Source organism: Xyrauchen texanus, chromosome 18 (assembly GCF_025860055.1).
Source record: "Xyrauchen texanus isolate HMW12.3.18 chromosome 18, RBS_HiC_50CHRs, whole genome shotgun sequence".
Taxonomy (NCBI): Eukaryota; Metazoa; Chordata; class Actinopteri; order Cypriniformes; family Catostomidae; genus Xyrauchen; species Xyrauchen texanus.
Window position 1 is genome coordinate 16,844,508 of NC_068293.1, and position 576,716 is coordinate 17,421,223.

Here is a 576,716-nt window from a genome sequence, read left to right on the forward strand (position 1 = left end):
GTGGCCCAATGGTGACATTGAAGCTGAAGGCCCTTTTGCGTTACTGGTGTGTGGCAGGGCGGGGGCCGGGTCGTGATTCTATAGAACCGCTGCCAGGGGCGGGGGAGACCCCTTCTGTTCCCCGAGAATGCAGCAGGGCATTCCGTACACCAGGGGCTGGAGGACTGCCTCCGATCCGCCCAGAGAGGCACGGCTGTCATCCATTGGTGAGTGGAGGAGTGGCCGAGGAACAAGCTACGGCGTATCGGAGAACTGGCGAGTAAGTGTTTTTTTTTTTCATCTCTCTCTCCTCTCTCTCTCTCTCTTTCACTGCCGCTCCACGTTGGCCTTTTTACTCTCGTTTAAATTTTACAGTGTTTTTTTGGGGGGTGTACTACACTGTTACAGGAAGTACCCCCCATTTTTATTATTTCTGTTTCGCTCCCCTTGTCCCCTCCCTCATCCAGGTGGAGGGGGATGACCTGCCGGCAGACGCGGCTATGGGCACGCCCTCCCCCAGGTAAAGGGGGGGGGTGTACGTCATGCCGGGGGCTCCCCTGCCTGAGAGAACGAGGGAGGAATGTGGCAGGGCGGAGGGCGGGGCCGGGTCGTGATTCTACACACCCAGTCCCTTATCAGGCTAATCAAGCCTCCGAAAGGGATAAAGGCAGACTGCGGAGGATTGTGCGGGAGAGAGAGATCGTTTATGGACATGTCCATCGTGTGTGTGTTTGTTTTTGTTTAAGTTAATCATTAAAATATTATTTATATCGTCAAGCTGGTTCTCGCCTCCTCCTTTCCATTGACTACTTTACATGGTGGTTTCAAGCTTGTGAAATGGATCAGCAACAGTTGTGTCAATCTTGTTTCTGTTTCAGTGGAAGAGAGAGCCAAGGATACAAATGGACTTGATCTTGATCGCTCCCTGTGGAACGAGTCCTGGGCATGCATTGTTACATAGAGTCAGACAGTTTTTTCTTTAAGACCAATCCAAAACACAAACCTGTCAGCAGAAGAGGAATTCTATCCATGATTAATTCTGTGTACAATCCTCTTGGAGTCTTGGCACCATTTATGCTTTCAAGTAAAATGTTCCTTCAGGAATTATGCAGAGCAAATTGTGGATGGGATGAAAAAAATCCCCAATGTCTTTTCTGAAAATTGGTGAAAAGCTCATAACAAATGAGCTTACTTTTTAAAGTAATGACTATTCCAAGACTGGAACTCGCTGCAGCTGTACTTGCTGCCTGGATGGACCAAATGCTAAAGAAAGAGCTTGAACTATCCCTTCTGGACTCTGTCTTTTGGACAGATAGTACTTCTGTTCTAAAATGCATCTACAATGACACAAGTAGATATCAGACCTATGTGGCTAACAGAGTTTCTACTATTCATGATCTATCAGAAAAGAAGCAGTGGAATTATGTGAGAACTGCACTCAACCAAGCAGATTGCGAATCAAGAGATTTCAAAGCTGAGTCTTATCTGAATGATGATAAATGGCTGAATAGCCCAGACTTTTTGAAACAGCCTGATGCAGATTGGCCTACATTGCCACATGTCTATTACGCTTTCTACAACAGTTTCTCATAATCAGTTTTATGGAACATATTTCGTCATGGGATACTCTTATAAAAAGGGCATCTTGGCTTTAAAAAATTAAAAACTTTGTGCAAAACCCCAATCTAACAGAGAAAAGCTAAATTTAGGCAGTCACTTACTGTAGATGATCTTGCATATGCAGAAGAAGCATTAGTGACTTATGTTCAATAGCATTACTTTGAAGAGGAAATGGCATTCCTGTAAATGGGCCAAGCTGTGAAGAAAACCAGTAAGCTTTATAAGATGGATCCAACTATACAAGATGGAATTCTGAGAGCGGGAGGTAGACTGAGTAAATCTGACATGCCGGAAGAAACAAAGCATCCAGTAATTCATCACAATGACTGCCACCTCTCTTGATTACTTATGAGTTACATAAATTTGACAATGGGTCATTGTGTTAGACACCATATGCTTTCAAAGCTTCGTACATGATGCTGGATTATCAAGTCCAACTGCTCAGCTAGAAAGATTATTTTAGATTGCCTACTCTGCAGACGATGGCATGCTTCGGCTGACCTACCTCAAACTCGAATAACACCTGATTTACCACCTTTTACCCATGTAGGTATACAGTAGAATACTTTGGCCTATTTGAAGTCAAGAAAGGTCAGAGCACAATTAAAAGAAATTGAGTTATATTTACCTGCCTTGCACACAGCTGTGCATTTGAGATGGCATTTTCAAAAAATAAAGATTCCTGTATTTCTTCAGTAAGGAGATGTATTTGCAGAAGAGGCCAAGTAAAAGAAATAATGACAGATAATGGGACAAACTTTGTGGAAAGTGAGCGTGAATTGAGAGAAGCACTAATGCACTGCAACCTCAACAAAGTTCAACAAATCATGATCACTTAAAGTATAAAGTGAAGGTCTTCAAACTGCTTTCTGTGAAGTGGAAGCAATCTTAAATGACCATCCCATCATGGCTGTATCCAATGATGTGTAGGACCTTGAAGCTTTTACACCCAATTACCTACTTCAGCAGAAGGGTCAACCTATTATTATATTTCATTGCTCTTTATGGATAAAAATAAATGCCATTTAATAGACAGTTGTCTATAGACTCTGTTGTCAGTTTAATAGACTCGTCCCATCATTTCCAGTAGTACTTGTGTGTTTTTGGATTATCTATACTGACACCTGTCATCCTGGATACTGAGAGCTTGTTTACTAAGTGCTGCTGCTTCTGTTTTGTTACTTTTAATCTGCATTTTTATCCGTCTCATAACACACACATCCCTATTATGGAGATTCTTGTATACAGTGCAAAACATTTTCACTAATGTTTTCATGCTGAACCATGACCGTGCAGGCGCTCTCTCATGGCTGTAGACCACAGTGTACTCACGATCGCCGTTTGATGTTGCGCCGTTTATCCATGATATGATCCGGCACACCATGAGAGCTGCGGGACATAGTAGTTTGTTTCATGACTCCCTCTTGTTTGGACAATTTATCTTTTCACATGCACTCATTCTGTTCAGACTGTCTGTTGGATCACACTCCTGCTGATACATCACTCTGGACTATACTGTTGACTCTGGCTCCGTTATTGTTTGTAGTATGTATATTGTGTTTGTTATGGTATATTGTTTGGTTTGCTTCTTTTGTTTAAATGTACTTTTAAGTTTGAGCATTGACTGAAAGCATTATATAATGTAAACATGTTATAATTATTGTCATTATAATGTAGTAACTCAACTGTCAATTGCAACACACTATCATATGCTGTAAACATCGCAGTGCCCACGAGGGGGTGACCTGCTCTATGTAAAATTAAACAGCATTATTTAATTACTGATATGAATGGAGTCTTCATCTAATGTGAGTGAACATCATTTTCACCATGTTTCTAAATATGCTATTCATGTGGGGCCTGGGTAGCTCAGCGAGAATTGATGCTGACAACCACCCCTGGAGTCGCGAGTTCGAATCCAGGGTATGCTGAGTGATTCAGGGCCACCAAACTGCTAGGGAGGGTAGGGTCACATGGGGTAACCTCCTCGTGGTCACTATAATGTGTGGTTCTCGTTCTCGGTGGGGCACATGGTGAGTTGTGCATGGATGTTGCAGAGAATAGCGTGAAGCCTCCACATGCACAACGTTTCCACTGTAACACGCTCAACAAGCCAGGTGATAAGATGTGTGGATTGATGGTCTTAGATGCGGAGGCAACTGAGATTCGTCCTCCACCACAATGCTATTTATGTCTTTATATATGACACTTTTTTAATAAGGAAAAACCTTTAACCAGGACCTTTAAATCAGGCCCCTTGGGCTTGAGCTGCTTTGAAAAAGTGCATATTTTGACAAATGGTGTGATGCATTCTACAAGTCTAGACTTTTCCATGAATTTCAATCAAACCATTTAAATATCTCTTGAGATTAATGTGGAATTTGTGTAAATAAATGAATACACCATTCAGTGCAATTTACCACTGATTAATTTTTGTTTATGGTCTTTTGGCAGGTTGGGTTCAGGTGATGCAGAGTGAGACCCCTCAGCTAGTGTTATTTTATGATAGAATAAACATTTAGTATAGGCTAACACTGCGTAGTCGTAGAAAAACTGGGAATTCAGACAGTGTGCGTTTGTGTTCTTTCAAAATCCTTCCATCTTCAATCTAAATCTACACTTTTCCTGAAAGACAATGTGGCAATGTGTTTTGCTGTCCCCTTCAGGTTATCTTGGCCCCCTTCATCATATCATGGCAGCCGGCCCACCTGGAAAAGTTCTGGTTCTCCCAATGACCAGTCCACATCTGGGTAGCTGGTAGTTCAAGTTCAATTTATTTTTTGAGGGGGGCGAGTTTTGTTGTCATTAGTGTCATTCTCGCTAAGATGATCACCTGTAACCATGGTTACACCGGTACTCCTCAAACCATCAGATTCAGAAGAGCAGAGGCAAAGCCCAACTGACGTATTCACCAAAAGAGTGTTCCTCTGCAGGTAACTTGCAGTTTTATGCTTCAACCTCTAGAGAACCAAAAGTTATGAAGTGTATGTAACTTTCTACAACCATGCTGCAGCCTCAATTAAACGGTAGACTAATACAGTATTTCCTTTCTGCAGCCCTTCAGTACATCAATATCACACTGGAAACTGAGTTTTGATTTAGCATTTCTTAACACTATTTGCTCAAAAAGGCAATACAAGATGTAGGTCCTCTAACTGTCAAGTGCACTGCTTTTGTGTTATCATTTACTATTACAAATGACTTTAAGAGGTTTTAGGAGTGTTCTATTCTTACTTTGCTTCTCTCTATCATCATGGTGACACATCATAAAAACATTCAAGTCATTTAACAAATGTAAAAGCCTAATGTAGACCAATAGTCGATGTACAATTAAATATGAATATTTATGAAACTATATTAATGAAGTTTTAAACTATTAGAATATGTTTTCACATCTGTAATATTAGAAAATGTAATATTTGTTAATGTTATTTATGAAAGTTATTATTAAGCATTACCTCATGTTAAATTATTTAATTATCAGAAAAAGTATTTTAAATTAAAGCATTAGATCTTTACTGCTTGCAAAATTATACAAGAAATTATGAAGACAAATTTGGACTCCAATCAAAAATGTATTTAACCAGCAGATGGCGTTGTTGTCTGCTAATGCCACCCGTGAGTGTTTTCTTAAGTGCTATATGGTATAACACTACACAGCACAGTCCATGTGTTTGGGGACAGGGTCGTGCTGAATGCTGTGACACTGCCAGAATCAACAGACGGATCCCTGACTCTCAAATAATGCGGCTCATGAAAGGCCAAACCCCTGTGATAAATCCATTACACACAACTCCTGTTGCCATTGTCCCACCTCTCAGCGGCCTCCCAAAATAAACCCTAAAATCTTCCTCTCCCAGGGCTGGGAAACTCACTCGGACGTCCGATCAGCCGGAGAAATGTTCAACGCTTCATTTCATGGCAAATGTATAAATACGTTTATAAGATCATCACTTGGTGTCCTGTGGTCTTTTATGACACCACTGAATGACAAAGTGAGGGTAAGAGACACAGTGAGCAGATTCCTGCACCCCAGGCCCATTTATAAGCACGTCTGAAGTACCAGATTGACATGGAACGCACATGAAGCAGAACCACGTGTGTCCAGAAGTAGGTCATCTGCAAGGAATCATGATGGCATTTTGATTAAACTCTCATGTAGTGTAAGGGAAACATTATTCAGATGTTATTGTACACATACCCAATTTAAAATAGTACAACAGTGGGTTGTTTAGCTGAGACCTGGGCTAGTAAATGAAGGTTGATGGTTCAAACCCCACAAGGGGTCATCATATTAACATTTTATGCCCTTGAGCAGGACACTTAACCCTACAGTAGTTTACTGTACTGTAGGTTACTTTTGGGAAAAAAGCCTCAGCTAAATGCTAAATTAGCAGAGCTTTTATCCACTTTCCTATAAGCAAAATAGACTAGCATCCACTAATGTGGAAAGCTTGTCTAAAAGACGAAGCCAAACTAAATTAAGACACCAGTTGCATCTTAAGATACAGTGTTCACATCACTTATCTCCTGCTGCACAGGAAATAGCGTCAAGGTTCTGCATTTCTGTCGACAGGTGGTAGAACCAACCACTGTGCCATGCTAGCCTCACTCTGGGTTCTCTCACTGCCACAGAGTACTTTAGACACCTGGTATAAAATCAACAGTGTATGTTGAAAGGCCACAACAGCAGCCTGTTCCATGCTTGCTGATGATGTTACCTGAGCCTGCCATAGTGCAACACTATGCCTTCTCAAATTCACGAGAGAAAACCACAAAGAAGCATACCCTTTGGATGTGACGAGGCCGTTTTGTTTTCCTTCTGGGAAATGGAGATTGTGTGCCGGGGGGCAGTTTTCAGATTACACCTACAGCCAAGTTTTAATGGTATGATAAACAAAGAGAAATCGTTAGAGCTCATTAAAAGCACAGCCCTTAACTTGGATATGACTAAGGTTTACGAGAAAGAGGCAAATCCTCTCCTTTATAAAAGCTAAGAACAAGAGGCCCCATATACAGTTTATATATTATTTTACAATTTATACAGTGCACTAATGCAGAGAAACAGCAACCTTGTAAACACTTTTCATTAAGCATCATTAAAGCCGTGGCAGCTAGAATTAGAATAAACTTTCAGGACAGAGAAGCCATACTTTAAGGTTATAAAACCAGCGTGTATAGGATATTAAATAAGGCTCTGAAAAGTTTCATCAAGTGCCATTGAAAGCAGTCTGTTTATTGACAAAAAACACTTGCTCTGTTAAGTATGAGCACCATGCATGGGACTATTAGCAAGGTTAGATTTCTTAATGATTCTCCAACAGAGGGCAACACAGGATCCCATATCAAGTGGCAGAACACAAAGTGTATGTGTAAACCTGCATCATATGCCCATAAATGAGGAGTATGTCCCTACAAAGCCATGAAGTTATTCTGCTCTTTTTGATCACATCAAAAAGGTTACATCAAAGATGCTTGATAAACATCACAATATAGGCCTGGTCCCTTCCAAAACATGATTCTTGTCAAGTGCACAATATTAAACAAACCAAATAATTTCAGCATCTGTTCTCATTAAGCCTAAAAGGAGAGAATTTGTTTTATTATTTAAAAAATGTGGTGATGGAGTTCTCAGCTACTGCTAATGTGGCTGTTGTTATTTCAGAGGAACCTAGAGGAGTATTTAGGCAGCTGTTGAGGCCTCCATCCCAGCCCTGGTATCAACCCCCATCAGGCGCTCCTTGAAGTGGTTTTATAAGACATGACGAGGGAGCTTGGGCCGAAAGTGATCAGCCGACGACGCACATCTGAAACTCATTTCCCGCAATTAAAGGGGAGAGACTATCAGCTCTAAACATCGCCTGTTTCCACGGTATTGGTTCAAACATTTGCCTCACACACACATTCCCATAAACAGTGACAGAACATTTCCAAATATATTTGTTTAGAGAAAAAGCAGAGTGACCATTCCAGCTGGGCCTTAGAAGAGGGTCTATGGATAAATAAAGGTCTGGCTTTTGAATGTGTGAAAGAGTTCCCAGCATCCAAACCTGGGATGGAATGGCTCTCGATGTGGAGCAGTGTGAGTGTGCGTCTTAAAAAATGTTCAGCTCAAGAAGTGCTCTCCCCTTCGATTCCTTCACTGACCATTCCCTCTCTATTTGCATGCTTATCAGACTTCAAACACAATAAAATAAATACCAGACATGCAGCTAGTGGTATGGCAGACCTGATTGCTATCAGAAACTTCAATCAAGCCAATTCCACTTGAAAATGCATTGTTATAATTCCAACAGTCAAAAAGATAGTAAATTACTTTGACTTCTTTTGTTCGGTTCACTGTTCCTCGCGCTGAACTCTAAAAATGCTTTGGCTGATAGCATATTAACTTCTGAGATATAGAATTGTCCAATGGTTTGCTGAAGATCACTGCAATTGTAAAGCTTTTGAGACTTTAGAAATTAGCATTACTGTGCTGTCAATATCAAAGTTAAGAGAGTTTTTTACACAGACTGAGACAAGTCAGTCATCTCTTTGATACAGTTGTATTCAATCTTCAGTGTGTTTGGCCTTTATAAATGTGTTTGTATTTGTGTGAGGGTGTAAGGATTATGTGCCATTAGGTGCTGAGAGAAGGAGGGAAGTTTAGGCCCCACATTACATGAAAGGTTAATTATGTATTAGAGCAGAAACTGTTTTTTAGGGCAAAAACAGAGAAACTCCCCAAAAAAGCTCTTTGTGCATGTTAGAACAAAACATCAACAGAGTTGCGTTCTGTGACCTTTTGTATCTTGGCAGCATTTGAAAAGCAGCTTCACCTTTCCACTAAAAAACAAGACTGATTTGATATAGTTTCATGCCAAGATTCAGTTGTTTAAACTCATAATCAGTTTATCTGATCAAATCTGTGGTTAAAAACATAAAACATGATCTAAACCAATCTAAAATGTTAATCATAGAAGACAATTTAGTAACACTTTAAAATAAGGTTCTATTCATTAACACTAGGTAGTTCTATTCATTAAAATTTTTACAGCATTTATTCATCTTGGTTAATGCTGATTTATAAATATAATCTTTTTATTGGTAGTTAATATTTGTTCACAATGCATTAAAGTGTTAGTTCACCCAAACAATTATCTCATCGTTTACTCACCCTCATGCCATCCCAGATGTGTATGACTTTATTTCTCCTGCTGAACACAGTCAAAGATTTGTAGAAGTTTTTCTCAGCACCTTAGGTTAATTCAATGCAAGTGAATGGGTGCCAAAATTTTTAAGCTCCAAAATCCACATAAGGGCAAAATAAAAGCACTTCAGAGGAATCAATATCTTCTGAAGCAAACAAAATTCTCCTCCCTGCTCAGTCAATCTCCACTTTACAGGTGAAACTCGAAAAATTAGAATATCGTGCAAAAGTTCATTAATTTCAGTAATTCAACTTAAAAGGTGAAACTAATATATTATATAGACTCATTACAAGCAAAGTAAGATATTTCAAGCCTTTATTTGATATAATTTTGATGATTATGGCTTACAGCTTATGAAAACCCCAAATTCAGAATCTCAGAAAATTAGAATATTACATGAAATCAATAAAAAAAGGATTTTAAATACAGAAATGTCGGCCCTCTGAAAAGTATAATCATGCATATGTACTCAGTACTTGGTTTGGGCCCCTTTTGCATTAATTACTGCCTCAATGCGGCGTGGCATGGATGCTATCAGCCTGTGGCACTGCTGAGGTGTTATGGAAGACCAAGATGCTTCAATAGCGGCCTTCAGCTCTTCTGCATTATTTGGTCTCATGTCTCTCATCTTTCTCTTGGCAATGCCCCATAGATTCTCTATGGGGTTCAGGTCAAGCGAGTTTGCTGGCCAATCAAGCACAGTAATACCATGGTCATTGAACCAGGTTTTGGTACTTTTGGCAGTGTGGGCAGGTGCCAAGTCCTGCTGGAAAATGAAGTCAGCATCTCCATAAAGCTTGTCTGCTGAAGGAAGCATGAAGTGCTCTAAAATATCCCGGTAGAGCGGCTGCGTTGACTCTGGACTTAATAAAGCACAGTGGACCAACACCAGCCGATGACATGGCTCCCCAAACCAACACAGACTGTGGAAACTTCACACTGGACTTCAAGCATCTTGGATTGTGTGCCTCTCCATTCTTCCTCCAGACTCTGGGACCTTGGTTTCCAAATGAGATGCAAAATTTGCTCTCATCAGAAAAGAGGACTTTGGACCACTGAGCAACAGACCAGTTCTTTTTTCTTTAGCCCAGGTAAGACGTTTGACATTTGAAGCCCATGTCCAGGACCCGTCTGTGTGTGGTGGCTCTTGATGCAGTAACTCCAGCCTCAGTCCACTCCTTGTGAAGCTCCCCACACATTTGAATGGCCTTTTCCTGACAATCCTCTCCAGGCTACGGTCATCCCTGCTGCTTGTGCACCTTTTTCTTCCACACTTTTCCCTTCCACTTAACTTTCTATTAATGTGCTTTGATACAGCACTTTGAGAACATCCAACTTCTTTTGCAATTACCTTTTGAGGCTTTCCCTCCTTGTGGAGGGTGTCAATGATGGTTTTCTGCACAACTGTCAGGTCAGCAGTCTTCCCCATGATTGTGAATTCAACTGAACCAGACTGAGAGACCATTTAAAGGCTCAGGAACCCTTTGCAGGTGTTTAGCTGATTAGAGTGTGACACTTTGAGCCTACAATACTGAACCTTTTCACAATATTCTAATTTTCTGAGATTCTGAATTTGGGGTTTTCATAAGCTGTAAGCCATAATCATCAAAATTATATCAAATAAAGGCTTGAAATATCTTACTTTGCTTGTAATGAGTCTATATAATATATTAGTTTCACCTTTTAAGTTGAATTACTGAAATTAATGAACTTTTGCACGATATTCTAATTTTTCGAGTTTCACCTGTACTTTCACTTTCTAATTTACCTTCTTCTGTTTTTGGTGATTCACATCCTTTTTGCATATCACCCCTAATGGACAGGGAGGATAATTTATGACAAAAAATGACTTAAAAAGTGATCACACCACACAATTGATCATATCATGTCAGAACACATGGATATAACCACTGGAGTCATATTGATTACTTTTAATAATACATCCTTACATTTATATAGCACTTTTTTAGGCACTCAAACACAACATAGTATAGGGGGAATCTCCTAAACCACTACCAGTGTGCAGCGTCCACCTGGATGATGCAACAACAGCCATAGTGTGCCAGTACACTCACCACACAGCAGCTATTGGTGGAGAGGAGAGAGTAGAGATATAGAGCCAGTTAATGGATAGGGACTATTAGAAGGCCATGATTGAGAATTCAGGAGTCAGGACCTCAGTTTTAAATCTCATCCAAACAACAGAGCCATTTTATAGTATAGTGTCCCCATCACTATACTGGGGCATTACACAGACCACAGGGAGACCCCTGCTGGCCTCCCTAATATCTTTTCCAGCAGCAACCTTAGTTTCCCCAGGAGGTGTCCCATCCAGGCACTGGCCAGGCTCAAACCTGCTTTGCTATAGTGGGCAACCAGGCAAGAGCTGCAGGGTGATATGGCTGCTGGCAGGTTTTATCTTCCCTCTATATGAATTTTGGAGTCAAAATTGTGGCACCCATTCACTTGCATTTTGAGGAAATACATGGCTGAAATATTCTTCTAAATCTCTTAATTTGTGTTCTGCAGAAGATATAAATACACATCTGAGATGGCATGAGTGTGAGAAATTCATGAGAGAATTTTCATTTTTTGGGTGAACTATCCCTTTAACTAACATTAGATAATGCATTAGGTATCATGAACTAATAACTGAACAATAAAACATTACAGCATTTATCTTGATTAATGTTAGTTTACACTGTTTTATGAGATAAGGGAAAAACAGGATTTAAATCTTAGTTTTTAATATTTAATACTTAATTCATTTTAAATGGATATATTTGTAGGCAAATGTCTCAACTAACGAAGAGATGTAAGAGAACAGCATTTTATAAAAAACTATTTTTTCCCTGAAATTTGACATTTATTCACTTCATAATAACATCTTACAAAATTGTTGACAAAAATGTTGACAAAGTGTAATATATTTGTCAAAATGTTTCTCAGTTGAAGCTGCCTCTACAACCTAAACTAAAATGCCCAAATTATATTACAATTATTTTCTATTTATTTATTTATTTATTCCCCCCACCTTTTCTCCCAATTTGGCATGCCCAATTCCCAATGTGCTTGTTTTTTTTAAGTCCTCATGGTCACGTAGTGATTCACCTCAATCTGGGTGGCGGAGGACAAATCCCAGCTGCCTCCGCGTCTGAGACCGTCAATCTGTGCATCTAATCATGTGGCTTGTTGAGCGCGTTGCCACAGAGACATACCGCAGCATTCACGCCCAACTCACCACATTATAGCGTTCACGAGGAGTTTACTTCATGTGATTCTAACCTCCCTAGCAACCAGGCCAATTTGGTTGCTTAGGAGACCTGGCTGGAGTCACTCAGCACGCTCTGGGATTCAAACTAGCAAACTCCAGGGGTGGTATTCAGCGTCTTTTCCAATGATGCCCCCCTATTTTACAATTCTTAATAAAAATTGGAGTTAACATGTTGAAGCTGTGACCACAGAGACTTAAACATTGTTTGTTTAAAATATATAAAAATATGAAATTTACCAGACCATGTGTCCTACTGTTGCATCCACCATGAGCAGGAAGAGGGAAAGGGGTATTCAGAGTTATAGCTGACTGTGACATTGTCTGATTTATTCAGGATTATATAAATAATCTGACGGAGCTGATGCAAAGTGAGGACACAACTTTGATAGGCAGTGTTTTATGGAAAATATTATTTAAAGTTTACTTAATGTATTGTCTTACAGATCCCTCCTGTGGCAGGGCAGAGGGCGGGGCCAGTTCCTGATCATACACCCCTGGTCCCTTATCAGGATAATCAAGCCTCCGAGAGGGATAAAGGCCGACTGCGGAGGATTGTGCAGGAGAGAGAGATAGTTTACGGACATGTCAGTCATGTGTATTTGTGTCTGTTTAAGTTTTATATTAAAACTATTTATATTGAAAAGCCGGTTCTCGCCTCCTCCTTTCTATTGACTGCTTTACACTGGTGCCGAAATCCAGGAAGGAGGATGGATATGCCGTAGTAGAGTTCTCGCCACTACTGTCCACCCCAATGGAGCAGCCGTGGCCATCTGCGGGGGATGAGGAGCCCGGCTGCCTGGAAGCGGACGACGTCCGCTGAACACGAGGGGAGAAGGGGCTCCTAATCGACCACCTGGAGCGATAAGGGCCGCTGCCAGGGGTGGAGGAGTGCCCTACCAGCCGCTGAAACATGGCAGGGTCAGAGACCGCCGACCGCGAGCGGGGAGGGGCTTGCTGCCGATAGCCTGGAGCGGGAGAACCGCTGCCAGGGGTGGGGGAGACCCCTTCTGTTCCCCCAAGAATGCGGCGGGGTGTTCCGTCTGCCAGGGGCTGGAGGTCTGCCTCCGATCCGCCTGGAGAGGCGCAGCTGTCATCCGTATGAGGGTGGAGGAGTGGCCGAGGAACAAGCTACGGCGTATTGGAGAACTGGCAAGTAAGTGTTTTTTTTAATCTCTCTTGGCCTTTTCCCTCTCATTTAAATTTGACAGTGTTTTTTTGGGGGGTACTACACTGTTACAGGAAGTACCGCCACTATTTAATTATTTCTGTTTCCCTCCCCTTGTCCCCTCTCTCGTCCAGGTAGACGGGGATGACCTGCCGGCAGATGGGGCAAAATGCACGCCCCTCCCCAGGGAAAGGGGGGTGGGGGGTGTACGTCATGCCGGGGGATCCCCTGCCTGAGAGAACGAGGGAGGATTGTAGCAGGGCGGAGGGCGGGGCCGGGTTGTGACCATACCCCCCGGTCCCTTATCAGGCTAATCACCTTATCCCCGAGAGGGATAAAGGCCGACTGCAGAGGATTGTGCTGGAGAGAAAGATCGTTTACGGACACGTCCGTCATGTTTATTTGTGTCTGTTTAAGTTTTATATTAAAGCTATTATTTATATTGAAAAGCCGGTTCTCGCATCCTCCTTTCCATTTACTGCTTTACACCTCCCTTTCATTTTATATTCATATTTATGAATTTGTTGCATTTTTACACACTGGCAGTTTAACATTGTGACCCCTTGCTGAGGACAGGTTAAGTTACATGCGCTTCCAAGTATAGAGCATGCATTTAAAAACAAATTGAATTTGATTTACACCAAAAAATTTATGAATTTTAGATTTAACTTTTTCTGTATATTTCTTATCATGAATTTCTTTCTTTTTAACATATAGAGGACTTTTTTGGGTTTTGTCCCTTATCTGAAGAATCAGTGTTGAACCCCCCCCCCCCTAAAATTATGCATTTTTAGTTAATGTTATTTCATAAACCGCATCATCTACATACAGATGGTGTTTCTCTAAACTAGTATAAATCTGGCCTGGCCAGTGACTTCCAGGAAAGGCTGGATGACAACCGAGAAGAGAGTGGTGACGACTGGAGAGACAGTGGACAGCGCGGAGAGACGGCAACTGGGGCAATGAGGGTTAGCAACCGCAGTTCCCATGAGGGAGCACCCACACTAAGCTACAGAAAATTCCTTGGAAAGATACCCCCGGGGTGCCCGAGAGGGGGGGAGGATGAGCACCCCACACGGACGGATTTTATGGCAAAGATCATGAGCAATGGATTATCGACGACGAGCGTGACCTGTTTATGCGGCAAGATCTTTAAGAACCTGAGATGTCTGAGGATCCACCAGACCGAGATGGGCTGCACAAGGAGGAAGCAAGTTGAGCAGCGCTCAGAGGCAGTGTGTACCACTGTCCCTGGTGAGACGGAGGAGGAGCAGGACCCAGAGCCACTGGTATTGTTTATTGCTACTAAATGTTTTACCAAAAATGTGAATTCATCCTCATTGTATCAATTATTTTGAATTTATGTTAAACTTATTTGAAACTTTAAGACATTTAAGATTATAAAATTGAGCACTGCCAGAATATTAGGGTGAAATAAATTGTTGAGGATTGTTTGGGTCTGGAGATTGGGTCTGCAAGAGGCTTTAGCTCAGTCATATGAAACAGATTTCCCTGTGGTCAGACATGCTGTCCTGTGGGGAGGGCAGATGTATCTGTGGACTCAACCACTTGACAGAGAGAGACAGAAATGTCAAAGCAAAAATGACATAGGCGGATGATCCTGGTTCATTTTTGAGCAAACTTTGCTTAAGCTCATTAGAAATATTATACAGGAGCATTCCTTGTCTACCTAGGCTTATCTATAGACACGGTGATGAGCATGAAATACAGAAAGGATTTCAAGCTGCACACGGTTGCAAAATATCACCAGTTATCACCAGTTCACCTATATACAACATTAAACTAAACTTTCTTTGTAAAGTTGTCATGTATGATGTCCTGTAATGAATGGAGGCTGAAAAAAAATCTGAAATGTGTACATCCATACAGAAATGTAGGACAGAAATTTAGATACAGTGGCACCAAACATAATCACATTTGAAAATATCTGAATTGCCATTGAATTAGATACCAAATACCACAGCAAGTTGCATGTGCAAACAAATTATGCTAGACCTTTTCTCAGACATAACTTCACCATTCTGAGCCATTTTTTGCAATTACTTTTAACCAACTGGTCTTTAAAGTGATTTTTAGTGGATGAATGATGTCAGTTCAGAGTAACCAGGAGTAGTTCATAACGTAAACTATGGACATGTTCAACATGTTTCAAAGTGTGTCAACCAGAAAGTGTCATACTACTTTTTGTCGTAATTTTGAACAATACAAAAAAGAAATATAATTTGAAAACAAAACTTATTTTTGAGAAATTATTTGCTTAAAAAGTGTGTTTGTAGTGTATTTAAAAAAAATATATATATTCTGGCTAGAACTATGATAACATCAAACCTAATTGGTTTGTGCCTGCCTTGTTGCCAAATGTCATGACGTAATGATACAAGAGGTTTGATGTTATCAACATAGCCTTATTGAATTTCATGGCAGTTTATGGACATTATTAATGATTTAATTTGACCAGAAAGTGCATAATGACTTAAATTTTGTTTTTTGGGTGAACTGTTCCTTCAAGACCTAAAGTTAAAACAAGTTTCTTTTAACTGGACATTCAATCAGTGGGTTCACATTATCAACTGCTCCTATATGTCTACATTCCTGTGATTATGTTCACACCTAAATGACTCAATAAGACATTGTTGAAGTTTGTGAAGAGCTGCAGTATGTGCCAGTATGAGCCTATAAAATGACCAGCAGTGAGGCCTCTGGTCGCTGTAAGGCAATATGAGCATCTCAGTGAGAGCCTGCTAGACTCATTTATCTCTGTCCTCCAGCATTGTCTGCCTGCTGGCTGGAGCTGCATCTGGTGTCACTGTCTCTGGGAGAGTCTGCCTGTAGCCCCATAAACAGACTATTCATTAACACAGCCTGCTTTAGCCAAGAGTGCTGCAATCCCACAGCTGCTCAAAGCACTAAAGATAGACATAAATCTGTTCGTGGAAAGCTGAGCAGAGGACACGCTCCCCGATAGGCACTGGGAAACCCAGCATTTTTTTAGGAGAGTGTTGCTGTTGGGAGTGCTGCTGTTACTAAGCTGTGGTTGCTGATGGGAACAAAGGTAACATTTTGGACTAGGAAGAGGGTTAGGTACCTTGTTAGGCCATCTGGTTTCATCTGTTTATGCTTACATTAAACTTTCCAATGAGTTACCATGCCTATCTGTTCCAGATCAAAAACTTTGAATGATACATGTCGTTAAAATACACGCAGATGCTCCAGATGTTGATTATTTTTGTGCAGGACTCAACTATGAAAAATGGGTCAAGGGTAATGCAGCATTTTGCCCCACTGAGAACTACTTGACTCTTTCCCATTATTTAGTGTAATTGTTTTCCATATTTTCATAACTCAGTGCCATCCTATGCCTTGCTTGCTTGGCAGCCAATACCAACCACTATTATACAATAACACTCTGACACATATATCAGGAAATCATTACTTGCTGGAGGAATGCAGAAAAATTAATCGATCAAAGGTGATCAGCTTACACGTTTCTACAGGCATCAGAAGGCAAGAAGGCCAACAACATATTGCGAGTCTTCAGTACAACATCAGTGGGATGCATAGTGTCTCTGAGGTGTCCAAGAAGCTCTCGTTATAGAAGAAAATATAAACTATACTGACAATTACACTTAATAATCTTTCAATTAATTTTATTCTCCTGTTCAGACTCTCCTTCGCAGCTCAATGTTATTTTTATATTATTTTTTTTAAACGCACAGTGAATAACTAAGTTCTAATTTGTGCCACCGACTGTAAAATCAGGAACAAAAATATTTACAGAAACTAAGTAATCTTAAAGAGAGTCAGCTAGTGATGCACAATTTCTTCTAAAAGACCAACTGTGTCCAGGCAACAGGTTTTGAGGATGTAATGCTCTTTATATCCTGTAGAGGGTGTACACCTTAAAACAATTCTCTAGGCGCACACAAATGATGCTGATACCCACCTGCTTGCCATATGTCATTATGCTTGCCCTTCATGACTCATATAACTTTTTTATTCTCTTTCTGACCTAACCACTGATGGTATTTGTCTTGCCATGATATGTGTTTACAGTAGCGTATTAACCTTGAAGATGGTGAGGTGAAGGAAACCACACCTGATGACAGGATGACTTTGGGGAATCCCAGTTATGCCACCTTGCTGAAACTACATGGTTATGGTATTTCAAGCTCTCAACACCTAGTTTTAGGCACACATATGTCTCTGGCACATACTTATGTTAAGACTAACTGATTGCTGTGATTGTAAGGTTTTCATAGAGATCCTGCTGTCTATAATGTCCACATAGTATTTTCTGTTAGAAACATCGGTAAGCCTCGCTACTCTTGGCTTTTTCAGGTGAAAAACTGTTTTGTTCTAGTTGGTTGAAACACAAAGCACAAGCTCAGAGTAATTATTTCCTGTGTTCTGATAGAGGCAGCTCCCATGTACACCAATTGTGAAGGGAAGCAGGGTAGGCTAAACCTCAGAATTCTAGCTACAAGGCAGAGTGTTATAGAGTAAACTTGTATAATTGCTTGCTTACTGTCAAGGAAACATTCCAAAAACAAAGCTAAGTTGATTACCTGTGTTATGAAGTCAATACAAGTTAATTGAACTTCACTGTATGAATGTGCAATATACACTGCACTGACCTACTGTTTGGCAACTTGAATATGAAAAACTCACAAGAGCCAGAAGTATAATGCTGATTATATTTATATATATATATATTGATGTTTTCATCAAGGAGCACCAATTAAAAACATAGGCAGCTGACTTGCCCGACAGTGTTTTAATGAATGGAACTCTTAAAAAAACTGGTCTCAGCACAGTTTAAAAAAAACACCTTATTTCAATCCTGCCTCCATAAACAGTATCTGAAGGCAGCATTTTCCAATTTTCGGATGCAGTCCTCCTGTATGTATGGCAACTAATACCAGTATTTGGCTGCCTATGATGTCTTCCACAGCACGCAACTACGTGCTAAAAAACGCAACTATGCAACTTGCATATATTTCATATAGGGAGGACTGGCACTGGGACAATGTCAGCACTTTTAGCAAATCAAATCAGAAAGCAATTTATACAGCATTTATGAACAAGTATGCAAATGCAAATTTTTGGTGTGAGACAAAAGTAGGAAAAAACGCAGAGCATGGCCAGTGAAAGTATTTCTGCAGCTGGTAAACAGAACATGTGCATGTTTTCTTGTGTATTTTGAGATTTCACTAGATTCTCAGATATTAAATATTCAAATGAATGAGTTGCTAGCAGTTTTATTTATGCAACCACAAACTGGCAGGGCTAGAAGGAGCAGTCTTGTCCCTATGAAAGGGACGGTCTTTAATATTTGTTGAGAAAGCCGCAGCGAGGGTGTTCCACCCAGATCGGTGGCCAGCTGTGGTGGCTGGAGCCCATAGGCCGTTTGATCCCTGAGCTGGATTCCCTGGTAAAGCTGAACTTCCCTCTGCCATCTGAGTTCAGCTGCTCCGGGTCGCCTGCTGGAAACGTTACGGTTCTGTCAGCAGCGGGGCAGCCCAGCTGCTCGAGGGCCACCGCACCAGAACCACGCCAGATACTCAACATGTGTCATAGCCACAATTTACTGAGAGCAGTGTTGTGTAACAGATATATGATACCACACTACTTATACAGTTATTTTTAACATGGTCAGTGTCCTGCCAGCAGCAATTAGGAACATCACATCTATGGGAAGCCCAAAGAGCCACAGAGGCTGATAGGATTGCTGTCAGCTGAAATAGGATGTTTTTGAGGGCTCTGAAGACCTCTGTTTTCATTGTGGGATGGACAAATATTTTTCCTCGCCATCCCCCCGTTACCCTCAAGTAAACAAATGATTGGATTTGATCCACACTCCTTACCCATGGCCCTTTTTCCATTCAGTAATCCTGTGAAATGCAATGCATTATTTTCTTTGTCAACAAATAGTATGTCTGCTACTTTTCAGTTTGTCTTTGGTATATTCAGATCTTGTTCTAAAGATCCAGGAAACATGCAGAGGACCAGCAAATGCCTGCCCTCAAGGCTGAAATGTGTTCATTATACATGGAGAATAAACATGGTCCATAATTCCCCACAAAATGAAGACAAGCTGCAGCAGGGGTTTCTGCACAGGATTTACAAGTCCAAGGATTAAGCAAAACAACAATGGAAGAAATGAAAGAGATTTAGAAAATGGAAAAAAGGTATATATCACTACACAAAACATTTACAAACTAACAAACTAAGTGTGGTTTGTTGGCTGTAAAACTACGCACTACTTGTACAGATGGAGTTGTGCTTACTGCCTCCTTTTGATTGCGACTCGCAAAAATAAAGTTGCTACTTTAATTGCTCCGTTGCAAAACTCTTTATTATGTCATTTACGTTTGGCCAGGAATCATGATTAATTTATATTTTTTTAACACACAATTTTTATATAATTAATTGCACTGAATTAACATGTTCAGTTGACATTCTTAGTTTTAACTGGCTTTGAGAATGCACACTTGGCATTCTTAATCAAATATTTTGTTGCAAATGTTCTCATGTGAGAGCGCATCTTTAGTGAGAGTGAGCATACGTAAGAACAAAGGTATGTGTTTAAGCATCTATTATGAATTCAACAGCAATTTTGCATGAGAAAATGATGCAACTAAGGAGGTTAGCGAAAGAGGCTTGGCCGTCAGCACACAGGCTGACTGGGAAGTTAATCATCCCCTAGAAACCACAGAGTATCTCACACTGATGAGTGTATGTACACTCACCTAAAGGATTATTAGGAACACCATACTAATACTGTGTTTGACCCCCTTTCGCCTTCAGAACTGCCTTAATTCTACGTGGCATTGATTCAACAAGGTGCTGAAAGCATTCTTTAGAAATGTTGGCCCATATTGATAGGATAGCATCTTGCAGTTGATGGAGATTTGTGGGATGCACATCCAGGGCACGAAGCTCCCGTTCCACCACATCCCAAAGATGCTCTATTGGGTTGAGATCTGGTGACTGTGGGGGCCATTTTAGTACAGTGAACTCATTGTCATGTTCAAGAAACCAATTTGAAATGATTCGAGCTTTGTGACATGGTGCATTATCCTGCTGGAAGTAGCCATCAGAGGATGGGTACATGGTGGCCATAAAGGGATGGACCTGGTCAGAAACAATGCTCAGGTAGGCCGTGGCATTTAAACGATGCCCAATTGGCACTAAGGGGCCTAAAGTGTGCCAAGAAAACATCCCTCACACCGTTACACCACCACCACCAGCCTGCACAGTGGTAACAAGGCATGATGGATCCATGTTCTCATTCTGTTTACGCCAAATTCTGACTCTACCATCTGAATGTCTCAACAGAAATCGAGACTCATCAGACCAGGCAACATTTTTCCAGTCTTCAACTGTCCAATTTTGGTGAGCTCTTGCAAATTGTAGCCTCTTTTTCCTATTTGTAGTGGAGATGAGTGGTACCGGTGGGGTCTTCTGCTGTTGTAGCCCATCCGCCTCAAGGTTGTGCATGTTGTGGCTTCACAAATGCTTTGCTGCATACCTCGGTTGTAACGAGTGGTTATTTCAGGCAAATTTGCTCTTCTATCAGCTTGAATCAGTCGGCCCATTCTCCTCTGACCTCTAGCATCAACAAGGCATTTTCAGCCCACAGGACTGCCGCATACTGGATGTTTTTCCTTTTCACACCATTCTTTGTAAACCCTAGAAATGGTTGTGTGGGAAAATCCCAGTAACTGAGCAGATTGTGAAATACTCAGACCGGCCCGTCTGGCACCAACAACCATGCCACGCTCAAAATTGCTTAAATCACCTTTCTTTCCCATTCTGACATTCAGTTTGGAGTTCAGGAGATTGTCTTGACCAGGACCACACCCCTAAATGCATTGAAGCAACTGCCATGTGATTGGTTGATTAGATAATTGCATTAATGAGAAATTGAACAGGTGTTCCTAATAATCCTTTAGGTGAGTGTATATGCCAGCTCCTAGTGTTGGGTTCGAGTCCACCTTAGTCGAGACCAAGTCTTTAAACAGTCGAGCCGAGTCGAGTCCTCCCTGGCCTGAGGCAATGCTGGGAGGAGTGTAGAGTGGAGGAGGGCGGGGCCGGGCTGGAACGACGCATGCCCGGTCCAAATCAGCCTGATGGGGCACGCAAGGTATGTGTTTATGTTTGTGTGTTTTTTTGTTCAAGTATATCATTAAACTTTATTTATATTGTCAAGCCGGTTCTCGCCTCCTCCTTGTCCATCTTAACCCCTTTACACATGGACATGAATGTTAATTTGCGGAAAACATGGGGCAGTTCTAAAACACAGATGCATCTGCGTGTTACCGTTTAAAAAACAAGAGGTATTATAAATATTTATTGAGTACTTCCTTGAAGAAGTCTTTATATTCCACAAGACAAAATAGTAACTGAATTTAAACAAATTATCCAGTTCAAAAGTTTACATATCCTTGGTTCTGAAAGGATTAGTTACCCTAAAATGAAAATTCAGTCATTATTTACTCACCCCTGTGTTGTTATAACAACATATGATTTTCTTTCTTTTTCTTAACACTAATGGATAAATTGTGATTTTTTTTTTATAAAAATGTGCTCAGTGATGTCACACAATGGCAGTTTATGGTGATCACTTCAAGATTCATTATAAAAGTATAATTAAAATGTCTAATAAATTATTGAATGTGACTTGTCTTGTTCTGAAGGAATATGATAACGTTTGGTGAGAAACAAATCAAAATCTGATGTATTATTAAGTGAAACTCTTCACCAACCGTTGATATCCTGTGCATGTTCATGAGACAGACTGCACGTGAGCTTTAGAGCGCCTGGCACAAGAGTAAACCCTTTAATATGGTGTGTTGCTTTCTCTATGATTAATGACTGTTTGTGTAACAATTGTTCATGAGTCCCTTCTTTGTCCTGAGCTGTGAAGCTGCCAACCTTTCTTTAGAAAAATACTGTACATTCTTTGGTTTCCCAGCATCTTCTGCACATTTGAGTTCTTCCCAACAGTGGCTAAATGATATAGACTTCCAGCTTTTGACACTTCGAATGGACACATTCAAAACTATTACAAAAGAATGCAAACATTCACTGATGCTCAAGGCAACATAAGAACCAAGGGGATGCAAACTTTTGAACAGGATGATTTGTGTAATTTACAGTACATTTTGTGTACTGTGTAGCTTTTGAAGGGCAGTACTACATAAAATATATAATCTTTTATCTCTTATATTTGCATACATTCCGAAAGGGGAAAGAAAACGTATACAGTAGGCCTAAAACAAAAGGGCTATGCAAACTTCTGCAATATATAGTTTGTGAAAATTTAGATTTTATTTGACATTTTGTTTTTCACTGTTTAACCACATTTTAGCTTGTTTAAATTTACAAATTCCACGTAGCTATTCTATCCATATAATTTCAAATTGCACGTGCAATTATGAGTAGACTTGTCATGTCAGGTACACATTTTAACACATAATTCACAACATTGGAACCTAAAATTCATAATACAGTCCCCACATCTCAACATTTAAAGGAATTTTCTGGGTTCAATACAAGTTTAGCGCACTCAACAGCATGTGTGGCATAATACTGATTATCACAAAAATTGATTTAGACCTGTCTCTCCTTTTCGTTAAAAATGCAAAAATCGAGGGTACAGTGAGACAATTATGGAAGAGAATGGGGAAAATGGAAGTGAATATGAGCAATTCTTTGAGGGTTTTAAGGCAGAAAAGCTTATCATTTTATAAAAGCACTTACATAAATGATTTTGCTAAAACTCATATATTATTTGAGCTGTAAAGTAAATAGTAATTTTTGCGGTCGTTTTATTGTTTGTTGACATTACATCGTCATGGCAAAGAAGTTGTAAAATTGGCTATAACTATACACAGATGCAGTTAGATTTACATTTACGCATTTGGCAGATGCTTTTATCCAAAGCGACTTACAGTGCACGTATTACAGGGACAATCCCCCCAGAGTAACCTGGAGTTAAATGTCTTGCTCAAGGACACAATGGTGGTGGCTGTGGGGTTCGAACCGACAACCTTCTGCTTAACAGTTTAGTGCTTTAGCCCACTACACCACCACCACTCCAGTTAGTAAGCATTTATAACCAGATATATTTCAGCTTATTTGCTGAAGACTAGAATGAATGTGTAATGAATTATCTACTCTGCAAACAATAACAGAGACAATAGCGAATAGGACAATGAAGAGATTTAATTTAAGAAGAAAAAAATCAGTTACCCTACCAAAAACCTGGACTGTTCCCTGTAATAAACCGGGATGTCTGGTCACCCAATCTATAATTAAATTAAAAGCAAAACACTTTTCTACCCAAAATAACTTCATATTTCATTGTACACATTTTTTAAGCAGCTCGTCAATGCTTATAAAATAGAAAAACAATAAATAGGTGCTGTTTATCTGTTTTTCAGAGTTGCAGTCTGCTTTAGCAATAATCCCCCCCCCAACTATTTAAAAAGTTGCAGTTAATTCATTAAGGACCTGTTTAAGTTGACAACACTGCATGGACCATAAGAGACTACAGAAGCCTACATGTGTGGATATATTACGCCTGAAAAAAAAAAATATTTCAGAATTTTTATTTTTACATGTTATTTTTGTAAACTGTGACAGCCATGATGTGGGTGACTTGACTTAATGAAGTTCTTAACCACGATGAAACCACGATATGAGCACCGTCTTGGCTGCACAATGGCACGTGCGATTATACCAGTTGTCAGGTTTCGTGCCGTGCGAAACTGCCTTGCAGTTTCTAATACATTGTCTACTTACCTTTCTTTATGTGTTCGTCGTGCCAGTAATCAATGTTATACAGTAGTCTCCGTAGTAACATTCAAGCGTATTGGTTGACTGAGTGTGCCTCTCTGCAGGTGTGTTTGCTCAACAAGGTGAAAAAACTCTTGCTCCATTTACGATATCAGGGGGTGCTACAACTGCTTGCGGAGTCTCCATTTATTTAATTTTCATTATTTGTATTTATTTATTTTGTTCATTCCATCACAAATCAAATGCCATGGACTAGGTTGGACTTTGAAAAAGATCCCGAATCCCAAAGGCTTGAGTCTGAGTCAAGTCAGAGTAAAAATGCATCCGAGTCTTTGACAAGTCCATATCCATTAAAATTGGACTTGTGACTCTCAAGTACCCCAACACTACCAGCCCCCTTGTTTTCCAACCAAGTGACCCTCATACACTCTGCCCATAGACGTGTGCAAAGCCTTGTGCCACCACATCAGTCTTGGGAGAATTAAGCCTGCTCCCCTGAGGCACACATGTACACATACACAAACACAAATGGAAGCTAGATGCCCCACCTAGCTAAAGACCAGAGGCAGTGTTCAGATCCAAACAGAACTGCAATATGTTGCATGCTCTCATACAGAGTTAGAAAAAGATGCATCAACATGCAGGCTTGTTTGCTGCTAATTATAGAGTGTCTGCCTGTAAAATAACATAACTGATTGCAAGGTGATATCCAGTCTGACAAATACTATTGAGAAGCACTTGATGTATTATCATGATTGTGTAACACAGCTGCATGAAAGCATGGCGACAACCTGAGATGCCATCTAGCAATGTGTTAGAAAGAGCCACCACAGTCTTGTTGCCTAATTCCCCGGGTGATAGTAAACAACAGATCACGAATCACTGCATGTTAAGAGGTATTCTGATGTAAGAGAGTGCACATCTTCAGTACAGAATGTCTTAAACACTTCATTGTAATGTACAGTACTTGATTGTTATTGGTATTCTTGAGTTTTCAATTTGTTTTTAGAGTGATGCACATTACATAATCAATACATTTTATTTCGGGAAGGATGTCAATTCTTTCCAAAAATCTAAATTAATTTTCTAATAATTTCTTCATATTTTCTGTACAGCTGTTCACACAGTTTGCTGCAACATCATTTTAATAATATTGTACTTTGTTTCATACTGCTTTATTATCATCAATTTCATATTTACCTGCCTCTTAAACATCACATAAATAAAAAATGTTTTACATGTCACTCAGACAGCCCCTTCCTGTCCAAGTGCAGTACTTGAGCAGAATACACAACAAAGTTGAGCAAATTTATGCCAATAGTCAAAGTTGGGCTATGAGTCATATTTTAGGTAGACATAGAATATATATAAGATACACAAGCCCTTTGAGGTTAGTTGAACTAAGGCAACAGGAGTGTATAAATCTGCTTATCTGACATGAAAAATCTCCAGAGAATGAAAGTAGTTCAAAGAACAGTCAGAGGACATTGCTATATTGGGGGGAAATGTGTGTGTTAGTGTGTGTGTGTGTGTGTGTGTGTGTGTGTGTTTTGAAAGAGACTGTCAATTAAATGAACTGCTGAAGAATGATGAACCTCCCTTGAACTCTTGACGAACAATGGAATTGTTTTTAAAATAGTTCTGGCAGATTTGTAGTTAGTAATTAAAGTTATATATTACCAGCTCAGTCCAGCTAAGTGTTAATAGGTATTTTATGAAGCAATAACTTGCAGGTGTGCTCTCTGGAGTTGGACACAATGACACTCTCTTATAGACTTCTCTCTCTCAACTCTTCTCTCTTTATACTTCTGCATGGAGACCTGCCAGCAACAAGATGGGATACTGAACTGTGAATAATCAGCAGAGAGGCTGTAAATCCAAACTTAATTAACATTAACGTGACAGTCAATCAATTAAATAGAAGAATACATCAGGCAAAAAGCAGAGGCACCACCATTGTTTGCTTTCTCTAAGTCTTCTAACCTCTCTTGATCTGAGACTTTCCTTCATGCGAACAGGTCTGCCCGTAAACGTCCTGCTCAGAGCACAAAGCGCTGCCTTCATTTGATCTTTCTCCACTTCAGACATGACAAAGGAGCTGTATGGTTGTAATTAGTGAGAGGAGGAGAGGACACACCTCCCTCACTCTCTCGCTCCCCCCAACTGCCGTCCAGGAGCTCAGATGAAAGGCTGGAATTAGTTATTCATATCTAAGTAATGTGGTCCAAAGCAGCAGCAGCAGCAGCAGCAACAGCAGGTTCACATGCTGGCCCCAGAAATTGGCACCAAAGTGCACATGGAGCATAGCGCTGACTGATGAGTTATAAAAGGGGCCAGCTTATCATCTGGATACAATTGTGTCATTACAGCTTACTGCTGTCTATGAGTGGCAAAGATATATATCCAGTAGATAACAGTCAGAGAATGGACTTCCTCCAACCACCCAGACGAGAGGGGGCAAGATTTTGAATCTGCACTATATTCTGCTTGTTGGGAAACTGGTCTACACTGTAAATTCCACTCCCTCGTTCCCATCTTCTGCTAATTTAAACTAAGGAAGTCATTCCGTTTGGGCAATGATTGAAAACTGAGCAGGAGATGGATCACAGCTGGAATCACACAATAATATTTGCTAACATATGACAAATCTGGAGGTCTGAGAAAGGACTGATATATATATATATATATATATATATATATATATATATATATATATATATATTGATTACAGCTAGAAAAAAAAGTACAAATTCTCACCCATTTAAAGCATCTGTGGGTTCTTAAAGGGATAGTTCACCCAAAAATGAACGTTTGGTCAGTATATATTCACCACAATGTTGCTTTCTTTATTCCATGGAACACAGAAGGAAAAGTTTTCCAATTATTTTGCCATTCAATGAAAGTGAATTAGAAGTGAATAAAAGATAAATAATAATAATAAAAAAACACAATAAAACTACAGTAAATGTAATCGATTTAACCCGAGTACTAATCACTACTCCAAGTTTTCGAAAGCCATACAAACACTTTGTGGGTTGAACAGACCAAAATGTTGTTATTAAGTTGTAAATCATTCTTAAATAAAATCTTTGATAGACTCCCAACGTCAGTGCCCATATAAAATGGTGACTGTGGCACAAACCGGAAGTCAATAACTTGTGTGCTAAAAGCAAGTTTAATATTCTCCCAAAAAGATTAGTTTTTAAAAAGTTAATGCTCTATGGATATTTAAATGAAAAACCTACCTCCCTAACCTTAAACTGAAACAATAGTGTAATAAAAACCAAATGTGAGATGATCGTTTTTCTATTGCTGCCCTAACTGCTACATCTAAGCCCAACCAATAGTGTCATAAAAGAAAATGTGAGGTGAAAAAACAGACATCCTTACCCTTAACCCTGCACATAAACCAAACCAATAGTGTCATAAAAGCAAATATGAGATGAAAAGCACAATAACTAAAGCAGCCACATAATTTTGTTGCACCAATAAGGGGACATCAAAACTGCTTGAAAAAGCTTGTGCTTGGTTATTTAATGCTGTACCATCTTTCAAATCATGGGTTATTGTGAAAGTCTTTTTACATAATAAGAAAGTATTATCTGGGTTACAGAGTGAAAAATATCTGTTTATAAAGTGTTAATCTGCCATGTTATTTGTGATTTGTGTGAAAGTGAACAAACTTGTTGATGCAGCACCTCTAGTGTTTATTTCACCAGAAAATTGCAGTGATACGTAGAACTCACGTAAAACTCATTTTGCAATTTTTGTTTTTTAATTTTTGTTCTACGGAAGAGAAAGATTTGAAATGACATGATCACATTCATGTAAATAAGGACATCATTTTTATTTTTGGGTGAACAATTCCTTTAACTTGGGCTTGTGGTCAAAGGATATAGACTTACATTTATATAAATGTATAATTTAAATTTATTAGAATTGTATTACTCTAATATCATCGTATATGCAGTGGTGGAGTGGTGGTGGCGTAGTGGGCTAAAGCACATAACTGTTAAAGCACATAACTGTTAAAGCACATAACAAAGTTACTTCACCTCAGAATACTCATTCTTTCATCTAAAACAATGTCAACATGAGTCATTTACCTACCCACCTTCCCCTACTACACTGGTTTGAAAACGATGTATTCATTTGTACCCAGCCTATCATTTAGACATCAAATTGTCTCTCTAAACTGACCAACCTCAATTTAATCTAAGAAGCTATTTTATTTAGGTTGTGGTCGTCGTTTAGCTTAAAATCAAAGGCTTAGGCTAAAGTGTTTGACATCTTACCATTGGAAGTCTCAGTGTGTGTCCCAAACCACACACTTCTGCACTATTTTATGCCATTTTGTAGTGTAAGTAGTGTGAGTAGTACATTTACACTGAAAAAGTAGCAAAAAGAAGTGTACTTTATGTACCCGGATGATGAATGATGATTTCATTTGGGACGATACTACACTTTGAAAATTCATACACTACATGGCTGCACCATATTATATTTGTGCAGTGTATAGTGTGTCATTTATGACACAGCTTCTGACTAGTAATTTTCAGTCTTTTTAGTTTAATTCTCTCAAAGCACTCTTTTATTTGAGGTCATGAATGTTAGAGGAAGTCTGTGATAGGTGCAGGCATATTGAAGTTTAGCGAGACAATGATTGTTCAAATTGTGTGGTCTGATTGTTTTTCACTGCCTACTGACCAGCGTTTAGTCATAGTAAAGATGATGTCTTTAGTTGTTATGTTTAAACAGACCATAACTTTTTTTTGCAGGAATTCTATGTGGTCAGGCATGTATAATTCTGTTCTAAACCAACTCACCAACCTATTGTTGTGCTTTAATTAGCCAAAAGTGCTTGCATTTTTGATGACCGGTAAAATGTTGATCCAAAGCAATTTACAGTACACTACAGTACAGTACAATAGACAGGGATAGTCCCCTTTGTGGACAATACCCTACTGTTATTTGCCCAAATCTTAAACCACTATAATATACTACAGCTAACATTACCGCTTACAGTACTGTATTAAAATACTACAATAATTAAAGGGGTCATGACATGAGAAACCAAATTTGCCTTGATCTTTTGGTATATAAGAGGTCTTTGTATCATTAAAACGTCCTGCAAGTTTAATATTTTAAGACGTCCTCCCCATTCTAAACGAATCATTTATTTAATCAAGCTCAAAATACAGCTCGTTCTGGATTCATGGTAAGAAGTGACGTGTCGGTTAGAAGTGACGTAACAGCGTTTGCATATGACCGCCTCCAGCACAACATAACTACGCTATAAGCGCCAAGACAACTCACGCTCATTTCAGTATCGCCGTGCGCCTCACAAGTGTTCAGTCTTTGGACAGCGAGCTCTGACAGAGACTACTTGTGCACAGGAAAATTACGATGCCACACAGATGTGCTGTTCCTGGCTGTGGTCAAACAAAACCTCTGAATAAGCTGCCGAAAGATCCAGGCGTCAGGGAAAAATGGATGCAGTTTATTTTTGCGGACGACCCAGTCACGGCAGTGTTAACTTAAGCGTTTGTTCTGTACATTTTAAGGATGACTGTTTTGAGAACAAATCTCAATATGATGCTGGCTTTGCCAGAAAACAGTTGCTCAAAGATAAGTCCGTGCGAATATTCTGGGAACAACGACGGCGCAAACTGTAAGTAATCTATTTTAAACTTTAAACTACTTTTTAAAGCGCAATTTCATTCATTATGAATAATCACAGTGTTTTTACTTAGTTTACTTGCATATTGTTCTGGCTGGGGCGTCAATAATTGATACATAGGCACTGACGTTAGCCAATCATAACAGTGGGCGTTAACACTGAAGTCTTAAATGGAAAACGCCCCCAAAACAGACTGTTTGAATCAGAGGATGAGAAACAGGGTGGGAAAAGGTCATAAATCACTAGATTTTAAAAGTTTTTCTTAAAAAAAAATATATTAATACTATAATTGCACCTAAGGGAACATAATAATACAATAAAAAAAACCATGTCATGACCCCTTTAAGACCGTCAAATACTACAATTACCACCTATGTGTGGCAGAGTTCAAGACACAATTTAAAGTGCCATAGTGTGACTGAACATTTAGATTTATTCCTTTGTCAGTTACTAACTGTGATGACTTGTTTATTTTTTGTTGTCATGTCATGCATTTACATGGCACATTGAATTGGTAGATGCTTTTATCTAAAGCCACTTATTGTGCATTCAAGCAATACATTTTATTAGTATGCATTCCCTTGGAACCAAACCCATGACTATGCAGGAACAAAATCCATCAAGCTTTGATGGATAAAAGCGGTCATTCCTTAAAAAATTTTTTTTCGAGTTTGTTGTATTAGATCTTCATCAGTGTGTCCTTTGACATGTTAATAGCACTGAAAGATCATTCAATAAGTCACAAAGTTCTGTTTTTCGAGAAGGTTACATTCGTAAGATTGTTTTAATTACCTATGTCTTGCTGCTGTTTTTGGTATTGTTTGTATTGTTGTACACTGGAAGCTTCTGTCACAAAGACAAATACCTTGTATGTGTAAGCATACTTGGCAATAAAGCTGATTCTGATTCTGATTCTGGTAAACACTGCACATTTACATTTGCTTTACAGGTTGATGACGATACATTTATTTTAACATCCTGTCCAGTACAATAGAGTATATACAGGTGCTGGTCATATAATTAGAATATCATCAAAAAGTTGATTTATTTCAGTAATTCCATTCAAAAAGTGAAACTTGGATAATGTATACATTCATTCCACACAGACTGATATATTTCAAGTGTTCATTCCTTTTAATTTTGATGATTATAACTGACAACTAATGAAAAACCCCAAAATCAGTACCTCAGAAAATTAGAATATTGTGAAAAGGTTCAATATTGAAGACACCGGGTGCCACACTCTAATCAGCTAATTAACTCAAAACACCTGCAAAGGCCTTTAAATGGTCTCTCAGTCTAGTTATGTAGGCTACACAATCATGGGGAAGACTGCTGACTTGACAGCTGTCCAAAAGATGACCATTGACACCTTGCACAAGGAGGGCAAGACACAAAAGGTCATTGCTAAGGAGGCTGGCTGTTCACAGAGCTCTGTGTCCAAGCACATTAATAGAGAGGCGAAGGGAAGGAAAAGATGTGGTAGAAAAAAGTGTACAAGCAATAGGGATAACCGCACCCTGGAGAGGATTGTGAAACAAAACCAATAAAAAATGTTTTACCTGGACTGTTGTTGAGTGGTCCAAAGTTATGTTCTCTGATAAAAGTAAATTTAGCATTTCCTTTGGAAATAAAGGTCCCAGAGTCTGGAGGAAGAGAGGAGAGGCACAGAATCCACGTTGCTTGAAGTCCAGTGTAAAGTTTCCACAGTCATTGATGGTTTGGGGTGCCATGTCATCTGCTGGTGTTGGTCCACTGTGTTTTCTGAGGTCCAAGGTCAACGCAGCTGTCTACCAGGAAGTTTTAGAGCACTTCATGCTTCCTGCTGCTGACCAACTTTATGGAGATGCAGATTTCATTTTCCAACAGGACTTGGCACCTGCACACAGTGCCAAAGCTACCAGTACCTGGTTTAAGGACCATGGTATCCCTGTTCTTAATTGGCCAGAAAACTCGCCTGACCTTAACCCTATAGAAAATCTATGGGGTATTGTGAAGCGGAAAATGCGATACGCCAGACCCAACAATGCAGAAGAGCTGAAGGCCACTATCAGAGCAACCTGGGCTCTCATAACACCCGAGCAGTGCCACAGACTGATCGACTCCATGCCACGCCGCATTGCTGCAGTAATTCAGGCAAAAAGAGCCCCAACTAAGTATTGAGTGCTGTACATGCCCATACTTTTCATGTTCATAATTGTCAGTTAGCCAACATTTCTAAAAATCCTTTTTTTTGTATTGGTCTTAAGTAATATTTTAATTTTCGGGGAGACTGAATTTGGGATTTTCATTAGTTGTCAGTTTTAATCATCACAATTAAATGAAATAAACATTTGAAATATATCAGTCTGTGTATAATGAATGAATATAATATCCAAGTTTCACTTTTTGAATGGAATTACTGAAATAAATCAACTTTTTGATGATATTCTAATTATATGACCAGCACCTGTACAAATAGACTTAAGTCAGTACATCTAAATTACCCTGTACCTCAACCATATCTTCAAATGTGCAGGAGAACACGTGCTGCCTGCTAATTGGCTTGGAGTAGAGTGACTCTAAACCTGGCTGGATGTGAGTATGAGACCACATAGGGACCACAGCGCTCTCTCCGAGGCTGTACATTCATCACCATGGAGTCTCTGGATGTGAAGGGATGGGTGACCTCAAGAGCAGATGTGCCGTCAGCCCAGCTGTGGTCACCCATATTGATGAGCACATCTGTAACCAGCCTTTTATTGCTTTATTTAGACCTGTGTGAATCTGAGTCCCTACTGAGTCTGGATATGTCCTAAATCTGATCAGAGATCTGATCAGAGATGTGACACATGATTTAAGATCAAAGATTGTTTTGCAAGTCATTCATCCATTGAGGTTTAAGTCAAATCTCAATTAATGATGAATACAATTCCAGAATTTAGACTTCAAAGTCTTCAAGTCTTGATAATAAATTATAAATTAACTACGTAACATTTTGACCTAACCTAAAGCCTAGTTTCAACCTTACACTGAGGAATTCTTTTTTTGTTTTGCTTGTTGAAAAGTGATAAAATGACAAGCAAACAATATCACATCTATAGACTTGTAAAACAGGGATTAAATTGGAATTTTGGAGGCTTAAAAAGGATAATAAATTTTTATAAAAATAATAACAATAACAATGACAACAATAATTATAAATATTCTTCAGTATATATTAGCAGGTAAATTGTAAAAATAACATATGGTAATTCTATAAATACAAATACATGTACTCAAATTGTTATGCTTGTAGTATAATTTGTAATGAATTTAATTATAAATAAACTGTAAAAGCAGAGTGAAACAAAACAGAAGAATTCTTACTATCGAATTGGATTTTTGCTAAAAGCAATGTATACAAGAAAACAAACATTAATTTCCAAAAAAATATAATAAAATAAAAGAAATGTTCAGTCAAAATTGTAATGTTGCTGGAAACAGGTAGACGAAGAGAAGCTCATGAAGTGCAGTTTATTTTCCATACATGGAATCCCAAAACCCTGATTACAAAGTGTACTTAACATAAACATGAACTAGGTATGACTAGAACTAGACTTGACAAAACTTGACTTGACTTGGCTTGGCTTGACTAGACTAGACATAAACAAAACAACAAAGTTTCATTAACAATACCTGAAAAAGGACAATGGCAAACATGAGGGCTTAAATATAAGGACATGGTTAACAAGTAAACAATACAACCAATCACAAGACTAAACTATAAACAAGATAGCAAGACTAAATGAACTTAAACTTATAAAAAGACAAGACTTATAACGAAGTAATCAACCAATGAACCAATGAAAACAAGACACATGAACAGGGGAAACACATGACAAGATCACATGACTTAAAACAGGAACTAGATTTTCTAAATAAAAGACATGAAAACATGAATAAACAGAATAAACATGACATAAATATTAGTACACACATGTTTTATTGCTAAATATATAAATAACAGTGAAACCTTTTCAGTGTGTTGGTCCAGTGGTAAGATTTTTGCTATTAATGTGAGAGGTCCTATATTCAAAACCCCTTGCTCAAGGTGTACAGGTTTTGCAACATTTAAAAGTAAATTTGTAGATGTCAGAAATGGCGGTGGTTGGCCATATATTTTCTAGAATCTATGATACAGATCAACCCTTTATCACGAGAGTTCATCACAATAGTACGAGGTCGCAAATTTGTAATAATTCGGACAAGTTCATTTGTATGAAATCTAACCAGTTATACACAAACTCATGAGAGATGCTACCCTTTTGTCCTTGTAGTTCCCAATGAGGCATTTGCTCCATGTTAATCAAAAACTGTGTTTTCGTAACTTTAACCCCTAAACTAAACCCCATTACTAATAGGATAGAAACCTTACCCTACTATATTTGTGAAGCACGTGTAATTGTGAAGCATGTGATTGATTTATTAGTCATATGTTTTTGTACAATTGAAGTCATACAAATTAGTACGAATTTGCCACCTCATAGTATGGTATTTCTCATGAGACATTGTTGGAACAGATAGCGGAATGTGGAGCAATAGAAAAGTGGAATATGTGTTTTTATGCAGGGGCGCCCACTCCCATGTTTTTTTTATATTTGCCAAGTGAAGTGATACATCCTCAAAATCGTGATTCATTTCAGACATAAGTCAAAGACAAATTTTGTCTTATTACTTTTTTGCACAACTTTATCTCAGTGTAATCTCTATTTACATTATTATTGGTCAATATAAAGGGGCCATACCGTACATACATTTTTTGCCCCGAGGTCCACTCATAATACTAATAAAGTATTAAACACAATAGCTCACTTATTTCCACAACACACTCACGACAGTGATGGTTGAACATCAAAATATTAGCGGAAACAAAAGCAAAAGAGTTTTTGGCCACTTTGTTGTAGATCAATCATGTGACAATTTATGCATATACATCACATTTTGGGATGTTGTTTCAACTTTCATTTTTTTAAACTGGAATAATGTAATGGCTTAAAATAACAAAAAATTACCACTTCTCCATAATGAGTGCTATAATAGTTTTCATCGATGTGCCATGTGTACATAACTGTTAACATCTCAAAAAACTTGTTTTGGGTTTTCATGTTCCTTTAAGATTTGAAATTTGCAGTATTTTTCATAGTACACTGAGCTCTTTTTTCTAATAAATAAATAAATGAAAATTTGAAAACCCTTTAATTATTAGTGAATGTGTTGATTGATCTCATAATTTATTTCAAATAAAACTAGAAAAAAAAGTTTGTCGAGACAAACTTTAAGTTGGCTTGTGAAAGTTTGGACCAGAAAGTTTGAAGAAGTTTAAAGTAGTTTAAATTAGTTTAAAGTAGTTTACAGTTTAAATTAGTTTAAAGTTTAAATTAGTTTGTAGTTTAAATTAGTTTAAAGTTTAAAGTAGTTTGTAGTTTAAAGTAGTTTAAAGTTTAACTTAGTTGCTAGATAGATAGATAGATGGATAGATAGACACGTTTTTAGCATGATTTAGCACTTTGCTAGGCAATGCTAGCATGTGTTATCATGATGCTAGCACATTTTTAACACGTTTTAGCACTTCGCTAGGCGATGCTAGCATGTGTTAGCATGATGCTAGCACATTTTTAGAATTTTTTAGCACTTTGCTAGGTGATGCTAGCATGTGTTAGCATGATTCTAACACATTTTTAGCATGTTTTAACACTTCGCTAGGCGATGCTAGCATGTGTTAGCATGATGCTAGCACGTTTTTAGCATGTATTAGCACTTCGCTAGGTGATGCTCGCACGTGTTAGCATGATGCTAGCACATTTTTAGCATTTTTAGCACTTTGCTAGGTGATGCTAGCATGTGTTAGCATGATGCTAGCACGTTTTTAGCATGTTTTAGCACTTCGCTAGGCGATGCTAGCATGTGTTATCATGATTTTAGCATGTTTTTAGCATTTTTTAGCACTTCACTAGGCGATGCTAGCACGTTTTTAGCATGATGCTAGCACGTTTTTAGCATGTTTTAGCACTTCGCTAGTCAATGCTAGCATGTGTTAACATGATGCTAGCACGTTTTTAGCATGTTTTAGCGTGTGGTTATGAAGATTTTAGGTCATTACTTTTTGGCTGCTTGATAAAAGAAATCCTCTGAGGGAGAAAGAGAGGGAGAGTTGCAGGGCTGACAGGCCCTTTTTGTCTGTGTGTGTGAAAATGTCAGTTTGGATTTAAATTTCTGAACATTCCGCAATGTTAAGTCAATGGGAGTTTTTTCGGAGTTTGATCGTCATTTTTAGGAAAACGTAAGTCCGATCAGTTAGAAAAGATATAGCACACTATTCGGGATTAGTCTGAAGGTCTGTGCCGAGTTTGGTGCCTGTAGCTTAAAAGCTCTAGGAGGAGTTAGATACCGAAATTTCACCGCTAAGAAGAATCGGAATAATAACTAGATGGGTACATTTCCTGAAGAAAATGTGAGTGGTGCTTGCCATGGCGAAACTCGTCAAACAGCATGCTGTAACTCGCGTCTTACAGAGCCTGCCAGCCTCTTCAAATGTAGCAAATCACACGTTTCTGCGAAATCCTCGCTCGGAGCTGTGATGCATCAAAGTTTGTCGCAATGTTAAGTCTATGGGATTTTTCGGCCGCTTTTTTGCCCCTGGGGCAAACACCGTACCCGATAAGCTTATAAAAGTCATAGCACACGTGTCCTCAATAGGCCGTTCGATTTGACACCTCATTACGTGGGTCTCACTAAGCGGTCTTGGGACGAGTTAGGTGGCGAAGTTTTGTACGGAGATATAAAAATAAAAATAAAAATAAAAACTAGAATGTACATTTCCTGAAGAAAATGTGAGTGGTGCTTGCCGTGGCAAAACTCATGAAATAGCATGTTATAACTTGAAAAGAACAAAAATTATGGTCATAAATAAATCAACCCAGAAGTCTGTACGATTTTCTGGTGCAGAAATATGTGATTTGTTATTCGGTTGCTAGGGTAAGGCCATGTGGTTGCTATGCAGTTACCAAGGTAATACAATACATGGCTCATTTCCATCCTGAGTGAAATAAGTCAACCCGGAAGTCTGTACTATTTTCTGGTGCTAAGATATGTGATTTGTTACTCGGTTACTAGGGTAACCCCGTCTAGTTGCTAGGCAGTTACCATAGTGATACTAATCAAGTCTCCTTGCCATTCTGATTGAAATAAATCAACCCAGAACTCTGTACTATTTTCTGGTGCAGAGATATGTGATTTGTTACTCGGTTGCTAGGGTAACCCCATCTGGTTGCTATGCAGTTACCAAGGTAATACAATACATGGCTCCTTTACATCCTGAGTGAAATAAGTCAACCCGGAAGTCTCTATGAGTGATATAAACCAACTCCCATGCCTCTGTGAGAGCCTGCCAGCCTCTTCAAATGTAGCAAATCACACGTTTCTGCGAAATCCTCGCTCGGAGCTGTGATGCGTCAAAGTTTCTCGCAATGTTAAGTCTATGGGATTTTGCGGCCGCTTTTTTGCCCCTGGGGCAAATACCGTACCCGATAAACACAAAAGTCATAGCACACGTGTCCTCAATAGGCCGTTCGATTTGATACCTCATTACGTGGGTCTACGCCAAGCGGTCGTGGGACGAGTTAGGTGCCGAACTTCTGTACGGAGATATAAAAATAAAACTAAAAATAAAAATAATAAGTATGTGAGATTACAATAGTGATGCTTTGCAAGCACCACTAATAATAATAATAATAATAATAATAATAATAATAAGTATGGCGAATAACAATAGTGATGCCTTGCCTTTGGCAAGCACCACTAATAAGTTTAAATAGGATTTCAGTAAGTTGGCTCTCACAAGCCAACGTAATAAGTATGTTAGATTACAATAGTGATGCTTTGCAAGCACCACTAATAAAAATAAAAATAATAAGTATGTGAGATTACAATAGTGATGCTTTGCAAGCACCACTAATAATAATAATAATAAGTATGTGAGATTACAATAGTGATGCTTTGCAAGCACCACTAATAAGTTTAAGTAGGATTTCAGTAAGTTGGCTCTCACAAGCCAACTTAATGAGCAGAATAATGTGTCGTTAGTCATAAATGAATTCCTAACCTCAAATCACTTTTTCTCAACCGCACTGTTATTTCTGCCTGTGGTAATATGGGGAAATACTTGAGTCACCAACCGCCTCTCCCTGAAAACCCTGATAAGAATCTAACAGCAAGAGAATAGAGAGAGAGAGAGAGAGAGAGAGAGAGAGAGAGAGAGAGAGAGGGAACACCCTAATCACTTTCTTTACGTGGAAAATGAAACCAAATGCTGGTGAAATACTGATATTCTGAGGTATGATCAGCACCAGGGGCAGTTCTATAGTGTCACTGAATATTCAGGGGTGTGAATACTTATAGGGTTGATGAAATATCAGAACATAAACACTTTATAATAAATGTTTTCATGTTACATCTGTAGATTATCATTTATAGTAAATCTATTTACAGACTGATCTCATGGAAAAATCAGTGATGAGAAGTTGATAGTTTTGTCTACTAAAATTGGTCTATACTTTTTGAAATTCTGGACTGCCCCCGGTGGCCGAAGCTAGAACTACAGCTGTTCGTATGTGCACCATTACTGAGACCAAAAATGCATTCTTCACTTTCTTTGAATGGATGTGACATGCAAGGCACAGCATGTCATTTTTTAATTTTTTCCAACATTTTTATAGCAATTATATTAAAGGAATATTCCAGGTAAGGAACAAGTTAAGCTGAAACGACAGCATTTGTGAGATAATGTTTGTTACCACAAAAATTATATTTCAACATGTCCCTTCTTTTCTTTAAAAAATGCAAAAATCGAGGTTGCAATGAGGCACTTACAATGGAAGGGAATGGGCCCAATTTTTGGTTATAGTTTTTAGAGGTTTATAATAGTCAACTTTTTTCTTTTCCACAGGTGACAAACAGTACAAGAATGCAGCAGGTTATAGTTTAATATGTATCAGACAATAGTAGACAATATATCTGTATGTTCATGTAAATCTTTCAACTGAAAGCAATTAGAGATGCCACTGATAAGAAAAGCTCTCCAAGGCATTCTAGAAGTTTCACTTTAAAAACGGTTGGTATCTCTCACACAGATCACCTCATTGCATATTTTACACATTTTGCTTATTTTAAACAATGTAACTAAACAAAGCAAGTTTTTTCACAATATAATTTAATATAATTGTATTTATAGACCTCTGTATATACTAAAGTATGATGTTCTTCATTCCCCTCCTCTAAGTTATAAGAACTTGGCCTGGAGCGAGATATGTATGAGTCATTAAACTTGTGAATGCTCCATCGCTGCTATTGTTACATGATACACTCCATTTCATAATCACAAAACATTAAATGTGCATGGCCAATCAGCTGCCTGTCATCCTTTTCCTTTAGAAAGATCATAATTTGTCTCAGTAGCAGCTCTCATGAGCTGTTGGAATGTCAGCGCGTGTGCTGTACTGTCGTGAGATGTGTTTACAATACGCCACTGAAACGTAACAGGGCATGTCAGGAGGCCCTCGTTTTTGTTGAAACTTTTATTAAAATGTTTGCTTTCTCTCTTTCTTTCTCTTTCTCCCTTTTGCTCTCTCTTTTCTTTACTTTTCCACAGTTTTTTCAACCCCAACACTCTGTGACTTGTCTGTCTCTCTTTCAGTCTTATTCTCTCTCTCATTCTCTCTTTGGTGGAAAGTCCCCTGTGCATTGGGAGTGATGGGGTCAATGCACGCCACTTGCAGCTGTGTGACCACATGAGAGAGAGAGAGCAGAGTGGAGGAGTGAGGAGATAATGAGAACCTCTGTGCTGAAGATGCAGCCAGCGGCTGCAGCCCGATTAAAGACCAGCTTACAGCTTTCCACACTGATCCGTACTTTACACTGCTAGCCCGTTTGCTCGCTCGCTCACTCACTCACTCTTTTACCAATGCAATCATTCGCTCGCACACTCGCTCATTCATTTATTCATGTACCGATTCACCAACTCATTCAGATACTCTATCACTCAGATATTCCCTCACTGATTCACTCATTCATTGCTCACTCTTTCATAGTAATTCATGCACATTTTCACTTATTATCTCATGGACTCACTCATGCTCTTCCACTAAATGAGTCATTCACTGACCCACTACCTCATTCATTCAATCACTTTAAAGCCCGCACCATGGTACAATAATTACACTCATGCTTTCCAGAGAGCAGCTTGTAAAATGGAGCACAAGTTGAAGAATACAAAATTAGATGTATTTCATGGTGCATGGAAGGAGCATAGTGTCTGTAGCTACGGACAGGAACTAAAAGCTGCCAGGTCAGCATATTTTAGCAAACTCATAGAAAATAACCACAACATCCAAGGTGTTTATTCAGAACTTTGGCTAAATTTGTTAGGAATAAAGCCTTGACTGAACCAGATATTCTGTTGCAGCACAATAGTAATGACTAATAATGACTTTATTTCATCAGAAATAAAATTTTAACTATGCAATTGTCTGTCACAGTACAGGTAGTGGTACCAGAAGAGGTCATGAAAACAGTGTCTCATAATTTACCTTACGAGCAACTTCAATGCTCTGCTGGCAAAGGTCATGAATAGCTAACCAAACTTATCAAAACATCAAAAGCCACAATATGTATGTTAGATTCAATACCAACAATGCTCTTAAAAGAGATATTCCCTGTAATCTCAGAACCTCTTCTTAATATTATTAACTCCTTGCTACCCTTTAAAATGGAAAGTTATCAAACAACCTATTAAGAAGCCACAGCTTTATCCTGGAGAATTGGCCAATTATAGACTGATTTCAAATCTCCCATTTATGTTGAAAATACTAGAAAATGTAGTGTCCTCCCAACTATGTGCATTTCTATGGATAAATAGTATATATGAACAATTTCAGTCAGGATATAGGCCCCATCACAGTACTGAGGTTGCACTTATCGGAGTTACAAATGACTTGCTCTTATAATCTGATCGCTGCATTTCTCTTCTAGTGTTTTAGATCTTAGTGGTGCCTTTGACACCATAGATCATGATATTCTCTTGAATAGGCTTGAAAATTATGTTGACATTTATAGACATTCATTAGCATGGTTTAGGTCCTATTTAGCATACCACTACCACTTTGTCTGTGTAAACGTGGAATTGTCAAATTAATGAAAAGAAAAGTATGGAGTGCCACAGGGATCAGTTTCAGGGCCTCTGCTTTTCTCCTTATATATGCTTCCCCTGGGAAATATTATCAATAAATTGTGGAATAAGTTTCCACTGCTATGCCGACGATACCCAACTATATGTTTCTTTGAAACACGATGGAATTTTACAGTTCTCCAAATTAGTGTATCAATTAAATCAAATCAAATATTTTATGGCCAGAAATGTCCTTTTACTGAATTCTGACATAACTGAGGGACTAATTATTGGACAAAAACCTTTAAAAATAAGCCGCTAATATGAAATTTGACTCTTGATGTATGTACTGCTACGTCATCTTCTACAGTGAAAGAAATACGTGAAATATTTGATACCAATCTGTCCTTTGAAAATCATGTTTCCAATGTTGGTAGAATAGCATTCTTCCACCTCAGAAATACTGCTAAGTTACGACACATGCTCACTGTTACTGATGCTGAAAAAATTATTAATACGTTGATGACCTCAATACTAGATTATTGTAACGCATTACTGGGAGATATCCAAAAGTTCAATAAATAAACTTAAATTGGTTCAAAATGCAGCAGCCAGAGTGCTGACTAGAACCAAGAAATATGATCATTTTAGCATCGTTATATTGGCTATCTATTACATTTCTTTTAAAATGTTGTTAACAACTTACAAAGCATTGAATGGTCTAGCTCTACAGTAGTGAGGTAGATCCTTTTCCTATTTGGCTCCTAAACTATGAAACAGTCTCCCTAACTCTGTTTAGGATGCAGACACACTCACTCAATTTAAGTCTAGATTAAAGACTCATCTATTTAGCCATGCATACACCTAATTTATCCATCAACTCACAATTAGGCTGCTTTATTTAGGTCTGCTGGAACCAGAAACATTTCTCATGATCTATAACTCCGCAAAAAAGTTGAATGGCATCTATGCTAATATTATTCTATTTGTTTCCCTGTCTCAAAATTGGGATTCATATAATAAGTCATGGGATTCTTCATATGCCACTGGCTAAACCTAGGATTTAGGACAGACCTCACCGAAATCACCTGCCAGTTGAACTGCAATGCACCTCACTGATCTCTGCCTGCATCACCTTGCTCAAATGATGGACTAGACTCATAAAATTGAATACATAGACTATCAACTAATTGCCAACAAAAGCCTTCATCAGCCAACTAACAAAGTATAATTCATTATGGAAACTTCTACAATTAATCCAGGATGAACATCCTGGTTACGTCGGTAACCTCCGTTCCCTAATGGAGGGAACAAGATGTTTTGTCGATGACTCTTGGGAGCCCGAGACACCTCTAATCTTTCGGGTCGTGAACAGGTCTACCTGTGCATACCCAAATTGACTCAAGCTGGACCACCTGACAGCAGAGTCTCCATTCTCCCCTGCGAGTAACCTGTTGTGACAGCGCGTCCGCTGTAGTGTTGAGCTCGCCCGGGATGTGAGTGTCTCACAGAAACTCGAGGTGCTGCTGACTCCAGAGGAGCATATACAACAGGAGCGTAAGCCACCTTGATGTTTGATGTATGCCACCGTTGTCGTGTTGTCTGTTTGAACCAACATGTGCTTGCCTTGGATCAATGGCCAGAACCTCTGCAGGGAAAGCAGTATTGCCAACAACTCGAGGCAGTTGATGTGCCAAACGTAGCAGTGGGACCATCCAGGAGCCGGCGGCTGCATGCCCATTGCATACAGCGCCCCAGCTGTCTTGGAGGTGTTGGCCGTAATCACGACATGCCTGGAGACCTGCTCTAGGGGAACACCAGCCCGTAGAAATGTGAGGTTGGTCTAAAGGCTGAAGAGGTGGCGACAGACAGGCATGATGGCCACTCGATGTGTCCCATGGTGCCATGCCCATCTCGGGACGCGAGTCTGGAGCCAGTGCTGAAGCGGTCTCATATGCATCAACCCGAGCAGTGTGGCCGTCCCTGAGGATGCCATATGCCACAGGAGCCTCTGAAACTATTTTAGTGGAACCGCTGTTTTCTGTCTGAATGCCTTCAAACAGGTCAGCACTGACTGTGCATGCTCTGAGAGATGCTCTGAGCTTGCTCTATTCCCAGTTGACCTGAAGCCATAGTCGGCTGAGGTGCATTAGCACCAGGTCCCTGTGTGCACACAACACATCCCGAGAGTGAGCTGGAATTAGACAGTCATCGAGATAGTTGAGGATGCGAATGCCCACTTCCCTTATCAGGACAAGGGCTACCTCTGCAGCCCTTTTGAAGATGCTGGGGCGGGCTGTAGGAGCGGGCTGCGGTGGAGCCGGTGCAGTCGCTGCAGGATCTTGAGCCGTGCTGGGGCAGGATGTGTTGGACGGCCTCCGTCACTGCCGAGAACTGATGGGCAAAGTCTTCGACGGTGTCGCCGAATAGGCCAGCCTGGGAAATGGGGGCGTCAAGGAACCGTGCCTTGTCAGCCTCTCTCATCTCGACCAGGTTTAGTCAAAGGTGGTGCTCCTGGACCAACAAGGTGGACATCGCCTGCCTGAGAGACCGCACCGTGGTTGGTCGCCGTGCGCAGTTCCTGCATTAATCCCAGAGTGGAACTACCCTTGTGCAGCTCTTTTAGCACCATGGCTTGGTGGACTTGCTGAAGAGCCATAGCGTGCAGGTCGGAGGTGGCTTGTCCAGCAACATTTTAGGCCTTGCCCATCAGGGATGACATAAACCTACAGGCCCTGAACGGGAGCTTAGGGTGCCCGCGCCAGGTGCGGCACTCTGCAGGTATAGGTGCACCATGAGCACCTTATCCACTGGGGGAATCACACCATCGAGGGTAGTGAGGGCAAGGGAGCTGAAAGATCGGGACCGGGCAGTAAAAGGTGCCTCCCACGACCTTGTCAGCTCTTCGTGCAATTCCGGGAAAAAAGGAACTGGGGCGGTGTGTGGCTGTGAGCGGCACCATGGGCCCAGGAACCAATCATCAAGAGTTCAAGGGAGAACGGAGGGTTCCACTCTAGCCCGATGCTCGTGGCTGCCCAGGAAATAATATGCATAATTTCGGTGTCAGATTGTGACTGGGCGACCGTCCCTGAGGGGGAAAGCCCAGCCGAAGCTTCTGCATCCGACTGGACGAGCCCGCTCTCCAATGCTGCGCTCGAGAGCTCATCACCTTCGCAGGCCCCGAACAAGAGGTTGAACTCGCCCTGAGACGAGCCGGCGCACTCATCCGGAAGCCTGATCAGGGCAAATGAGCATGCTGGGGAATGGGAATGGGAATGGGAGAGGTGGTCCCATTGAGGCCCCCAAATCGCCCCCAGTGCTAGCCGCGCTGGCCTCGCTGGTAGAAGGACCGAGGCGGGGAGATGCTGGGGTGGCTTTCTTTCTTACGAACGCAAGTCATGACAGTAAAGTCACCATGGTCATCTTCTTGCAGTGAGGACATGACCCATCCACGAATGATGTCTCCGTGTGAGCAGCACCCAGACACGAAAGACAGCGACCGTGGCCGTCGGAAGGCAAGAGATAACGACTGCAACCAGGAATAACACACAAGTGGAAAGGCATCTTTAAAAAGACTTGTATTTAAAATGATGTTATAACAAACTCGTACTTCTAGGAGTAAAGTTTACTATAAATCTGAAAGTCATTTGGGGAGGGATCTGCATACCAACTTATCACAGTCATTAAACTGGTTGATGTAAAAAAAAAACAATAGGACAGAAAACTGCTTTTCTTCGTAGAAATATATTATGAAAAAAGAACAATAGTGAAATGCACAATAATAAACCCAAAACAAATTAACATACCATAATCCAATGTGTAATGTTGGATGCAACGAATGTGGTAATACTTGTATGCGACATTCCATAGGTGAAAGAAGAACCCTTCTGGATGATGTAGATGTATATAGTTATTGAATCTTTGGTAATAGTCCAGACCAGATTCAATACTCCACACAGCAAATCCAGACACAAGTAGAAAACAGTTCTTATCCTCTTGATTAATATCACGTTTCGATGACCCAAGGCCAATGAGATATTATACAGGTAGATTACTCCTTTCTATTCCCCAACATGTACCATATAGTAGGAAAAAGCATCATTGGTACAAAAAAAAGGTAGGTAAAAGGAGTCCTTTTTGATTGAGCAGAAAAAAACGGTAAGTTTCCCAATCAGGACATCAGTAAAGGTAAGGTTACCAGAGGGAAGCCATGCTTTCCTCTTAACAAACAGCACTCCCTACCAGTATTTAACTAAACATAAAGGAACAATGGTGTCCCCTAATGGTGGGTAGTAGAATAACACCATAAGTAACATTTAACTGTTACATACCCCCTGATCATAAAGAGACTTGTCATAACCATAACAAGTTTTCAAATTAGGCACATGATGAGTCTCAACATTTTCAGAATCATTAAGGAAAGAAACAGAATAGTTGACAGGACCAAGACATTTGTCAATCTTAGCTGGACCCTTCCACTGTGGCTAATTTAGCCATAAAGCCTTCTTCAGCTCTGGATAAAGGGTGAGATCGGACCCAGACTACATCTCCCACCTGAAATTTACAATACTTGCGTCGCAGGTCATGGTAGTATTTTTGTCTATGTTGAGCTCGTTCCACATTTTTCTTCACAAGGTCAATGAGGTGTTCTTGTCTTTCCAACATACTATAGGCAGGACTACAAGGAGCCGGAGGTCGATGTAAAGCCCTCTCTAATGGTCCCTTTAATTTCCGTCCCAGAGCTACTTCGACTGGTGTGAATCCTGTGCTCTCCTGGAAAGTAGTATTGATAGCAAACCTAAATTCAGGAAACCACTGATCCTACTGGCGATGCTGAACAGAAGTCAACGATAACTAAGAGATGTTTATTTTGCTTAACACTCTTTGGGAAGGGACCCATCAGATCAACTCCAAGCATATAACCGGGTTCGACTACTGGTGTGTACTGTAGGTATCCAGATAACTTGGTTAACACAGGCTTATACTTTTGACATGGTTGACACTCTTTACAATACTTCTACACATCAGTTCTCACATTTGGCCAATAGGCTATGTCCAGAAGTCGAAGAAGGGTTTTTAATCTTCCAAGATGACCACTTAATGGGTTATCTTGTACATATTGCAAGAACTCTTTACGAAAACACATTGGTATGACGAGCTGTAGTTTCTGTCCCTTATTTCCATCAGGTACACTGCGAAACAGTACTCCATTCTCGAGCAATTAATGTACTCTTGAAAGGTCCTGAGAAGTTTTTGAGCTAGCCTTTTTACATAGCTCCTCGATCTCCAAATCATTTTGTTGTACAGAAGTGATCTGATCAAGATATACAGGTAAATTTGTTGGAAAAGCAGTCGACTTGGTAGCTTTAACTACAGCCAGCAGCTCTGATGATCCTGGATGTTCTTGGTTTCTAGACAACACATCGGCTACGACATTACATATACCTTTTCTGTATTTAATTGTGAACTGAAAGCCTTGCAGACGTATAGTCCACCGTGTGAGAAGAGAGTTTGGTTTGGGATGCTGAAAAACCCATGTGAGAGCTGCATGATCTGTGACGACTTCAAAAGGTTGGCCTTCCAAGTAATGTCTCCATTTCTCAACAGCCCACACGACAGCCAAACACTCTTTCTCTGAAACTGAATAAGCTTTTTCTGCTCCTCTTAATAGCCTAGAAGCATAGGCTACCACATGTTCCTCTCCTTCTGTTTCCTGGGCTAATACAGCCCCCAATCCAGTCTCACTAGCATCGGTCTGTACCTTGAATGTCTTACTGAAATCTGGAGGGGTTAGTACTGGTGTTTGGGTAAGGTATTTCTTTATTATCTCCAAGGCACACTGACATTGATCAGTCCAAATCCATGAAGCTTTCTTTTGTTTAAGAGCATGTAAAGGTGCAGCTTTTGTTGAGAAATTTGGGATAAAACGGGGGTACCACCCTGCCAAACCCAAAAAACGCTGAACATCCTTAATCGATTGGGGTGTCGGAAAATCCTGGACAGCAGCTTCCTTCGCTGGATCAGTTTTTACTCCTTTTGCAGAAACAATGTGACCAAGAAAAGTCAGTTCTCTTTGGATGAAGTTGCATTTTTTTAGATTTAGAGTGAGGCCAGCATCCTGTAGACACTTGAAGACCTGGATTAAATGTTGAAGATGCTCCATTTCGTTCCGAGAATACATCACCACATCGTCTATGTATACCAGACAACATTTTCCTCTTAACTCCCTGAGCACGTGTTCCATTAATCTTTGGAATGAAGCGGCAGAGTTTTTCAATCCAAAAGGAAGGCGTAAGAATTCAAATAACCCTGATGACGTCACAAATGCTGTTTTCTGGATACTATCTGCTTCCATCTCCATTTGCCAATAGCCACTTTTAAGGTTGAGTGTGGTAAACACAGCAGCTCCATGTAGTGACCCTAAAATGTCCGGAATTTGTGGCATGGGATAAGCATCAAGATGTGTCTTCATATTCAGTCCTCGATAGTCAATACAGAATATTGATCCACCGTCCTTCTTTGGAACGATTACCACCGGAGAAGCCCTAGGAGAGATTGAAGGACGTCTGATTTCTTGGGCTAACAACTCTTTGATTTCAGTACCTATGAACTGCTGCTTATCCCTAGAAACTTTGTAGGCTCTTTTCCTGACTGGTATTTCATCTGTGGTAATAATGCGGTGCTTTATCAGGTTTGTATGTCCAATGTCGTGGATACAAACGGTTGGCCAGTCTAACATAACTTTTTCTAGATTCCTTTTAATCCAGGGTTGTGTGTCAGCATTTTGAACAAGTTGCTGAATAGTCTGCAAGGTGCCATCAGTAACTGGAAGATTGGGTATAGCAAGATAAAAATGCACTGTGGAACAGACATCATTGCTCAAAAATTGAAAAAAAAAAAGATCTGGCTTAGCTCCTATGGCAGAAGGCAACGCGTACTGAGCTTTTTGGAAGTCTAACACGATTCCCGTCATCAGTAGAAAATCCATGCCTAAAATGATTGGCACGGTCAAATCAGTATCCCTCATAATGAACAAAGTCAGATCCACTTGCGATCCTTGAATTTTACCTCTCCAATTTACCTTTCCCAAAGCTGTCTGCCTCCATTAGCTAGCATGAAGGACTGTCCTTGGCACTGCTGGTATGGTTCTGCTTTACACAATTGTTTCCAACAGGATTCCTGGATAAGGGATAAAGTGCTACCAGTATCCACCATGGCTGAAAAATATCTGTCTCTGATAACTATGGGAATATAGACAGGTTTAATGTCTGGTCGTGTTGAATTTTGAGTGGATTGCATGACTCTGGTATAAGCTATATGAGGTTTTCGTTGATATTCACGAGGGGTTTGTGTCCTCTTTTGTTCTTCCCCATTCACCTGACTCCAGTATCTTCTAGACTCCTCAAAATCTCGCTCTATCTGTGTGCCAATTCTTACCAATTCGCCCACATCTCTCACAGTTCCTCTCATCAGACTCGCTAACCGTGGATTACAATTCCGTAGTATAGCTTGTACTACTTCTCTTTCAGTCATCTCCTTTTTCCATCTCATGCACAAAGCACGGTAGTGAAATGCAAAGTCTCGAATATTTTCTTTGACTCCTTGTTTCCTTTCTAATAACTTTCTTGCAGCCACTTCTTCATAATTTTCACTCAGAAATGAGAGTAAGAAAGCTTCCTTAAACTGCTTCCAATTTCTGACATTCCTTCTTTCAGCCATCCACCAATCTTTAGCTGTTCCTTTCAATACAGTCATTAAGGCAGCCAGTATCTCAGAGCCAGAAAGAGGACGAACAGCAAAATACTCTTTACATCTTTCAATAAACTCTACGGGATCTTCATCTTGAGTATTGCTAAAGTCAGGAAAGTCGATTTTTACAGGAGGGTTGTATTGCATTGAAGACTTGTATCCTGTTACGGGACTAGTGAGCTGCACATCAAAAGTTTGATCTCTTCCATTCTTGACTGGAGTGGGTAATGAGGAACTTAGATGGGGCTGTTTGGGAGTAGACATGTTTGACATAAGAGCTTTGAATTTTTGATAAATCTGGATATCTCTTCTTTTTAGACAGTCTACCATAGATCTTCCTAAATCTTGTATGGTAAATTCCAGCTGTTTTTCAACTCTGTCACATTCACGTTCTACAAAATAATGCAATCTTGCTTCGATGGCTTTACATTTGTTTTCCATCTCATCCTGAGAGACACATTCATCCATTCTCTGATGACAGTCTTCAACTTGGCCTTCAAGTGATGTTACTCTTCCATCCAGTCTTTCATTAAAAGGTGTAACAGAGGGGATTGACTGTCCTAGTTCTCTATCATCTTCAAGTGGAGGAGGGGGTGGTAAAGGAAAATTGTAATGCGGCTTCAGATATCCAGCAGGGGTGAATGGGAAGCCGTGGGAATTCAGCTCAATGAACATCGACTGCTCAGCTCCGAAGAGAAAATATGAATGAGCAGTTTACACACCAGCTCCTTTATACCTGTATGTTCAGGGCATGCAAATTCCCATTGGCGTTTTATCAAAGATCAGAGGTGTCTCTGGCTCCCAAGAGTGAACCCTAGTGTAACTTCATCGACACAACGTTGAGTGAGTGGCAAATAGGGAACTTCAAAAACATTACTCATTAATCGTACAGTTCACATAAAATCTTTTTTTAAACACTGACCCTTAACACTTAGTTTACTAATGATAAAGAAAGACTTGCACCGCATATAACTAACTAATATTGGCATTATATTCATGGTGTTTAGCCAGAGGGGAACTGGCCCCCACAGTGAGCCTGGTTTCTCCCAAAGTTTTTTTCTTATGGAGTTTTGTTCCTTGCCAAAGTCATCTTCAGCTTGCTCACAGGGGTTCTAAATACAATTACTATTTAATTGTTTATTTTTATACACAATTTATAATCTTATCTATTTAAACTACACAATGACGACTCTAAGAATTTATATAAATTACAGTTTAATTTCCTGTTAATGCATGATTTTCTGTTAAGCTTCTTTGAAATGATGTGTGTTGTGAAAAGCAATATACAAATAAAAATGACTTCACTCACTCACTCACTCACTCACTCAGTGGGGGCGGCTGTGGCTCAGGTGGTAGAGCAGGTCGGCTACAAATTGCAGGGTTGGTGGTTTGATTCCCGGCCCACATGCCGAAGTGTCCTTAAAGTGCTTTGAATACCGTTAAAGTTAAAAAGGTGCTATATAAGTGCAGACCATTTACTTATGCATTCTCTCACAAATGCACATACTCACCAACTCATATACTGTCACTCAATCTTTCAGTTTCTCATTATTGTAATTTCCTCACTCAGTTACATTCATTCATTCATCTAGCTGATATAATTCACATTGCTCCATCCACACATACTTGCAGTAATTTGGCATTTCCCTCACTGAATCATGCTTTACTTCCAGTGTGGGAAACCCCACTCATCCATCCCACACTTCATTACTGTAGACCCTCACACTGCTCTCAAATGTCTGTTTTAAGACATGCTGCAAGCTTTCAGTGAAACAATATTTAAAACATGCCTATAAAATTTTTCCTTTTGCATTAAGTGGCACATTGAGTCATCTGCAATTTTCAGAAAGAAATCTGAATGCTAGAATTTGTCATGTTTTGTGGGATAATTTGATTTCCTTGCAAGTCATTTTCCAATATGTTAACTACTGATTAAAATCTTCAAAGGGCAGCTCCACTGTCCTCTCTTCATTATGTTTCACACAGACCATTTTTATCAACCGCTCCCCATGTTTTCTTTGTTTTGGACTTATTACGCTCTCATGCAGGAAGCATGTCATTACTGTCTGTTTCTTACTGAACATCTAAAGAATGCACAGTGACACACCTGTGTTCATGTTCAACCACCAATCTGGAACAGGAGAAGAGAGAGAGAGAGAGAGAGAGAGAGAGAGAGAGAGAGAGAGAGAGAGAGAGAGAGAGAGAGAGAGAGAGAGAGAGAGAGAGAGAGAGAGAGAGAGAGAGATTAGACAATTAGTCATCATTGGAAGGCAATTGCTCTGTAATGGTTTCGGGGGTGGAAAGGCTTACCATTTTTTACCTCATCATCTGAACTGTTAATAACAGTCATTTCCATGTGTCCAGATAATAAAACTTGCAGTAGTACTCAACAAACAGAAGGGGAATTTCTCTTTTAAAAATCCATTGTAATAAAATACCACAGGTGACTTCACTGACTTGCCCTCAAGTCAAAATACAAAAATGTCAATTAAGACTAAGCATATCCAATCAGTCAAAAGGACATGGGGATATCTGTGTGCTCAGTTGTGGTTGACACCTGAGGATGAAGCGTATACCTGTGTCATAGCCTGTTTGTAACGCCTTCAAGCTAACTTTTTCAGCTTCTTTTTAGCTCAGTTTATCTCTGTAAAAGAATACCCTGATGTCATAACCCTTATAGTTGCAGCTGGCCCTCATAAATTGTTTCAAAAAGCACAGCTCATCTATTTGGCAACTGTTGCAAGAAAGAGTCATATACATTTGTATAGTGCTTTTCACAACATGCATTGTTTCAAAGCAGCTTTACAGGAAATCATGCATTAAAAAATTAAACTGTAATATCCATAGAGTCTTAGAGTGATTATTGTGTAGTTTGATTAAATATGATTTTAAATTGTATAGAAATTAAATAATCATATAATAATTGTATTTAGAACCCCTGTGAGCAAACTGAAGGTGTCTGTGGCAAGGAACACAAAACTCCACAAGATGTTTGTTAATGAAGAAAAATAACCTTGGGAGAAACCAGACTCACTGTGGGGGCCAGTTCCCCTCTGGCTAAACAGCATGAATTTAATGCCAGTATTAGTGATTATGAGCAGTGCAAGTCATGGTTTTACATTTGTAAATTAAGCGTTAAGGTCCAAATAATAATAATATATATATGTATAATTTATTTCTTTTACTTTTTAACTTTAAGATTAATGACTAATGTCTTTGAAGTCCATTCTGGATTAACTGCAGTATTTCACATAGAAGCATTGTCCTTTGTTAGTTGGCTCACGAAGGCTTTTGTTGGCAATTAAATTATAGTCTATGTATTCAATTTCAAGAGTGTAGTCCATCAATAGACAAAGGTAATACAGGCAGATATAAATGATTAGGTGCATCACAGTTCATCCTGCAGGTCATTTCGGTGAGGTTCAGTGGGTTCCATCCTAAATCCAAGGTTAAGACAGTGGCATATGAATTTTCCGATTTTTTCTGACAGTTGGAGTTGACATCAGTTCATCCTCTGAAGTCAAAAGACTGAAGTGATGTCTGGCTGGCACCGGCAGCAGTTTGTCATCACCTTTCAGTGACACGTAGCAGTGGAGTCCGACAACAAGCAGGAACGGAGCTGGATCTGGCTGGCTCTGGTAACCTCGGATATGAATCCCAAGGTTGAGACATGGAAACAAAAAATGTTATATTAGCGTAGATGTCATTCAATTTTATGCAGAGTCATAGATCATGATGGATGTTTCTGGTTCTGGCAGACGTAACTAAAGCAGCCTAATTGAGAGTTGAGGGAGATAAATTAGGTGTATGCCTGTCTAAATAGATGTCTAGACTTAAACTAAGTGAATGTGTCTGCATCCCGAACAGTATTAGACTATTCCATAGTTTAGGAGCCAAGTATGAAAAGGATCTACCTCCTTTTGTGGATTTTAATATTCATGTTATTAACAATCCAGAATTTTGTGATCATTACAAACGTGATGGAATATAGCATGTCAGGTCACTTAAGTACTGTTGAGCTAGACCATTCAAAGCTTTGTATATCGTAAACAGAATTTTTAATTAATATGAAATGTAACAGGTATCCAATGTAACGATGATATAATGAGGCTAATATGATCATATTTATTGGTTAAAGTCAGCACACTGGCAGCTGCATTTTGAACCAATTCAATTTATTTATTGAACTTGCTGGACATCCCAGTAATGCATTACAATAATCTAGTCTTGAGGTCATGAATGCATTAATTAATTTTTCGGCTTCAGAAACAGAGAGCATGTGTCATAATCTAGCAATATTTCTCAGGTGGAAGAATGCTGTTCTACAAACATTGGTAATTGGATTTTCAAAGACAGATTGGTATCAACACCTAAGTTCTTTGCTATAGAAGACGATGTAACAGTACATCCATCGAAATTCTAATTATATTTTAGCGACTTATTTTTAAAGGTTTTTGTCCAATAATTAGTACATCTGTTTTGTCGGAATTGAGTGGAAGGACATTTCTGGCCATCTAATCTTTGATTTCATTGATACACTATGCTAATTTGGAGAATTGTGAATTTTTCTTGGGTTTAGAAGAAATATAAAGTTGGGTATTGTTGGCATATCAGTGGAAACTTATTACATGTTTCCTGATAATAACTCCCAGGGGAAGCATATACAAGGAGAAAAGCAGAGGTCCTAGAAAGAGGGAGACAGAGTCAGTAAAAGAGAAATAAGAGGTCACACCCATGAAGCAATTTATTTATTTATCATTTAGGACTATATGTGCTAAAACAAACAATATTCCTCAAAGAAAGCCTGAACCTGACACGGCTAATTCCGAAATAAAGAACATCTAAGGAAGAGTTAAAAAATATGAATATTGCTTAAAAAACCTTAAGTCATTCCAAACCACTATTACTTTCTTTATGCTGTGAAATGCAAAAAGGAGAATTTGTAAAGATTTCTGTCTTTTATATATTTATATTAATGACTTTGCAGGCTTTCAAGCTTCAAAAAGGAGGCAAAAGCACCATATAAGTATCATGAGAGTAGACCGTGTGACCTATGCACTATATTTCAAATCTTCTGAACACAGAAGAAAGCTTTCAGTGAGGAACAGACCAAAATTTTAAGTTGTTATTAATAGAAAATATTTGCATTCCCCTAGCTTTCCTTGGGTCATAAATTATCTTTTCAATTAATTGGTTTATTCAGTTCATAGAACCAGTCTGAATGATTCTTTCATGAGTTCTTGAGTTCAACTCATTGATTCAATGATCTGTTTGCAATGGTTAGCTATCTGCATTATCAGTGAGTATGTTTATCTTCCTGAGATCTGAGCATGAATGCTGTGTCCATTTTCAATTTCACTTTTTGATATGTAACTACTGTAGTAGCCCCAAATAAACATGCAAAAACAACAACAACAACAAAAACAAAAAACAGCGCAGCTGTTCTAACATGACATTGTGTCTTTTAAAAGCTGTGCGAGATGCATGATAGTAGCCATTGATGTCTTGCTGAGAGGCAGTCGTATGCAGATATATTTGGTCCTTTTGATGTCACAAGTTCCACACATTTTGGAACTTGGTTTAAAAAAATAAATGCTATTTTTCTATTAAGGAGGAAGTTTTCAGTTCTGAAACGTTCAGTATGATTTTATAGAGTGACCTCTTATATGCCAAAAGATCAAGTAAAATTTGTACCCTTTAATGAGGTTTCTTACCAGATTCCGTTTTTCCCAAAGACAAACTCTGCTGCGATCGGTGCCATGTTGATTTGTCATATGACTGGAATTGTCATGTGTGTCGAAAGTTGAACCATTTAATGATCGTTAAGAGTGTCCTAAACTGAGATCAGTTAGTTTAAATGAAATTGAATTATGAATAGCATATTCCTAGAATTTGATTGGCCACCCAAGGTGCCACCCAAAATTCAAAACTATGATTGGTCATTCCCAAGTCCGTGGTGGACCTTCAATAAAACAATGAAGAACCTTGTTAGTTTAAATCAGAGCAGGGAGCAGTGTCAAGAAATTACAGTTGATCGAGTGAACTTGGGGGGAACATTGCATTCAGTCATCCGAATTTAAATATGGCTTGAACACAAACTGAAGATCATGCTGCATTACACATACGCGAGATCACGACAATGAAGCACACCCATGAAACGGGCTTGACAAAATCAGGTGATGGACCATTTTATTTCAAACAAGGGTTCTATTAACTGCAAACACCATACAATGATGATCATCTATCCCATCACCAGTGCTTAAAGTGAACAAGCCAGTACTCTCTTTTATCCAAACTAGACAAAAACTGTAATGCTATAATCTTCTGCATATTTCCTCATATTATCCTGGCCAGGAACCGTTCATTCAGATATGAAATGTCAGACTGACATGTTAAACAGGCATCAAACATGCAGGGATTTCTTGTTTACATGCAACTATTGCACTACGTGTGTGTATGTATGAAGGTGAGTGTATGTACGTATACGTATAATTATTTATTTTGTATTCTTTTTTGTTTTAATTACCTATGTCTTGCTGCTGTTTTGGTATTTTTTGTATTGTTGTACACTGGAAGCTCCTGTCACCAAGACACATTCCTTGTATGTGTAAGCATACTTGGCAATAAAGCCGATTCTGAACTATCTGCCTCAAACAAAGTTTTTAAATATCTTTAAAAGATAAGATTCCAAGAACCTTGTAAACTTTGACAGATTCTTGATCATAATCATGTTGCGTTAACAAAATTAATAGGCCTATTATGTTTTTTTTTTTTTCCAGAAATGTTCATATTTTGAAATAGAAAATAAGCACAATTACATATTAAAAATCATTGTAAAATTCAAAAAATTGGACATCTTTTTATATCAAATTAAGTAAATTAGGCAAGTTTTTTTTAAACAACATTTATCTAAATAATCAAATTACCTTTGGCAGTCTCAATATAAGGCTATTGATACCAAACTGAAATCCATGCACAATCTTATGACTAAGAAATATATTAAATATATTCTTTATTGCCTCAAAATAAAACAATAGCTTACTTGACAGTATTATGTCACGTCACGGAAGCTTCATCTCTCCAAAACTCCTCAAAACTGCAGAGAACGTCTCGGTTACCTACGTAACCTCGGTTCTCTCTAGATGAGGGAACGAGTATTGCGTAAGCTAGCTTACGCTACGGGAAAGATTCATCTTTTCTGAGATATTGAAGCCAAAAAATTATCCTTAATTTTGTATCATTTGTCAACGCAGTGCAGCAACTGCAGACCTTGAGCGGGCTAGCTACCGAGCTCATTGGTTACTCTGCGGCAACTGCTGCAGCCTATAGACGAACTTGCGTGAACTCGCGCCCAATGAGAGGCGCCCGCGCGCTCCGCTCCGAACGAAACGAAAAACTGCTCAGCGCGTCTGAAAGAGGCGGAGCGCGCAGTATACAATCTCAGTGCTCTGACTGGGCAAAGGAGATTTGTGTTGCGTTCGCTATTGGATGCTGGCAGAGCCGATAGGGAAATAATCTGTGCTCTGAAAGGAGTACCGATCACCTTGGGGACATAGCCGTGTCTAGGCTTTAAAATGACCTTGAAGTCTCTTGGTCCAAACTCCATACACGCAGCGCTGACAGACAGCGCGTGAAGGTCTCCCACACGTTTAACTGATGACAGGGCAGTCAGAAAAAACGGTTTTGAGTGAAAGGTATTTCAAATCCACGGATTCAAGCGGGGGGCTTTCATAGCTTCGAGAACTACAGAAAGATCCAAGATAGGAACCGATGGGGGGTGCGGGGGGTTCATCCTTCTAGCTCCCCTGAGGAAGGGGATGACCAGCTCGTTTTTTCCCCGTGACTGGCCGTGCAGGGGTTCGGCGAACGCCGCGACGGCTGCCACGTACACTTTGAGCGTGGATGGGGATCTGCCCTTATCCAACAGCTCTTGTAAAAACACGAGCAGTGACGACACCCCACATGTCCGTGGGTCCAGGTCTCTGTCGGTGCACCATTTTGAAAACACCGACCATTTGGACGCATAGAGTCTTCTCGTGGAAGGGGCTCTAGCGTGTATGATAGTGTTCATTACTCCTTCTGGCAAAGCGACGGGTAGTCGTTGATCACCCACGCGTGCAGCGCCCAGCGCTCTGGGTGGGGATGCCAGATCATGCCGCGAGCTTGAGAGAGGTGATCTGCTCTCACTGGGATGGGCCACGGGGCTGTCAGTGACAGCTGCGTAAGCTCAGGGAACCATGTCTGATTCTCCCAGCGCGGGGCTATGAGGAGCACTGAGTGACGCATTTCCCTGATCCTCTGCATTACCTGTGGCAATAGCGAGACGGGAGGGAAGGCGTAAAGCGGGCAGTTGGGTCAGTCCTGGGCCAGCGCGTCCTCGCTTTTTGAGAAAAATACTGGGCAGTGAGAGTTCTCTTCTGATGCGAAGAGGTCTATCTCTGCTCTGCCGAATATTTGCCATAATTTCTGGACTGTTTGAGCGTGCAGGGACCATTCCCCTGGGGGAACATTGTCTCTGGACAGTCTGTCTGGGCCGTCGTTCAGGTGGCCTGGCACGTGCGTCGCCCTCAGCGAGCGCAGGTGGCCCTGGGACCAACTTAGTATGCGTTTTGTCAGATGGAAGAGGTTCCTGGATCTGACACCGCCCTGACGGTTTAGATAGGATACCACAGATCTGTTGTCCGAACGGACCAGGACGTGGTGACCCTGAATGACCGGCCCTGACTCCGCAGGGGTGCGAGCGCCGCATCCATGCACTTCGTGAAAGTACGGGGTGCTAAGGACAGGCCGAACGGAAGGACGGTGTATTGATAAACCTGACCGTCAAAGGCAAATCTCAAGAATGGCCTGTGACGGGGATTTATCTGAATCTGAAAATAGGCATCTTTCAGATCGAGAGAAATAAACCAGTCCCCCTGGCGCACATGCGCGAGGAGTTTCCTGATTGTAAGCATTTTGAATGGTCTTTTTGCAAGCACCTTGTTCAAAACCCTGAGATCTAATATTGGTCTGAGGCCGCCGTCTTTCTTGGGGACAAGAAAATAACGGCTGTAAAACCCCGACTCGCTCAGTGAAGGCGGCACTTTCTCTATGGCCCTTTTGCACAGAAGGTTTGCTATTTCTGAACGAAGCATGCAGGCTGCTTCCGTGTTCACAGTAGTTTCGAGCCGCCCTGAAGCGGGAGGGCGGCGATCGAACTGTAGCAAATAGCCCTGTTTTATTGTGCTTAACACCCATTTGCATATCCCTGGGATAGCTTCCCACGCTTTGAAGCGTAACGCTAGAGGGTGAATGGCCGAGTCGCCCTGATTGCCGTACACAGCGGGCTGAACAGAATGTGTGAGCGCGCTTATTGTGCTTATGCATGACTGCTCGCAGACAGAGGGTGAACGCGATGCTCGAGGGAGAATGTCCGGCGAGACAGTCGCTTCTAAACCCGGTTCCGGCAGCCTTTGGGAGCGGCGCTTCTTCCGGCGCGGCGAAACAGAAGGCGGCGCGGCGGCTTCGGTCCTGAGCGCTTCGATTGGAGCCCGCAGGGTCGACATCAGAAGCTCCTCGCAGAAGTCGCATCCGCCGTCAGCGAAGGCGAGCTCTGCATGCCCCAGTCCCAGGCAGAGAGCGCAGATGATGTGGCGGTCTAGGCGCTGAGAGGGGTGCAGCATGAACCGCAGGTGCGAGGCATCTTTAAAAAGACGCTCGTGCTCTTTTGTGAAGTTCACTGAGGAACTAGTTTGCTTTAAAAAGGATACATCGCCGGATGGCGTAGCTCGCAGGATGGCTGAAGGTGGCGGCGGCCGGCTTCTTCGAGCGCTGTCCAAGCTTGCTTGATGCCCCTCGAACGGCGACGCGGCTTCTTGCAGTTTCAGAGATGCGAAGAGCTTCGCTGAAGAGATGAAAATCAGGGTTCCAGCCTACGAACTGCGCTTATATGCACCCTAGCCACGCCCATTCTGGCGGAGCAACCAATGAGCTCGCTAGCTAGCCCGCTCAAGGTCTGCAGTTGCTGCACTGCGTTGACAAATGATACAAAATTAAGGATAATTTTTTTGGCTTCAATATCTCAGAAAAGATGAATCTTTCCCGTAGCGTAAGCTAGCTTACGCAATACGAGAGAACCTCTCGTAAGAGAACTACCTTGTGTTCAATGATACACGATGCACTGTTCTTAAAGAGACAGTAACCACATTAGCTGTGTCCATAACACATTTGCAGCTTTAAGAAACACTACAGTACATACTGTACATAAGAATTATAATGAAAAACAAAACAAAACAAAAAACATACTAATTGGAGTCTTCTGTGTTTTGCAGTTTTAACATTTAATACTGATTAATAAATTAAAGCTGAAGTATGTAACTTTTTCCATTATAAAACGTTCTCCTAATCCAGTTTAATATGCAGAGACAACAATTAGAAAGCCATTCATAGGTTAATTTTCTTGAAAACTATAAGGTCTTTTTTCATCTGTAGCGCTATTAATATTTTTCTGTTTATTTTCAGCAACCCACATAGACCCACCCCAACAACATTACACAACCAATGGTGTGAGGTGGTACTATCTCTTTGTTTGACCAATGGCAGATGGGGTGCATATTCAGAAAGCTGTTTTGATTACAAAGTTATTTTTGCAATTCCGTTTGTTGGTTCTTCGTCCTTCAGCTTTAACTAAACATTTGTCTATTGAAATTCCTGAAAACATGCATACTGTATATTATTATAATTATTATTGTTATTATTATTATTATTTTATTAATACCAGGGACATTGAGATATGGTTCATACCACCCTAGTAAAAAAGTCTGCACACAAAGCTAAAATATGGCTTCAGAAGTCTTGTGTGGCAGAGTGCGGAGAGAGGGAGAGAAAGTAAAAGAGAGAGGGGGAAACACCAGCAGGGGGAAATGCTAATGCTAATCTCCATTAAGAAATACCAATAGGAAAGCTGACTATGCCACCCTGTTATTATGCACAGGGAAATAATGTCCCAATCAGAACAAACAAAAGGACACACAGGTTTTAATTTTCAAACAAAAAGGGTCAAGAGAAAATAGTAAAATAGTCAAAAATAGTTCATTTTACCAACAGATGAATCAGAAAGGCACTGGACACTCATTCATTTAAATGTGCATTAAAAACACAATGAGCACAGGTAATCTGCTGTATGGTTCACAAAAGGGTCAAAACCATAATATATTTGCTGTACCACAGAGAGGGCGGAGGATTACCAGGAGCAGGTAGGCTAATAAAGAGACTTCACCACACTCTCACTTACACTTTCACAAATGTGATATCAGTTGTGAATACACAGCTCTTAGCATTTGACAGGGGCACCACCACCATAAACAGGGAATGGCTAGCCTCTACACAGGGTCCTCAGCTCCTGAGAGAAACAGAAAAGAAAATTAGTAAAAACAATAGCAATAGTGAACATTACATAATTAACTAACAAAACGACAAAAATCTGGCCACCATTAAGAGGAAACAGAGCTAACAAACTCAAAAAGGGTCTGAAGCCACACAAAAATCAAATAAAAAAGTGTGAAGTGCAGGGGAGTGAGAGGCTGATGACAAGTCACCCTGCTAAAAATCTACTTCACACAAACAACAACAAAGAAAAAAGTCCCATTAGGAACAACATAACTCAGTTTCCTAACCCAAGACGATCTCACTGGCTCCGAACATATACATTCAGAGAGATAATGATCACAACTCTCTCTGCGAGTCTCAGAACAGCATTTTTCCGAGCCAGTGGCTTTAAAGCGGTCTGCAGGGATTTAAAAGGAAACCAGCAACATACCAAAACCAAAAATGAAACTAAATGTAAAAAAAAATAAAACAAAAAAAATAATCCAATAAAAGCGGACGTTTCTTGTTTTGCTGAGATTAGTTGCCCTAATATACCCTCTAAGTGCACACTGATAGGCTACCAAAACCCACCTAATCCTAAAGGGTCTTGGTATAATATAACAGACAGAGGCACGGAGCTCAGATAAACATAGATCTCATTTGAGTTAGAGTTGAGTGTATAAAATGATAGTCACCAATATAAACACAAATAATAAAAAAGGGAATAATAAAGAAAAACAGCTGTCTATCCCACTACACTTGGAATATAGTGCATAACTACTTTTATGGAGTTTTAACATCATTTTTGAAGCTTGAATTCATTTTGAATTCACCCCATTCATTGTATTCACATGGAAAAACAACTGGTACAATTGTTAAAAATTTCCCCTTTTGTGTACAATAGAAGAGAGAACATCATACAGGTTTGGAAAGACATAAGGGTGAGTAAATTATGACAGAATTTTCAATTTTAGGTAAGCTAATCCTTTAAAATATTTATGCAAATATGCTTTCTAATCAGTTGAGGTCATTAATAATCATTGTAATGCTGGTTCTGCATCTGAAGCCTAAGATGGCACATGTGGTGCTTATGTTACTAGTACATACTGCATTACTTTTTGATGTAAGGAGAAACATTTAACATCAGGCAGGTTATAACATTAAAGAAAAGAGAGGCACTGGCACTCACCCAAAGACATGTTCCAATTTGCACTCTACTCACTCTCTCTTGTTCTCACTATCATTGTTTTTCTTCAATGTCTTCTCTTTTATTTTTCCTCTCTTACTCCCCTTTTGAAGCACCAGCTAAAGAAAGGGTCTGATGTGATACACACATGGTAATGTAGTGCCACAGTAAATCAGGGTTCAAATGAGAGACTTGACTGAGGAGGGAAAGTTATGAACATTTCTTTGTAACCCACCTGCAGGTAAAGATAGGTGTAGCTAATGTTTGTGGCCAATTTGCTAATGTCAAAAATGCAGTTTCAAAAATATGTTCCTCACATTCTTTCATTCTCCTTCATTAAATATCTATCTCTCTTTGACTTTCAGAGATTGTCAGTTGCCAGAAGTACTGTGTGAAATAAAGTTCTTCTCTATTTGATTTCATACTTATACTGAGAGCAGTACATAGATTTCAGGCAGGCTCAGAAAAGAGGAGGAAAAATGCCAGGAATGATCCTCATACTCAGTGCGGCAGGTCTGTGCATGGCATGCTGAACTCCTGTTTGCTGGAGCAAAACTGGTCGCCAGCTCTTTGTCATTTCTCTTAACAAAGTGCTGATTAGTGTGTATAAAATCTGCACTATCTGTAGTTATAAAAACTAGGGCTGTCGATTTAATGCTTTAATATAGTGCGATTAATGTTATTTAAAATAATGCCTTAAAAAAAATTTATGCAATTAATCGCAATGCCGCCGGATTGTAATAAGGAAGATTCCTGAGAAATACAAGCTTGTAGTACCATCTGTTTACTCCAGAGGGCAGTAATTGGCAAAGTGTAGTTTATACAGTGAAAAAAAAAAAAAAAAAGACAGCCATTTGTTACGTTCTTGCATTCAAAACATTTGATGGAGCGCAAATGCGAACTAAGGACCTAAAAATTTTATGTTTATGATGCAGCACACGAGACGCTACATAAGCATGTCTGACACTTGTTGAAATTGATGGGTCCTTAAACAAGCCCTCATAATACATCTCAAACTGATTGACAAATTCACTTGTGAAATGGATTGCTGTGAACTGTATGGCAATGATTGACTTATGATCAATAATATGGTAGTAAACAATATATTGTATTCTAAAGCTGTTTTTTGTATTGTCTTATCAATGATTAACTCTTCTGCCACAAGAATGTTATGCATTTTAATTATCTGATTATATATATATATATTTATTTGTATAAGTGATTAATCATGATTAATTAATCGGGACATCATGTAATTAATTCAATTAAAACTTTAATTGACAGCCCTAATAAAAACATATGACATTTATAAAGTTGTTCATTTTGGTTATATCATCATCTGTGGTGGAAAGAATACTGTAAAAGTACTGCTACTGAAGAAGTAGAAGTACTGAGAAATATTAAGAGTAAATAAGTAGTTTGCTGAAAAACAACAAGTAGTTATATTACTACTTATATATAATTATATTATATATAGTATATACACTTCCATTTTTAGAACACAAAGAAATTTTTGTTCTTGAAAAATCATTAATTGCAAATTATTACGGTTTAAAATAAAAATGTTCTTTACCCGTGATGGCAAACACATAATGTGTCACCTATTTTTTAAAGTCTAAATCTATTCCTTACAAAAGCATTCTATATTGTTAATTTGGTACTCAAGAAAGGTTTCTTAGAATTAGAACAAATGAAAATGGTTGCGCTGCCATGCGGAAATCACAATACATAGATCCCCCCCCCATTTGCTGAGGTATTGAGTTCTTTCAATTTGCTTTACACTTGCAAGTCAAAATGTTGTTTTTAAAAATAGGCAAAAAGAAACATATTCCTCCAAAAGTCTATTGTTTTAGAGAGATGAAGGCAACAAAAAAGACAAGTAAATCATAGTCTCTAGTTTGAGAAACAGACTCCTCACAGGTCCTAAACTTGCTGCTTCTAAATACCAAATACCACAAACAGAAAATGTTAATAATGCAACATTTATTTAAATAGAAATAGCCATTTGTAACATTCTAAATGTTTCTAAATCATCTCTAAACTACATATTTTGCATTGTGATTGAAACACATTCCTATTTCAGGTTTATTCTCATTCACATATCTCCAAGTATTATGGCTAGTAAGTTAATATACTGAACAAAACTAATATAATGCAGTATTATAGAGGAAATGTATCCTCTATGATATTGCAGCAAGTATCCAGATATGGAATAAGTTTATTAACCAAACTGTTATCAACTCATACATGCCAACTGAATAAAATAAGGCAAAAATAAACATATCACACAGTGTTTAGTGAGAGATATTATTAAAACACTAAAAGTGGTTGTTCTGTATATGTATAATTGCATTATAGTTGTAATAATAAAGTATTAATGTGTCTGTGTCCTTATGTTTTATGTTGTTATGTTGTTTTAAGTTAATTTAAATCATTAAATGTATGTTTACTGTTCAGCTGGATCCCACCTCCTCCTTTATCTTCGTTATGCAGTTACACTGATGCCTACTTGCTATTGCAGGGTAGTCAAAAGCATTGCTGAAGCCATCCCTAAATATTGAGAAATAGGAAGAAAAGTGGGAACAATAAACAAACAGCTCAATACCAAGACAGAGACACTAGTAGCAATGTCGGGTAGTGCTCTGATGACTTTGATGAACATGTCTTCCTGGTTAGAAGGAAGGAAATAGAGTGATCGCTTGGCCAAGGGCTATGGCACAGTGTAGTGAAACATTGCATACATGCAGTCACACCAGTGGGTATAGAGAGACCAAGTTTTTATTCTAACACTGATATTAACCAATTGGTCTATCTGGAAAGAGAAGGAAGATACATTCTGATTATAAAATTTAACAAAATAGTTAGGGTAATGTTTTGCTGACTGGGCACCAACACTCTTTGTCCCAGCTGCTCCAAATGCATGAGCAACAGATCCCTGTGCTTGCAGGCCTGCACCTATGATTGAGCTAGCAACAGCCAATCATCAATGTATTTCAATACATGGATGCCACTCAGCTTCAGCAGAGCCAGTGTCGCATTTCGTGAATGTGTGAGATGCCAGGGACAACCCGAAGGGTAGAACCTTGAACTGGTATGCTGTCCCCTTGAAGGGGAATCTCATGAATGACCTGTCATGACACAATCTGAACATGAAAGTATGCATCTTTCAGGTAGATTGATATAAACCAGTCCAGAGGGCAAACAGACAAAATCTTTCCCTGAGTCAACATCTTGAATAAAGACTTCTTGTGTGTTAGATATAAAGAGATCCAATACTCTTTTTGGTGATCAGAAATCAGAAGCCTTTATGTCCTTCACCTGTCGTACACTCTTTATTGCATACTTGGTGAAGATAATCTGTACCTCTGACTGTAGAATTATCCACCCCGCACCGGTAATGTGGAGGAAACAACACTGTTGAATTATAGCAGCCACTTTCTGACCAGAAGCACATATCTGGATTGTGCTCAGTACCAATCTGGAAATACCCGGAAGACTATGCCATGCATTTAGATAGCAAATCAGAAGACACAAAAGTTGGTCTGTGACCACTGGGGTCTGAATCATTCTTGCCCTCAGGGGGCAGCCATTTAGAAAAATCAGGTTGGTTAAAGCAGAAAATTAGCCTGTTTTTATGAAGTTGTTTCTGCCTCGACCAACTGCAGCAAAATTGGGCATGGAGCCCACAAATACGATCCGGCATATAGATGTGTCTATAAGCCAGTTATTCCTTCTTAGCTGATTGAAACCTTGTGGTGAAAGCATCACCAAAGAGCTGACACACAAGGAAATCAAGAAGGATGGCTTTGTCTCTGTCACTCAGATCTGACAAATTTAGCCTGTTTTGGTATTCAGCAGAAACCAGGCTACACATAGATCTGCCAATAACCTGGAAAGTGGTCTTGGTAGTCCAGAGTGCCAAATTTGTGGTGTGAAGCAGCTCTTGGAGGGACTTGGTGTCTGGTCCATTCTCTTCCATGTCCTTCAGCAGATCTACCCGGTAGGCCTACAACACCGCCACACCAGCAGAAGTGTAGGCCTTGCCCAATAGGGTGAATGTGTAGATTTACATGCCAGTGTAGGAGAGGAGGGGCATAAATGGGCCACTACTGTCCCTTCAACTGGGGGAAGCTGTGTAAATCCTCTAAGCTTGGTACAGTCTAAGGATGTGAAGACTTCTACACCTGAGAATATTCCTCACCGAGTACATGTAAATGTTTATATATATATTATATATATATATATCCCGCTGAACTCACTAGATGGAGGGGGCCTACAGAAAGGCTGTTCCATATTATATAGCGACCATTTCTATCCCCTAACCCAACCTCCAAACCTAACCCTCACAGAAACATTTTTGCAATTTTACATAAAAAACAAAATATAGTTAATTAATAAGCCATTTCCCTCTTGGGGACTGCTGGTTGGGCCCCACAAGGTAGGTGGTCACAGGTTTTACTCTCCTTGTGGGAACATTTGGAAATGTAGTACACACACACACACACACACACGATGACAGCATTTCCTCTCCTGTCAAAGTATATAATAGTGAAGTAACGTCCAAGGATCTACTATCTTAGTGTTGCATAGAGAGCGGGTCTCCCACGCAATGTTTTAATGCAAATATATTTGACTTTTATATGCCCAGCCTAAAGGTCTAAATGTCTCTTAGAGAGAGTTCAAAAACGCTATTGTCGAATAATAGATATCACGACTTCTTTTCTCCCATCACTGAGTGAGAGGCGTGATGAGGCCACCAAACATACCCTCACAAACATACTCAAGGACAGTTCATCACCATTGAAAAGTTTCCTGCCTGTGGCCCCAACATCCCATTATTCACTTCGTCAACATAGGGAATATGTTATGCCCAGGAGTAAAACTAAAAGACATGGACTTTCTTTTATTCCTTGCACTCTAAAACATTTTTATAAGTGACATATGCTTCCGTGCAAAGGCAAAGGCCGTAACTTTGTTTTTGGTCGAAAATGCGTTTTTTTTTATATTTTTGAGACTTTCAAGAACTCCTTTATCAAATGGATAAGTATCTATTCATACGGTAATGTGCTGAGGTGATCAATGCAAATGGTAAATGCCACTGAGGCAAGTTTTATATACATATATATATAGCCACACACACACACACACACACACACACACAGACACACACACACACACACACACACACACACACACACATGTTGTGTTTCCATGTTTCAACGGCAGCGGGTGCAGTTTTGCCGGGTAGCCCCCCGCGAACCTCCCGTTCCCCGACACGCTCGCTGGTCCCCGTCCACGCTCGCGCCGATAGCGGCTCGCCTCACGGCCTGGCTGTCTATCCTCCCGAGCCCGAAGCAGATGAGCTCGCCGCTGCATCGGAGAGTGTGATGTCTGATGCCGAGGACTCCCCTGGACTGCCGCCTTCGGGCCAGCAGGCCCAGGCTGAGGCCGGCAGCTCAGATGTCTGACATGCTTTCCGGGCCGCCGTGGCGTGGGGTTGGATTGGAACCCTCCATCCTCCCCACAGTCTTCACGGTTGGATGACTGGTTCCTGGGGGCAGCGCCGTTCAGCGGCCTCGCATCCCCGATCCCGTTTTTCCCGGAGGTGCATGACGAGCTGACGTCTACGTGGAGAGCCCCGCTCTCCGCCCGTCTAGGTGCCACCCGCTCCACTCTCACCACCCTCGACGGCGGAGAGCACCATGGATACGGGCGATTCCCAAGGTCGATAGGGCAGTTGCGTACCATCTATGCCCCGGTAGCCCTACCTCCTGGCATGGCCGCCCCGTACTCCCATCCAAGCCCTGTAGGACAACATCCTCGCTCAACGCGAAGGCCTACAGTGCGGCTGGATGCGCTGCCTCCGCCCTGCATGCCATGGCCCTCCTGCAAGTCCACCAGGCCAAAGCACTCATGCACGGGGGTGGACGTGATCCTGATGTGCTGCAGGAACTGCGGTCAGCGACCGACCTCGCCCTGAGAGCGACGAAGGCCACAGCGCAGGCACTCAGACAGGCGATGGCCACCCTAGTGGTCCAGGAACGCCATCTTTGGCTCAATCTGGTCGAGATGCATGAGGCTGACAAGAACCGCCTCCTGGACGCACCTGTCTCTCAGATTGGCCTTTTCGGCAACACCGTCGAGGACTTCGCCCAACAGTTCTCTACGGTGAAGAAGCAGACGGAGGCCATCTCTCAAGCATCATGCCCCGCCGCAGACCTGCCACTACGGGCCCTGCCCCGTCTGCCCGCCTAGGGCGTCCCCCTGCGAAAAAACCAGCTCCTGCTCCGCCTCAACCCGGGCCCAGCTCTCAGCCCCAGCGTCGAGCACCCCGCAGACGGCGCACGCCCCCTGTCTCACGAACCCCCTCTAGGACCTGGAAAGCTCCCAAGCATTCCTGAGACAGCCGACGACGTTAGCTCCGGAGGTGGTAAGACCGCTCCGTCCCCCGGTGGAGGGCCGGGAGGAGAATCCTTTGTTTTTTCATTTGCCACACCCCTTGACGGGGGCTGTGGTACCCACATTCTCAATAAGAGCTATTTCCTTTGCCTCTTGGTCACCTGGCCTGCAAATGCCGTTCTCACGGCAATCTGCTTTCAGATTACGACAGTCCCGGTACACCGGATGCGGCGATCCCGCCTTCCGCCTGCCCACGACTGTCTCCCGGCCGGCCGGTTCAGACGAGTCCAGAGGACGCTGACATCAGACCTCCTCCTCAGTCACGAACCCGCCCCCTACCGGGCGCGCGGAGCAAGGTAAGTGCTTTGAGTCTATTCTCAGCACCTCAGCCTCAGGCCGCAAGGAAGCCGCCCGACGCTGCATTACCTGTTCCGCCCCGCTGCGAGGCCCCACCGGGTACGTCCAAAATACTCGTCCCTTTGGTGCCCCTAGCGCAGAGCTGGGAAGCGTGGCTTTCGCTTCCCAATGCATCACACTGGCTGCACCGGACCATTCGACTCGGTTACACAATTTAGTTTGCCCGGCTCCCGCCCCCTTTCAGGGGCGTCTGCTTTTCCGCAGTACACGGCGAGCATGCTAGTTCCTTGCGCACGGAAATAGCAACCCTCTTAGCCAAGGGCGTGGTAGAGCCTGTCCCTCCAACCGAAATGAGGAAGGGTTTCTACAGCCCTTACTTCATTGTACCCAAGAAAGGCGGCGGCTTATGACCAATCCTGGACCTGCGAGTTTTCAATCGGGCCTTGTTAAAACTCCCGTTCAAAATGCTCACGCAGAGAAATATTCTGGCTGGCGTTCAGCATCTAGATTGGTTCGCAGCGGTAGACCTGAAGGACGTGTACTTCCAGTCCAGCTGGGGTTGATGCATATGAGACCACCCCAGCACTGGCTCCAGACTCGAGTCCCGAGACAAGCATGGCACCACGGCACGCATCGGGTAAGGATCACCCCCGCCTGCCTCAAAACACTCCGACCCTGGACAGACCTCTGCTTTTTACGGGCAGGAGTGCCCCTGCAGCAGGTGTCCCAATGCGTTCTGGTCACAACCCGGAGCCTCCCGGTCCGGGTGCGGTGCCGTGTGCAGTGGGCACGCAGCAGCGGGCCGTTGGAAAGGGGCCCCGCTGCGTTGGCACATCAATTGCTGACCGTCCTTCTTGCTCTCAGGAAGTTCCTCCCGTTAGTTCGGGACAAACATGTCCTCGTGAGATCGGACAGCACCACGGTGGTGGCGTACATAAATCGCCATGTCACAACTCGCCCGCCGTCTCCTCCTATGGAGCCACAAGCGACTCAAGTCGCTGCGTGCCACTCACATCCCCGGCAAGCTCAACGTCGTAGCGGACGCGCTATCACGACAACGCCTGCCCGGCGGGGAGTGGAGGCTTCACCCCCAGTCGGTCCAGCTGAGTTGGGAACGGTTTGGCAGCCCAGGTAGACCTGTTTGCCTCCCAGGAAACCTCCCACTGCCCGCTCTGGTATGCCCTAACAGAGGCTCCCCTCGGGACAGATGCGCTGGCACACAGCTGGCCCTCGGGGCTGCGCAAGTACGCATTTCCCCCAGTGAGCCTTCTTGCACCGGTGCTGTGCAAGGTCAGGGAGGATGAGGAGCAAGTCACGTTAGTGGCCCCCTACTGGCCCACTCGGACTTGGTTCTCGGAACTCAGGCTTCTCGCGACAGCTCCTCCCTGGCGAATTCCCCTGAGAAAGGACCTCCTCTCTCAGGGACGGGGCACGCTCTGGCACCCGCGGCCAGACCTCTGGAACCTCCACGTCTGGTCCCTGGACGGGATGCGGAAGAGCTAGCCGGCTTACAATCAACCAAGCCAGAGCCCCCTCTACCAGGCACCTTTACGCCCTAAAGTGGCGCTTGTTCGCAGATTGGTGTTCTTCCCGAACTGAAGACCCGCAGAGATGTGCGATCAAGTCAGTGCTCCTGTTCCTACAGGAGAGGCTGAACAGGAGGCTGTCCCCGTCCACCCTCAAGGTGTATGTTGCCGCCAATGCCGCCCACCACGATCCTGTAGACGGCAAGTCTTTGGGTAAGCACGACTTGACCCTCAGGTTCCTGAGAGGCGCCCGGAGGTTGAATCCCTCCCGGCCAGGCCTAGTTCCCTCCTGGGATTTCTCGGTAGTCTTGGCAGGACTCCAGAGACCTCTCTTCGAGCCACTTGAATCAATTGGACTCAGGGCCCTCTCTCTTAAGACGGCCCTGCTGATCGCACTTGCCTCTATCAAAAGGGTCGGGGTTCCTGCAAGCGTTCTCTGTCAGCGACACTTGCCTGGAGTTCGGTCCGGCAGATACATCTGTGATCCTAAGACTGCGACCGGCTATGTGCCCAAGGTTCCTACCACACCCTTCCGAGATCAGGTAGTGAACCTGCAAGCGCTGCCCCGGGAGGAGGCAGACCCAGCCCTTTCGTTGCTGTGTCCAGTTCGCACCCTGCGCATTTACCTGGACCGCACACAGAGCACCAGATGCTCTGAGCAGCTCTTTGTCTGCTTTGGGGGTTGGCAGAAAGGGAATGCCGTCTCCAAACAGAGGCTCGGCCACTGGGTTGTCGATGCCATCACACTGGCTTATCACACACAGGCCGTGCCCCTACCCTTGCGGGTCCGAGCTCACTCAACAAGGGGTGTTGCGTCCTCGTGGGCACTGGCCGTGGGCACTGGCCGTGGGCACTGGCCGTGGGCACTGGCCGTGGGCACTGGCCAAGGGCACCTCCCTAGCAGACATCTTTAGAGCCGCGGGTTGGCCAACACCCAACACCTTCGCGAGGTTTTACAACCTCCGCGTTGAGTCGGTTGCGTCTCGTGTTTTCTCAGGTCCGAGCCCGTAGAACTCGGTAACACGTAGACCGACCGGCTGGGTGGATCGCTTGCGCCCAGCGCCCTTTTCCTGACATCAAGGTAAAGTAGTGCGCCTTCTTCCCAGGGCGCCCCACCCCGAGTCGGGACCCTGGTCGATTCCTCCCCAGCCCTCCGGGTCCGCGGTTCAGCGGAGGAACCCGCCGACCCAAGCCACTGCGGGTACCCTGATGGCTAACCTGTACTTGTATAGGTGCTCCACAGGTAAAGCCTCCTGCTCGGACTCCCCCTGTGTGTAATTCCACGGTTCTGTCCCCTTACGAGCGGACCCCCATGTCTCCCTTAGGCAGTTACAGCTGCCCCGGTCGCCATGCTGTAGCAACTCCCCCCTTTCGAGGCTGGATCTACCACCGCACCATACTTTCCACACGAGCCCTAAGACGGCCGTGTGACGTGTCTACCACTTTTCCTCCCCAAGAAAAAAGGGCAGGTGTGGTCTCCGCAGGGTCTGGGTAAGATCCCCTTCCCTATATGCGTGTAAGGGCCCCGGCCGTGATTGCTCTATGCGAGAAACATAGAGAGAAAAGAGGCCCAGCCAGGCTGGCCCATTCCCATGTTGGCAAACATCGCCTTGTTCCCCTCCCAGGGTAACTAGAAGGATTCTGATGTTCTTATGGGGCATTGGTGAAGGGTACGTGCAGCCAGGTACAGACGATGCGCGGCACTGGATGAAATCCCTGCCCGCCTCTGTATCGGCGGTTCACGTACACGGTTCAGCGCATGGCAAGATTGGAATGGGTCCCCTAGTGTCGCTTCTCCGACACAATGTGGAGAGAGCGACAGAAGGGGAACGTTTGGTTTGTAACCTCCGTTCCCCGAGGGAGGGAACGACACGTTGTGTCTTTCCTCCGCCATGTCGCTGAACCGAGCCACTGTTGTGGCCGGACCATTTCCGGCTCCTCAGAAAAATCCTGAATGAACTCCCGTATTTGCGCCGCTTAAATACCCGTATGTCCGGGGGCGGGACATGCAAATACTGGCTGCCAACTCTCATTGGCCTTTTTTCATAGATCAGAGGTGGATATCGGCGCTCAAGAGAGACCCCTAGTGTCGCTTCTCCGACACAACGTGTCGTTCCCTCCCTCGGGGAACGGAGGTTACATACGTAACCAAAACGATTTCCAGTGTCCTACCTTCAATACATTTGGCTGGACAACTAAAAAATGTAAAGTAATTTTTCGCAGTTCCACACTCTAGCGAATTAAGGTCTTTTGCCTTTGTAGGGCAGTATGGTACTTAATAACTTGACTGGGAGACGTTTTAATGCATTTTAGGTTGTGCTTGTCAATAGAAAAGTTAATTGGTCTTTTATTTTATGTGCATTTGAAATGTTTTATGAATGGCCTAGTTATGATTATGTTTGACGCATTTCAGGTTGTGCTGCTAAAAGGAAATGTAACTGTTTCTGTTCTTTTTTTTGTGCTGCAATATGCTGTCGTCAAATTTTAAATTAAACGTATTAATGAATTAATCAAAATAAATAACAAATACAGTACAGCAGACATAACCCATTTGTTCATGTTTACTTTATTAAAGTATTTTTTTTATAATGACAAGAAATAAAAAAATAGAAAAAAAAATACTTGTCTATACTCAGCCCCCTCTACCGGCTGTGCACTGCCATGTGCAAAAATAACTCACTCCAGTGGGTTATGAAAAGATTAAGCAATACCATTTACTGCTGTGCATGGAAATCAACAAATACTACAAAAAAATATGACAAAACGCTGCTACACAATTAAACCGCATGGCATGAGAGCAGAGCAGGGCTGGCCTTCACGCACAATGCATCATTGGCTGCCATGCGAGTGCCCAGCGGGACCAACCCTCCCACGCAGCACATCCACTGGCCACAGCGTGAGATGTGAACTGGACTGGCCCTCCTGCACAACGCTTCTACTGGCCACAATGCGAGGGCTGAGCGGGACCAGTACTCATACACTGTGCTGATGATATGTCTTGGTTAAGTGGAACGTAACACTGGTTCCTTGAGTGGGAACTAGATACTGCATATTCGCTATGGGACACCACCTGAGTGTCATGTGGTCTGAAGCCCTTACACAATAATGGCAATTTACTGGCTGAGGGCAATTAAGCGATGCCCCTATGGACCTATGTCACTGGATCCATAAAGGCGCTCGCTTTTACGCCATCAATTCAGATTTTCTGCAGGAAAGCACAAGCCTATGCAGCTGCTAGAGAGTATGGCCAGCCACAGTATGTAGCATCTCGTTCCCACTCAGGGAAACAGGGTTACATTTCATGTAACCGAGACGTTCTCTTTCATAGGAATTTGAGCTGCGTATTCGCTACGAGAACGATATCAACTCAGCAAAAAAAAGAAACGTCCTATCACTTTCAACTGCTTTTATTTTCAACAAACATGTGTAAATATTTGTATGAACATAAAAAGATTCAACAACTAAGACATAAACTGAACAAGTTTCACAGACATGTGACTAACAGAAATGGAATAATGTGTCTCTGAACAAGGGGGGTCAAAAGTAACAGTCAGTATCTGGTGTGGCCACCAGCTGCATTAAGTACTGCATTTACATTTATGCATTTGGCAGACGCTTTTATCCAATGCGACACAGTGCACTTATTACAGGGCCAATTCCCCTGGAGCAACCTGGAGTTAAGTGTCTTGCTCAAGGACACAATGGTGGTGGCTGTGGAGATCGAACCAGCAACCTTCTGATTAACAGTTATGTGGTTTAGCCCACCACTGCAGTGCATCACCTCATGCACTGCACCAGATTTGCCCGTTCTTACTGTTAGATATTACCCCACTATTTTACAAAGGCACTTGCAATTTCCCAGACATTTCTGGGGGGAAAGCACAAGCCTGCATTAAGTACTGCATTTACAAGCCCTCAGTCCAGCCTATCTCAGCCTATTGTGGACAGTCTGAGCACTGATGGAGGGATGCTGCATTCTGGTGTAACTCAGGCAGTTGTTGCTGCCATCCTGTACCTGTCCCGCAGGTGTGATATTTGGATGTACCGATCCTGTGCAGGTGTTGTTACACCTTGTCTGCCACTGCGAGGATGATCAGCTGTCCTTCCTGTCTTCATGTAGCGCTGTCTTAGGCATCTCACAGTTCGAACATTGCAATTTATTGCCCTGGCCACCTCTGCAGTCCTCATGCCTCCATGCAGCATACCTAAGGCACATTCACGCAGATGAGCAGGGACTCTGGGCATCTTTCTTTTGTATTTTTCAGAGTCAGTAGAAAAGTCTCTTTAGTGTCCTAAGTTTTTATAGCTGTGAATTGAACTGCCTACCATCTGTAAGCTATTAGTGTCTTATCAATCGTTCCAGAAGTGCATGTTCATTAATTGTTTATGGTTCATTGAACAAGCATGGAAAACTTTGTATAACCCTCTGTGGTCGACGGACGCACCGGCACGTCGTCATTACAGCGTAAACAACATAAAATTCGCTGTCATTATTGGGCATACAGATAAGTGTAAGACATCATTAGAGACTTAAAGGGTCTACTTGTATTTGTGTACTCACAATAACAACAACACCTTGTCCTTTTGTAAAATAAAGAAAATAAAAAGGGTGAGCTGTAAGCAGTCTCTGGGTTTGCGAGCATATATCTGAAACGGGTCACAAAAATTAACTGAAACTCCACGAATACTTATCACACAAACATGAAACATGTCTAAAGAAAGCTTAAAATGTCTACTTTTAAATAAACAATTCAAATTTAAAACAAATATTCTCCTGCAAAGTTATCTGTATGAAACAAAGTGATGTACAGTTTCTCCTGGCTCAGCGAATTATCTCTAATGTAATCACACCCACCAGCAGAGCGCGCTTTTGATACTGATGTGCTGAGACGATCAAATCAAATGGTAATGGCCACCGACTGTGCCTTAAAAACAAAGTTCATTCACTTTTCTGCGCATATGAAAGACAGCATGATACACAATTGAGAAAACTCCTGAATAGTGATGAAGTTACAATTTTCCTCAGAAGAAGAGCGTGACTCCGATGAACTTTGTATTTTGAAGAGATACTTGATCCAGCCGAGCATACAATTTCAGATGGCTAAGTCATTTAGTTTGAATTAGTTGAAATGCTATTTTATGTACATATTTTACTAGTGGGACTGTTTCCAGACTTCCAGCCAGGATTCAGAGTATTGAAATATGTCCTAATACGAAAGTTTTAGTTACATTTAAATGCTGTTTCGGCTAAAGCAGGTATTTAAATTGTATGCTGTATGATATAAATATGATATGTGATATGATATAAAAATAATATGAATGTTTAGATTATATTTTAACTAGTGTTTATGCTGCCTCATTATCTTCAACAAAGCTTGTGTTTGCAAGTATGTGTTCAGGTTAAATTAGTAAAATGCACTTTAAATATGTCCATATTAGAAAATCTGCATATTATAATGATTTCTGAAGGATCATGTGAAACTGAAGACTGCAGTAATGATGCTGAAAATTCAGCTTTGATCACAAATTGCATTTTACAATATATTCAAATAGAAAACGGTTCTTTTAAATTGTAAAAAGAGTTCAAAATATCACTGTTTTTACTGTATTTTGGATCAAATAAATGCAGTCTTGGTGAGCAGAAGATACTTTTAAACGGTAGTGTAGGTCTAAAATTAAGAATAGTCTTTATGTAAAGAAAATGTATAGTCAGATTACTCCTTTTAACTTAAAACTTGATTTTGATCATTAAGTCTCCTCACATTCCCAGGGGAGGGGTCTTTTTTTCTCCTCAGGTATGAATTACAATCAATATTCATTATAGTTCACGCCTCCTCGCATATGTCCTTTATACACTAAAAGTGTCTTATAAAAAGGTCCAATTACTATATTGTTCCCTTTACAAAAAGCATCACTATGATGGTGCGCTTTTGCTAAGCGCTATGGGGAACAATCCTAGTTGTGACCGAGCTGAAATAATGTGTGTAACATGTCAGTGAACATTGACCGGAATTTATAGCCTCGGCTAATGTAATCATAGGCCAGGCTATAAATGGATACGTCACCAGGTATCGTCAGAAACTCTTTTTTCAGAGCGATTCGGTGTCTGTGTGTTTTAAAAACCCTGTCAAAACGAATCGGTTACCTAACGTAACCTCGGTTCTCTCTAGACGAGGGAATGAGTATTGCATAAGCTAGCTTAAGCTACGGGAAAGATTCATCTTTTCTGAGATATTGAAGCCAAAAAATTATCCTTAATTTTGTATCATTTGTCAACGCAGTGCAGCAACTGCAGACCTTGAGCAGGCTAGCTAGCGAGCTCATTGGTTGCTCTGCGGCAACTGCTGCAGCCTATAGACGAACTTGGGCAAACTCGCGTCCAATGAGAGGTGTCTGCGCGCTTACTGCATCAAAGCCCACCAAAATGGGCATGGCTAGAGTGCATATAAGCGTAGTTCATAGGTTGGAACCCTGGTTTTCATTGAATGAAGCGAAAGTCGCTCGTTGCGCGTGCACGGCCGGCTACGCAATACTCGTTCCCTCGTCTAGAGAGAACCGAGGTTACGTTAGGTAACCGATTCGTTCTCTTACGAGAGGTTCTCTCGTATTGCGTAAGCTAGCTTACGCTACGGGAACCCATTGTCAACGCCATGCGCGCCAAGCATCCACTGCATGAGCCCCGGGGGTGGGGGGACCCGGGGGAGCCCTTGTGAGTGGGGAAATAATATTTGGCCGGCAAGAGTGCGGGTCAGTGTGTGTGTGTAATACATAAGCACATTGTGGGAAAGGAACGACAGAGCGGCGGTGCCGGTCTGTGTGGAATGAGTCCCATCAGTGCAGCTCACCAGGGGAGCTATAGCGTATTAAACCGCTAGTAGTTTTGCCTGCAGGGCGGGCACTTCCAGATTGTAAAATCTGACAAAGGTGGAGGGGGAAGCCCAGCCCGCTGCCACACATATGTCGTGAATGGAAATCCCGCTGGACCATGCTCACGATGAGGCCATGCCTCTAGTGGAGTGAGCCCTAAGGCCGAACGGGAATGGCAGGTCTTTTGACGCGTATGCGGCAGCAATAGCGTCCACTATCCATCTAGACAGTGTCTGTTTCAAGGCGGCGAGACCTTTGGTGCGCCCTCCGAACTAAACGAAAAGCTGCTCAGAGCGTCTGAAAGAGGCGGAGCGCGCAGTATACGATCTCAGTGCTCTGACTGGGCAAAGGAGATTGGCGTCGCGTTCGCTATCGGATGCTGGCAGCGCCGATAGGGAAATGACCTGTGCTCTGAAAGGAGTACCGATCACCTTGGGAATATAGCCGTGTCTAGGCTTTAAAATGACCTTGGAGTCACTTGGTCCAAACTCAAGACACGCAGCGCTGACAGATAGCGCGTGAAGGTCTCCCACACGTTTGACTGATGACAGGGCAGTCAGAAAAACGGTTTTGAGTGAAAGGTATTTCAAATCCACGGATTGAAGCGGTTCGAAAGGGGGGGCTTTCATAGTTTCGAGAACTATAGAAAGATCCCAGATAGGAACCGATGGGGGGCGCGGGGGGTTCATCCTTCTAGCTCCCCTGAGGAAGCGGATGACCAGCTCGTTTTTTTCCCAGTGACTGGCCGTGCAGGGGTTCAGCGAACGCCGCGACAGCCGCCACATACACTTTGAGCGTGGATGGGGATCTGCCCTTATCCAGCAGCTCTTTGTAAAAACACGAGCAGCGACGACACCCCACGTGTCCGTGGGTCCAGGTCTCTGTCGGTGCACCATTTTGAAAACACAGACCATTTTGACGCATAGTCTTCTCGTGGAAGGGGCTCTAGCGTGTATGATGGTGTTTATTACCCCTTCTGGCAGAGCGACGGGTAGTCGTTGATCACCCACGCGTGCAGCGCCCAGCGCTCTGGGTGGGGATGCCAGATCGTGCCGCGAGCTTGAGAGAGGAGATCTGCTCTCACTGGGATGGTCCACGGCGCTGTCAGTGACAGCTGCGTAAGCTCCGGGAACCATGTCTGATTCTCCCAACGCGGGCTATGAGGAGCACCGAGTGACGCTGCTTCCTGATCCTCTGCATTACCTGTGGCAATAGCGAGACGGGAGGGAAGGCGTAAAGCGGGCAGTTGGGCCAGTCCTGGGCCAGCGCGTCCTCGCTTTTCGAGAAAAATATTGGGCAGTGAGAGTTCTCTTCTGACGCAAAAAGGTCTATCTCTGCCGAATATGCGCCATAACTTCTGGACTGTTTGAGCGTGCAGGGACCATTCCCCTGGGGGAATATTGTCTCTGGACAGTCTGTCTGGGCCGTCGTTCAGGTGGCCTGGCACGTGCGTCGCCCTCAGCGAGCGCAGGTGGCACTGGGACCAACTCAGTATGCGTTTCGTCAGATGGAAGAGGTTCCTGGATCTGACACCACCCTGACGGTTTAGGTAGGATACCACAGATCTGTTGTCCGAACGGACCAGGACGTGGTGACCCTGAGTGACCGGGAGAAAGCGCACGCCGCACTCGACCGCTATCATTTCCAGACAATTTATGTGAAGGAGCTTTTCCTGAACTGACCATAGGCCAAAAAACCGGAGAGCCCTCGCGAGACCGCTGCCCCAACCCGTGTTGGATGCGCCTGTCCAGATGACTTTTCGGCGAGATACAGCTCCCATCGTCACTCCCCGCTGATACCATTCGCCACTGTCCAGGGCTGCAGAGCTGAAATACAGGTCTGAGTCACCTTGATCGGCTGGCGGCCTGTGGCCCAAGCCCGGCGAGACGCGCGGGTGTTTAGCCAATGCTGAAGCGGGCGCATGCGCAGTAAACCCAGCTGAAGTACTGCTGCGGCTGAGGCCATGTAACCTAGCACTCTCTGAAATGTTTTCAGAGGCGTGAGGCTGTTCATCTGAAAGGAAGCGGCTAGTCGCTGAAAACGGCGCGCGCGCTGTGTAGATAAGCGAGCCGTCATTGCCACGGAGTCTAGTTCTATTCCAAGGAAGGAAATTTCCTGACTGGGCTGTAGTGAGTTCTTGGTCCAATTGACTGCAAGACCCAAACTGTTCAGATGGCTGAGGAGAACTGTTCTGTGAGACAGAAGCTCCGTATGTGATTGTGCCATAATCAGCCAGTCGTCCAAATAGTTCAGAATTCGCAAGCCCTGACTCCACAGGGGTGCGAGCGCCGCATCCATGCACTTCGTGAAAGTACGGGGTGCTAAAGACAGGCCGAACGGAAGGACGGTGTATTGATAAACCTGGCCGTCGAAGGCGAATCTCAAGAATGGCCTGTGACGGGGATTTATCTGAATCTGAAAATAGGCATCTTTCAGATCGAGAGAGATAAACCAGTCCCCCTGGCGTGTATGCGCGAGGAGTTTCCTGATTGTAAGCATTTTGAACGGTCTTTTTGCAAGCACCTTGTTCAAAACCCTGAGATCTAATATTGGTCTGAGGCCGCCGTCTTTCTTGGGAACAAGAAAATAACGGCTGTAAAACCCTGACTCGCTCAGCGAAGGCGGCACTTTCTCTATGGCCCTTTTGCACAGAAGGTTTGCTATTTCTGAACGAAGCATGCAGGCTGCTTCCGTGTTCACAATAGTTTCGAGCTGCGATCTGAAGCGGGGAGGGCGGCGATCGAACTGTAGCAAATAGCCCTGTTTTATTGTGCTTAACACCCATTTGGATATCCTGGAATAGCTTCCCATGCTTTGAAGCGTAACGCTAGAGGGTGAATGGCCAAATCGCTCTGATTGCCGCACACAGCGTGCTGAACAGAATGTGTGAGCGCGCTTACTGTGCTTATGCATGACTGCTCGCAGACAGCAGGGACAGGCTGTTCTGTGAGTGACTTCCCAATTGAGGTCGACGCTGAAAAGTCTGGCTTTGCTGAGCTGGGCACTGTGAAGAGGCTCGTGCAAGAGGCTGGTCACGTGGGCGGCCTGCAGAGGAGCTAGCGCGACGAGGCAGGAAGAGATTCATGGCTTGGGTGGCTTTCTGGACTTCCGTGAAACGGTCAACAATGCCACTCACCGCGGAACCGAAGAGACCGGACGGAGAGAGCGGCGCGTTGTCCGTCGAACTCCTTAGATCTGAAACCGCCTTTCTCATCCCATTCGCATGAGCCGCAGGAAGTGTGAGGCATCTTTAAAAAGATGCTCGATACTCTTTTTGTGAAATTCGCTGAGGAACTTAGCTTGCTCTAAAAAAGGATACGTCGCCGGATGGCGTAGCTCGCAGGATGGCTGAAGGTGGCGAAGACGGCCGGCTTCTTCGAGCGCTGTCCAAGCTTGCTAGATGCCCCTCGAACGGCGACGCGGCTTCCAGTTCAGAGATGCGAAGAGCTTCGCTGAAGAGATGAAAATCAGGGTTCCAGCCTACGAACTACGCTTATATGCACTCTAGCCACGGCCATTTTGGCGGGCTTTGATGCAGTAAGCGCGCGGACGCCTCTCATTGGAAGCGAGTTCGCCCAATTTCGTCTATAGGCTGCAGCAGTTGCCGCAGAGCAACCAATGAGCTCGCTAACTAGCCCGCTCAAGGTCTGCAGTTGCTGCACTGCGTTGACAAATGATACAAAATTAAGGATAATTTTTTGGCTTCAATATCTCAGAAAAGATGAATCTTTCCCGTAGCGTAAGCTAGCTAACGCAATACGAGAGAACCTCTCGTAAGAGAACTTTCTTTCCTCTGTTAGGAGTTAGAATTTGTTAGGCAGTGTGCAGTGAACCTTTTTCTCTTCCGTTTAGAAATATATATATATATATATTTTTTTTTTCTAAAAAATATATAGCTGAAGAGGGCACGCATCAGTTTTTGCTGTTTGGGGGAAGAGCACGCTGCTCTCACGTTGCAGCAGGGCAGGTGCGAGCCCTGTGATTTGCTTTAACAGGCAAAGTGCTTCAGGCTCGCCTCGCTTGCTTCCGGGAGTCAGCACTCACAAAGAAAAAAATAAATAAATAACAACCACATTGCATTTCCTTGCGTGGAGATGTGTTGCTTGGTTCTTTGGCTCACTGACGAAAATTAGTTCCGTCGTTGATTTGTACCTCTGTTAGATCGTTGATAGTTGTTGTCTCGATGGATGATGAGGTGGACTTTGAAGCGAGGCCTTCCGCAAGGAAGACTTGCAACTCTTGTTGGGTGTGTGAACCATAGAGCAGAGAGTGAGAGGCTTCTTTGGGGCTTTGTCCCAAGTTTTCCTTGGACTCAACATGGCACGGATAATCTTGAAGGAACAAGTGACGGATCCGAATAGAGAGGGATAAATAGCAAAGGGAAGAGAGATAAAGTTCTTCCTTGGGTAGGAACATTTTGAATTGAAATTGGCCGCACCCCAAAGGTGTCCTGAGACAATCAGAAGTGACTTCCTGGAGTTACATGGTCGACTGGGCTGTCCTTTTCAAAAGTTGATTTATGTTCCTTTGTGGAGGATTCTTACAAACTCCCACTCAAAATAGTGCATGTTTAATCATGAACATTTATATCTTGAAAACGGTACAAGAGACAATATATTCATTGTCATCAATATTCTCTACGTAAACAAGCAAGCATTTACATACTAAATATGACATTCTTTCATGAATATTATACATGGAAGTAACAAAACAAATCATACTGGTTAATTGATTGGTTTTACAACATGGATAAAACATTACACGTAATGAGAAACCTGATTGTCGGGGTATATTATCAAGTTAAGCCTTAAAGTTACCATATAAGATTAAAGATTATAATCATCGATTTGATAGTTAGAAGTGATTACAAATCACTATACATATTGTAAAAGATATAGCAGCTATATTCATTACTTTGTCAGTTATAAAAGTGATCACAGGCCATGGAGTCATTTTCAGATAAGAGAGAATGTCCTTGGAATGTGCAGAGTGGGAGAAACAGATGTACCTGTTTTAGATCCATGTTGATTTCGGGCCTTGGGACTGACTTCACGAGTCTCTGTTTCCTGATATGACTGTGGATTTATAAATTTATGGTCACAAGGTGTTACTTGGCCATTTGGTCTTACCGAGGGTTTAAATTTGTGGAACAAAGAAGGATCTTCTTTATTGGTCAGCTATGTCATTACAAACCCTAATTTGAGATTAAACAGGCATGGGAGAGATGGTCACCTTCAGCAATTTAGGAGCCAAATATGAATTTTTATGACTCTCTAATGGCTTGGTGGGGTATCACTCTGATCTGTGGAATGTGGTGTTGTGTTCATTTGATGGCTTTGTTCGTGGATAACCCTACAAGTATAATACAATTAAAACAGAATTATTATTTTTATTAGTAGAAAAATCATGCAACCCATGTCAGTGACTAGGTCAGTTTAATTATAAGTATTTTATATTTATAAATATCTCTTAAGTATTAATAGCAAAATAATGTAGATTAAAGTGAATTTATACTATATTATAAATTTAAATCTAGAAAAGGAAATAGGCCAAAGCAAGTTTTGATTGGGTGAGGTCGGAGATTAGTCCTACCTCCGGGAAGAGAGTTAACGAGGAGAGCGTGAAGGAACAGAATGAGAGGAGCAGAGAGTGTGACAGAGAAGAAAGAGACACAGGGTGATGTGAGACAGTGTATTCATGTTTATAGCTCTTAAAGAGAGAATTTAAATAATCTAAAAATAGAATAAAGTGAGAAATATCTTTAGAATTCCATGCACAAGGGAAATAGAAGCTGATGTAAGAAGACATGTTAAGGAATGGGAAAACCTAGAAATGCACGTGAAAAAAGATGAAAACTAACTGGAATAAGGCCAAATCAAAGGAATACTTTATATTATTTTATTCTTTTACTTACCTTTTTCCATGGTGAGTACCATTTTCATTATGATACATGTATTAATTGGTTTGGAAATATGGAGTTATTATTTGAAACATAACATAAGAAATGTATCTGAAAATGGTAATCTAATGTGTATTTTCCTAATAACTATGTGACTAATGTGGTTAAGTGTTCAGAATAAGTATATTTGTTGAATTATTTATTTTCTTTATGAAAAAAACTTGTTGCATGTGACACTAGCTTTGCTAGATATGTACATAGGTTTCAATGTACTATGTGTGAACATGTGGTTGATTAGCATGTGTGACGCAAGTAGTACAGGTTTCAGAAAAGGAATTTCGACTACGCCACCCATGGGAATTTCACCCAGGGAAATATGAATGATACCTAAAAATTTAGGTCACACAGGTCCGACTCTCTTAAGGAAACGTAGGTATTATAAAAAATACAAAATTGTATTAATACAAAATTACATTTAAAGAAAGAAGAAAAATAAAATTACATTAAAATAGTATCAGTTGTAACAGGCAGTGTATGACGGCTTGTTAGAGGTGCATGGCTGACATCAGTTTCAAAAACAAATAACAAACACAACACTTTACATAACTAATATTTGCACAACTCACAAAACTTACAGGGCTGAGGTTCACCACAGGAGAAGTGATCACGTAACCATTTAGGCAACAGCGCACACACGCACGCGCACGCACGCACGCACGCACGCACGCACGCACGCACGCACGCACGCACGCACACGGCAACCGTTGTAGGAGCACCACCACCACAAGAGACCCTTCACCCGTGGGACCCCAGCGACTGTCAAAGAAATAAAAAAAATTAAATAAAAATTAAAAACATAATTACAATAATCACAGTTTGATTATATCATGGAGCAGACAATAATAAAATAACAAATCGAATACCAAACAATATACAAATATTATTACGCTAAACAAAGAAAGAAACTAACTCAATTCAGACAATTGGGGAGACAGGCTTGCACGGAGCAAACACGTCGTTCTGTGCTCCTTGTTCCAAAAATCAGTGAGCGTCAACCCCGGAGTACAATAAACTATAATTTAATGAAACCAGACAGCAACAATCTCCTTGATTAGTTGGACGATACGGCGTTCTCGCATTATGGCAGCAGAGAAACGACAGGGCTGTAACTATAGCGACAGCAACAAACAGATCGCCATGAACGAGAGGGAGAATCCAAAAACAAAGAGAAAAACACCATTACTAAAATATATGCATCACCTGCTAAGATGCTCAGCACATAACTACGTGCACAACGACACTTACGGAAAAGGACAATGTGCTCTATTTTCCCTTCACAGGCACGGGCACACGGTATTCATATAAACCGCCATTTAGCTGAGATACATTGATACTGCACATAACTCAAATCATCAGCCAGCCCCAAACGAAGCTAAACAATCTGCTTTCCATCGAACAGTTTGCACATACCTGAGAGGTGAGCAGTCTTAGAATCCACTTAAAACAAGCCGAAGGAACCAGGGAGGGGAAACGACAAGCTAGAATGCAACAATGAATCATTAATGCCACACATACAGCAATTAAAAGCAGAACTTGCTACATGCTAATGGCACATACCAGTAGCTACTGTCAACAACAGAAAAGTGGAAGAGCCAGACGTGACGCATCACGGGCCATAGCCAACCAGCTCTTAAATAGGAAGAACTCCTTGCTGATAGGTGCTCACAAATGTCAATCACCACCACTCATCTCATTCATTCGGTTACACATGTATGGGAAATTGAGTAATGAGACAGACAATTTATCTAATTTGAACCAGTTTATTGAACAGTTCAATAATGATTATTTTTGTCTTTCTTATTTGTTATATTTCATCTTAGCCTTTGCCCCATGGAATTTTGGTCTGTCCCTGCCATGGATGCTCTGTCTGTGGTTTGGACATGGTGAGCCACTTATCCAACTGATTGTACCTGGAAGTAAAAAGAACAATGATTTTTCTGAACTAGTAGGATAAAACATACCCACCTTGAACTGTGTAAAAAAAATACACATGTGATTCAAGGACCTGAAAACCCTGCCAAGCACAGCACACTGGTAAAGTCACCTTACCAGCTGAGGAGCCCTGATGGTAGTGTTGCTGAAACTATGTCCCTGGACATGCATACTAGTGCTCTGAATCCTCCAGGTATTCAGCAAGTAGTGATGGAGCATGTAGTGAAAACCAGTGATGATGTGTCATCTTCTCATGCTGCTTTTCATCTTAAAGCTTTCTCAGGAAGACATCCGAGACCAAACACTGAACCAGACTTTGATGCTTGGTGGGCCAGTATTGATTTTTTACTAAACAACCAGTCTCTCTCTGACTTGCACAAAACCCAAAGAATTCTTGACAGTCAGCTGCCCCCAACCTCATATGTTGTCAGGCATGTTGGTCTGGATGCTTTCCCAGCACAGTGTATGGCTCAGTGGAGGATGGAGATGAGCTACCAGTGGCTGAACGTTGTCTTCTCAAACTGTTCTGCCGAGATTGCTGGGACAACAGCTTGATTGCCTACCTGCAGCTAGAAGGAAGGAAAATGTCACCCCTTCTTTTGCTGAGCTTGTAGTACTCATCCATACTACAGAAGATAAGCAGTATCTAAAAGAGGAAAAGATGAGGAAACATCTCAGATTAAAAAAGAATGCTTCTGTTCCAGTCAAGTTCCGGACAACCACTCACCAACAGTCTGTCTACTGCAGTGATGTATCTGACAAGCCCAAGGATGAAGTGCATAATCACCCAAGTCGAAAGCAGAAGTCAGCCAAGCCTAAAACCAATGCTGATAAGTCTGAAGTAGATACACTTAAGGAGGAATTCACAAAGCTTCAAGCCAAGATTGATCCTGTTAGAAAAGAGAAGATTCGTCCTGATGAGAATTAACTTTATGAATTGAAGCAACAAGTTGTGGAGCTCCAAGCTCATATTGTTTCAAGAGTGCAAGGGAAGTATTCAGAGAGACACGCACCTGGAGTTCATCCAACAGAACCCGTCCTGGCTATTGCTTTCGGTGTGGAAAGGATGGACATCTTGCTGTCAATTGTGAGAATGATACAAACCCTCACAGAGTTGAAGAAAAGTGCAGTAAGCTGAGGGACCGACAAGCCACTTGGGATTTATTTAAAATGAGATCAGTCTCTGTCATGGGGTGGACAGAGGCTGGAAAAAGAGAACAATGCCCAAAGAAGCATGGCCGTCTGTACAACCAGAATATTTATGACATTCCATGTAATGAGTTACCTGCAGGATTGGTAGGAACCTGGTGCACTGCCAGGATACAAATTGAAGGAAGAAAAGTCAAAAGAAGTCTTATAGATACTGGATCACAGGTAACCACCATTCCTAAGTCCTACTATGAAAGGTATTTATCCAGATATACTGTGAAGTTATTGGAGCAAATACTAGAAGTTGAAGGAGCCAATGGCCAGGCTGTACCTTATTTGGGTTATGTGGAGCTCAGTCTGAAGTTTCCAAAATATTTCCTTGGTATGGAAGCTGAATTCCCTACCCTGGCATTGATAGTTCATGATTTGACGATCTCACCACAAATTCTCATTGGAAAAAATTTACTTGATGTGCTATATGCCAATTGCACTAAAGGAGAAACATCTACTTCTTCCATACCTGGCAGTCTTCTATTGGCAAGTGGTCTGCCCAGTCTACCTGCAAGACAATGTATTCCACAGTTACCTGTGGTAATGAAAAATTAAACTCAAATTGACCTAATGATTCCTGCATGGGCTGTCATCACTGAAATTCATGCGGTCCAGAAAGTAATGGAGAAAGAGTTTTGCAAAGAGGATGCTGATAATGAGAAGATGGAGTTAAATCAGTGCAAGATCCCTATTGATTTAGGAAATTCCCCTCTATCACCAGAGTAGAAGAATAGGATAACATCCTTATTAAACACCATGCCTGATGTCTACACACTGAATGACTTGGACTATGGTCACACTGATAAAGTGAAGCACAGGATAAAGCTTAGTGATGAAACACCATTCATGCATCGAGCTTGTCCTATTCACCCCCAAGATGTGGACACAGTCAAGAAGCATCTGCAAGTGCTTCTGGAAGTAGGTGTCCTCAGGGAGTCAGCATCTCCATTTTCATCTCCAATAGTTGTTGTGTGGAAGAAGAATAACTCTGTGCGCCTATGCATTGACTTCTGGAAATCCCAGACAATAAAGGATTTCTATGCCCTTTCTAATCTGGCTTTTTGGTTTGGTTTAAAATGGTTCATAGTACTTGACTTGAAGTCAGGCTATTATCAAATTGAGATGGAAGAGTCTGATAAGCAGAAAACAGCCTTCGTATGGCCACTAGGTTTCTGGGAATTTAACCGGATGCCACAAAGAGTCTCAAATGCTTCAATGGTTAATGGAATGTTGTATGGGAAACGTAAACTGGAAGGAAGTCCTTCTGTTTATTGACAACCTCAAAGTTTTCTCAGGAACTTTGGAGGAATATGAAACAAGATTGATGCAAGTGCTCAAAAGACTCAGAGAATTTGTATTAAAGCTTTCACCGGAAAAGTGTAAATTCTGTCAAACATCTGGCAGATACTTGGGCCACATTGTATATCTAAAAATGGAGTGGAAACTGAGCCCTCAAAAGTAGAGGCCCTTAAAACCTGGCCAAGACCAAAGAATCTGAAGGAGTTAAGATCTTTCCTCGGATTATCAGATTACTACAAGAGGTTTGTACCAGATTATGCAAAGATTGTGAAGACTCTTAATGATCTTACTACTAGATATCCTCCACTGCAAAAAGATTGCAGAAAGAAGATGGATGACACTAAGTGGTACTTCAACCCAAATTAACAATTTCAAGAGAGATGGTCCAAAGATTGTCAGCAAGCATGACTGTCATTAAAAAAATGTACATCTGCTCCAGTGTTAAGATTTGCCAACCCCAAGCTGCCATATATGTTGTACACTGATGCTAGGACCACTGGCCTTGGTGTAGTACTATATCAAAGACAAGATGGATAGATGAGAGTCATTGCTTTCACAAGCCAAGGACTTACCAAGAGTGAAGCAAAATACCCATCACGCAAGTTAGAATTTTGGCGTTGAAGTGGGCTGTTACTGCCAAATTCAACGAGTACTTGTATGGCGCTGACTTCACCATGGTAAGTGACAGCAAACTGCTGACATTTATCTTAACCTCCGCAAAACTCAATGCGACCAGCTACAGGTGGTTGTTGTGCCTGTCGACCTTTACTTTCAAGATTCAATACAGAGCTGGAAGTAGAAATCAGGATGCGGATGGATTATCAAGACGCCCGCAAGAGAAAGTTCCAGGTGATTTAGAAATGAGAAAGGAGAGGTAAAGAATCAGTCAATTTGCTTACATCACTTGACAGACACCCAACACACAGTTGTTTCATCAGAAGCAATACAAGCTATCTGTGAGCATCATCAAGTTTGTCAGCATTGTGATGAACCCTGATCCCTTGTACCAACCAGTGACTCTATTGGAATCTCTTGCTGTTGGAGTGGATGCCCTACCTCAAGCGTTCCAGCAGGAAGATACTTGCTGATCTGGAGAAGTTTCCCACTTGTTTGAACAAGAATTGAGGAGAAGACAGAGAGCAGATCCATAAATTATTCTAGTAGTTATTTTTAGTAGTTATCAAGCAGCTGGAATCAAAAGAAAAGAGTTGACTTTCTTAATTTGCACCTGCAGAATTAACTCTGTAGTTTAAAGAGTGGAATCAGTTGGAGCTGAAAAACAGTTAGCACTACCTGCTGATCTTTGTAATATGGTCATGAAGGAACTATACGATGAAATGTGTCACTTAGGCAACGTACAAACTCTTGATCTGGTTCAATCCAGATTCTTCTTGCCTAAGATGTCTTTGGTGGTAGAACAGAATGTAAAAACCTGTGAGTGTTGTGTCAGATGGAAAACTCTGCCAGAGAAAGCTACTTCTTCAGTGAATATCAAAACCAGCAGACCGCTGGAGACAGTTTGTATGGATTTCCTGGTGCTTGAGTCAGACTGAAGTAACACCAAGGACATGCTGGTGATAATGGACCATTTTACAAAGTATGTTGTGACTGTACCAACAAGAAATCAGAAAGACTGTCGCCAAGTGTCTGGGATAATTTTCTGGTGCACTATGGGTTTCCAGAAAAACTCCATAGTGACCAAGGTCCAGACTTTGAGTCTTGCACAATAAAATAGCTGTGTAAAGATAAGAAGTACTCCATACACTCCAAGAGGTAATACTGTAGAACAGTTCAATCTGACTGTGTTGCAAATGCTGGGAACTTTGAGTACTAAGGAGAAGTCAAACTTAAAGGATTTTGTCAAGCCTCTAGTGAATGCGTACTACTGCACAAGGAATGATGTGACTGGATTCTCACCCTACGAACTGATGTTCGGGAGACAACCCAGATTACCATTGGATATGGCTTTTGGGATACCTGTCAACAGTCAACTTGAATCCCACTCAAAATATGTGCAAAACCTCAAAAAATGACTGGAGGAGAGCTGATAAATGTGTTGTTGCCCCTGTCTTAGATGTGGATGACCGTGTGCTTGTGAGAATTGTCAGAATAAGGGAAAAGCACAAGCTAGCAGATAAATGGGAACCTGATGTGTACGTTGTAACTAAGAAGGCTGGTAACTTTCCCGCATATAGGGTCAAACTTGAAGGAAAGGAGGGACCCCTTTGAACGTTACATCAGGATTTGTTGCTGCCATGTGGATTCCTGCAGATGAACAGGCCTGAAGAACCAGTTACCAAAGAAGTACCTCGGAAACCCAAAACCAGCACCAGTTCTGTGAACTGTGAACTTACCTGGTTTGGAACCTGTGTCGGAGCAGGATGCAGAATATCCTATCTGGCAAGAACCTGTTAATGACACAAACTTACCTGAACCTGTGGAAAGAAATTTACTGAACTTACCGGAAGCTTAAGTTTTTGATGAAGACTTGGAAGATGAATCTGAAAGAGAAATTGAAGGAGAGAATAATCAAGGGGAATCCACTGGATGAAAGAATGATCAAGAGGAATCCACTGGTGATCATAATAAATCAACTGAATAATCAAATGGGGAAGATGGAAGGGATAACGTTTCTTTACCAAAAGAAAGAGCTATTTATGGAAATCCTAAAATGGATCAGAATGAAGAAACTGAAACTGTGGGAGGTCTAATACATACCCAGAGATCCCATGAACCTATTCCTGGTTGGGAAATCCTTTCAGTATGGTGATTCAATCTTTGTTGTCAAGCCTGAGTAAGGCATTTACTAATTCGCTTGAGGACATGGAACCTCCTAGCAGTTCACATGCCACTGTGACTGTTCAACCTCAAATGCAGAGAGACCTGCATACATTCAGAATGTAAGTGTAAGAATGTACCCCAGGTCACTGACTAGGTCACTATTAATTCTAAGTATTTTATTTTTATTAATATCTCTTTAGTATTAATAGGAAAAGGAAGAGGGGAAGAGAGTTAACGAGGAGAGCACAAAGGAACAGAACCAGAGAGTGTGATGGAGAAGAAAGAGACGCAGGACAACGCAAGACAGTATATTCGTGTTTATAGTTCTTAAAGAGAGAATTTAAATGAATAAAAAATAGATTATTAAAGTGAGAAATATCCTTAGAAGTTCACTCACAAGGAAAATAGAAGACGATGGAAGAAGATATATAAATGAACGGGAAAAGCTAGAAATGCACATGAAAGAAGATGAAAACTAACTGGAATAAGGACAAATCAAAGGAATAATTTATTTTATTTTATTCTTCCACTTACATTTTTCCTTGGTTAGTACCACTGTCGTATTATATATATGTTAATTGGTTTGGAAATATGGAGAGCTATTATTTGAAAGGTAATGTGTAAGAAATGTATCTGAAAATTGTGAAAATTAAAATGTATCTAATGTGTATTTTCCTAATAATTGTGTTAATAATGTGGTTAAGTGTTCAGAATATGTATATTTGTTGAATTAGTTATTTTCTTTATGAAGAAATTCGTTGCATGTTTTGTTTTTTTGTCTGTGGCAGCTGGGGCGTGGTCAAGCGCCTGTCCGGGAGAGGAAAGCGGTAAGGGCGCTTACACCTGAGCTAAATTATGCCTAACACCTATCTCTAATTCCAGTGAGCACGAGGAGAGTGGCATAAATGCAGACTCCGAGCCTCCAGTCGAGAGAGAGAGCCCAAAAAGCAACTCAGTGTGCTGTATGTGTTGTGTGCTATTTGAAAAACGGCAATTAAAAGCCTAACTTCTGTTGTTGAACCCCGTTTCCTGTGTCCTCCTTGACCATCCTTCCCGTAACTTTGTTACACTGGTGCCGAAACCCGGGAAAATTACGTTCCAAGCATGGAGCAAAGTCGCCCCATAGAGTCCTCCCAGCTGGCAGAAGTCCTCCAGTCCCTCGCGACGCTGCATCAAGGCCACCAGCAATCCCTGCTTGAGCTCCGGCAGGACCAAGATCGCCGGTTTTTCGAGATCATGCGGGCTCAGGCAGAGGACCGGCTCGCCATCCGGAGCCTCCTCATCCAGGAGATGGAGCCGGCCACAGCCGCGACCCCGGACACCTGCGCTACTTTACCTCCGCCCACGTTACAGAAGATGGGGACACTTGTCCTCGACTTGTTTCGAGCGGACGGCAGAAATCTGGGGCTGGCCGCCCGAACAGTGGGCAGCCCGCCTAATTCCTCTCCTGTCCGGGGAAGCTCAACTACTGCCGGCGACAAACCTCCTGGCTTACTCTGACCTGAAGAGGGCCATTCTGCAACGGGTCGGTCGGAGCCCGGAAGAGAATCGCCAGCTCTTCCTGGGCATGAAGTTAGAGAAGTCCGATCGGCCGTTCGCGTTTGCTCAACGGCTCCGGGACGCCTGTCGGTGGTGGCTGCTCGCGGGGGACCGCGACGTCGAGGGAGTCATCTATCAGGTGGTGCTGGAACGATTCGCGCAACGGCTGCCCAGGAGAACGGCGGAGTGGGTCCAGTGCCACCGCCCGGCGTCGCTGGAGGAAGCTGTTCGGCTGGCGGAGGACCATTTGGCAGCGATCCTGAGGGCGGACGAGCCTTCTTCTTCTCTCTCTCTCGCCCCTTCCCTTGTGTCTCCACCCCCCACCCCCTCCCCTGTGTTTTCCCGTTCTGTTTTCTCCCCAGGGCCCGTTCCTGCCCCGCGCAGGCGTGGAGGGTATGTGCGACCTGCTTCCCGGCCTTGGGAGAATGCTCCTTCCCCTTCCCCGTCCTTCAGCCGCTCTCCTCCTCAGGTGGGGGTGCCCGCCAGCACAAGTGCGGGCGTAACGCCTGGGCCGGTCTGTTGGAGGTGCGGGGACCCGGACCACTTCCGGGATCAGTGTCTGCTGATGGAGGTGGGGACGGTGGTGCGGGTCTCTGACATCCCGCAGGCTGCCCCCGATCGGGCTGGAGCATACCGGATTCCGGTAAGGATCAGGGGGGGTATTTACCAAGCTTTGCTGGATACCGGCTGCAATCAGACCACCATCCACCAACGCTTGGTTCAACCCGGGGCTTTGGGTATAGCTAAAGTGGTGAGGGTGAGGTGTATGCATGGGGATGTTCACAAGTATCCCATGGTGACTTTGGCGATTAAATTCAAGTGAAGAAACCATAGTGTGGAGGCAGCGGTTAGTTCCCGCCTCACTCATCCACTAATCTAGGGTACTGATTGGCCGGATTTTAGAGGGATTTTAGAGGGTATTGCGCGGATGGGTCCTGCATAAAGAGGTGTGTGGTGTGCGATGCTTTGGCAGGGGAGACGGAGCCGGGGCCATCCTCGGCTGCTCTGAATGACGAGGGAAGGGGCGAGGTGGCCGCCCCTCCTCTCAGGGAATTCCCTGAGGGGGACTTTCCTCTGGAGCAGTCGCGGGACGAAACCCTTAAACATGCTCTTGACCAAGTGAGAGTAATTGATGGTCAACAGCTCCGGCCGGGTGTCGCCATTTCATACCCATATTTTGCCTTGATTAAAGATCGGCTATATAGAGTGACGCAGGACGCTCAAACAAAAGAGGATGTGACACAGTTATTGATTCCACGGAGCCGCCGGGAAATGAATTTCCAGGCGGCACACTATAATCCTATGGCCGGTCACCTAGGGGAATGAAAAACACTTCGTCTAATAGCCCATTTCTATTGGCTGGGCATTGGCGGTGACGTCCGCAGGTGGTGTGCGACGTGCCGCAAATGTCAGCTGGTAAACCCACCGGCTACCCCAAAAGCGCCATTGCGCCCCCTTCCATTAATCGAGGTCCCCTTCGAAAGAATTGGAATGGACCTCGTCAGGCCATTAGAACGGACAGCACGCGGACATCGCTTTGTGTTAGTCCTGGTGGATTATGCAACGCGATATCCGGAAGCAGTGCCTCTGAGCAACATCTCAGCACGTAGTGTTGCAGGGGCACTTTTCAAGATAATCTCTTGGGTGGGGATTCCGAAATTAATCCTCACCGATCAAGGCACGACTTTTATGTCACGTACACTTCGCAAACTTTACGAACTGTTGGGCATTAAGTCGATTCGCACGAGCATTTACCATCCCCAGACAGATGGACTAGTGGAACAATTTAATAAAACGCTCAAAAATATGATTCGTAAATTCATGCACGAAGATGCTAGGAATTGGGATAAGTGGTTGGACCCCCTGATGTTTGCAGTACGAGAGGTTCCGCAAGCCTCCACAGGGTTTTCCCCATTTGAGCTGCTGTATGGGCGACGCCCACGCGGGGTCCTTGACGTCATCCGTGAAGCTTGGGAGGAGGGACCTTCGAATAGCAAAAACGAAATTCAGTACGTTCTTGATCTTAAAGCAAAACTCCACACACTGGGGCAATTAACACAGGAGAATTTGCTCCAGGCTCAAGAACGCCAACGCCGGCTGTATGACGGGTGCTCGGCTACGGGAATTTGCACCGGGAGATAAGGTGCTTGTATTGCTCCCAACATCGAGCTCTAAATGACTCGCCAAGTGGCAAGGACCCTTTGAGGTCACACGACGAGTAGGGTATCTCGATTATGAGGTTAAACGTACCGATAGAGTGGGCGCATGCCAAATATATCACCTCAACCTCCTCAAATTGTGGAGAGAAGAGGCGGCCTCTGTGACATTGGCAACGGTAGTTCCGGAGAAGGCGGAGCTCGGTCCGGAGGTAAACAAAGCTCGCAATCTCAACACCCCGGTTACTTGTGGAGACCACCTCTCACTGCGCCAACTCACCGAGGTTTCCGAGTTACAAAAGGAATTTGCAGATGTGTTTTCTCCGCTACCGGGCCGTACGAACATCATACAACACCACATCGAGACCGAGCCGGGGGTGGTGGTACCCTATCGCCTGCCCGAACACAAAAAGAAAATAGTTCGGGAAGAATTGGATGCGATGCTTGAGATGGGAGTAATAGAAGAATCCCACAGCGATTGGTCCAGCCCGGTTGTTCTTGTTCCCAAGAGCGATGGGTCTGTACGATTCTGTGTGGACTATAGAAAAGTCAATGTGGTGTCTAAATTTGACGCGTACCCAATGCCCCGTGTTGATGAACTGCTCGATCGGTTAGATACTGCTCGATTTTATTCGACCTTGGATTTAACAAAGGGTTATTGGCAGATCCCCTTGACACCAATGTCCCGTGAGAAAACAGCCTTCACTACGCCGTTTGGATTACACCAATTTGTGACGCTTCCTTTCGGTTTGTTTGGGGCTCCGGCCACGTTTCAGCGGCTCATGGATCGGATCCTCAGACCTCACACCGCTTACGCCGCTGCCTATTTAGATGATATTATAATTTATAGCAATGATTGGCAGCAGCACATGCAACATCTGAGGGCCGTCCTGAGATCGCTGCGGCGGGCGGGGCTCACGGCAAACCCTAAGAAGTGTGCGATTGGGCGTGTGGAGGTACAGTATCTGGGGTTCCACTTGGGTCATGGCCAGGTGCGTCCCCAAATTGATAAGACCGCGGTGATTGCGACTTGCCCTAGACCTAAGACCAAAAAGGGGGGTGAGGCAGTTCCTGGGGCTGGCTGGCTATTATAGAAGGTTTGTGCCTAATTATTCGGACGTCACCAGCCCGCTGACTGACCTCACTAAAAAGGGGGCTCCAGATCCGGTTCAATGGTCGGAGCAGTGTCAACAGGCGTTTACGCGGGTTAAAGCCGCACTTTGTGGGGGGCCGCTTCTTCATGCACCTGACCTCTCTCCCTTTTATTTTGCAGACGGACACTTCAGACAGAGGGCTGGGGGCCATGCTCTCGCAGGTGGTGGAGGGGGAGGAGCGCCCAGTGCTGTACATTAGCCGGAAGCTCTCTTTGAGGGAGACTAAGTACAGCACCGTGGAAAAGGAGTGTTTGGCCATCAAGTGGGCGGTCCTCACCCTCCGGTATTACCTGCTGGGGTGGGCCTTCACCCTCTGCTCGGATCACGCCCCACTCCAGTGGCTTCACCGCATGAAGGATAATAATGCCCGGATCACCCGTTGGTATCTGGCTCTCCAGCCCTTTAAATTCAAGGTGGTCCACAGACCGGGGGTGCAGATGGCTGTCGCCGACTTTCTCTCCAGAAATGGGGGGGAGTGGTAGACAGGCCGGATGGCGCCCCGGCCTGAGTCGGGCGGTGGGGGTATGTGGCAGCGGGGGTGTGGTCAAGCGCCTGTCCGGGAGAGGAAAGCGGTAAGGGTGCTTACACCTGAGCTAAATTATGCCTAACACCTGTCTCTAATTCCAGTGAGCACGAGGAGAGCGGCATAAATGCAGACTCCGAGCCTCCAGTCGAGAGAGAGAGCCCAAAAAGCAACTCAGTGTGCTGTATGTGTTGTGTGCTATTTGAAAAACGGCAATTAAAAGCCTACCTTCTGTTGTTGAACCCCGTTTCCTGTGTCCTCCTTGACCATACTTCCCGTAACTTTGTTACATTGTCATTCTTGTTTTTTCTTTTCTATTTCTTATTTCATCTGAGCCATTGCCCTACGGAATCCTGGTCTGCCATGGATGCTCTGTCTGTAGTTTGGACATGGCAATCCAACTGATTGTACCTGGATGTAAAAATAACAATCATTTTGCTGAACTAGTAGGATAAAACATACCCACCTTGAACTATGCTATTTTTTTTTTTTCTCTCTCAGATTTTCTTGTGATCACTCGTTGAGTCTCTACTATTGAACTGAAACTGAACTAAAATATTGAACAAAATCTGGACATTGAATCTGAATTCTGAATTTAAAAAAAAAATTGTTTTACTATGGACACAGATTTTTGAACTGCGAAATCTGCTTTTGGAATGTGATATTCTCTGATTTTGAAATCTAAATCATTAAATTAAACTGAAGTGTTAATTGTGAACTGAATTATTGTGTTTATTATTGTTGTTTATTTGGGTTTTATTTCTATTGTTTTATTCATCAAAAGATTCAAAGTTATTCAACTCACTCATAATACATTTTCGTTTCCTATTAATTAACAGTAACCCATGAGTCTGAGTTGCTTCTTTAATTAGTTTCTGTTATCACTTACCTATGCTCCAGCGAGTTGAACCCATCTTCTGTAATCTGGACCTAGACATAAATAGATCACATGTACTGTAGTTATTATGGCATAAACAGGTAGCTGCAGGTTACAAGTAGTATTGCAGTAATATTTAATATTAAATAATTTTAGTAGTGATATATTTCTGCCATACTTTTTTCCCTATAAGTTTATCATTAATTTTTTTTAATTTTAAGAGTTTTTATTTTAAAGTGTTTCTGTGTTGTTTTGACTTCTGATGGATGACATCAGCTTTACACTTCCCACTTCCTGCAATAAAATTACACTTTATTGCAGTTCAATAATCCCAATAAGGGATTATTGAACTGCAAAAGGATACTATTTAATTAAATTAAAGTATATACTCTGTATGTGCCTTGCACTACAATGTGAATTTGCACTCGGTTTACTGTTATCTGCTACAAACAGAGTGTGAAATGCTCATGGCAGTGTTTTCCCTGTATAAACCAAGGAGTAGCTTTAAAATGTACATGCTACCAGCGTCAGAACAACACTGTCTCCACACATTCACAAGTGCTCACATTTTAATGACATGCAAACTACATATTTATCAAATTAAATCACAGCTTTTGTGGTTAAATAATGATATAACGTGATTTTAATTTGTGTGCTGAATTTTTACGTAATGACATTCATATGTCAGATGGTATCTGTATTTTTGGTATTGGAAGATTTTTACGAGTAGCAATACACGAGCAACATTCCTAATTTTAAGCAAAAAAAATAAATAAAAAATACTCCTCACAAACAACACTTTTAAATTTTTCGCTGTAATCCTGTGACAGAGTAGGGTTATTCAATACATTTATGAATATTGTAATGAAAATATATAATAGTCAATATATTATACATTGCAAATATAATATTTACTTAAAATATGTGAATGTAAGTAGCCTAGTGGTGGGAGAGTCGTGACATGGTTGAAACAAGACAATATTGGGTAATTAAAATGGGAACACAAATAAAAATCATTGTATTGTTTACTGAGCACAGCTTGACATGTTAAGGTCTAGCACAAAAGGTTGGGGGTTTTAGTATAATTCAAAACATTTCTAACAAAAAGAATGAGACCACAGACACAGAATTTGTAAATTTGTAGCTTCATCACATAAAACAAGAAAACTGTCACAAATGTTATATTTGTATTAATTAAATTGAGGGACACTTGAGCAGTATGTAGATGTTTATTTTATAACAAAAATTGTGTAGAATCATTTTCAAACCACTTTCATTATGTCTGTGATGGGGTTGAGAATAAAGGTGTCCAAAAAAGTTTGGGTTTCTTTCAGAAACAAAGAAACAATAAAAGTGCTTTGATGTCTGAGGTGGAAAAATATGTTATGATGGAGGTTTAATATGTGTGTAATGTTGTGGAGTATTAAGAAAATGAATCAAATGTAGTTGATTCAACAAAAAAAATTCCAAGTTGAAATATTACAGAATCCCAGGAATGACCGAGCTACCATTTTAACACCACAGCACACCAGGCAACATATTCAACGTTCTAAGAAAGAGACGAAAACCTCAGACCTGGAGACAAAACAGTTTGGGTCTCTGTCAGATCGCAGCTCTCTTGCTATGAGCCCGAAGAACGTGATGTTCTTTTAGATGAGCAACAAGTGACTTAAGAAGCCAATTTGAAACAGAGCTCATGCAGTATTCACTAAGGCTTAATACAGAGGGCATATTAACATAAAGTCCAGATTTGCTGTAACGACAGGCGGGGGAGTCGAGCAGAAAGATTGGGCAGACTGTGAGCTAAAGGTTTTACGCAGGGGACTTCATCGCTTTCTGGTTGAAGTCCATTTATAGCACAAGCAACTGGGAAATATTTAACCCTGTTGATCAATATTTTAAAGAATGGCTTCCAGTGTCATTCCCCATCTCTGCTCTTGTGAGGCAGCTGTCACAGAGCCTAATCTAGAGTAAAGTTGAAGAGTCGCTGGGGAAAGCGCCACTTCACATCTTCCCCGCCTGAAAATGTAAGTGAATTCACTGGCTGTGTTGCCTAAGGTCACCCCAAACATGCTGCAAATGTTGTTAAAAGCATGTATTTGCTGGCCTGATCTCAATATTTTATAAATACTGTGAACAAATTATCTCTCTTGCTGCCTCAAACTCTCTGCCTTGCTCATGTTCCCTATTAAAATAATCATAAGGATCAAACTGTGATGTTAGTACAGATCAAGTATTTGTAACAAAGCTGACAGAATGAGGTATGATGCCTCTTGGGAAGAGCTGCATGTGGCGCAGATGTATGTTTAAAATTATAAAGTTTTTGCTTTATACTTCATCTATCTAAAAGCTGGAGTAACTAGCTTTGCCTAGAATGTCTAAAAAATGACTTATTCTGATGTTATTCTGAATCATAGTTAAAAACAAGAGGCACAAAGAGAAGGTATTTTTAGGTGATTATTGGTATATTTTAACTTTTATTGGATAGACACACATTATAGCCAGAATACGAAGGGATGTGTAGAAGAGGGGACAACGGTACTGGGAAATGTTGCAAGCTGAATTAGAACTTGCATTGCCCACATGAGCTCCAAATGCTCAATTGTGTCAGAGTACATGCACTAATACCTAAGCCTTTTAGGTTTTCTAAGATCAACTTCAGAGAGAAATTAGCAGATATCTTAAAATTTCGGGATTATGCAGGCTCAAGCAGAACTAAATACAGAATGGTGTACCTGAAAAGTCTTTGGGCCATATTAAAGCATACTCAATTATTACAATGTGATTTTGAAGTATAAGTCAGGGCTTAAGACGATTAAAAATGCTGGTCTGTGTGAGTCTTCTTCTGATCATGGCATTAAGGCTCAATAAGTGCTGACTGTGGCTTACCTTTAGAGCTAATCATCCAAACATGTACTTTTCTAATCACCTTTAACTGGATCAGGAGCTTTTTTTTTTGCGGTAGTACATTACCAAGACACTGACAGCTCAATTACTGACTTTAAATTAATTTTGATATTTTTTGTAGGGCTTGAATATAGAAATGTCTAGTTGGTTAACCCATCTTGAGAGTCTAATAAATACATTGTTGAGTATAATCTTTCACTTTTATTGTTTTATTTTTATTTAAAAAGAGTAAAGCAGTTTTGCTTGTGGACTAGCAAATGTTGTCTTTGCAAATAAACTGTAATTGAAAGATAAAACTTTCAAACCTCACAAGAGACATGTAAGTAACCAGTTTCATTAATGAGTTTGTGGAGGTGAGGGTGTGGTTAAGCGCTCATTTGGGGAGAGAGAAAGTGGTAAGGACATCCACCTGAGATGCATTGCTACTAATTAACTTTATATGATCTCAGTGAGAGACAGGGGAGATAAAAGGTGACCCAATCCAAGATGCGTCTGGCGCATGCGTTAGCTGCGACGGCACTGTCGGTGCGTTTGTCTGTATGTGTTGTTTGAGTTTATTATTATTTTTTTGTTAATTCTGAGAGTGTACTACGGCAAAAACATCATGGGAAATTGGACAAGTTGGTTTTTGACTATCCTTATAATTATATGGATTGTAACTGACTCCGTGGTATGGACTATTCAATTAGATGATATCGGAGCAGGGAATGGACTCACCTATTCCCGGGATGAACTTCTATCTCTGCGCAGTTCTATCCACTGCCAACTGTTTCCATCTACGATCATGCCCCCTGAGCTAATTTCAACATCAAGCTTAAAGAGGAAAAGAGGAAGGCGAGGAGGGGTGCGGTGCAGACTTAGAAGACGTCCTTTTAAACCTCCGCTACCTTCATTAATTCTCTCAAATGTTCGTTCATTGAGAAATAAAATGGACTTGTTGCATGCTAAATGTCTCACGGATGCATCGTTCAGAGAGGCATGTGTTTTTGCTTTGACTGAGTCTTGGCTAGATGAGTCTGTCCCGGACACCGAGGTTAGCCTGGATGGCTTTGAGATCTTTCGGGCGGACAGAAACAGTAACTCTGGGAAAGAGCGTGGAGGTGGGGTGTGTATGTACATCAACTCGGCTGGTGCACTAACATCAAAGTACACGAGAAGATCTGTAATCCAAACCTGGAGCTGCTCACCCTGTCCGCTCGTGCTTTCTATCTCCCTAGGGAATTTCCGACTGTTGTGCTTAGTTGTGTATATGTTCCACCAAGCGCTAATGTCAAGGCAGCGGCTGAGCAGATAGCGCAAAATACACAGGCTATGCTCAGCAAATACCCGGATGCTCCAGTGCTACTTCTTGGTGACTTTAACAGCTGTCGGCTTGACTACTCATTGCCAGCCTTCAATCAACATGTGGATGTACCAACAAGATTCAATAAAACTATAGATGTGTGTTACAGTAACATTCCGGAAGCCTTTAAAGCCAATACTCTCCCACCGTTAGGGTTAGCGGATCACAATGTTATTCATTTACTTCCTGTTTACAAACAACGCCTGAAACAACGCAAACCGGTAATACGCAGCATCCCCCAGTGGTCGGAAGATGCTATTGCATGCCTTCAAGGCTGTTTTGCATGTACAGACTGGGAAGTCTTTGAGGGAGACCTGGATGAACAGGTTTCAGTTATTACAGATTACATCAAATTCTGTATGGATCTTTGTATACCGGTAAAGACTATCAGAGCATATTCCAACTCAAAACCATGGATTAATCCACAGATAAAATATATTTTCAAGAAGAGGAAACTTGCCTTTAGGCAAAAGGACTCCGCTGGTCTCAAAAAAATAAATCAGGATAACAAAAATTGTGTAGAAACATTTTCAAACCACTTTCATTATGTCTGTGATGGGGTTGAGAATAAAGGTGTCCAAAAAAGTTTGGGTTTCTTTCAGAAACAAAGAAACAATAAAAGTGCTTTGATGTCTGAGGTGGAAAAATATGTTATGATGGAGGTTTAATATGTGTGTAATGTTGTGGAGTATTAAGAAAATGAATCAAATGTAGTTGATTCAACAAAAAAAATTCCAAGTTGAAATATTACAGAATCCCAGGAATGACCGAGCTACCATTTTAACACCACAGCACACCAGGCAACATATTCAAAGTTCTAAGAAAGAGACGAAAACCTCAGACCTGGAGACAAAACAGTTTGGGTCTCTGTCAGATCGCAGCTCTCTCGCTATGAGCCCGAAGAACGTGATGTTCTTTTAGATGAGCAACAAGTGACTTAAGAAGCCAATTTGAAACAGAGCTCATGCAGTATTCACTAAGGCTTAATACAGAGGGCATATTAACATAAAGTCCAGATTTGCTGTAACGACAGGCGGGGGAGTCGAGCAGAAAGATTGGGCAGACTGTGAGCTAAAGGTTTTACGCAGGGGACTTCATCGCTTTCTGGCTGAAGTCCATTTATAGCACAAGCAACTGGGAAGTCTTTGAGGTAGACCTGGATGAACAGGTTTCAGTTATTACAGATTACATCAAATTCTGTATGGATCTTTGTATACCGGTAAAGACTATCAGAGCATATTCCAACTCAAAACCATGGATTAATCCACAGATAAAATATATTTTCAAGAAGAGGAAACTTGCCTTTAGGCAAAAGGACTCCGCTGGTCTCAAAAAAATAAATCAGGATATCAAAAATGAGATCTTTAAAGCGAAAAATAATTATAAAAACAAATTGGAGCAGGACTTTGCAAATATGAACACCAAGCAGGCATTCCAGCGTGTTAGGACTCTTACTGGACAAGCCTTTAAACAGACTACTTGTGCATCAGATCCCACCACCTTTGCAAGTAATCTTAATAAGTTTTATGCCCGTTTTGACACATCTGACTTTTCAGAGTGTGATAGCCTTTTGGATTCTTTGCCCCTTCAAGTGTTGAACTATGAGTCCCTTCTAACCAGGCAGGATGTCTATTCCCAGCTCATTAAGTGCAAACCGAATAAGGCTCCTGGGCCGGATGGTATTCAGGGCCGGGTCTTGAAAAGCTGTGCCCTGGAATTAACCCCTATTCTCCATTCACTCTTCCTCCGTTCACTCTGTACTTCAACAATACCTGTCAAATGGAAATCATCAATTGTTATTCCTGTTCCAAAAGCACGCATCCATCTGAGTTAAATCACTACAGGCCTGTATCATTAACCTTTATTATAATGAAATGTTTTGAGAAAATCATCAAAAACATTATGCTTCCATATGTTATACCATCTCTAGATTGTCTACAATTTGCATATAAGCAGAAGAGAGGCACAGATGATGCAGTGGTCTGTCTCTTACATTGTCTACTTCAACACCTGGACATTTCGGGGAATTATGCCAGACTTCTCTTTATTGACTTTAGTTCCGCTTTTAATTCGATTCAGCGTCACCAGGTGATAAAGAAACTACAGAGAATGCAAGTCCCATCATCCCTAATATATTGGATCCATAATTTTCTTTCCAATAGACCCCAAGTGGTTAAGGTGGGCAGTGCATCATCATCAACCATTGTCCTAAGATCCTTGCCATTTTTGGGGATTTCCGCCTGGATTTGGCCTACCCAAATTAAAAAGCTTCCCATTCCCACATACTTTGGCCTAAATACACAGTTTTGGTGTCATTTTACAGGAAACCCTTTGAAGTTGCATAAAACACTGCTAAAAATTAAAACAAATTAAATATATGTTGTCTGAACAGTAATAACCCTCCTAAAAAAAGAGGCGCTTTTTGATTTTTTTTATATAAATTCATTTTTGAAAGTGTATAACTCAAGCCCTGTAAACCCTAGCAGCAAGCAGACAGTTTTGGCTGTTTCCACTAGATGTCAGCAAATACCTGAAAAAGGAATTTTGTCTGTATCATGTTTTATTTAATATATATTTCAATTTATTTGAAGGGAGGAATATTACCTTTTTTTGGTGTACTTTCCGCCTACCCAAATCTAAAGTCTCCCCATATCCATATACAGTGCTATAAATGCAAAATCCCAGTGTAAATTTACAGAAAACCCTTTGTCATTACATAAAACACTGTTGAAAGTGGTAAATATGCGCTCTGGTGTCTGGTGAGACAGCGTCTGTGTGTTTTGCGACGTAACCTACCTAGTGATCACTTCACAGTCTGGATGCAATATCACAGCCCCTGATTGGTCTATTTGATCTTGAGAGACATTGCCGGAAAGCGGAGGGTCTAAGCTTTACGGCAATATATGCTTTATCCGGATCGGATGTTTACATATTTTCCTGGATTGATGAATATCATATAACATTACTTTGTGGTGTTTCTGCACTCGAGGGATTACTTGGGCACACAACCACAGAAAACACTGAAAAACGGCTCATTTTGCAGAGAATAACCTAAGGTAAAGGATTATGTAGCATTTGTGGCTAACTGTGCTGTCTAGTGCGAGTAGCACGGCAAATATTCAATAATTTCACTTGTATGTTTACAAATGTTGATTGTATACTTCATGATTCATTCGAAGTGTATTAGATATGTGATTATACCTCAATAAAAAGACTTATTGTAACTTCTTACTGGCAATGAGAGCTTTCATTTGATACATGGTTTGTACATGTGCGTCATATTTGAGCGATATGAGAAATATGCGTATTCAAAAACGCACATAATTATGACACGACTTTTGATGGATGGAACTATGTAATTTATTGTAAATAAGTTACTTAGTGTAAAACAAATGCCAAAGTGATGCATATCTCAAGAAAGTAGACATTCTAAGCTTTCAGATGGTACAAGATATGAGCTTATAACTCCTCCGCATACATTTAAAATTGGAAGTACATTATTACTGACGTAATTTTAAATCCCGGATCCGGGATCGTGGATTTTACCGGCGCCCCTCAGGGGTGTGTACTTAGCCCATTCCTTTTTATTCTCTACACAAATGACTGTCAGAGTCCTTTTACAACGACTCATTATTTTAAATATGCAGATGATACAGCCATTCTTGCTCTGCTTAATGAGGACAAGGACTCTTTTTTGGACTATCAACGTTCTACAGCACATTTTAGAAAGTGGTGTGAGGATAACTTTCTGCACCTCAATATTTTAAAGACTAAGGAAGTCTTTAGCACCTCAAAAACACAGATCCATGCTTCTAGCATTATCATTGATGGAGAGATAGTTGAGAGAGTAGAGCATTTCAAATATCTTGGCATTATTTTGGACCAAAATCTCAATTTTAACCAGCATACTCTAGGGGTTTACAAATGCTGTCAACAAAGACTGACAGCTATTCATAAACTTAGGCACTTGTCTGTTCAGCCACGTCTCCTTCTGCTTCTGCTTCTGTATCGTAGTATTATTGAACTGGTCCTTACTTATGGGGCCATTTGTTTTTTTCATATGCTTACAGTTACCAACAAGAACAAATTCTTAAAAATAACTCATTTAGCAAGTAAAATTATTGGTATCCCTACTCCCAATTTATCGGATAGTGTCTCGACATTCACGTTGCGAAAGGCACAAAAAATCTTAAATGACTCAGAACACCCACTTTACAAGTATTTTATCCTTCTGCCTTCTGGCCGCAGGTATAGGTTACCGATGTGTAGGAAGGCCAAGTTCAGTAAGAGTTTTGTTCCTGTATCTATACGAGCTCTAAATACATAGGAAATCAGCATTTGATACGTCAGGTATGCTCTCTGTCTCTGTTTTTTTTTTTTTTTTTTTTTTGTAGATGTTTATATGTTGATGTTTCTAATATGTTATACATGTGTGTCTGTATTATGTACGCACCTATGGTGGAAACAAATTTCCTCTCGAGGACAAATAAATCAATCAATCAATCAATCAATCAATCAATCAATCAATCAATCAATCAATCAATCAATCCACATACCAAGCCTTGGTGGATTCAGGTTGTAACCAAACCTCTATTCATCAATGCTTGGTTCAAAATAGGTTATTGAATACAAATAATCGGGTGAAGGTGAGAGATGTGCACAGGGATATTTACAATTATCCTGCAGTGACCTTCACTCTTTTATTTCGGGGTCAAAAGCGTAAATAATAAGTGTAAATAATTGATGGTCAACGCCTTCAGCCACACATTGCACTCACATCCACATTTCTCAATTATTAAAGATTGGTTGTATCGTGTGACACAGGATGCTCAGACAAAACAAGATACAACCCAGCTGTTAGTACTAAGGAGCCGTCGGGAAATGTTGTTCCAGCCAGCTCATCATAGTCTGATGGTGGGTCACTTGGGACAGGGGGAAACACTATGCCATCTCATGGCTAGTTTCAATTGGCCAGACATTGGTCAGCTGGAGAATCCGTTGGCCACTCAAAGCGCCAATGCACCCTCTTCCGTTGATCAAGGTTCCTTTTGACAGAGTTGGCATGGACCTTGTCGGGATGTTAGAATGGTCAACATGCTGGCATTGCTTTGTGTTGGTTCTAGTGGACTATGCAATGCGATACCTGGAAGCAGTGCCTCTTCACAACATCTCAGCACGTAGTGTTGTGGAGGCACTCTTCAGTATAATTTCCCAAGTGGGGATTCTGAAATAATTCCTTACTGATCATTGCACTACTTTCATGTCATGTACACTACGCGAGCTGTACGAATGATTAGGTATTAAATCGATTCTGACAAGTGTGTATGTGACGGGGGGTAACATCTGTCTCTCATTATAGTGATGGTGGAGGGAGACCGGATAAGGCTCACCAGAGTGACAGAGGAGAGGGAGAGATAGAGAGAGAGTCTGTGTGTTTGCCACAGAAAAGTACATGTTTACCCTGTGTTTTCAAGTTGGCTACTGAAAGCCAGTTAACAGTTCAAATTGTGTGTGTTTCAAGAAAGAGTAAATAAATACTCACCCAAACTGTTTGGTGTCTCCTGACTCCTCAAATGCCCACAAACTTAACCTTTTCACAGTTTACCATCCACTAACGGACAGCTTGGTCGAACATTTTATTAAAACCTTAATAAATATGATTCGGAAGTTTGTGCACGAAGATGTTCGTAAATGGGATAGGTGTCTCAAACACTGTTATTTGCAGTACCAGAGGTCCCGCAAGCCTCCATGGGGTTTTCCCCATTTTAATTATTATACGGGCATAAGCCCCGTGGCGTGTTAGACGTAATTAAGGAAAATTGGGAGGAGGGACCTTCGCAGAGCAAAAATGAAATTCAATAGGTTATTGACTTGAGACCACACTGGGACATCTATCACAGAAGAATTTGCTACAGGCGCATGAATGTCAGTCCCGGCTGTATAACAGGGGAGCTCAGACATGGGAGTTGCTCAGAGAGATAAAGTACTTGTATTGCTGTCCACATACAGCTTGAAATTACTCACAAATTTGCAAGGGCCTATTGAGATCACACGGCGAGTTGGGGAAGTCAACTATGAGGTAGTGCATAACGATAGGAGCGAGGCTCGTTAAATTTACCATCTCAACCTACTAAAACCATGGAGAGAGTCTGTCCCCGTATCCTTGGTGATGACCGTTCTGGAGAGGGAGGAGCTCGGTCCAGAGGTAAGTCTAAAAGCCAATCAGTCCTGTGTGGAGACCTCCTCTCACCATCACAACGTATGGAGGTATCCAGATTGCAAAAATGTTTCTCTGACGTGTTCTCGCATCTCCCCGGCCACACTAACCTCATCGAACACCACATTGAGACAACAACCGGGGTAGTGGTACGTTGTTGTCCCTACCGCTTACCCGAACACAAGAAACAGGTAGTACGGGAAGAATTTAAGGCCATGCTCAATATGGGGGTAATAGAAGAATCCCACAGTGATTGGGCCAGCACAGTTGTTCTGGTACCTAAGAGCGATGGCTTGGTCCGCTTCTTGTGTGGAATATAGAAAAGTCTTGAAATTTGTGGTTTCAAAATTTGACGTGCATCCAATGACTCGTATTGATGAACTGCTCGATTAGTTGGGCATGGCTCGCTTTTACTTGACACTGAACTTAACAAAGGGTTATATAGGCAGATCCCCTTAACGCCGATGTCCTGTGAGAAAACGGCTGTCTCCACACCGTTTGGATCACACCAATTTGTGACCATTCCATTCGGTTTGTTTGGGGCCCGGCTACATTTCAGCATCTTATGGATCGAGTCCTCAGACCGCATGCTGTGTATGCCGCTGCTTATTTATTATATCATTATTTACAGTAATGATTGACAGCAGCACATGCAGCATCTGGGGGCCGTTCTGAGGTCTCTGCAATGAGCAGGACACATGGCAATCCCGAAGAAGTGCACAATTGGATGGGTGGAGGTACGGTATCTGGGGTTCCACTTGGGGCATTGGAAGGTGTGAACCCAAATTGATACAACTGCAGCCATTGCAACCTGCTCGAGTCCTAAGACAAAAAAGGTGAGACAGCTCTTGGGGCTGGCTGGCTATAATCGAAGGTTTGTGCCTAATTATTCAGACGTCACCAGTCTGACTGATCTCACTAAAAAGGGAGCTCCAGACCCAGTCCAGTGGGTGGAGCTATGCCAATGGGCATTCACACAGGTGAAAACTGCACTTTGTGGCAAGCCGCTTCTGCATTCCCCTGATTTCTCTGTCCCCTTTTTTTTTAACAGACAGACGCATCGACAGGGGGCTGGGTGCTGTTCTGTCCCAGGTGGTGGAAGGGGAGCAAAGTCTGGTGCAGTACATTAGTCGAAAACTCTCTATGAGAGAGACGAAGTACAGTACCATAGAGAAGGAGTGTTTGGCCATCAAGTGGGCAGTCCTCACTCTCAACTACTATTTGTTGGGACGAGCTTTCACCCTCTGTTCGGACCATGCCCCGCTCCGATGCCTCCACCACATGAAGGATACCAAAATTTGGATCACCCGTTGGTACCTGGCACTCCAGCCATTTAAGTTCAGGGTGGTCCACAGACCGGGGGCACAGATGGCTGTCGCGGACTTCCTCTCCAGAGAAGGGTGGTGGAGTAGGCAGTCGGGAGGTGGGGGTATGTGGAGGTGAGGGTATGGTTAAGTGCCCATCTGGGGAGAGAGAAAGCAGTAAGGACATCCACCTGAGATGAATAGCCACTAATTACCATTTCTATGTTCTCAGTCAGAGATGGGGGAGATAAAATGCAACCCAGTCTACAGTGAGAGCAGAGGGAGTTGCACACCAGAGACTGCATTTCTGTATTATAGACTGCTGTTCTGAAAAGATGATCTGTCTTACCATTTTATGCTGTAAAGTAGACTTTTTTTTATATGTGTGAGCTGTAAAGCCATTTCTGTTATTTTGTTAATAAAACCTGACTCACGTGGAATGTGAAAACCGGCTCCCACTTCCTCTTTATTTACCCCACAAATGAACCTGAAGTCTTTTATCTGTTGATCACTGTTTGATATTTACTCCCTGATAGCACCTAAAAAACGTAAAATGTAAAAATTACTCAAAAGCATGTCAAAAAATTTACTAATGAAAAAATTGTTTTATAAGTGCAAGTAACCTTAATAACTGGCCTAAATAAATAACAAAGCTTCATACATTTTCTGTAATTTTTTCCAGCAGAAGTGCTTGGCATGGCAAGTAGGTCTTGGGAAGATGCAGTTTGTGTTGATTTTCAAGAAGAAATAGCACTATACTTCTGTAGTGACTGATTAGTCAATTACTTGATAAGAGTTCTATCATTTGCATTTATTCAGTGGAGCGATATGAACATGATTGATAAAATCTTGTTTAGATGATGGGCCGGTGTGTAGGACACATCAATACAATGGAAAAGAAAATGCCCCGCATACTGTCGTACCTTGCTAATCATTTATTAATTTAAAACGTTTGAGTCAAAGACTTTGTTCAGGCATTCTATTCCTTTTTCTGAAGCTTTTATAGTTGCTAGTGAGGTAGCCTATATATACATAGAAATTACATCAGAAATGACAGAGAACTTTCATCAGTTGTGCTGGCGATTCGTTGATTTGAGTCTAATAAGGATAAAGGCAGAAACATACTCTACACCAGTACATGAACGCAAGCTCGATTTCACACATCGCTGCATTCTGAAATGTGTAGGACCGCAATTCATAGCCCAATGCAAGTATGCATTGCATTCTCAGCGTTGCTACAAGGGATGCTATAGCTATTTTAGTGTGAACTGTCCGCTTCAAGCCAACTACTGTCATGGCGGAGCAACAGTTTGAAGAGAATTTAGCTGAGCAAGTAAGGTAAAGTCAATATGTTTCAGCCATGCCAACTGTCTGAAAGATTTAGCATGTGAATGTGGGTATGAAATATTGATAGGATATTGGTCTTAGCGGGCTAAATCTGCTACGCTGCTGCTGCAGGGCAAGTATGAATATTTGCTACTGCTTGAAAAACATATACATAGGGAGCTAGCATGTGGACATGTTGCTGCTGCACAATGAGACAAAATGCAAGAGCATGTGTTACATGCTGCTGCTCACATAGACATAAACAATCCCTGTGCAGCGAATCTAGGCTTGTGGAAGCTGGGGTGGAGGGGGGTTTCGGAGAAAACTCACAGCGTGCTGTAGAGAAACCAGTTTAACTGAAAAATTTTGCCATTTTAATAAAACATAATGAGAGAGAGACGCAAGATGATTGGCTACCCGATAACAAGTCAGAGAACTACTCAGCTTATGCCACATAGTGTTGCATGGCTGAACTTTGGTCATTTCAGTCATGAAAATCTCTGAAAGATTTTGTAGTTGAATGTGGGTGTGACATATTGATGGGATATTGGTCTTGGTGGACTAGATGTGCTACGCTTTTGCTGCTGCTGATGAACCAGAGCAAGTACGGAGACTTGTTACTGCAAGATAAACAAATACATATACAGTTAGCATGTGGACATGCTGCTGCACAATGACACAAAACACAAGACTTGCTGCATCAAGCATGTGTTCATTTCTGCTTCACACGTACAGTAGACATTAACAATACCCCGATAAAGCAGGGAAGCTGCACAATCTCATAACACATAAACACAAATTACAAACTCTCCAACCCCAAACAAGCATATATGTCACCAAGACATATGTACTGCTGCTGCTCTAAAGAGCCATGTGCACCAAGTGTATGCAAGCTACAGTAGGAGTGCCTAGGATGCAGGCCAAATGGCGAAACGCTAATTAACTAAATTTCTGCTAAACCTGCTTGGCCGAATAGCTTGAAGCTAGTGACCTAATTCTAAATGTCTACCTGAGCTAGGAAAGCCCAAAGATTTTTAGAAGTTACTCTTAACTAGCTATTTGTGGATTTATTTAATCTAATGACCTAAGATAGCGATGTGTGCCAGCAACATAAGACACTGTAAAGCATTTCAATGGAAAGGAGGAGGCAAGAACCGGCTTGGCAATATAAATAATAGTTTAATGAAAAACTGAACCAAAATCACACAGACATAAACAGAGCAGCTGCCTGTAATTCTCTCTCTCTCTTGAACTGTCATTACCGGCCGCCTTTATCCCTTACGCACCCCCATCAGGCTGATTGGGGTCCGGGCGTGCGTTTTTCCAGCCCGGCCCTGCCCTCCTCCACTCTACACACCTCCCGGCGTTGCCTCAGGCCGGGAAACACCCAGCATGACGTACACCCCCCTCCATCTGCTGGGGGGGCGTGCCTTGCGTCCCATCTGACGGCGGGTCATCCCCGCCTCGACCTGGGAGGAGGTAGGAGGGTAAAAACAACAGCAACAAACAAAATAGATAAGGGACAAAGGCCAACATGGAGTGACAGAGAGAGAGAGAGAGGAAAGAGAGAGGGAGTCAAGTCAAGTCAAGTGGTTTTATTGTCGTTTCAACCATATACAGTTAGTACAGTACACAGCAAAACGAGACAACGTTCCTCCAGGACCATGGTGCTACATAAAAACAACAAAGGACCAACACAGGACCACATGAGACAACACAACGAAAAATAAAATACCTATATAAAATACCTATATAAAGTGCACGTGCAAACGTGCAAAATACGGGACAGTACAACAAATTACTGACAATGAACAGGACAATAGACACAGTGCAGCGCCGACCAGTACTCAGTAGTGCAAAAAGATGACAGTTTCTAAAAACGTAAACATAACATACTATGAGATAGTGTTCTATGCACATAGCAGTTATTGAGGTAGCAGATGGTTATAAAGTGACAGTAATTAAAGTGCAACTCAGGACACGTGTGTGTGTGTGTGTGTCAAACCAGTCTCTGAGTATTGAGGAGTCTGATGGCTTGGGGGAAGAAGCTGTTACACAGTCTGGCCGTGAGGGCCCGAATGCTTCGGTACCTCTTGCCAGACGGCAGGAGGGTAAAGAGTTTGTGTGAGGGGTGTGTGGAGTCGTCCACAATGCTGGTTGCTTTGCGGATACAGTGATTTCCTCAGCCTTCGAAGAAAGTAGAGACGCTGCTGGGCTTTCTTGGTGATAGAGCTGTGTTGAGGGACCAGGTGAGATTCTCCGCCAGGTGAACACCAAGGAATTTGGTGCTCTTGATGATCTCCACAGAGGAGCCGTCGATGTTCAGCGGAGTGTGTTCACCTTGTGCTCTCCTAAAGTCAATAACCATCTCTTTTGTTTTGTCGACATTCAGGGACAAGTTGTTGGCTCTACACCAGTTCGTCAGCCGCTGCACCTCCTCTTTGTATGCTGACTCGTCGTTCTTGCTGATGAGACCCACCACGGTCGTGTCATCGGCGAACTTGACAATGTGGTTCGAGCTGTACATTGCTGCACAGTCGTGAGTCAGCAGAGTGAACAGCAGTGGACTGAGCACACAGCCCTAGGAGGCCCCAGTGCTCAGTGTGGTGGTGGTGGAGATGCTGTTCCCGATCCGGACTGACTGAGGTCTCCCAGTCAGGAAGTCCAGTATCCAGTTGCAGAGGGAGGTGTCCAGGCCCAGCAGGTTCAGCTTTCCAATCAGGTGCTGGGGAATGATTGTGTTGAATGCTGAGCTGAAATCTATGAACAGCATTCGAACGTATGAGTCCTTATTGTCTAGGTGGGTGAGGGCCAGATGGAGGGTTGTGGCAATGGCATTGTCCGTTGAACGGTTTGGACGATACGCAAACTGTATTGTGTCTAGTGAGGGGGACAGCTGGGTCTTAATGTGCCTCATGACGAGCCTCTCGAAGCACTTCATGATGATGGGTGTAAGTGCAACGGGACGGTAGTCGTTGAGGCAGGACACTGAAGACTTCTTTGGCATGGGGACGACGGCGCTGCTCAGAGAGATGTTGAAGATGTCGGTAAGAACATCTGCTAGCTGGTCTGCACATCCTCTGAGCACTCTGCCAGGAATGTTGTCTGGTCCAGCAGCCTTCTGTGGGTTGACTCTACGTAGAGTTTTCCTCACATCTGCCGTGGTAAGACAGAGCAACTTGACAGAGTGACAGAGAGAGAGAAAGAGAGAGGAAAAAAACTCACTCACCGGTTCTCTGATGCACAGTCACATCACTCCTCCACCCTCTCAGGTGGATGGCAGCCGCGCCTCCATGGGCGGACCAGAGTCAGACCTGCGACCCCCGGTGGACAGAATGCCCCTCCGAGTTCCCGGCAACCCATGGGGACTCTCCTCCGCTCCAGGCAGCGGCCCTACCACTCCAGGTGGTCGGGGAATCGCTTCCCTCCTCCCTTCGCAGACTGTGTTCTTCTTTTGACCCGTCCGTGTTTCTGGGGGATGGCAGGGCACTCCTCTGCCCCTGGCAGTGGCTCCATCGCTCCAGGCGGTCGGGGAGTCCAGTCTCCACTCACCTCGCAGACGGAAGCTGTTCCCCACGGTCGGGCTTCTCCGTCCCCTGGCAAATGACAGCGGTGCCCCCCTGGGTGGATGGCCATGTCGAGGACTCCGCGACGGGCATCTCTCCTCCTTCCCGGGTTTCGGCACCAATGTAAAGCAGTTCAAGGAAAAGGAGGAGGCGAGAACCGGCTTGGCAATATAAATAATAGTTTAATGAAAAACTGAACCAAAAACACACAAACATAAACACAGAGCAGCTGCCTGTAATTCTCTCTCTCTCTCGAACCGTTGTCACCGGCCGCCTTTATCCCTTGTGTGCCATCAGGCTGATTGGGAACCAAGGTTGTTCCCAATCAGGTTGTACCAACCTGGCCCCGACCTGCTCCGCTCTACAGACACGCTTCTATGTGATATGGCCAAAGCAGACCTTACCATACAAGCTGATAGAAAAAAGTTCCACCTGAACAAATATAATTTGAATCATATGAAATAATGCATTTACCCGACCTAAAGGCGTCGTGAAAATGCATTAAGCCAATTCACGCATCTCAATCTCATCAGTCATGGAATAAAACAAGAGCTTGCAGAGAATTTTACAAATAAAATCAAGCTTTATAAACAAGTATAAAGACACTAGCACAAAGTTTGCTGCTAGAGCATATCAACTCAGATCTTGCTCCTGAATTAGTCCTGAATAAATGACTAACATAAGAGGTGGCTGCAAAATAATTATTTAAGCGAGCTGCAGTGAAATATTAAAACAAGCTTTCTGCAATCAATAATTAGAACACAAAATCAATGCAATTTACATAAAACCACAGATCTACAGGAGATGTCATAAAGAATAGACACAAGTTGTCTAGAACATGAATTAAAACAAGAGCTGCAAGAAAATAAGATCATAAAGTTTGCTGCGTTTAGATTCAAAGGTGCAAGTCTCTCAGCAGCCTTGTGTTTGGCATAATCCCTGGCTTTTTCATGAGCTTCTTTCAATCTGTCTAGGTGAATCATTAACAAATCATGTTCCCTTACGAGGGAACTCGCGATGCGTCGATGACGCTTTGGGAACGCCTTTGCGTGTTTACCCCTGAAGCACGTATGTCAACTAGTCAATGGAATGAATGAACGCCACGGGCGGGTGACGTCATGACCAGGAAAGGATATAAGCACATCCGGTGCGTTACTCGCGTTAGCTTTTGTGCCTCAGCAAAGCGCTCTGTGTCAAAACTGTCTGTCTTATTTATTGTTGTCTGTCTCTCTTTATATTGGATATTATGGCGAAACAACTATTTAAAGCCTGTGCTTCTCCTTGCCCTCGTTATATCACGGGTGGAGATACACATGAGCTTTGTGTAGTTTGTTTGGGAGTGGAGCATGCGATGTCAGCCTTCGAGAGGTCTGACTGTCAGCATTGTGAGCGTCTGCTGCTCCGCGTGCTCCGCTCCCGTCTGTCCGCATTTGAGGATGATGGACAGGCTCGCGAACCTCAGGGTTCTGGACTCGGCAGCCGCGGAGAAAACTCACTTGGGGATCGCAAATGGATCTCTCGGCGGGGTTGGATGCGGGCTCTGCCTTATCTCCTCCTTTACCCGAGGGATCCATTGCTCTCTTGCCGGTGTCGGAAGCCCGCGCTGCGGCTCCTTCCGCCTGGGAAGAGAGCCCGACGCTTCGGTGCTCTAGCTCTGAGGAGGTAGAGTTACTGAGCATTTATGAGAGTGACACAAACACTAACACAATAAGGGGAGAGGATTCGCCATCCCTCTCCCCAGCATATGAGGAGCTTATTGAGGTGATAACTCATGCTGTTAATAAATTAAATATTTACTGGCCAGCAGAAAAAAGAGATACTCGTCCTAAAAGCAAATTATACGAGCGTTTTCTCACATCTAATGTTTCATCTCAACCACGGGCCCTTCCATTTTTTCCTGATCTACATAGTGAGCTATGTAGATCATGGAATAAACCATATTCGTCATTTAGTCCCCATGTTCACACATATTCAAATATAAAGGGGCTGAAAGATTTTGGTTATGGGTCGATGCCCCCAGCGGAACAGACGCTCGCGAGCTATCTGTCTCCTGGGTCAGCATCGTCCCTGAAGGATCCCGTGTTGCCGAATAAACCACTAAAAACCACATCCAATTTAGTGGGTAAGGCTTATACGGTATTGGGCGGTCTATGGCAGCCCTCGTAGCTACTGAGAGACATCTTTGGTTAAATCTTGCAGAGATTAAAGATAAAGAGCGGGCTTTTCTTTTAGATGCCCCTATGTCTCCCTCTGGTCTTTTCGGTGACTCGGTGAATATGGTTGTTGAAAGGTTTCAAGAAAGTTTTTAAAAAAATTCCTTCCTCGCCGAGTCCATCCCCCTGGGGATGCTGGGCGTGACGCTATGCACGTCAGACCATCGAGGACAGCCCCAACCGGGGTGGAGCGGAGTACACCTCAGAATACGGTGCCCGCTCCACTTTGGGGTCCTCATGGGACCGGTCTGCCAACCCAGCCACCCTTGGTGCTTCGGGGTGCAGTGGTATCCAGCGAAAGTTCGGCGCAATGTCGACTCAACGTTGCATCGGACGTGAGCCCTCTGAGGGGGGTTCAAAAACAGTCAGTTCGGTCGTTTCCTGCCAATATGCTTCAGGTCGCCGAAGTGGCTGTTCCTTTAACACCAGAGGCCAGTCTCGAGAGACTGGTACCCTTAGTAGATTTTCTGACAGAGTGGAAGAATCTGACGAATATATCTCCTTGGGTCCTGCAGGTAATAGAGGAAGGTTACAGTATCCAATTCGGTTCTCCTCCGCCTCGTTACAACGGGGTGTTACTCACGGTAGAAGTAGAGTCTCTCACGGACTCTACTTCTTACTACTAAGAAGTAGAGTCTCTCTTAGCAAAGGGAGCTATAGAACAGGTGTACTCCCCCGACAGAGAATCAGGGTTTTACAGCCGATACTTCATTGTTCCAAAAAAGGATGGGGGGTTGCGTCCAATTTTAGATCTCCGTTTGCTGAATCGTGCAGTCATGAAATTGAAATTCAAGATGCTCACACTCAAACAGATAGTGAGTCAAATCAGATCCGAGGACTGGTTTGTCACGATAGATTTGAAGGAGGCTTACTTCCATGTCTCCATCCTCCCTCAACACAGGAAGTTCCTGAGGTTTTCTTTCGGGGGCAAAGAATACCAATATCGGGTGCTTCCATTCGGTCTAGCTCTGTCACCCCGCACGTTCACGAAGTGCGTAGATGCATCTCTGGCCCCGCTCAGGCTGCAGGGCATACGCATTCTGAACTACATCGACGACTGGCTGATTCTGGCGGAATCGGAGCAGTCAGCGGGTTGGCATCGAGATGTCGTTCTCGCTCATATGAAGAAATTGGGGTTGAGACTCAATGCCAAGAAGAGTGTGCTTTCTCCATTACAGAGAACCACTTTCCTTGGTGTGGTATGCGATTCAGTCACGATGCGGGCCACCCTATCGCCCGTTCCTGGAGCTGCTATCATCACAGCCACAAAAGAGTTGAAGCTAGGCCAGTCACGCACTGTGAAACAGTTCGAGAGACTGTTAGGCCTCATGGCAGCAGCGTCCAATGTGATCCCCTTTGGCCTGCTGTATATGAGACCTTTGCAGTGGTGGCTCAGGACCAGAGGGTTCTCCCCGAGAGGGAACCCACTTCGTACGATCAAGATCACGCGACGTTGCATCCGCGCCTTGATTATATGGAGGAAACTTTGGTTCCTGTCCCAGAGTCCGGTGTTGGGAGCTCTTTGCCATTGAGTTGCTATCTCGACAGACGCTCCTCTCACCGGCTGGGGAGCGGTAATGGAAGGCTGCTCAGCTCAGGATCTGTGCAGGAACCATCATCTCTCTTGGCACATAAATTGCCTGGAGATGATGGCCGTCTTCAATGCGTTGAGACATTTCCTCTCAGATCTGAGGGGCCATCATGTGCTTGTCCGTACAGACAACACATCGGTGGTCTCTTATTTAAATCGACAGGGGGGTCTGCGCTCGCGTCCACTCTGTAAACTGGCGCACCAGATCCTCTTGTAGAGAGAAAAAAAAAAAGGGGAACCCACTTCGTATGATCAAGATCACGCGGCGGTGCATCCGTGCCTTGATTATATGGAGGAAACATTGGTCCCTGTCCCAGGGTCCGGTGTTGGGAGCTCTTTGCCATCGAGTTGCTATCTCGACAGACGCTCCTCTCACCGGCTGGGGAGCGGTAATGGAAGGCTGCTCAGCTCAGGATCTGTGCAGGAACCATCATCTCTCTTGGCACATAAATTGCCTGGGGATGATGGCCGTCTTCAATGCATTGAGACATTTCCTCCCAGATCTGAGGGCCCATCATGTGCTTGTCCGTACAGAGAACACATCGGTGGTCTCTTATTTAAATCGACAGGGGGGTCTGCGCTCACGCCCACTCTGCAACTGGCGCACCATATCCTCTTGTGGTCCCTGGGGAAAATACTCTCCCTGAGGGCAGTGTAAATCCCAGGGTACCAGAATATAGGAGCAGACACCCTGTCGAGGCAGGTGCTGAGGCCAGGGGAATGGAGACTCCACCCCGAGGCGGTGGAGCTCATTTGGGAATTTTACGGCCAAGCAGAAGTGGATCTGTTTGCGTCTCAGCCTACGACGCACTGTCCACTTTGGTTCTCCCTCACGCAACCAGCCCCCTTGGGGTTGGACGCTATGGTACAGACGTGGCCGAGGCTACGTCTGTACGCATTTCCCCCTGTTGCTCTGCTCCCAGGAGTTCTGGAGAGAGTCCGCCAGGACGGAGTAAGTCTATTATTAGTAGCTCCATGCTGGCCGAGTCGAATTTGGTTTACGGACCTAATTCATCTCCTCGACGGCCCTCCTTTCGAGGTACCTGTCAGGAGAGACCTTCTGTCTCAGGCAGGGGGCACAATATTTCACCCCCGACCGGAGATTTGGAACTTATGGGTTTGGCCTCTGAGGGGGCCCAACTTTTACAGAGTGGTCTCTTGACTGAGGTCGTTGAGACCATTCTTAGCTCCAGAGCTCCAGCCGTGAGGAAATTATATACACTTAAGTGGAAAGTTTTCACGTCTTGGTGTCACCAGCATCAGCGAGATCCAGTTAACTGTTCAGTCACACAGTACTTGAGTTTCTCCAGTATCGTTTTACATCAGGTTCATGTCCTTCTACCTTAAAGGTTTACGTGGCGGCCATTGCGGCTTTCCGTGCCCCTGTGGGTAGTACATCTTTGGGTCAAGACCCCCTGGTTATTCGTTTCCTTCGTGGCACCTTGAGGCTGAGGCCTGTGGTTCAAACTAGGGTCCCGGCATAACCAATATTCCAAGGCCTATTGTTCTGCAGGCATTCTGTCCTCCTCCGTTTACATCTTATTCCGTTCACACTTATGTCCACAGTGCTGCCCCGTGGAGGAGATCTGATCAGTTGTTTGTCTGTTTTGGTTCACCTAAGAAAGGTCTTCCTGCTTCTAAACAGACAATCAGTAAGTGGATAGTTGAGGCTATTTCTCTTGCATTTGAGTCCTCTGGCCAGCCGTGCCCTTTGGTGGTCAGAGCTCACTCTACTCGAAATATGGCGGCCTCTAAAGCCCTCCAGGAGGTGTGTGATGCGGCAGGTTGGTCCTCGCCGCTAACTTTTGTGAGGTTTTATAGCCTGGACCTGGAAGCTGCCCCAGGATCCCAGGTGCTTTTTACTTAATTTGCTGACAGTTTTTATCATCTGGCATTTTTAAATGATGGTGGATTGGGTATTATTGTTCCCAAAGCGTCATCGACGCATCGCGAGTTCCCTCGTAAGACTGTAACCCTAGTTCCCTGAGAAGGGAACGAGACGATGCGTCGCCCTGCCATACTTCCTGCATCCCTGTGATCGACTTTGCTTCGGCTCTGAACGCTAACGCGAGTAACGCACCGGATGTGCTTATATCCTTTCCTGGTCATGACGTCACCCGCCCATGGTGTTCATTCATTCCATTGACTAGTTGACATACGTGCTTCAGGGGTAAACACGCAAAGGCGTTCCCAAAGCGTCATCGACGCATCGTCTCGTTCCCTTCTCAGGGAACTAGGGTTACAGTCGTAACCTGAGACGTTTTCTGTCAACAGTTTGCTCTTGACCGTGCAGTTCATCTACCGTAAGATGCAGGTTGAATCCAAACTGCAAGTAATGTGGTGAGTATCCAGTGTTTGCATGTGGTGTTACATTATAAGCATAAACCAACTCAGTAAGGTATTCCGGCCAATGCTTTTTCTTTTCAGGGGAAAGTGTATGTAATAGATCATGGTGTGTTCTGTTAAAGTGCTCACACTGAGCATTACCCTGAGGCAGATAGTGTGTGGTGATCAATTGTTCAGGCACACCATATTTCATGAACCACTCTTTCATAAAGATCTTGGTAGTGGTATCAGCCCTCTGATCCTTGGTTGGAAACGCCTGGGTGAAAACATCTGTCACAATTAACACGTTCTCACAGCAGGTTCAAGCACAGTAAAATCTACTGGCAGAGTAAGTGTACTTCCTTGAGGGTTACTGCCTTCCTCTACTCCACACTCTATAGCACAAATCTTTCTAATCTACAGAACTTACCCTGCCTACAGAACTTTTCACCAGCTATCATTAAGTCAGGCTCTAAGGCTGTTCCTTTTTTTTAAAAAGTTGCAGGCTCCCATGATGATGGCTGCCTAGATAGGGCATCAGCAGCTGAATTATGCCATGCTGTGCTTCGTTTCCTAAAAGCATTCTAAGCTTAAGTTGATTGTAGAGACCATTGCGATGCTTTTTGGGAAAACAAGCCCAGGGCAGTATTTTACCTCAAAATCAAAGACGGTTAATTGAGAGATACACCTTTGCTCAATTGCTCCATGCTTGGCCATTTAAAGATGGCACAGAGGGTTGCTATCTGAGATTATCAAATTGGAACCCAGCAGGTAACCACAGATATTTCAGATACAGCCCACTTGAGGGCCAGTGGTGGAAGCTTCATTCTACTGTAATTTCTGTCATTCCTTTCTGCTTTATGAAATATCTTACTGACATAAGCTATGACTCTCCTATACTCACCTTAGTATAAGCACCCGGGCCTTCACTGCTCGCATCAGTCTTCATTGTGAAAGGAAGATTGAAATCTGCATACCTTAACACAGGAGCAGAAGTAAGCTTCACCTTCAGTAGCTAAAATGCTAATTTACACTCTGATGTTCACAAAGCACTAAACTCTCTCTTTGTGGTGCCAATCTGCTTGATTCACAAGTTCACTTAATCATGGAGAGGGTTCTCCAATTCTAGAAAAACCCTCAATGAACATTCCATAGTAACTACAGAACCCCAAGAACGAGAGTAATTCCTTAACTGTACTGGGCATTTTCCATTGCTTGACTGCTTCAAATTTACCTGGATCAGTACCAATACCTCAAGCAGAGATCTGATGACCTAAGAAAGTTACTTCTTGCTGCAAGAAATGATACTTTTGAGACTTAACTTTGAGACCTGTTTCTTTTAGTCTGTAAAAAACTACTTCCAGTCTCTGAAAGTGCTCAGGGAAAGTGGGCGAGTACACTAGTATGTCATCAAGGCACACTAGCATGATCTGAAAAATTAGATAACCCATTGAAGCCTGAATAAGACATGGAAACATTGAATGTCCATTGAAAACCACAAAGGGCATCCTAGAATACTCAAATATCCCTAATCGAATCGTAAATGAAGTCTCATGTCTCCCACATGGACAGCAACATGATGATATCCACTAGCTAAATCAAAGAAAATAACTTTGCTCCTTCTATTGCATCAAATCTGTCATCTATCCCAGGCAGCAGAAACACATTTCAGTTGGTCTTAGAGTTCAGCTGCCTGTGTTTGACAAAAAGCCTGAGACTGCCATCGGTTTTCCTAACTAGCATTATAGATGAAACATAAGCACTAGTGCTTTCTTGGATCACTCCTTTCTTACGGAGCTTGGTAAAATGTTCTCTGACTTCCCTATGCTGAGTGGGTGGGATACGCCTATAAGGTTGGGCCACCGGCACATCATCCATCACGTGAATCTCATGTTGCACTTTGTCTTTAAAACTGAGGTCCTTATCCTCGAGAGCAAAAACATCAGAGTACTTCATCAACAAATCACTCAGCTCTGCCTGCTGTTCAGGAGTACCACCAATGTGTAGCTTGTTAAGAAACTCTTTGAATCTGTCCTCCAATAACTGATTGTATTTTGTGTTTGCATTTATTTCTTCGGTATCATCTGAAATTCATTAAAATCTCACTTCACACATCTTAATAGACTTTATACACAGTACCAAGTCTGATTCAACCAGATATCTTCTGGGGAGAGGTTCACAACCTCTACAGGAAACAACAGTTTCTCTGAAGACACAAGAGAGAGAACAACAATCAGTCCACCAGGTGACAGTGTGTTTGCTGGTTCAAACAGGAAGTCCCGTGAATCATCATTTAACATACTCTTTGTCCCTTGACCTTTACATTGTACTTGATGAAGTATGTACTGTATGTGCACCATGTTTTATCCAGATTCCTGGACTATGCTTCACTTCTCTAGATTGCTGGCACTCTGCATCTGCTGAAATGCCTCCCTCCAATCAGACTGCAACTCTCCACAGGGTAGTATCAAAATCTGGATGAACCAGCTGTCTGCATCTGCTAATGATGTTCAAGCTAATGAGGGCTGGTACAGCAGAAGAATTTTGTGAGTCTCTGACTACTAGAAAAACTAAAGCTCTGCAACATACATAGGTACACAAAGCACGCACCGGACACAGCAACAACAAGGCTAGGTCTGCCTCCTCCCGGGGAAGTGCTTGCATGTTCACAGAGAGTCAAGAGAGTCATACCTTGGGCATATAGCCCGGTTGCGGTCTTATGATGACATGGGTGTCTGCCGGACCAAACTCCAGGCAGGTGTCACTGACAGAGAACGCTTGCAGATCCCCAACCCTCTTGATGGAAGAGAGCACGATCAGGAGGGCCGTCTTCAAGGAGAGGGCTTTGAGCTTGACTGATTCTAGCGGCTCGAAGGGGGGTCTCTCTGAAGGCATGAAAGGACCATGGAGAGATCCCATGAGGGGAGCAGGCATGGCCTGGGAGGGTTCAGCATCCAGGTGCCTCTAAGGAACCTGATAATCAGATTGTGCTTCCCTAGGGACTTACCGTCCACTGCATCTTAGTGAGCCGATATGGCGGCTACATAAACATTTTAGGTGGAGGGGGACAACCTCCCCTCCAACCTCTCTTGCAGAAATGAGAGCACTGACCCAACTACGCAACTCTGCAGGTCTTCAGATCGGGAAGAACACCAATTTGTGAACAAGCACCACTTTTGAGCATAAAGTTGCCTGGTAGAGGGAGCTCTGGCTTGGTTGATTGTGTCTACAATCAATCGTCCAGTGGCCAGACGTGGAAATTCCAGAGGTCTGGGTGCAGATGCCAGAGGGTGCCCCTTCCCTGAGAAAGAAGTTCCTTCCTCAGGGGAATTCGCCAGGGATGGGCTGTCGTAAGGAGCGTGAGATCCGAGAACCAAGTCCTTGTGGGCCAGTAGGGGTCCACCAGAGTGACTTGTTCCTCATGCACAGCACCGGTGAAAGTAGGCTCACTGGGGAAAATGCAGATTTGCGCAGCCCCCGAGGCCTGCGTGTCTGTCCCGAGGGGAGCCTCCACTAGGCAGTACCAGAGGAAGCTCTCATGGGAAGCGAACAGGTCTATCTGTGCTTTGCCGAACTGCTCCCAAATCAGCTGGACAGCCTGGGGGTGGAGCCTCCACTCTCCGCTGAGCATACCTTGTCGTGACAGCACCCACGCTGCCGTGTTGAGGTTGCCCGGGATGTGAGTGGCGCGCAATGACCTGAGTAGTTGCTGGCTTCAAAGGAGGAGATGGCAGGCAAGTTGTGATATATAATGAGAGCGCACGCCACCTTGGTGTGCTTGCCCTGTATTAGTGGGAGAAACTCCACAGGGCAAGGATTACAGCCAGCAAATCTAGGCAGTTGATGTGCTAACCCAGCCGGTGCCCCTTCCAGGAGCCGGCGGCTGCGTGCCCGTAGCACATGGCACCCCAACCCTGTTTGGTGGCATCTGTGGTGACCAGAACGAATCAGGATTCGAGGCTGAAGCGGTCTCATATGCATCATTCCCTGTGGCTCGACCACCACTGAGGATGCCATATGCCCCAGGAGCCTCTGGAATTGTTTTAGAGGGACCGCTGTGCCTGGCTTGAATAAAGTGAAGCATTTCAGCACCGACTGAGTGCGCTCGTTGGTGAGTCGCACTGTCATTGAGACTTAGTCTAACTCCATGCAGAGAAACGAGATGCTCTGAACCGGGGTGAGCTTGCTCTTTTCCCAGTTGACCTTAAGCCCTAGATGGCTGAGGTACCTGAGCACCTGGTCCCTGTGGGCGCATAGTGACTCTCTCGGGCTAGGATGAGCCAGTCGTCAAGGTAGTTGAGCATGCGGATACCCACTTCCTTTACCAGGGTAAGGGCTGCCTCTGTGACCTTCATGAAGACGCGAGGGGACAGGGACATGCTGAAGAGGAGGACTTTGTACTGATATGCCTAGGAAGGGTCAGTGTCGAGGCAAGATGGAGACGTGGAAGTACGCATCCTTTTGGTCTACCGCTGTAAACCAATCTTGAAGCTGGACGCAAGTTAGAGTGCATCTTTACGTGATAATTTGGAACGGGAGTTTGTGTAAGGCCCAGTTGAAAACTCGCAAGTCTATGAGTGGTCGTAAGCCACCGCCTTTCTTGGGTACGATGAAGTAAGGGCTGTAGAAACCCTTCTTCATCTCGGCTGGAGGGACAGGCTCTATCGCGTCTTTGAGTAAAAGGATCTCCGCACGCAGTGTGTTGGTGTCTTTGCCGTGCACCGTGTTAAATTGGATGCCGTGGAAAGGGGGCGGGGGCCTGGCGAACTGAATCACGTAGCTGAGTCAGATGGTTCTGGCCAACCAGCGCGATGGGTTGGGAAGTGAGAGCACTAAGGGGACGATCGTTTTTGACGTACCTGGCGAGACTTTGCAGCGGGGCGGAGCAGGTAGTGTGGCATCGGGAGGCAAAAGCGCATCCTGAGGCTTTGGTGCTGAGAGAAGACTCGAAGCACTTACCTTGCTCAACACACCCGGCAGGGGGCGGGTTAGTGACTGAGGAGGAGGACCCTAGTAGACATCTGCTGGACCTGAGGCGAGAGGTCGGCATCCGTGGAGCTGAGATGGCTGGAGTGTGGCACCGGATTGTAGAGAGAATGGCATTTGTGGGCCAGGTGACCCAGGGAAAGAGGAAATTGCTCTATTATTGAGAATATATGACCCGAAGGCGGCAATCCAGTCGAGTCTTCCGCGTCAGATGACGGAACGCTCTCCGATGCAGCAGCGAACTTATCATCCAGCTCGGGGGGCGCTAGGGAGTAAACAGACTGGCCATGAGACGAGGCGCTCTCTCCTCGAGTTAGGACGGAAGTCAACGAGCTGCAGGGGGGCTGGTGGTTCGTGGGGATCTAGCCTGCTGACATCCCCAAATCGCCTCCATTGCTAGCCGGGTTGTCCTCAATTTAACATGCACGTTACCTGGCACGAAACATTTTTTTATCAAGAAAATTCACGTTGGATAATAATATTTTTTTTTCTTGTAAGACCTTTGATATTAGGGCAAAAATCATATTCTTGATAATATTTCTTGTATTGTTTTCCTGTAAAAATATCTACAAATCCTTAAAACAAGATACATTTTATTAATCTTGTTTTAGAAACAACACTGCATAAGATATTTAGGTTTTTCAGATAATGTATTTTTAACATGTGTATTTTGTCTTATTGTACTGGCAGAGTTTTTATAGTCAAACCTACCAGTGCTGAAGAAGTAATCCAAAGTATTTAGAATACATTACTGACCTTGAGTAATCTAACTGAATATGTTATAAATTACATTTTACAACATGCATTCAGTAATTTGTATTGGAATACACTTAAAATGTAACCCACCCAACCCTGTCCATATGCATCCCAATAATTATCAAACGATGAACAAAACCGTGAGCTCTGTTTTGCAATACATGTTCTCACGTTATAATCAGCTCACATGTGTGTAACCAGAGAGAGTGCAAGAAAGCTGGAGTCACAAAACGCTGGTTATTAAAGGGGCCATGTCCAGTTTATGACTAGAGTTAAATTACATGATGATGTAGTGGTCAAAAGCACATAACTGGTAATCAGAACGTCGCTGGTTTGAGCCCCACAGCCACCACCATTGTGTCCTTGAGCAAGGCACTTAACTCCAGGTTGCTCTGGGGGGGATTGTACCTGTAATAAGGGCTCTGTAAGTCGCTTTGGATAAAAGCATCTGCCAAATGCATAAATGTAAATTTAAGTCAGAGAACCAATAAGCTTATGCCATGTGAACTGATTGGCTTATAAATTCAAATGTGAGTGAGCCGATTAGCTAACAGATAACAAGTCAAAGAACCTATCAGCTTGTGCAACATGGAATTGCATGGCTGAACTTTGGTAATTTACTGCAACTTACCAAAATAATAACACATTCAGTTTAATTGTACAAACTTTTGAAGATAATTCTGTCGCCCCCTTGACTTGCCTGCTAAGGCTTGTTCAAGAACGCACGTTAAGCAGTAGAGTATGTTTTGGCCTTTATAGATTTGGACATCCTCCTGCTGGCGTGAACTTGTCCATTTTATACACTTGAGTGCATGTCAAAAAAATGTCTTGACCCCTTTGATAAAAGAATCTGTGATGACAGCGAGAACAGTAGATTTCTTACTTTCTGACACAAATGTGTTTGCTTAAACACATTTTTGTGAAATGCCTTTAATTTTAAAACCTCTTTTATTGTTGTTCTGCATAGATGTTGAAAGCTTTCTATTGTAACCGCATGTACTAGCAAGTCGAGTGCCTTCTTACATGGCATCATAATGGGCGTGGATTATGATAAATGTGAATGAGCGTGTACATGCGCCCTATTTACAGATGTATGGAATTCACTATCATTCACATTAGACAAATCTGAGGGGTTCGCAGCATTTGTGAATCTGGAGGAAAGTTTTAAGGATGTACATTTTACGTGCAAATTACTTCTAGATTACTCATATATTTATGATTGTATCATTAATGAGGTACATTGACCTCAGAGAAAATGATAAAATAAGACAAAAATATATGTAATAAATGAACATGTAATGTTAAAAAAAATGTCATCATAATTTCTGGACTCGTCGGAACTGGCCGGCCAGGGTTGTGAATGTTGTACAGTCATGGGTGTGTAGGTGAAGTTTCCATGTCCAGAGTTCCACTTTTCTCTGTAAAGGTTTGATGCCAGGGCGCTGTGAGAACGCCGTTTGCAGGCACCTGCTAGGTGACCCAAGGGATGAGGAAATCGCTCTCTTATTGAAAATGTGGATACCCGCAAATGAAAATAAGGAAACCATGGATTCTCCTCCTAGCCCTCCACCGGGGGAAGGATTGGTCTGGCTACCAGATCCTGCTCGAACATCTCGTACTCTGAGCGGTCCATCTCAGGAACGCTTGGGAGCTTTACGGGTCATCAATGAAGTTCATGAGACGCCGGGGTCCGCCTCCTATGGGTAGCTCTACGCTGGGGCTGAGAGCTGGGCCCTGGTTGAGGCGGAGCTACCTGCTGGTTCCTTGATGCCGCTGACAGGCGAGCAGACAGGGCTCAGCGAGGTGTAGTCCAGTGCCGAAGAAAGATGTGTTGGATGGCCTCCATCTGGTTTTTCATTGCTGAAAACTGCTGGATGAAATCTTCAGTGGTGTCACCAAAAAAAACCGAGCTGGGAGATGGGGGAGTTGAGAAAGTGGGCTTTGTCAGTTTCCCGCATCTTGATCAAGTTCAACCATAGATGACGTTCCTGGACCACAAGGGTGGCCATCGCCTGTCCGAGTGCCCATGCTGTGAACTTTGTGGTCCTGAGGGTGAGGTCGGTAGCTGAGCGCAGTTCCTAGTGCACATCAGGATCAGGACTACCCAAGTGCAGATCTTTTAGTACCTTGGCCTGTTGAACTTGCATGAGGGCCATGGCATGCAGGGCTGAGGCAGCCTGTCCAGAGGCTCTATAGGATTTTGCTGTCAACGATGACATTGACTGCCCTGCAGTCGAGGGTAGTGAGAGCAGACGAGTAAGGAGGTCGGGTCAGGGCAGTGAAAGGTGTGTGCCTCGTTAACTCATCGTGCACCTCCGGTAAAAAAGGGGGGGCGCCCTGACCTGAGGAACCAGTCGTCTAGCCACGAGAGTTGAGGGGCGGACGGAGGGTTCCAGTCCAGCCCCACGCTCACAGTAGCCCGGGCAAGCAAATCGGACATCTGGGCATCAGCCTTAGACTGCGCAGGCAATAAGGTGGCAGCCCAGTCGAGTCCTCCGCACCAGGTGCCGCGATGCTCTCTGATGCAGCAGCGACATCATCATCATCCTGCTCCATGGCCCCAACAGAGACATCAGACTGGCCATGAGGTGAGCCAGTCTCACGTCGAGCCAGGACGGAAGCAATCGAGCGTGCTGGGGGGTGGGTGGTTCATGGGGATTTACCCGGCAAAACCGTGCCCACTGAACACGCCAAATCACCTCCATCGCCAGCCGGGTCGTCCTCAGTCCCGTGTGAAGAAGGAGCAACGCGGGGGTGGCTGGAGTGGCGTTTCCTTCGGAATGGAAAGTCACGACTGCAACGATGCTATGGTCAGGTTCTCGCAATGAGTACATGAACCATCCACAAATGTTGCCTCGGTGTGATTGCGACCCAGACACACAAGGCAGTGCATATGTCTGTCAGAAGCGGAGAGATATCTGCCACATCCAGACACAACGCAAAGGCAGAAGGGCATCTTGATAAAGACGTTCAACGCCAATTCGCAACACTTTTAGAGAAAGATTGCTCTTTTAGAGGAGTTGTTTGCTCTTTTAAAAGTCTGGCGTGCAGAGAAGGGAGAAAGCCGCTGGCAATTCGCCATAGATCCAACTGGAAAGCTGGGAGAGTGGAACAGAAGTGAGGTTTTTCAGCTCGCTGAACACACACAACCGCTCGGCTCCGAAGAAAGAATCTAACTAAATAGTGGCACATCCAGCCTTTTATACCTTTTATACCGTATGTCCGGGGACGGGACATGCAAATTCTGTTCTCCAATTTGGCATTGGCCTTTTTCATATTCAGAGGTATCCGAGGCTCCCGAAAGAAGCCCCTTGTGTCACTACAATCGACACGTTGAGTGAGTGACAGAAGGGGAGAATTTAATTGTGCATATGCACAATTTTCATTATTGTAATTAATTAAATAATTTATTCAGGACCAGTTTGTGCTCAGTCTTTTATTGTCATGTATGAAACAGAAGTGCTCTACAAGATGCCCTTTGTTTTTGCAACTAAGTTTGCAAAGTTTTGCAATACTTGAGTCTTTAAAATACTACGAATATTAAAAGTAAATAATATGTATATATTAATATAATAATATCATACTTACATATTAATATATATTGTAATATATTAATACTGCACTGTAAGTGTTGGGTCTGTATGAGCCATCTACTGACAGCTGCCAAAACACAATCAGAAAAGTACTCTTGATGTATGTAATTAGCAATAATCATGATGTCAACATCAAATCATTGCACTGATAACTGAAGTTATTACATGCTGTGTCATTGGCTTACAAATAGTCAGTGTGCCTCTGTATTCTATAAAAAAAAAAAAAAAAGGTCATATGTGTGATTCAACAATGCTCATTTGTTTACATAGGTTTTACATTTTTCAGCTGGTAAAACACAGATAAGCTGATTCCATCATGCAGTCTTAGATCATTCATCCCAATGGACAGATCTTTTCATGCTGAACTCCTTGTACTCCAGCAAACCAATACCTATTTGTGGCAGGGCGGAGGGCGGGGCCGGGTTGTGATTCTACACACCTGGTCCCTTATCAGGCTAATCAAGCCTCCGAAAGGGATAAAGGCAGACTGCGGAGGATTGTACGGGAGAGACAGATCGTTTACTGACATGTCCGTCATGTGTGTGTTTGTCTTTTAATTTTCTCATTAAAATATTATTTACATCGTCAAGCAGGTTCTCGCCCCCTCCTTTCCATCGAAATACGTTACACTATTTAAACATTCTTGTGGGGTTTCCAAGTAAATAAGGAGGTCATAGTTTACCTGTTTGCAAACAATTTTATGAGCCTTTAACACTCAACTACCTTACTAACATTCAAGTGGATCATAATTGCATTAGCATGGTCAAACAAATGTGGCCAAATAGTGTATAGGTCTCAATGCACACGGCATGTTCACTGCCTCTCTCATGTCATGCTTTTGATTCAGAAAATAATAATTTCTTATTAAGAAATTAAGAACTTATCTCTTGCTGTAATCAAAACTGTCATTGGGAGCTTTGCATGGTGTGTACAGTCTCTCTGTGCTTGTAGAGACTGGCCCATCACATCAGCTTGACGTGATCCACCCTTGGGGAAAAACACAAAACCTTTATTTCACATCAGGCATTGGCACTGATGTGCTTGTTTTCCATCGCCTGCTTTCCCCAACTTTATGAGGGTTGACCTCTTTTTCTTAGTGTCTCCTTAAACCTCACTGTCCGTTTCTTCATTTATTAGGGTGTCAGATGGGTCCTTATCAAAACCAGAGAGAATACAACATTCTCGTGATTGATATACAGGATAGAATACATGCAAATATGCCTTTTCTTGTAAGTCAGACTGGGAAGAAGGTGACAATGCAAATATATAGTAAATATGGTAGCTTCATATTTTTTATTATTATTTTGAATCTCTGGAGTTTTTGTTTTTTTTGCCAGTTAAATATATAAAACCTACTGTAAATGTGTACTTTTGTTTTCCCTCAAATCATTGCAACAATATTGAAAAAACAAAACAAAACTTTATTAGAGACTTATGGATAATTTGTTAGAAACGAAAGCATATGTAAGGATGAACTTTTATAAACAAATCAAATTTTGCATGTCGTCTTATTGTTATGATTTATTATTTAATTTATTTTCATTATTTCACTACATTGTATACTGTTACTCAAAGACAAGCAGTACTGAAGACACCATGGAGCACCACATCTAATACATGTGGGATAAAAATCTCACTGGATCCTTTCATCTGATGTGACATCAGAATTAGAAGGTGGGGCCGGAACTGATGTCATTGTTGTTTTCATGCTGCCCACCAGTCTGGACAAGCATCAAATGCTTCTTACTAGAATCAACAGCACATTCTCATAAAGTCTGAGATTCTTCAGAACTTTTTATGTTTAGCTTCCACATTTTGGAAAACAACATATTGATGTATTTTGATAGAACCTTTTGCAGATAATATGCTGTAATTCCCTCCTCTGACCTTTTTGTATTGGCCTGATATTACTGTGTGCTTGTCTGTTTAATAGACTTAACTGAGTACGAGATCACAATTATGCTGTTCCGGCCCCCCTGCATAACAATTATGCACAATTAACATGTTTTCTATTCTGCAGAATATAGAACATCATACGGTTTTGGAAAGACATGTGGGCAAGTGAATTATGACAGAATATTCATTTCTGGGTGATCTGTTCCTTTAACTTACAGTATCTCTCACGGAACTGGGCTTTATTGTGTTCTTTATGTATGACAATTAATGATTTAAAAAGCTACATGACTAGTAAGTTAATTTATGCTGTAACATGTTTATATAAAGGCAGAGATGATAAGTTTGGCTGCTGTATAAATGGCAGACTGTCGACTGACTGAAGCCTTGAGGGCATCTCTCTGCAGGCTGCAACAACATACTGTTCCTCCTGTTCAAGCAGTTCTCAGTGGAAAAAAGTACTTTACTTTTGCCAGGGAACAGAAAAGCATTATTTTGTTCTCTCTTCTTGTGTAGGTTTAGATACGAATATTTTTTATCAATTAAATTAAAAGATACATAAAAGGATAAATTGGTCTTAATGCATATGTGTCATTCTTTCAAGCACCACACTAGCTGATTTTTTCAGTGATTTTCAGGTGTGAGCTTCATTAAGATAATCGCCGGCCTTGTGGAGGGAGACGAAGCGAGCATTAGCATCTGCCAGCAGGAGATTGTTAATCACTTGTCTTTCGGGACTACCTGTTGAGTAAATGGCTTCAAAAACTGAAAAAGTACATCCGACTTGCTTGAAAAATATTCCTGTCGCTCTTGTGTTCTCATCAAGTGAGCTTCTTCTTTTACTGAAGAACTGACAAGATCTCAAGCTACATATCATCACAAATGCAATAGTTATCCACAGTGATTCTGTCACCAAGCATTTTTCCGAGGGGTGTTTTCACACCTGGCTCGTTTGGATTAGTTTTGGAACCTGGTGTTTTCTCCCTTTGCCATGTTCATATATGCCTATATGAAATGAACCATCACACTTTGCTCTGCACCAAAACAAGAAACCTCCTGGAAGAAGAAGAAATCTGTAGGTCAGCATATACAGTAACTTTAATTGATCATCAAAATATGGATATAGCTTTTTGGTGGCTATATTAGAAATAGGTCATGCTTCACGATTGCTTCTCTCTTTTGGATAGTGGCAGGACAGACACAGGGATGACGCCGTCTCTTTGATACTCTTGAGCAACTCTTTGATAGATAAAAATGTTTCTTCCCTCTTTCTGTGTGTATGTGTGTGTGCAAGTGTGTGGTCAAGTCAGGGAGAGAGAGCGAGCTCCATGACCACGAGAAGAGGTACTTTCAATGCAGAAATAATGCAAAAGCAAGTAATGACAGATTAAAAAAAATACTAATAAAACTATTTATTTGTGTGTCGTATAATGTTTATTTGCAGGAACACATTCTGTACCATGCCTCAAAGTTTTGCATAACCTTGACAATACTAACAATACCGAATATTTGTACCCATTGACACATTTTTCACAGGTATATTGTTTTACCCGGTAGGCTATATCGATATATGAGCTAAATCCCAGAAATATTCTCACCAACGAGGGACAGTTTGCTCACATTTGACTTTTATTAACACAGTTTTGGCCCGTTTTGAAATATTACCTTGTGAAAGTGAACCGAATCATGGAAATAATGTCATATAATAATTATGTTTCGGAACTAATCAAGCAAGCTACAGGTCTGAAAATGCCCTTATCACCCTATTGCAATTGTGTATGATCATGCGTAATCCTGTTGTTATTGCGGTGAGCTCCATATGACAATCAAAGTTTTGGTATGTTTGTCACCATTCCAACATTTTTTATTGGCAAGTGTGTCATACCTTCAACTGAAGAGAATGAGATCTCAGCAAAACAGTCGGCATGTGTGACACCCTCAGCAAAAATCCAGTTGTTTGGAGTCTGCTAGCACGGTGCCAACTTTACATAACTTGGTAATTATGATCCATTTCAATCTGGTTTTCCTCAAATTCAAAGCACTGAGACAGCTCTGTTAAGGGTTACTAATGACTTTCTCATTTCTTGTTACTCTGGGTCTCTTACTGTCCTGATTTTTCCATCTCAGCTGCATAGCACGTCTCCGCCCAATTCTTAGCCAGACTGATGCTGAAACATTAGTCCACGCCTTCATAACCTCACGTCTTGATTATCGCAATGCTCTTTTCATTAGCTTACCCACCAAAAGCATTGCTAGGTTATGATATATCCAAAATTCAGCTGCTAGTTCTCACTTTCTCCAAGTGGTCAGCACACATTATCCTCATCCTGTTTGATCTTCGCTGGTTCACTGGTTCTTATCTCGCATTCAATTCAAAGTACTTCATGGTCTTGCTCTGTACTATCTATATGAACTACTTCTCCCCTACACTCCTATGCGTACACTCTAGTCCTTTGATGCTAGACTGATTTATATCCCCAGATGTCAACTCTCCTCTATAGGTGGCAGGGCATTTAATGTTATAGCTCCTTAACTTTGGAACTCACTTCCACCTAAACTCTGTAATGTTACCTCTATTTCCTCCTTCAAATTTCAATTAAATATTTATTACATCATTACAACTCCCATAATTAACTGCTAAATTATTATATATTTTTTTCTGTTTATGTATTGTCCATACATGTACTTTTGCTGTTAAGTGATCTTGAGCTCTTTGAAAGGCGCTATATAAATAAAACATATTATTACTATTATTACTGTACATTTCAGTGCTGTGTAATCTGAAGTGTGGTTTACTTCCTTTCTGCTGCACATGCAAAGAGGGTGAAATGGAATGTCAACATAACTCTTCAGCCAATTATAATGAAGGTCTTTATTGTTTTACAAATATTAAGTTACCCACAAAATAAAATAACTTATATGTTCAAACTTAAAAAAATCGATACAATAAAAAAATGCATATTATCGTGTTCGCCCCACACAATATTTCATGTCAGTCCTTTCTCAAGGATAAAGTTCAAAATGTGCAAACAATCAAATTGAATGAAACTTTTGTCTCTAAAACAAAGAACAACAGAAACTCTGAAAAAAAAAACTATTAAATGACAACTCTAAATTAAATTGACTGCATTTTTTATATTTTGTCATATATTTGAACATTGTGAGAAAATGACACAAATAAATAAATACAAAAAGAAAACAGAAATAACAGAATAGAAACTTGTCACATTAAAACAGACAACAAATGCTATATTCTTCTTTCATTATAGGACTAAAATAACTGTATGAAAAATAGTTTGGACTTCCCTTTAAAATCTATTGACAGGTGAATGCTGATTACATCAAAAACTAAAGAAGTGTTCAAAAGCTTAGATATGGTTTTTATTGGTTAAAATTATGTGTAACTTTTTCAGAAATGTTATCCACACAAGTGCAGCAAAACTATATAGAATTATCTATATAACGTTTTGCTCATGTGATTGGTATCCTTAGAAAAGAAGACACCTTGAAATGTACTGTGTATACGTTTTTTACACTGGCCATGAAAAGTTCTTTTCATAAAATATCTACTGATATTTTAGTACTTTTAAATATCTTACCAATTAATGATGGAACAGAGTTCACTTCCTTTTTATGTAAGGATATGAGCAATCTGAAAAGATGCTATAACTTAGAAGTGACGCTTCAATTTTGAATGGTCATGTAGAACAGTTAGCGGTGTCTCCTATAGTTGGAGATGTGGGATGAGCTGGCAGAAGTCGAGATTTACTAAAAAGCTTGGTGTTTAGGGAACCTATTGCTACCACATTATGGGTGTGGTGATCAGGATGTGATTATACATTTGTCTAAATACCTAGTGACAATAAAAGCTCTGGTGAATTTATTCCTGTTTAAATGAACAGAGGCACAGCCAACAGTTTGCAGGGAATCCTCATGCACACAAGTATCTGTAGAGGTTTAGTCCAGCTTCTTCTATAGGTTCAGTTTTATGATGTATTTTAATGCCTTTGTCCAATGTAAATATCCACATCCATGTGGTCCATAAAAGTGATGTCCTGGTCACCAGACAATTCCAAAAGGACTGATCCACAGTTGCACATGACTGAAATCCATTCATTTTACTGTGCTCTGCTCAAAAAGTGTAACTTGACAGGGCAAACAAGCCTTTAAAGACCAGTCAGCACTTTTACCAGCATTAAAGTGGTTATATATATATACAATCACTGGAAATATAAACAGACATGCTGGCCTTTTTTATTCAATATTCATTGGTATATGATACCGTTCATTAACTCAGAGTTTGTTTGGTAAACTCTTCTGACAAATGGCTCTGTGCAAAGGTATATGAAACATAATTCCTCTTCTTTAAGTACCGGAATTCCATGCAGCTGCTTGGTGCTATCATACAGGACTACGAGCCACTGATTTCTTTGAAAACCAAAATAAAACAAACAAAACACTGTGTCAATGAGTGCTCTGTTGGCAGCATACTCCACAATATATTCCTATTCTTTAATTTATTTAAATTAAAAATACTTACTGAAATTATATGCAGTGCAAGTCCTAAATTAGTCTGAAATATTGTGCTTGGACCCATGCAGTGTGCAGGGACGCACACACTTATCTAGCACTGAATTCATTTTAGTCCACATTTGTGCTTTCCATTCTTATCACGGAAATGGCTGTTCATTGCAAAAGGGAGGGGTTTATCAGTCTTTCCCTATGTTTAACGTTCACGTTAACACAGTTAATAGATTATTGCTTATTTCATTTGCAGACGCTGACCCATTCTGTTATCCGGCACTCCTCGCACACGACATAACAGCACCAATGGAACTTGCAATTGCAACGTTCGCTGCGAGTTTGCTGTAAGATGTTGTGGCCCCGCCCACAGCACAGGCTCTCACAGTTATCCATGCCCTGGCTGGTCTTGTTACAGATCCGCCCCTGTGTCCCTGCAGAGTCTGACCTTGGGTCCCTCTCACAGAAATCCGGCGACTTTTCAAAGTAGATCAGATCATTTGCATTGGCTCTTCGTCGATGTGTGGGGTTGGCATGCTCCATCTGACCTGTGTTTCTGTTATGTGCTTTGATTAATGTGGCAATATTAAAGTGTTCCTTCAGCAATGAGCCCACCGTTCTGAACTCTGGAGTCACCTGCCAGCAGGTTTTGAGCTGACAACTTCCCGATGTCCCGTGGCATTTACATTTCCTCCTCATGTGGTCCACCACAACCTGCACACAAGCAAAACAGAGGAGCAAACTGTTAATTTATGGAAAGTGCAGCACATCTGGCACCTGCCAATCTCTGGCTTGCAACTCAATGATTTTAGGCTGGATTACACAACACTTTAACACTGATTTAAGCCCTATTTGCATAGTGCCGAGATTTCAAATAAAATTGTGTAGCATATGATGGGTAAAGATTCCATCATGTCAAACATGCTTGATATTTTAGAGCTGACCAGGGAGTAAATCTAGTAGTGTATGATGCTCCATGATTCAAATCTGAAGTCATATGGTGACCAGCCAATAGAAATTGAACATGTGGGCCACAAAGCTCAAGAAATTAGATGCTGAACAAGCACTAACTAGCTAACTTTTATTCACTCACCTTCAAATCGCATTGCAGTCTCTAGACTCCATATGACTGCCACACTAGGTTTGCAAGGTCATACTGGCTGCAGCACACAAATGTGCTTGGCCCGTCTCTTTCGTAACACTGGGGGCCCTATTTAAGCGCTATGCAATATGTAATTTGCAGAGTCAGTGTCAGTGGACAGTGTCAGACTTTGTCAGTGGACATGGCCATGAAGTTTTTATATTTTCGTGCAAGCATGTGCTAAAGTCTAGGAGCAAGTGTGTTGGCAAAATTGTGGCCACAAAGTGCTAATGGGCCAGGTCAAGTTTAATTTAATTCTGGGGATCTCCTTTTGTTGCACCATATGCATCCTATTATATATTTCATTCCCTGTGAAGCACCAGTTATATATAAATGAAGACAGCACATTCATAAGAAGCTGGTAGTGTAAATGGGCTGCATGCAATGCATTAGAAGAATAGAAATATGGACCAAGGTTTTTATGTGTTTTATCTTGATATCTCTATGATAGTGATATACTCCTTATATTCACATGTAAAATGTGCTGCTCTTCAAAACAAATTGGATGTAAACTTTGCTAACTTATAGAGAAATTAAGTATAATGAATCATATTGATCTTCTGACACGAAAATCATGGCTAGTCTTAACAGTGATTTTCAGGGACATAAATTGATGTTACACCCACAGTTTGCAAACATATTTTTTTTGCTAAGACGCAGTGCGCGGTCGTTGCGTGCAGAGATGTGCCTAGCACGGTCATGAAAATCAAGCCCAGAGTAGCAACAACAACAATGGCAATTAGGCAATCTGATCGACTTGACAGTCATGTAGTATGTGATAATATTTTTTCAGTTATCTCCGTTTTCAGTGGAGAAAAATATGATCGAGTGTATTGCAAATACAATTTCTTTTTTAATGAACAATCAGCTGAGCTTGTTCTTATTAGATAAATCATTAATTTGTGATAAAAGGTAAACTATGACTGCAAATGTACTAATACTAGTAGATTAATGTATTTACTAGTATTACTAATGAAAGTACATTACATGGCCAAGAGAATGTGGACACCCAAATAATATGTCCTTTTTGAATATTTAATTTCAAAACGATGGGTATTAATAGGGGATGATCCTCCCTAACAGTTTCCACTCTTCAATCAATGCTTTACACTACATGTTGGAAAAGACTGTAGGGCTTCACACCCATTCAGACACACAAGCACCAGTGAAGTCAAGCACTGATGTTGGGTGACTGACCCTGGCAGTTGGGATCCAATTCATTCCAAAGGTGTTCAGTGGGTTTCAGGTCTGGACTTTAAGTAGACTAGTCAAGTTCATCCACACCAGACTCAAGACACCATTTCTTTACAGACCTTGCTTTGTGCATAGAGGCATTGCAATGCTGGGAAAGAAAAGATCTCACCCCAAACTATTGCCACAATGCTGAAAGTACACCATTTTTAGAATATCAGTGTATGGCGAGGCATTCAAATTAGTCTTCATTGGAATTAGGACACAATTAGGCCAAACCTGTATATTAGAATGGGGTGTTCTCATACTTATGACCATGTAGTGTATTACCTAAAACAGCATTTTGTATTGTGTGAGCCTTTGACAGGATTGTGTAGAGCTTGTCAGAGTTTAGTTGCAGATGAGGATGCCCTGCTCACAAGCTCAGACCTCCCATTCTCTCAACAATGCACTCGTCTGTCAGCCCCGGTTATAAACTTTTAGATCCAATTACCGAGAGGAAGAGGGGCCACCCTCACTACTGACAGATGCTCCAGCACCCACCCATATCAACAACACAAGCACAAACATTAAGGCTTAGCAGTCCCACATTTCACACTCTCTCTGGCTTCCTCACGCTCAAAGCAGGACAAAACACAGTATGAACATCTTTAGAGATAAGTCAAGTTTTGTCTGTCAAAACTCATTGGATTAGGTTTCACTGTAAAAGCAGTCATTGCTAAACAAGACGAAACTGTGCTATTGCATGTCACTCAGTCATGGCTTGCCTCATGCTTTTTTTTTCTTCTTCTTCTTTCTGTTTTTCCCCTCCAGTGCAGTGGTATAATGGGAGAGGATCCATAACAGTGTTTTTTTTTTTTACTGAAATAAGTCAAAACTACTTTTAAATGATCAAGGGCTGCAGTCTGATGAAACTGGTTGTTTTTATTATCTACGGACAACAGTTGCTGTTCACCTCAAGAACTAAGTCACTTTCAGCACTTGTCAAAATCAGCCATCTAACATCCATGAAAATCATAAATTGTACAAACTATAGTGTGCATGCAGGTGGTTTCTATTTCAAGTGCTTACCCAACTAGGTGCTCATGCAAATGCAGGAGGTCTCCTTTATATGAATGGGCTCAAAGTGAAGAGAGACAGAAATAAAACAGATATCGTACCCTAAACTAGGCCAAAGATAACAACTATCAATCATAACATTACACCCACAATGGCAAATCGGGTACTACAAAATCTTCACTGGTTTTGCAAACATAAACATAAGACTGTCAGCTTCTGAATGACACCAATTTTATAAAATAATCTTGTTATTATTATTAATAATAATATTATTATTTAGAATAATAATCACAATGAGTCATAGTGAGTTTTTAACAATTTTAAACAACACATCAATTTGATCAGATAAATTGTGTGAGGGGTGATTAGGCCAAATCAGTTCTGGCCCCTGAGGGCTGATGTGATGCTGGGTTCAGACATATAAGGATATTCAAATCCTTTCACTTTGAGGACCTGATGGCTATTTAAATCTTTCACCTCCAGCAGTTAGGAATTGCACCTGCTTGCTCTTGGCATATGTAGCACAAGCTGAGGGAGCTACAGTGATGAGATGAAAGATTGCAGGGCCTGATTGTTCTCCTTCCTCCTCTGCCTGGGCTTGGTAGCACCTAAGGGCAGTAGTGGGTGTGTGGCAGTGGAGGAAGTGAGGAAGAGACAGGAAATGCTCTCTTGGAAGCTGCCGCCCAGCATAAGTGCAACAGGATAATCTATCGAGTGTGCTCTGTCTGACTTAAGCCTGGCAGGCTGTCTTGCCCAAAGAGCTACGGGTGATGTGCAGGAAGCAGAGATCATTCCTGTATCTGCCATGAACAGATTAACATCTTTAAACGTGAAGCCTGTCAACTGTCTCTACTGTCTTGCTTGCACAGGATGAGATTCAATAAAACAGGCTTTATCAGCACAATAGTTTCATTCAATGTACCCTACAGTTTCTGTAGGAATTAAAGCTAATAAATGTAGTAACTGAGAAACATTAGTTTAGAGTGTGAAGTCAACAGCATGAAATCATATTTCAACCCTTAATTGAATAGGGATGGGCACTTCAAGTACTTGGGAATGACAGCAATGATCAATGATGAAAACATGATATTTATTGTATATATATATATATGTGTGTGTGTGTGTGTGTGTGTGTGTGTGTGTGTGTGTGTGTGTGTGTGTTTACTATATCGCACTCTGAGATTATATAATCCAGTGATTATATATATATATATATATATATATATATATATATATATGATATATTGATATTAATACTCCAGAAATTCTTTCTGCACTTGTCCAATCTGGCAAACAGCCTAGGACTAGTTAAAAAAATGTGGCTTTGCAAACAGCAAACTGGCAGAAAATCTAGTGAACAATCTACCAAAAAAGATTCAGTATGACTCAAGGAATCATCAATATTCAAGGACTAATTTTGTATCTAGGCCTTACGGTACAAAAGTTACTGCCCAAAATGTTTTATTTTCTTGATTTATTCCCTGTAGATCCCCCCATTGGCTGATCAGGATGAGCCCTTGCACCTGAGGAACACTCCTCTTTTTCTATAACTCTGCTTTAAAGTGAATGGCATCTACAATAATATTATTATCTCTGTTTCCCTGTATCAACCTTGGGACACATATCCAAGGTTACCAGAGTCTGCCAGATATAGCTTTGATCGAGACTGATGTCCCACTCCCACCACTATGTGCCGCTGAGTATGACTACTAATTGTAGCCTGTGCCAACCAGACAGCAAGGGGCACTTCAATGATCACTGACTGCATCATTTCAGTCTTAAGTGATGGACTTCACAGAGGATGAACTGCAACCAACTCTAACAGTAAGAGCTGAGATGCTTCACTATCCACTGCCTGTACCTTGGGCTTAGGATGGACTGTACCGGAATGAACCGCCAAGCTTTAAGGCGGACTACGAGACACACCTCGCTGACCTCCGCCAGCATCATCTTGGTCATGGGATGGACGACAGTCTCTAATATTAGAATACACAGATTATTACCAACTAAAGCCTTAATCTGCCAAATAACTGGATGCTCAATCTTGTGCACTTCTGTAAACAGTTTGGGATGGAATATATAGACACAATCAATAATTTTAGAGTTCATACAAAATCCTTTTAGTTTAAATATTGCCCACCCACATCTACTCAGTTACATAAACAAGACTTGTAATATACATATATAAGTAATATTGGCATTATATTAATTCTGTGTAACCAGAGGGAAACTACCCCACCCCTCTGCTGCTTTGAAATAATGTGTGTTGCGAAAACTATTCAAATGTATATGACTTGACTTGACTGCAGTAATACCATTCCACAAAGTTTCATGTCTCTAGGCCTTACGGTTTAGTCTCCATGATCTGTGTTAGCATTGAATAACAATAATAAAAACTAAACCCTACAATTACAATAGGGTTTCAGCACCTTATGCTTGAACCTCTAATAAAAATAGTCCAAACTGCTGCAATGGGGTTTTTAATACAGCTGCTGAGGAAGTGATGGCAAATTGGCATCTTTCTCTCTGATTTGAGTCGGGGTTCTGATCACACTTTCAGGGATTATTGTGCAATAACAACCGGCTGATTGTACATTATCGCTTACAAATTCTCCTTTTGCATTCGAAACCCAGAAAAGTAAAGAGGGTCCACTGCGTGACATTTTATAATTCTTTTTTTTTTACAACTTCAAAACATTTCATAATTGGTTATAATGGCATTATGGGTGGTTCCTCACAGTCTGATTGGGATAACAACTGTACACAGATACTGCCCAGAGGAAAATTGCATTGCTCAGAGGTTGCCCTTTAATAGTTTAGGAGATTTAATGGAGTTCTCAATTATGTTTAATTTTAGTATCAATTTGTCTCTTATAGTTTTTCCTAAAATTCCTTCAAATAGACACAAATAAGAAATCACATAAAGAAAGAGTATAGTACAATTAATGTGGATAGCATAACAAATCATTTTGGAATTTTATGTGAAATTACTTGATGGTTGTACACAATGACTTTCAGTCCCAGGAAATTACAACACTCAACAACAATCTGTTTGGAGAGTATTAGGAGGCATACACACACAGGACGTGGCAACTCAATAAAAGCAATAAAACTGAATGCAGAAGTTTAGAGACGTGTGTTTTAAAAGTTTAGCCATTTTTAACTTGGTACACTGTGTTAAAACTGTGGCATGCATGGTGCGAAATTCAATTAGATTTTATGCACAAAATATTTTTACAATAAAAATGTAATTGCGATAATAATAATGTTAAATTAGGAAATTATTATAGAAATATATATATGCATTGCTATGTAGTCTGATTCAAGCCCTAAGCCTTTATTTAGGCGGAAACTTCTATTTTGGCAGAATACTGAAGGACTGAAGAAATGTAAGAAATGTTGAGTCCCGTCCTGCATGGGGGTAGGCTCCTCGCCCCTGCCTCCTATTTCAAGATATGATAGTTCCGCCAGATGGGGCCTACGCCAAAGAGAGACATTACTTTTCTGTTTTATATTCATCAAATAAATGTCATCTTGAATTTAACTCAAGTCTGCAATTTTACCTGATAGAACTGACATTCCTGTTGTTTGTCATTGAGTTGTCAACAGCTTTTAACTCAGTGAAATGCTCTTATCTCCTTTTCTTTCCACAAAAACCCGGTGTCATGGGGATATTTTAGATTTATTTAGTAAATTGTAGTGACCAAATATTTAGTAATGTGAATTTACACAAATGTGCAATTAAAGTAAATCTGGAGCGCTTTAAATATAATGCTCTCAGTGCATTAGCACACCAAACAAAACTCAGAACACATCAGTCACTCAGGGCACCCGAACACATCAGTCACTCAGGGCACCTGATAGATATAACTTGTTGTTATCATGACTTCATTTTGATTTCTCATTTAGCCCTACAATATATAATGTATGTACGGCAACATGTGCAGGTCTAAAAGCTACAGTATCACAGCAGAAGCCACTATAAATGGGCCTGCAAGCAAGACTTACTGTATAAGAACCTATAAATGTGCACATTTTCTTTTCAGACATGCAGTGGATGTGAATGTTTTGAAGGCTGTGCTGTAATTTCATTGGTGCAGAGCAAATTGAGAGGCACATCTGGGCCACTTTAATTGAAGAAAAGTGAGACAGACTTTCCCATAATCTGGCACCAGACTGAGATCAAGCAAAACACATTGGTAGCACATTTGCAGAAAACGGCAACAAACACAGTTGTAGATGTACAGCCCCTTTAGATACTTACTGTTTAATGCTTTTTCCTCCACTACATCAACAAATTAAAACTAATATTTTACTAAACTGTAACTTTACCTTTACATCTAATAATTTGGAATCAATCAATGATTGATACAACTGAGCAATCAATAGCCATCAATACTGTTAACACTTCCTGTTCTCTGAAACTAAAATTGTATCTACTCAAGAATACAAATAGAGACAAAATAAAACTGCATTCACAATCAAACAGATTATTCAATGATGGTAAGTGGGGACTAATAATTATCTAGGTAGGGACCTTACTTTATACATTGGGATTTCATTTGGTGAAACATGTTAGGCTTTGATATCACTATTTAATTTTACTTTTCCTCAACTGTGATGCTGAGTTACATCAGCAGAAAGTTAAGAAAGACCATTTTGATGAAAGAAAGTGAAAACAGCTATTTTATTTTTCTTTAGAATCACACAAATTTAGAGTTGCTGCTCAAATTCACAGGGCCCGGGACATAATTTAATGGTATAGCTCCATCTCCCACTCTACCCAATGAGTAGGCTACCCCATAGGCTCTTAGTGGACCCCCCTCATCAAAGGGCCCAGGACAACGTTACCGGTTGATGATAATTTGTGGAACGCTTTAATCTGCAGTAGTTAGACTGTAATACACTGTTATGGTATAAGTGAAGAGTCCACATAAGGTCTGGACAGAATGATGACAGGGTGGCTGACAACATGATCCTCCATCTAATAGCTCTTGATGAATTGCTGAATGAGAATTGCTCAGTTCCTTTGATGTTACAGAGGAGGCGTTCCATCAAAACTTGAATGTCCCAACACACATTTTCATTAAAGTTTGATAGGTGTGTGATCAGACTGTAATCTGTTTTCAATGTAATATGTTTATAACAAATTGATATCTATTATATATAACATAGAAGAGGAGAAGAATTAGTGTTACTAATATTTTAAGGTTAAAACACTGTGCTTCTGTACTTTCCCTTGCCCTTTTCTTGCCTTGCTCTAAAAGTAGAAACCTTGCCTGGCTTTCCAACCAGTCTTCATTGAGTAGAAGGAGCTCCAATGAAAACATGCAAAAAATAATTTACAACCCTACTAGACGTTGCCATGTAATCGGCAACTACTGCAAACATAAAAACATGCCCTGATCTTTATGCCCTGCCTGTCCGCATTATGTGCCCAGCAGCAGTGTATGGGGAATACTTAACAATACAATTAAATCAATTCTCTAAATGCTTTTTTCCAGTGTTGCCCTCACCAGTGACAGACAGTATAAAACTTGTATTTGGGGAAGGAAGGGCGAATGTCTTTCTACTTCCCGCTCTGTTTGATGTCTAAAATCTTTTGCTGGCTTTAAACATCTGTTTCCAAATAGCCAGCAGCCACTAATTAGAGCTTTTAACAAGACTGAACGTCGTGAGAACCAGAGGGTGGGCATGAGGCGACATGTACATCGCAATAAAGTCACTACATTCCTCCCAGGGATTGAGGCAGGAGGTGAGCTAGTATTGGGTCTCATCCTCAGAATGCACCATAAGAGTTTTTGGTCTGGCAAATAAAATTTTGGCCATATATAGCCAGGATCACTGTTGCATCACTTAGCTGCCTATAAAAGGGACCCAAGACAATAGGGTAAAGGACACAAAAATGCATAATTTTATTTCAGATCCCAATTCTTTAGCAAGACAGTGAGTTTAATTAAAAATGGAATATGAATAATATGCCGTTGTCATTCATATCTCACTGAAACAAACTTGAAAAACATGCCAACACTAACATATTTCGGTAGCTGCAAGGTTTCTTTAAAAAAAAATATATTCTGAAAATCAGGTTCAGATACCAAATAGGCTTATTGTTAGAAGCAGAATAAATATTACTGAACAATGACCTCTCTCTACATCACACCCTTCACTGGCAGCTTGATCAAATACCACATCTCCTAATTGAACTTCCAACATTTTTTATTTATCATCCAATATAAATTACAATTAATCTGTTAAACACTAATAACAATACAGATCCTTTGAAGTGTTCCAAAGTCCACAAATGTGTGGCTTTTGCCAATTACTTTTAAAACTGTACTACTAATTAAAAAAAAAAAAAAAAGAAACTGTGACAGTTTTGATCAACAACAAGGAATAAAGAAATATACCAAATGTACAGTCTCTAGAACAACATCAAAGCGGCTTTCAGTGTGCTCCAGAGTTTTATGCTCCACTAAACAATGTGGCAAACCTATTCCTACTTGATCTAACCTATAAAACATTTTTTTCATTGGTGTAACCTACTGTAGTCAGGTTGATTCAGCCAGGAGTAATTATATTTTGGACTTAATTTTGGACCAGTTAATTTAAATGTTACCACATGAAGCACTTTTATTAGGTTATCTAACAGAACATTTCACAGTGTACCCTGAAAAACTGTCAAAATGTCTTTCATGTGGTAACATCTAAATTAACTGATTTGATTAAAGTCAAAAATATTATATAACATGAATGAATCAACCTGAATACATTAAGTTTCACCAAACAAAATTACTTTAATGGTTACATCAGGTCAAAATAGCTCCATATGTTAACAATTGTGGGTTACCAGCATAGACTGTAAAAAAAAGATGGACGACGCCCCTTCGCTCCTTTCCATTGGTGAGAACTGAAGTGCCCGATATGGCGCAGACATCTTGGGACTTGAGTCTGCGCAGTTGCGATTTCAGGACCAGACCTGCGCAGTAGTGAGCAGAAAGTAAAGCCGCAAAATCAAGGCCCCACCCTCACTCTCGCTGAATCAATCGCAAAAAAATAATTGAAATAATTAATTATAGAAATTTAGATATTAAATTTAAAGCTCCAATCTCCTTAGTCCTCCGAAGATCCCGAAAAAAAGTCAGTTGGTGCTTCAGTGACTACTTCGCTCAGAGAACCTGTCAATCATGATGTCACAGTACCGTTTTTATAGCATCAAATAACTAACAAAAAACAAACTTATTTTGAAAACAAACACTTGAAATTACATCAATGTGATAGAAACTACAGTAAATGACAGAAACTATCTTTGGAAAAAAAAATATGTGAAGTGGAATTTAATTGTTTAGTTGGTCTCACGTCCCGTTGAATAACATGGGGAGGCGGGGTTTATGACCTATACTAGGACCAGTCACCGGGGGGCGATCGAGACGTTTTGGCTTCACTTTTGAGGGCTTGTGCGGCACACTTGGTTACCATGTTTTACAGTGTAGAGCAAGCAAAAGATAGGTAGCTGAACATGAGAATTATAAGAAGCACTTTAGATGGCAAACATCAAATGCTACTTTGGGACTGACAAAGTTTATTTTGTCTGAATAATGAAGAGAACCAGAAATAAACCAATGGACTGATACAGTGACAAATTGGAGAAGAGGAAGTAGCAAACAATGAACAATATGCAACCCTGCTTATGTGAACCAGCCATTGATGGGCCATCTGAGCTTATCATAGTCATTTACACTTTAGCTCTGTACCATCCTGATAAAGAGTGACAACAGATAAATCCACAATGATAGCTTACCACCAAGGTATAAAACACACAGCTGTTGAGCTGTGATCATGTGAGGAGCAGAAATATATTAAAAGAAGGTCAAAGGGTTCAGATTGGTGCCATAATCCATTGTGAAGTTCTTAAACAGTAGTCAGAATGATCACACAGGAATTCAACATGCTCTTTCAGAAAGTTCCAGAACCCTAGGATCAGCAACAGTATACCGACTCACTGACATGCCCTATCTCCCATCTGACATATTTGGAACTACTCAATCACAATTATTTTCCCTCATGGCATGACTGGTAGCGCAGTGTGTCAGTTTCGCGGGAGACCATAATTCAATCCCCATTCAAACAAGGAAGTAATCACGTTTGTACAAACAATCACGAGCGGGATAAGGAGGTTGCATTTTTATCCCTAACATTGCATTTTGTCTCTACTAACGGTTATTGTTAGATTATGGTTTTTGGTTGGGGGTTAGATTAAATAAAATAACATTTCTCTTCACTGTTTTACACCCTGTTCAGCTGAAAACAATTATTTTAACATCTGGCTTCTGGCAACATGTCATGGATAGAAATGGATGTCACACTTGTTTATATGCTCTAAAACACTTACCGCTTTAGCCTCTAGAGGCAGTGTTTTCAAATTCGGTCAACGTATACCGATTTCGGCTAAGGAAAAATCAGCACACACTTGACGATTTTTATGTGAGATCAGGCTGACAGCAGTAGGCATAAGAACAGAAGTAGTACATAAGAATAGCAAAAGGAGTAAAAATACTACATAATATTAAGAGAAATTTTTACAATTAGAGAAGTGAAGGAGGGTTATGATTATATCACAACAACTGATGGTGTCATCATAAACAAAGATATGAATATATACACATAGTACCAGTCAAAATATACAGTATATTCTGACTGAATATACAGTATGTTTCTCATGATCTTAAAGATTATTCTTTACTGCTTGAAATTCATTTAGTAGACAAATATAAATTGTGCCTTTTGTATGAATTTCTTTAAAAATTATATTGTATACACAAATGCTTTTGAAATGGGTGACTTTGACCAAAGAATGAAGCAAATGCAGCCAAAAAGTCTAGTTAAAGATAATTAATGCATTTTTTCCAGTTTTCCACAATATAGTGATTAAAAAAAAAAAATATATATATATATATATATATATATATATATATATATATATATATATATAACTACATATATTTCTAAAAAAATTTTTTTTAATGAACAGGGTGTGCAAAACCTACTACACTCACTAACATTTTGGAAGTCTGTTTTTATTTACTGTTATTATAACCTAACAATTATTTATTGTTGTCATTGTAATTTGATAAAGTATTATTATTACTTTGAAGATTTGTTGTAAACAATTAGAGTCTTATTTAATTTACTTTCACCAGGAGCTTATATCCCGACACCGCAGTGTATTGGTCACCATGTTGCAACAGGCTGAATTTTATGTAAGCATTGTAGGCAACATTCGTTACGGTATTGTAACAGTAAACATAAAAGGCACAGTGGCCCCTAAGCACATAAGAGCAGAAGGAAAAAAATGGAATGGACAATCCACTGTGTGTTTACATAGGAAAACAATGGAAAAACAGAGCAGATGCAGGCAAAAAACATGTTCAGTATGAACGGCTCATAACTCATCTGTGAGTGAGAGATAGCTTTGCTTTGTTTAAAAAAGTTTGTACCATTTATATTTATATTGACTTTACTATTATTCTTGTATGCGTAGCTGCATCCAAACTATTGGCTTTTACTCATATTACAAGTTACTAAACATTTATAGAGTAATGTGTAAAATACATTTTGTATAACACTGGTGCAAAATTTTATTCTTTATGAAAGACAAGCAACAAGTAATGACTCAGAAAGTTCATTCAGTACGTCACATCTGACATGTCCCAATATTTTCCTTAACTACTCTACAGTTTCACTAATCTGCCACTCATTATCCAATTAGTCAAACAAAGGCAAAGAAACAGCATCCCTACACCTTCCATTACACAGTGCCATCAGGAGGGACTCACTGATCAAAGACAACACCAGGGAAGGCATATTTTGATAAAGCTTAAATGCCTTTTAAACATTCCCAAATCCAAAGATAACACGTTTCAAAGAAGCACATGTTTGCATTTGCTCGAGCTGAGTTATTGCTCATTTAAGTGTTTTTCTGTTGGTAGGTGGTTCAGGGGGTAGATGCTGTTGCCTGGAGAACAGAAATGATTCATTATTCAATGTAATTGAGCATAGATGGGACACCAACACATGCATTTCTGCGCAGGCAGGAGCTTGGGCAAAAAGTTCAATAAACCTCTCATGATGCCAAGGCCTCTCTTTTTAAAAACCGACAATCACACAAACACAGCAAATGTACAAACAAAAATGTTAAGCTTGGCAATGCTTTCAGGGACGAAGCTTTCAAGAGTGCAGCTGCAACATGAAGCGTCCCTTTAAGTTTAGCCGCTGCTCAGACAAAATCTGTTTCTTCTAGGTACATCAAAAGGAGGGCTGCTATTGTCTTCTTTAGTACATATGACACGGTTATAGTATCTTGGTGAAAAAGAAGTGCTCATCTTTGAATGGCACTTTTTAACACACCTCAAAAGGGAGAGTAAGATGATCTGCTCTGCACTCTCTGGAAATGTAATCCAACACTCTGCTGATTCACTCGGGCTTAGTGTCACCCACCCAATTCACATCACACAGCGGACATAACGCCATCTCTCACCTGCCTGCCAATTTTGTTGTTATGAAGTCTCATCCTGGAGTGAATGTCCCTGTACATCTCGCGGGAGTCCAGGAACTCCTTGGAGAAGCGTTCCCCAAATTCCACATTGGGACTGCAGCCGCCCCATTCCCAGGAGTCCTGGGGGCCAAGAGCATCGGCGGGGAAGTGTTCCATCACCCCATGGACCATCCCTTTTCCCCGGTTGATGGCCTCCAGCTGCAGACGGTTAAGTTTCACTCTGAATGCCTCCTCATCCCCTCGCCGTTTCTCATCACAGCCACAGGCCTTCAGTTTGCCCATGGCGCAGGCGTTGGACACAGCATGCACCACGCCAGCCGCCGCGATGGCGTAAGCAAATGCGCTTTCTCTAAAACCTGCCAATGAGACAATACAAGGTATTATTCATAAATCTTGTCTATCCACTGCCACTTTGCCCCCAATTTCTTCTCTCTCTGCTTTGTCCAGTAGATCGCTATCATACTCAACACAAAAGAAAACAAGTGCCCTGATGTTCATACGGCATTGACAGCAGTACCATTGAGCCTGGTCTCAAGCAATTTACATGAGCATTGCAACGTTTTTGCAAAACTGACATTACGTGCTTTGTTACGCGCTTGGCTGCAGCTATGTCCAGCGGGGGGTGCAAAAGCGGGGGGTAACTGGGTGAAAAATAACTTTTTATCAAATCAATATCAGCAATTGCACTTGTGTGACAATGATTAAAGCACACAGTGCCTCAAGTGTTCATTTCACCTGGAAACTGCAGTGAAATGTATAAAGCGGCACAGAAGTCAGTTTCCAAAAATGTATATAGAGTAACGTTCATTCTATGAGACCAGGTTGAGTATATTACTTAACATAACAATCAGAGATAGAGAGACCTCACGGGCACTAAAAAAAAAAAACAATTCTGAACACCAAACTGAGATTAGGCATCTACCCAACCCTGCTGAAAAGACCAGTTTAAGCAGAAATCAGTTCCCTTGGTCTAGGCTGGTTTATGCTGGTTTGGTACTGGTCTAGCTGGTGAACCAGCATAGCCATGAAAAACTTGGTTAACCATGGTTGTGTTTCCCAAAATCATTGTTTGCTACAAATTCAACAATTTGGTGTTTCTTGAAACCATTTTAAAATTAATATTTATTAAAAAGTAGGCATTTGCAAAGTTGTTAGTTTGGAACTATAGCTCTCCACGTGTGGTTACAAGCATAACATTCTTGTTAGTTTCCATTTTTTTTGTGAAATCTGCCAAGACTTTTTTCTTGCCAGTATTTGTAACAGTATTTTTTACTTTTGAGAATAACTGTTGTTTATGATTTTCTACTACCTCCAATAGCATTTGCAGTGCAGTCTTTGAAAATTGTGTTGTCCATGTAATTTTTAGCCACGTGATGAGTCTTTAACACATGACTTGTATGACAAGTGGACTAGAGATTACTCTTGAACAAAATATGCAACAGGTGCATAACAATAAATCTGTCACCCACACCGCTTTTTTATTTAAATAATTTTTTCATGCTAATTGTGTATGGACATTCACTTTGATACCAGAAAAGGGCACCATTGTACTCTACTGGGCAGTACATTCTACTGTAAATCTCATTTCATTACAGAGTCAAGACTTTGACATCAATCTAATCTCCGCTAAAGTTATTACTCCACCACCTAAGAAATGTAATTAACGACATTGTTGAATGTCAAAGTGGTTCGAACAACAGATGTGCTGATTTGCGTCCTCATTACTCAGGTTTTGGGAAACAGTTGTGACTAGATAGCTAGTTTTCAGTGAGCTACATTGTTGTAAAGTTTTGTTCTGCTAATACTGTTTAACAGATGAAGACTTGCTGGTTAAGATAGTAAAAAACATTGTTTGAACACCAACATTGCATGTGGTGGAAAAGCATTCAAAACATAAAATACAGTATGCTGCTGACCAGCTAAGCTAGTTTTTTTTTAGCAAGAAAAGCATGTACATGCAGGAACAATGAGGAAGGTGTGGACAGCTCTGGCTAACGTGGTTGAGCACAGACATGCCCATCTGTAAACAGGCTCTGCGCTGAGCTCTAAAACGTGGGTGCCATTAACCTGGCTACCATTAGCAGCCATTTGATCTGCGCTAATCACATGCTGCTCAGCTCCACTCATCTGGATTTCAGTTCTCATCCACCCCACTCTTTATTGGAAGTGAAGTGTGGCAAAGTCAAACTAAGGCATTCCGACAAGATTTAAGAAATTCTTTGGCAAATAGATTTGAACACATGAGAGCCACATGTAGACTAACAGTAGTGAGTTATGTTGTTCTATAAGAATATTTAATTACTATGGGGTGTTTTTTTTTTTGTAACTTTCCAGGCTTTCCAGGGTAAAGATGTTTACCAGAGGTGCCTGCATGTGCCATAGCCAGCGTTGTTGAGAGCTAATGGCCTCAAATAATAATAAAGGGTCTCATAAAAGCCGGCTCCCCTGAATCACTTTTAGGGACAGATGTGGATTAAAGAAGTCCATGCTTAGCAACATGAAAGAGCCCACTAAAGGCTAAATAGCTTATAGTTTCTTGTGCCTACTATCAAAGGGCTTTACTTCAGCATGAAAACAATCTTGCAAAGTATACATATAAAATTCCTATTTTGCCAGTTAAAACATCCCAAACATCCTGAAAGTTTAAAAGGCTGATAAATTAAAAAGATATACAGTATGAAAACATAAAATAAATAAATAATGAAATCCTGTGACTTCTGCATCATTGACTGTCTGCATTCTTATGTATCACTGAAGACCTTTGGTTAATTGTAACTGATACCTCAAGTGAAACACAAAATTCCAAGTTTGAACAAGTTTTAAACTGGCCATGACCCCTTGTCTTACACTTAAAAAGCGTGTTTATTGTGTACTTGGCTTGTCTTATTAGGTCTGTAAACGCTGCTTTGCCTCATCCTATGTGTTCTGTTTTGTCCAGCATTAGCTTTTACAAATGACTAATAAGCCCATAATACTTAAATCAGGTGTGAACCAGTCAGTGTCTGGAGTTTGTAGCGTTTCACAAAAATGCTTGCTGGTAGAGTTGGCCTTGGGGGTTGGAGCAAAAGATCTGAGATAGCTTTATGATGTTCAATTGATCGTTTCAAAACACACAGGAACTCATACCTATTAACCCAGCCACTTACCCACCCACCCACAATGACACACACACTTGACACACACACTCAAGTAGAGGGGACTTACATGGAGAAACACACATAAGAGCACACAAACACAACCCTAGCTGATTTTTTTTTTTTTTTTTGCTATCCTCTCATGATTCTATGGGGGGCAAACAGCACTTAGGCACAGCCAGAAGACACTGACATGGAAATGCTGTTTTAGATTTTCTTCCAAGCCAATGAAAGACCTGGAACAAATCAATCTAACAAATAATTTAAAGTGGAGGCATGTCCGGCTGCGCTGATGGTGGAGAAAGTGGGAAAATGAATTAAAAATTTAAGGAAACTGTCACTTTGGGTTACAGAAACTAACTAAACTGGTTTATGGTTTTGCCACTGAGGGTTGGGAAAATGCTGAAAGCAAATTCACAGCACTTGCACAAAGTAAAAAAACATAGCTTAGGGAATCCCTCATGCAGGATACTTTCATTCAGTCTTTAAGAGCTATGTCAATGGCTGATAGATATTTCCTGCTATAAAACATGTATTTGTGTTTGCTCTACACAAACTTGATTTATTTACCAATTGCAGTGTCTGCCTTACACACTACCAATCAAGCCAATTTAGCAATTACGTAGTTAATCTGAAACCAATTTTACTGCTTCTGCACCTTGGCCCCAAGAAAAGCATGGGCCACAATAAGTCTTCAAAAAACACCTTCACATCTCCCAAAAGGGTAACACAGAAATTCCATTTGGTTACCTCTCGTTAAACTTAGTTTAGGTGGATTTTTTTCTTCTTCTTACCCCTGCTGAAGACAACACTCTCGTAGGGGATCTTGTTCCTGGTCTCCAGGCTGGAACAGTTCCAACGATGTCCTCTGAACTGATGCTGGCACTCATGGATGGCAATCTGGATCCCCTGTATGGCAGAGGCTGTCACATCTGGATGTCTCATACACACATCCAGCTGTTTCTTTGTCAGTCCGGGCAGAGTCAAGCACACTGTGTTGGCGTTGAGAATAGGGTCAAAGGGGATCTTTAGTCCCAGGATCTCATTTGAATCTGCCCTAGAAGAGAAAACAGAACCTTATCAATGTCCAACCCTAATTAATCTGCAAATATGCTGAAGAAGGTTCTAAATTATACAGACTATGTGTTTCATTATATGTTTTTTCTAATATTGTACTGTATGAGGGCATTAACATAACAAGACTTTATCTTTAAACAAAAATATTTCTCATTACTGTGTCAGGAAAAACTGCGGTGACACACATTAGAATAACAGAAGATGTACAGCTCTCATGAGTTAATGGCTAATATAATATACACCATGTGCTGGATATATATATTATAGAGCATCAAAAATCTGTGCAGTAAAGATTTTTTAATTATTTATTTATTTGAGATACAATTAGTTTACTTGACAAATAGCAAATAAAACGTTTCCAAAACAGCTATAGTGAAACTATATGGTTGGGTAAAGTAAACAAACAAAAATTACAAGCTGTAAAGAGTTATAGTAGCCCACAATATACACAGAAACATTTTTAATTAAATAAAGTGCTTCATGCTGTAACATCTAAATTGGATTGGATTTATTCAATTTTAGTTAACATCACTGAGCCAACCTTTGTACATAGACTATACCAACAAAACGTATTTTAAGGATTAGATCAGGTAGAAATAGATCCTTAACAATTGTAGGTTACCACTTTATACAGTAATTAATAGTAGGCTACAAATGAAAGGAAAATGCATACAAACTATAACAGAGTGCTCAATAATACCTTTAATGAAGCCATCATTACATATGATAAAATTAAAATCTATTATAACTGAATAAAGTAGTCCATCTCACTTCTAAGTACTTTAGGAAATGTATAAATTATTTTCTTAGAACATAACTTCACTTTACACCGCTTTTTCCAAAGATGTCAAAAACAATACCATGAACTGTTTCTAAAGTGCGTTTTAATAGAACAAATAAAAGCAGAATGCCATATCACACAAGGACTAGCCAACATGCAATCCGGAATTATATTTACTGCGCATTGCACGCAAAATCATGCAACGTGGTGAAAAGTTGCACATTTTCACAATAAACATAACAGACATAACAACAAGTTCTTACCTTTGAACTAGAAGCGGCGACAAAGCCAAAGAACAGAAGAGTCGAAATAAAAAGTAATCCATGGTGCTGCTGCTCTTCTGTAAAACTCTATCACAACTCTTCCGCTTTTAGAGAAGATCCGTCCAGTGTGTGCACAGCTGTACAGCTGCGATCCGGCTCAGTTCCTCCAAATCTGATGGAAAATAAAATGAGGCTAAAGAGTGCAGAGCGATGCGTGATCCCTCATTCATGAAACGCAGCCTATAGTTTCAGTCAGGTGCTTCAGACGCTGCTCGGAACACTTTACAACTCTTCTGATGGTGCTTTCAGTTTGAAGAGGAATGAATGAACATCTGCAGTGACGCTGGCAAGATCCGCTGAGGTCTCATCCGACAAAGGACAAATATGTATACATCAGCACTCAGACTGAACAATCTGCCGTCTTCAAGACTTCTGATTTTTGATGGCACTTAGACTACTCCACTTTACTCTCTGCCAGCCCACCTCTACGTCAGCACACAATCACACACAGCAGACTGCCATGCAGGACAAGTGCCTCATTAGAGTAATCTAGATTTTGAACAGATAAAGAGGGAAGTTAGGACAGTAGCCTTTATTAAGATGTGTGGGGTTCTTAGACACAGTGAATATCATGGCTAGGTAGAATGGAAGTAATCTGATAAGGCGAAAGTGTATGTCCAATGTCGTTCATGATATGAATAATAAAAAAATAATATATATATACATATAAATATACTCTAGATCTATCTATCTATCTATCTATCTATCTATCTATCTATCTATCTATCTATCTATCTATCTATCTATCTGTCTGTCTGTCTGTCTGTCTGTCTGTCTGTCTGTCTGTCTGTCTGTCTGTCTGTCTGTCTGTCTGTCAGAGAGAGAGAGAGAGAAGTGCTTTGATATTTTAAAATTAACTTAATAATTTCTGTACAATTTATACTACTACAGTACTATCTAGACTGAATTCCTAGTCTTTTTTCTCAGTGTTTGTGTTACCTGGAAAGGAAATTATGTTTACATAAAAATGTATAACAAGTGAAAGATTCAACCACAGCTTACATGCGGAGAAAAGAGCCAAAAGCCCATTAAAGCTGAAACCTTCCCACAGCTTTTGTATTGTTTGAATTCCTTTTGCACCTTTATAATTCTTCATTTTAGTACTTTTAAAGAAGAGTGTGTGCATAGTGGTATCAAACAAGCAAATCACAGAGCTTTACATCAATGTGGCAGAGATAATTTTTAGTCATAGCGAAGTCACTGGAGGGAGCTGCTATGGTTTAAAACGGCAGACTTGTATGAGGGCGAATGACCCGCTCTGACTCCAAATGACTTGATAACATCTCTGTCTTCAATTAGGCAACCATCACAACTCAGCTTTATTGCTAGTTCATGACAAGTTAAAAACTTTACAATGGACATATTTCCACTCAAGGAAGATGTCACAACCTTCAGGAAAACAAAATTCTGCTTCCTTCTGGTGTGAAACCTTGCCAAGAGATCTGTGGTCAAGAATTTAGCCCATGCTGATTTTAATTGTGTCCAAGTGTTAACCGGGGAACCTGTTTTGCTATGATCCGTTTACATTTACATTTACTCACAGCCAAATAACCCTCCTGATCATTAAATAAATTGCTGCTAAAGGACATAATTGAGTAAAAACACAAAATCATTACAGTAATTTTACATTGATTAATCATTAAATAATTTCTGCCTTGTGATGTAATGACTCATATGAGTTTCATCATTGATTGTACTGATTACCAGAAGAGCCCCAAGGCAAAAGATAATGTTGTATTGGAATTTCCCACGATAGAGAGGTGTGTTGAGAGTAGCGTGCACTTTTCCTTGGCGAAATGGTACATGGTAATAGCTCTTGTCCTTGTCCGGATGGCCCCACAAGGGACATTTGAATTAGTCATGTTCTGCTAGGTTTCAGAACATCTCCAAGAAAGTATTCACGGATGATTCAGTGCAGGCAGTGAGGACACAGAAAGCAATTTGTCACAAAAATGATGGAAGAAATGTACAAATATGCACCCAGACTGTTTAATCCCTCTCTACTCAGAAAGTGTTTTCCAATCAAGAACATCAATCATCCGAATTAGAAAATCATCCAAAGAAGAAAAACTCTTATTTTAATTTATTTCAGCTTTTTGCCATAGTATTCACATTTGCTCACATATTCTGGAGAACATAGAGAAATGATGGACTGAATTAGAATGTTAACAAATCACCAGTTTTACAGCATACATGAGTGGGCAAAAAATGTGAAGCTACAGGAGAAACAGAATAGAGGGTAAAAAGATCAACACTGCAATAACCAGGGCTCCCACAGGACATGTCTTAGGAAGAAGATTTTTAAAAGAATTAAAAAATTCAACTCCATACTGTGGAGAAATTACACATTTGTGGAGAAATGCATTTCTGCAGGAAACATTTTCCATTTTAGAGTAAAATAAAGATGAGCATTAGTTTCCCCAAAAGTAATGATTGTCCCTTTTTAGTCGTTAAGCCATGAAAGCATGATGGGAAAAGGACTTTTTGATTGGTCTAATGGTGTAGGTATTGGCTCATTTGACAGAAAGTGAGAGCTGCAAGAATAAGAAAATAAGCATTGCATGAACCAGCACAGCATGTGCAGCTCCCAAGAACCGTTGCCCTCTGATCTGCTTGTTGATATGTGGAGACGGAAATGGTTGTAATCAATTAAATGTCCATTGTTTTGGATCAAAACGTTTGGCAGATTAGAGAATTTTTGTTATTGACTGTCTTAGCAACCCAAACAAAGAGTGTCTTGTGCTGTTTAAGAGATGCCTTAAATTGGCAGCAAAAGACCTTTATAGGCCATGGAGTGATTTGGTCTGTTTTGATCGTAGTTACGTTTGTGAAACTGTTCACTGGCATTGTGGTATTAGTGGTTATTTATAATGTACACTAGCTGTTTGACTCAATGACACGCTAATTCACTTTGAAAAAGCACAACAGGAAGTCTTCTCTTTGATGGAAACCTGTAGCTAATTAAGAAAGATTAAAATATTAATTTCAAAGGCTGGACATTATTCCGCAATAATAAACATAAATAGTTCAGTGATTAGGTTACCGGTCATGGTTTATACATAGTTTACTGATAATTCAAATATTTATTTGTTTAATACAGTTGTAAAAATGTGTGTCTTATTTAACCAAAATGAACTCCATGCCATTTATTTAATATTTTTTTTTCCATTTAAAAATCCTGATATTGTAGGATTTGTTTTTTTGCCTACACCCCTGAGCAACATGGATATAAAACGTTTTTCAGTGTTTGGCGGGGACAATTCAGCAGTTTTTTACCTAAGGAATAAAAGCACATTATAAGTGAGGATAAAGAATGCAGAATGGTTGCAACATCACCTGTCTATGTATATTGATAAAGTATACAAATAATGTACTACACTAAGTAAATAATGCCTGAGTAAGTGAAACTGTGACAGTTTAAAAGTGGTATCTGAAGCTCCCCCTGCTGGTCACAGGAGCCTCTTAGCATCTTCTCCTCGGAGAGCAGAGTACAACAGCTTCTTCCACAGCTTTTGTGAGTCACCATTTTCAATTTGTACTGATTTTCAGAGATTCCTGCCATTGGATACTTGTTCAAATGCTGAATCATGACTATTTAAAAACAGTTGAGATTGCTTGTTTTCTGTATTGCTTGAGTTACAGGTGGGTATCACTAATTGAGCAGAATAAAGCCTGTATAAATAAAGCTTGCTTTTCATGGTACTGTGAACTTGTTTGGGTTACTGCTGCAGATGATATGACTATAGAGGTATGTGATGCAGTCCAATGTATTAGAGATAAGAGAAAGTTTTTGCTATTTGTCAGAAATATGTTTGGGTGGCTGTGCCACTATTTTGTATATAGAAAAACTGTCATTCTTTATAGTACTTACAGATAGGGGTCCAAAAGTCTGAGATCACTATTGAAAATGCTTTTGTGATGCATTTGAAATGATAATATCATCATAACAATTAGTTTAAAAGTTTAATTGAAACATTAAGATGGGTTTGAGAATCATTCGTATTTGGTGTCCCCCCCCTTTTTCTTTAATGTAATATCACCAATGTCACAAAATTGTTTATATTATTAGTGACCTTGAAATAGAATGTTAAATGTTTTTTGAATTACATTATTTTATTTTTTCACCCTAAACTTTATTTCAGGGTTTAAATTGGATTTTGATTCCCAGATTTGCATTATGGAATTTTGGACCATACTGTATACAGTATGTAACATTCACACACATATAGCAGAAAACAACAGTGTGCAAAGTATGGTAAACATAACCATTTCACAACTTATTCTTTCACTTGTCTGTGAGGCCTTCAAATCGGATTTCATCTTATGCTCAGGCACAGATCCCTGCTTCTGTTATACATTCACGAGCAAACCGTTTATCCAGAAAATATGAAAGCTTCATCCGAAATGAGTTCTGCATGCTGGTGGTTTCTGATTTGGAGAAGGAAAAAAGATCACCAGGCTAAAACAGGAAAAAAATAATCAGGAAAAAACAATGATAGACAAAGAAAGAAAGAGACGGGGAATTTAAACTTCAAGAGTATAAAACTGATATTCTTTACCTGTGAATTGTGGTCATCAAATAGAATGTTCACCCAAATGTAAACATTTATAATCATTTACTCATCACCATAATGTTGTTCCAAATCATATGACTTTCTTTTTTTTGTAGACCACAAAAGTAGATGTTAGACAAAATATTAACCTCACAATTCACTTTTACTTTCATAGCACCTGTTCCCCTTCTGTTGCTCTCTACACGTTGTGTCGGAGAAGCGACACTAGGGGTCTCTCTTGAGCGCCGATATTCACCTCTGACCTATTGAAAAGGGCCAATGAGAGTTGGTAGTCAGTATTTGCATACCCCGCCCCCGTATACGGGTATTTAAGCAGGGCAAATATGACGTTTAGTCAGAAAATTTCTTCGGAGCCGATGGTCTGTCTGCAGTTTGCTGCGAGTTACACACCACATTAAAACGTTCCTGTTTCCTCTGACGATCTGCATGCTGTTGGATCTTGACGGCGCATAACAGCGGCTTTCTCCTTTACATTGCACGGCGTGCATTGTTGCCCCTGAGCGCTTCGACGGCGCAGACACACACACACACTGTGTATTAAAAGAGTAAATTCCTATTAAAAGAGTAATTTCTCTAAAAGAGCAAAACACAGCGGCGTTGAACGTTCTTTTCAGAATGCGTCTTTTTCAAGATGCCCTTCTGCCCCTGTGTTGTTCCTGGATGCGGTAGAGTGCTCTCCGCTTCAGACGGCCACAGGCGCTGTCTCGTGTGTTTGGGCCGCGATCACACCGAGACGGCGTTTGTGGATGGTTCATGTTCTCACTGCGAGAACATGACCATGACCATGTTGCGGTCGCGGCTTGCTTTCAACAGAAAGCAAGCCACCCCAGCTGCACCCCGCATTGCTCCTTCTTTCCACGGGATTGAGGACGATGCGGTTGGCGCTAGGGGCGATTTGGGGGCGGCAGCGGGTGCGGTTTCGCCGGGTAGCCCCCCGCGAACCTCCCGTTCCCCGACACGCTCGCTGGTCCCCGTTCACGCTCGCGGCGATAGCGGCTCGCCTCACGGCCCGGCTGTCTATCCTCCCGAGCCCGATGCAGATGAGCTCGCCGCTGCATCGGAGAGTGTGATGTCTGATGCCGAGGACTCCCTGGACTGCCGCCTTCGGGCCAGCAGGCCCAATCTGAGGCCGACGCTCAGATGTCTGACATGCTTTCCCGGGCCGCCGTAAGCGTGGGGTTGGACTGGAACCCTCCATCCTCCTCACAGCCTTTACGGTTGGATGACTGGTTCCTGGGGGCAGCGCGCCGTTCGCGGCCTCGCATCCCCCGGTCCCGTTTTTCCCGGAGGTGCATGACGAGCTGACGTCTACGTGGACAGCCCCGCTCTCCGCCTGTCTAGGTGCCACCCGCTCCACTCTCACCACCCTCGACGGCGGAGAGCGCCACGGATACGGGGCCATTCCCCAGGTCGATAGGGCAGTTGCGTACCATCTATGCCCCGGTAGCCCTACCTCCTGGCGTGGCCGCCCCGTACTCCCATCCAAGCCCTGTAGGACAACATCCTCGCTCAACGCGAAGGCCTACAGTGCGGCTGGACGCGCTGCCTCCGCCCTGCATGCGATGGCCCTCCTGCAAGTCCACCAGGCCAAAGCACTCAGAAACATGCACGGGGGTGGACCTGATCCTGATGTGCTGCAGGAACTGTGCTCAGCGACCGACCTCGCCCTGAGAGCGACGAAGGCCACAGCGCAGGCACTCGGACAGGCGATGGCCATCCTAGTGGTCCAGGAACGGCATCTTTGGCTCAGTCTGGTCGAGATGCATGAGGCCGAAAAGAACCGCCTCCTGGACGCACCTGTCTCTCAGACTGGCCTTTTCGGCGACACCGTCGAGGACTTCGCCCAACAGTTCTCCGCGGTGAAGAAGCAGACGGAGGCCATCTCTCAAGCATCATGCCCCGCCGCAGACCTGCCGCTACGGGCCCTGCCCCGTCTGCCCGCCGAGGGTGTCCCCCTGCGAAAAAACCAGCTCCTGCTCCGCCTCAACCCGGGCCCAGCTCTCAGCCCCAGCGTCGAGCACCCCGCAGGTGGCGCACGGCCCCTGTCTCACGAACCCCCTCTAGGACCCGGAAGGCTCCCAAGCGTTCCTGAGACAGCCGACCCAGAGCCGAAGACGTTAGCTCCGGAGGTGGTAAGACCGCTCCGTCCCCCGTGGGGGGCCGGGAGGAGAATCCTTTGTTTCTCCTCGACTGTCCCCCGGCCGGCCGGTTCAGACGAGTCCAGAGGACGCCAGCATCAGACCTCCTCCTCAGTCACGAACCCCCCCTGCCGGGTGCGCGGAGCAAGGTAAGTGCTTTGAGTCTATTCTCAGCACCTCAGCCTCAGGCCGCGACGAAGCTGCCCGACGCTGCATTACCTGTTCCGCTCCGCTGCGAGGCCCCGCCAGGTACGTCCAAAATACTCGTCCCTTTGGTGCCCCTAGCGCAGAGCTGGGAAGCGTGGCTTGCGCTTCCCAATGCATCACGCTGGCTGCACCGGACCATTCGACTCGGTTACGCAATCCAGTTTGCCCGGCTCCCGCCCCCCTTCAGGGGCGTCCGCTTTTCCGCAGTACACGGCAAGCATGCCAGTTCCCTGCACACGGAAATCACGACCCTCTTAGCCAAGGGCACGGTAGAGCCCGTCCCTCCAACTGAAATGAGGAAGGGTTTCTACAGCCCTTACTTCATTGTACCCAAGAAAGGCGGCGGCTTACGTCCAATTCTGGACCTGCAAGTTTTCGATCAGGCCTTGTTAAAACTCCCGTTCAAAATGCTCACGCAGAGAAATATTCTGGCTGGTGTTCAGCATCTAGATTGGTTCGCAGCGGTAGACCTGAAGGACGCGTACTTCCACGTCTCAATTCTGCCACGACACCGACCCTTCTTACGGTTCGCGTTCGACGACCAGGCGTTTCAGTACAAAGTCCTCCCCTTCGGCCTGTCTCTGTCCCCTCGCGCCTTCACGAAGTTCGCAGAGGCGGCCCTTGCCCCGCTACGAGTAGCCGGCATCCGCATTCTCAACTACCTCGACGACTGGCTCATCCTAGCACACTCTCAAGAGTTACTATGCACACACAGAGACCAGGTGCTACGGCACCTCAGCCGCTTGGGGCTTCAGGTCAACTGGGAATAGAGCAAGCTCACTCCGGTTCAGAGCATCTCTTTACTCGGGCTGGAGTTAGACTCAGTCTCAATGACAGCACGTCTCACGAGCTTCCTTCAAGCCAGGCACAGTGGTCCCTCTAAAACTTTTCCAGAGGCTCCTGGGGCATATGGCGTCCTCCGCGGCGGTCGCGCCGCTGGGGTTGATGTATATGAGACCACTCCAGCACTGGCTCCAGACTCGAGTCCCGAGACAAGCATGGCACCATGGCACGCATCGGGTAAGGATCACCCCCGCCTGCCTCAAAACACTCCGACCCTGGACAGACCTCTGCTTTTTACGAGCAGGAGTGCCCCTGCAGCAGGTGTCCCGACGCGTTCTGGTCACAACCAACGCCTCCCGGTCCAGGTGGGGTGCTGTGTGCAGCGGGCACGCAGCAGCGGGCCGTTGGAAAGGGGCCCCGCTGCGTTGGCACATCAACTGCCTGGAGTTGCTGACCGTCCTTCTTTCTCTCAGGAAGTTCCTCCCGTTAGTTCGGGACAAACACGTCCTCGTGAGATCGGACAGCACCATGGTGGTGGCGTACATAAATCGCCAAGGCGGCGTACGCTCCCGCCACATGTCACAACTCGCCCGTCGTCTCCTCCTATGGAGCTAGCAGTGACTCAAGTCGCTGCGTGCCACTCACATCCCCGGCAAGCTCAACGTCGTAGCGGACGCGCTATCACGACAACGCCTGCACTCAACAAGGGGTGTTGCATCCTCATGGGCACTGGCCAAGGGCACCTCCCTAGCAGACATCTGTAGAGCCGCGGGTTGGGCAACACCCAACACCTTCGCGAGGTTTTACAACCTCCGCGTTGAGTCGGTTGCGTCTCGTGTTTTGTCAGGTCCGAGCCCGTAGAACTCGGTAACGCGTCTGACCGGCTGGGTGGATCGCTTGCGCCCAGCGCCCTTTTCCTGACGTCAAGGTTAAGTAGTGCGCCTTTTTTCCCAGGGCGCCCCACTCCGAGTCGGGACCCTGGTTGATTCCTCCCCAGCCCTCCGGGTCCGCGGTTCAGCGGAGGATCTTGCCCACCCAAGCCACTGCGGGTACCCTGATGGCTACCCTGTACTGGTATAGGTGCTCCGCAGGTAAGGCCTCCTGCTCGGACTCCCCCTGTGTGTATTTCCACGGTTCTGTCCCCTTACGAGCGGACCCCCGTGTCTCCCTTAGGCAGTTACAGCTGCCCCGGTCGCCGTGCTGTAGCAACTCCCCCCTTTCGAGCCTGGATCTACCACCGCACCATACTTTCCACACGAGCCCTAAGATGGCCGTGTGACGTGTCTACCACTTTTTCCCCCCAAGAAAAAGGGCAGGTGTGGTCTCCGCAGGGTCTGGGTAAGACCCCCTTCCCTATATGCGTGATTGCTCTATGCGAGAAACATAGAGAGAAAGAGGCCCAGCCAGGCTGGCCCGTTCCCATGTTGGCAAACATCGCCTTGTTCCCCTCTCAGGGTAACTAGAAGGATCCCGATGTTCGTATGGGGCATTGGGGAAGGGTACGTGCAGCCAGGTACAGACGATGCGCGGCACTGGATGAATCCCTGCCTGCCTCTGTATCGGCAGTTCACGTACACGGTTCAGCACATGGCAAGATTGGAATGGGTCCCCTAGTGTCGCTTCTCCGACACAACGTGGAGAGAGCGACAGAAGGGGAACGTTTGGTTACGTATGTAACCTCCGTTCCCCGAGGGAGGGAACGACACATTGTGTCTTTCCTCCGCCATGTCGCTGAACCGAGCCACTGTTGTGGCCGGACCATTTCCGGCTCCTCAGAAAAATCCTGACTAAACTTCCGTATTTGCTTAAATACCCGTATGCGGGGGCGGGGTATGCAAATACTGACTGCCAACTCTCATTGGCCCTTTTCAATAGGTCAGAGGTGAATATCGGCGCTCAAGAGAGACCCCTAGTGTCGCTTCTCCGACACAACGTGTCGTTCCCTCCCTCGGGGAACGGAGGTTACATACGTAACCAAACGTTTTCCATACTATGAAAGTGAATGGTCACTGAGGCAAACATTCTGCATAGCATCTCCTTTTGTGCGACATGAAAGAAAGTAATATATTTCTCACAACATGAGGGTAAGTAAATGATAACAGAATTTTCATTATTGTGCTAAATATCCTTTTGAAATGATTGTGAAGATAACAGAAGTAAGAGTTACTCGGAGGACATTCACAAAGAACAGCTGGAGACAGTGAACAGTTCTGACCTTGCAGAAGGTCTACTGTACATCAATATTCTATGAGTAAACCTCCCAAGATGTTCTGCGCTCAACAAACACACTTTAACCATCTAAAAGGACTTAAAAAGGTGCCAAATCAAACATTCAAAAGTCCAGCACAGACTATACATCCTCAAACAAATGAAGAGCTCATTTAAGGAATAAAAAAGAAGCTTCAGATCTACTTGTGTACAGACATCATCCAAAGTGCCCTGATATCATTTATAACTGTCTGGCACTGTAATGCTGATGTTAAAATGAAACAAGTCACTAAGCATAAAAAAATGCCAGATTCTGGCTTCCATTTGTACATTCCCTCTACAATAGAAAAAACATGCACCCTGGGACACCAAAATAATCTGATTCCTCTTATCCCTCTGTACATCATTTCTTCCAGCTTTTCTCCAGGAGTGTGCTACAAATTCTTATCCGCAAAGTCCACCAGCCTTAAGAGGAGTTTCTTCCACACCTCTGCCAAGCTCTTAATGGAATAGTTTACCCAAAAATGAAATTTCTCTCATCATTTACGCAACCTTATGCCATCACAGATGTGTATGATTTTCTTTCATCTGCTGAACTCAAAATAAGATATTTAGAAGAATTTCTCAGCTCTTTTGTTCCATACAATGCAAGTGAAAGGGTGCCAAAACCTTTAAGCTCCCAAATGCACACAAGTCAGCATAAAAGTAATCCATGAGACTCCAGTGGTTAAATCTATATCTTCAGAAGTGATACAATTGGTGTGTGGGTGAGAAACAGATCACTTTTACATTCTTCTCCTTGTGATTTTGGTGATTCACATTCCTCATGCGTATCGCACCCTACTGGGCAGGGAGAAGAATTTCAAGCAAAAATTGTTCTCACCCTTACCTATCATATCACTTCTGAAAATATGGATTAAAACACTGGAGTTGTGTGGATTACTTTTATGATGACTTTATGTGCTTTTTGGAGTGTCAAAATGTTGGCATCCATTCACTTGCATTGTATGGACCTACAGGGATGAAATATTCTTCTAAAAATCATAATTGGTGTTTTGCAGAAGAAAAAACTCATAAACATCTGTGATGGCATGAGAGTGAGTAAATGATGAGAGAATTTTAATTTTTGGGTGAACCATTCCTTTAACCCTCACTACTAATCCCATATGACTGTCTAAGAGCTGATGCTGATGTGTGCTACCAAACAACAGCATAGCTAAACAACTTCATCCTTTCTGCCCAGTAAGAACTCATCTGCTGTATGTACTGCACTGATTGGAATGCTGTCTCACATTACACTTTATCATATTTCTGCATAATTGGCTCTCTGTAATTACTGTGAAAAGAATGTGCTACATTGCACAATGATTGTACGTTTTGGTAACACTTTTCAAAAAGGTTCCATTTGTTAATATTAGTTAGTGCCTCAGTTATCATGAACAATACATTTTTTTACAGTATTTATTAATCTTTGTTAATGCTAGTTAATAAAATAGAGTTGTTAATTGTAAGTTCATTTTATTTCATAGTGTATTAACTTAAGTAAACAAATGCAACATGATTTAAACATGTATTAGAATATGTTGAAATTAACATTTACCAAGATTTATAAGGGCTGTGAAAGCATTATTCATTGTTAGTTCATGTTAGCTAATGTTGTTAAATAATGTTAACAAATAGAACCTTATTGTAAAGTGCTACCTACTTTTTGTTCTGTGTGTGGATAGTTGATATAAATCCTATGCTCTGAAATGCTATACTCCAACTAAAATTGCTAATTCTTTTATAACTATTATGCATGCAGCTTTTATGACCTCATATTAGACTTCATGGAGCATTATTTCAAATATTCATTTGTCCCACCACAGTATAATTAAAATGAACAAGTGTTGTTTGAGGAAATGTAAGAGTAGCGTAGTTCTAGCTGGAAGACTAGCAGCTGTACATCATCGCACCATTAGCTGGATAATTCCCACCCAATCACATGTAAGCCGTTGCTTTATAAGTCTGCTCACAATCTATCAGATTGCTGTTTCAGTGTGCTAACAAGGCAACCTCCACCACCCCACCACCACAAGTTGAGTCCCGTTCTGCACGGGGGTAGGCTCCTCACATCTGCCTCCTATCTCCGGCAGAATATGATGGTTCCGAGTACAACTTCTTCGCACCGCCAGACAGGGCCTACGCCAAAGAGAGACATTCATTTTCTGTTTTATATTCATCAAATAAATTTCACTAAAATCTGCAAGTCTTCCTGATATAACTTAAAAGAAATGGTAACAGGGCCTAATACCCTTTCCTTACCTATTGTACTTATATTTTCATATAAATGTTAACCTAAAATATTGATGCTCATTAAAAAGTCCATTGACCCATCATGCATCAGCTATCTATTTGAATTCTTTTGGTTCTCTTTTTAAGCAATGCACGCTACTCATAGTTGTCATCAACTTGGTTGTGTGACAGTACAGAATACTGATGTTTAGGTAGTTTTCTATCAGTGAGGCTAGACTGCCTTTCCATTGGTGTTGATCAAGGGCACACAACAGCATAATCTGAAGAGTTAAAGCATGCTGTTATGACACGAGATCTCCCTGTTCAAATACTATAGCTCCATCTTGTGTTAAGTGGCAGGAAGTGTGTAGAGAAAGAGCATTTAAATGAGTGTGAAAGTGTGTATGTGCATGCAGGGGCTGGCATCATCCTTTGAGACCATAAGCCTGCAAATCACAAACCCATAAACACTTTATTGCAGGCCCGTTTTGGAATGAGCCATTCCGGATCTAACTGAGGATAGAGGCTCAACTTCCATCTGGCAATTCCAGTGTATATGCACGCAAACAATATTGTTTATTGACACAGACTTGGTACGTTGCTCTGGTCTCTTTACGTTTTTTAGGGATTACTGAAGTCCTGCCAAAAAGAGACAAAAAAGGGTAACAACAGTATGAGTAAGCATTCTTCTGGAGATATTATCAGCACTTAAAACCCTGACAGGAGAGGTTAACAACCCACTGAGAGCACTAAAATCTATTTATCCACAAAAAGAAATGGAACAAGTAACTGTGTTATTTACCAAGCTCTGCTGCTGCCACTAACTGTTGAACTTTTATGCCTTGTAGCAAGACGCATAAATATCACTCTTCCATTCTATCATGAACCACACAGACTCACAGAGTAGAGCCTGATGTAGCCTTAGTTGTAATTATACTGATTACCTCCAGATAAAATCTCAAGCAAGGCTTCAGAGCCTTTATTCACAGGTAGACATTTATGAGTGTGTCTTCCTAAAGTAAGCATCTATATTTAGATAAAGACTGGTTGTCAGAACAAGAGGGGATGCATGGTAGTATTACATTACCAGTAACATTTTATTTGCTCCGGCTATCTACCACACACATGCACCTGTGTACACATGCACACACATAAACAATTTGCTGTCTGCACTTTCCTACCAGCATTCCACTACAGGATACTTGTAGTTCACATTAAAGCGATAGTTCACTGAAAAATGAAAATTCTGTCATCTTTTAGGCCTACTCAACCCTAATGTCTACAAACCCAAAATGACATTCTTCCGTGGACCACGACAGAGATATTAGGCAGTATGTTAGTCTCAGTCATCTTAATGTGTACTTTTGGGTGTCCCTTTGAATATCCCTTTAAAGGAATATTCATGGTTCAATACCATGTACATTCAAAGTACAAAGTACAAGTTGAGCTCAAGCAACAGCATCTCTGGCATAATATTGATTTCCACAAAAAATTATTTTGACTTGTTTATTTATATAAAAACATTGCAGTTGCAGTAAGGTACTTAAAATAGAAGTAAAAGGAGCCAGTCTAAAAAAATTTAAATACATTTTGTTTTTTTTAAATAGCCACAAGACATAAACATTATACGTGTTTACATGATATTAGTGTGATAAAATCGTTTGCCAGGATAACAGAGTTTATTTGGGTTATGTTGTCATGATGACAAAGTCATGATCACACTGATATAAATTCTTCAAAAAATTCTTAAGGGCAAAAACATTGAAACATAAATTTACTGTCTGAACTCATTACTGGCTGATATCAGCTCAGATGATCACCACCTGTACACTTGCATCTGGAGCTCACTGTCTCTTGTCTCTAATGTCTTTACACTGCATTGTCTGAGTGATTAGAGGATATGAGTGTGTATCCCATCACACTGTGTATCCACCCACAGTGGCAGGCCTTCATTAGTGCCCTGTGTTTTACTATCATTAGGCAAAGACAAAACAATCCACTCATCCTGTGCATTTCAGTGTGTGTGTTAAAGTGCACCTCACCATTCAAACACAGCAGCCACATTAATAGCTCCACTTCTATAAATCTAATGGCTGTCTGTGGTATGATTCTCCTGATGTTGTCCTGCTCTGGGCTGTCTATCGTAGTGTTTCTCATTCTCTCATGCTCCTGGCACATTCCCGCTCTCCATCGTTCCCTCTATCTTCAACCCTGCTGGCTCCGCAGCGCAAATTCCTTTTTGAACTTGAACTTGTGTCGACTTGCAGAACTCATACTAATACAAAAGGAGTCTTTTCCAACTGTGTAAATAACTTAAAAAACAACACTTTTTTTTCTGCTGAGTAGCAAAACGATACAATTGAAGCTGAGGTGTTAAAGTAATCTTTCAAATTGCCCTATAGAGACAGTGAGAAGCATCAAGCTCTCAAACCCCATGTGAAGTAAGGCAGTTAGAACAACATAAGTCATATGATTAGTTTCAAGTACATGAAAAGAAAGTGAGACAAAAGCTTCATTATGCCATCTATATAAATATATCATCCTGAAATTATACAACATTTAACCTACAATTCTTTGGAAACCTTTTCCATCAGTCCAAATACAGTACATTCAAATTCGACAAAGGTACAAAAGATTAGTCTCTAAATTTGTACATTTTAAGTTACAAAATTGATTTAGTAAATTAGAAGCACTTCAATGCAATGTTTAATTGATTTGTAACAAATTTCATAATACTTTGTAATAACTATATGTTATCTCTAATAACTAGAGAGAGAAAAAACAGGAAATCATGATAAACATGGCAGAATAAGACTACTTTTTTTTTTTATGTATTTGAGAAAATAAAAATACAATTACAAAGAAAAACAGACAGGATTGTTTTTGTGTATTTTATTCAATGATGAGCAGCTATGAGTACGGTTTTTAGTTTCATTCTCTAGTTTTTTTTTGTATCTGAATTATCCTCCTTTCGTAGAAATTATGATTAAATATGCGAAATATACAATTCTAAAATGATTAATGCAAGACGACTTTATAAACAGTTGTTTTGAAGAGCAGTAGATATCATTCCACCACATTTCTCATATATCAGGTTAAGATATGTTTAACGTGTAGAACAGTCCACAGATAAAGCTGATTACTGTGGTTTCAAGTATTTTACATTTACTGGACATGCCATCACTTTTTACAATCTCAAATCCATTATATTTATTATGCTACTATTGCAAATGCATGTGAAAATTGTATTTGTCTATGGTCAGTGGCACACAAGATACGAACACAAGGAGAAAACTCCAGATGATACCTTCATTAAGGTATTTCAAAATAAAATGCAATACATTCCAAACAAAGGAAGTGGTGCTTGAGATTAACACTCGATGAAAGTCTTATGGCTGACCCTTTAAATATCTAGTGAAATTCTGCATTATTTAGGTCTGTTTCTTAACATTGCTGTTTATGATCTCATTAACGACACACACAGCAGAAATATTGTATTTCAAATATAATACATTTGTTTGACACTAAATATGGTGCTGAAAAGTCCAGAATTTGCCTTTTATGAAAATGCAGCATTTAGATGACCTACAGATACCACTGACAAATCAGAAGGGAGACATGGACAGCTCTGTGAAGAGTTGTCATCACCATGGAAACCACATCACAAACAATGGAAATGAATTTCTCATACACTCCTGTGATCAATGTCGTTAACCATCAGTTCTGATCAGTTTAGATAAGGGAATAGTACTAATAGGCATATGCAAGATCAACAATATGCAAGCACTCTTATTCTTAAAGGGTTAGTTATTCATAAATAAAAAACTCACGCTCATCTCATTCCAAACACATATGACTTTATATCTTCCATGGAACTAAACAGGAGATGTTGGGCAGAATGTTAGGGACTGACAGCCTCAGTCACATCTACCTTCACTGTATGGAAAAAGGTGCAATGAAAGTCAATGGTGTCTGAGGCTAACTTTCTGCCAAACATCTCCTTTTAAGTTCCACATAAGATAGAAAGTCATGCAGGGTTGGAACAACATAAGGGTGAGTATATCATGAGGGAATTTGCATTTTTGAAGGAACTATCCCTTAAAAAAAAAAAACTGAAACAAACCACTAAAAATGTGTTATACCTGGGGGCAAATAAATGTAACAAGAGTGATCAGTACCAGTAAAAGTGCACTAAAAGCCCATAAGACTAAATATTATACACAAAAATGGAAAGAAAGGGGGTTTGCTTTTTACCATTGAAAGAACTGATTTAAAAGTGAAATGACATGCTACTTTTCGTTTCAATGTTTTCCTGTTCAAAGTGCTTTTAAAAGAAGTTTACAGGGTATATTAGTCAATTCACTACAAGTAGTCATGTTAGACATTATAAATAAGATTATTTACTTTGTGTCCAGGCGATGCCCATTTTACAGAGTGCTGTGCCAAATATCCTTTACTTGATGTGCCTCTTACTTCAGACAGTACAGAGCAAGAGCAGCCTTTGCCATTGCACTGACATCATGCATAATGTTGCTGTGCTTCTGTTTTCTCAAACCATGGCTGCAATGCTGTCCCTGTGTGCATGTAGGTGTTCTCTCAAGACAGTAATGTGGAAGTGCTTCCATTCATTGACTCAACAAAGGATATAACCACTTCAATCAAACCAATGGACAAAATAAACAGGGCTAATCTAAAAGAAAAGATAGGCTTAAGCTCTCTTCACTTTGCTGATAAGGATTTCTGAATGTCTTGACTTCACAGCTGAAGAACCCCTCCTAAATCTTGAGTATTAAATGAGACTAGTAGTTCTACAGGTATGCTGTAGGGTGCATTATGAGTGAGACACTCCTCTAATGTTTTCCAAAACCTTAGGGTCTGAAATGTGCATACACATTTTTCAGTACATTCTACAGTAAATCTGGAATGTTCTAGATTCTTTGCAACAGAGCTTGTTTTGAGTGTTCTAGCATGACTTCCAATGGATTTTGCATTCTGAAGCACTCTTCTCAATTTCTACATGAAGAAAAGTTTGGTTAGTGACACAAACTGAGTTCTTTCCTAACAGAACACTTTTTACACTGGACTATGCAACACCAGTGGAAACGGCAGAGACAGTTTTCCTCCAGGACCACCGTCTCGTCCCAGTGTCCCCGCTCACAACACAGAAGGTCGCATCCACTCACATCCAGTGCCGTGCTGTTGCATATTCGGCCCCGTGTGCCCAGGGAACCCGTCTTCCTGTTGGGTAGGCAGAAGTCTGGTGACTCTGCCGAATAGATGAGATCCTGCTTGTCCGGTGGTTTGATGTTTTGGCCCACTGGGATGAGAGTCTTACCGTCATTCCCACCCATCACTTTGGATGCCCCGTTGAAGCGCTCAAGCAGACGGTCACCCACTTCACGGAAGTGAGGCATTTTCTTCCAGCAAGTCCGCAGAGTGCAAGAGCCAGACAGCCCGTGACATTTACATTCAGTTCTCATATAATTCTTCACCGCCTGCAGTTCAAGACACAAAGATAGTTCAGTGAGATAAAAGGAGAAGCTATTTAGAAGGAATTTACCCTCGTCTCTCCCCTCCCTCTCTCCTTTGTAGCTTCCAGCAACCCAAAAGCCAATCTGAGTGGCTGGATACATTTATTCTTAAAGTTCTATACCTGTTGAAATGAACATCTGATAAATGCTGCATTAACATTTTTTCTCTCATTAATTCCAAACAAGTCACTGCGAGACTTTATAAAAGAGTCCTCTTTTCACATAATCATTAACTGTAAAACATTGGTATCTGCCAAACACGTATATGTGCCCCCACCTCGCTCTTTAATGCCTATTTACCTGCAACTGACCCCATGCTAACAAGACCTGAGGCTATGAGGCAGTGACCCCTGTAAGATGAAGCACTACTGACACTGCTGAATAGCTGTTGTGAGGATTTGGCCAGTGGCCGATTTAGACGTGTAATTACTATTGGTGATTGCTTGAAGAAAACCATAAATCAGACTAATGAATTATATGGCTACTGAATAATAGATAGTAATATAAAATAAAATACAATTAGAAAAGAGCTTCTGCATGTTTCAAGAGTTTTTCAAAAACAAATATTCAAAGTTTTAATTGTACAGTATTATAAAAATAGCTATAATGCTGACTTTATGGCGGTAATAAATAGAATAGCAAAAATGATGATTTTCAAACACTTATCCTTCAAATGGTTTATTTATAGCTGTCTGTGCAAATAAAAATGGGATAGAAAAAAGTTATTTTATATAAAAAAAAATGACACTTCTCATGTAAGTTTCACAGTGACATTTTTTCTCATGTTACAGTACAACAATTATCTATCTTAATATAGAATAGACAACTATAACTAAGCCTTTGGTAATACGATTTCCTTGAAAAGTGTGAAAAAAGTAAAAAAAAAACTCTTACTATTACTATTAGTACTCTTACTATTACTCTTATATATTACTATACCATAGCTACTGTATATAAGGTAGAAATAGTAAGAATAGTTTGGTAGTAGTAGTATGCCATTCCAAAATCAGCTTCTGGGTCTGTGGTGCAACTTTGTCTTAACCAATTATGTGAGTTTGAGGTGGGACAATTTGTTTGTCCCACAAACAATAGGCATGTGAAATGTTCGGGGAAACAGTCAGTCAGTTTATGACTATTAAGCAGTCATTACTGGTGATACTAGTAGTACTGAAATTATACAATTCACCTTTAACTTTTTCATTCATTTAGATGGAATTACAATCAATGAGGGAAAGGTACAATAGGACTCAAAGAGAGCGGTGGTGTTTGTGAACTAGTCTAAACTCAGTTCAGTGCGTCTTCTCCAGCCTTTGCCAAGTATAGTTCCAAAACATTTCCAAGTTCTCCAATGCTTGGGCTTTTGAAGTGTGCCATCTGCTCATTTGAGCTTGACTATCTCTGAAGGGTTGTACAGGCAAAACAGCACACGACTGTGCTTGTAACACCTATGCACTGATGCATAGGAACATAAAAAACAATAATCTACTTCAAACCTGCATTCAAACATAAGGGCAACAAGTACTGATTGAAGTTGCTGTTAGCAAAGCAAGAAAGTAAATAAAAGCTACTTCAGTCATCATCACAATGAACATTTTTGTGTATTGTCGATTTGTGAACCAAGTCACAGGTCTATTCTGACATGGACAGCATTAACAAAACATTGCTAAAGGCAAATAATAAAATGTAACTAAGCATGCATTAGCCATGCATGTCAAATAAGAAACTATATACTTTAGGCTTATCAGCTTTTCAAATGGAGAAAAAATACTTTCTAAAAATGATCTTTCTATTTATATCTGTGCATCCAGTAAACTTAACAATCTTTCAACAACCTGTCTCTTGGTAGAAGCTAGCCATACCAAAATGGACAGCTTTCTCTCATCCTCAGAGATCACTTGCAAAACACAAGGTAAAGAAAATATGACCCAGACTACATTCAATTCAGGTTTGTTGGGTCACCATGGCCAATGTTAAATTCTAAAGGCAAAACCAATTGATAACCACAGGATAAGTTGATGTGATTTTTTTTTATTTGGCCAAATAGACCTGTTACCAATTTTTTCCCATCTTTGTTTTCCTACTCTTAATCATTTCTATGAAAAGCCTTTAATATTAAATGTGCTAGTCCTATACGTATATCGTCGCTTTCCAATGAAAAACACATATTTCCACGTTTGCCAATTTTGACTTTTTACCATAGACTGAATGTGCCAAATTACCTCTTCCTACTATTTGAATTGTGCATTGAAATGACAAGCGAAAAGAGTTCAATCAGGCTGTCTGTTTAACAAGTATCTTGTAAGATTATTTATGAGAAAATGAGTTTTTCCATGCTCTTGAAAAATGTGTTTTTTGCAGTTATGTGTTTTTCATCAGGCAGCGATGATATACAGTATAAAACTGTCTTGCCTTGCCAACATTATATAACATTATTGGTATTTATAGCTATTTTTGACAAAACAAAGGTGAAATAACCTACCAGCCTCCCGGCCTCGTTATTATGAAGGTCTATCAGTGTGCGAATGTCACTCTTGCCCTTTCTTCGTCTGGCATCCATGAACTGCTTGGACTTCTCATAGCCGAACTCCACGTCGTCCCCGCAGCCCCCCCACTCCCACTTCACTCCCTCAGTTGGGCCCATACTGCCTAAACGTGGAGGCGGCCCTCGGCTCCGCGTGGCCTCACAGCCACACTGCAGCAACTCCCCCATGCTGCAGGCCTGGGTAACTGCATGCGTCACTCCCGCTGCTGTGATGGCATACACAAATGCTGTCTCTCGGATATCTGTGAACACACACACAAACACTAATAACATCAAAGAATGAACTTCTGATTGTTGACAGCCATGCTGGGTTACATCGTACTCTGATAGTCATGCCACTTTAGATATCCTAAAGCTGCATGGACTATTTCCGCAGTGAGTTATACAGCTCACCAACAATGAGAGTACTACTGAGGCACAACCAGGGGGTCAGGAATTTGCTGGTTAGCATGTCCTCGATAGCTTCAGCTGGTAGATGCCAGAACTGCATCATCTGGTGCCAAAAAGCATGTTTCCCCAATTAACAGACATTGTGTTCAGTTATATGAGTATTGAATTATATTAAAGATATTTTATCAGTGACAGATTGTTTTAGAAGGGCTCCTAATGGTGTGAAATGGGCTTATATTTTTCCCATGTGATCAGTCACATGACAGCGAATTCTCGAGGTATATTAGAACTCCTTTGGTGCAACAACAACAGCCATTGCCATTTTTATGGTCCTTTACGATTGTTCCCTGTCAGACAGTAACATATGATCCTGGTGAGGTCTTGTATCAAAGCCATGGCACACTGTGTGGCATTTTGTCAGACTGTACGATACACATCAAGATTTTGGTCCCAATCATCCCGACTGGCAGCGCTGATGGGGTGTTTCATCTCGTCGTAGGAGCAGTCACACTGCAAAACTGTGACACAAAATTTCTGACACTGCCAGAACTTCGTTGCAGGCTAAGATTTAAAGTAAAAGCAATTAGTAAGTCGTCAGTGAATATGTCACACTAAGCGATCAAAGACTGCCAATTTTGCACTATGACCAGAGACATCTTTAGCATCTCTGACATTTGTATTAGATGGCAAAATCATGGCCAAAATTGCAGTGTGAACTTGGCTTAACCATTTTTCTGTAAAACTTCAATGTGTTCAGTCATATTTAACACTCTAATATTTGGGTCCCCAATAGGGAAGTGGTACTGCAGGGGGTCCGAATTATTCTTTGATCTAAAACTAAAAATATGCATTATACAAAAATACAATTGCAGCTAACTTCAGATAAAGCTAGTTAAGAAGCTAATGTTTTGCTAAATGTGTCATTGTCCTTACCACGTTAAAATGTATTATGTATCTACATCAACAGTGATTATTTTAATTGATTTGGAATGAAATCATCATCACATCAAAGTATGAAAACACATTAATAATATATAACTATATACATGTTATTATTATTATTTTAGGAAAGGCTTAAAATGCAACTCTCTATTGTGTACCGTATGTAACAGCTCTGTCTCTCTATTCATAGACCCCTGCTCAAAACCACTAATTCAAGCGCTCTTTAATTGAAACATACATCAACATGGATCTAAGAAGAGAACAGAGGAGAGCAGAGAAGTTGGAAAGGAAAGATGCATTTAACAACTCGTAGTAAGGGAGTTGAAAAGAATGACTTTTATCTGGTGTAAATGCTGGACGCAGTGAGCGTGCATTCACTCGGCAGCCCAGTGCCAATTCTATATCGCATAACTCAGTGAATGGGATTCATTAAAGCCAGTAAAATGGAATCAGGGCTCTGCAAGAGCAGCACACACAGAAACACACAGACACAAACGCACGCACGCACGCACGCACGCACGCACGCACGCACGCACACACAGATATTAATCCCAGCTGTCCATTCACATGCCTGCTGTCTTCTTCATACTGTGAGGCATTGTGTGTTTGTGTGTGTGTGTATGTGTGTGTGTCACTGTGTTCCTAAAACTGTGTGTGGGATGTGTTCTGATAAATGTGTGGGCATTTTGTCAGCACTCCACCTGAAAACACCAGTAGGTTTCTGGTGCACAAAACACCAACAATATATAAACAGAACGCTGTTCACTGGATTATTTTCCAAACATGCAGTGTCCTCTCAGAGTAAAAAGAGAACCAGCCTTCTTGGGTCATATATACATTAGGTGTAGATCCTCAGGTTCTGTGGATACTGACCAAAAAAAAATAAAAATCACAAAAAAGGCAATCTTCATAACCCCTACATGAAGCTCTCAGCTTACTGATGGTATATGGGTTGTCAGCCTGTTGTGCATTACTAGACAGTGCAGTATCTGGTTTCTGTTGATGATGCTATAAACCACCTGCATGTGTGTGGCAAGAATCAATGTCACTGACTGCTCATGTACTGTACGATATTTAATCTTTCTGTCTTAATGCAGGCCGATGTTTCTGAATGATGCAATAAATAACACACTAAGTTTGTTTTATTTTTAATTTTTTAATAACTTCATACAGTAAGAACAGGTATCATCTGCTATGCCACATCTTCATTTAAAATGTGTCCTAAGCAGTTATGACACAGCCAGTTTACAGCGACTTGTCTGTCCACAATAAAAGCAACAATTCTGCAATGTGGCAAAATCACAGCTAATAAGAATATGTTTGATGTATAATGGTGAAGTATGTTAAGCTGCACAAAAAAAATTACTGTTTTCAAACACGCAGGGGTGCAACTACCCATTTACAGGGGTACATGCAATATCAATGTTGGCATCCCGTTGAATTTTTCACTGTCCAGCACATTCAGGGAAAAAGGGATTTGGCACCCACTTTGTGTGGTGCCACCGGTGTTGCATACAATGGATAAGTCATTTTTGCACCCCTGCAAACAGATTTCCTGAATCTTCCATTGTTTGGACAAAAACATAAACTCTCCCAAAACCATAGATTGATGTGCATGCTGATATGTCAGGCTGGTCGCGATGCTCAAAAAACAGCAAAGTTTTGATAGCACCACAATGTTAACACTGTCAGGGGAAGTCAAACAACCAATGGATTACTTATAGTTCTTTCTGCAAATTAGGCTGGAATAGGAAAAAACATTTTAATATAGAAAAACTACACATTTCACCAACAGAATAATATACAGATATGTAGGAATGTCATAATATATTGATGCATTGATTATTGATAAGTTATTTTCTCAGTACCTTTTTCAATCTTCGATATATTAATATTAGCAGACTTTTAAATTAGAAGCCTAATTTTATGTGCTTTCCATTTCATTGTTAGTTGGCTTTCTGTTGTTTGGCGTAATAGCTTTGGGAGCTTAAGGGGGTGATATAACAACTACTGAAGCTGGTCGGACAGGTATCACACACAGGATGCGTCGATGTGGTGCAGACACAGTACAAAATTGTTACGAAGGTTTCGTAATTAAGAATGAAAAAAGTGACATTGATGAGGGTGCAGGTTAGTCTATGAAACTGGTGTAACTCCACAAACTTAACAATTAGAAATCTGGACTTTATTATGCAGATACATATATATATATATATATATATTATATATAGAGCAGAAGAGCAATGAGTCAGGAAACTTGTGTTTCTTCAAGAAAAATAAAAGCAAAGTACAAATAAACAAGGAAAGCCGAGCTTCCACAAAACAGAGAAACAAAAATAGGCACAAGGGTATAATAAGAATACGATTAGCTAGAGAACTGGTCACTGGAGCCACATGGTACATAGGCTCAAGACTGAACACGAAAGCGGGAAACAAACAGACTTATAAAGGCCTAGACACAGGTGAAGGGAATGAGGATTAACGAGCAGAGAGTTGAACAGGCTTAGGGGCGTTGGTGCCATCTTCCGGAGTGGAGAGAACAGAGCTCAAGGTATAAGTGCCATCTGCAGGCCTGGAAGGAGCATGGCATGGAAGGCTCAAGGAAAGCATTCCCTCCTGGTCTGGAGGGGAACAGCAACCCAAAGAGGAGATCCTTTACAATTTCTGTTTCCTGCATGTGTGCATAGCATATACAGCTGTCACGTGACAAAAGAATGAACGACTCGGATCAAAAGAGTTGAAAGGTGAACTAATAATGTCTGTATTCAGACTGAATGTTCCCACAAACGAAGCGACCAACAGACCAACTCTGAGGTTCTATTTTGAGAGTGAAAGTAAAGCTCTCCTTTCACTTTAATTAAATTTATAAAGTAATGGCTAATGATTTGGGTTCATTAAAATATGCAGTGCTAATGACATGTAGGAGGAAACGCCCACTTTATTTATGTTGAGAAACGTAGTCATAGAAACTTGTTTCGTTTTCCTCCATGTGGAATAAGGGTTCATGGGTTTAACTGGAGACTTTAATGTGAAAGCTAAGAATTTAGGACAGAAATGTATTACTATTGCATAATATTAATATAATAGATTAGAATAGAATTATCTGGGTCATAGGCACTTGCAGGATTTATTCTGAGGGTATGCACAAAAATCTGCCTAATTGAAATTGTTGCAAAAACAACAAATCATTAAATTGTAGTGACTTTGAGAATAAGTTCAAATAAGAATTTGAGTATAAGTAGCATTCATGTAACTATTGGCTAAAGAATTTCTTCCAGTACCCATTCAGAACAAACTATTCTCACACTATAAAAAGCAAAACACCACTGGGAATAGAACTGAACGCAGGTGTCTCAAGACGCGTTTTTATCAGTTGAAGAAGTTTTTTTTCATTAGCGCTCCTGTGAGAGATGCTAAAAACACATTGAAACGTGAAGCAGTTGTCAAAAGACATCTATCTAGCGAATGTTTACATGGAAAATGATTGAAAAACAGCACGAGTGGATGCAAAAACATGTTTAGTTTGAACAGCCCCTTGTTCACATGACACTCCACTAGCTGAAGTGTCTTAAAGTTACCTCTCAAAAAGCCTTTTGTCTCAGCTGTTTGTAGGGACATTTCCACTGTATCCATCTCTGTTTGTTCTCTGTATTCGTAAATATCCCTATATTGTTTTACTGTGTGAAATACCGCTCCAAGTGATTCAGTGAGAGAGTGCTCTGAACGAATTGTACTGAATCACGAATCGATTCAGACATTTTGCAAGCCTGTTTGGCCAATTCACTGAAAAAAACTATTTGCAAAACGTCTAGGTTACGGGCTCAGCGACATGGCCGGGAAGACACAACGTCTCATTCCCTCCATCAGGGAACGGAGGTTACATCCGTAACCTAGACGTTCCCCGTCTGTCGCTCTCTCCACGTTGTGTCGGAGAAGCGACACTAGGGGTCCAATTTAACACGCACTGAGGGAAGGGGTCTTACCCAATTCCCATTCTTCCAGGGGGGAAAAGACCCTGCGGAGACCACCCCTGCCCAACTGGGGAGGTACGGTGGTGAATACATCACATGTGTTTTTAGGCGACACGTGGAAGTGGCGCGGTGGCAGATCCAGCCTCAGCGAGGGTGGAGTTGCTACACATGGCGACCGGGGGGCAGCCGAAACTTACCCAAGGAAAACGCGGGTCTGCTGAGCACCTATTCCAGTACAGTGTAGATCTGAGTCCCCGCAGTGGATTGGGTCGGCAAGTTCCTATGCCGAACTGCGGACCCATGAGGGCTAGGGAGGAATCGACCAGGGATTTGCGTTGAGTGAAGTCTCCTAGGAAAAAAGATGCACTGTTTTACCTCAAGCGAGGGAAAGGGCGTATAGGCAAGCAATTCACCCGGCCAGCCAATCAGCGTGTTACCGAGTTCTACTGGCTCGGACCTGAGAAAACACGGGATGAAACTGACTCAACCCTGAGATTGTAGTCTCTCGTAAATGTGTTGGGTGTCACCCAACCCGCTGCTCTACAAATGTCTGCCAGGGAGGTATCCTTGGCCAGTGCCCACGAGGACGCAACACTCCTTGTCAAGTGAGCTCGGACCCGCGGGTGGGGGGGGGTGGTTGGGGGCACGGCCTGGGTGTGATAAGCCAACGAAATGGCATCTACAACCCAGTGGGAAAGCCTCTGTTTGGAGACAGCGTTTCCTTTCTGCTGTCCCCCAAAGCATACAAAGAGCTGCTCAGAGCGTCTAAAGCTCTGCGTGCGGTCCAGGTAGGTATGCAAAGCACGTACCGGACACAGCAATGAAGGGGCTGGGTCTGCCTCCTCCCGGGGCAGCGCTTGCAGTTTCACTACCTGGTCTCTGAAGGGCGTGGTAGGAACCTTGGGCACATAACCCGGTCGCGGTCTTAGGATCACATGAGTGTCTGCCGGACCGAACTCCAGGCAAGTGTCACTAACAGAGAACGCTTGCAGGTCCCCGACCCTAATGATGTGAGCGCGATCAGCAGGGCAGTCTTAAGAGAGAGGGCCCTGAGTCCAATTGATTCTAGCAGCTCGAAGGGAGGTCTCTGGAGGCCCGCAAGGACTACCGAGAGGTCCCATGAGGGGAACAGGCTTGGCCAGGAGGGATTTAACCTCCGGGCACCTCTTAGGAACCTGATGATTAAGTCGTGCTTACCAAGGGACTTGCCGTCTACTGCATTGTGGTGAGCCGCGATAGCAGCGACATACACCTTTAGGGTGGAAGGGGACAGCCTCTCTTGCAGGAATAAGAGCACCAACCTAACTGCGCACCTCTGTGGGTCTTCCACCATGGAAGAACACCAATCTGTGAACAAGCACCACTTCTGGGCGTAAAGCTGCCTGGTTGAAGGGGCTCAGGCTTGGTTGATCGTGTCTACGACAGTAGGTGGTAGACCAGCTAGATCTTCCGCGTCCCGTCCAGGGACCAGACGTGGAGTTTCCAAAGGTCTGGATGCGGATGCTAGAGCGTGCCCTGCCCCTGAGAAGGAAGGTCCTTCGTTTTTCGGCAGGCGGGGGTGATTGTCACACGGTGCGTGCCGTGGTGCCATGCTCGTCTTGGGACTCGAGTCTGAAGCCAGTGCTGAATCGGTCTCATATGCATCAACCCCAGCGGCGTAGTCGTGGCGGAGGATGCTATATGCCCCAGGAGCCTCTGGAAGATTTTTAGAGGGACCGTCGTTCCTGGCCTGAATTTGGCAAGGCATTTCAGCACCGACTGTGCACGCTCGTTGGTGAGACGTGCGGACATTGAGACTGAGTCTAACTCCATGCTGAGAAAGGAGATGCTCTGGACCGGGGTGAGCTTGCTCTTTTCTTGGTTGACCTGAAGCCCCAAGCGGCTGAGGTGCCTGAGCACCTGGTCTCTGTGAGCACATAGTAACTCTCGGGAGTGGGCCAGTATGAGCCAGTCTTCGAGGTAATTGAGTATGCGGATGCCGGCTTCTCGGAGCGGGGCAAGAGCTTCCTCTGCAACCTTCGTGAAGATGCGAGAGGACAGAGACATGCCGAAGGGGAGGACTTTGTACTGGAATGCCTGGCCGTCGAACGCGAACCGTAGAAAACGTCGGTGTCGCGGCAAAATTGAGACGTGGAAGTACGCGTCCTTCAGGTCTACCGCTGCAAACCAATCTAGGTGCTGGACGCTTGTCAAGATACACTTTGTGTGTGAGCATTTTGAACGGGAGTTTGAACAGTGCTCGATTGAAAACTCGCAGGTCCAAGATTGGTCGTAAGCCGCCGCCTTTCTTGGGTACAATGAAGTAAGGGCTGTAGAAACCCTTCTTCATTTCGGTTGGAGGGACAGGCTCTATCGCGTCTTTGAGTAGAAGAGTAGCGATCTCCGCGCGCAGGAGTTTGGCATGTTGGCCGTGCACTGCGGTAAAGCGGACGCCCGTGAAGGGGGGCGGGGGCCTGGAAAACTGAATTGCGTAACCGAATTAGATGGTCCGGGCCAGCCAGCGAGACGGGTTGGGAAGTGAAAGCCATGCATCCAATCTCCGTGCTAGGGGCACCAAGGGGGCGGTTATTTTTGACGTACCTGGCGGGGCTTCGCAGCGGGTTGGAGCAGGTAGTACGCCGTCAGGAGGCACGGACACGTCCCGAGGCTCTCGTGCTGAGAAAAGACTCAAAGCACTTACCTTGCTCCGCACATCCGGCAGGGGGCGGGTTGATGACTGAGGAGGAGGTCCCGTAGTGGCGTCCTCTGGACTCGTCAGAACCGGCCGGCCGGGGAACAGTCGTGGGGCTAAAGGCGGATCTGGGGCCGCGTTCAGCGTGCCAGGACTGTTGAAGCCTGGCGGCAGAGTGCCGTGAGAATGGCATTTGTGGGCCAGGTGACCCAGAGACAAAAAAGGAAATAGCTCTATTATAGAGAATGTGAGTATCGCAGCCCCCGTTAGGGGGTGTGGCAAATGAAATTAATTCAACAAAAGATTCTCCTCCCCGACCGCAATGCTGCCACAGCTATGTTCTCGCACTGAGAACATAACCTTATTGGAAAGAAAACGCTCATCCCGAGCTCGGACGGAAGCCAGCAAGCGTACCGGGGAGGCGGGAGGCTCGCGGGGATTTACCCGGCGAACACAGCCCGTCTTTATCCCCAAATCCCCTTCATCGCCCGCGGCGCCTGCCCCAATCCCGTAGGAAAGAGGCGAGGTGCGGGGGGCGGCTGAAGTGGCTTTCTCCCATGACAAAAGAAAGCCTACGACCGCAATGTTGTCATGGCTATGTTCTCGCACTGAAAACATAGACCATTCATAAAAACGCTGCCTGCGTGTAATCGCAACCCAGGTACGCCAGGCAGCTTTTATGACCGTAGGAGGTGGGGAGAAATTGACCGCATCCAGAAACTACACAGAGGCGGAAACACGTCTTTAAAAAGACGCATCCTGAAAAGGACGTTCAACGCCGCTCTGTATTGCTCTTTTAGAGAAAATCACTCTCTTAAACAACTCTCTTAGAGTTTGGGTTTCTGCACTGTCGAAGTGCCCAGGGGCAATTGCACTGCCGTGCAAGAAGGAGAAATCGCTGCTGTAATGCGCCCTCAATCCAACAGCATGCAGAATGTCAGAGGAATACTGGAACTGGTGTGATCTCACGCGAACAGCATGCACAACCATCGGCTCCAAAGAAAATTTCTGAATGAACTCTAGTATTTGCCTCGCCTTTGTACCCGTATGTCCGGGGGCGGGGTATGCAAATACTGACTGCCAACTTCTCATTGGGCTTTTTTCAATGGATCAGAGGTATATTCGGTGCTCAAGAGAGACCCCTAGTGTCGCTTCTCCGACACAACGTGGAGAGAGCAACAGACGGGGAACAGCCAACATAAATACGGGACACACTTTATGATTGGTTAAATATTCTGAGAGTTTCTCAGGTCAGTAGTAGCGTTTATGGAACACACACACAGCTTTAGGCGCCACTGGTCTGGGTTATATTATAAACTGTGTAAATGTAGAGCTGACCAAAATAAAGAGGGACATGTTTTAAGTATTTGGAAATATTTTAAAATTGAAAATATAATTTTTCATGTCATTCTAACCCTGTGCAATATTTTAAGTGGTTAAAGCCTTAAAGGAAATTATATAGCCCTATTATGTGATTCTAATATATATACACAGTACATTACTACTTAAGCTGAAATTTGCCCCTTTTACATCCCATTCCAAACTAATCCAATACTTTCGTAATACCGAGGCTGTCCTAACAGACACAAGGTAAAAATCACTTGATTTTACCTCCCTCTCTTATTTTTTTCCTTCAAGACACAAATTCCAAACAAATTTTGTGCAGCTGTCTATGCCCAGGCCTGCCTGGGAAAGAGAGTGAGAACTTAATGCCAGAAGGGGCTTCTGTAAGAATTAGCAAATATTTTTTAATACTCAATCTTTGAGTCAGTGAAGCATGGGGCTGCAGGATGAAAAGATATGAGGAGAAGGCAGGGCCCCTCCAGTGGCTCCACCAGCTCTGACAGGTGGGAATAATTTTGATTGATTTATTTTGCCACCATGTGCTGCCTGCATGCAGAGTGGGTTGAGACAATCTCTAATGCTGCACAGATCTTGTTGCATACTTGCGATCCAATTTTATCAACTGAAGGCAACCTCACAAACACACATATGCTCGAGGATAGAGTGAGTAATTCTCAAATTATGTACAACATAGTTACTCTTGCAAGCACAAGAGATCCATTACGGCAGGGCTGACTGTCCCTTTAAATAATAACACATATTCATGCAGTCCTTCACGCTGTGTACACTGGCCTCTGGCCTGTTTGAACAGTGGGGTTGGAAATAGAACCTTCTGGAACAGGACTTAAGAATGCCATACTACAGTGTGTGATTTTTTTGTGGTGTTAGGCTTGTAGCACATATATTATGGGCGTGAAACAGGATTAAAGGAAGAAAAAAAAATAAGAGAGCTTATTATCTTTATACTTGCAAAAATGGTCTGCCTCCAGGCTTGAAGATGTACTGCATTTTGTTATCTGATACAAGCTTACCATTTTATCTTTCTCGCTTTCATCCCCTCTCTATCCCTATTTCCTTCTATCAAACACACACATACTTACACACTAACTGTGTTCTTTTTTATTTCATTTTTTTGATTTTCTCCCCAATTTGGAATGCCCAATTCCCAATGCACCCAAGTCCTTGTGGTGGCGTAGTGACTCACCTCAATCCGGGTAGCAGAGGACAAATCTCAGTTGTCTCTGTGTCTGAGACCATCAATCCGCACATCTTATTATGTGGCTTATTGAGTGCGTTACAGCGGAGACATAGTGCATGTGGAGGCCCATGCTATTCTCTGTGGCATCCATGCACAGCTCACCACTGCCCCACTGAGAGCAGGAACCACACATTATAGCGACCATGAGGAGGTTACACCATGTGACTTTACCCTCCCTAGCAACTGGGTCAATTTGGTTGCTAGGGAGACCTGGCTGGAGTCACTCAGCACGCCCTGGATTCGAACTAGCGACTCCAGGGGTGGTAGTCAGTGTCAATACTCGCTGAGCTACCCAGGCCCCCATACTAGCTCTGTTCTAATATGTAGTGAGCGGTCTATGGAGGCATCATACTCTAGCCGTGCAACAGACAAAGTCTAAGCAAAAGCTAAGCAGCTTAAAGTGATATTTCACCCCAAAATGAAAATCCTTTCATTTACTCACCCCTCATGCCAAAACACAAGAAGAAGAATTAGAAAGTGAAAGTTAGTGGAGATTGACTGAGCAGAGAGGAAAATTGATAGAAAAACAGGACTTAAATATTGATCTTTTTCGCACCCACGCCTATAATATAGCTTCTGAAGATGCTTATTTAACCACTGGAGTCTTATGAAATACTTTAAAGCTGACTTTTGTGATTTATGAAGCTTAAACATTTTGGCACCCATTCACATACATTGCATGGACAAAAAGAGCTGAACAATTATTCTAAAAATCTTAGTTCAGCAGATGAAAGAAATTCATACAAATCTGGGATGGCATAAGGGTGAGAAAATTAGTAAAGATTTTCTTTTTTGGGTGAACTATCCCTTTAATTATGCAGACTCCTGAGATACCTTGAAGGTAATTTCGCACATATACTTTGCAGAGAATTCGAAGACAAAGCAATGCCATGAGCTCATGAAAAAAATAAATCCAAGATGTTGGATGAAGCGAGATAAATGTTGATTATAAATATCATGTAATATAATATAATATCATGTACATTTAATTTAGTATGGAAAGATATTAATACAAATACAGTTCAGTGTAATTAAAATTGTTGCCCAATGTTTGTGTGGACTATGCATTTTTATGCTTATAAGACTAATGTGCTGTTAGCCTAGCAACATGCTAGTGTCAAACTATATTGAAGTCCATTGTAAGAATCAAATCATGCAAAGTCCTATTTGTGTGGCAAGTATAGAGCATTTAGAATTCGAACCATGATGGTTATGGTAATGCAAGAGGCCAAATCCACACTAATCTGGTTTATGGTTTGAAAACTTTGTTTTTAGTTTCCTATCATCATCTTTTTCCAAATTATACAATATTAGAGAGCATTTTTGAAAATCTCCATTTTCGGTTGAGGAAAATGTCATTCCAAAGTAGATGTGAGGTGTAAACGTAGCAAAATAAATGCGTTTTTAATCAAAAATGTATTAGTGTGGGCATAACTATAGAATGCAGCTGTATGTAGGCAGTAGCCAGTGAGGCCACTTACTATGTTTTGGAAAAGAGCTACTGAGTTCAAATGTGAGGTCACAATCACTACTACCAGAATACTCAAGATACCAAACACATCTGCTGAACAAATGTGAAGAAACAAGGTTATTTCTGACAGTAACAGGTGAGGGAACTACTGATTTTCATTACAGAATTTACACTCTGATTTATTCATGAAGACCCAACATGTCAGTGATTGATTGGTTATTATGAATTTAGTGACACCACACAATAATTCGAATTTCAACTTGTGTACAGATACATGCTTGTTGACATTCCGATACCTGAACCCGAGGAAAAACGTCAGTGACCTTTTTACTCCAGACAATGCACGATCACCCAACACTGATCGACACAGACTGAAACAAGAGGTCTTGACAGCAAAAATAATGTGGCACATTCCTTAGGTGACAGGGCAAATTGCACACACACTGCATCCTAATAATTTCTGTAGTTTCTAATTGGAACCAGATATTGTCTCTGAACGGTTTTAAGGACTTCATTGCAACCTCAGATACAACATGTAAGAGCTGCCGGCAGCATTTCCAGCAAATCTTGGCATTTGAAGGCCGCTCCCTTGGGCCAAGAAAACAAGCTTTGGTTTACATGTTTGAATAGAGCAAGAAAATAGCCCCCAGTTATTTAGCAATGAAAGAAATATGTGACATGTTTTGTACAACCCTATTGCACAGTGCAGGAAGTAAACCTGCCTTAGCAGAGCTCTCTGCTCTGACACGTGATCATTACAGCCGGGTCTCATGGTAATTGTGGTAAATGCTTGAAAACAGAAGAACACTTAAGCCTCACATATAGACACACAAGAATTTATGATTAATTTCCATTTTGTGAGGCATTCTCCTGTGCTCAGTCTGAGCTGGGTAGACAGAGAGGAATCATGTTGCGATCCGTGTGTGAACACGTCCACACTGGAGGCCAAATCATGAACTCAGTCAGCTCCAGACCTGGATATGACAAGCCTACATCTCTCTACATCACTTTGATAAGGGCATACAAAAACTATGGGCATACAAAAACTAGATTAAGCACATAAAGAACTTGTAAAATTAGGCACAACTTTTTAGTGACCATCTCAATGTCTTCCTCTAGTGGCATAGTACAGAGTATGGGGAGAAAAAATAGTGCCCTCTTCTGGTGCCAACCAATAAAACAATGTTTGATACAGCAAAGCATGTCAGTATATTCAGAAAGGAATACTGGCTTCCTATTATTGAATTCCAAAGTATACCTTGTATAATGCACACAATTGTTTTTTAATAGTGAGGTAAACAATAGGCATGATAAACATTTCAAACAGTGCTTTGCTACATTGTTATCACATGACCTCACTTTGCTTGTCACATGACCTCATCTTGTTGCACTATTATGTGTGTTCAACTTCACGCAGCTCTGCGCAGACCAATCAGACAAACATGCAATGCATGCAGGTTAGAAATTTTCACTGCGCCCAAACATCCATACCTCCTTATTATATAGAATGCCCAAAACAGTGTGCCAATGGAGTATGTCAGATTCTTCAGTATTCATAAAACAATACGTGAGAAATACCCAGATGACCTACTATTTCTGGTGAGATTCTGAAGGGCGGATCGACTGGACACTTTACCATCCTATAATCCTCTGGGAACTGAGGCTACGTCACATTCAAATTGTTAGATTTAATAGTAAGGTGGTGAACCGCCAGTTGGATGGCTCATCTCAATTGTAAGTGATGTATATGTAACCGGTCTTGCATGACCCACTTCGTACCGGATCCGAACCGGCATGTCCGGCATGGGAGGCAGGCGCACTAACATGGAGGCTAAAGGCTATGGCCTCTAGTGTCAGTCGCAAGTGCATCTATTGAGGGTAGGGGAGTAAGGTTTACAAACAGCAGATACCAGCTGGCTACCATTACACTCACCCCCTTAAGCTCACTTCCTTCTGGGTCAAGGCACTACTGTAACCAATCCCACTCACTTCGCACCATCGAGTCAGATTTTCTGCATGAAGGCACGAGCCTATGCAGCTACTAGAGAGTATGGCCAGCTTATGCAGCATCTCGTTCCGAGGCATTCCCTTTTGTAGGAACTCAAGCTGTGTAGTCATATTGGGAATGATATACAGTACATTCACGCCATGCGAACAGTAGCTGCCAACTGTCAACACCCATGTGGCAAGCATATAGAAGGGCACAATTGAGCTAAATCATCTGAATAAAACAGAGGGAATTATGAGTTTATTCCTGTTCCAACAGAGATAACCTGGGAAGAAGGAGTCAAACCATCGTCCAGAATATGAAATATAACAAATGTATGCAGAGAGAACCATCCAAATGTCCTCCAAGGATGCACCTTTAGCCAAAGCCCATGAGGATGCCATGCTCATTGTAAAATGAGCTTGAATACCTGAAGGCGAAGGTAAACCGCATGCTTCGTAAGCACATGAAATTGCATCAACTAGCCAATGAGACAGTCTTTGCTTGGACATGTAAACACCCCTGTTGCGGCCACCAAATCACACTAAAAACTGCTCTGATTTATGCCACTGGCTAGTATTGTCAACATAATCTCACAGTGCCACACTGGGCAAAGCATATGCAAACTTTGATGCTCCTCTGACTCAAATGGGGGAGGATAGAAAGCCTGAAAATGAATAGCCTGGTGGCAAAATGATGTAGAAACGGCCTTGGGCAAATAGCCTAAACAAAGTCTTAACACCACCCTTGAACACCAAGCGCAAAATCTATATGTAAGGGATTAACCGACAGGGCATGCACATCACTAACCCTTTTAGATGACGCCAATGCCACCAGCAGGGCCGTTTTAAGAGTCAGAAGCTTATCAGCAACTGTTGCCAAGGGCTCAAACAGAGCACCCAAGAGTGCCTCCAAAACAGATAAATCCCATAAAGGAACAAGGACGGGATGAAAAGATTTGGGTAGTGTTGGGTTTGAGTCCACCTTAGTCGAGTCAGAGTCATGTCCGAGTCTTTAAACAATCGAGTCAGAGTTGAGTCCGACTCCAAAAGGAGTAGAGTCGGACCTAAGTCCATAACAGGCCGTGTCCGAGTCCGAATGAATCTGTTAATGAATCTGAATTAAAATTGTAACCGTAAACTTAACATCAATATTTTAAGCTTATTTTAAACTTAACAGCTAAGAAAAAAAATTGTCAATATAAATGTAACAAAAACACGTCTGTTGTGTTTCATATATACATTTTATGATTAGTATCCTGCTGAACAGACTTCAAAGTGGTTTCAGAATGAAAGCATATGCTATAGGTTTATGAATACTGTCCGTCAACACACTTCTTATTGCATTCTGTTGATATTTCAATTATTTGTTGTTCTTCCATCCACTCAAACACAGACTAAAGAAAGCGAAATCTGCGTTAATCATTAAAACCAAAGTTATAATGTTTTGAATTTTAATTTAGTTTTTATTTGTACTTAATTTTCAATTTGTCAATTCAATTTAATTTTATTTTATTTAAAATTATCCCAATCTAAAAAAATAATAGTCTATACTGAAATTTCTTTCTGAATCTTTTTTCTCTATCTGCCAACTGATTTGGGAAAATATAGTACATCAAATTAGTCAACACAGTAGTTATTAGCACACGCTGAGAAGTTATGTCTCAATATTTGACTACAAATGCTACATCCAAAAACATTGGAAAAACCTACTGATAATATTAGGGCCATGTCATCACAGATGTGATTTTCTAGTTAATTTGCGGGAAACCACACAATACAGGGCAGTTCTGCATGCTGCTCGTGTACCTAAATCCCTGATGCATCCATGTGCATCTCGCAGCAACTGCCACAAAAGATACAAAATAATAATAATTGATATTTGCTTGACCGGCAGCCATGCTGTTCTGCAACCAGTCTGAAATCTTTAAATACCAACCAAAGAAAATTGCCTGGGTTGCGGAACCCACGTTGTCAAGAAAAGAGCAGTCACCTCTCCCCTCAGGTTAGATCACCGTTGCTCCCGGTCTCTGTCCCTGCGGCCACCGATCACTGGCCGATTATAGCCCCGGCATCACAAACCCTCCTGGACAGGACCTCACCTGCATTGGCACATCAACTGCCTCGAGTTGCTGGTGGTACTGCTCGCCCTGCGGAGCCTACGGCTGTTGATTCAGGGCAAGCACGTGTTGGTCTGGACGGATCACCAAGGCGGTTTACTCTCCCGTCTCATGTCACAACTCGTGACTCCTCTGGAGTCAGCGACAGCTCAGGTCACTGCGCACCACTCACATTCCGGGCGACCTCAACATCACAGCAGATGCTCTGTCATGGCAGGTAACGCTCAGAGGAGAGTGGAGACTCCACTCCAGCCGGTCCAGCTGATTTGGAGTTGATTCGGCAGGGCACATATAGACCTGTTTGCCTCCCAAGAATCCTCGCACTTCCCACTCTGGTATGCCTTGATGGGAGCTCCCCTTGGCACAAATGCGCTGGCACACAGCTGGCCCCGAGGGCTGCACAAATATGCATTCCCCCCAGTGAGCCTACTTGCACAGGCTCTGTGCAAGGTCAAAGAGGACGAGGAGCAGGTCACCCTTGTGTCAGAACTGGTTCTCAGACCTCACACTCCTCACGACAGCTCCTCCCTGGCAAGTTCCCTTGAGGAAGGACCTTCTTTCTCAGGGATGGGGCACCCTCTGATACCCATGCCCTGACCTCTGGAATCTCCATGTCTGGTCCCTGGATGGGACATGGTGGCCCTAACTGATCTACCGCCCGCTGTGGTTAACACGATCACTCAGGCCAGAGCCCCTTCTTCAAGGCAGCTCTACTCCTTAAAGTGCTGAATCTTGAAAACCCCCAGAGCTGCACAGTCGGGTCAGTGCTTGCCTTCCTGCAAGAGAAGTTGGATGGGCAGCTGTCCCCCTCAACTCTCAAGGTCTAAGTAGCTGCTATAGCAGCACACCATGACGTGGTTCTAGGTAAGTCCCTCGGTAAGCACGACCTGGTCATCAGGTTCCTGAGAGGCACCAGGAGGCTTAACCCTCATAGACCGCACCTATTTCCCTCGTGGGATCTCTCCATGGTCCTCTCAGACCTATGGTTAAAAGGCAGTCTCTCTGAAGACTAACCTCCTGATCGCGCTCGCTTCCATCAAGAGGGTCGGGGACCTGCAAGCGTTCTTTGTCAGCGAAGAGTGCCTAGAATTCGGTCAAGAGGACCTCACGTGATCCTGGACCCCGACCGGGCTATGTGCCTAAGGTTCCCACGACCCCCTTTAGGGATCAAGTGATGAGCCTACAAGCGCTGCTCCCAGAGGAGCCAGACCCAGCCTTATCGTTACTGTGTCTGGTACGCACTTTGAGCATATATGTGGATTGCACGAAGAGCTTTAGATGCTCTGAGCAGATCCTTGTCAGCTTTGGTGGACAGCGGAAAGGGAACGCTGTCCCCAAACAGAGGCTTTCCCACTGGATCATGGATGCCACAGCGATGGCCTTCGTTGGCCTGCCCCCTTGTGGGTTCAAGCACACTCCACGAGGAGTGTAGCATCCTCCTGGGCACTTGCCAATGGCACCTCTCTAGCAGACATATGTAGGGCAGCGGGCTGGGCAACAACCAATACCTTTGCAAGGATTTACAATCTCCGGGTTGAGGCGGTCTCGTCTCGTGTTCTTTCAGGTGTGAGCAGGTAAGTATGTTTCGTTACACGGACAGCTGGCCAGGTGTACTGCTTGTGCATATGCGCCTTTCCCCTCCAAGAAGGTGAAGCTGCGCGCTCTTCTCTCCCATGAGTGTTCACAAATTGTGAACCCTGTATGTTCTTCCTCCTAGCCCTCTGACTCACGAATTCTGTGGAGGAGTTCATGGTCAGACCCAGTATTTTGTGTTGCATGCCCTGTACTGGGGTAAGGTTTTCGGTTCCCTTGTTAACCTCCCGGCACAATCTCCCACTTCTTTGTGTAGAATCGCGTCTCCCTTGGCAGAGCCCTCTCTGCCCCGGTCGCTGTGTTATAGAATCTCGCCCCCTACGAAGGTCAGGACTTACCACCGCGCCTCTCCCATATCTGGCCATTGGGCCTGTATGGTGTATTTGCCACCCTCTACCCTCCCCTCCTCTTCGGGTCAAGGCATGGCTTCCACGGGGTCTTTCCCCCCTGAAAGAATAGGAACAGAAAAGTACGCCTTCCCCAGCGCGTTCTATTAGCATTTGTTTGGCACCAGCTGAATCTATTTTTCTACGGAGAGAAAACTTAGAGAGAAAACCCATCAGGGTTATGGGGAAGCACACAACGTCTTGGGGCATTTGGGAAGGCTATGTGCATCTGTTCTTATGCTCATAATAGCTTTCCTACACCTGCATCGGCAGTTCACATGACCAGTTCAGTCATTGTGGTGTTTCGTATATGGGACAACTAGTGTCGATCCCCTAGAAGGGGAACGTCTCGGTGTCTGTCGAAACCTCCGTTCCCTGATGGAGGGAACAAGACGTTTTGTCCCTCTTGCCAGAGAGATCTTTACCGCTGTAACTCCGGGACCTTGTCTTGGCTCCTCAGTACAAAACCTGAATGAACTTGCCTGCTGGCCTCCCTTTTATACCCATATGTCAGGGGGAGTGGCATGCAAATTCAACTCGTCAATTCTCATTGGCCTTTCCTCAAAGATCTGAAGGTGTTTTGGGCTCTCAAGATCGATCCCTAGTGTCACTTCATCGACACAACGTCTCGTTCCCTCCATCAGGGAACGGAGGTTACAACAGTAACCGAGACGTTTAGCGTCATACACAAACTCTGTAATCGAATAATACATTTATTTTAAAATCTATAATTAAATTATAAACAAAACATTTCACTGGCCAACATATCCTAATATTTTATTGTGCATGTTACACAATTACACAATAATAAACAGGTGCTGTTTATCTGTATAGAGTTGCTGTCTGCTTTAGCAATAACACTTTTTCCCCAACTATTTAAAAGTTACACAGTTAATTTATCAAGCTATAATGGACCAGCTCAAGCTGACAACACTGCGTGTACCACAAGAGACTACAGAAGCCTACACATGTGTAGATACATTATGCCTAAATTACTTAATATCCAATTTCTTATATATATTTTTATTTTGAAATGTTGTTTTTAGTAACTATACTAAACTATTAACTGTAAGAGACATCATGCGGGTGACTTGGCTCAATGAAGTTACGTTTTCAAGTTTTTAACTACGATGAAACTGCAATGTGAGCACTGTCTTGGCTGCACAAACGCCACACACAATTTTACCAGTTGTCAGGTCCCATGTTGTGTGAAACTGCCTTGTTTAGCTTCTATTACATTGTCAAGTCAAGTCAAGTCAAGTGGTTTTTATTGTCGTTTCAACCATATACAGTTAATACAGTACACAGCAAAACGAGACAGTATTCCTCCAGGACCATGGTGCTGGAGGAACGTTGTCTCGTTTTGCTGTGTACTGTACTAACTGTATATGGTTGAAACGACAATAAAAAAAAAATATGTACATTGGATACATATCCGTCTTTATGTTTTTGTCTTTGTTTTTGTGGGGGATAACCCATTGTAGCACTCTTGGGTCTGAATGGAGGAGTCAGGAGACAACGAAGCAGTGTAGGCAATACTTTTTTATTTGTCACGTTTCTACTACAGTCTGTTCACGTAGATTTGATTACATAACAAAATAAATGGTTTACACACTGAGTCCGATCCTAACTCAGCATGTGTTGTGTATGTGTTCTCTCTCTCCCCCTCTGGGTACTCTGCGTTCTTTTTAGGTCTCTCTCCACATCACTATAACAAGACACAGGTGTTATTGTTGATTATAAACCAGGTGACAAGCCTTACCGCTCTCTCTCTCTCTCCCGCAGACCGACACACGACCACGCCCCCACGCCACACCCATCATTCAAAATAGTGCCCCATTGAGGGGCCATACCAAAACTTCCACAAGTTTGTGTTACATCTCGGCTGAAGCTAACAGAACCACTTCCGCTCTGCCAAACCTTCTCCAGATTTGTTCCATAATCTGAGGATGTAATGCCCACTCTCTGGGCATCAAGCCCTGTCTGGACAGGAGATTCAAATTAAAACGGCCAAGAAAATGCATGGCTCATAGAGACCACACATTGTCCCGTGCCCACAGAAGAATATCCAGACCCCTTAGACAACCCTTGTGTACAACACCCTAACCCTTGGAGGAGGCATCTGTCATTATAACTTTGCAGTGACACACATCTGAAGGCGGGTCCGTTTCCATGGTAACAGAGTTTGGTAGCACTCACGAGTCACTTTGAAGTGACGGGACGCTTGTGTCAGTGGTTGAGGTCCCTTTGTGGAGTTCATCCAGCACTGAAAAGGTCTTGCATGCAACATGCCCAGGGGAATGATAGTGGAAGCCACGATCATGAGCCCTAGAAGCCTGTGAAATGTTCTTGCAGGGAGAATGCATCTTACAGCGAACATCGCTACACAATCGCAGAATGACAGAACGTGAGCTGGAGACAGACACGCCTGCATCGGCCGCAAATCTAGCTCCAATCCTAGAAACAGAGTTTGTTGCCTTGGCAACAGGACCCTCTTGTCTAGGTTTACACATAGCCCTAGATTTCTCAGATGGCTGAGAATGACATTTCGATGTTGGGCAGCAAAGTCTCCGATTGGGCTAGCGCCAACCATTCGTCGAGATAATTCAAAACGCCTTGCAGCGCAACCTGTAACCACTAGATGCCGAGCTAGGTTACTTTTGCCGACTGCCCCCGAAACCAATGGTACAGCGAAGGGATGCCTTTGCTCCTCTACTACTGAGGCTGGTTAAAGGGAATTTGATAATGTTTTTGCCTTTTTTCTACTCAGGCATGATGTACACAAAGATGAGCGCTCTGAAATGCCATTGCCGTAGGAATGCTTACAGAATAAACTTTTTCCCTGGTATTTTGAACGGAGAAAAATTTATGCAACCAGCATTCTTTATGGAAGGGACAACGTATGGTGCTTATGTTCACTGTGCGCAGTGCAAGCTGCGGGGGGAAACTGAACTATATTTTGGCTGTCCGGTGTTCGAAGCATGAACAACAGCAAACTCAACCCGATACTGTCCAAAGGGCAAACAGGAACAACACAGATACGTTTCTACGATATGATTTCATTCACTGAATGGGGGCTCACCCTTCGATTCACTGCAAGGAATCGAAGGGTGGTTTCCCGCCGGCCATTTAAAAGGGGCTGGTCTAACATCCAAATGCCTACATGGAAGAATGAACAAGGACCCCAATCACTCTGAGGGGGTGCAAAACTCATGTCCGGCACTTATGCATCTCTCTTGTGGGATGCTGCGAAGACACCGAACGTGAACACACCGGAGCTGTGGCGGGCTTTTGTCTATCTCTACGAGGAAGCATTGCACAGTGTGCTGTCTCAAAGCGCTGAATGTTTCCACCACTGACTGGACTGCATCACCGAACAGTCTGGATTGTGACACAGGGGTGTTCATTAGAAAGGCCTTGTCCTTGTCATGAATATATGTGAGTGTAAGTAACAGATGGCGTTTGAATACTACAAGGCCTTGGTAGCCCTTAGCGCCAAATCAGAAGCTTGGCGCAGTTCTTTGACAGCCTCAGCATCCAGTTCAGTTCCCTTGTCCAAATCCCTCATTAAATTTGCCTGGTAGGCTTGCAAAACTGCCAGCATGTGCAAAACCGAAACCGCCTGGCCTGAAGCCTGGTAGGCTTTGCTCAACATGGATGATGTAACTTTGCATGGCTTCAAGGGAAGAGTAGGACTCGATTTCCATGTGGTCATCGAAGAAAGAGAAAGATGGGCAGCCAGCATCTCTTCCATTGCCGGGATCGAAGTATATCCGTGGTCTGAAGCTCAACACACATTAGAAAACTCAGAGGCTGATTGATTTGTAATCCTGGCCAAATAAAGCTGACCCCCAGGATATCGGAATCTCGTAATGGAGGTCCAGGGAAAAACGGAGCGGCCTGCGAGGCATAGCTGCGCACTGGCCCACCAAAACACAGTCATCTAAGATAAATGTACGATTATCCAACAGGTCATCATCCGGCCAGTCCAGGTACTAATTTTCCACTGCACGTGTAATAACCTCCAGCAATTCCATGTAAGTTGCCGAAGGTCTGGAAATCCGACTGTTAGAAGGCAAGACTTCACGAGATCCTCTGCCAACATAGTTCCGCTAAACTCTCACAAATCTATATTTTATAATAGTTCAATTCTCTTTTAATGAAATTGTATGTATTATGTTTATTCATAAAAACAATTCAAATTGATTCAGAAATATTGACTTTTTTATTGGTATTAAATTATTTTAGGCTTTTACCAGACTTTCTACTTGTAAACACAGTCACTGTATTAACTGTTATGTAACCTCTTCAGCTGAATATTGTTTCTGGTTATTACAAGTTAAAAATGTGTAATGCAGGCCAAAAATCATGTGAGAAGAGGCAATGTTTTTACTTTGATTTGATTGGGTTATTACTCTGTTATTCTGTCAATTTGATAAAGGCTCCCTATCATGCTAAAAACAGGACTGCGCAGATTGCCATGATGGTGAAAGGGAAATGACCAATTACAGAGTACACAACTTACAGACATAGACAACATCACTTTAGCCAAAATTATCTTGAAATGAGTTAACCAATTTATAGTGAGCACTCATTGTTAAAGGCACACCACCATGTCATCATGACTTCTGCAGTGTTAACAGAGGACTAAGGATCAGAAAATAAGGTGACTATTAAAAACAATAGCTGAACAGATATGTAATGAATTGGCCATGGTGACGGTGTTAGGATCCATGAGCAGGAAATTTATTATGAACACAAGCATAATAAACCAAAAGGCAAACAAAACAAAGGGGTATCCTAAAGGCAGTGAATCCAGGAAAACAGGCAATGCTCATAACATGGAAACAATCAGCAATGGCAATGGAAAAACGCTTGGTGAGGCAGGGTAAACTGGCAATACTTCGCAAAGTCAAAAAGAGGGCTCCCTCTGGCAGTTGGTAGTAGGGGTAACAACCTCGGATGTTGCAAGATAAAAGATACACAAAATATGCATGTTACTGTATTATTTTATTTATTTATTTTAAACTATTTAAAAATATATAATATTAAATTGCATAAATCATGATAAGTCTTTGATTTAACTTGGTTGCATTAAATAGTCTGTTAATATGAACATATAAAAATATTATAGTATTGTATGCTTGTTAATAGTGTAAATTAAAGGTGCTGTAATTTATTTTTTATTTTTTTTTGTAATGACACACATAAAACATCCCTTTTAAGTCTGTGCCACACTAGCCGATTTTTCCAGTGATTTTCAGGTGTGAGCTTCATAGATAATCATAAATAATTGCCGGCTAGGTGGAGGGAGACGAAGTGCACATTAGCATCTCTCAGTAGGAGGTCATTAATCACTTGACTGTTGGGACTACCTGCTGAGTTAATGGTTTTAAAAACTGTAAAAACACATCCGGCTTGCTTAAAAAAATCTTCTGTCACCAGAGTCTTGTGTTCTTGTCAAGTGACCAATGAGCATTTCTTTTACTGAAGAAATGACAAGACGTCAAGCTGATCTAAATGTTTTCACACTCAGCTGCATATCATCACAAACACTGATTGTAATCCATAGTGATTCTGTCACCAAGCGTTTTTCCTACACAAAAATTACATCAGAAATTGGAGCCACAAAAGTCTGTTTTTATTTAACTTAATTTCTTAAAGCTGAATAGGGATAAACACATTCTACGGAAAAGCAAGCTGCTATATGATAGCTGTGCAGTGTGTAAACCTCAACCTTGTTGCTTTAAGAGATGCATTAGCAACCATGGCTAGAGGTCCCGGGGATCGCTGGTTTGAATCTTGCTCGGGGTGGCTCGAGAAGGACCAGTGACACTTACATTTATATAGCATTTTTCTAGGCACTCAACATGTTTTACATAGTAAATATACACTCACACACTTCCACAAGGTTTCACAAGTTACTCAATGAATCACTTCCTAAGGGTGTTTTCACACCTGGCTCGTTTGAAGTATTTATTTTTCGGAACCTGGTGCATTTTCTCCCTTGATTCAGTTTGAATAGGTAGTTGAAAATGGCAATTGGGGGGTCAAGAGAGATAGATCGACATGCCCGATTGTGCTACACCCCTGCTACGACATCCGCAGATCAGCCACCAGAGATTGTGTGCAAATTGTCCGCGACAAGTACCGGCACGCGCGCACCACTCCCAAACCTAAATCTTGTAAATGAAGATTTGGAACATTGTAACCATTTTAGCCCCTGTTTCAGAACAATTCAATCAAAATACAGGTCTTAAAATGCCCTAAATCACTTTATTTCAATTGTTTATGCTCAACGGTACACCTGTTGTTATTTCGGCAAGCTCCACATGATTTAGAATCAGAGAGAGAGAGAGAGAGAGTTGCGGTGAGTTGGTATGTTTGTCACTACTTCATAATTTTGCATCGGCATGTGTGTCATACCTCTGACTGATGAGAGCGATCTCAGCAAAACCGCCTTGCATGTGTGACACTTTCGACCAAAATTAAGGTGTTTGGAGTCTGCAAGTGTGGCACTGGCTTTACATGTCAGATATGAAATATCACTCCTGTCTCTGTAGCAGCGCTAGGCTCTGTAAACCGCTGGATAAAAATGACTGTGGAGACCACGGTCAGATTATTTGTTTAGCAAGTTAGAAGACATTGAATCACTTTCTGCCTGTTAATCATTCTGAGCAATCACAGGGCAGCCTCTATAAGCTATAGGCAAAAGATTGATGAGAGTGCCATTTTGAGAGTTATCCGTGTGTCACGTGAGAAATCTATTTTGCTACCACTGCTGTTGACAACTAGTGTCCTAGAAACTGCACAAGGTCAGTGTACTGTTTGGGTTTCCTAACATCTAAATGCATATTTTTTTCCTACCTGTGAAATTGAGATGCTCTCCTGCTCCATCTCTGATAATAACAGTCTCCATGTGAATATGTGTGTCTTTAGAAAGAGGGGGCACATCTAATTCAGCACCTAAGTCCTCTGGAGGTAACAGCTAACATCGCTTCCAGCACTTTTAAAGGGGATTCTGTATGCTTTCCCATACATAATACTGATATATATCCATTAACATAAAATGCTCATATATTTGGGAATATATGTACATACAGAATTGAAATTTCACTGTGATTATGGAAAAATGAATTTACATTGGATTAAACAAAAATTATTAATAAAAAAAGAACCCTGAGAAAGCACTCTGCCACCTCATTTCAAAATACCACCACATGCCACAGCTGTGTACAGTATATATAATATAAACTGCATCAATAGTAAAAGCAGTATAGGGTGCTATTCCAAACATAGCCAGTGTTTAATACAGAGAAGCAGGAATAGCATACAGCACAAACGAATTATCCATCAACCTCTAGAATTCTCTTTGTGTATTCAAATTTAACCTGTAAGCCTTAGAGCCTGTCAAACAAACAATGCTGACTTCAATTCACTACAAAATCATCTAAAATTATTTTCCAGTGTATTCCATAGAAAGCTGATTGTTAAACAGTATTAAGAATGTTGGGCGTTTTAATGCAATATGAATCTTTGGGTAATTTGTCATATCTTTAGAAGAAAAATGTTTGCAAAATATTACATAATGACAGCCATTTTAGCACTAACAACACTGGGGTAAAATAATAGCCTCTACTGAACTAGATTTTTCAGTCGTGGGAGGGGGTGAACTTTGAACAGCCTAATAACTGAAGAGGCTACATTAGTTTATTACTCTTCAAAGGGCTGAAAAATGTGGCAGATCAATGATTATGCAAGGCAATTTGGGGAGAATTTTTAGAGAGCAATTTAACACAGAAGAAAGGCACTGAAGTAAAAAAAAAAAAAAATCAATCTCAGATACAACAGCTGTCCTTGTTCTCTCTTGAACTTGGATCAAATATGTCGAAATAAGGGCTCAGGTCTCTAGGTCTCAGGGCCAGAGTTCATGCCCTCAAAGAGACACTGTTGACCCATAATCGAGACACAGATTGATTAAGTTTGTTTAGGCAGAGGTGAGTTCTTTCACTCTGTGAGAACATATACTCACCTTGCTGGAGGATTTTGCCAAAGTACTTGTTCTGGCTAGTACAGTTCCAGCGTCGAAAGCGAAACTGGAATTGGCATTCTCGGACACCCAGCTTTGCACCTTTGGCGACTTCGTTGACGATCTCCGGCTGTGTCTGGCATAGCTCGGCCTGCTTGCCTGCTAGACGTTTTGTCTTCCTGCAGATGCTATTTGGGTCCATGACCAACGGACTCCCCACTGCCCTAAAACGGACAAAACGAAATGCTTAATCAGATGACTTATCTAGTCATGAACTACACAAGGTATCACAAGATAAAGTGTGGTTATCTTTTAAAACTGCACAGCACACAAACCACTTTAAATGATGTAGAGCATTATACAATTAATGCTCCATTTCTTTACTGCAAGGTTCATGTTAAGGTCTCAGCCAATCCTCATTCATTTAGGGGTTTTTTATGGTTTTAGGCGCACTCATTGTTCCTTGCAGATGACAAAGAATATATACAGAAAAAAGACAACTACTAGAGTCAGACACACTATAATGTCAGTGGTAATCGTATTACCCCTTTGAACATAAACATATAACTTATAAAGGAAAAAAACTACAACTCAATTGCTGGGTTTTATCAAATGCGATGATAGACATGTGTTTACACTGAATAAATAGTTTATTTCAACTGCTAATGGGAGAAGAGGCCTCAGGTCCAAAGCGTGGAGTCTGCTGCCAGAGTTTCCCATGACAGCCGCTATGACGTAATGTCCGAATGCCACAATCCTCCAGTTCTTTCGATTTAATAACTCTGACTGTATCGAAGTGGAGTTCAGCGGCTGTGATCCGTGCAGCTGAAGTCAGTTTTTATCATTACATTGCCGTCTGGGGGAGCACAGCCCTGTGAGAATACCTCATTGCTTTTCATTCACCCCTGTCAAGGCTAATCTTTCAGACTAATAACATTCATCTGCCATGCAGAATGTTATTGTTTTAAAAAGTCAAACCAACGCTCTTACTAGTCACCTTCCATGGCGGTCCGATAAGAAATATGAGAGGGGAGATAACAGGCTTTACATGTAATGCATCCCATCTTCATAGACCTAATATCTCATTTACAAACTACCACTCAACAGAGGTCTGTGAGCAGAGTGTTTTGGTGTGATATATGCTTACACCTGCTAAAGGAGATACAGATGATTGACATATCGTATCGTAAACATTTTGCATGGGCAGAAGATTATGGAACTTTATCTATTAATACAGGTAATTTAAAGGAATTCCAATCCTGTATCACTTTCTTTCTTATGCAAAACACAAAATTAGATGTTTTATTGAATAATGTATTTTCAAAACAAGGGCAGTGGATAGTGACTCCTTTGAAAGTAAAATAAACCTTCATAAAAGTATTCAATACAATTCCTACATTAAATTTAAAGTCTTCTGAAGGCATGAGATGGAACCCCTAATTTATGTAATTTTGTAGTCAAAATCTTGATGTCCGTTGTGCGTTCAGGTTAAGCTCATTCACATTGGTGTATGAATGTGTTTGTGAATGGGTGATTGGGAAACAGTGTAAAGCGCTTTGGTAACCTCTAAGGTTAAAAAAAGCGCTATATAAGTGCAGACCATTTACCATTTACCATTGACATGCATGTTCACATGAAAACTTGCGTAATTTATGTCTAAAACAGCCCTGGACATATGCCCATCCAACACAAACCATTGACAGCTGTAATATTTAGTTCATATACTGTATTACTTTACACTGTGTTTCGATGTGTATAGAATAGCTGTTTTTAAATGGCAAAGGCAGCACAAATAAATTGAACAATAATAAATCTCTACTAATACAAAATACTGAGGTAGTAAAATGGAGTATATAACTCAATGCAATCATAGAGACAAACATACAAATCCTGCATAATTAAACTTATATTTTTCAATAAAATAGATATTTAAAATTACTAACTTGATTAAATTGACCTGTAATGGACTGGACTGTACTGACCAACCATACCCCACCATCTTTGGCTTCTAGTGGGTAAAGAGATAGCAGCGGAAGTGGAATGAAGGGAATGAGGGAAGTGTAGCAAAGTTTAGTATGGGAAGCTTCTTGGAAAAGTCTGGTTGGTGTACCTATGACTGTCTATGTCACCTATGCCAGGATACTGCATGTTGATATGGGCAAGTCTGACACTGTCAGAACTTTTTATCCCTTTTAAAATCTTTATATTTACGTTGGATCTAAATATGGTTTCACAGCCAGCCCACAAGTTGGACGACCCACCATGCAAAGTCCTGATGCTCCCTATGACCAGTCCACCGTGATTGTCAAGGTTTACATGGTGTTCTATTAATGCCTCTATTACTAAATCAGAAATGTATCTAATATCTACAAAATCATATGTGGTTAAGACGTGCAGATACAACGTTCTGTGGTCGCCCAGCTCTCCTAAATTCTCGGATTATCTGAAAACCTCTGGCTTCTCAGCGCCAGGATCACCACTCAAATAATGGAACCACATTTTACAGCAGGAGGTGTAGACCTATAAAATAGCAGACTGTGTCTGCTCTTTCCAAGTCCTGTTTCACTGTCAAAAGCGGTGAAGCGAAGGACTGGTTTTTAAAAGGAAAGCTTGAATATCACAAAAGTGGCTGTGGGATGTGTGGTCATACTATGGTTTGGGTGATATAGAGATGAAGATATGTGTGTCTGTCTAATGATGCATCCTTTCCCTGGCTCTAATTGAAACCAGCCAAAGACATAACAAAAGACAAAGGAACAAGTCTTCAGTATTGATCTGGAGATGATTCTGACTACTCTAAGATAATATTTGCCATTTCTTATTCAATGATTCATGGTGGGATTTTGGTAGGGGACACTGTATCTAAGCAGGCGACTACACAAAGAGCAGACCAAATGCCCTAGATCAACCATTATCCACATGGCTTTATTTAAAGCCACTCTTTCCTCCTTCATCTGGTGAGACTCCTGGATGTGATAAGTGAGAGATGGGGCCTAATCATAACATTGAAAAGGATGTACCCAAATCATACAATCAGGAATATCCAAAAACAGCCACTTGCATGATGTATGAGAGATAATACAGAAAGGGAACAAAGGGGGAATCTGTGATTAAGAGAAGTTATCCAAAAATCAGCACAAACATACACAGGCACATTTATCTCTTTTTAGACATGTCATCTTCTGTGCCTGTAGAGACCTCAGGTTACATTATGAATTTCATGGTTACAGATAAGTCTCTTCTTTTTACTTTGTTAAAGAGCCCTAGTTAATCCTCCAAGTATGCTGGATATTAAGTCAGTCACGACAGGGCTTGAACAGCACAGGGTCTCGGGTTTGATCCAAGCAATTGAACCAAGTGTGAAAAAACAAGAGCACAATGCTAAATCAAGAATGTGGAACCTCAGCGCTGCATAATTCCATCACAACGATGCTGTCTGTCACATGTAGACCGAGCCATAAGTGGGACAGTCCTTAGAAATGGCACAAAAAACCTCTCAATGAACGTCTGCAGACCGGCAGAGGCAGACACATGCTCGGAGGTGAAACACTATAAGTGTGGCCGGACGGGCTAAGCAGCTTTCATCTAATCGTTATCTGATCCATCTCTCAAGGCAGCTTGATTGGAGATCTCTCCATTATCCTAATGAGATTTGCTTCTCCCAGACTCTGTGTGAATATCTGACACTGTGTAGTGTGGGACACACTCACTTGCACTGGTTGGGTTGAACACAGGTCAGGCATAGCAAGCATATAAACCACTACACACAAATAAAGTGGGTATATTTTCAGAGTAAGCTTTCTACCGCCACAATCACCACGTGAATGAGTCATTGGCAGCTCATTAGCAGCTTTAAACCGCTAAGGGGCACTATAACCATAGAATTTCAACAGGCCAGAGCTGAATGCCTCAGGCGGTAAGGACCATTTATACTTGTTTTGCAAACCGGCATAAAAAAGAAAAAAATAGAAGAGCAACAAAAAAAAAAAACCTCAACATTTATGGAGCAATGGAGACGCATGATAAAAACTTAACTTCACAAGGATGTCTGCACATTGGAGTGTTATTTGCTTGCATTTATTAAGAGAATTATCATTTGTGAGTATTTTTATACATATGCACAGATGTTATGAGTGAACATCAATTATATCTTCCAAAAACTGTTAAGACTCTAAACCTGTGCTTTCTTTTAACTCTTGTGCATCAATAAAAAAAAGATACTGAGAGGTCATTAGAAGACAAAAATATCGGTGTCAAAAAACTGCCATAATAATATTTAATAGTAAAAACGTTTAACCAACATCAGTCCTGATAATAATTACCAAATATTTATAAATTTTCAGGATTTTAACACTTTAATTGCCAGTTTGTTTACATAATGCCACTATTGTTTTTCACAGAAAATAAGAAAAAAAACATGTATTTGCTCCATAGGCTAAACATGAGAAAAAGTGTGCCATCTTGTGGAGAAAAAAAAAAAATAAATAATAAAAAAAAATATATATATATATATTTAAAACAATTTAAGCCAGGGTTCCGGAATGAAATCATAGTATCATAGAATTTGTGATATTATGCGTTAATGGCAATGGGATGAAATACTGCCACTTTAATGGGTTTCAGTGGGGACGTTTTTGTCCTGAAAGTCCTGAGTGTAACTATTTTATGTACACAGTGTATTATCAATGTATTTTAGGAACTGAGTGTAAAGCAGTTCAATGGGAAGGAGGAGGTGAGAACCGGCTTTTCAAAATAAATAATATTTTAATGAGACACAAACACACTTGACGGACATGTCCGTAAACTATCTCTCTCTCCCGCACAATCCTCCGCAGTCGGCCTCTATCCCTCTCGAAGGCTTGATTAGCCTGATAAGGGACCGGGTGTGTATGATCACGACCCGGCCCCGCCCTCTGCCCTGCCACATTGAGGTTGAAATATAAAAATTCCCTAAAAATACACACCTTTGGCAAAAGTTATGCCACTGGCAATAGCACAGCCAAAAGGATCGAAAAAATGAAAAAGACAAAAGTGTCCCGACGGTCGCACAATGGTTGTCGATAATATGCCGATAGGGTATCCCATATTTTCTATTTTTAAACATGTTCATCAAATGTGAAATTAGTCATATGTAAACCATTGTGTCATATTATGATAAGTAGAATAAAATATTTGAAAAAGAATCACAATTTTCCATTACATGAATTAAGCAGGAATTATTGTGACCTTCTTTTCTGTATAATATTTGTCTCAATACTTGTGATAGGAGTTGTATGCTACTAATAACCAGAAATGCTAGGCAGTTCAAACCTGTAGGTTAAGAGCTTTGTTGTTCATTATCTGTTGTAGTATTTTAATAGTAGGTAATATGTGCTATTAACCAATGTTGCCCCAATGCTTCTTAATATTGATTATTTGTCGGGATATTTGTTTTCAAATGTAACCCCAGTATAGAAATACTATAAAGTTTGTTGACATTGCTGTTCCAGTGGCGTGGAGCGTAACGTCAATGTGCCAGAGTCTGTACGACCAGGGTTTGGTTCTGCATTTGGCGTATTTTGTTTCTTGACTCCACTCTTAATATTTTTTTATTACTATTTATAATAAATAAAAAATAAAATAAAGGTATTTGTACTATAGTAATCTTTTAGTAACCATGATTTTTTTTGTGGAAAACATAGATTTGATGATATTAACAATGGTGTTACTACAGTGATATGGTGTTAATATAGTAACCATGTCTAATTTTGTGGTTACAATTATTTTACTACAAAGTACCATGGTTATACTATGGTTATGTTATCTGTGGAGGACATAAGGACTGAATTCGTGTTCCAATCAGTTTAGTGAATTATTTAGGACTTTAGAACCCTTTTAACATTTTTATTGAGATTTTCAAGAAAGTTTCTTAACAAACATCCGCTTTAAACACTCAGCGCTTCCACGATACACACCTTAACTCGAGGAGGTGTTTAAATCTTTTGTTTGAGCTGAAAAAGGTGCAGTGGGGACTCAACTATAGCCAGGCAAGAATATGATCGATTATTACATTAGCAAAATAGAGTACATTGGAAAAATATATTTACACTAATAACTAACATACTCAGTACAGGCTTTATTAATTCAGGCAGTTTGTTGTTCATTAGATTACTGATTGATATTATAATGTTACATAATATTTGGGAGCAGCATTTAGACGAGAAAAAGACATTTGGATTTCATACAATGTCATAATCTGACAAGACCATCATATTGTGAACGTTCACATTGCTTGATAATGTACACATTTCACAAAGAAACCTTATTTGAACATAAAGATGCTCCAAACTGTTATTGCTGCCTAATAGTTCAAACTGATTACACTATGTACATTTCATATTTCATATCATATTTTTTTTTAACCAGATCGAATCTCCTGTCTTGGTAAATGTTCTGTTTTTTTTTTTTTTTGTATCATTCTGTCGTTTGAGCTAATTAAACCACTTATTTTAATCTGTACAAGGATGCTAACATTAAGTAGTAAGTTTATTCAGAACTCTGTTAAACGTAACACTAGACGTAACACTATTATGTAGAGGGAACCCATACAATAATGTGAACTACACTCATGCTATTGTAGGCTACTGTATAATGTAATTAAGTTGAATAATAATCTTTATCATGTAGTAATGAACGCTGCCACCCTATGTGACTGTATTGACAATAATTTTACCTTTAAAACACAATTGTGGTGAAAAATACAAGTTAAATACCATGTCAAATGTATACAGTATAATATGAACTGCATATTATATTGAAAATTAAAATGACCAGCATTGATCTTACAGAACACAGTGTCAGTAGCAGCCACAGCTCAAAATGTATTTTTGTGAATCTGCTGAATGTAGTTTACTTTCTACATGTATCCAGTCAAACAATAAGATAAGTATAGCTAGTCTTGAACCCGCGATTAGCAGGAAAATACAGTAACATGTGATGTGTGTGCATAGCCACATGTGACTATAAAAAGTTCAGCTTTTAACTACAACACACCAACCACTGTAACTTTATAGATTACTATTTAAAAATAACAAAATAAACACATACTGTATATATATTTGATCACGTTTATGAGCTGGTCTAACACTGCTGAATAGCTGGGTCATTAATAAGATGGGTTATCTCCATTAATTAAATGCATTGTTGTTGTTTTTTCATTAAGGCTAACAAATGAAATTATGAATGTTCACAATGTATTTTCATTTTGTTTTTCAGGAATATAATTAAATAGTTAATATCTATGAGGCGCCGGTTTTAATTTGTTGAAAAATGCTCGAATGCATATCAATCCATGATCTAACTAAGCTATAACTTTAATGCTGCCATTGATTTTGCATTGTTAGATCATCTTCTACACATCAAAATACAATCCAATAAATACAATATAAAAAAATACAATAATATTAACAATTTAATCATAATAACTCTTACTTTCTTCACACTTCTAAACGATGGTGACAAAAGTGTCCCTCTGCGCCTCCCAGCAGTAATTTTGCAAACGAGTTTCACATGTGAGAATTAAAGGTTTTCACGTGGCGTTACACCCCACGGTAGACTCAATCTGGTTGCTTACCCACTGTACACACATAAAATCTTACCCACTGTACACAGTGGGTAATTTCTGCACCACTGGTGTCACCAGACAGAATTGTTAATTAAAACATTTTTTAATTCCACTGGTCGGTCAAACAGATAGTCATGCCTTAAACTTACATCATTGATTTGCAATTTTTTGATCCCACTTGTCAGGAAAATCAACCTTTAATAGTTTACTTATAGTTGTCACTGCATATTAACCCTTCTGTTCTAAATGAAAAAAAAAAAAAAAATCTTGAAAAGATTCCATCAAGTTTAGGTGGTTTTACAAAATTTGTCTGACCGTAGAAATCAATGGGGAAATCAGTGGGTGAGACCAGAACACTGAGACAACACACACACACACAAACTCACACACACACATGCACACACACACACAAACAAACACACACACACACACAGAAATTAATTGATGGGACTACAATATTGCCACAGTGCAGAACACACACCCACACACCATCACACACATCATCACACACATATACATACACTTACAGAACTAAACGTCTGACCCCACTTTGAGAAGAGTTTACCCTTCCAGACAAAAAATTTTTTTTTGTTTTTTTGGAAACACTTACATTTCCTTTCAAAACCATTTTCAAGCTTATTGAATGATTTTATCTAACGATATTTGTTCATAAATTGTAGATAAAAATACTTTCACTAAGTCTTCTATTTGTAACACAATGGTCAGGTTTGATTGTACATTGAGCTCTACATGTGGTACTATTGCAAAAACTGAATATTCAGAGCAAGTGGTTTAAAAACATAGCTACAACTTTACAAATAATTGTCTTTCATAACGCCTAAATATATATCCAAATGTATAACTTGTGATGATATCTATAAAATAAGTTACAGCATTGGGTTCAGGGGTTGCGTTAACTGAAAATACTTATTTTATAGATTTTTTTAAAACACTGATGAATAATTTCAAATGCTGTCCATCATTTTGACAGATAGAAAAATATTTTAATCTCTGACAACTTTTTCACACACTCCTGCTGTGTATTAATATGTGTATTAACAGGCGCCATCAACATTAACACCTGGTAATATGAGTCTCTTTTGACCAGTTGTGTTTGATTTCGAGGAGCGGGTCTGTGAATGAATGAGTGCATATATTAGTCATTACGTTTGTGTGTTATTGCATGCTTAGTGTGATAATTTTTTATACTAAAGCATAAAAAATAAATAATAACAAAATGAAAGTGTGAAAAAAGTGGTGTATTGTTTCTGCCAATTACCTGAAATTAATCTATGTGCAGACATTAGAGCAGAATGATCAGTTATTTTAGAGTCCCTGCATTAGAGATTCTGAGATGTGTGCTTCTCATCTGTGACACATTATTTTGATATCTGTCATATTGAAAAAGTTCCATGAACTTGTGCACGTATCTATGCACATTTTAAACCTTTCCGATCAGTTTGCATTTCCTTTTTAAGCTGCACGTAACTGGTAAAGTTTAAAAATCATATTTTTGCACAGTGGTGTACTTGCCATATATTGTATATTATAAACTGTATAATGGATGTTATGCCCATGAATGAAGTAGGCTGCATATACAATTAAAAGAAATATGATGGATAAAAATAAACCATTACAGAAATTTTACAACTCAGTCTGTAAGAATGATGGATAAAAATACTAATAATTCTAGCTCAACCTCTGATCGGGTTACAAAGACCATTCAACAATAAGGGGATCACCGAGGCCACCTAAAGGCTATACTTGACACTGCTATAAAATTGTCCAATTTTTGTCATGTTTTTTTTTTCTTCCTGAAGATGGAAGCAGATACATAATGCATGACACATAGGAGCCTTTCCACTTTGCTTTTTACTGAATTGAAGGTAGCAGACATTTGCTTATTTTATATACAATTTTTTTGTTGTTGAGCTAATTGAATTCTAAATCAATAATCACACACATCAGATTTGATGCAGGTGAATTTTAGATACACTGAGGTAATTCAGACATCACACACATGCATCTCAGTGTAAAATTGTAAAGCTTGACACAAGGATTGTTGGGTAAAGGATATAGTTTGATTAGAGTGGAAAGGACATGCAGAATTGACACAAAAATGCCCACACACACATAAAAGTGAGAGCGTATGGCGCGTGCACAGGCACACCTGTCCAACAGACTCCTGGCAGGCTGCCAGCACATGACCCCAAAGACTCCAGAGGAGGTGAGCCCTCCCGTTGCTTCCTCAAGCACTCAGCTCTCAGCCCAGCAGATCAGAGCACAATCAGAGTGCTGAGAGCCAGTTTATCTGCCTCTGTTTCATCTCCTCTCAGCCTCAGCATGTGAATGGCACGCTGTCTGTCAGAGACCCTCGGCACAGCCCAGCACCAGACGAGAGGTTTGTGATGGCATGCTTCGGCCCCCAAAGAAAGCATCATTGTCTTTTCGAATTTTGCTTGATGCAGGTGTATAAGTTTTAGTGTGTTGGTGTGTGTGTAAGAAGTGTAAGGAGAGCTTCTGACCTTGACGTGGATACAAATAAGTTGGACATTTGAAAATTACAGAAGTTAAACAACACCCTAGTTAAATTTAAAGTGCCTCTTTTTATGTAAAAATGCTCCCTCTTGTCAAACACGTACATTTCAGAGTGTTAGGCAAATAAGTCGTTTATAATGACCTCCACAGCCTGGAGGTCCACCTAAAATTCCAAATCTGACCCCCAATGTCCCTACCTCTAAAACAGACAATAGTTTAACCCTTAGCAAACCTCCTATAATGGAAGCCATTAATAACTTTCACATCTTGTTTGGTTTCACAGCAAACTTGTCTGCATAGTTTTCAAATTGAGGAAGTTTAGAAGCGTATTAATATGACTTATTTTTATTTATAGAATTAATTTGAAAGTATAAATAAAGTCTTTGCAAAAAGATTGAAATCTTCAAATATGTTATAGAATATAATCTGTGTAATTATTACTGTAACTGATTTTAAATTAAAAGTACAGTTGATAGTGATCATTCAAAGTTCATACATTAGTTTTGTCGGATGAAGTGTAAGGCTTTGTGCGCAGTTATCGGATGCCACATTATTATTGCTAATATCATTTGGAATCATTTTTATTTTACGTTTCTTGGCTAATCACCAAAAATGCATCACATGCCCAAACATTACTCCAAACGAGCGAATTGTGCGACAACCCGGAACGTGTTTTGTCAGATTTTCCAAAGCGATCATCATTACACTATCATGCTGAAGTGTTCATCTGATAAAACTGAACGAACTTAAATATTGAGGTTGCCGGACATATAGGCTACTCACCACCAGAGTCCAATAATGTTGACTGGACAAAGCAGAATAAAGAAGAGGGCAAGTTGTGTTCTGGAAAGTGGAATCGTCATGGTGAGATATCCTTAGTGCAGGCTTGATGCTAGTCCAGGGATGACAGAGGCTTGTCCTGTGTGAAAGTTTGATAATTTCTGTGAAGATTCAGCGCCCCTGAAAAACGCACTTTCAAGAAGCACATCATCTGCGGAAGGCGATCGCAAAATCTTCATGGACAGAGGTCAGCATCTTCATTCTCATTTCTTCGAGATCTTCACCCAACAAAACCAGATGAAAAAAAAAAAAAAATCCAATAACGCGGCGATTACAATCTAGGAGAAGTAGGCTATAGATCTTAAAGTTAATGGAATGCGGTCAAACCTCCTGAACAACTTAAACGCTAAAACTTTTAAAAATGTTTCTGTTTGGAATGTTACATATTCCGTTTCGCATATTAACCGCAAAGCTATTGATCTGAGTGTCATGTGTTAAACCAGTGCGCGCGCCCCTCTGCAAGTGCTCCAGATCTCATCATGATCCTAACAGGTAGAAGTCTAGAAGGCATTGCATGCTCCAATCGTCACGCTTTCCCCCTGCCTTCAGCTGGGGACCTTTTTCTCCTGGTGGAAGAAAAACAGAGCTCATCACCCACTCAGTGACGTCGCCCGAGGCTTAAGAAACCTTGTCATACAGGAAATAAGGGTCTGATCAACAGGTTCTGGGTGATCAGGTAGTACACAACGAATGTATTCCAGTGCTGGTAAGCTGTTTATTTGTGATAATGATAATGGTCTTTTAATAGAGCAGGCTGCTTTGGAGATTTAGACCAGTGCATTGAGAAGATAATGCATTTGTGGAAGTAATGAGACTACATCAATACACTCTTGAAAATAAAATGTTTACGGTTTAAAATTCCATGTTTTTTTCTCACTAAGTATTTATTTTATTATTATTGGGCATTTTTTTGTAAAGTTGCATAACAATGAATGTGATAACATATTTAGTTCCAGATTCTTTAAGGAACCCAGAAAAAAAATAAGCTGATCTAAAGAACCTGTCTAGAAGAATAACATGAATATGTTTTATTTATTTAAAATAAGTACAGACAACTCAACCGATTAATCGAAATATAATTCCTGATAAGAAAATGGTTCTTTTGTAAATAGGTCAGGCTAATATCCATTTAAGAACCGTAACTTTTATTAACTTAACCAAAGAGTTTGATATTTCAGTCTGCTTAGCCAGCCAGTTGAACCTGTATCATTTTACACAAACCTGCTGTATGAAAATAAAATAAAACAAAATGCAATTTTTAACATTCCCTTTATATCTGTTTGAGAAACAAATGTCACTATATCTCACTGTAAAACTTAGTATGCTTATTTTTCTACAATAACTAAGTTAAATATGATATACCTGTATCCCTAAGAAGGAGATCCTTGCATTCAGTTATGCAATCCAGACTATGTAAGCAATGGTGACACATTTTGATTAACTCTCTTGTGCTCGAGTATTCTCCAATACACACCCGGTAACTTAACTGAAAATGCCAATCTTGCTGTTTCAGAACCATTATCAAATATTTTAAGACATGTTTTTTTATATATATAAATGCAACCCATATAGTGAGGTCAAATTCCATTCAACATGTGTTTTTGCGTTTCAATTTTCTATTGTTTAAGTAATGATTTATTAACTTATCAAATCATCAAAACACACACTTGCAGTTAGCCTGCGGTGCTTTTAAAACAAAGCTATAAATCTCACACATATGGCCCCTAACAGCTGTCCTCTCATCGATCATTGGCCAATGTCTGCATTATCACCCTCATTAAGTGTCCTCCCAATGTAATTTGTGGCTCTCAAGACAGTTCTATATTCTGATGATGTCTTCAATCGCTGCTCATGCTCTACCTCATCTTTTAGATGGGTAGATGTTCCAGAATTGAAATCCAAGACCTCCCTGCTCTTTTGAAGTCTCTTACTCGTTTTCTATTGGATTCTGATACAGTGATGCAATCAGTCACTTTATAGGCAGAAGCATAAACTTAAAATCAGAGATGTTTCTGTTGTCAGACAGTATCTTGTCTGTGATAGCTAGGAGCAGAAAGGAGATATGATAGGCTGTGTATCTGCTATCTTAGGATCAGGTCTCTTTGATTTTCACCCTTTCTTTTGCCTCCAGCTTCAAAGCAGCAAATATAAAACAGTTTTGTCTGAGCTGCAGGTGTGTTGCAGAAGTAATTCTTCAATGTAGTATTACGTATAAGAGAGGAGATTACCAGCCTGGCTTCTGGGATAGTGTAATTGCAGAATAACAGCAATGATATGGTCCAAATGATTTATTATCCAGGGTATGAATAGTTAAAGATAGCATACATGTATAATTCTAGACCTGATTCCACATGTTGAACAAAACACTTTGATTCTGGTATGCCAAAAAAAATCACTCTTTTATTCAATAAATACCATCTAATTGCACAAAAGGCAGTGGTGTTACTGTTTCTCCTGGAGTTAGGAAAGATGAAGAGGCCTCTTTATATTAAAAGAAAACTTCTTATCATCTTATCATATCCCATCTATATATAACTGCTGCATAATTGCAAACATGGCTTGGACAAAACAGGGTCTCTTTCCATCTCCCTTTCTCTCTTCATACATATGTGTGCCTTTGTGGGTGTGTGCATGTGTGTTTTGTTTGGGAAGAGCGATTCTTCATACTTGGCTTAAACTTTATGGACAATAAAGATCCCATTTCAAAGTACAGCAGGGTGTTGAGCCTGGGGTCTTGGCTGAGCATTCCTGGGAACAGCCCTCTGAAGACCAGGAGAATATCTTCAGCTGACACACAGTGCTGTAAAGTCTCTGCGCTGAAGTTGTCTGTCCACCAAAGTGGAATGCAAGCATTTATTTAGTGCTAAATCAATCTGTCAGGTAAAACAGGGTCCACTCATGCTACTAAAATCAAGATCCATTATCACAAAAAGCTATTAATTATAATCTCCCTCCTTTTCTCCTATTGTTTAAAATTCTGATGTCAAACAGGGAGGGAGACAACTCCCTATTATGTTAGCATCCAGTACGATTTGAAATCCCATTGCGCACAATATTTTTTAAGCATAGTTAGAAATTAAGGCTAAATCAAAACCACATGATGCTTCTGTGCCATAACCTTTATAAACAAGCCACAGTCATTTCTGAAATCCCCATGACGAGTCAAGTTCATGAAATTCCTTCACAACTGGCAGTAGAGTTTATGTTATAAAACGTCAATATTGCCACACGCTTCTGTGTGTCTGTGAGCAGGCTGCTCAGTATGGAGAGAGGATAGTGTCAAGTCATAAAATGACCTAAACAACAGAGAATGGGAGGGGATTCGGTAGGCATGCTGTTTCTTGGAACTTGCATTAGATGAGTGAGATATTGTCTCTTCAGAACATGAGGGCAGAGTAAAACATTTATAATCACAGCATACTTCTTAATGATCTATTTTGCACTCACTCGTGGCATTATAATTTATTCCAATAATAAACAAAACTGTTGCTCACCACAAGATTAAATCAGTCCAATCAGTGTTTTCTGTGGAAGGCAGAATGTATTTACATATTTATTTATTTTTGCTCACTCAGTACTTGTGCACTTTTGACTGCGGACTTTCCTGAGCATTTTTACAGATCATGAGCTAACTCCTTCAGCAGCATCTAGTGTTTTTTTGCTCAGAACCAAGCCAAGTGATTGGAATAATTAATTCTAGCAGAAGCCACAGTATACAACTGCTTCTTTTTTTTAATACTCCATAATAGCATCATTTGTGAATTGTTTTTTAATTACCTTAGATTCAGCCTAATGTCAGTGAATAGGGAAGAGAGACCTACTCTACTGGGTGTCACTTAGCACATGAGTACAGTGTGGAGTGTCATATTGGCCATCTTCATAAATTAACACCAACTTGAGGAATGTCTCAAATACACTGATTCATTTATATGCTTCACCACAAAAATGTGCTGTGATGGAACATTTAAGATCATCTTGTATGATAAAAAAGGCTGAGACCTAATATGTCTAAATTACTGTACAACATTATTTTGATTTTATTTTATTATTAATAGTAATAAAGCAAATTATAATAGACAACTATTCATTATCTTTATTTTTAAGTATTAATGGCTTAATACTTACCAAACAACTAATTAGCCAAAACATGATTTGCCATTCAAATTAGTCATTGTTATATTGGAATGGTGCAGCAGGGAAAAATGTAGTTGCACTGTCAAAAGTCAGGCATTCTGGTGAGATACACATTTGCAAGGAGATGAGCTGAGAAGATAACACACACTAATTATTGGTGTGATAAACTCTCTGCAAATTAGAATCAACACCTTTTTTTCCACGCTGTGTGAGTTGCTTTTCATCCAGTTCTCTTCTCTTATGTTTACTCAGCTTATAAACGGGGGGGAAAAAATAAAAGTTTAGGAATGTTTAAAAGAAAGGAAAGCTTAAGAAACTATTTTAACTATTTTGAACTTCTTGGTAGTGATAAATATGAAGATAAAACAGATGTTTTCCTGAAACATCCCATTTATTTTGTGGGCATATGGTTGAAGCAAAATTGTACAGTTGGATATGATTTTCATAAAGCTATAAATTTCATGGGGGAATTTGGAACACTCAATATGTGAGTATGTAGCGCCACCATGTGTTATGACAGATGTATTTTGTTATGACATGATTTATCTATTTATTTAATTTTTCAGCTTGTTGGAATAAATTTAGGTACAATTTCAGAGAAACAGATTATAGATGGGTGTGCTGAAAATGGACATTGTGTTAATTTAGTGTAGTTCAAATCAATTAGTAGTAGCTCATTGATTTTGACATGCCAGCAAAACAAACATACTTGTTTTAATCACAGCTGTTTCCAGTGCATTTGAACATTTCCAAGAGTAACGTCAATCAGATTTAGCCAAGATGCCTGTTGAAAGAAAATGTCAGACCTTTCACACATGCAGTGATCCAACAGCTTACTATGAATATGTTCTTATGAGAGATCATGACTGTAGCTTGACTTCTGAATAACACCTTGTACTTCCCCAATAATTTAAGTTTCCCAAAAAGCTGCAGTTTTACTTAATTTTCACTTAACATTTGAGAAACAAAGACAGAACAAAACTGTTAAACAGTAAATCGCATACATTTAAAATACAATTTAAACACTTTAATTGGAATTTCAAACTTAAGTCTATCCTTCTGTAGAAATGATCATGCAATACAAATCAAGCACAGCATTACATTCCCCTTCAAAGTTCCATAGAAACAAGAGTAGAATAGCCAACATGTCCCAACAGAGACTTGATAAATTTAATCTGGGACTAGGCTGATCATGTTTCTCACTCAGATCAGCAGAACTAGGTGAGGCGCTGTGATTTCCAACGAAAGGGCTTCTGCTGTGATGTGTCATACTTAGGCAAACATGCAAATATGCTTGATAATATCCAGAACAGAGAGCTCAGTGAAGGAAAGGTACCCTCAAGGGTTTTCAAGGCTTATAATGAAATTGCTTCTACTCATTGTGTGTTTGTGTGTCAGAGTGATTTAGGTGGGTCATGTACAAATTCACTCATGTTATGTTACTGTATTATATAAGACTGAAATCATGGCATTTTTAAATGTAAATAAAATTGTGAACTTCACAATGATTACGAAAAAAAAGGTGAGATTCTCAGGCAAAGCTTTTTTTTTGTTATTATTTTTGTTATTATTTATTCTGCAGTTTGCACTCCCTGAATCAATTACATGACAAATCACAGTAAATAGAAAAAAATCAAAACTCACAAATATGCTGTTGAACATTTGCATTATAGTATGTTGATGTTCTCCTAAAAGCCATACAATGATTTGCATGGCTGATGGCTTATAATTAAAATTGACCCATTTTCTCCTCAAATTCCTCTTGACCTGCAGTCAATACAGGCAGTTGTTTATCTTGATGCATGGTTGCCTCATACAATCATAAAGCAGTCCTGTCATTGGTGATGGTGCATTTTGGTCAAGGGAAATGATGATGGGGTAAAGTTTCTGGGACAGACAGAACTTATTATTTTATTTATTATTATTAACAAAAGTTATGAAGGATTACAGTTCCAATGTGGAACCTCAAATGAGATATTGATGAAAATAAAAGCTATGAAAATGCTATGAAACTTGTTTCAGACTTGTTTAATAGTAATTATATTCGTTGTTGCTTTAAACGGAGCTAATAATTACTCGTTATCGGAAAGTCAGTCCCCTCAGATGAGTTCTTATATTGGTCAGTAATCATTAGTCCACTTCGCCCTATAGTGAGAAAATTATATAGTTCACGTAGTAGACTAAGTTTTACAGTTGAGCTTCAAGTCAGAGAGTTCATGTGAGAAAATGTTTTGGAAAGAGTGGAACATTTGTTCAGTGTTTAATAAAAGAGCATTTTGAGATTCAACTGACTGCTCCACCCACTAGAACTGGCGTCATCACGAAAAGACAGCAACGTCATATTTCATTGGAATTCGCCCACCGATCAAAAGCTCCACCCTTTGAGGGTATACCGCGATTCCCTGTAATGACGTTTATTCAGATGGGCGGGGCGCTAGGCAACCAGGGGAGGAACGACAAAGCGACTGGCACGTACGAATGCCTCTATCATTTCGAGGATGGTGATGGAATGTTGCAATTAGACAGGAATACATTCATTCAACGCGTTTCCCGTTAGTATTTGAACCGTTTTCTTAATGTGTGGTACTCCGTTCAAAAGATCGCGCTTAAAGGAGGTGTGTTACACACCAGTAGTCGGAGTACAATGAGGTTTTCCATGTTGATCAGTCTGTTGAGGCCGATCGGGCCGGTTGTTATCGGGATCTCTCTGGGATTTACACTTAGTTTGTTGAGTGTGTGTTGGGTAGAGAAGAGTTGTGATATTACCACCGTTGGAGAGGATGAAGGGATGATTTCATCCCAGGATGGTAACCTGAAAGGAGCCCGGACACCAAACTCCATTTACACTGGGAATGATGGCGAGGAGGATTTCCAACCGAGAATTGTATCATATAAGCCAGTGAAACAGACTAAGCCCAAGAAACTTTTCAGGTAGACAACCCATTCTGTCTGTCAGCCCCAAAAACAATTACTATAATATTTATGTGTGTGAGAGTGTTATATAACGGCATTGCCGTAATATATATCTAGATGAGTCATTTTTACATTAGAATGACTTAACCCGCTGTTTTCATGAATATCATGATTTCCAGCCATATTGTTTACAAATGTCTTCAAAGAAATGTCCAAAGTTCAATACAAGAACAGCATTTGACTCGGCCCTTACAACCGGAGTCCAGTCTAATAGTATAACCATAAGACTTAATCAATATACAGTACGTGTTAAAGGTATAATATTCAGGGTTATAATATTCATAATAGTCAGGGTTCAGGATTACAATCAATCAAACAAATCAATCAATCTCGTCTCTTTAAAAAAGCAAAAATCTAGGTTACAGTGAGACACTTACAGTGGAAGTGAATGGGGGCCAATATGTAAACGTTAAAATACAAACTTTTTCTAATAATAGCCGAACGACATAAACAATATGTGTGCTAACTTGATTGTAGTGTGGTAAATCACTTCCAAACCTTTTCTGTGAGTTATAGTCAATTTTACTACTTAATTGCCACGACAATGTGTTATAATGTTTATATTGCTTAAACCACTGAAGTAATGACGATTTATCGTCAAGTTTTAACAGAAGAATTAATGCAAGAGCTTTTATAAAATTATGTGCTTCACATACTGCCTTTAAACCCTCCAAATTTGGACCCATTCACTTCCATTGTAAGTGCCTCACTATAATCCAGATATTTATTTTCTTTTTTTTTTTTTTTAAGGAGGGATGAGTTCAAATAATTTTTTGTGGGAATCAACATTATGTCACAAATTCTGTCGGGTGAGCTTAACTTGTATTGAACCAGATACCCAGGATATTCCTTTATGGGGGTGTATGGGTCAAATATCTCACGGTTCAGTTTGTAATCCAATATTAGGGTCACAGTTTCAGAACGGTTATAGATAAATTATATATATTAGGGCTGTCGATTTAATGCGTTAATTCAGTGTGATTAATTTGATTAAAAATAACGGTTCAACAGGTGTGCTCATAAAAAACAATCACTGTTTTACAACAGTAACAATAGTTTAACCATGGCATTTGTAGTAAAATCATAGTAACCACAATATAAACATGGTTACTGTCATGGTTACAATATATAGGATAATCATGGTTACTATATAGAAACCCAAAAACCATTTTCGGCAGGGTCCTTTACATTTTTTCTCTAATTAATAAATCAACATTTTAACTTAATACCTTCACTATTACGCTACATGCATCAACATAATACAAATTAATCTCAACATATATTCAGTATTCGGAAGCTGTGTATTCCTATAAAAGGAATAACCTTGCTATTAAAATGCATGACAAGGGATGTTGTGAAAATGCTGCTCGAGTATTTTAATCATATACGTGGAAATCCCACATGAACACCCCAATCACTTTAGTTATTTATTTCATGTCTGTCCGAATTAGCACGGTGTATCTGCTTAAAATAGTAGAGAGTGTGTGCAGTTTCAGCTCAGCTACAGTTCTTTCTCTGGTGATGTTGGCGTAAATGTTTAATCTTATGTCATTGTATTACTATAACGGCATCTTAATGCCATTAATCAAAGCGCATAATTGACCCTTAAGATTGATTACAGCTGTGCAAGGAAACAAGAAGAACTTGCGTGCGCATTTTAAATAAACACTCTTGCGCATTATTGACATGTATTACCAGTATATGACACACTTTATCTGCAAACAGTGCCTGTTTTGTAAATGTCTTTTGACCATCGACTGCAAAAAGAAAATGTTCCCAAAAAGGAGAAATGCAGGGGGCTTCTCTATCAGCATCTTGTTTTTTCCACTTGCCCTTTTCAAATACAATGCTTGCAGAACTGTGATATCATCAAGTTGACCCACGTGAAACACAGGTGGAGAATATCTATCTACAGATCCATTTAGGTGCATTAGTGGAAGTTGTAACTGTACCTGTTTGACGCTTGGCTTTCTTAACCAAAACTTGTGCTCCAGATGTGTCAATAAACATGAGGTGAACCGACCTCTGTGCCAATGCTTCCCGAACCATGGGTGGTCACCATACGGTTATTTAAATTATTTTTATTTTTTTTACAGAGAACCGTTACACTCCTATTCCTGCCACATTCCTCCCCCGTTCTCTTAGGCATGACGTAACCCCCCCCTTCCCATCTGCTGGAAGGTCATCCGTCTACCTGATCAGGGGAAGGGACAAGGGGAGGGAAACAAACAAAAACATGCCGTAATGGCGATCATGACAAATTAACGAAACGTTTAAAAAGAGAGGGAAAAGACCAACACGGAGCGGCAGTGGGCCCCTACCATTCGTTTTTGGTGAATGGTAAGGGTCTCTTCTGCCCCTGGCAGCGGTAACCGTTCCACAACCGTCCCCTCATCCCCTCGCGGTCGGCAGCCGTTCCTCCGCTTCCAGTCGGCCGGGGTTCCTCCACCAGATGGCCACGGCTGCTCCTTTGGGGTGGATGTAGCGGCGCATCCCTCCTCCTTCCTGTTTTTTTGGCACCAGTGTAAAAGGTTCTATATATATATATAAATAAATATAAATATAAATAACTGAGCAAAAAATAAAATGTCCTCTACGTTCAATGGCTTTTATTTTCAGCAAACTTAACATGTGTAAATATATGTATAAAGATTCAACAACTAAGACATAAACTGAACAAGTTTCACAGACATGTGACTAACAGAAATGGAATAATGTATCCCTGAACAAAGGGGGTCAAAATCAAAAGTAACAGTCAGTATCTGGTGTGGCCACCAGCTACATTAAGTACTGCAGTGCATCTCCTCCTCATGGACTGCAACAGATTTGCCAGTTCTTGCTGTGAGATGTTACCCCAATCTTCCACCAAGGCACTTGCAAGTTCTTGGATATTTCTGGGGGGAATGGCCCTAGCCATCACCCTCCAATCCAACAGGTCCCAGACATGGTCAATGGGATTGAGATCCGGGCTCTTCGCTGGCCATAGCAGAAAACTGACATTCCTGTCTTGCAGGAAATCACACACAGAATGAGCAGAATGGCTGGAGGGTCATGTCAGGATGAGGATGTCTTCCCTGTAACACACAGCGTTGATATTGAGCTTGTTGTCATTGCAGGCAGTCTGATAATGCTGTGAAACACCGCCTCAGACCATGATGGACCCTCCAACTCCAAATCGATCCCGCTCCAGAGTACAGGCCTCGGTGTAACGCTCATTCCTTCGATGATAAAATGCGAGTCCGACCATCACCCCTGGTGAGACAAAACCGTGACCGATCACTGATGGAGGGATTGTGCATTCTGGTGTAACTCGGGTAGTTGTTGTTGCCATCCTGTACCTGTGATATTCGGATGTACCGATCCTGTGCAGGTGTTGTCTGCCACTGTGAGGATGATCAGCTATCCTGTGGTGCTGTCTTAGGCGTCTCACAGTATGGACATTGCATTTTATTGCCCTGGCCACATCTGCAGTCCTCATGCCTCCATGCAGCATGACATAGGCAGTGTTGGGCAAGTTACTTCCAAAATGTAATACATTATATATTACTACTGTCATTTGAGAGTAATTAGTTATATTACAATATTACTGTATCTGAATTGTAATGCTTTACTCTACTTTTGCATTACTTTTGAGTTACTTTCACCAAAATAACCACGGAAGTATGACTTGGCATTTTAAAATGCCAAAATTGAGTTTATTGAAGCTCATTATAAATCAAGTGGAGGGCAATGTGGTATAGCATAATGACTGTAGGCTCCTAAGGTTTCTAACAACTTAATATTATGTGAAGTGAAGTCTGATGGCGCAATTCAATAAGTAACGATCACTGTCAGAATCACAAAAGCAGACAAAGGATCAAAGTCTGGTAAATTATTATAGAGAAATTGTAAATATTTATAGTCTAGGCCTATTCATATGAAACACAACAGAGCTAGAATCCACTATTATGTAACATATCACCTAATGACATGACAAGATGCACAATCTTTTTTTTTTTTCATTTCTATTCTTTTATTCTCTTTTAATTCAAGTTCAAAGCACAACGTTGGCATGCATTGGACAGACATAGCTTATCCTTTATCAAGAATCAAAAAGTGCTCATGGAGAATTAGGCCTCCAGGAATATGACTAATTTCAGTCCAACTTCACATTTAACATGTAGGCTAAACATAGCCTACAACTGCTAAGAAAAAAAAAACGCAGGCCAAACAGAGGAACCCTGCTATTTGCAATCACTAGCCATCACTTCTAGCTAGACCTATAGCTAATGGCTCTGTGAGACTAGCCACATTTTGCAAGAATACAAAAAAATAAAGTAAAAGTGCTTGGGCCTATTACACCTCATAAGAAATACAGCTCAGTTATATTTAAGTCCAACGTCACAAAAAAATGTAAACATAGCTAAACACTTTTAACACTTTTAAAATAAAAAGATAAAGTCTAAACAGGAAACCTGTTACTGCCAAATATACAACAGCGGTCGCATGCAGCCAAACAAGGCAGGTACAATAAATATAACTATTATATTTGCCCTAGACCTATATAGCCTACTTATGGTTCTATGGTGGTGGGACTAGCCTATTCCACTACCCATTTGACAGAAATATCTGTTGAAGCGCATCAGGAGAAGGCGCTGAAAGCGTCCATCACCAAGACGGTTGCGTTTTGGGGTGAGCTCAAGATTCCCGAGACTGAAAAGTCTTTCTACTGGTGCACTGGATGGAGTTGGGGCATTATAGCGGAGTGCGATATTTTTTTTTATTTATTTATTTATTTATTTATTTTTATTCTTGGAAACTGGTGCAGGCTTTCCATCACAGGGGCAGAACTGAAATAAGACATTACCTCCATTTCCACTGACATGGGCGCACCAGCTGTGGCATTGGGCAGTGCGTCAAAGGAGCTGGAGTCGACAGCGGCAGGTTGAGGGTCATCAGGGTTGCAGGCTCTTCTGTTGTTAGGCAGCGGCAATCCGTCGTGAGGAGGAACGTGATGTGGTCTCTTCTGGCTTCTTCCTATACCCAGCGCAGCTTGAACTTGGGCAGTGAGACGGCGGCCAATAGCGCATCCTTGGAGTCAATTGTTGCGGCAAATCAAGTTTTAATTGCTCCCACAATAACCTCAGGCAGCCCAGTGGTCATTTGCGATAGACCATTTTTCGTTGCTAAGGTTTTGGCCATTAGAACGTCTAGCGTTGGTTGAAGCGTTCCATAAAAACAAGTGTCCTCACCCTGTAGGATGTCCAGTGCTACTGTGAAAGGCTTCATAATGGAACAGTATTCCTTGAGAAACTGGTATTCCCTATCGTTCATAAATTTAATCTGAAGCTGTGTGTCATCATCTCAAATATCGAATTACGGCAACAGGAAATAACGTTACTCTTTTACTCACTGATTTTTTTTCTCTGGTGCCGAAATGTTTCGCGGTGTTGGTGAATTCTTAAAAAACAAAACACCACTTAATATCAAGTTAAAATACATTGTAACAGGCGTTACTGAGATTGTAGCGGGTATAATATTACCAAAATTGTATTAGTAATGCGTTATATTACTGCGTTACTGCAAAAAGTTATACATTATTGTAATTGCGTTACTTTTGTAACTTGTTACTCCCAACACTGGACATAGGCATGTTCACGCAGATGATAGGGACCCTGGGCATATTTATTTTGGTGTTTTTCATAGTCAGTAGAAAGGTCTCTTTAGTGTCCTAAGTTTTTATAACTGTGACCTTAATTGCCTACCATCTGTAAGCTGTTAGTGTCTTTACAACCATTCCACAGGTTTATGTTCATTAATTGTTCATGGCTCATTGAACAAACATGGAAAACGTCTCAGGTTACGACTGTAACCCTAGTTCCCTGAGAAGGGAATGAGACGATGCGTCGATGACGCTTTGGGAACGCCTTTGCGTGATTACCTCTGAAGCACGTATGTCAACTAGTCAATGGAATGAATGAACACCACGGGCGGGTGACGTCATGACCAGGAAAGGATATAAGCACATCCGGTGCGTTACTCGCGTTAGCTTTTAGAGCCGAAGCAAAGTCGATCGCAGGGATGCAGGAAGTATGGCAGGGCGACGCATCGTCTCGTTCCCTTCTCAGGGAACTAGGGTTTCAGTCGTAACCTGAGACATTCCCTTACGAGGGAACTCGCGATGCGTCGATGACGCTTTGGGAACGATAATACCCAATCCGCCATAATTTAAAAATGCCAGATGATAAAAACTGTCGGGAAATTAAGTAAAAAGCACCTGGGATTCTGGGGCAGCTTCCAGGTCCAGGCTATAAAACCTCACAAAAGTTAGCGGCGAGGACCAACCTGCCGCATCACAAACCTCCTGGAGGGAAACTCCTGATAAGAGGGCTTTAGAGGCCGCCATACTTTGAGTAGAGTGAGCTCTGACCACCAAAGGGCACGGCTGGCCAGAGGACTCATATGCAAGAGAAATAGCCTCAACTATCCACTTACTGATTGTCTGTTTAGAAGCAGGAAGACCTTTCTTAGGTGAACCAAAACAGACAAACAACTGATCAGATCTTCTCCACGGGGCAGCCCTGTGGACATAAGTGTCCAGTTCCTGGTCCGAAGATGTAAACGGAGGAGGACAGAATGCCTGCAGTACAATAGGCCTTGGAATATTGGTTGGCACCTTAGGGACGTAACCCTGCTTAGGGTATAAGAACGCCTTAACTATACCGGGTGCAAATTCCAAACAGGTGGGAGACACCGAAAGAGCCTGAAGGTCTCCGACTCTTTTTAGGGACGAAATGGCTAACAGAAAGATAGTCTTGAACGTCAGAAATTTTTCTGAAACTAACTCTAGGGGCTCGAAGGGAGCCCCAGTCAAGCCTTCCAAAACTATCGCCAAATCCCATGCCGGCACCCTAGTTCGAACCGCAGGCCTCAGCCTCAAGGTGCCACGAAGGAAACGAATAATCAGGGGGTCTCGACCCAAAGATGTACTACCCACAGGGGCGTGGAAAGCCGCGATGGCCGCCACGTAAACCTTTAAGGTACAAGGACATGAACCTCATGCAAAACGATACTGGAGAAACTCAAGTACTGTGTTGACTGAACAGTTAACTGGATCTCGCTGATGCTGGTGACACCAAGACATGAAAACTTTCCACTTAAGTGTATATAATTTCCTTGTGGCTGGAGCTCTGGAGCTAAGAATGGTCTTAACGACCTCAGTCGACCTCAGAGGCCAAACCCATAGGTTCCAAATCTCCGGTCGGGGGTGAAAGATTGTGCCCCCTGCCTGAGACAGAAGGTCTCTCCTGACAGGTACCTCGAAAGGAGGGCCGTCGAGGAGATGAATTAGGTCCGCAAACCAAATTCGACTCGGCCAGCGTGGAGCTAGTAATAATAGACTTACTCCGTCCTGGCGGACTCTCTCCAGAACTCCTGGGAGCAGTGCAACAGGGGGAAATGCGTACAGACATAGTCTCGGCCACGTCTGTACCATAGCGTCCAACCCCAAGGGGGCTGGTTGCGAGAGGGAGAACCAAAGTGCACAGTGCGTCGTAAGCTGAGACGCAAACAGATCCACTTCTGCTTGGCCGTAAAATTCCCAAATGAGCTCCACCGCCTCGGGGTGGAGTCTCCATTCCCCTGGCCTCAGCACCTGCCTCGACAGGGTGTCTGCTCCTATATTCTGGTACCCTGGGAGATACACTGCCCTCAGGGAGAGTATTTTCCCCAGGGACCACAAGAGGATCTGGTGCGCCAGTTTGCAGAGTGGACGCGAGCGCAGACCCCCCTGTCGATTTAAATAAGAGACCACCGATGTGTTGTCTGTACGGACAAGCACATGATGGCCCCTCAAATCTGGGAGGAAATGTCTCAATGCATTGAAGACGGCCATCATCTCCAGGCAATTTATGTGCCAAGAGAGATAATGGTTCCTCCACAGACCCTGAGCTGAGCGGCCTTCCATTACCGCTCCACAGCCGGTGAGAGAAGCGTCTGTCGAGATAGCAACTCGATAGCAAAGAGCTCCCAACACCGGACCCTGGGACAGGAACCAAAGTTTCCTCCATATAATCAAGGCGCGGATGCACCGCCGCGTGATCTTGATCATACGAAGTGGGTTCCCTCTCGGGGAGAACCCTCTGGTCCTGAGCCACCACTGCAAAGGTCTCATATACAGCAGGCCAAAGGGGATCACATTGGACGCTGCTGCCATGAGGCCTAACAGTCTCTCGAACTGTTTCACGGTGCGTGACTGGCCTAGCTTCAACTCTTTTGTGGCTGTGATGATAGCAGCTACACGAACGGGCGATAGGGTGGCCCGCATCGTGACTGAATCCCATACCACACCAAGGAAAGTGGTTCTCTGTAATGGAGAAAGCACACTCTTCTTGGCATTGAGTCTCAACCCCAATTTCTTCATATGAGCGAGAACAACATCTCGATGCCGACCCGCTGACTGCTCTGATTCCGCCAGAATCAGCCAGTCGTCGATGTAGTTCAGAATGCGTATGCCCTGCAGCCTGAGCGGGGCCAGAGCTGCATCTACGCACTTCGTGAACGTGCGGGGTGACAGAGCTAGACCGAATGGAAGCACCCGATATTGGTATTCTTTGCCCCCGAAAGAAAACCTCAGTAACTTCCTGTGTTGAGGGAGGATGGAGACATGGAAGTAAGCGTCCTTCAAATCTATCGTGACAAACCAGTCCTCGGATCTGATTTGAGTCATTATCTGTTTGAGTGTGAGCATCTTGAATTTCAATTTCATGACTGCACGATTCAGCAAATGGAGATCTAAAATTGGACGCAACCCCCCATCCTTTTTTGGAACAATTAAGTATCGGCTGTAAAACCCCGATTCTCTGTCGGGGGAGTACACCTGTTCTATAGCTCCCTTTGCTAAGAGAGACTCTACTTCTTGCTCCATTACCAGAGCCTGCTCGGGATGTACTACCGTGAGTAACACCCCGTTTTAACGAGGCGGAGGAGAACCGAATTGGATTCTGTAACCTTTCTCTATTATCTGCAGCCCCCAAGGAGATATATTCGTCAGATTCTTCCACTCTGTCAGAAAATCTACTAAGGGTACCAGTTTCTCGAGACTGGCCTCTGGTGTTAAAGGAACAGCCGCTTCGGCGACCTGAAGCATATTGGCAGGAAACAACCAAACTGACTGTTTTTGAACCCCCCTCAGAGGGCTCACGTCCGACGCAACGTCGAGTCGACATTGCGCCGAACTTTCGCTGGATACCACTGTGCCCCGAAGCACCAAGGGTGGCGGGGTTGTCAGACTGGTCCCATGAGGACCCCGAAGTGGAGCGGGCACCGTATTCTGAGGTGTACACTGCTCCACCCCGGTTGGGGCTGTCCTCGATGGTCTGACGTGCATAGCGTCAGGACCTTTTCTGAGCCGAAGCCTTCTTAGCCGTAAGTACGGTCCTCAGATCCGGCATAGACTTAGCCGACTTCGGCTGAAAGCGTTTGCTCGGTCCCCAAGATTTATTCGGGGGAGCACGAGTCGCAACACTTATTTTCTGTTGCACGCGGTGCGAGGAACTTGGCTGGGGATGCTCACGCCCAGCATCCCCAGGGGGATGGACTCGGCGAGGAAGGAATTTTTTGAAAGCCTCAGATTGTTTTTTATTTTCTTGAAACCTTTCAACAATCGTATTCACCGAGTCACTGAAAAGACCAGAGGGAGACATAGGGGCATCTAAAAGAAAAGCCCGCTCTTTATCTTTAATCTCTGCAAGATTTAACCAAAGATGTCTCTCAGTAGCTACGAGGGCTGCCATAGACCGCCCAATAGCACAGGCGGTCTCCTTCGTAGCTCTGAGAGAAAGATCTGTAGCCCGACGAAGTTCTCGAATTTCGTCGGGACTAACTCCCTCACTCCTATCGATATCCCCCAGCAGATCTGCCTGATAGGCTTGGAGCACTGCCATCGTGTGCAGACAGGCTCCAGCTTGACCTGCTGCCGTAAAAGCCTTACTCACTAAATTGGATGTGGTTTTTAGTGGTTTATTCGGCAACACGGGATCCTTCAGGGACGATGCTGACCCAGGAGACAGATAGCTCGCGAGCGTCTGTTCCGCTGGGGGCATCGACCCATAACCAAAATCTTTCAGCCCCTTTATATTTGAATATGTGTGAACATGGGGACTAAAAAGATGTGACGAATATGGTTTATTCCATGATCTACATAGCTCACTATGTAGATCAGGAAATAATGGAAGGGCCCGTGGTTGAGATGAAACATTAGATGTGAGAAAACGCTCGTCTAATTTGCTTTTAGGACGAGTATCTCTTTTTTCTGCTGGCCAGTCAATATTTAATTTATTAACAGCACGAGTTATCACCTCAATAAGCTCCTCATATGCTGGGGAGAGGGATGGCGAATCCTCTACCTTGTGTTAGTGTTTGTGTCACTCTCACAAATGCTCAGTAACTCTACCTCCTCAGAGCTAGAGCACCGAAGCGTCAGGCTCTCTTCCCGGGCAGAAGAAGCCGCAGCGCGGGCTTCCGACACCGGCAAGAGAGCAATGGATCTCTCGGGTAAAGGAGGAGATAAGGCAGAGCCCGTCTCCAACCCTGCCGAGAGATCCATTTGCGAACCCCAGGTGAGACTTCTCCGGGCTGCCTCGGCAGCCGCGGGTCCAGAACCCTGAGGTTCGCGAGCCTGTCCATCATCCTCAAATGTGGACAGACGGGAGCGGAGCATGCGGAGCGGCAGACACTCACAATGCTGACAGTCAGTCTCCTCAAAGGCTGACATCGCATGCTCCACTCCCAAACAAACTACACAAAGCTCATGTGTATCTCCACCCGTGATATAACTAGGGCAAGGAGAAGCACAGGCTTTAAATAGTTGTTTCGCCATAATATCCTTTTATAATGAGAGACAGACAACAATAAATATGACAGACAGTTTTGACACAGAGCGCTTTGCTGAGGCACAAAAGCTAATGCAAGTAACGCACCGGATGTGCTTATATCCTTTCCTGGTCATGACGTCACCCGCCTGTGGCGTTCATTCATTCCATTGACTAGTTGACATACGTGCTTCAGAGGTAATCACGCAAAGGCGTTCCCAAAGCGTCATCGACACATCGCGAGTTCCCTCGTAAGGTGTTTAAACCCTTTACAATAAAGATCTGTAGAGTTATTTGGATTTTTACAAAATTATTTTAAAATACAATGTCCTAAAAAAGGGACGTTTTTTTTGTTGTTGCTGAGTTTATACATATCACAATATCCGATTACATCAGCAACCCCCGGGCTGAGGGAACGATGACTATTCTTGCTTTAGTGATTCTGAATTGAAAATTTAATTAATTTATTTAAAAAAGGAAACATTTAAATCAAATACATTTTTTACTTGAAGTTGAACTCCAAAAGAAACAAAAAAGCAATTAAAATAGTTTCATTAAAATAAAATTGTACCACCTAAGTATTCATCTAAAATTGCAGGTGGAACTTGACTTACACAAATGAAGACATAAAAACAATTATAAATGTAAAAATAATACATTATGAATGATGATAATAATCACTGAAAAATAGATCATGTTGAAGCTAAATGTGTTTTTGTATTATTTTATGTTTTAATCACAGATGTATAGGCTGCAGAGTTGTGGTCACAATTAACCACTCTGTGGAAATAAAGCGAACTGAACTCAAAGCACCTCCTAACCTGAGATGTCTTGATGTCATTTGCTGCACTCATAGACAATACTGTTCTTGCAAAAAAAAACTAAACAAAATGTAGTAGACAGAAACAAAGAAAGAGTGAGAACCTTTTACATGCGTGTGTTCACGAGACTGCACGCCTCTGCACAAACATACATGTGCATAGATGGCTTTTCTGTCATCTGTTCTTAATAATATAATAAAGTGCATTTCTTCAAGCAGGTGTCTGTGTGCCACGGGGCAAATTATTTGTAATATTAATTTGATAATAATAATATTAGTCTAGTTATAATAATAATATGAATTAAATACATTAATGGGAAAATAAGCCGAATATCGTCTTGACGTCATCAAAGACTTCCGCTATTGGCGATCACTCTGAGCATCGTCGATCCCAGAGATCGTCTATCAGCACAACCCTAATACACAGAGGTGTTCTCATAGCGGAGTACTTTGGTTACACCTTCAATTATGTTACACCTAAAGTCCCTATGAAGTTACCAAGTTACGGTGCTGTACAGTCATGCGTTATTAATAGTAATCAAATTACTAACCAGGAACCTGTCTGTTCCAACAGGGCAAAATACATCAGCACAGAGCTGGGAATCCGAGATCGTCTTTTTGTGGGAATACTCACCTCCAAATACACCATCAACACTCTGGGAGTGGCTGTCAACCGCACCATCTGCCATCATCTGGACAATGTCTTGTTCTTCACTGGTTCGCGGAGCCGCAAGGTACCCCATGGCATGTCTGTGGTCACCCACAGTGACGAGCGCCTCATCTGGAACATGTTCCAGACCATCAAGTACATATTAGAACACTTCATAACAGAGTACAACTGGTTCTACCTTACTCAGGACGACACCTACACGCACGCAGATCGTATCAAGGCTCTGGTGGAGCACTTGAGTATGGACCGGGTGCTGTACATGGGCAGCCCTGAAGAGTTTATCGGTGGTGACATGCAGGGGCGGTATTGCTATGGGGGTTTTGGATATCTGCTGTCTCGCAGTCTTTTGTTAAGACTTCAGCCCTTCCTGGAGAACTGCCGGAACGACATCCTCAGCGCCAGACATGACGAGTGGCTGGGGCGATGCATCATTAACTATGCTGATACCAACTGTGTGGAGGAATTTGAGGTGAGACATTTGTTTTTCAGGTGAAGTGTACACTATATGGGATGTGGTGGTGTTAAGGATAATAATGTATAATTAGGCTCCATTATGTTCACGTGACCCCGATTAGACACATTTCAGAGGGCTATACGGACACTATGTGTAGCACTTCAACATGGTAACTAACTAATATCCAAATAAAATATAAGCTAAATAATCATAACATCTTATTGCACAAAAATAAATAAGAAAGACTCAGAGCGGCACAAAATCGCTTATGCGCATCCTGAGCTCAGAATGACTGGCTTCAATGACCAGAGCACTTGGGAGTCTCAGGCTGATCATTACTGCACATTCAAAAGTGCAAAACTAATGATGTGGGTACACACTTAGTTCACAACATCAAACAGTTTAAAATGATTGTACTGCAATTATTTAAGCAGTGCCAGACAGAATCAACAAAAAACTGAAATCTCTCCAAAGCACCTCACAAATGTGGGAACATTACTCACAGCAGAGGATTTAACATCCGACAGTGATTGTCTTGCAGTGTATTGTTGTTGCAGTGCTTTGATGGTTGAAACAGGATCATAAATGAATAAATCCAGCATAAATTGACTAAACAAAGAATTAAAGAGACAAAACTTCTTGTTGGTTTTGGGAGCCATGTCATCGGCTGGTGTTGGTCCACTGTGCTTTATTAAGTCCAGAGTCAACGGAGCCGTCTACCGGGACATTTTAGAACACTTCATGCTTCCTTCAGCAGACAAGCTTTATGGAGATTCTGACTTCATTTTCCAGCAGGACTTGGCACCTGCCCACACTGCCAAAAGTACCAAAACCTGGTTCAATGACCATGGTATTACTGTGCTTGATTGGCCAGCAAACTCGCCTGACCTGAACCCCATAGAGAATCTATGGGGCATTGCCAAGAGAAAGATGAGAGACATGAGACCAAACAATGCAGAAGAGCTGAAGGCCGCTATTGAAGCATCTTGGGCTTCCATAACACCTCAGCAGTGCCACAGGCTGATAGCATCCATGCCACGCCGCATTGAGGCAGTAATTAATGCAAAAGGGGCCCAAACCAAGTACTGAGTACATATGCATGATTATACTTTTCAGAGGGCCGACATTTCTGTATTTAAAATCCTTTTTTTTTATTGATTTCATGTAATATTCTAATTTTCTGAGATTCTGAATTTGGGGTTTTCATAAGCTGTAAGCCATAATCATCAAAATTATATCAAATAAAGGCTTGAAATATCTTACTTTGCTTGTAATGAGTCTATATAATATATTAGTTTCACCTTTTAAGTTGAATTACTGAAATTAATGAACTTTTGCACGATATTGTAATTTTTCGAGTTTCACCTGTATGTGTTATATGGCCTTATTTCAATGACTTAAATTATTTTATTTTTTTCAAAAAGCATGCATAAACGTTATTTTCTCACAAATTATTTGCTCACATATTATTGTAGCCCAGTTTGTGCTAAATACAGTGTTATCAGACTTTAGCCATGAATGTGTTTTTAAGCAACTGAAAAAAGCACAAATGTCAAGGCATGTCAAAACTTCTCCAGGTTTTAATGACTTCAACATAAGTGTATGTTAACGTCTCACTTCAGCTGTGGATACTTGTCTACCTGTTTCCTCTAGCATCTTCACAAGGTCCTTTGATATTTGTCTGGGATTAATTTGCACTTTTCGCACCAAACTAAGTTAATCTCTAGGAGACAGAATGCACTTCCTTCCGGAGCGGTATGATGGCTGCGTGGTCCCATGGTGTTTATACTTGCGTACAATTGTTTGTACAGATGAACGTGGTACCTTCAAGCTTTTAAAAATTAATCCAAAAGATGTACCAGACTTGTGGAGGTCCACAATATTTTTCTGAGGTCTTGGCTTATTTCTTTAGATTTTCCCATGATGTCAAGCAAAGAGGCAATTCATTTGAAGGTAGTTCTTAAAATACACCCACAGTTACACCTCCAATTGACTCCAATTAGCTAATTAGACAATCTAACTGGCTAATTGCCTAAAGGCTTGACATCATTTTCTGGAATTTTCCAAGATGCTTAAAGGCACAGTTAACTAGTGTAAACTTCTGATTCAGCTGTAGTTCTGAAAACCTATTATTTTTCCTTCTGTTTAATCCTTTTATTTAGCTTGTATACAATTTGCATGGGAATTAATCAAAGACAACTTTAACCAAAAAAAATTAACCAAAGTCACAACCATACACATTTCAGACTCATACTCGTAATACATTTCCCTGAAAACTTTATTTTCAAACCTTTGTTGTCATTCAACTAAGAATAACAATTTAAGATAGCAAATTAACATTAAGAATTTCACCTTTTTATTTAAAAAAAATGATTTAATCTCACCTTTTGAGACTAAACCACATGTCATACTTTTTTGTTTTTGTTTGGAGAGTTCTGGGGTCCTTTTGGTTAATCTTTTCTTGAAGCAAGATGGAGCATTAGATGTCTGAAAGAGTCTGTGTATCAGACTCACTAGACTTGATGTACTGTCTCCATTTTGGCATTTTATCCAGTTATAAATCCACCTCTGCCATTACGGTCAAAACACCTATTTTATTTCAACACATCATTTAAGTGTCTCCCACATCCTTTGGAACAGTGCTCCTGCAGGGCTAAAAGTGGAATTTTTAATTTGCTGAAACATCGTTTGTTACAACGTGGAACATAATTTGTTGTGACCAATGTTCAGCAGAAATCAGTGAAGAAATCCAAGTGTTTCCCCTTATACATAATTATTGAAAATTGTTTTGCAGTGGGGTCAACAGACCAGTAGTTTAGCATTTTTCTGATGTAATGCTTTTTTTATTTATTTATTTTCAAGATTTGTATTAATTTCAAATGATATAATCACCATAACAATTTGAGATGTTGAATTGAAAAATTAACATGAATTTAGGAATTTTCTTGCATTCATGACAGCCCGCACTCGAGCTGGCATAGACTCCAAAATAACTGATGATCCATGTTACCCAGCATGATTTGAGTATCTTTTATGCTTCGACAGACACAAGGAAATCTGATCGTTCATACAAAGGGGTTAACATAAATAAGGACAATAACTCACTAGCCTTACTTTTTTGTTGTGGTTGTTTCTTTCTCTTTTTACAGGGGCAGAAGTATTATTATTATGAAATGGGAAAAAATTCTGACCCCAGTAAAGATAATAATATCCCATTTAAGGATGCACTGACCGTCCACCCAGTATCTGATCCTGAGCAGATGTACAGACTACACAAACACTTTACTGAGATTGAACTGCAGAAGACATATGAGGAAATTGAAAAACTGCAGGTAACCTCTTGTTAAACATATTTTGACTTTTAGCATTGCCGTACTGAGAGGAAATGGTGGTTCCTCCTGACCTTTTGAGTGCTATAAGCATAATTTTTTTGTTGCTGTTCATTTTGACATTTCTAAGTATAAATATTAAACTTTCTTAATATTCAAAGTGCCCTGGTTGTTATGCAGATATATGGATTTTCAGATGCATCTAATATCCTCCTCATCAAAATTCTTCTATAATTGGGTTGGGGAAAAGCTTAAAAATCATAATTTGCTCACCCTCATTTAGCATGGAGCACAGAAGTGTGTATGGGGAAAAGATGCAATGAAGGTGAATGGGGACTGAGGCTGTCATTCTACCTGACATCTCCTTAATGATGACAGATTTTTTTTTTTTTTAATCCTTTAATTGTATAACACATCTTGTTCTCTACTTTTCAACAGGCAGAGATAAAAAATGTGAGTGCTGTGGCTTTCGAAGGCAACCATAGTGCCCTGTGGCCAGTTGGTATCAATCCACCATTTGAGCCCAAAACACGTTTCGAGGTCCTACGGTGGGATTACTTCACAGAGGATCACGTGTATTCCTGCATCGATGGCTCACCGAAGTGCGAGCTGCGTGGAATTGATAAGCTGGACGTAGCTGATGTCATTGAGATGGCTATGATGGAGCTGAACAAGAAGTATAAGCCCATTCTGCACCTGAAGAAGCAGCAGCTGATTAATGGGTACAGGCGCTTTGACCCCACGAGAGGGATGGAGTACACCCTTGATCTACAGTTGAAGGTGGTTAACCAGAAAGAACACAGTCACTCCATCACCAAGAGAGTCCATCTGGTGAGGCCTCTCAGTCGCATTGAGATCATCCCCATGCCTTATGTTACTGAGGCAACCAGAGTCCAAATCATCTTACCGGTCACTCTTCAAGACAAAGAGCATATTCGCCAATTTTTGGAAGTGTACACCACGAATGTGTTTGAGACCAGTGACAATGCCATCTTGACATTTTTCTTAATCTACGATCCCATCGAGGCTCAGCAAGTGAACCAGAATGACATCTTTGCCAGTGTAAAAGAACAAATCAATGCCTACGAGCACAGGTACCCTATGGTCAAAATCCCTTGGATCAGCGTTAAAAGCGAAAGTACTTCTCAAATAAAATGTATGGACATCATATCCAAGAAGCTCCCAGTTGACACATTGTTCTTCATTGCTACTGTGAAAACTAGCATCAACTCGGAGTTCCTCAATCGCTGTCGGATGAACTCCATAAACAACTGGCAGGTGTTCTTTCCCATTCACTTCCAATACTACAATTCTGACATCGCTTATCACAACCAGCCCCTTCCCAAAACTGCCGATATGGTCAACGAGGCTGGCCTCTTTGATCGCAGTTCCTTTAACGAGGCATGTTTCTACAACTCAGACTACATGGAGGCACGGACGCACATGTCCTCAGATGTCCAGGAGAATGAAGAGATTCTGGAGAACCTGGACATATATGAAATGTTTGTGAAGTATTCTAGTCTTCATGTTTTCCGAGCAGTGGAGCCGGCCTTGCATCAGAAATATAGCTACCAGCCTTGTAATCCTCGCCTAAGTGAAGATATATACCGGAGGTGTTTACAGAGCACCTTGGACAGCCTCGGATCACGCTCTCAGCTCGCCATGCTGCTGTTTGAACAAGACCAGGGCAACAGTACTTAAAACCAAATCCGAAAGATTGAGAAATGACTGAGAGGTGATAAATCCTTCTCCCTTCATTGGGCTGATGTTTTACTAGTATGTGTCTGTGAAATCAAAATGCTGAACAATCAAAAATCCTGTTGGTACCAAAAAAAAGTGACTAAAGACATCAAAAATATGTATTATTTTTTGTGGTTACAGGGGCTTTATGATTTTCTTTGGTGTTTTTTTTTTTTTATCTTTCTCTTATGAGCAACATGGTTTCTGTTGGCTTTTAGACCAAACAGCTGTCAGCTGTAAAAACTATCACTACCGTAACATATCCAAATGACTGTGCCTTCAAAACAATGCTGCCCTTTCACAATACCTTTGTGTAGTTCCTGTCAAAATAAATGATAAACTTTTGCTCAAGTCAATTTAAGCAGTTTGTTTATAAAACTTTCCTTTCCCTGCATATTTAATAGAACAGTTTTAAAATTGTTTTAATAAGTCAGAAGGCACTATAGCCTGATTCTACCTGATTCACTGATTTTAGCAGTGTTTTTTTTTTGCCTCTACAAAGGCTGCAGTCATACGTCACACGCATTTCTAACACAGTAGAGCTGTTCAGGTTGTATTCCACAAACCCAGAAGAGAATTCGCCATTCCCTCGGTTTTTATAATGGGAGTTTTGGATTTATGAGTAAAATAAGGTCTGTGGTAAACTACTTGACGATACATGGCTGCTCTACAACATATATTACACACTTTCATAACTCAAATGTGAATCTTATTTTACTCATAAATTGAAAAACCCCATAGGAAAATCCAGAGGAAACCCATGGGGAATTAGACTTCCGGGTTCGACTACAAATTGGCGTCATGGCTGAACAACTCTACCCAGTGCATAACTGTAAAAAATACTCACAATGTGATTTTTAAGGTAATTTTAAGACCATTTTAAGGTAAAATCATTCTTCGTGCCAAAGAACAAACATTAACACACATTTCCAAAAGTTTCAAACACTATTTTGTCCAAGACATTTCATCCAGGATAGCCACATAAAGTATGAAATTAATGTTTGTATCCTGAACAGAACACCAAGTATACCATGCCTGTGCATGTAAATATGTTTACCCTGTGTGACTCAAATATTCCTCAAAGAGATTGCGCTGATAAAAGTCTTGAACTAATAATTTCATTTGAAATCTGCCTTGCACGTGAGTCTCACAATACTTGCATCAAAGCATTTCATTGTTACTGTCCAGTGGGCTATTTTTTTACATGACAAAAAAATTAATAATGCCCCCTCTCAGAAAGATTGTTGGTTGAGTTACTCTGTTCTAGTTTGTGCTGATTAATCATCTTCTAGAGTGGGATGCAAAACTATTGCAATACTTTTCAGATTTATTGTGTACTCCATTGAGTCTGCTTAGAGCCTGTTGATGAAAACACTCCAGATGAGTTTAGCACATATAATTCTACACAATTTATTCAAATACTTTTTCAGGAAATGTCCAGTTATTTTTTAAGATGCACTTTAGAGACCCTATATATGTATGATTGTAAACATTTCATGAAAAACAACATGTCTGCATGGCAACACATTGAGCTATAAGATTAAGAGATTTTATGTTCATTTGTTTTTTAAAGTGAGTGTACAAAGCATGTATGTATTTTTGTTGGTCTCGTTTTTGTCCTTCTCTTGGTACCTGGGTTTTCTCGATTTATCTAGTGATTTGTTAAGAAGATTGTATTTTTTTATTATTATTATTATTTAATTCAGCCAATAGCTTAAAAAATTTAGTACACTGTCAAACATTGTTCAAAAACTTGTGTAATACAATATAATGATGCTGGGTAGCAAAACGTTTTTGCATATAAGAGCTGTGAAAAAGGTTTTTCAACTTGAAGAGTTGTATCTTTTAAATGACACAGAATGAGCAGATTAAAGCAGCCACTGGCCTTTAGGGGTCAGCAGAGGAGCGTTGGATTACGACTGCTCTCAGATATGTATACTTTCACAAGACTGTTTATAAACCTCACTTTTGTTGAATATTTCTTTATAAATATTCTCTACAAATATATTGTATTTTATTTTATTTTTATATTGTTGTACAAAATGTTTAATAAAGAGTTTTTTAGGGCTCAGATAAAGGTAGCCGCATGGTTTTTCTCCTTTTTTTAGTCACTTCTTTGCCTACAGTAGTTCATTTATGCAGGGCGACAAATATCCCATGCAGTCTCTTAAAAAAAAAAATTATAATAACAAAAATAGCAAAATGTTGTTTAAAATAGTTTGAAATTCAGTATAGCATGTCACACCACAGGACATGTTAACTTCCCAAAATTATTTCATGTCAACTACTCATGTTGCTTTTGTATTGATATTTAATTTCAGGCAGATGCTGTCTTACTAAAGCAACCCCATATATTTGGTTCTGACCATTACTGCAGCATGAATCAAAGGTTACAAATCAAAATCCAGTAAGGTCCAGATTAAACCTCAAGCTTAATGAGAAGCTGTAAATTTTGAGGCATTTCATTAATTCACCTTGCTGTTTGTTCACCTCTATTTTAATGCCCTCTCTTTTAGAGCCCTTAATCACATATGCTGCATATTGAGGACACAGTGAACCCATATAAGTACCAGGCAGCTGAAGTCAGCAGTATCTAATTATATGGCACTCATTTTACTTTGTTGGAGTTTCGCTCCATCTGGACATTTCCTAGAAGATCACCCAGTTATCTCCTAAACAGCTCCGATAACATAATTTACATCATTCTATTACTTTATTTTATATATTTTTTTCAGTTAACAAACTTCGGACATTTATTGTATTTTTAACTAAAAATGCCTAAAAGGCAAAAATTATTATTTTTGGAGAATGTATTCAAATTTATGACCACCAAATATAATGAAACATGACCACCATCATGAGGATATTCAAACAATTATGTAATGTCATACTCCTATCTTTTTGGTTTTAATATTTTGCCTTTGTCAAGGCCTTTGGGGGCAGTTTAAAAACAGAAATGTGCACTTGCTAAAGCAATTATATGATTTGTTCCATAAATGTTTTATTGGAGTTGTAAAGCTATAGCGTCTTTGTTTTATGCAGACGTTAAAGTGTTTACTGGCTTTACATGGTCATGACAAGAGCTGAAATATTGAATATAAATTTGCATGGAACTGGTTAGATATTTCAGTCTCATGATAACACATAAAATGATTGTCTTATGTCACAGAGAGATGTGTCCATGATATTTCCTTTGGTAATTGACCTGTCAATAACTTGTAATGAACCTGGAACATTTCTCTAAGATGTCTTCAAAACAATCAAAGGATCTTTATAAAGATATAGTTCACCCAAAAATGAAAACTCTCTCATGACTTACTCACCCTCCTGGCATCACTGCAGAACACAAATTAAGATTTGTAAATAATATTTCAGCTCTGTAGGTCCTCACAATGCATGTGAATTGGTGCCAAAAATGTGAAGCTCCAAAATCCACATAAAGGGAGTACAAAAGTAATCCATATGACTCTAGTGGTTAAATCCTTGTCTTCAGAAGTGATATGGTATGTGTGGGTGAGAAACAGCTCATTCAAGAAATGTTTTATCACAAATTCTCCCTGCCCATGAGTGATATGTAAGGAGAATGTGAATCACCAAAAACAGAAGACGAATGGGAAAGTAAAACTGAAGTGGAGATTGAGTGAGCAGGGAGGAGAATGTATAGTAAAAAAAGACTTAAATATTATCACCCATACCTATCATATCGCTTCAGAAGGTTTTGATTTAAAGACCAGAGTCCTCTGAAGTACTTTTATGTTGCCCTTATATGGATTTTGGAGCTTCAAAATGTTGGCACCCATTCACTTACATTGTATGAACCCACAGAACTGAGAAATACTTAAAAAAAATCTTTGTTTGTGTTCACCAGATGAAAAAAGACATATACATCTGGGATGGCATGAGGGTGAGTAAATTACCTTTTGGGTGAAGTAACCCTTTTTTACATCTTTAAAGATTTTAAAATCTCATTACTGAAGTGAGCAAAAACAAAGCAATTAATATATCAAGATTTTATTACTGGACTGTAGTACGTACCATTACATTTATAAAATGTGTTCTAACAGAAACCACGGTCATAACAGCAGACCTTTGTACAAACTGTTTTTTGTGTTCTCTGTGGTCTGGTGTACAGTCCATTAGGTTCTGGAGCATAATGGGTAATTAGCCTGATTAGTCTTGATGGCTTTAATCGTGTGGAAATCTCAACAGTCTGCGCTATATGCTGCTTCGGTGCCTCATTTTATGGCCCCCTCATGGAGCTAAATGGTGGTCCAGCAGCTAAACGCGGGTGGAAAGAAGCAGCATATCAGAGTTAAAGCTGCATAACCCCATTTAAACACACACACAAACACACACAGAACTGAACATTACCCCTCATCAGATGGAGATGAAATAATATCAGAAGATGAATGCATATTAATTGAAACTGAAATTACTAATGAAAATCACTGTAAGAGCAAAACCTTAAATAGTACTTCTGATTTTGTGAAGTAGTGCAAATTTCAAGACCAGTATCTTCATACTCCTTTTAATGTAGATCTGCCCACCAAATCACAGAAAAGCCCTGTCATTTGCTCTATTGAAAACACAGTTTTCACAGTAATGTCAAGGAAAATGAAAGATAGGACTGTGAGATCTGCAGATGTAATTGCATCTGAGCAATTGATGAAATCCCTTCTGCACTTGTAAGATAGGTCACAAATGCAGAAATATACAGCTGTACAAAAGCATGAGGTTGACAGATAATGCCAAATAAAATCTGAGTGATTTGTTCCAGCGCAATTTTTGGACATGCACTGGTTTGTCAGGTCTTCTGCTTTCACTGCTGAGAGCAAAGTTATTTATGACAGTAAACTGCATTATTATGCATAACCGGCTCAGGGAGCCATCAAGACTCTGACTGGAAACCTTTAAAAATGTCACTGTGATACAGTTTTATGAATATTAAAAGCCCACATTAGCAATGATTACTTTTATATTAATGGACTATGCACTGCATGTTTTCAACATGATATCCTAAAATGAGATACATTCCAAAGAATGTTTCGGACTATTAAACAAAAACTGTGAATATCAATCTGCAAAATCTTCCTTGTTGATGGGATATACCCAATACAGCATCTAATCTACAGTGGATACACAGCTCTGTGTGCCACTTAAGTTTATAAGAGAATTTTGTTGTGCCCCATTTCCCAAGTGAAATATAAGAATTTAACTGAACAGGGTTAAATAGTAAAGTAAATGTGCAGGAGAAAATGATAAAAAAAAAAACATTTAGCTAAACTGATTACTGATTTCAATTTAATAGGACAAGTTTTAAATCATGAAGCCTTATATCATAATAATGAATGGTTAAATTATAACCTAATAACCAGACATTAATCAGACAAATAAATTATTTTGCCAGAACTGCACTTCTAGTGGCTGTGTTAAAGTAATGCACTGCCAAAGATCCAAAGAAATTACAAGGGGTGCTAGTGCTACACCGTTGACACTATAATATTAGCCATATTTGGAATTTCAAATGATAAAATGGGAAAGAAAAAGCTAAAAATAGAAAAGGTTGTCTTAGAATTATATCAATGCTTGCTTAAAGGAATAATTCACCCCAAATTGAAAATTCTGTCAAAATTGACTCACCCTCATGTCATTACAAACCCATATGACTTTCTTGATTTTATTAAATATTCTGACCTGTCTTTATACAGTTCATAAAGACTCACCAAAAGTACCAATGTACTGTAGCTGTGTGTCATTTTCAAAGTCTTGATTTTTCTGTAAAATTCTTGATGTCCATTGCACGTTCATGAGCTTTATTAGAGAATGCTTTGTTTTTAAGGCTAAAAACGGACATGTAGATTTTCACATGACTTCCATTTTGGGTTGTTTCTCATATGCATTTAGAAGACTTGCAATATGATGTATGAGCCGCATGGACTACAATTATGATAATTTTGGGTGCCTTTTTAAGCCTTAATCATTGCATTAAGAAAACGTACCAGTATATTCATTAAATGTTTTCCTTTTATGTTCTGCTTAAGAAATAAATGTATATTGGTTTGGAATAACTTGAGTAAATTATGACAGCATTTTAATTTCTGAATTAACTATTACTTTATTTTCACACTCTGAAAAAAAAAAAAAATTTTTTATTGAAATGGTTTGCATGTCTCTCTCTCTCTCTCTCTCTTTGTTTTGGTCAAATAAACACAACTAGATATTCCACAGCGACTAACCCTTAGTGAAACTCATCAAGTAATTTTTGCATTTCTAGACATAATCTGTAGAATATCAGATTATTCATAGTTCGCAAGTGTGCCGATCATTCTCTGTGGGGCCATTGTACTCAGGTTCAAAAGTGAAACTAGGAACATATGGTCAGTTTTATTAAACACTATGGGAAGGTCTGTGAATGTGAATCCATCAACTGATAGAGTTTCCATATGATACCACAATGTTATCTTCTGGTTTCTGTGGGTTTACTGTACACATAATTTTGTTCTCGAATGGGAAGTTACCTCACAAGATGATTATGGTAATGACACCCATTACCACTGACACGTTACATCTCTATAAATAACATTACAAAATTAGTGAACTATTCTATATACTTTAAGTTAAATTAACCATAAACCATTTTAGATAAATAAAACATTTACCTGATATATCCAGTAGAGGTGGATACACATTACTTTTCTGAAACACTTAAACTATTCTACACCTTTCCCATGATTTAATTTAAAGAGTTTTCCAGAGGAAAGAGAAATATATTTATCTTACTCTCTGGATTCTAAGGGTTGATAGCCATGATTCAAATACATAATTTACATTTGTAGATTAATCTGAATTATATTATGAGAACTCACTGAATAAAACTCTAAGTTGAGAAAATATAAATGAAGACATGTAATGCTTCAAAAAGAATCTGGAGGATTAAGTGGATCTGGATTTCATGCAGTATATGCTTGGATATTATAGAGGTCCAGAACCAAAATATTCAGTGTACATTTAGAAACTGTAGAGTTGCCAGAGATGTTGCTTCCAGTGAGAGGAATGGGGGAAAAAAGGGAAGTCGGAGCATCTCCCGCTGGACCACACAATGTGGTGTCCGATCTGTGCCTGCGTTTCAGTCAGAAGCAAGGGTTTAGAGTTTGACTTTGGCTGTAGCTTTAACTGGTGACATCAAGAGAGATTAGCACTGAGATCTGAGGGTCTATCATTGAGCCCAAACTCAGCACAGAGAGAACTCTTTCGGTAGTTATCAACAGCACTAGAACTGCCAAGCATGTTCCTAGCAGGCAAAGTCTTCAAACACTCGATGGTGAGTACGGTGGTGGTGATGATGATTTGGGAGGATGGTGTTTGCGTAATCTCCCTCAGAGTGGCTCCGACTTATCTCACCAGAGTCCTGACAGGAACAAAGAATGTCAGACAGCTTATTATTTTTAGGATTCTTTAACTCCCACATCTTGCACATAATTCCATTGTGAATAAAACTAAAAATATGACTTACACTGTGACTTATTGTGACTTATGGTCTTAAATTATGATAAGGCAAAAATGCCATACAATGATACAATCACGTTACAATGATTCTACCACAGTTTACCTGTGATAAACGCACAGCCTTAAGTTGCTCATTCCTTCCATAAAAAAGTTGGAACAACAATATTATTAAAAACACCAATGTTTTAATTAATTTATAATATTATAATAAAAAAGACAGGCAGAGAGTGTTTCTGACTCACACAAAAAAGCATGGGATGCTCCTCTGACACTTTGTTGATGTTTACAGAGCCTAGCGCTGTCATAGAGACAGATTTGATTTCTTATGACACCTATTTCATACTATTAAAAGTTAAACTGTGCAGCTAGTGTATTTCTACCTGATCTGACCCTTAAAAAGTTTTGTTGTGTAGTCAAATTTATTTATCAGTATAAATAATATGTTGACTTAAATTATTTTAGTTCAGTGATATCTGTCAGGTAGTAGGACATTGTATGAATGGTATATGGAATATGTGTTGGAATATATATGGAAAATGCTTACAGCACATTTTGCCAGACCACATTTTTCTTACCCCACTGGCAAATCGTGTTTTCTTGTTTTAAGCATAAACATCACTAAATATACTGTAGTTAGGCTTTTCTGAAAACAAGACAAAATATTTTATGCCATTTGCTTGTAAAGTAAATGTATCTTGTTTAAGAAAGTTTGTTCCAGTGTACTACAAATGTTGTTAATAATTGACACATTCATGTCAATTATGTCAACTGATCGCAAGTGTGCTATTTTACAACAACTTCTGCATAATTCATATTTAAGAGCTGAAACTATCTATTTGTATAAATATTGAATAATCTTGAGTCAGGACTTATAGGTCATGTGCTAATTCAAATAAGATTTAGGATGATACTCCATTTCTCAGTCAATCAGTTTTAGTGAAGAAGATTTGATTTGACAGACATCCTGTTATCCAGATCATGGCTCAATATCCTGCAGCAGATATCTTATTTCCCATTGGGCTTTGTTCCTATTCATAGAGTTGATATGTGCTGCATCCTAACACTGTTATAGGCTAGCCGCTAGCACTTCAGAGAGTAGCATGTTGCTCACCATTACAGGATGGGTGTTATTGCTTATTGTCTTTCCAATCCAATATCAAGTACTATGAATGCCAGTATTTCAGATATTTCAGATATATTCAGATCGTATCCTGATTAGTTTTTGATTGTCTGGACAGCAAAAAAACACATGAAATCAGATTTTTTCCAAATCTGATTCAAACCGCATCCGGAGGTTGTTTCAATTGGGACTGAAATCAAATTTCAGTCAAATGGTCTTTTGTGTCACTCTTAACGCAACACACAAGGATGACGTAAAATATCGGTGACAGCAGCATGGAACATCACAATATTACCAGACTCCTCCATCACTGAGTTTTTCTTGTGCGACGGAGGAGTTCTGCACCGTGACAGGACAGGGCACTTTTTTGGAGAGCGAGATGATGCACCTCCATTTTTCCCGCATCTGCTTTGAAAGCATCGTCACGTGGGTACCCCTACGTAGTTACCAATGCAACACATGCAGATAGGTTGTTTATGTCTGAATGCACAAATCTGATTTAATCTCTTCAATTAATAGTGCGGACAGTCTGACTGAAAAGATCTGATTTGAGAAAAACAATCTGATTTGCCTGCAGTCTGAACATAGCCTATGTTCTGCAAACAGAAGATGTTTGTATCTTCTGTTTTGTTACTTTTAGTCTTAGTTTTTATCCATCTCATAATACACACAACTCTATAATGTACATTCTTGCATCAAATCCAAACAAATTTTCAAATGTTGTCGCATACTTGACTGTGACTGTGCAGCCACAGCTCACAAGCTCTCTGTCCTGACTGAAAACCACTGTGCTTCCACTTGCCGTTTGATGTTGTACCGTTTATCCGTGATCTGCAGTGTGAGAGCTGCAGGTCATAGAGGTTTGTTTCACGACTCAAGCAGAGACTTCTTGTTTGTACATTTTATCTTTCTACTTGCACTAAATATGGACTGTCTGGTGGATTACATTCCTCTTTATCAATACCACACCATCACTCTGTAGTCTATACAGTTGACTTGGGCTCAGTTGTTGTCTTTAGTAAGCAGACAGTATATTTGTTGTTTTATTGTTTGGTTTGCTTGTTTTGTTACATTTGAGCATTGGCTGAAAGCGCTGTATAAATGACACATGTATTCATGTACTGTCAACATGGCAGTGCCCATGAGAGGGTGACCGGCTCCATGTAAAATTAAACAGCTTTTATTTGGTGACTGATCTGACTGAACTCTTCATCTAATGTGAGTGTACATCATTTTCAATGTATTTCCCCCAAAAATTAAAATGATATTCATATGTTTATGTGTAAAACTTTTTTAATTTGCAAAAATGTCATGGTTACTGTCGTTACTTCCATTCCCTGATGGAGGGAACGAGAGGTTGTGTTGATGTAGTAACACTAGGGGTCTCTCTTGAAAGCCTCGGTTACCTCTATCTTTGAGAAAAGGCCAATGACAATTTGCGTGCGACATATGTGTATAAAAGGAGGGAAGTGTGCGTCTGTTCAGACAGGGTTTGAGCTGAGGAGGCAAGAGTAAGGTCCCGGCCATTTCAGCAGCTTAGTACAGTGTTGTCGCAAGAGGAACACAACGTCTCGTTCCCTCCATCAGGGAATGGAGTTATGACAGTAACCGAGACATTCCCCTTCTGTCACTCACTCCACGTTGTGTCGATGTAGTGACACTAGGGGTCCCTATCTAAAAGCACCACAACACTGAACGTGTTACGTGGGCTGATGATGGAGGTGCAAGCAAGCTGCTGCGTGTGAAAATAGCAGGCGCATCAGACTGCACGTAACCTTTCCCAACGCCCCAAGACACATCATATAGTTACCCACATCCCTGAGGGATGGAAGCAACGTAACTAGCCTTGGAGCAGGCCGCGCCAGCTGCTGCCTTTTCTCTCTCTATGTTTTCTCTCCATAGAGTTTTAGATATGTGTGACAGGGCGTAGGGCGGGGCCGGGTCGTGATCATACACACCCGCTCCCGTATTAGGCTAATCAAGCCTCTGAGGTTTAAAGGTCGACTGCAGAGTATCGTGGGGGAGAGAGAGATCGTTAGCGGACATGTCCGTCATGTGTGTGTTTGTGTCTTCTTTTAAGTTTATCATTAAACTATTATTTATATTGAAAAGCCGGTTCTCGCCTCCTCCTTTCCATTGAATATGTTACAATATGGTTGGAGAAATCTAACGCTATAGGCTAACACAAATCGGGGAAGGCGTTCTTTTCCAATCCTATTCTTTCAGGGGGAAAAGACCCCACGGAGACCACATCCTGCCCAACAGGGGAGGTTAACATGTGGTAAATACGTCACATGGGCTTATCAGCCACACATGGAAGTGGCGCGGTGGTAGGTCCTGCTTTGACGGGGAGGAGCTCTACAAACACAGCGACTGGGGGGCAGAGGGAGCTCTCCCCAAGGGAGATTGGGTCTGCTGACAGGGGGACCATACCATGGAAAATACATCACAGGAGATATAGGAATAATCAGAACCTGTGGAGCACCTATTCCAGCACAGGCAAGTCAGGCTGCGAACTTCCTCCGCTGAGTTCGGAGACAGAGTGCTAGGGAGGAAGGACACCCAGGGTCCGTGACTTGTGGACTCGACTGGGGGAGTAGTGTGCACATCTTCACCTCAGTGGAGGGGAAAGGCGCTATGTGCAAGCGATACACCCGGCCAGCAGTTGTCACCATATTACCAAATTCTACATGTTCGGACCAGTCAAACATGGGATGAAACCGGCTCAACCCAGAGATTGTAAGATCTTGTGAATGTATTGGGTGTTGCCCTGCCTGCTCTCTCTGCAGATATCTGCTGGAGAGGTGTCATGGCCAGTGCCCACGAGGATGCCACACTCCTTGTAGAGTGTGCTTGAACAAAGAAGGCATGACCCGGGTCTGGAAGGCCAACACAATGGTGTCCACGATCCCGTGGGCAAGCCTCAGGTGGAGACAGCGTTCCCTTTCCACTGTCCACCAAGCAGACAAAGAGTGTGCCATCCAAGTAGGTGCGTAAAGCACACACCGGATATAGCAATGCTAAGGCTGGGTCTGCCTCCTGGGGCAGCACTTGTGGGTTCACTACCTGTACCCTAAACAAAGGGGTCGTAGGAACCTTGGGCATGTTGGTGTCTCAGGATGATGTGAAAGTTTTCTGGACCGGGCTCCATGCAAGGGTCGCTGACAGAGAAAGCTTGCAGGTCCCCAACCCTCTTGATGGAATTGAGCACAATCAGGAGGGCCGTCTTCAAGGAAAGGCATGGCCTAGGAGCGTTCAGCATCCAGGCGCCTCTAAGGAACCTGATGATCAGGTCGTGCTACCTGAACGACTTACCGTCCACTGCATCATGGTGGAGCCACTATGGTAGCTATATAGACCTTCAAGGTGGAGGGGTACAGCCGCCCCTCCAGCCTCTCCTGCAGGAAAGAGATCACAAACTGACTGCTCACCTCTGCAGGTCTTCAGATCGGGAAGAACACCCATTTGCGAATAAGTGCAGCTTTAAGTCATAAAGCCTGGTAGAGGAAGTTCTGGGTTGAGTGATCGTGTCTACGACGGCTGGAGGTAGACCGTTTTAGACCTTACGCATCCCGTCCAAGGGCCAGACGTGGAGGTTCCAGTGGTCTGGGTGCGGATGCCTAAGGGTGCCACGTCCCTGAGAAAGAAGGTCCTTCCTCAGGGAATTTGCCATGGTGGTGCTGTAGCAAGGAGTGTGAGATCCGAGAACCAAGTCTGAGTAGGCCAATAGGGGGCCATGAGAATGACTTGTTCCTCATCCTCCTTGACCTCACACAGGACTTGTGCAAGTAGGCTCACTGGGGGAAATGTGTACTTGTTCGCATTTAAGGGGACTCCTGCCTGTAGAAAACAGAGGTCTGTCCAAGGGCTGAATAAGTGACAGTAGGAAGGGGTGAGGGTCACACGGTATGTGCGGCGCCATGCCCAACTCGGGACTCGAGTCTGTTCAAGCCAATGCTGAAGCGGTCTCGTATGCATCAACCTGAGTGGCGTGACCGTTGCTTAGGATGTCATATGCCCCAAGAGCCTCTGAAATTGTTTCAGTGGGACCGCTGTGCCCGGTCTGAACATACTCAGGTAGTTCAGCACCGACTGCGCGCTCGCTTGTGAGGTGTGCTGTCATTGATACTGAGTCTAACTCCTTGCAGAGAAAAGAGATGCTCTGAACCGGGGAGAGCTTGCTCTTTGCCCAGTTGACCCGAAGCCCTAAACAGCTGAGATGCGTGAGCACCAGGTCCCTGTGTGCACAGAGCAAGTGTTGAGAGTGTGCTAAGATTAGCCAGTCGTTGAGGTCGTTGACTATATGAATGCCCACTTCCCTTAACGGGGCAAGAGCTGCCTCTGCGACTTTCGCGAAGACTCGAGGGGACAGGGGCAGACCGAAGGGGAGGACCTTGTACTGATATGTCTGGCTGTCGAAAGCGAACCATAGAAAGAGTCTATGATGGGGTGATATTGAGACATGAAAGTACGCATCCTTCGGGTCTACTGCTGCGACCTGTCCGAATACGTTCCTGCATCAGCATCTTAAACAGGAGTCTGTGTAAGGCCCGGTTCAGAACTCGCAGGTCAAAAATTGGCCGCAACCCACCGCCTTTCTTTGGTACGATGAAGTAATGGCTGTAGAAACCCTTCTCCATCTCGGCTGGAGGGACAGGCGCTATCGCGTCCTTGTGCAGAAGTTTTGAGATCTCCGCACACAGGGTGGAGGGTTGGAGGGTTGCGTGGCTGTGAGCAGCGCCCTGTGCCCAAGAACCAATCGTCTAGCTGCGAGGGCTGAGGGGAGGACGGAGGTTTCCAGTCTAGCCCAACACTCGCGGCGGCCCAGGCAAGCATAGCAGACAGCTCGACGTTGGCCTCAGACTGGGCGGGTACGAGTCCTCAGCGTCGGAGTCCGCCATGATGCTCTCCGATGCAGCGGCGAAACTCTCATCCAGCTCGGGGGATCTGAAAGAGACATCAGACTGGCCGTAAGCGAGCCAGGCTCATCTCGGAAGCAGATGAGCATGCTGGGGTATGGGTGGTCTGCAGGGATTCACCCGGTGAAACCATGCCCGTTTAACTCTTGAAATTGCCAGCCACGCCAGCCCTATACCCGTGAGTAGAAGGTGCGACGTGGGGGGTGGCTGGAGTGGCTTTCTCTCAGAAGAAGGAAAGCTGTGACTGCAACGTTACCATGGTCATGTTCTCACAATGAGAACATGATCCATCCACAAACACTGCCTCAGTGTATTTTCTGCCCAGACACGTGAGGCAGCGCCCTTGGCCATCTGAAGCGGAGAGGTAACGAACGCATCCAGGAATAGTACATGGACGGAAGGGCGTCTTGACAAAGACTCGTCTTTAAAAAGAAGTTCAACGTCCAAGTGCTTTGGTCTTTTAGAGAAAAAACACTTTTAGGTGGCTGTCGAAGTGCCCAAGGGTGTAGTCTGCACTGGGGTGCAGAGAAGAGAAAAGCCGCTGATTTGCGCCGTATTTCCAACAGCATATGCTCTTGTTAGAGGTGAGTGGAACAGCAGTGGATTTATTCAGCTCGTTGAAACACAACCGCTCAGTGTCTGAACAGACACATGCTTCCGTTCTTTTATACCCGTATGTCCTCGGGAGGGGCATGCAAATTCTGTTTGCCAATTCTCATTGGCCTTTTCTCAAAGATAGAGGTAACTGAGGCCCTCAGGAGAGACCCCTAGTGTCACTACATTGACAGAATGTCGAGTGAGTGACAGAAGGGGAACTTACTTAGTGCACCTTTAACATATATAGGCCTAAACTGCAAATTCCTGCAAACTGTCTTATTAATTTTAGTTTAAAATAATATTAAACACCCCAAAAATATTTAATAGATGCAACATTTAGCTTGATTGAGATTTAGTGGAGGGAAACAACTCCTGGTTTTACTGTCATTACTCTGTCTGCTCTATCTGTTTGAATAAATTATATAAATGAGCACTGTGTGTGTCTTTCAGCATTTCAGCTCAAGTTCAGTTTTTTGTCAGTTTTGAGGCTATTATATGCATTAATTCCAAGCAAAATAAACAATAAAATAATTTGTATGAAACAAAAACACTTAGGATTGTTTTTTTTTATTATGGGCAGATCGCTCATTTTAAAACATAATTTTGGAAAGTCAGTGCTTATGCTGCCTTCATTATTGGAAATATGAGTTTCCTACTTGAAAGTTGCACATGAACGACCCCTCAAGTCGTAATTATGACTGGGAAAGTCAGATATAAATTTGACACCCGAGTTTCCCAGATTGGAGGAGTCCTAAACTTTCAACATGGTGGAGGAGACTATGGTCTCTGTAGTGAATGACAGGTTTTATAAATTTTTCTAAATTCAGCTAATTGTTAACACTTGCAGTTCTGGTCATATTAACTTATGTGTATCAGCAAACATTTGATGCATTTTGTAAATTTGTACATCATGAAAATAGCTTGTATTTGACCAAAATTCCATTATCATCAGGCTAACTGAGTAATGTGTTATGCTGTCAAAAAAAGGTTCATAAACAATATGACTAAATGAACCCGACGCCATCTATGTTTCCTGTTCTTTCCGACAACAAAGCACTTGAATGCGACATATTCGTAATTACCACTTCAGAAGTGGGAAGTAGGATTATTCTGATAGCACATTCATTTGTGCCAGAACAACCCAGATGTGGATCTGGCACTTTTAAAATTGGATGTGGCACCTAGTATAGTGGATAACACACACTTTTGAAAGAAATTTATACTGTGACCTGTGAATATGTTGGGCAGAAAACATTATTATTAAATTATAGGGTAATAGAATTTGCAATCTGTAAGAATCATTAAAAAACTTAAAACAGTAAAACAAAAGCAGGTATGTCATTGTTTTGTTCATATTTATAATCTACAATATGTTAAGTTTGATCACATATGCTACTGGATCCATCACCAGTCATTTACCGGGGCTCTTATAATTTACAAATTAAGTGCCGTGCAATGTACTGATATTTGTAGTATCAATCCGCCCATCCCTACTCACTTTAGCTTTCATTTCCTCAAGGTTTACTGTGGCGACTGTGCTGGCTTGTTGCTGCTGTTGGGTTTGCTTCTTGTCTTCTCTTTGTGGCCTGAAAAAGCGCTCCAGTCTGTGTTTGATCACCTAAGAAAGCGAGGGAGAGTGATGGTGAAAAGGGCAGAAGAAAAGAAGGACAATTTAAGGTGTGCATACACGGTGTGATTTTCAACTGCCGTGCAAGCTCCTGACTGATTTTTTTTCCAGTCAGGAGAGAAAATGTTGGTGCTCGTGTGGTTGCGGCTCACATCGTGTGAGAGGAATTACGAGTAGAGCCAAGTGGCTTACGAGCAGCTCACGACCTCCCAATAATTTTAAAAACTGTCTAAAAAAGGTGTCCGCTGTCGGCTTGAATTCGTGTGGTGTATGCTGTTGAATGATCTGATTTGGCGATCTACCTAAAGTTGACCAATAGTAGAATAGTACAAAGTGTTACAACTCACACAATCAATGAAAACTGAGTGTTCATGAAGCTTTTACAAATTTGGAGAAAATGGTTGTGTTAAAATTGTGTTTTTCCCATATTATTCACAACTACATCATGGGAAAACTGGATTGCGCTAGAAAACAGTCTTCATTCTGGTGGGAAAATGTGTGAAATGTCCATCATGGTATATTTTTATTCATCATACTTACATTCGTTTCAGTTCTACAGTGACATTTAGGGGGGTAAAGCATCCGTTATGATTGTACACAATAGTGGATATGTGAGAGATATTTATGAACTACCCAAGAGCGAGTCTGGTGAAACCAAGGACTTCTAGGTTGAAAGTTCTACCTATCAATCAACTGCTGCGCTAAAACAAGATTTTTAAACTTTGCTACGTGCAACTTTAAAGCCCATTTACATGGATGCAAGCACTGACAGTGTGACACAGATGAGAAGGACGTAACCTACATCTAAAGCTGAATAATACAGATAGCCTACTCCACTAAAATAACTCAGAATTATGTACTAAACGTCATCTGAACTTAATCTGAATCTGTCAAATGTTGGTCAGCATTTGTAATATATATATATATATATATATATATATATATATATATATATATATATATATTTTTTTTTTTTATTTTATTTTTTTTTATTTTATACCTTTGTAACGCAGTTCAATGGAAAGGAGGAGGCAAGAACCGGCTTGACGACATAAATAATATTTTAATGATTAACTTAAACAAAAGACAAACACACACACGACGGACATGTCCGTAAACGATCTCTCTCTCCTGCACCATCCTCCGCAGTCGGCCTTTATCCCTAAGCCTGATAAGGGACCAGGTGTGTAGAATCATGACCCGGCCCCGCCCTCCGCCCTGCCACATTCCTTCCTCGTTCTCTCAGGCTGGGGAGCCCCCGGCATGCCGTACATCCCCTCACCTCTTTCCCTGGGGAGGGGCGTGCCTTTCGCCCCGTCTGCCGGCAGGTCATCCCCATCTACCTGGATGAGGGAGGGGACAAGGGGAGGAAAACAGAAATACTAAAAATGGGGGGGTACTTCCTGTAACAGTGTACCCCCCCCCCCCCAAAAAAAAACACTGTACAATTTAAACGAGAGGGAAAAAGCCTACGCAGAGCGGCAGTGAGAGAGAGAGAGGAGAGAGCGATAAAAAATTTAAAAATCACTTACTCGCAAGTTCTCCGATACGACATAGTATGTTCCTCGGCCACTCCTCCACCCTCTAACGGACGACAGCCACACCTCTCCAGGCGGATCGGCACCTGGCGGATGGAATGCCCCGCCGCGTTCTCGGGGAACAGAAGGGTTCTCCCGCTCCAGGCGGTCAGCAGCGAGCCCCTCCCCGCTCGGCGTTTCAGCGGCTGGTAGGGGACTCCTCCGCCACTGGCAGCGGTCGGTTAGGAGCCCCTTCTCCCCTCGCGGTCGGCGGCCGTTCCTCCAATTCCAGGCGGCCGGGCTCCTTGTCCCCCAGCAGATGGCCGTGACTGCTCCATTGGGGTGGACGGTAGTGGCGAGAACTCTACTACGATGTATCCCTCCTCCTTCCCGGGTTTCTGCACCAGCTTAACGCAGCTCAATGGAAAGGAGGAGGCGAGAACCGGCTTGACGACATAAATAATATTTTAATGATTAACTTAAACAAAAGACAGACACACACACGATGGACATATCCGTAAACGATCTCTCTCTCCCGCACCATCCTCCGCACTCAGCCTTAATCCCTCTCGGAGGCTTGATTAGCCTGATAAGGGACCGGGTATGTAGAATCACGACCCCGGCCCCGCCCTCCGCCCTGCCACAATCTTCTTTAAATCGGCAGATGAGTTTTCAGCTAATGCAGCCTCTGGGCATACGAAAGCTACAATGAATGAAAGCAATATCCTCCTCTGGCTTTATGCCTTATAATGAAAAATAGCGCAAGGATTTGTGCGATTGCTACAGAATTCGCCAGGTCGTTAAGTCGTGTCGTGTACCACTGCATCTATTCGATTATCAGATAAACTGACTCTTAACAAGTGCAGGGGCTCAAGACCATCAGAGTGTCAGAACTCGCACCATGTACACCCAGCTTAGGGGTTGTAAACAGAGTTTTGCAACATCAGCTATTCTGCTACTGAGCTCAGAGGTCTCGTCTTATCTGCTCTTATAGGTCCAGAAACACTCTTTAGAATGTAGAGAGAGAGAGAGAGAGAGAGAGAGAGAGAGAGAGAGAGAGAGAGAGAGAGAGAGAGATGAAAGACACTGCAGGATTATCTGCAAGGGCACAGCTTTTGGTTAAAAATGAATGGAGGCAGAATACACACAGAGGGCCATAACAAAACATGGTTACCTCATATACATAGTCCAGAATCTCCAAGATGGTAAGAACACTGGCCCCTATGAAAAGACCCATCTGCCCACCAATGTCGCCTGAAAGCAAAAAAAAGTAAAAGAAAAAAAGGCAGATGATAACAACATAGATCTCTAGAATTCAGATTGTGCCGCAAAAATGTTTTTAAAGGTATGCTCAGTATTATAACTCAGTATTTATAAAATAAAGTTTTACCTCTACAGAAATATACATATTTTTTACATTGATTTTGTTTTAAATCATGTGCATTCACATTATATGAAGACTCCAATCTTATCGGTAGTCTTCTAAAAGCTGTAATATTTTATATGGACCAGTTCACCCTCATGGGGGCCACCATGTTGAGAACACATGTTGAACACAAACTGTTAATTTTTTATCTCAGTAACCCCATATTATTGTACACTTTGCTCAAGGAATAAATTACTCATGACTAACTCCACACCAATTGGTGTCAGAATAAGTACAAGACAACTGCCATGTCAGCCAGCATACCATAAACAAACAAAATTACTGAGAGCACATTTAAGCCCAGAAATGCTGTTCCAGTTCAAGTGGATTGAAACTTGCAATTGGTAAACTGAAGCATATGAGACCCACCTAACAATCCTGCAACGTCATATGCTTTTTTCTGTTCTATTGTTTCATAATTTAGAGCTTCAAAGAATACGTCCAATACCAGGAAGTTGTCTCTTAAATAAAAGGAGAAAACATTATAAAGCAGAAAAATCTTCATATTAAACTATTTGTGTGGATATCATATATCTGTATGATCAGTATATAAGATTTGATATTTTTAGTGCAAGTGTAAGATTTTGATATATTGATAAAATTTTAATGAAGGTGGAAAGGCTGGCACACCTTATGTACTCTTCTGACTTGTCGTATTTTCTTGATAGGTAGCGAGCAGAGCCTTTGCTGGGGATTTTTACCATGGAAAGCTCCTTACCATAACGTGTCAGGTTGCAGGGAGTTTCACAGAAGCATGCGTCACTTGAACTTTTCTGTAACAATGCTAAAATACACAGAGAACAGGACACAGAATGTTAGTTCAGGGCAGTAGAGCCAGAAGAAGCTGTATGCGAATGGGTTACACAAGTGTGTGTGTGTGTGTGTGTGTGTGTGTGTGTGTGTGTGTGTGTGTGTGTGTGTGTGTGTGTGTGAGTGCAGGTGTTCGTGCCCACTCCTGCTAACCCATTCTTCATTCATCAAAGTAATGTGGAGTTAACACCAACTGCTAAATGATCATTCATAAGATGCTTAAAAAACACACTCAGCATGTTGTTCAGATATAATTTGGTTTCTGAAGGGCATCCAGAAGAGAGAGCTTGCCCATCTCACACACACACACACACACACACACACACATACACACGCACAGCTTTCCTGAGAGTAACTATCATACTTTTGAATTTGGAAACACAAGATACTTCAAACATTTACTTGAAATTCTCTCCTTTTAGAATACAATAAAAAATTATGTAAACATGCCACCACACTTCTATATGATTTACATATTTATATGCAGATTTGTTAAACCATATTATTCCGTGTGTTTTCTTTATTTCCATATTTCCACGTGTCCTGGATTTAGGTGACAAAAAAAAACCATCCACCATACAATGCAAATAAAGACATACATTTCAATTAAAGTTAACTATCGAAAGTAGAGAATTTAGTCTGAATATCTGAATAGCTCAACACTGAATGTAAGTAGTCCTTTCTTCTAAGATACTGTATATCTGGATTTAGCTCAGCTACCCATTAAATGGGGTCAGGATTCCTTTTGACTGGGGAGATAATTAAATGTCTGGCTTATTAGATAAGGACCATAATAATTGTACTGATACATCTCTCATCATCAACTTTTCATGAGCCGCTCCATTTATGAGCATAATAAAATCAGTGGAACGAGACGCCTTCAGTGAACGATAACGCTCTGAGGATATTAGAGTCTAAAGCGCTGCAGGGATCTCTCCAATTTATGATGCTGTGTAAAGGATGTAGAGTGCTATGAGGGTACAGGGCACAAACTTCTTTCTCAGTCTACAGCTCTCATGAAACACAAATAATCACAAGAGTAATCCTGAGTTCCCCACCCCAGCTAACCAACACACCACACCAAGCAAATGTTTGTTTATGAGGCATTTAATGATTTGTAGCCTCTAACTCCAGAGACATTACACTCCAGGGGAGTTGCAAAAATGAAAAATGCTTGCTTACCAAGTGCTTTGTCCACACATTTGATTTTGCTGGGAGTACAGATATCGGCATCCCCTGAGAGAGAAAAAAATACATAATGACTCGGATCAATCAAAAGCTAAATAATTGCTGTTATTTAACTGCCAGAGAAGAAAAAGCATGAGAGGCCAAGAAAGAGGCAGCACATTGAAATCGCAGATCCGCTTTATTATCCATCCTAAAAGATGTAGGACAGCATGTGACTGAGGGAGATTCCATTTGCCCATATCTCCATCATAAGCATCTGTCTAGGCCTAATTGCAGCCAGAATGGGCCAATCCAGACCCTCCCCAAAGGCACATTTATAAAGTCTTTAAAAAGCAAACCCCATTGACACAAAATGCCACAGGAGGTCCAGTTCACCACCCAAATCCATCAACACAGCAACCAATCTGGAGAAATATGTATGTCACCTACTGTAAAAGAAAAATGGGCTTTGAGGTAATGCTTTTGGAACAGTTACTCTATTCAATTTGCATTATAGGAGATTGATTTGGGAGCATAGAAAGTAGAAAGGCAGAGGAGCAGAGCCTCTGTTAGGGCCCAGCCACCACCAGTCAAACACTCCCTAAAAAGCCACACTGATAACAAGTCAGGTGTGGTGGAGTTAATTCGAAAAGTGGTTTCTGGGTTTCCGAATGCCCCTTAGTCCATAAGTTGTCGGTTTTCTCAGAGAGGGCTTCAAAAGAGAAAATAAGTACTCGTATTTGTTTTTGTGGTTAGTGAGCCAGCTCATGTGGAACATAAGAAATTAGCCGTGCTGGCTTCATCATATCTTTCCTCGAGGGATGTCTGTCAGATTGTGATTATCTTAATTTTCCCTCCAATCACTGAATGAGCAAACAGAGCTCCTTGTATTGACGGTAAGTTAATTTAGATTCTAGCATTAAGCTTTCAGCTCCACTGCCTGAAGTAAATTAGATAAGACGAGTTTATTTATTTAGTATTTTAGCAATTAGCTAAATACATTAGCACACTGAGTAGGCTGAGTAGGAAACGTTTGTGGTGGTGTAGTGTTACCCGGCATGTGCACCATCCTGCATTTGCACTCACGCAGCACCTCAAGAGTCTCACAACGCAGGTGGCATGCGCTGATGCTGTAGGTATCGTAACCCGGGATCATCTGCTCACTGGTGGAGCGGCAGTTCCCCCAAGGCTGGGGCAGGTAGGTCAACTACAAACAGAGAGAGAGAAAGAAGAAAGAAAGATATATATATATATATATATATATATATATATATATATATAAAGGTTATGGGAGCGAATGGAAACAGTACAGTGAAAAAGGATTTGATTTTATTACTTATATTTTTGTGTATTTTTCATATTAAATTGTTTTAGATTTTCAAATGAGATATAACATAAAACAAAGGCAACCTGAGTAAATGCAAAATAAGTGTTTCATATATATATATATATATATATATATATATATATATATATATATATATATATATATATATATATATATTATTGAAGCAAAAAGTTATCCAACACCTATATCACCCATGCGAAAATCTAACTGCCCCCTTAATCTTAAACAGCAACAACTGCAACCAAACTCTTCCAGATCAGTCTTTCACAATGCTGTGGTGGAATATTGGCCCACTCTTCTGTGCAAAACTGCTTTAGTTCAGCCACATTTGAGTGCTTTTGAGCATGAACTGCCCATTTAAGGTCCTGCCACAGCATCTCAATCGGGTTCAAGTCAGGACTTTGACACTTCAAAACTTTAATTTTGCTACTTTTGAGCAATTCAGAGGTGGACTTACTCTTATGCTTAGGATCATTGTCTTGCTGCATATCCAGTTGCGCTTGAGCTTCAACTCACGGACAGATGACCAGAAGTTCAGCTTTAGGATTTTCTGGTAAAGAGTAGAATTCATGTTTCCCTCAATTATTGCAATTTGCCCTGGCCCTGAAGCAGCAAAGCATCCCCATACCATCACACAACCACCACCATGCTTGACCATAGGTATTATGTTCTTTTTGTGGAATTCTGTGTTTGATTTTTGCCAGATGTTACGGGACCCCTGTCTTCCAAACATTTCCACTTTTGACTAATCAGTCCACAGAACATTCTCCCAAAAATTTTGGAGGATCATCAAGGTGTTTTTTGGCGAAATTCAGATAAGCGTTAATGTTTGTCTGGGTTAGCAATGGGTTTCACCTCATCACTCTTCCATGGTTGGCATTTTTGGTTAGTGTCTTTCTGATAGTGGAGTCATGAATAGTGACCTTTATTGATGCGAGAGAGGATTTCAGTTCCTTTGATGCTGTCGTTGGCTTTTTTGTGACTTCCTGGATGAGTCGTTGTTGTGCTCTTGGAGGAATTTTAGAATACATTTTGCACTTGAGTTAAAGTACTGATAACCTGATGAAATATTACTCCAGTTAATGTATGAGTGCTCCATTTAAATTAGCTTTTGAGTAAAAGTACCTACTTTTGATTGTACAGTACTTTATTTATTTATTTGATTTAACCTTTATTTAACCAAGAAGTCCCTTGAGATTTAATCTCCTTTTCGAGGGAGACCTGGCCAAGAAAGGACACCATTACAAAATAACAAAATTATAAAATCAAGCACAACAAAAACAGAAATAGGACAAAAATGAAAACACATTAATACAAACAAAGTCTTCTAACTCTTCAGTTAAACAGTTTTTTTTTTAATCAAAGTTTTGAACTCTCTCAAGGAGACAAAATGATTAAGCTGTAGTGTTCTGAAGGTTATTCCATGACCGCAACATTAGAGAAAGCTGTTCTACCAAGTTCTGAGTAAATCCTGGGTACCCTGTGAAGAAGCCATCTAGAGGATCAAGAATCATAACAGCTATTGATAAGTAATAGAAGTTTACCCAGTATGGCTTTGTAAATAAAAATATACCAATGCTGTCTCCTTAATGTTAATGAAGGCCAAGAGACCAAATCATAAAGTACACAATTATGGGTACTAGGCTACTAATTGGTAATAAAACATACAGAACTATGATACACAGACTCTAGACAGTGAAGTATAGAGGAGGCAGCATACATGTAAAAAATATCCCCATAGTCTAGAGCACTTAAGAATATAACCTGTACAAGTGTTTTCCTAACTACAAAATTAAGGCAGGCAATTTTTTGATAATACAAACCCAGCCTAATCCTCAGCTTCTTCACTAGGTGCTCAATATGCACTCTATGTGAGTTCCCTCCTAAAGTATGAATGCCAACAATATCTGTGGTCTGAAAGTGAGCTCTGGAGAAGATCATGAATTTGGTTTGCTTAGTATTAAGTACCAACTTAAGATCATACAATGAGACTTGGAGCTCATCAACTGTCTCGCTCAGAGAAGAGGCAACTGAATAGACTATAGTACCATCTGCATAAAATGCACTTTAGCTGTAGGCATGTCCTTCCCAATGTTATTTTCAAAAATAGAAAATAAGACAGGGGCTAAAACTGAACCTTGGGGGACTCCCATAGAGATCTTGAAAAAGCTTGACTTATATCCATCTGTATATACACAATGAGTTCTATCTGCATGGTAGTTCTTGAACCAATCTAAAGCCTTGACACTCAACAATATCACGGAGTCTGCCTAACAGCAGCTCATGGTCAACAGAATTAAATGCCTGAGACAGATCAACAAACAGAGCAGCACAATGCTGCTTTCTGTCCAAGGCATTGATAATATAATTTGTTACCAACATTGTAAAAGTCATATGCCGGTCACAGGGTAAATTAATATTTTTCTCTTGGTGTTGTATTAATCCCTGCCATCAGGAGTCACTGTTAGTACCCTGGGTGTATATACAGAGGAAGCAGAAGAGTAAGAGGCAGATCAATTTGTATTCCTCATGGTGTATTATGGTCCCACACCTAAATCATTGATTGAGAAACTCAAATAAGTGCTGTTTTATTTCATGATTGTTAATGTTTCTCTTTTATGTTAGATTTTGTGTTGAAGAGCCTTTGTTTGTTGAATATGTTTGTTAGGTTTTGTATTCCAGAAGTTCTACTTAATTGATCCTGAATGGAAACTTTGTTTCTTTTATAGAGAATTTATTTTCTGAGAATGACATAACACCAAAAAAACAAAAAAAGTTAATGGGAGGAGCAGCACACTATGGAAACAGCAGTCCAAGAAAGCACAGGGGCGGATGGCCAGGAGACCAGAGCAGATCAGGCGGATGGCCAGGAGACCAAGGAAACCAGAGCAGATCAGATCAGGCAAATGGCCAGGAGACCAAGGAGGAGCCTGCAGACAATCAGGAGGACAATCCAGAACCGATGGAGGAGAAGTCTCTGGGAAGGTGTATGGAACTGCTGGAGGAGGAGTATCTGGGAAGGCGGATGGAACAGATGGAGAAGGAGTCTCTGAGAGAGCGTACAGAGTCATTGAAGACTCTGAGGGCAGAGTCACCATAGTCAGGAGCGTTGGAAGCAACTGGGAAATGACCTCCGTGGTCGTGAGCACAGGCTGTGACAGGGGAACGGCCTCCATTGTCGTGGGCACAGGCAGTGACAGGGGAATGGCCACCTTGGTCGTGAGCATGGGCAGCGACAGGGGAATGGCCACCTTGGTCGTGAGCACGGGCAGCGACAGGGGAATGGCCACCTTGGTCGTGAGCACGGGCAGCGACAGGGGAATGGCCACCTTGGTCGTGAGCACGGGCAGTGACAGGGGAATGGCCACCTTGGTCGTGAGCACGGGCAGCGACAGAGGAATGGCCACCTTGGTCGTGAGCACGGGCAGCGACAGGGGAATGGCCACCTTGGTTGTGAGCACGGGCAGCGACAGGGGAATGGCCACCTTGGTCGTGAGCACGGGCAGCGACAGGGGAACGGCCACCGTGGTCATGAACACGGGCAGTGACAGGGGAGTAGGAGCCCTACTTCTCTTCCGCTACGGACGGGAATGAGCACAGCTGTGAGAGACTCGGAAGGTGGAGCTGTGGGAGGCTTGATGAAGGAAGGCAGAGAATTGGGAGGCTCAAAAGGCGGGGCCATGGGAGGATCGAAGGATGGAGTCATGGGAGGCTTGAATGGCGGAGCCATGGAAATTCTACTAGGGCAGAAACGGGCGTGAACACTGACTCTGGAACGGACGAGGCTGGCAACGCCGGCTCTGGGACGGAAGAGGCTTCAAGAACAGGTTTGTTGGCCATGGCAGGCATGGGCTTTGGCTCGTTGGCTGTGGCAGGTGTGGGCGCCGGTAGCGACACGGTGTTCCCTCCATACCCCAGAGTGTAAAGAGAGAATGTGAACTTCAAAGCAAGGTCAATAAACTCTACTAAAGAGAGTTCACAACTGCCTCTAGACATGCAGGACTTCACCGGCTCATTGAGTCCAAGGCGATAGATGTCCTTAAAAACAAAGCTCTCCCCAATCAAAATCCTGGGTGAGACTGCAGAAACACTCCATGTACTGCTCTGTGATTAGGTCTCTCTGTTTGAGATGCAGCAGTTGCAAAGACGCTAGATACATGGTTGCAGGTCAGTTGCTCTGTAACGAATGCAGGAAGTCAAGAGAGCAGGATCTAAGTGCAGCTTTACTTTAATAATAAAATGAGTCCAGATACAAAACTTGGAAAACATAGAAAAAAACTAAACTAAACTAAAACTCAGGAACAGAACACACATCACATGGGGGTAACAGGAAACAACAACTGACCAAGACTAAGCAAACACAAGGACATTAAATACATTGGGGCAAACAAGGTAAACACAAAACAGCTGGGAACAATCAGGGCAGGAACCAGGAACAGAGACACAAGAAGGGAAACACAACATTTTAAACTAAAAGTCTCTTAAACACCTAGCAACCTCTGGTGGCCACTTGGGCAAAAGTCTCAGGTGTGACAGGTACCATGACCTAATCTAAAACCAGACTGTCTTTCACTTAAGATATTATTGTCAGCCAAGCATTTTTTTCAAAAAATGAGCAAAAGTAGAAAGTTAGGATATAGGGTGATTGTTGTTTAAATCAGAAGGGTCCCCACCATTTGGTAAAGGGAGAACATAGGCTGCTTTCCAAATTTTAGGGATGGTATTAGTCTGGAGACTAAAAACATATAAGCAATATGCTCTGCAATAAAATCAGCTGCAAGCTTTAGGAGATAGGGATCCAGATTCTCGGGTCCAGGCGTAAATACAAAGGGATCCCTATGTAAGTCTGTACATGATAAAGATATCATAAATTTAGAATTATAGCTCCCCAAATCTACTACATATGTATTAAAATAGACCCTGCTTATATAAAATGTTTCTTAAAATGCCCAACAACATCATATTTCCTCTTACTTTCAGTTGAGTTAACCAAAATGTGCTCAAGGAGGCCTAAAGTGGAATTGGAGCATGACAATGAGTTTATCTGTTTCCAGAATTGATTACATTTTCCTAAATAGATTTTAACTAATATTCTGACTTAGATGTTCTAGTCTGACTTGTGCATTTATATTTCAGAGCTCTAAAAGCAAGAGACTTATTGGATCTAGCATTGGCCCAGAAGGCGATCCTTTCCCTGATCAGGTTAGATAATTTAACTGTGAACAAAGGGTTGTCCCTCCCAGGGATAATAATAATTTCGAATAATTCCTAATTTCTTTACATGGGCATCCTTATTGCAAATCGACATGAAATAATTATACAAATGTTCCCATGCACACTCCACATCATGAATTAAACATACTCAATATCAACATTGTACAGATCATGCAGAAATGCTTGTCCTTCAAATCTTTTACCTTTTAAAAACATAAACTTGGGTAATTAAATTTATTTTGTTATTTGGGGTTGAGCCTAGTAGAAGCATTTATAAATTGCATGAGATTTAGAGAATCACACAATACCTTAATGCAATCTGATGCAGATTAAAGCAAATCCCAAATTAGATAAATCAAGAGAATTAATTCAGAATCATTTAGACTGTGTAAGGCATCAGAAAGAGAGGAGAAGGCTTCTTTTGAAGCTGACAACAGTCTATAACAGCCAGTGATAGTAAAGTGAAAATATTTGGATATATTCACCTTAACAGTGAGCAGTTTATACTGTCTAGTTTTAGTCATAGACTGTGACATGGTGCTACAAATTTTGGATTTAACATAAATCGCAACTCCACCACCTTTACCAACTCGATTGGATCTATAAACATTGTAACCATCAATTAGAGTCAAATTGTCAGGTATTTTTTTTTTTTAACCAAGTTTCTGATAAAACCATAATATCCATGTCCATTGTGACAGTCCAGAGCTTTATCATTTAACATTAAAATGCACACGGCCAAGTCTGGATCTACTTTTAAAGTCTGCTGGTGTGAGTATATTTTGCATAGGGCTGGGTTTGTTTGCAAATTCCCAGATAACAACAGCAGCAGCAAAATAACACACTTTAATTTCCCAGTACATTTATTGATAATATATTCAGCGTCTCTGGAAATAAAGTGCAGGGAGTCCTTTTGCACAATGAGAACGTCATTCAGAGCATTCAGAGATTGTAGGTACGGCAGAATGCTCACTTGTGTCTGGGAGTTATAATACATTTGCTGTTGCATGGGGCGAATTTATTTATGATGATTAAATGAGTCTCTGTCAGAGAGTTTATAAGACTTGATGCATAAGGCAAGAGTCGTTTTCTATATTTTATATTTTTGCTTATTTATATTATGCTTGATATCAACTATAATCAGAAGCTATGCAATCATATTCATATATTCACATATATGTACTCAGTTTTATTTTCTTTCATATCATCACTGTAATGTTATCATTATATTCATGCTTTATGCCTTATGTATCCAATGTTCCCTTGAGATACACATGTGAGACCAAATGTATTCATTTGGTTCTTTAATATAGGAGTTTGTTACCCTTTTGACCTGCCTGTTACCATTTTGACCTCATGAGGCTTCAGAGCTGGAATGAGAGAGCATAGTTTATGACTGTTATTGCAGACATAGTACAGACATAGACCTAGTACACAACTGGATATGTATACGAAACACCTGTCCTCGTATCTCGCTGAAATAGGTACATTTACGAGTCGTTTGCATAAATAAATATACGAGTGGGGCTGTAGTCTGTCTTTCCACTTAAACCACAATTTTCACACTTCTATAGGTCATAACAGCCTGACCTGACATTTAGGGTTATTACATCATTGTGCAGAAGTTTCTGTACCTAATAAGGAAGTGCCTACTGGCTTACGAATATTTGTCTAAAACTAACCACTCCTGCTCTCTAGCTCTCCGCATCTAATCTCCAACTTTGAGGGCACATCTCAGCTCATCTCTGTACTTTTACCATTTACTTACATAGTTAATTAGATAAAGACAAGACTTTGTGTTGTTAGGTTTATTCCTTGGGCATATCCTTAGGATATATCTTCTTTATATTTATAATCAAACTGTATTTTCTGTATTATCGCATTTATTCTCAGTATTCCTTATTTCATTTTTATTAATTGATTAATTTTTACAAATTAAAGTTGCTATTCATTCTACAAATCATCTGATTTATTGAAGTCACTTCCATCTGCTGGATCATGCTGCATCAAGACTTAAAGAGTGAGATGATGAATATCCACTCACTATAGTCCAGCAAGACCAAGGAGACACATATTATGGAATAAATAAGCCAACACATACATGATGCCTGCGTAAAGAAACGCAGAGAATAAAGTAAGAGATGCTCAGATGGCTTTGTTGTAGCGAGGAGTTGGCTTCAGGATTGTGAGTTGTTGAGAAAGCACATGGAGTAGCAATGCAGAATCCACTGAGTCAGCCGCATGGGTCTAGGTGGGCGCGCACAGCACAGTAGAATATCCAGGAATATCCAGTTACACTCAACCATATGTGGTCACTAATGAACAAATAGCAGACCAGCAGGCAGGTTAGGTAATTACATCAGGCCTCCACCAGCTCACATAGGTCTTCTAAAACCCAGCAGCAATAATCACTTTTGGATTGTTGAAAAAAGCCAGAAGAGAGTTCACTATGCACCTCTCTTGAGTAGATGTAAAAAGTCACTATCCTTAGCTGGATTGTCAGTATAAAACACAGAAAAACAAATAAAATTTAGAGCTCATATGCAAGCACACAAACAAAGGACTGGACTGGCGGCCATCTTGGACTTCAAACTTAAGTATCAAATGTAAAAGTAATGGTTTTTATGGACTCTATATTTTTTTAACTGTTGCAATTCAATATGCTTGTATTTAATAATTTAAGCAGAGAGGGGCCTAATGTTCAGGCACCCCATTTGTGTGGGACAGCAGTTTTCTGGAATGAGTCAAAATTAAGATATTATGCATTTGAATGTAGTGGAGTAAAATTATAATGTTCAAAAAAGGATAGTTCACACAAAAATGGAAATTATCTCATAATTTACTCACCCTCAAGCCATCCCAGATGTGTATGACCTTTTCTCCAAAAAGCACATAAAGGCATCATAAACGTTATCCATACGACTCCAGTGTTTTAATCCATATCTTCTGAATTGATATGACAGGTGTGGGTGAGAAACTGGTCAATATTTAAGTCCTTTTGAGCTAGAAATTCTTCTCCCTTCCCAGAAGGGGGTGATATGCATGATGAATTAGAATAACCAAAAACACAAGAAGAATAAAGTGAAAGTTAAAGTGGAGATTGACTGAGCGGTGGCGAGAATGTTTGTTTGTATGTTTGTTTTTCACCCACACCTTTCATATCACTTCTGAAGACATTGATTTAACAGCTGAAGTCACATGGATTAATTTAATGCTGACTTATGTGATTTTTGGAGCTTAAAATATTTGGCACCTATTCACTTGCATTGTATGGACCAAAAGTGATGAGAAATTTTTCAAAAAATCTTCATTTGAGTTCAGCAAATGAAAGAAAGTCTGGGGTGGCATAAGGGTTAGTAAATTATGAGAGAAATTACATTTTTGGGTGAACTATTCCTTTATCAAATTAAAAATACTTTGTTACTCTACCATACGTGAACCCTGAAAGAGTCTTTCAATAAATCTTAAAAAGGGACTGATGATGATAAATAACTAAATTTAGTGAAGTTTATTCTTTCTTTCTTTTTTGTTTATTTATTGCAGTGTAGGAGGGACATTGTTGTGACTTGTAACTAGGTATTTGGATTGTCTGATCTGCTCACAGGACACACTTGACCTTTAAAGTTTGAGAAGCACTGATCTAAAGAAATGGTCATACTCTTTGCTCTTGACAGGAAACGAAGGTCTGGAATCCTGGAGAGACTCCAAAGCCCAGCTGATGGATGTAGGGTGGTTCTTCCTGACTGTGGATCTGAACACGGATTCCTGCCTCTAAAGATGTCTCATCTGCAAAATAAATAAATAAAATGATGAGAAAGAAAAAGAGTAAGAGAGCAGAACAGGGCAGAGAACACAAAGATAAGCCTCACAAATCCTTCTATAAAAATGAGAAAAACAACTAATAAAACTGGAATTTGAAATTCTGAACTGAAACTGAAAATGTTGATCTACAGATTGTGCAGACACACCTCTGAGAACCAGAAAATATAGGATGACTTTGGAACTTAATTAAATTGCACAATTAATGTAAGTAAAAAAAATGCTATGGCAGAAGTAACCCATTCACTCTTTAAATCACATCTTCTACAGATCATTTGCTTCAACTCAACATAGTCTCACTCTCATCATCTACCCACCTTCATGCCACTCCAAGCTTTTAAACATATTGACAAGTCCTCTTGCATACAAAGTAAATACTCTACCAGCAGACTTACACACCTTATATTTGTTTAAAGAACTACTTAATTGTACATACTAGTGCCCCCACAGATAAAAAAAAAAAATAGATGCACTGGGGGAAATCACCTCAGTATGTCATTAAAACTCACTTGTCTCCTTCCAGATTGGCAGATATTCATCCTGTTGAATGTCCAACATGATCTCCAGCCCGTTTCCCATCCCTCCTTGCTTCGTCTTCCTGGAGGTTGTTTTGTTTCCATTGAAAGTGTAGCATTTCCCGTATCTTGTATAAACCTATGAAAAAAAAAAAAAAAAAAAAAACATGAATCATTAAAAATGTCAGAGTCTGGCATTGGGGAGGCCAAAACAACAAATATGCTGGAACATTTGGGAGACATAATCTTTGTTTATCCAGGGTTTAATATCTTAAGGATGAACCTTTTGATCCCTCAAAGCGATGCCTTTTGAAGGTGTTTATGATTCAAGTGGGAAAAGGTCACTTTAAACATCCAAAGTTTTGAGGCATTCAAATCTTTACAGAAGACTTAGAAGAATGTTTTCCAGCTTTCAGTAAATGAAAGGAGAAATAAAATACATTATCCCTGTCAGTGGGTATTTGTATTCTGTGGGAAAGCAAACAATGTTTTTTCTATCTCAATCCTGTCATATTCATTTTGACAAGAGATTGAGACAGTCCATACTACATTAACATGCAATGTGTTTGTTCCTCAAAGAAGAGAAATACGAATAGTCCACATCCTCAGGAAAACAAATTCTCCTCCAAAGTGAACTGATCACATCAAAATAATTGCTCCATATGGGTAAAATAGATAAGAGTAGACACAATCAATATCAATAAACGTTTGAAGCTGGACATAATAACCTTTCCCTAAACCACAGCCACCAAATAAAAAAAAGAAGAAAAAAAAAGCACACCATTTGATGTTTATAGTTCTTTTCTCCCTTCAAGTAAAAGTGACAAAAAGAATATTATTCAGAGTCCTGTAATGAAATTTTCAAGAATCAAAGACAAAAACACTGACAAATAAATGCCAGGAGGGAATAGATCAACAAAAAGGACAGATAGTTGACACAGTAATAACAAGAACTCTAAATGGGTTTCCAATGCCTCAGAATACAGAACAACAACAAGCAATAAAATCAACCACTGTCAAAGAAAGTTCTAGAGATGATAGAGCTTTTAACTTTAGTCCTGGGGACCTGGAAACCCATTTGTTCTGACATTTTCTGACCAGAACGTTTTTGGTTCCAACCTTTAGCATGAACAGCATGGCTATGGTTATTATCCTGCTAGACCAGCATAAGCAGCCTGGAATATCTTAGAAATTCATACTGGTCTAAGATGGTCTTTTCAGCAGGGTGATTGACTTTAAAAATCATTGTTATAAATCAGCCACATTTCTGTGATGGCAGTGCTTGTTCTGATGAGGAGTGACATTAAGGGGCCACACTTGCATGTAACACATGACTGTTCATTCAGCATCCTGCGTGTGGAGTCTGATCTCAGCTGGCTCTGTGCCGAATCAAAGCGAGCCTCTCTGAGCGGTATGTGCCTGCAGTAATTGCCAGCTGCAGCTGTGGACACAGTTCCTCATACAGCTGCAGTTAAAGCTGGTGACAGACACTGATTTTACAAGCAGACGGTGGTAAAACTGGATAAAAGAACACAGATATAAACATAATTTAATTCAATCAGACTACATACAGACAGACAATATATAAACACATAGGCATATTTAAGCAATAAGGTTTGAGGAGCTGTGTTATATTGTGAATATATGGTTGAAGACAACAAATAATAAAACAAATAATAAATACAAAAACAAAAAACAAACATATTTTTTCTTGTTGTCCTCTAATTTCTGTCTTGGATAGTATTTTTCTGATGCAATTGAAACTTTGTAATGCAGCACTTTTGTACTAATGTCTCCTGAAGATGAATTGCTTATGCTGTTATCCCACAGTTTTGCTTTAAAACTTCAACTTTCAGGGGAGAGTGAGCTTTGTGTTCTCAAATGATGTTTTAGGAGGGCAATGGAAGCTTTCCCATCATGCAGCAGTGGAAACGGCTTCTGGCACAGTCTCTTCTGCCTCATTTCACTGCTTTAGAGCCCAGTGCCCAGAGCACCACTGATTGATGGACCATTTTCTCTGGTAACATCTCGCCCAAAGTCAGCAAAGGTAAACAGTCAACTTTTGCCTGTTCCCAGAAACAGCCACCCAGCTGTAGTTTGCTCCTAAAACCCCCAGTGCACAGCTGTCTCTGTTTGATAAATTATGGGCATTTAAATTTTTATCTAAATCTTTTTATCTAAAGTGCATCTACATTTACATATTTGACAATGATATTATCCAAATCAAATAACAGTGCACTGAAAACATACACATTTTATCAGTATGTACAGTGTATGCTCAAGGAGAGTTAAAACCATGACCTTGGTGCTACTAGCGCCATGCTCTACCAGTTGAGCTACAGCAAATAGATCTGGATCTAACACTGGTTCTGTATCTGTATCTGTATGTATATTAGATTGAAAAGCATTTCTTCTCTCCATATGTTAATATGCCATCAAAAATCTGTACATTTCAGTGTTACACCTGGGGAAAAATATAGAACGCCCTTTTTGGATAAATATTTCTATTCCATTGCAACATCATCAGCAAAAGTTAACCTGAATTTAATGAATTAGAAATTACAGTAATTTAGCAGCCTGGAGGAGGAGAGAATAATTTTATTCTTGCAAATACAATATTTGCTTACCTTTGAAAATGTTAGTAGAAAAACTACTAAAATGCGAGCTTTCAGCAGCAACCCCTTTAAAAGACTGACTGAAAAGCATTTGCATAAATCTTTCCTTTCCACTAAGACTTACTTAATTGAGCTTAATATCTGGCCATTAGCTGTCCTCAGACAGTATTTTCCCATCCAAATTACTTTGTTTTTCTCCTATTACTTGCTCTTCCTTGCTGCACTGAATTTCCACACCAAAATGAAGCACAACCAAAAGCCTCTCATTTATGGCAGCCAGATGGATTCCACAGCTCGTTGTTCTTAAATTATCCAGGGAAGCTACACGAGAACTTCAGTTTCTTAACATGCTGTATGTGAGTTGGCCTAAAGTATCTGTGAATAAAAGTGGGTTTAAATTCAGCACTCGTGTTTTAAGGATTTGATATAAGGATCATATACATTTTTAGAATCAGGGTTGTTGAGAGTGTAAAATATCCTAAAAATTGTGTTGTATGGTCAGATGTGGTGCTTTAATTGATGGGATGTTGAATCAAACATCTTGTTTTATCCAAGAGGCATGCCTGATGGGTATTGGGGAAAACACATTTGAGCTTTTTCTGTATCATATACACATACACATACGTAGTGCAAATTTAAATACAAATCTGTTATATACAATGCAAGAGAATAAAATGGCAGAAGAAGTTGGATGTGTTGGATAAATATAAAGAGACTAAGCTTTATATTGCACGTAATTATTGCTCAATGGGGCAGTTTTAACTGTTCATGAGATGGATAGCCTGAGGGGAAAAACTGTTCCTTTGCCTGAAATTTCTGGTGCTCAGAGCTCTGAAGCATCGGCCAGAAGGCAACAGTTAAAAAAGGTAGAGGGCTGGGTGTGTGGGGCCCAGAGTGATTTTACCAGCCCTTTCCCTCACTCTGGAAGTGTACAGTTCTTGAAGAGAGGGCAGGGGGCAACCAATAATCCTCTCAGCAGTCCGAACTGTCCTTTGTAGTCTTCTGATATCCAATTTCATAGATGCACCAAACCAGACAGCTATTGAAGTGCAGAGGACAGACTCAATGACTGCTGAGTAGGACTGTATCAGCAGTGCCTGTGGCAGGTTGAACTTTGTCAACTGGCGAAGGAAGTACAACCTCTGCTGTGCCTTTTTCACAGTGGAGTCAATGTAGGTCTCCCACTTCAGGTCCTGTGAGATGGTAGAGCCCAGGAACCTGAATGACTCCACTGCTTCCACAGTGCTGTTAGAATTGTGAGGGGGGTCAATGTTTGGGTGTCCACAATCAGTTACACAGGTCATTTACTCAATTACTCTAACCTTTTTTTTCTATCCAGAAATTCATGTTACAAGACATGTGGAATATGTCATGTATTAAGCCACCAAAGTGTTACTGACACATCACAAGCACGTACCACTCCTGACTAGAAGCATTATTTTGAGTTTAAAAAAGTACTTAAATATTTATATTTTTCATGCCAAATATGATTGTGTTGATTTAGAAGACATTAATTTAACAGCTGGTGTCATATGGATGATGTTTATGCTGACTGTCTGTGATCTTTGGAGCTTCAAAAGAGAAATCTCCATTCACTTGCATTTTAAGGACCTACTGAGCTAAAATATTTTCTATTTTTCTTCAAATGTGTTCTGGTTAAGAAAGAAAGTCATACACACCTAAATCATGAGGGTGAGTAAATAATGAGAGAATTGTCATTATTTAGTGTGGGGGTACGTGAGGTGACAATGGGGGTACGTGAATAACATTCTGAGATTTACCATTCTTTCAATTTCATCACAGTCTATAATAACGTTCAAACCCAGTTCATGTATTTCTCACTGGCAAAAAGTATTTTGTGTGCCCTCTAGTGTAGAAACAACAAAATGGTTGTCATAAAGGTCAGAAAAATATACAATGAAATAACCCTATCATTTGCGGTAAAACAAAAAAAATGCATTGATTCATTCGTCGTGCATCACACATGTATCTTTTTTCGCCAGCCCAGCACACTGCTAGTAGGTGATGTAGCTTAGTCATTGCAATTCAAATACTTCACTGTTTTAACAGACTCGCACATGTCAGTCATCCACGATTTTAGTTTAGTCTTTTTTAAAACGCCATTTGTATTTAAGGTTAGATGCATAGGGAGTTTTGATTATGATGGTATAAGTTCATAAGCTTTGATGACAGGTGTCAAACATTCAGCAGCACCAAATAGTTTTCCACATTTACACGCAGTAATTTTCAATCAAATTTGCTTGCAAGGTAGACACCTGTTTTTACATTGTTGCATGATGTTTTTTCAGCAAAAAACACCATGCAACTATCAGTGTCAAATGTAACACAAAAAGCACCTTGAGCTGACTGCGCAATTGTACAGTTATTTACCCGCAATGCTTGAATTTGGCAGGCAATGACATACCTGAAATGATGCACAATTCCAGTCACAGAACCGAACGCTATTCTTGCATACCATGATGAGGGGGGACTTTTCAAGTTATGCAGCTATATCATATCTAACATTCCCATCTCAATCAGTAAACCATTTATTCAGTATGTGTATGATTAATATAACATGTTTAATTTAAGGGAGTTGTTTTAAACAGACTTTACTCTAAAATCTTTAGAGTAAATGCTGGAAACATTTAAACAGTCAGACTAAACTGTTTAGTTGGAAAGTAAGTGCCGCACAATGCTACGCTCCATTAGTTCAGCTCTCGTGGGCAGCCGCTCAACTCTGTATCTGTGGTGTCTCTTTGGCAGAGTATCAAACACATTACATTTATTGTATCAATTCTAAATTTAATTAAACAACTAACTTACAGTATCTTTTCTTAAGTAGCTTATTCATCATGCATAACATGCAGAGAAATCACACCATCTTACACTTGTACACAGAGGATTATCAGAGTTCTTTATCACCCTACATTAAGCTGAGATGGAGACGCTCGCAGATCTGACACTCAGACAGGATGTATCAGTAAAAAAGTATGACCCTCACTGGTAAATAGAGTCCCTCTATTGTGACTGTTCATAAGTGGAACAATACAATGAAAAATACATCAAGTAATCACAGGACAGAAGACTCTAAGTCAAATGTTTCAAAGTCTAAGGGAGCATGAGAGAGTGATAAAAATATAATGGAAAAATACTTTCAATATAACATCAAAGCTTTACACTTTTCATTTTGCCATTGTGGCTCATAGGAAAAATCATGGATGTTGAGGTCACAAAAATAATGGTCCTCCTAGGACCTTGAAAATAGTAAAGGTGCTAAATGTAATTATTTTCTGAATAAAGACTTTAAATGACACTGTCTTTGCCACAACCTAAAAACACAATTGTAACCACAAGTCGTATGGACTACTTTTATGATACTGCACCTTTACTAGTCTTACAGTGTTCTAGTTCTAATCTGAGGGTGATAATGCTCTACTTTATACTTTATAGATCATTTTCTAAGACAATTTCAAAATAATTTTCTAAAAGACTACTTCAAAAGCTTGCCAGGTAACCACATTAATTAAATTATTTTACAATATATACACATTCACTCTTTGTCTTAAGCCTGATATGCTTGTCTTAATTGTCATTGTAATAGTGTGACTACTGTTACAGATGAATGTACTGTTCTTCTTATGCATTACAGACATAAGTCCTGTTGGTGATTTTTCTCTTTCTAGTATCCTTGCATGCACAGACTCATGTGAAAAGTACCAGACTGATCTCACTGTTTAATTGGCAAAAATTGGAACTACTGCCCCCAGTGGCCGAATCTTGAAGTCTTAATCAAAGTATGGGCATGACTGAGCACCAGTTTCTGTATTAAATGGGGGTCCAAAAACAAGCAATTTTTAGTTGTAAATTATGTATTACAGTAAACAGGAATATATATTTCATTAACCCTACAACAAACCCAAACCACAACCCTAAACAAAATCATCAGTGATGTAAAAATTTAATTTTAGAGGGAAAATGCAACCTACGAATCACACTCAATGTTCATGTGAACACAATTACTTTCTGGATCCCACAGGACCTGATCCCATGTCTCATAGGCTGCTCACACAATGCTCTATCAGTAGCACCACAGTAAAAGGTAAACACATTTGATTGCACCTTTTCACATGTGAGTTTCTCCTGTACTGACGGATCTCCCAGCATGAGTTCTTTAATGTGCACTTTAATTAAATCTTACCTTACACTTCACAGCAGTTGCACTGGAGGACAGATTATATCACAGTGGGTGCACTAAAAGTCAGATGATATATTATCAAACATATAATGTGTTTTTTAGATGTTTATAATGATTGATTATGATATATAAGATGCAATCGCGAATGCACTTGCCGGCTATGCGCACTGCCATATTTTTGTTGCTGTGCAAGATGGGATTCTGAGTTTGTATCATCATAGAAGCATACAAAGGAGGAGCATAGAAGTTTCTAAAAACCTAGCCCTGTCTCTGAAGATTTTAGAATGAGTGACTGATGAATGGATAAGCTTGAGTGGACTGACTAGTATGTATATTATTTGTTGTCAGAAAACATGGCCCCAGCACTGCATCTAAACAGTACGCCCCGATGGTAACAGCTTTATACTTTTATTTAGTGACTGTTTTGAAGTTTGAAACATATAAAAATAAAGATGTTGTGATGTTTAAAAGACTATTTGAGGAGCTGGTTCATTATGACAACTGCTTCAGTGATTATGACAACTGATTTAGCTGGTAAACAGATCACATTCAGATCACACCGGTTTGATCATGCGCGTTTGAGCCCAGCCTAGTGTAATCACACCGGTTTGATTGTACATGCAAAAAGGTTAATTCAATAATGTTGAATGGGAGACTACTTATCAGTAAATCAGCAGAATGGGGTCAATTTCAGGATACCAGAACATTAGGTAGCAACATGTTAAGTTCCTGTGTGGTTTGGCGTTTTTACATGGTCATCACAGGAGCTGAAAGTCTGGAAATATCTTTCCACAAACAAGGTTAGTTACTGAGTTTATCAAACTAATCATATGTTGCCTTGCCCCTATATATATATATATATATATATATATATATATATATATATATATATATATATATATATATATATATATATATATATTGTAAGTTTATTACTGTAAAGAAGATTTTAGCAAACTTGGGAATGTGCTGATATTACTGTCTAAATGAATCGATACCATGCCAGAGGTGCTGTTGATTGATCCTAAATAGTTTTGAAGGTAGAACATGTATGACAAAATGCATGACACATTTTAAACATCAGTGCATAAACCTTTCATGAAGCATTCCCCATGTTTTCTCATTCTTGATGATTTCATGTAAATGTCTGTGTTTTATGGTCCACAGCGGGCAGATATGCCCACTATACACAGGATTTAAATGTGAAGAAGTGTTGTGTGCTCTCCTTGCTTGACTCTTGCTCTCTGCTTCAAGGTGGGATGTCACCATGGCTTAATCTCAAACTGTCACTGTCTTCCTCAGCACTCTTGCTCAGGCCTCCAGAGAGAGTGAAAAAAAAACCCACAGAAGCCATCCCACCTTAGAGCCATCCCATTAAAAGGCTCATATCGATAATCTCAAGATTATCAATTTAAAAATCAAGAAATTATTTTGCTCTAAACAAAAGGAGTTACTGATTTAAAATATTTTGATGTCTTAGCACCGTTCAAATATTACAGGCTAAGAATATTTAAAGGAATAGGTAAAACACACTTAAATACTCTCATCATTTTCTCACCCTCATGCCATCCCAGATGTGTATGACTTTCTTTCATCTGCAGATCAGAAGAATATTTGGTAACAATTTCTATGAAGCCCATATTTATAATGCATTGTAAAGGCATTAAAAACTCATTCCATTAGTTGAGCTAATATTGCTATGTCTGGCTCGTTGGGATGCTCAAACAAACAGAGAAATGTTTTGATGGTGCCACAGAGTTTACACTTTTGTCTCCGCACATTAAATTGGGACAGGATTAAGCATTTAAATGTTCCAAAAATTACACACTTTAGCTAAGAATTCCTTTTTGAGTCACCATCTGGACTGTTGTAAGCTTCTGGACTAGTTTGTCCCCTTTTCTTCTTGTTTGCACTTTGGCACTCAGTATTTGGTGACCGTGTCTGTTAATAAGATGCTCTGGCTGCTGCAACAAACCCTGTCACCTTAATTTTGTGGCACAGTTTCTTTCCTTTGGTTTTAATTAAGGTGTCATTCTTTTTAACTTAAGCCTATTTCCCCTGCTTTCAATCTTCTCTTTTGAATTTAGAATTCACTGTGTGGTTCTATGATACCTGTGATAGCTGAGATATAATATATATACAAAAAGCATATAACATTTTGTTGATAATAATTTCCTCATATGCTATCAGCACTACACCATATCCTAATTAAATCTGTGGGATAAAAAAATTGTGAATTAAGTACCCTGTTGTGCTTTGATTGCCCTTGGAATCAGAAAGCAAAACAAGCTCTAGATAGTTGTTGCATACAGTGTTTCGGAAGTGCTCAGCCTAAAGTGTGTGTAAGTAAGACATGCAGCACTTTATTTATTCACAAGATGGTGCAATAGCTACAATTACATAGGGAAAAAATTGTTTGAGGAAAGTTTCAAAAATTGAGTACAGGTCAAAAGATAATCAAGCATAACAGTTGGAAAAGTTGAAAGTCTGATTGCATATGACTAAGTTAATTTATTTTTTTAAAAAGCTTTCACAATTCCACATACAGAAGAACCTGTACACTTTTCTCACTCTTATAAGTGGAGAGAAGTATCTAGAACTGCTGCTGTGTTATTAGTTGAGTGGAGCAGGGCCATCGTCACAGATGTTTGGCATGTGACTCCATGCTAGCCAAATTGGGATCATGAGACTGTAGGGTACTCCAGAAAGGCCACTCATACTTGCTAACATCAAGGCCAAGCGGATGGTCAATACTCACAAAGTTTCACACTGCTGACTTGCAGCTGCTAGATTTGCAAGTTTATCTGGCAAACATTTCTTAAATAGTTTTTCTCCTCCCCTGCAGAATGAGTGACATATTTTCTATGGATTTGTTATATGGGAAACTAACAAGATAGAGACAGACATCTGCAGAACTGAATGTCAGAATCAGAATCAGAATCAGAATGAGCTTTATTGCCAAGTATGCCTACATATACAAGGAATTATCTTGGTGACAGAAGCTTACAGTGCACAAACAATACATAAACAAGACAGAGATAATAATACATTTCACTTTACACTTAGTTATTAAATCCACATTTTTAACCACTCCACAGATTTTAAACTATAGTTTTGGCAAGTCATTTAGGACAGGGGTTCTCAACCTTTTGCAAGCTGGGCCCCCCCAAAGCTGGTTCATTGCAGTTGGGGCCCCAGTGCCCCCAGCCCCGCCCCATGCTTTATTGTTGTTATTATTATTATTATTATTATTATTATTATTATTATAATTGGCAGTAGCACCAGACTTCTAATGTGAGCTTGCAGGCATTATTATTATTATTATGAGTAGTAGTAGGCCTATTATCATTACTAGGCTATTGCTATAATTGGGAATTGGCACCAGACCTCTGATATTAATTTATGCTTTATTATTGTTATTATTACTAGGCCTAATAGTAGGCATCATCTGCATTTTTACAGAAGCTTGCTGGTAGGTGATGTTAATGTGAGACCTGAGCCTGCTTTGCCTTGCAAAGATCCTCAATTCTTGGCTCAATGTTTGATAAACATAGCCTCAAATCATCCTCGATTTGTGCACGATTGCGGTATTTCGTTTTGAGTGCAGTCATTTTTGAGAATCCTGCCTCACACAAATATGTCGACGCGAAAGGAAGGAGAATCTTCAAGGCGACGTCACAGAGTTCAGGGTATTCCTGCATCAATGCTGCCCAGAATGACGAAAGAGGGCAGGAGCTAAAGAGTTCCTTCAGTCTACTGTCACTCTTCAGCTCAATAAGCTGTTCCTGCATATCAATTGATAGCTCGTTTGCTGTGCACACAAGCGGATCTCGAACCCACGCAAAAGAGCAATAATCCTCTTTAAAGTACGTCACAAATTGTTTTCTCAATGCTGACAGGTGCTCAGACGCTGATTGAAATAGGGAGGAGAAATCGTGTGACGTGCCTGCATCAGTGATAAAGTCTGCAAGGCTGGGGAACATTTCGCAGTTCCCTCGACTGATGCGGCCATGCCAGAGGTCTAGTTTTTGTGTGAAGGTGTGCACTTTGTCTGCAAGGAGCAAAATATGAGTTTCGCGGCCTTGCAAAGACAGGTTGAGGCCATTCAAGCGATCAAATATATCGACCAAATAAGACAGAGACGCAAGCCACATAGTGTCATCCAGATGCTTCGCCAGATCTGATTTGATTTCTGTCAAAAACCACTTCACCTCCTCTCGCAGCTCATACAACCGCTGTAACACCTGCCCCCTGGAGAGCCAGCGAACTTCAGTGTGCAGAAGCAGCTGTTCGTGCCCTGACCCCATCTCCTGGCAGAGGACCCCAAACAAGCGAGAGTTTAGCGGCCGTGATTTGATGAGATTTATTATTTTCATGGATTGGTTCAGGTTTTTTTAGCAGCTAGTGCTTCGCTATGGACCATGCATGTCGTGTGGGTAGTTTTAGCTAAGTGTAGCTACTGCCTAGCAGTTAAAAAAAAATACTGGCTAGGGCTGAGATTTGATCTAATCTTAAAAAAGAATGTTTGTGGGTTTAGTCTTAAAAAAGACTGTTGGGGTTTTGTAGTAAAGGCCTATGTAAATCGAGATTGATAAGACTAGCGAGAGCTGGCACGAGCGAACTTGGCAAGAGACTAGACTAGAGTGAATGGAAAGCTATGTCGTGAGTCAATTTAAATGCAGTGATTTATTTTTGTGTGAGAGTGAGTGAACATTTACATTTATACCCCGCTCTGTAAGCCAGGGCAGGAACGGCGGCGGCCATGCGCATGCACGATTCATTTCCAGCCTGGACGCGGAGGGGTGTGTGTCTCCTCTCTGCTCTGACTGCTGCGCGAGGCTACTGAGAGACTGACCGCCTGTGAGTGCTTTTGGACGGGCAAGGGTGCCGCCAGAAATTCTGGGCCCTATGGAAACCAAAATTTCTGGGCCCCCTAAATTTTTTACAGATAAAATTTAACCCAATAAACATGCCCAGTATACTTTAAAAAAGATACTTAGCACATTCCTATTTAGTTTTCTTAATATAAAATATTAAAATATCTATTTTGTAAACTCCTTACAGCCAATGGTTACTACAGACACGTTTTATTCAGTTTTATATAATTTTTTCTGGGGCATTTTATTCACATTAAGAAACGTCAAGTTTGACAGCAGCAGCACTGTCACTTCACAGAACACACGACACACACACACGGCAAACTGATTTTGTAATTTTTGAAGCGTGTAGATTACTTTTTGTTTTGTAAAGTTATCATCATGTGGCGAACACAGTAGATAAGACGTGTTTAGAGGCTTCAATCTTCGTGAAGTTTCGCGCTCAGGCTCATCTTGTTCGGCTGAGACGGGGACGGGGGACGTGGGGGAAGGAGGACGTGGGTGTGCAGCAGCTGCTGAATCTGTGTCTACAAGACATATTAACCCTGGAGACAGCAGAGATGTTATTATTGTTGGGTATAAATCATAATTCAGTAATTATTTTACTAAGCTAGCTAGATAAAAGCAGGTCATGTAGCAACAAAAATAAGTAACTCTGAAAGTTTTGGAATACAGGAATAGGGCAAGCTACCTTTCTTTTTGAAAAACTGTGTGACATACTGTCGACTTCGCCGTTCTCTGTCTTCTCTTTCCTTCTTTGCTTTCCGTTTTTGATGCCTTGACATTTGATGTGACATGCCTGCGTGTCATTGTCTGCACTGCATCATAGCAAGTGCAATAAGCAAGAGACGCTACACTAGCAATCGTAGCTCGGACAGCGCAGGTGGAATGAACCATTGTGAGGGGGAGGGGTGTGACTGAAACAGTAAATAAATTATTTGTTTTTTAAATATTAAATCTATGGTCAAAACGGACAAAATACACATTTAGTGAATGAGGGGCCCTAGCACATTTAATGTATGTATAAAAAAGAGAAAAGAAATAAGAAAAGAAAAAGGGGGTCTGCTCTTCTGGGCCCTAAATCAGCCTGGGCCCTTAGAATCGTCCTAACCTTCCACCCCTTTACGGCGCCCTTGTGGACGGGAGAGGGGCTCACGGCAGCACCCGCTGTTCGTTGAGCACAGTAGGACTAACTGCAGAGTGATTCGTGCTTTCGAGTCTCCAAACACCACAAAAGTCTCCAAAAACACCAGTAAAAGTCGCTGGATTTGTCGCTTTTGACAAAAAAAAAAAAAGCCGCCAGAAGGATGATTTGTTTGTGTTATAATCAGTGCTTGAAGTGGGGGAAAAGGTGGCGGCACTCTCTTTGCGTTGGCAAATCATGACATTTTTACAGTGAAAAACAAAACTTGGAGATATTGCTGTTACAACAATGTATTGTTATTTATTTAGCATAGCGCATCTCACAGCAATACTCAATCGTGTTTTGAATGATTCAGTGTTGTGAACGAATCGGTTGAGTCAAAGATTCAATGACCCATTCACAAACATCTGTCTCATTCTTGATGAATTGGCCGTTTGAACGAATCGTTTGAATGAACGACTCAATGACTCGCTTAATGAAACCGCTGATGCTTATCACCTGCATTTGCGCTCACTATCGACAAACCAATCAAATTTGTTCAAAACTTTTTTTTTAAATCAGTCCAAACACATTTTAATTTTTATTCAGGAGTTATGTATTGTTATGTATACCTTGTCTTGTTTCACTGTTGCCCTTTTGTTTGCCATTTTTGTCACTTTTGCACTCCTTAGTTTTCACTTTTGTCCCTTGTTTAACTCCATAGTCTCCTTGTTAGCGTTTGTGTTCTCTGTCATTGTTTTCACCTGCCCTTGTTAATTTGCCTTTGGTTTCTGTTAATCACCTTGTCATCTAGTTTGTGTTCTGTTTGTTCATTGGCCCCTTTGTCCCATGTTTTTGTATTTAAACCCTGTCTGTTTGTTCAGTCTCTGTCAGTCGTTGAATGTTTGTGAATGTTGTTACCCTGGTCTGTGTTCCCTGGCCGAGTTCTCTATTTATGTTTATTTCCCCACTGAGGGTTTTCCTTTTTGTTTTTGTTCACAATAAAGTAAGCTGCATTTGGATCCTCAACCTTCGTCTGCCTTCATTGCCTTACATTCGTGACAGAACGACTGACCACCATGGATCCAGCGGTTTTACGTGCCAGATACCACCTGCTCTGCCTGAGGCAAGAGGACCGTCCGAGGCCCACGTCCGCGACTTCCTTGGTCTTGCGGCTGTTGCGGACTTCCCGGACACCTCCCTTGTGGTCTTCTTCAGGGAAAATCTGAGTGGCTGGCTGAAGGAGCGGCTGCCGCCGGCATCACGCGGCTGGACTCTCCGCGACTTCCTGGAGTTGACCTTATTGTTGTGCGGCTCCCCGTTCACCGTGGGCCATGCTGGGAAGGACCCTACCTCCCCACCTACTGTGGAGTCTCTTCAGCCGTCCCAGGCTCTCCCTGTTACGCCTGCCCCGGTCTGCGAGCCAGAGCCCACGCCTGCCCCGGTCTGCGAGCCAGAGCCCACGCATGTCACGGTGAGCGAGCCGGAGCCCTTGCCAGCCATGGCCAGCGAACCTGAAGCCACGCTGACCAGGAACAGCGTCCCAGCTTCGCCAGTCGCATCAGCCCGGAGGAAGAGGAGAAGGGGAAAGGTCTCTGCTCTCCAGCCTCCGCCTGCCGCAGCCCCGTGCCCTAAACCCCTCTTGGCTCTGCCCTCTGCGCCCAGCGAACCCAAGCCGGCTCATACCACGGTAACCCAGCCAGAGCCTGTCGCCTTAGAGGTCAGTGAGCCAGTGCCTGTCGCCTCAGAGGTCAGTGAGCCGGCGCCTGTAGCCTCGACCGTCCCTGAGCCAGCGCCTGTAGCCTCGACCATCCCTGAGCCAGCGCCTGTAGCCTCGACCGTCCCTGAGCCAGCGCCAGTAGCCAGGACCGTCCAAGAGCCAGCGCCAGTAGCCACGACTGTCCAAGAGCCAGCGCCAGTAGCCACGACCGTCCAAAGGCCAGCGCCAGTGGTCGCGCTCGTCCAAGAGTCAGCTCCTCTCGAGCTTCCCAGGGCTCCGCCTTCCGAGCTTCCCAGTGCTCCGCCTTCCGAGCTTCCTAGTGCTCCGCCTTCCGAGCTTCCCAGAGCTCCGCCTTCCAAGCTTCCCAGTGCCCTGCCTTCCGAGCTTCCCAGTGCCCTGCCTTCCGAGCTTCCTAGTACTCTGCCTTCCGAGCTTTCCAGAGCTCCGCCTTCCGAGCTTCCTAGTACTCTGCCTTTCGAGCCTTCCGAGCTTTCCAGAGCTCCGCCTTCCGAGCTTCCTAGTACTCTGCCTTCCGAGCTTCCCGAGTTTTCCAGAGCTCCGCCTCACGAGCCTCCTAGGGCTCCGCCTCTCAAGTCTCTCGAGTCTTCCAGGGCTCCTCCTCCCGAGCCTTCCAGGGCTCCGTCTCTCAAGTCTCTTGAGTCTTCCAGGGCTCCTCCTCCCGAGCCTCCTAGGGCTCCGCCTCTCAAGTCTCTCGAGTCTTCCAGGGCTCCTCCTCCCGAGCCTCCCAGGGCTCCATCTCTCAAGTCTCTCGAGTCTTCCAGAGCTCCTCCTCCCGAGCCTCGTGGGGCTCCGCCTCTCAAGCCCCTCGAGCCTTCCAGTGCTCTGCCTCTCAAGTCTCTCGAGCCTCCCAGGGCTCCGCCTCCCAAGTCCCGTGAGTCTTCTAGGGCTCCGCCCCTCAAGCTTCTCGAGCCTACCAGGGCCCCGCCCCTCGGGCCTCTCGAGTCTTCCAGGGCTCCGCCTCCTATGGCTCAGCCTCCTACAGCTCCGCCTCCTGAGCCTCCCACAGCTCCGCCTCCTAGGGCTCCGCCTCCTATGGCTCAGCCTCCTACAGCTCCGCCTGCCGAGCCTCCTACGGCTCCGCCTCCTGCGGCTCTGCCTCCCGAGCTTCTGCCTCCCGAGCCTCCTACGGCTCCGCCACCCGAGCCTCCTACAGCTCCGCCTCCTGCAGCTCCGCCTCCCACGGCCCCGCCGCAAGAGCCACTCCCGGCTCCGCCTCCTCAGCCTCCCTCAGCCTCGCCTCCGACGCCTCCTAGTTCCTTCCTGGCTCCGCCTCTCCCGGCTCCGCCTCCTGGGCCTCCCTCGGCCCCGCCTCCTGGGCCCCCCACGGTCCTGCCTACGCCTCCTTCGGCGCCGCCTCCCAAGTCTTCTTTTTGTTTCCCCTTCCATCGTAGCCTACTCGCGGGAGAGTGTCCAGAAGGGGCGTGCCCCACCGGTTGAGAACCACTGATTTAGGACATCTACTTAGTGCATGACACAAGTAATCTTTCCAACAATTGTTTCCAGACAGATTGTTTCACTTTTAATTGACTATATCACAATTCCAGTGGTCAGAAGTTTTCATTCATTTAACTGTACCTTTTAAGCAGCTTAGACGACTATTTCTAAAACGAGAGACTTTTGTTTAGTTGTATATGGGCCTTCCACATCTCTTTCTGTCATTGTTAGAGCCAGTAGTCCTTTGTCTTTGAAGCCTGTAGTTACACCTTTGTATGAAATCTCAAAACAATGATTGACTGATGAGTTTCTAGAGAAAGCAGTTTCTTTTTTGCCATTTTTGACCTAATATTGACCTTAAGACATGCCAGTCTATTGCATACTGTGGCAACTCAAAAACAAACACAAAGACAAAGTTAAGCTTAATTTAACAAACCAAATAGCTTTCAGCAGTGTTTGATATAATGGCAAGTGATTTTCTAGTACCAAATTAGCAATTTAACATGATTACTCAAGGATAAAGTCTTGGAGTGATGGCTTCTGGAAATGGGGCCTGTCTAGATTTGATCAAAAATTACTTATATATAAATAGTGATGGTGTAGTTTTTTACATCAGTAATGTCCTGACTACACTTTGTGATCAGTTGAATGCCACTTTAGTGAATTAAATTACCAATGTCCTTCCGAAACAGCAAAATCTGTACATTATATCTGTGTATATGTATGTACAAATACAAATCTGTTATATACAGATGCAAGGGAATGTATGGAAGAAGAGGTATGGATAAATATAAATAGACTAAGTCGCAGAAAAGCGGGGTCTATATTTTCTCCCTCACCTACTGCTGCCTTACAACATATTTTTGTGAAATGCCATGCAGGTGATATCCAGCTTGACTGAAATTAAATTAATTCTCAAAATAAATGTAAACAGAATAAACATTTTTGTAGATTTTATAACTTTGTTCTTGTGTCCTTAAAAATAGAAAGAAAAAAGAGAGGCTTATTTCCTCTCTTAACAATGTGAAAACGTATCCTTCCCTTCCAGTCAAACTCACATTTTATTAACATTGCAATAGTGCTGAACTATTGGGTGTCAAATAATGGGCATCTGAATAAATTGCCTGTTGCTTTCCATTTGCATTTAGCACAAACATAATTAGAATTTTTCATTTTGTAAAGGTTCCTTTTGATTTTGCATTTGCAATCGCAATGACAAATTAATTTCCTTCTGCTTAGCCCTGATTCTGCCTGTGTCCTGTGTTGTCTGAAGTGGCTGCAATGACACCATTGCCATCACTGATAACATAAACACCAACCTTGAAATTTATTTATGTATTTAAAAGAGAAATAAAGGACAAGTTAAATGATTGATTCACCTGATGGGCTAAGTGAGCTGAGTGACATGCTTCAAAATCCACCCTTTTATCTACACCTAATGAAGTTAATATTTTCTAAATTTATCTGATGCGCCTCTCTATTCATAACGGAGCTGTGAACTCTGAATAGGGCGAGAGCCCGAGTTATGTTAAATTTCATAGAGTTTGATCTTGTTTTGATTATTTTTTCCATCAAATTTCAAGGTCGTGAAAAGAGGAGACAGGAGAAATGGAAATGTATCTGCTGGGGACCACTATAGTGGGTGACAGATTTTCACTCTACCTATTCAAACACCTGAACCTAATCTCAGCAGAATACAAAGTATTGCATTTCATCACTGAAAGCATTAAGAATTCCCAATAATATGTATTTTATATGTAAACAGCTCAGCATGCTGGTGGTGAGATAAGAAAAAGCTGCGAGTTAATGCTTTGAGATTATAATCTTGAAACACAGGTTTATTATATGTTAATGTTTTACATTTTTACATTTAAAATACACAAATGTATTAAAATTTAAAAAATGTAACTGTATCGGTAACACTTTACACCATGGATTAATCTTAGTTAATGTAAATTTATCAAAATGCTATTTTTTATAGTTTGTTAGGTCATATTTTATTTATGTTTACATATACATATATATATTTTTACACTAACAGTTGTATAAATAAGTGTGGCAGGGCGGAGGGCGGGGCCGGGTCGGGATCCTACACACCCGGTCCCGTATTAGGCTAATTAAGCCTCAGAGGGATCTCTCTCTCCCGCACGATCCCCTGCAGTCAACCTTTATCCCTTGGATGCTTAATTAGCCTAATACGGGACCGGGTGTGTAGGATCACGACTCGGCCCCGCCCTCCGCCCTGCCACAATAAGCATTAACCAAGATTAATAAATGCGGTACAATATAGTTCATTGTTAGTTCATGTTAACCATTCCTTAACTAGCTAATGTTATATCTTATTGTAAAGTGCTACGACTGTATCAATTAGTCTCTGGTGAATTTCCTTCCAGTAATAACCTAAATCTGTTTTGACTGGTGAATAAACATAGGACAGAGGTCTGGATATCCATAAAAATTTTATTTAGAGAGCAAGACAATTACCAAGTTGTCAGACAGATGCAATCTCTCTCTCTCGGTCTCTCTTGGTCTCTCTCTCTCTCACTAGATGTGGACATGATATAAAGTAAAAGGGGAGCTGGCAGAAATGTATTTTACTACTTGGTCCCCGAGATGAAGGAACAAAATTAATCACAGACCTGGGTTCTAGTATAGCATAAAATCTTCTGAGCATGTCCATAAGAAATGTATGTTGCATGTTTTAACCTGTTTGTAAACTCAAAGTGATCAATGTATCCCCCTATATTATTATTGCTTTATTGTAATTTTTATAAGGTGTAGAATGAAAAAAATCCAAATTCATAGATGAAAGGCTCAAAATAGTGTACATTTCAAATTCTCCATTGCAAACATTAGGCTGTTATTGCATAAATGAAGGGTGGGAAAATGTTTTGGTCCAACCAATGGAAAATGGGGAGAGGGGTTTTTGGGCATCTTGTTTGGAAACAGAGGTTCTGTGGTTCTGGACCCCCCCTAAGGCCAAAATAATGTAACTTGTGGGGGTCGCCTGGTGTTTCATCAAAAGTAGAATACTAGAAACTTTAAACTAGATTTATTTTTTTAATGTTTGCCTGTGACGAGCGGCCCTCCCTCAAAATCTCTAAATATGCACTCCAAGAATATAAACGATAGTGATAACATAAAAAATAAAAAAATAAAAATAATTCAAAAATGCATTCGCTAATGTACAAGTATGAGCTTTGTCTTATTTATAGCTCTTCCACACTAAGTATCGCAGCAACAGTGACCACTATTTAGGTTAGAAAAAACGAACCTATGTCTATGGAGAGTACTCATAATGATAGCTGCACCAACACCTTCCTAAAGGTTAAAGTCAGACATCTGATACTGATGTCCAGGAGTTTGTTCTGAGCCCAGGAATACATGTGCAGGAGTGATGCTAAATGTTTACTATAGCAGGCATGTCCACCTCTTCCTAGTTTTCCATCAGCAGCTGCCCTCAGATTTGCTTGATGGGTAATTTTTAAACACAGCGAGGCCCAAAAAAACACTGGCAAGACTGCTGATCTCCCATCCATCATTCTCACACTCCTTAGTTTAGCTATAAATCTTAAACCTTGTCTCATGACACTTTAAAGTGTATCTTAATTACCAGTTATCTGCTACCACTACATCTGTTACAATAATAAACTTTTTTTTGTTCTTTTCTGATTCTAAATTAAATGGATAATATGTAAAGTTAAAGGACTACTAGACATATTGCAAGATTCAAACTCAATAAATGTGTGACAGCATGCAAGAAGTATAATTTGCTTTTACTGTTGCTTACTTTAAGGATTTTTGTACATTTAAAAATACAAGATCAGACATAGGTTTGTACACAGCTCACTGAATTTATGTTTCTCATGATGTTGAAAACCATGATTTAAAGGCTTATGCTACTGGACATGATTGAAATTAGAGTTGTTGACAAACATCAATTGTGCCTGAATGTATTTCTTTACAAAATCACAATGGAATGATAGTTTTCAGTTGTTTAGCAGCTTTGGGTCATTGCATGATTACACATTTGTGTTATGTAGTTTTGATGACTTATTATTATTTTAAAAAGTGGAAAGTAGTAAAAATAAAGAAAGATTGGATGTGTCATTGTAAACATTCTTCTATTTCTATTTTTGTTTTACAAAGGATCTTCATAAATATTATAAGCTGCAAAAGTTGCATCAGTCTTTCTCAAAATTCCCAAGAAAGTTTGACCATTCTAGGGAAACCTTTAAGCACAATATTTACTTTGAAAAGAGGAAGCAAAGGTGTGTGCCCATGATTGGACATGCTGTTTCCTCTTTTAAAATTTTCAATGAGATATCAAAGAATATAAATAAATTCACAAGTTTGGCTATCTGTAGAATATTTGAGAGATAAAGTATAAACTTATGTCTCTTACTGTTTGCAATGGTGGGGCTTGAGGAAGAGGCTATAGAGCAGGAACACTTAGAAGATTGATGTTGCAGATAGGGAGGTGGAAGGATGCCGGAAAGACAGTCAGTAGAAAGAGGTAAGCAATGGCTTATATACTCTGTAGCCTGCAGGTTGATTGGCAATTTAGATGAGCAAGCTCCAACCAAACTTTTATTTAAGACTCCATTTGTGTAAGAGATAATGGACAGCTTGAACCTTTGTGAGTATTTGTCTCATTTGCAATTCTCATTATCATCAGTTCATAACTTATATAAGATTATTTAAACCACATGCATCACCCTATTTTGTATAAATTCCTTTCCAGCCCACAAAGAATGTGCACTGTACATGTGTGTTCTAGTGTGATGTTCATTTCCCTGTGACCTAAGACCCTTCCTATTAGTTTTAAGTGTGTGATAAAAAAAGCATTTCTAGAAACTCAAAAAAGCATTTCTAGAAACTCAACCCTGACCCCTTCAAAATCCCAGTTTAATTAAAACCCAGTCTGTCATGCAGTGATTCAAGGTCTCCTTTATTAAAAAATGTAATAATTTAAAACATGTAAAAGTGTCCTCTCCAGAGAGTCCTCCAGTCAGCTGTGAAATGTTTGCAACGATACAGCTTAATTTCCCTTGAGATCTTGGGCAAAGAAAGTATTTAACAATACGCCCACAGTGTGTCAGCACAAGGTAAGGACTTTATCCACCCCTGTCACTTGATAGCCATCTCAGCACATCTACTGTGGGATTGCACTTTCAATGACACCTCACTATTAAACGTGCTTTTGCACAATATCAGCCTTGTCCCAATTCTGATCTAATAGGACTTGATTGTGCTGGAACACAGAATACATAATCAATCTGTTTTGCCTTCTAAAACATGCGCAGTTTGCAAATAGCTAATTTATTCATGTAATTACCAACTGTGCTCAAGACCAATCCCTGGGTGGTCAGTGTAAAATGTGACTTGGGTTAGGGGAAACAGGTTTCTTTTTGAAAACATACAGAAGAGTATGCAGAAAAGCTTTGGAGCACTTGCACAATGGATTGATTGAAGAACTTTGCAGTCAGAGCCTGACTGAGATTCGGAGAAGAGGGAATAAACTGTTCACCTATGCAAGCCTAGCCTAGGTGCCTTTGTATTCAATGGATCTAGGCTTTTCCGGAATAATTGCTCTTCGGTATGGAGATCTCTGGGTTTTTCTCCTGGTAATTCTTCAAGCTGGGACTTCACAGTCTTGAGAGCCACAGTCAACATTTGAATACCTTGAATTTGACTTGCCACTTTCTAGCTCTTCCTTCATTTCTGGTATTCTCCAGTTCGCTGTCTGTTGCTCACTTTGACGTTGTGTCTGTTTCATTCAGAAATTTTCTTCGGAGCTGACTGGTTGTGTATGCAGCAAGCTGCGAGTCACACACTGTTCCTCCCATCTCTGAATAGCGATTGCTGTTGGATCTACGGTGCATATCAGCGGCTTTCTCCCTTCTCTGCACGGCAGTGCAGCTTTGCTCCTGGGCGCTTCGACAGCGCTGTAAAATAGTTTTTTTCTCCAAATGAGTTATTTTCTCTAAAAGAGCATATACACAGCTGGCGTTGCATGTCCTTTTCAGGACAAGTCTTCATAAAGATGTCCTTCCACCCCTGTGCAGTTCCTGGATGCGGTAGAGTGCTCTCCGCTCCTGACGGCCACAGGTGCTGTCTCATGTGTCTGGGCAGCGATCACACCGAGGCAGCGTTTGTGGATGGCTCATGTTCTCACTGCGAGAACATGACCATCGCAACGTTGCGGTCGCGGCTTTCCTTCCTCAGAAGGAATGCAACTCCATCCACTCCTTGACTTCCGTCCGGGCACTTCCGGGAAGTGCATGATGAGCTGATGAGTTCGTGGAGGACACCATTCTCCACCAGTCACAAAGCCACTTGCTCATCCACTCTCACTACCCTCGACGGTGGAGCGGCCCACGGGTACACGCCGGTTCCCCAGGTGGACAGAGCAGTTGCAATACACCTGTGCCCCAAGAACGACGCAACCTGGCGGGGTCGCCCTGTGTCTTCATTGACCACCAAAGCCTACAGCGCCACCAGACAGGCCGCTTCCGCCCTGCATGCCATGGCCCTCCTGCAAGTCCACCAGGCCAAGGCACTTAAAAATCTGCACTTGGGTAGTCCTGATCCTGACGTGCTGCAGGAACTGCGCTCATCAGGAACGGAGGTTACATCCATAACCTAGACAATTCTCATACAACTTTTACTTGATGTTACTCTCATTTAGGACTGCCTCTTCTATTACCATCTGCATTTCTTGATCCTTGTCACAATTTTGGGTCGGTTTTCTTGCACAGTTCTTGGGTCTTTGTGGTGTTGTAGACGACTGCACTATTGAGCTTGTGCTGCATGCTTGTTCTCACATGTGGTGAGTACTGCCTCTGTGCTTTCTCAGATCGGCAATTTCTATTGGGATTTCCCAGTGTCAATCACCTCTGATATCTAGGTCTTGTCATGGCACATCCTGTTCTTCCACCTTCTTAAGATTCCAAAGTAAATTTTCATGCTTGCCAAATTACTGAATAGATATAGTATACAAATTTCTCCAATGAGACATACAGTACATTGAGATTTGAATATGTATCCATGGAAAGTCCCCTTGAGGAAGATAACATTGGGTCTTAATGACCAGGGGCACAAAAGAGTCTTAATTTGGTCCTAGCCTGCACAATGGCAATAAAGAGATTGAATCTTGAATGCATTCTACTGTGAGAGGAAAATTAATTAATATACATTGGAAGGGAGGTGATTTAGGTTTTATGCTCAGATTTGAAATGTCTTAATTAAACTAGAAGAACATCTGGTCAGATGGAATACCAAGCTGTGTGCAATATTGGCTCTTCAGAAGAACTGTTGTTTTAATCAGAGCGGCTATTGATGCATCTATTTCATGAAGAGTGTTTAATTCCTTTGGGCATCCTCTTGCTTTACTCTGCTTCTGTTCAATAGAGTGGTTATTTTTGAAGGCCGGTGCATTTGTTATTAATGTGCATGAGCAAATATCACACTAAATCGATCCTAAGACCTGTGTCATATGCATGGGATTTTGAGGGCTGTGTTGTGAGAATGATATGTATACAAGCTGAAATTCATGCAATTCACAGAGGAAAGCTTAGCTGCTTCAAATCTTTGCTTTTCATGTACCAGCTTGTGTTCTGACTCAGGCTTTCTATTCTCTCTATCGATGAACAGCATAAAAAGCAGATTTCATGCAATTCACCCACTCAGTATGGATCTTTTTGAGGAGATCAGGGGATTAGAGTTGTAGAAATATCTGTTCAAAAATAAATAAATAAATTAGGGCTGTCGATTTAACGTGTTAATAACGTGCGATTAATTTTACAAAACATAATGCGTTAAAAATATGAACGCATTTAATCGCAATGCTTTCCTGAGAAATTCCTGAGAAATGCTAGCTTGTAGTACCACCTGTTTACTCCAGAGGGCAGTAAGTGAAATTTCAGCTGTGTGAGCAACACACAGTTTATTACAGTGAACAAAACATTAACAACCCTTCAGAGGACACACAACACAAATGTGCGATACGTTCTTGCGTTCAAAACACTTGATGGAGCGCAAATGCGAACCAAGGGATCACAAGATGTGTTTATAGATTGAGTATTAAACTATATTTAACTTGACACAGTGACCTAAACATTTTACTTTTATGACATAACACACCCGAGACGCAACACAAGCATGTCTGATGCTGGTTGTATGGTCTTTACCTCACAAATATTTAATTACCAACAAGGTTTAGGAGGTGTCCTTTAAACTGTTACACCGTTTTTACCCAGTCAGTCTTTATTTAAGAAACATGCTCCCTGAAATAGATCCACTTTGCTCCTTCTGTAATGCTGTAGATGAATCTGCCCCTCACCTTTTTTGGGAACGTGTCCACACTTTAGTATTTGAAAAATGTTTGTTTGTTTGTACGTAGGCTACCTCTATTTTAACTAGATTTCTTTGCTTTATAAAGACGTTTTATTTGGTTATCACAGTTTTGATAACTTAAGTTAATATTTTCTGATTAATCTGTTTATTTTCTTGCCAAGTTTTTTTTATACATAAGTTTAAATTGATGTCTATAAAGCCCCTATTGGCACTTTTTTGCAAAGACTTAAAATATTATTTAAATACTCTTTGTAACTCCAACAACTCCAAAGCATAGAAAACCATTGCACTATGTAATAAATATTATCTCTTGGCATTATTGTAAAATATATCTGTAGTATTGTGTACTATGTATACCTCAGGCTTGTTTAAAAAAAAAATAATATGTCTGACGCAGGTGTACATTGACGGGTCCTTAAACAAGCCCTCATAATAAATCTCCAACTGATTGACAAATTCACTTGTGAAATGGATTGCTGTAAACTGTATGGCAATGATTGACTTATGATCAATAATATGGTAGTAAACAATATATTGTATTCTAAAGCCCCTTTTGCATTGTCTTATCAATGATTAACTCTTCTGCCACAATAATGTAATGCATTTTAATTATCTGAATATTTTTTTATTTTATATATATATATATATTAATATTTAAAGATAACTATGTATAATTATTTCATCATTATTGAATTATTGTTATATGATGATCTTTCTCAGCAAATATTTGTATATGCGATTAATCACAATTAATTAATCGGGACACCATGCAATTAATTAGATTAAAAATGTAATTGATTGACAGCCCTAAAATAAATACATTTCAGGATGATCTTACAAAATATTTATTACATTTGTGAATGCATGATTCTTTCACTTGAATAAGGAAAATAATGTTCCTCTTTGAATTTATACATAGAATATACTCTAGGTAATGGTTGTGGTTGTTCCACAAAAAAGCAGCCTGGCATTTTAGATGAGCAGGTAAGGGTAAAAATTTTTTATGAAATATTAACCCTAATGATATTTAAGAGTATTCATTGAATTAGGGATTAGGTGCTTATATTGTATTGTTGTGTATTCTATATATGCTTTATTTTCTATTTTAAAAAAATGATTCAATTTGTATTTATTTTTTATTTTATTACTATGTCTGCCTTGTTGCTTTATTGTATTGTTGTGCACTGGAACCTCCTGTCACCAAGACAAATTCCATGTATGTGTAAGCATACCTGGCAATAAAGCTGATTCTGATTCTGATTAACCACGAGTAACAATATCACGGTTAATTTAACCATACAATTTTGAATCCATGGTTAGAAACCATGAAATGTTTTATTTACTCTTTGCAAAATAATATATATAATGTATAAATATACATCATAAGATTTTGTAAGCCTAAAATGTGAAAACTCTATGTGGGTCAGGTACAGATTAAGACTTGATGGGGGTGTTCGTTGTTCATGCCCATAAGGCATTTTAGAGTGTGGGGATCACCAAACTACATTGCACAAACTTAAAGCCCAGGGCCCTCTCGGGCATTCAAGGGCCCCCTGGTAGTCAAGGGCTCCTGGGCACTGGCCCCATTGGCCCGTTCAATAATCCGTCCATGGTGTGAGTACTGGAGCTGTTGCTATGGTTATAGACGGTGGCTGCATGTTGCTTTAAGGGCCAGGTGTCATGGACTGAATGTGAACTTTCAATTCACGTGAAACTGAAGATTAAACACACAAATTTCGAAAATATAACAGAGGAACTCGATCTACCATACTCTTATCCATCAAAAAAGCAACTTAAATCGGCTGTTTGGCAGCATTTAAATAACTGACTGAAGATGACGGATGTAAAACAAGCACACAGAAGTCCTAGCAAGAAACACATTCTACAAATGGGAAAGGATGCTCCACTAGCCGTCCAACAACAAACTAGTAAGTTTAATATTTTTAGCTGAGTTGATTTTAAAGTGATGGATTAAAGATGCCACTTTGTATGCTGACAGTGTGCATGTAGTTACTATCAGCGAGTATCTTAAATCGTCCTCATTATTTAAAGCATTGCTTCTGCACAATATCACCGCATTCAACTTTTAGTCATGATCGAACTTTAAACTGCCTGCTTTAAACAGTTCAAATGTTCTTTATTGTCTGACAGTCATTGGTTGCTTTAATAAACTGATGCAGAAGAAAAACTGTTTAATGCAGTTAACTACATGTTGCGCACCCACAATAATCTTATATTTATGCACTTTTGAAGCACTCTGTTTACACTTAAGCACATCACTAATCTCGGGATGTGCTTAATAGGTGTCGTGCCCTAGATTGGAGTGTCTCTTCCTCCTTTTGTGTGTGTGTGTGTGTGTATTTATCAGTTTTCTTATTATAGGGCTTCCCTTAGCATCCACATTTCCCACAGAAATACGTCCACTTAGATATTTAGACAGTTGTTATGTGAAATGCATTTTTTTGCATCAATGCAGTTGCATAATACGAAAATTTGCAAATAATTGTAAAACCAGTTAGCCTCAATTTTTTTCTCACACTGTAATCTAACCTTCAAAAACTCACACCGCATCATCGATTCACATCCCTACATTGAATATACTTTTTTACTTTTTTAACACTTCCCAAACGAAATACCCCCCATCCCACATTTGGTCCCCCTCAATTTTCAAACCAAATCTATGCCATTGTTTGTGACAAAATTGCATACAAGCAAACCAACAGTGGATGACAAGAGGAGGGCACAATTTTAGCAATTTGAAGTTGTACTTCATAAAGAGCAAAGCAATGTAGTTCCAAATAACACTGAATCTGCTCTGGGTAACTTCATGGTTTTGAATTACAAATTTGTACTATAATATTGTGTTTGTTTATTGTGAGACAAAAGTTTGCATGCTGAAATTTGTTTGTTTGTTTGCTTGTTCCATTTTCCTGTTCACCTTAATTCATGACAAAAATCTGGTGGAGGATTTGAAAAACAGTGAAAGCTAAGCAGCTGTCTTTAATTCTTTAAGTATGTTATTGTCTTTAATAAGTGGAGCTAACATCTATACCTTTAGCTTTGCTAGTCAAACCATCTACACCGCTGTGTTATGTTTAACTTGACAATTAGTATGCGGCTTCCATGAAAACCTTATACCTGTTTTGAGAAAAGGGATTTAAAATGTTATCCCATTTTTACATAAAATTTCTCCTAATATTACAGTGTAATTAGAAATTATGTAATTAATTTGTCTTGCAGCTTGTTAATTATATAACATGAACACTGCGGCATACTCTGGTCCTTAAAATGTTTGCAGTATCACAGAAGATAATGAACTAATTTCATTACATAAGGAATCATGTGCAGTCTGCCAGCTGTATCACAAAATAAACCCCGAAAGGGAGATCAGGACTTGTATCTTGTATCACCCTGAAGGGGTTTATTTTGCAACAACAAAAGGCTGACTGTACATTATCTAATTTTTACACGGCTACTAACCAAATAAATTAAAACATTAACATAAAATATTGATTTGTATTAAAATTATGTAAATATGTTACAATAAAGAAATCTATGAACCGCTGAAATCCAACTCTGGTTTGCATTAGAGTTCTGTTGGTGTTTATTTTGTGAAAATGACTGTCTGACCCTTCATTATTCAGCCTATTACAAGACTACATGCCAAATAAACAAATAGGTGCACATGAAATTTGGGTTTAAATTATTTTATTAGTTTACTTTTAGAGAATGCAAAGTGATCCAAAGAGCAGGAAAGATGGTTGTGATATCCAAATGAGCAGTCTGATATGTTGATGTGCTGTTGTTACTGAGAAATATCAGACCACTAGATGACCTGTCAGAGCCAAGTATTCCAGAGAGCCGTGTTATAATGTACCAGTAATGCTCAACATGCAGCATGATTATTGTACATCCCTTGTTAAAGCGCTCAACAATTTGGATTTTACTCCTTTAAAAAGTGAGTGTTTTAAATAAAAACTATGGGTGGGGGTAGGGTTCCATTTTTGGAGAGAAATATATAAAAATGTGTCTAAAAATGTAATTTCTCTGAGTGTATTCAGTAATGGACAGTGGATGATGAAAAGGTTGGCATTTCCTAGATGGATATAGCTTGAGTTGGGCATTAAACCCCACTCAGTTTGCATCAGTAATACTCTTAGGAGCACTTATGCCACATTAGCCCTGTTTTCAGCCCAGGAAACCCAGCCTACCAGCACCTCCATTTCTCTTCTAATTTAGGAAACCCAAAATGGGTTGAAAAATAAGAGCATGAGTGACTTTAAATTATTTCTCTTGCCGAACACTGAGTGAGTGTACCAGGGCTGTGTGTTGTGACTCAACAGACTACTTACTGCAGATCTGAGGAAAGGAATGGCGTATAATTTAATTGAAAAGCACAAAGCCTCTGCAGATCACATTGAAAAACTACTCAGTGCCTGAAAATCACAACCCCGCCAAGTTCTAAGTGTTATTCTACGTCAAATCCTGCTTGCCTGTTTGTGTGTCTCTCTGTCACAAGCAATCCAAATTCTCCCATCAGCTGGGTGGCAGATGACACGATCCCTAACAACTATTCACATCAGACAGGGATTAAGGGAGAGGGGTTTACGCTGGTCTTGCCAAAATCAGGGATACAATTTTTTGATTCAGCAATTTAAACTAATTTCAAGGCTGGCTTCGCAGCAATTTTCTGGATCAATGGAATGTCATAGTTGCTTGATCACTGGCCCTCTTATCGCAGGTGATTTCAAGAGAGCGTGCCTATGCTAATAGCTGACGTTGGGATGTTGGAATGTGGTGTACTTAGCGTTGCACAAACTGCCCTGATTCGAAGGAGCAGAGAAGTCTGAATTGTATGTTTTTTATAAATTATGTTGGGAAAAAAAAAAATACTTAAGAGTTTATTTCAGAGTTTATTTATGAGTCCCCAAAATGTGTGAAAAAGGCAAACCTATACTATTAAATATTAAACCTAAAATAACAAAAAAAATATTTATAAATTCACATTTCAGCATCATGTTGAAAAATTACCGCAAGTTGTTTAAGTGGTTAGCATGCTCAATAAGCTGCTCAAAAATGTGGAGGAAATGTATTGTTTGAAGCATTCCAGTAGCTAACAGCGTCACTATTGCTTTAATATGTCTATATACAGTATATATAGAATATATATAAACATATATATTTGCCAGTCTTTTCTTCTTATTATTATTAACAGTTTTATTTTAAAATATTATTAATATTTAAAAAAACTTTTGTCCACAAAACCAAAGTCATGTGGTGTTACCAACATGTAAGTAGAAATATTGTTGTTATGTGACAACACAAAAATCATAAAAGGTTTTGTTCAAGTCATTTGTTGCAACCATGAAAAACGTATTGATATTCTTTACTTAAACAATGATATTTTTATCTTTTTCATCTTAAAACATAGCCTGTTTGAAAACCTTTTGAAATGAATGATTCAAGGTGCAAGGAAACTATTTTAATACATTTTACTTAATTATTGTGCCACATTACATTTGTAAAGTCATTAAATATAATTTTATTTATTTATTTTTTTACAAAATCTTATATATTTTTTTCCAATAAATTGTAAAAACAGCATGAACTCAAATTTTACATGTCTACGAACTTGAGCATGCTGCTTAACTCTTTATGGAAACAGCACAGACCACCTAAGGCTACATCATAAACTGAACTATCTAAATAACAATAACTTCATTTGAGTGAATTCCTTTCAGATAACATTTTACATAGCAGACATGAGAGTGAATATAACAAAAGAAAGAAAAAAAAGGTCAGTCAGATTCTTTAGTTGAGGGTATCTTGGAGGGCCTTGAGGCAGTAAAATAAATAAATATCTACAAATCATTTCAACTGAGTGGCTTCAGGGTGGTACAGCTGAGGACAGTGTTATAGCATTCTCAATTTACTGGAGCTGCCGGGACCTTCATTACTTCAAACATGAATAACAGAATCCTCAAAGTTATTGCATTCTGTGAATATGGGAAAAATAGATATCATTCTATTGTAATTTGGTAAATGTGTCATTTTAGACACATCAAATGTCCAGTACTTCTGCTTTGTCAATTTTTCCTTCCTAGATGTTTGAAAGTTTGCTTAAAAAATTAAGAATTGCTCACTTAATACAGATAGTAATTTATGTTACTGATCTTGAGTAATCTAACTGAACACGTTACAAATTACATTTTACAGCATGTATTCTATAATCTGTAGTGGAAAATATTTAAAAGTAACCCTCCCAACCCTGTATATGTGTATATATATATATATATATATATATATATATATATATATATAGATAGATAGATAGATAGATAGATAGATAGATAGATAGATAGATAGATAGATAGATAGATAGATAGATAGATATTTAAGCAATATCACACGAGCAAGAGTGCGATATGGCCCTACATCAATACTGCTGTGATTAGCAGTAGATAATCACAGCAGTGCTGATTTAGGGCCATATAGTATGATTGCAAGTGAGATACTGCTTATATACAACAGTTCAATGAAGAAGTAAATAAAAAAAATTAGGAAAAACTGAGTACGTTAAAAAAAACGCTTTCAAAATCTGCCATTGCTGGTTCAAACCAAATGATGCGTCCAAGCCTCCATTAGTAATTAAAAAAATTTCACTTCAGAAATAGTATCATGGCTTGTGCTATTTCGAACAAGTTATTGAATAAACAAGAATGGATGTGTGTGTGCGTGTGTGTGTGCGTTTGTATGTGCGTTTGTGTGTAAGTATGTGAGTGAGCAGGGCTGGACTGAGAAGAGAAATCGGCCGGGGATTTTACATAGCAACTGGGGTGTTTGCTGTCCATTTCTGCTTATTGCGGCGCCGTTTTGTGGTCCGTTTGCATAATGCGGCAGCTCATTTTAGCTTGTTGCGTCCCGTTTTGCGGCCGACCCACTGGCCCGCTTGGTTCTCTCGATGGCCAGTCCGCCCCTGATCGGCCCCAAAGTACGTCGGCCCACTGGGAAAATGCCCAGTATGACAGATTACCAGTCCAGCCCTGTGAGTGAGAGAGAGAGAGAGAGAGAGAGAGAGAGAGAGAGAGACGGAGTGTGTGCGATCACCTGTTGCCACACCCAAGCAGAGGTGAAGGTCAGCTTTCTCAGTGGAAAAATAGCGTCCAAGTGGGGTATTTCTACTATTTCGTGGTAGCCAGTGCGCAAGAGTCGATCACTATAGAAACCGGAATGTCCTCCGCTGTTTTAAACAGCACCAATTGTGTAATTAATCAGTCTGTTGTGTCTCTCAGCTGTGATGAGCCGTAAAGCTGAAGTTGTTTGCTTAAAGCTATTTAAAGCTATTTCCCAGCTTTAGTAGTATAGTAAGCGATCACGAAGAGCTGTTGTATGTAAATGGCTGACGCAGATTCACTTCACGTCACCTAACTGGCTCATATTATACACAAATACGATCTTTTGCCAGCACCTGCTGGCTAACATATGTCATGTAAAAAAAAAAAGACAAACTATAACTCTTAACATATCTGCACAGCTCTTACACTTTAGTTTAAAATGCCACGAACACAAGCGGAGTGACACACACAGTGAAGCGTCGGAGTGCTGATGGTGTCAGACCATCAGTGCTCATGGAACCGTCTCTCGTCCAATCAGATTTGAGGACCGTAACTGTTGTGTATATATATATATATATATATATATATATATATATATATATATATATATATATATATTGTATATCTGGCCTTCCACATCTCTTTCTGTCTTTGTTAGAGCCAGTTGTCCTTTGTCTTTGTATTGTATAACCTTCATTCCTCAAAACATTAATTGACTGATGAGTTTCTAGAGAAATCTGTTACTTTTTTTTGCCATTTTTGACCTAATATTGACCTAAAGACAAGCCAGTCTATTGCTTAATGTGGCAACTAAAAAACAAACACAAAGACAATGTTAAGCTTCATTTAACAAACCAAATAGCTTTCAGCTGTGTTTGATATAATGGCAAGTGATTTTCTAGTACAAAATTAGCAATTTAGCATGATTACTCAAGGATAAGGTGTTGGAGTGATGGCTTCTGGAAATGGGGCCAGTCTAGATTTGATAAAAAAATTACTTTTCAAATAGTGATGGTGCTGTTTTTTTTTACATCAATAATGTCCTGATGTGATCAGTTGAATCTTACTTTTGTGAATTAAAATACCAATTTCCTTCCTAAATCTGGCTAAATCTTTACAGTACATTGTTCCAAACTTTTGGCCACCAGTGTATATATATATATATATATATACCATGTTCAGAATCTGAGTTGTACTTGCTTAAAAAGCATCATTATGCTATTCATGACATCTGTTCAAATGTATGGTGGTAAATGTCGGTGGAGACGAAGAGGTGGGGGCCAGATAAGGACTGATGGAGGAAAGAGAGTTTAATCCCCCTGTTTAAACTGTGAGGGTATGGGAAGCCCTTATCTCCCTCTTTTTGTTGCAGACACACGCTTTCCGCTCACTGATGCTGACTGACTGAGATCACTCAGTGGAGGGGTAGGGGAGGCCTGGTTGGCATCCCTCATGATAGTCCCTCCGCCTTAGCCAGGCCCCAGACCCCATCATGAACAACCGCACCACTGATGCTATCGGCTGCCCTGAGGGCTAAAATCATAATGTTTCTCCCACTCTCTGTTTATTTTTTTAGGGAATGCTGAAGCAGTATCTCTGGAGGCTTTAGACTTTCCATCAGCTCACACACTGGCTCCAACAGACAGCAATCAGAGTGAAGAAAAATAAGCCGGTGCATGATAATGGGGCCAAGAGCCTTTCCAAGACAGAAATGTTTTGCTTGTCAATTTAAAGCATTCAGAATGTTAATTTCAGCTCATCCTTTTAGAGGTGTTTTTTGGTCTCTAATGAACTCTCCTGCTCAAAGTGTTAATGGCAATGTCAACAAAGGGTTCTTCAGTTTTCATTCCTGGAAGGTGAGAGGATGAATGCATCCATCTCCCCAATGAGATAAAAACAAGTTTGTGTTGGAAAAGAAAAAGTGGGTAGGTGGGAAAATAAGCTCCAACGCACTGTGTACCTGTTCATTTGTTTTCATCCAAGAAAAGCATTCCAAACTGACATTAACAGTACAACTCTGATTAGAGGATGAGCATGAAATATGAGCACAGCGGTGAGGGAGGCTGAGGGAAAGTAGGTTTGGAAGAAGAAAAATTGGATGGAATAAGAAATAAAGAGAGTGCGTGTGCTTGGTTCGCTCATCAGGTTAATGTTGTGGATTGTCCAAGGAAGAAATGTCACATCAGCTCCCTTTTGAAAAGCCCACAGCATCAGCGCTTTGCCAAGGACAATGAATGAATGATTTTCAAAATCTTCTTTGTTTGTGTCTTTCACTTGACCTTATGTTGAGAAATAATGGTTTAAATGCCAACAGATAGCACATAAATGGACTCTGAACTGGAAATGGACATTGCTCAATGAACAAGTGCTATAAACATCACAGCAAACAAACATGAATGGACATGGGGGAAAAAATGATGGTTTTTGAAATAGGTGCTCTTATACTTTTCACAGTGAGTGCCAAACAAGCCACCTGTTTTATGAAAATGCAAACAGTGCAAAAATTCGGTTTGAATTTGGTTGGATGCTAATTAATTTTGATAATAAATTACCGGCTATGCTTTACAGCTGTTAACACATCCAAAAAGGCTAATGACTTACATATTAAGTGATTACAAGCTTTTAATGACCATTTAGTCTCAAATACTTGGAGAGATCATCTTAAAATAAGTAGCTGAAAATGGCCTGAACAGCTGTCATCTTGCCAATCTGAGAGACAGCAATGAACTATGACCAACACTTTGCAGATTATTTATAATGTTTTTATATAATAGAAATGTGAAATTATATAATTAATTTTCTTAAATTAAAGGCACAAACATAACGGTCAATTAGCTTTACAGTGGGCATTGAGAAAGAAATACTTACATTTCATGTGGTTTTTAAAATTTCACTTGACAGTATAGTTCTTGTAGTTTTGGAGATTGTGCTAAACAATAGATGCTGCCAAACTAAAAATGATGCAACAGAGAAAATCATTAGTGTTAAGAAATGAGTTGGGATTTACGGTGGCTGTAAACATGCAAGCACTTGTTCCTCTCTAATCTTGAGACAGAGAACTCTTCCTGCAACTCAAAGGGGTTGATATGATAAAGTATGTATATATGCCCAGATGAAGATATTCAAACAGATCACAAAGCCACATAGTGTTTGTTCAGCAACCACTGCCGAGAGCTCTGAAGATTACTGCCTCTGAGTGACCACGTTTACATACACTTAAGAAAACTGAAATGTTATGTAAACTAGAACGCTGATTGCCTCACGGCACTTAAAGGATTGTGAGAAAGCATTTTAACACACCTAGGTTTCTCTCGGAGAATGCAGCTAAATGTGGTCATGTAAACGCAGAAGTGCCATTCTGATGGGTGTTTGAAGAGTCTATGTGTGTAGGACAGACTGGGATAACAAATGCCATTGGATGGAGTCCAACAGCAAGTCAACAAAGCAGAAATAATTCAACATTTCTGGGAGTACAGTGGGAAAAATCACATACATAATTAAACTATACCTATTTATACAAACATATGTAAAATATCGACTCTCCCTCACGTTCATGTATATGCGCTCGTACATTAGGGAAATTCCAGAGTTTTACTTAAGAGGGAAACACCACGATTGCATCGCAATTCTGCTATAGGTCATAAATTCACAATAGAAAGTTAAGAAAACAAACACAGCAACAACTCTGGAATATCTGGAAATAAAGTGAAGCAACAGAGAATAAAATAGCAAAAAGTCTTCCTTGGATTCCCTGTTTTTTATTTACACAAGCAGTGTTGGTTGTAATGCATTACTAAGTAATTCATTACTGTAATTAAATACGTTTTATTGAAAAAAGTTAAGGGATTACTATACATTTTTCAGTAATTTAATTACAGTTACTTCTGATGAAATTGTGTTAAATACTGTATAGACCAGGGGTCGGCAACCTTTTTGACATGGAGTGCAATTTTGTTATTTTCTTGGTCAATGGCTGTGCCGACAGTCAGTGTTATGAGTTAACAAAGTTAATTTCACAAATGTGCTTATTTGATGACTGATCACAAAATTGTGTGGAATCTTAAATATTTCTTATATTATGTCACTGTAATCATTTAATCACTAGCACGCAAACAACAGCGAAAGAGAACAGGCTATTTTATTTTATTTTATCGTTTTTCACACCTGCATTCCAATCTACATCTTGATGCAATCCTTCCTCATGATCACACAGCGTCTTTTCATCAGCTGAATGGGAAACTAAACACTATTAAAGTGTGACGAGACTCGTGCTGTGCATGCAAGACATTCGTCCATCACAAGCTATTAGCACTTTTCTGAGAATATCATCTGCAAAATCCTAAAATATTATTTCCAGGATTAATTTATACTTTGAATAGACTTGAACCCCACCATGTGGTTTTATGTTTTCTCTTTTAATCATTTAATGTAATTTTGAATGTTCAAGTTTTAAGGAGGGTGTACCTGGATGCTGGGTTGGAAATATCAAGATTAATAGTGGTGTTTTTGTTATTGCATTATGTGTTGTTCTGAAAGCAAACAACAAACAAATAATACACGGAATGGAATGTAGTCTGTCATCCTCGCACTCTGACCGAAGCAAAACAGACACGTTTATTTGTGCGATTGACAGAAATGTAAGTGCTACCTGCTCGTGACATACAAATGGCTTGTGTGCGCTTACAAGAGTCTGTTGGGTATACTGCAGTCTCATCACATTTTGACTTTTTGTTTAGCCTCCCATTCACCTCATAAAAACATGCTGTGTGATAATGAGGGTGGATTACATCAAGATGTAGACTGGAATGCAAGTGTGGAATTTAAAATAAATAAACACTACTCCTCTCTCGCCGTTGCTGGTGAGCCAGTGATTACCCCTCCATGTGCTAATGCTGGCACGAGTTCCATAGATTGCCGAACCCTGGTATAGACTATAGAACAATTCTATATAAAACAAAAGTGAATTTAAAAATCGAAATTTAACGTCTAATGTTAAAATGTATGTTTTCTAATTTAAATTCTTTGGCCAGTTCATGCATAATTTATTAGATTTTTATATAATTTATTTGAAAGACTTAAAAGAACAATTTCATACCTATCCTTATTTCCCTCTCTGTCACTCACTTGACGTTGTGTCAATGTAGTGACTCTTGGGGTCACTCTTGAGAGCCCGAGACACCTCTGATCTATGATTAAGTGATTGATGCAGGAGCTGCGCTCGGCGACCGACCTTGCCCTCCGGGCAATGCAGGTCACGACGCAGTCTCCCAGGTGGACGATGTCCACTTTGTTGGTCCAGGAGCACCATCTGAGGCTTGACCTGGTCGAAATGCACGAGGCCGACAAGACACGCTTCTTGAACGCCCCCATTTCCCAGGCTGGCCTATTCGGCGACACTGTCGGGGACTTTGCCCATCAGTTCTCAGCAGTGGAGCAGCAGACGGAGGCTATTCAGCACATCCTGCCCCGGTGTGGCTCAAGATCCTGCACCCCGTCTGCTCGTCGCCAATGGCATCTCCCTGCGGCGGCTGCACCAGCTCCGCCTCAGCCCGCCCCTGCGGCCTCGCCCCGGCGTCGAGCCACCCATCTCACGGCCGCCCGGTATGAAGAGAACTTCGAAGCACCCCTGAGACGGGCGACCAAGGGACATGAGGATCCACTGCCTTGGAGCTGGTAAGCAGACCACTCCATCCCCGGTGGAGGGCCAGGAGGAGGAATCTTTTGTTTCCTTTTCACTTTGTTTTGCCGCATGCTCCAGTAGCTGTGGTACCCAAATATTCAAAAGAGCAGTTTCCTCAGTCCCTGGGTCACATAACCAATGTGTTCGGCCGTCAACCCGACCACCATCTTTTATCTCTCTCGGGCAGGTCCAGTGCCCCGGCGGAATTTTCCGTGCCCCTGCACACCAAGCTGTAGCACAAACATACTCAAACCCGGAAGCTTTCGACAGTTACACTCCCCTCACATGTGATGTATTTCCACTTGATATCCCCCCCCCTCTCTGGGCATGGTGTGGTCTCCGTGGTGTCTTCCCCTTGGGATCGATACCCCCCCCAACATGGACACTGGCGTCCCGGTCGGTTTGCAAATCCTCTCTTTATCTGGGGAGAAAATTTAAAGAGAGAAAAGAGGCACGACTAGGACAAGCCTGTCCCCATCCTTTGGGTAGTCGACTTGTCCCCAAAAGGGCTGTTCACTCATACATCATACACTCATACATTTAGCAGCCAGTGCACAGAAGTCATCTCACACTGCCGATCTATGTAACCCAGTTCAGATTGTTGTGGTGTTTTTGTAGGGGACCCCTAGTGTCACTACATCGACACAACGTGGAGTGAGTGACCGATAGGGAATGTCCTGGTTACTTCCGTAACCTCCGTTCCCTGATGGAGGGAACATGACATTGTTTCCCTCCTACCACAACGCAGAATTGCCCGCTGAAATGGCCAGGACCTTATACTTGGCTCCTCAGCATAAAACCTGAATGAGCAGTATGCATGTCCCCCTCCTTTATTACCGTATATCCGGGGTAGGGGCATGCAAATACCACTCGTCAATTCCCATTGGCCTTTTATCAAAGATCAGAGGTATCTCTGGCCCTCAAGAGTGACCCCTAGTGTCACTACATAGACACAACATCTCGTTCCCTCCATCAGGGAACGGAGGTTAAAGAAGTAAGTCGAGGTTGATAAGGGTTTTAGAAAGCATTTAGTAATAAGTAATGCAATTACTTTTCAGACAGAGTAATTAGTACAATAATCTAATTACACTGTAGAAGATGTAATTAGTAGTTATTAATTCATTACGTTTTCAGAGTAATTTACCCAACACTGCACAAGCATCATGGGGAAGTTATGTTGCTGTGGAAAAAGCTGCTTACTGGCAGAGCTGCATGTACTGTATAGGATTAAAGAGAACGCTGCTTATATAGTTCTTGTAAACAGAATGCTGTTTTCTCACAATAACCCACTTTCTCACAATAAGCCGCATTCCTGTGTCCATATTAACGTAGTCAGTGATGACTACCTATAACACAATTCTATAATGAGACTGTAAGAGTAAAACATATTTGCAATTATTCAGAAGTGACAATGAGTGCTCCTATAGCGCTTTGCATTCACAAAGCACCTCTTTTTTTATATGATTGGTTGTCTAGTAAAAATGAATAGTCATGTAACAACATGATCACATGGCAAGTCGGCCAGTTGTTTCCAAGAGTTCGGTAACCTAGGATCAGCTAAAATATGCCAACTCATTGATAGGGCATCTCCTATCAGACTATGTTGCATCAGCTCCTGCATGTTTACCTTCCCCATGGTGTGACCGAAAGTACGACGAGTCAGCAGGTTGGAAGACCCGGGTTCAGAACCCCGTGTTGAAATCAGGCAGTGATCGTGTTCGAATAATCAGTGATGACACAATTCAGAGGTTGCATTTTTCCCTCCAACATTCCATTTTACTTCACTGATGGTTAGGTTTAGGTTTGCTGTTTTGGTTGGGGTTTACAGTTTATAAAGTATGCAATGTATAAAAGCCTGTGCAGCTGAAAACAGCTCACTTTTGGCACCCCTCCATGGACAATACACACACAAAATGGATTTCACATGTGCCCATACACCCAACAACACTCAAATCTTTGGCCACTGGGGGCAGTGTTTTGCTTTTCAGTAAGTACAGAAGGATTTAAACTAAAGAAAATTTGATCACTGTGAGATCAGTCTGCAAGGCCTAGTAGGAGTTGCACTTGCACATGTAGAACTAAAATTGGTTAAGCTGTTTGCTGTCAGGTGGACAAGACACAAACTGGTCTTCTATCAGCAACAATAAATGTTTTTCTGACTAATTTGCTACTAGTAGCTGTTGGTAAGACCTGCTCCAAAAAGGCAAACTTTCTAAACTGGCAGGGTATCTTAATTGACTTTCTCCAGATAGAAACAGTAGTGAAGCCATGCAAACAGACATACGAGAAGCACACCTAGTGACTTTCAGCTCTCAATATGCTTACTTTCCTAGATCAATTAATTCCTTTTTTCTTGGTCACTTCACACATTTCATCAAGCCTCATTTTAAATGCCAGTGGTTGCACTGATTTCCAATAGGGTGACTCATGTCTCTCAGCCAGAACCGTGGCTGGTAAATTTTAACATTCACTCAAAACACTCAATTTCTCTCAGACAGTGTTGCCACAGCTGTACACAGCCCTACCGAGAGGTTTCAAAATGTGTCTGATATAAAAGACACAAGCCAGCTAAAAAAAAATCAAACAGTAAAGTGTGAAGCAGGTTCAACCTTCTTGGTGTTCTAACGTTTTTCTGTCAATTAATTCTTGCCCTTCAACCACTCAGAGCTGTCGGGATGGAGTGGAAACCATAAGAAATGTAGACTGCAGGGTCAGTCTCTTGATGGGTGCTCGACATAGAAGCACAGTCAACAGCACTCAGAGTGGAGGCCCTGTCCAGGGCACATACTTGGTTGTCACATCGTATCACATCATAGGAAGTTAGAGAAGGTCAGTCAATGAGAGAGTTCCTGAATCTGAAGTCTCCAAGCTAATGGGAGCAGGGGATTCTGCGATTGGTCTAAGCCAAAACAATCAGTGCCTTGATGATTAGAGAGTGTGAAAATAGCCTGCAGATCACACCCTGAATCAATCAGACCCTTAGTGAGAAGACTTTGTGCCGCTGCTTCTATGAGACAGACAAAGCTGCCCACACCATTAGTGTAATTTTCAGATTGAGAGCTTTACCGTGATTGTCCGGCTGGCTACTAATTTGCAAGGGAGTCATCAGAGCTGCGGATTAATGTGTTATGGTCAAATGTCACTATGGATGATGAACATATGAAACACGGTCTTGATGCTGTCTCCATGGCAACTCACAAATGTTAATATGATCCATCTCTTTGTCTGGTCTTTGTGCACTTAAGTTCACTCATAGCCAGTTTGAAAAGTTGCATTTAACGAAGCAAAGTTAAGTTCCAATCAGTTCCAATCACTATAGACCATTTCAAGGATGTAAACAAAAACAAAGGAATTAAAACACTACTGAACTTGAAGCATTTCCACTATCATTACCAGATCCTTTAAACGAGGCTCTGATTTAACCTATTTTCTCAAAGAACTTCAAACATGTATCTGAAGTGACTTATCCAGACATGTTGTTCATAATTAGTGTCTACGCGAGAGATGCGATTAAAAAATATTAAATTATTGTTGACTTTGTTACAGATTGCTTGTTATGTTCCTCATTTGTAAGTTGTTTGATGAAAGCGTCAGTTAAATGACTAAATGTAAAAGTAAATGACTTGCGCGGCTTCAATCTTTATAACGGGATGGATTTATAGTCACTTTTAAAGCTCTACCTTTCAAACTTAATACATTTTGTTCAACTATAGAGATCTCTAAACTATGATCACATCCTTAGGACACATCCTTAAACCGATGAATAGTCCTTGAAATGGTCTACACAATGCTATTGTTGAAATCAATGTTATTTAGATCATAAAGAATAAAATGTGACAAATGAAATGTAATCATCTTTAAAGGGTAATTCACACTTAGCGAGCAAACACCAACAAGGTTGAAACGTCTAGGTTACGTACATAACTTCTGTTCACCGATGGAGGGAACGAGACTTTGTGTCGAAGAAGCGACACTAGGGGTCTCTCTTGAGCGCCGAATATGCCTCTGAACTATGAAAAAAGGCCATGACAGTTTTTGCATACCCCGCCATACGGGTATTTAAGGGGGCAAATACGATGAGTTCATTCAGGATTTTTCTGAGGAGCCAGAAATGGTCCGGCCACAACAGTGGCTAGGCTCAGCGACGTGGCAGGGAGGACACAGCGTCACGTTCCTTCCATCGGGGAACGGAGGTTACATACGTAACCTAGACGTTCCTCGTCTGTCGCTCACTTCAACGTTGTGTCAAAGAAGCGACACTACGGGTCCCAATTAAATCTTGCCATGCGCTGAGCCGAACTGCTGATACAGAATTCTCACGTGCAAACGTGACCAGCTGTATCAGACTGCACGTACCCTTCCCCAATGCCCCATAAAGCCATCAGAATCTTTCTGGGTACCCTAACAAGGGGAACAAGGTGACGTTTGCCAACCTGGAAACGGGCAAAGCCTGGCTGGGCCTCTTTCTCTCTATGTTTCTCCGCATAGAGCAGAACAGCCGGGGAGCCCTTACACGCATTGATGGAAGGGGGTCTTATAGAGGAAGATCCTGTGGAGACCACACCTGCCCGGCAGGGGAGGTAAAGGTGGTGAATACATCACATGGGTTTTTAGGCGACATGTGGAAAGTGCCGCAGAGGTAGATTCCGCCTCAAAGAGGGGGGAGATGCTACAACACGGTGACCGGAGGGCAGTTGGGACTGCCTAAGGGAGACGTGGGTCCACTTTTGTAAGGGGACCATACAGCGGATAATACACACAGGAGGAGTCTGTGTAGGAGTCCTTGACCTGTGGAGCACCTATTCCAGTACAGGGTAGATTAAGTACCCGCAGTGGATTGGGTCGGCAAGTTACTCCGCTGAACTGCGGACCTACAAGGGCTAGGGAGGAATCATCCAGGGATCTGAGAGATGGGATCTCCTGGGAGAAAAAGGCACACGGTTTTACCTCAGCTGAGGGAAAGGGCGCTAGGTGCAAGCGATTCACCCGGCCAGTTCGTCAGTGTGTTACCAACTTCTACGGGCTCGGACCTGAGAGAACACGGGATGATACTGACTCAAGATTGTAAAATCTCACAAAGGTATTAGGTGTTGCCCAACCCGCTGCTCTACAAATGTCTGCCAGGGAGGTGCCCCTGGCAAGTGCCCACATGGACACAACGTTTCTGGTTGAGTGCGCTTGGACACGCAACGGCCTAGACGTGATAAGCCAATGAAATGGCATCAACGACCCAGTGGGCGAGCCTCTGTTTGGAGACAGCGTTCCCTTTCCGCTGTCCCCCCAAGCAGACAAAGAGCTGCTCAGAACGTCTAGAGCTCCGCGTGCGGTCCAAATAGGTACGCAAAGCACATACGGGACACAGCAACGGAAAGGGCTTGGTCACAGTGCTTGCAGGTTCACTACCTGGTCTCTAAAGGGCGTGGTAGGAACCTTGGGCACGTAGTTCGGCCACAGTCTTAGGATCACATATGTGTCTGCCGGACCGAAATCCAGGCAAGTGTCGCTGACAGAGAACGCTTGCAGCTCCCCGACCATCTTGATGGAGGCGAGCGCGATCAGCAGGGCCGTTTTAAGAGAGATGGCCCGGAGTCCAGCTGATTCTGGCATCTCGAAGGGAGGTCTCTGGAGGCCCGTGAGGACCACTGAGAGATCCCAGGAGGGGAACAGGCTTGGCCGGGAGGGATTTAACCTCCGGATGCCTTTTAGGAACCTGATAATTAAGTCATGCTTATCCAGAGACTTGCCGTCTACTGCATCGTGGTGGCCCACGATGGCGGCGACATATACCTTTAGGGTGGAAGGGGACAGCCTCCCCTCCAACCTCTCTGGCAGAAATAAAAGCACTGACCTAACTGCGCACCTCTGTGGGTCTTCAGCCCGGGAAGAACACCAATTCGCAAACAGGCGCCACTAGGGCGTGAAGGTGCCTGGTGGAAGGGGCTCTGTCTTGGTTGATCGAGTCTATGACAGCAGGTTTTAGACCGGCTAGATCTTCCGCGTCCCGTCCAGGGGCCAGACGTGAAGGTTCCAAAGGTCTGGGTGCGGATGCCAGAGCATGCCCCGTCCCTAAGAAAGAAGGTCCTTCCTCAGGGGAATTCGCCAGGGAGGGGCTGTCGCGAGAAGCGTAAGGTCCGAGAACCAAGTCCGAGTGGGCCAGTACGGAGCCACTAGGGTGATTTGCTCGTCCTCCCTGACCTTGCACAGCACCTGTTCAAGAAGGCTCAGTGGGGGAAATGCGTACTTGCGGAGCCCCGTGGCCCAGCTGTGTGCCAGTGCGTCTGCCCTGAGGGGAGCCTCTGTTCAGGCATACCAAAACAGCAGTGGGAGGTTTCTCGGGAGGCAACAGGTCTACCTGGGGCTTGCCGAATCGTTCCCAAATCAGCTGTACCGACTGGGAGTGAAGCCTCCACTCTCCACTTGGCAAGCGTTGTCGTGACAGCGCGTCCGCTATCACATTGAGGTTGCCGGGGATGTGAGTGGCACGCAGTGACCGTAGTCACTGCTGGCTCCAAAGGAGGAGACGACGGGCAAGTTGTGACATGTGGCAGGAGCGTACGCCGCCTTGGGGATTTATGTACGCTACTACCGCTGTGCTGTCTGACCTGACTAGGACATGTTTGTCCCGAACTAACAGGAGAAATGTCCTCAGGGCAAGGAAAACATTGTTGATGTGCCAGCGCAGCAGGGGCCCTTTCCAACGGCCCACAGCTTTGTGCCCGTTGCACACAGCGCCCCAACCCGATCTGGAGGTGTTGGTCGTGACCAGGATGCGTCGGGACACCTGCTGCAAGGGTATTCCTGCCCGTAAAAAGCAGAGGTCTGTCCAGAGTTTGAATGTCTGGCAGCAGGTGGGGGTGATCATCACACGGTGCGTGCCGTGGCACCATGCTCGTCTCGGGACTCAAGTCTGAAGCCAGTGCTGAAGTGGTCTCATATGCATCAACCCCAGCTGCGCGACCGTCATGGAGGATGCCATATGCCCCAGGAGCCTTTGGAAAATGTTTAAAGGGACAATTGTGCCTGGCTTGAAGGAAGCGAGGCATTTCAGCACTGACTGCGCATGCTTGTTGGTGAGATGTGCTGTCATTGGGACTGAGTCTAACTCCATGGGTGAGCTTGCTCTTTTCCCAGTTGACCTGAAGCCCCAAACGGCTGAGGTGCCTGAGCACCTGGTCTCATAGTAGCTCTCGCGAGTGGGACAAGATGAGTCATTCATCGAGGTAATTGAGTATGCGAATGCTGGCTTCTCGGAGCTGCCTCTGTGACTTTCTTGAAGACACGAGGGGACAGAGACAGGCCGAAGGGGAGGACTTTGTACTGATACGCCTGACCGTCGAACACGAACCATAGAAAGGGTCGGTGTCGAGGCAGAATCGAGATGTGGAAGTACACGTCCTTCAGGTCTACCGCTGCGAACCAATCTAGATGCCGGACGCAAGTCAAGATCGGTCATAAGCCGTCGCCTTCCTTGAGTACAATGAAGTAAGGGCTGTAGAAACCCTTTTTCATTCGCGTCTTTGAGTATAAGGGTAGCGATTTCCGTGTGCAGGGGTAGACCTGAAGGACGTGTACTTCCACGTCCTTCAGGTCTAGTGGAAGTACACATCCACTAGACCTGCGGCTGGAGTGGCTTGCTTTCTATTGAAAGCAAGCCGTGACCACAACGTTGCCATGGTCATGCTCTCGAAGTGAGAGCATGAACCATCCACAAACACAAGCCTCGGTGTGATTGCTGCCCAGACACACGAGACATAGCCTGTGGCCGTCTGAAGTGGAGAGCACTCTACCGCATCCAGGAACAACACAGGGGCAGAAAGGCATCTTTACAAAGACGCGTCCTGAAAAGGATGTTCAACGCTGTTGTGTTTTGCTCTTTTAGAGGAAATACTCTTTTACAAAGAAAATCACTCTTTTAATAACTCTTTCGTGTTTTTCTCTGCGCTGTAGAAGCGCCAAGGGGCAGAATGCACATTCATGCAAGAAGGAGAAAGCCGCTGTTCAATCCAACAGCATGCAGAGCATCAGAGGGAAAAGCAGGAACTGGTGTGTGTGACTCGCAGCAGACTGCATGCACTACCATCGGCTCCGAAAGAAAATTTCGGAATGAACTCATCGTATTTGCCCACTTAAATACCCGTAGGGGGCGGGGTATGCAAATCTGCCAACTTCTCATTGGCCTTTTTTCATAGTTCAGAGGCATATTCGGTGCTCAAGAGAGACCCCTAGTGTCATTTCCTCGGCACACCGTCAAAGTGAGTGACAGACGGGGAAGTATAGTTCACCCAAAAATGAAAATTGTCAAATTTTACTCATATTGTATGAGTTTTTTCCTTATGTGAAAAACATACAGGTTTGGAAAGTAATTCCAAAGTGAGTTAATTACAAGATAATTTAAATGTTTCCATTAACTATTCATTTATCAAACTGTTCCAACAAACATGCTTTCTGTTTGCTGGGGCAATGCGAATTAGCCTTAAGAACAAAACCTCTAACAAAGTACATCTGGCTTAAGAAAAAAGAAAACAACAACAACAATTACTCACTCCGACTTCATGAGAAAACCTAATGGCTCTAGAGGGGGCTAATATGATATACTGTAACTCAATACAGAGATGTATGGCAGTCACAAGGCAATATCACTGCAAAATAAGCCAATAAACACATTTCATTGAACTCAGGACTTCAGCTACAACCATAAATTAAATATTAATCTCCCTTATTGTTAATTTAATCTTCTTATATTAAGCAAAAAAAAAGTAAAATAAGGCATGCAATGCACAACATAAATTATATATTCCAAGTACGAACATAAGTAAGCCTGTAGAATTATGTAGATGTTCGAACTGAAGACATCAAATGTGCTGACTGATAGATTATGCAATTTTAGCTACAACAAAGCACCTGTTATGTCAGTGAGAAATTCCCCATTGACAGTTTTAGCTTACCTATGCAACAGCTCTGACCACTCAAGTGACACTGATGACGCCCTCAAGGTGTGGAGATCAACCTTGTCATGGATTCGCCTGATAAAGCAATGGCATAAATGGCACCTTGTCAGCAGGAACCAACAAATTCTAACAAAAGGCTAGGTAAACCAACATTTTGAAGCAAGATGGAAAGCAAGCTTAATACGGACCATGCCCTTCTCTCAGAGTCAGCTGGTTCATGATCTGACATGCTATGGGAATAAGTTTGTGAGGTAAAGACTAAGAGTTGATGAATAAGTGTTGCTGCTGCAGCTGGTAAAGTATTATTTATTTTAAAATCATAAACAGCAGTATTCTACAAAAATGTCTAGGTTACTGTTGTAACCTCTGTTCCCTGTTGGAGGGTACGAGACATTGTGTCGAGTGAAGCGACACTAGGGGACTTTCTTGAAGGCCTCGGTTACCTCTGAACTTGAGAAAAGGCTAATGAAAATTTGGCAGACAGAATTTGCATGTCCCTCCCCCGGACATATGTGTATAAAGGGAGGAAATCATGCATCTGTTCATTCAGGTTTTGCACTGAGGAGCCGAGAATAAGGTTTGGCCGTTACAGTGGCTAGGTTCAGTCTCGTGGCCGGGGGAATACAATGTCTCATTCCCTCCAACAGGGAATGGAGGTTACAACAGAAACCTAGATGTTCCCCATCTGGCACTCACTTCGACGTTGTGTCGAGTGAAGAGACACTAGGGGTCCCTATTCAATCACAGCCTCCCCTCCAGCCTCTCCTGCAGAAATGAGAGAACTGACCCGACTGCGCATCTCTGCGGGTCTTCAGTTTGGGAAGAACACCAATTCACGAACAAGCGCCACTTCAGGGTGTAAAGTTGCCTGGTAGATCGTGTCTACGACAGCAGATGGTAGGCCACTTTGATCTTCCACATCCTATCCAAGGGCCAGACATGGAGCATCCAGAGGTCTGGGCGTGGATGCCAGAGGGTGCTGATTTATGTACGCTATCATGGCGATGCTGTCTGAGCGAATCAAGACACGCTTGCCCCGAAGTAGCGGGAGAAACCTCCGCAAGGCAAGGATTACAGCCAGCAACTCTATTCAGTTGATGTGCCAACCCAGCCGAGGTCCCGTCCAGGAGTGTCCCAACCCTGTTTTGAGGCGTCTGTGTTGACCAGAATGCGTCAGGACGCCTGCTGTAGGGGGACGCCTGTTGACAGAAAACAGAGGTCTGTCCAGGGTTGAAAGTTTGGCGGCAGGCAGTGGTGATGAAAACACAGTATGTGCCGCGGCGCCATGTCCATCTCAGGACTCAAGTCTGAAGCCAGTGCTGAAGCAGTCTCATATGCATCAACCCCAGTGGCATGACCACCACGGAGGATGCCATATACCCCAGGAGTCTCTGGAAATATTTTAGAGGAACTACTGTGCCTGGCTTGAATAAGGTGAGGCATTTCTGCACCGACTGCGTGCGCTCGTTGGTGAGGTGTCTAACTCCATGCTGAGAAAAGAGATGCTCTGAACCGGGGCGAGCTTGTTCTTTTCCCAGTTGACCTGATGCCCTATACGGCTGAGGTGCCTGGTGTAGCGAATCAGCTCTATATTCTTCCACCATTAGGTAGCTAATCAGCTCTATGAAATATTAATAATCAATCATAACTTGTTATAATCAATTATGAATATTTGGATCAGTTAATCGGGTTAACTTGATGTAGCTACATTAACATTACAACCAAATACTCGGTTCATCCCGTGAACACTCAATTTTGGTTATTAATTAATTAATTAATAGAAATGTACATTTCGGGGCAAGGAAAATGTCTTTCTTACTAAGTATTAAGAGCAAGTAGTCAAAATCTATGATTAGTGACTTTAGATATGAGCTTGAGACACAGACAACTTTACGTGTGACATGAACAAGACTTTATTAACTAGACTAAACATTTAAACTACTCTAACATACATATACACACATGCATACAGTTTACCAAGGGAAAGAGGGCTCAAGCAGAATACAGGAAGGCAAGAAGTTATAGCATTGTTTGAAGTTCAGCAGATCAACAGCCTGAGCAAACCATCATATTAGTTCTGACACGCCCTTTTTAGAAAGGGGTTAAGGATACTTAATGTATCAAATAATGAGACTAAGTTTGATACTTGCATGTCCCATTTGAATTAAACTGTCCTGATGCAATTTGTTGAGGCTCCAGTTGATCTTTGATGATGTTGTCTTGATGAGAGAGAGAACCAGTGGGAGTCAGAGACAAGGCCGTAGCCTGGCACACGCTTGGGAGTCCTTGGGGCCTTCTAGTTTGGCATCATTCAGCGAGAGAGTGAGAGAGCACAAGGCTCAGAGGGCAAGAGAGGCAGGAAGCAAGAGAGGCTAAGAGAGCGAAGATAAGAGAGAGGGCTAAGAGCTAAGAGAGAGCGAGGAAGTGGGCGCAGCAATTTTATACCCTCAGGAAACAGGTCCCACCTCTCATTGGCTCGATCAATAAGAAGGGTTTGAGTTCTAGGCGGGAATTTGGTTTATTGCTCTTTGTTGTAAAATTGCCCATTGCATGTGCAAGAAAGAAAATAGGAAATATACTTGTAATACTAATATGTTGTTGTTATCGACATATCATGTACACAGTCATTTCAATCTTCAAAATACCAAGTTATAGAGACCAAATATGCCACACATATGATTTTGGTTAACCATAGTATGCAAAGTCTGAAACATTAACCCATTAGTTTGCAAGAAAACATAGATCAAGCACATTTAAGGGAAAATGTGAGATGGCACATTAGATACATGTCAATATTTATCACATGGATATATAGAATATATATATAGGATTAACAGGGTTCATTTCTCTTTCTCAGTAAGAGAATGAAGTGAGGGTCAACACTTCTCTGAACATTCCTTTGGAGGTCGTAAAATTCTCCTTCCATTGGGACGGGAGAATGATTCCTTTGTCAAGGCTCATTTGCATGTTTATGACAGTAAGAGATTTTGGGCTGAATGACTCAAAAGATAGTAAAACATCGCGTAATATCATTCTACAGAGATCTTATATTCGAATTCAGCTCGGACAAATCGTAAGGTTTAATTTGATACCAAGAAAGGTATATTTGGTACCTTTAAAAGTGGGTTTAACATTCTTACACTCAGGCTATTAAATATAAAGCCTCTTATTAAATATAATGAGTTCTCCTACACTACTAAACAATTCTACTAATTTTGATCTACACCAAAATACATAGCACACAGGGATTACAACATATTTCATTAAAACTAAGCCCTTTTAGGCTTTATAAGAAAGACACACATTTTTACGTTCAAAAGTCCCCCCTTCCTTTCCACACGATAAGCACGTGGTGAGCATGCGGATGTCACATGCGGTTCTCTGTCAATAGTTCATTGTCTCTTTGTCAATACATTTATTGTGCTTGTGGAGACTGGTTGGTGCTATTTCAGTAATTAGGGGAGTTTTTAACAGTAAGTTCTTGTTTGTTCGTGAATCTGCTAAGCCACTGATCCTCCGCCATACCTTACAGTCCCCCTTTTTCGCCAGGTGGTGTCCCTGTTGGAGACATCATCGGACGACAATCATCACAATGGCGGATGGCAGGTGAATCATGAGGGTTTTGTAGCAGGTGGTTGTTCCACGGTGGGTGATGTAGACAGTAGCCAAATCCAGGTCTCTGCAGCAGGTGCAGAGGCAGCAGGTGCTTTGACAGTGTGTCACCTGTCATTATGAAGTCAGTTCGTTTGAGGCAGGTGCTTGTTTGTGGCTGCAGGGAGTGGTTATGGGCATTGTGTAGTGTGGAGAGAGTACCTAGTACTGGTAGCAAAAGGGCAGCAGTTGGCCGTTCGCCCTTGGTTCGGCACCCAGTCACCAGGTGTCTGAAGTCTGCAGTGTTACTCTGCTCTGGCAGCAGTGCTGACTTGAGCTTGCCTGAGTGGTGTTGGGCAAGAGTCAGAGGTTTGTTCTTCCAAGTACTCCTCAGGGGAGTTCTGTTCCAGGAGCTCTTTTGCTAGTGCTAGCAGCTCTTGTAACTCAGAAACAGGCGTTTCTAGCTGTCTTTGTGCAGCCTCTGTTTGGCACCTGTTTGAAAGGTGTACAGGAGGATGTTGTTGTAGACTGCTGTGGGACGTCCTGTGGTGTTTGCTGGGTGAGGATGTTCTTTTCCATGGCTTCTCCCAGCGGTTGGTCTTGTGTCTAGATCTATGGCCATGGTGACGGTTCTGCCCTCTGCTGGCTAGTAGCGTTTCGTTGAAGGCTCTTGCATTGTGGCAATGCTGGGTGCCTTCTGGTACCAACTTTGGATTCTGGATTTTGCAGTTCAGAATCACTGGGGTCTTACAAACTCTTTTTGAGGAGGCCTTGTGTTTGTTAAAGGCCTTCTGTGTCATGATCACGCAGTTGTTGGATAGGCATTGTGTGGGGGCAGGCCATAATGCCTAAATGGTGACTTACCATAGGATGGAGGTTTCGGAGGAAAAGGCACTTGAAGCTGGTGTCCTCCTCCATCCCAGGTTTGTTCGCGAGCTCGAGTAAGCTCGTCTGAGTCTGTGGTAGTAAACATAGGGAGTTTCATGCCGACCCTGTTTGGTGTCTAGGGCAGCGATCAGTCCGTTTTTAGACTCTGAGAATTCCCTTATGATGGCTTGTTTCAGCTGCTGGTAGTTAGACTGGATGTTTTCTGGCTGTCGAGCCAGAAAGCGTCGCAACTCTGGGCTGGATGTGATCCAGATCAGATGAAGTCTATCTTGATGGTTCACACTCATCAAAGACTGCAGGTGAAAGTCAATGTCTCGCAGGTAAGCGTGGACGTCGTGGTCTCCTGCAAGCTCTGGTGTAAATGCAGGGATATGTCTAGCCATTCGGTTGAGGTCTTTGAGTGTCACTGCACGTGTCGTTTCAAGATTCGTCTGAATCAATCCTTTTCCGTCCGCGGCTGCAGAAGCTTTAAGGAAACTGTCCGATGACGTGTTAAGCAGTGGGGTTTGTCTCCCCCCTTTGTAAATCTGTGCTTGGCTGGGGGAGGTTTCTCTGCTGATTGCAAGTGGGGGAGTGAGATGTCTCTTCTGCTGTGGTTCCTTTTGCAGCAGGTAAGAGTGTCTCAGTTCTCGTTGGACCATGTCAAGTTCATCTTTGGTGTTTTCCAGCTGCTGAGTCAGCACTTTAACTTCAGCTCTGGACACATTCAGTTGACCTTCACAGGCCATGATTCTGGCATCTTTGTCCAAGAGTTCAGAATTTGCTGTTTTTAACAGTGAATCTTTGTGAAAAAGTACCTTTTCCAGGTGCTCTCTGGCTGTCTTTTCCAACTGCTCTTGTTGTTTAGCAGCTGTCAGAGCCGTTTGAAGTCTGTGGATTACCTCCTGTGACTCCCTTCTGCCAGGGTCCTTGTGTCTGTCCTGAGCCTCCATCTCTAGCTGGTCTATGCGGTTTTTAGCATGTGTCAGCTCCGTTTGGGACTCAGTGATCTGGCGTTTGAGGTTGTTTACCTCCTGTTTCAAACCTGTGAGGTTGTGGGCCAGGACGATAACCTCAGTCAGATATATGTGCTCATACCTCTGGTTTGAGTCGTCTGTCATTAGTTCTTTTCCCTCTTTTTCCAGTTGCTTTTTGTTCTGTTGCTGAAGGTCGTCAGCAGCCATGGATAAAAGGTTGTTCCTCAAAACACCTAGCCAGTCCTTTTGGCCTGCCATCTGGGCAGTTAGGCTGAGCATCTGCAACATTTTGGCACACTTCTGGTGAGAGTAAGGGCAAGAGACTAATGCAAGATCAAACAGAATTTGGAGCTAAAGGCAAAGTGAGACAGCAAGGTGTATAATGTACAGCTAGGTTTTGCTAGGTGTGGTTAACAAGTGAAATGTGTTCCTGATTATTACTATCTTAGCTGCAAATAGCAGGATGCTCAGATTTGTGTGGATCTGAGTGGCTTTGCTAAAAGAGCGTAAGCCTAGATTTAATAAATGACTTAAGATGTTTCTTTGGGTCAAATTATTTATCAACACTTACTGATAGCATACAACAGGCTTGATCTTTGAACACATGAAGAAGAGAAAGAAAGAGGAAGAAAAGAGCTTTCCTATTAGATTGTGTCTATTAGTGGTGCTCAAAATTATGCCATAGAAATCGTCTAGATTACTAGTGTAGCTGGCTCATAAAATTTAAGCAACTTGTTGCAAATAAACACAAAATCGAGAAGAAAAGTATGTCTAGTTACTTTTGCAGTTTTATGGGGAAATAAAACCACACTAGACCAAGAGGGTTAAATGGGAAAATAAATAGCTGACTTCTATTATTAGTAAAAATAATAAAAAGACTTGAAGAAGTGATTAAAATAGCAGAATAACCTTGTATTGGGAATAATCAATAGCACTTATGATCAACAATTAGATTTGCTTTGGACATCATTCTATAGTTGGTCACAGCTGTTGCGTGTTCAAGACCACACAATGTGTTTGTCCCTCTATAAAGTTTAGTCAACGTGCCATTGAAAGTTCCCAATAACTATAAAATTATTCTCTATCTAAACAGTTTACATGTAATTAAGTTTTTAGATTTAATTAACAAAGTAACTGCAAATTTAGCTGAACAGCGTTCAGTAAGGGATGCACCTGAAAGGTGCAGGTGAAGTTAGATGAGAAGAATTAAAGTTAAGGAAAGAGAAAGTGAGAATTCAGAAACCAGAAATGGGGTTAAAGGAAAATGGTTTAGATCACTTCACTCTGCATGCACACAAGCTGTAGATAAAGGCTTCATGTAAATTATGCTAGCAGCTAACTGTTGAAGCTATTAGTTAGCTTAGCCTAAGCTAAGGGGCTGCTAAGTTGGGTTAGCTTAGCCACCTAGGCTGGTTTGTTTACAAAATGGCGTCGGAAGGAAACACATGTGCTATCTGGAGTGAGCACTTCCTGTGACAAGTCGTTGTCATGGGAACCAATGCACTTCAGAGTTTCAGTGAGTGAAACACAGTTTTGATCACCAGGAAGCTAAGCTTTTAGACGCACACATAAGGTTTAGATGAAGGACATCAATCTAACTATAATTTGTAAGGCCTTTATACTGTGAAAAGGGAGCATCGCCCAAATCTACATTTATATAACACTGTACTGAGATTTCTTCCTCAGAAACAGGTTAAGCAATCAATTCTGGTACAGTTTACATGCCGCTGAGCTGAGATTCCTTCATCAAAACAGACTTACACTTTAATACTGAAATTAGGGTTTCTTCGCTAAAATCATATTACTCGTACACTGATACCTTTTGAAAATATGCTTAAATGTGTTAAGACTCTTTCAATTACAGTAGAGATGTCAATTCAAGTCATCACTTTATCCGCATCCAAACAAGCCAGCAACTAGTGAAGCAAATGCCGTTTCGCATGTCATGTCCTATTCTGACCGGAATTATTCAATGCACACTTTTAAGTTGACAGTGGTTAAAGCTCATAACCTTTGTTTAATCATGCCCGCACATTCTCCACCATTATGTAGCGAATCAGCTCTATATTCTTCCACCATTAGGTAGCGAATCAGCTCTATGAAATATTAATAATCAATCATAACTTGTTATAATCAATTATGAATATTTGGATCAGTTAATCGGGTTAACTTGATGTAGCTACATTAACATTACAACCAAATACTCGGTTCATCCCGTGAACACTCAATTTTGGTTATTAATTAATTAATTAATAGAAATGTACATTTCGGGGCAAGGGAAATGTCTTTCTTACTAAGTATTAAGAGCAAGTAGTCAAAATCTATGATTAGTGACTTTAGATATGAGCTTGAGACACAGACAACTTTACGTGTGACATGAACAAGACTTTATTAACTAGACTAAACATTTAAACTACTCTAACATACATATACACACATGCATACAGTTTACCAAGGGAAAGAGGGCTGAAGCAGAATACAGGAAGGCAAGAAGTTATAGCATTGTTTGAAGTTCAGCAGATCAACAGCCTGAGCAAACCATCATATTAGTTCTGACACGCCCTTTTTAGAAAGGGGTTAAGGATACTTAATGTATCAAATAATGAGACTAAGTTTGATACTTGCATGTCCCATTTGAATTAAACTGTCCTGATGCAATTTGTTGAGGCTCCAGTTGATCTTTGATGATGTTGTCTTGATGAGAGAGAGAACCAGTGGGAGTCAGAGACAAGGCCGTAGCCTGGCACATGCTTGGGAGTCCTTGGGGCCTTCTAGTTTGGCATCATTCAGCGAGAGAGTGAGAGAGCACAAGGCTCAGAGGGCAAGAGAGGCAGGAAGCAAGAGAGGCTAAGAGAGCGAAGATAAGAGAGAGGGCTAAGAGCTAAGAGAGAGCGAGGAAGTGGGCGCAGCAATTTTATACCCTCAGGAAACAGGTCCCACCTCTCATTGGCTCGACCAATAAGAAGGGTTTGAGTTCTAGGCGGGAATTTGGTTTATTGCTCTTTGTTGTAAAATTGCCCATTGCATGTGCAAGAAAGAAAATAGGAAATATACTTGTAATACTAATATGTTGTTGTTATCGACATATCATGTACACAGTCATTTCAATCTTCAAAATACCAAGTTATAGAGACCAAATATGCCACACATATGATTTTGGTTAACCATAGTATGCAAAGTCTGAAACATTAACCCATTAGTTTGCAAGAAAACATAGATCAAGCACATTTAAGGGAAAATGTGAGATGGCACATTAGATACATGTCAATATTTATCACATGGATATATAGAATATATATATAGGATTAACAGGGTTCATTTCTCTTTCTCAGTAAGAGAATGAAGTGAGGGTCAGCACTTCTCTGAACATTCCTTTGGAGGTCGTAAAATTCTCCTTCCATTGGGACAGGAGAATGATTCCTTTGTCAAGGCTCATTTGCATGTTTATGACAGTAAGAGATTTTGGGCTGAATGACTCAAAAGATAGTAAAACATCACGTAATATCATTCTACAGAGATCTTATATTCGAATTCAGCTCGGACAAATCGTAAGGTTTAATTTGATACCAAGAAAGGTATATTTGGTACCTTTAAAAGTGGGTTTAACATTCTTACACTCAGGCTATTAAATATAAAGCCTCTTATTAAATATAATGAGTTCTCCTACACTACTAAACAATTCTACTAATTTTGATCTACACCAAAATACATAGCACACAGGGATTACAACATATTTCATTAAAACTAAGCCCTTTTAGGCTTTATAAGAAAGACACACATTTTTACGTTCAAAAGTCCCCCTTCCCTTTCACACGATAAGCACGTGGTGAGCATTGCGGATGTCACATGCGGTTCTCTGTCAATAGTTCATTGTCTCTTTGTCAATACATTTATTGTGCTTGTGGAGACTGGTTGGCGCTATTTCAGTAATTAGGGGAGTTTTTAACAGTAAGTTCTTGCTTGTTCGTGAATCTGCTAAGCCACTGATCCTCCGCCATACCTTACACTGGGCACCTGTTCCCTGTGGGCGCACAGTGACTCTTGAGAGTGGGCTAGGATGAACCAGTCATCGAGGTAATTGAGAATATGATTGCCCCGCTAAGGAAGTGGGCATTCATATTCTCAATTACCTCGATGACTGGTTCATGACACGAGGGGACAGGGACATGCCAAAAGGTATGCCTGGCCGGCGAACGTGAACCGTTGGAAGGATCTCGAGGCAAGATAGAGATGTGGAAGTACTCCTCCTTCAGGTCTACCGCTGCAAACCAATCTTGATGCCGTACGCAAGTTAGAATGTGTTTTTGTGTGAGCATTTTGAATGGGAGTTTGTGCAAGGCCCGGTTGAAAACTCGCAAATCCAAGATCAGTCGTAAGCCACCGCCTTTCTTGGGTACTATGAAGTAAGGGCTATAGAAACACTTCTTCATCTCAGCTGAAGGGACAGGCTCTATCGCATCTTTGAGTAAGAGGGTCGCGATCTCTGCACTTAGGGCGTTGGCATCTTCGCCGTGCACCGAGGTAAAGCAGACGCCGCTGAAAGGGGGCGGGACCTGGCGAACTGAATCGCGTAGCCAAGTCGGATAGTCCTGGCCAGCCAGCGCGATGGGTTGTGAAGTGAAAGGCACGAGTCCAAGCTCTGAGCGAGGGGCGCAAAAGGGACGATCACTTTTGACGTACCTGGCGAGGCTTCGCAGCGGGGCGGAGCAGGTAGTGTCGATTCCGGAGGCAAAAGTGCGACCCGAGGCTTTGGTGCTGAGAGAAGACTCGAAGCACTTACCATGCTCCACGCACCCATCAGGGGGCAGCTTAGTGACTGAGGAGGAGGTGCCGTGTAGGCGTCCTCTAGACTCGTCAGAACCGGCCGGCCAGTGGGGCAGCAGTCGTGGGTCCGGAGGAGAGGGGTCTGTCCATGGTGCCGGGACTGCCGGAGTGTGGCACCGGGATGCCGTGAGAACGGCATTTGCGGGCCATATGACCCAGGGAATGAGGAAATTGCTCTTTTATTGAGAATGTAGGTACTGCAGCCCGAAGGGGGTGCGGCAAAGTAAATAAGGTCAAAAAAAGATTCTCCTCCCAGACGGAGTGGTCTGCTTACCAGCTCCGGTGAAATGTCTCGTTCTCTGGCACGTCCATCTCAGGAAAGCTTGGGAGCCTTTTGGGTCCTCGAGGATGTTCTTGAGACGGATGGCGTGCGCTTTCTATGGGGGCGCTCGACGCTGGGGCTGAGAGCTGGGCCCAGGTTGAGGCGGATCTGCCTGTTGTTTAGGAGCCGCAGGGGCACGGCCTGCAAAATGCTCTCCTGAGGAGATTTTTTAAAACCGAGTATACACTATTTTATTTATGCGGCATGCATACATACAATCATATGATCCGCAGTGTGAACTCAATCTAAAAGGAACTTGTAACAGTTAAAGGTTGGGCAAGGAGGAGACGGGAACAGGCTGAACAGTAAACATCAAGTTTTAATCAAACTAAAATTAAAACAAACCTAAGCAAACATATGCAACATGGCTGCGTGTGTCTCTCTCAGGTACTGGCATGTTTGGCTCCCCTTTATCTCACTCTCACGCTGATCAGCTGATTCAGCGCCAAACGTGCTCTATGACACCACACCCTCCTCCTCGTTGCAGTTGATAAATTTCCAGTGCAATGTTGAGAAAGCATTTTGAACATGCTTTTCCATTCACACAACGAGTTAAACAATCTTACCCCAAATGACTAAGGTTTAATGATTAGGTTTAAGTAAGAATATACTTTATTAAATTATTTTAAAATATCATCATCAGAGTAACAATGGTGTTCAAATGTACAAAAACTTAAATAAGGGTTATTAGACTGTTGAACTTTGCAGGATATAGTTCAAGCCTGCATGTGGGCTCCATTTGAAATAAAATACTATAAGAATCAGCTTACATTTACATAAGGAAAGAGAGAATATATATATTTTCAGATGAAGCAGCTGGTCAATGTTACACACTTAGGGAGAAAATAGAAAGGGGGGTAGGGAGCTTGGTGATGCTGTTTGCGGTTGTACTCACAAGGCATTTCAATGGCTTCTTCATTGTTCACAGATCCTCTGACCAAACACCAGCTAGTGGAAGCAAATGTTAATTAGCACTTGTCAACAGAGCCCTGCCTTTAAAAGGGGCCATGGAAAAGGTCAATGTATTACATTATTATTTCTTCTGCTTTGTGACACAGGAACTTTCCTCCCAAGTTTACAAGTTAGTAATGATCTGGTGAGCCACACCAGATTTTCACTGTCCAATTAAATAAACTCACTGAACTGTATGGCATCTGGCTATTAAAGCCTTACAGACTGAAGTCCTTTACATGATCTCCCTGTGTTGAGAGTTTTGAATCTTCAATTATGTCTTAGTTTAGAAATTTGGCACCACAAGATATTTCTGAGAATAAATAAAATGGACAAATCAACTTCTACTTTTAGTTGACCTTTGAAAGTCTCTCTTGTGGGCTGAAAATCTAAAGTGTGTTGTGCTACAATCAGCCTCAGTAATCTCTGTGTATATGGGTGTATGCATGGGTGTGATATCCTCAGATCCATTAAGATAAGATCTCTCTTTCCAGCTGTATTTGAGTAAAACTAAATTTAGATCCATGAGAAACAGGTGTTGAAAATCAACACAGTGACTATCAGATTGATGAGAAAACATGTGCCTTGATGCATTACTGTTTTACAAAGCAGTATCTGTCTTAATGCTTCCAAATCGCTACATTTACAAGACTCCATAGCTGTCAAAGGAGATTTAAACTTTCAGTCCCCCTTTTCATTTCAAGTTTATAAAACCGTTACGTCTTTTAAAGTCCTCTGGCATGTAAGGAACAGTAGCTACTGCCAGGGCTACATCCCGAATCAGAAACCTAAAAGTGTCTAAAATTCAGAAAGTGTGCTTAACTACACTGTGCATCTGGATTAGAGGTCTGCAACCCGACCTGAGCAGGATTCGGGCTGAATTCGGGTTCGTTTTTTAAGTATGACTTCGGACTTGTTTCAGGTTTTTAGCTAATGAAACATTAAATCGGCCTATCTTGTTTCACGCATGTACGGTCACAACATGTGCGAATGGACGAGCCATTGGAGCATAGTAAGGGGAGTGGGTGTTTTCAATTAATTCCTTTGGGAGCCAAGTGCCACTCTCACGAGGCGGATTGTGAAAGTGTCAAAAAGTTGAAAAATGTTCAAGTTTATTCAGATGAGGGGCAAAAAAAGCCAGGCGCCAGCCAATCACAATGACATGAAAGCAGTGGCGTCTGTCATAAGCTCTTCAAAATCTGACAATAATGATGAAGTTTTTGCTGGAGCGCTTTAAACTCACTATAACGTGTTTAATTCAGACTTTAAACAGGGTTCAAATGATGATTGCACACTGTGTATGTTAGCTCTTGCTATACTGTTAGAAATGTTGTCTACAATGCTTACATACATCCTATTATTTTGAGAAGAAATTGTAATGAGCAGTGTATATTCAACCCTTGTGAATTTTTTGTAAAAAAACGGCAGGGTGTGTGTATTCCTTACACCCTGCCGAAGACATTTCTTAATCCACGGAGTCGCATGGATTACTTTTATGATGGCTATTTTTGCTTTTTGGAGCATCAACAATTTGGCACCCATTCACATTGTATGGACCTACAGAGCTGAAATATTCTTCCAAAAATCTCCATTTGTGTTTTGCTGAAGAAAGAAAGTCATACACATCTGGGATAGCATACTGGTGAGCAAATGGTGAGAGAATTTTCATTTTTGGTAAGTGCAAGTAGAAATATTGCAGCTCTGCCCATTTAGTGCCTCATTATTAAACTGGATTGTGTGTACTTTGTGAATAAGATGCAGGTTTTTGCACTTTAATATCATAAGCAAAAGTAGCACAACTGTTCTGTGAATTCGCCCCTGCCTCTTTCGTCAGAGAAAACATCCTGAGCAAGGTGCAAGTCTTTACCCCGAGCTGGTCATTAATCAGGTATCACTCTCGTTCAACGCCAGGCAAACAGGAGGGCAGATATTATGCAATACTGTTGTCTCCACCTTCATCATCATGACATTTGTTACGCCTCACCAAAGAGGGGCAAATATTTCTCTGATGTGATGCAATGTTTCAAAATATTCTTGGTTAAAGAGACAAAGGCTCAGATGCCATTGAGGGGCAGCAGGCTCAGAGTTGTGGAAGTGCTGTTTAAAGATGCCTGTCCAATGAGAGACGTGGGGGTGGTGGTGGTTTATTACCATGTCAATGGAAGCCAAAACAGCCATGCTTTATATTCACTGCGTCCACTCTGCCTCACTTCCTCACTCTCTTTAACCGGTATGCACACTGGCACAATCATGGGCCACATATCCACAAAAATCACATTTCTAATCTGCTGCCTCAAGCCAGGTGGGGTGATCTAGAGCAGTGTACATCATGAGCTTCAAAAATAAGACTTGTTCATATTTTATGAACATTATAATACAGAGACACATGTGCACTCTTCTGATGAATAATCTCTGTTTTAGAAGTATCTCGCTGTTGTAATTACAACATTTATAGAAGTAGTTTTTTTTTTTTTTTTTTTTTTGTAGAATCAACACACCCTCATACAGAAATATCACTCTAGCAAACTTTATGCTGCACCACGAAAATGTCACTATTCAATTCATTTGGATATCTTTAGTTTATCCAAGGCTAAAGTTTAAAAAAAACTTTTGTCATCATTATGATTTTCTGTCTTACGTGGAACACTAAAAAACTTTTGTTGTTGTTTTGTTAAATATTTCCATAAAATAAAACTTACAGGCTTCAAAAGCACCATACCTTTGTCAGAAAAATACTAACATTTAAGTGAAAAGTGAAAGTATTACGCTCTCCTTCCGTCAAAGCACTCAAATCCAGACCATTCTCATGTAAATTCTGTGACTGTGGCAACTTTTTTGCAATATGTAATTGTGTGGTTCATTAAATGTATCACTGCAGAAATGTCCACTGAGAGGAGCTAAAAGCAACTTTAATGTTCTCACGATAAGATGAGGTTTTTAAGGTTAATTCTATGGAGTCAATGAACAAATCTTCTCCCTTATCTAAACCTTAAACGTAAACATAAACAATAGGGTAATCAAAAGAAAATATGAAATGATAGAGCAATAAACCTCATCTGTTTTAGTAGTTTTAAATAAACAAAACTGACATCCCTACCCAAAACCCTATACCTAAACCTTACTGATAGTGTCATAAAAACAAATGTGAGATGAAAAACACAATAGCTGAAGCAACCACATAATTTCATGGTGCTTCTATGACACTTTCATAGAAGTGTCGACATAAATCTTTATGATCCTTTCATATCTTTATAATTTTACTATATAAAATGTTTTGTTTATTACAAGTGAAATGAGTTCTATATTTATAAATATAAATACTACATCACATTGATTTTCTGTGCAACAATGTTGAATTATTAGTATCCCATACTAGTGTGTACGCATACATATTAACATTGTATGTCTTATTCAATGTTGTTTAAGTGATTGACCTGATATACATTTGACATTGCTATTTGCTGAATAAACAACGTACGTACTGCTGAAATTATGTTAAGTTTTGCATCTATATAGACTCAAGAGGAAATACATATCTGTAACTTATGTGTAATTTATGTGTAGCTAATGTGTATCTTATGTGTAGCTCAATATGTTTTTGACAGCCAATTTTGTCTGAAATTTAATTGCACTAGTTTTTGTCAATCCAAATAAATTCAATCTGATTGCAGATTCCGAATATACTGTTTATATGCCCCTAAACTTTGCAATACGATACAAATATTTGTTTACATGTGCATTACGTGTATTTCGAACAAAACTGCTTGCAAAGCTCGTCAGTCGTTGCATTCTGAAGAAGCGGAGAAAGGCTGAGAAAGTGAGAATGGCACCAAAGTACGTAATTGGCATTGTTGCTTTGTTGAGATATCTAAAAGATATGACAGAACATATGTTTTCATATGTTACTCACACTACTCTGCAAACAGAGAATTAGAAGCTGCGTCTAATACCCTGTGTGACTTAACCATGTATTTGCCTCATACCTATTCCTCCTCCAATCTAACCACAGGCATCTCTGGATGCGAGTATGAAGTAAAGACAGGTTGGTAAGAGTTAACCTTAAAGAGGTTTACAACAGCTGCAGATGGGACACTATGCAAAAATCACTAAGCAATAATTTTTTTTTTGAGCTATTTAAAACAGCAAGAGAAGGGATACTTGAGTGTTAAATAACCACCAGAAGAAGAGTTTTACTCTTGTATGATATAAATAGCCTACATCTAAAACCTAGATATTATTATAAATAGTCTAATTATATTTTATTCAGAGCCTATAACGTGTGTAATTTAATATATGTTTTAAGGAGGATGTTTAGGCTATTTACTTTGTTCAATTTGCATCAACTCTTGTAAAACATATTCAAACATTTACTTTCTTAATCTGTCACATACTATCTACTGTCTCTATGGCAAAGAAGAAATGCTTTAGAAATTATGGTAACAATGTCAAGAAGTGAGTGAAGTCACATACATTCAATGGAACACAGAACGCCGTAACCGCACCTGCTGCTTCAAGTCAATATTATGAATGGCAAAACTTTTTTTGCTTATGTGATATCATGAAAGAAAATAAATGCCCAGCAGAATATTCATTGCGAGACTGCATACCCTTAATAATGTGTTTTGTTATTTGATTGAGCTATCAGATGGATTATAAATTGAATATTTGGTTGCATGTAAAGTAGCTATTGTTTTTATAGTGCCTTTAGTGTTCATTTCACCAGATAACTTATAATTATAGTAAAGTGATTTCATGAGACCAGGTTGCTCAAATCTCATTCACACTCATTAAAACATTCAAAACTTGAGACATCAAGACACATTGCACCAGGTTTGACTATGAATGTCAACGTCCAATGCTGTGTCTTGTGACCGTTTTCGACAAGCCAAGTTTGAATGTACCTTTTTGAATTAGTTATGTTCCCAATATGAGACATACAACTTAGCCAAATACATACTCAGTTTTTCAAAATCTTTGACTTTTAAATGTAGAAAACATTCCTTGTCTTAGGTCAGTTAGGATCACTACTTTTTAAAGAATGTTAAATGTCTATAATAGAAGAGAGAATTATTTATTTCAGCTTTTATTTCTTTCAATACATTCCCAGTGGGTCAGAAGTTTTCATAAACTTTGTTAGTATTTGGTAGCATTGGCTTTAAATTGTTTAACTTGGGTCAAACATTTTGGGTAGCCTTCCACAAGCTTCTTTTTGGCCCATTCCTCCTGATAGAATTGGTGTAACGGAGTCAGGTTTGTAGGCCTCCTTATATGCATACGCTTTTTCAGTTCTACCCACAATTTTTCTATCAGACTGAGGCCAGGGCTTTGTGATGGCCACTCCAATACATTGACTTTGTTGTCCTTAAGCCCTTTTGTCACAACTTTGGAGGTATGCTTGGGGTCATTGTCCACCCGAAAGACCCTTTTGCGACTGAGCTTTAACTTTCTGGATGATGTCTTGTTTGTGGGAATATATCCACATAGTTTTCCTTCCTCATGATTCCATCTATTTTGTGAAGTGCACCAGTCCCTCCAGCAGCAAAGCACCCCCACAACATGATGCTGCCACCCCCATGCTTCATGGTTGGGATGGTGTTTTTTGGCTTGCAAGCTTCACACTTTTTCCTTCAAACATAATGATGGTCAATATGCCAAACAATTACATTTTTGTTTCATCAGACAAAAGGACATTTCTCCAGAAAGTAAGATTTGTGTCCCCATGTGCACTTGCAAACTGTAGTCTTGCTTTTTATGGCAGTTTATGGCAGTGGATTTTTCCTTGCTGAGCAGACTTTCAGGTTATGTCAATATAGGACTTAGATAGATACTTGTCTACCAGTTTTCACTAGCATTCTCACAAGGTTATTTTCTGTTTTTCTGGGATTGATGTGCACTTTTCACACCAAAATATGTTCATCTCTAGGAGACAGAAAGCATCTCCTTCCTGAGCGGTATGATTGGCTTCGTGGTCCCATGGTGTTTATACTTGCGTACTATTGTTTGTACGGATGAACGTGGTACGTGGTGTTTTGAAATTGCTCCCAAAGATGAATCAGACTTGTGGAGGTCCACAATGTTTTTTTCTAAAGTCTTGGCTGATTTCTTTAGATTTTACCATGATGTCAAGCAAAGAGGCACTAACTTTGAAGGTAGGCCTTAAAATACATACACAGGTACACCTCCAATTCATTACACCTCCTATCAGAAGCTAGTTCATTTTGTTCATTTTGTGTATGTAAACTTCTGACCCACTAGAATTGTGATAGTCAATTAAAAGTTTAAAGTTTAAAAGAAAATCTGTCTGTAAAAAATTGTTGGAAAAATTACTCATGTCGTGCACAAAGTAGATGTCCTAAACGACTTGCCAAAACTATAGTTTGCTAATATGAAATCTGAGTGTTTAAAAAATGAGATTTGATGACTTCAACCTAAGTGTATGTAAATTTCTGACTTCAATGGATTGTATGTATATATTTCATGAATTTAATCAGAACAAGTATTGTAAAACAAGAAAACAAACATGCACTGCTTTTTATTTATAATCAGGTAAAAAGAATTATAATATGAAGATCATGAAATTGAATTCTATTGATACATTTTAATCTTACTCTGGAAACAATGTGCCATGCCATGCCATGCATTTATTTTTTTATGATTTATCTGTTTTTATATATATATATATATATATATATATATATATATATATATATATATATATACCTGAGAAGGAGTGAAATAATAGTAATAGCTTGCACACTTTGCGTCAGTTAATTTAAATTTTCTTTGACAGGGTTCAAGCCTATTCATTATTTTAGTCTGAAATGTTTAATCAACCTTGTTAGCCTTAATTGAATAATTACATATATGCATGAATGAACAACAAGGTATTGCTTTAACGGACCACACCAACTCATTAGTATTACAGAGGGCATGAGACTTTGCTGTGACTGGAAAGCCTTATCTTATTCAGTTGTTTTCTTTTTCATTTCTTTTCTTTTTTTAACTTGTAATAAATGGATCTAATCTATTATGTTGAAGCCGCAGCCTAATGTTTAGTGTATATGCTCTGACATGATGAGCTGTGATGCTCATGTGGGCAATGCAAGTTCAATCCTTGTTGGTTGGTTAGCTCCGGCTTGCAACATTTGCCAATCCTGTGCCCCCTCTTTCTCTCCATGTAATTTCCTATCGTCTCTATACTATAGTCCAGTGGTTCTCCAACTTTTAAGAATTGGTCAACCAAAATATTGCTAAGCCCGATGAAATTGCCCATATTCTAACTATTTTAATTATCAGCATCAGCCGATAAATTGTCCTGTTTGGCCGATTTGTTATCAATAAAAATTATCAATAAAACTACTATCTGCAAAAAATGCACATATCTCGTTTATACAGATATAATAAACGAACCTCACTAAAGTTGAGCAGATCCAGCATTCTGTTGAGCGCTCTTATTTACCTCTTAAGCACAAATTCTATCAGCCTCTCCTCAGCAGTTCCCTTCCAGTTTACCTTGTCTAATTATAATAGGCAAATTTCAATAAAACTTCTATTATATACCATTGATGATTCACTATGTCGGAATGGAAAGCTTTCACCGCTAAGAAGAATTTCCAATGAATTGATGTGCCACACTCGTTTCGCACCTGTCCAAGTGCCGAAAGCCAGAAGTCCATCGCACATTGCACCCCAACCTGTGTTGGATGCATCCGTGGTCACCATATATATATATATGAAAAGATACAGCTCCTGCCTGAATGCTGCAGGAAGCGGGCAGATGTCTCACTGAGCAATGAACCTTATCCGGCCACGAGGCGGAGAGACTTCTTCGCCGGAACACTAGAGGGGGTGGGTGATCCTTGCTGCAGGCACTGAGAGACAGGTGAAGAACATCCTGATGAATCTGCAGGGAATCCCTTTAACTGATGGGTGTCCATCGACGGCGAAGAGAGGGCTGATCCAGGTGCGTAGTCAAGATGAGTCTTGAAGGAATAAAATTCTTAAGAAATAGTGTGTGAGCACCCGCTTATATAGGGCAAATGCACGCCTTAAAGGGCGGGGCTAAAACACCATTGACAATAATAAGATTAGCATTATGATACAAAGGCATCAACTAGGTCATGGAAAAGGAATTCCCCAAAGTGTTCAGCAATGTCTCATGAACTAAATCGACAGGGAACCGATCAGCATTCAGGACTGGAACTGTTTCATAATGTGCTTTAAAAAACAAACTGCTAAAGTTGCTAATTAAGGACAAAAGTTTCAAAGTTTATCTAATTCTTCAGACACGTAAACTCACATCCTTGTTGTAGTTGTAGTCCTTTTATACAGTAGGAACTTGTTAGCCACTGTACCACAGTTTGATAACTACTGGTGTAGTCTATATACAGGAAGCACTACTCAATATTTAATGTTCTCTACCTTTGAGCACACTGGACGCCTTTTCTGCCAGTGAGCAGATGGCTAATTTAGAAACTTTAGGTTTTTAGAGGATGTCATGAACTACGTTTCTATCCAAGGATTTTTTGCAGAAAAAGTTTTAGCGCATCAAAATAAAGCTGATTGTAACGCAAATTATGGCTAAAATTTCACGTCAACATAATATTTTTCTTATTATGTCGATACATAAAATGTTGTGAAAAACTGGTTTGGAAATACTTTTTGTCGAGAAAATGGTCATTAAAGCTGAATGTTGTGTCACATGACAGAATTTGCCACAATCACTAGCATACCTGTCAACACTCCCTCCTGGGAGTTTTTCACACCCATCTCCCGCCCCCCTCCCGTTTTGTTATTTCTCCTGTGAAACTCCCTTAATTTGTATGGCCCAAACCTTGTTATATGAATAATCACATCAATATATTATTCCAAGGTTGTCCAGTTGCCAGATCTTGTAACGCATCCTACTCACACAATCTACACATCATACACATTTCAACCCATTTGTGACCTCAACCTGGCTACCTACAACCCATTTGCGCTTTGATATTTGTGCAGGTAGTAGATGCGAGAAGTTGAATCAAGCATCACTGGTAGATGGGAAGAGAAGACTATGATGGTGCTCCGATGAAAAAAAACAAAATATACATGTAAATTTAACAACAGCTGGACGGAAGAATTTAATTTCATATCTCGAAGCCATATAGACAATGCCCACGCCTTTTGCAACATGTGTCGCACTGATTTTAATATCGGACATGGTGGGGAAAATGCCGTTACTCAGCATATTAAATCAAAATGGCACAATTTGTATGTATTTACCCCATCCCCCACCCCCTGCTCAGAGGTCTCCTGGATTTTGATTCTTAAATGTTGACAGGTATGATCGCTAGCCTGTGTTAATCATGATGACAAGGTATAAATCCCTAAAAGCCAATTTATTGTACGTGATTATGGATTGATCTTAATGGCATATAGATCCGATACTGCAAACATGACATTCCAGGAGTATCAACACAAATATCTCATATCTTTCACATCAACAAGTGCAAGGAGAACAAATGAATGGCCACTGTTTGTGATTAATTTAATAACATTTTCCACACCATTCAAAATGATAGACAGCAGTTTTGGAAATAGCCCACAATCCATACAAAGATGTTTTAAATTAAAATACATTTTCAGAAAAGCGTTAGTGTGCTTTTGTTTTGTTTTGTTTTTTTGGAACACTTACAGCCCAATTCTATAAAATTTCTGTTTAGTTTACTTTTGAAAAAATGCCGTCAAAATTCCCTATATCAAATTAAATAAATTATCAAACGAAAAAAGCATTTCATTAAAAAAATTAATTACAAACACATTTTTTTCTTTTTAGACCTATATATGCCTTTCCTTTACGCAAATTTAAATTAGCTTTAACCTGTTCTGTAGATGAAAAAATTACTATTTGTGAAAACTATTTGTCCAATGAGTTCATTTTCAGAAAATGAGTTTTGATAATTTTAAAACATTTAAATATTTTAAATCTAACATTCTTTACCTCAGATCTCATTTGCTGAGCTTTTTCAGAAAAGATAAATTGCATTATGGTGCTAAAATAAATTTTATATGATAATAAAGTTCAGTTGGTCATTAAAAGTTGCTGGACAAATATGCGGGACATCACGCAGTTGTGATGGCGATGCTTTAGATTAGATGATTGTTCAAAATAGCCTGTTGAATATCAGGAATGTATCATATATGTAAACCCTGATATTACACTGCATCATTTTTTTGTTTAATAGTTGTGCACACAGCATATATACATCGATTGATGGTCTTTATACTAAGACCGAAAGTTCCCCTGCTACTTTGTGCAGATTGCCAGCTTGAACATGGCCGTGACGATTCGCTTTCGGGTTGGAACTGGTGGCAACCTGGGATAGGCGCAACATCAGGACCAGGGCTGGACTGGGAAGAGAAATCGGCCCGACACTGTCCTTTTCTGCATATCGTGGCACCATTTTGTAGTCCGTTCTGCATAACGCGGCGGCACATTTCAGCTTATCGTGGCCCATTCAGACTGTTTCGCGGCCGACCCACCATTGGTGATGGCCAGTCTGCACCTTATTGGCCCCAAAGTGCGTCGGCCCACTGGGAAAATGCCTGGTATGCCAGATTACCAGTCCAGCCCTGATCAGGAACAATATTACAGTCCTATCAGAAAGGCAACTGTTCCTTTTTGATTGAAATTCCTCCAATTCTGATTGCTTTTATTTGTGAAATTACTGTAAATGACAGTAAGATGGCTAATTCCAAAGAATTGTCTCAATAATCTCCCCATTTTAGCAAAACTAAGCAAAGAAATTAGGGACATCTGGGAGATGAATTAGCGATAAACACATTTTTGTATGGAAACAGCTGAAGGGCAGATTTCTTTTGCGATAATCCAAAACTTATGAGACAAAGTGTTTTTTTTATAGGAATGATGTAATCACGCACACCAATTTTACTGATAAAATGCCATTTGAATGGAAACATGCAGAAGACGGCTCATTTCGCAAAAAACTTTTTACACATTTTCACTTTGTTGATAACAAAATAGCGCAAAATGTGGATGGAAACTAGGCTATGGATCATGTGTAGGCCCTACATGTACAAGATCAAGAGAATGACTGTGGTGGTTCCAGCTCATGCTGTTACATACTTGAGGCATACTTGAAACAGTGAGTGGGCCAATTTTTGGAGAAAATACTGAAAAACTCTCATCATTTACTCACCCTCATGCCATCCCTGATGTGTATGACTTTCTTTCTTCAGCAGAACACAAACAAGGATTTTTGGAAGAATGTTGCAGCTCTGTAGGTACATAGAGTGCAAATGAATGGGTGACACATTTTTTAAACTCCAAAAAAGCACATATAGCCATCATAAAATAATCTATTTGACTCCAGTGTCATTATTGTTTTCTGAAGCGAAATGCTAGGTGTGTGTAAGAAATACATTAATATTTACAACTTTTTTTACAAAAAATTTTTGCACATTCACGAGGGTGTTGTTAAAATTGCCTCTCACGTGACATAAGCACATTAGCATGTCAATATTGTCGGATCCTTCGGCTGGTGAAATCATTTTCACTGCACATTGGGTGTATTGAGTCAGCGAGCAGCCAAAGCTTCAGTCACTCAGGATAATTGATAGGGAATCTGAGAAAAGTTCCGATTTTCTCAGTTCAAACATTTCTCAGTAGATTGAGGCATCCAGGATAAGCACACACAAACACAATTTTGAAAAAGAAACAGATACAAATACAAATCTATAGCAAAACCAATTCAGCTTCTGTGTAATATTCCTCATCCTCTCTTGTAATCAACACCGCACTTCCATATTTTTCATATTTCACGCATATTTCATCAGTTCTCGTGTGAATTTGCCAACGTGCTTTATATATATATATAAAGCTTGACCTTATATATATATATATATATATATATATATATATATATATATATATATATATAAGGTCAAGATTTTAACCCGGGTCCCTTTGCATGCAAAACAAAAATTTACCCCTAAACTAACACATCTTGCATGTACAGTATGAAAAGAACTTCTTGTTAACACAGCCATTGGTGCCCCCTCAAAAATAAAATAAGTGTATGACACCCCTGACTCTAAGCAACTTACAAAAAACCCCAGGAATATCTGGATGGACCGGAATCCACATCATCCAATATAAATCGGGCAGGAGAGAACATCTACTTAGAAAGCAGCTGTGGTAAAGTGGCTATCAGGGTGCCAAGGCACATGTGATTGTGGCAGGCTGGCAGTACGTGGAGGTTGTGTTACATACAGTTAAAGTAAGCAGCGGTGATCTGTTCTAGTCCACCAGTAAATATCAGGTGTGTCTGTGATGTGCTCTTTATCTGTCTCACAGGCCGGCTTTTCTTAAATTACCTCATTAGGTTCATGACAATATCAAGTGCGCCCAGGAGCCCCATGTTCTGTAGTACAGATGATGTTGGTACCTTGCTTATGCATAGTCACACTCTCCCGCCTGCTGTGCATTACAGCCGATAAGAGAGCTGGTTCACGGGGCCTTGTGACCTACAATACACAGCACCATGAGTGCCTAACAATCTCTGCCATTTTCATGAACCCTATTTAAATTCACAGGGATGTGTTAATAAGACAGTATATACCAAGAGCAGAAAGGTTATAAGACTGTGTTAAACTTCAAAAAGTATCATTTTAAATATGTACACATTTATGACTAAACAGCAGTAGAACAATTTTGAATAATAAATTATGTAAATTGTGAAGAATGCAGAAGCATAGAGGAGAATTGATACTTTATTGTGTCTTTCCATTCAGTACCTTTTTTATTGCATTGTACAATCCCTTAACATTCCTTTTATAAAACCATTATTTTCACTTTTTCTTTTTTGTGTTAATATTAGCCCCAACACCAATACACTTTTCAAATTAAATAAATAAACAACCAATTAATAATTAAGCAAATAAGTCAATGTATACAGTATGTCCAAAAGTTAACTTGCATGTGCATACTTATATCATAAACCTATACACTTAATAATAATTGAACATAATACATAAAAATAGTATAGAAACACATATATAAAAATAAATAAATACATCTTTAAAAGGGGAGCTGTATGAAAAGCTGTATGAAAAGAATTTTCATATTTACTATATTCCTAATTGTTAATTAATTTGAATAAGTGCGGAGGGCGGGGCCTTATTGGGCTGATTAGCACAAGAACGATAAGGGCCAACTGGAGACGGGAGTGCACCATACAGAGACCTCTTCGTGTGTTTGTCTTTTGGTTCAGTTCTTCATTAAAATATTTTTTATATTGTCAACCCGGTTCTCGCCTCCTACTTTCCACAAATCTCTTTACACTATATTTTTTTTTTCAGAAATCATTATTTTAACATTAATTTCATATGTCATCATCTCCATAAACTTTAAAAACGAACTCCAGCCAATCTTTTAAGACAGGGGATTCTAGTCTTCTCCAAAGTCTTGTTAATGCTTTAAGTGCTGTCATTCTCAATATTCTAAATAACTCATCTCTATTAAGAACCTTAGGACATATACCTAAAACTACATTTTGCACTTTTATTATATTTTATTTCTTAAAAGTTTGTTCTGTTGTGACTTCTGTGCAGAATACTTGTATTTTTTTGCAAGAATAAAATAAATTGTATGATGAGCCTTGAGTTCACTACACCCTTTTCAATATCCTGATGTTAACTGGTTGTATTTAGATGATATTTCTTATGTTATAAAATATCTCATGTTCATTTTCCAACCATATTCTTGCCAGAATGGAGATTGCGTAGTTATATTTCTTTAAAACTTTGTTTCCAGTCCCCATCTGTTATTTTTTGTACCATTTCCCATTTTACTTTAATTTTATGTAATGTCATTCATTTTTTGAAATATTTTATATATTTGACAATTACATTTTTTAATGTGTTAGTTTTACTTGCTTTAATCATGGTCCGCAAAAGGGGTGAATATCGTCTAATTTTTCTTTATTTTGAATTCATCTTTCATATAGCTTTTTATTTGTATCTATAAAATATTTTTCTAGATAATGCATATATTTGTACTATGTTCTCAAATATCTGTATTCCCTTTTAATCATAGATTTGTCAAAATTTTACAAGTCCTTTACTAGCCCAAACCTTAAAAACATCAAAGTAATTTGGTGCAAAGTCTGGATCTTGTGCAATTTCTCTTAAGCAAACCATCTCTTGATCCTTAATATGCATTACAAATTCTTATCAACATTTAATGTTCATCGTCAACTATATTACCCAAATTTTAAATTTTCCAATAAAATGTCAATGTACTAATTACATCAACTGACCCAGTCTCCATACACTTCCACTTTGAATTGCTATCATTAAAGCTTAATCTGTGATGCATAATATTAATTCACAAAATTGGGTATCGCAAATCTACCCATTTCTTTTCTTTGTTGTAAGATCTTATATTTTACTCCCAATTTTACCCCGTTTTATGGTTTCCCATCATGCCAAACAAACTTTCTAAAGAGACTATGCCAATTTTCAATTTAAACTGTTAAAATTGATATATACGGGTATATTTTGAAATTAAAAATAAGAACATTCATTTTAATTGTATTTATTTTCTCAAATAAGGACAAGGATAATATTTTCCACCTTTTAAAACCTTGTCTTATTGTATTTTCTAATATGCCATAATTACACTTATATAAATTATTTAAATAGTTTGGAATGATCACTCCCAAGTATCTTATTACTGTTTGATTCCACTTAAAGCTAGGGGGTGTAATCCAGGGAGGCTAGCAGTTAGCCAGCTAGCTTTGAAAGCATAGAGCCTGCCCTCGTTTAAGAGGTGTCTCCAAATCCATGCCTCCTCTATCACACACGGAAGTTCGTCCTTCGTTTTCGAAGAAGACCAGCTTTCGTCACCATCGCAGGGTAGGGGAGGGGAAGGGAAGGTATGTAGTCCATGCCTCCTCTATCTCACACACACACACACACACACACACACACACACACAGAGCAGAGTCTAAGCGACACGAAGAGAGATGTATTGGTGCAAAGGTTTCAGATTACCTCATATCTCATTCACAGGTTAGACATTAGAATAATAACGAACGGAATTCTCGCACTTGCTCTACACAGCATCAAGGAACCCGCGCTGATGGTGTGTGATTGTCTGCGTGAACAAGTTGCATGGCAATATGCAAATATAGACTGACAGACAGGAAGACATCCTATAATTTCATTTGGACTGAATACAATGATTGGTCGATGATTTTTACGATATTGTTTTTTACATTTAGACCACTTAAATTATAGATTGCTATCAGGATGTGAAGAGACTTTCAAACAGTATAACAAAAAACATTTCTGGAAAAGATCGCACTCCCTAGCTTTAATATTATATATATTTTTAAAACCCTTTTGCAATTTGTCCTCTATTTTCATAGCTTCTGTCTTATTCAAGTTTAATTTATATCCAGAGAAAGCTCCATACAGATCTATCTCCTTTAACACTGCGGGTAGTGAAGTTTCTACTTCTGTTAAAAACATTATGACATCATTTGCATACAGTGCAAGTTTATGTTCTTCATCCTCAACTTTAAGACCTTTCACTCCAGAATTATTTAGTCAGAACTTTCTTACTGATCAAAACCAAATGCTTTGCACATTTCAAAAATTAAGGGCCATAACACCCTGTCAAATGCCTTTTCAGCATCTAAAGTCATTATTAGCATTTGTTGTTTAGTTTTTGTTGCATAATCGATAAGATTATATGTTTGTTGCACATTATCAAACAATACATTTTTTTCACAAATCCAGTTTGGTCTAAATCAATTATTGTTGGTATTATGTTAGCAATTATTGTAGCTTTTATTGATGTAAACAACTTTTGATCTACATTTACAAGATATGTTGGTCTGTTGGAGGAAATTTTGTGGGATCTCTTCCTTCTTTTGGTATTACTGATTGTGATCTCTTGCTCTCTTTATTAAGGAGGACCCAGGTGCCGATAAACAATCCAATGTGAGTCTTTTTATTTACCACACTCTTTTAGTGTAAGATGCAAACTAATGGCTTTTCAGCAAAATCAGAATCACACACACAGTCAGCTTTGAGCCTTTCGTGGATGTTTTCGTTTCCCATCGTGGATGTTTTAGTTGTTCCTGTGTTTACCCGTTATTTTGTACTTGTTTATTACTGTTCATTAAACTCTTTTGCCACACCGAGAACCAGCTCCTGAACTTCCTTTCTATTCGTTACAGAACAACTGACCAAAAATGGATCTAGCGGTGTACTTCACAGAACTAAGCCAGGCGGGTTCTTGTCCACCATAACCATCCACACCGGTCTTGATGACACTACCATGAAAGAAGTCTATCGGACTACCAACACGCCTGTGGAGGGAATTGCCGAAGACCGGAGATTATACATGGAGGGAGTATGTGGGGCTAGTTTTGGAAACATTCGCTGCAGAGGAACCACCTCTCTCAATCCCAGTTTCAGCTTCTGAGCATTCCACGCCTGCCACGGCCAACGAGTCAACGCCCACGCCTGCCACGGTCAACAAGCTAGAAGTGTCTTCCATCCCAGAGCCAGCGTTACCAGCCTTGACCATCCCAGAGCCAGCGTTCACAGCCTCATCTGCCCGGAGGAGGAGGAGAAGAAGAAGAAGAAGAAGAAGAAGAAGAAGAAGAAAGGCTTCTGTTTCCCAGTCTCCTGCATCCACGGCTCTGCCTTCCACGGCTCCACCTCCAGAGCCTTCCATGGCTCCGCCTACCACGGCTCCGCCCCTGAAGTCCTCCTTGGCTCCGCCTTCCCCGGCTCCGCCACCTCAGTCATCCATGGCTCCGCCCCCGGAGCTCTCCATGGCTCCACCTTCCACGGCTCCGTGCCCGGAGCTCTCCATGGCTCTGCCTTCCATGGCTTTGCCACCTGAGTCTTCCACGGCTCTGCCTTCCACTGCTCCGCCCTCGGAGTTCTCCATGGCTGTGGTCCTGTGGCCACCTCCCGGGCCTCCTAACCCAGTCCCTGTCCTGTGGCCACCTCCTGACCCAGTCCTTGTCCTGTGGCTGCCTCCCAGGCCTCCTGACCCTGCCCCCGTCCTGTGGCTTCCTCCCAGGCCCCCTGACTCAGTCCCCTTCCTGTGGCCGCCTCCCAGGCCTCCTGACTCGGTCCCCGTCCTGTGGACACCTCCCAGGCCTCCAGACCCAGTCCCTGTCCTGTGGCCTCCTCCCAGGCCTCCAGACCCAGCCCCCGTCCTGTGGCCGCCTCCCAGGCCTCCAGACCCAGCCCCTGCCCTGTGGCCGCCTCCCAGGCCTCCAGACCCAGCCCCCACCATCCCCTTGGTCTCCAGGCCGTCCCCCAGATCTACTCGAGTCCCCTTGGCCTTCTGGCCACCTGCCGGATCTGCTCTGGTCACCTTGGTCTCCTAGCCATCCGCCTGACCTGCTCTAGTCTCCCTGGTCCCCGGCTCCATCTTGGCCCTGCCTCCCTGTCTTTGTCCCGTTCCCCTCATCCCCTTGCCTCTAGTGCTCCCTTGAACTGCCTGTTTTTTTTTCTTTTTTTTTTCTGCACACCCCATGGACAATTTTTTTGTTTTTGTCTGTTTTTGGGAGCGTCTAGAATCCGCTCCTTAAAGGGGGGGCTATGTCACGATTCACTGTTGTCTGCCCTGTGTTTTGCCTCTGTCATCTGTTCCCCATGGACTACACATCCCATAATTCCGTGCCCTCATCACTGCCAGCTGTCTTCTATTGTCCTCACCTGTGTTTCATTTACTTAGTCTTTTTGTATATAATGCCCTGTTGGTTGCTTGTTCTTTGTCAGTTGTTGAATGTACCTGAATGTGTTTTGCCCTACCGTGTTTTGCCCGTGCCCTTCTTGGATGATTTCTCCTGTTTATATTTTTGTTTCCCATCGTGGATGTTTTATTTGTTCCTGTGTTTACCCGTTATTTTGTACTTGTTTATTTCTGTTCATTAAACTCTTTTGCCACACCTAGATCCAGCTCCTGAACTTCCATCCTATTCATTACAATGAGCTTCGGAGTAATAGGTGAAATATTTAACCTGCGGTTGTATTAAACGCCACACATCTGTCAAACCCAACTCATCTCGCACTTGGCACAGAAGTGTGGCCCCTTTTGTTGATTTATGTTTTCTAGTACTCTTGAGTATCCAATTTTTTATTTATAACCAGATTAAAATCACCCCCCATAACAGTAGAGGAAGCATAGAGGATAATTTAATGTGCTACCGGCAATATGTGTGAATATTGTTTCAAAAAATAAATTGACGCACTTTAAACCAAATTAAATGTGCATTAGAAGTCTGAGTAATAGCATACAATGTGAAAAATCGAATTAACTTGCATTTTTATGGCACACAACAAACTAAAGGTTATGCAAATCACTGTGTGGTATAACAACATTAAAATATAAAATCATAGCAGGCAACCAGCTACCAGATTTTCCTAGTTGGGCATTACTTGCATTGCTATGGCATTTATTTCCCCAACTGTCCTGCTCTAAGATAAATGGATACAGAGCCTGACCTATGATATCTGAGTCAATTCAACAGCTCAAAATGTGAAGCACCCTCTGAAAGTTAACACAAGGTTAAAAAATATCAATACAGACGTCACTGATTTTTTTTTTCTTGTGAAAAATAGGTTCAATTACTTCTGATGCAATTCAAGATTATTGTGTTTGCAGCCATGTGCGCTTGCAGGGTTTAATCTGAGGGCACACACAGAAATCTGCCTAGAGTTCTGCATGGGCCTTAAAATTAAACCCAAACCCGAGACCATATGATACCTTCAGATTTTAAGCCTGAACCTTACCCGAAATCGCTTGGTATCAAATTTTTTTCTCCTATTATCTTCTAGTATAGCTGTATTTTATGTTAGCATACAGATATATTCGTAACAGTATTATCCCAGGCCTCCAGATAAATCTTAAACAGTAAACATACACAGTTTTAATACGGCACTGCAGCCCATTAGTACACAAGAGCAGAAGGGGAAAAAATAATTGAATTACTGTTTATTTTCTGAAAATTCACCTGATGCAGAACAATCTGGAATTATTTGAAACAATGCAACAGTCCCCTCCATGCAGCCTGAACTTGATCAGATTGTTGACACCTCAAGATGCATCGCAAAGAATGAAACTGAGTACAGGTCTCAACATTTTGAAAATGTGAAGTTCTTTTTAATTTGACATGGTGTTTAAACAGTGCCGGTCCTGCGCGAGACGCTGACGAAAAAGCTAGACATTGTGAAAATGTCAAAGACATTTCTCCAGCAAGTGTTTAAACAACAGGATAATAGAACAGATGTGCGCAAAAACACATTCGGTGTTAACGGCCCCTAACTCCTACGTTCTCGCGTGTCAGAGAGAGCGCATGCTTGAAACAAGATCAGTAGGCCTGTTTATTTTAATTATTATTTAATTATATTAATTACAAACCTGAACCCAATCCGAAACCTGTCGAGTTCTCGGGTATTGTCGGACCTGTAGGGTTGCGGACATCTGAATCTACCTAATAAATGAGATTTGTTTTTGCAAATCACAACACCAAAGCATTCAATTCTGGTACCTTTGAGAAATATTCCGATACGGTTTTACTGTGTGAGAAACCGCTCCAAATCATTCAGTGAGAGAGTACTTTGAACAAATTTGACTGAATCACAAACTGCAAGCCTGTTTGACCAATTAACTGAAATGAACCGACTCAAAATAATTATTAATTTGCAAACTGGGCATTGCTGGTTCTTTTAAACAGTCATCAAAAATATGTGACAAACTTCATGGTTGATTAAATATTCTGACAGTAAATATTTCTCTGGTCAGTCGGAGCACACAGCCGTACAGCTGCAGGCACCACTGTTTTCAGTCAGGTTTTATGCCTAAAGAGGTGAACAACAAAGATGATCTTGACCTATGCAAACACAAAGAGATCATTCAACAAACATAGAGAATGATTGCTAATTACTAGGTGCAACATTCCAGACCACAGTTCACCAAAATCATATCAGTGAGCGATGATAACTACCCCAAGCACTCATCCAATGATTAACCTCTCCATGACCCCATTCAGCACCACAATCCAGGGGATTCTGAGGGATTAACAACATATTTGCATAATTAGGGTCAGAAATCGACAAAAAGCTCTCACATAAAAATGTAATATATCGAAAGCTACTAGGGCCAGTTATGATTTCACATTGATTTTACTGCACTGGTTAAAAAAAATATATGTATATTTGGGTCAATCCTATTAAACGTAGTGCAGCGTAGTTCTAGCGGGAAGACTAGCAGCTGTACATCATCACTTCATTAGCGGGGTAATTCCTAGCCAATCACATGTAAGCCATTGCTTTATAAGTCTGCTCACAATCTATCACATTGCTATTTCAGTGCGCTAAAACACAGGCAACCTCCACCACCCCACCACCGCCAGCTGAGCCCTGTCCCGTGCGGGGGTAGGCTCCTTGCCCCTGCCTCCTATCTCCGGCAGGATATGACGGTTCCGGGCACAACTCCCTCGGACCGCCGGACGGGGCCTACGCCAAAGAGAGAGACATTACTTTGTTTTACATTTATCAAATAAATGGCATCTTAAACTTCACTCAAGCCTGCGTGTCTTCCCGATAGAATTAATGTCCTTTTGTTGCGATGATGACTAGTGATGATTCAGCATCACGGAAGAGCAAAAATCCTCAGTTACTGAAATGCACTATTTGCTAAATGCACTATTCACAGCTAAATATGATTAACATATTTCACAAGTGAAAGTGACAATTACAGGAGATTTCAACAGGTCATGTGATCTCAATATGCTGGTGCTCATTAATGTGTGTCCAGCACCATACATGGAATAAAGCAACACTTTCTCTGAAATAGATATTGAATTACTGTACTAGTGTTTTCATCAGTCAAGTGTACACCATTTGGCACACATTTTTCAAAAATACTATCCATTTCTCTGTTTAAAAGTTTAGCACACACACAAAATAGCAAGAACTAGCAACAATAGCATCAGTGAAAACAAATGCAAGCTACCACCACAGTATGCAAAAAATTATAATATTTTACAGTATAATGGCAAAAATCATTCAGCAGCTAATACGTAGCAGTTTCATATGTATTCTGATTATGAAACCAGACAACTCATCAACACCTACAAGAGGTATTAATCTCACACCACCAATCTATCAGTCTTTTTCTCAACACACGTCATTAAACAACACCCACTGCCAGATCATATACATAATTATGAACACATATATCAAAACAAGAACAGAACAAACGTTCTGGACTTTGATTGCTTTAAGACTTTTTCTCTACTTTTAAAATACCCGACTGAGAGAGAGATTTTATGTATTTTATCTGTTTTAGGAGGGGAGTTACTTTTATGACTGATAACATTTGAAGAATAGTTTTGAGAATTTATTTTATTATTTTTTTAATACAAATATGGAATATTTCACAAGAAAAATAACAGTAACATTGATTTACAGATACTGACATAGAATATGTCAATAAGAGTAAATGTAAATCATTGGTTCTTGTCATGGGGATGACAAGCAAAACAGTATGGAGTGGTAGGCAAAACCTGCAGTCACACTGAACATGTTTTACTGTTACTGCTTTACAGTTGCCAGTAATAACCATCTCACAAGAAAGTAGCACATCCAGTGTTTAAGATAATTATTTTGGGGGCTTCCACACTAGTCATTTTAGTGCACACCTGAGTTCGAATGACATCAAATTTCTATTTGTTTGGGTGGTGTTATGAACTCGGGAGTTATGAACTCGGGTGTGTACCTCACCTGGTCTGGGGTACGGTTCATGTGAACTCCAATGCAGTTTGCTGCTAATATGAACACAATCGTACCAAATCGGGGTAGTGAATCGCTATCGATAACATATAATTAGCATCTTTGCAATTATTCCTGATAGCAATTATTATGGTGTAATTAATTTCTTATACCAGCTAGTGACCAAATAAATCACCTTCAGAGAGCAGCTCACATTCCTCACAACTCTTGCCACCCATCTGTGGGCTTATGGCAGACAAACCCATTATTGTTCACATCACTGCACATTCAATGCATTCGTTGCAGACAAACATAATTTTGTGCATGTAAAATTTGGTGGTAAATCCAAAATTAATACTTTAATAACACAGCAAAGCTAATGTTTTCTTGAGTTGTTGCCTAGTTACAGTAGTAAACAGCTGCCGCATGTACTCACATTGATTACATAATCGGACCGCGGTTGGGACCCCAAAAATATTATGTGAACAGAGACTAGCAGTGACAGGGGGAGGAAACAAAATCAGGATCGGTCCAAGCAATCGAACCAAGTTAAAGCACCCTTTGTTGCCATCTCTCTGTGTTGAGGGGCTATATACAGTTTTGTCACCATTATTTCGAGACCTTTATGATTTTATACATGACAATAGCAATTTAGTTGTTTGTACAGTGAAAATTGCATTTTGTTTTTCTTATAGTCTCAATTTCTTCTGTTGATTCCATGGACCATAAAAAAGGCTACAAATAAAAGCTAAAAACAAGACTGCTGTGGATTCTTTTTTTTTTTACCATGATCCAATATTGCTGTTAACTGCAGAAAAATGTCATAAAGTAGAGGCATCAGAACAAACTTCTATATACTCTTGGTATCTTTATATACATCCAAACTGTACCACAATCAATGTCAACAAAGCTTTTTTTTTTTTCCCCCAAACCAATATAATAGAGAGTGAATATCATGACCCTGTGGTAGTGTGATTAACAGCAATAGTAAGTATCCAACCTGGTATCATGGAGCCATGCTACTATACCTACACTTTTGCTAAATCATTTTTATGTGGCTTATTGTAAGTATTGCAGCAGTTTTTTTTTTTTTTTTTTTTATGTGGTGAAATTAACACTAAATGTGTTACTACAACAATGACTTATACACTTTCACACAAATCACTAGTAAAATGGCAGATTATCAATTCTTTACACTTTTTGTTCTATTCCTTACAAAATGCTATTTTATGATATCTAAACATGTCTTCTAAACTTATATTTTAACATTTGCATTGCATAATCAACTAAATGTACAAACTTGTTCTACAATGATAAAATTGTGCAGTAGCTCAACCAGCAAAGGACCGGGACACCTAAAGAGCATGTGCGTCGAAAGTGTCATTGAAGCTACATAAAATGAAATTCATCCCAAATTTAATTTTAGGACAATATTGGTTAGCTTTAGGGAATGTCAATCCATTTGCTCATTGGATTATCGGTTCAACAAATATATTTTTTTCCCTAGATTATTCGGTAGAATGTGTTAATCATTTTCGTACCTTTACAATTAATGTATTCGGCTTCAGGCACATGCCTAGTGTGGAGGTCGGTTGTGTTGATTTAAAACTTGATAGACCATTAACCTTAAAGAGGTCATGACATGGCTTTTTTATTATTTTGAGTTGTTCCTTGAGGGTTACTTCTTATATTAGTAACTTTTTTGCACAAAAACAATAATATATAAAAAAATAAATAAAAAAGAATTAATAGTTTTGGTGCTGCTTCTCATTTAAGACTTGACAGTAAATGCCCACTATTATGATTGGCTTATTGCTCTTGACTCACCTGCTCTTTTCTTGCCATCTCACTGCTACTGGGAGGGGCTACGGAATTGATAAGTTAAAGTAGGCATTGATGTGTTGTTATGGAGGCGGTCAAATGCAAATGTCTACTAGGCTACAGTGTGACATAGCAATGTGGAGGAAGTAGAGACTGAGTAATTTTGGCTGCTTAGTTTCAACAAATTCTATTTTTTGCAGTGAGGAGGAAGTTTTGAGTTCTTAAATTTACAGTGTGTTTTTTATATTACAATGACCTTAAATGTGGAAAGATCAAGGAAAATATAATTTCTCATGTCATGGCCCCTTTAAAAACTTTGTATATTCGGGAGAAAATGTACTTGCTTTTAATGCCACTCAGTGGACATTTTAACTCGGAACTGATGCAAAATGTCTAAGGAACCAATTAATGTCATTTTGCAAAAATGTTGCTAAAGTCAATCCATTTTCATGAGATCAAGCCAGAAGTTTCTACAAATTGTTGAGGGTGGTGGGGTTGGGAAATGTCATACAGCAAATAGTTGAAATAGTTCCAAACAAAGCCAAAGCAGGATCAGCCATTGTGTATCGCAGTCCAATACATGGCCTGGCAGTTTGACTGGACAGGCAAGTAAAGTGTTACAAACAGTAAGGTGAACCTGAACTAACTGATGCTAATGTAGTTCAGGAAATGTTGTGCTCTTTACCATGCTGCACCTTGACACCCAAATAGTCATGTGTAGAGAATGGCATCAAGTGCAGGTGAACAGGTCAGGCTGCCTCGCCTCATTGTTTGATATACTATAGTTGAGAGTGACAACGTAAGTGACAGAGTAAGTATATACATTAGACGCAGTAGTTAAAGTTGCCTCCTGACCGTATGCAATGACTGAGAGTATAATGACAAGATCCAAAGTGAGCCTTCATCACTCTGGGCACACACATAAACACTTGTCACCCCCAAGCTGCACTTTGAATTGCTAATTAATTTACCAAAATAGTAAAGCGATGAGACGTGTTTGGAGAGGGAGAACCGTCACTTTACACGGCTCCCATCTTCAGACTTCCTACAATGTCATCAGTTTGGGTTGTTTTGTGCTGTCCTGCTGCTGGCAGGCGGAGTGGACAGTATTTCATTTGCAGTGGCTTTGATAAGCCTCAGTGAATCTCTGTCGGGATGTGAGAGGAGAAATGATCAGTTGGTGATGCTAAATCTAGGTGTACTGCAGAGAGATTTTGATTGACTTTCCACTAGGTACAAACTGTCTTTGCCCCCCCACCTGTCAATTCAAACTTGGAAACACAAACCAAAGTTGTAATATCACACTGATTCGTTTATAAGAATATTGGTCTTGAAGACAAAATGCCACCGCATTCGCAAAGCATTTAAATTTTGTAATGTGCTGTATTTCTGAATTAAATGAAATGTTTCAGTAGAAATAATGTTAGGGTGGGACTTGATTTTATTCATAAAGATTTTTTGGTCTTTTAAGGGGTGAAACATGTTGGGGCATGATACTGATAAAAAATATTTAATATGTATTAATTAAATAAAATACAAATGAAAACATAATTAAATACATCACAAATTGGTATAAACTGAATCTAGCAAAACATTAATAAAAACAATGTTGGGAAGAAACATGGTATGGCTTCTTAAGTAGGCATCATATATATAGGAATAAACTTTATGTAAAGTGCACGTAAACCAAACTAAGTGGTCAAAGAAAAAAAGAAAAAGCTAAGGTGCACTGCCCTAAAGATCATAGCACATTGTACAGAACATTTCACAGAATTATTTTTTGTAGGATTTCATCATTGCTGGGGGTGTGGGGCCCATCACATACACAATCTATTGTACCATGATATTGTAGGGAGGTCTGGAGGCATGGACCCTGGGACATTTGTTTGTATTCATTTATAAATGTATTATTATTATTATTTATTCATTTATTTATTCACTTATTTATTTAGCAACAACGCATTCATGTCTGGTGATTTTAGGAGCATCATTTAAACATTTTATTTAGCAGCTAAATATATTGTGTAGCATTAATGAAACTATGGACTAAAACATATTAACACCTTTTCACATTACACAGCACAAGATGAAGTTTATCAAATTGACCTTTCTCAAAAGCCTGCTGTTTTAGTGTCATGATACAGTGTTGATACAATATGGTAAAACCTTGTTTTTTATATAATTATTGTATTTATATGGTAGGCCACTCCAAAGAACATGTCCAATAAACAGGCATGTGCACACATAGACATCAGAGGGGCTTGAGCACCTGGCTGAAAAGTGCCCTTTTTTCTATATATATATATATATATATATATATATATATAATCACAGTTAGTTCCGGTCCTTGCCAAATAAGTAAGCAATTTGTATGTCGATACTACCCAAAAGCGTAAAACGTCTCGGGTTACATGTGTAACCCTTGTTCCCTGAAAAAAGCAGAACGAGACGCTGCGCTTTGCTAAGCACTGTTGGGAACAATCGTGCATTGTGACCAGCTGTGAATATGTGTGTGACACGTCAATGAACATTTTGAAATTATAGCCTCGGCTGGTGAGATCATTAGATGCACCTGTGGCCAGGCTATAAATAGACGCGTCACCAGTGTGTCGTCAAATATCTTTTTCTGAAGAGCAGTCCTGGGACGTCCCAGTGCGGCAAAGAAGCGCAGCATCTCGTTCTGCTTTTTTCAGGGAACAAGGGTTACACATGTAACCCGAGACATTCCCTTTACAAAAAGCTTCACTATGATGCTGCACTTTGCTAAGCGCTTTTGGGAACACAATACCCACGCCGCCGCACTGGGGCTATCCGGACCCCTACGGTTGTGAAGTGTGCTCACAAGAACGCGAGAGGTCTCAGACATGAGCTTGAGATGTCGACTCAAGGACGTAAGAGCCCAGAGTAGCATAAACATTTAAACCATAAAATTTGACAAATGTGTGTGGACAGGACCAGCCTGCCGCATCACAAACTTGTTCAGACATGAGCTTGAGATGTCGACTCAAGGACGTAAGAGTCCGAAGTAGCAAAAACATCTAACCCATAAAGTTCGATGAATGTGTGCGGTGAGGACCAGCCTGCCGCATCATGAACTTGTTAAAGCATGCGCCTGCCATAAAAACTGCTGAATGTGTGCAGAGAGGACCAGCCTGCCATGTCACAAACTTGTTCAGGCATGAGCTTGAGATGTCGACTCAAGGACGTAAGAGCCAGGAGTAGCATGAACATCCTAACTATAAAATCTGATGAATGTGTGCGGAGAGGACCAGCCTGCCGCATCACAAACCTGCTGCAGAGGGACCCCTCTAGCCAAGGCTTTACAGGAGGCGACCCCTCTGGTGGAGTGAGCCCTGACACCTACTGGCGAAGCTTGACCGTGCGCCTCATAGGCCAGGGCAATAGCATCCCTTACCCAATGTGACAGTCTGCTTTGTAGCGGCCACCCCCCTGTTGCGGCCCCATAGCAGACAAATAATTGCCCTGACTTACGCCACTGGCATGTGCGGTGGACATAAGTCTGAAGGGTACGGACTGGGCAGAGTCCGTGAAGTCTTTCCTGCTCCGGCGTTAAAAATGGCGGGGAGCAGAAGGCTTCCAGAGTGACAGGACGTAGTGTCGAAAAAGGCACCTTAGGAAGGTAGTCAGGATGAGGATGCAGAATAGCTTTGGCCATACCTGGGGCAAATTCTAAACAGGCCGGCAAAACAGACAGAGCCTGTAGATCCCCCAATCCTCTTAAGAGAGGTAATCACCATAAGAAAGATCATCTTGAGGGTCAGAAGTCTGTCAGACGCTGACTCTAGAGGTTCAAAAGGGGGTCTCTCCTATCCCCTTGAGCTGGACAACCACTTAAGACCGCTACCCAGCCTGTCAGGGAGGCATCTGTCGTTAGCAGCCTGCGACGACGAGACACACCTAGAGTGGGACCCAAGGTAAGAAACCGGGGTCTGAACCACATAGCAGGGGAATGAAGCACGCGGCGCGTAACCCTTATTAGCCCTAGGGGACTTGGGGACTGGCCCTTGGATGAAATCCCCTGGCTTTTAGCCACAGCTGAAACGGTCTCATATGGAGCAGGCCCAAATGGATCACTGTGGACACAGAAGCCATGAGACCTAGTATTTGTTGATACTGGTGAACAGTGCAACTTTGACCTAGCCTGAGTTTGCTCAGGGTGTTCTGAATGGACATGATACAAGCGGGAGACAACTGTGCCCGCATTGTGATCGAATTACATATAACCCCCAGATAGGTGATTCCCCGGGTGGGAGAGAGAACGCTCTTTGACGTTGAGTCTCAGACCAGAGAAACCAGATGAGCCCCGAAAGCGAACCTCAGGAACTTCCTGTGCTGTGGCAGAATTCCAATATGGAAATATGCGTCCATGAGATCGATCGTGATCAGCCAATCGTAATGTTGGATCTGAGACACGACCATCTTGACAGTTATCTTGAACTTGAACACCCTGACCGAGCAGTTCAAGCCTCAAAGATCTAAAATCGGATGCAACCCCCCTACTTGGGGACCAAGAAGTATCTGCTGTAATAGCCTGACTCTTTCTCTGGAAGGGGAACACGTTCATGGCCCCTTTGACCAAGAGATTTTGCAGCTCTTTCCACAGTAGACATGTCTGCTCCGGTTTCACGGTAGTGGGAACCACGCCGTTGAAACGCAGAGGGCGGAAAGCTAATTGAATTCTGTGACCTCTTTCTACTGTGTTCAGAACCCACATAGAAATGCCTGGCGGAAGTTTCCATGCTGCCAGGTTCTCTGAGATGGGTATCAATTTCGACACCTGTTGAGGGGATGTCGAGTGTTCCGCATCCTGGATAAAGGCAGGAAGCAACGGTACACCCAACTCTTTGTTGGAAGCCTCTGTCACCTGAAATACCAAAGGCGGCGGGAGTGAAGAGGTTTCGTGAGGGTATCGGGAGGGCCGAAGTGGATGGTACACGCACCCTGTCCCGAGAGGAACCACCCCCACAAGGCTGGGTACAAGACCGTCAGGGTTTCTTTCTTTTACAAATCACGACCCTGAGGTCCTGCTTCAGGGGCTGCTGAGGGCGACTGTCCCCAGTCTTTACGAGGGGCAGCACGACTCGCCATACTCTGCCTAGCAGAGTCGGGGCAGGACTGGGTGGTTGACGGCCCCGCCCCCCTGAGTGCGGCGAGGAAAAAACTGCCCGAAGGCTTCCTCTTGGCTTTTTCGCCTCCTGGAATCTGGAGATAACCGTATTCATGGTGTCTCCGAAGAGACCGGAAGGCGAAACTGGGGCATCGAGTAGGAAAACTCTGTCCTTATCCTTGATGCCTGAAACGTTAAGCCATAAATGCCACTCCGTGCTGACTAAAGTGGACATAGACCGACCAATGGCACGGGCTGTCTGCTTGGTCGTACGGAGAGATAAATCTGTGGCCTGACGAAGTTCAGAAAAAGCTTCTTCGTTGAGCGTTGCACCCGCACTCAGGTCTTTCAGTAGGTCAGCCTGGTACGCCTGTAACACGGCCATGGTGTGCAGCGCAGAACCAGCCTGACCTGCCGCTTGATAAGCCCTCCCCACTAGCATGGAGTTAGTCCTGCATGGCTTAGTGGGGAGAGCGGTTTCTTGAGTGATGATGCCGAACCCGGTGAGAGATAGCCCGCAAGCGTCTCTTCGACCGGCGGCATCATTAAATACCCCCATGTCTCAGCACCCACAATATTCGAGTATAAAGACGTTGAGGATACGTGAACACGGGAATTATATGGGTTCCTCCATGAGTGAGAAAGCTCGTCATGGAGGTCATCAAAGAAAGGAAGGGACTAATATAGCGTTCCCTTTTTCTTTTTTTACTTTTTTTATTATTATTTTATTATTATTTTGTATTTTTTTTTTTGGCCACCAGACAGAAATCTGTCTTATAGTTTGGGGGGGGGGGGTCTCTTGTTCGCATGGCCAGTCTAGCTGTAGTCTGGCCACAGCCCGAGTAACCACCTCGAGTAATTTCTCAGCCGCTTTATTATTATGCGTGAAAAGTACCGAGGTTCAGCGCCCCCCTCGTGAAACGAAGAGGGATCGAGGTGCGCTTCAGATTACGAGAAGGATCAGCTAGATCTGGGGAGAGAGCAAGCGATAGGGACGGACCCGTCTCTGGAGCGCGAAGCATTTCGCCCGAAGGTAGGTCGCAATGCGGCCACTCGCCCTGCCCCAACGTGAGAGCAGCATGCTCTTCCCCCAAACAAACAAAACAAAATTGATGCATGTCCCTGACAGTCATAGAACGTTGACAGGGAAACACGCATCGTTTGCTTTGCTTCTCCAACATTTTTCCACCTTTTTCTATTGTATTTTTTATATATATATATATATATATATAGAAAGAGGGAAAGGAGAAAAGGTTCACTGCGCACTGCCTAACAAATTCTAAATCCTAGCAGAGGAAAGAAAGTTTCTGACAGGCTTGTGAGACACACAGCACAGTTTGCTATGAAGAAAACGGATCTGACGACACGCTGGTGACGCGTCTATTCATAGCCTGGCCACAGGTGCATCTAATGATCTCACCAGCCGAGGCTATAAATTCCGGTCAATGTTCATTGACGTGTAATACACATATTCACAGCTGGTCACAATGCAGGATTGTTCCGAAAAGCGCTTAGCAAAGCGCAGCGTCATAGTGAAACTTTTTGTAAAGGGAACTGTGGCTTTGTAGTGCTATCAAAACATAAAAAGTATCCCGTTCAGCCAGACACAGGAAAACTGGCTCAAAATCTTCTTTTTTACTTTTCTTTTTTAGACTAAAAAGCACTGATTAATTGTGCAATAGAAATTCATTGCATGCAGAGAGAGCATTCTACCAGTATGTTCTTTCCTGCTTGTGTTGCACACGTTAACATATGCTGAAACAAATGATTAGGTTACTCTTTATATTAGGTATAACTACTATGTAGTTATAACTACATAGTAGGCCATAACTACTATGTACTAACATTAAATACATACAAGACTAAGTATTTACTGTGTAACTACATTTTGTTCTGCAAAATGCCCACATTTGCTGCTACTGAGGTTGAAGTATGGTAGGTTTAGAAGTAAGGGTAGGGTTACGATTAATGATTAGAGATAGGTTTTGGGGTCCCCCGCCTTTCGCCCAATGTTAGCTGGGATAGGCTCCAGCCCCCCGCGACCCTGTACACAGGATAAGCGGTTGACGATGGATGGATGGATGGGATAGGTTTTGGGGTAAGGGTTGGTTTAGGGGTAAAATTAACAGTGTAATTAAAATCGTATTAAATGTAAGTATTTTAAATGTAATTACTATGCAACAACAAGTATATACATACTAAGTACATTGTATCAAATGGTTAAGTATATAGTAGTTAAGTCACCTAATATAACGTGGGTTAAAATTTATAATTGATGTGATACCTATGTGGATACGTTCTGCAACAGATGGGTTCCACCAGGTCTGAAATAGATCAAATTAGCCAGAGAGCAACCTCCTCCTTTATAGAGAGATCTTTGTGTTCTGGCCAAAGCTCTGTCTGGGGACTTCTGCCTTGGCTAGTGGGTCTAACAGATGGGTTTCCCCATCTGATCTGTGTGCATATAGCACTGGCTCGTATAATTCCATTCATATTTTAAACAAATTTGGTGAAAAATAAATTTCAGACAATTCAATAACAAAATGGTTGGGTTAGAAAATGAAGATATGAAGTGGTTGTTAATTTGCTGAAATGCCTTTTGTACAGCACATCAATAGCATACAGCATAAACTTCATCAAATAGCAAGCATGCTAGTGTGCTCTGCATTAGAGGCCTTGGCTTTTTGTATATGAACTTCATCAAAATCCCCATCTATTCAACAAACTGGTTTTACCATATGGAACATTCCAGGCTTGTGTTTGAGTCTATCAAGAAGATATCTCAGTTGAGCAGCACATCTTTTAGATTTGCTCTCTATTGTGGGTCCCTCTTGTGCTGTGGAACATGGAATGTTAATGCATAAATTACAAAAAATAGACAAGACAGCAGTTAATGAAGAAATAAAGCATTGTGTGAAACATTGCATTTCACATCTACCTCTAAATACCAAACTGTTCAGAAAATGGTGTGTTCCCAAGAATGATGGTAGAAGATATATCTATTTTCATTGCATTGATTAAAGGCTTCCAGTGCATTTGTCCATTTTCTATAGAAAACACTCACTAATAGTCACTGGAAAGCATGGTACAGCTTGGGAAACGTGCCCTATAGAAACATTATACAGCTTCTCAGAAATCACACATGGTCATACACAGTCATGTATGGGTAAAAGCATCTGAGGTAACCTGTGAAGTAAAACTCAACATTAAAGAGACTCTGACAGGCTTTAAAGCCATTAAAAGCAATTCCAGGCACTGTTTGAGATCCTACAGAGAATGCAAAATGATCAACCCTGCACACACTCCATAATCTCCATGGCTCTCCACACTAAACCTGATAAATTGTATTAGATTTAGCTTTAATACACAGGGCTAGGGCCGAGCCAGCCTCTGAAGTTTGGGCACATATATTTTTCCCCACACAGAATGTCTGAGGTGACATGAGGAATTTAACTCAAACTCAGATGGGAACACACCAATCAGGTAGATATATCACAGGCCTGAATTGATCAACTGATTCCACACTTTACTCACAGGGAGCCAACTCCACATCCAATTTTTATTTATATAATTAATTACTTTATTTTTAAACTTGATGTTCTCCCTTAAATAACTAGATCATCCAAATCTCACAGTGAAATCAGAAACAGTAGCTTGACTTTTCTAAAATCAATCTGTGATTACCAAAATTCTAAACACTGCCCCCAGTGGCCAACATAGTAAGTGTTGTTGGGTGTGAGGATGTGAGCACCATTGTCTGTGTGTAATGTGTGTGGTGGTGGGGGGGTTGTTCTTTGACCAAAGCAAAAATAACTTAAATAACTATCTGTTCATCATAAGCGGTAAAAAGTCATTTTTACCTTAAGGAGCTACCTGATCTAAACCTTATAATTAGTTTTGTTGTTGCAACCTAATGTAGTTACTGCAGGTTGATTCCGACATGTTAATATTTTTAGGTTAACATTTTGCTTTATAATGTGTTAGAGTAAGTCCCTATGTACTGCCATTGTATTGAATTCATTCAACAGGACTGAACACCTTTTGTGTTCCACAAAGGAAAGTCATACAGGCTTGGAACGTCATGAGGTTAAGGAAATTATTTTCAATGCATTTTCATTTTTGGTTGATCTATTTCTTTAAACCTTTGGATGAAAGAACACCTTTTGTGTTGCTACTCAATATTTTTGAGTAGCTACCTTCTGAGCTACAAAAATATTTTGTATGGAAAAGATTTATGATGATTCCACAAGCAAAGTCTACACTTCAGTACAGAACAAAAGGTACAATGGAAGCCACAACATTCATATAGCCTCTTGCAAGAGCATCAACATCCAGTAACAGGTAAGTTGATGGAATTCAAAGCAGGTTCTAGCATGGAATCAGTCGAGGCACTGCTTAACATTCAAATCATGAGGGCTTCTGGCTAGTTTTAAAAAAGAAATGTCAGGTCATTATAGATTGCAATTTTTGCCTGAGTAAAATTAATGCATGAAATCTTTATTACCCACCAGACACAGAGGAGGGGTGTAGCGACAGGTTTGGAATAACACTGATTCTATTCTCTCCTGTCTTCCCTGGGCACATCAGAGAAAGTTTTCCTTCCCCCCACTCATGATTAGAGAGGGTCACTCTCTAATCACGAAAGGGCTTGATCAAAGCACCAGGAGTGAGGAAGGGATCACAGAGCCTAATTTCTCAGAGGGCAGGAATTATTACAACTCCCCTGTCAGCCAAAATCCTCGGCCTGCCCTCTCTTACCACTTCCAGCCTCCCCACTGTCTCACTGGCACTGATGGCTCTTGCACCTGTTGCAATAAGGACGATTAAGAATATAATGAGAATCCCGAATATAAACTCTTAGCAGATAGATGATAGAGCAGATAATGGATAGAGGCTAGCCTGTCCTCCGTGTGTCTCTAAGGAAACTTATTAATAGGGTCCTGAAGTTCCTCCAGATCCCTACATCAATATGTTACAGAGAAAAGTTCATGGTTACTGTTGTAACCTCTGTTCCCCGAGGGAGGGAACGAGACATGTGTCGAATGAAGTGACACAAGGGGTCTTCCTTGGATGCCGAATCGTACCTCTGAACCTGAGAAAAGGCCGATGTCAAGTTGGCAGACAGAATTTGCATGCCCCGCCCCGGACATACAGGTATAAAGGGAAGCGGGTCAGCGAATGCCAGTCAGTATTTTGCACTGAGGAGCCGAAAATGAAGCATGGCCATTTACGTGTTACGTGAACTGTCGAGACAGGTGCAAGCAGGCTACTGCGTGCTAGAGGCACCTGTGCTGGCTACACGTAGCCCTTCGCAACGCCCCCAACCCGTTGCATACAATGTATGCATTTTTTTGCATACAAATCTTAGGTTTCCCACACCCCATAGGGGGGAAAAAGGTGTTACATGCCTAGCATGAGAGCAAGCCCTGCAGCCATGGCCTTCTCTCTCACTATGTATCTCACATAGGACGTAAAGCGGGGAAGTCTTAAGTCGGGGAAGGCGCTCTTTCCCCGGGGGGGAGCAGGATATAGCATGTCGGGATCTTTTAGGATGTCCCGAGGCTAGGGTGCTGAGAGAAGACTCAAAGCCCTCCAGCAGGAGCCGGATTTGGAGACTGAGGAAGGGGCCTTAGGGGGCATCTTCAGAACTTGTCAGCGCTGGCATGCCGGGGCTGTAGGCGAGGCCAGAGGCAAGGTAGCTGTCTGGTCTGCAAATTTCTTATTCTTTCAGGAGGGAAAGACCCTGCAGAGGCCACACCCTGCCCAGTTTTTTAGGGGGAGGTACTCCGTGGTAAATAAACCACGAGGGTTGTGAAGCCGGACGTGGTATATGGCGTGGTGGTAGATCAAGCCTAATGAGGGGGGACTCTACAAGCATGGCAGCTGGGGCAGCAGGACTGCCCGGGGGAAACGCGGGTCCGCTGACAAGGGGGACTGTACCGCGGAAAATACATCACAGGGAGTTAGTCTGAAGAGGGAACTATGCCCGTGGAGCCCGACCCCAATACAGCGTATTAAGACTCGTAGTGGGTCTGGCCACGAATTGCTCCACTGAATTCGCGGGCCAGAGGGCTAGGGAGGAGAAACATCCAGGCAGCGACGCTCAGTGGCTGACCTGGGACTGAAGGCGCACTGGATCAACTTGGTGAAGGGTGCTAGGTCCAAGCGCAACACCCGGTTGGTTGTGCCGCATTACGAGTTCTACAGGCTCGGACCTGACAAAACACGGGATGAGACCGACTCAACCCTCAGATTGTAAAACCTGGCAAAGGTATTGTGTGTAGCCCAGCCCACTGCTCTGCAGATGTCTGCTAGGGAAGTGCCATGGCTTAGTGCCCACGAGTATGCCACACTTCTAGTAGAGTGTGCTTGAACCTGCAAGGGGGTGGGCATGGCCTGGGTGTGATAGGCTAAGGCAATAGCATCAATGACCCAGTGGGCTAACCTCTGTTTGGAGATGGTGTTCCCTTTCTGCCATCTGCCAAAGCAGACAAAGAGCTGCTCAAAACATCTAAAGCTCTGCGTGTCGTCCAAATAGGTACGCAAAGCACACACCGGACACAGCAACGAAAGGGCTGGGTTTGCCTCCTCCCGAGGCAGCGCTTGCAGGTTCATGACCTGGTCCCTGAAAGGGGTCTTAGGAACCTTGGCACGTAGCCCGGTCTGAGTCTCAGGATAACGTGAGAAAGCGCCGGACCGAACTCCAGGTAGGTGTCGCTGACAGAGAATGCTTGCAGGTCTCCAACCCTCTTGATGGAGGCTAACGCGATCAGGTGGGCTGTCTTCAAGGAGAGGTCCTTGAGCTCGACTGAATCAAATGGGGGGTCTCTGAAGACCCGAGAGGACCACTGGGAGATCCCAGTCTGGGTACGGATGCCAGAGGGTGCCCCGTCCCTGAGAAAGAAGGTCCTTCCTCAGGTGAATTTTTTGGGTACGATGAACTAAGGGCTGTAGAAACCCTTCTTCATCTCGGCTGGAGGGACGGGGTCTATCGCATCTTTGAGGAGCAGGGTGGAGATCTCTGCTCGTAAGGCACTGGCTTGTCGGCCGCACACAAGAGTGGAGTGAATACCGCTGAAACGAGGCAGGAGCCGGGAGAACTGATTCGAGTAGCCGAGTCGGATAGTCCTGGCCAACCAGCGTGACGGATTGGGAAGTGAGAGCCATGCATCCAAATAGTTTTTGACGTACCGGGCGGGGCTTCACGGCAGGGGGGAGCAGGTAATAATGCGTCGGGAGGCAAAAGAGCGTCCCGAGGCTTGGGTAGGGGCAGGGGCGTGAACTGCACAGCGTGCAGAGAGACATCAACTGAAAATGCGCCATGCGGATCCAACAGCAATGCTTCTCGCTGGTAGAGGTGAGTGGAACAGGAGTGAAACTTAGCTGCTTGCTGCACAACTATTCAGCTTCGGAGAAAAATTCTGACTGGTATTCGCTGCCCCGCTCCCCTTTATACCCGTATGTCCGGGGTGGAGCATGCAAATTCTATCTGCCAACTTGACATTGGCCTTTTCTCAGGTTCAGAGGTATGATTTGGCATCAAAGAAAGACCCCTTGTGTCCCTTCATTTGACACAACGTCAAGTGAGTGACAGAAGGGGAACTCTTTTATCTTGTCTTGTATGTTCGGGAATGAGAATGATTGTCATTGTTGAGAAAGCTTTGTGGAAACCAGCCAGGCATTACAAACAGAACTGTTAACTGGTCAATTAAGGTAATTCTCAGTAAACGACTAGAAAAACATAACAATAATTGGACACTGAAGTGAAAGCAAAATCTAGCCATACAAAGCATGTAAACAGCAGAAAACATCAAAAAGTTTTAATTATCGACTTGTTTCTTACATAAACTCATTGATTTGCTTCAGAAGACATTCATTGATCAACTGGAATCGCATGGATTACATCTGCCTAAATGTGATTTTTGGACTGCCAAAGAGCTGGCACCTGTGTACTTGCATTATAAGGACCTGACAGAGCTCTATCTTCTTCTAAAATATTTGTGTTTTAAAGCATGTAAACAGCAGAAACATCAAGACATACATTTTTTTTTTCAGTGAATGTCTTCTGAAGCAAATCGATACGTTTGTGTAAAAAATTATTTTACAAACAATTATAATGTTATTAAGTTTTAAAAAGCACTTCCTGCCAGCAGTTGACACATCACTTCAGTGCATTGGTGAGTTCACGTGAGAATGTGGAACTTATAACTTATAACACAAGAACGAACATCACGTGAGAGTTCCGCCATTACAAGCAGCATCAGAGCCCTGGACGGAAGTGCCAATTTAAAGTTAAAAATGTTTTAATTATCGACTTGTTTCTTACATAAACTCATTGATTTGCTTCAGAAGACATTCATTGATCAACTGGAATCGCATGGATTACATCTGCCTAAATGTGATTTTTGGACTGTCAAAGAGCTGGCACCTGTGTACTTGCATTATAAGGACCTGACAGAGCTCTATCTTCTTCTAAAATATTTGTGTTTTGGTGAAGATAGACTGTCAAACACATCTCAGATGGCATCAGGGTAAGTGAATAATGAGAGAATTTTCATTTTTGGGTGAACTATTCCTTTACTTAAACAACACTAGAAAATACATAAAAGTAGGTAAACTCTCTTAGAGCCCAAATACAATGTCTACAATGAGCCATGATGCAATCATAACAGTAAGGCAAACAACTACAGAAATATGCAAAACTGAAATGTGTTTAAAAATGAATTGAAAAACTTTCTATATAGAAGAAAATATATCAAAGCTGCTATATGTTGCTATCTATTCTACATGTGATCATGTGTGCTATTGATATAAATAGGAGGATGCTGATGTAACCACCAGGCTGCCTAACTACTTTAAATGTCAAGATTTTCCCCATAAGTCTTCTTTTTGTGGTAACCAACAGCACATATCAAATCTGAGCAAATTTTTACCCTCATCTGAAAGTTCAAATAGTTCTTTTTCTCAGTGAAACGTGTGCAATGATTTTTAATAAGACTTGAAAAACAGGAAAATAACCATTGGCACCCATTGGTTTTTCAAGAGATGTGGTACACATCTCACACCTCAAGGAAATTGTTTTGGCTAACAAGAAGTTTTGTTTCATTTAAAAAAATACTTGAGTGTTTGTAGCATCATCTATGATTACTGCGTAATTTCACAGCAGTATCATTTGTTTTCAGAGATTATCCAGCCAAAAGCTGGACCAATCTAAGGTTCACGTTTACACCCCTGAATGCCTAGGTGAAGCCTCTCAATATAGCCTCAATTGGAGGGCATACCATAACACGAGAACCACTCGAAGTCGAAGGTGGATGGGAGCGAACATTCTCTTTATCCAGGGAAACAGAACAAATCTGACCAGATGTAGAAAGCATGAACAAATTGTCACAGAATCCGCTTATCTGATGGTTGACTCCAATATGAGGATCTGTACCTAATGATGGGCAGGTTATTGGGTTCTTGCGATTGTACATGCCCCCACAGTCATCAAGCCCCTTGACTCTTTTCGTTTGCTGCTCCGATGAACAGGCACACTTATCTGTGAGAAATGAAATCGAGGGTAATTGCATGTTCGTGCCACCGAAACCAACTCTACCAAACAGCGGGAGTCTCCTTCCTTTCACCAAATTATCCCACTAAAAGTCTGCTTCCAGCTTGCTCTGTTAAATATCTTCTAGAAAATACATTTCTCACTCTGTCTGTACAATATCCTACAAAGCTTGCTCTTGTTCAATCTCTCACTTTTCCTTCTCTCTTTCTGTCTTATATCAGGATGATCTCAATATTATTTGTAGATATTTGTATGTAAACAAACATTTTGCTTGAACAGACACTAAAAAATATCAACATATTATCAGCATCTACAACTGTTATGTTCAGCTTTAGAGATGTTTTTTTATAAATCCTCGGACAACTGGTTGGAACAGAAATTCACAGAACCTTTCTTCTCATTTTGATTTAAAAACAAAATGGATTCAAAATTGATTTGCTTAATCTGTGACCCTAATCTTACTGTGCGCAATTCATCAGTGCTTTTTAGACAAGTGTGCAAAATTGTATGTATAATAGAACCACACTACTGCATACCAATACCTAAAAACATTAATGAGATCATGTTGATGATGTATACATAGTGTACACTAATACAGACACCCAAAATTCCACTTCAACAGGCTATGTACAGAACATAGCCATTACAATAATAAATATCATGAAGAAAATGTAAAATTAATAAATAAGCCAATCTTAACACGCTTGTGATATGAAGTTCATTTCAGTCAGATTTAAAACCATGTGAATATCCCTAAATGTACATGAGTTTGTGTTTCTATTCAGCAGGGGTGAACTGGGAAGAGAAATTGGCCAGGGAGTTTATATAGAAACTGGCCCAAAAGCACCATTTTGTGGTCCATTCTGCATAACGGGAAAAGTCCCGGATCTCCCGATGGCTAGTGCCTCAGCCGTTACTATGACCGGCCGTTCAGGAAATCTCCCGATTCTCCCGACGGCCAGTCAGACCCTGCTTTTCAGTGTAAGGTAAAGATACTGCATGTTTAATTCATGGTGAGTTTTTCAAACTAGTGTCCACAGGCTATTACATATTTCACGTTTCACACCTTTTGTTTGCAAACCAGCACTCTCACATTTTAATAAAATGCTAATCCCAGGCAAGATATTCAACTGTTTGTTTTGGAAATGCCTTTACTTATGCAACGTCCAAGTACATTTTCTGTCTACAGAGTTCAACCCACACTCAAAGAGCTGCAATAAAATACAAGAGAAAGAGAAAGAAAGGGAATAGGAAGATAGAGAGAGAGTGAAGGAGAGAAAAAGTTAACCTCTCTGTGAGCTTCGCCTGGCTCCAACACCTGCTGTGTTGTTGCCTTTTCATTTATAATCTAAACCTTTTCCACTCAGTTTCACTGACATATTTCAATATGGTTTCATTCAAAGTTGTGAAAGAAGCATGCAGTGGTTCCATTACATGTAAAAGCACAATTTTCTTCTTTGCCTGAGCAATTTGCCTTGGCAAATTGTCCATAATAAATGTGTGCCTGACATCAGCCTCAGGCGCATCTGATTCATAGAGGTCACACAAGAAGATTTTGTGATCAACACTGATTGTTAATCGTGGATGGGGTAAAAGTGTTCAATGATCAATGAGAATGTTTTCACACTTGAGTCCTCCGCAAAAGAACCAAACTCAGACTCAGACTTTAAAATGGACCAAAAGTGAAAAATAACAACTTTACATACGTTGCCTACACTGGCAGTAAAAAAGAACTCAGATCTAATTTTGGTCCATTTTATGTTTGATAGGGTCACGGTTTACTTTTGATTTAAGCTGTTTTTTGGAAGCTTCAATGTTTTATTAATAACATTTTGTCTTCTTATTCATCTTCTTAATTATTATATGATTATTATTATTAAAATTATTATTATTTTGTCATATTACTCATTATGATTTTCTTCATCTTTGTCTTTTAAATAATATTAATAATAACTAGATTGGGGAAGGGGGGCGGGGGGGTAGCTCAGCAATTATTGACACTGACTACCACCCCTGGATTCACAACTTCAAATCCAGGGTGTGCTGAGTGACTCCAGCCAGGTCTCCTAAGCAACCAAATTGGCCCGGTTGCTAGGGAGGGAAGAGTCACATGGATTAACCTCCCTCGTGGTCGTGATTAGTGGTTCTTGTTCTCAATGGGGTGCATGATAAGTTGTCCATGGATGGCAGAGAGTAGCATGAGCCTCCACATGTGGAGTCCCCACAGTGTCATGCACAACGAGCCACGTGATAAGATGTGTGGACTGACGGTCTCAGAAGCAGAGGCAACTGAGACTTGTCCCCCACCAGCCGGATTGAGGTGAGTAACCGTGCCACTACGAGGACCTATTAAGTAGAGAGAATTGGGCATTCCAAATTGGAAGTAAAGGGGATAAAAAATTATAATAATAACTAGATTGGTATAATTTCTATTGAAAATGTGAGTAGTGCTTTTTGTGGCAAAAATCCCACCCAGTTCAAGTCAAAAGAGCCAGTCTCTATGTCTCAAAAATGTGTGATGAGAAATGGCTGAAGGCCCCCAGGGGTCTTCAAGGGCCTCATGGAGCCCACATAGGACCTCAGTATATTTCCTTAAGTCAAACAAGCACACCCTCATGTATCTACAATATTCTGGAACCGAGATATGACAGGGGCTCTCAAGAGCCTCATGCAGTGAAAAAAAGGCATTTTTACATGGCCCCAAGTAAAATAAAACACTCCAATGTCTATCCGATATTCTGTAGCTGAGACATTGCAGGGGCCCATACAAAGAGTCCACTGCCACATCTCTAAACTTGTCTTACTACCCCAAGTGACAAGAGGGTACACATATTTTCTGTTCAAGAGAAATTAGCCCTCTTCTCCCTTTTCAATGTTAAGTCTGGGGTTTATCACAAAAAAACATTTGCCCACCAGGCGATTGATAATAAAAGTCATAACACACCTCTCCTCAATAAGTTGGTCGATAATTATAATAATAATTCCTTACATTTATATAGTGCTTTTCTAGGCACTCAAAGCACTTCACATAGTATTGGGGGAATTTCCTCAACCACCAGCAGTGTGCAGCATCCACCTGGCTGATGTGACAGCAGCCATAGTGCGCCAGAATGCCCACCACACACCAGCCACTGGTGGGATGGAGATTCAGGGATGGAGATTATTAGGGGGCCATGATAGAAATTTGGCGTTACACCCCTACTCTTTACAAGAAGTGCCCTGGGATTTCTAATGACCACAGAGAATCAGGACCACCGTTTAGCATCTCATACGAAAGACGGTGCCTTTTTACAGTATAGTGCCCCTGTCACTATACTGGGGCATTAGGACCCACACAAACCACAAGGTGAGCACCCTGTGCTGGCCTGTCTAATACCACTTCCAGCAGCAAACTTTTCCCCAGGAGATCTCCCATCCAGGAACTGGCCAGGCTCAAACCTGCTTAGTTTTAGTGGGCAACCAGGCAAGAGCTGCAGGGTGATATGGCTGCTGACAATGTTGCTTTTTCCCCACAGATATTTCCTAGATAAATCTTCTTTTTGTGGTAACCAACAGCACATATCAAACCTGAGCTCATTTTTAAGTTCATCTGAGTTCAAATGTTTCTGGTTCTCGGTATAGTGTCTACATGTCAGGGTTCAGCCACATCTGTTGGTTTTGTTTATTTCTTTTTGTGGCTGAATTCTGACACATATTTTATGTCATTTTGTGTGAATACATGGCTTTGTTTGGTTTTCTATGCCATGTGTTCTTGTGTCTTGTCATTTGTTGTGTGAGTGTACTTGGCTTTGTGTTTTCTCATTGTCATGTGCACTCAACAGTCGTTCAGTCTTGAGTTATACCCCACCCCCCTTGTTCACTTGTTATTAGTTAATTTGCCACCTCATTGTATTTTCTGTCCCATGCTAGTTCTTTGTTGTTGTTCACCCTGTTAGGTGTGAGTCCTGTCGATCGGTTCCAGTCCGGTCCAGTCCTGTCCTATCCTGCCTAATCCAGTCCTGTCCTGCAAGTCTTTTCACTCCCTGTCCTGGTACTGTTTTTCCACCCTTCGGGTTAGTTTTTGTTTATTTTTGTATTAATAAAGCCGATTCTACAGTGCTTTTTTAATCCTCGCCCTCTCTCTCCAACCCACCCCTGACAGAATGAACTGCCCAGAAATAAGAAAACAGAGATAGGCATGTTCCTTTTCCCATCTTCCACCCACTGGGACTCTGTTAAAGAGCAAATGGTCCAGCTCCTCTTCCTCCATCAAGGGGAGGCAGACCTCAGGGATTTTACCTGCAAATTCCTCTTTGCAGTTGATGAGCTGGACTATAGCATTGACATTGATCTCAAAGAGGCCTTCCTTTAGCTTCCTCCCTGACCGCTGGACCCCACCCCCTTCCTCAAGCCAAAGAAGCAAAATGCCAAAGAAACCCAACAGCAAGGGTTCCTCTACATTACTGTGGCTGTCAAGCCTGGATGGCAAGAAACTAATGTATAACTCACATTGTAAAAGGGACGGCAGTACTATGATATCACCTTCAGACGACAAGCATTTGCTCTATACTTGGCAAATAGGATTCTGTGCTCCTTTCAAGGGGCTTATGCACATAAATTGTTCTAACATGTTATTGATTTTAATTTTAATAATAAGAACAGGACATGAAATGAGAGAGAGGAAAAAATTGCACTGTGATTTGTGACTGAACAGCTGTGACATTTATTCCTGGTCTTAACTGATCCTTCCTGAGGTGCTCAATTAGCTGTTTTTTAATCCCAATGAGAATGTCAAGGGCAATTGTAAACATGAGCAGGAGATATATCCCTCATTAAAGACATATTTACTCTAAATAATACCCTTATCAAACACTGCATAATGAAACTGATGAAAATACAAATGCAGCATGAAGCATCATTTCACTTTTCCATCTCTCAATGGCACACACCAGAAAAGCTATTTTCTAATGAATGTCAACAATAAATATGAAGTACACACACACACACACACACACCTGGGAAGTGCATTTACGAAATGTGCAACATGGCTAATGCATCCATTTTGCCCACTTTATGTTACCAAGCATGCAAAGTTGACATATTGTTAATGCTCTGATAGTGCATCTCTGTCAAAATGGCCACCAAGGTAAAACATCTTGGAGTGGAATAATGCAGCTAATTTGAAATGAATTGTTAAGGACTAAAATTATTTTTGTTCTGAATGATTTCCCATTTTAAACTTAACAGGTGCACTTTGCTTGAAACAACTAAGAACATTGAAATCAATCCATTTGTTCTTTTCTTGCTACAGAAATAGCAGAGAGACCTGATATACTGCTTTCCAGAGACAATCAAGTGTTTGCACACCTTTACATTTTATATAAAGCTCATAAATGGAACTCATTTTTCTGGGAAAAGCCAAGGACATCGCACAATATAAACAGCCCAGTATCTCTCTCTCTCTTCCTCCCTCTCCCGGGACAGAAGTGTTAATCGGAGCCATCAGGTCCTTTCCTGCTGGATCAATGTCAGCACAAATTTCAGATTGCTTTCCTGATGCATGCCAACTTATCTGTGATTCAACTTTAATAGGTTATTGAACGACATAAACATTTAGGGAGCAGGGCCGTATTTCAAGTTATTGACAATCAAATCCACATAACTTTCTCATTACCATACATTAGGACAAACAGAATTAATCTAAGGGGGCACTGTCAGATGAAACAACAGTACTATGATTGAAAGAGGTCAAAGCCTGGACTGAAGGAAAATTAATGGCTAACCTTCAATATCCAGTGTGGTATGATAATACATTCCCACACTCTGATGAAACACTGTCCTGTATTTTACCAAAAATAACAATATCACTTCTGTGACTGTATCTTTACAAACATATTTTAAAGTGCAATGTTTAAGCATGACACAATGTTTAAGTAGGGGAGACCAGGAGCCATATTTTTTTTATTCCAGTGAATATTCCTCAGGGTTGGTTTATTTTTTTAATAAAATGTCTGTATAGGCAAATACCTTAAAGTCTTTGCCATAAAGAAGCTTTGAAAATTTCCACCATTAGTGCCCAGAAAAAATATACAGTTCATTGAACACACTTTGACCATTTTATGGGGTAAGGGATATGTTGTCACAATAAAATCTGCCATTACACCAGACACATTTAAATAGTCTATTTGAACAATTATTAAAATAGAATGACTATTTGCCCTAGGTGTAGCAGTGTGACTATTTGAACTTAAATAGTCTGGTGGAAACAATTAAATTAAAGACAAACTGCTCCCCTATGTGTGCTCTAATGGTGTGGTATGTAAAGACGCTGTGGATGTGTTTTTCTTGTATGGACGACCCTGGTTCACGTCCTCGTTTTTTCACTCTTAATATTTCCTTTAATACTACTTACAATAATGAACACAAATTTATATAAAGGTTGATTTTCTTGTAGTGATTTGGTCATGGTGACAGTCCAGGAAATGAAAGAAAGATTTGCACTGGGTAAAATTAACCATGCTTTTACTTTAGTAATATTGTAGTAAGCATGCTTTTTACAAAAGCCAGTCTTAGCACGGTTATATGGTGTTAATATAGCAAACATGTTTAATTTTGTGGTTACTGTGACTTTACTACAAAATACCATGGTGGTACTATAATTACTGCAGTAAAACCATGTTTTTTGTTTGTTTGTTTGTTTTATAAGGGAAGGTTAGACATAGGGGTTGGAGTAAGATGCCTGTGGGACTCTAAATAAACACAACAAACACGCTGTAGTGATGCCCCTATACTATATGTTAGTATTTAATTACTGCAGGGGTGAAAATAGAATCTGCCACTATTTTCACTATGGTGCAGATAGCATCTAACACTAGAAGATGCTTTTGGTGTGCTTTTATAGCCTCATAACTCATGAATCAACAAAAATGAAAAATGTAATATCCAAAAAATATCAATCCATTTTTCTGGACAAAAATATTGTATCTACTTGTAGCCAAGTGGAGAAATTTCATATAATATAACTCAAATCATAAACTCTTTGAGCCCTTTTAAGAATATTGTGACACCGCTTTAAGATACTCTCTCGTGTTACACACATGCGCTGGTTAGATCATGAGAACATGTATCGCACAAGAGACCTGCCAGTTTTGTTAATTGCTTGAAAATGACTTGGGTAAATATAAAAATTTACACAAAATGCTTATAAATTGCTTTAAATATGTGTTCAGAAGAGTTATAGGTTAAATTTAATGAATACATATGGATTGCATGTGTGGAGTTGGACCACATTCTGTGCACACATGTGAAAACTTGGTATGTAAATTTAGTATTAATCACATCTTATTAAATTATTTATATTGAGTGTTTTACAGTTTAGTCAATAAGTGTAATGCATGTTATATTAGAAAATATAAGAATTCTATTTTTTTTAAACTGTTGTATATGTCCTTAAAACCTGCTTAAAAATGTATAAAATGCTTTGAGTGATTTAAGCATGTGTTAAATGCTTAAAATACTGTGAGTGCTAAATACATTGAATGCTTTCAGCGATTTAAGCAAGTACTTAATATATAAAATGCTGTGAATGATATAGGCATGCATTAAGATGATGAATGCCGAAGCATATGGGTAGGCTAATATCCTGTTTGTGTTTTCATTTAACATTAGCCTCTACCTTATTCCATTACGCATTTCATTTTTCATTTCATTTGACCGCTGTATTTTTTCTTCTTTTTTATAACAGCCGTCATAATAAAACCACAAAGGATATTGTTTATCCTGTTTTGTTACTTTACAACCACCAGCTACAGCTTATTTTCTAGTATGTGACAACCTGTCCTGACCTGAAATTTAGGAAATAATCTTGTCCTAAGAACACAATTCAACCCTTTCAGTTAAAATCTACCTTCATTATATAGTTGACTCTTGCCTGAATGTATGATAATTCGATTTTGTTGTGTTTGCTAGTTTACATAACAGCTATTACAATAATACAGTTATTTAATTAAAATGTTTTTTTCCACAATTCTAATTTAAGAGGGTTTTGAACTGGGTGTTTGACAACAACATACAAAATCACTACTAGAAAAGCACATTTGTATTATTGGACCTTTGACTCAAAAACCCATAGTTTCTGAGATATAGCCCTTGTGACAACTTCCCAGTGTGAAACTATTCCCAGTCTCCAAGATGTAAACCATGTGTTTATGGAAGAGGATAACTGAATATCAAATTCAGTCAAAGCAATTCTGAACAGAGAAAAACGCTCTCTTTGTTGGTTTTAAACATGTCAAACAAACTGGGAGGCTGTTTAGGAGGTCCCAGCTGCTGCAAGCAGCTCTTACACTTCAAATGTCCGCCATGGCCTTGAATCACACAGAACAAATTTCACAGCAAGCATCAGACTTCAGACACAGGCGCTCAACTGGAGGTACTCTTCAGCTGTTAGGGAGAATGTGGAAAGCCATTTTATTTTTTAAAACAACAACGAGATACATAAAGCAGGAAAGTCCACACTCTGTATGGCAGTAAAAAATGCTTAACAATAAATATATTTAAAAAAAATAATTCAAGCAAGCTAATTTGAGTGAATACTGCGGAAAAAAAATGTTTCACATAGTAGGTGTCCACAATTAAAACACATAGTTCACCCACATAAATAAACATAGCATTTTAATTTACTCATTCCAAACCTGCAAGACTTTCTTTCTTATGAGCACAAAATTAGACATTTCCGTCATATTCGTTCCATGTTCATGAGTGCATGAGAGAAGCCCATTCACAATGGCATGCGTATTCACATGAGAACTTTCATTATTTTTAGTGCAAAACAATGTGAACACACAAACCATTGTATACGACTTTCTCTTATGGTCTTATGAACGATCAAAAGATGTCAAGATTTTCATTGTAAAATGACTTTTTTCTCCATATTTTATAAGAGAATGCTGTCTGAGACTGGGGATGCTACAGAGCCCCTCTTACATGCCCACTTTCAAGGGAGCTACAGAGCTACTATATTTTTATATTTGATAACTTCATCTCTATATGTGCTACTGTCAGTCATGAGATATTGTAAGTTAGTGGAGAAGTACAACAATCAGCGCTGGTAAAAGTCTGACTGGGTGGTCTAGTGGTAATTCATTCTGCCATTGCATAAAAGATTTAGGTTTCAAATCTGCCCATATGAAAATTTATATTTTAATTAACAATGATTTCTTGAATATCTTCAAGAACATTTATTAAAATGCACATTTGTTTGCATTTTTCAATGGGATTTGATTGGAAAAGAGTGCAAACTGTGGAACTCGTAGCATCGTGGATTTCTCACCGTCCATTCTGGATTCCTCAAGTTGGCCCATGGGCCAAATGACCTTTGATTTGGCCTGCCTTGAAGTATATGAGAAGAGTGAAAAAAAAAATGCTATTGATGCAGCTTTTCATTGCATTAATTTAGCAGATTCCAGAGTAATGCAGAGTTTTTGTATAATTCAATTATACAAGAGGGAACCTAGGGCAACTTAAAAATATTTTAATATAAAACAGTTTGCAGAGCCTGAAATTCAGTGCAGAGTTGTGGCTATTGGGCACAATTTTAATAATTCCTGCAATTTCCACTTTCATACTGTGGGAAATTCCCACACACTATTATTCACTTTACAGTGCAGCTGCACATTAGTTTCTATATTAGTAAACCAATAGATAGAGATGAACAAATTAAATTAATAAACTTTTGTATCTAACTGTAATTCCAGAAGCTGAGTGAGTAAACCTGCTCTGTCTATCTTTCGCTTATGTGCAGCTGTCAGCAGTGTCAAAAGTGTGAGCGCACGAAGTGAAAAACTGCTTCGTTGCATAGATACTGAACTTAACCCTCTGGGGTCGACGAACGTGCCGACGTGACATGCTGGATTTTTTTCATCATTACAGTGGAAACAACATAAAATTCTCCATCATTTTGGGGCATACAGATAAGTGTAAGACATTATTAGAGTCTATAAAGGGTCTACATTATTTGTGTACCCTCACAATAACAACAAAACCTTCCGTTTTGTAAAATAAAGAAAATAAAAAGGGTGTGCTTACAGCAGTCTTTGTGTTCACAAGCATATTTCTGAAATGCTTCACGGAGTTTCAGTTAATTTTTGTGAATACTTATCACACAAACATGAAATATATGTCTAAAGAAAGCTTAAAATGTCTACTTTTAAATAAAACAATTCAAATTTAAAACAAATATTCTTCTGCAATGTAATCTGTATGAAACTAAGCGAAGTACAGTTTCTCCTGGCTCAGCTAATTATCACTAATGTTATCACACCCACTGGCAGAGGGCTCTGAGTCGATCAATGCAAATGGTAAACACCCCTGACTGTGCCTTAAAAACATCTAGTTCATTCACTTTTCTGTGCGTTTGAAAGATAGCACAATACACAGGCGAGCAAACTCCTGGATAGTGACGAAGAGTTAACATTTTCCTCAGAAGAAGAGCGGGACTCCGATGAACGTTTGTATTTTGAAGAGAGACTTGATCAAGCCAAGGATGCAATTTCAGATGAGTAAGACTCATTTTACTTACATTAGTTGACATGCTATTTTATATAAACATGTACATATTTTACTAGAGGTACTGTTTCCAGACTTGCCAGCCAGGATTCAGAGTATTGAAATTTGAAATATGTCCTAATTTGCAATTTCTAGTTACATTAAAATGCTGTTTCGGCTAAAGCAGGTATTTAAATTGTACACTGTTTGATATGTCAAATATGATATGTTATATTATATAAAAAATAATATGAATGTTTTGAATATATTTTAACTAGTGTTTATGCTGCCTCATTATCATCAACAAAGCTTGTGCTTGCAAATATCTGTTCAGGTGTAAATGAGTAAAGTATTTATGTAAAGAACATATATAGTCACATTACTTCTTTAACTTAAAACTTCATTTTCATCAAGTCTTTCTGTCACATTCCTCATTGATAGGCCCAGGGGAGGGGTCTACGTCTCCTCAGGTGTTAGATACATCCATATTCATGTTAATTCATGCCTCCTCGCATATGACCTTTATAACATTAAAAGTGTCTTACAAAAGTTAAATTACTATATTGTTTTGTATGAATGAGGATGGTTTTCACATAATTTTGTAGCAAAAACTCTAGGCTACAAGATCCAGTTATCAAAGGTATTGTGGACGAATGTTTAGTATGTGTTATATGGCCTTATTTAAATTACTTAAAATATTATTGTTTTCAAAAACGAGGCATAAACTTTATTTTCTCAAAAATACAAACATTTACACACATGTTGCTCACATATTGTTGTAGCCCAGTTTGTGCTGAATACAGTGTTATCAGACAGTGTTATTAGTGTTAATAGCCATTAATGTTTTTTTAAGCACCTGAAATAAGCACAAATGTCAAGGCATGTCAAAACTTCTCCAGGGCCCAAAACACCATTGAACCCCAGAGGGTTAAGACGTTACAGATGCATAAACCTTTCTAAACCTGTTAATTCGACATGCAAATGGTTATATCACATCTCTGTAAGCGAGCGATGTGATAAAACTATATTGTTCCTGTTTATAAATCAACAAAGCTGTAAACATTGCAAGAGCATGATGGCATATGCCTTTTATGTCTTGGCGCTCTCTCATTTTTCATAATGCAGCACATTTGCAAGAAAGGCAGAAATAGCAAAAATATTTTGTGTAATGTAACAGCTGCATGATAAAGAGGGACACTTAAACACCTGTTACATCTCTCATCTCCATCTCTAGTTCCATCCAAGGTCGGGAATTAATGGAGGCTCTGGAGTAAGAAATCCCCCTGCAATCTTATATAGTTCCAAATTAATATATCCATCACAATCTTCATTCGCATTTTCGCGGAACATTATTTGTTTCATGCTGTCTTTTGTGCAGATGGTGCCGAGGCAGTGGTGGATGCTCGCACATAAACGTGCACAGACGGGCATTCCGCTTCTCATGCTTTGCATCAGTTCAGTGTCATACTCGCGCTAAAATGATCAAATGTTAAAATGCCGTTATTAATAATAATATGAACAACAATAATATCTGGATGTGTTAAATAGCTGTTATGATTTGTGGAAGTAGGAGAAGGCAGACGGGAGTGTGGATCCAAATGCGGGCTTTATTGGGACAAATAACAGAATAAACAAAACACAGGAACAAAAGAAAGTCCACGATGGGAAAAAGGCAAACTAATACAAGAGGAAACGGAGGGCAGAGAACGACAGGGTAACCTTGGACGGACAGATAACGGGGTAACCATGAACGGGCTGAAAGACAGGCAGGCAGGCAGGGAACACGAAGCACGAGTCAAACAATACACAAGTGGAGACATGGAACATCAACGAACGACAATGGGAAGGGGAGAAAGCGGGGTTTAAATAAACAGACAAGGTAATGACAAAATAACAGACAGGTGCGGACAATAACACAGTGATCAGGGCAGGGAGCGTGATCCGGGAATTGTGGGAAGTGCAGTTTCACACACGGACAGTGAGACTCAGGGCGGACAACAGGGAAAACGTGACATGGAACGGGATCGGTGATGGGTGAAATGGAAAACACGGAGCGGACAACAAGGAAACGTGACATAAACGTGATTAGTGAAACAGAGAACATAGGGCAGACAAACACAGGAACGTGACATAGCCCCCCCTCAAAAGGACCGGATTCCAGACGGTCCTAAAAATAATAGAAAAAAATAAGCAAATGTTCAAGGGAAGAGGGGCTAGAAAAGGGGGAAAACAGACAGACCAAAGGGGCCACAAGGGACACAAAGACAGACTAAGGAGGCACAAGGGACACAGGGACAGACCAAGGAGGCACAAGGGACAATTAGGCAATCCATGGGGGCAATTAGGCAGTCCACGGGGGCACAAGGGGCAGTTAGGCAGTCCACGGGGGCATACAGGGCAGACAGGAAGTCGGGGGGGCACAGAGGGCAAAAGGGTAGTCCAAGGGGCAGGGACAGGTTCAAGAGGCCTGGGAGGCGGCCACAAGACAGGGCAGACAGGAAGTCCGGGGGGCACAGAGGGCAAGAGGGTTGTCCAAGGGGCAGGGACAGGTTCAAGAGGCCTGGGAGGCGGCCACAAGACAGGGACAGGTCTAGGAGGCCTGGGAGGTGGCCACAAGACAGGGACGGTCTAGGAGGTCTGGGAGGCGGCCACCGGACAGGGATAGGTCCCGGAGGCGGAGCTGAGAGGGCCTCTGGAGACGAGGCTGAGGGAGGCTCTGAAGGCTCAGGAGGCGGAGCTGAGGGGGGCGTTGGAGGCTCTGGAGGCGGAGCTGAGGAAGGCGGAGCCGAGGATGGCTCGGGAGGCCCAGGAGGCGGAGCCGAGAGAGACCCAGGAGGTGGAGCCAAGGGAGGCGGAACCATGGAAAGCTCTGGGGGCTCAGGAGGTGGAGCCGAGGCAGGCTCAAGAGACGGAGCCGAGGGAGGCTCAGGAGGTGGAGCTGAGGAAGTCTCAGGCGGCGGAACCGAGGAAGGTGGCGCCGTAGGAGGCTCTAGAGATTGAGACCTGGAAGGTTCTGGAGGTGGAGCCGAGGGAGGCCCTGGAAGCCGGGCCGAGGCAGGCCCAGGAGGTGGAGCCGAGGAAGGCTCTGGAGGTGGAGACGAGGAAGTCTCAGGAGGCGGAGCCGAGGAAGGTGGCGCCGTAGGAGGCTTTAGAGGCGGAGCTCTAGAAGGTTCTAGAGTCTCTGGGAGCAGAGCCGTAGGAGGCTCTGGGGGCGGAGCCGAAGGAGGCTCTGGAGTCTCTAGGGGCAGAGCCGTAGGAGGCTCGGGAGGCGGAGCCGTAGGTGGCTCAGGAGGCGGAGCCATAGGGGGCTCGGGGAGAAGAACCGTAGGACGCTCTAGAGGTGGAGCCCTAGAAGGCTCTGGGGTCTCTGAGAGCAGAGCCGTAGGAGGCTCGGGAGACGGAGCCGTAGGAGGCTCGGGGGGCGGAGCCCGGGAAGGCTCAGGAGGCGGAGCCCTGGGCGGCTCGAGAGGCGGAGTCCTGGAAGGCTCGAGAGGCTTGAGGGGCAGAGCCCTGGAAGGCTTGGGAGGAGGAGCCCTGGAAGACTCGAGAGACTGGAGAGGCGGAGCCCTAGGAGGCTAGGGAGGAGGAGCCCTGGAAGACTCGAGAGACTGGAGAGGCGGAGCCCTAGGAGGCTCGGGAGACTTGAGAGACGGAGCCCTGGAAGACTCGGGAGGAGGAGCCCTGGAAGACTTGAGAGACTTGAGAGGTGGAGCCCTGGGAGGCTCGAGAGGAGGAGCCCTGGAAGACTCGAGAGACTTGAGAGGCGGAGCCCTAGTAGGCTTGGGAGGAGGACCCCTGGAAGACTCGAGAGACTGGAGAGGCGGAGCCCTAGGAGGCTTGAGGGAAGGAGCCCTGGAAGGCTCGAGAGACTTGAGAGGCGGAGCCCTGGGGGGCTCGAGAGGCGGTGGCTCTTGGATGGTCATGGCTACTGGCGCTGGCTCTTGGACGGTCATGGCTACTGGCGCTGGCTCTTGGACGGTCATGGCTACTGGTGCCGGCTCAAGGACGGTCGAGGCTACAGGCGCTGGCTCAGGGATGGTCGAGGCTACAGGCGCTGGCTCATTGACATCGGGGGCTAAGGGCTCTGGCTGGTTGACCGTGGCTGACGAGGGCTCAGGTTCGCTGACCGTGGCTGACGAGGGCTCAGGCTCGCTGACTGGGGCAGGCGTGTGCTCTGGCTCGCTGACCGGGGCAGGCGTGGGCTCTGGCTCGCAGACCGGGGCAGGCGTGGGCTCTGGCTCGCAGACCGGGGCAGGCGTGGGCTCTGGCTCGCTGAACGGGGCAGGCGTGGACTGGGAGGCGGAAGCCTGTCTTCTCTTCCTCCTCCGGGCAGATGAAGTGGACCGTGCAGGCTCAAGGGAATCTACTGGTGTGGGGGTTTGTTCGCTGACTGGTGGAACAGGCGTGATGGGAATAGCCATGGGCGAGTTGAAGGTCGCCACCGCGGGAGGTGAGGTAGGGTCCTCCTCTGCCACGCCCACAGTGAGTGGCGAGCCGCTGACCAGCAGAGCCTCTTCCACCATCTCCTGCAAAGTCCAGCCGAGCGTCGCCGGTGGTAAGCGCTCTTTCAGCGACGCGTCGAAATTGCCCCTGAAGAAAACCACCAGGGTTGACTCCGGGAAGTCCAACAAGTGTGCCAGCTCCAGGAAGTCCCGGATGTGGTCTTCCACTGGTCGGTCCCCTTGCCTCAAACCAAGCAGCCGGTAGTTGGCCTGCTGGACCGCTGGATCCATTGTTTGGTCGTTCGTTCTGTTATGATTTGTGGAAGTAGGAGAAGGCAGACGGGAGTGTGGATCCAAATGCGGGCTTTATTGGGACAAAGAACAGAATAAACAAAACACAGGAACAAAAGAAAGTCCATGATGGGAAAAAGGCAAACTAATACAAGAGGAAACGGAGGGCGGAGAACGACAGGGTAACCTTGGACAGACAGATAACGGGGTAACCATGAACGGGCTGACAGACAGGCAGGCAGGCAGGGAACACGAAGCGCGAGTCAAACAATACACAAGCAGAGACATGGAACATCAACGAACGACAACGGGAAGGGGAGAAAGCGGGGTTTAAATAAACAGACAAGGTAATGACAAAATAACAGACAGGTGCGGACAATAACACAGTGATCAGGGCAGGGAGCGTGATCCGGGAATTGTGGGAAGTGCAGTTTCACACACGGACAGTGAGACTCAGGGCAGACAACAGGGAAAACGTGACATGGAACGGGATCAGTGACGGGTGAAACAGAAAACACGGAGCAGACAACAAGGAAACGTGACAATAGCCTTGATTATAAATTAAACATTATTAATGCTTCAATGATAATTTTACAGAACATTAACCACTTCATCTCTCTGACTGGCATTCATTGTTGTATTAAATTGGCTTGAAGGAGTAGCTAAGTTTTTTAAAAAGCTCCTCATTCCAAATCCGGAGAAATGCTGTCATCTAAACTCATCTAAAAAATGAAACATCCCTTTTCAGGACACTGTATTTTAAAACTATTTAAAAAAAAAAAATCCAAATAACTTTACAGATCTTTATTGTAAAGGGTTTAAACAATATTGTCTATGCTTGTTCAGTGAACCATAATTAATAAACATGCACCTGTGGAACGGTCATTAAGACTAACAGCTTACAGATGGTAAACAATTAAGGTCACAGTTGTAAAAACTCAGGACACTAAAGAGACCTTTCTACTCTGAAAAACACAAGAATAAAGATGCCCAGGGTCCATGCTCATCTGTGTGAATGTGCCTTAGGCATGCTGCATGGAGGCATGAGGACTGCAGATGTGGTTAGGGCAATAAATTGCAATGTCCGTACTGTGAGATGTCCAAGACAGCACTACAGGGAGACAGGAAGGACAACTGATCGTCCTTGCAGTGGCAGAACACATGTAACAACACCTACGTACACCGGATCGGTACATCCGAATTTCACACCTGCGTGACAGGTACAGGATGGCAACAACAACTGCCCAATTTACACCAGGAACACACAATCCCTCCATCAGTGCTCAGACTGTCCGCAATAGGCTGAGAGAGGCTGGACTGAGAGCTTATAGGCCTAGGGCAGGGACTTACCAGACATCACCGGCAACAACGTTGGCTATGGCCACAAACCCACCTTCGCTGGATCAGACAGGACTGACAAAAAGTGCTCTGCACTGACGAGTCATGGTTTTTTTCTCACCAGGAGTGATGGTCGGACTTGCGTTTATCATCAAAGGAATGAGCTTTACACCGAGGTCTATTCTCTGGAGCAAGATTGATTTGGAGGTGGAGGCTCCGTCATGGTCTGGGGCGGTGTGTCACAGCCATACTGCTCGTTCTGTGCATGTTTCGTTTTTTGCTCAGATTACATCTATTTGTGTCTTTGCATTTGTTTTGTAGGTTATTCATTTAATAGCCAAAATATTAGGAAATATGTGAATGAGAAAAAATATTTTTCAGAAATAAATTTGGGCCCTAAGATTATTATAATGCAGTGTTCTCTTTTGGCCCACAGCCCTCAATCAAGATAGATTTTTAGCCCTCCATAGGAAAACCTTTGGGCACCTCTGCTCAAGTATGTCACTGTGGAACATATGTTGATATCTTCTTAATACTTATGTTGTTTACCAGAGTGGTGGCGGCGTAGTGGGCTTAATCACAAAACTGTTAATCAGAAGGTCTCTGGTTCGATCCCCACAGCCACCACCATTGTTTCCTTGAGCACTTAACTCCAGGTTGCTTGGGGGGATTGTCCCTGTAATAAGTGCACTGTAAGATGCTTTGGATAAAAGTGTCTGCCAAATGCAAAAAAAGTAAATGTAAAAATGTTTAAAAATGCAGTTCATGAGCATGCCCTTGTTATTTTGCTAGCCATCTTAAAGAGATCTTTAACTTTATATGTCGTTCTTTTGATCAACATACTTAACTGATGAAAGTAGTAACACATACTTAGACTATACATACCATATGAAAGAGGGATCCCTTCTAGACATGACCTGCAAAATCCTGGAGGGAATGAGAAGTGGTATTTTGGGAATCATTCACCTATGGAGCTTGGCTGTCCTCTATTGGGCATTTCTGGTACTGCGTCTGAACAAGTTAATTGCCACTCATAACTGGGTTAGAGATTTGGCTTTGATTTTCAAGTATTTTCACATTTTAATTAAATTTTATTTATATAAAAAATAAAAAGTTTGTGCAGTACATTTTCATTACAATAAACTTAGACTTCTATAGCTTTTTTATTTCACTTTAAAAACTGCTTTCACTTGCAATGGCAAAAGTATATAAGATATCAAAATTCCCTTCACAACTTTACATCAGCAATGTCTTGGAATAATATTGCCTACGTTTGGTGGCAGTCACATGAATATCCTAGGAGGAGTATTCAAAAGTTTACGGCCTGCAATAAAAAAAAAAACTTCCTGTTGGGTGGAGCTATTGACTGTATTTGTGGAAGTTGTCTGGCTTGATGAGAACAATAAATGTAGCAAGCTTGGTTACTGTAGAAGAAACTGATCCCACCATTTGTGTCAAAAGGTGGCACTACAGAGCTCCCCAGCCACACCCTTGTGTTAACTTTTGCCCAGGACTAATGTCCGACAACTCTTATGTGTGTGAAAATATCATGAAAATTCAAGCATGCCAAGTACCTCAGAAACATGCAAATATACATTAAAAGGAATAATTGCATTTAATGTGTTGACATGGCAACAGTATTTGAGGTATCGAGAATTCAGAATTTTTAAATCTGCACAATCTTGAAATCATTAAAAAAACCCTGAAACAATTCAGGTAAGCATAAGAGGGATGGCCCTTTGGTCCTAATAATAATCCTTATAAGAACAATAGGGCTTCTGCACTTTCAGTGCTTGAGCCCTAATAATAATAATCCTTAGAAGAAAAATTAGGGCCTCTGCACTTTCAGTGCTTGGGCCCCAATTATATTACCTCACTCCCCTAATGTAGCCTATGACAAATGTAATAGAGCTTAAGTGATATAATATTTATAATCGATCTATTTCAGCTTAAAGTACAGATAGTGTTACTATAGTAAATTCAAGGGTGGTGATGTTGAATTCTGTAACAAATTCAAATGGTTTCCGCTTCTCGCACCTAGCGTCTCACTGCTTCTCGCAAAGCTGCATGTTTAAGAGCTCAAGCTTTAAGAGCTTTGTGCTCACGCTGCTTTCCATTGAGCCGGAATCATCTACAGAGCCATACAGGTGCATAAGCTGAGGTTGTGCCTGTGCCTTTGGCTAAACCAGATATTTCAGATGTGTCGCTAGACTTCAAAATCAGATGAAATGCAGTACAAATGTGTACCAACCCATATAATTGAGAGCCAACTGATATATTCAAAGTTTAGATAAAGTTTTAATTCAAAGAGGAACTTGACGATAGATTTGATTATTATGACTGATAAATGAATCCTATTTGTAGCATATCGCCCCCCTCTCTACTAATTTTCTCTCAGTGCCCCCAGGCATCCTTTGAACACCCCCGTTTGAGAACCCCTGCCGAAGAGCAAACCACAGTGAAATCCTGCCTGCTGGCTGCTAACTTGCCTGAAATTTTCCTCAAGGTCTTTTACATGAACAGTTGCTTTAAAAACAGAAATCATAGCTTACAGCAAAAATGAACTCCAACTGCACATATAAAAAGTAGCAGTTTAAGAGTTTGCACATCTGATTTACTCATTTTTGTTTGTTCTGGTAAATTACAAAATAATTATACTCAATAAGGGTGAGGGACAGAGCTCATTTTCAATGCATAGTCATGCATTTTTCATACGATGGGCCTTTAAAAAAATACTGCTGAATAAATAGCTGCTGCATCACATTTCACTCTGCTGCATGATGCAAAGTAATTTTGTCCTTTCTAGTGGCTTCATTACAGTCTAATGTGTTATTCAGGACACTTCATAACTAAAATGTTCTTGGATGGGAAAATGAGGGGTGGCGAATCAAGCAGAGCTTGATGAATTAGATGACATTTCCATGCATCTGAAGGTCGAGTGGTTTGTCAACATCAGCGAAACCTTGAGATGAATGACTGCCTGATGTGCTGCATACCTTGCCGCGGTTCAAGTGGATGCCATTTTTACAACATTGTCATCAGGAAGATGATGACCACCATCATATGGGTGAAACTGAGGGGTATGGGATTATTTATTCATGATGCTGATGTTGATATAGTTAATATAATACACTGTAAAAAAATAAGCTTGAAATTGTTTCCTTAAGGAGCTATTTGTATCCGATGTGCTGTGAACCTTAAAGTTAGTTTTGTTGGTGTAGCCTAATGTTTTCAGGCTGATTCAGTGATGCTAAATACTATTTTAGACTTTAATAAAAGCAGTTAATTTAGAAATTACCACATAAAGCACATTTTGTTGTTTTACAATTTTTTTCAGTGCATACATTACCTTAATACATGCTTATATCATTTTATGCATTTAACACATGCTTAACACACTCACATCATTTTACTTATTTTTAAACAGGCTTTAAGGACATGCATTGCAGATTAAAACAATCAAATTCACAGTAAACATTCTCATTAAACATGTGTTCACATATAACACAGAGTACAGTTATTCACTAAACTGGAAAAAACTCTGGGCCATAAATCATTCAATGAGAAATGATTAATACTAAAGTTGCATACCCAGTAATCACATGTGTGCAGAAAATGTGGCCTAACACCACACATGCAATCCATTTGCATCCTTCAAAAATAACCCATAACACTACATTTAACATATGACTCTTCTGAACACATATTTAATGCAATTCATCAACATTTTAAGCAGAAATATATATTTACCCAAGGAACTCTCAAATGATAAACAAAACGGGGAGCTCTGTTCTCCAGCACATGTTCTGACTTCTAATACAAGAGAGCACTGGAGTCGCAAACCATCTTGAACTCTAGTCTTAAAGGGACCACATCCAATTTATGACTAAAGTTAAATCACAGGAAATTTCTCCACTTGGCTACATTCTCTCCTGCTGAATGTCATTGTCTCTGATGACTTAATATATTTTTTTAATTCTTTAATAGCTTGTCTAAATCCAGGCTTGTTTACCTGAGAGTAGACTTCATGACTAAGTGAAACAGCATTGCATGCTGATTTTGGCTCATAAAATGGGTTTTAGTGTACGCCAGCATTGGCTCTTTTAGTTCTTCTTGGTTCTGGAACAAGCCTTTTCATCTCTGGTTTAGACAGCGTAGGAGCCATCCCTCTCCAGACCAGACACTCCAGGAACTGTGTCATTGCTAGACTCAACTCTCTCCGTTACCGAACATTGTTGTTCAATGTTCCCTGAAATCAGTAAAGGTTCACCTATAAGCAGGTTTGGGGAATAACGAAATACATCTAACGGGAATACGTATTTAAAATACAAAATATAAGTAACTTTTTTCCACTACAGTTACAATTTAAATCATTGGTATTTAGAATAAAGTTACCTTCAAAAAGTATTTTGATTACTGAAGAGATTACTTTGCATTTTATTGTCATTTGTTTAATTTATTATTTATTCCTTTCAGATGGAACATTTTTATACATATATATGATGAGATCCAAAGTGCGTTTGAACAGCGGTGAAACGCTTTCTTATGATTCATATGAGCAGACAGAGAAGTAAGATCGAAGTAAGTTTGGAGTAGAAGAAATATAAATAAACCTTGTGTAAATTATCAGCTTTACACTAAGTTAAGTGTATTTCTAGCCATTTTATATGCACGTTACCAGGCACGATAATATTTTTTTATCAAGAAAATTAATGATGGATCATAATTTCTTTTTTCTAGTAAGACCTTTGATATTAGGGCAAAATTTGTATTCTTTATAATAATGTTTTTATTGTTTTCCTGTAAAAATTAGATCAATTAGAAATTTCATGTGTATTTTGTCTTACTGTACTGGCAGAATTTTTATAGTCAAAGCAATGAAAAAAATCTACCAGTACTTGTAAATCTACAAATAATCCAAAGTATTTAGAATACGTTACTGACATTGAGTAATCTAATGAAAAATTTTACAAATTACATTTTACAGCATGTATTCTGTAATCTGTAGTGGAATACATTTCAAAAGTAACCGTCCCAACCCTGCCAATAAGGGCTTCAACAGCTGACACAAGGTTCTCTAGGTTCACATCCTCTGTCTCTTGCAGACTAGGGCATGTGACCTCTTCTAACACAACAATATCATGATCAGAATGCACAACCTCAATCTGCTCAGAAACAGATTCTCTGCTCGATTGTGGTGTTGTTGGAGAAGGGGTTTCAGTTACATCTGACTATCAGGAATATAGATAACACAAGTGTGCATGTCAACTCTATAGACTCTCTTGATAGGACCACCCTCAAGAGGATCAATAGTATGTTTGGTACCGTGCACATGTATGACCCTGTATAAAGTAGGACCCCATGAATCCTGTATTTTGTTCCTACCCAAATGTCTGTGACACAAATATGCCTGCTGACCCACATCTATAACAGGGCAAAAAACCTTGTCATTTAAAAGGGCAAGTATCTCAGCAGTCTTGTGTTTACCATATTCCCTGATATTTTTCATGAGCTTCTGTCAATCTATTTTGGTGAATCACTAACCAATCATGTTTTCTGTCTACAGTTTTCACTTGACCTAGCAGTGTATCTACTGGAAGATGTGGGTTGACTCCAAACAGCAAGTAATGTGGTGAGTATCCAGTGATTGCATGTGGTGTTACATTATAAGCATAAACCAACTCAGGAAGGTATTCTGGCCAACAATTTTTTTCTTTTCAGGGGGAAGTGTATGTAGTACGTAATAGATAATGCAGCATTCTGTTGCAGCGCTCACACTGAGCGTTGCCCTGAGGCTCATAAGGTGTGGTGCAGGTTGTTTTTACACCATACTGTACATACATACTACTTAAATAGCTCATCAATAACTTCGCTTTCAAACATTATGCCCTGATCAGAATGCAATTGTTCAGGCACAGAAAATTTCATGAACCACTCTTTCAAAAGGATCTTTGCAGTGGTATCAGCCCTCTGATCCTTGGTCGGAAATGTCTGAGTGAACTTTTTGAAAACAACAGTCATATTAACACATTCTCATGGCCATCGGATGCAGTTTCAAGCAGAGTAAAATCCACTGCCACTAATTCAAGGGGCCTTAAAGCAAGAAAGGGCTTCATAGGAGATGCATCCTTGGGTGTGGCAACTTGGTTAACCCTTTCACATGTACGATCAAAATGGTGTGATTACACTAGAGTGGGCTCAGACACGTACGATCAAACCGGTGTCATCTGCATTCATGCTGCTGTTCACCAGCAAAATTGGTTGTCATAATGACTGAAGCTGTTGTCATAATGAACCAGCAGCTCAAATAGTATTTTCAGCATCAAAATGTCTTTATTTATATATGTTACAAACTTTAAAACAATCAAAAGTATAAAGTATAAAAAAAGTATAAAGTTGTTACCGTCAGAGTGCACTGTTTAGATGCAGCACTGCGGCCATGTTTTCTGACGTCAAATAATATAAAAACTAGTCAGTCCACTCAAGCCTTCTCCCATTCCATCTGTCACAACCACTTCCGAGACAGGGCTAGTTTTTCAGAACCTTCTATGCTCCTCTTGTATGTTTCTATGACAGTAGAGACTCAAAATCCCATCTTACATTGCAATAAAATATGGCAGCATGCATAGCCAGCAAGAGCATTCGCAATCACATCTTATCTATCATAATCAATCATTATAAACATCTAAAAACCACATTATATGCTTGATAATATATCATCTGACCTTCAGTGCACCCACTATGATATAATCTGTCCTCCAGTGCAACTGCTGTGAAGTGACAGGTAAGATTTATTATAATTAATGTGTGCATTATAGAACTCACACTGGGAGATCCGTCAGTACAGGAGAACCTCAAGTTCGCAAAGTTTAAGAAGCACCTTTGTCACTTTTTGATCCTCTGCACCACATCATTCTACATGCCAACCCAGCAGCATTGTTACGTCAACAGGTTTAGTGTGCACTCAAGATCCCATAATGTCATGAACACTTTCAGGCACCTACTCTTTTAGACATGAGGGTAAGAGCAGCTGTTGACATTCAACACAAAGTTGGTCATTCACAATGCAATAAAGCAAGCCAGCCAGCTCTCTAACACACTTCCACTGCTTTATCAGTGACTGTACAGACTTTGATTGACCAGATCTCTCACGAGTGGTGGACTTTTGTTTACATTCCCAAAAGGTTCTGAAAGAACTGAGAGTAGGATATTTCATTTGAAAATGCTTCAGTTAAGCTGTTGTATTACCTCCTTGAGTGTTACTGCCTTCCTCTACTCCACACTCTAAAGCACAAATCTGTCTAACCCTACAGCACCATTCACCAGTCATCACTAAATTAGGTTCTAAGGCTGTTCCTTTGTTTATTATATTTCAGATGGCAATACAGTCATCATACTGCATCTAAGGAGTGGCAGGCTCCCCTGCTGATGGCTGCCTAGAGACGGCATCATCAGCTGCATTATGCTATCCTGGGTGGTATTTCACCTCAACCATCTTTGCTCAATTGCACCAAGCTTGGCTGTTTTTAGATGGTACAGAGGGTTGTTTTCTGCGATGAACCCAAACTTGGAAACCAGCTGATAACCATGGTATGTTTCAGAGATAGACCACTTCAAGGCCAATATCTCAAGCTTCATGCTACTGTAATTTCTATAATTTCTATCTACTTTACGAAGTCTGCTACTGGCATAAGCTATGACTCTCCTACCCTTAACCTGCTGCTGTTATACGACAGCACACAGGCCTTCACTGCTTGCATCAGTCTCCAATGTGAAAGGAATATTGAAATCTGCATACCCTAACACAGGACAGAAGTAAGCTTTTCCTTAAGCAGCTCAAACGCTGATTGGCACTCCATTGACCACAAAGCACTAAATTCTCTCTTTGAGGTGCAAAACAAATTGATACACAGGTTCACTCCATCATGAAGGTGGCTGGAAATTCTACAAAACACTCAATTAACTTTCTGTAATAACTACAGAACCCTAAGCATGAGCGTAATTCCTTACCTGTACTGCAAATTCTAAATTGCGTGACTTTACCTCGATCAGTACAAATACCTCGAGCTGAGATCTGATAACCTAAGAAAGTTACTTCTTACTGCAAGAAATGACATTTTCCATGCTTAATTTTGTGAATTGTTTCTTTTCATACGTTAAAGATTACTTAATGTCTCTGCAAGTGCTCAGGGAAAGTGGGCGAGTACACTAGTATGTCATCAAGGTACACTAGCATAATCTGAAAAATGTGATCACCCATGGAAGCCTGCATAAGACATTGAAACATAAAAGGTCCATTGCAAACACCAAAGGACATCCGAGAATACTCAAGCATCCCAAATGGAGTCATAAATGTCTCACTCATGGACAGAAACCTGATGATATCCACTTGCTAAATCAATGGAAGAAAATAACTTTGCCCCTTGAAGTACATCAAAGCTTTCATCTGTCCTAAGCTGAGGAAATGCGTCACGTTTGGCCTGAGACTTCCATCAGTTTTCCTAACTAGCACGATAGTTGAAGCATAAGCACTAGTGCTGATATGTTCTCTGACTTCCCTATACTGAGTGAGTGGGATACACATATAAGGCTGGACCACCGGTACCGTCATCCACTACGTAAATCTCATGTTGCGCTTTGTCTGTAAAACCGAGGTCTTCATCCACGGGAGCAAAAACATCAAAGTACGTCATCAACAAATCACTCAGCTCTGCCTGCTGTTCAGGAGTACCACCAATGTATAGCTTGTTGAGAAACTCTGACCTCCAATAACTGACCAATTTGGAACTGACCTCCAATAACTGACTGGCTTTTGTGTTTACCCTGATCTCTTCAATATCAGAATAAATTCACTGAAATCTCACCTCACTTGTCTCATTGGACTTCACACTCTCGACACAAGACAGAGTACAGAGTCTGGTTCTGGCCTGTAATCAGATATCTTCTGTGGAGAGGTTCACAACCTGTACAGGAAAAACGGTTTCTCTGAAGACACGAGAGGGAACAACATTCATACCACCAGGTAAGGGTGTGTTCGCTGGTTCTAACAGGAAGTCACACAAACCATCATTTAACATACTCTTTGCTCCCTTGACCATTACCGTCGTAATTGATGAAGCAGGTATGCATACCATGTCTTTTCAAGCTACTCTGACTATGCTTCACATCTCTAGACTGCTGAAATGCCTCCCTCCAATCAGACTGCAACTCTCCACCTGAGGTAGTATCAAACTATGGATGAGCCAGTTGTCTACATCTGCTAATTATCTGCTAGTTGTCTTCATGCCAATGAGTGCTGGTACAGCAGAAGAGTTATGTGAGTCTCTGACTACTATAAAACAACACTATGGTAGGGTAATACCTATGATTTTAACCTCCAACACAAGATAGCATAAGTAAGGTATGTCTAAACTGTTGGAAGCAGTAATCTTCAGCTAACCTGCTGTGGACAGCATATCTTCATCCTCACCAGACAGATGTTCTGTGAAGAAACTCTCAAAAAGAGTACTGATTTGGCTTCCTGTATTAAGTAAAGAAGAGGCCATTACTCCACTAATCTTTAGATTAGCGACAGGATATTTTCCCACTGCACGTTTGAGTAGTCGGTCACAATAAGTATCAATATTGGCTGAGCCTATGGACTGCCTTCGCACTGCCTGGCACATAGCAAGCGAGGGTGCAAGTTTCCCTGTTGCACTGACGATTTAGTATTCCCTATGAGAGTCTTTTTGTTCCCTTTACAAAAAGCTTCACTAGGATGTTGCGCTGAGAAAAGCGCTTTGGGAACAATCCTACATGTTTGTGACCAGCTGAAATATGTGTGTAACATGTCAATGAACATTGACCAGAAATGTATAGCCTCGGTTGGTGTAATCATTGGATGCACCTGTGAACGGGCTATAAATGGACGCGCCACCAGCGTGTCGTCAGATCCTTTTCTCAGAGCATTCACTGTGTGTGTGTCTCACAAGCCTGTCAGAAACTTTCTTTCCTCTGCTAGGATTTAGAATTTGTTAGGCAGTGTGCGGTGAACCTTTTCTCCTTTCCATATATATATATATATATATATAAAAGAAAAGAAAAAGGTGGAAAAATGTCGGAGAAGCAAAGCAAACGATGCGTGTTTCCCTGTCAATGTTCTATGACTGTTAGGGACACACATCAGTTTTGTTTTGTTTGTTTGGGGGAAGAGCATGCTGCTCTCGTGTTGGGGCAGGGCAGGTGCGCGCATTGTGACCTACGTTTGCTTTGCGCTCGCCTTGCTTCCGAGAGCCGGCACCCAAACTTCATCCATGGGGCTCTGGTATGGATCTGGTTGAGGAGCGAGAGATGGGTTCGTCCCTTTCACTTGCTCTCTCCCCAGAGCCGGCTGGTCCTTCCCATGATCTTGAAGCCTCTTCAGTTCATGAGGGGGACCGTGATTCTCTTGAGTCTGCGGACTTTGAGTTACCCACATCCGAGCACTCCAAACACGACTCAAAATCTTCTGAGGAGTTACTCGATATGGTTACTCGTGCGGTGGCCATACTAAAGTTAGACTGGCCGCGCGATCAAGAGACCCAACAACAAGTGGAGGTCAATAAAGAGTGGAGCGCTCTCTCGCGTTTACGTGCCCTGTCAAGACGGTCGTGTCTCAGATCCAACATTACGATTGGCTGATCACGATCGATCTCATGGACGCATATTTCCATATTGGAATTCTGCCACAGCACACGAAGTTCCTGAGGTTCGATTTCGGGGACGAAGCCTTCCAGTATTGGGTTCTTCCATTCGGCCTAGCCCTATCACCCTGCACATTCACGAAATGCATGGATGCAGCACTGGCTCCTTTGTGACTCCAGGGCATCCACATTCTGAATTACATAGACGACTGGCTGATCATAGCACAGTCTCAAGAACTGGCAGTTCAGCACAGGAATATTGTCTTGGCTCATCTGGGTTCTCTGGGTCTGAGACTCAACGTCAAGAAGAGCGTTCTTTCTCCTACCCAGGGAATTACTGATCTGGGGGTTATATGTAATTCGTTCACGATGCAGGCACAGTTGTCTCCCGCTCGTATCATATCCATTCAGAACTCGCTGAGCAAACTCAAGCTAGGTCAAGGTTGCACTGTTCACCGGTACCAACGAATTCTAGGTCTCATGGCATCTGCGTCCACGGTGATTCCTTTGGGCCTGCTCCATACGAGACCGTTTTAGCTGTGGCTAAAAGCCAGGGGATTTCATCCAAGGGCCAGTCCCCTAAGGCAAATAAGGGTTACGTGCCAAGCGCTTCATTCCCTTTCTATGTGGTTCAGACCCCGGTTTACCTTGGGTCCATGTTGTCACAGAATGCTAACAACAGATGCCTCTCTGACGGGCTGGGGTGCGGTCTTGAGTGGTTGTCCAGCCCAAGGGAATGGGAGGGTCACAAGCTCAGTTGGCACATCAACTGCCTCGAGCTGATGGCGGTATTTCTGGCCCTGAAATACTTCCTCTGACATCTGGGAGGCTGCCATGTCCTTGTGTGGGTGGACAACACAGCAGCAGTCTCCAACATAAATCATCAAGGAGGTCTACGTTCTCGCCACCTGAATCTGCTGGCACATCGGATTCTCCTTTGGGCCCAGGGCATGTTCCTGTCACTCAGGGCAATTTATATCCCTGGACGCCTAAATGTGGGAGCAGATTTGCTGTCCAGACAAAAGATACCGACGGGGGAGTGGAAACTCCACCCCGAGATAGTACAACAAATCTGGGTGAAATTTTACAGGGCAGAAGTGGACCTCTTCGCCTCTCTAGAGACAGCGCTATGTCCCCTCTACTTCTCTCTGAGTCACCCAGCCCCCCTGGGTCTGGACGCGATGGTGCATACATGGCCAAGAATGCCCCTGTATGCGTTTTCCCCGGTTTCTCTGCTCCCGGGAGTCTTGGCTAGAGTTCGCCAGCAAGGGTCTTGCCTCATACTGATAGCGCCGCGCTGGCCGAACAGGGTATGGATCTCGGAGCTAATATCTCTCCTCGACGGCTCGCCTTGGGCAATTCCGGACAGGAGAGACCTTCTGCCTCAGGCACAGGGGACAATATTTCATCCCCGGCCCGGATTGTGGAAACTTCATGTTTGGCCCCTGAAGGGTACCAACTGAGGGACACAGGGCTTTCACCTGAAGTTATCGAGACCATTCTAAGTGCTAGGTCTCCCTCCACTAGAAGAATATATGCCAATAAGTGGCGTGTCTTTGAAAGATGGTGCAGTTCACATGATGCAGATCCCGTTAACTGCAAGATTGTCACTGGGTGAGGGATGCCATTTCCCTGGTCTATGAGTCGCGTGGTCAAGCTTCGCCAGTAGGTATCAGGGCTCACTCCACCAGAGGGGTCGCCTCCTCTAAAGCCTTGGCTAGAGGGTTCTGTCTGGAGAAAGTTTGTGATGCGGCAGGCTGGTCCTCTCCGCACACATTCATCAGATTTTATAGTTTGGATGTTCATGCTACTCCGGGCTCTTATGTCCTTGAGTCGACATCTCAAGCTCTTGTCTGACACCTCTCGCATTCTTGTGAGCACACTTCACAACCGTAGGGGTCCGGACAGCCTCAGTGCGGTGGCGTGGGTATTCTCGTTCCCAAAGTGCTTTTCTCAGCGCAGCATCCTAGTGAAGCTTTTTGTAAAGGGAACGTCTCGGGTTACATGTTGTAACCCTTGTTCCCTGAAAAAAGCGGAACGAGATGCTGTGCTTCTTTGCCACACTGGGATGCCCCAGGACTGCTCTTCAGAAAAAATATCTGACGACAAGCTGGTGGCGTGTCCATTTATAGCCCAGTCCAATGATTACACCAACCGAGGCTATACATTTCCGGTCAATGTTCATTGACGTGTTTCACACATATTTCAGCTGGTAACAAACATGTAGGATTGTTCCCAAAGCGCTTTTCTCAGCGCAGCATCTCGTTCCGTTTTTTAAAACACGTAACCCGAGACTTTTTTATTAACACACCTATTACCTATGTCTCCTATACCATTACACTGGAAACATATTGGCTGTCCATCATCTGTAAACCTTGGCTGCATCTTGGGTTTACAATGAGCCACAGGTTCTGACTTAATGCACTGCAAAGTGAGTTTCTCAACAGCTTTTGTTAGCTCTCTTATAGCTTTTCCTGTTCTGCTACAATTTTTAAAACTTCTTAAGAATAGCAGGGATTTTCTCAGGTACTATATACCAAGAGCAGTGCACTGAGCGTCTGATGTCTCAGAGACAACACTTCTGAGTCATTTTGTGATGCAAGGATCTTCTAGAGACCACATAAGGGCTTCATCTCACACTTCAATGAGTGCTGATTGTGGCTTGTCTCTCACAAGCTTACGAAGCTCCCTTCTAAGGCTTGGGTCCCTAATCCCCTCAATGAATTGATCTCGGATGGCCAAATTCACATTTGATATTGCATTTGATGATTGCTTCAGGATAGAACTCAGAGTTTGAGACAAAGCATGAGAGTATGTACGAACATCCTCGCCTTCCATTTGTTTACAACTATATACTGTTTGTAATAACTGAGACACACTGAGCTCTTCACGAAAAGCTTCTCTCTGGTACACAAAGAGGTCACATGGTCGCTTTCGTTCATTCCCCTTCAGTAAACTGACCTCTTCTAAGGCTGCACCCTTTAACAGGGAGAGTATGTGGTCTAACTGGTCCTCTGTGGTCTGATTTCTTGCATGTAACCCCTTATCTACTTCTTCAATAAACTCATCAACATATCTCCCACCTTTACTGAAATGTTCACTAAATTTCTGAATGTGAGGTCTCTTGGCACATGTACATAAGACATGGTTGGCTCTCTACTCAAATTGTTGATTGCTGCCATAGTCTCGTCATACTTTCTGTTGAGTTCTTGAATCTGTCCCTGAACATCATACATATTACTACCTGAACCATGTTCATAATCAGTGTTTTTAATACTGGACTATAATCAACATCAATTGTGACATTTTGAAAGGTTCAAATTATCTAAATTTGACTGACACAAATCTGTGTCAGTTTACTTGTGGGCAAAAAGTCTCTTAATCAGTCCGTAATAATTTATTAGATTTCTTTCTTCTGGAGCAAAAGGATATGTTGCCAAATGTCTGTATAATACTTCTATGTTCTCTTGTAGGCAGTCACTGGATAGGTGTCTTATCAAACAGTACCCCTGTGGAATCAGCGGAAATCAGGTACTCTTTCTCTCTCGTCTAGCAGTCTCTTCACCTTGCCATGTAACCACTGGCCGACGTTTGTTCACTGGATCACTGCACCAAGGAAGCTGTCACTCTGTGCCCCACTGGCACCTATCATAACCTCTAAAGTATTTCAAAAAGAACAAAAAATATACCTATTGGCTCCAAAAAGTCAGATACCACAGTCCTAGTACCAAAAATGTAGCATGTGGGCTGCAAATATCCACATAAGACACAAAACAATTTTTGGAGAGTCTAATCTGATCTCAGTGGTCGATGGGGCCATAATATTTTGTATTTTTTAAATTAAACAAAATACAGTAGAGGCTAATGTCAAAAGAAAACAAAAATAGAGCATTAGCCTACCCCTATGCTTCAGCATACATCACCTTAATACATGCTTATATCATTCACAGAATTGTATGCATTTAGCACATGCTTAAACAGCATTTTACTTATTTTTAAACAGGCATTATACTTATACTTTACTTTATTGTCCAGTCTGTTTTCACAGAGTGGAAATTTTTCTTTGACACTGTAACATAAGACAAATCACATATCAACAACACAAATACAAAAAATAATATAGTTAAACACTGTAAAAAAGAAAAATTTTAAAATATTAGCAGTCGCTCTATTGTTTCAATTAAAACACTGTACGATTTAAGATAATCACTGCCATAGGAAGAAACGATCTTTTGTAGAGATTTTTTCTAGCCAAGGGTATTTTTAGTCTGCGTCCAGATGGGAGCAATTCAAAAGCAGAGTGAAGAGGGTGAGTGTTATCTTTAAAAATTGCAATTGCCATTTTTCCCATAAAATTATCAAACAAGCTCTGTAGTGGCTGTTGTTTTTGTCCAGTAATCTTGTTTGCTTGATTGATTATTTGTGAGAGTTTGTTCTTTTGTTTCAGTGTTAGATTTCTGTACCATAAAATAATGTTATATGTGAGAATACTCTCAATCATTGATCGATACAACATAGTTAGGGTCTGCTGACTAACATTGAAGCTTCTCAGTTTCCTAAGGAGACCCAGGCGTTGTCGTGCTTTTTTATGAATATACTCCACATTACTTTCAAAATTAAGTTTCTCATCTATAACTGTACCCAAATATTTGAAATTCGAGACTTGCTCTACAGTTTTTTCTTTTATGACAACTGGTTTATATTCAGATGCAGTATCTACTCTTCTTGATTGATTTCTCAAACATAACTCTTTTGTCTTTTCGATATTAAGATGTAAAGAACTACTCTCAAACCAACGGATGATACTGTCGATGTACTCAAAATATGAGGTGCAGTTCATTTCTTTCTGACATGAGACCAATGCTATATCATCGGCATATTTTATAAGGGTAAGGTTATCGTCATTGCACTTCAGTTCATTAATGTATGCGGAAAAAAGTATTGGAGACAGTACGCATCCCTGCGGTACCCCAGTATCTAGAACCAAGCAATCTGACATAACATTATTATTAACACAAACTCGCTGAGGGCGACCTTTTAAAAACTCCTTAATCCATAAAATCATCCAACTGCTAGCACCTAACTCATAGAGGCGCTTTAGAAGAAGATAAGGTTGGACAGTATTAAAAGCGGATGAGAAATCCATAAAGAGTATTCGAACATAGGAATTTGAGTTGTCTAGATGATTTTGAACCTTATTTAAAAGAGTAAGGGAGGCATCCACAGTGCTCCTATTGGCCCGATAGGCAAATTGCAGGGGGTCTATGCATGTCTCAATTTGGGATAACAATTCCTTGGTTAAGGACAAGTATTGCAGTTTAAAACAATATAATTCACATTACACATGTTCTCATTACACGTATTTCAGTTATTCACTAAACTGGAGAACAGTTTGAGCTATAAATCATTAAAGAAGAGATGCTGCTTTCTGCATCAGTCTCCAGGGGGAAGGATTTGTTGCTCAAAATAGAGATGAACACATTCACTCTTTGTTTTACTACGGAATATATAGATGCATTGTGCAAGCATAAAAATAGGGATGAAAATACTTGCTATTTGTTTGACTTCGGAAGATTATATAGGATTTCAGCTATTTGATGATTTTTAATGAACATACTCAGAATGTGTTCAAAGTTATATTGCTGTTTTCCATCATAATGGAGATAGCTATGGTTCAACAGCAGCAGTTACCTGTCAGAACCAATTTCCAGAAACCTCAGGTAGTAGAAATATATAAGTATTAAAACAACTAAATACATTTCAAAATTCTCTCATTGCACAAATGAACAATTAGAATTAGACAAATAGAATATTATGAGGTCTGAGGTGAGATTTGAGTGGCAAAAATCAGACGTGAAACACATTCGCTCATTTGGTACACTCAAAAAAATATTTTAGCCTATTTTCAAGATGTGTCCATTTCAATTTAATAACAAATTTCCATCAAATTGAATTGAATAGTCTTGAAGAAAATGTAATAAATAAAACTTTTAAGATTTGTAAATTTTATTTTGTTGAAGAAATTCAATTAGATGAATTAGATGTGGCAATTCAATTAGATGAAAATTTGTTATTTAATTGAAATGGATACATCTTGAAAATAGGCTAAAATATTTTTTTGAGTGTATTTGATTTAGACCTGACTGCACAAGGAGCTCTCAACATAAATTTTATGAAATAGTACACTGATCTCCGTAATGCATGAATGTGTACAAACAAACCTTAAGGATCAGCAAAAGGCAGTACCAAGTGTGTGACATTCGACATAATTCAGAGCATGGGGTTAATCATCCAACCGAGCAGACATGCCTGCCCTTCATGCTCTGCTAGCCCGCAGACCCGAATACACTGAGTGACATTTATGTTATTTTAGTCTCTGCTTTTATGTTGCCTTACCCTCTTCACACTGACATTTTCATGCGCTAAGCAGAACAAAGATGTTCACTTGTGAGATCCATTTGATATTTAAGCATATGCTTCTTTTTCACACAGTAATTAAACTGTGGCAGCTAAGACAGAGGAGAAATGCACATCCATTACCCGACCCGGTCCATCAGCGAGGCCTGATAATTTTTTTTATGTGTATTTGTATTGATGTATTCGCTGTGCGGCTCGAAAACCGGTCAAAGAATATCAGCGGGCCCCTGATTAAAATACAGTCAGATACTAAATACGGACGACTGCTGCGCTCCACTTCGGGGCTTATCAATTTCTTACTGCCTCTAAGCCACGGGAAGAGGGAGTTCTGCATGAAAAATAAGCTTGAACAAAATTTTTTGCGGCATATGTAAACAGAGTGCCAAACAGTTTCATCTTGTGCTATTTCATCGTATTAGAAAGCTTATTTTGTTGGTGAGCATAAATTCAGCTATATAAAGCAATGGAAATATATCCATATGGATGGCTTTTGCCTCATTATCAAACACAGCAGCCTTCCCGCCAAAAACAGAGGAACAAGATAATTAGTCATGCTAGGCTAGGGCCTGGGAAGCAATCTGACAGAGGAATATATTGATTTAGGGGGAGGGTGAAATAAACAGCCGAAGTTAGGGGTTACTATCAATCTTTTCCTCCAAGTCTATAAGAATCTGATGAAGCATGCATGTGCGCTCACTCACATACACTCCTTCCAACAACTTGCCGGACAGCTTGTCAGAGAGAGACAAATGTAAGAGGGAAATAATGTGAGTTAGTTTACAGCCTCGAAAAATTAGGGCAGTTTCTTTCTTTCTTTTTTTTTTGTGAGTTTAAAGCTATCCATTGAGCTGTAGAATTTCCTGATGTAGTTGGCTGGCTAAATCTGAGGATGATGAGAGGAATGGTAACACAGCAAAAGTGAAACATCCGCCTCTGCATTCATAATACAGCAATCAGTCTCAGGTGTGAGTTGTCTTATGGAACGGTGCTGATATGTTTAGTGTAAAGAGTGCTGATCTATTTGCTAGGGATTCAAATAGCCCCAGTATGATTGGTTGTGGGTTTGTGTGTGTTTCCTCTGTCCTTGTCTCCTTCACACAAACATAAACACTCACAATAGTGTCTTCGTCCCCTAAAAGCAGCAATGGTTTGAGGATAAGTATGTTTACAGCTATGCTTCTCACATGCAATTGTGTCTCCGTGCATCAGCAGGCATGATAAAGGAGAGATAAACTGTTATGCGGATTGACAGCATGGCTGAAGGCTGAGAATATGAGCTTAGTATTTTAATGTATCAGTAGTACAGCGGTTCAATAATCTGTGGAGACCTGCAACAGCCGAACTGGGCGACTAATTGATGGGCTGTTTGGACAGAGCTGTGGGAATGCAGTCACTTTCACGGTCCCTCACTCCTCTGTTTCTGTCAGCAAGATGGAAGGAGCGGAGAGAACGCGGAGAGGAGCCAGACGTTGAGCCCGCAGGGGGACCTGATGTCACTCACAAAGCACTGAGCTCTCAGGCAGCTCTCGGAGAGAGAGAGACATCCTACCACAGGAGTGAAGAGTGCCAGTTTCCTCTAACACAATGTGAAACTTCTGTTACTGCCAAAAGCTCTCACATGTCTCTTACCTCAAGCAGACACAAGACCACTCACTCTACAGAACTTTTGACTGCTTCTGAGTTTACCAAACTCAAATAAATTACTATTGCAGAACAACTGAACAAAGAATATTTTTTATGTATATATATATATATATATATATATATATATATATATATATATATTCTGAATGTTTATTAAGCTTGGTATAACAGTGTTTTAGTTCCACGTTAAAATAAAATGAGAAATTATGAGATTAAAGCAAAACAATTTTGCAGTAATATTCTGAGCATAATGTAAAAATACTATAAAGTCAGCATTGTGAGATTAAAGTACAAGCACTATGAGATTAAAGTCATAATGTTATAAGAATAATGTTGTTAGGAAAGTGACATCAAAGTGATGTGGTGGAGAACAGCAGAGTATAGCAGATGTAGATGTAACTATTGATTAGGAATGTGCCCAAAGCCAAATATATTATTCGGAAAGGCACGAATAATGAATTCAAAACAAATAACAAATTCTACTGAATAAAATAAAATAATATTTGTGGACTAATAATTCAACAGGCATAAGGAAAACAATATTTTAAATAAATATCTAAAATAACAATGAAATGAGTCTATGAAGCCAATATGACTGTAGCAGAAGAAATAGCTCTTTTTCCTCTATTGAGTGGTGGTGCTTCAGTGCATCTGTGCTAATTGTCATCACCTTGATTGCAAAGGCAATATAAGCACATTACAAATAGTTGCCTGTGTGCAATGCTGGTGTGTGGCGCCCCAAAGTCACTCCTGGCATTCCCAGAATAGTGGATATTTGTGTCTTGTAGCCCAGGTTTGCCTCAACAGCCAATTTCTATTCTGATAATCATTGACAAAATTATTTTTTTTTCTTATGTATTCATGCAATATTATGCTCATAAGCTCATAATTATTAACATTACGTTACTTTATTCTCAAAACATTACGACTTTATTCTTTAAGCTTTTTTTCATGTGGCACGAAAATGCTGTCATACATTTCACCATTGTATTAAGAGAGAAAGTAGAGAGATGACAAGTACTGATGGTGTGAAAAGGTGAAATGGGATCAGGATGTGAAGCATATAACCATATTCAAACTCACATCTCTTGTATTAACACCACATTCCAATGTGCCTGGAGCATGTGTGCTAATTACTGGGTCAGCTCTGACCAAAAGAAAGAAAGATTACATTTGAGGAGAGTTACTACCACTACTGAAATACTAGCAATACTGGTCACCAATATATTTTGGTGACCAGCATCAGATACTAGTGTCTCCATCAGGCTACAATCCTGGTCAACCAGCATCTGACCTTTTTATTTAATGAACAGCCAGTCTAGACCAGCGCCAAATCAGCACTCACCATTTTAAACCACCTTGTACCAGCATGGAAATCCACACTTGTCTAAGCTTGACATTTCCGTAAGGGAAATATGAGAGATAAAAGGAAAAGGATAGGGAGAAGAGAGGGGAATGCGATAGGGATACCCCGCATGCCAGATTTAAACCCACGTCTCTTGCATGAGCACCACAGCTCAGTTTGTCTGGAGCTTGCGTGCTAACCACTAGGTCACAGCTCAAGCAAAACAAAGGAAGATGGCTTTTGAGGAAAGTTTGTACATACAGTACCTGATAAAAACCTTTTTGACATTTTGAAAATTATGAAGTGAGTTGTTTTATTAGAGGCATGCCACTATACCCCCAGGAGCCATTCGCTCACATATTCAATTATCTATTAAACTGATTCTCAACACTCCTGTTCCTTTCTGACATGAAAAATGCTAACAGGGGCCCTATAATAATGTCTGTCCTCACCCTGTGCCTTACTGTAGATCAATCTAGGTCAGTGTCACTCAGTTTGCCAAAGGAATATATACACAAGGGAGCTGTCCTTGCTTAAAACAAAATCAGATAATGCATCAGCAAACATAGCAAGCAGGCAAGTAAACACCCAAAGTGCAGCAAGCTTACAGAAACAAAGACTTCCACGTACCTGCTGGACTGAGCTAAATCACCCTCAATCTCTTTCACCACCAGAAAATGACAGACAGTTAGGTTGAAAGGGAAAAGAAAAGCACAGCTATTTATATTAAATTATATCTAAACATCTTATTATGATATCTATTGTGAGTAATTACCATGAGTCAATAACAGCTGAGTGTTTAAATTACACCCCATGTTGAGGGGAACAGGAAGCAAACAGTGCTGCAAATTGAACACGCACGCACGCACACACACACACACACACACACACACACATCCAGTTCACAGTACCCAGTTAACCTCTTACAATGGCAATATAATAAAGAGCTATTCATTTATAAATAAAATGTATTTCAAGAATTTCAACAAGTTTCATGAACACTTTTTAATTAAAATGTTATTATGAGTAACACTTTACAATTTGGTTCTATTTGTTAAGTAGATGCATTAGGTATCATGAAGTAACAGTAAACATTATTTTTCCAACATTTATAAAATCTTGGCTAATGTTGATGGTTGAAAATGCAATAGTTCATTGTTAGTTAATTTTTGTTCATGATGCAGTAACTAATGTTAACGTAAGCAACTTTTAATTTGAAAAATGTATTAGAATATAATCATGAAATTAACTGTAACCAAGATTATTAAGTGGAGTAAGTGTTGTTGATTGGTAAACAACTAAAGTTGTGAACTAATGTTTTATAAAGTGTCACTGTGTTGTATAGGCCACCACCTACATCTGTTGCAGTCTTTTGAGGTAGAGGACAAGCTTGTGTAATTTAGTGAAAAAACAATGCTTCAAGGTGATTTTAAGTTGTCCAAATAAGTAATTTACTTCTTTGAGGCAAAATTGAGATGTTTGTTAACATCAACATAAACCAATGACCAAAAACTAAACATTGCTTAGAAAGTGCTTTGGCATGAATGAATAGCAATTAGCCATATTAGTTTTGTTTTATAGTCATGCAGAATGTTAGAAATTAGGTCTTTTAGCTTAAATATTGGCATAGCAATTAGACAGTATTTAGCCATGAATAATCTCAAAGTGAGACTCATCCCATTTTATATTTTCTCTCTCTCTCTCTCTCTCTCTCTCTCTCTGCATGTTGCATGTTGGGAGTGTGGGTGAGGAGGACTGAGTGTGTTTCTGAGAGTGACTGAAAGGAAAAAACTTATTTTCTCTTAGGCCTATATGTTTCTTTTCCTTTTCGTGTTTTTTCTTTTTTCTTTTTCCTTTCCCCTCGTTTTTTTCGACTTAAGTTAAAATAAGGATACGTTTCCATCGTGTGCCCGTGGAATTTTAGACGCCGAGATGGCGTCAATTCCTGGGCAAACGCCACCTAATCTATCACCCCGAAATGGGTGCAGGGCACCAGAGCTCGGCGTGACAATAGAGGATCTGCTTGTAGTTGTAGGGGAGCAAGTAGGTTTTGAAAATATAGTTTCAGCTTCACGCATGAACAAAGCGGTTGTTGTTTTTTTGAGATCTGAAATGTTGATTAATCAGTTGACTGTGAGCGGAATATGGGTTAAGGAAACATTTGTTCCGGTTACCCCACTATCCGCTCCAGCAACAAAAATCACGATTTCGAATGTTCCACCTTTTATTAGTAATGAAGTCATTGCGAAAGAGTTGCTAAGATTCGGAAAGATAGCAAGTCCAGTGAGAATGATTCCTTTAGGCTGTAAAAACATCGCGCTTAAGCATGTCACTTCTTTTCACCGCCAAGTTTTTATGTTTTTGGCTTCGCCTGAGCGCACATTGGAGGTTTCGTTCCGAGTTAAACAAGGAGAGAACTCGTATATGATTTACGCAAGTACTGAAAGTCTGAAGTGCTTTGAATGTGGTGACCTAGGACATAAACGCTTCACATGCCCACATAAAGACGATCAGCGGCCGTCTACATCGCGTGGAGATGACAACAATGCAAACCAATATCAACAGAATATAGAACAGAGAACTGAGACACAGGAGAAAGCAGCCTCAGAAGAGGTGAGTGATGTTAATTTACATGCTGGAGGTAGTGAGCAGTTGGTTGGCGTTGTTGAGACTGTGACTGATGTAACTGATGACAGTGAAACTCAGGGAGGTGATGAAGGACTGCTTAAAGAAACACCAGCAGGAGTTTCTGAAGAAAATATGACTGATGAGTTAGATGGAATGTCCCAATGTACTGATGCTAGTTTGAGAAATGAAGAGCAGTGGTCTGATGCATCTGATATTGCAAGAGTGGCTGAAAAAGATATATATACTCTTGAACAGATCAACTCTTTTTTTAGGTGAATCAAAAGGAAAAACAGGTGTAGAAGTCAGTGATTTTTTTCCGGATCTTGAAAAGTTTATAACCTCTGTTACATGGGCAAGGAAAACAAATAGCCTTGAAGAGCTCTCACAGCAGAAGAGGTTTCGGTTAAAAAAGCACATAACTGGTATTAGACAAGGAAAACAAATAGGGAAAGAACGTATGACGAGGGGAAAGGCAAGGGAAAAACGCAATAATAATGATGAATGTTAATTCTTTTATTTTCTGTACTCTTTTTTTCCTTCTCTCCCTCTTTCTCATGGAAGTCTTGCGGGTGGGATCTCTAAATATTAATGGGATGAGAGATAGGAAAAAGAGTAGACTACTTTCAGAGATTACTCGTTTGAAAGATATAGGAGTGGTTTTGTTACAAGAGACTCACAGTGATCAAAGCAATGAGGCTGATTGGGGCCTATGGTGGGAGGGAGAGACAGTCCTTATTCATGGGTCCAATTTGAGTGCTGGAGTGGCAGTAATTTTCTCCCCTATTTTTAAAGTTAAAATTTTGTCAAAAAATGAAGTTGATCCAGGGAGATTGCTGATCGTGAGAGCAGAAATTGACAATCTTATTTTTCTTTTTGTGAATATCTATGCTCCAAACATAGGTGTAGAGAGAATACGTTTGTTCACTAAATTAGAAGATTTTTTAAGACAACAAAATGAAGGAGACCTCATTATCTTAGGGGGAGATTTCAATTGTACTTTGGATTTTACACAGGATAGGAATGGTGAAGAACCTCATATACAGAGTGCTTTGTGTTTAAGCAATGTGATTAAAAATCTAAACCTATCTGATGTATGGAGAGAGCATAATTTGTATACACGGCAGTATACATGGGTGAAGATTAGAAATGAGATAGTTTCTGCTGCACGGTTGGATAGACTCTATACGTCACGTAATATGAGGAATAGAGTTATAAATTCAAATATTTTTCCCACATCAATGTCTGATCACAAATTCGTTACTATTGAGTGTACTTTATTAAAAAGAATGCATAAAAGTCAATATTGGCATTTTAATGCAAAATTATTAGAAGATAATTTTTTTTTGGAAAATTTCAAATTTTTTTGGGAGTCTTGGAAGAGTGAGAAGAGTTGTTATGAAAATTGCATTCAATGGTGGGGAAGGTACAAATAAAGAATTTTTGTCAACAATATTTATCACATTCTTCATTCTGTATAAAAAAATCTTTGGAATGTCTGGAAAAGGAAATTATTGGTATCGAGCAGTGTATGATTGCAAATGACACTGTAAACTTTAAAGATCTGTGGACTGAAAAGACTAATATGTTGAGCTCAATTTTAAATGAAAGAGTGAAGGGAGCTCTTGTAAGGAGTCGTTTTTCAACAGTAAGGGATATGGATGCTCCTACTTCTTTCTTTTTTAATCTAGAGCGGAAGAAAGGACAGGAGAAAGTGATGTATTGTTTAAAAGACTGTAATGGTCGAGACACTTCTGATCAAATGGAGATGCGTAAAATGGCTGTGGAATTTTATTCAAGTTTATACACCTCTGAAAAATCAGATGAACAATGTAGAAATTAATTGCTTCATGATCTTCCGGCTTTAACTCCAGAGCACAGACTTTTTATGGAGACTGAACTTACCTATGAAGAAGTCACGGCTGCTGTTATGGGACTCTCTGCAGGTCGTGCACCTGGAATAGATGGACTAACTGCCGAATTTTATAAGGCTTTCTGGACTGTTATTGGACATGATTACTTTGAAGTCCTTCAAAAAAGTGTCACTGAAAGAATACTTCCTAAGAGCTTCCAGCGTGCAGTGCTAACATTACTCCCTAAGAAGGGGGATTTAACACTCTTAAAGAACTGGAGACCTGTGGCTGTGTTGTGTTCGGATTACAAAATAATTTTCAAATGTTTGGCCACCAGATTAAATAATGTTTTGCATGAAATCATTCATAAAGATCAATCTTACTGCATTAAGGATAGGTCTATTGTAGATAATCTACATTTAGTGAGAGATGTGTATGACTATGCTTTTGATGATAAGATTGAAGTGGGGTTTTTATCATTGGACCAAGAGAAGGCTTTCGATCGGGTGGATCACATTTTTCTCTTTGATGCTCTAAAAGCCTTTGGGTTTGGTGATCAATTTATTTCAATGATACGTTTATTGTACACTGAAGCAAAAAAATGGCTGGTGGCTGGTAAAAATGGCTGGTGGCCTAAGTACCTCTGTGAAAGTTCAGAGGGGAATTAGACAGGGCTGTCCCCTTTCGGGCCAACTTTACAGTATAACTATTGAGCCCTTGCTATGTAAATTAAGGAAAGACCTAGCAGGTCTGCATATTTATTCTCTAAAATTCCAGGAATCTGTTAAACTATCTGCATATGCGGATGATGTAACGGTTTTAATCAGAGGAGATAGAGATGTTAATGTGGTAAAGCATGCTCTAGAGTGTTATGGAAAGGCATCATCTGCCAAAGTTAACTGGGGTAAAAGCGATGCTGTGTGGTGTGGCCAAGTTGAAAAGAGTCCATTACTTCCTGGTGGTTTACAATGGAGAAGGGCAGGTTTCAAATATCTGGGAGTTTTTTTGGGGACATCTGAGTACAGAAAACAAAATTGGGAGGGCCTGTTGGAGAAAGTACGTGTGCGGTTGTCTCATTGGAAATGGTTGCTGCCCCAGCTGTCCTATAGGGGACAGGTGCTGATATGTAAAAACCTCATAGCATCTTCCATTTGGCATAGAATGATGATCCTTGAACCTCCAGAAGACCTGGTGAGACAAATTCAGAGATGTCTGGTGGATTTCTTCTGGTCAGGACAGCATTGGCTAAAGGCTCCAGTGCTATTTCTACCCAGACAGGAAGGAGGACAAGGCCTAGTGGACATCAGATCCAGAGTAAAGACCTTCAGGCTTAAAGTGGCTCAGAGACTTCTCTATGGGAAGGATGTGAGCTGGGCTGGGATAGCATGTACTCTATTGAGGAAAGCAGGGAATATGGGATTAGATCGTCACCTGTTCCTGATGGATATAAACAAGTTGGATCTTGGAGGATTAACATTGTTTTATAGATCAGTTTTAAAAGCATGGACACTTGTCAAGATTTCTCGGGAGTCAAACAATGCCCAAAGTTTGTGGCAGAGAGAAGAACCGCTGCTTTTCAACTCTGCATTGAATCTGGACATTTTCAAAGACATTTCATTCAGGAAAAGTCTATGGGCTGCAAAAATCACAACAATTGGACACTTAATACCTAAAGGTGAATGGATATCAGCTGAGACTATTGCTGGAAATTTGGGAATAAGATCAGTTCGAGTGGCAACGAAAATTTTGACTCAGATAGTTGAGTTTTTGCCACAGAATTATAGACTTTCCTTAGAAACTGATAATGGAGAGCTGAACATTTGTGATTTCCCAGAATTAAACGTTGCAGCTGAGACTGAAAACTGGGAAGAAACTGAGGGTGGAATTTTATCTTTTAAGACACCTCAGTTAGGAGTTTTCAGCAATGCAGGGAAAAAGTTGTTGTACACATTGTGTGTGAAGATACTGCATCTTCATGCTCTTACAAACATGAAAGAGTCTAAATGGCAAGAGGTGTTTGGATTAGGTGTTTCCCCTAAGGGCAGCTGGAGGACCTTGTACAAACCTCCTATTGAAAAACGATCTGGAGGTCTTCAATGGAGGATAGTGCATGGTATCCTTCTGTGGGATATCAGAAACTGTCTTTCATTTATTTTTAGATTGTACTAGATTACAACAGTTGTTCCCAACAATAGATGGGTGGTGTCAGACCTTGGGAGAAGTTTGCTCACCTATGTATTTCATATATGGACCTAAGTATAAAAAGAGTAAAAAGGAGTCCCATGGTTTAATGAATTTTTTACTTGGACAAGTTAAAATGGCTATTTGGATGTCACGTAAAGAAAAACTGAGTGGTAATGAGTCCTGTGATGTTGAATCAGTCCTAAAGGGCTTAATAAGGTCACGATTAAAAATTGAGTACACTTATTATAAATTGGTCTTTTAAATCTAAATGGGGTGTGAACCAGTGTATTTGTGATGTTGATTACAATGGAAATGTAATTTTTTTTTAAAAGGTTTTTTTTTTTTTTTTTGTAATGTGATGTTTTAAAATGTGATATTTCATTGTATTTATGAAAAAATTTATATATATATTTTTTAGAATAAAGTGATTGTTAAAGTCAAAGTCTCTCTCTCTCTCTCTCTCTCTCTCTCTCTCTCTCTCTCTCTCTCAATTCAATTCAATTCAAATGAGCTTTATTGGCATGACTTGTACAGTATTGCCAAAGCATTGTCCATTACATAGGCAATGAACAAATAATCAATAAAATTAATCAGTGAACAAATGCATGAATACATTTATATATATAAAAAAAAAAAAAGAAAAAACATTTGAAACTTTTGAACCAACATTCAGACCTTAGTTTTTCTCTCTCTATCTCTCTCTCTTTTGAAAAGAAAACAGTGTGATTATCTATGATCCAGACATTCAAATATAACTCTATTCTTTTGAGATCATTATTATTGTTGCAGTGTTTGTGAATTAATTGCTCAATGAGAGAAGAACTCTAGGTCATGTGGGAATGAAAAATAAATAGCTGATATTACGAGAGCAATTGCTGATAGTGTTGGGGCTAGATGCCAGGGTTGTGATTGATAGAAAATATAAAAATGTCCCTACTCATGTAGTCATTAAACAAACACAGCATCTGGAGTAGGCTAGATATGAGTGTGCTGTGTGCTATTTTCCCTCAAGCTAGTGATCCACAAGCACCCAGATGCCAGCCAGCACAGCTAAGGTCATCTATCACACTTAATGCTAAAAATATCAGTCAGATTGTTGTTAGTACAAGGCTTCTGGGCTAGTCACCGTGATCCTGATTACTCTTACATCTAAAATCTAATTGCCCTGGAAATGCTATGAGATGGTTCTCAAAATTGGTCCACGTTTCCCGCCTGCATGGGTTAAGTGGCCTGTGGGACAGAGGAACCATCTCTTCATGCATGGAGACAACAAGATGTCTGTAACCAATCTAACTGACAGCATTTCAGACACAGATCACAGTGCTGATGGGAGAGAACAGTGGAACAGCGAACTTTCCAAGCAGATTAAGCCATAAAGAAGTCCTTTGGCAGATTGAAAGGGGCCCATGCTTTTTAGCTTGTCCTGAAAAAGGACAGCCCATCCCAGGTCTTCTGAAACAACTCCTTATTGATATTTGATGGTGATAACTGGTGCCACACCAGATGTTGGCAGTGACTGACTGTTTTCTTTTTTTCAATTCTTAAATGTTAAAATTCCACGGCTAAGCAAATAACTCCAAATAACTCAAAATTTACCTGTCACATCTATTACTGTCTGTTTTATCCTCAGTTTTGCCTTTATCATTCTTCAAAAGCATAACCTTTTCCCTGCCATGACCAACACAGAGAGAGACCAAAAAGAATGGTTGAAAGAGAGTGAACGAGAGTGGGGGAGAAAGAGAGAAGCTGAGGTAGAGCTTCTAATGTCAATTCTAATTTCTTGTATCATATGAATGTTACCGAAGATCAAATATACATCAACCTGCAAGATAATTATCTGGTTAGTTAAGACTAAAGCTGTGCTCTTTTGTTTCTATGGTACATCAAATGAGAACTTATGTAATCATACTGATCAGGCAGATGATTTACCCATCTCCTAGGAAGTCTATGTCCAACCCATGCTATAACTGTAAGACTTGACAAATGGGCTTAGTCATTACCAAAACAATATCCCTTCATCCATCAGTACACATAGCTTTAATAAATATGGCATGATAAACACATATAAGATCTTGCAGAATGGATTTGGTTGGCTTAAGGAAATTTAGTTTTAACCAATCTAGTTAATGCAAAAATCATGTATGTCAGACTCTAAATTTTTTTATATTTCAACAGCGACAGGATTGAAATACAACTCTGAAGGAAACAACTCCTGACACAGGAGGCATAACAAGTAAGAGAGACCGCAGTGCTAGAGAGAGAGAAAGACTATGATGGAGTTTTATAAAAAGCAATAATGTTGCCATGCACTCTTTCAGTGCTGATACTTGTGGCAGTTTAAAACAACAGATCTCTTGAAAAAGTAAATATAAAAATGCACCCTGCTCTTCTCCCATGGGAAGAACAGTAAAAGCCCCTGCAGCTGTTGATACAATATGAGCAATCATGAGCACAGGGAAACAGGACCACTCCTGTTAACACAATGAGAATTCAGAGTCTGGTCTGTGTCCTATTTTCAAAACTATGTCCAAATTAATAGTCACCACAGCATCCAGGGGAAACGAGAATGGAGCATATCTATCCACCTCATTGCTGGCAGACCCTTCATTCTCTTGTATTTGCAACACTTGCAGACATCTCTATTTCAACTAAAAACAGAATATTTTCTCACCATAAGGCAGTCCTTACCGTGATTGTAAAAAAAACGTATGTTACTATTTACTATTCTTTATGTCATTCCAAATCTGTATGACACACTCTCTTCAGTGGAACAAAAAATTAGCCAGGCATATTACTTAGTCTCAGTCACTATTCACTTTCATTGTTTCATTAAACAGTGGATGAGGCTAACATTATGCCTAGCATCTTCCGTTCCACTGAGAAAATAATGTCAAACTTGTTTGTTACAAGGGGTGAGTAAATTATGTTTTGGTTGAACAATCCCTTAAAAAACTGTAGTTAAACTTTAACAACTCAAACAAATAATACATCAATATAAACACCCACTGTCTGTGTTGTTGCTGCGGTTTTAAGTATCACCTTTCTCTCAAACTTCTTTGAAATAATTAAAGTGTTTACAATAGAGTTGTCTTTTTCTCTCACAATTTTCACTAGTCCTCTGCCTCTGAAGTGATCCTTCTTAAATTAAGAGTGAAGTCATAACAAAGCTCTGGCAATTTTCAAAGGCTTTAAAAAACTTTACTGAAACTTACCACAGAGAAATCTTCAGCTGAGCAGTTTTGCCCACTGAAGTTGCAGCTCTTCAGCATCTCTTCCAGCTGATGACCTGTTCGGTTGAAGATGTCCTGCATGTCTGGTGCCGGATACTCCAAATCAGTTGGCTTGTGGCCATCCTTATTTTTGGGGGGCAAGCCAGTCAGGTTTGCCAGGTGGTAGATGTCGGCATCGGTAAGAGCGGAAAAGCGGAAGCGGTTGATGTTGCAGATGGTAACGGCAGGGAACACCATTTCCGGGGTGGCCTCCTCGTTTAGCGCTGTGACATGAGGATGCTCCAGGTAGGAGATGGCACACTTTGCCGCCTGGTAAAGAAAAAGTGCCAGGGACACCAAGAATACCAGAGCCCAGAGCGTCTGTCTGATTCCCAGCCGGCCTGAGACAAATATATGGTTAATTCCATGGAGCGAGCAGGCATTGGCAAAGCCGGCCAGGTCCTTGGCTGGTGGACTGCAGCTCTCCTCAATCAGGCTCTCCTTGTCCCCATCCTGGTTGCCTTTTTGCTTCTCATCCTCCTCTGCAAATTTGATTTTGCAAACAAATTCGATCGGCATGTGGGCAGCCAGGTCTGCGTTTGGGATGCTTGGATAGCAGCTTTCAGCCCTTAATCCACTCACTCGTACCTCTGCCTGCGCTCCGATGAACAAGATCTCAACTCTAGAAAAAAAAGGAAGGGAAAAAAGCAGGCACGGTGAGAGAGAGAGTGTATGTGTGTGTGTGGCTGTTGCTGTCGCTTGTAGTTGAGGTGACTGCCTCTGTCTCAGTTCCAGCTCTGTAGTGCTGCTGCTCCTGGTATTAGGCTCAGACTACTCATCTGAGCACTTGTTCAGCACATGGAGTACTGCTCACCAGCAGTAATACACCTTTTAAAAAAAGGGGGAAAAAACAACAACCCTCCTCTATGCTTTACAGCCACAGATGAAAATGCAGCATTATGACTCAAGCTAAAAGAGGCTGGGGGCTTCTTAATAATTCATGAGGAAGCAACACTCTGATTATATCCTCCTCACCGGCACAAGCAGCAACTCAAACACCCCCCACGCTCTCCGTTCTCACGCTTTCTCTCTGAGTGTCCTTCTCTCTCTCTTTCTCTCTCTCTCTCACACACACACACACACACACACACACACACACACACACACACACATACACACATATGCGTATTTATACACTCACATTCCTCTCTCCCCAGCCAGTGCTCACTTAATCCATTTGTTTGAGATGCTTTCTGAACACTTGACCACAATAAGTTGTCATCAAAGACTACTTTACTGAACATCCAGGAGTAGATGAGAATGGTAGGGAGTCAGTGGATTTAATTTTCCCCTCCATCGCTTCAGTACCAGAAGACATCCTAATTGTAACAATAATGAGAAGTGTGAGGAGTGATATAAACACCTCAGAACTCGGAACGATCAATCTGCTCTTAAGCAAAAAACAAGAATAAAGGGGAATAAAGAGAAAAAGGTTATTGATCATTGAGAAGCATCAGTCAAAGATTAAGGACGCCATTACAACAGTCCTTTCTTATCAGGAATTAATGGTAGCATCATTGAGCTCCAGCACAAATTTAAATTAGTGGCTGATCTAGCACCGGATGACACCAGTGATGTAGAAATAATGTATTGATCTTGACCCTACTTTCACACTTCTTATCTTTGATCAGCAAGCGCCTTGTGTTGTTAATGGCTCTTTTCCGGGTTGCCAAACAAAATTATGTAAGTGTGAAATGCATCTACCCAATGGATAGTTTTCTTCAATAAATACGATTAGCAATACAGGTTACATCTCTGTGTGGAATGAGACCTTTGGAGAAAAGCTGTATTGTAAGGCAAGTCAAAAGGTCTTTGATATCAAAGGCAGCCCCATGCGCAGCAGGGTGTGCTGTGACACGTTCCTCTCATAACCATCATTCAAATGTTCTGTGACTTGTGCTACAGTATACCTTCTGTCAGGTCTATATCAGCAGAACCGGCGTCAAGGGTGTACAACAAACTCGAGTTTGTGACTCAGACTTGAGTCGCACTTAAGCCGCAAAAGATTGACTCACGACTCGACTTGGACTTGTAAACAATTGACTTGAGCAATAAATGGAATACTGTAAGTAAAACATGTGGGATGAATAAAGACATAAACACAACAACATTAAAATTCATCAGGCTTTCATGCTGTGGAAACAAATGTTTTTCTGTCTATGCAATCGTAAACAAAATGATCCGTCAAACATCATAATCTCTTATATTGCTTGTTCTTATCCCAACTGCATTTTTCTGCACTGTTTACAGGGTTCACACAAGGTGCTTTAAGTGCTTAAAAAAGTTCTTTTTTAAGAATTTAGCTTTTATAAATTTCTCCACTTTCACTGAATAATGTGATCACAAATAGTACAGATGTGCTAAAAAACAGTTACTTCTCTCTCATTAATGAATGAACCACAACACCTGTGCGAGTCTGTGAGATGCACGCAACTCTTATGGGACTCAGTTCCCTCTGCCACTCACATGACGTAAGCACGTTGGCATGTTCATGTGAGACCTGATGCCATACAACCGAAAGCGAGAGGCGGAGGGAACCGAGTCCCTTTGTGGAGAGGCATCAGAGAGCGACCAGAAGTAAACAACTATAGTGAGAAAGACTTATATACAGGTGAAACTCGAAAAATTAGAATATCATGCAAAAGTTCATTAATTTCAGTAATTCAACTTAAAAGGTGAAACTAATATATTATATAGACTCATTACAAGCAAAGTAAGATATTTCAAGCCTTTATTTGATATAATTTTGATGATTATGTCTTACAGCTTATGAAAACCCCAAATTCAGAATCTCAGAAAATTAGAATATTGTGAAAAGGTTCAGTATTGTAGGCTCAAAGTGTCACACTCTAATCAGCTAAACACCTGCAAAGGGTTCCTGAGCCTTTAAACGGTCTTTCAGTCTGGTTCAGTTGAATTCACAATCATGGAGAAGACTGCTGGGACCTCTTCCTCAGTGGAGCCTCCGGTGGAGCCAAAAAGCCAGCACTTTACGGGCTTTACTTTGCACAGACTCCTGTACAAAATGCTCACGCAGAAACACATTCATACCTCCGTTCGACAGCTAGATTGGTTCGCAGCGTTAGACCTGAAGAACACGTACTTCCACACCTCCATCTTGCCTCGAGACCAACTCTCCCTACGGTTTGTGTTCGACGGCCAGGCGTATCAGTACAAGGTCCTCCCCTTGGGCCTGTCCCTGTCCCCTCGTATCTTCACGAAGGTCGCAGAGGCAGCTCTTGCCCCGCTAAGGGAAGTGGGCATCCGCATACTCAACTACCTCGATGACTGGCTCTTCCTGGCTCACTCTCGAGAGTTACTAAGTGCTCACAGGGACCAGGTGCTCAGGCACCTCAGCCGTCTAGGGCTTCAGGTCAACTGGGAAAAGAGCAAGCTTGCCCCAGTTCAGAGCATCTCTTTTCTCGGCATGGAGTTAGACTCAGTCTCAACAACAGCGTGCCTCACCAACGAGCGCGCTCAGTCAGTGCTCAGGTACCTCACTCTCTTCGAGCCCAGCACAGTGGTTCCTCTAAAACAATTCCAGAGGCCCCTGGGCATATGGCATCCTCAGCCGTGGCCGTGCTCTCGGGTTGATGCATATAAGACCGCAACATCGAGTGAGTGACAGATGGGGAACGTCATGGTTACTGTTGGTAACCTCCATTCCCCGAGGGAGGGAATGAGACGTTGTGTCCCAACTGCCGCAGCACTAGACCTACCACTGTTATTTTCGGTTCCTCAGTGCAAAATCCTGACTGACACTTGCTGCCCCACTTCCTTTTATACCCGTGTATCTGGGGCAGGGCAAGCAAATTCTGTCTGCCAACTTGACTTTGGCCTTTTCCCAAATTCAGAGGTACGTTTGGCATCCCAGGAAGACCCCTTGTGTCACTTCATTCGACACAACCTCTCGTTCCCTCCCTTGGGGAACGGAGGTTACAACAGTAACATGACGATCTGTTTCTCACCCAAAGCGATTGTATCTGTAATGACTAGTGGAAGTAGAAGAAGGCAGACAGGTGTGTGGATCCAAATGCGGGCTTTATTGAAACAAAGAACTGAATAAACAAAACACAGGAGCAAAAGAAAGTCCTCGATGGGAAAAAGGCAAACTAAATACAAGAGGAAACGGAGGGCGGAGAACGACAGGGTAACCTTGGACGGACAGTGAACGGGGTAACCATGAACGGGCTGACAGACAGGCAGGCAGGCTGGGAACACGAAGCACGAGTCAAACAATACATGAGGGGAGACATGGAACATCAACGATCGACAGGGGAAGGAGAAAACAGTGGGGTTTAAATGGACAGACACGGTGATAACAAAATGATGAACAGGTGCGGACAATAAAGCTGTGACAGCGCCGGGAAAGACGGGAAGTGAAGTTTACACACGGACAGTGAGACTCAGGGTGGACAACAGGGAAAACGTGACATAGAACAGGATCAGTGCTGGGTGAAACAGAAAACACGGTGCGGATGACACGAAACATGGTGCGGACGACACGAGACCGTGACATAATCCCCCCTCAAAAGGACCGGATACCAGATGGTCCTAACACAAACAACAAAAAAATAAAAAAGACTGAAGAACCCAGGAGAGAGGGGGGTAGACTCGGGAGAGAACAGACAGACCAGGGGGGAAACAAGGGGCACAGAGACAGACCACGGGGGCACAAGGGGCATAGAAACAGGCCATGGAGGTACAAAGGGCAGATAGGCAGACCAGGAAGGCCAAGAGGGCAGGCAGGCAGACTGGGGAGGCTGAGTGGGCAGGCAAGCAGTCTATGGGGGTGTGAGACAGGGCCAGGGTCAAGTGGCCTGGGGAGCCTCCACTGGGTAGGAACAGGTTTAGGAGGTCTGGGAGGTGGCCACAGGACAGGGATAGGCCTGGGGGGCTCGGGAGCTGGCCACAAGGCGAGCACCAGATTAGGAGGTCTGGGAGCGGGCCATGGGGTAGGAGCTGGTTTGGGTGGCCTGGGAGCTGGCCTCTGGGCAGGGGCCGGTACAGGACACCTGGGAGGTGGCGGAGCCGTGTGAGGCGGAGACAAGGAGGACTTCGGAGGCGGAGCCGTAGAAGACTTGGGAGGCGGTGCCAAAGGAAGCGTAGGCAGGGCCGTGGGAGGCTCAGGAGGCGGAGCCGAGGGAGGCTCAGGAGGCGGAGCCGAGGGAGGCTCAGGAGGCGGAGCAGGCCCAGGAAGCGGAGCCGAGGGGGGCACAGGAGGTGGAGCCGTGGTAGGCGGGGCTAAGGAGGACTTCGAAGGCGGAGCCGTAGAAGACTTGTGAGGCGGCGCCAAGGACTGCTCAGGGGGCGACGCCGAGGATGGCTCAGGAGGCAAGGATGAGGGAGGCTTCAGAGGTGGAGCCGGGACGGGCGCCAGAGGAGAGGCTGAGGGAAGCTCTGGAGGCGGAGCCGAGGGTGGCTCTAACGGCGGAGCCAAGGGAGGTGGCGCCGTAGGAGGCTCTTAAGGCGGTGAGCTGGAAGGCTTCGGAGGCGGAGCTGAGGAAGGTGGTGACATAGGGGCCTCTAGAGGCGAGGCCTTAGGAGGCTCTGGAGGCGGTGCCGTGGGAGGCTCGGGAGGTGGAGCTGCAAGAGGCTGAGCCGTAGGAGGTGGAGCCATGGGAGGCTCGGGAGGCGGAGCCGCGGGAGGCTGAACCGTAGGAGGCGGAGCCGTGGGAGGCTCGGGAGGCGGAGCCGTAGGAGGCTGAGCCATAGGAGGCGGAGCCGTAGGAGGCTCGAGAGACTTGGGAGGCGGAGTCCTGGAAGCCTCGAGAGACTTGGGAGGCGGAGCCCTGGAAGGCTCGAGAGGAGGAGCCCTAGGAGGCGCGAGAGACTTGAGAGGCGGAGCCCTGGAAGGCTCGAGAGGCTTGAGAGGCGGAGCCCTGGAAGGCTCGATAGGCTTGAGAGGCGGAGCCCTGGATGGCTCGAGAGGCGGAGCCCTGGGAGGCTCGAGAGGAGCCCTGGGAGGCTCGAGAGACTTGAGAGGCGGAGCCCTGGGAGGCTTGAGAGGCGGAGCCCTGGAAGGCTCGAGAGGCTTGAGAGGCGGAGCCCTGGAAGGCTCGAGAGACTTGAGAGGCAGAGCCCTGGAAGACTCGAGAGACTGGAGAGGCGGAGCCCTAGGAGGCCCGGGAGGAGGAGCCCTGGAAGACTCGAGAGACGGAGCCCTAGGAGGCCTGGGAGGAGGAGCCCTGGAAGAGTCGAGAGATGGAGCCCTAGGAGGCTCGAGAGGAGGAGCCCTGGAAGGCTTGAGAGACTTGAGAGGCGGAGCCCTGGGAGGCTCGGGAGGAGGAGCCCTGGAAGACTCGAGAGACTGAGAGGCGGAGCCCTAGGAGGCTCGGGAGGAGGAGCCCTGGAAGACTTGAGTGGCGGAGCCCTGGGAGGCTCGAGAGGAGGAGCTCTGGAAGACTCAAGGGGAGGAGCCCTGGAAGACTCCAGGGGAGGAGCCCTGGAAGACTCGATAGGAGGAGCCCTGGGAGGCTCGAGAGACTTGAGAGGCGGGGCCTCTTGGACGGTCATGGCTACTGGCGCTGGCTCTTGGACGGTCGAGGCTACTGGCGCTGGCTCTTGGACGGTCGAGGCTACTGGCGCTGGCTCAGGGAAGGTCGAGGCTACAGGCGCTGGCTCAGGGACATCGGGGGCTAAGGGCTCAGGCTCGCTGACCGTGGCTGACGAGGGCTCAGGCTCGTTGACCGTGGCTGACGAGGGCTCAGGCTCGCTGACTGTGGCTGACGAGGGCTCAGGCTCGCAGACCGGGGCAGGCGTGGGCTCTGGCTCGCAGACCGGGGCAGGCGTGGGCTCTGGCTCGCAGACCGGGGCAGGCGTGGGCTCTGACTCGCAGACCGGGGCTGGTGTGGGCTCTGGCTCGAAGACCGGGGCAGGCGTGGGCTCTGAGGCGGAAGCCCGTCTTCTCTTCCTCCTCTGGTCGGACGAAGTTGACCATGCAGGTTCAAGGGAAGCAACTGGCGTGGGGGGTTGCTCGTTGACAGGTGGGGCTGGTGTGACACAGAGCTCCAGGGATGGCTGAGGGGTCTCCACTGGGGCAGGCGTGGGCTGTGGCTCGCAGACCGGGGCAGGCGTGGGCTCTGGCTCGAAGACCGGGGCAGGCGTGGGCTCTGAGGCGGAAGCTTGTCTTCTCTTCCTCCTCTGGTCGGATGAAGTTGACCATGCAGGTTCAAGGGAAGCAACTGGCATGGGGGGTTGCTCGCTGACAGGTGGGGCTGGTGTGACAGGGAGCTCCAGGGATGGCTGAGGGGTCTCCACTGTGGGTGGTGAGGTAGGAACCTCCTCAGCGACTCCCACAGTGAGCGGTGAGCCGCACACTAGTAGGGTCGCCTCCAGGAAGTCGCAGAGTCCAGCTGTGCGTTGCCTGTGGCAACCGCTCCCTCAGCGAGGGGTTCAAGTTGTCCCTGAAGAAGACCACCAATGCTGAGTCCGGGAAGTCTGTAAAGTTCGCCAGATGGAGAAAGTCGCGAACGTGGTCCTCTATTGGGCGGTCTTCTTGCTTCAAACAGAGGAGCTGGTAACTTGCACGTAATGCCGCTGGATCCATTTTTGGGTCGATCGTTCTGTAATGACTAGTGGAAGTAGAAGAAGACAGACGGGTGTGGATCCAAATGCGGGCTTTATTGAAACAAAGAACTGAACAAACAAAACACAGGAACAAAGAAAGTCCTCGATGGGAAAAAGGCAAACTAAATACAAGAGGAAACGGAGGGCGGAGAACGACAGGGTAACCTTGGACGGACAGAGAACGGGGTAACCATGAACGGGCTGACAGACAGGCAGGCAGGCTGGGAACACGAAGCGCGAGTCAAACAATACATGAGGGGAGACATGGAACATCAACGATCGACAGGGGAAGGAGAAAACAGCGGGGTTTAAATGGACAGACACGGTGATAACAAAATGAGGAACAGGTGCCGGACAATAAAGCTGTGACAGCGCCGGGAAAGACGGGAAGTGAAGTTTACACACGGACAGTGAGACTCAGGGCGGACAACAGGGAAATACATTAATTACTGTTAATATGATTGTCTGTGCCTTTTGGAGCTTTAAATTGCTAATCACCATCCACTTGCATTATATGGACCTACAGAGCTAAAATATTATTCTAAAAACCTTTGTTTGTGTTCTGCTGAAGAAAAAAAGTTAAATATATCTGGGATGGCATGAGGGTGAGTAAGTTATGAAAATTTTAATTTTTGGATGAACTATCCTTTTAAAGTCATACAAATACTCATACTGCAAAAACCTCACTAAAACACAATTATCGTATCATTATCCAAAATGTTCATAGAAAAATGGATGTAAGATCCTCTACATCATACAGTTTTTACTTGTCTATGGAACACTTTACACAACAATTTCTTGATAGCAGTAGTGGAAAGAGTACTGATTTATTTTTATATTTTATTTTTACTTAAGTAAAAGTAATGCTACTGAATAAATAATTATCTTGAGTAGAAGTAGAAATACTGAGAAATAGTAGTTTGTTGAAAAGCTACTCAAAAAATTAAGTTACTTTATGTAAATTATATTATACATATAATATATACTCCTAAGTTTCTTGAAAGAAATCGATGCTTCCATTCACCAAGTATGCATTAAACTGATTAAAAATAATTAATTGCAACTTATTATTATGGTTTGAAATAACAGTTTTAAGCGGTATTTATTCAATATTTTTTCTTTACTGTGTCACCTGTTCCTTTAAAAAGCATACTAAAGTGCTAAATTGGTACTCAATAAATGTTTTGTGTAATTGGAACAAGTGAAAATGTTTTCACTACCATGCAGAAATCACAATACAGTGTTTTTTCGTATGTATTGAGTTCTTACAAGTTGCTTTACACTTGCAAGTCAAATTTTGGTTTAAAAAATAGGCAAAAAGAAACATTTCTCCTGAAATTCTGTTTTCTCCTAAAGTCTATTGTTTTAGAGAGATGAAGGCTATTCCATGCATTCCTATTTTGAAAAAAAATAATCTCTATCCAGGATAGAGAGGGAAGGTTGTGGATGGCCCAAATGCACAACAAAAAGACAAGTAAATCACAGTCTCTAGTTTGAGAAACAGACTCCTCACAGGTCCTAAATGCCAAAGACCAGCACTGCTGCAAGAGGATTCTTGGACAAACAGCAAATGTTAAGAATTCAACAGTTATTTAAATTGAAATAGACATTTGTAACATTCTAAATGTCTCTAAGTCATCTTTAAATTACACAATGTGCATTGTGACTAAAACACATTCATATTTCAGGTTTATTCTCATTCACATACATCCAAGTATTTTGGCTATTAAGTTAACATAATGAACAAATATAATTCAATATTATACTACAGGGCTGTTGAATGCTTGATTCTGATTGGTTGAGAACATTCTAAGGTGTGCAATTATTTTCAGGGAAACGCACGGCTAAAGTAGTTCCAGGCAGGTCTTGACCGCATTACAGTTCCATATCACTTCGCGTAGTCAACTGTAATAACGGAAAATAGGATACAATTCATAACAAGAATTGACAGCGACAAATCCACTTCAACTTCAAGAGGAAAAAAATGACAGACTATTTTGATTTTCCGAAGTAAATTTTAATATTTATGGTGAACATAAACATTTTAACAACTGGGCGACCGCAGTATTGGATAGCTCAGATGAAAAAACAAATAAACGGAAGAGGACATCAAAGGCAGCCGGCAACAACAAAAGACATAAAACAACCAGCGAAGAACAGCTAGACCGACTCGAGGGCGAAAAACATGAAGAAAACACAAAAAAAAACAACAGCTTGGGCTGTCAATGTGTTTAACGTGCAGTTTAATTTTAATAAATAAATTCGTTCGAATTAACGAATGAATTATAACGTATGAATTAATAAATAAATTAAATAATATGACGCACATGATTTTCTGTCTCATTATTGCAACCTCTGTCTCTCTAATAACTACACTAATAACTGCATTAGTCTGCTGTCAGTGGCTCAAACCTCCGTTACTAACTCTAAAATGACGTTTTGGAATTAGCAACGGAGGCATGGGATTAGATGCGTAAGAAATTAGTCCTACATACAAGAGCGTTTTAATGACAAAAACTTGACAAGCGTCTAGAATCACATCATCTGAACAATGTTTCGAGGTGTGGTAACTGTAGTATAAGCGGAATAATTGACTCCGGGCCGTTGAATTATTAGAAAAATAATGCACACCCGAGGTGTAACGGCCACTCCGCTTCACGTCGTGACCGCATTACCACCCCGGGTGTGCATTATTTTTCTAATAATTCAATGGCCCGTCGTCAATTATTCCTTACTTATAGAGGGGGAAATGTATCATCAATGATATCGCAGCAATCATCCAGATATGGAATGTGATTATTAAGCAAACTGTTATCAACATCTACATGCCAACTGAATAAAATAAGGCAAAATTAAAAATTTCACACAGTGTTTAGTGAGAGATATGATTGATTCAGACACTAAATGTGGTTGTTCTGTAGATGTATTATTGTAATACAATTGTAATAATAAAGTCTTAATTAACGTTATGGTTATTTAACATATTGAGACATTATTATTAAATTAATTGCAGCATTTGGTTACATTATGTTTTGTGATTTCTCATACCTTCTTTATATAACAGCGGGTGAGGCTCTTCAGACAGACAAACAGCAGCACAGGGCAGACAAGTACAGTACAGCGTAGTGAGTGATAGTGTTACCTGCTAAGACAGTTTATTTTGAACAAGAGGGGCAAACGATTATGGAATTTAACAGGAGTACAATACCGAACTGATGCAGATTGATAGAAGTGGAGGAACTCTCTGTGCACGCAATGATGTGAGGAACGGACAGTGGGAAAAAATTTATGTTCAGTGAAAAGTCAAAAGAAGATCGCAATGTATGTAATTGTAACTATATCAGATTATTACCCCATTAATTTCTGACACTATTGGCATTGTATTTTGGTAAAGTATTTAAAAAGTTTGTTTTAGACATATAGTAGCAAGTAAACTAGATATCCCCACATATATGTCAAACTACATTGTGTTAATGTTTGACAAAGTTAAAACATTGACTACTTCAAAAACAAGTGAAGTTTGATCAGTGGTTAAACGTGTTCAGACGGTTCCCTTGTTCCTGAATAAACGGCTCCTTTCCAGAATAAAATTAAATATGCAGAAGATCACTGTATAGTGACAGCGCAGAAAGTGTAAACAGATTTAGTGCTTATAACCTGCCGATTTCTTCCCAAAAAATATCCCAAAAATTCATTATTCATATTTTTGTAGGAAATGTGCCATTATTTATTTATACTTCTGATAAATGTACTCAAGTACTTTAACAAGAGTAGTTGTAATTTGTTACTTTATACCTCTGCTTGGTAGCCTCCAGGGCTTGCTGAAGGCTTTGGGATTCTCTTTCCCTCTCTAAAGCTAATAATGTTCTCTATTTGCAAATAATCCACTATAAAAGCAAATAAAAAAAATGTTGCTGCATCTATCAGCCTCTTAAGGCTAGAGTCAGACAAGCATGGGAAGCTCACAGTTAAATGTCAAATGTACTGTAAATTCACAAACTCAAGACACAATATTACATTTGATTAACTTAATGTCTGAGCTTAAGTCCAGAAATTGTTTTCTTTAAAATGTCTCTACTGACAGAGACAGAGTTTTCATTCACATGTTGGAGACAAAATGGGGATTCATAAAGTATTTCTGAAGGATGAGTTGCAGGGAGAGGGAAGACAGGGTGAGGGATGAATCCTAACCTTGTTCCAGTGATATGAGACAGCAACATGCTCTGAAGACACATCTGACTTATGGCATAGGAAATCTCTTTAACAACGTTATACTGACTTCAGTTACAAAGCATGGACATGGGCCTGAGATGCCTGTGAGAAATGTTGACTTGATGTTCAAAATATTTGCAGTTATTAATTAACATACACAGCATCCCCAAAATCATGTATATAAAAAAGATTTTCCTCAAAATGTTGAGAAAAAAAAAAAAGAGCATAAAATTAAATAAATGACAGATATCTGCTTGAATATAGAGGTGGCTAATTATAACTAAAAGTTATGAAATAATAATACATATTAATAATAGTTTACGAAACAAAAAAATAGCAATGCATATTGCAAAATCTTCCCTCCTAAATAAATAAAAAGAAAGAAAGAAAGTTAGTGTGCTGAATATACTGAACTCAAATTGAATTTTATTTTATGTTCAAATGCAGTTATCTCTTCTCTACTTTTGATGTAATGAAGTGGATATGGAAGATTTGAGAGTAACATCAGTTCACTTCAAGTATGCACACATTCTGCTCTGGTACTCTAACCTTGCATGATCTTCTGAGGTTTCAATGCATAATAAGAGCTTTCATTGACAGGCTAAGCTCGTTTCCACATCAAGTATATGGAAACTCACTTAATACTGTGTGTAAATGCATTGCCTTGAAGAGTACTGAGAGCTTCAGCAGACTGACAGAAGGACTCATACTGCAAACTTCAGTGTAAGGGTCAAGGTTATTTTTTTCTCCAAGGACCTTTCTGGCCCTAACAAAAATGTGTTATTGAAGTGTACAGAAACCACCCAATATATCAAAATATGATTAGTGATTCATGATTCAAGACGGTCCAGAACAACTCAATTTGGTTCTGTCACGCTTCCTAACTCATTTGATTTGTGATGGCTGAGAGGTGAGGGGTCATTCAATGGGCAAAGCCTGGAAATGAAATATGGCTAAGGATTGTATAATTATCTCACTGACAGACATGTACTAGACTGGAGTAAAGAGGGTGTAGAGGAAATTGTACCCCTGTAATGGAAACAGCTTGTTCAAAATTGATTAACAAGGAGCCATGATGGGCCTATCAGCAAAGAATATTGAAAATTCCTGGGGAGACACTCAATGTTCTCAAGAGACATATTAGAGACTTATTTCCAGTATGTCAAGCAATAAGCAATTCCACTACTATAAAACTACTATGCTGATAGCAGCAGTGATTAAACCAATAAAATTAACTCTAATAATACATTTAAACACTTAAATGTCCATTAAAACTAAATCTTGTGACATTTTCCCAAAGTCATCTAGTCCACCTCCACCAAAGTTTGTTATATCACTGACTGACCAAAAGTATTCTGACAACAATTAATAAAAGATGTCTCTGCTTTGACCTACAATACTTTGGATGATCAAGTGTCCTAATTTAAACAAGGATACTGCAAGAGAAAATACAATTTAAGAGTAACTTTTCTTTCTCTGCCTTTCAATAGTATGAATTATAATTTTTTTCCCCTTTGTATCATTTTATTTCACTTTGTCCTTCCAAGACCCCGAATTTCAAAGAAAAGCACTCTCAAGTGGATCAAAGCCTAAATGTCAAAGGCTTATTTTTTATTTAGTTTTTAAAGCTGCACTATGTAACTTTTTGCACTCAAGCGACATCTGTGGTTGAAATTAAAATTACTAGCAATTAGCAGAAGAATACATTACGTCAGTCGTGTTCTAGCATTGCTCTTCTTGAGGACGAATCTCCCAATTTGAGCGTACATGGACATCGTATGTGATCATGACTGGATCCGGAGCCATAACGTGCTATTTTCATGTTGATATTAAGTTATACGATTAAATGTTTGAAAAATAAATATTACTTGCTTTGATGAAGATAAACAACACTCTTATATACACATTTGAATGAATCTTACACTTAAATCATTTTTCTGACACTACACTCAAAGCATAAATAGAGATAAGGGGACTCTCCTCAGCCACCACTAGTATATCTTAATATGTTCAAGTGTTTCTATCTATTCTACTTCTATCTACTATACGTTTTTGATTGTACTAAAATGTTCAATTTAAGAGGATAAACTCATGATTTGACTGAAACAAGATCAATAGAGGACTTTATAATTTGTATACTTTATTGTCCACCCTATATTACTACAGTAGCATGTCTATGCAATGCACACAATAACACTCTAAAGTAAACAACATAAAACAAGGATTCAGTAATGATGGGTATAAAATATACTTTATTTAACATAAAAATATTATGCTTAAATATGCAATATAACAATTACAAGAAGTCATTTCAGAAGTCATACTTGTTTATTTTTTTATCCCCTATTCTCCCAATTTGGAATGCCCAATTCCCACTAATTCATTGTGGCGCGGTTACTCAACTCAATCCGGGAGGACAAGTCTCAGTCACCTCTGAGACAGTCAGTCTGCACATCTTATCATGTTACTCGTTGTGCATGACACCACGTAGACTCCGCATGTGGAGACTCAAGCTACTCTCCACGATCCACGCACAAATTACCATGCGCCCCATTGAGAGCGAGAACAACTAATCGCGACAACGAGGAGGTTGCCCCATGTGACTCTACCCTCCCTAGCAACTGGGCAATTTTGTTGCTTTGGAGACCTGGCTTGAGTCACTCAGCACACCCTGGATTCAAACTCATGACTCCAGAGAAGTCATACTTATTAAACATGTCACAGTAACTTCACCAGACAAGAGAGATACATCAAGATTGGTTAACACATGAGAAATGTTCGATTCATAAAAGCATGGCAAGCAATATAAATTCCAACAACCCTACCAAACAACATATCCAAACATTATAGCAGGTAAACAACTTCGCCAAACAGATAACAGATAAACATCCATCCAGAATGCAACGATTCTGTCCTGATCTGTGTGAGTGTTACTGAACTGAGCTGAACAGCATAGTAAGTTTCTCCAGCCGAAACATGAGACAGCCGGTTCTTCTTTCATGTGTGTGAGTGCTTGACTTAATGATGCAAGGATGAACACCATGAGCCAGCGATTTCACGCCAAATCGAACCCTCTCAAAATTCAAATAATTTGCATAGGCTTACCGTAGTAAATCAGGGTAAGGTAAGAACATTGTTTTGAACACTGATTGTTTAGGTACTCAAACAATAATGGCAATTTGTTCATTTTTAACCAAACATTAATACATAGTGCAGCTTTTAAGAAAGAGAAAACTCATTCATGCATGTTTTTGCAACACACAGCTGCCCTTAAATACCAAATGCACTTCTCTTCTTGACCGTTTCAGAATAAAAAGTATTTTCCATCCAGGGTTCACTGGAAATCATTTTGGCACAGTATGAACTGAAGTGGCTGTGCCCCATGTCCCTCTGTGAGAGAGGCCAGGGTCCTTTGTTTGTGTCCCTTTACTTCACCTCCTGTGGCAATTATATCAGTCCTTCTCCAACCAGGCAGGACAAAACAAAGGCAACACCACAAACAAACAGGTCACATCCATTCAATAAATTTTAACATGTTTTATTCAGTCAATAATATATTTACAAAACCACTAAAATGCAAGTATTTATGCAAATATCAGTACGAAGCTAACAGAGATGTGGTGATTCAGTTTGATTACAGTGTGCATTAAGAGACACAGTAACTCAAAAAATCTTCTTCAAAATGGCTAATTTCAGATGAAAATCTTTTCCCCCAGCTCAATTTTCTATGTGTTTGATGTCTTGATGCAGAGTGTGTGTTCATTATCGGACAGCTGCTGTGTTGCTCTAGCACTCACTGGCTGTCAATGTCTTGACAGATGGGTTTGCAGACTGCAGCCTGGGAGAAAGAACTGACCCTCTGCATCGACAGCATAAGCACCCCCACCCACAAATCTCAGAGCATTGGAGTCACATTAGGGCTACAACTAATCAATAAAATGATAATAATAGATAATAAAAGTAAGCGACAAATTGCATTGGCCTACAAAGCTAAATAAATACAGTACAGTAATTACAGTACACCAACACTGAAAGTGAGACATTTTTTTTATTATTTATTATTTTATAAAATAAAAGTCTGCAACAGAGAGCAGCTGTTGTATGTCCTGATGAAAGAACAGTGCTGATCAGAAGGTACTGCCCAACACATTGGTCAATAATGCCAGACACTATAAACAGCTGTTCTTTGAAAGGCATTAGAACTTATGTATGAGATATGAACTTTGAATTTGGAGACAACAACAAATCATCGATTTTATTATATGTAGGTGCTACCTGTAAATTGTATGCACATAACTTATTACGTTGTGAATAAATCAGTGCATTTCAAAGGCTTGGTCATATGTAGACATCACAGGCACACATTAGCCTAAATGAAATGTACAGCCTCTGCCTCGTGATGACTAAAAATGTAGAGTTTGCACTTTATAATGATCCTCTGATATCCTGAATGATGAAAGAACTGCATACATATGAAACAGTGTCCCGTGAGATTGACCTGCCTTTAGATATTAAGACTTAAATAAATCATGTTATGTTGCTGTATCATCTCTGTCCAGATCAGTCTTGCCAGATCAATAATTCTGTCTCAACTAAAGATATGCTAGAGACAGGAGCATAGGCACTTGGAACACATTAACATTAGAGAGTGAGTGAAGAATTGTGTGGCCTGCGGCACTACAGGAGCACAATGTACTCAGGGATGTTGTGAATTAGATGAAATGAGCTTTCAGGGGGGTCATGAAAAAACAGATCAGTACTTCTTTACATTAAAGTATCCCTGTTATGCATATAATATGTATTGTAAATATGATTAACCCTTTGACATATACAATCAAACTGGTGAGATCACTCTAGACTGGTCCTTAGGTTGTACAATCAAAATGGTGTGTGTGTGTCATTGCTTGCGCTGCAGCCAAACCAGAGAGAGGTGCTGGTTGAGCGGTTGCCATTTATACAGGGCTGTCAACTTGAATAAAATGATGATGACATGGGCAGAATCATTCACACACGCATTATTGATAGTAGACCTACCATCTTCAATTTGTAACACCAAACACATCATTGTCAAACCCTACAATGTAAATAATTATACATATTTGTGTTCACTTCCGCCAACTAACCTGGCATTGACAATTTCAAAACACTATAAAGCTTTTCGTGAATTAGTCCTGAATATTTTTCCTGAATTAGTATTTAGCCATATATCATTAAGGATCTTTATGAGTGTTGTCTCTGTGTTATGATGCGGTTGGAAACCAGACTGGAAATTGCCCAAGTTTCCATTCGAGATTAAGAATTTGTTCAGTGAATTGAAAACAACCTTTTCAATGATTTTGCCTGAAAAGAAGATTTGAAAATGGTCTGTAGTTGTTCAATATTGAGTTATCTAGATTGCTCTTTTTAAGAAAGGGCTTGACAACTGCAGTTTCCAGGGACTTCAGAAATATGGCTGAAAGGAGTGACGCATTTACTATTTCTAACAGATCTTTTTCCAGACAGTTAAACACATTTTTGATAAATTATGTTGGTAGTGTGTCAAGACAGCAGGTTGATGTTTTAAGATGCTATATTATTTCTTCCAGGTTTTTGCCATCAATTGCCTCAAAATCAGACATAGTGACTCGTTTATTACGTTTTTGTGTTGGGTTCTGTCTGACCTCGGTGCAACATGAGGAGCAGCTGATTGCCATTCTAATATCATTGAACTTCTTCGTGAATAATGATGCAAACTCATTGCATTTGCTGTCAGAGAGCATTTCACAGGGCATCTGTGTTGGGGGGTTTGTTAGTCTCTCTACAGTAGCAAAAAGAGTGCGGGTGTTGTTTATATTGCTTTTAATAATGTTTGAGAATAAGGTCTGCCTAGCTGTGCCTAGTTCCAAACTGAAAGCATAAAGACTGTCTTTATATATATTATAATGGACTTCAAGTTGAGTTTTCCGCTGCATTCATTCTGCTTTCCTGCATTTTCTTTTCATGTTTTTTTCCACTGCTGTTGTGTTCTCCAAGGTGCTTTATGCCTGCCAGTGATCATCTTGACCTTTACAGGAGCAATACCATCAATAGAATTTGTAACTTTTGAGTTACAGTTATCGAGGAGAACACACTGTCTGCAGATATACTAAATTTTAAAGATATAGCCTTGACAAATTGAACTATAGTATTCTCATTTATGTACCTCTTTTTGACGGAGACAGATCTAACTTCAATAGCAGGAGAAAATACAGAAATGGTCACATAGCACAATCTTAATAATAGTGGATAAAATGTTCAGACTCTTACTAATGAGCAGAACAAGAGTGTGTCCACAATTGTGTTTGGGTCCATCTACAAGATGAGTCAGATCAAAAGTGTTTAAAACTGTTATGATTTATTTGGCAGTGTTATGTTCAGAATTATCTATATGAATGTTGAAATCCCCAGCAATAACAAAACAGTCAAATTCAGAGGAGGTTTTTGATAACAGTTCTGTAAAATCATCAACAAATTACAAAATATTTATCATAATTACTTAATTGCAATTCATTTAAACATTGGATATGTTAGTTATTCTTGATCTTTTATCCAAACATCTGGAACCTTTTGAATTTGACAAAGATTTTTTTTACTTCAAGGTGCTATGGTAAATCAAACTATAATTGAATTAACAGAACACATTATTTATATAGGGCTAGTTATACAATTCTGAGTATACACATTAAGTCAACGCCATACTTACTGTTTTTCCAGTGATTTTCATGTGTGAGCTTGTAAGGCAGAGGGAGACGAAGCACACATTAGCTTGTTTAAAAAACTGAAAAAGCACATCAGGCTTGCTGAGAAAATTGTTCTGTCACCTGGTAGTTTCTTGTGTCCTCGTCAAGTGACCAATGAGCTTCTTTTACTGAAAACTGACAAGCCGTTGAACTGATCAGAAATTTTCATCTGTTATCACACTTAGCTGCATATCATCACAAACGATGATTGTAAGCCATAGTGAATCTGTCACCAAGTGTCTTTCCTGCCTTTATTTCCTACACTGAAATTACATCAGAAAGTGGAGCCATTTCTATTGAACATAATTTCTTTAAAGATGCAAATGGGCATATGTGTTCTACAGAAAGCCTTGAGGTGGATACAGTATATACACAATCATGCATTTTCCCAAGGTAAAGTTCTCACACCTGGCTCATTTGTAGTATTTGTTTTGGAACTTGAAACAAACTTACCCTGGAGCAGTTTGCTTGTGATGAGTATGCAATCTCACCCAACGGAAAAATTAACCAAACACTATAAAAATGTCTAGGTTACGTATGTAACCTCCATTCCCCGATGGAGGGAATGAGACGTTGTGTCAGAGAAGCAACACTAGGGGTCTCTCTTGAGCGCCAATATTCACCTCTGAACTATGAAAAGGCCAATGAGAGTTGGCAACCAGTATTTGCATGTCCCTTACACGCATTGAGGGAAGGGAGTCTTAGCCCTTCTTTCAGGGGGAGAAGACCCTGCGGAGGCCACACCTACCCGTCAGGGGAGGCAAAGAGTGGCGAATGCAACACATGGCCTGTTAGGACCTATGTGGAAAAAGTTGGTGCGGTGGTAGATCCAGCCTTGTAGAGGGGGAAGCATACAGCACGGTGACCGAGGCAGCTGTAACTGCCTAAGGGAGACACAGGGGTCCGCTCGTGAGGGGACAGTACTGTGGAATTACACACAGGGGGAGTCCAAGCAGGACGCCTTACCTGTGGAGCACATATTCCAGTACAGGGTAGCCTTCGGGTACCCGTAGTGGCTTGGGTCGGCGAGTTCCTCCGCTGAACTGCGGACCCAAAAGGGCTAGGGAGGAGTCAACCAGCGACCCGAAGATGGGGTCTCCTGGGAACGGAGGCGCACTATTTTACCTCGGTTGAGGGAAAGGGCGCTAGGCGCAAGCGATTCACCCGGTCAGAACGTCTGCGTGTTACCGAGTTCTACGAGCTCGGACCTGAGAAAACACGGGACAATACTGACTCAACACGGAGATTGTAAAACCTCGAGAAAGTGTTAGGTGTTGCCCACCCTGCTGCTCTGCAGATGTCTGCTAGGGAGGTGCCCCTGGCCAGTGCCCATGAGGACGCAACACCCCTAGTGGAGTGAGCTCAGACCCGCAAGGGGGGGGGGCACGGCCTGGGTGTGATAAGCCAATGAAATGGCGTCGACAACCCAGTGGGCAAGCCTCTGTTTGGAGACAGCGTTCCCTTTCCACTGTCCCCCGAAGCAGACAAAGATCTGCTCAGAGCGTCTAGTGCTCTGCGTGCGGTCCAGATAGATACGCAAAGCACGTACTGGACACAGCAACGCAAGGGTTGGGTCTGCCTCCTCCCGGGGCAGCGCTTGCAGGTTCACTACCTGATCTCTGAAGGGTGTGGTAGGAACCTTGGGCACATAGCCCGGTCGCGGTCTATGGATCACGTATGTGTCTGCCGGACCGAACTCCAGACAAGTGTCGCTAACAGAGAACGCTTGCAGGTCCCCTACCCTCTTGATGGAGGTGAGCGCGATCAGCATACCGGTCTTGAGAGAGAGGGCCCTGAGTCCAGCTGAGTCTAGCGGCTCAAAGGGGGGTCTCTGGAGGCCCGAGAGGACGACCGAGAGATCCCAGGAGGGAAACAGGTTAGGCCGGGAGGGAGTCAGCCTCCGGGCACCTTTTAGGAACCTGACAATTAAGTTGTGCTTACCAAGAGACTTGCCGTCTACCGTGTCGTGGTGAGCCGTGATGGTGACAACATACACCTTGAGGGTGGAGGGGGACAGCCTCCTCTCCAGCCTCTCCTGTAGAAACATGAGCACTGACCTAACCGCGCACTTCTGTGGGTCTTCGGCTCGGGAAGAACACCAGTCTGCGAACAGATGCCACTTTAGGGCGTAAAGATGCCTGGTAGAGGGGGCTCTGGCTTGGTTGATCGTATCTATGACAGTCGATGGTAGGCCGGCTAGATCTTCCGCATCTCGTCCAGGGGCCAGACGTGGAGGTTCCAGAGGTCTGGGTGTGGGTGCCAGAGCATTCCCCGTCCCTGAGAAAGAAGATCCTTCCTCTTTGCCAGGGAGGGGCTGTCGTGAGGAACGTGAGGTCCGTGAACCAATTCCGGGTGGGCCAGTAGGGGACCACCAGAATGACTTGCTCTTCATCCTCCCTGACCTTGCATAGCACCTGTGCAAGAAGGCTCACTGGGGGAAATGCGTACTTGCGCAGCCCCGCGGGCCAGCTGTGTGCCAACGCATCTGCCCCGAGGGGAGCCTCTGTTCGGGCATACCAGAGCGGGCAGTGGGAGGTTTCTTGGGAGGCAAACAGGTCTACCTGGGCCTTGCCGAACCGGTCCCAAATCAGCTGGACCAACTGGGGGTGGAGCCTCCACTCTCTGCCAGGCAAGCTTTGTCTTGACAGTGCGTCCGCTATCACATTGAGGTTGCCGGGGATGTGAGTGGCGCGCAGTGACTTGAGTCGCTGCTGACTCCAAAGGAGGAGACGACGGGCGAGCTGTGACATGTGGAGGGGCGTCTGCCTTGGCGATTTATGTAGGCTACGACCGTGGTGCTGTCTGTCCTGACTAGGACGTGCTTGCCCTGAATTAACGGGAGGAACTTCCTCAGGGCAAGGAAAACAGCCAGCAGCTCTAGGCAGTTGGTGTGCCAATGCAGCAGGCCTCGGTTCCACCGGCCTGCAGCTGCGCGCCCGTACACACGGCGCCCCAACCCAATTTGGAGGCGTCGGTTGTAACCAGAACGCGTCGGGACACCTGCTGCAAGGGTACTCCTGCCCGTACAAAGCAGAGGTCTGTCCAGGGTTTGAAGGTTTGGCGGTAGGCAGTGGTAACTTTCACGTTGTGCGTGCCGCGGCGCCATGCTCATCTCGGGACTCGAGTCTGGAGCCAGTGCTGAAGTGGTCTCATATGCATCAACCCCAGCGGTGCAGCCACCGCGGAGGATGCCATATGCCCCAGGAGCTGTTGGAATCGTTTTAGAGGGACCACGGCACCTTGCTTGAAGAGCATGCTCGCTGGAGAGACGTGCTGTCATTGAGACCAAACCAAGAAAAGAGATGCTCTGGACCGGGGTGAGCTTGCTCTTTTCCCAGTTGACCTGAAGCCCCAAACGGCTGAGGTGGCTGAGCACCTGGTCTCTGTGCGTGCATAGTAACTCTCGGGAGTGGGCCAGTATGAGCCAGTCGTCGAGGTAATTGAGTATGTGTATACCGGCTTCTCATAGCAGGGCAAGAGCTTGCCTCTGCGACTTTCGTGAAGACGCGAGGGGACAGAGACAGGCCGAAGGGGAGGACTTTGTACTGATACGCCTGGCCGTCGAACGCGAACCATAGGAAGGGTCGATGTCGAGGGCGAATTGAAATGTGGAAGTACGCGTCCTTCAGGTCTACCGCTGCGAACCAATCTAGATGCCGGACGCCAGATAGAATTTGTTTCTGGGTGAGCATTTTAAACGGGAGTTTGGACAAGGTCCGATTGAAAACTCGCAGGTCGAAGATCGGTTGTAAGCCGCCGCCTTTCTTGGGTACAACGAAGTAAGGGCTGTAGAAACCCTTCTTTGTTTTGGTTGGAGGGACAGGCTCTATCGCCTCCTTGATTAGAAGGGAGGAGATTTCTTCACGCAGGGAGTGGGCATGTTTGCAGTGTACTGCGGAAAAATTAACGCCCACGAAGAGGGGCGGAGACCTGGCAAACTGAATTGCGTGACCGAGTCGAATGGTCCGGTGCAGCCAGCGTGATGGGCTGGGCAGTGAAAGCCACGTGCTAGGGGCACCAAGGGGACGAGTATTTTGGACGTACCCGGCGGGGCTTCGCAGCGGTGAGGAACAGATAACGCAGCGTTGGGAGGCACTGTAGCGTCCCGAGGCTCTGGTGCTGACAATAAACTCAAAGCACATACCTTGCTTCGCGCACCCTGCGGGGGGCGGGTTCGTGACTGAGGAGGAGGTCTGATGCTGGCGTCCTCTGGACTCGTCTGAACCGGCCGGCCGGGGAACAGTCGTGGGGCTGAGGGCGGGGACACCATGTCCAGGAAGCCGGGACTGTTGAGCCCTGAAAGCAGAGTGCCGTGAGAACGGCAGTTGTGGGCCATGTGCCCCAGAGACAAAGGAAATAGCTCTTTTTTTGAGAATTTGGGTGGTGCGGCAAACGAAAAAACACAGGATTCTCCTCCCGGCCCTCCACCGGGGGACGGAGCGGTCTTACCACCTCTGGAGCTAACGTCTTGGACTCTGGGTGCGTTGTCTCAGGAGCGCCTGGGAGCCTTCCGGGTCCTCGAGGGGGTCCGTGAGACAGGGGGCCTGTGCTTCCCGCGGTTTGCTCGACGCTGGGGCTGAGAGCTGGGCCCGGGTTGAGACGGAGCAGGAGCTTGTCTTCTGGCTGCGGGAGGACACCCTCGGCGATCAGATGGGGCATGGGCCGTGGCGGCAGGCTTGCGGCGAGGCATGATGTGAGAAATGGCCTCCGTCTGTTTCTTCACCGTGGAGAACTGCTGGGCGAAGTCCTCGATGGTGTTGCCGAAGAGGCCAAACTAGGAGACAGGGGCGTTGAGAAAGCGAGTTTTGTCAGCTTCACGCATCTCAACCATGTTCAGCCATAGTTGACGTTCCTGGACCACCTGTGTGGCCATCACCTGCCCGAGCGCCTGCGCTGTGACCTTCATCGCTCTCAGGGTGAGGTCGGTCGCTGAGCGCAGTTCCTGCAGCGTGTCGGGATCAGGGCCAACCCCGTGCATGTCGCGTAGTGCCTTGGCTTGGTGGACCTGCAGGAGAGCCATGGCATGCAGGGCGGAAGCGGCGCATCCGGTGGCGCTGTAGGCCTTCGCGGTCAGCAAGGATGTTGCTCTACAGGTCCGGGAAGGGAGTACAGGGCGGCCCCGCCAGGTGGTAGGGCTTCCGGGGCATAGATGGAGCGCAACTGTCCTATCCACCTGGGGAATCGCCGTGTACCCGTGGCGCGTTCCGCCGTCGAGGGTGGCGAGGGCGGATGAGCAGGTGCCGGTGTGACGAGTGGAGAGGGTTGCTCTCCACGAAGACGTCAGCTCATCATGCACCTCCGGGAAAAACGGGATCGGGGGGGGCGAGGCTGTGAGCGGCGCCCAGACCCCAGGAACCAGTCATCCAGCCGTGATGGCTATGGGGAGGATGGAGGGTTCCAGTCCAAGCCCACGCTGTTGGCTGCCCGGGAAAGCATGTCGGTCATCTGTGCGTCGGCCTCAGCCTGGGCGTGCAGGCCCGAAAGCGGCAGCCCAGGGGAGTCCTCAGAAACAACACAGGCGGAAAGGCATCTTTCTAAAAAAGACGCATCCTTAAAAGGACGTTCAACTCCGCTGTGTTTTGCTCTTTTAGAGGAATTTAAATAAAATCACTCTTTTATGAAAAAAGGACTCGTGAGAGTTCTTTTATGATCTGCACCGTCGAAGCGCCCAGGGGCAGGAATGCACAGCCATGCAAACAGGAGAAAGCCGCTGTTGTGCGCCGTGGAATCCAACAGCATGCAGCAGAGGAATGACAGGAACTCGGTGTGTAACACGCAGCAATTGCAGACACGACCATCGGCTCTGAAGAAATTTTGAATGAACTCCCGTATTTGCGCCGCTTAAATACCCTTATGTCCGGGGGCGGGACATGCAAATACTGGTTGCCAACTCTCATTGGCCTTTTTTCATAGTTCAGAGGTGAATATCGGCGCTCAAGAGAGACCCCTAGTGTCGCTTCTCTGACACAACATGAAGAGAGCGACAGAAGGGGAACTATGAACATACAGTATCTTATAGATCTTCGGAGAGGGAATGTGTAGGTCAGCTTATCACTGTAATTCATCATTCATTCATTGGGACGTCACTGGACTTCCTGTTCTTGTTGCTGATGGCATGCTGCACGAGTGTTTTTGTAGTCTGCTTAGCATTGCTTATTCTTATTCTCATATATTCGTATTTTTAAACTTTGTAATTTTACGGGTTTTTCTTCTTTTCTACTGTTTCATCTGTGTGTATTTTACCTGTTGCTGCTGGTGCCTAGCTCGAGTCTGTGTTTGTAGCCTGCTAGCTTTTTTAGCATCGCTTATATATCTGTTTTCAACCTTTAATCCTTAACATCTGCCATTTTTCAGTGCGCATCCAGTTTCCCCATGCATTATTCTCTTACTGCCATTCAACTGCAGGCATTTACATTTGTGTACATTCATTCCCTTTCTATTTTTATCAATAATAAACTGCGTGCATTTTTCAGCGCACACCAGTTTTTCTCCTCTGTGTTACACTGATTATTGCATCGATCTCAAATCAAGAACAACCAACAACAACTGCAGTAAGTCATGGCATCCGCTCATGTTATTTCTTCCTGTATTGCATGTCAAATGTTTACAATAGCCTCTTCCTTCAGCAGTGAGGGATTCACATGTGATAAATGTAAGGAATTAGTCAGGCTAACAGAGAAGATTAATGAGTTAGAGACACGCATCCGAACTCTAGTGGAGGTCAGTGAGAAAGAGAAGCCAGTAGATACTCTTTCAGATGAGGGCAGTACAGAGAGCAACATGCACAGTTTGGTTCCGGTTATAGAGCCCCCAAAGCAGGGCGTTTGGGTGACGTCTCTGTGGCATTCTCGCTCAGCAAAGAGGCACCACTCTCCCATTCCTGTTAGAGTTTCCAATTGATTCTCCCCAATCAGTGATGCACCCACTGAGAATTATGTTCAAAGAGCCCTTGTTATTGGTGATTCTATTGTAAGGAACGTGGAAATAGAGACTCCAGCCACTAATAAATTTCGGGTGCCAGAGCGTCTGACATCAAATCAAATTTACAAGTGCTGGCTAATGCTAAATATAGATTTTCTAAAATTGTTATTCATGTTGGCAAACGATGTCTGGCTTCACCAGTCAGAGAAGACTAAAGAAAATGTTAAAGATTTGTGTGAATTTGCAAAAATTATGTCAGACACTATAATGTGCTCTGGTCTCCTCCCTGCTTGTCACGGTGACAAGGTTTATAGTAGATTAGTGTCACTGCAATCCACATGGCTGGATGTCTGAGTAGTGTCTGGAGAATAGAATAGGATTTATAGACAATTGGAAGAGTTTTTGGGGTAGACCTGACCTGCTATAGAGAGACAGACTCCATCCCTCCAGGGAAGGTGCCACTCTCATAATATTAATAGTGACTGTATTTGACTAACTGGTGCTCAGGTCAGGAAGCAGACAAACTGGTTAATCCGAACACCTGCTAGCTGCCTTGAGACACCACACAGGTCACTGTAGGATTATCCATGAACAAAACCCATCAAATGAACACAACAGCACATTCCACAGATCAGACTGATCCCCCAACAAATCATTAGAGAGTCATAAAACGAATCTTTGGCACCTATATTGCACTCCCAGGCCTGCTTAATCTCACTGTAATATTTTAATGACAGAGCTGACCAATAAAGAAGACCCTTCTTTATTCCACAAACTTAAACCCTCTGTAAAGCCAAATTACCGCCTTGTGACTTTAAGGCATAAATCTGTGACTATATCTGGAAATGGAGACTTGTGAAGACAGTCCCACAGCCTGAAATCAACATAGACCTGAAACAGTGACATTTCATTGCTCCCCCAGGACACCTCCTTTTCCCAGCTGTGCATTACAGAGATATTCTCTCTTAGCTCAGAAAAGACCACATGGATTCCCCTTTCAGGGTTTAATAGACAACAGCCTCAAAATTGTTACCAATAAGCTGTATTAATCAGTAGTTGCCTTAGATATATCTTATGTATCATGTATGTTTTATATAACCTGTGGAGTCCATTATGTGTGTTAAACCTTTATTACAGCTATATTCTTATGAACTTCTACCTCAATTATAGGAAGTATATGTTATTTGGTATATTTTTGATGGATTAATGATTTCTAGTATTTTGAAACAATGTAGATTTGTGTAGGATTTTAACCATGTACACCATGAGCTGTGTGTTGTTTCTTAAAGCGTTACTAAAACTCACAAAAGTTCGGGAACATGCGATCATGTGGATATTATGCTAATTACATGCACGAATAGGAGAACGGGGCATAGGACCAACCCAAGACAATATCTGATTGGGAGAAACACTTGTGGGGATGGACCAGATCGACATGGTTAAAACCCAATGACAATCAGTCCAAGTTGCTTTTTCTTTTACTTTTGTTTTGCTTCTGCTTGCACGCTCTTCGACTACCAAGAGCTCATTCCAAGACTCATCAACTCTTCCGTCTGAACCTTCGTTAAACCTTGCCGAAGAATAACTCCTCAAAGTCCCTGCTTCCAGCAGTTCCTCGAGACGCAGAGAAAACTTCATTACGCAGCAATGCGTAATCCAGCAACCAGCACACGAGGCTCCACCCTGAAAAGCCAACCATCCATTCACTGCAGAGTGGTTCCCTTGAGAACTCAACATCAACTGACCGCCAGCCAATCAGCGCCGCCGAGATTCCCTCCAGAAAGCTCACATGAGCAACCAAACCAAGTACAACTGTCTCCTAACTCTTGCTGAACTGGTGCAAATCTTATTAAGCAAACAAACTAAGGTGGAAATGCTAGTATGATGATTCTCTCAGGTTATAAGAAATAATGTCTAACGCTAGACATTTGGGACTCCATTCATCCCCCATTACTATCACCATTTTCCTGCCACTGTATGTATGAATGTGTGTGTGTGTTCTCATTATATTAGTTTATGTGTATTAGAGTAGTTCAATAAAGTCTTGTTTAATTTTACATACAAGTGTCTTCTGCTGTACGCTTACAAGTTTCTGCCTTAAACTGTTGATTTTGTTACCTTGCTCATAAACAGTAATCATAACTTTATGATATTATTACCATTGGCAACAGGATAATATTCTGTCCAGAATTGGTAAAACACTCTAGTCTCAATTTATTGGTGGACGAATATTTGGTGAAGGGTTAAATATTAATTCTGAATCATTTACCTATTAATTTGGTTCTAATTTACTATAATTCAATCACCATTGAGATATATTGATCCGAAATATCACATAAACTACAACACATATAGACTGTATCACCTAGATATATCATAGAGACTGTGTCTGTTCCCTGAACTATCAAACACAAAACCCTCACTAATTGTTTAGAAAAAAATTATATTAACCCTTTCCAGCCTGAGCCCAAAATTCCGAACATTCCATTCTGTGCCAGAATATGGCATTCATATCCAAATTTATATTATATTCATATTCATATAACATCACACACCTGATCTCTATATACCATTTTGAAGAGAAGAACTAGGGCTTTCAATAAATAAATTCATATAAATATATGTATGATTATTTAAGGCTAATCAGAACAACAGCAGTAAACACAGCCCAACCTAAGCCTCTTCACTAAATTGGTCACACTCAGCTGAGTGCCAAGACTTAAAACAGTTCCTATCGCTAACCAAGCAAAGTCTTTTGCCATTACATTCTGGCGTGCAACAAGCTATTGTCTTTATTTCCCATTTCTAACAACTTAACCATAAGAGCTGGGGATGTGTAAAAGTTGTCAAACCAAACATTGTGGCCCTGGTTTTTGAATGGCTGCAGTAACAATTTAACTACTTTGGTGGCCAAGTCAGTGACATGCCCATCATGACTACCTGTGTAAACATTAAATTCGAGAGCATACCCCAAGTCTTATGTTGCAATTACCCATAATTTAAAACCCCACATAGTAGGCTTGCCCTTCATTTATTGTTTAAATCCTGACCGAGCTTAAGACTTGACCATAAATTCATCTATTGCGAGATTTTTGTTAGGCTGAAAGATCGGCCGAAAGATTTTTTAGGTGGTCCATAAGATAACGCAACTTCCTAAGGAGATCCTGATTATCCTCTGTGGTAGGGTCTACAACTTGTATAGCTGCTAAAAGAGACTTGCAGTGGTCACACAATATAAATCCCCTCACCCACAAGCTCTGAATTGACTTGGTTCCCCAATGATGATGGGAATCAGGGAGAATTGAAAACCCCATGTACAGTAAATGATCAACCCAAGAAATTTGTCAAATTCATTGGGGTCACCTCCATTCAAGCTCCTTGGTAGCTAGAATATGACGGACGGTTAAGTACGAGCTCCCACCCCTTATGGTTTGTAAAGCTGCATATCTCAGCAACTACAGCCCAAATAAAAAACAGCATGAAAAAGTAAATTTCTCGCTAAATAAAATTGGAGGTTGACCACACAGCCTGACGTACACTACATAAGTCAATACCGAATGGATGGCTAGGCTTAAATGGGAAAGGTTTTGGTGCCTGTGAATCGATGTCAGAGTACGAGGGATAAGAAACAGAGTCAGGGAAGCATTTACGCTTGGGACCTGTGCAAGAATGGCTAGCCATACCCAAAATAATAAGAGTAACAATATGAGAAATATAAACACACAATGTATACACATTCATGCATACCCAGTTGATGGTCTTGGCTGGGGATCAGGTTCCATATCATCCTCCATATCCTCGTGGTCCGGGTGTTCCTGCAGTAGTTCCTGGTCCAGCAGATCTTCCTCCTGTGTGCTCATGCCCTCATGAGCCTTGTCCTCCTCTGCTATGAACCTAGGCTCATCAGCAGTCAGCTGCCTCCTCCTCTTGAGGGTGCTGAGCAGGGAGCCATAGTCTCTATATATCTCTACAACAGTAAAAAGTACAACAATTGGTAGTCAGTAGTGTGTTCTTCATAAATCCATATACTGAATAGTTACCAAAGTCTTGCAGACTAACCAGAATGTCCAACTGCAGACAGCCCACTCATACTTTCCTTATGAACAAGAAGCTACACAGAATCTAAATGCAGTTGCTGCAGTGTGTGGAGTTCTTGCTCCAGACATGTCGAAAACAGAGAGTGAAAGGTTAGTGCAGGCAATTTTAAATAAATCAAAGTCAAAGAAATCTACTAAACAAAATGTATTTCTATGTAGAATGGGTGATTCTACCAAAACCTGTCAAATAAATTTCATATTTAACCCCAAATAAATACATACATATATATATATATATATATATATATATATATATATATATATATATATATATATATATCCTCCGTTACCGGATTGAGGCACTACCCCACCACACGGGCTTAGATCACATTGGGAATAGGGCATTCCAATTTGGGGAGAATCCACCAGGCCAAGGCACTTAAAGATCTGCACGAGGGTAGTCCTGATCCCGATGTGCTGCAAGAACTGTGCTCAGCGACCGACCTCACCCTGAGGGCCACGAAGGCCACAGCGCACTTACTCGGGCAGGCGATGGCCACACTTGTGGCTCAGGAACGTCATCTGTGGCTGAACTTGGTCGAGATGCGTGAGACGGACAAGACAAGCTTCCTCAACGCCCCTGTCTCCCAGTTCGGCCACTTTGGTGATACCATCGAGGACTTTGCACAGCAGTTCTACGCGGTGAAAAAGCAGACGGAGGCCATTTCACACATCCTGCCCCGCCACAACCCTGCCGCCATGGGCCAAGCCCCACCTGCTCGCCGAGGGTGTCCTCCTGCGGCTAGAAAACATGCTCTGCCTCAACCCAGGCCCAGCTCTCATCCCCACAGGAAGCGCATGCCCCCCTGTCTCACAGACCGCCTCGAGGACCCGGAAGGCTCCCATGCGCTCCTGAGACGATCGACCCAGAGGCTGAGACGTTTGCCCCGGAGCTGGTAAGCAGACCACTCCGTCTACTGGTGGAGGGCCAGGAGTAGAATCCTTATTTTAATTTATTTCATTTGCCAATTCTCAATAAAAGAGCAATTTCCTTTGTCTCTGGGTCACCTGGCATGCAAATGCCGTTCTCACGGCACTCTGCCACCACACCTCAACAGTCCTGGCTTGCTGGACGCAGACCTCCCATCCTCAGCCCCACGACTGTTCCCCAGCCGGCCGGTTCTGACGAGTCTAGAGGACACCTGCGCAGGACCTCCTCCTCAGTCACTAACCCTCCCCCTGCCGGGTGTGTGGAGCTGGGTGCGGAGGGGCGGGAGGCCTGCCTCCGCAGTGTCGTGCCTGCCATATATGTGCGTTGTGACCCAGAAAATGAGGAAAGTGCTCCGTTTTTGAAAATATGGGTACCACAACCTTTCAGGCATGCGGCAAATCAAAGAAAAGGCAACAAAGGATTTTCCTCCTGGCCCTTCACCGGAGGTTGGAGTGGTCTGCTTATCATCTCTAGGCCTGCAGAGGGTCTCCACGTACCTGGGTCACTAATCTCAGTGGTGACTAGAAGCCTTCCTTAGGTTATTGGCAGTGGGCCGTGAGGCGGGGGGGGGGGGGGGTCTGCTTCATACTGGGGGGCTCCACACCATGGTTGGGCCACTGGTAAAGAGCAGACGGGGTGCAGGATCTTGATCCGCACCTGGGCAGGATATGCTGAATGGCCTCTGTCTGCTTCCTGACCGCTGAGAACTGCTACACAAAGTTATTGACGCTGTCGCCAAATAGGCCAGCCTCAGAGATGGCACAGCCAAGGATACATCCTCCTATGAAATTATTTATGGCTTCAAGGCCCCTTGACGTAGTGGCAGTAGATTTTACTGTGCTAAAACCTGCCTGTGATGGCAGTGAGAATGCTAACTGTGACTGATGTTTTCACAAAGTTCATACAGGCATTTCCAACCAAGGATCAGTGGGCTGTGTAGCGAATCAGCTCTATATTCTTCCACCATTAGGAAGCGAATCAGATCTATGAAATATTAATAATCAATCATAACTTGTTATAATCAATTATGAATATTTGGATCAGTTAATCGGGTTAACTTGATGTAGCTACATTAACATTACAACCAAATACTCGGTTCATCCCGTGAACACTCAATTTTGGTTATTAATTAATTAATTAATTAATAGAAATGTACATTTCGGGGCAAGGGAAATGTCTTTCTTACTAAGTATTAAGAGCAAGTAGTCAAAATCTATGATTAGTGACTTTAGATATGAGCTTGAGACACAGACAACTTTACATGTGACATGAACAAGACTTTATTAACTAGACTAAACATTTAAACTACTCTAACATACATATACATACATTCATACAGTTTACCAAGGGAAAGAGGGCTGAAGCAGAATACAGGAAGGCAAGAAGTTATAGCATTGTTTGAAGTTCAGCAGATCAACAGCCTGAGCAAACCATCATATTAGTTCTGACACGCCCTTTTTAGAAAGGGGTTAAGGATACTTAATGTATCAAATAATGAGACTAAGTTTGATACTTGCATGTCCCATTTGAATTAAACTGTCCTGATGCAATTTGTTGAGGCTCCAGTTGATCTTTGATGATGTTGTCTTGATGAGAGAGAACCAGTGAGAGTCAGAGGATCTTGGTGAATGGGCAGTCGAGGCCGTAGCCTGGCACGGGCTTGGGAGTCCTTGGGGCCTTTAGTTTGGCATCATTCAGCAAGAGAGTGAAGAGAGCACAAGGCTCAGAGGACCAGAGAGGCAGAAATAAGCGACAAGAGAGAGGATAAGAGTTGGTAAGATAAGAGATAAGAGAGGAAGTGGGCGCAGCAATTTTATACCCTCGGGAAACAGGTCCCACCTCTCATTGGCTCGACCAATGAGAAGGGTTTGGGTTCCAGGCGGGAATTTGGTTTATTGCTCTTTGTTGTAAAATTGCCCATTGCATGTGCAAGAAAGAAAATAGGAAATATACTTTTAATACTAATATGTTGTTGTTATCGACATATCATGTACACAGTCATTTCGATCTTCAAAATACCAAGTTATAGAGACCAAATATGCCACACATATGATTTTGGTTAACCATAGTATGCAAAGTCTGAAACATTAACCCATTAGTTTGCAAGAAAACATAGATCAAGCACATTTAAGGGAAAATGTGAGATGGCACACTAGATATATGTCAATATTTATCACATGGATATATAGAATATATATATAGGATTAACAGGGTTCATTTCTCTTTCTCAGTAAGAGAATGAAGGGAGGGTCAGCACTTCTCTGAACATTCCTTTGGAGGTCGTAAAGGCCTCCATTACTCTGGGCAGGAGAATGATTCCTTTGTTCCGTCACGGCTCATTTGCATGTTTCTGGCTGGGTTTATGACGGTAAGAGATTTTGGGCTGAATGACTCAAAAGATGGCAAAACATAACGTAATATCATTCTACGAAGATCTTATATTCGAATTTAGCTAGGCCAAATCGTAAGGTTTAATTTGATACCAAGAAAAGTATATTTAGTACACTTAGAAAGGGAATATACACTGAGGCTATTAAATATGAGGCCTCAGAGTTTAAAACACACACGAAACAGTTCTAACGAGTTTGATATACCTCAGAAATACACAACATACAGGGATTACACGTATTTCATTAGCAATATGCAGTTCTGTGTTTAACTGGAAAACACACACACACACACACACATTTTTACGTTCAAAGTTTCCCCTTCCTGTCCACATGATAAGCACGTGGTGAGCATCGCGGATGTCACATGCGGTTCTCTGTCAATAGTTCATTGTCTCTTTGTCAATACATTTATTGTGCTTGTGGAGGCTGGTTGGCGCTATTTCAGTAATTAGGGGGTTTTAACAGTAAGTTCTTGTTTGTTCGGGAATCTGTTAAGGCACTGATCCTCCGCCATACCTTACAGTCCCCTTTTTCGCCAGGTGGTGTCCCTGTTGGAGACATCATCGGACGACAATCATCACAATGGCGGATGGCAGGTGAATCATGAGGGTTTTGTAGCAGGTAGTTGTTCCACGGTGGGTGATGTAGACAGTAGCCACATCCAGGTCTCTGCAGCAGGTGCAGAGGCAGCAGGTGCCTTGACAGTGTGTCACCTGTCATTATGAAGTCAGTTCGTTTGAGGCAGGTGCTTGTTTGTGGCTGCAGGGAGTGGTTATGGGCATTGTGTAGTGTGGAGCGAGTTTCAGACTGACCTAGTACTGGTAGCAAAAGGGCAGCAGGTGGCCGTTCGCCCTCGGTTCGGCACCCAGTCACCAGGTGTCTGAAGTCTGCAGTGTTACTCTGCTCTGGCAGCAGTGCTGACTTGAGCTTGCCTGAGTGGTGTTGGGCAAGAGTCAGAGGTTTGTTCTTCCCAGTACTCCTCAGGGGAGTTCTGTTCCAGGAGCTCTTTTGCTAGTGCTAGCAGCTCTTGTAACTCAGAAACAGGCGTTTCTAGCTGTCTTTGTGCAGCCTCTGTTTGGCACCTGTTTGAAAGGTGTACAGGAGGATGTTGTTGTAGACTGCTGTGGGACGTCCTGTGGTGTTTGCTGGGTGAGGCCTTGTGTTTGTTAAAGGCCTTCTGTGTCAGGTCACGCAGTTGTTGGATAGGCATTGTGTGGGGGCAGGCCATAATGCCTAAATGGTGACTTACCATAGGATGGAGGTTTCGGAGGAAAAGGCTCTTGAAGCTGGTGTCCTCCTCCATCCCAGGTTTGTTGCGAGCTCCGAAGTAAGCTCGTCTGAGTCTGTGGTAGTAAACATAGGGAGTTTCATGCCGACCCTGTTTGGTGTCTCCCTTATGATGGCTTGTTTCAGCTGCTGGTAGTTAGACTGGATGTTTTGTGGCTGTCGAGCCAGAAAGCGTCGCAACTCTGGGCTGGACGTGATCCAGATCAGATAGAGTCTATCTTGATGGTTCACACTCATCAAAGACTGCAGGTGAAAGTCAATGTCTCGCAGGTAAGCGTGGACGTCGTGGTCTCCTGCAAGCTCTGGTGTAAATGCAGGGATATGTCTGGCCATTCGGTTGAGGTCTTTGAGTGTCAGCTACACGTGTCGTTTCAAGATTCGTCTGAATCAATCCTTTTCCTTCCGCGGCTGCAGGAGCTTTAAGGAAACTGTCCGATGGCGTGTTAAGCAGAGGGGTTTGTCTCCCCCCTTTGTAAATCTGTGCTTGTCTGGGGGAGGTTTCTCTGCTGATTGCAAGTGGGGAAGTGAGATGTCTCTCCTGCTGTGGTTCCTTTTGCAGCAGGTAAGAGTGTCTCAGTTCTCGTTGGACCATGTCAAGTTCATCTTTGGTGTTGTCCAGCTGCTGAGTCAGCACTTTAACTTCAGCTCTGGACACATTCAGTTGACCTTCACAGGCCATGATTCTGGCATCTTTGTCCAAGAGTTCAGAATTTGCTGCTTTTAACAGTGAATCTTTGTGAAAAAGTACCTTTTCCAGGTGCTCTCTAGCTGTCTTTTCCAACTGCTCTTGTTGTTTAGCAGCTGTCAGAGCCGTTTGAAGTCTGTGGATTACCTCCTGTGACTCCCTTCTGCCAGGGTCCTTGTGTCTGTCCTGAGCCTCCATCTCTAGCTGGTCTATGCGGCTTTTAGCATGTGTCAGCTCCGTTTGGGACTCAGTGATCTGGCGTTTGAGGTTGTTTACCTCCTGTTTCAAACCTGTGAGGTTGTGGGCCAGGACGATAACCTCAGTCAGATATTTGTGCTCATACCTCTGGTTTGAGTCGTCTGTCGTTAGTTCTTTTCCCTCGTTTTCCAGTTGCTTTTTGTTCTGTTGCTGAAGGTCGTCAGCAGCCATGGATAAAAGGGTGTTCCTCAAAACACCTAGCCAGTCCTTTTGGCCTGCCATCTGGGCAGTTAGGCTGAGCATCTGCAACATTTTGGCACACTTCTGGTGAGAGTAAGGGCAAGAGACTAATGCAAGATCAGACAGAATTTGGAGCTAAAGGCAAAGTGAGACAGCAAGGTGTATAATGTACAGCTAGGTTTTGCTAGGTGTGGTTAACAATTGAAATGTGTTCCTGATTATTACTATCTTAGCTGCAAATAGCAGGATGCTCAGATTTGTGTGGATCTGAGTGGCTTTGCTAAAAGAGCGTAAGCCTAGATTTAATAAATGACTTAAGATGTTTCTTTGGGTCAAATTATTTATCAGCACTTACTGATAGCATACAACAGGCTTGATCTTTGAACACATGAAGAGGAGAAAGAAAGAGGAAGAAAAGAGCTTTCCTATTAGATTGTGTCTATTAGTGTTGCTCAAAATTATGCCATAGAAATCGTCTAGATTACTAGTGTAGCTGGCTCATAAAATTTAAGCAACTTGTTGCAAATAAACACAAAATCGAGAAGAATAGTATGTCTAGTTACTTTTGCAGTTTTATGGGGAAATAAAACCACACTAGACCAAGAGGGTTAAATGGGAAAATTAATAGCTGACTTCTATTATTAGTAAAAATAAATAAAAAGACTTGAAGAAGTGATTAAAATAGCAGAATAACCTTGTATTGGCAATAATCAATAGCACTTATGATTAACAATTAGATTTGCTTTGGACATCATTCTATAGTTGGTCACAGCTGTTACGTGTTCAAGACCACACAATGTGTTTGTCCCTCTATAAAGTTTAGTCAACGTGCCATTGAAAGTTCCCACTAACTATAAAAATTATTCTCTATCTAAACAGTTTACATGTAATTAAGTTTTTAGATTTAATTAACAAAGTAACTGCAAATTTAGCTGAACAGCGTTCAGTAAGGGATGCACCTGAAAGGTGCAGGTGAAGATAGATGAGAAGAATTAAAGTTAAGGAAAGAGAAAGTGAAAATTCAGAAACCAGAAATGGGGTTAAAGGAAAATGGTTTAGATCACTTCACTCTGCATGCACACAAGCTGTAGATAAAGGCTTCATGTAAATTATGCTAGCAGCTAACTGTTGAAGCTATTAGTTAGCTTAGCCTAAGCTAAGGGGCTGCTAAGTTGGGTTAGCTTAGCCATCTAGGCTGGTTTGTTTACAAAATGGCGTCGGAAGGAAACACGTGCTATCTGGAGTGAGCACTTCCTGTGACAAGTCGTTGTCATGGGAACCAATGCACTTCAGAGTTTCAGTGAGTGAAACACAGGTTTGATCACCAGGAAGCTAAGCCTTTTAGATGCACAGATAAAGTTTAGATGAAGGACATCAATCTAACTATAATTTGTAAGGCCTTTATACTGTGAAAAGGGAGCATCGCCCAAATCTACATTTATATAACACTGTACTGAGATTTCTTCATCAGAAACAGGTTAAGCAATCAATTCTGGTACAGTTTACATGCCGCTGAGCTGAGATTCCTTCATCAAAACAGACTTACACTTTAATACTGAAATTAGGGTTTCTCCGCTAAAATCATATTACTCGTACACTGATACCTTTTGAAAATATGCTTAAATGTTTTAAAACTCTTTCAACTACAGTAGAGATGTCAATTCAAGCCATTACTTTATCCGCATCCAAACAAGCCAGCAACTAGTGAAGCAAATGCCGTTTCGCATGTCATGTCCTATTCTGACCAGAATTATTCAATGCACACTTTTAGGTTGACAGTGGTTCAAGCTCATAAACTTTGTTTAATCATGCCCGCATTCTCCACCATTATGTAGCGAATCAGCTCTATATTCTTCCACCATTAGGAAGCGAATCAGATCTATGAAATATTAATAATCAATCATAACTTGTTATAATCAATTATGAATATTTGGATCAGTTAATCGGGTTAACTTGATGTAGCTACATTAACATTACAACCAAATACTCGGTTCATCCCGTGAACACTCAATTTTGGTTATTAATTAATTAATTAATTAATAGAAATGTACATTTCCGGGGCAAGGGAAATGTCTTTCTTACTAAGTATTAAGAGCAAGTAGTCAAAATCTATGATTAGTGACTTTAGATATGAGCTTGAGACACAGACAACTTTACATGTGACATGAACAAGACTTTATTAACTAGACTAAACATTTAAACTACTCTAACATACATATACATACATTCATACAGTTTACCAAGGGAAAGAGGGCTGAAGCAGAATACAGGAAGGCAAGAAGTTATAGCATTGTTTGAAGTTCAGCAGATCAACAGCCTGAGCAAACCATCATATTAGTTCTGACACGCCCTTTTTAGAAAGGGGTTAAGGATACTTAATGTATCAAATAATGAGACTAAGTTTGATACTTGCATGTCCCATTTGAATTAAACTGTCCTGATGCAATTTGTTGAGGCTCCAGTTGATCTTTGATGATGTTGTCTTGATGAGAGAGAACCAGTGAGAGTCAGAGGATCTTGGTGAATGGGCAGTCGAGGCCGTAGCCTGGCACGGGCTTGGGAGTCCTTGGGGCCTTTAGTTTGGCATCATTCAGCAAGAGAGTGAGAGAGCACAAGGCTCAGAGGACCAGAGAGGCAGAAATAAGCGACAAGAGAGAGGATAAGAGTTGGTAAGATAAGAGATAAGAGAGGAAGTGGGCGCAGCAATTTTATACCCTCGGGAAACAGGTCCCACCTCTCATTGGCTCGACCAATGAGAAGGGTTTGGGTTCAGGCGGGAATTTGGTTTATTGCTCTTTGTTGTAAAATTGCCCATTGCATGTGCAAGAAAGAAAATAGGAAATATACTTTTAATACTAATATGTTGTTGTTATCGACATATCATGTACACAGTCATTTCGATCTTCAAAATACCAAGTTATAGAGACCAAATATGCCACACATATGATTTTGGTTAACCATAGTATGCAAAGTCTGAAACATTAACCCATTAGTTTGCAAGAAAACATAGATCAAGCACATTTAAGGGAAAATGTGAGATGGCACACTAGATATATGTCAATATTTATCACATGGATATATAGAATATATATATAGGATTAACAGGGTTCATTTCTCTTTCTCAGTAAGAGAATGAAGGGAGGGTCAGCACTTCTCTGAACATTCCTTTGGAGGTCGTAAAGGCCTCCATTACTCTGGGCAGGAGAATGATTCCTTTGTTCCGTCACGGCTCATTTGCATGTTTCTGGCTGGGTTTATGACGGTAAGAGATTTTGGGCTGAATGACTCAAAAGATGGCAAAACATAACGTAATATCATTCTACGAAGATCTTATATTCGAATTTAGCTAGGCCAAATCGTAAGGTTTAATTTGATACCAAGAAAAGTATATTTAGTACACTTAGAAAGGGAATATACACTGAGGCTATTAAATATGAGGCCTCAGAGTTTAAAACACACACGAAACAGTTCTAACTGAGTTTGATATACCTCAGAAATACACAACATACAGGGATTACACGTATTTCATTAGCAATATGCAGTTCTGTGTTTAACTGGAAAACACACACACACACACACACATTTTTACGTTCAAAGTTTCCCCTTCCTGTCCACATGATAAGCACGTGGTGAGCATCGCGGATGTCACATGCGGTTCTCTGTCAATAGTTCATTGTCTCTTTGTCAATACATTTATTGTGCTTGTGGAGGCTGGTTGGCGCTATTTCAGTAATTGGGGGGGGGTTTAACAGTAAGTTCTTGTTTGTTCGGGAATCTGTTAAGGCACTGATCCTCCGCCATACCTTACAGCTGATACCACTGCCAAGATCCTTCAGAAAGAGTGGTTCATGAAATATGCTGTGCCTGAATTATTGCATTCTGGTCAGTGCTAAAATTTAGAAAGCGATTTGATTGCTGAGCAATTTATGTAATTATGTGTACAATTTATGGTGTAAAGAAAACCCACACCACACCCTATCTGCTTCAGGGTAATGCTCAGTGCGAGTGCTTTAACAGAATGCTACATGATCTATTGCGTACACTTCCCCCAGAAAAAAAAGTATTGGCCAGCACACCTTCCTGTGTTGGTTCATGCTTATAATGTAACACCACATACAACCAATGGACACTTACCACATTACTTGCTGTTTAGAGTCAATCTGCATATTCCAGTAGATGCACTGCTAGGTCAAGAGCAAACTGTGGACAGAAATCATGACTGTTTAGTGATTCACCAAGAAGCTTGTGAAAAAGCCAGGTAATACTCAGAACACAAGGCTGCAGAGAGACTTGCCCCTTTTAATGACGAGGTCTATTGCCCTGTGATTGATGTGGGTCAGCAGGTATGCTTGCGTTACAGTCCTTTGTGTAGGAACAAAATACAGGATTCATGGGGTCCTACTGAATACAGGGTCAAAGATGTGCAGGGTACCAAACATACTATTGAGTCCCTTGAGGGTACTCCTATAAAGAGAGTCAATAGAGCTGACTTGCACGCTTGTGTTAACTCTGTTCCTGAGCCAGGAGTGACTGAAACCATTCTCCCACAACACCACAATCGCAGGGTTGAGTCTGACTCTGGCACGGCCCCTAGGGTGTCTGAACCAGAGATGAAAAAGCAGCACCAAGAAGAACTAAAAGATCCAATACTGGCATTCACTCAAACCTTTTAATGAGCCAAAATCAGAATGCAATGCTGTTTAACTCAGTCCTGAAGTCTTCTCTCAGGTGTTAACAAGCCTGGGTAGTGTGTTATTTAGGGAAGCTGTTTAAGAAGTGAAAAATATGTATTACGTCATCAGGGACAATAACATTTAATATGGGAAAATGAAGCCAATTGGAGAAATTTAATGTAATTTATCTCTAGTCATAAATTGGACTGGCCCCTTCAAGAAGTTTAGCAACACCTCCTTTTCTGTAATCTCTTGTTAGATATACGTTGTTTAAGAGAGCTCACAGTTTTGTTTAACGGTTGAAAATTATTTGGGTAAATATAACATTTTACACAAAATGCTTATAAATTGCATGAAATATGACCCTTCTGAAGACATATTAAATGTATTATTTACATTTTATTACATATTATAATTTTTATTTTCTCCCCAATTTGTAATGCCCAATTCCCAATGCGCTCTAAGTCCTCATGTTTGCATAGTGACTCGCCTCAATCCGGGAGGCGGAGGACAAATCTCAGTTGCCTCCTAAAACCATCAATCCGCGCATCTTATCACTACCGTGGAGACGTAGTGCAAGTGGAGGCCCACACTATTCTCTGTGGCATCCACGCACAACTCACCATGCACCCCACCGAGAGCGAGAACCACACATTATAGTGACCACAAGGAGGTTATCCCATGTGACTCTACCCTCACTAGCAACCGGGATAATTTGGTTGCTTAGGAGACCTGGCTGGAGACACTCAGTACGCCCTGGATTCGAACTTGCGACTCCAGGGGTGGTAGTCAGCATCAATAATTGCTGAGATAGCCAGGCCCCCTTTAATGCAATTTATAAACATGTTGTATAAAATCTTATATTATGTCAAAATGTAATGTATTTTATGGATCATTTTTGAAGGATGCATATGGATTGGATGTTTGGAGTTTGACCACATTTTTTCCACATGCGAGGAGGACTGTGTTTGTAAATTTTGTATTAATCAAATCTTCTTTAATGATTTATAGAGTGTTTTGCAATTAAGTGAACATGTGTAATGAGAAATGTATTGCTTTAAACGGTTATACGTCAAATTAAACCCTGGTTAAAAAATTATACAATGCTTTGAGTGTTTATGCATGTATTAAGTATGTATGCTGAACCATATGTGTAGGCTACTGCCCTATTTGTATTTTCATTTAACATTAGCCTCTACCGTATTCCATTGTACCATATTTTATTACGATATTTCATTTTTGTATTTCATTTCCATTTTTCATTTTATCATTCTCATCCTACTATGTTTAATTTAGCGGAAATGTATCATCATTTTCTTTTTTATATCCATCGACCGCTGTTAAATTTTAGGGGAACTACTGTAGTCATTGAACCTTTAACAGATTTCAAGTTCATAGTTCAAAATGTGTTTTCATTAGTACAGCAATAAAGGGCATTTCATAAAACAAACCAAAGGAAAACAACAAAAACAACAACCAACAAAAACCCACATGCTTTTGATTCTAAATTAACACTGACCTTCCAGCCGTTGGTAGCATTAATTAGCTGTGGGGACGATATAATACAGGATGACCCCACCATCAGCGCTTTAGCCTCCCAAATGGGACATTTAGTTGTCGCCGTGGACAATTTTGTCTCAGGTACTACCTGCTGTGTTGGATAATAGTCCTTAAAGGTTACCTATTAAGCCCCTTTTCACAAGATGTAATTTAAATCTTTGGTGCCTCCAGAATGTGTCTGTGAACTTTCAGCTCAAAATACACTACATATAATTTATTTTACCATGTTAGAAATGACAATTTTTGGGTGGGAATAAAAACAAGCTGTTTTTGTGTGTGTCTTCAAATGCAAATTGAAGACACACACAAGTCGGCAGTGTCCGTCAACAGTCGTGGGCAGGGCCTGTACAAAGTGACTTCACTTTGTACAGAATCTGCGAACGGCTTGATCTGAGACAGTTCTTAATGGGGATTAAAAAAATTGACTGGGTGAAATTTATCATCATTGGGTGATAAACACACTGCCAACACATATTTATGTTCAAACACCATGTAAAAGTTCATAGGCATAATAGGTCCCCTTTAAAGCATAATATGTCCCCTTTAATTAGCACAGGAGCAGCAAAGACAGAAAGAGGACTCTTCCTGACTTTCGAACTGCAGCAGGGGGCAGAAGAGTGGAGGAGAGTCAATCATGTCCACTCTTTTGCCTACCCACTCACCCGCCCAGTGGGGTGCTTTCTGCTCAGATCCAGCTCTTTCAGCAGGGTGGGAATGATGATGCATTCAGATGTGAGTTATTATGGGGGAGATGATGGTCCTGAACTTCTAGGGCTGCACCTGTCTCCCCGTCTCTTAGAAACACAAAGGGCAGCACAAAGCAACATTGAATGCACTGCTGGAATGAGGAAGTTTTTTTCTGAAACTTCACAGTAGCTTACAAATGCTTGGTCCTGAATTGAATTTGAGTACAAGAAACTACAGGGGTGAACTATCCAAACAAACAGCAGGGTCCACATTTACTGATTCTACATTGAGATTTGCTTTCATTCTAGCTTTTCAAACAACTTTAAGAGCATTTTATGTCATTATAATCGTGTTTTCAGACTAAAACTGTGCATATGTACACAAAAGTACATAGTAATACTGATGTTATATGCCAATTATTGTTTTTTTGTTTAGTTTTTTCAGTAGAAGAACAAGTGAATGGCATTGCTGCCATGAAAAGAGATGGCCAATAATATCCAAACCACTGTAAGTGCACACACACATTTAAAGGCAAAAACACACTCAGGCCTTGTAGACCAGGGGCCGGATTCACAAAAATGTTCTTAAGAAAAAAAGATGAAAGTTCATAGGATAAATTATGTGGATTTAGTAATAATGGTCCTAAGTGCAATTCTTGAAAAATTCTTAAGCTCTCAAATGTTTTCTTAAGAATGTCTTCATTGTTTTTACAAGTATAAAATGACAGGTGTTATGTCGTGTTATGTTTTGTCATGGTATGTCTTGTCCCTGTTCTTTCTCTTTACTCTGTCGCCGTCTGCTGCCCTCTTTCGTTACCTCTCCTTTCCCTCTTCTCTCCTTCTCCAGCTGTTCCCTATCTTCCCTGAATACTCCGCTAATTCTCTTCCCACCTGTTCCCGTTTTCCTCTGATTGTCTTCTCTACTTCTTTCTCTGTTTTCGCTGCTTCCTTTGTCGAATTCTCACTTGAGTTTCTCTCTCCTAGGAATACATGCTCTGTCCGGTTTGTCGCTGTCCAGTCCTGTCCTGTAGGCATCCGCCTCACATAACTACCTGTTCACTCCTAACACCCGTTATTTGTATTCTGTCCAGCTCGCCTGGCGCTGCGAGAGAAGCGGACTACCACTATTGCTTCCTCGACCCTTGTCAACACTGGGGGAGACCTACAGCCAGTTGCCGCTCACTGCTACCCTCGGCTGCTACATTGTTTCGCCTCTCAGCGTATTAAGAAGTTTTCTGTTTTTTGCATCGCCCACTCTGCGGGTTGTTTATGTTCACTTTTATTATCTCAAGGAGAGATTTATGTTTTTCATTACTGGCAACTTGAACCTACATTAAAAGACTCCTTTTGTTAATTCGCTTTTGGGTCCTCACTTACCCACACAACAACAGGCTTTGACATTGTCTGATTATACTAGCCTGCTCACAAGGTGTCTATTACTACAAATTAAATTAGTCAACACTGGTAAAATAGTAATGATAAATTGGTCTATTGACCTTTTTTTGGAGGTAGCTATCAACACTCTATCACTTTTTAATTGTAAATGCTGGATGTTTCTATGGACTCTAAAGACTGCGACGAGATATCGCTTTATTGAACTGACTAGCATCATTGGTCACCACATTAAGAATTAAACTTCAAAACAATATGTATTGTTTGAATTTCATGATAACATTTATATGGTTTGAAAGCAGAAAATAAAAATAACATAAAACACAAAACAATCAAAAATGTGTTGTTATCTCAAATCACATTTCTACATAAACAGCCTTCGTGACTTACCTTTAGGGATTTAAGACAACTGTGAGGTTATCCTAACTTTAAGATGTTATTTCAGTGGTTAGCACTGTCATATCTCAGCAATGTTCGGGGTTCGAGTTCTGGCTCAACTGAGCCTTTCTGTGTGGAGATTGTATGTACTCCCTGTGTTCGTGTGGGTTTCCTCCGGGTGCTCTGGTTTCCCCCACAAGTCCAAAAACATGTAGGTTAAGCGAATTGAAGAATCGAAATTGCCCCGTAGGTGTGAGTGATAGTCCCCCAGCCACTGGGGGTTGTGTCAGGAAGGGCATCCGGACTAAAACCTGTGCCAAGTCAAATATGTGATTCATGGATGGTCCGCTGTGGCGACGCCTAATGGCAGCAGCTGGAAGTCGAAGAATTCTTACGTTTTTTCTTAAGAACAATCTTAAGAAAAAAGATAATACATTTCTTAAGGCTATTTTTTAGGGAATACAACATATTCTTAACTTTTTCTTAAAACTGCACTATGTAAGGTTTTTGGTTAAAAATGAACAAATTGTCATTACTGATTGAGTACATAACCAATCAGTGTTCAAAACAATGTCCTTATTTTACCCTGATTCACTATGGTAAGCTTTTAAAAATTATTTGTATTTTGAGCTGTCGGGTTAGATTTGGCACAAAATCACTGGCTTATGACATTCATCCTTGTGTCATTACATCAAGTCCGCACACACAGGAACAAAGTACAGGCTGTCTCATGTTCCGGCTGGTGAAACGAACTATGCTTTTCAGCTCAGTTCAGTAACACTCAAATAGTTCAGGACATAATCGTTGAATCTAGATGGATATTTATCTGTTATCCATTTGGCAATGTAGTTTACCAGCTTTAATGTTTGGATATGTTGTCTGGTAGGATTGTTGCAGCTTATATTACTTGTCATTCTTTAATGAATCAAACATTTCTCGTGTGTTAATCGATCTCAATGTATCTATGTTGTCAAATTAAGTTACTGTGACATGTTTAAAGTGGATGACTTCTAAAATTGACTTCTTGTAATTGGTATATTGCATATGTAAGCATATCATTTTTACGTTTAATAAAGTTTATTTTAACCCCATCATTATTGAATCCTCATTGTATGCTTTTAGTTTACGATGTTATTGTGTGCATTGCATAGACATGCTACTCTAGTAACTGAAGCTGGACAATAAGTCTTCTATTGAACTTGTATCAGCCATCTCATGAGTTTTACCTCTTAAAATGTAATTTGTAGTACAATTAAAAAATGAATAGTAGATGGTAGTAGAATAGTAGAATAGATAATCATATTAAGATATAATGGATGTGGCTGAGGAGAGTCTCCTGTTCTCTATTTAAAAGTGCTTTGAGTGTAGAGTCAGAAAAGTGATTTAAGTGTAAAAATTAATTCAAAGGTGTAAATAAGAGTGTTATTTATCTTCATCAAAACAAGTAATATTTCCATTTCAAATGTTTAATCATATAACATAATATCAACATGAAAATAGCACGTTATGACTCTGGCACAGATGATGTCCAGGTATGCTCAAATTGGAAGATTCATTCTCCAGAAGAACAGTGCTAGAACATGACTGACATCAAATTGATCCTCAAATTGCTTGCTATATAAATTTTCAACCACAGGTGTCGCTAGAGAGCACAAAATTACGTAGTGCAGCTTTAAGTTAGAAAATAGGAAGAAAATGGAAGTTAAGAAGCATTTTCTTCTGAAGAATATTTTGTGAATCTGCCCCCGAATGTCACACACATAAAAACACTGAATAACTTCTGCCACTCATTAATTATCCAAAAGCACACAGTGCAGAATTTACAAAAGCTATTTGATTACATTTAATCTGCAGTCTGAATTTGAAACAGGAGGTTAACATACTATCAGAGAGTCATCTTCATGGTTCAATAATGCTAAATGACTCAACTAATGAAAGTCAGTCTGCTTCAATAACACCGTCTAACTGGTGTTGATCTTTTTTTGTGTGAAACAAGGCATTCTTAAAAATCAAATTTTCTCCTGGCCTGGTTTCTATGTTTTCTTCTTTTTTCATAGCTGTTCACTTGTCACGTCTCTAGCTTGAGAGATTATCATTTTTGCTAGTTCTATCAAAATCTATCACTTACAGCAGGTAAAATAGCTGAATTTAATAAATCCCTTCTGCATGGTCTCCCTCCTGTTCAGTGGGCTTGAAAAATGGAGGGAAATGCTTGGGCTGAACGAGGTTATTCTTGGATTTAAATGTGACGTAGGTGTTCAGCAGTCCTAAGTGGTGTGGAGGGGGAACAAGGTGGGGGGCAGTGGCATTTATGCCATTGAGCTATGTAAGCTATTTGTAAACTAGATTTTGAGTGAATATCACTAGCATGATCCTTGCATAGATCTCACACTGCTGTATTTTCAACAAGTTATAAGGTATGAGTGTTAAAAATCGACTCTGGGATCCGTCAAAAAAGAAAAACGTCATGGTTACAGTCATAACCTCCGTTCCCTGATGGAGGGAATGAGACGTTGTGTAGATATATTGACACTAGAGGTCGCACTTGAGAGCCCCGAACACCTCCCATTCTTTGAGAAAAGGCCAATGAGAACTGGCGAGTGGAATTTGCATTCCACTCTGGTAAAGTACTCAATGATGCCTCCGGTCGAAGAGACACTTGCGGGTTATCTCTCGCCAGGTTCGGCATCATCACCCAAGAAACCCGCTCTCCCCACTAAGTCATGCAGGACTACCTCCATGCTAGTGGGCATGCTAGTGGGGAGGGCTTATCAAGCGGCAGGTTAGGCTGGTGCTGCGCTGCACACCATGGCCGTGTTACAGGCGTACCAGGCTGACCTACTGGAAGACCTGAGTGCAGGTGCAACGCTCGACGAAGAAGCCTTTTCTGAACTTTGTCTGGCCACAGATTTATCTCTCCGTGTGACCAAGCAGACAACCCGTGCCATTAGTCAGTCTATGTCCGCTTTAGACAGTACGGAGAGGCATTTATGGCTTTACCTTTCGGGCATCAAGGATAAGGACAGAGTTTTCCTACTCAATGCCCCGGTTTCGCCGTCCAGTCTCTTCGGAGACGCCATGAATAAGGTTATCTCCAGATTCCAGGAGGCGAAAAGCCATGAGGAAGCCTTCGGGCAGTTTTTTCCTCGCTGCACTCAGGGGGCAGGGCCGTCGGCTACCCAGTCCCGCCCCGACTCTGCTAGGAGGGAAGCTCAGAAGCAGAGCTTGGCGAGTCGTGCTCCCCCTTGTAAAGACTGGGGATAGGCTCGTCGCGCTCAGCAGCCCCCCAGGGTCGTGATTTCTTAAAGAAACCCTGACAGTCTTGTACCCAGCCTTGTGGGGGTAGTTCCTCTCTGGACCATTTCAGCTGTGGCTAAAAGCCAGGGGATTTCATCCAAGGGCCAGTCCCCTAGGGATAATAAGGGTTACGCGCCGCGTGCTTCGCTCCCTTTCTATGTGGTTCAGACCCCGGTTTCTTACCTTGGGTCCCACTCTAGGTGCGTCTCGTCATCGCAGGCTGCTAACAACAGATGCCTCTCTGACGGGCTTGGTAGCAGTCTTAAGTGGTCGTCCAGCTCAAGGGGATGGGAGGGTCGTCAGTTCGGTTGTCACAGTAACTGTCTTGAGTTGATACCTGTATTTCTGGCCCTGAAATACTTCCTCCAGAGGCTACCATGTCTTGGTGCAGGTGGGCAATACAGCGGTAGTCTCTTACATAAACCATCAAGGAGGTCCACGTTCACGTCAGCTAAATTTCTGGCATGTCGGATTCTCCTCGGGGCCCAGGGCAAGCCACTGTCACTCAGGGCAGTTTATATCCCTGGATGCCCGTATGTGGGAGCAGATTTACTGTCCAGACAGAACATACCGATGGTTGAGTGGAAACTCCACCCCTAGGTAGTGGAACAAATCTGGGTGAGATTTTAGGGGGCAGAAGAGGACCTCTTTGCCTATATGAACAGTGAAATGTCACCTTCTCCCTGAGTCAGGGTATGGTTCTCGGAGCTAATATCTCTCCTCGACCACTCGCCTTGGGCGGTTCAAGACAGTAGGGACCTTCTGTCTCAAGCACAGGAGACAATATTTCATCCCCGGCCTGGATTGTGGAAACTTCATGTTTGGCCCCTGAAGGGTACCAACTGAGGGACACAGGGCTTTCACCTGAGGTTATCGAGACCATTCTAATTGCTAGGGCTCCCTCCACTAGAAGAATCTACGCCAATAAGTGGGGTGTCTTTGAAAGATGGTGCAATTCACATTATGCAGATCCAGTTAACTGCCAGATTGTTTCAGTTCTGGACTTTCTGCAGGAAAAACTGTCAGCAGGCCTATGCCCCTCTACTCTCAGGGTTTATGTGGCCGCCATTTCGGCTTGCCACGCCTTGGTGGACGGGGTGCCTTTGGGGAGGCATCCTCTACTCGCTCGCTTCATTCATGGAGCCATGCAACTGAGGCCTCCTGTTAGGACTCCTTCTTGGGACTTGGCATTAGTCCTGGAGGGTCTGGTCGAGACCCCCTTTGAACATCTAGAGTCAGCGTCTGACAGACTTCTGAATCTCAAAATGGTCTTTCTTATGGCGATCACCTCTCTAAAGAGGATTGGGTATCTATAGGCTCTGTCTGTTTTGCCGGCCTGTTTAGAATTTTCCCCAGGTATGGCTAAAGCTATTTTGCACCCTCATCCTGACTACCTTCCTAAGGTGCCTTTTTTCGACATTACATCCGGTCACTCTTGAAGCTTTCTGCTCCCCGCCGTTTTTAACGCTCAAGCAGGAAATACTTCACAGACTTTGCACATCCCGTGCCCTTCAGACCTACGTCCACCGCTCTAGCCAGTGGCGTAAGTCAGGGCAATTATTCATCTATCATGGGGGCCGCAACAAGGGTTTTTTTTCAGGGAACAAGGGTTACAATATGTAACCCGAAACGTTACAACGTACATGACCCAAAGTGATTATCAAATCATAAAAGGCTGATATTTTATTAAATAAATATGTACTCTGTATGTGCCTCGCACTACAAATTGACTTTGCACTCAGTTTACTGTCATCTGCTACAAACAGTGCATGTGATGCTCATGATGGTGGTATCCCTGTATGATCCAAGGAGGAGCTTTATAATATATGTGCAGCTGACATCAGCACAATACTGGCTGCACAAATTCTCAAGTGCTCACATTTGAAGCATGCCACACAAGCAAATAATATATTTATCTCATTAAATCTCAGCTTGTGCAGTTAAATAATCAAACTAGGACATAATGTGATTTTAATTTGTGCACTGACAGTTTACATAATGAAATTCATATGTCAGATGGTAACAGTTTTTGTATCGGAGGATTTTTACTAGCACGAGTACATGAGCGCAATATTGGACCCGATTCAGATGCCAGTATTGATAATGGGACATCCCTATTAAATAGGGAACAAAAGTACAGCACACAATGAGATTGATGCAAGGTGCTGATACTTGGCTTTAATATTTTATATAAAAATCACAAAACATGGCCTGCATTTTGCTGAATCTGTTTCAAAACAACAGATTTGTTTCCTGTCAAGCCTACTAAGCAGACTCCCTGGCGTCACAAAAGAGAACTCTGAGGTGTGTTAGAAAACACACACTAAACAGTCATGACGAAGCTGAAAGCTGTGTTCGCAATGAGGCTTCAGAGACAGTAGCATTTAAAAAGGAAGTCAGGACCATTTTAGCCAGGCTGACTTCAACATAACACCAATTTGTTTGTTCCCCTTGACTGAAAGATTTTGTTCAGTTTAGCAGGATGGAAACACTGTAATTGTTGATCATTTTACCAATCACTCTCTTTGATGGTTTCATGAAAACAACCCACACTCTCTCTCACCTCCCACTCAACAGAAAGACTCTCAGGCCTTAGAGATTTTAACAAAATGTTTGAGAAAGTAGCTTTAGAAAAAATTTACTTGGATATTTATTGAGAGAGCACTTTCTTTGATATTGATTACTTTGGTTCCAGCATCTCTTTTTCAGGTGGAACCTGAATATGCAGTATTTTGTGTACTTAATTTCAGCAATATTGAGAAGAGATCTGACTACTGTGTCGCTTATGACTTAAGCAACTTAATATTAACTAAAATTATTATGCAGTTTGGCAATTTCTCTAATTTCATCTGCTCTGCATGTTTACCAGAATTTAACCACATACTGAACACTTTTATAATTTTCATTGATCAAATATTAAGCATTAGTAATCTTTAAATAAAATGAACATTTTTATAGCATTTATAATGTTAATTATGATGTTAATTTCTACAAATTAATACATTTTTTACTTTTAAATATATACAATAATATTGATAAATTAACATTAAGCAAGATTAATAAATGCTGTAAAATATTGTTAATTTTTAGTTCAAGATAATTTACCAAAGGGTTTAAATAATGTTAACAAATACAACCTAATTGTAAGTGTAACCAAAATGTATACAGTACTGAACACAACCAATATTTTGTGACTTTTTTCTAACCATTTGTTCAATTGAAACATCTTAAAATTTTCAAACACCAAATTAATGTATTCTTTGCCCTGTTCATCCACTTCCTCAGACTACAATTGATTTGGATGATGAAATGTACAGTCAAATCTTATATGCTTTTCATTCACTGTGCTGTTAACAAGCATCTGTGTTGTCCTTTCTCTGTCAGAAAATATTGATAGAGCATGAAAGATAAATGTGCTCTCTCGGTTTTACCTAGAGCATAAACCTTACCCATACTTCAGAGCCTATTGCTTGCAGCCAATTGAATGAGTGGAAAGAATACTAAACGTTCTTAGTTGTAGGATTTATGGGCAGAAGAATTAAAAATGTATACACAGAACGGCTTGAATCCAGTGTTGACACTGATATTTCCTTCCAAGTTATAAAATCTAAGACACAGAGGCCTGTAGTCCACACTGGAATTCCTCTGGGCAATACATTTAAAGACTTTGACAAGATGTCACCCTAAAGCCTGAATCAACCCTGTGAAAATTAGACAAAATGCACACCTGCCTAACCTTAACCGTCTTGAGAACATAGGTAGATCTTTGGACACACCAAGACACCTCCTCGTCCATGCTGTAAATCAGAAATGCCCTAACTGTTAATGGTCATTACATGACTGATACAGCCATCTCTGCCATCTTAGCAAGGAGATCTTCACCCCTAAAGGGCAGAGGTGATAGTCAGTATAATCATCAATTATTAAAATCTCATTACCAAGACACTGAGCTAAAGCAGACTCCCTCAAGAAACCTTCTTAATTGCAATGGACAACACATAATTCCAGAATAATGACTTCTTTGTTCTTGAACATATCCAGTTTCTATGCTTAAAATTAAACTAAGAGGAATCATAAGACATCCTCTCCGATCATTATTCTGCAAACAGCAGCTAAAAAAGGATCTATGAACTTTGCCACAATTGCTGGACTCATTCAAATCTGACTTTACGCTTCATAATGCACATAACAGCTTAAACAGCTCGCTGTGCAGCTGGATCGTGAAGAAGGCTCACCAGCGCCTCTTCTTCCTGAGACGCTGAGGAAGATTGGAATGAACCACCATATCCTCACACGGTTCTACACCAGTACTGTAGAGAGCATTCTGACAGGCTGCATCACCACCTTGTACGGCAATAGCACTGCCCACAACCGCAAAGACCAGCAAAGGGTGGTGCGAACTGCCAGAAACATCATCGGAGGTGAGCTTCTCTCCCTCCAGGACATATATAACAGGCGGTGTGTGAAAAGCTTGGATGATCATCAGAGACTCCAGCCACCCTGGAGTCATGGTCTGCTCTCACTACTTCCATCAGGCAGGCGGTATTGCAGCATCAGGACCTGCACCAGCTGACTACATGACAGCTTCTTCCCCCAAGCAATCAGACTTTTGAACACTTGATCTCTCATGATCAATAATCAGCACTGCACTTTATTAATCTTCATCTTATTACCTCGCATCTTATTACCTTGACTGTCAAATATATTCTCCACAATATAACTACTGCATATATATTTTTATATACTCTTATTTTTATTGTATATGTATTCTATATTGTGTGTATTGTTTACTGTACATTGTATTTTAGTATTGTGTTGTGTAAGTATGTGTACATTTGATATGCAAATTGTGTTGTGTAAATATGTTGTTTATTGTAAATTGGTATATGTCTCATCACTGTCATGACTGCTATGTTGCTCGGAACTTCACACAAGACTTTCACCTACTGTTGCACTTGTGTACATAGTAGTGTGACAATAAAGTGATTTGATTTTGATTTTTAATTTTGATAACCAAGTGTTATATGCTAAAATGCATCACATGATGCCTAACTGTGGTTAGAATCATATAATGCATTATTCTGACCTTGGCAATACATGATGCACACTTATACAATGTATAATAATGTATATTAAAATTTGAATATGTAGTGAATTGAAAGTATGTTATGTTTCATAAAGTACATAAACGAATGTCTGTTTATGTAGAGAATGTTGATGTTAACAAATGTCATGTCTCTTGCACCAATTTCAATATATAAAAGTCAGTATAAAAGTATGCTCTTTTCTGAGTAGGAAAACTGAGAAAACATAGAACAAAGAGTAATAAATTAATTATCTTAAGAAGAGAACACTTTTGACCACAGGCCCTCTGAAAATCCACCTCTGACTGGCTTAGAGCCTCTTCGGGGTGTGACCAAACAGAAATGGTTAAAAGACCAGCATGGACAACCACTCCCATTCTTCTCTGCTTTAATCTGGTGGTTTCTTTAATATAATTTGTAGGAACAGTATGTGTGTTAAGAATTAATTTAAACTGTCCTTCCCCTTCTGTCGCTCTCTCCACGTTGTGTCAGAGAAGCGACACTAGGGGTCTCTCTTGAGCACCGATATTCACCTCTGAACTATGAAAAAAGGCCAATGAGAGTTGGCAACCAGTATTTGCATGTCCCGCCCCCGGACATACGGGTATTTAAGCGGTGCAAATACGGGAGTTCATTCAGAAAATTTCTTCGGAGCCGATGGTCGTGTCTGCAACTGCTGCGTATACACACCGAGTTCCTGCTATCCCTCTGCTGCATGCTGTTGGATTCTACGGCGCACAACAGCGGCTTTCTCCTGTTGCACGGCTGTGCACTTCCTGCCCCTGGGCGCTTCGACAGCGCAGATTAAAGAAATCTCACGAGTTTTTTTCATAAAAGAGTGATTTTATTTAAAAGAGTAATTTCCTCTAAAAGAGCAAAACACAGCAGCGTTGAACGACCTTTTAAGGATGCGTCTTTATAAAGATGCCTTTCCGCCCCTGTGTTGTTTCTGGATGCGGTAGAGTGCTCTCCGCTTCCGACGGCCACAGGCGTTGTCTTGTGTGTCTGGGTAGCGATCACACCGAGGCTGCGTTTGTGGATGGTTCATGTTCTCACTGCGAGAACATGACCATGACAACGTTCGGCTTGCTTACAACTGTGAGCAAGCCACTCCAGCCGCCCCCCGTGTTGCTCCTTCTTCCCACGGGATTGAGGACGATGCGGCTGGCGATGGAGGCGATTTGGGGATGGCAGCGGGTGCAGCTCCGCCGGGTACGCCCCCTCGGACCACCCGCACCCCAGCACGCTCGTTGATTCCCGTCTGTGCTCGAGGCGGCGGCGACTCGCCTCACAGCCAGTCTGCCGACCCTCTTGCGATGGAAGCAGATGAGCTCGCCGCGGCATCGGAGGGCGTGGTATCTGATGCTGAGGACTCCCCTGGGCTGCCGCTTTCGAGCCTGCACGCCCAGGCTGAGGCCAACGCACAGATGACCGACATGCTTTCCCGGGCAGACAACAGCGTGGGCTTAGATTGGAACCCTCCATCCTCCCCACAACCATCACGGCTGGACGACTGGTTCCTGGGGTCTGGGCGCCGCTCACAGCCTCGCCCCGGTTCCTTTTTTCCCGGAAGTGCATGACGAGCTGACGTCTTCATGGAGAGAACCCCTCTCCACTCGTCACACCGCCACAGGCTCGTCCGCCCTCGCCACCCTCGACGGCGGAGCGCCCGCGGTGCGAGTGATTCCCCAGGTGGATAGGGCGGTTGCGATCAATCTATGCCCCGGAACCCCTACCACCTGGCGAGGTCGCCCCGTACTCCATTCCCGGACCTGTAGAGCAACCTCCTCGCTGACAGCGAAGGCCTACAGCGCCACCGGACGCGCCGCTTCCGCCCTGCATGCCATGGCTCTCCTTCAGGTTCACCAAGCCAAGGCACTACGCGACATGCACGGGGGTGGCCCTGATCCCGACACGCTGCAGGAACTGCGCTCAGCAACCGACCTCGCCCTGAGAGCGATGAAGGTCACAGCGCAAGCACTCGGGCAGGCGATGGCCATGCTAGTGGTCCAGGAACGGCAACTGTGGCTGAACATGGTCGAGATGCATGAAGCCGATAAGACTCGCTTCCTCAACGCCCCTGTCTCCCAGTTCGGCCTCTTTGGCGACACCGTCGAGGACTTTGCCCAGCAGTTCTCCGCGGTAAAGAAGCAGACAGAGGCCATCTCTCACATCATGCCTCGCCGCAAGCCTGCCGCCACGGTCCATGCCCCGTCTGCTCGCCGAGGGCGTCCTCCCGCGGTCAGAAAACAAGCTCCTGCTCCGCCTCAACCCGGGTCCAGCTCTCAGCCCCAGCGTCGGGCAAACCGCGGGAAGCGCACGGCCCCTGTCTCACGGACCCCCTCGAGGACCCGGAAGGGTCCCAGGCACTCCCGAGACAACGCACCCAGAGCCCAAGACGTTAGCTCCGGAGGTGGTAAGACCGCTCCGTCCCCCGGTGGAGGGCCGGGAGGAGAATCCTTTGTTTTTCATTTGCCCTAAATTCTCAATAAAAGAGCTATTTCCTTTGTCTCTGGGGCACATGGCCCACAAATGCCGTTCTCAAGGCACTCTGCTTTCAGGCCTCAACAGTCCCGGCTCCATGGACGCGGTGTCCCCGCCTTCAGCCCCACGACTGTTCCCCGGGCGGCCGGTTCAGACGAGTCCAGAGGATGCCAGCATCAGACCTCCTCCTCAGTCACGAACCCGCCCCATGCCAGATGCGCGGAGCAAGGTAAGTGCTTTGAGTTTATTCTCAGTACCAGAGCCTCGGGACGCCACGTTGCCTCCCGACGCGCATTACCTGTTCCGCACCGCTGTGAAGCCCCGCCGGGTACGTCCAAAAAACTCGTCCCCTTGGTGCCCCTAGCACGGACCATTCGACTCGGTTACGCAATTCAGTTTGCCAGGTCTCCACTCCCCTTCGTGGGCATACATTTTTCCGCAGTGCACGGTCAACATGCCCATTCCCTGCGTGAAGAAATCGTCTCCCTTCTATTAAAGGATGCGATAGAGCCTGTCCCTCCAACCGAAACGAAGAAGGGTTTCTACAGCCCTTACTTCGTTGTACCCAAGAAAGGCGGCGGCTTACGACCGATCTTGGACCTGCGAGTTTTCAATCGGACATTGTCCAAACTCCCGTTCAAAATGCTCACCCAGAAACAAATTCTATGTGGCGTCCGGCATCTAGATTGGTTCGCAGCAGTAGACCTGAAGGACGCGTACTTCCATGTCTCAATTCGCCCTCGACATCGACCCTTCCTATGGTTCGCGTTCGACGGCCAGGCTTATCAGTACAAAGTCCTCCCCTTCGGCCTGTCTCTGTTCCCTCGCGTCTTCACGAAAGTCGCAGAGGCAGCTCTTGCCCCGCTCCGAGAAGCCGGCATACGCATACTCAATTACCTCGACGACTGGCTCATACTGGCCCACTCCCGATAGTTACTATGTGCATACAGAGACCAGGTGCTCAGCCACCTCAGCCGTTTGGGGCTTCAGGTCAACTGGGAAAAGAGCAAGCTCTCCCCGGTTCAGAGCATCTCTTTTCTCGGTCTGTAGTTAGACTTAGTCTCATTGACAGCGTCTCTCCAACGAGCGTGCTCAGTCAGTGCTGAAATGCCTCGCTTCCTTCAAGCCAGGCGCCGTGGTCCCGCTAAAACGTTTCCAACAGCTCCTGGGGCATATGGCATCCTCCGCGGCCACGCCACTGGGGTTGATGCATATGAGACCACTTCAGCACTGGCTCCGGACTCGAGTCCCGAGACGAGCATGGCGCCGTGGCACACACAACGTAAAAGTTACCTCTGCCTGCTGCCAGACATTCAAACTCTGGACAGACCTCTGCTTTCTAAGGGCAGGAGTACCCTTGCAGCAGGTGTCCCGACGCGTTCTGGTCACAACCGACGCCTCCAAATTGGGTTGGGGGCGCCGTGTGCAACGGGCGCGCAGCCACAGGCCGGTGGAACCGAGGCCCGCTGCGCTGGCACATCAACTGGCTAGAGCTGCTGGCTGTTTTTCTGGCCCTGCAGAAGTTTCTCCCATTAATTCGGGGCAAGCACGTCCTAGTCAGGACAGACAGCACCACGGTCATAGCCTACATAAACTGCCAAGACGGAGTACGCTCCCTCCACATGTCACAGCTCGCCCGTCGTCTCCTCCTTTGGAGTCAGCAGTGACTCAAGTCACTGCGCGCCACTCACATCCCCGGCAACCTCAATGTGATAGCGGACACGCTGTCAAGACAAAGCTTGCCTGGCAGAGAGTGGAGGCTCCACCCCCAGTCGGTCCAGCTGATTTGGGACCGGTTCGGCAAGGCTCAGGTAGACCTGTTTGACTCCCAAGAAACCTCCCACTGCGCACTCTGGTATGCCCGGACAGAGGCTCCCCTCGGGGGAAAGACGCGTTGGCACACAGCTGGCCTGCGGGGCTGCACAAGTACGCATTTCCCCCAGTGAGCCTTCTTGCACAGGTGCTATGCAAGCTCAGGGAGGACGAGGAGCAAGTAATTCTGGTAGCCCCTTACTGGCCCACCCGGACTTGGTTTTCAGACCTCACGCTCCTCACGACAGCCCCTCCCTGGCGAATTCCCCTGAGGAAGGACCTTCTTTCTCAGGAACGGGGCACGCTCTGGCACCCACACCCAGACCTCTGGAACCTCCACGTCTGGCCCTTGGACGGGATGCGGAAGATCTAGCCGGCCTACCATCGACCGTCATAGATACAATCAATCAAGCCAGAGCCCCCTCTACCAGGCATCTTTACGCTCTAAAGTGGTGTCTGTTCACAGACTGGTGTTCTTCCCGAGCCGAAGACTCGCAGAAGTGCGCAGTTAGGTCAGTGCTCGTGTTTCTTCAGGAGAGGCTGGAGAGGAGGCTGTCCCCCTCCACTCTCAAGGTGTATGTCGCCGCTATCGCGGCCCACCACAACACGGTAGACTCTTGGTAAGCACGACTTAATCGTCAGGTTCCTAAAAGGTGCCCGGAGGATAACTCCTTCCCGGCCTAACCTGTTCCCCTCCTGGGATCTCTCGGTCGTCCTTACGGGACTCCAGAGACCCCCCTTCGAGCCGCTTTACTCAGTTCGACTCAGGGCCCTCTCTCTCAAGACCGCCCTGCTGATTGCGCTCGCTTCCATCAAAAGGGTCGGGGACCTGCATGCATTCTCTGTTAGCAACGCTTGCCTGGAGTTCGGTCTGGCAGACACTTTCGTGATCCTAAGACCGCGACCGGGCTACGTGCCCAAGGTTCCTACCACACCCTTCAGGGATCAGGTGGTGAACCTGCAAGCGCTGCCCCGGGAGGAGGCAGACCCAGCCCTTTCACTGCTGTGTCCAGTATGCGCTTTGCGTATTTATCTGGACCGCACACAGAGCACCAGATGCTCTGAGCAGCTCTTCATCTGCTTTGGGGGACAGCAGAAAGGGAACGCTGTCTCCAAGCAGAGACTCGCCCACTGGGTTTTCGATGCCATTTCCCTGGCTTATCACACCCAGGCCGTGCCCCTCCACTTGCGGGTCCGAGCCCACTCCACCAGGAGTGTTGCGTCCTCATGGGCACTGGCTAGGGGCACTGCCCTAGCAGACATTTGTAGAGCAGCGGGCTGGGCAACACCTAACACTTTTGCGAGATTCTACAATCTCCGAGTTGAGTCAGTATCGTCCCGTGTTTTCTCAGGTACCGAGCCCGTAGAACTTGGTAGCATGCCCACGATCTGACCGGGTGAATCGCTTGCACCTAGCGCCCTTCCCCCTAACCAGGGGAAAGAGTGCGCCTTCATTCCCAGGAGATCCCAGGTTTGGGACACTGGTTGATTCCTCCCTAGCCCTCGTGGGTCGCAATTCAGCAGAGGAACTCGCCGACCCAAGCCACTGCGGGTACTGCAAGCTACCCTGTACTGGTATAGGTGCTCCACAGGTAAGGCCTCCTTCGGACTCCCCCTGTGTGTAACACCATGGTTCTGTCCCCTCTGGCGAGCGGACTCCCGTGTTTCCCTTAGGCAGTCATGGCTGCCTCAGTTGCCATGCTGTATGTTCCCCCCTCTATGAGGCTGGATCCACCACCGCACCAACTTTTCCACATAGGCCCTAAGTCAGGCCTCTGGTGGTTTTGCCACTTAAACTTGCCTCCCCTCTCGGGTAGGCGTGGCCTCCGCAGGGTCTTCTCCGCCCTGAATAAGGGCTAAGACCCCCTTCCCTCAATGCGTGTAAGGGCCCCGGCCTTAGTTGCTCTATGCGAGAAACATAGAGAGAAAAGAGGCCCGGCCAGGCTTGGCCCGTTCCCAGGTTGGCAGCCAGCACCTTGTTCCCCCCTCCAGGGTAACGATAAGGAATCTTGATGGCTTAAATGGGGCATTGGGGAAGGGTACGTGCAGCCTGATACAGTTGGTCATCCTGCACGTAAGAATACCTGCTCGCTCCTGTATCAGCAGTTCACGGCTCAGCGCATGGCACTTTTATAAGTGGACCCCTAGTGTCGCTTCTCTGACACAACGTGGAGACATTTCCGGCTCCACAGAAAAATCCTGAATGAACTCCCGTATTTGCACCGCTTAAATACCTGTATGTCCGGGGGCGGGACATGCAAATACTGGTTGCCAACTCTCATTGGCCTTTTTTCATTTTTCAGAGGTGAATATCGGCGCTCAAGAGAGACCCCTAGTGTCGCTTCTCTGACACAACGTCTCGTTCCCTCCATCGTAGCACAGAGGTTACGTACGTAACCTAGACGTTATTCTATATCATTATTATGTAATGAAATTTATAATTAGTCATGTTCAACAACCATTACAGTGGTGGCTCAGTGGTTGAGGCTCAGGGTTACTGACCAGAAGGTTGGGGGTTCAAGCCCCAGCACCACCAAATGCCACTGTTGGGCCCTTGAGCAAGGCACTTAACTCCAGGTTGCTCTGGGGGGATTGTCCCTGTAATAAGTGCACTGTAAGTCGCTTTGGATAAAAGCATCTGTCAAATGCATAAATGTAAATGTTATATAAATGACAAATAATTTGATTATTTTTCTGAATAAAATTGTCCACCATTAAAATAGTAATACAATGTCTTGTTGTATCTGCTTACAGTTTATATTGTAAGGAATTAGCTTTAATAAGGGAATTATGAATAATTCACTTATTGGAGTAATATTATTCTCATGGCTTATTGAAAATAATATCACCCATATTTTAGGTATTGATTTGAAGCAAGGTCTTTTAAAATCAAGTGATGAGATTATTTATCAAAATATACCACAGTCAAATTATATTTGAATACAAACAAACTTTATTGCTATTATAAAAATAAATAATCTAAAACATACAACAAGAAACAGATTGGTGAGTAAAATGACAATGATCAACACAGAGAAAATTAACTAGAGTCTATTGACAATGTCTTAAGAAACATTTATCCTTCTTTGAGTATAATTGATTTGCAATCGGATTACCCAAAGTATTTAAAGAACACACCAGCACTTTCAGCTAAAGTCTGGAGATGTACTTGTGTGTCGTTGCATTTCCTTGCATTGTTTTTCCTTGCTATGGCTTTGTTCTTTGGCTCTTTTTAGAAAGTTTGTTCCGTCTATGTCTTTGACACTGTTATGATCGTGGATTGTTATTGTCTCGATGGATGATGAGGCAGGCTTTGAATCAAGGCCTTCCGCAAAGAGGACTCGTGTCTCCCGTTAAGTGTGTGACCCATAGAAAAGAGAGTGACAGGCTTCCTCGGTACTTCAGGTCCTGAGTTTCCTCAGAATCTTCTTGGCATGGAGGCAGCAAGCCACAAGGGCAAGAGTGGATGAGGAGCTGCAGAGGAAGTGAAGAGCAAGAGAGTTGAAGAAGATAGGAGACCACAACTGACTTTTTCCTTGGTAGGAAAATTTTGTGCTGAAATTAACCGCACCCCAAAAGTATCCTAAGCCAATCAGAAGTGGCTTTTCAGAGCCACATGGTCAACTGGTCTGTCCTTTTCAAAGCTGATTTAGAATCCTTTGTGTGGAGGAATCTTTCAAATGTCCACTCAAAATAGTACATTTTTTAATCATTTAGAATATAACTTTTATATCTTGGATTCAACTGAATATATACAAAAATTAACATAAACATTCCTGAAATGCAGAAAGAATTTCAATGATAGTAAACATGAGGAATTGCATTCTTAATAGTTACCATTCTTAGTAAAAATTACAAGAATTCCACAAGATTAAAGATTATAATAATTGATTTGTCAGTTATAAGTGATTATAAATCACTACTCATATTTTAAAAGGTACATCAGGCTATAATCATGAATTTGTCAGTTATAAAAGTAATCACAGGTCAAAGTAATTTTCAGAATTATCTAACCATTTCTCCAGACAGAACTGGTGTAACTGAGTGAGGTTTATAGGCTTCCTTGCTCACACACATTTTTATCAGTTCTGCCTAAAATGTTTCTATCTGATTGAGAGTCAGGGCTTTGTGGTGGCCACTCCAATATCTTGAATTTGTTGTCCTTAAGCCAACTTTGGAGGTGTGCTTTGTGGTGGCCACTCCAATATCTTGACTTTGTTGTCCTTAAGCCAACTTTGGAGGTGTGCTTGGGGTCATTGGAAGACCCATTTGAGACTTCCTGGATGATGTCTTGAGATTTTGCTTCAATATATCCACATCATTTCCTTTCTCATGGTGCCATCTATTTTGTGAAGTGCACCAGTCCCTCCTGCAACAAAGCACCCCCACAACATAATGCTGCCAACCCCATGCTTCATGGATGGGACGGTGTTCTTTGGCTTGTAAGCCTCACCAATTTCTTCCACACATAACGATGGTCATTATGGCCAAAGAGTTTGATTTTTAGTTACATCAGACCAGAGGAAATTTCTTCATTGGCCCATGCAAATTGTAGTCTGGCTTTTTTATGGTGGTTTTGGAGCAGTGGCTTCTTCCTGGCTGAGCTTTCAGATTATGTCAATATAGGACTTGTTTTACTGTTGATATAGAAACTTGTCTACCTGTTTCCTCCAGCATCTTCACATGATTGTTTGCTGTTGTTCTGGGATTGATTTGCACTTTTTACACCAAACTATGGTCATCTCTAGGAGATAGAATGCGTCTCCTTCCTGAGCGGTGTCACACCTCCTTCAGAATCGCCCTCTCACCCCATACAGTGTTCAATCTCCCCATCTTATTTATCACCTTTACCTTCAAACTACTATCCAGCTCATCTAGGACAGCATTTACACCTGCCCCTTCCCTGTGCTCTCTATCTAGTCTCACATTGTGTATTCTGACCACACTGTCTTTCAGGCTAGTGTTATTATCGCTGCATAATTAATTCCATTATATCTGGTGATTTTCAACATCAAATCTTCAGTTCTCCTTCAGTGGATTCCTGTCTGCATCCTCTTACCTACATCCCTAAAGTCCTACTATTGGGTTCATAATCTGCCTGGTGTTGTCTGCTCCGTTACAGAAGACTAGACTGTATCAATGGACCCAGCAGAGACTAACCATCCTCTCATTTCCGTAATGATAGATTGAATGGTTGCAGGGTTTTGTTAAACGCTCATCACTACATTATCTTCTGATCCTTCCACTAGCCAAAACCTATTGAATGTGGAGGAACTCAACACACCATCACCATCCGGAGCTCCTCTTCCTGCTTCCACCTCCACTTCTTTGGCGGGGATCGTCTCAGGCCTCGCTAACTCGCCAGTGCCCTACACTTGTTCCTTGGAGGACTGCAGATAATTTCTCAATGATCATTGGTGAAGGTGACTTATATCCTCTCTTTGTTATCTGGGAAAGCATTGTAATGGGCCACCTCGATTTGGGAACAGGACGGACCCATCACAAGCTCATACAGTATGTTCCTCCAGCAATTCAGAGAGGTGTTTGGTCACATGTTGGCGATCAACTACACCATCTCCGTCAGGGTAAACGCTTTGTCAGTGATTATGCCATCTATGCCACTATGCCAGTGGATGGAATGAGCCAGCCCTCCTGATCAATTATCTTCAGAGACGCGAACCATCATTGAGACTGCAACTGTCCAGGTATGACAATGCAATGGGGTTGAAGCAGTTCATCCAGCATTCCATCCAGCTTGCTGGTCGCAGCAGGCCCTGCTATATCCTGGAGGATATAGTGCCGACCGCGGCCTTCAATTCATCTCCAGGGTGTGGAAGGCATTCTTCTCTCGCCTTAGGGTCTCCATCAGCATTTCCTCTGGTTACCATCCACAAACCAATGGCCAAACAGAACGTAAGAGTCAGGAAATTGGACGGTAAGAACTTATTGCCACAACCATCAAGTTAGTTTGAGTAATTTTCTTCTCTGGGCTGAAAAAGCTCAGAACTCCCTGCACCACCCTTCCACTGGATTAACCCCTTTCCAATGCATTCTTGGCTTCCAGCCACCTCTGTTCCCATGGTCAGTTGAGCCCTCGGATGCTCCAGCCATAAACCACTGGTTTTGAGAGAGTTAGAGGGTCTGGGACACTGCACATGTGCACCTACAAAGAGCAATTAACCACCAGAAGAATCAGGACGATGGGTTAAAGACAGCTGGTGGTTAAAGACAGCACCAGCTCGGGCAGAAGGTCTGGCTCTCCATTAGGAATATCCATTTGCGCCTCCCTGATAAAAAGTTAAGTCCCCACTGTAGCATATTCAGGGGTTTCAATTAAATTTTTCTAACTGGTTACTGTGGTAGTGTTGTATTATGCTATTAGCTTAGCTGTACTATTTTTACAATATGGCGTCAGCAGGTTGCGCATGTGCGGTGGATTGCGCCGGAAGATTCTCTTTAGGACTTCCCGTGACCTTTCGTCACCATAGCAGCCAACACCAGTGATTTGTTATCTGGGTCAACACTAATGAAAACAGTTTCATCGATGCATATGAATTTCAACGCGTTCCATAATGCACAAATAAACAGTAATCAGTTAAAGTGCCCAGATTCTCACACCAATATATGTAGCAAATTTGGTATGATAAATGTACCTCGTACAGGTTAAAGTGTCAGTTATGTTACCATTGTTTGTAAGGGAAACAGTATGTGTGAGCTAGGAATTAAATTAAACTAAACTTCCACATTACTATGTAAGGACATTTATAATGGAAGCATTCGCGTTTGACAACTGTTATAATTTAGATTCTCCACCAATAAAATCATAATACAATGTCTCGTTGATGGAGCTCACAACTTCTACTGCAGGAAATTAGCTTTAATGAGAAAAGTATGATTAATTCTCTTAATGGAGTAATATTATTCCTATGGCTTATTGACAATAATATTACACATAAAGGTATAGCTTTGAAGCGAAATCTTTTAGAAACAGGGATGAGATTATTTATCAAAATATACCACAGTCAACATATCATTAAAAGGGAAACATGAATAATTAATCATAACTCATTATAATTATTTATGAACATTTGGATAGGTTAACAGAATCAATTTGAGGTAGCTGAATTAACGTTACAATCAGTATATCTGTTCATCCAGCAAACACTCAGTATTAATTTTCTATTAATTCTCAGAAAGGATATTTTTCGTGGCCACACAAAAATATCTCTTTCTTAGCATGGAGCTGAGATCGTATCATTAAATTTACATTAATTTACAAGCAGACCAGAATCAAGTGTACAAGAATGTACACAAAAGTTTATTTTACTAAAACATGAACACAAACCTAATCTAAACAAAAAACATACACAAAATCAACAGAATAGAGGAAATGCAGTTATGAAAAGAGTCATTTTGACCATCTGACAGAGCCATCGAGCTCGTAATTTAAAAAGCACCTTTTTTTTACAAAGGGGTTTACAGCTTACACTAAAACTACATTCAGTTAGTTACTGGAATGATAATTACAATTGCCTTGGCTGTTGAGAGATCACCCGGATTCATTTGGTAGAAAACATGATACTAAATAATTTTACATTAGCTGTAGTCCATGGATGGATGCACTTTTTTGGGCTTCAAAATCTAAGGTACCATTCATTCCGATTATAAAGCTTGGAAGAGCCAGGATATTTTTTTATATAACTCCGATTGTGTTTGGCCGAAAGAAGAAAGTCATATACACCTAGGATGGCTTGAGGGTGAGTAAATGTTGGGTGATCTAACCATTTATGGGTGAAAACTTTTGTATTTTAATATAATTTATCAGATATCCTGGCACTGTTATTATGGAGCTGAAGTGATGAGGATCTTCAATCTTAATAGAACTAGAATTTGAGTTGGGGGAGAAAGTCTGAATTGCCTCATGGCAGTGAATGGAGCTCTGATTTGACCCTCCATGTCCATATGACTCCAATCAGCTTTTATATATCTAGAGAGTAGGTACAGGCCCCATTACACTACAGGAGAGTCAGTCATCACAGATCTCCTTATGGACAATAGAGACCAGAATGTTTTTTATGTTCACAGCTTTAGGCAGAGAAGAGAATAGGGTGAATAGATGAACTGGGAGAAAGGAGGAGGTCAGAAAATGGTACCGTCTCTGACACACTTTCACATTAAATAATCAGACTGATCTCACAGTGAAATCAGAAACAGTTGGGTGACTTTTCTTTACCTAAAATCAGTCAGCGGTTACAGTAATGAAACATTCTGCCCCCACTGGCCAAATCGGTAAGTGTTGTTGGATGTACGGGCACATGTGAGCTCTATTTACCTGGTAATGTTCAGAGGGGCTTTGTGAAATTAGTTATTTTCCACTACAGGCTGTAATAGATTGAAGAGGAATGTTTTTGTCATAATCTGTACCCCCCCCCATCCAAAACCTAAACAATTTAACCATGAGTGGAGTAAAAAATGTATGTTTCAGGGAAAAATACAACATCAGAATCGTGCTTGTCACTAATATGCAAACCAATTTCTTCTTTGTTTCAATAAAGGAGTTGGACCTGGGTCTCCCACACTGCTGACGCAACACGCTTCTGGTTACACCACAGGGGTAAACCAGAAGCGTGTAACAAGGTAAACACACTTGAGCCAATGCAAAAACATCTGATAATAGATTCCTCTTGACAGTAAGGTGACATAATGTGACCGATCCTACAGTACCGGAACTCTTGGAAACAACATTCCGACTTCCCCTGTGATCATGTTGAAATAGTATATAAACATTTGGCATTAATGTGACATTAAAGCAGTGGATAGTGTCCTTGTTTACTATTGTACTGAACTAAATAATCCTGCTGAGACTGACTTGCAACCAGGGGTGTAAAGTAAGGAATTATAAATACTCTTGTTCCTCTTCTGTCACTCACTCGACATTGTGTCAATGAAGTAACACTAGGGGTCACTCTTGGGAGACCGATTCAACTTCAGATCTTTGGAAAAAACGGCCAATGAGAATTGGCGAGTTGAATTTGCATGCCACTCCCCCGACATACAGGTATAAAGAGAATCCAGCAGGCAAGTTCATTCAGACTTTTTCTTCGGAGCCGAGTGGTTGTATTAACAACAAGCTGAATACTAATGCCATCCATTCACCTCTCAGCGAAGCATTGCTCTTGGATATACGGCGCATTCCAGCGGTTCTATCTCCACTCTGCACTCCGCTGCAGACTACACCCCTGGGCACTTCGACAGTGCTTTAAAGAGCTTTTCCTCTAAAAGAGAGTGTGTTTCTTCTATTAGAGCAGGCACAGTGACGTTGAACATCTTTTTAAAGATGCCTTTCTGTCTCTGTGCCGTTCCTGGATGCGGTCATTACCTCTCTGCCTGTGACGGTCACTATCACTCTAACATGTGCCTGGGCAATAAGTGCAATGAGGAAGCATTTCGTGGATGGTTTATGTTCTCACTGCGAGAGTGTTACCATGGCAACGTTGCGGTCGTGGCTTTCCTTCTTCGAGGGAAAACCACTTTGGCTGTCCCCCTCACGGCTCCTCTTACCTATGGGTACTAGACCGCTTTGGTTGATGCTGGAGGAAATTTGGGGGCTTCAGTGGGTACGGTTTCAGCAGGTGAATTCCCCACGGACCACCCACTCCCTGTTACGCTCATTTCTTCTGTCCAGCACTGGGATGAGACAGGCTTGCCTTACCACCTTATGTCTCTTCCGGAGTTCGTGAGCCGGATGAGTTGTTGATCGCTGCATTGGAGAGTGCCTTGGTGATGTCAGACGCCGAGGACTTGACCGGGCTGCCGCCTTCGTGTGTGGCAACCCAGTCTGAGGCCGACGCAGAGCTGACTGCCATGCTTGCCTGGGCTGCCGCAAGTGTTGGTCTTCAGTGGAACATTTACCCCGCCCCTGAGCACTCGCGGCTTGATGACCGAATTTTGGGTTCAGCATGCCACTCGCGGCCACACCCTCCTCCAGTCTTGTTCTTCCCAGAGGTGCATGACGAGCTGACGTGATCACGGACGGCACCTTTTTACTGCCCGAACCCGGTCCTTTGCCTCATCAGCTCTCACTACCCTCGATGCGGGAACGGCCGAGGGTTATGCTGTGATACCCCAAGTAGATAAAGCAATCGTGGCACACCTCTGCCCGCTGAGCGCTACCACCTTGTGGATTCGCCCAGCACTCCCTTCCCAAGCCTGTAGGGCGACATCTTCCCTGACAATAAAAACTCTACAGCTCTACTTGTTGCCATGGCCCTCTCACAGATCCATCAGTCTGAAGCTCTGAAAGAGTTACACGAGGGTAGATCTGATCCCGGTGTGTTACAAGAACTGCGAGCCATCGGTCAGACGATGTCCACACTCGTGGTCTAGGAGTGCCCACTTTCCCCCACTGCGAGGCCCCACCCCCAGGAATGTCAGATGCGATCATTCCTTTAGTGCCCCTTGCCCGGAGTTTGGACGCGTGGTTATCGCTTCCCAACCCGTTGCGCTGGCTGGCCTGAACTCGGCTATGCGATTAAATTCACCAGGCACCCGCTCTGGCATTCTCTTCACACGAGACATGATCCTGAGACCCCGACTGGGCTATGTGCCCAAGGTTCCCACAACCCCCTTCAGGGATCAAGTGATGAGCCTACAAACGCTGCCCCCTGAGGATCCAGACCCATCCTTATTGTTGCTGTGTCCGGTGCGTGCTCTGAGCATCTATTTCGATCACACATAGAGCTTAGGATGGGAACTTGCCCACTGGATTGTGGATGCCATAGCATTGACGAGTCAGTGCCCACCCACTTGCACTTGGTTCGAGCACACTCCACGAGAAGTGTGGTATCCTCATGGGCACTGGCCAACAGCACCTCTCTAGCAGACATATGTAGGGCAGCGAGCTACAATCTCCAAGTTGAGCCGGTCTCATCTCGTGTTTTTTCAGGTGCATGGTGCATTTTATGAGTATTTTTAGGCCCCAGCTGAAAAATGTTTCTATTGAGAGAAAAAAACTTAGAGAGAAAAGCCAGCGGCTGGCGTGGCCTGCTCCCATATTTGGTACGTGTTATGGGGAAGCACATGATGTCTTGGGGCATCTGGGTAGGCTCATAGTAGCTTGCCTACAAGTTCACGTGACCAGTTCAGTCATTGTGGTGTTTCGTATATGGGACCCCTAGTGTCACTTCATCGACACAACGTCAAGTGAGTGACAGAAGGGGAATGTCTTGGTTACTGTCGTAACCTCTGTTCCCTGATGGAGGGAATGAGATGTTGTGTCCCTCTTGCCACAGACAGAACTTTACCGCTGTAATGGCCAGGACCTTGTCTCGGCTCCTCAGTACAAAACCTGAATGAACTTCCCTGCTGTCCTCCCTTTATACCCGTATGTCGAGGGAGTGGCATGCAAATTGAACTCGCCAAATATCATTAGCCTTTTCTCAAATATCCGAAGGTGAATCGAGCTCCCAAGAGTGACCCCTAGTGTCACTTTATCGACACAACTTTTAGTTCCCTCCATCAGGGAATGGAGGTTATGACAGTAATGGAGACGTTACTGTAATTAAGTAGTTTTTCCCAGGAATTCTATTTTTTTAAGTAGTTTAAAATGTTATACTTTTACTTGAGTACAATTTACAGTAAGTGCAGTAACTGTCCTTTTACTGCGCTATTTTTCCCCCATCTGTGTTCTCTACTTCCCTGTCCTGATTTTCTTTCTGTACATCAACATGATTGCTAGGGACAGTCTCGGGACTCCCGTCAAATCAAAACACGCATAGAAAACTTGAACGGCTGCAGTAGATTTGGTGCCAACTTGCCAATAATCATGGATGTGGAGAATGCCTCAAACAGTGGTACGACACCTGAATATCACTGGCTGCACACAAAAGGGATGGCTAAAGCCAGTAAAGATATCAGCATTAATTCCACCTTAAATTTGAAGAAACATTTTGAGGTAAGCTTCATATCTCTGCTGACTAGATTCCTGTGTCTATAACTGTAATTTACCTATCTATCACTGAGATTATTAGGCTGCTGTGAGAGATTTATGTAATGTTTGCAATGGGGCTGGGCGATAAACCGAAAAGAAGAAAATACATTTTCTATATTTAGCCTACATTATACATCTAAACCAGGGGTGCAGCATGGTACATAGTTAATGCATTAACTAATGTTAAAGTAACTTTCAATGTCAGTGGATAAGTATGTGTAGAAATTATCATTAACCGTGAATGAAGAAATTTCTAATATTATTTTTTGTTAATTTTAACTATTGCAATAATGTTTACACAACCTTATTATAAAGTTTAACTATTGTAATTTGTATTTAATAAAATTGCAAGTAGCTCTGTTTCAAATGAACGATAAGAAAAGAGACAAATTACTAAACCTTACCAACATGATAAATCCAACAAATCCTATTTTTCACACTGTATGATTGGAAAAGGTGTGGTTAAATGTACAGAAAAAGTTACATTTACCATTTTGTCCTGAAAATTCAGGATTTCATTTCCTTGGACATGAGTGTGACAGAGTGGAGCGTGGGGCCGGGTGGTGATTCTGCACACCCGGTCCCTTATCAAGCTAATTAAGCCTCCGAGAGGGATAAAGGCCAACTGCGGATGGTGGTGCGAGAGAGAGAGAGAGATCGTTTACGGGCAGCTGACAGTCATGTGTGTGTTTGTGTCTTTTGTTTACGTTTTTCATTAAACTTTTATATATATTGTCAAGCTGGTTCTCGCCTCCTCCTTGCCTGTCTAATCCCCTTTACAATGAGCTACATCTTTCACCTTTCTAAGCTGCTGACACATTAAAGTTCTTCCTCATTTCAACTCTGCGTACTGTCAAACACAATGTGGCCATCACATTTCTGCCCCTCCTTTCATTATGTAAGGAAGACCTGAAGGAGCGACAGAGGGTGAGAACCTAAGTTCCGCTCTCTCTCAGTAGCTCCGCATTCTGATTAACACATAAAAGAACCTTAATAAAGGTGTGACCTTGGCAGCGTTTTTACAAAACCTGTGCTTCAACAGTCAAGGTCTTAGGGGCAGATAAACTGCAGTGCATTTTAATCCCTCCTCTGCTGAGTGCTGCATCTGGTTAAATTACTGCCTTTTCACCTCCTTTCTTTGTAGCGAGGATTTCTGTTTCGTAAGTGCTTTTTTCACCATAGATCCCCCTACCCAACACCTAAGATCCATCTCATATTGAAGCAGACTTAAGCTCCAATCCCAGGCGTCCATGCAACACCAGATGAGCATATTCCCAAGAACATCATGAAAGACCTGCTATTCTGAGCGAGGCAAGGATTATAAAACTTTTCAAAATGTTCCCGTCTCCTCAAGCTCTATGAAAGCTCTTCTTGGTAGTGTTATGGTTGAATATCCAAAAGCAATTAACTTTTCATCGCAGCCCTCTTGTGCCAATGCCCCTTTGAACATCAATTTAGCCCAGTGCATGGTGTTTGAAATCCCAGGTTTCCAAGGCAACCAGCCACTGAAGTTGCTGCACTGAGTTTGGCATCGTGGATAATCCAACACCAGCTCTTCAGCCAGGTTAATGACCAATCATAGATAGGTCTATGGAAGCACTGCACACCCATGGTCAAGTCATGGTTCTTACAGAGAGTGAAAGTCTAAAGCTCATTATTCTTTCTCAAAAATAAGAAATTAATCTCATATCACAAAATAATATTAATAATTTTCTGTAAATCTAACCCACTCACTTTACACACTCATATGCTAACGATGAACACTTTGAGGTCTCGACTAGCACAATTTGAATCTTAACAAAGTGACACTCAGTGACAACGCTATTTTTTCTGTTACTTTGGTGTTGTGTCACACAGTTCACTTTCAAGCAATAAAAGCCTTCTCATCCCAAAAAGGCTGAGAAATGTTGTATGATGTAAATTGGAGGCATAATGTACAAGACAAATCAAATGCATACATACAAGGAGACATTAAGAGTTTCAGAGGCACAGACTTCAAGTTGAAACAGTAGACGTCCCCTGCTAATACAATATATATATATTTTTTTCATAAAATTGGAATTTGATCTGTTTTAAATAACAAAAAAATCATTTTATGACCTTTCTGTCAGATGGCATTACAGTGTGTGGAGTTTGGAGCCAAGCTGATGATGGAGGTGTGCAGCCTCAGTCTCTGACGATTGGCATACTCATCTCTCTCTGTGCAATGTGTTTGACATTATGCCCCTTCCTCACTCCCAAACAGCTCTGCGCAGAAGCATGCTTATGTAACAACACACAAAGCGAAAAGCAAATCTGTCTCCAAAGTCACCACAAGAGTTTCAAGTGACCTACATGAAACATGACCTACAAGTTAATATACATTTGAAAAACAAATTTAAATCTGCAATAACAAAACAATAAAACACATTGTTATTACATAATATTGTGTATTAAGAAACAGACATTTGGAGTGTACTTCACTGATGTTTGATTTAAAGGAATAGCTTAACCAAATATTCAACTTCTGTCATAATTTACTCACCGTCATGTTATTCCAACCTGTACTCTATGCTACCTTGGAACACAAAAGGATAATTTTTTAAATAATTCTCATGCAACTCTAGCTGTACAAAACAGTTCATGGTAACCAGGGTTTATCAAGCTCCAAAAAGGACCAAAAGTTCAATGTGGCATGGGGGCATGGTGATGTGTCTGTCTGCGGGAGAGGGATAGTGATAAGGCTCATCATCTGGGTTGTAATTACTCTAACACCTGTCTCTCATTATAGTGATAGTGGAGGGAGAACGGAGTTGCCCTCGAACTCAGAAACTGTCACAGTGGTGCCGAAACCAGTGAATGGGGAGTCAGGACACTGAATAGTCAATGTGAGTATTTTTATTAATCTCTCAGCATCACAAAGACTATAAACATAAAGGGCTCTTGGTGGACAACACACACACAAACAGGTGCTCAGTAACATAAACTCTTCACACACTTGTGTTGCTCTCTCTCCCCCTCTGACGCTCTGACATGCCTTATCAGGTCTCCCTCTGCCATCACTATAATGAGAGACAGTTGTTAGAGTAACCCTAACCCTAATGTGCCTTACCGTTCTCCCTCTCCTACAGACAGACACATGACCATGCCCCCCATGCCACATACAAATAAATAAATAAATACAAATACCATAATTAGTTTATGTGACTACTTGAGTGAAATTTAAGACTTATTTCACTGATAATCTTCAAACTCATGTCTAGCCCACATTGAGATTCTATGACACGTAAACACGTAATTATTCTCGGATAAGCTTGCCTAGCCTCACATCTAGATCCCCCCGGTTTTGTGGTGGATTCAGGGGCTCAGTATTCAGTTGGAAAATGGGAAATGCATGAGCTCCCTTGTGATCTTTCTGAAATAATTTACCTGGCAGGCATGTGGAGTGCTAGACATTGGTTACTACGGTGCCGAAATGAAGCAAAAAGACCCACAATCCATGTTTTTGTTTTTTTCTTGTTTTTAGGGAAGCAAGTAAATTGTTCAAACTACAGTTTTTTCACACCCCTAACATGAAATCCACCATTTAAAATCCTAGTTAAAGCATACAGTATATGCAGATTCGTGACAACTATCCAGAGCATTTTAATTCATTTCAATGCCAAATTGGAGATCAGGGCAAACCTGCATGGATCTTTTATCAAATTCTGAGGATAAATGAGAGCTCTTTCTCAGAGGTTGCAGCATATAATTTACTTGGGGGTGTAATGAGAAGATTCAGGGAAGGCAATTAACATTTAAAATGAGAGCAATCTCATTGGAGATGGCAGCGATGCTACTGGCCCCAGTGTGCTGTGACACTCAGCAAATATTTGACAAGTTCTGGACAATAAGAATGAGAGGGAGTGCCAGGAATGTCCCTTGTCTCTATGGAGATATTGTGCATTAATTTATACCTTTTATATTTGTGATATTAAGTCAGTGGGCCTAAAGCTTCCTGAACAAAGTCTGTCTGAACAGAAGTCTGTGTGAACTGCATCCAACTGAGAGAGGAAAAGATCTCTAGAGGAAAATATTTGAGTAACAGTTTGTCAGATGATGCAGTCATACTATTCATCTATGTCCTATACTGTCTGCTAGCCATCTGAGTCCAGTAAATACAATGTAGATGCAGAGAAAATAAAGAATTGGAAACTGAGAGGGACACTGCAAAGAAAAGCTTACAGACCAGCCATTCAAACGAGAACATACAGAAAATCGTGCCACCTTGAGCAATGTTTTGACAGAAATCATGGTTCTTTTAGGAGTCAGACAATGTTTTAGATCTCCTTGCAGTGCTTGAACGGACAGGACTGTATTGATTTTCCTCAAAGATTTAAACTTCTGAAATGAATTATGCCTCAACCTCTTATTGTACAGATTTATTCACATATTTTAGAGAAAAAAAAGTTTAAAGTTCATTTATTTCCCATTGATTTGACATTTGTAGAATGTTCAGCATTCAAAATGTTTCTGATTGTTATGACATTACTGTAATATTTGCATATAGAGCTGTGACTGGCCTCCTTTCTTGCAACTTGTGGCAGGGCGGGGCGGGGCCGGGTTGTGATTCTACATACCCGGTCACTCTCTCAGCACAATCCTCCGCAGCTGGCCTTTATCCCCCTCGGAGGCTTGATTAGCCTGATAAGGGACCAGGTGTGTAGAATCACGACCCGGCCCCGCCCCACCCTGCCATACATCTATTTGCAAACTAAATTGTGATTGTTTTTTTTTCTATCTTGCATTTCCAACCATCAATAACAACTATGCAGGGTTTGTCTGTTTTTCTCCTGCTTAGTATCACACCAGCCAGACAGTGTGACATGGAGTCGGTAACTTAAACAACTGCAGATTTTAGATGCTCTGTCCTAACACAGTGTCTCCACTAAAAATATATGATGACATGTTGCAACCCATCATGCCACAAGGGATTGAGGCTGTCTACTCTGAATGTATTGAAGCAGCACGTCTCCTCATAAGGTTCACAAACATGGACCAATCAGTAGTAAGCTCGAGGCCACAATTAAAATAAAAATATAATTAGTAGTGAAAATAACATTTTACTTTATATTCAAAAGAAATCTGCTGCTATACAAAATTTGATTGCTTAAGCAAAATTCATTCTGCTTCTATATATGAATAAGGCAAATATACAAATGGTCAAACAAATATTGGAAGACCACAGACTGTCCACAAACTGTATTCTAAATACTAATTTTCAGACAGATAGGAAAAATAAAGTGGCCAGAGTAGCTCTGCAGCATGTCAAAAATAGAAATTGATTGCAATGGGAATGATCCAGTTATGTCATACTGTGCCACATATGTCTGGTGCAGACATGTGTAAATTGCTGATTTGCATTTAAATGATGACAGCATGCTTGAAAAGGATAACTTTTGTTTAGATTTTAGAGGCGTAATACAAAGCATTCTACTCTAAATATATTTTGCATTCTCAAGCTCCCACAATAAATGCCAGTAAACAAAATACTAACCATTATTCAAAGTGACATCACCCAACACTGACTGACAGCCAGTTAACTCGGCAGTGTTTGGTGTATGCAAAACCAATCTTAGACTCAAAGGTTAACCTGTTTGAATGGGGAAATACACCCATCCATGATTGGAGAATTCCCTTGAGAGACACAGAACGGGGCTCAGAGTTACAGAGGATATAGGGGGATGGGGGAATAAGCAACATTTACAAAGGAAAGCGGGTGCTTTATTTTCTATTTCTGTCCTGCTTAAAATTGTGTGCGCGATGTGAAGCTGTAGCATGTTTACATTACTAAACTTCAAATTCACCTCTCCTTTTTTCATTGGCGCTCTCAAACAGTGAAATGACAAATGTGATTTTTTTGCTGGGAACAAAAAGCTTTGTTATAGAAGTTCCCAAAGCGAAGATAATTTGTTTAAAATCTGCAGGATCATTGTAGGGCAATCCAAAGCGAAAAATACAATTCCATCCAATTCAAATTTCAGGATAAAATAAGCCAGAGAGAGATGCAATATTTCCTCTGAGGCAGTAGTATAATGGCCTGGATCTTGGTGGTGATAGATTTTTCTTTGACACGGCGTAAAGAAAATTTCCACGCTATCAGGATTTCATCTGTAAGTACAAACAATGCCAAGATGGGTCGCCACCTGGTTTATTTGTTTCGCATTTGTTCTTCATTCCCGGTTGGTTATAGTTTGCAGAGAAGTGTCATTGACTAAAACAGACAAACAATTAAGCGGAGAGGTGCCCTGATTGTAAAATAGTCTCTGAAGCCACCACTATTGATTTCTTGTCCAGGGTACACAAACAGAGGGCCAGGGGAGGCTAACATATTTAGCTGTGCTATCAGTGTTGGGAAGGATACTTTCAAAATGTATTTCGTTACAGAATACAGAATACATGCCCAAAAATGTATTTTGTAACGTATTCCGTTACATTACTCAATCTGAGTATTGTATTCTGAATACTTGGATTACTTCTACATTGAATTGCATTATATAAGTGTAGGAATGCGGCCATCAAATCCTGCTTACTAAACAGGCCTAATTTGGTGTGTTTTTCTTTTTCCAAATGGCTGAATGTGTTAGGCTCAAGTCTCCCTGAAAGTGCAATATATTATAATTTGCTGTAGGAACAAAGACTATAAGGGTATGTTTATGCAAAATATGTTTTGCTTGGTTAAAAAAAGAGAAGAATTGTCCAATTTGACCTTTTTAGTTTCTTTATTTACTCAGCTGTTAAAAGTGTGAAAATAGACAAATAAAATATTCTGTCTGTACAGAATTTGCCATTATATAAAAAAAAGAAAGAAAAAAAAAACACTGAGCAACTTTAACACCTTTTACATGACACAGTTTCTTTTCTTGGCCATTGGTTAAAAGAAAAGAAAAAAATGTACAGAAAAAAACTGTTTCAGTAAAAAAAAAAAAATGATTTCAGTGCTTCTGATGTTCTCTTGTATAGGCCTACTTTCCTTATGTGGGCTTCTAGGTCGCTTTCAAACAAATCACTTGTTTAGCGTTTATGTAAACACTACATTCAGTTTCATCGATCTGAATGAATTCAGTCCGATTGATACAAAAGGTGTGCATAAACATAATGAATGGCGACTGTAAAGCAAAAGCCGAATCCCCGACATTTTGGGCGATCTAGAAATGGACGGCCGGACGCATTTATTTAGGTAAAAAAGAAGACATGTCCGGGAAAAATAGGACGTATGGTCACCCTAACGTTAACTAGCATGTCAAACGGGGCTAGTCAGTCTTTCAACGGCTCTGGGGCTAGTAAATCAGCACATAGGAGAATGTGAAGTAAGTCGCGCACGTCAACTAAGCAGGTAGCTACCGGATATAACTATAAAATAGCAAGGTGACCAGTAAAACTACAGCAGACGACTAACGTTGATAAAAAAAAATAAAAAATAAAAAACTTACTTTAAGATGTTTCTTGAGGTTGGAGGTGGAGTCTCTGGATGCTGAAAGGAGGTTAGTTGCTGGCAAGCAGAGGTTGCACTGCACAGTTATATTTCGTCCCCCTCCCTTCTCTTTCTTTAACGTGAAGTGCTGTTTAAATTTCCAAGATAGAAATGCATTCTTGCTCTGCTGTTGTTCCGGGTCCATCTCTAGCTCCCGCTGATCCTCTTCCAACTCTATTGACTGATCACGCACGCAAGCGGCAAACCGCACATTTTTTTTTTTTTTGTTTTCATGTTGGGGCTTCTGGGAAAGAGTTGCCTTAATTTATTTAGAGAGTGAATAAACTCGTGAAACAGAAAAGTATCGTCATGTAATCCATTGATTTCAACAATGTAACTGTATTCTAAATACCAACTATTTAAAGTGTAACTGTAACGGAATACAGATACTCATAATTTGTATTCTGAATACGTAACGCCGGTACATGTATTCCGTTACTCCCCAACACTGTGTGCTATTCATCTCACCTTTGACTGATAGGCTCAGTCACAAGCCCAGGGGAAACAGTTTTGTCGTAAACATAAATGGGTGACACAAATACCCTAAAGCAGTCTTTACTTTTATGGTCTTGTCTTGCTCTGAACATCCATGCTTAAGGTTCTGAACAAATGGAATGATACAGAGAGACCAGGCAATACACTGACTGCAACAAAAAGCAATTCAGAAGGACAACTGGTATTTAAAAAATGTCAGCTTACTAAAAGGATGAAATCTCATCTTGAAAGTTTTGCATTTAAAGGTCAAGCTGTTTTATACTGTTATAGTGCTGTAAGATATTCCATCAGTGAGAAGTGTGTGAGTAATACAATAAAACTCACAGTGACAATGAACTTCGATAAGCTTTCGGTTTAAAGCAGTACATAATTACAGAATACATGAGCATATATATATATATATATATATATATATATATATATATATATATATATATATATATATATATATACAGGGGTGGAAAGAGTACTGAAAAAATCATACTCAATTAGAAGTGCTGTTACTTCCCAAAAAATGTAGTGTAAGTAGATTAAAAATAGCTGTCCTTAAATCTACTCAAGTAAGAGTAAAAGAGTAGCTCATTTAAAAGTACTACTGAGTAGTGAGTATTGAGAACTGAGTTGCAAAACCTTTGTCCCATTATAATGAACACTGTATGCCAAATTTTTAAATACATCACTTATCTATGATAAACACTACGTGAAGCTGATTCCAAAAAATTAAAGGGAGACATGATAACAGAAATAAAAAGATTACAATTTTTATTTTCAATACACTGATCACCATTTTAAATCGTTATGTATTAAATAATTAAATTAAAATCAGTTTATGTGTAGGGTCTAAATTTTCCTTAATGCCGACAGTGTTATTGCTGTGCATAAAACATGTTCAAACAATGCAAGGAATGCAAAAAAAAAATGCTATATGGGCAGATCACTTGGCATGTCATGTCCTGCACAATAGAGGAGGTAGAGCAGGCATGGGAAAAGTTGTTTGGTACAGGGGCTACATCATGCTTAAAAATGAATAATTCGCCCAAAAATTACAATTCTCTCATCATTTACTCACGCTCATGCCATCCTGGATGTGTATGACTTTCTTTCTTCTGCAGAACACAAATTAAGGTTTTTAGAAGAACATCTCAGCTCTTTTGGTCCATACAATGAAAATGAATCGGTGCTAAAATATTGAAGCTCCACAAATCACATAAATGAGCATAAAAGTAGTCTAATCCACGTGCCTCCAGTGGTTTAATCCATGTCTTTAGAAGCGATATGATAGATGTGGTGAAAAACAGATCAATATTTAATTCCATTTTTACTATTAATTCTTCTCCCTGCTGAGTCAATCTCCACTTTAACTTTCACTTTCTTGTGTTTTTGGTAATTCACATTATTCATGCATATTGCCACCTACTGGGCAGAGAGAAGAATTTCTACAAAAATTGACTTAAATATTGATTGTTTCTCACCCACACTGTAACATCTAGATGTGTTTTTTGTTCATGTTTTGTTTATGTCCTTTATTTTGAAAAGTTTGTTCATGTTCAATGCCATGTTTTGTTCCTGCTTCCTTGTCATGTGACCTTCCTGATTCCTCCATGTTCATGTGTCTTGTTTTCATTGGTTCATTGTTTGATTACTTTGTTATCAGTTCTAGTTTGTCATTGGTTTTAGTTTATTGCCTTGTTATCTTGTTTAGTGTTCTGTTTGTTCATTGACATATGTTTCCCCATGTCCATGTATTTAAAGCCTCATGTTTGGCATTGTCTCTTGTCTAGTATTGATGTTTGTTTGTGAAATATTTCATGCCACGTTCATTGTCAAGTCAAGTCAAGTCAAGTTCATGTTTATGTTTTGTTGAAGTCAAGTTTAGTCAAGTTCATGGTTATGTTTTGATTCACATTTTTAGACAGGGTTTTTTGATATTACATTTTAGAATAAACTGCACTTGATTCTTCAATTCATAGTGTCATTGCTATTGCCTGCTACACAACATTACACACACCTGTCATATAAATTATTGGTAATGGTTTAAACCATTGGAGTTGTATGTATTACTGTAATGCTGCTTTAATGTGCTTTTTGGAGTGTAAAAATGTTGGCACCCCTTCACTTACATTGAATTGACCTACAGAGCTGAAATATTCTTCTAAAAATCTTAATTTGTGTTCTGAAGACAGAAAGTCATAGACAGATGGTATGAGGGTGATTAAATAAGATAATTTTCATTTTTGTGTGAATTATTTTTTTAAGCATGACATGGGAGGCACATTGTTCTCCTTTTCAAATCAAATCACTTTATTGTCACACTACCATGTACACACGTGCAAAAGTAGGTGAAATTCTTGTGTGCAGTTCCAAGCAACATAGCAGTCATGACAGTGACGAGACATATACCAATTACAGAAAACAACATACTTGCACAGCACAATTTACATATCAAATGTACACATACAATTTACAGTAGACAATACACACAATATAGAATACACAATATACAATACAATAAGTAAAGAGAGTATGATATATATATATATATATATATATATAAGTAGTTGTATTGAGGAGAATATGTTGACAGTCCAGTGTGAGATTATAGATGAATAAAGTGTAGTGCTAATTATTGATCCTGATAGATCAAGTGTTCAACAGTCTGACTGCTTGGGGGAAGAAGCTGTCATGTAGTCGGCTGGTGCGGGTCCTGATGCTGCGGTACCGCCTGCCTGATGGTAGCAGTGAGAACAGACCATGACTCGGGTGGCTGGAGTCTCTGATGATCCTCCGAGCTTTTTTCACACATCTCACATTTGAGATACAATGTTCCATAATGATTTAGTTCTTGAATCTTTTAAGCCCAGAATTAGCTGTAAACTCATTCTAACGCATGATGCACAATTTTCTTGACTGGTGGAAAGATCTGCTGAAGTATTGCTCTGTAAATATTGATACTTTTCTATATTTATAAAGGCTAAGCATAATTATAAATTATTTTATCAACTCTACTTTCCTGGTAATTTATTATACCAACATCAGGGTTCAGTGTTATATAAAAAAGTCACTGTTTATTCTATTACATGAATACTTATAAAGCTACTAAATGTATTCAGCCAAAAGTAGTGAGTGGTTTAATTTTCTTGTTAATGTTGTTTGATTAATAGCCTTTATATGACATAGCCCACTAGACAGTGCTCGATAAGGTTACATGTACACTTCAAGTCCAACATTTTGATGCAAATACACTTTTTGTCCCACTGTTTAAGTTCACTTTAGACATAAACGACTTTGTTTACATTAATGCCTCGACAAGACGGGCATTGGCGGAATTATTAAGTGCATTTAATCATTTAGGCGTGAACACACATTAGCACTCTCAGAATACATGCGCATGTAAAACGCACAAACATTAGCCATCTGTCAATGAAACTGCGCACAGCGGCAGACATCAGGAAAGAAAAAGTCAATCTTTTATATTTTATCTAGATCAACCAATTAGTGGTTGTCTTGCTATCACGAATGATGTAATGAACACCCCTGTTATGGATGTAAATCATTGGCTAAATATAGAAAACTACTCAAATGTTTCATCGAGCACATCTCCGTTTTTTCCGATAAACATCAAGATCATTGTATTGCCCAGCCCTTTTGATAACATTGCATTAATCTCTCACAGCAGCACAATAATATCAGTGACAGATTTAAAATGATAGAGTTAAATTACAGGCTATGTTATAGACAAACAGAATCTAGTAAACTGAAATATAAAATTTACCTCGATATGTTTCTTCAAATTAGAGGCAGGATTAATGCTGATATATGGCTTTAGCAAGTTAAACTCGCATGACACGATCAAGCAATTGGCCTTTTTCACTACGAAAAGCCCCTCCAGTTGTGGCTGGTCTTGTTCATCTGGAAACTGTGCTTGAGGAATTCTCCACATTCAAAACAGATGGCAAAGAAAGCCCATCATATAACAATAATTAAATATATAATGATTATACATATTTATATCAATACATAATTATACATAGTTATCTTTAAATATTAAAATATTATATATAAAATAAAAAATATTCAGATAATTACAATGCATTACATTCCTGTAGCAGAAGAGTTAATCATTGATAAGACAATACAAAAAGCGGTTTTAGAATACAATGTATTGTTTACTACCATATTACTGATCATGATCCAATCATTGGCACACAGTTCAAGGGAATTTGTCAATCAGTTTGAGATTTATTATGAGGGCTTTTTTAAGGACCCAGTCAATTTACACCTACGTCAGACATGCTTGTGTAGCGTCTCGGGTGTGTTGTGTCATAAACATAAAGTGTTTAGGTCACTGTGTCAAGTTAAATGTAGTTTAATACTCAATCTTTAAACACATCTTGAGATTCCTTAGTTCGGATTTGCGCTCCATCAAGTGTTTTGAACGTAACGCATGTTTGTGTTGTTCTGCCTACTGAAGTGTTTTCTTCACTGTATAAACTGCGCGTTGCTCATAAAGCTGAAATTTCACTTTCTGCCCTCTGGAGTAAACAGGTGGTACTACAAGCTTGCATTTCTCAGGAATGTTCCTTATTATGGTCCGGGGCATGCGATTAATTGCGTACATTTAAAAAAAAAAAAAAATTATCTCACTGAATTAATGCATTAAATCGACAGCCCTAATATATATATATATATATATATATATATATAACTTGCCAAGCATGGGAGCAAGCTGCGCCAGGAGGGCCGTCTTCAAGGAGAGGGCCTCGAGCTCAACTGAGTCAAGCAGCTCGAAGGGAGGTCTCTGAAGGCCTGTGAGGACCACCTGAGAGATCCCTGGAGGGGAACAGGCTTGGCCGGGGAGAATTCATCCTCCGGCACCTCTAAGGACTTATCCATATCAAGCCGTTTTTGTGTTTGTAGCCTGCTAAGTCTGCTTAGCATTGCTTATTCATATTCTCATACATTAAATGTTTTATCATTTGTCATCTTTCCCTCACTTCTTTGTTACTGCGTTTCTGGATTTTCCTCTTTTCTACAGTTTCATCTGCGTGTATATTACCTGTTGCTGCTGGCGCCTAGCTTGAGTCTTTCGCAGCTTCAAGTTCCTCAATGTCCACATTACTGAGGAACTCACATGGTCCTTCCACACTGAGGCCATTGTGAAGAAGGCTCACCAGCGCCTCTTCTTCCTGAGATGGCTGAGGAAGTTTGGAATAAACCACCACATACGGTTCTACACCAGAATTGTAGAGAGCATCCTGACTGGCTGCATCACTGCCTGGTACGGTAATAGCACTGCTCACAACCGCAAAGCCTTGCAAAGGGTGGTGCGAACTGCCAGACACATTATCGGAGGTGAGCTTCCTTCCCTCCAGGACATATATACCAGGCGGTGTGTGAAAAAAGCTTGGAGGATCATCAGAGACTCCAACCACCCGAGCCATGGGCTGCTCTCTCTGCTACAATCAGGCAGGCGGTATCGCAGCATCAGGACCCACACCAGCCTACTACATGACAGCTTCTTCCCCCAAGCAATCAGACTTTTGAACACTTGATCTCTTACGATCAATATACATCAGCACTGCACTATATTAATCTTATTATCTCACTCTGGACTATCATAAATTATATTCTCTTCACAATACATCTACTGTATATTTTTTTATCATTTTTTTTTAAACACTTTATATATTTTTTTATTTGTATTGTATGTGTATTCTATATTGTGTGTATTGTTTACTGTACATTGTATATTATTTATTGTGTTGTGTATTTATGTGTACATTTGATATGTAAATTGTGTTGTGTAAATATGTTGTTTATTGTAAATTGGTATATGTCTAGTCAATGTCATGACTGCTATGTTGCTCGGAACTGCACACAAGACATTCACCCACTGTTGCACTTGTGTATATGGTCGTGTGACAATAAAGGGATTTGATTTGATTTTGATTTGTTTGTAGCCTGCTAGTTTTTTAGCATCGCTTATATATCTGATTTCAGACTTTAATCCTTAACATCTGCCATTTTTAAGCGTGCATCAAGTTTTTCCTCGCATTATTCTCTTATCACGATTCAACTACGCGCATATTCCACCTGCATCCGCTCTCTGTTTTTATTGCGATTACACGGTGTGCATTTTTCAGCACACACTCGTTTTTCTCCTCTGTGTTACACAGATTATTGTATCGATCTCAAAGCAACTCTTATCAAGAACAACCAACATCAACAAACAATTTGAGGTAAGTCATGACATCCGCTCATGTTATTTCTTCCTGCATTGCATGTTATATGTTTACAGTATCCTCCTCCGTCAGCAGTGAGGGATTCACATGTAATAAATGTAAGGAATTAATCAGGCTGACTGAGAAGTTTAATGAGTTAGAGACATGCATCCGAATGCTAGTAGAGGTCAGTGAGAAAGAGAAGCCTGTAGATACTGTTTCGGATGAGAGTAGTAAAGAGAGCAACACACACATTTTGGTTCTGGCTGTGGAGCCCCTGCAGCAGGGCATTTGGGTGACATATTGGCGGCATACTCGGTCAACAAAGAGACACTGCTCTCCTGTTCCTGTTAGGGTTTCCAATCTATTCTCCCCAATCAGTGATGCATCCACTGAGAATCATGTTGAAAGAGCCCTTGTTATTGGTGATTCTATTGTAAGGAACGTGGAAATAGAGACTCCAGCAACTATTATTAATTGCATTTCAGTTCTTCCTGCATTGCATGTTATATGTTTACAGTATCCTCCTCCGTCAGCAGTGAGGGATTCACATGTAATAAAAGTAATGAATTAGTCAGGCTGACTGAGATGGTTAATGAGTTAGATACATGCATCCGAACACTAGTAGAGGTCAGAGAGAAAGAGAAGCCTGTAGATACTGTTTCAGATGTGAGTAGTAAAGAGAGCAACACACACATTTTGTTTCCAGCTATAGAGCCCCTGCAGCAGGGCATTTGGGTGACATCTTGGCGGCATACTCGGTCAACAAAGAGACACCGCTCTCCTGTTCCTGTTAGGGTTTCCAATTGATTCTCCCCAATCAGTGATACACCAACTGAGAATCATGTTGAAAGAGCCCTTGTTATTGGTGATTCTATTGTAAGGAACGTGGATATAGAGACTCCAGCCACTATTGTTAATTGCATTTTGGGTCCCAGAGCATCTGACATCAAATCAAATTTACAAGTGCTGGCTAATGATAAACGTAGATTTTCTAAAATTGTTATTCATGTCAGCACTAACGATGTCCGGATTCGCCAGTCCGAGATCACTAAAGATAATGTTGAAGAGGTGTGTATTTGCAAAATTTATGTCAGGCACTGTAATATGCTCTGGTCCCCTCCTTGCTTGTCGTGGTGATGAGGTTTATAGTAGATTAGTGTCACTGAATGATGGATGCCTGAGTGGTGTCTGAAGAATAAAATAGGATTTATAAACAATTGGAAGATTTTTTGGGGTAGACCTGACCTGCTAAAGTGAGACGGACTCCATCCCTCCAGGGAAGGTGCTGCTCTCCCCTCTAGTAATTTGGCTCATAGTCTTACTAATGATAGTATTTGACTAACTGGGGCCCAGGTCAGGAAGCAGACAAACTGGTTAATCCAAACGTCTGCTAGCTGCCTTGAGACGTCACACAGCTCACATAAACTACAACACATAGACATAGTATTTCCTAGATATCATATAGAGACTGTGTCTGTTTCCTGAACTACAAACAACAAAACCCTCACTAAATAATTTAGAAAAAAGGTCAAACCTGAACAAAACAAACAAATTAAAGATAAACATCATATATAAAATAGGGCTACTAAATATTAGATCTCTTTCTACCAAAGCACTAATTGTTAATGAAACGATTACAGATCATAGATTGGATGCGCTCTGTTTGACTGAAACCGGTCTTAAATCGGATAAATATATTCGTTTAAATGAATCTACTCCCCCAGGTTATTGTTATAAACACGAGCCTCATCTGAAGGGTCGATTTAAAATTTACAGTGAAGTTTTTGGTGTTTCTCAGAGGACAGGATACAAATTTCAGTCTTTTGAACTAATAATGCTTAATGTGACACCAACAGATATAAATAAAAAATCTCTGTCGTCTTTTGTCCTTGCTAGTGTATAGATCACCTGGGCCTTATTCTGATGTAATTGATGAATTTGCAAATTTATTATCAGATCTTGTAGTTACTGTAGATAGAGTTTTAATTGTTGGTGATTTCAACATTCAAATAGATAATGAAAATGACACATTGGGATTAGCATTTATCAATATTCTCAACTCTCTTGGAGTCAGACAAAATGTAACAGGACCAACTCATCGCCATAATCATATGCTAGATTTAATTCTGTCTTCTGGAGTTGATGTTGATAATATAGAAATTATGCAGCAGAGTGATAACATCTCGGACCATTGCCTCGTCTCTTTTATGCTGCGATCAGCTAATGTTACTCAGTCTACACCATGCTATCATTCAGGTAGATCTATTCTTTCAACCACTAAAGATAGTTTCACTAATAACCTTCCATATCTATCTCATACACTCAATAAACCCTAAAGCCCAGAAGAACTTGAAATAACAAATAATACAAATGTAGACTTCTCTAGCACTCTTGATAGTGTCGCCCCACTTTGATTATAGAAAATTAAAGAAATAAGCCCTGCACCATGGTACTGTGATCATTTACATTTAGATTTACATTTATTCATTTGGCAGATGCTTTATCCAAAGTGATTTACAAAAGAGGAAAACATAAGCGAATCGACTTAATGAGACAGTGGTACGAAAAGTGCCATACTACAAAGTTTCACCATCATCAAAATAGTATACAAAACAGATTTAAGTGCAACAAGAACTTTTTTTTTTTTTTTTTTTGTGACTGGTTAAGTGCTCTTGGAAAAGATGTGTTTTGAGCCGTTTTTTGAAGATAGAGAGAGAGTCAGCTTCACGGATTGAGTTGGGAAGGTCATTCCACCAACGTGGTATGAGAAAACTGAAAGTCCGGGAAAGTGTTTTGGTGCCTATTTGTTTTGGTACGACAAGGCGACGTTCCTTAGCCGACTGCAGAATTCTGGTGGGAACGTAGCTCTGCATGAATGTTTTTAGGTCTGATGTTCACGAAGGATGTCAGACAGCCAGGAGCTGGGTGGTGTTGTACGTGCTGGTCTAGAGGAGAGAGGACAGATGTTGTCTAGACAAGTTGTTAAAGTAGAGCTTTACAGTAGAGCTGGCTCTTTAGTGTGGCAGTGTTTACATCAAGCGTGGAAAATACATTTATTGTGGGAAGAGAGGCAGAGACATCAGTGGAAAGGCGAGAGGATGAGAGGGAATGGAGGTTACGGCGAAAGGAAAACAAAGGTGGAGTCGATTTTACTATGGATGGGAGAATCATGTTGAATTGAACAAAGTAGAGACATGTAAAGGTGTAACAAGAATATTTGAGGTGGTACACTTACGTCTAAAAATGAGGTCCAGCTGGTTGACTGATCTGTGCGTTGCTGTGGTGTGTAGTCTTTCCAAGTCAATTGACACCAGAAGAGTATTCATTTCAATGGCCTGGGGCTTGTCTTGGTGTATGTTGAAATCGCCAAGAACCACAAGTGGCCTGCCATCCTCTGGCAAGGAGGACAGCAGCACATCCAACTTCTCAAGAAAGCTTTTCAGCTGACCTGGAGGGCGATAGATGAAAACTACATGTATTTTTGTGGGTTGCATTGTAGTAATGGCATGGAATTCAAAAGATGTATTGTTACATAGTGAAGCCTGTGGAGAAAAAGTCCAGTTATTATGAATGAGCAAACCTGTTCCCCCCACCCCCTACCAGTATGTTGAGGGGTGTGAGAGAAGGATAAGTTGTTGTAGAGAGCCGCAGGTGTTGCTGTATCCTCAGGACATATCCATGTCTCCATCAGTGCCAGGATGCTGAGGGCGGACTGTGTGGCGAAAGCTGGAATGAAGGCAGCTTTGTTCACAGCAGACTGGCAGTTCCAGAGTCCCACTGAGAACAACAGTGGAGCAGGTGTTGAAGTGCAAAGCGGCCGTAGGTTCACTATATTCCATCATGTTCATCACAATCGCAAAATTCTGGCCTGTTAATGGTTCCTAGAATATCAAAATCCACAAAAGTAGGTAGATCCTTTTCATATTTGGCTCCTAAACTATGGAATAGTCTCCCTAAAACTGTTAGAGATGCAGACACACTCCCTGAGTTTAAGTCTAGACTAAAGACTCATCTGTTTAGCCAGGCATAATTTATCCTACAACCCACAATTAGGCTGCTTAGTTTAGTCTGCCGGAACCAGAAACATTGATCATGATATATAACTCTGCATTAAATTGAATGGCATCTATGCTTATATTATTTTATTTGTTTCCCTGTCTCAACCTCAGAACTCCTATCCTGAGGTCACCAGAACTGGCTGGATCCAGCACCATTCCTGCTTCGTGTTGGACTCCACTGCTACGTGTCGCTGAATTATGATGACTGTATGCAGCCGGTGCCAGCCAAACATCACTTCAGACTTCAGAGGATGAACTGATGCCAACTCCAACCATAAGACATGGGATACTTCATATGCCATTGTCTGAACCTTGGATTTAGGATGGACCACAGCGAACCTCACCGAAATTACCGGCCAAGTTGAACTGCGTTTCACATACCTGATCTCTGCCTGCATCACCTCTGTCTATTGATGGACTATGATCTTGAAATGGAATGCATAGGCTAACAATTGCTAACAAAAAAATTAACCAGCCAATTTACAAGGACAACTGCACCTACGTGAATATTCTGCAATTAATCCAGGCTGGACTTCAAAGACATTGGTCATTAATCATACAGTTCAAACATAATCAATCTTTAAACACTGACCCTTAACACTTGTTTAGTTTAATAATTTTAAACCATGACTTTAACTATACATAAGTAATATTTACATTATATTCATGATGTTAGCCAGAGGGCAACTGGCCCCCACAGTGAGTCTGTTTTCTTCCAATGTTATTTTTCTCCATTAATCAACATCTTATGGAGTTTTTTGTTCCTTGCCACAGTCGCCTTCAGCTTGTTCACTGGGGTTATTAATACTATTTAATTTCTTATTTTTAAATTTTTTCTAATTACGCAATGATGATTCATCAACATTATAGACATTACAGTTTTATCGTCTGTTAATGCCTGATTTCTGTAAAGCTGCTTTGAAACGATGTGTGTTGTGAAAGGCGCTATACAAATAAAATTGACTTGACTGGTTAGAAAAGACATCAGTGTGAGTAATAATGACAGAATATTCCTTCAAACTTATAGCATTGGACATATATCCATATGTATTGGTCATCAAGTTAACTTGTGCAAAATTACATCAAATTTTAAACAATGCTCATAATGCAGTAATTTGAGTTTTACAGGCTAAATTATGAGAAATTCAATGTGGCAACGGGGGCGTGGTAAAGCGCCCGTCCGGGAGAGGAAAGCGGTAAGGGCGCTTACACCTGAGCTAAATTATGCCTAACACCTGTCTCTAATTCCAGTGAGCACGAGGAGAGTGGCATAAAAGCAGACACAGAGCCTCCAGTCAGAGAGAGAGACGACAAGCAAACCCAGTGTTTGATATTGTATGTGTGTGTGAAAGTAATACTGTGAGAAACTAAGGGAATTAAAAAGCTTACCTTGTGGTGAAGACCTGTTTCCTGTCCTCCTTCATCTGAGAAGTATTACACTGGTGCCGAAACCCGGGACTTTAAAGGAAGCATGGAAAGTGGTCGCCCCATAGAGTCCTCCCAGCTGGCAGAAGTCCTCCAGTCCCTCGCGACGCTGCATCAAGGCCACCAGCAATCCCTGCTTGAGCTCCGGCAGGACCAAGATTGCCGGTTTTTCGAAATCATGCGGGCTCAGGCAGAGGACCGGCTCGCCATCTGGAGCCTCCTCAGCCAGGAGGAGGCGTCGGCCACAACCATGACCCCAGACACCCGCGCTACGCTGCCCCCCCCATGCTTCAGAAGATGGGGGCAGCAGATGATCCTGAGGCCTTCCTCAATTTGTTCGAGCGCTCAGCAGAAATCTGGGGCTGGCCCCGCGAACAGTGGGCAGCCCGCTTGATTCCCCTCCTGTCCGGGGAAGCTCAACTTGCGGCACAGCAGCTGCCGGCGACGAACCTCCTGGCCTACACCGATCTGAAGAGGTCTATTCTGCAGGGGGTCGGTCGGAGCCCGGAAGAGAATCGCCAGCTCTTCCGGGGCATGAAACTAGGAATGTCCGATCGCCCGTTCGCGTTCGCTCAACGGCTCCGGGACGCCTGTCGGAGGTGGCTGCTCGCGGGGGACCGCGACGTCGAGGGAGTAATCGACCAGGTGGTACTGGAACAGTTCGTTCTACGGCTGCCTCGGAAGACGGCGGGGTGGGTCCAGTGCCATCACCCGGCGTCGCTGGAGGAAGCTGTTCGGCTGGCGGAGGACCCACGGGCGGACGAGCCCTCTTCTTCTTCTCTCTCTCTTTTCCCCTTCCCTTGTGTCTGCCCCTGCCCTCACCCCCTCCCCTATGTTCTCTCCTTCTGTTCTCTCCCCAGGGCCCATTCCTGCCCCGCGCAGGCGTGGAGGGTTCCAGAGACCAGCTTCCCGGCCTTGGGAGAATGTACCCTCCCATTCCCCGTCATTCAGCCGCTCTCCTCCTCAGGTGGGGGCGCTCGCCAGCACAAGTGCGGCCGCAACGCCTGGGCCGGCCTGTTGGAGGTGCGGAGACCCGGACCACTTCCGGGATCAGTGTCCGCTAATGGAGGTGGGGACGGTGGTGAAGGTCTCCGACGTCCCGCAGGCTGCCCCCAATCGGGCTGGAGCATACCGGATTCCGGTAAGGATCAGGGGGGGGGTATTTACCAAGCTTTGCTGGATACCGGCTGCAATCAGACCACCATCCACCAACGCTTGGTTCAACCCGGGGCTTTGGGTTTAGCTAAACTGGTGAGGGTGAGGTGTGTGCATGGGGATGTTCACAAGTATCCCATGGTGACTTTGGCAATTAAATTCAGGGGAAGAAACCATAGTGTGGAGGCAGCGGTTAGTTCCCGCCTCACTCATCCGCTAATCTTGGGTACTGATTGGCCGAGTTTTAAAGATATTCTAGAGGGTATTTGCGCGGATGGGTCCTGCATAAAGAGGTGTGCGGTGTGCGACGCTTTGGCAGGGGAGGCGGATCCAGGGTCGTCCTCGGCTGCTCTGAATGACGAGGGAAGGGGTGGGGTGGCCTTCCCTCATCATTCAGAGCAGCCGAGGACGACCCCGGCTCCGGGGAATCCCCGACCCCGGCTCCGGGGAATCAGGAATTCCCTGAGGGGGACTTCCCTCTAGAGCAGTCGCGGGACGAAACCCTTAAACATGCTCTTGATCAAGTGAGAGTAATTGATGGTCAACAGCTCTGGCCGGGCATCGCCATTTCATACCCATATTTTGCCTTGATAAAGATCGGCTATATAGAGTGACGCAGGACGCTCAAACAAACGAGGAAGTGACACAATTATTGATTCCACGGAGCCGCCGGGAAATGGTTTTCCAGGCGGCTCACTATAATCCTATGGCCGGTCAACTAGGAGAACGAAAAACACTTCTCCGTCTAATAGCCCGTTTCTATTGGCCGGGCATTGGCGGTGACATCCGCAGGTGGTGTGCGGCATGCCGTGAATGTCAGCTGGTAAACCCACCGGCCACCCCAAAAGCGCCATTGCGCCCTCTACCATTGATCGAAGTCCCCTTCGAAAGAATTGGGATGGACCTCGTCGGGCCATTAGAACGGTCAGCACGCGGACATCGCTTTGTGTTAGTCCTAGTGGATTACACGACGCGATATCCGGAAGCAGTGCCTCTGAGCAACATCTCCGCACGTAGTGTTGCAGGGGCACTCTTCAAGATAATCTCCCAGGTGGGGATTCCGAAAGAAATCCTCACCAATCAAGGCACGACTTTTATGTCACGAACACTCCGCGAACTTTATGAGCTCTTGGGCATTAAATCGATTCGCACTAGCGACTGATGGCCTAGTGGAACGATTTAATAAAACGCTCAAGAACATGATTCGTAAATTCGTACACGATGACGCTAGAAATTGGGATAAGTGGCTAGACCCCTGTTGTTTGCAGTATGAGAGGTCCCACAAGCCTCCACAGGGTTCTCCCCGTTTGAGCTGCTGTATGGGCGACGCCCACACGGGGTCCTTGACGTCATCCGCGAAGCTTGGGAGGAGGGACCTTCTAATAGTAAAAATGAAATTCAGTTCATTCTTGATCTTAGAGCAAAACTCCATACACTGGGGCGACTAACACAGTAGAATTTGCTCCAGGCTCAAGAATGCCAACGCCGGCTGTATGACAGGGGTGCTCGGCTACGGGAATTTGCACCGGGAGATAAGGTACTCTTATTACTCCCAACATCGAGCTCTAAATTACTCGCCAAGTGGCAAGGACCCTTTGAGGTCACACGACGAGTGGGGGATCTCGATTATGAAGTTAAACGTACTGATAGAGGGGGCGCGCGGCAAATATACCATCTCAACCTCCTGAAATTGTGGAGAGAAGAGGCGGCCTCTGTGACGTTGGCCACGGTAGTTCCGGAGAGGGCGGAGCTCGGACCGGAGGTAAACAAAGCTCGCAATCTCAACACCCCGGTTACTTGTGGAGACCACCTCTCACCGTGTCAACTCAGAGAAGTTTCAGATTTACAAATGGAATTTGCAGATGTGTTTTCCCCTCTACCGGGCCGTACAAACATCATACAGCACCACATCGAGACCGAACCGGGCGTGGTGGTACGTAGCCGCCCCTATCGCTTACCCGAACATAAAAAGAAAATAGTTCAGGAGGAATTAGATGCGATGCTTGATATGGGCATAATAGAGGAATCCCACAGTGACTGGTCCAGCCCGGTTGTTCTTATTCCAAAGAGCGACGGGTCTGTTCGATTCTGTGTGGATTACAGAAAAGTCAACGCGGTGTCTAAATTTGACGCGTACCCAATGCCCCGTGTTGATGAACTGCTCGATCGGTTAGGTACTGCTCGATTTTATTCGACCTTGGATTTAACAAAGGGTTATTGGCAGATCCCCTTGACACCAATGTCCCGTGAGAAAACAGCCTTCACGACGCCGTTTGGATTACACCAATTTGTGACGCTTCCTTTCGGTTTGTTTGGGGCTCCGGCCACGTTTCAGCGCCTCATGGATCGGATCCTCAGACCACACACCGCGTCGCCGCTGCCTATTTAGATGATATTATCATTTATAGCAATGATTGGCAGCGGCACATGCAGCATCTGAGGGCCGTCCTGAGATCGCTGCGGCGGGCGGGCTCACAGCAAACCCTAAGAAGTGCGTGATTAGGTGGTGGAGGTACGGTATCTGGGGTTCCACTTGGGTCATGGCCAGGTGCGTCCCCAAATTGATAAGACCGTGGCGATTGCGACTTGCCCTAGACCTAAGACCAAAAAGGGGGTGAGGCAGTTCCTGGGGCTGGCTGGCTATTATAGAAGGTTTGTGCCTAATTATTCGGACGTCACCAGCCCGCTGACTGACCTCACTAAAAAGGGGGCTCCAGATCCGGTTCAATGGTCGGAGCAGTGACCATTTTTTTGCAGATTAAAGCCGCACTTTGTGGGGGGCGGCTTCTTCATGCACCTGACTTCTCTCTCCCTTTTATTTTGCAGACGGACGCTTCAGACAGAGGGCTGGGGGCCGTACTCTCGCAGGTGGTGGAGGGGGAGGAGCGCCCAGTGCTGTACATTAGCCGGAAGCTCTCTTTGAGGGAGACCAAGTACAGCACCGTGGAGAAGGAGTGTTTGGCCATCAAGTGGGCAGTCCTCACCCTCTGGTATTACCTGCTGGGGCGGGCCTTCACCCTCTGCTCGGATCACGCCCCACTCCAGTGGCTCCACCGCATGAAAGATACTAACGCCCGGATCACCCGTTGGTACCTGGCTCTCCAGCCCTTTAAATTCAAGGTGGTCCACAGACCGGGGGTGCAGATGGCTGTCGCCGACTTTCTCTCCAGAAATGGGGGGGGTGGTAGACAGGCCGGATGGTGCCCCGGCCTGAGTCGGGCGGTGGGGGTATGTGGCAGCGGGGGCGTGGTCAAGCGCCCGTCCGGGAGAGGAAAGCGGTAAGGGCGCTTACACCTGAGCTAAATTATGCCTAACACCTGTCTCTAATTCCAGTGAGCACGAGGAGAGAGGCACAAAAGCAGACACAGAGCCTCCAGTCAGAGAGAGAGACGACAAGCAAACCCAGTGTTTGATATTGTATGTGTGTGTGAAAGTAATACTGTGAGAAACTAAGGGAATTAAAAAGCTTACCTTGTGGTGAAGACCTGTTTCCTGTCCTCCTTCATCTGAGAAGTATTACATTCAACATTCACAAACATCCCTCAAAGCATCATCCGTAGCATTAAACAAACCTTATGTTAAGATAGTTCTCAAATTCCTCTCAGCGGAGAACACATAATGAAGACTGACCCAGAGAGAACAACTGTCAACAAGCGAAGATTTCTCCGTGCATCATGTGAGAGGCATCTACTGGGCACTGCAGAGAGCTGTCAAACACTTGAAGAGCACAGACAGTGCAAAGAACAACTCAATTTGTAAAGAGAAGCTATCAGTGACTACAATAAAATAATAAATAAGCATGGAAGCACAGTGCATATGGGATGAGACACCTGTTTCCACTTGAATACATGGTGACAGGTAAAGAGGGGTGGTCCCTCTCTGAGGAAATAGTGCTTAAAATTGGGTCCATAATGACAGGGTAGAGACTGCTTGGAAGCAGTTCCCAAGGTTTCTAGCAACAAACTAATTACAATATCTTAAAGAGGGTGAGGATAAATATGGTGTCATAGTGTAATTGTTCCTAATATGGAACAGCTGAGAAAAACAGGTTATTTTGTCTGATTGTGAAAGGGGAAAGTACTGACAGTTTGTTATCAGAGTAAAAACACTGAATTGAACATAATTGAAGGTAAAGTAGTTAATTGTTTTAAGTAACAGGTGGTCCTTGTGTACCCTAAAACAACACACAGAGTGTTACTCGGCTCTCACGATACATTAAATAAAATCCACCGCCTTTGTATGTCATTATTGACTAACCATAATAGCATAATTGATTCAATTCACTAGGGTCATCTCATACAACTACTCAATTAAATGCACAAATTAAAAAAAAAAGGCTGACTGATTAGAGGACAACATTTTTCTCATGCTTGGAAAGACCAATTTGTTTACAATAAAGTCCCCTGAGCATTTTGAGAAAAAAACTATGTTAACTATGTAGCCCTATTCCCCTCTGGCAGGGGAATACAATAAAAAGGGATAGGTTATACAAAAGTCATTTACTTTCCCCATGATGTTCCAAACTTGTAAGACTTTCTTTCTTCTATTGAACACAAAACGGGATGTTAGGCAGAACGTTAATACACCATTCACTTTCATTGTAGAAATAAAAAGATGCAATAAAAGTGAAAGGTGAATGAGGCTTACAATCTGTTAAACATCTCATTTTGATTTCTACAGAGGAGACATAGTTATACAGGTTTGTAACAAAATAAGGATGAGTAAATTATGTCTGAATTTTCATTTTTGAATGAACTATCCCTTTAATACTCTGACATCCCATAGCTGGTCACAATATTCATTTTCAACTCTGGATTTGATAACAGATAAATGCTTTTAGACCAAGTTTCATTGCACTTATTGATCATGAAGGGCTGTGGGATGGGATGAAACAGAGAGTCCTTCAATATCACAAGCTGCTCATCTCCCCCACATTCTCACCGAAACAATGCACTGTTTATCATTTCCTCAAGTCAAAACGATTCCATTTTGATTCAAACCATTTCTCTTTGGCAGGTTCAGCGCCCCTCCGGTGGTTTCCCTGCCCCTGCGCACCAAGCTGTGGCACAAACATGCTCAACCCCCGGACAGTTTTGACGGAACGTGGAGACGAAACACTTGCTCCCCCCTCCTCCAGGCAAGTTTTCGGAGAAACTCACTGCTAGCTAAGTACATGTGCTATCTAAGCCCTGTACTGGTATAGGTGCTCAGCATGTGCTGGTTCCCCGTTGGTAACCCCTTGCGACGCATATCTCTGCTGAAACATTTCCCTGTGGGTAAAGTGCGTCTTACTTGGGCAGAGGCCCCTCTGCCCCAGTAACCATGTTCGTAGGGCCTCCTCCCCTATTGGGTAGGACCTACCATGGGACTGCTCCACATGACATAATTCCGACTAGACTCTGCAAGACCATGCAACGTATCTCCATGCACCTCTGGGCAGGGTGTTGTCTCCGCGGTGTCTTCCCTTGGAAGTGACCCAATTTAGACACTGGTGTCCCAGTCGGTTAACGATTTCTCTCTTTTTCTGGGGAGAAAAAGAAAAAAAGAGGAAAGAGGAACGACTGGGCTAGCCTGTCCCTATCCTTTGGGCAGTCGACCTGTCCCCAAAGGGCTGTTTGACACTCATAGTAGCGTCAGGAGTGGTTACATGTCGGCCCGGTGTGCTGGATATGCAGCACACAATAGTCTGCCTGTCTCGCAACGCCGATCCACGTAACTCAGTTCAACTAGTTGAAGTGTTTTTGTAGGGTACCCCTAGTATCACTAAATCGACACAACAGATAGGGAACATCCTGTTTACCTCTGTAACCTCTCTTCCCTGATGTAGGGAACGAGACATTGTGTCCATCCTGCCACAACACTGAACTACCCGCTGAAATGGTTGGGACCTTATTCTCAGCTTCTCAGCAAAAAACCTGAATGAGCAGTGTGCATGCCAGCTCCTTTCTACCCGTATGTCCGGGGGAGTGGCACGCCAATACGCATTGGATTTTAATCAAAGTTTAGAGGTGTCTCGGGCTCCCAAGAGTGACCCCTGGTGTCACTATATCAACAAAACATCTCGTTCCCTCCATCAGGGAACGAAGGTTACGGAAGTAACTCAGGATGTTTTCATTACCATTTTTTGTTAATTTTTTTAGTCCTTCCCAATTGCATTCATGATTTCTTTTTTTTTTGCTTAGAAAGAAAAATCATAGGGATTTTGAACAGGGAAAAGTTAAATTGATGTCGCCCTGTCTGATCCAGTTTGTAGTTGGCCTGGTTATTAGAAACACCAAGGCACTCAAAAACAACTGGACACGGTTGAGACACACCTGTTTATCTGACTCAGAAAGGGTCAGAAAAATAATAATACAAGCTGAAGTAGTAATGCAAGTGTATCTGTAGAAGCCACAATGCATAATGGAGCATCAACAGGATAATATTACAGATGAAGCTTTTAGGGACAGCAGAATGCCCATACAAACTACAGTGATAAACCCATATCAGCCAGGCCATTTTGCCTATATTGATATTTTCGCCATTGACCATTAACTGTGCCTGCTTTATGTAATAAACATAGCTGTTAGTTCTCTTGTGTCAGATCTAACATCTACAGGCAGCTTCAAAGTCAATGGCTAATAATACAAATTTGCTATCATTGAATTGTATTATATATACTACATGACCAAAAGTGTGTGGACACCACACCCATCTGTGCTTCTTGAACAATTAATTAAACTATGGCCATCAATAGTCTTCTGTATACTCAGAGAAATCGCACGTGAATTTGTGATACTAGGAAACAAAGGACAATGCATCTATGTGAACTTCTGCAGTTAATCCAGGATGAACTTCAAAGACATTACTCAATCTTAGAGTTCATAAAAAACTTTGCTTAAACACTGGCTCTTAACATTTACCTACTTTACTAATTTCATACTAGGACTTGAACTGCACACAAATAACTAATATTGGCATTATATTCATGCTGTTTAGTCAGAGGGGAACTGGCTCCCACAGTGAGCCTGTTTTTTCCCGAGGTTATTTTTCTCCATTAACCAACTTCTTATGGAGTTTTGTGTTCCTTTACACAGTTTCCTTCAGCTTGCTCACTGTGGTTTTAAATACAATTATTATTTAATTATTTATTTTTATACACAATCATATTCAATCAAACTACACAATGATGACTCTTAAGACTTTATAGATATTAGAGTTTAATTTTCTGATAATGCTTGATTTTCTGTAAAGCTGCGTTGAAACAATGTGTGTTGTGAAAAGAGCTATACAAAAAAGACTTGACTAGGTAGAAAGTTATGCTCCCTCTTTCTTGATCACTCTCAGGTATGCTGTAGCCAACGGAGCTAATTGTTAATGGAGCATACCAGTGCACAGTTTTTTTAGATCCAATTGTAGTCAAGTGGATACATTTCATGACATTTAACTCATCATAAATTAGATGAGTCCACTTTAAGAACCAGAGTTTTGTGATACCTGCTTTCTCGTGTTACACATGTGTAGGGTATCCAGGTCAGGTTTGGGGAATGTACAATTAATTTTAAATGATCGTAATCAATGATTAATCATACGGTTTGAACCAGATAACAATACATACAAAACGCCCCAAAAAGGGCTTATATAGTCCAAGAGTCTCCTTCAAATATATATAGATAATTAAACACAACGAATTATAATTAATTAGGAATATACATTATATGCAGACAGGCTATATTAATTTTAATAACACCTTAATGGAATTTACCCGTAGGCTACCGCAATCAGTCAGTTCGTCCAGCGAACTGCTTTGCTAAATACTCCTGATCAATTCTCTTGAAGGATTATTCTTAGTTATAAGCTAACTCATCAAAGCACGTTAACTTACTTTAATAATATCAGCTCGTAGCTTTAGATCGCACATTAAAGAGGCTTTGTTTTATGACCAACAAACGCAGTAATCAAGCGTATAAATTGATTTTAATATAAGACACTAGGATATATCACTACACTTGACAACACAAACATTTAACATAGAATAAACATAAAATACGCAAAATAAACACAGTAAGGGAAAGTAAAGAATTATTAGAGGTATGGCAAACTTATTTCAACAATTAACCCTTTGGAGCCAGCGAGGAAATTACACACTGTGATGCATTTGAATTTCAATGGAATAATACTTGCACAATGGACCTATGTGTGGCTGAGCAAGGCTGCGAGGATGTCGCGTCTCCGTGGCGTCCTTGAGATGGGCTTTCCTGCCGGTGTTTCCAGAACGTGGATTGTTCGCGGAAAGTTCGAGGCGTCTTAAGAGTAGCTGTTGAATAGTTGACGAGTGTTCCGGAGAGTTGCAGAAGATCGGGGGAAGAAGACAGAAGTGCAAGATGGCTTGAAGAGATCCAGAAGAAGTCCAAGGGGAAGTAAGAGCGGAAGTGGGGGCAGCAAAAGAGAGTTGAAGTAAGAGAGAGAAGGGCCGGTGTGGATGCAATTTATAACCTTAGAAAACGTGTCCCACCTCTCATTGGCTCGACCAATAAGAATGGTGGAAGTTCCAGGCGGGAATTTGGTTTATTGCTCTTTGTTCTAAGGGTGCTCATTGCGTGTGCACCCTGGAGGGGTGGTAGCCGATGAAGAAACTAAGAAATATTCTTGTAACACTAATATGTTGTTGTTATCGACATATCATGTACACAGTCATTTTGATCTTCAAAATACCAAGTTATAGAGACCAAATGTGCCACACATATGATTTCGGTTAACCATAGTATGCAAAGTCTGAAACATTAACCCATTAGAGTTTGCAAGGAAACATAAACCAAACAACATAAAGGAAAATCATGAGATGGAACATTAGATACATGTCAATACATTTATCACATGGATATATATATATAGAATATATAGGATTAAAAGGGGTTCATGTCTCCTCCTCAGTAAGAATTAAGTGAGAGTCAGCACTCTCTGAACATTCCTTTGGAGGTCGTAAAAGTCTCCTTTATTTTGGGCGTGAGACGGTTCCTTTGTCCCGTCAAGGCTCATTTGCAAAATGTATGACTCGGGGTCAGGACTTTGGTTTGACTCACTCAAAAGGCAGTAAAAACATAGCAGACAACAACTTAAAGTAACCTTATCTTTATTTTCAGCTAGGACAAGCCGTAAGGTTTAATTTGATACCAAGAAACATGTATTTGGTACACTTAAAAGTGGATATACACTCTTAGGCTATTAAATATAAGGCCTCAGAGTTTAAACTACACAACGAAACAATTCTAACTAGTTTTGATCTAACATCAGAAATACAGAAGTACATTAAACATTTTTTTAAAACATATTTCCTTAGAAATAAGCCCTTCTAGGCTTTAAATGAAAGACACACATTTCCCAACTTTTCACGTGCCTTTCTCACATGGTAAAGCACGCGGTCCCTCTGTCAATAGCGCATTGTACTCAACAGACTAGCGGGCGCCATTTCAGTGACCTTACAAGGGGTTATTTGAATTCCGAATCGATGAGTTAATGATTATCCCTCATACTCTACACATGTATACTGGTTAGAGATGTGAAAACATGTTGTGCAAGAGAGCTCCTAGTTTTGTTCATAGGTTCAGAATTCTTTAGGTAAATATCACATTTGACTTAAAATGCTTATAAATTGCATTAAATATGTGTTCAGAAGAGTTGTATGTTAAAATTGAGTGTTTGCTATGGATAATCTTTGAAGGATGCATATGGATTGCATGTGTGGAGTTTGACCACATTTGTGAACACATGCAAGAACTGGGTAAGTAAAGATAGAATGAATCATATCTTATTTAATGATTTATAGCCCAGAGTGTTTTCCAGTTTAGTGAATAAATGTAATGTGTTATATATGTAAAAATATGTGAAATGAGACTTCTATTGTGTTAAACTGTTGTACCTGTCCTTCGTTTTTTCTCATACAGAACAGTTTATAAATGTCTCTGTTTTCGCTACTCTCATCTATCTGCATCTTTTTGTTGCATTTTATTTTTAAAGTGTAACACTCTCATGAGTTATTCAGTGGTACGGTGTTACATAAACTCATTTCCTGAGTTTCATTTTGATATACTTGGGATGTATCCACCTGTTAGTAATTGGTGTAGCTGAAATAGCCATACCCATTATTTAGAAAAGGGTGTCCACATACTTTTGACCATGTAGTGTATATCGGTCATATCATTGGATTTGCTGACAGTTTTTTCCATCAACGGGCGCTGCCCGGTGGCTTTAGCTATTGCACGCTGTCTCCGTGTTTATATCCACGTCTCCTGCTGAACATGCTTATATGCACTATACAATATAGAACAGCACCCCCCCCCCCCCCACACACACACACACACACGCACACACACACACAGTCCGGCCTTCAAGACTGGGCCCAGGACAAAAGGTCTAGCTGTGCCCTGTTGACACTAACCATTCATATTACAGCTACAATGCTTATCCTATTATTTATTAATTTATTTTTTAAGTATGAAGTAGTTTAACATGATGGCATACAAAGATGATGAACACTATGTGATGGTAAAAAAAAAGTCAAATGCTAATTAATAAATCAGCCGTCCATCTACACTCTCCTGATGGAAAGATCCCAGATTGAAACTATTATTAATGGGGAGCTTTCCTAAAAAATGCCACCCATTTATTCTGCAGGGTCTGCCACGCCTGTCAATTTATGGGACTCCGGAGTGTACCTGAGACCAGGGAAAACACTCAGCCTTCTCTCCTTCTCAGATTGTGCAGTGCAAGCACAACTGGCATGGCAGATTTACAGTGGAATTTACGAGAATACCACTGAAACCCCTGTTCTTAATTATTTCCCAAATTTCCATGAAATGCACTTATGGCCCATGTCACGTAAGAGTGGACCACTGGAAAATAGGTAATGTGCTCTCTTCAATTAAATTCTGGCTATATTGGTGATTGATCATCAATAAATATCATGATCTGTGATGCCTTATAATAGGTTTAGTGCAAAATTGCACCAACAATGGCTCTTCCATTTCCTAGGTTACTTTTTATCCAATCACAGAACATATCAGCTATTGTTTTCCAGCCCCTCAATGGCCGTAAATGGTAGATTAAATCAGGGGAATTTGGTAAGGCTCATTCAGCATAGCCTTGGGTAACAAGCATGAACATTGAAGGAAAATAAAGAAAGTATGTAGCTATTTCCTGTGTACTATACCTCAATTGTCCAATTCAAGGGAGAATACATAAAGGATAGAGGGAGATATACAGCAAAGATCAACTCAGGAATGGTTTTGACATACTGACACAAAGCATCTGATTTTTTATGTATATTGTAAAGTATGTCTCTTTATGTTTCAATGCACATTCAAAAATTGTAAGTCATTAACCTTGCAAACTTTGCCAAATTCAGATCCAGCAAATATATATTCATTGGAAGCACTCATTGTAGAAGTCTAGCATCTTCTAAACACAACTTTATTTCTCTGCAAAGTAATAAAAACCTGTGCACCTCTACACCAGAAATTGTGTAGCTGGCAGTCAGTCAAACTGGAACTGAAGATTTCAGCCAGATCTTGTGATTTCAGCTTTTATGTGAGCAATTTACATCAGAGAGTCTGTATCATCTGAGGTTGAGAGTATGATACACACAAGGTGGATTTCACATTCACTATAAATGCACAATTGCAAAACACGTTTTGATAAGATCTTGGCTGCAATTAGCCATCAGTTACTCTGAAAGTGCAAACTAGCATGATGTTAAATTATGTTTTCAATGACAGTGAATAAATCAATGAGACCAAAACAAAAATAATTGCTGCAGTGGCTAATAAACTGTAAATCTAAAAAGTATAGTGCAACCTGCACACACATAAAGCATCTGTAGATGTTGCCTTCATGAAATCACATGCAATCACATTATTGTTGTAGCTGATGTCTCGTACTGACTGTGGGAATGTTTGGTAAAAACAAATGTTTAGTTATCAATGAGCAACACATTGAAGGCTGTTTCTCCAAGTAGAGGCTTTAAAGAATATCCTTGCTCAGAGTCAGAGTCCAGAATAATCAGGCAGTCCTTAAACAGTGCTGGCAGAATGATTTATTTCCACTTTGGTGCCCAGATTAGGTTTTTAATGTATTTAACGGATTGCATCCCATGGTGAAAATTGTAGGAGCAGGAGGGGCTACTACCTGGGGCATGCTTCTACTGTGTGACCCTAAATTAATTTTAATATTTGAAAAATCAAATACACTTGTCCAGGAGACCTGGCTTTGGGAGTGAAGATTTATGAGACATTAGTTAAAGTGTGGGCAGCGAGGGCTGACTAAATACACCTTTTTGCTCCTGTTTGTGGTGGGGGGTCTTCCAAGAGCCCTAGGTTATACTGCTATCAGGGAAGATCAAAACTTCACTCTGGTGTGGTGGCCCATGTGGTGCTCCGAGCAGCCGGAATAAAAGAAACAGCGACATCAGACCACTGATATGATTAGTGCCACTGCTGTGTGCATAGAGCAAAGAAGGAAGGGCCTGATTTTTTTTACATTGCTGTGACTGCAGGCCACAGAACTTAGAAAGCTCCCATTCAAGAAATATATGTTAAAGATACATTTGAAAAATGCATGTGCAATGAAACAATTGCACCATGGAGTCTCAGTCTCTGATGGCATGACCATGATGCATATTGCCACAAGAAAATCAAACTGTCCAGCTTATTAGCTGACCGCTACACACTTTAAAATAGATAAGATGCACAAGTTCCATATCTGTCACTCACTCAACGTTGTGTCGATGAAGTGACACTAGGGGTCACTGTTGGGAGACCGAGACACCTCTGATCTTTGATAAAAGGCCAATGGGAATTGGCGAGTGGTATTTGCATGCCACTCCCCTGGACATACGGGTATAAAAGAGCTGGCGTGCGAACCGCCCTTTCAGATTTTCTCTTCGGAGCAGAGCGTTCACTATTCATTGAGCTGAATTCCCATGGCTTCCCATTCATCTCTGCTGGATTCTGATGGTGCATTACAGCAGCTTCTCCCCCTTCTACACTGGTGCACTACAGCGATCGCCCCTGGGCGCTTCGGCAGAACAAACTAAAAGAGTATATTCTAAAAGAGTATAAATCCTAAAAGAGCATATTCTAAAAGAGCGGCACACACGGAAACGTCTTTTTAAAGATGCGTCTTTTTAAAGATTCCTTTCCGTCTGTGTTTTATTCCTGTTTTCTGTCGTTATCTCTCGCCTTCTGATGGCCACAATCGCTGTCTTTCGTGCCTGGGCGCTGCCCACGCGGAGACATAATTTGTGGATGTGTCATGTTTTCACTGCGAGTTCACTGTTCCGGAGCTGGTGAACAAACCACTCCATCCCCGTTGGAGGGCCGGTAGGAGAATCTTTTGTTCCCTTTTCATGTAATTTCGCTGCACGCTCAAGTAGCCAAAATGTTTAACAAAAGAGTGGTTTCCTTATTACCTGGTTCACATATCCGGTGTGCACTGCCGTCATTACGACCACCATCCACCATGATGAAAGGTTTTTACAGCCCCTACTTCATTGTACTGAAGAAAGGTGGTGGGTTGGGACCAATCTTGAACCTGTGAGTACTGAACCTGGCCTTACACAGACTCCCGTTCAAGATGCTGATGCAAATATGCATTCTAGCAGGCGTCCAGATTGGTTTGCAGTGGTAGACCTGAAGGATGCGTACTTCTACGTCTCGATCGTGGTTTGGAAAGACATCACGGCAACGGTGACATATATCAACCGTCAAGGTGGCTTACAATCCCGTTTTATGCGAGCCACTCACATCCAGGGCGAACTCAACATCGCAGCGGACGCGCGGCCATGATAGCTTACCCACAGGAGAGAGTGGAGACTCCACCCTCAGATGGTCCAGCTGGTTTGGAGTCGATTCAGGCAGGAGCAGGTAGACCTGTTCACTTTCCCAGAATCCTCCCTCTGCCTGCTTCGGAAGGCCTGACCGAGGCACCCCTATAGCACCTCGCATTATGCAAATATTCGTTTTCCCCAGTGAGACTACTTGCACAGACCCTGTGCAAGGTCAGGGAGGATGAGAAGCAGGTCGTCCTAGTAGCACCCTACTGCCCCACCAAGACTTGTTTCTCGGACCTCACGCTCCTCGTGTCAGCCCCCCCTGGCGAATTCCCCTGAGGAAGGACCTTCTTTCTCAGGGACAGGGCACCATCTGGCACTCGCAACCAGACCTCTGGAATCTCCATGTCTGGCCCCTGGTTAGGACGTGGAAGATCTAAGTGGCCTACCACCCCGCCATGGTAGACACAATCACTCAGGCTAGGGCTCCCTCTACGAGGCACCTGTATGCCTTGAAGTGGCATCTGTTTGCTAAGTGGTGCTCTTTCTGACGTCGAAACGGTGCTTTATTTCCTGCAGGAGAGGTTGGAGGGACGGCTGTCCCCCTCCACCTTGAAGGTGTATGTAGCCGCTATAGCAGCACAACACAGTGGACAGTATGTCTTTAGGAAAGCATGACCTGATCATCAGGTTCCTGAGAAGTGCCAGGAGGTTGAATCCCTCCAAACTGCACCTCGTTCCCTCATGGGACCTCTTTGTAGTCCTTCAGGGTCTACGGGGAGCCCCCTTTGAGCCTTTGGAGTCAGCTGAGCTTAAGGCACTCCCTTTAAAGTCTGCCCCCCTGACTGCGCTCACTTCCATCAAAAGGGTAGGTGATTTGAAAGCGTTCTCTGTCAGTGAAATGTGCCTGGAGTTCAGTCTGGGCTACTCTCACGTGATCCCCCGACCAGGCTATGTGCCCAAGGTTCCCACGACCCCATTCAGGGATCAGGTGGTGAACCTGCAAGCATTGCCCCAGGAGGAGGCAGACCCAGCCTTGACTTTGCTGTGTCCAAAGTCTTTGTGCGATCTTTGAAGCTCTTTGTGTGATCCAAATAGATGCGTAGAGTCTCTGAGCAGCTCTTTGTCTGCTTTGGTGGACAGCGGAAAGGAAGCGCTGTCTCCATGCAGAGGATCACCCACTGGATCACTGGCGCCATAGCTATGGCATACCATGCCGAGCACGGGCCCCCTCCCACAGGGCTACGAGCCCATTCAACCAGGAGTGTGGCAACCAGGAGTGTGGCAGCCTCCTGGGACCAGACCAGTGGCGCCTCTCTAGCAGACATTTGAAGAGCAGCGGGCTGGGCAACACACAACACCTTTGCAAGGTTCTACAATCTCTGGTTTGAGCCGGTTTCATCCCGTGTTTTAGCAGGAATGAACAGGTAAATCTGGAACAGTTGGCCAGGTGTATCACTTGTGCATAGCACCTTTCCCCTCCACTGAGCTGAAACTGTGCGCTGTTGACTCCCAGTAGTGTTCACAAGATGTGTTCCCTGGATGACTTCCTCCTAGCCCTGTGGCAGACAAGTTTGCGGAGAAACTCACTGCCATCTCATTGCACGTGCTAACTAAGCCCTATAACTTGGGTAGGTGCTCCGCATGTGCTTGTTCCCCATAGATAACTCCATGCAACGTATATCTTCCACTAAAGCGTTTCCCTGTTGGTATACTGCATCTTCCTTGGGCAGAGGCCCCTCTGCCCTAGTCACCATGTTTGTAGAAACTCCTCCCCCGTTGGGTAGGACTTACCATGGGACTTCTCCACATGACATACTTCTGACAAAAAAAAGAGTCGGTAAAACCATGTGATGTATTTCCACTCAAAATACCCCCCCCCGGGCGGGGCATGGTCTGACGTGGACACTGGTGGTCCTAGTCGGTTGACAAATTCAGACTCTTTTTGGGGAGAAAAACCTTAAAAAAAGAAGGAAAAGACATGACTGTGCTAGCCTGCCCTTATTCTTTTTTGAATTTCTCTTTGTTTTTCTCATAACAGCGTTGGGGGAGGATATGTGTCAGCCTGATGTACTGGCTACGAGGCACACAGTAGTCTACCAGTCTCGCACCGCCAGTTTACGTAACACAGTCCAGCTAGTTGTGGCATTTTGTAGGGGACCCCTATAGTCAATTCATCGACACAAAGTTGAGTGAGTGACAGATAGGGAACGTCTTTTTGCTTTTGAAGGAGACGGACAATCTGCTGAAATGGCCAGGACCTTCTCTCGGCTCCTTAGCACAAAACCCGAATAAGCGGTTTGCACACCAGCTCCTTTATACCAGTATATCCGGGGGTGTGGCATGCAAATACCACTTTCCAATTCCCATTGGCCTTTTATCAAAGATCAGAGGTGTCTCGGGCTCCCAAGAGTGACCCCTAGTGTCAATTTATCGATAAATGTCTCATTCCCTCAATCAGGGAACGTAGGTTACAGAAGTTACCTGGACGTTTTTATAAGGGGTTCCAGTTGTAGCTGGTTAGCAGTTGGTGGATGCCATTACTAGACCATTATTCAAGTAAAAAACATGTTTCTCTATTGATGGCCATTCAAAAGCAGCCATGTATACTGACTGATATTATATACTGTATATTAAAGCAATATCACATGAGAGTGCCAAAGCCATGATGATTTAGGGCCAAACAGCAAGATTGTGAGTGTGATATTCCTTTTATACAACAGTTCATTGAACAAGTATATAATAATAAAATAAATAAATAAGGAAACAGTCACACGAGGCTGAGACCTTATTCAGAGAAGTGCCACATTTTAAAAAACGAGGTTGTGTGGAATAGACTTGCAGTCTCTTCAATAACATGCACTTTGTCAAGCTGTATACAGATCCTATTGATCATATTTAATTTTTAGATCTCATATCTTCTACAGTTTTTTTTTTCTAAAAAAGTTTTTAGAAAACTTTGTTTTTTTTTTTTTTGTGTGTGCCAAACCCTGAAGAGAATATAAGTATATCCCTCACAGTCTCTTTTATTCCAGTCAAGAATTAAACATGGCAATGCTCTGAATAAGGTCTATAAGTGCAAGCTTCACAAATTTTGTGGCATTGAATCAATGAAAGAAACTCTAGATTGTTTTAGGCACTTGGCAAGTAAATGGGATATCCTTGAGAATATTAGAAGTATATTAGAACTGTTTATTCTGATATATTATTGTGGTATCGTTTATTTCAGAATTACTGATAAACATCACATTAAAAAAAAAAAAAAAACTGTGCATGTCAGTCTTTTCCTGTTAAAGTGGGCAGTTCTTGGCTAGAATAATTTGCAAAGTGGACGTTAAGTCAATATTCAAAGGCCTGGCTCTTTGAGACAACAACAAGAAAAACGAATGCCATTGATGTTCTACAATGAATTGCTAACCGTGTCTTATAAATTGAACACGTTCAAACTAAGAGATACAAAATTCATGAAACAAATTTGTTTCCTGCTGCCTTGTAAAGGTTTGCTAGTACCAATAGCAGTAATGACAGGCTCATGGTGCTGATATAGATAGATAGGTGACTTTCACAATATGATGGAGTGGCATTGGAGGCCATTATTAATCAAGCAAATGACCATTTGAGAGTTGCCCTTTAAAATCCAAGCCTGTTCCACAGGAATTGATGGCTATTAATATTTAACACTTACAAGTGTTGCATCGCAAATCGATCTGTTCAACCAATTACTTCACATTTACTCAACTGGTGGCCAAGCTGCTCATGTACTGTATTTTGCTGACATCAACAAAAAACACATAGGTAAAGATTTATATGTACTGGTGCTGTTGTGTTGAGGTTTTTTATGTCTATCTTGTAGCAGCTGGGTCATAATGCCACAGCCATTTCTATGCTTTCGTTTATATTTAATACAAAGGAAAAAAAGCTCATTGTCGGGATCCTGGTGGTGCACAGAAACAAGCATTAGCTGTGAAATAAAGTGTTTGCAGGCAGGGCTGTTGCTAAACAGATATTTTCAAACATAAATATGCGTGAACCGTCAGTGTTCATGGAAAGCAATAAAGCCACGTCATCACAGAGATCACCTTAGTTTCACTCTCCACCACAATACCTATTAATTTAATTTGACACCCACAGCCCTTAACCCAGCAACTGTGAGGGTGAGAAAAAGATTGAGAGAGAGGAAGGGAGAAACAGGGAGAGAAATTATTTCTCTTTGTTGTACCACAAGAATCTACACTGACAAAATCCAGGAACTTACAGATGCTAATGCCAAAAAGTAGTAGAATTGCCATGTTTTTTGGACAGTACCATGGTATTCAGGGAGGTACCTTTGGAGTATCATGAATATACAATATTCCCATCTGGTACCATCACTGTAACATGATACCACCACAGCATTTTTTAAACTTTAAAACAAGTAAAACTTGGAAAAGTTTTTTTTTTTAGAAAGATATTAAAAATAACATTGTATATATATATATATACACACACACTTTCACCTCTTTGTTAGACAGGAACAGTAATTGGAACACATTGTACGGCAGAATCAAACATCTGCCACCTGCATGGTGGCATGAGCACATGTGCTAACTGCTACACTAACCGCCTAACAATTTTTTTTTTAATTAGGTGGGTAGGTATAGAACTATGATTTTCACCATAACTACGCTAAAAAAGTGATTCACGGTAACTACAAAAAAAACTAAACAAAAAAAACCAATGGAAGCTAAGCTGATTCATAGAATGTTCCTCTCCTGCTCCACACAAGTTTGTCTTTCCTGGAAAGTTCACACATGTCATTACAGATAGCCTAAATAATAGCATTGGAAATTAGCAGATAGACTCTAAATAAAGGATAAGTACATCCTAATCAACACTAATGACTGAGTCTAAATAGAAGATAAAGGCTTATGGATAATTACTCAACATTGGGAAAGCCTTTAAACAGGCTCTGTTGCAGAGTGAACCATAATGTCTTAATTAACTGTACTGTACATTTGATAATGTACTGTGGAGTTGATTTCAGATGCTTTAACACTAAGTACTCTGCAATACAATTTTACCACAAGACAATGTCCGTATTTCTATTGATTTCATGCTTGCATGACAAGCAATACAACTTTGTAAGCATGGTTAGTTGTCTTTATCTTTTGGTAAGAATGCTAAGCTTATCCCTTTTATGGTAACATATGTAGGATTTTAGCTCATTATTGGTTAAAAAGGGGGAATAATGATCTAATCTCTAGAGAATCTAACAGTTAATATTTAACACTCAATAAACATATTTGTCCACCGATATGTTGAATCTCACATCTTTATCAATTCTGGGAGGAATATCACCTCGTGGCCAACAAAGTAATATCATAAATTTAGCATAAACACTGTTTATAAGCAAGTAACTGGAACACATGTGTTGAAGACATTAACTTTATGAGCATGAAGTACAAGACACTTCTCTTTGAATACAAACAATACTTAATTAAACTATTCTAATCCTAATAAATAAACAAATCTAGTGCACGCACACACACACACACACACACACACACACACGCACACACACAAAGTGAACAGTAAAGAAAACAAGATTTGGAAAACTGGAAATGCAGAATATTGAGTTATGGCAATATATGAAATTTAGCAAACCATAATAGAACAAACCATCAATCTAACCTTTTCACCTTTGTATTAGCCCGCAGTAGCGTTACTGATTTTTTCTAATACATCAGTTTAGCGAGACATGGAAATACTGTACTTGGTTACTTGGTCAGTTGATGAGCTGTTTCTTTCAGTGTTTCAGCAGTCTGGGAGCTGGGTCAGAGAAGCCAATCGGGAATGACGAGTCAAAGGATGAATGAGCCAGTTTTCATTCATATGTGGGTTGCTACGGTGCTGCTGTCATTGTTCCAGAAGGTTTGCTTATTGTTTTGTGTCCTTTGGAATGTTTGCTGCCTGGTGCATTTAAATCCTACACATACAATGCAAAATAAGTTGCTAGGAGGTTAAACATTAGCAATTTCACAGATGAAACCCATTACATTTTTTGATTAACATTTCTGATGGGGTTGCCAACTTTCTAAACCTCAAACATGGAAGAAAGGATGGAATTCCATGGCGGTGTGGATATAATGTGTGAATAATGCCACAGAATATTATGCCACAGAAATCACACACATACTGTATGAACTGTATCCGCATGGGATACTTTGCAGTTCTGTATCACCTAGCATTTTACACTTTCAGATGCATTAAAAGGTCAGGATTCACCATGTCTACGTTTTCAAGAGTGATTTTTTTTAGCAGAGTAAATCATATTTGAAAGGTATTATGCTCCTCCTAATAAAAGTAACAAATTACATGTCCCGTCTAGGACAAAGCAATTTCAGGCATAGAAATTGGGACATCCCTGCTAATACAGCATAGTTGGTAACCCTATTTTCGGGTAAATGTACCATTTGTTATTCACACAATTAGCAGGTTCCTGTGTTTTATATAGGTTTCTATCATTAATGTGCCATCACCAAAATTCCCAAATTTTGAAACAAAATAAATAACTAAAGTTATTTCTGGAAATAACCTGTAACCAGTGGTGGCAGAAATACAGCAGGCTACCTAGTTTGAAATGTGGACAGTATGATGTATTTATTTCATTACTTTGTTTAAGCTTTAGTCCAATTTTTGAGTAATAATTCAGCTAGCTAGCTAGCTAAATTAAGATTTTCTTTTCAACATTTGCACGTATAGTTGTACAAGTAAATTATATAACTGTGTCAGCTCCTTCAGAACTTTACTGTTTCACAGCAGACTTCATAAACAGAGCAATCTAATCTTGTAACTATTTGAACAGTTACATGTAATCCCTGCAGAAAAGACCAGCCTAGACTAGCATGAATTTCCAATGGTTTATGCAGGTTAATGCTGGCTTGGTGTGGTTTAGCTCATGGAGCAGCATAGTCATGTTGCTAACAAAAAAAAAAAAATGCTGGACAAAAAGCATATTCTTTATAGAAGCAAAAGCCGCTTTTCCACATTCGGGCTGAACAGTTCTGAGCACGGTACAGAGCGGTTACAGTAGCATTTCCAGTGGAGCACGGTTCGGAACGGCACAGTTTTAAACTGTTCTCGGTCTGGAATTCTCGGCACAGTTAGCTAACCATACTCAAGCATTCTCAACCATGCTGGAAGAATGGCTTTAGTACGTAGCAACTTGTTTAGTGCATTTTCATGATTTTATTAGGATGGTTTATTGTATATTGTTTATTGTATTATGATGGAGTATTGTATCCTACATATATTTTTCTACACACTTTTTTCATCAGGGAAGTATATTACAAGCTCATTTAAACTCAAAATACATACATATATACAGGTGAAACTCGAAAAATTAGAATATCGTGCAAAAGTTCATTAATTTCAGTAATTCAACTTAAAAGGTGAAACTAATATATTATATAGACTCATTACAAGCAAAGTAAGCTATTTCAAGCCTTTATTTGATATAATTTTGATGATTATGGCTTACAGCTTATGAAAACCCCAAATTCAGAATCTCAGAAAATTAGAATATTACATGAAATCAATAAAAAAAAGGATTTTAAATACAGAAATGTCGGCCCTCTGAAAAGTATAATCATGCATATGTACTCAGTACTTGGTTTGGGCCCCTTTTGCATTAATTACTGCCTCAATGCGGCGTGGCATGGATGCTATCAGCCTGTGGCACTGCTGAGGTGTTATGGAAGACCAAGATGCTTCAATAGCGGCCTTCAGCTCTTCTGCATTGTTTGGTCTCATGTCTCTCATCTTTCTCTTGGCAATGGCCCATAGATTCTCTATGGGGTTCAGGTCAGGCGAGTTTGCTGGCCAATCAAGCACAGTAATACCATGGTCATTGAAACAGGTTTTGGTACTTTTGGCAGTGTGGGCAGGTGCCAAGTCCTGCTGGAAAATGAAATCAGCATCTCCATAAAGCTTGTCTGCTGAAGGAAGCATGAAGTGCTCTAAAATGTCCCGGTAGACGGCTGCGTTGACTCTGGACTTAATAAAGCACAGTGGACCAACACCAGCCGATGACATGGCTCCCCAAACCAACACAGACTGTGGAAACTTCACACTGGACTTCAAGCATCTTGGATTGTGTGCCTCTCCATTCTTCCTCCAGACTCTGGGACCTTGGTTTCCAAATGAAATGCAAAATTTGCTCTCATCAGAAAAGAGGACTTTGGACCACTGAGCAACAGACCAGTTCTTTTTTCTTTAGCCCAGTTAAGACGTTTGACATTTGAAGCCCATGTCCAGGACCCGTCTGTGTGTGGTGGCTCTTGATGCAGTAACTCCAGCCTCAGTCCACTCCTTGTGAAGCTCCCCACACATTTGAATGGCCTTTTCCTGACAATCCTCTCCAGGCTACGGTCATCCCTGCTGCTTGTGCACCTTTTTCTTCCACACTTTTCCCTTCCACTTAACTTTCTATTAATGTGCTTTGATACAGCACTTTGAGAACATCCAACTTCTTTTGCAATTACCTTTTGAGGCTTTCCCTCCTTGTGGAGGGTGTCAATGATGGTTTTCTGCACAACTGTCAGGTCAGCAGTCTTCCCCATGATTGTGAATTCAACTGAACCAGACTGAGAGACCATTTAAAGGCTCAGGAACCCTTTGCAGGTGTTTAGTTGATTAGAGTGTGACACTTTGAGCCAACAATACTGAACCTTTTCACAATATTCTAATTTTCTGAGATTCTGAATTTGGGGTTTTCATAAGCTGTAAGCCATAATCATCAACATTATATCAAATAAAGGCTTGAAATATCTTACTTTGCTTGTAATGCATCTATATAATATATTAGTTTCACCTTTTAAGTTGAATTACTGAAATTAATGAACTTTTGCACGATATTCTAATTTTTCGAGTTTCACCTGTATATATATATATATATATATATATATATATATATATATATATATATATATATATATATATATAATATACTATTTTCATATAATCCTTATATAACATTTTGTAAAAAAAACAAATGTTTAGTTAGTCTGTGAACTTTTATCTTTCTGCATGTTTGTGTCCGGTGGCAAAAACAAGCCCTCGGCACATTATGCCTTTTTCTTTTTACTTTCCTTTTTGCGACATTGTCCGTGTATTTTCTGTTTGTTGGCAGAGTAAACCCAGGGGAAAATGCAGTCCTAAAACTGGAATATGCAATCATCCTCCACACTTGCTCCAATTTGTACCTCTCATGTTGTCACCAAAACACAGATCTGTTATTTACCACTGTGGAAAAAGAAACATTAATTGCAACAGCTGGCCCAGATCGGTATGGATTTGCGACGAGAACTGTTCGGCACGCTGGTGGAAAAGCGGCTAATGTTGGTGACTAGCATCTAAAGCACAACATACTGTATGCTACATTGTTTCAATGGCTTGCAGGCATTTCAAGTCCTGTTCACATAAGAGCTCTAAATAAATATATATTTTGTATTATTACATTTATGGTAAAGGCTGTTTGCATGAAAGATCCCACTGTGTTAGTGTGAGAACAATTCAGTACTCACTGTAAGGCATTTATATAACACATAATAAAAGCAAGCTCTGGTGAGCTGGTTGAGCCTAATGGCAGCTATGTAGATAAAAAGAAATCACAAGCTTATATATATCAAGAGAGGCTTAACCTTTCCCCAGCTGTTTCTGTTACAGCGGTTCCTCAGCCAAACATACACCAGAAAGATAATCACAGCATCCACCTGGATCCATTGGTCCACACCCACTGTCTCAGAGCTCCAGGTGTGCGGATCTGATGAAGCACAGTAAAGATTAAGGCAGATAAGAGCTTTGTCTACTGCTGCTGTTAAAATGCACTCTGTCTGACAGTGGAGTGTGAATGTATGGAGTATTTAAATAGTATTAATGTGCCTATACTCCATTATCACACTTCACAGAAGAGGCTACAGACTTGAGGCTCGATGGAGTACCAGTGGTTCATACTGTCTATAGAGTGCGTGAGAGGTGTTGTCATGTTTTTGTTTTTTAATCGTATTCACTTCTCAAACCTTATAATGAAGGCATCGTAACCTACTAAAAAGGCCAGCTCAACCATGCTTGTCTAGGTTTATGATGGTTTCATGCCAGTTAAGTTGCTTGACCAGCATGGTCTTTTTAAATATGCTGGTTCAAAGCCTGAGCTCCCTCCCCACTCCATCCACACCATTTATTAAATCTACAGTGCATTGTAAAAATACTATTATTAAAATACTCAATGAACAATTTGGGGTTCCTCAGCTACCAAACTGGCAGAATGCCCTGAAGATCCTCAAGACACACTTTCAGTTCTCTGAGAAACTTGCTCTGTGTTCCTGCAAGAACCATAAAGAACTCAAAGTACAATCAGTGAGCATCCTTTATTAACCCCATCATAAGGGAAAGACTGTGACGTTCTTAGAATATATCTTGAAGTTTTTAAGGATATAACTAGGATATTTTAAGCTCCTTTAAAGGGTGTCTGGAGGTTCTTCAGTGGGTTCTGCCGGTGTGTCACCTTAGGAACTCCAAATGGTGTATCTTTTGATTTTTATAGTGTATATGCTACACATATGGTTCATGAAATTGTCATGGTTATGATGATACAGCCATGAACACATTAACATACAGTATCACCATCTTCATTTACAGTGGCGGGCCATTCATTTTACACCTAGGACAGTGCTATCCTCCCTCAATTAAACCGCCTTCAAATAACCTCACCATTACACTAGGGCTATATGCTATTGTCATTTGACATAATCACCCCATAGCTGCTATTTTAATTGTGGGAGGATACCATCAAGGATGTACCACTATTACGCAGTATGAAAGGATGCTGCATCACAAATAGACATCACATAGCCCAAATCAATGTAATTACCAAAGAAACAATAACAACATTTTTAAGTAAAAATGCCATAAAACACAAATAACACAATCAGGATTCAACAGGCTTCCCAGATTTCAGCCAAGCTGCTGGGCCTAAACGCACATGCCACCCTCACACACACAATCTGAACATTATTCACACCAGCAGCAAGGATCTACAGCAAGCAATATTAATAATAAATATCAAGAAACAGGCCTGGCACCAGGATGAAATCTCTCTGTCTATTGATCTCCTCTGCTGTGTTTCAGTACTATGGACAGCGCACCTACAACACTACAACTTTACAGCCCGTCTAGTAAAGATACATACAAATCCATCAAACTTACTGCTCAAAAAAAAGCTGCTCATCATTTGAAGACAAAGTCCATCCTCCTTTCTTTCTTTATAAAGAGTTCAATGACATGGTTGTACAGTACATCGGTGCATTTCAGTTCCAATAAAAGGTCCTTTTTGATTGCCATGGAGGCCAGTGCTAACAGTCGAGCCTGCCCAGTCTTATTTCTTGAATACGTTTTAATGCGTTTTTGGGCTGAATATATCTGCTCGACACAGGCAGTAGATACTGGGTTGGTCACCACCAAACATGCCAATGCGTAAAGTTGATGCATATTCCCGCATAGATCTTTCTGCTGAAGGAAAGCGAAGAGGTCAGCAGGACTTTTTCCTTCAAAATCAGTCATGGCTCATGCAGAGCCACGGAACTCTCTTCGACCTGTCCCAGCTTAAAACGAGTTCCGTGGCTCTGCATTAAGCTGGAGAAGGCCAGTCGTGGAGGGAGAGAAACAAAACTTTCTCTCTTCTCAAAGACTGTGCTGACCAATCTAGAACTATATTGCCACCATGTTGGTGTCACATGAGGAAGATGGCGCTGACAGATATCGTCAAGCAGCTGCGTACGCTTAGGGGATCTGGAAGAAAACGCAGCTAGGCCACTGAGATATGCAAAAAAGATTCTACATTCTCTAAGGTTCGATACCCCTTGAGTCAGTACTAAATTAAGTTGATGTGCATAGCAATGTATAAATAAAGCCATAGGATCCCACACCTTAACTTTAGCCTGCACCCCATTTAGTCCAGATGCCATAACGGCAACGCCATCAAAGAACTGTGCCACAACTTTATCCAGGCATTTGTGTTCCTCCAGGAATCGGATGATGAGAGCAGCAATGTCATCAGCCCGCTTGCCACTCGTAACATCTTCAAATTTGACCTCTCCTTGACACCAGTGTCTGTCACATAATGGAGCACCAGTGCCAGCTGGGCTGCATTAATCACATCTGTAGTTTCGTCCACCATAACAGCAACAAAATGTGCTTTATTGATCTCCCTTTTTATCTCATCTCCCATCACTTCAGCTATAGCATTATTCAGGTTGTTTTGTATTTTGCCTGAAGTCCCAGTAAACACTTTGTTAGTGGAAAGGTGGTAATAAAAAATCTTTGTCATGCTAGACCAGAAAGGAAATAAGCTTGAAATAGTTACCCCTATTTGTGGACTTCTTGCATTCATTGTGTCCCTTAAACATAATGTGTTTAACTAGAAAGATGACACAGTCTTTTCAGTATTTCCCTATTTTTCTTGACTCTTTCGTTGTGGAGCTCCATTTCCATTTGCATTTGTTCACTGAGTTGTAGATCCAGTGGGGTGTCTCTGAACTTTTTCAATACCACTGTGCTTTGATGTCTCATTAAGGCCTTTGTTAGGTAATTCAGGTTTGCAAACCAAGCGTGGCTCCTTTCACCATATCGGTCAGTTGCAAATAACAGGCATTCCCAGCAATAAAATTTGCAATGTTCATTCAATGCCATAAGCCAGGTTACCTTTCGTAGTTGGTCGATGGAAAGTGCAGCATAAATACTTTCCCTGGCTGGGACAGGCCTGCTAGCTGCAGGGTTAGTCAACCCTTTCTCACAATTTCCATCTTTCCTTGAAAGCTCCTTCTCGAAAAAGGTTTTACCAGTAAATCTGCCACCAAATCAATTTCTTCAGCCATTGTGCATTTATAAAAATAAACAACAGGGCTAATTAAAAATCTAAACAAAAAATCTAAAGCACTGCATCTAAATATAAACATCACACAAAAGAAAGTTTACATGCTATCTATTTGTACTTCAGTTTCAGCCAGCTAATGATCCTCCTCTGATCACGTCATGTGAAAAAGTCTGACACAGGCAGCTAGGCCAGCTAGAAGGCTCTGGCGGGTCAAAGAATGCACCCAACATGGTTAACTCGAAATCGTCTAGGTTACGGATGTAACCTCCATTCCCTGATGGAGGGAACGAGACGTTGTGTCGAAGTAGCGACACTAGGGGTCTCTCTTGAGCACCTTTTGCATCTCTGATCTGTGAAAAAAGGCCAATGAGAAATTGTCAGACAGAATTTGCATGTCCCGCCCCCGGACATACGGGTAGGAAATGCGTCTGTTTCATTCAGGATTTTTATGAGGAGCCAACAATGAGGTTCGGCCGCAACAGTGGCTCAGTTCAGCGATGTGGCCGGGAGGACACAACGTCTCGTTTCCTCCATCAGGGAATGCAGGTTACATCCGTAACCTAGACATTCCCCGTCTGTCGCTCACTTCGACGTTGTGTCGAAGAAGCGACACTAGGGGTCCAATTTAAATCACGCCGTGCACTGAGCCGCGTACGTGTACTGCTGACACAGGTGCGGGCAGGTATTTTACGTGCCAAAGCGACCGGCTGTGTCAGGCTGCACGTACCCTTCCCCAACGCCCCATAAAATCATCAAAGCCTTCTGGTTCATAACCCCCAAGAGGGGGGAACAAGGCGACGTGCCAAGTATAGGAGCAGGCCGCGCCAGCCACGCCTTTTCTCTCTCTATGTTTCTCGCATTGAGTTAAAGCAGCTGGGGCCATCTTAACGCTATCATACGCACCGGGGAATGCGATCTTTCCCAATTTTCCTATTCTTTCAGGGGGGAAAGACCCTGCGGAGACCACAACTGCCCAGACTAGGGGAGGTATAGAGTGGTAAAATACATCAAATGGGATTTTAGGTCACATGTGGAGAATGGCGCGGTTGTAGATTCTACATCATTGTGAGGGAGGAGTTGCTAAGACACGCCGACCAGGGAATACAGTGGGAACTGCCCAAGGGAGACGTGGGTCCAGTCGCAAGGGGACCGTACCATGGAAAATGGCCTGGGTGTGATAGGCCAATGTAATGGCGTCCACTACCCAGTGGGAAAGCCTCTGTTTGGAGACAGCGTTCCCTTTCCGCTGACCGCCAAAGCAGACAAAGAGCTGCTCAGAATGTCTAAAGCTCTGCGTGCGGTCCAAGTAGATACGCAAAGCACGTACCGGGCACAGCAATGAAGGGGCTGGGCCTGCCTCCTCCCGGGCCAGCGCTTTCAGGTTCACTACCTAGTCCCTGAAGTGAGTGGTAGGAACCTTGGGCACGTAGCCCGGTCGCGGTCTTAGGATCACATGAGTGTCTGCCGGACTGAACTCCAGGCAAGTGTGTCTGACAGAGAACGCTTGCAGGTCCCCGACCCTCTTGATGGAGGTGAGCACGATCAGCGTGCCAGAGCAGACAGTGGGAGGTCTCTTGGGAGGTGAACAGGTCTTCCTGAGCCTTGCTGAACCTTTCCCAAATCAGCTGGACCGACTGGGGGTGAAGCCTCCACTCTCCGCTGGGCAATTGTTGTCGTGATAGCACATCTGCCACCACGTTGAGGTTGCCCGGGATGTGAGTGGCACGCAGCGACTTGAGTCTGGCTCCAAAGGAGGGGACGACAGGCGAGTTGTGACATGTGGCCGGAGCGTACGCCACATTGGCGATTATTGTACATTGCTGCGGTGGTGCAGTCTGATCAGATCAAGACTTGTTTAACCTGAATTAGCGGAAGAAACAAAGCAGGGCAAAAAATACAGCCTGCGGCTGCGTTCCCGTTGCACACGGCACCCCAACCCAATTTGGAGGCGTCGGTAGAGACCAGGATGCATCGGGACACCTGCTGCAAGGGGACTCCTGTCCGCAGAAAGCAGAGGTCTGTCCAGGGTTTGAACGTTTGGCGGCAGGTTGGGGTGATGATCACACGGTGCATGCCGTGGCACCATGCTTGTCTAGGGGCTCGAGTCTGGAGCCAGTGCTGAAGCGGTCTCCTATGCATCAACCCCAATGGCACGACCGCCACGGAGGACGCCATATGCCCCAGGAGCCTCTGGAAAAGTTTTAAAGGGACCGCTGTGCCCGGCCTGAAGGTGGCGAGGCATTTGAGCACTGACTGCGCGCGCTCTATGGTGCTCAAACGTTCCTGAACCACGAGAGTGGTCATCGCCTGCCCGAGTGACCGCGCTGTTACCTTCATAGCCTTGAGGGTGAGGTTGGTCGCTGAGCGCAGTTCCTGCAGCATGTCGGGATCAGGACTACCCAAGTGCAGATCTTTAAGTGCCTTGGCCTGGTGGACTTGCAGGAGGCTTTGGAGGTCAGTGAAGACGTTATCCTACAGGCCTTGGAGGAGAGCACAGGGCAACCCCGCCAGGTGGCGGCGTTCTCAGGGGACAGGTGGATCGCAAACTCTCTGTCCACCTGGGGGACCGCCGTGTACCCGTGGGCTGCTCCGCCGTCGAGGGTAGTGAGAGCGGATGAGGGAGAGCCCTTGTGACGGGTGGAGAAAGTTGTTCTCCACAAACTCGTCAGCTCATCGTGCACTTTCGGGAAGAAAGGGACCGGCTGTGTGAAATTGAAATTGCAATTTCGCGCTCTGTTCTCAGAAGTCCTTGGAAGGCGTGTTTGCGCAAACCTAGTTGTCATGGCAACTGAATTAACAAAACCTCGCCTGGTCAATATTTACTCATCAAGTGCAAGTCAGACAGAAACTAAAAGAAGAAAAGACATTATATTTATTTTTATTCAAATTTAACGAAAGTACATTTAATTTTTGTGTGATCTACCAGCATTGCCTTTGCGATTGACTGGTAGATCGCGATCAACGTATTAGGCACCCCTGGTCTAAAAGTATAACATTTTGCCTCTTAAAGCACCAAAGTTTTTAAACATTGGCACCTCAATTTGTTGCAGCAAAGCAAACAGTAATACATAACCTAACTTAATTTGCAAATGAAGAGGCAACAAAAACAAAGAAATTGCTTTAACTGTCTGAACATTAAGTGAAGCCCCTAGGTCTATGGCATATAGATTATCTTGCAACCTGTCCCATTAACTCTGATTTAAGGTATCATCACCCTAATAGCTTCAGAATCTCCCTTGTCTAAATCAGTTTCTTCCACTAATTCTTATGCAGGTTGCATCATATGTCCTGTTTTCTCAGATAGTCTTCCTGCTGCTTTCAAACCGGTTTACAAGCTCATGCCCAGCAATGTCAGGTAAACATACAAGCTTTCCTTCTCCAGTTCTCATCTCCATAAAGATATAATTTGATCTTTGGCAGGAATTACACTCACCGCTGAAGTTTATCTCCACTTACTTCCACTTAATAGAGCACCAAGACATGCATGGTGGAGCTCATTTGGACAGGGACAATTTGGACAAATTACCAAACAGTAGAGCAGAAGAAGGTGTGGGGTTCCTTCCCAACTGGTTCCTGCAATGAAAATGCAGGTGAGCGTTCAGGAGAATCTAATAAGTTGCTGTTGATGCAGGAAGGTCTGTATGAAAAGGTGAAGGTGCTGGCTCATCAGACACATTCTTGCACTGTTTTGCATTTCAAATCTAATCAAAGGCCTGTCTCGTGCTTTGACTGGCAGTTCAGACAGTTAGACAGGCAGGCAGGCATATGAAAACAAAGTGGGTAGCTCAGATATGACTGAAGCTAATTAATTTTGATAAGAGGGATTTCAGAGTAATAATTTACTTTACAACTACTGGTAAAAGTGAGTTCTGTTTTTAGAAAATTTAGCTAATTTAAGTTGTATGCCTTTATCGGTGATGTTTGGAAAATTTTTAAGTCATATTCAGAAGAAAGTGTGATATTTTTTGCTTTAAACACAACCACATGTGCAGCAATGCACACTAGGCTTTCTTACAGGCAAAATATTGTGGATGAAAGAGCATGTTTTGAAAAGAAGAGTGTAATTTTTCTGCCACTGCGCTTCCCTACAACCCAGAGGGGTACTTATCCCTGAAAAAACCCTCAAGCAATTTTATCATCAAACACGCACCTGTGAAAACAGACCAAGGATGACGACTGAAAGGAAAACCATTTACATATTCATATCCAAACACAAATCTGGAATTCACAACATGTTGTCAGAATTGACTGATACATAATGATAATGCATTTTGTGTACTGTGTTGTGCTTGGGGTTTCCCATGGGGTTTCGTTCTCCATCAGAGACTCCGTACTGCATCTGTCACAAGCTTCTCTCACATCTCTTCTCTTGCCACTGTCACCTCAGCATTAGTCTCAGCTTCAGATGTCACACCCACAGTCTGATCAATGACCATCAAAAATGTATATTTCTACAAAACTAGAAAATCTCAATCTAGTAAACTCTAATCTGATTGGCTGGCTTTAATCAACTTTTGAGAATGAGAATAATTATTTTTTTCCATCTGTCCATCTGGAAATAAATTGGTTTACAATATGCCATGTCAATTTAAATGTTTGAAAGCTAAAAAGAGTTTTGTTTTAGGCACTACAGTATATATTCTGTTACCTTTCAAGAAGGTAACTTTTCCGGATCCTGAGGGACCATATGAGTGAGATGCAAGATGATGGGATATAGGGCGCTAAGATTTAAGGAGGGTTTGACACAGGCTCAAGCCTTGTGAACCTCCTTTTTCTCAGTATTAAGCGGTTTGCCCATCCAGTACAAGTATATATCCTGGGCTGAGCTCTTGCTGGCATAGCACTTGCTGAGACTGATTTGGGTTTATTGCGAACACATGAAACTCAACACTCTTCACTTAAGGCTAACTGCAGTTCTGAAAACCAAAACCATCCCCTCTCCTCTTACTAACGCTACACTGCAGCTCCCGAGTGATCGTAAGAGTGAGATGGGAGAGAATTGGATACAGAGCATGGAGATTTTGGAAATGTTTTTTTGCCAGCTCAAGCCTTGCATGCCATTCTTGGGATTCACCTACAAGGGGACTGCATTCCAGTTCAATGTCCTACCCTTCGGACTGTCCCAAGTCCCTTGTGCAGAAATTGTAGAAATTGTATTGATATGGCACTCGCTCCACTGAGACTGAGCAGCGGCCAAGTTACCTCGATTATTTGTTGCTGCTAGCTCACTAGAATTTACAAGCATGCAAGCACAAAGATCTGTTGCTCACACACTAGTTCCTCAAGGTCAACTGTACAAAGAGGGTGTTGGTGGCCAGACAACAACTTTCCTTCTTAGGAATGAAACTCGACTTGGTAACAATGTCGGCACCTGACCGATGGATGCATTCAGTCCATTCTCCTACACTTGACAAGGTTCAAGCTGAGGAGAACCCTGCCATTGCATCACTTCCATTGAGCACTGGGCTTGATGGGGGCTGCTGCCACCATGATCCTGCTAGGGTTGCTTCAGATGAACCCTGGCTGAGCACTGAGTGAAGGGTCCCTGATCACTATTAGGGGACACGGTCACCTTCGCCTCCTAATGATGCATCATTATTTAAGCCACAATAGCTGTTGGAGGAGAGCCAAGTTTTACAGAATGGTGAGACACTCGCCAAGATGGTCAGATGTAAAGTTGTCACCACAGACATGTACAATACAGGCTGGGGGAGCCATGTTCAACAGATGTATGGCGTTTGGCAATTGGAAAGGTGCACAAACTGTGTGGTACATAAATCGTCTTAAACTGCATTGTAGTCCTCTTGGCTGTAAGAGACGTTTAGTCAGAAATCAAAGTTTCATGTTCTGACTCATACTGACAGCACAGCAGTTGACTTACTTTATATAAAACACTACAGAGAGTATGATCTGAATGCCCAACCTGCTGAGCCAAATTCTCATCTGGAGCGAGTCATGTCTCCTATCAATAAGTCAAGCAAGTCCCCAGCCAACTGAACTGCGGAGGAGATTTAAACACAATTCCGGGTGCTAGGATGGAGAACGGAGACTCCACCCTAAATTTTTTTTGAAGAAATGGGAAATATTCAGGGAAGCCGATGTGGACCTGCTTGCATGGATAATTTATTAGTTTATCATTTAAACTAATTAATTATAAAATAATTAGGCTAAATTACCACTCTGCTCACCGGCAAGATGTTTTTCTATATTTTCAATATGAAGGGGTGGTTACAGCAATGCCTTTTTACTACTTTTTTGGTTAGTGGGCATATAGACAGAAAACAATACAAACGATTCATAATATAACGATTCATTAATCGTTATACATATCAGTCAGACGGCTGTTCATGTCTACTGTATGTTGGAAGTTCTTGGCCAGAATTGTAGACCAAACATATTGTCATTTAGTCAAAGGTCTATCTCACTATTACCTTTGCACTGACCTGAAGAGCCAGCATCACATTACATTTGTCTGCAATTTTCTCATCTTCATACTTTTGCTCTGCCATGTGTAAACACCTCAAACTGCACAGCCAAGTCATCTGCTGATGCAAAATCTGCATCTGCACAATATCAAAGATGACCTTGTCATCTTCAGCAAGATGATGTGAGAGAGAACGTACCTGTATTTATCAACTGGAGAGGAAAATAACATGACGAGCAAGTAAAAATGTTGGACTGTATTAAAAAAATGCCCCTCTCATAGGAAAAAAATCTATACATAAAAATGTGAAGCTCACAAATATTAAAGTCTTACTAAAGCAGAAACTAAAGATATCATTAGTGCATCTTAGGCAAAACAAGTCAGGCATCATCATAAATCACTCCAGGGATGCCTTAACACAGTGCTGAATACACATGATATGACTTGACATGGATGCATGGCATGGATCTTCAGGACATTGATCACTTATGAGAACCGAAAATGTGTGTTCTTGGGAACACACACACATCTTTGGATCCTCCCTTCTTCCCCTGCACCACACATAGTACAGGACTCATTATGCTACGTTAAGTGAAAATGGCATTGGCACAACGACAATGGCACAAAAAACAAAATAAAACAAATTACAATTGGAAATTCTTCTTTTGGAATGGGCTAAAATTAGACAACTACACTTTTAACCTAATAATATAGCAGCATTCAATGATAATTTTTACTTGTAAAATATAAAAATGTATTTGAGAAATGTGACTATTTTTAATATCATGAAAGTATATGCACACAAAGTGATATAGCAGGTCCTTAAGGCAATACCAGAACAGAATGATTTACTGTAAAAGTAAGCAAGCTATGTACTGTCTTTTTCTTGCAAAGTTATTCGGTATGCACAAAAGGGCCCAGATGTTCAAGCAATTTGATGTTAAAATTTCTTTGAGAATTTCAGGCGGTTTGGTCTAAAGCTTTGGAGGCTTATGGGGATGTTACTATTTAGACTCAGGGCTGGTTGTCAGAGGTTTGCTGCTTTGAACTGCAAGGCATGAGTCATGAGCCATCACCATTGAGTCCTTGAGCAAGGCACTTAACCCTGGGTTCCAACAGTCACATCAGATTGTCACTGTAATAAGTATAAGTAAGTCCAAGTGTAAAATGCTTTGGATTAAAGCATCTTCTTGTCTATTTTCTAATAAATGACTACTTTCATGCAATGTCATCCTTCTGTGTCTGATCAAGTTTATGAAGGAAGAAATAAGCTGTTATTCTGAGATGAGCATCTTGAGACATGTAATAGTCTCCATCTCAGTTTTAAGAAATGTCAATGTTATGTTCTTTTATAAAAACAAGAGCTTCACTGTAAAATCTGGAGAAGATCATGTTATAGATTGAACTGTGTCAGCCCTCATTCCAAAATGATATAACATCTGCAACGACACCTATATTTTCTTAAAGCTAATAACTAAATGTTAATTCATTTATGTATTGATTCAAGTAGTAAAAGTGATAATAAATAAAGAGTTCATAGCATCAACCTGAGTATTATGAGAAGTTATAAACAGCTCTTTTCACTTAAACAAATGTTATTAAATGTGTAATCGCTGTTAAATATTGTTCCCTTTCAAGGAAACATCAACGTTGTATAATTACTCAATTGGGACTATGTCAGTGGTCTCACATACATGCTTCAGTGGTCTCTGAAGCATGTATACAATCATGCCAATTTCTTGGCTGATGGTGCTTAAGAAACTCCCATAGGGAGCCCTGTTACAGTCTCTATATACACTACCATTCAAAAGTTTAGGGTCACTTACTCACTTTTTTTTTTTTTTCACATTTTAGAATAATAGTAAAGTCATGACAACTATGGAATACTAGAAATAGAAATATGGGAATTATGTTGTGACTAAACAATTCTGTGTTATATTTTACCATAAAAATGGCCACCCTTTGCCTAGATTTTGCAGAAATGTACTCTTGACATTTTCTCAACCAACTTCTTGAGGTATCACCCTGAGATGCTTTTTAAACAGTATGAAGGTGTTCCCATCTATATGCTGGGCTCTTAGTGGCTGCTTTTCTTAATTATTCGGTCCAAGTCATTCATTTCAAAAATGTTTTTTTTGTTTTAAATACAATTTTAGTTTTGTAATTAAATATATTAATATGTTGGCACAATAATATTTTTCTACAAACTAATTTCAAACATTTAAGCATTTGCCTTCAGATCAAAAGGTTTTTAAGATCATGAGAAACATTTCAGGCAAGTGACCCCAATCTTTTGAATGGTAGTGTAGGTGAGCATTTGGAGCATCTCGCCAGAATTTCTTATATTTGAGCACAAATTTGTCTAAGCCCATGTTGGTTACTAGCGACTCAAGCCGAAGCGAGGACTATGTTCTCCCTTTTACATTTACATTTACATTTATGCATTTGGCAGACGCTTTTATCTGACTTACAGTGCATTACAGGGACAAGTTAGTCAAATACTATCATTATTAAGAATACAAGCCAAATTACTAGAGAGGAGAGTGGCACCTTTCCTGGAGGAAGTCTGTCTGTCTTTCTTTAACAGGTCAGGTCTAGTCCAGAAAATCTTACAAATGTCTATAAATCCTATGCTATCTCCAGACACCACACAGACATCCAGCCATTAAGTGAAACTAATCTACAATAAATTTCATCACCACGACGAGCAGGGAGGGGGCCGGAGCATATTAAAGTGTCCGACATTGTTTTTGGAAGTTCACACACCTCTTTAACATTATCTCTAGTGATCTCCGACTGGCAGTAGTGCCGAAATGAATACAAATTTTAGAAAGTATAAGTTTAGAATTATCCAGCACTTGTAAATTTGATCTGATGTTAGATGCTCTGGAACCCGAAATGTATTTAACAATAGTGGCTCGAGTCTCTATTTCCATGTTCCTTACAATAGAATCACTAATTTTTAGGGCCCTTTCAACATAATTCTCAGTGGGTGCATCACTGAGTGAAGAGAATCATTTGGAAACCCTAACAGGAATGGGAGAGTTGCTGAGTGAGTATGCCACCGAGACATCACCAAAACGCCCTGCTGCAGGGGCTCTAAAACCAGAACCAATGAGTGTGTGTTGCTCGCTCTTCTATCCTCACCCAAAACAGTATCTACCAGCTTCTCTTTCTCACTGACCTATACTAGCGTTCGGATGTGTGTTTCTAACTCATTAAGCTTCTCCATCAGCCTGACTAATTCCTTACATTTATCACATGTGAATCCCTCACTGCTGATGGAAGAAGCTATTGTAAAAATGTGACAAGCAAGGCAGGAAGAAATAACATGGACGGATGCCATGACTTACCACAAATGATTGTTGTTGTTGGTTGGTTGTTCCTGAGTGGTGAGGGTTTGAGATCGATGTGAATCCCTCACACATTTGTTTGTTATGTTTGTTCTTGATGCAATCAAGCATGTACGGTGCTTTGAAATCGATGCAATAATCCTTGTAACAGAGGAGAAAAATGGGTGCGCACTGTAAAATTCACACAGTTTAATCGCAATAAAAATAGAGAGCGGATGTACATGGAAAATGCACTCAGTTGAATCATGATAAGAGAATAATGTGGGGGGAAACACGATGAGTGCTGAAAAATGTCAGATTTCAAGGATTAAAAGCTGTAAATAGATAGATAAGCAATGCTAAAAAAAAAATAGCAGGCTACAAGCACAGACTCGAGCTAGGCAACAGCAGCAACAGGTAAAATACACACAGATGGAACAGTAGAAAAGCAGAAAACCCAGAAACACACAGAAAAATGACAAAGGTTAAAATGATGAACATATGAAAATAAAAATAAGCAATGCTAAGCAGGCTAGCAGGCTACAAACACTCATGCAGTGTGCTGTCAGCAACCCTGGTCTTGATGATCCACAAAAAGTGGATGATGATGCACAGGAAACAATGAAAGCATGCAAAGATAAGTTTGCCTGTATAGCTACGTTAGCGTGCGATTTAATAGTGTGCTTTGAGAAACGAGCTCTCAACAAGAACTTACTAGGCTTTCTAAAAGTCATTGTTCATCCTTTTAAATGAAATACTGTGGCAGGGCAGAGGGCGGGGCCGGATCGTGATTCCGTACACCCGGCCCCTAATCAGGCTAATTAGCCCTCGAGAGGGATAAAGGCCGACCGAAGACGGCGAAGACTCAGTGCGACAGAGAGAGAGATTTAAGGACAGCTGTCCGACAGCTGTGTGTGTGATTGTCTTTTTGCTTAAGTTTATAATTAAAATATTATTTATATTGTCAAACCGGTTCTCACCTCTTCCTTTCCCCGAATCCCCCTTTACAAATACATATAGTCTTTTGTCAAATTTAAGAGAAGAGACAAATTTATGTTGCAATTATCTCTTTTGCCACTACCGGTATAAGGGCATTAAGTTTAGTTCTGAAGTTGCAGATGCACTAGACAGTATATCATGTTGCCATTTTAGTAGCATGCATCACAATGGTGTGAGTGGTTAGTAATGGACAAGCTAAAATAAAGAGTATATTACTATCATGACAGTTAATGACAGTTAATTAAAAAATTAAAATTATGTAATAATTTAAATACCCTACTGTCGCTCCAAATCTGTATAATTTAAACAACTTGCAATAGATGCCTTCAGAAGACTCTGAATATGATGCACAAATTGCATTAACTACTTTTGATTCACTTTTAAGCCTTAAAGAGAGGCATTATCCACTGCCATTTAATCTTCATTAAAGCACCTTTATTTGTGTTATGCATAAGAAAACATTTATACTGGTTTTGGACAGCATGTGAATAAATTATTATTATTATATAATTTTCGGTAGAACTATTCCTTTATCATATGCTTGCAATTTTCCCACTATGCCACAGCATAGATAATACTGCCACTAAAATGTTCAGTTGACTAATGTGAGATTATTTTGGGGTAAGTTTTTTCTTTAATTATTCATTGGTCACACTCATAACAGATCTATGTGAAGGAATCTTAACTGTTCAAAAAACAAATAAATCCAAATCTGAGGCACATGCCATGATGCAGTCAGTGACATTGAATGTAGAGCTAGTGAGCATGATCAAATTTTCCTTTATCTGACAGGCACATTCATCATGCAATGACAGTTTCCTTCTTTCCTCACACCATCACAAAGTCCCTCCATTTGATTTGCCGGAATGCTTCCATGACATCAGTAACCACAACCATCTTTGAACAACATTTTAGAAGGTTTGGAAAAGGTATGCGTTTCTGCTCTGCCTAAATATTATTAGGTCTGCATTTGCACATATTTGCATCTGCCAATGCAGATATCTTGTGTTTTACAAGCAGTGATGCTTCTCTGTGTTACGTAACTGGTTGTTTTTATAAGTCTATTACAAATGTAATACTAAGGTCAAGGGCATGTTCTCTTACGAGAGGTTCTCTCGTATTGCGTAAGCTAGCTTACGCTACGGGAAAGATTCATCTTTTCTGAGATATTGAAGCCAAAAAATTATCCTTAATTTTTGTATCCATTGTCAACGCAGTGCGGCAGCTGCAGACCTTGAGCGGGCTAGCTAGCGAGCTCATAGGTTGCTCTGCGGCAACTGCTGCAGCCTATAGACGAGCTTGGGCTAACTCGCGATCCAATGAGAGGCGTCCACGCTCACTGCATCAAAGCCCGCCAAAATGGGCGTGACTAGAGTGCATATAAGCGTAGTTCGTAGGCTGGAACCCTGATTTTCATCTCTTCAGCGAAGCTCTCCGCGATCGCTGACCTGGAAGCCGCGTCGCCGCTCGAGGGGCATCTAGCAAGCGTGGACAGCGCTAGAAGAAGCCGGCCGCCTCAGCCACCTTCAGCCATCCTGCGAAGCTACGCCATCCGACGACGTATCCTTTTATTCAGCAAGCTAGTTCTCACGAACTATTCACAAAAGAGTACGAGCGCTCTTTTCAAGATGCCTCGCTCCACTTGCGCCTCATGTCGCGCCCTTCTCAGCACAGGAGACCACCACATCATCTGGCGCCTCTGCCTGGGACTGGGGCACGCAGAGCTCGCCTCACTGAGGGCGGATGCGATTTCTGCGAGGAGCTACCGATGTCGACCCCGCGGGCTCGACTCGAGCGGTCAAAGCAGAAACCGCCACGCTTTACCCTCAGCCGCGAGGAAGAAGCGCCGCCACAAAGGCTGCCGGAAACTGTGGTTGAAGCGACTGCCTCGCCGAGCCTCTCCTCGAGCATCGCCACCCTCCCCCGCCCGGACGCCGCGAGTTGCCGCCGAAGCGCCGCGACTGCTGCCATCTCGGATGACGAGGCGGAGGATAAGGGCCGCTGTTCCATCATGGCTCGACAGCGAGGAGTGGACAGGCTCCCAAGCCTCCTCCTCAGCCCAGGAATCCAGCAGGACCCGCCGGAGTCGGCGGGAGTTAACACGCCTCTCACACAGGCCGTCGACCGCCTCGGGCTCGAAAGTGGTCACCGCCCCTGAGCAGGCACCCAACAGACTCGACGGCTGCTTTCTTCAAAGCCATCGCCGCTCTACACCCGCGCCCGGCCGCTCCCTTCCTGCCGGAATTACATACGGAGCTTGCAAAGTCGTGGAACGCCTTTTTCAGCCAGGACCCGCTTCACACGCCTCCACCTCTCTCGGCCGGTGGACGGCGCCACTGAGAGAGGCTACTCCTCCATCCCCCGGTCGAGGACTCGGTAGCAGCACACCTTTGTCCGCCTCCGCAGATGGCGCTCCAAGCCTGTGCTCCCGCCTAAGGCCTGCAGAGCTGACTTCCGCCTATGTTGGCCTCGCCTATTCCGCCGCCGCCAAGCCGCATCTGCTCTGCACTCAATGGCCGCTTTACAGATCCTACAAGCAGACCTTCTTCGGAGTGGGATGAGAAAGGCAGGCACCCAGAGGCTGTTACTGATCTACTGGCCGACAGACCTCGCCCTTCGGCTACCAAAGCTGCAGCCCAAGCTCTAGGGAAGTGCATGGCCTCGCTGACTGTGACCGAGAGACACTTATGGCTAACACTAGCCGACATGGGAGAAGCAGAGCGCTCCACGCTCCTCAACGCACCGCCTCTCCAACCGGTCTCTTCGGCTCCGCGGTGAGTGGCATTGTTGACCGCCTCAGAAGTCCAGAAAGCCACCCAAGCCATGAACCTTTTCCTGCCGCGATCGCTTAGCTCCTCTGCAGGCCGCTCACGTGATCAGCCTCCTGCACGAGCCTCTTCACAGCTCCAGTTCAACAATCTCAGACTTCTCAGCGCCGACAGGGCGGCCGCCTCGATCAAGGCCAGACAGCCGCCGAGACCGCCGCTCGCTGGCCTCGATCTAAGGTAACGCTGAAACCCGAGCAGCCGAGTCTTCCTAACTGTGTTGAACAAACGACGGCTCAGTCCCGCCGCGGCCGACCACCGTCAAAGCTTTGCCCCCGTCAGTCCCCTTCTCTCAGGCTACTACAGTGGTGAATTTAGCAGCCAACAAGCCGGTGACACTGCCCGCTTGCTCAGACTCAAACCGCTTTCACGGCTGACCCAAATAAATCTTGTAAAGAGCAAACATGTCTTATGTGTAGAAAAAGTGCCCACAACCCAGTGTTCGCCCTACACACAAGCATAACACATCCCGTGCTCCCTATCAGAGCACGCCTCATAAAGCTGTTACTGAACCGCCGAAGCGCCAGAGTCAATGAAGGCGCTCACAAATGCGCGCGCGCTACCATTTTCTGCCCGCTTCTGTCACACGCACCAGCCCTATGTGTAGAAAATGTGCCCACAATCCAGTGTTCACTTCTGCACACAAGCACTGCATGTCTCGTGTCCCCACCAGAGCACGCCACATAAAGCGGTTACTGAACCGCCGAGCGCTAGAGTCAATAAATGCGCTCACAAATGCGCGGCGCTAGCTCATTCTCTGCCCGCTCTGTTACACGGCCAGCAACCATTCCTCTGTGTGTAAGTCCTGCTGCTTAGCGATCACGTGAACAGATGTGACTCTTTCCCCATTCATTCCAATCGGAAGTCACTCACAAAACAGCCTGTTCATGCTGTCTGCGAGCAATCATGCATGAACACACTAAACGCCGCCACACATTTTGTTCAGCTCTGTGTGCGGCAATCAGAGCTGAATTGGCCATTCACCCTCTAGCTGCTACGCTTCAAAGCGTGGGAAGCTATTCCAGGGATATCCAAGTGGGTGTTAAGCACAATACAACAGGGCTATTTGCTACAGTTCGATCGCCGCCCTCGCTTCAGAGCCGGCTCGAAACCACTGTGAACACGGAAGCAGCGTGCTTGCTTCGCTCAGAAATAGCAAGCCTTCTGTGCAAAGGGCCATAGAAAAGTGCCACCCTCTCTGAGCTGAAGTCGGGCTTTACAGCCGCTATTTTCTTGTTCCCAAGAAAGACGGCGGCCTCAGACCCATATTAGATCTCAGGGTTTTGAACAAGGTGCTTGCAAAAGACCGCTCAAAATGCTTACAATCAGGAAACTCCTCACAGATGTGCGCCAGGGGACTGGTTTATTTCTCTCGATCTGAAAGATGCATACTTTCAGATTCAGATAAATCCCCGCCACAGGCCATTCTTGAGATTCGCCTTGACGGCCAGGTTTATCAATACACCGTCCTTCCGCTCGCCTGTCCTTAGCACCTCGCACTTTCACGGCGCATGGATGCGGCGCCGCACTCCTCGCGGAGTCAGGGTTTGGCGAATTCTGAACTATTTGGACGACTGGCTGATTATGGCTCAGTCACATATGGAGCTTCTGTCTCACAGAGCAGTTCTCCTCAGCCATCTGAACAGTTTGGGTCTTGCAGTCAATTGGACCAAGAGCTCACTACAGCCCAGTCAGACCATTTCCTTCCTGGGAATAGAACTAGACTCGCGGGCAATGACGGCTCGCTTATCTACACAGCGCCAGACGCCGTGTTCAGCTTGACTAGCCGCATCTTTTCAGATGAACAGCCTCACGCTTCTGAAGAAATTCCAGAGAGTGCTAGGTTACATGGCCTCAGCCGCAGCAGTACTTCAGCTGGGTTTACTGCACATGCTCGCTTCAGCATTGGCTAAACACCCGGCCTCGCCGGCTTGGGCCACAGGCCGCCAGCCCATCAAGGTGACTCAGACCTGCATATCAGCTCTGCAGCCCTGACAGTGGCCGAATGGTATCAGCGGGAGTGACAATGGGAGCTGTATCTCGCCGAAATGTCATCTCGACAGATGCGCCCAACACGGGTTGGGGCGCGTCCGCGAGGGCTCTCCGGTTTTCGCCTATGGTCAGTTCAGGAAAAGCTCCTTCACATAAATTGTCTGGAAATGATAGCGGTCGAGTACGCCAGCGCGCTTTCTCCCGGTCATTCAGGGTCACCACGCCCTGGTCCACTCGACAACAGATCTGTGGTATCCTACCTAAACCGCCAGGGCAGTGTCAGATCCAGGAACCTCTTCCATCTGACAAAACGCATACTGAGTTGGTCCCAGTGCCACCTGCGCCGCTGAGGGCGACGCACGCGCCAGGCCACCTGAACGACGGCCCGACAGACTGTCCAGAGACAATATTCCCCAGGGGAATGGTCCCTGCACGCCAAACAGTCCAGACGCTATGGCACCTATTCGGCAGAGCAGAGATAGACCTCTTTGCGCCCAAAGAGAACTCTCACTGCCCAATATTTTTCTCGAAGCGAGGACGCCGCTGGCCCAGGACTGGCCCAGACGCCCGCTACGCCTTCCCTCCCGCCTCGCTATTGCCACAGGTAATGCAGAGGATCAGGGAAACGGCCACCGGTGCTCCTCATAGCCCCGCTGGGAGAATCAGACATGGTTCCCGGAGCTTACGCAGCTGTCACTGACAGCCGCGTGGCCCATCCCAGTGAGAGCAGATCTCCTCTCTCAAGCTCAGGGCACAATCTGGCATCCCCACCCAGAGCGCTGGGCTGCATGCGTGGTGATCAACGACCACCCGCCGCTCTGCCAGAAGGAGTAATAAACACCATCATACACGCTAGAGCCCCTTCCACGAGAAGACTCTATGCGCCAAAATGGTCTGTGTTCTCAAAATGGTGCACCGACAGAGACCTGGACCCACGGACATGTGGGGTGTCGTCGCTGCTCAGTATTTCTACAAGAGCTGCTGGATAAGGGCAGATCCCCATCCACGCCAAAGTGTATGTGGCGGCCGCTGCGGCGCTTCGCTGAACCCCTGCACGGCCAGTCATGGGGTAAAACGAGCTGGTCATCCGCTTCCTCAGGGAGCTAGAAGGATGAACCCCCGCTACCTCATCGGTCCCTATCTGGGATCTTTCTATAGTTCTCGAAACTATGAAAGCCCCCTTTCGAACCACTTCAATCCGTGGATTTGAAATACCTTTCACTCAAAACCGCTTTTCTGACTGCCCTGTCATCAGTCAAACGTGTGGGAGACCTTCACGCGCTGTCTGTCAGCGCCATGTGTCTTGAGTTTGGACCAAGTGACTCCAAGGTCATTTTAAAGCCTAGACACGGCTATGTTCCCAAGGTGATCGGTACTCCTTTCAGAGCACAGGTCATTTCCTATCGGCGCTGCCAGCACCGGATAGCGAACGCGACGCCAATCTCCTTTGCCCGGTCAGAGCACTGAGATTGTATACTGCGCGCTCCGCTGCTTTCAGACGCCCGAGCAGCTTTCGCTTCGCTCGAGGGCGCACCAAAGGTCTCGCCGCTCGAAACAGACACTATCTAGATGGATAGTGGACGCTATTGCTGCTGCATACGCCACAAAGATCTGCCATGCCCGTTGGGCATTAGGGCTCACTCCACTAGAGGCATGGCATCCTCGTGGGCATGGTCCAGCGGAATTTCCATTCACGACATATGTGTGGCAGCGGGATGGACTTCCCTCCACCTTTGTCAGATTTTACAATATGGAAGTGCCCGCTCTGCAGGCAAAACTACTAGCGGTTTAATACGCTACAGCTCCCCTGGTGAGCTGCACTGATGGGACACATTCCACACAGACCGGCACCGCCGCTCTGTCGCTCCCGTCCTACTATGTGCTTATGTATTACACAATCAATGACCCGCATTCTTGCCGGCCAAATATTATTTCCCCACTCATAAGGGCTCCCCGGTCCCCCTTAATTCCCTGGGGCTCATACAGTGGATGCTTGGCGCGACGGCGCTGACAATGGGTTCCCGTAGCGTAAGCTAGCTTACGTAATACGAGAGAACCTCTCGTGAAGAGAACGTATCGGTTACCTAACGTAACCTCGGTTCTCTCTAGATGAGGGAACGAGTATTGCGTAGCCGGCCGTGCTCGCGCCACCAGCTGACTTTTCGCTTCAGTCAATGAAAACCAGGGTTCCAGCCTCACTAACCACGCTTATATGCACTCTAGTCACGCCCATTTTGGCGGGCTTTGATGCAGTGAGCGCCGGACGCCTCTCATTGGATGCGAGTTCGCCCAAGCTCGTCTATAGGCTGCAGCAGTTGCCGCAGAGCAACCTATGAGCTCGCTAGCTAGCCCGCTCAAGGTCTGCAGCTGCCGCACTGCGTTGACAATGGATACAAAAATTAAGGATAATTTTTGGCTTCAATATCTCAGAAAAGATGAATCTTTCCCGTAGCGTAAGCTAGCTTACGCAATACTCGTTCCCTCATCTAGAGAGAACCGAGGTTACGTTAGGTAACCGATACGTTTTAACAGTGCATTTTTTTCTGACTCTTTAAAGCATGAATTGGACTTCCATTCAAGTGCTATTGAGGTGAATTGGAATGGTAAATGATTGCTTTTCCAGTTAATTTTGATCTTCTTTATGTAATATCAGAAATACATGGTTAAAAAAAAACTGTAAATGAAAATCTTTGCCAGTTCTAGACCACAAAGTTAAATAATTATCATATTAATATTTAATCCAGATGACACACACCTGCAAATAACAATATATCAATATCAATATCTAATAAATATAACTGGTGATCCTTATATCCTAATTAGGAATATTTACTTGGGCAACAATAACATTCAATTTCACTGCATTTTAACTTGAAGTTAATTAAAACATGAATGTTCATTTGCAACCCCCTTTTCCCCCTCCTGCACTCTCACACACCTGCAAAACTTACTCAAAAAAAAAGATCCTAAAACATAAAACCAGAAACTTTATTAATCTTCATAAAGATGAATTACCTGGAGATAATGTCATCTAACATCTAATCTAATTAGTTAAACAAATATTCCTGTTTGTAAATAGGAGGCCATTTCTCAGATTAATTGCTTACTGCATTGCTTTTTCCTTACTTGAATTTACCAAGAAATTATTATTATGAGTTTCTTTTGTAAAATTATATATGTTAGCCAACAGGTGGCGGCAAAATATATATATATTTTATGTGTAATATGAGCCAGTAAGGTGACATGAAGTTAATCCAAGTCAGCCAGTGTGTTTACATATTGCACTCCATGATCACTCATATTACTACTGTACTATACTACTAAAGCTAGGAAATAGCTTTAAACAGCTTTAAACGAACAACCTCAGCATTACGGCTCATCACAGCTTAGAGACAAAACAGATTGAGTTATTACACAAATGGAAGGTGCTTACCTCTTATCGAACTTTCCACATTGGAGTGGACACTCCAGTATTTTCTATATTGAAAGACTCTTGCACACCGGCTACCGCGAAATAGGGAGAAACACCCCTGCTTGGACAGCTACTTTTCCACTGAGAAAGCTGATCTTCAGAATGCTGACAGCTTGGGTGTGGCAACAGGAGATCGCACAGGCTCCATCTCTCTCTCTCTCACTCACACACACACACATCCATCACACAAATCCCAGGAGATCAGCAGTTACAGAAATACTCAAAACAGCCCATCTGGCACCAACAATCATCCATGTGATAATCTAATCATCCAATCCTGTGGCAGCAGTGCAGTGCAGAAAATCATGCAGATACGGTCAGGAGCTTCAGTTAACGTTCACATCAACGATCAGAATTGGGAAAAGATTTGATCTCAGTGATTTGGACCATGGCATGATTGTTTGTGCCAGATGGAAGGAATGTTTGGGAGTCTAAAATGTAAATCTTTAGTGACACACTAAATAATAATAAATAATAACTTTTTAGACTTTTTGCACAGTACTCTATGTTCAGACTTAAATAGATATATTCAGATTTACATATTTAAATGATATCTAATTATTTTCTGTTTGGCCCACCATAATATATATATTGTTTTCATATTAATAAGTACAGTAGCCTATATTTATACTGGCAGCCAAAAGTTTGGAATAATGTACAGATTTTGCTGTGACATTCAACTGAATAGTCAGGACATTAATAACATGAAAAATTACTTTTACAATTAGATTTTTTTTTTCAGAACTTTAAACTACTTCAAAGAGTTCTCATCAAAAAAATCATCCATGTGCAGCAATGAAAGCTTTGCAGATCCTTGGAATTCTAGCTGTTATTGTGTCCAGATACTCAGCTTACATTTCATCCCATGATTCCTGTAGCACTTGCCATAGATGTGGCTGTCTTGTTGGGCACTTCTTACGCACCTTACAGTCTAGCTGATCCCACAAAATCTCAAAGGAGTTAAGATCCATAACACTCCTTTCCAATTATCTGTTGTCCAATGTCTGTGTTTCTTTGCCCACTCTAACCTTTTCTTTTTGTTTTTCTGTTTCAAAGGTGGCTTTTTCTCTGCATTTCTTCCCATAAGGCCTGCACACCTGAGTCTTCTCTTTACTGTTGTACATGAAACTGATGTTGAGCGGGTACAATTCAATGAAGCTATCAGCTGAGAGCATGTGAGGCATCTTTTTCTCAAACTAGAGACTCTGATGTCTTGTCCTCTTGTTTAGTTGTACATCTGGCCTTCAGGAAACCGATGGAGTGCGTACTCCAGGTAGGGAAGGAGGTATTGCCCCAAGTGAAGGAGTTCAAGTACCTCGGGGTCTTGTTCACGAGTGAGGGGACAATGGAGCGGGAGGTTGGCCGGAGAATCGGGGCAGCGGGGGAGGTATTGCACTCGCTCTATCGCACCGTTGTCACGAAAAGAGAGCTGAGCCGAAAGGCAAAGCTCTCGATCTACCAGTCAGTTTTTGTTCCTACCCTCACCTATGGTCATGAAGGCCTGGGTCATGACCGAAAGTACTAGGTCTCGAGTACAAGCGGCTGAAATGGGCTTCCTCAGAAGGGTGGCGGGCTTCTCCCTTAGAGATAAGGTGAGGAGCTCAGTCATCCGTGAGGAGCTCGGAGTAGAGCCGCTGCTCCTTTGCGTCGAAAGGAGTCAGTTGAGTTGGTTTGGGCATCTGGTAAGGATGCCCCCTGGCCGCCTCCCTAGGGAGGTGTTTCAGGCACGTCCAGCTGGGAGGAGGCCTCGGGGAAGACCCAGGATTAGTTGGAGAGATTACATCTCCAAACTGGCCTGGGAACGCCTCGGGGTCCCCCAGTCAGAGCTGGTTAATGTGGCTCGGGATAGGGAAGTTTGGGGCCCCCTGCTGGAGCAGCTGCCCCCGCGACCCGACTTCGGATCAGCGGTTGAAGATGGATGGATGGATGGATGGATCTGGCCTTCCAATTCTCTTTCAGTCCTCTTTCAGGACCCCAAGGGCTATAAGTCTACATCTTCCCTGACGGCTAAGGCTTACCGTGCCAATGGACAGGCCAGCCAGTTGTCCTTTGTCTTTGAAGACTGTAGTGAACACCTTTGTATGAAATATTCAGTTTCTTGGCAATTTCAAGCATTGTATAGCCTTCATTCCACAAACAATGATTGACTGACAAGTTTACTTTTTTGCCATTTCTGACCTAATATTTACCTTAACTCAAAAACAAACAAATAAACAAGGTTAAGCTTCATTTAATGAACCAAATAGCTTTCAGCAGTGTTGGATATAATGGCAAGCAATTTCTGTTACCAAAGTAGCAATTTAGCATGATTGCTCAAGGATAAGGTGTTGGAGTGATGCCTGCTGGAAATGAGGCCTGTCTAGATTTGATCAAAAATGACTTTTTTCAAATAGTGATGGTGCTTTTTTTTTACATCAGTAATGTCCTGACTATTTAAAGTAGGTGAAATAAAGTACCAGTTTCCTTCCAAAACAGCAAAATCTGTACATTATTGAGGTGCATGAGGTGCGTGGATTGACAGCATACTGAATGTATCAGCGCTAATCTGAGCCAATGTCTCCCTTCATGTGACTTTTTGTTAAATTTGGCGGTTACCCTGCTTAACATTCAAGCCACGCTTCAGGAGCTCAATGATATTGCACTGAGCTGAAGTTAGGCTTGTGAGACGCTACCTCCCTCTGATAATGTTTCTGCTTTGAGTGCTGTCTCTGCCCTGGATAGAAATATCTGTCATATCTTGTTGCTGTGATGTTTCAGACTGCAAATTGTCATGGAAAATCATGACATAATCTCAAAATAAAAGATACATTTGTTTTTCATTTTTGTGAAAACTCACAACGTTCATGATCATTTTCTATCATAATTTTCATGACTGATCATTGTTTTCACTTTGGAGTATTTGTTCCCATCCAGGACCATTTCTGACCTTTTTGTCTCCCTAGGCAACATCCCTACTAGCACCTCCATCTGAGAATATCACACCCATCCCTATTTTACAAGGCAGCATAATTTTGGTCTCTACTGTTTGGAACTGCCTTCATATTGGAAGCTTGCCTATGATGTTGCCTAGATAGGCCAATCACTAGATTCTGGAACACATATCATTTTGGTCACAGATGTACATGGTCTCCAATGATCATTGGAGTCTGGGCTGAAAGGTGACCACAGCAGAATCATACACACTGTATTTGATATGGTGCTTGACACATACCAGAGCAGCTCATATGAATGTCTTCATTAAGAAAGCAAACATGCCTAGGGAAACCTTTCCCTCAGTGCTCCTGAGGGGGCTGCCACACGGCCATTTCTAAGTAAGACCTTTCTCCGCCCTCTTCTCTCTGTTCTACCCTGTGCTTCATACCATCAATCACGTTTCATTTCCATTCCATCGCGGTCACTGACAGAAATACAGTAAATGTGATCTATGTGTGTATGTATTTACAGTAAGTAATTATTAAGTGTCTGGCACATCAAATAAATCATTGACACAGCTTCTCACCCTTTAACAATCTTTCTCTCCATTTAACTCATTTTCTAAACATAGAAACAGAAAAAAAAAAAAAAAAAAAAAAAGTAAGAAGCCCATTTCTCTCCTTCTTCAAAAGTTAAACAATGGTTACTCATCCTATAGCAGCATAGTACAGACCTGGCTCAAAAATGAACTAAGGCTTGGGGCAAAAATTTTTTTTTTACCTAGATATTAAAAAAGTTGGGTGAGAAAATGCCCCAGTAATTAATTCCTCTATTTTATCTGTTATCAAAAATTGGATATATTTCATAATATTCAATTAGGCTATGAGTTTAGAGTCTCTGCAGACACCAAAGTGGCCTGTATCTGTTAAATATGTATCATACTGTATCTTCTCTTCTTAACTGTCCATCGTATCTGATGATGACACGTGCTTCAGTGAATGGGTAGGTTTCAGGGGATGGTATCAGCTGGATTGACGCTGATGCCACTTGATGTGGCTGTGTAGGCCGATCTGAGAACCACACACTCTGTTGCAGGTAGGGCAGCAGAAGCCAACACTTAAGCCATACTGTATATGAGTGTTGCTAAATGTGTAGCTAATAGAGCTGCTATTCAGTCATAATGTCCATTTTTTGGCCAACCGGACACTGTTTGCCATGGGTTCCCTCGAGAGCTTAATGGGTTTAAGACTAAATTTACTCATTCTCCTTGCGACAGCTCCTCCCTGGCAAGTTTCTCTGAGGAAGGACCTCATTTCTCATGGATGGGGCATGACTGGTGCCAAAATCCGGGAAGGAGGAGGGATGTCCGTCGCAGAGTACTCGACACTGACTCCGGTCCGCCCTGGGAAGAGTGGCTGTCGTTTGCCTGAGAGGGTGGATGAGTGATTGAGGACCATGCGACGGTGTACCAGAGAACCGGCGAGTAAGTTTTTTGTTTTTTTTCTCTCTCTCTCACTGCCATACAACGTTGGCCTTTTCCCTCTCTTTTAAATTTTACAGTGTTTTTTTTTTTGGGGGGACAAAAGTACCCCTATTTAATTATTACTGTTTACCCCCCTATTTAATTATTACTGTTTACCCCCTATTTAATTATTTCTGTTTCCCTCCCCTTGTCCCCTCCCTCAACCAGGTAGACGGGGATGACCTGCTGGCAGTCGGGGCAGAAGGCACGCCCCTCCCCAGGGAAAGAGGTGGGGGGGGTATACATCATGCCGGGGGCTCCCACGTCAGAGAGAACGAGGAAGGAATGTAGCAGGGCAGAGGACGGGGCCGGGTCATGATTCTACACACCCGATCACTTATCGGACTAATCAAGCCTCCAAGAGTGATAAATTCTGACTGCAGAAGATGGTGCGGGAGACAGAAATTGTTTACGGGCATGTCCGTCATGTATGTGTTTGTCTCTTTTGTTTCAGTTTATCACTAAAATATTATTTATATTGTCAAGCCGGTTCTCACCTCCTCCTTTCCATTGAAATCCCTTTACACCATGGTTTTGCCATTTCCCGATATTGTTGATCATCATCTCTTCACAATCGGGATCTTTGTAAGACTTTGTAAGATATCTGATTACACTGTCATATCGCCCAGCCCTAAACCACATCGACACATCCTGTGTGTAACACCTCTGCTTTGTCCAAACTTGTCTCATAGAATGAAGGTTACTATAGCTACATTTTAGCAAACTGACTTTAATGTGTCACTTATTTATTGTAGTATTACTCACACTGCTTTGTTATGAAATATCAAAATACTTTTACTATTACTTGTCACTTGAAAAAACATGCATTTTAATGCTTGATTAACAGACTCATCAACATTTATACACTTCCAATATAATTATCTTCTGCGGTAGCTCACCTCGGAGTGTGGTTCAAGACCAGTCAAGCATGCAAGTTGACACATGAGATGAGTGTGTCATAGAAGCGACACAAGATGACGTGGTCGCTTCAGAATGCAACCAAACTTGTTGTAAGGCATGTAATTTGTTTTGAAAAAAAATTGCTACAGTCACATAATGATCATGAGACCAGTCTGGACTTGTCCTATCCCTGACCGGCATCCCGACTTGTGGTCTCCCTAAGCAATTAAGCCAGACTATACCAAATACACTGAGGGGCCTATTCACTAAACTGTTGTGACACTTTTGAGTGAGGTATATCTACGCAAACATCTGCATCTTATTCACTATCCACCCACAATCTATTTTAGCAGGCGCAATCAGCACTTAAATTGCGCTGTATCATGAGAATTTAAATGAAGTCATTGTCATTCCTTTCCACCTAACATGCCTCATTTCTATGCAAATTATAGGCTCTTTGTAGATTGCACTTCATTCACAAAAGTTGCCTGGTGCAATTTGCGCTATTACCGGCAAATGAAAGTAGGAGGTAAAATTAATTTTATTTAAAAGAGATGTTTTTGAACATTTTCAACCGAACATATCAGCAGTAATTAATCAAATAATCATCAAATGATGAAAAAGAGTGTTATAACCTGGCATATATCCAGATGCGTGGCATCATCAAGGGCATGTTCTGCCTGTTTAAGAGATAATCTAGGTGTCTGGATCAAAGTGATGCTGTACAGTCCCAGCAGGGTGTGTCAAATACGGTGGTCTGTGGCATCCTCCACTATATTGTGCTCAGAATCGGACCACAAGATCATAACTGTGCATGTTGTGCGTGCAAATTGCGCTAAGCAGCAATTTTGTGGGCGCATTTGTGCCATAGCATGAACTGCATAATTTCTTTAGTGAATCAGGCGCTAAGAGAGCGCATGCAAAAACTGTACTTTTACCAGTCGCAATTCACTCTTAGTGAATCTGCCCCTCACTGTTTTATATGGTGAGAAAAATATGCCCATGTAAAGGCAAAATATTAAGCCTCTGAAAATAAATTCCAAGAAGCAAATATTGCTAATGTAAAACATTATAATAATTTCTGACACTGGTATAGAGGGATTCTGGTCAGCAAGTTCTATAAGACAATGCAGTAACGAAGGAATAAGGGCTTGCCCAAACTAGCCATCAATTGTGTAGCGATGAGGGATGACTGTAAATAAGGCAGTGATTACAGACAGGAAGGGAAATGCTGGGGGTGCCGCCCACTCTCTGAATAAACATGTGTCAAGGTGACAAAGGGGTTAGGCAAGCACTTTGCGTTTTATAAGACAGCAATGAAAACACCAAGCTCCTTCCCATCAGAGGAAGGATTGTAGTTTTCATGGATGCACCTAAATGGCAGGGAAGGCAAAATACTGAATCAATAGCAAATTGCTCCCTTCAAAAGTCTAAGAGGTCTCAAAAAAGATGCTTAGTGTGCCAAAAAATGTGTCCTAGTGTCACTGCACTGACGTCTTAATCTAGACATAAAGGAGTTTGTCATTTCAGTGCAATCATACAGATGATGTGATAGCACTTCATCTTATTGAGCAAAGGTACACCAGCAATCCAGTCAGTATGACACAGCAAAGTTATATTCTTTTCCTGTTCTGAACAATCATTTCAATCAATGTCATTAGAATCCTTGGGCACCTCAGTATTCACATCAGAGGCTGATATTAATTGAAGGTATTCATTATTTATTTTTGCAGATTAATGTTCTGAACAAATGTAAATTGATTCTCTGTACACACACATTTTTGAAACTGTAAACTTTCATTATCTCCACACAAGGGTGGGGCCATAAAATTATCTTTTCCACCCCACTTGCCACCCCAAGTCAGACCCCACTAGCGTCCTGGAGACGGTGCACAATGGCTCAACCTGTACGTGTCACACATGGTCATAACAATGATCATATGCAGTGGCTTTACTGTGTGGCTGAATTTCATAATTCAATTATTAAAATATAAGGAATTGTTCACCAAATAATTCATATTCTGTCATCATTTACTCACCCTCACATTGTTCCAATTTTATAATTATTTGAATATGATAATATACTAATTTAATGTTTAATGTGGCAACATGTACAGAGGTTTCTATTAAAATTCCAAACCGAAAACCACAGTATTGCTCTGGAGAAACATTCATATCATCTCATCTTTATTGTTCCAAACCCCTATGCTTTCTTTCTTACATTTATGCAGAATATCTAGGTCCTTTTTTGTTTATACCATGTCAGTGGATAGGGCATCACTGAAAAGCTTAAAAAATGACCCAAAAGTATCAAACAAGTAGTCTATGCGACTTGTGCATCATACTGTATATCAAGTTCTCTGAGGACATACAATCAGTTTTGGTAATAATCAAACAACAGCCAAAAGTAATTTTGACCTTCAGCAAAAATGTTGGAACCCATTGAATGTTCACAAATTATGATTAAAAAAAATAATAATAATGTATTACATCCTTTGAAGAAATAAAAGTGTGTACCGTAATTTCCGGACTATTGAGCGCACCTGAATATAAGCCGCACCCACTGAATTTAAAAAAATATATTATTTTTAACATAAATAAGCCGCACCTGCCTATAAGCCGCAGGTGCCTACCGGTACATTGAAACAAATGAACTTTAACACAGGCTTTAACGAAACACGGCTTGTAACAAAAATAAATAGGCTTTATCGAAACACAGTGTGGCAGCGGGGGCGTGGTCAAGCGCCCGTCCGGGAGAGAAAAGCGGTAAGGGCGCTTACGTCAAGTGCTGAAAACTGTCACACTGGTGCCAGTGTGACAGTTTTCCCAAGAAGGACACGTGAAGCAGGGCACTTGACGTTCCAGGTAAGGCTTTTAATGGCCACAGCAATATTTACAATCAATTTTATAAAGTTTCTCAATTCTTGGACTTCTATGCGCCAACACTAGACTGACGTGTGTCACTCTCTCTCACTCTCTGCTGCCTTTTTATGTCGCTCTCCCCATGCTTACTGAAATTAGACACAGGTGTTAGACATTAGCTCAGGTGTAAGCGCCCTTACCGCTATTCTCTCCCGGACGGGCACTTGACCACGCCCCCGCTGCCACACACGGCTTGTAACAAAAAATAAAAAATTAGCAGTAAACAGTAGCCTAGCAAGAAAGTCATTGGTCACTATCTTCCTCCTCTTGTGCACATGAAACCACTGAAGTCATCTCCTTCGGTGTCGGCTTTAGTTGTCTTTTTGCACGGAGTCAATTCATCACGCTGCTGTTTCCAACGTCTCCCGTGCAGCAGCTCTATTTCCTTTTCCAACAGCCAGATCAATCGCCTTCAACTTGAAAGCGGCATCATATGCATTTCTCCATGTCTTGAGGGTGACAAAATGACTACCGTAATCAGAATGATGGGAAGTTTGAGCACGCTCGATTTAATCTAAACAGTAAACAAAAAAGTTGTTTGACCTTAACCCGTTCGCAATTTCATTGGTCTAATGAAAGCTTCATGCCGCCAAAAAACTGAGCACATCACAGAATGTTTTTTTTTTTTTTTTAAATAAAATTTGAAAGCGGGAAAAATCCATATATTAGCCGCGTCATTGTTTAAGCCGCGAGGTTCAAAGCGTGGGAAAAAAGTTGCGGCTTATAGTCCGGAAATTACGGTAGTAAAAAAAAATAGTGTGTAGTAACATTTGCAAGTTTGTATTACAAGAAGTTCAAGGCCAGGTAACCTCTCCAGGAAATCAAAAAAGTACTAAATATAAACAAACATTTTGAATATACACAAAACAAAAAATGCTGCGTGCTAATACTGAAACACAGATATTTTCCCCAGAAGGCAGGCACAAAATTGGCAGGAAGAAATGCTGTGGCCCTGCCATTTCTAATGCAAATTACTCACAAAATTACTGCTTTTATTTTATGGATTAGTATTGCAAAATAATTCCAATATAAATGTGTTTTTATTTGCATTTTAGATGAGGTTTTTTGTCTTTCTGTGTTTACAGCAGAACAAAAGCTTAATCATTGGCAACATATACTCCTCAGCTGAAAATAACAATGGGGGTACTAATGTCTGATACAGCACTTGAGAGTGGCAATGAAACAAGAAAAGGTGAAAAATGCTATTTCATTTAACCAGAAAAAGTCCTGAGGACATATTTGGTTAAATCAGTCAACACAGATGGATTTCTTCACATTTTCTGTTGTGTAAATACAAGAGACTGAGGAATAAAGCTACATACATGTAAAGCGGACCAAGGAAGGGACGGAAACAGACGTCAGCTTAAGGGGTAAGCTTTATTTTTGTCACTTAATTTCCTTAACACACACACACACGTATTCTCTGCCTTGTTGTCAGGCTCTCTCGATGCTCTGTGGCTGCTGGCTTTTATCCGTTCTCCTCACGCTACTGCAATTAGAGACAGGTGTTAGACATAATTTAGCTCAGGTGTGAGCGCCCTTACCGCTTTTCTCTCGGACGGGCGCTTGACCACGCCCCCGCTGCCACAATACAATAAGCCACATCTGCCAGATGAAGAAATGCCAGAACACATGTGCACAATAAATGGACAAATAAAAAGCTTGGACCTCGGAGAATTCTGACAATGAACTGCACATTCAATTATCGTCTGTAGTGATTTATATACAGAGGGTGGTAGTAATATGCTACATTTACTTGAGTAACTTTTGAGGAAAATTATTACTTTTAGAATAGGTTTAAAAGTGGGTACATTTAATCTCACTCAAGTATATTTCTACTGAAAATGTTTTACTTTTACTTCATTACAACATGCGGCAACTTACATTACTTGGTTTCATTTTAATTAATGCGTAATTTATTGAGAGATTATTGAATGGGACTTTTACAACAGCGGAAGTTCACACAGCTGCACGTGCTGTCACTCAAGCCGAGTCCATCACTGCTGCAGTATCAAGCTCTTCAAACAAGTGAAACAATTTCTTCGCTCCGCACAGTGAAAAAAATAATAGTTACGTCGTGCAACACCATTTTACACCAAGTCAAGCAGATACTGTATTTCAAGATTAAAATTTCATCTAAAATTTAAGGCAGCACGCTGAGAAAAGTTGAGGCTGTAATGATAACGCAGTCTTTTCTGTGTCATTGTGATGGTCATTTTCAGGGTGATTCTGTAAATATGGGCTCATGTTGTCAGGGATCAATCAAGCTCGTTTCAGTCCACCACTCAAAGATCACTCTCTCCTGAATATTATTCACACACCTGTTCATCATCAATTACCTCATCAACCAGCTCATAAGAACTCTCACTGTGATTTCAGTCTTTGTCAAGCCTCCAACAGGAACAGACCGTTCTGCTCGTATTCTGAAAACTCTGTTAGCTCTGAACTGTCTGAGAATTCTGTTTCCTTACCTGACTCAACTAACCCTCTGTGATATTGTTCTGCCATCTCCAGATCTCCCATCCGATTCCTGAGAGCCCATGTTCGAGATCTGGATTACCTATCGTTCTCCGCGCATCAAGCGATCTTCACTATATCTGCACCTGAAAATTCACCGTATACTCACCTTACATGATTGTCACCTGAATAAAGCTGTATTCGAATCACTTACCTCTGATCTCCTGGTGTCTATCCTGACTAAATCTACGAGTTTCCATGTCTCTGCTAGAGCCATTGTGGACTCCGGGTCGGCAGGAGATTTCATCTCCGGACAGCTCTGTCAGAAGCTCCAACTCCAGAAATCCACCACCACCAAACCATACTCCATCCATGCAGTGACTGGTGAAACCATCAATCAGGGGTACGTCACGTCTCAGATTAAACCTATTCTACTCTGTATTGAAGACACACACCATGAACTGTTTGAACCTTTCGTACTTGAGAATAGCCAGACTGATATTATCCTTGGCCGTCCATGGCTTATACGACATCAACCTAACATCAACTGGAGAGCTGGTAAGGTATTGAAATGGGGTTGCATGTGCTCTTCCACGAATGTTGAACTCTCAGTCTCGTCCATCGCTAACTTACCCGATGCCATCCCAGTGAACTCAACTTCCATTGAAAGCCCCATAGAAAACCTGTCGGTGTCCATCCCTTCATGTTACTCTCAATATTCTGATGTATTCAATCCCGTCGAGGCTGCCAAATTACCACCTCATCAATCCTGGGATTGTGCCATCAATCTGATTCCCGGAGAATCCATCCCGAAGGGGCGAATCTACTCTCTGTCTATCCCTGAACAAGAAGCCATGCAACAGTACATTGGAGAGGCGTTGACATAACAGGGTTATATTCGGGCCTCTACTTCACCTGCTGCTGCCAGTTTTTTCTTTGTCCCTAAGAAAGATGGAGGTCTACGTCCATGTATAGACTATAGAGCCTTAAACAAGATAACCGTGAAGTTCAGTTATCCGCTCCCATTGGTTCCCTCTTCTCTTGAACAAAGATATTCACCAAGCTGGATTTGAGAAGTGCATACAATCTTATTCGAATCCGAGAGGGCGACGAGTGGAAGACCGCATTCATCAATATCTCGTCATGCCATATGGTCTGGTAAACGCCCCTTCAGTCTTCCAAAGTTTCATGGATGAAGTTTTCCGAGACTACCTGAATCAGTTTGTAATAATCTACATCGACGATATCTTAATCTACTCCAGAAACTCGGTGGAACATCAGCGACATGTCTCTCAGATACTCCAACGGCTACATGAATTCTCCCTGTTCCAGAAAGCAGAGAAGTGCTTCTTTCATCAAACCTCAGTCGAGTTCCTCGGTTACCACCTCAGTGAAAAAGGAGTAGAGATGGATGATCGTAAAACCAAAGCCATTACCTCCTGGACCACTCTGCAGTCTGTTAAGGAATTACAACGATTTTTTGGATTTGCGAATTTCTATCGGTGGTTTATTCACCAATACAGCCTGCTAACTGCTCCTCTGACCTCTCTACTCAAGGGAAAACCAAAGACACTACTCAAGGGAAAACCAAAGACACTACTCTGGACCACTGAGGCTGAACATGCTTTTCAGTCTCTTAAGACCGCGTTCACCACAGCTCCATTACTCCAACACCCAAATCCTGAAGAAATGTTCATTGTTGAAGTTGATGCTTCTACTACAGGAGCAGGAGCTGTGTTGTCACAGTATTCGGCTTCTTCACCCAAACCTATGCCTTGCGCATTTTTCTCTCACAAGTTATCTCCTGCAGAAGTAAATTACGATATTGGCAATCGAGAACTCCTGGCGGTTAAGCTTGCTCTAGAAGAGTGGAGACACTGGTTAGAAGGAGCCAAACATCCATTTCTGGTTCTCACAGACCACAAAAATCTTCTGTACTTGAAAGAAGCAAAGAGTCTTAACCCACGCCAGGCCAGATGGGCACTCTTTTTTACTCACTTCCATTTTCAGATCTCCTATCGCCCTGGTTCGAAGAACGTCCGAGCGGATGCCTTGTCTCGTCTCCATGCCCCCGAAACTTACCACGAAGAACCTGAGAATATCCTACCTGAAAAGATGTTGTCAATCCCATTCAGTGGGACTTAAATGAACAACTGTTAGAATTGTCCCAACACCAACCCAGTCCTCCAGAGTGTCCAGCCGGAAAGATTTACGTACCCGAAGAGTTTCGTACCTCTCTAATCTCCTCAGCACATTCATCTGTTGGCACTGGCCATCCTGGAATAAACAAAACCTGTTCCACTCTCCAGACCCGCTACTGGTGGTCCAACATGTTACAAGATATCAAGGCCTTTATCCAGGGATGCATCCTTTGTGCCATGAACAAGAACCCCCATCACTTACCCACTGGGAAACTCATGCCTTTACCTGTTCCGCAACGACCCTGGTCACACATTGGAGTCGACTTTGTAACTGACCTTCCTCCCTCAGACGAGAATACGTGTATCCTGGTAGCCATTGATCGCTTTTCTAAAGCTTGCAAATTAATTCCCCTGAAGAACTTACCCACAGCATTTGTAACCGCAGAACTACTGATGGAGCACGTCTTCTGGAATTTTGGCATTCCGGAGGATATTGTGTCGGACAGGGGACCGCAGTTTATCTCCAAGGTGTGGCGAGCATTCTTTGCATTAATGAATGTAACAGTGAGTCTAACTTCAGGGTATCACCCACAAGCGAATGGTCAGGCGGAACGGAAGATCCAAGATGTCAGTCGTTTCCTTCGTACCTTCTGCCATTCTAATCAACATCTCTGGAGCCGATATCTCGTGTGGGCAGAGTATGATCAAAACTCCCTTCGACAAACCTCCACTAATCTAACGCCGTTCCAATGTGTACTGGGTTACCAACCACCATTGTTCCCATGGTCCGGTGAACCATCAGAAGTCCCTGCAGTTAACACCTGGTTCCAAGACAGTGAGAGGGTATGGAACCAAGCTCATCATCATCTCCAACAAGCTCTGAACCGTCAACAACGCTTTGCAGACGTTCATCGTCGTAATGCCCCTGAATATCAGCCTGGACAACTGGTTTGGCTTTCGACCAGAGACATTCGTTTAAGACTACCTTATCGCAAACTAAGTCAGAGATATATTGGTCCATTTCCCATCGTAAGACAACTTAACCCAGTTACCTACCAGCTCCGTCTGCCAGCCCAGTATCGCATCCACCCCTCATTTCACATCTCACTTCTGAAATCCCATCATCCACCTGTTCCTGTTCCCTCTACAGACCTAGTTCATGATGACAATCCCCCAGTACCCTCCATTGAAGCCGACCCCATCTATACTGTAAGGAGGATCTTGAACTCCCGACGTCGAGGTGGTCAACTCGAATATCTGGTAGACTGGGAGGATTATGGACCAGAGGAGAGGTGTTGGGTACCTCGAAAGGACATCCTCAACCCCATGTTACTCTCTGAATTCCATGAACAACATCCTGAAAGGCCTGCTCCACGACCTCGAGGTAGACCCCCACGACGTCGGGGTACTGGGTCCGCTGGCGCGGACTCTGGGGGGGTAATGTCAGGGATCAATCAAGCTCGTTTCAGTCCACCACTCAAAGATCACTGTCTCCAGAATATTAAACACACACACCTGTTCATCATCAATTACCTCATCAACCAGCTCATAAGAACTCTCACTGTGATTTCAGTCTTTGTCAAGCCTCCAACAGGAACAGACCATTCTGCTCGTTTCCTGAAAACTCTGTTAGCTCTGAACTGTCTGAGAATTCTGTTTCCTTACCTGACTCAACTAACCCTCTGTGATATTGTTCTGCCATCTCCAGATCTCCCATCCGATTCCTGAGAGCCCATGTTCGAGATTTGATCACACTACTCTGATCATTCCTAGTAGAGAGAAAGGATTAACGAACTGAGACTGAGTGATTATACTACTACTGAAGTTATCTGGATTACCTATCGTTCTCCGCGCATCAAGCGATCTTCACTATATCTGCACCTGAAAATTCACCGTATACTCACGTTACACGATTGTCACCTGAATAAAGCTGTATTCGAATCACTTACCTCTGATCTCCTGGTCTCTATCCTGACAAATGTGATATCAGCTTTTAAGTGTACATTTTTAAATCTGCAGCAATATATCAGTGCACTTTTGTCCCGCATGTCATGAGTAGCATTGACGCATTTACCCCTTGCCCTCACGGGGGTACTGGAAACTATAGGAATTAGTACAGGCTGACTAGTGCAGGGGAAACATCCTTAATGATTGGATTGAACTGCCTACTTTACAATTCCATGTAAACATTCAAGTTAAGTGTAAATGCCTTTTGCTCTTCCGATCGCGTTATTGACAACTGAAGTGTGAACAGACAGCATTTCTGCATATGGTGCCCTATGCAGGCTGCGTACTCTGCATTTAGGGAGCGGCGGTACTGTGTACAGAACTAATGATTTAAATAATTTCTACACTGAAAACTGTAACTACGTTGAACATTTAACAACTAAAAGCTATGAAATAGAGAAAGTAGGCATTAATAAAACATGATCTTGCTTTGGTTTATTTTTCAGCGTTATATATAATGTCCATAACATTTTCACTATAATAATTACAAGAAAGGTTTCAAAACCCGAGGTTCAAAATTGACAAATTGACAAATTCATCTGACAAGAACCCTTAAAGGAATAGTTTACCCAAAAATGCAAATTCTCTCATGATTTCTCCCCATGCCAGATGTGTATGACTTTCTTTCTTCTGCTGAACTCAAATTAAAATTTTTTGAAAAATGTCCTTAGCTCCTTTGCTCCATACAATGCCTACATTTTAAAGCACTTAATCACTCTTTAATCCATAAGACTCCAGTGGTTAAATCAATATCTTCAGAAGCAATGTGACAGGTGTGGATGAGATTCATATTCTTCTCTGCATATTGCCCCCTACTTGAGTACTCTTTTAATTGGATGCTTTCTTACTCTAACTCAAATAATTATTTATGTTAGTACTTTTACTTCTACTTGAGTAATAATATTTTTAAGTAATTGTACTTTTACTTGAGTACAGTTTTTGGCTACTCTACCCACTTCTGCTGAGATATGCATGAAAGTCATGTTTTTCAATAGAAGTTCAGTTTAATTCCACCCAATGTATCACGCAACAACAAACACAAACAAACCACTTTCCCCTGAACATCAAATCAAGAAATAAGCCTGAAATGAAAAGTTCAAGATACAATACACACTCAATGCACGTAGTGCATCAGCAATAACAAATAGCAAACAAGCATAAAAGTTTCATACTTGTTTTGAAGCAGTTTGGCTATTCCAAACAGCAGAGGAAAATTTGCCAGACCATCTGTTTGGCCGAGAGGAGATGCTGAGCCCCTGCGGTTTTAATAGGAGCCTAAAACAACCTCTAATGACAGAACACTTGCTCAGACCTACGTTCACACCAAATGAGAATCAGTGTCTCCCAGGGCCAGATGATGCTTCAGAGTCAGATCATTTTGAGATCCATATCTTCCACATACCTTCTAAGCCATGAAGATCAGTGGCCTGGATCACCGCCTGGAATGACTCTGGCACAGACAAGGAAAACAAATCTGTTTTGGTGGAGATTAGATTAGATATGGCAAGACAGAGCAAAGAGTGAATGCGGACAAGCAGGTGATATGATATTTTTACTTGTAAGCTTGTAAGATTTCAATCTAATTTATAGAGAGAGAATACTTAGATGATCTATCCAAGCTACACTTCCAGTGGAGACAGTTGGAATCTTATAACATGAGATAATGACATGTGGCTGTGGGCATGCTGACAGACAGGGGCAGTGCCAGCGAATTTTGATTGCTGGTTCTGAAGAGGTGCTTAATCATTGACTGGGGGAGCTGAGCTTTGATCACTAAATATATGCAAAACATGTCCAAGCGATTTTATTAATATCAGTTTGCATGTGGTGACAACAGAAGTGAAATTGCTTCGCTGCAGCCTGTCTGCCACTCAATAAAAGAGGTAACACACTTTCAGGGGTGTTTACAGCTTTTTGTCTTGAGCACATATACAGCAAAACAGTGTACCCTTATAGGGGGTCTGGAAGAATGCTCCCCCACAAGAAACTTTTTGCAAAAATGGAACAAAAGCATTTAATTCTGTAGACTTTAGGAGCAGCATTTTCACAAGTATATATCTTGTCTAACAATTAATGTAACTATGGGCTACAAAGCTTTGCTAAATGACAATTCACATCACATCCAGTAGTTAAAAGTTTTTCAAAACCAACCGTTGAAAAAAAAATAGCCTACTGTGGCAGGACCATGGTAAAGTGATTGTATCAGTTGGTAATACTGCAGTACATTGATGTACAGCTGTTCACGTCTTCAGACCTCATAAGTTATTGATTTCTATGGCAAAACTTGTAATGCCAAAAAGGCTTTGTTGTTGATAACAGTAAAAGGTTTATCACTTCATTAATTTGTTAAGCTGCAGATGAAAACTTCTCACAAAACAAACTCAAAACTTTCTTCAGTGTTCTGTGCAAATGAAGACTCAAGGAGATTACCATACAAATATTAAACTATGTTTTTCAATGAATAGAGGTTGTCCGACGTCAGATGTCAATAGATAAAACAATGATCAATAGCAAAAACAATCATCAATATGACTGTGGCAGGGCGGAGGGCGGGGCCGGGTTGTGATTATACACACCCGGTCCCTTATCAGGCTAATTAAGCCTCCGAGAGGGATAAAGGCCGATGGCAGCTGGTGGTGCGACGAGAGAGAGATAGTTTACGGACATGTCCGTCATGTGTGTATTTTTGTCTTTTGTTTAAGTTTATTATTAAAATATTATTTATATTGACAAGCCGGTTCTCACCTCCTCCTTTCCATCGAACTACATTACAATGACTAATCTACAATAATCCATGATTTGATTCATTGAATTTTGTCTCTAAATACAGTGTTATTATTATAAAAGTGCAATGCATTTAGTTTAATGCACTGCTTTTCCCTCTTAATTTATAAAAAACATGATGTTATATATTTAAACTATGCATTCGTTTCTTTATGCAGAAGATCAATAGAACATGTTTTATTGAACAAAGACACCTGTTCTATTGCTAATTATTAATTTTAAGGGTATTAAGCTTGTTTAATAATCTTATAAGATAATTGTACTCTTAGAATTAATATAGCCATATTGATAATTATTATCATCAATTTTGTCTTTTTAAAAAGTGGTCTATATTCCATAAAAACAACATTGTGTATGCAAAATGAACCCAGACCCCGTCAAGTGGACCATAAAGAGATCTAAGCCTATTTTAGAGGTCATGGATAGTGTGAATGCAAAGAGAACTGGGTCCTTTTTCACTCTGTTCACTTCTTAGTCTACTTAAAGTGGTCTGCATTGGTTCTTTTAAAGAGACCCAAGAGTGAAAATACCCTCATGAACTGTTTCCTCACAAAGTTTATCCAGCACACTGAAGCATCTCCTCCATAGACATCCATTCAAAAAGCACAGCCTCTTGTCTCCTCACCAGTAAACCTTTATAAGAATGTCTATGGGTCCTTGATAGAAGGTGGGGTGCATCTCTCAAAGACATTCTCTCTTAGCTCAGTAGAGACCGCATGGACCCACAATGTATAAAAAATCTAGCCTTGCTAGATTTTCCTGAAAATGACTTTATGACCTGTGATTGTTTTATAACTAACAAATGAATGATTAGAGCCTGATGTACCTTTAAATATGTGTAGTGATTTGTAATCACTTATGACAGACAGATTAAATATTATAATCTTTAATCCTGTATTATTCATCTCATTCTACTAAGAATGATAACTATTCAAGGCTTAACCCGATAATATACCCTTACAACCAGGTTTCTCTTTACGTGTAAAGTTCTATCCATGTTGTAAAACCAATGAATTAACCAGTATGATTTGTAATCAGAGATTTTCATGTTTTGTTATTACACTCATAATATTCATGAAAGTATGTCAATTTAGTATGTAAATGCTTGCTTTTTTATGTAGAGAATGTTGATGACAATGAATGTCATGTCTCTTTCAAGATATAAAAGTTCATAATTAAACATGCACTATTTTTGAGTGGGACGTCCCAAGAATCATCCACACAAAGGATTGTAAATCAACTTTGAAAAGGACGGATCAGTTGACCATGTGACTCTGAAAAGCCACTTGGCTCAGGACTCCTTTGGGGTGCAGACAATTTCAGTTCAAAACTCTCCTACCAAGGAAGAACAACCTCTTACAACTGTCTCTTAGAACACGTCTCTTGGAACAGTCCCTTGGTCTCCTCTCTCTTCGGCTCTCTTGCTTCTTCCTAATCCTCCATGCCATGTAGAGTTCAAGGAATATTCGGGACAGAAAAGTCCAAAGGAAGCCTCTCACACTCTGCTCTAGGGTTCACACAACCAACAGGAGTTTCGAGCCTTCCTTACAGAAGGCTCGCTTTAGAGACAATTTTATCAGCCATCCAGACAATAACTATCTGCAATCATAACAAGACATCGACAGAACAAACTTTCTTCAAATGCAAAAGAATCAAGCAACACAAGGAAACACAACGCAAGGAAATGCATCAACATGCATGTACATCTCCAGACTTTTGTTCAAAGTGCTGGTGTATTAGTTGAATACTTTGGGTAATCCAACTGCAAATCGACTTAGACTCAAAGAAGGATAAATAGTTCTTAAGGCATTGACAGTCGCTGCAAATTTCATTTTAACTGTATTTATCATTTATTTCACACTCTGTCACTTGTCACTACTCACCAACCTGTTTCATGGTTTATGTGTTAGATTAGTTTATGTTTAGAATAGCAATAAAGTTTGTCTGTATTCAAAGATAATTTGACTGTGGAATTTTTTATAATCTCATCCCTGTTTTTAAAAGATATCACTTCAAAGCTATACTTAAATATGTTATTTTCAATAAACCATGATAATAATATTACTCCAAAAGTGAATCAAATAATTTGATTATTTGTCTGAATAAAATTATCCATCATTAAAATCATATTACAACGTCTTGTTGTAACTAATTCCTTACAATAGGAATTGTGAGCAGATAAAATAAGATGTTGTATTACGAAGTTAATGGTGGAGAATTGTATTCAGACACATAATCAAATTATATGATAAATCACATTTTTGTCATTTATCTTGCTTATAATGGTTGTCAAAGATGACTAATTACATTATAAATTTCCTTACATAATAATGATGTAGAATAAGGAGAGTTTAAATTAATTACTAGCTCACACATACTGTTGTCCTACATATAATGGTGGGGGTACACAAGCACTTTAAACCATCCCGTGGACATTTATACTACCAAATTTCCTACATGGTCTAGCTGGTGGACCGGGAGAGCGTTGTTTTTTATCAGCAAAATATTGCTGGTAAAGCTGGTTGACCATCATAGACTATCTGGTTGGCTTGCTGGTTAAGATAGCACACCAGCATCTCATGCTGGGGCAAGAAAATCACAAAGGAAATCATTATGCTACTTCCGAATATTGATGTACCCTGAAATCAATCCCAGTCTGATGAATTACTGACAAGTGTCACATCCCAGCAGAAATGTTTGCATCAATTCAGACTTGATCACCTTTCCCTCCAGTGCTACTGATGCATTGCGTAAACAACCTCAGAGACGCCAAGATTCTGGTCCCATTGGAACAAGGACAAAGTCGTGTTCACATCAACAGTGTTGAGTGTGATTTAGAGGTTGCATTTTATCTGTAAAAAATGTTACTCTACTAACGGTAAGTGTGGCAGGGTGGAGGGCGGGTCGTGATCCTACACACCTGGTCCTGTATTAGGCTAATCAAGGTATAAAGTTCGACTGCAGAGGATCATGCGGGAGAGAGAGATCGTTAACGGACATGTCTGTCATGTGTGTGTTTATGTTGTCTTTTGAGTTTATCATTAAACTATTATTTATATTGAAAAGCCGGTTCTCGCCTCCTCCTTTCCATTGATCACTTTACAGTAAGGTTTAGGGTTGTGGTTTGGGAAAGAGTTAATAAAATGTGTATTCCTGTGGACTGTATTACATCATTTACAACTAAAAATGCAACCCACTTTTGGCACCACTCTGTGAAACTGGGGCACATGCATGCCCATACATTCAATATCAATTCCAGCTTTGGCCACTGCAGGCAGTGATTTGAATTTCACCATGCACAGACTGATTTCAGTAGTAGAACCTTCGACCTAGCTTCATGAAACATGGCTGCACCAAATGTATCAATTTGTATACTGTACATTAACATAAGCTCTGACTGACTTATAAAAACACTTCCCTATCTACTCATTTTGGCTCACTCTTTGACCCTTTCAACCTTTGTCCCCAAGGTCATGCTCTGTGTATGCATTGATTTTTGCTTGCATGCAGAGAAGCTGGAAGCCCCACCACTCATCCACCCTGTTTGCATGTTATGAGCTCAGCATTGGGAGTATTACAGGTGTAGTGTAGCCAACACAGGCTGCATAACTCAGTCTAGCTGTTGCGTATGTGCGGGAGCTGGGCCGCAGTGCATCTCTGTGGTGCCGTTGATGATGACAGCCAGGCCGATAATGGCACAGGCAGGCAGACAGGATCCATACAGATAACCCAGGCATGACAATGATGGAGTCTCTCAGCATCATTATCATCCATCAGGTGGAATTACAGTGCAAAAACCAGCAGCAATATATGTCATTAGCAGAGTCACGGTTCAACAGACAGCCCTGTTAAAACAAAGGCTGAAACTAGAGCCACCAAACATTGCCTGCGTATCCATATTGTAACGTAGTCGGCGATGACACTGAAGAGATGATGGAGTGACGAACCCAAGTGCAGTTTATTAAACAAAAGTGAGATACAAAAACCCTAACTAGAAACGTGAACCATAAACATGAACTTGACTAAACTAGAATTGACACAAACAAAACATGACTTGACTAGAACTTAACTTGGCTTGGCTTGATTTGATTTAACTTAACAAAACAACAAGGTTACACTCACAATAATCAACCCTGGACTACATGGACATGGGAAAACATAAGCCAATGAAAAAACAGAACTCTAAACAAGATAACACGACAATAAGCATAGACCAATTACATGAAAGAACCAATACAAGACTAAGAACCAATGACAACAAGACACATAAACACGGAGAGGGAAACACATGACATGAACAGGACTAAACTTTTCAAAAAGACATGAAAAACAGAAACCAACAGAATAAACATGACACATAATCATATACAACCATAGCCTGTTTTTTATATATTTGATTCATAAACAGAATTAATTCTGTTTGTGTTGATTTCATATCAATTCAGGTATTGTGCTAAAGAAAATACCAAAGTGCACCTGGTTCTAACAATTCATAGAATTCATTAATATGCAAGCATTTAAATTTTTCATGACTTTAAATTATTTTAAAGGCAAGACAGAACCATTCGCAAACAGGTTGTGAACAATTAAGGTAATTGTGATGACATTAAATATTAATTCCTTAAGTTGACCTGAAGGAAATGCACGCATGCACACACACACACACACACAGTGTGATTGGCTGTTGATTTTCAGACCATTCATTAATATTCACATATTTAAACTTTTAATGCTATTAAATTCCTTTAAAAGCTAGACAGAATCATTTGCAAGCAAGTTCTAGACAATTACTTGATCAAGATAATTGTTATAACTTATAAAATATTAACTTCTTAAGTGGTCCTAGAGGTGCTAAAATTGCAAAAACGTGCTGAAATAAAGTGTATCACACAGAGATTAATTCTGTATAACTTGCATTATTAATTTTCTAAGATGTTTTCAACTTACCATTTAGACAGAGGTGATGTTTGGGAGATAACAGGTTTAATAGAGATCATTCCTCAGGTTTGTCACCACACTATATTACCAAAGCAGCCTACATGTACATTATCTGATTTGGCATAGGATTCTAAATCAAGAGAGAAAGAAATTAAGAGAAACAACAGAAATGGGCCAAGTTCCTCAGTGTTTATAATCAAGACCATAGCAGCAATGAAAAGATATACAAAGGTTTGTTAATATCCTGTGGTGGACAGGAATTCACCACATGACAAAGCTGAAATTCCAGAAAGAAAAACAAATATTTGTATCAGTTCTAAAAAAGAAAAACAAAGACCCATGAATATTTCAGATTCATGTAAAAATCCCCAAGATGTATGCAATCCAACCTGTTTGAGCACTTCAGAGGTTTGCTGAGCACATTGTGCGCTGCTTAGATGCTGTTTGTGGTCCAACAACAACACCACATTGACTCTCATTATCAACATATCCAGTGGCTCGGGTTCATGACTGACATTACAGACACGCAATAAAAGCTAAGCCTTTATAACGAGATGTTATGTTTGTGATGTGAGGCAAGTCCCACTTTTCCTGCAGCTGCTGAGGTGAGCTCCACGAGCATACTGGGAGCTTTGCAAGCCAACCTCTATTAAAAATGACAGGATCAGACACACACACACATGCACATTTAGTGCCACACTCTTACATGCACTCTCTGATTGTGGATGGGTGTGTCACATTACCTCTCTCCCGAACAAGTTCTGGAATACATCATCATGCCAAAACACAGCTAATTAAACACTATTAGCCAGTCATTTCAGCAAATTAAATCCCCTCTCAACTCATCTTGCTTAATAAACAGCTCTAGGGTCAAATCCAAAGAGGGGAAAATGAAAGCAGGCCTCTCAAAAATAATAGCGCATCTGGGACAAACAGACATAATGTGATGTTGTTGTTGTTAGTGTTCAGAGGCCAAGATCTGATTGTAATTACTTAAAGAGGCTCCTAATTGTTATGTATACCTTGTCTTGTTTCACTGTTGCCCTTTTGTTTGCCATTTTTGTCACTTTTGCACTCCTTAGTTTTCACTTTTGTCCCTTGTTTAACTCCATAGTCTCCTTGGTAGCGTTCGTGTTCCCTGTCATTGTTTTCACCTGCCCTTGTTAATTTGCCTTTGGTTTCTGTTAATCACCTTGTCATCTAGTTTGTGTTCTGTTTGTTCATTGGCCCCTTTGTCCCATGTTTTTGTATTTATATCCTGGTTTTTGGTTCAGTCCTTGTCTGTCGTTGAATGTTTGTGAATGCTGTTACCCTGGTCTGTGTTCCCTGCCCGAGTTCTCTATTTATGTTTATTTCCCCACTGAGGGTTTTCCTTTGTGTTTTTGTGAACGATAAAGTAAGCTGCATTTGGATCCTCAACCTTCGTCTGCCTTCATTGCCTTACATTTGTGATACTAATAGTGATGGAATGCCTGTAATTGGCACAAGGCATTTGCAAAAATATGTCCTCACTGAGGATTATAATAGAGACATTACTGAATAGGAAAATCAGATCAATTACTTAAATTGAAAGCAAGCTGAGGATGTGCTGCATATGGGGCAGAGGAGTGGCTTAAGGTATGTTTTCACATTAAACATCTCAATACTTTTGTCATTAACAAAGTTATTGGGAATTTAAATCAATGTACAATTGTTCCCTTTCACATGACTAATCAACCATAAAATGTTGTGATTTATTTAAAACAGCAGCTGTATAGGGGATTCTGTGAGTAACGTAAAGGACAGTGCATATCTGAGAGTGTTAGGGAAGGAGGGAGGAAGAGAGAGAGAGAGACAGGAGGTAAAAGAGAGAGTAAGATAGGGAGAGTGATATGCCCAGAAAAAAAGTAGTAGGTGTAAACTGCCCTACAAAGGCAAAACGCCGTAACATCATGTTTGGTCAAAAATGAGTTAATGTCATTTTTGGGGTATTCAAGACCTCCTTTATCATGTGAATAAATATCGTGAGTCAATTTGATTGTTTTAACGAGAAATTAAAGGGCTATGACAACCGTAACATCCAAAACCATACGAGAAACCACAGCAGAATGCCGTAACAGTTGTTACGGCTCTTAGCCTTTGTTCCGGCACGCAGAATTTGAGTTTAAGGTGTTCTGACTTTGTTTCGCCTGGCATCAAGAGAGATGTTACGGTGCCGCTTTGATGTTACTGTACTCTGGCTTTGTCATACTGTCAAAGATTACCGCTCTTTTATTGTCACCAAACCGCGTAACATGCACACGACACATCTTTGAAATAAAGTGTAGACTGCCGACTGCTTGTTTGTATTATTACTCTGTGATAGCGATGTGATAGGGCGATGGTTCAGATCTGTCAGTGACAGCCCGGAGCTAGCTAAATTTAATCTGTGTCACGTAAATTAGCGCTAACGCTGACACTCGCCTCACATCAGATACTGAAAACCAAATATTAAATACAGAGGCATCCTACTTTCCATGCAATCCGATATAATCCATGCACGTCATCTGCTGTATCCACAACAATCCATACGTGTTTGAGCCATATTTCCTTCTTGCAGGTGTTCACGTCAGATTTTACAGCTAGTTATCGCTAACGTCCGTACAAAGTAGGCTAACCTAAATAGTAAAAGTAATTCCAACTTTTTTTCGGTATACTCTGTCTATATTATCTCAGAATTAAAAAGTAGTAATCCAAGTCAAGTTCGTTGACTGAGCATCTTGAGCAGTTTGGACTTCAAAGTTTAACCCTTTAACTGTCACCCCTCCCCTTTTTTCGCATAGACATGAAAATCACTATCCAAACTTAAATGGTTGTATTTCAAGAATGCTTTGTCATATATACCTATGGACAAGTTGTGTTCCAAATTTTAGGTTGATATCTCAAAAAATTAGCTTTCAGTAAGATTTTATTTAGGCGCAGTAAAAAACTTGGAATGAGCAGTCTCTAATCTCTAATGTATTGGTCTAATGTTTAATTAATTATTACTCTATATCTTGCATTTAAATACATATACCTTTGTATTCAATTATAATTAAATTATCTTTATTGTGAAAATATGTATTGTATTTATCCATACTGTACATACTGTACTGCAAAGTAACTTATCTGTTATACTGTTTAACTGTGTTAGTGTTGCCGCACTATCCTGATCATTATAGCACTAAATAGGAACAACCAAAGGTCTTCTATATAATTTAAAACAAATACCATGATGACTAGACCTTGGTTAGGTGTTCTTATAATGGATGTAATTATGGTGAACAGCAAGTAAATATTGATTATATGTCAGTTACGGCCTTTTGCCTTTGCATGACTCCTGATTTTTGGCACATGATACAACGGCAGAGTACATTAACTGCCAAACAAGGGTCAAAGGTCAATTTTGAGCTCAAGATTTTTTGCATACAAACATTTCTTCTGTATAGCAACTAGTTGTGAAATTTTGGGAGTCCTACCTATAATACTTTTGTCTGGACAAAACAGAAACTTTAAAGTCATTTTTCTCAGTTTCACACTCTAGTGAGTTAAGGTCTTTTGCTTTTGCAGGGCAGTAAAATGGTGTCAACGGCGTAAAGTCAGGCGTTGATCGACTCCGATAGCCAAATCCACCAAGTCATCGAAGCACAGAGGCTTAAATTTCATAAATCTAAAAGAGTAAATCTCGTCCAAAATCTAGTCGGAAAGACCATGCAGAAATCGATCCCACATAGCATGGTCATTCCACTCACAAGAAGCAGCTAGGGTGCAAAATTCAATCGAATAATCTCGGTGGAGCTCTGTGGAAAAGACATGATAGGAAGCGTAGCAGGGATGTCTGTTGTCCCACATGTCAGTACCCCATTCAACAGCACTTCCGGTGAGGAGCATAATTACACAAGTAACCTTCATAGTATCCAACGCAAAAGCGAAGAAGAACTGAGAATATTGTGAAAGGAATGCGCTGCGTGAATTATCCTCACCTGAATACGGGCCTGGAGGGGGAATATGGGCTTAAAAGTATCCAGGAGCGAGGGGAACAGCCAGAGCCGGTGAGGAAGCTTTCTGAGAGAGGCCAGCATCAGGAGATAGGCGGAGCGGCTAAACCAAAGAGGTGAGCTGCAAAGCCATCATCTCCAGAGCTCAGTTCAAAGCAAAGATTTGATCCTGCTTATGTCCCAGCAAGACTCCCTGCTGAGAGAGGGCAGAGCAAAGAGTGGATTCCTCCACTGGGCCCATACTTGGCTAGATTGTTCTATAACAAATCTGAGACAAACAGACCCAAGAGCAGAGGAACAGTTCAAAGAATTTATTTACAACAAATAAGGGCAGTCACTGGGTTGTGGTATGTCGAAGTGCCCGGCACTGGCTGCAGCAGCAGGAAGCGATCTCCTATAGTGTGCGCATCGTGGCCATGCAAGGAGCTATCTGTGAAGAGTGTTCATAGAATGTGATTCGGTAGAAACCTCCATTGAAGCTTATTGATGTGCAGAAAAATGGCCAGCAGTGATGGCCGAACCTAACTCTCGACACGTGGGTAGAGGCAAGGTATCCTCCATGGAAGACCAGCTGACATGCAGCAAAACTGGAAGGCAATTTCAACAAAACACATGGGCAACCAACAGATATACGAGACAGGACCAACTAGGCAGAGAGAGTGAGGTTAGTACTCAACTTCAAACAATAAGCTAGCAAAGATGCTGTGAACACGACAGGCTTAAGAAGGGAGTGATTTAGAGGAGAACAGGTGTTGCTCGGCACGCTAATCAGTGGCATGATCAGTGTTCACCCAAGAACAATCAATGCTCCCATGAAATGCCGATAATGCATACCGGCCGCGCCTGCGGGATGCATGTGGGAGAGAAAATGACAAAACAAACCGGCAAACTCACTGGAGCCATGATACTTAACTACCATTCCTGAGTAGCAAGATGGTAGCTTCGCTAGTTTTTAAATCAAGTAGCTTTTCAGTAGTGAAGCTATATTGTTGATTTGGTAGCAGCATATCTTTGGCAAAATACATCATACATCACACCGGTGTTTACTCTCACAAGTTTTGTAACCGGACTAAATATGTGAGTCTCACAAATGAATCGCTCATCTGAGTCAATTCTTTACAAATAATTGTTCACATGTAATAGCAACGTGGTCTGAATCGGTTCGTGATTCAATCTGAATGACTCGGATTGAAAAGCTCACACACCCACTGCTGAATTATTATGTGTTCTCTCTCACATGCCAAAATAATCAAATAATATTTTAAAATACGGAAAATAAAGATAATGCTGGTTGCAGTGGATCTACTATCGGTGGAATCAAAACCTGCAAATGCGTCCTATCATTCTGTCAGAGATGAAGAAGGTCTTAAGCTTGTGAACAGCACTGCAGGTAAAGATATTTAATATACATATATACAGGTGAAACTAGAAAAATTAGAATATCGTGCAAAAATTCATTCATTTCAATAATTCAACTTAAAAGGTGAAACTAATATATTATATAGACTCATTACAAGCAAAGTAAGATATTTCAAGCCTTTATTTGATATAATTTTGATGATTATGGCTTACAGCTTATGAAAACCCCAAATTCAGAATCTCAGAAAATTAGAATATTGTGAAAAGGTTCAGTATTGTATGGCTCAAAGTGTCACACTCTAATCAGCTAAACACCTGCAAAGGGTTCCTGAGCCTTTAAATGGTCTCTCAGTCTGGTTCAGTTGAATTCACAATCATGGGGAAGACTGCTGACCTGACAGTTGTGCAGAAAACCATCATTGACACCCTCCACAAGGAGGGAAAGCCTCAAAAGGTAATTGCAAAAGAAGTTGGATGTTCTCAAAGTGTTGTATCAAAGCACATTAATAGAAAGCTAAGTGGAAGGGAAAAGTGTGGAAGAAAAAGGTGCACAAGCAGCAGGGATGACCGTAGCCTGGAGAGGATTGTCAGGAAAAGGCCGTTCAAATGTGTGGGGGAGCTTCACAAGGAGTGGACTGAGGCTGGAGTTACTGCATCAAGAGCCACCACACACAGACGGGTCCTGGACATGGGCTTCAAATGTCAAACGTCTTACCTGGGCTAAAGAAAAAAGAACTGGTCTGTTGCTCAGTGCTTCAAAGTCCTCTTTTCTGATGAGAGCAAATTTTGCATCTCATTTGGAAACCAAGGTCCCAGAGTCTGGAGGAAGAATGGAGAGGCACACAATCCAAGATGCTTGAAGTCCAGTGTGAAGTTTCCACAGTCTGTGTTGGTTTGGGGAGCCATGTCATCGGCTGGTGTTGGTCCACTGTGCTTTATTAAGTCCAGAGTCAACGCAGCCGTCTACCGGACATTTTAGAGCACTTCATGCTTCCTTCAGCAGACAAGCTTTATGGAGATGCTGACTTCATTTTCCAGCAGGACTTGGCACCTTCCCACACTGCCAAAAGTACCAAAACCTGGTTCAATGACCATGGTATTACTGTGCTTGATTGGCCAGCAAACTCGCCTGACCTGAACCCCATAGAGAATCTATGGGGCATTGCCAAGAGAAAGATGAGAGACATGAGACCAAACAATGCAGAAGAGCTGAAGGCCGCTATTGAACTATCTTGGTCTTCCATAACACCTCAGCAGTGCCACAGGCTGATAGCATCCAAGCCACGCCGCATTGAGGCAGTAATTAATGCAAAAGGGGCCCAAAACAAGTACTGAGTACATATGCATGATTATACTTTTCAGAGGGCTGACATTTCTGTATTTAAAATCCTTTTTTTTTTTTTATTGATTTCATGTAATATTCTAATTTTCTGAGATTCTGAATTTGGGGTTTTCATAAGCTGTAATCCTCAAAATTATATCAAATAAAGGCTTGAAATATCTTACTTTGCTTGTAATGAGTCTATATAATATATTAGTTTCACCTTTTGAAGTTGAATTACTGAAATTAATGAACTTTTGCATATATATATATATATATACTTTATACTTAATATATAAAAGAGTAGCAAAACATTTAGTAGCCTACACGAAAACACATAATAAAGTACCATGGTATTACCATATTTTTTTCGACATGTACCATTACCTGGAGGTACCATATTATATATATTTTATTTTTTTATTTCAGACTCAAAAAAAAGGTCCATAAGAAACATACAAAGAAGACAGACAGACAGATAAAAACAAAGGTTTACTATAATCCATATAAACAATTTCTCCAGTGCCTCCAAAGCAGTGAACTGTACCTAGTACTGCTCTGGTCAGGCCATATAAAAACAATTATAATTTCATTTTGCGAGTCCATAAGTCTCATCATAAATTTATAAACAGCATTTCTTATTACAGCATTTAATGTGTTCACATCATTCTGCACACATAACTGGCTTGCACTGGTCCAACGAGGTACTTTCAAAAGAATCCTAAGAGCATCGATTATATGCTACTTGTAACTTGTGAAATACAGCTTTTGTGTAACAGCACCACAAGTGAGCAGTGTAGAGTGGTGTGCAGTAGGCTTTAAACAAGGCTATTTTTACATTTTCTGTACACATTCCAAATTTCTGTGCCAGCATATTTGCCTGTGCATACAATTTACAGTACTGCCTCTGGATGTCATCATTATCAGAGAGGTCACTCCTTATAATGTGACCAAGGTACTTCACTTTTTCCACAACTGCCAGATCCCTTCCTGACAAGTGGAACATGGGAAATACAGCATTACACTGCTCTCCAGACCTCACAATCATCACAACAGTCTTTTTCGGATTAAACTTGATGTCATATCGTTCACCATATTCAGTACACACATCAAGCAATTGCTGGAGGCCTGCAGAGTATGGTGACATAATGACCAGGTCATCAGCATAAAGTAAATGGTTTAATAGTCTTTCCCCTATCATGCAGCCGGTCTTACAGTTTTTCAAATTTCGGGAGAGTTCATCCATGTAAAGATTAAAAAGCATGGGTGACAGGATCCCACCCTGCCTCACCCCATTAGTCACAGAAAAAGGTTTTGATATCACACTACCCCATCTAACCTGCATTGTTTGATGTGTGTACCAAAAACCTAGTATCCGGATTAGGTAGGAGGAACCCCTCGCTGTTGCAGTTTTTCAAACAGTTTGCCATGGTTGATGCGGTCAAATGCTTTGGAGGCATCCAAGAAGCACAGAAACACAGTGGAGTTCTGCCCTCTGTACTTCCTCACAGCCTCTTTCATGGCATAGATGCACATATCAGTTCCATGTTGACTTTTAAAACCAAACTGCTCGTCAGTGGTGACAACATATTTCTGAAATCTATCCAGGAGCACAATTTCAAAAACCTTTGATATGACACAAGCCAATGCAATTGGCCTGTAATTGTCAATACAGGAGATCTTCCCTGTTTTATCCTTCACTACAGGTGCAAGTACAACAGATAGCATAGATCTGGGCAATATACCATGCATTAACATTGCAGAAAAACATAAAGCAAGTAATACCACAACTCTATGACTGGCAAATTTTAAATGCTCACGAGAGATTTTATCCAAGCCACAAGATTTACCCGTTGATAGTTTCCTAATGGCTTTAGTTACCTCCTCAATAGTGACACTCACATTATCGGGGGAGACATCCCCAGTACTGAAGTTCTTACTGTCTACGCAGTTGAATAGATCACTATAATGCTTTCTCCACAGCTCCACAACATTATCAGGCCCTGTAACTCCCTCAACACTAAAGGGCAGAGGAACTTTGACAGCATTCATAACCTGAATTTCTTTCCAAAAGTCTTGCACATCATTTTGCAACAATTTTCGCACTAAGGAATCAGCCCTCATTTTATGCTCCGTCCTTCTTATGTACCGTACAGCACGTTTAA

The 576,716-nt window shown here is 41.7% G+C and overlaps 4 protein-coding genes across 7 annotated transcripts; 1 reads left to right on the top strand and 3 right to left on the bottom strand.

The window, feature by feature from the left end:
- Window positions 1-132,640: 132,640 nt before the first annotated feature.
- Window positions 132,641-153,850, bottom strand: wnt10a (wingless-type MMTV integration site family, member 10a). 2 transcript variants are annotated; one of them, XM_052148748.1, is made up of 4 exons: window positions 153,506-153,850; window positions 152,179-152,441; window positions 148,233-148,606; window positions 132,641-135,018 (listed from the first exon to the last, which is right to left on the bottom strand). In XM_052148748.1, the coding sequence occupies exons 1-4, from the start codon at window positions 153,565-153,567 to the stop codon at window positions 134,551-134,553; spliced, it is 1,167 nt and encodes a 388-aa protein (XP_052004708.1). In that variant the 5' UTR covers window positions 153,568-153,850; the 3' UTR covers window positions 132,641-134,550. The 2 variants fall into 2 exon arrangements, with proteins under 2 accessions (XP_052004708.1, XP_052004709.1); XM_052148749.1 differs by having other exon boundaries at window positions 152,179-152,436; window positions 153,506-153,574.
- Window positions 153,851-168,662: 14,812 nt separating this feature from the next.
- On the bottom strand, window positions 168,663-211,048 carry LOC127659296 (protein Wnt-6-like). Its single transcript, XM_052149048.1, has 4 exons — window positions 210,908-211,048; window positions 199,987-200,207; window positions 173,760-174,064; window positions 168,663-171,244 (listed from the first exon to the last, which is right to left on the bottom strand). Exons 1-4 carry the CDS (start codon window positions 210,985-210,987, stop codon window positions 170,783-170,785), a joined length of 1,068 nt encoding a protein of 355 aa, XP_052005008.1. The 5' UTR covers window positions 210,988-211,048; the 3' UTR covers window positions 168,663-170,782.
- Window positions 211,026-237,999, top strand: LOC127659295 (chondroitin sulfate glucuronyltransferase-like). Of its 3 annotated transcripts, none has more exons than XM_052149047.1 (4): window positions 211,026-211,151; window positions 230,316-230,880; window positions 234,015-234,197; window positions 234,633-237,999. In XM_052149047.1, the coding sequence occupies exons 2-4, from the start codon at window positions 230,488-230,490 to the stop codon at window positions 235,893-235,895; spliced, it is 1,839 nt and encodes a 612-aa protein (XP_052005007.1). In that variant the 5' UTR covers window positions 211,026-211,151; window positions 230,316-230,487; the 3' UTR covers window positions 235,896-237,999. The 3 variants fall into 3 exon arrangements, with proteins under 3 accessions (XP_052005007.1, XP_052005006.1, XP_052005005.1); XM_052149046.1 differs by lacking the exon at window positions 211,026-211,151 and adding an exon at window positions 211,587-211,670; XM_052149045.1 differs by lacking the exon at window positions 211,026-211,151 and adding an exon at window positions 217,598-218,029.
- Window positions 238,000-243,225: 5,226 nt separating this feature from the next.
- On the bottom strand, window positions 243,226-410,561 carry LOC127659014 (acid-sensing ion channel 4-A-like). The gene is made up of 10 exons (XM_052148621.1): window positions 409,986-410,561; window positions 267,514-267,658; window positions 266,844-266,971; window positions 257,677-257,830; window positions 256,639-256,692; window positions 255,277-255,430; window positions 255,016-255,107; window positions 254,395-254,474; window positions 251,575-251,694; window positions 243,226-243,342 (listed from the first exon to the last, which is right to left on the bottom strand). The coding sequence occupies exons 1-10, from the start codon at window positions 410,559-410,561 to the stop codon at window positions 243,226-243,228; spliced, it is 1,620 nt and encodes a 539-aa protein (XP_052004581.1).
- Between the last annotated feature and the right edge of the window lie 166,155 nt (window positions 410,562-576,716).

Excerpts from the sequence above, each read along its gene's own strand:
- wnt10a (XM_052148748.1), bottom strand. The coding sequence starts at position 153,567 with ATGGATTACTTTTTATTTCGACTCTTCTGTTCTTTGGCTTTGTCGCCG. Across the intron at positions 152,442-153,505 it reads TCGCCGCTTCTAGTTCAAAG|GGCAGATTCAAATGAGATCC; the intron begins GTAAGAACTTGT and ends TTTCTCTTCTAG. Across the intron at positions 135,019-148,232 it reads ACAACAAAATTGGCAGGCAG|GTTGTGGTGGACCACATGAG; the intron begins GTGAGAGATGGC and ends GCTTGTGTGCAG.
- LOC127659295 (XM_052149045.1), top strand. The coding sequence starts at position 217,743 with ATGAGGTTTTCCATGTTGATCAGTCTGTTGAGGCCGATCGGGCCGGTT. Across the intron at positions 218,030-230,315 it reads AAGCCCAAGAAACTTTTCAG|GGCAAAATACATCAGCACAG; the intron begins GTAGACAACCCA and ends CTGTTCCAACAG. Across the intron at positions 234,198-234,632 it reads AGGAAATTGAAAAACTGCAG|GCAGAGATAAAAAATGTGAG; the intron begins GTAACCTCTTGT and ends ACTTTTCAACAG.
- LOC127659014 (XM_052148621.1), bottom strand. The coding sequence starts at position 410,561 with ATGCCGATCGAATTTGTTTGCAAAATCAAATTTGCAGAGGAGGATGAG. Across the intron at positions 257,831-266,843 it reads TTTCCTGTCAAGAGCAAAGA|TTGACCTACCTGCCCCAGCC; the intron begins GTATGACCATTT and ends CTCTGTTTGTAG. Across the intron at positions 255,431-256,638 it reads ATGTGTGGACAAAGCACTTG|CATTGTTACAGAAAAGTTCA; the intron begins GTAAGCAAGCAT and ends TGTGTATTTTAG.
- LOC127659296 (XM_052149048.1), bottom strand. The coding sequence starts at position 210,987 with ATGACGATTCCACTTTCCAGAACACAACTTGCCCTCTTCTTTATTCTG. Across the intron at positions 174,065-199,986 it reads TGGCAAAATCCTCCAGCAAG|ATATCCGAGAGACAGCATTT; the intron begins GTGAGTATATGT and ends GTGTGTTCACAG. Across the intron at positions 171,245-173,759 it reads ATAACGAGGCCGGGAGGCTG|GCGGTGAAGAATTATATGAG; the intron begins GTAGGTTATTTC and ends CTTGAACTGCAG.